This window comes from Drosophila montana, unplaced genomic scaffold (genome assembly GCF_035044405.1).
Source record: "Drosophila montana isolate Dmon_TW-CO22-7 unplaced genomic scaffold, ASM3504440v1 contig_3216_1, whole genome shotgun sequence".
Classification (NCBI taxonomy): domain Eukaryota; kingdom Metazoa; phylum Arthropoda; class Insecta; order Diptera; family Drosophilidae; genus Drosophila; species Drosophila montana.
The window spans coordinates 319,052-877,053 of record NW_026998096.1 but is presented as its reverse complement, the minus strand read 5'-3'; the positions used below and the strand labels follow the sequence as shown (position 1 = coordinate 877,053).

Genomic DNA, 558,002 nt, shown 5'->3' with positions numbered 1-558,002 from the left:
TTATAGCTGTGGGCAATTTTGACCTATGTTTATATAGGATATTTGAGGGTACCATAATTACATGAATCTTGACCAAAAATAGGGGTTCCCAGATTTAGATGCCAGATTGATCGAGAGGCCAAAACATGAACAAAGAGCCAAACAAGTTATGGGTGCGGGCAATTTTGACCTATGTCTATAGAGGATGTTTGAGGGTACCATTATTACATGAATTTTGACCAAAAATAAGGTTCCCATATTTAGATGCCAGATTGATCGAGAGGCCAAAACATGAACAAAGAGCCAAACCTCGTGGAAATTGGATGAGATTTGACCAAGTTATGGGTGTGGGCAATTTTGACCTATGTCTATAGAGGGTATTTGAGGGTACCATTATTACATGAATTTTGACCAAAAATAAGGCTCCCAGATTAAGATGCCAAATTGATCGAGAGGCCAAAACATGAACAAAGAGCCAAACCTCGGGAAAATTGGATTAGATTTGACCAAGTTATGGGTGTGGGCAATTTTGAACTATGTCTATTTGATATTTGAGGGTACTATGGATATTTGAGGGTACCATTATAACATGAATTTTGACCAAGAAAAATGTTGTTTCTGAAATGTTTGGTATATTCTGAATATAATATATATATATATTCGGAATATATTAAACATAAGGCTTGCCTCAGATTAGGGTTGGACTGTTTTTGGTCTACTTATCCGATTTTCAATCGCCTTTTCTAAAATAAGATTTGGAGTTCCGGCTTGAAGTATTGGAAAAATACGGCTTGTGTGGTTTTTTTAATTGCGATTTTATTTCAAATTTTGTTGTGGTCTTGAAGACACGTTCGCTATATATATATATTATATATTTTTATAATTTTAATTTTCAAACTTAACGTGTTTTCTTTATTGTTATATTTGAGTTTAAAACCAATTTGTGCATTTCATTTGGGGCCTTTATTTGTGGGCCCTTATTCTCCTTATTCTCTCTAAACTCTTGCGAAAGCCAGCTTGCAAAAATTTCGAATTGCTTGTATATAAGTACGTATTATATAATCTATAATCTCTAATAGGGAATTTCAATTTGATTGCTTTTGTTTGAACTTAGTATTGCTAGATATATGTATGTATTTATATGTATTTGTGTTTCGTTAATTTATATTTTTGTTAATTTGATAAGCCACAAGCTTTAAAGCGCACTTCAGTGCATAACATGAAGTTACAACATTTCAAAAATCCTTCTCTTCTTCTTCTTATATATATATATATGTATCTAAACCATTTGTATGCGTATGCGTGTGCTTTTTATTGGTGGTCTGTTAATAAACTTTGTTTATACAATTCTACACAATTCAACAAGTTACTAAATAACAATCTCACATACAATTCATTCTAGGCATGATTGTATGTATTGTATATAATGCGTTTACTTTGTATTTTGGTTTTCTCTATCAAAATGGTTGCAACAACAAATCTACTCAAAATATGCATTTATAATGTCTGTCATATATAATATAATATAATATATCCCATTGTTTATATAAACAATGTAGTTCTCGATTATTGTACGACTGCCAGAAGCATTTGTCGGCGGCTCGATTCGGTACAAAACTAACAAATGGAGCAGTGCATTCAGTTTTTCTTTCTTCGGGCACCAATAACAAATTTCATTTATAAATATAAATACATATACACGTAAATTCGCACTATATATATGTATATATCTGTAAATATATATATATATATATATGTATATGTCAGTATTTGTTAAATGCGTCTCTGAAAAAATAGTATGTCAACAATTTTATAAATATTTCAACTTGTCTCTTTTCGAGTTTTGATTAATTCGCTTTGCATCCAATTGACGAATGCTCAATTCAAAGCTTAAGCCAGCGATTTTTTAGGTTTCCAATAGCATTAAGTTTAGAAAGTAACTAGCGATTCATGGACGATAGAATTATCCTACATAGTTATATATATATAGTGACTATTTAGAAAGTGAACTCTTTGGCTCCTTTCGATTGCCTTTCATCAGAATGATGGGTAAATCTGGTACGAAACTCCCATTCTAGTTGCTTCTCCTTGAATGGACACACTGAAGGATCCTCAGCGCTTGATTACAGTTTGTGGCATAATTTTCTTATTATTTTCCAAGTGACAAATCGTCTTTAGGGTAACATCCAATAGTTAAGATTGCTCTTCAAATCGTATAGGAAAATCTACATGCTGCAGGCTTGCAGTTGTCTTCTTCTGTCCTTTGTATACCCTATTTTTCCAAGTTGATGCCGAAAGTCTAGTTATAGCCAAAACATAAACGCTATATTCAAGTTAAGCCATCCAAAGTGTTCCAATCGATGAAGGTGTATAGGGCACAGACACATTCCAGAGGCTTGTGCTTGTCCTGCTGTATAAAAATAGTCGTCGACTCGATTGCGATGCGGTCAGAACTTCATCTGGGCTTTTTCGCCAGGCTGGTCGATCTGTTGGGATGAAAGAGAACTCGAATGAGTCGATTATGCCAGCATGAGCTATCGCTCACCCACCTTCTGATACCGTGCCGTGGGCTGGAAGGAGGTGTGTGGCATGGTGTAGGCGGCGCCGAACCGCCCGACGAGCCACGCGACGATGTGATCGACAAAGTTGAGGCACGCGGTGCCGAGCAGCCCAAGTAGATGGCCGATCCCTTGTCAATCTCGCGCAGATCGACCCGCGATCCGTGGACAGATGAGGGCACCGAACCTAGCAACAATTCAAACACGACCTTAGCTCGGCTCGTCAAGGTGCAAGTGGAAACATTTACCCGTATAGGCGTGTAGGCCCGCCGGACTGCTGCGGGGTCGCACGCCGAAACCGCTTACGGTGCTGGCGCTGCGCTGCAGCTGTGCGGCTCCATTCCCCACGTTGTCCGCGGCTGGCGCCTCCTTCTGGCTTACAGCTGTGCTGCCCTGGCCCGTTCCACTCATAGAGTTAACTCTGCCGCCAGACTTGTAGCTGTAGCGTGAGGAAGAGCGTTGCAGTTGAAGCTGTTGCTGCTGCTGGCGCTGTTCCCTGCGTGCATCCTCGATGGCTGCCGCATACTCTGCTGCCTCGCTGGAGGTAGTGGGGGCCAGAGTCGAGGCTTGCTGCTGGTAGGCAATCTCGTCCTCGGGAATACGCTCGTTACCTACCGAACGGCGCTGTAGAGGCGAGTTCTTGGGCGATGTAGGGCAGGACTGGGCAGCAGCAACAACGCCTGCGGCAGCGCTGCTGACGCCTAAAGTACTTGAGGATGAGTGCGTGTTGGCATTGGAGGACTGGGCGCGTGTCCTGGACTGTGTGGTGGAGGCGGTCGACGGCCGACGTCGGAACAGTCCTTTGGTGGGGTCCATGTTGCAGACGCCTAATGGAAACGAACAAGCACAGAATGGGGCAAAGTTTTAGTGACAAAAGCCGGTCAAACATTTTATTAGTCTAGATTTTAAAAAAAATTATATCGAATATTAGCGCTTGGCCTCCGGTCTTCTGGGCGTCCGCTTGACTGGAGTTTGGCGGGGCGTCTGACCGCCGGCGACGGCGGCTTTCTGCTTGGCGGCTCGCTGCTCTTCCTCGAATTTCTGTGCCAATCTTTTCATGTGAGCCGTGTAGGGGCCGTGCCGCTCATCTTCCTCAGCGTTCTCGTCCAGGTTGTTGACAAAGCGGCCAACGTCTGTGTCCGCATTGTAGTAGATCACATTGGGCATAAGCTCTTCGCCGGAGCTGCTGCTGGATATGCCGTTCGAGTCGTCATGATCGGTTTCGAGGTCTGTCTCGAGCTCCGACTCAATGTCGGACACCGAGATTTCTTCACTGCCCAGCTGCTCAAATGTTCTGTTCTTCCACTTGTCAACGATGAACCTAAGAGTGTAGGCAACATTTTGCCGGACCGGGGAATTGCCCGAGCCCGAAGCCTCACGGCCGGTAATGGAGAAGCCGCCAATTGCGTAAGTGGGTATGCTCGCACCTGTGGGACACTTTTCGCCGCGAGAGCAATTCCCCTCGCATATGTCTCTATTCTGCAACAGCTCCTGATAGCTATCCAGCGCTAGTCCACACTTGATCCGATCAAGCTGCTCCAGCGCCGACGACGGGAAACGCTCTCTCAGCCGCCGACGCTCATCGGCCAGTTTATATTGCTCGAACTCCAGCAGCTGGTTTTGAAAGCCCGTGTTGGGATTGGCCACTGCGCGACCAGCGCGCACCACCTTCAACGCCTCCTTCCAGTTCAGATGCGTAGCCGTCATAATATAGGCCACGGCGACGGTCACCGAGCGGGACATCCCAGCCAGACAGTGGATCAGCACGTTGCCCTCGCGCAGCCGGGCTGCGTGAATGAAGTCGTTGCACACGGAAAAGTATTGCGACAAATTCTGATCCGGCGTATCCGAGGCCATAACGCACAGATAGTGCTTGTCCTGAAAGTGGACCATTAGTTAGTCAGATACAAATCAGTTGGCTCTAGCTGGGGCAGGTGCGTACCGGCAGCAGACGCCTTGGACTGTCATGTATGGCTATAATGTGAGAGATTTTGAACTTCTCCAGCTGCTGATAATCTTTGGAGTCGCGGTAATTGCCCACATATAGTCCCGGCAAGACCTGCCAAACAAAAGGAGCACGTTTAATAAAACAGAATAAACGAATTAGCGAAGAAATCGACTGTTTACATTTCCCATATGCCAATTCATCACGTTAATTCTGGTAAAAACAAAAAGCCGATTGAAGGCTTTATGTTTTATATACACGATTGGATTTGTTTATCTGAAAATACAAAAGCCTGTTTGTTGTCTATTTGTTGTTGCTACAGGCAACTGGCCTTGACAACTAACTCTCAGGGTCAACCCTTCATGCACACTATGTTAAAGCAATAAAGAGTTAGCTCTACTCGGGAGGGCCCGCATTGAGATACCCTGAACTCACCGTCGAACTGACGATGCAAATTCCTTCTACACACGCACACACGTGCTTCCCAGTATAGACGATAAGGTGCTTAGAGTGCAATTGACCCAGGTATGAAGAATCATAGGATTCGCAGACGACCCGAGCGATGGACAATCCTGCCTCAATGAACGTCATCCGAAGATCGGAAAGAGCAGCATCAATCGGAACTTGACAGGAGAAGCACGACAAACAAAGAGAGAGGGAAAAACAAACTAATTCCCAATCTGAAGCAAAGAATTCGGAGATGGAGAGGAGAAATGAACTGCCACCTAATGCAGTTTTTTACTGGACACGGCGGCTACAGTAAGTAGCTTCATAGGTTCAGACGGCCCAAATCGGGACGAAGATCCGGAACCCAGTGCACAAGGTACAGAGACGCTATTGAATTTGTGCCTCCACCTGAGGGCCTGATGAAGTATATGTTGGAAGGACAGGATAAGTGGAGAGATCTGAGCCAACTCATCATAGGCACCCAGAGAGAGACTGTCTAAAATAGGCAACCCATCCTCGCGTAGTAATACCTTGCGTTAATTCCACTTCCAACAAAAAATTAGTATGGGAAATGCGTTCTTGGTTAATTTGGGTGTTATTTGGACGATCTTTATGAAATTTTGAGGACTTAAATGTGGCATATAAAAGTGTCTGTATACCAAAGCCCTGGACTATACCTTTTAAAATGAAGAGCCATTCAGCTATCGTTCATTTTAAATAAACTTGGCTTAGTTTAAGATTTCTCTAATCTATAGCACTTTTAATCTCTGAAATCGACGCATTCATACATACGGACAAACGGACAGACAGACAGACATGATTAGATCAACTCGACTGTTGATGCTGACCAAGATTATATATATATATATATATATACTTTTTAGCCATTTTCATCATGTTCAGAGTATAGAAAAATTGATATTTATAAAAAGCAGCAGCAATCCAACCTTTTGATATTATGTATTGTAAAATGAAATGAAATTGGCATTGGGTTTTTATTATTACAATGACATTTCTGTCAATTTTCTCGATTTGAGTTTCGTTCCGTTCCGTTCAGCTTGGCAGCATGCATAACTCTTACCTTGTTCATACCATTCCCCATGTTTCCTCATTTAAATGTGGCAGTCGACCTCCTTCAATTGTCAAAGCCTGAAAGTAGAATAATAATACAACAAAAATAATAGAAATCGAGAGAATCCTTTATTTGACAAGTTCAGGGCGAATTCCATGTGAAGGCTAATGCGGAGGCGACAAGCACGACGATTGCATATATTGTTGTGGCTGCCCCTGATGAAAGTGCAAGTGGCAGCTGTTGCGACTGTCATGGCCTCATCGCTGCCAACAAGTACCCTCACCTGCAGAACAAGCTGAAGCAGTCCAAGGAGCAGCCGAGCCGTAGAGCCGGGTCTCCTCCACGGATAGACAAACGTGGCCTAGACGTAGACAATGGCAAAAGCATCGCATCCGTTGCGGAAGTAAACAATCCTTGACGTCGCTGCCTTTGTTGCAACTCATTAGTGGGTTAGGCACACTGTCAGACAGACAGTCAGACAGACAGACAGGCAGGCAGACGGACAGCCAAACCGGGGCACATGGTACAAGAAGCGGCATAGTATTGTTGGGGCATGCAGCTCATTACGATTGGAACTGAATGCCAAAGTTCATATTTGGCAACGGAGCATTTCGTGATGCGCCCTGTTCGTGTGGCCCCCAGAAGTAGGCAAGGCCTAGATTATGCCCCGTTTGCAACAGTTGGTTGCGCCTCACTTGCCCCCGTCTGCCATTTGGGCACGAAAACAAAAGCTTGCTCATCACAAAGTCAAGACGCCGCTTGGCCTGGTAAGCCTTGACTTATGCAACTCAGCGGAGGCTCTGCTCACAATGCATGAGGCTGCCTACGACCTGCTCGAGTGCCTGTCCCTGAACATTTACTTTTAGAATTAACCAAATTTACATAATTTTCAAGTTGGAGCAATGAGCAAAAGTGGCGCTTGCCTGAATTTCATAACAACTGTCACCTGACCGCAGACTGACAAAAAGATGGCAACAAGATAAAGCACGTTTGGCACACGTTACTTGTCGTAACAGCTGCCTTTTCGGCAAAGTAAGCCAACGCCCCCGGCTCCAGCCCCAACCAGGCAGAAGGCCGCAGTGCAAAAATTACTAAAATTATCGCAGTCAACTCTTGAGCAGGTGCCATCGCAGGTAATTGATCTGACAAGTGGCTGGTTAGTGCCTTTGCGGCATCGCCAACATGAATTTCAAGAGAGCGCCTCAAACACTATCTAAAAATAGAGAACCCCCCCCCCCTGCGCCCTGTGGGAGGTATCCAAGCATTGGGCATTAGGCATGCCAAGCGACACTCAATTCAATTGATTTCTGGATGTGTGTGTGCTTTTGAGCTAGCTGTCCACACAGCTTACGTATTGGCTCATCCACTGGTCAAATAGTTTTAGGAGCCTCACATTTCGACAATTTCACAGCGCATTTACCCAAAGAGTTTGACAAGCACTGAATCCATTTAAAAGGGGGGATAAGGGGTAGACCTAGCCGTGTCTGTCCGTCCGTTCCTGAGTATGAAGCCGTGGATCGGATATGGAATAATAAGATCTAGTAACTTAATATTTGTCAGTTATATATTCTCGCATATCTTACGCCGAATAGGTTTTTCTTTTCATTCTTCAAGATTTTTTGTTTCCCTTAAAGTTTCTTGGCATTCCGTTCATACAGATTCATAATTTTGTACTATTTCTAAATACTCTTTCCCGTTCGCACCAATGTTTAGCTAGACCCTTGTGCTTTGCTTTATATGCACAGCTTGATGACATATTTATGCCCTGAAGATTTGTACTGAAGCTATTAAATAATGCATTTACCATAGTGTCAAGCTGGAGGGTAAAGAATCACAACTATATGCAGATGCAGTTGGCTGTTGTTCCTTGTCAACTTTCTAAACTATTGCGACAGCAAGAAACGCAAGAAATCGAGTAAATTTATACGGTTAATATTTTATAATATCATGCGACACCTCCATCGTTGATATTTGCATAGTCTTCCCTTTAATTTTCTTGCTCTCCAAGGAATTAAACAAATGACTTGCATGTACCCTCTTTCATTCCCACCACACTCCGTCCCCTTTATATGTTGATCAATTCGTGTCTTTTTTAGCACATTTAACAAAATCAATAATAGCAACTGGTTCGGTTGTTTGCCAAAACGGAGACCATTAAAAAAAAGAGCATCGTATACCTTTAGGCGCAGCGGAAACACCATTCAAATTTATGGCCAGTTTTAATTTAAGAGAAAAACTTTGGCACCATGTTTGCCATATTAACACGGAAATGCTATTTCGGCCGCCGGACTGTCAGCCCTACTTCCACCTAGCAGTGCTTCGGGCAGCCAAATGTAGATTTTTTCATTTTTTTTGGATTTCCTGCACCCACTGAAAATGGAAAAAAGGGGTATAATGTAGTTGGGCCAAAAGATTCTATCTATATGTAAAAGAGAATGGTCCCACTATCGAAATTAATTAACTTTTTATATGAAGAACAATAGAGATCTAGTCGGAGCCGCTCGACTAGCAATTAATCCTACATCTGTTTACATATACTTTACTCGAACCTACATGTCAAATTTGACTCTAGCTTTTAAAGCATAAGGATTTCGACATCGATTTTTATCGATTGCTTGGGAAAAAGACAAGTTATCAATAATCGCACAGCGACATACAGATTTTGAAAATGATCACAAAGCCGTGGATCCAATTTAAATGTGTTAAAGGAAGCACAGCTGCTGCTTAACGCGAGAATGCAGATAATTAAATAGTTCTGAGCCAAGCACAGGGTATTTCCTAGTCAGGTTTCTGTTTGCCACAAGTCAGCTGCCAATTTTTTCACTTTACCAATTGGCAAGGCCTTTTGATCGAAATGAATTCATTTCCAGGCTCTTTTTATCACCTACACGAGATGTTAGATACAGAGAAATTAGATACGAATGGAGCATATTATGCAACAGATATCCTAGAGCGTACAATTCGAGCTATAAAAAAGTTGGTAGCTGTAAAGCACGAGCAATAGTTACGTCAGATATTGGCCAATATCCGAAAATCGTAGCTAATCTCACCTATATTCCGAAATATTTATGCAACTAATTGAAAGAGAAGCCCCATTGGAACTTATCTATTAACCGAATTCCTCTAAAAGTGAATGAATTCTTAAATCAAAATGTGACAAAGTATATTCCTTCTGTTTCATGCCAGATCGGGCTTATTTTGTGCTCCTGACGGCACGGACCTGTCAATTGAGATCCGCACCCAACTCTACTCTGAACCTATATATAGGGTATAATAGTTTTCAGTTAATTTATAAAACAGGCAGAAAGAAGCAGCTCCGTCCTCTAGAGTACGTATATTCTTGATCAGAACAATAAGCTCAATCGATCTCCTTTCACTGGGAGTCTATCTATCCACCCGCACAGCCAGTTCGTATGCTTGTAATGGCACCTCGCCCTGGATGCAGGGTATCACCTAGTTCGGCACTTCCGCCTTATTTTATACTGCGACAATCGAAATAAATATTATCGTTGCTTTTATTGTTATTATCAAATAGTTATTTTCTTCAATTGTTGCTTTTATTATTTCGGTTATACGTTTCTAATGTTTAGCCGTGTAATTCAATGTTGACCGAATGAGAAACCAGTTGCCATAAATTAGCCGAGCTTCTGGCCTTGCCGCCCGGTCAATAATTGCAAAAACAAGGACCAGCCATGTCGCCCGTGGCGTGTCGCGAGGTTATGTCTCCGACTCCGTCATGGATAGAACTACTCGACACAGTCCGAGCCCAACGGGCAGTCAATTATACAGCTTAGACATTTAACATTAGCAATAAAATAAATACATGCAAGCGGCACGAGCTGGCACACAAAAAGCGGGTCTGACTCTGGTGCGATTTATTGGGCTGGCTTAGGATTACCCCTGGTTGGGGCCTTTGCCTAGGGACACATGGGGCCTACGGAACTGCGTGTGTGACTCAGCCCCGAATAGGGTATTTCAATTGTTTGCCCAAAGCTCAACGAACTGTGCCAAAGTGTTGTAATAAATGTCAGCCCCGGCGGCCTGTCAACCTTAAGAAAACAACCAGAAGAAGCCAACATACATAATCGGAAAAATGCCCACACGCACACACACTTAGTAAGATGAATGCGACCGATTAAGCTTTGTTTTCTTTTATTTCCCAGCTAGCTGGCAGTTTTAGACAAGCTCAAGGGCCTGCCAATGAACGAGCCAAGAACTAACCAGCTAAAAACCCAAAGGAAACAAAATACTTTTTGGGCTAAACCTAGATGTGGGTACGGCCAACAGCGCCGCTTTGTCTGAGGCTAGGCAAATGTCAAGATAAGTCAATGGACTGACGCAGGATAAACAACTGTGAGTGCTCGACTAGGAGATGCCCTGTAGACAGCTATGAAGTGTCTTGATCTGAGCTGGATAAGAGAGCCTATAAACCAAAGTTTGTGTTACTTTGAATATCGATATTTATCGATTTTGGAGAAAGGGAGATGTGGTGATATACAAGCAGCTTATGGATATACAAGAACTTATATTATAAATTTGTTGACATATTATGTTGATGGAGGTGGAGAAGAATCTGTATGGGCTCTTCTGCCAGCTACAAAACCAGGATACCTTCTTATACCCACTTTATTTGTACAGGGTACAGGGTATAAAAAGTGTAAGCCGCCAAGCCGGCAGCCGGCATCCTGCACACGCCGCCATAAAATAGTTTATTAGCATACAAGCGAACGGCAATCAGACGCTGGAAAGTGGACAAAGTGGGGGAACATGTAGAAACTGCTGATTTCATGTGCTTTTGATCGGTCCAATTGCTTTCGGAGGATTTATTACAATGCCAACGGCGTGCGGTCAAAGTTATGTAAACAATCGTGAATCCTGAACAAACACAAAAAATGGCGGGCAAAGCAATCTTAAATGCTGACCAGCAGCTGCCCGGGTTAGAGAATGTGGTCCACAGATCCTGGTCAAGCCACATGTCAGTCCATGTTGGATTTTGAGTTTGCGTTCGGCTATACGCAGCTCTGGGCAAATGCCGGCAGTTAATTAACCACACGCTTCTGCATTCTGTCCCAGCCACTTGCCTGTCCTAGCTAATTGTGCTCCTTAAACGCCTGGAATGGGGGACAAAGGGAAGGGCAACGGGAGGCAGGCGGGTGGCTCGTGAAGGTCGAGGGCCAATACAAATACAGCTGGGACAAAAGCAGGGTTCGCTTACGTGTCGGCGACCAGCTATGAAATGAAATGGAAACTTTGCAGGTTTACTTTTCCAGTAAAAAGTGCTTGATTTAAATAATTAATTTTAGTGCCGCAAATGAGTCGGGAAATCTGGCTTGGGCCTGCATATGAAATCACGATGACAACGACACAAATTGCTAACATTTTGTTTGCAACAAGGGAAATTGCGCAATAATTAATTGAGCTCGTTATATTTATACCCTGAACACAATGATAATGGCCAAAAGAGGTATAATGGCTTAGCGCATATGGCAAAGACCAAGGCAGGCAGGCGGAAGGATAGCTCCTCTTCGGTCTCATAAAATATATTTGTTAAGTTAATTGTTGGGAACAGCAACCTTTATATTAATAAGATTTTCTATATTCTATACCCACACAACACAAAAAGTAGTCGACTCTTAGTTGATATAGGGATGCCTGTCCATGGTCGAACTCATCGGTTCAGAGTATAAAACGCAATCGACTGTGTAATGCTCGTTTACAGTTCAATAAAAGCTTGAACAATATCGATTACAGTGATCATAGGCTGTATCTATACAAATGTATCTATCTTAAGAGCTAATCTATATTTATCGATCTGATAAGACAATCGATTTCTCATGATTTGATGCGTTTACAGTGGTCGTAGGCAAATTCTTTATTTATCGATTTAAAGAGCTAATCGATATTTCACGATTTGCCATGTTCACAGTCGTAGCAGGCAAAATCAACATTTATCGATCTCACGAGCTAATCGATTTTTGCGTTTTCCATGTCCACAGTTGTCGTAGACAAAATCAATATTTATCGATCTCAAGAGCTACTCGATTTTTTACGATTTGCTACGTTCACAATATTTGTAGGCAAAGCCTATGTTTATCGATCTCAAGAGCTAATCGATCTTAGGTGCTTATCGATAGTTTTCATTCAAATTTGGCCAAGCTACCTCTAAATCTGTCAAAAACAATGATGCCACGCCCCCATTTATAGCCAACGGGTATAAAAAGCTAACCATAGCAAAGCATGTCTTTCACGCGCCAATTTATTTCATATCCGATTTCTTACAACTCCCACACCTCATTTATCCGGGCAAATATTTGTCCATGAGTAAATATGCATAGATATGTGTTAACTGAATGGGAAACGAGTAAATTTGCAGCTGAACAGGGGGAGCATGTGAATTCAATTCATGCATTCAGTCTACGTTTTCCGGCAATCAGCAATCGGCAATCCCCAATCATTGTCATCTAAAATGAATGCCTCGCTCAGCTGTGAAAGCGCATGGAAAACGCTTCAGCGTCTTTGGGTGGCCGAGTGTCATGGCAGAAGTCAAATGTATGGCACGTTTGGAGACATTTCCACACCAATTTACACTCACTGCAAATTACAGTCCAAAAGACAAAAAGACACATAGAGAGGGGTAAGCTGGCTGTGACACGGCCAAACACATTACTCATACGCCGCGTGTGGCGTGTGGCGGGGCGCATTTCGATGGCGATTCTACTTAGAGGCGAGTGCTGGGCTACGCTAATTTCCAAGTTGCGTGCAGCCAGTTTTTTCGTAGAATTCGCAAGAAACTACCGACAAAAAATTAACTGCAAATTACGCCATCCTGCGGTATAATAATATACGCATTTACGTTTGCATTAATGCCCCAAATGTGGCACCGAGTTCGGAATTTAACCATTTACGTTTGCATTAATGCCCCAAATGCTACGAGAATTAGCCCCAAGGGAGCCAACTTTTAGGCACACACACCGTAAAGAATTAGGCGCTACGTACCTTAGTTTGCAAGAAATGCTACTGCTGCGGCTGCTCCTGCTGCTGTCTAGAGGCGACCTGATGTCCACGTTCTCACTGCTCCATGAGCACCTAGAGCACCTAGAGCATCTACAGACTGCTGACGTGGGAGGAGGAGAAGATGAAGGCAATCGCTCGTGGCAGTCGCTCCTTTACGGCTCTTGTTATATCACACACGGCGCGAGGACTAAACGGACGCCAGCGTCAGAGACTGTGACTCCAGCGCCCGAGAGCTGCAACCGCGTTGACCGAAGCGTAAAATTTTGTTTGAATACAAATTTTTTTTTTTTTTTTTGTTTTAAGATTAATTTTGTTGCCACTTTTCGAATTTTTCCATATGAAATGCCGTTAGACTGGCAAATAGCTGACAGTTAATATGTTTTGGGCTGTTTAATTATATCTCATGCTGCGTTTTGCAGCTGGAAAAACGGTGTGTATCGAAAGGGAGCGAGCGGGCGGGCGGGTGGAAAAACCAACGAAGTAGCAACAACAAAATAACAAAGTCTAACCGCAACAACGGCGCGAGAATAAAACCAAAAAAGAGCTGAGGCCCCGAATAAACGAAGCGGCAATACGCCTCAAACGCTGGTCACAGACTGAGACCGAAACTGAGACAAAATCTTAGCCCAACCAGAGCTGGACTCTGGCTGAAAACTGAGTGAAAATGCCAGCCGAGAGCCATGAATGAAGCACCAGATTCTGGGCATGCGCACTGCCCATCCACAACAGAAGCGCGCCAATTGAAATGACTCAACTCGGCTGCGACTCATCTCGGCAACGACTCAACTCAAACTCTTGCGTGGTTATATAATCACGGTATTTGGACTAGGCGCACAGTGAGGTAAGAGAGCCGTCACACCTGGCTGGCAAACGGGCGTTGAAGGCAATCGGCCGGACAATTGAGCCGTCGCTCAACGGACGGGCAGCCGTGATCCACAGTTGCAGTTGTCGACTCATCGCGTGCGGTTCCCGTTTTGGTATTTGTTTTGGAAGACTCGGTGCCCCAAAAAAGGAGCCTGAGGCTATTGCCAGATATGTACATATGTACACATACTCAGTGCTGATGATAATGTCAATGCTTTTGGGCTTGGCCACAGTTTCTTTTTGTTTTCTTATTGTAAGCACATAATAATATATCTCTATATATAAAACTGTTTATCCTTACTGAATTACTGACTGACGGACGCACAAATTTTCACTTTATGTGATGGAGGTGCACGCTAAGACGGCGCCTTAGGAAATTCCACCCGCACATGTGGAAAATTGGTGGAAAATTCATCTGACACGTATTTCGCAATATCCACCGCTCTTGAATGCAAAATGCGGCTTAAATGTTTTATAAATTAAAGCTTATTTTGAGGTTCAAGATTCTCAGCACTAGACTAACATGGACCTAAACAGTTAATTCCAAAAAATTTAGTACTTAATTCGGTGGATTTTAAACTTATATTCAGATATGTCTGATTACAAATTTTAATTTCATGCTAAGGGTGAGATCCCTTTGTACGTATTTTTGGGTGAATTCACATATGTATGTATGTGTGTATGTATGTCTGTATCAATGTACATATGTATGTATGTGTGTAGGTATGTATGTATGTATGTGTATATATATATACATTTGTATGTATGTACGTTTGTATGTATGTATATAAGTATGTATGTGTAGGTATGTATGCATGTATAAGTGTGTATGTATTTGTGTATGCATATGTGTATGCATGTGTGTATATATTTATGAATATATGTATGTATGTATGCAGGTATTTATATAGGAGTGTATGTATGTATGTATGTATGTATGAGTGTATGTACTTTTGAGTGTATGTATATGTATGTTTATGTGCATATTCATGCATGTGTGTAGGTATGTATGTGTGCATATACATTTGTATACCTGCCTGTATGCTTGTTTGTGCGGACGTATGTTTTATGTTTTGTGTATGTATGCACGTGCATATGCATATATATGTATGTATATATGCGTGAATAGGTTTATGTATGAAAGAATGTTTGTTTGTATGTATTATGTATGCATGCGTATGCGTACATGTTTGTATGTTTGAATGTATATTTGGTTGTATATATGCATGTGTATATACACATATATGTATGAATTATGTATATATTATGTATACATACGTATGCACATATTTTGTATGTTTATATGCAAGCCCAAGTTTACCTCTAGCTACGCTGCATATTCAAAAAACCGTTTATTTCCTAATGCCCTACTACTCGATTCTCATGAATTCAAGTAAGTAAGTCTCGTGGGCTCCACTTAAAGTGAAGGAGGAAGCGGCTTCAATAAGGAGGAGACGGCGGCTTTTGCAATATAGGAGGCGGCTTCAACTCTGGAGGAGACGGCGGCTTTAATATTGGAGATGGCTGCTGCTTAAACAATGGAGGAGATGGCGGCTTCAAACCAGAGGATGCCACAAGTTCAGCCATGGAGGAAAAAGCAGCAAGACGGTGTCTTTGACGGAGGAGGCGGTCATTGGAAAATTCGGTACGTGTTATATTTAAGTTTTGCTAAGTCTTTTTAATAGTATTATTATTTTATTTAATGCATTGTTAAGCTAATAAACTTTTTCAGTTCTTTCAGTAATGTGTTTATATACAAGTTCGTCTTATGTCTATTGATAGCTGACTATAAAATATTCATCCGTGTGAATTTACAGGTAAGTACGTAATTCTAAACATATTATTATCTCTGTGTTGGTAAGTTCCACCCACAAGTATGAAAACGGTTGCAACTTTTTTGTTTATCATGCGATCGGCTTCATAATCAATTTTAAAGATCTTTGTGAAAATTCATCTGGTACAAGTTTCACACATTTCGTAAAATCCACCTCTCTTGGATAAAAACAACGCAAAGGTTTAATGAAAGGTTTAATGAAAGTTTGTTTTCCTTCCCTCAACTTTTGGTTATTTTTTATTGAATTTAAACCTTGTTTTTTGTTGGTTATCTATAAAAATATATAAAATTAGATGTGGAGTTAAAGATAGTAAGGGTAAATTTAAATTGTCTATGGGCGGAAAATGGGTGAAAATGTTAAATCTTTAATATGAAGCACAAAACTTGCCACGGGCAAGGGCGGGAAACACCCGCTAAAACTTTATAAGCATATAAGTGCATGTACATATATAATAAATACATACACATATCGTTCTAGGTAAACGTATGTACACTCACACATACAAATATATTTGGATGTGTGCAAAATTTAAATATGAAATATTTTAGTTTTATATGCTCAGCTGCCTCTGTTGTGAATCTCGGCGTTGTTGCTGTTGCCCACGCCTGAAATGATTTGGAAAATAAATCGAACACAAATAGCGGCAACGCGGCATGGCAAGGCACCGTTTTGTGTGGGCAGCTAGTGACCAGGCGGTACATATGTATATACGTACATATGTATGTATGTACTATTCATATATCTTATACAAGTCTAAGAAATATGCCTTTGCTTGAAGGCGACAATCTCTGACGCATCATTGTGGCCAAGTCAAGCAGTAAACAGCTGGTAAAAACTCATTTTATTGTCAATTATTGTGGGTTTTCCCGGTATTGGCTTGGGCTTGGGAAATGGCTTACATACATACATACATTATTTACTATCGATAAGCGTGCGGATCGATTGATCGATTATTGGGTCTAATTTCTCTTCCGTGTAGGTGTGCACCCATTTGTGACGCATTTAAAGCATAGCGTCAATGCTGGCTTAAAGATGCACATGTATGTACACACTCACATATTGAATGACTATACATACATATACATACATACATACATATATACAATGCTATTTCGTACGCTTTGAGCTGGTTCAGAAGCCATGCGACTGTCGCTGCTACTCAATATCAGCCTGCGGAATTTGCTCTCTCGTGTTTGGATACTCAGCTGATGTATATTGTTGTAGTAGCTATTGCCGCCACTGGCTATTAATAAATCTGATGTGTGTGAATCTCAACGCTCAGATGGCTACCGATCGGCCCAGAGAGCCAGCAGCTACTTCCATAGGCAGAGATTGAGAAATAGAAAATGATAGTCGATGAGAAAAAAAATGCCGTTTGCAATGTGTTGGCACATTGTAAAAACACTTACCAATTTAGGACTTAACTGTTATCCGTTAAAGCGTCGCAAGCAAAGTTAACAAGCCGCGTGCTAGCTCAACTTAACAACTGAGAATGGAGATGGAGAGAGAGAGCATTACTAAAAAGAGAGCGAGAGAGAGAAAGAGAGAGACTGCGTCGTCGCCAAACGTAACATCAAGGCAGCCCCAAAACGAACGAACGAAAAAGGTTGCGCTCAGTCGACGAGCAACTTTGGCAGCGAGCAGTGGGCAACGACGTGAACTAATAGACTAACGGACAACTATACTACGTGGTCGTGCGTGTGTGTGCGTTCAGCAGCAATGTGCAAAAATATTTTTATCTATAGGTGTTGTATATTTAAATTGAATATATAAATACAAAGCATCACACCGCGCACACATAACAGAAAGAGAGATCGAAACAGAGAAAGAGAGACCTTAAAGCGGCCAACGGAAGTACGTAAAAGCAAAAAGTATCGAGAGTGCATTCGTGTGCGTGTGCTGAACAGCTGCCGTGGCTGTTAGAAAGTGTAGCCAAAGAGTGACATCACGTCAACCGAGACAGGAAAGGCGGGTAAGACGCAGAGGATACCGAGCAATTAGCAATCGATTACGCTGTTGTGGAAAAGTCGCATCTAATCCCAGCGGCAAGTGGAGAAACCACAGTACATATAGTACTTATTAAATCGTATCGTATCGGATAGGGGCGGACGAAACGAAACGCGACGAGACGACTGCCGGCAGCGGAACGTACGAGAATTAACGGACAAACACATTGTCGCTCTCAAGGTGAACCTGCCTGCCGAACATAGCAGCAACAACAGCGCCAGCAGCAGCAGCAGTAGCAGCACAACTCAAAGCAAAGCAATTTATTTCGAAATTAGTCGCAGCGCTTCGAGACGCGTCGAGCAACGGAAACAGAAAGTGACAGGACTCGCTTACGGCATCCAATATGAAGCCAACTGTGATAGCAGCAAGCCAGACCGGCGCAGGTGGCGGCGGTGGTAACGGCAACGGCACGCCTGCAGGAGCCGGCATCAACATACCCATCAGTCGCGAGTATGTCGGCAGCGGTGCCTCGCCCCAGCAGCATCCTCAGCATTACGCACAGCAGCCGCCGCAGTTCTATGCCAGCCAGCCTTCGGCGTATGGATCGCCTCGCCAGCAGCAGCCGCAGCCGCAGGTTCCCACAAATCCGCAGCAGCAACATTTTCAGGTGAGTGACTGGCTAAAAATCGACGGCGCCAGCCTCAAGGTCGCCTCTCTGCTTGCTTATATGTACATTTTGTATGTAGACTTGTAGATTGGCGCCCGACAAGGTCGCTTTAAATTGTTTTTGGCGACAGATGCGTTTGGCGATGAACATTTAATTAGCTCGTTCTCTGAAAATGCACAAAAAACAACTTTTTTTTTACTGTGCATCAGAAACTTAAAAATTCGCCTCGCATTTTTGTTGTGTAAAGGCGAATTGGAGGATATACAAACATACATATATAGCATATGCATGTGTGCTCGTAAGTGTGACTCTCACATACTATGCACCCACTTTGCGTGCATTTCCATGCCCTACAGCAGCTTGAGAAGTGTGTCAAGTGTGTGTGTGTTGTTGTTGTGTGTGTGTGTGTGCTTACACTATTGACCCAATAGGCTCGCCCTACATATGTAAATCATAAATACATACACATGTGCTATCTATTTACATATGTATGTACAGTTTTGGCTGTCAACGCTGCGTATGATTAACGTAGCGCCGCTTGCGGAAATTTACCATGGAACAGCATCAACTTAACAACAGGAGTATTCCAAGTATAACCACAGCTGATTGGCTATCTAATCTAATTGCTGGCCACACAAAAGTATCAAGTGTTTTTTATGAACGAGACGAATCGACGCTCGGTTTGATTTGTGCTCGTTGAATATATTTAACAATTTCTAGAAAATGCGTGATGATAGACAAACCCAAATGTTCTACCGACCAAATTTTCGGAGAGAGTAAGACACACAGATTGAGAGCGAGAGAGAGAGAGAGCTTGTTAAAAGAACTGGCAAAAGCAAACATTTGGTTTACTTCTTGGCTCGCTTTTTGCTCTCAGCAAACGCTAAATATTTTCGACTCAATCGCAACTGTAGCTGTAGGTGCACTTACTTACTTATACATTTACAGACAAGTGTTCACACACTCATAGGTGTATATATATAAATGTATGAACGTATACATGTGGGTGGGCAAATGGCAGTCTATATGTACGAATGTATTTACGTATATACAATATAAATATGTATTTACATACAGACGTACAAACGCGTGTAGGCGGCGACAGCTCACGAAATAACAGCATATATTGCTTAACTTGTTGGCCAAGTCAAAAAGGCCGAGATGTTCTGTGGTCAGTCGTCGCAAGTTTCTGATCGGATAGTGGCTTGATTTGTTTACAACACTTGCAAATCTACCTTATATGTACATATACACATGCTTTTACATGTATCCACATTCATTTGTATACAGAAATATGAACTTAAGTCCACCCGAGAGGGTATTATTATTCAATGTTGTTGATCCGACTAAGTTTATATACAATTGGCTAACTGGAATAATATATATATATATATATATATATTTGTATGTACATACATATTTTATATACAAACAATGGCATGAAAATCGAGTTTTTCTATGGAACGACATGTATGATATCTCCCATTAAAATAAACATATATGTAAATAAAGATATTCTTAATTAGCTGTGTCGATATACCCAATTTCTTATGAGTCAGAATCTGATTTTCTCTGTATATTTATGTATAATGTATATTTATATGAATGAAGAAGAAATCTGAAAATGTCGGACAGAAGTGTTTGTTTATCTTTGTAAATGTATCTTTAGCAATGTCTAGCAATTCACGAGCTTCAGTTAACTGATAACAAATTCAACATCAGCCTTAGGTTTCACTGTTAGATCGAACATATACAGTAGTTCTTCCCTGTTTTACTCTTTTAACCTGACAAAATATATTTAAGAATCTATTTACTAATGTTTTACAAATTAGTCGAACATTTTTTATTGTTGTTCATACAGTGCGAAATTCAAACTTGATTCCGGGAACGCTTCTTCATTTTGAAATCCAAATAAGATCGATTAATACAAATAAGAGTTCGTATAGCCCCATATTCAAGTGTTTGTCGATACATGTACATGTACAGAAGCCACAATTTTTAAGCATTGAAATTCTCATAGAAATCACTTTACAATTATTAATTATTCAGTAATATCAATATGAAATACTGAAGGTATATCAAGAAAACATATTAACATAACAGAGTATTCGAAAGTAAGAGAAATAACAATAATAACAATAATGAGTCGTCCACATTAAGAACATTCTCAAATAAGTTTCTATTATTCCTATATTTCATTGATGTGTATGTACACATTCTCATCATTACCATTTCACGCCTATCACGAGATCGGGCATTTACATAATCATTCATTTACTCTTTAAGGAAGGAAATGGATAAACGCATGCATGCATGTTTACTTTTGGCTTTGGGATCTTCATTTAACGTTTTCAAAATATTTAACGAAAATTACTTAACCACTTAGTGCTGGCTATTATTTTTGCAACTGTACATATAAAGGATACGCACCTTGTCATTTTGCCATCAAGGATTCCGTATTAAATCAGTCAGTCTCCGTATATTACGTACATTGCGCATACGTATGTGTACAAAATACACATACATATATCCATATTACATATGGACATACCCATACATATGTACATATGTAAAGGAGAGCATTTCGTGCGTGAGAGCGCTGTCGAACCCTGCTGAAGTTGCCAGAAGCATCTAGCAACAACTTCGTCGTGGTGGGCGTCCAAGGCAAATTGTCTGCTTGATTCTATAAAAGGCTGTCACCAGCTGCCCGGTTTTCGCATTCACAAGACAACAGTTCAACGGAGAGCACGTCACGTCGCGAAAAACGAAAAGGCGAATAGAAAACGTAGCAAAGTGTAAAAGTAAATTGTGAAAAAGCTGTTTACTGATAAACCAAACAATCGACTTAAAATAGGTAATGAATAGCAGGCACACACATGCATAAATTCATATTGTCAATTGAATATTGTAGCTTGTAAAAGTGCTTTTTTTTTCTTCTGGCAAACAGCTGTTCGTTGAAACAGCGCACATACACACATACACATTTAATATGTGTATATATTGTATGTGTATATGTAGTGTGTACATAAAGTGTTAGTTAACGCAATAATTGACGTTTATTTACACGTTGACGTCACTTGTTTTTACTCAAGCTGCAAGTTCTTATTGTTTGTCATACACTCACACACACCCACACATGGATTTGTTCGACTTTGACTGCGATTGGAGTGAATCATCCGCTTATTTATAAACAATTCGCCCGTGCGGGCATTTGTCGTGTTCATTCGGCCTTTGCTAGTCACTGAAGACTGAAGACAAAACTTATCAATTGCTTTAAATATTTGCAGCAGGGCTTTGGATTCGAACCGGATATGGACATGGATATGGATAATATGTTCCCACGATCTCGGCTGGGACGCCTGCATAACGATCCTTTCGCCGGCTTCGGCGGCACACGTAAGCGGAATAGTTTGCACGATCCCAATACCCATAACTACCCTCAGGCACACTCAATGCATGCTGATGATGACTTTTCTCATTATTTCGACGATGCTGCAGACTTTGGATTTCCACAATTCTCTACACTTGGACGACGCGGCCGCGTAGCCGGCGGCGCTAACAGCCACATGGAGCCCGATGATGATTTCTTTAACAGACTGCCATCGGACTTCCGTCAGTACATACCAGAAAGCTTTAGCGGCCGTCGATCAGCTGGTGCTGGCGCTCCACAGCCCCGTCCTCAGCAGCAGTACTACCAGCAAGATTATAGCGTGCCACAGCAGCCCGGAGGAGCGCAGGCACATCAAGCTCCGCAGTCGCCCTCGAAGCGCCTGTGCGACGCGGCCATCCAAACGGATGACCCCGCCGGCCGCTCGGAGGTCGATTGCGCGCCACCTGTCAATCTAAACCAGCATGGGCTGCGCAACACTATGGATATGGGCATTAAGAGCGTCACCGAACAGGAACAAGGGCCGCGCTCGCATTCTGCGCCACCGCCAGAGCAGCAACAGCTGAATCAACAATACCAACAATCACAACAAACAAATCAACAGCGGCCGACGCCGCCGCCACAATTTGGCACGCAGACTAGTCCACCAGTACAGCCTAATTTCGGAACGGGTCAGCCGCAGCCGCCGCAATTCCATAAGACTTATTATCCGCCACAGCAGCAGGCGCATCCACAGCAAAAGCAGCAAACGCCGCCACCCCCGCAGACTCCCGGCGGTAGCAATGTGCGCACCATACCCATCTTTGTAGAGGGTCGCACCGAGCCCATTATCAATGCGCATAAGGAGATACCAAATCAGAGTGCTGCTGCAGGCCAGGCCCAGGCACAGGCACAAGCTTCGGCCCAAGCATACTATGCGCCACAGCCGCAGCATCAACAGCAGCGTCCTGCTCCACTTAATACTCAACAGCCCCAAGGCGATCCTCAGTTGCAGACGGACGCTGGTGTCGGTGTGCCGCCACAGACTCCACATACGGTAGACTCAATCAAGAAGATTCAGGATATACAACGCGACGTTCTTGATCTGATGGCCAAAGTGGAGCAGTTCAAGGGCACGCGCAAAGACAAGGAATATGCGTACCTGGATGAGATGCTTACACGAAATCTTCTCAAGCTAGACACGATCGACACAAACGGCAAGGATAGCATTCGGCTAGCCCGCAAGGAAGCCATCAAGTAAGATCATCGAGTGTTCTTTTCATAATGTAGCCCGACCCTTAACTGGTTTAAACCCATTTTTTAGGTGCATACAGGCATCAGTCAACGTGCTTGACGCCAAGGCCGAGGAGAATGCCAGAAGAGCATCTGGAACAGTAGAGAACGCGGCAGCCAGTACAGAAACTGCAGAGCCGACCCTCGCCGAACAGGCTGAACCTGAAGCTGTCGCTGAGCCCGCTACGCCACAGCCGTTGGATGCCACCAAGATCCAAGAGCCTATACCTCTGCCACCACCACCGAGTGCCGCAGAGGGTGGTGAGAATGCGCCAGACTTGCAAGCTGCGATCGACAATTCACAGTCTGCCACGGAGACGGCAAAATCCGAGACCACAACGCTGACACAGTCGTCTGAATGATGATCGCAGTATATTTACAGGACGACCGTTTCGAAGCAGCTACACAAATTAACCAAAATCAAGTAATCGGAGGATCTAATCTATTGTTTCAAATTTATCGGAGGAAAGCGACAAATTATTAATTAAAGCATTGTTTGTGAGCATCTGATTAGGTGCTGGTGAAGTTGCATCGAACTCTTTGCTAGTATTTGTTAAATATACACATATTGCAACATATACATGCGTACGTAAACTAGGCTAAGTTAATAATGATATAAATGACAGTGCCTACATATTATTGAATTGAAAATGGATATTATAGTGAAGAACGTTACAATTATTGAAATAGCTGATAATTCAGTTTTATATCGAGAGTTGATGAATTTGTAAAGGATCACCAGACAAGCAAGAGTATGATCTCATACACAACTGCACACATGGTAATGCACTGGTTGGCAATCTGCCGAAGATAGGTAGCTCGAGTCTTGCTAATTGTTAAACAAACAGGAAATATTCTAATGCAATAATTTTTGTGCTACTAATTATTAAAATAAATGTAGATATTGTTCACACTATAATACACATACATACAAAACATATATTGGCTACATATAATAATACAAATCGTGTGCATTAAGAAACATTTTAAAAAGGACGCAACATTGTTTCGAAATCTAAAAGTTAACAATCAGATATAAAATGTATACACAAATGGAAGGCACCTGTGAGAACATGGTGCGCGTGATGTACGATCTAAACCGTGTTATAGTCGCTTATAGGCAATATTAAATCTCATTAGGTATAGTATAAATTGCATTATTGTTCAAGATATTACTGGGCAGCCGTGTTTTAAATGTGAGTAATTCGGATATATGCTCCATTAACTACAGCTATGGCTGTTAAGGTGTATACACCTGCAAAAATTTATGTAGCTGCTCTGCAGTTGCCATATTAGATACGGATTTGCATTGTATTGTTACTGCTAAGTGGTTTTAGTTGATGATTTCGACATAGTTTGCCGGAAACAGTCCATAGGTTCCATCAGGGCCCAATCCCTGCCACCAGCCCTCGTCAATTTGATCGATATGCGTTATAACATCGCCGGGATCAAACGTTATTTCTGATTCATCAGCTGCCTGATAGTCATATAAGGCACGGGCACGTAGACCCAAGTCGCCAAGGCTCTCCTGGCATATGAAGTCATCCTCATTGACCAGATCGGTCACTGATAGTGAGCAGATATAAAGAAATAAATAGATTAATGTCAGCGTATAATGCTTATTTCAACAACTTACATGCATTACGTTCCAGTGTACTTAGACCGGATGTCTTGACCGATTGAGACTGCTGCACTGTGACTGATACTTTGGTGCGCACCTCTTCCTCCTTGTATACAGCCGTGTCGGTCTCATTTGTCGATGTCGTCTCATCCGGTGACTGTGATTGAACCGAGTTTGTTTTACTGTGCGGCGATCGTTTGATGGTGGAGAACTGCTCACTCTCATGAGCCAGTGGTAGGTCCTCAGTTTGCTGCAGGTCCTCCTCGTTTATAGTTTCAACGGAATTCACCTCGGCCACAACTGGCGCCTTGTCGGCCTCTGAAGCTTCGATGGCCACTGGAGGATTAATAGGTGAAACAGACTGTGGAGACAAGGTGACCTCTGTATCCTGGTTCTGATTGTGATTGAATACGTTTATACGCTGTGCAATAGAATTTCTGGCGGGCTTCGCCGGCGGTTGCGTATTGAGCCTAAAACTTCATACAATAAATAACAAGAATGCAGATCGTGTCCACGAGCTTACTTGGATTGCAACTGGCCCTCGCTGGTGTGCTTGGTGAACATTGCCTTGGCAGCACCCACACGTGAGCCGATCAACTCACGTGCCTCCTGATTCCGCGCCTGGCGCATACGGTCCGCGTCGGTTAGGTTATTCCCAAAAGTTGCAGCTGTTTTTTCAGGACTCAATGGTTGCGGCGAGCTGTAAATTCAGTAAGCAGTTAAGTGACAAGCGCTCAACAGAATCTCAATAACCTGAGCGTATATTTACGTTTTAATGGGTACATGCGCTGGCTGTAGTTTTGTCGTGCTTATGACCAGCTTTTCGCGCTCCTTATGCTCCTTTTCTTCGCGTGCGCGCTGCTCCTGCTCGAGCTTCAGAAGCTCTAAGCGTTTGGCTTCCTTTTCAGACCCAATGCGATGCTTCTCCTCTGCCTCCTCCTTTTTCCAGAAGTCCTGCATTACACTCGCGTTGAGCTCCTTTGTGGGAATAACCCGGGTATAGTTTGTGCCAACTGGCGCCTTTTGCTCTTCCATGGCTCCACGCGGCTCCTTAAAACTGTATGCTGAGCTAACCGTACTCAACTTCTTTAGCAAACGCTCGATATCGATGTCATCCTCATTACGTGCATTGATTGTCAAATGAGCACCGGAGAGAAGTTTGCCCACGTCATGAATATGGTTCGCGCAGGTGCCCTTGCGTAGCACAGGTGCGCCTTCGCCCTTCAAAGTGGAACGGTGAATAGTTAGATAAGATAACAAGAAAAAACAGCACACTGACTCACCTGCCAGTTGACGAGCAGGTACTTATTGAGGCCAGTCTTTGGGTCTTCGATTTGCAAAAATGCGTACATTATTTTGCCGCTATTAAGGTCCTCGCTTAGCTCGTCTACGCCGCCGTCTCCTTTTCCGACCAGCTTCAGTTCGTTCGTCTGGCCTTCATAACCAAATAGCGCCCAGTTGGTGCTGCTCTTGGCGTCCAGCACATCCTTCCAGGCACCCACAATTTGCGCCCGATGTTTCTCAAAACTAATTGCCATTTTCTCCTTGCGTGCTCGCGATTGAATGTGTGTAAATCTCCGTTCACCCGTCGGCAACTAATGCCAACGACCTTGAACAAAGCCGCAAAATGCGATAAATCGAAGTTTCAAAAGTCTTGGTAAGCTTTCACTCGTGCACCTTTTTTGGTGCTGTCACCGCCAATTTTATGAAAGCCAACGCCCCAAATATGCAATTTTCTCACTTGAATGGAGTTTTAATTAAATGCACATCGAATGCATCAGAGACACACACAAACACATTTACGGAGGTTTTGTTGATATAATATCGATAATAACGATTTTTTGAATTTTCGATTAAGAATTGTCGATTTATGCCGTTGGCTTTTCCGTCAAATCTATGGAAAATGTATTAAGACATGAAAAGTGGATGAAAACAGCATACATACATTATGATTTAATATTGAGTTAAACAGAATGATTGGTAAGAAATACTGGTACATATCAAATTACAAACTTTCTTGAGCAGTCAAATGTCTTATTTCAAATGGGTAAAATACATTTTAACCCCGATCCAGTTAAAAATTCCATTATGGCAAAATAAAAAAATACTAGAAAAGATTTACTCAAAGATGATCTGTGTTCGGTGTTCACGTTGGCACTAAAAATGCCCGCAGTAGTTGCAGCCGACTAAGTCGTTAGCCATATGGCCAATGGCCATAATCGCAACTAGGGTTGTCTAATATCTATAAATATTTTTTCGATATTAAATTTATTTACCAAAAATATCTTTGTTACGATATCCTTGATATGTTTTACAGAAATTTACATACATTTGATTCCTGACAGCAATTTTTCTTAGATGTCGTTTATCAGCTATTTACAACTGTTCACACTAATATATTTAATCTTTGAGGATTTAATATGTAGATTTGATTTCGTTTTGCTTACTTGTGTGACCGTTCTCTGTGCAGAAAATAACTCGGCTACTCTTGGTTTTGCTTGCATTCCATTGTGATGCCAATAAGGGAAACGTTGTAAGTTTTCTTTTTTTCAAGTTTAACTAATTAAATAATATTTGTAATCAACTAAAAATGTTAAAATTGCATATAAAATATTATATATTTTGCGAGCAAACTATGTTTATTAAGTGGGTATGATAACCTTAGGCACACCTAAGGCATTTTTTGCTTTCGCGCCAATATTTTTTTTTGGCGCCGATTGTCAACCAGTTCTGTTTGGGAAGACTGCCGGCTGTTGACTGATTTTGTTTTCAGGTAATCTAAACTAAATCTATCAGTTTCAGTTTTCTTATTTCTCAATTTTTTAAGTAGTGCTGCCACTTAACCATGGCAACAAACAATTTTAACAATCTATGTCCGTCCGTGGTTCGTCCGTCTGTCCGTGAATATGAACGCGTTGAACGGAGGTGCCTCCTGCCGGCTACACACAGTTGGACAAAATAGGTGTAGGGTATAAATTTGAACGATTAGTATCTTTCGGCATAGTCTCTTACATCCAACCATCTCTCAATTTGAGCTCTATTGTTGTATGCAAAACTTTGAGAATCGCTTTTATGTCAGGACGGATGTTTAGTTAAAATTAAGTTTATTTTCATCATATAATTTTCTCTTTCCCTATTACAAATACATTTAATTTTTACCCATTAGAGATTCATTCCCACTTTAGCATTTAAAAAGATCAGGGGTAGAATGCGTTCCAAAATGAGATTAAAACGAATCGCATGAAAGGCAGCAAGATTTTTAAATCACGCATCCTTTTCGGATGACGTTTGCTTGCTCTTACTATCGTCTGAATCTTGGTGGCGGCTCTCATAAATGTACTTGAACTCATAGTTCTCGTCGATTCCCACAAAATAGGTTGGCAATATGCCACGCCCCTTGACGAAAGTCATGCCGCGGTAGTTACACTCTAGGCCATATTTGCGCAACATTTCGGCAGTCTCTTCGGTCACTTGGATTTGCCCAGCGAGACCGGTGGAGTCCATACGTGAGGCCATGTTTACCGCGTTTCCCCAAATATCGTAGTGCACCTGTGAGGCACCCACAACGCCGGCCATCACCTCGCCGCTTGATATTCCAATGCTCATATCAGCACTGAATACATCACGATCCACTGGTAAATTCTTATAATCATTGTTGCAAGTCCACAGGGTTCGCATCAAGTCCAACGCAAAGGTGGTTAGCACGAAGACCACTTCCTCCTTTTTCTCGCTCGACGCGAATTTATCCTTGCGGAAGACCGAAATTGAGCGACGTGCACGCAGGACTGCAATAGGACAGATATATATTAACAATGGACCTGTTAGCCCAATCGCTTACCCTCCTGGATAACAGATTCGTGTGTAGTCCTCTCTTGGCTTATGACTGAGGAGAACCGCAGATCTAAGCCACAGGCTGCCATATATGTACAGCCCACAATTTTGATCTTCTCCACTAGATAATCGTCCCTATAATATGACAACTACAGCAAAGAAATAAGCGTTGGTAAATTGCACAGGCACTGTGGCTCTTACGATTCGGTCAAATTCGGATATAATCTCGTTGAGAACCCGCAAGTTGGGCAAATCCAATTCAAAATTGTGCAGGGATGCGAACATGACGGCCACCATTGCGTAGTCTTCATAGTATAGCTCGTGTCTGGCTAGCGAGGTCAGATAGACATTGGCTGCATACAATTATAGAATGTGCTCATAAGTAAACAAATTTGAATATCAGTTCAACAACAGTCCTACCGACATGGGCTGGCAATATATTGTGCAATAGAATTGTTATGGATTGATCGGCTATCAAGGCATCGTGCTGTTTTTTCAACAGCTCCTCTCTCCATCTAAATAATTTTTATAAAAATGTACAAGCTGTTGGGGCTTTGTGTCGGTTATTCACTCACTTGTAGTTGATCTTGTTATTAAACTCGGTCTGTCGCTCCTTGAAATATAGACTCAGCAAAGTAATTATGACCAACAAACAGTGCGCATATTCAGCTTCAAAATAAGGATTAGTTGTGAGACTATGATGAACTATGTACCCATACTGAAAGAACAGGATGATCATATAGGTTAACGCCTCTAATGCGCTAACCACAACTTTCATCATGAAGGGGATGCGTGTAAAGATAAGACTCATCCCAATTATGAGGCACATCATGTTGGTTAGCATCCAGGGATGAAAGCACATATTCATATCTGGCTCGTAATGGTACAGCTTGCTCTCAATATGCACCACCTCGTACTCTTCTCTATCACAATCCATCTAATTAGAATATCCATATAAAGTTAGAGATCTAACTAAAGTGGAATAAATGATACCCACCAGCATGACGCTTATAATGCCAAAGTACGCTATTATGGTGTACATGTAGATACCAATACGTTTGATGAGACTGCGCTGAATACTTTCCGCAACTCGAAATAGACAGCAACTTATGCGAGAGTACTTGTGGTCTTGAGTGGAATATCGTAAAAAGCAGAGCTTCTTATACCAAGTTAAAAATAGTAATATGCTTAAGCTCAGTATCACAACACCGTCCACAATGATGCCAAGCTTGACCATTCCGGTGTCATGGGCATATTGTATATAGCTCAGCGTAAGGCCAAATACCCAGGCTAAAAGTATACTGTATTTTAGCATGTAATCGGGTTGGTGCATATAACCATATTCAAGGCGAGGATCGCGAAAATGCAATAGATAAATGCCGATTACTGGACGTGTTCGAATGTATTCCTTGTGCCTGTTTTTCCCCCACAAGTTGAATATTTCCTTAAAGTTTTCCCTAAGGCTATAAGATAAATGAGACAACTGAAAATGTTAACATAGGTTGTTCGTCCAATCGACGCTTACCTTACAGGACCAACCGGCATCTTTTGGAACTCTTCACGCAACTCTAGTCCAACCGAAGATTGCTGCTCCAGCTCAGTTTCAGAGTCTATTATTCTGACGGATACAAAATCCAGGTCGATTACGGCTCTTGGTTTTACATTAGGGGGAATAAGATATGTGACAACGTTGTGCTTTTGAAGGAAGGGATCATTACGGGCTTTTTCGGTACCGGGTTGCACCGTATACGTAGGCTCTATAACCATTTGGAGAGTTCTTTCGCTAGTATGAATATGACCTGGCACCCCGGTTCCCTCTAGTCGATTGGCAATAACCACATCCGAGCCTAATGTAAATCATAACAGTGTGCTATACTTTTAAGTATATGTATTTCATATGCAAAAAGAAATCTTAAATACTACCTACCCCAAATGTCATATTGCAACTTTGCTGCCCCAAGGACTCCAGCACACAGAGCTCCTGAATGCACACCAACGCGTATGTCTATCTCAAGTTTTTCTTTGGCACTAAATGGATTGGAAATGTTGAATGTTAAATAGAGCATTGGGTACATACATATTATCGGATCTCGTCTTTTTTGACACTAACCGGACTTCGCGAATGTTATCGATCATACAGAGCCCAAAATCGAGACAACATCTGGCATGGTCGGGATCTGGTCTTGTCAGACCCGCCACACAATAATAGCAGTCGCCCAAGAATTTGATGCGCTGAACCGTATAACGAGAGGCGGCCATGTCGAATCTGGCATACAATTCATGGAGTAAGGCAACTAGCTTCTTAACCGTTAATGTTGTGGTCAGATAGGTGTAGTTGACTATATCTGCATACAGAATACTGACATCGGGATGAATCTGAATGGCCATAATGCGATCTCTTCTGGTGTTGAGTGGTGTATTGCGATGCTTTTCAGAGAATTTAATCCGATTGCGAATATCTTCTTGAATCGGCTGCGCTATTTGTGGCGGCAATATACTATGCAGAAACAATTTTTCCTGCGCCCGTGCGCTCCTAAGCCAAATGTCCTGCATCACATACTGTTGTCGATCAAGAAACGAGGAGCGTACGATAATCTCACGCATTATGCGAAAAAACGTACCATACAAATTTAAACAGAATTGATGCGAAAGTTCTACCGACATATAGTTAAAGTGCGTCACATTCGCCATCTCATATCGATGCTTTGAAGCTAAATATATAACAAAATAGGAAGTGTAAAGGACGGACACGGAAATTCCAAGCGCTAACGGCGGTAAAATATATGGAATCGGAAGAAACATATAGATCGTAAAGAGAATATACGTGTCAAAGAAAGACCCTATTATCCAGTCGTCCATGTAGTAATGGTAAAGGTTAAGCGATAGATCTGTAAAAATATTAATGAAATCCAAGAAAGTAATAAATAAAAATAAATAGACACCAACCAGAAAAAACCATAAATACCACAGCAAGCACCGAGGGCAAATACAATTTACATCTAAGTTTCGGCACACAGCTTGGATTGGCGTTGGGCCAGAGGATTAGAGTGACAACCGCGGCAGACACCGTGTAGAAGCCGACATCTATATAAATTTTATCCCTGTCCTGTGTACGCAGACAAATGAACTTTATGGTTATCAAAATGTAATTATATCCACCATGCACGTTGTCAGTAACAAAACGCAGTGAAGTACCGTGAAAGCCAGGTGAAGCAGCAGAAACACACCGACGTAGTTGGCGCTTAGTCGCATCTGGTATTCAGTAAACTCTTTTTCTACACCTATCTCTTTGCACTTTTTCTGTGATTTTTTGTCAGCGTTGGTATATAGATAGTAGGTCATTAATTCGACGTTATTATACGATACCTTTAGAAAATTTCGCTCCCAACGTACTTCCTTCGAATAATCAAATTGGCATTTCATTTTTAAATTCTACAAACATTTCATTGTAACGAAATAAAAAAACCGTATATTCAAGGAGTAACTGATAAAGTATTATATCGAACTAAAAAATTAACTTTTAAGCATATAAACGGTTTAGTTTCCGTTTATGCTGTTTTATTGCAATGTATAATTACTGTTATCCTAAGAGTGTCAAATGTTAAATGCCTTTACAGACATAGAACAGGTAGATGTATTTTTTAAAAAAAATGTATATTTTATTGTGTTGTATGTTTTCTCTGTGAATTTGTCAAAATAGTTGTGTCTTAATTCAGTAGAGACAAAAAGCAAAATCTAGACACCGTTAAAGCGCAAAAGTCAGAAGGTCAGTAACGTTAACGCAAAAATGAGCATTCTTCGGCGCAAAAAGAGAACGTGCGCAATTGGAGAAAATTGACGTAAAAATGAGTAACGTAACGCACAAAACTAATGTTTACCAGCACTGCAGTGTGTTGTTTTTCGTGTATTTCATGGTGGAGTTAAACAGCATTCAATAAAATTCGTAAAAGTTAGGAAACCCTCTGCGGGCGAGTGGCTAACATAGATCTCAGAAATATATTTGAATATTCGCCACAATCATACACCAAAACAAAAGCAAGGACGGAACGTATCGAAAACAACAATTATTTTGCAACGATAACAAATTTGGAGGAGCCCAAGCAAAGGTAATTGTAAGACAACCAAACCAGCCAAAAAACTGCTGCTGCTGGCATGCCTGGCAACAATATGGCATTTTGGTAAATCCGTTTCGGTTTCGTGTGCTGTGACCGCGCTCTGCTGCTGTACTTGGTCATTGCCAAATTTCGGCTGCGATGGCTCACGCTGTTGCTGCTGTCTTCAAACCTGTCCCAACTGCATCGTGTTTGGGCCCTCCACCCCCAGTCCGCGCCAACGCCGAGCCGTGTCCATGGCTACAACGATGTAGCGATGAAAACTGAAAACTGTTTGCAGCCAGCAGGATTTCGCCTTACTTGTTTTAGTCAGTCAGCAGCAGCAGCGACGTCAGTCTTTGTTAAGTTTTGCGTTCCATTTACATACATGCATACAAAACCTACATATGTACATACATATGTATGTTTGTGTGCATGCATACAGTCTTGGATATGGTTTTGTAATGCCTATGTATGTACATATATCCAGTTTGTGCCTTGGTCAATTTTTTTTTTGGTTGTGTTTTCGTATTTTTAGTGTGAAACTCATGCAGTGCAGATCGTAACGACAGCGCAGTCCATATCCACGGCCATAGGCACAAGTCCGCACGCAGATCATCCCGAGCAATCCCGCTAGAAAATGGAATCGGCGCTGGACGTTCTCTCCCGAGCAGCCACCATGGTGCAAAACAATGCGAGCGGTGAGTACTCCACTGACATTTGGTCATCTGGTCAAATAGTTATCGCTAATATCTCAACGGGCTCCCATTAACCAATTCCGTATAAACAGTAACAACAACGCTAACAATTTGATGATGTTAGTTTTATGGACGTTCCGACGTTGACACCGACTGACATCTGTTCTTGTTATTTTTGTATATTCTGGGTACGTCTGTACTCCTTATGTCTTTATGGGTTTCACCTTTGCACCAGCGTTCTAAAAACTTGAAAGTATTTAAACAATGTTATTCTCGGTTGACACTTTTGTTGTGTTTCCCCAACAATGTTCATATGCACATTTTTATATATATATGTATGTATGTAGGTAGTTCCCATTAGGTGGTGGTGTCTTGGGCCGAGACCAAGTTGTAGTTTATCGCCATTGCTCTCTTTCCCTGTGGCATGAATCATAGCCTTTGGCATGCTCAGCTGAAGTGCATGTGTCGCAACTTAAACTCCAAGATATTTGTTTCTTCTGTTGCGATCCATACATATGTACATATGTATGTACATACATATGCATATAAGCAAATGCACACGCATACAAGCATACACGCACATTTATTGCGTATCACGAGCGAACTGAAAATAAAACATTCCAATAAAATGAGTTTGCGGCGCATTCCGATTCCGATTTTCATAAATGTGTCAAATGCCGCATTTTTGAAAACGACGTCGACGTCGGCGGCGGCGGCGGCGACGCAAGCTCTCTGTGCCCCGCGTGCGGGCGTTATCAATAGTTGACGTCGAGACGAGCACGAATCGTACGGTTAATGTGCTATGTACTCTTACATAGTTTAATATGTATACAAACATACATGTACAGTTCGATGTGTGCAAGTATTGCACATATTTGTACTGGCGACACACATAAATATAGATAGTTTGCATATGTTTGTACGTATTTGCAATTTGAATTTATTGTATCCCACCTCGACCGCGCCCCCTTTGAACGCGTGACATGCCAAAGAAATGCGAGTGCTAACGGATTGGCTTGAACATGTGCATATGTACATGTATTTGCAATTAATAATAATAATTTTGTGACTACATAATGTAAATTTCAACTACTATCAAGTGGCTTGCGGCTTCCCTTAAAGAGTAGTAAATAGCATACATATGTAGTCAAGAGGTTTACCAATGTTTATGCAAATCGAAAGCTGGGTATGTGCTGTGATAAACCACACCATTTCAACGCCACCCACTATCGAACGCGCAGTCCAGCGGCTTAATATACCCTGTACTCATTGCAAATGGATAACAAGGGTAGATCAGTTTTGTGCTCATGCATGTAACATTTCCGTGTACATATATTCTCGCTCAGCATCAACGGCCGTGTCGGTCCTGTCCTGTCCGTAACTTTGTAGATTTGAAAAGTTCCCTCCTATTGCTCGTGTCCATGAAATCGATAAAAATCCATATCCAAACCCTATATTAAAACATATCTAGGAGCTTAAAAGAACCATAGACAACAAATTTGATAGGTAGGATTTCATATTATATGTATATCGGAGCTTAAAAGCGCTATAGGTAACAAATTCGATAAGCAGGATTTTGCATAATAAACACAGATCCATTTCAGTTCCATATCTCATCCTTTTTGCCTTCAAATTTCGTAAAAAACTGATTTTTAGAGGCATAGTCGTGGGCTCTGCGCTCAGGGTATCTGCTAGTCGGGCATAGTCCCTAGACAGCTCACTTGTTTTGTTAGTTTACATTTGCCATTGCGTCGCTGCCCATTCGAGATGTCTTTATCAACATGCTCCATACATATTTGACAAATTCCTTAGCCAAATGCACAAATACATACATAATTTCAGCTGTCAACGCCAAGCGGAATGTATTTAATAAATATGTGTGCTGAAAAAATGTATATATACACATATATGTGTGAAAGTCCGACAATAACAAAATTCCATAAACAAATATGTGTAGATTTTTTAAAACAATTGGATAATATGCGCGCGCGTTTTGTTTGTATTTTTGTTGTATTTTTAAACGCGAGCAGACCTTTGTCACATGTCAGCAGTTATTTGTGTTCTGTACTCTTGGTCAATAGGCTGCGCTTGGCTCATTGGATGTCGTCACATATAGTTTGATTGATCAGCCAAATTGTAAATGCAAAATGTCGTTAACCTGGCCATGATTAATGAATAATGTCATAATCGAAACAAACGCGCGAGCGCACGCATTTGTTCTTCATAAATCACACGTGGCCAGTGCAAGCCAAGAAAAGCGGGTCGATTGTCTCCAGGCCGTTAATTAAACTGCCGGCACTTGTGGCTGAGATTTCAGAATAAAGCACTAAACAGCTGTCAGCTGATCGTTTGTGTGTGTGTGTGTGTATTTTCTTCTCTGCCCATAATTAATAAACAAATAGTCGTTACAGCAATTGTGTGGCTCGAGAAAAAAAACCGAAATAAATTTATAAAATTTGTGGCAGTTTTGAGCTAGGTGAGCTCTCACCAGGCACAGCTGGATACGTCAGCTCATCAAGTAATTTACATGGCCTTTCAATTTCCCATTGCTAGTTGCCAGTCGGCAGTCGGCAGTCGGCAGTTGGCAGTGGCAAACACTCTCTTCCTTTTACTGGCCAAACGGCACGCAAACTAGCCGTGATTCTCGACCAGATGAAAGAAACTGGTCTGTGTGGACCGTAAACAGCTTCTAGCTGGATGACCGACCGTCTGGCTCTGGCCTTTCTGCCTTTCTTTTTGCTCTCAATGCTGCTTCTTCTTTCTGCTTTTTTTAACATTTGACTATTTGCCTATTGCCACAAATTTGGTTTCGACATCGATTTTGGACATATCTTATTATTAAGTATTATGCATGTGTTGTGCCCCTCTGGAAATTTCTCGTAATTTGGCAACATTTGCATTCGAAATTTGGGCAAATTCGTATTGACTTTTTCTCACGCTAGATTTAATACCGGATGATATTTTAGAATGACAACTATATTTATTATATTGTTCTGTTGCTGTTGCCACAGTGTTCATTATGTTTAAGCTCTTGTTGTTGTTTCTGTTTCTGTTGTTGTTGTTGTTGCTGTTGTTGCTGTTACTTTTAGCCAATAGCCAAAACCGGTTTTCAAACTGCGCGCACGCTCGCGTTTTATTTAAATTTTGAACTGGTTTCTCCTGATTTGTGTGTGCCTTTCTGCGGCATACAGTGGTCGCTCGGAAATTAGAACTTCCAGAAAATCATCATTAGACGTTTTGAACATAACGCTTTGTAAATGTCATTGTTTTCCGTTTTATGTAAGATCAATTTTCGATATAGAAATTGTTATTGTTTTTCGTTCTAATTAGATCAATATTCGAAATAGAGATTTTAAAATCCTCCATAGGTCCTTTAATAGCAATTGATTATCATATGTATCATTAATTGTTACCATTGAATATTGATAAAAAGGACACGAAACGAGGTATATACGAGGCAGAAGTAGACATCAACAGCCAAGTTGCTCTAGCTCCGTTCATACTTCATAAAAGCTAGAGGCCTTAAATTACAAGTGTATGTACTAGCTGATCAAGATTGATTCATCCAGAAGACAATCTCCTGTCCTTTAGGAATTTCTCCTAGTTATAAAACTGTAAGAGTCGCCAGATTTGATATGTAAAATATTTAATTCTTTGCAAGCCTGCCCGTAATCCAACTAAATTGTAAGATTAGGTATACCACTGCACTTGGTTTATGCATACGTTTGCGTTCCCTATCAAAGCCCAGAAAATGTGAAAAAGATCGGAATATAAATGTAAATCAAGAAAGCATTTCACAAAGTGCAAAGGTGAAGAAAGAAGAAGCTCAGCTTCATAAAGCTGCACATCCTACGATATGTGTTGTTGGGCTTGTATGTTCAAACTGCATCTCGTGGCTGAGAACAGAGTAACTCCAAGTCATGCAAGCCCGCAAAAAATACTCTTGTTTTGTATTTAATGTATGTAAAGAAGTGCATCCGGAAACAGGATTTGTTCCCAAATTAAAATCACCTCGTCCAATAAAGACTTTTGAATTTGGGAGCAAACACTGTCATGTTAAATATACATCTTTTATCCGATTCAAATCGAAAAAAACCTAAACCTCATTTGTGCATTAGTAAGAAATTTCATTGACTTGCCATAAACACTTCCGTGCCCAAAACTATAACTACTTGACCCAATTGTTGCTCGTCTTGCTGATATTTTTGTTGTTGTTGTTGTTGCTTTCGCTGCTCACTGAGAACTCTCAAATTTCTGCAGTGATTTCTAAATAAAAAGTGCATACATCGTTAGCCAACAATTAGCCCAGCATTTTCCGGGTTTGCGGCACCAAATGCAAACTGAAGAATGGCGTAATATTGAATTGCTGCTTAGGTTGACTAAGCACAAATCTAGAAGGGGCCATCCAATATACTCCATGTAGATTATAGGGTATTCAGAAAGACTATCATTAGACTAGCCTGTTCTCTGGGGAGTTAGGCGAGCAGTTGAACAATTCTCAATTGTTTAACAGATTTCAGTTGATATTACTGATCGAAAATATATATATATCTTTTGTGGCCAATATGCTTCCTTCTGCTAGTTACATCAACATGTTATCCTTTTATCCGCTCAATCCATTATTTTAATTACATTCCTCATTCAGTTAGATTCAGATTGCCGAATCCCTTAGGTGCCACACGGGTCAAGTAAACAATGTATGCAAAAAAGTAGGAACTGCTTGGACTTTTTGTGATTGTTTTTGTTGTTGTTGTGTATAACATTTTGGGTTGCTGTAATTTGCAATTGTTGTTGTGCGTCTGTTGTTGTCGATGTTGTTGTTATTGTTGCTGATTGTTGTTGCTGGCATGATTGCCTTTCGATTGACCTCGTTGCGCATGCGTGCGCATGTTTCACGCTACACTAAAACTTTTCGCACAAGTTAAAAAAAACTCAATGAAGAAGAAGCAGCAGTGGTAGAAGAAGAAGCAGAAGAGGAGGCAACAAAAAATCGTGCCGTTGATGAGTAAGCAACAGGGCAAAATGTCTCTAAGCTAGCCACGAGGCGCTGTGCCGATTGTCAGCCAAGTCAATCAGTCAGTCGGCGCAGCTAGCCAACAAGTCGGTCGGTCGGTCGATCCGTCGGTCGGGCGATCGGTCGTCGGAACCGTCAGTCAGGTATTCAGTCCATAATTCGGCTGTGAGCTTTGCTTAATTGTGATTTGACGCGCTACGAAACAGAAAATTGCACTTTGTTGTTGTTTTTTTTTTTTTTTTTTGGTTTTAACGCAAATTAACAAATAGCTGCCAAGTATTGATCGAGATATGAAAAGATCAAGAAATCGTTGAATCCGCAGATTGCAAGAGCCAATCATCGGGCCAACAGCTGAGCTTGCAACAGGCGCGCACATATTAGCTGGAATCGATTCTCTACGAGTATTCGACCGCTTCGATTCCTGTTGCAGCTACTGCTCTTGCTGTTGTTGTTGTTGTTTGTTGTTGTTGTTGTTGTTGTTGGGGCTGGGGCAACAGTAGTAGTTGTGCTACAAATCGGGCGTAAAATTTCATGGGCCTGCTATTGAATTAAAAACGAGTTTGCTTCATGTTGTTGTTTGTTGTTGCTCTCTGTTTTCTGCTGCTGCTGCTGCTGTTGCTGTTGCTGTTGTTGTTGCTGTTGTTGCTGTTACTGTTGCTGTTGCTGTTGCTGTTGCTACTACTTCTGGTTGCAGTAATGGCCGCCTTTAAACACAGACAGCGCCAAGCCCCAGCACAACGTGCCGCAGCAATAACAACAGCTCCAACACAACAATAAAAACAACAACAAGCCAACACAGCGAACAGACAACAGTCACTTTTTAGTTGTATTGCTGCGTTTGTTGTTGTTTCTGTTGCTGTTGCTTTAGCTATTGATGTTATCGTTGTTGTTGTTGTTGTTGTTGTCGTTATTGTGGTTGTACTGCCGACCTATTGTTTGTTTCATTTTGTTGTCATTTTCGCAAGCGAGTTTGCAGCCCATACAAACACATTAATATGAATGCATGTACATGTGCGCTGGCGTACATACATACATACACACATACATACATACATACATACATTTTTAGGTGAGTACCCGCTTAAAAAATTCGGCTTGCGGTGCCAAAATAGAAGGCCCACCACAACGCTCAGTTTTATACTGAGCTGAGCTATGTTGTATAAATGTTATTTTGATGTGTCCAAAGAAATGTAATTCTCTTTAAAGAGGCTGCGAAACAGTTTACGTTACTTTTTCAGTGGGTCGAAAGGCGAGAAAGCACCAACAAGCGATAAATGAGTCTCTTTAGAGAAATGAAAAACTTTTGTTTTGACAAATAGCTGAAAAGCTGACCCCTGCAAAAAGAATAGTATATGTAAATAAAATGTGTATATTTGAAAAGAAAACCAATTTTTTGTTCGAAAATCAAATTAAAAATATGTTTATTTGTTGCAAAGTTCCCAAAAAGACTCAGTCAATATTATTTCGCAAATGAGAATCTTTGTGGGGGTGTGTGCAAACTTTATAATAAACTGCAAGCATTGATCAAGCCCAAAAATCGCCCACGCACTGTGCTGGGACAGCGCTGTCCAACAACGACTCGACTCGGGCCCAACCCAACGCCGAAGACAACGGCAAGCCATAAGTGCAACGTAGTCATAGTTACCCTGTTTCGCAAATGATCTGCGCGTGCTGGGTAAAAGGGCAAAGAGGAGTGGGATGCGGCATCTGTCATCCTGTGGATAAGTGGCGTTCACTGTCTCCTTTCCCGCTTAGTTGTTTTCAATTACAAAATCGCAAAGCCCAACCGAAAGCAAGTCCAAAGAAAGCAGCTAGCGAAACAATCGCAGCAAACCGTCAATAGCCAAAACGGAAATTGGTAAAAAGCAAAATAAAAATAAAAAAAATACAAAAAAAAAAAACAAAGTAAACGTAAACGTAAACAACAACAAAAACAATATGAGTGCCAACTGTCGCAAGTGCAAATGGCTTTTAAGGCCAGAAGTCTACACGGGACGCGCCGAGACGAGAGAGAGAGTGTTGTTGTGAGAGACGGCTTGGGCGGTGAGACGAAGTCACGACGTAGCCACAGATTACAAAAACAACAAAACAGAAACCAACAATAACAGCAAAAACATAAGAAAAACAACAACAAGAACGTCCCGTAAGCGAACGAGCATGAGTTGAACGACGACGACAAAGCTTTGGGAGCCCGCCCGAAAGCTCTTCGTCTTCAAGTCGCACTCGCAATCGGAATCGCACTCGCCGTCGCTGTCTGGCGATCAGTTCAAGTTTGTCCGTCGAGCCACAAAGAGCTGAGCGCGCGGCAGAGGCAGAGACCCAGAGCCAAAGCTCGAGTACAGCTGAATAAAAAGAAGACGAAGAAGAAGCAGTAGTAGCAGCAGCAGCAGCAGAAACTGAAGCCACATTCATCGTACTCGTCGTGTTTGGTCGTCGTGGTCGTATCGGCAGCCAGAGCTGAAAGCGAAACTGGCGCTCAAGTTCAGCGAGCGAATCGACGTCGCCGCCGCCGCCGTCGTCGTCTCCGTCGATTTCTATGCAAATTATTACTCAGAAAAACATATAAAAAGCGTGCTATTTATGTTTCGCTAAATGTCGACTTGAAGCGCCGCCGTTGCCGTTGCCGTTGCTGCAGCAGTGGCAGAGACTGTGACGAAAACGGAGATTCGAACGGGAGCACGGGCACCACGGGTACGGGTACGGGTACGGGAACGGGGACCTGGATTGTAACCCGAGACCGAGTCGCCAAGTCGCGCAACACGACAAATACAGATCGTATCTGTATCTATAGCAGCGACAGTCGCTGTGTGCTACTGTATTAGTGTGTGTGTGTGTGCGTGTATCTGTGTATCTGTATCTGAAGCGGCACACAGAGCGCAAAAAGTAATCATAAACTAAAGCAACAATAAAGCGAGCGAAAACGTAAAGCGGAAAAAGTAAGCTAAAAGTCACTTACAAAAATCAAAAGCAAAAATAAAAAAAATAAAAAACGCGCCTCTTTCCGTCGAACGTCGATCTCGTCGATCGTCAATCGACAGCAGACAAACGTTGGCTCGTCAGCGAAATTAGCTCCAGCTGCTCCGTTCGGTTAATCGGGCGCTCCGTCTCCGTCTCCGACTCGAGTCGTGGGTGAGATACAGAGCTGGCCTCCAATGGGATTGTGATTAAAATAATTATTATTGTTATTGTTGTGATTGTGATTGTGGTCGGCGACGACGACGACTCTGACTGTGCCCAGGACATCAAGTGAAACCCGAAAAGAGATCTCCATAACACTGAGCTGCGTCAGCACGAAACGCGATCCGCCTGGCGTATGTACTGAAGACACCGCCAATAAACTGAGTATACAAACACACGCAAGAGATAACTAACTGATAGCAATGGAATATCTATGCATATTGAACGCCTTCGAGCAGAACTATTACAATCGCATCATGGAAATCGAGCGACTGGCAGCTGTCTCACAGCAGCCTTCCCTGGGCAGATCGGTCTTGGCCTCGGCTTCGATCTCGGCCTCGGCGTCCGCCTCAGCGAGTGCCTCATCATCATCTGCTGCATCATCAACGGCCAGCTCGCCCACGGCGGTAACCAGGGAGGCTGCCGCTGCCGCCACAGCTGCCTTATCCTCGACGCGCCACTTTCCGGCCAGCTTTGCGCACGCAGCAGCCCTTGCGGCCACGCAACAGCAGCTGCAGCAGAGATTCGCAGCGGCTGCCTATCAGCAGGGCCAGGCTGAGTTACCGGCGCAGTCGCCACTGTTTTATCAGCAGCAGCAGCTGCCGGGAGCTGCACATCAGCAGCCAGGAACTGGATCGCTGCAGCCGAACAACTCCAACATGGCCAACAGTTTGCTCTGGCAGCCGTGGCGGGATCTGCAGCAGGCAGCAGCCATGCATCATCAGCTCTGCAAGCAGCAGCAGCAGCAACAGCAGCAACAGCAGCAGCAGCAGCAGCAACAGTTGCAAAAAGGTTCGTGTTTCAAGGGGAATATTATATAAGAGATTTAGACGAAACCGCGCTGACCTCCAGCAACGTTTGCCAAAAATCAAATTTGTCACATACCGAGTTTCTTTTGAAATACGAGACAGCGACAGGGAAAAGTGTGAGAGGTAGAGAAATTTGTGAAAGAATCGTTCCGTTCGTAGTATGAAAGATCTTTCGCCCGTATTAGACACAAATTATGGATACAGCACGAACCAGGAAAATCAACACTTGGATATCATTGACTGGCCACTTGCACGAGTAGCTCACGTGAAGTCCGATATCTGGACGAGCTGCCACGCTGGGATCTGGTGGTCACTCAGACAGTCAGGCTGGCAGAGCGTGGAGCTACGTGCCCGTTTTAATGAATGGGGATCAGAGTCTATAGTTTTCAAATTGTTTATCTGCAAATGTTTACGTTGGCTAAAGCGTGGCTAGGACGTGCTCTTCATGCGTCCCGTGCTCGTGTGTGCGTGTGTGTGTGTGTGTGTGTGCGTGTTTGTGTGTGATCAATTGATGGTGTCACCAGCCGTTAATGAAAACGTGTCGCGCCTCAAGCTGTTACGCAAGCTGATGACGACGCTGGCAAGCCAATGTGGAGTGACCCATTTCATTTGGCTATTAGCGCGAAATTGGTAATGAAATTGGCAACACTTTTACTACGCTTGCCAACGCCTGACATTGCTGGCTGGCCGCGTTTCGATTGGCGTTCTGCTGATCTGCGCTCTGTTTCCGCCGGCGTCATCGTCGCCAGCTCTGCCATGCACTGTACCTAATTGCTCACATTGCACAAATCACACAAATGCTTTCAATTACATGGCACAAACACAGACGCCGCCGTCGCTGACGTCGCTGCCAACTGAAACGAGCGCCTGGACAAATGCGACCCAACTGCGTCGGCTGCTGTACTCTGCACGGCTCAGCTTTGTTTTTGTTTCAGTTTCGGTTCGAATACCCTTGTAGAACGCATGTCACATAGAAACAGATCTCTCCATATGCGTAAGGCATATAGATATATATACATTTCTGGTCAGGAACAGTCGGGTTTTCTAGTCATGTCCGTCTGGCTGCAAGCTAGTCAAAGTTTTAAACGGTTCAAAGCTCCCTTTTTCTGTTGCATGAAGCCACATATGTTCGAGTCATGCGAATCGGAGCGCTATATCATGTAGCTGTCATAGGAATATTTGAAAAAATGAAGTTTTCACTTCATCATGAACAAAATCTTATCAACATAGGAGTACTATATCATATACATAGCTGTAAAGAAAAAATCAATCGAAAACTTTTGTGTTTTTCAAAATTACTTGCTTCAGTTTCGCTCTTCTCACTCATTTACTATGCTCCCAAAATATCTGCTAAACCGTATCGAATCGGTCTACTATATCATATGACTCCTATGTTGGAAACAAAGCGATATATAATTACATTTCTAAGCCATATGTCTACAAGGGTATTTGTTCTTCGGCCTGACAGAGATAGCCGTAATTTCTTGTTTTTTTTTTTTTTTAATTTGTTGACATATTAAAACCAGATTTGCAATCAAGTCGGGCACGAGCATGACTCACAAGCCGGCGGAAAAAATAATAAAAATAATAAGAAACGCCTGCGACGACACCGACAGCGACGGCGATGAAAATAATAACTATACAAACTTAAGCTACAGCAACAACTATAACAACGACAACAACAACAACAACAGCAGCAACAACAACAATTACAAAAACGTGTTTGCATAAGCAACAAATGTTATTTTTCTATTGCTGTTTGCAGTGCGAGTAGACCAAATCGTTCGACTGTTCGACTTTTTGGTCTATGGAACTGGTTGGCGATTCTGGATGCGAACTCTCCTCTGCGGGCGGATTGTTTGGGTGATTAAGCAAAGTTTGCAATGACTTGGCTCGATTGAGGGAGGGCTACAGATTATCAGGCACTTGCAGTTTCCCCCCATTGCTGCCAATTAGCTTAGGTCGTCGAATTTATTTAGCTGGCCGTGTGTGTGTCTTGCGTTTGATTAAAGAAAAGATGAGAAGGGGGGGGGGGGGGGGCGACAAAGACCGACAGAACTCGACAAAAACAGGCAAACAACAACATGGTTGTGAATACAATCATGTATAAATAATACTGGATACACAGAACACACCGAAAGAAAGCCCCAATGATGATCCCCCACAGCAGCAAAAACCGGACAAAGTTGTCTTTGAGCGACGACCGGAAATGTGCAATAAAATTTGAATGTTTCTTTATTATTATCATCATCCCCATCATCTTCCGCTGCAACAGAAGCCAGTTCCATTGCTTTTATTGTTGTTGTTGTTGCTGCTGTTGTTGTTGTTGTCCGTCTGTTTTCATGTTTTGCTTTCGGTCCACTCCATGCCACTCGGGCGAGGGAGAGCAACCAGTTTGTGGCACCTTTCGTGACGCAGGCGCAAAAAATAATAATAAATTGCAGCCAGCGGTGACGTTGCCAAAAACAGGACCACAACAACTGGTTCCGCCACAGTCGTAGCCGCAGCCGCAGCCCGAGCCGCAGCCAAAGCCGCCTCCACCAACGCCGCCAACTCCTTCATTCATTCATTCATTCATGCGTTCGACGCCTTGGCCAAGAGGAGAGCTGGCATCGCTGCTCAAAATGTGCAGAAGTCGCTTGACGGGTTTGCCTGCCCCTTTAATTTGGGCTCCAAAACGCGCTTTGGAGTGCCCTCGCTGCCTGCCTGATTTTTTTTCTTTTAACTTGGTTTCCTGAGGGACAGCACCTAAAAAAAAAAATGAAAAAAAGAAGAAATAAATCTGAAATTGAAACAGAAAGAGAAACTGCACTGTACGTAAACTGGAGTAGAGTGCACCTACACACATGCACGGCGTGCGTATCCAGGTGAGGGTATCCGCTCTTCGGTGGTTGTTGCCAATCTGGTTGATGCCCACGCACCACCTTAGACTTCCCACGCCAAACTCGAACAATATCCATTGGGATGCCGGGCACGTTTGTCCAGACTAGCGCCCAGCGTTTTGCTCAGTGTAAACGCTCCACTCACACACACACAATCGCACACACACACACACACTGAGACAATCCCATGATCGTAGAAAAACTAGTTTTCTTAACCAACTTTTATTGTGACTCGGAGTTTCGATTGTGTTTTTCTGGCTTTGTATTCGCTATTGTGGCTTTTTTTTCTTCTTCGTTGTTGGGCTTTTATGCATAATTTTTGTTGTGCCCACCTCCTGACCGGGTCTGGAGCTGAGTCTGTCACCGTGGCTTGAGTTGGCAGAGCACTCGAAAGCTCCGTTCGGTCTTTGAGCGGAAATTCATTGAAAAACGAAAGACTTAGGCAACAAACTTGAACGTGACTGCGACGCCGGCAGAGCCAACAACTCAACTCCATGTGATTCATTACGCCCACTTCATTGCCGCTCATAATCAAAATTCAAGACAGAGCGACACGAGAACCACAGCGAAACAAATCAAAGGATTAGAACGAGATCTGGCGGCTAGCCACAGAGCCATAATTCAAATCAGATTCGATGTTATTGTGCTCCGGCTAGCGAAAAGAAGAAGAAAACAAATCAAAATCAATATACACCCAACTATTAAATCAAAGCGAAGAACTCGTTTTAAAGCCCAGTTTCTTAAACATTTCAGAAACGCGCCTGACATCAAAAGAGCTTCCAACCACCAAATGGCGTCGCGAGCGTCGTCAACGTTCCGGCGCCGCCGAATATTATCATGTTCGCGATGCAGGCAACGGTCTCTTCATTGTCGGCGACAGGGCGAGGGAAAGAGAGAGGGAGCCGGACATGGACAGCCCCATCGATATGTCGGTGACGTCGAGCACTGTGAAGCATCAGCGCGCCTCACCGCCTCCACCGTACCGCGAGCCGCTGGGGGGAGCAGCAAGCAGCCACAGCTACACGGCCAGCCGGCCCAGCGTTATTACCCAAGCACCGCCCAAACGGGAGCAGCCGGAGCATGTGCATCACAACTCGCACTCCAATCACGAGCATGACCATCGCAGTACGGGTAAGTTCCAGCCGTTGTCGATCTGTTTGACGGACGAGTTTTAATGTCAGCATCATCATCAATTTTTTGCAGAGTCCGATCCTATTTGTGACATCGACGAGCATTTCCGGCGCTCTTTGGGGCCGGGCTATGCGGCGCTGTTGAAATCGCCATCATCCAGCTCGCCCACACCGTCGCCACAGCCACAGTCTCAGTTGCAGCCGGTGGCTGGGAGTGGAACACCCATGCAGCAGATCTCGCCACAAGGCTATCGGCAACAACAACCAACAACAACTTACCAGCAAAATCACTCGCCATTGCCGCTGTCACTGCCCATGTCTAAGCTGGGCTTGCCCATCGTTCAATCACCCACGTTGCAGTCTGCACCGGTATCGCCACAGCACGAACTGCCGCCGCCACAGGAGGAGCCGCTGTCCCTGTCTCCGCCACCCGTTCGAGCAGCTTCCGCTTTGTCGTGCCCTTCGCCACCGCTTGGCGTCAGCCAAATATTAGATGCAACGGTAACCAAGAGAGAGAGAGCCCTGGACACACCTCATCATACTCCCCCCAGATGTAATACACCACCGCCGGCCTATGGCAGCGTTGTGATGGCATCGACGCCAACGCCGCCCACCATGCCAGCTATTATACGTGTGAAAGCCGAACCAGGACTAGCGGCAGCATCATCGACGCATACGCCGCCCGCTTCGCCTACCTCATCCACAAACATTTCGATATTCACCAAGACTGAGGCCTCTGTAGACGATCACTTTGCCAAGGCACTGGGCGACACATGGAAAAAGTTGCAGGGCCAGAAGGAGTAGACCTGCAGTGCAAATGTGAGGACCAACTCAAAAGCTGTTCTTATTTAAAACTACACAATTGATTTTTAAAGATCTCATGACGATGTGAAAATTCTTCAAATGCGAGTGTATTACAAGTTTCTTATTATGATTTTATTATTGAATATAGTTATGGAAAAGCGTATACGTACATGTGACAAAATTGGTATTCTTAATGCATAGTTGCATAGATAGACTAATCCTTAATATGTATTAAATTATGTGCATACATATGTATGTATGCATATTACGTATGTTTATTTCATAATTCTAAATTATGAATTTAATCTAAGCTTATGTTTATCCAAATGAATCCTATAAAACTTAAATCAAACGAGTGGCAAATACACAGTACTCTCTAACAAGCACTCTATTATTATTTAAGTGAATCTTACAATAAACATTAAAATAAATTCGTTTTCGAATGATTTCAAATTTGGTTTGAAAGCGCGCGCATGTATGCCCTTCAAACCGTCGGTATCATTTTGAACGTGATGGCAACGCTGACTTGCACATTACGACCTTCTCAACTATCGTATGTAACTATCGATGGCCAGTGTAACCATATCCAATGTTATGAAAAATGTGTTGTGCTGTTTGTTTGCTAACAATTTATTAATATCATATGTTGAATTAAAACTATTTATAATAACTTAATCTTTTGAATAATCTAAACAAGCAATCGATTTTGTATTTTTAATTCAAAATTGTTCCCATCATTCTTAGCCCATATTGTAAAGTTATCGGTATCGATAGCACAATTATTGGCTGCCAGTGTGTACGCGTATTCGGCGAGAACGTACCATTGCAAAACTAAACTTTCTGCATAAAACATAAAAAAACATTAAACAAATGAAAAACATTTAAATTAAGATATTACTTGAAAAGTTGAAAATACGTACGTGTACGTACGCCGCGCTTAAAGCTTGCAGTTTGTGTTTGTGTGTGTGTAAAAAGCCAGAAATACCTTAGGCGAATGAGGGGCGAAGACGAAGAGAAAATGTCACGCAAAGCAGCAGCGACAGAAAAAGAGTGAAGAAATTACATTTGGGGGAAGGAAAAGCGCATAAAAACTCAACAATAACAATATTAAAAGACTCTTTCTGTGCAAAAAGGCGCAATTCCAATGGCAATGCGTGCCCCGCAATCAAAATTGTGCTGAAAAGGGAATCGAAATAGAAAATAACGAGTTGTTGTTGTTGTTGTTGAGTAGTTGTTACTCGGCAGGCAGACACCTGCAAGCGCAAGGAGGAGCGATGAAAACAACTGAACTGGTCCTGGGGAGGCGCCTAACTACTGTTCTCGTACAGTTCTCGCTCCTTGATTTGAATGTCGTCGTCGTTGGTAATTGAATTGAAACTCGGCTGCAACTGGAACTGGGACTGCGACCACGACTTGCACTCCCCACTGGCACAATGCAAAGCTTGGACTCATCATGCCAAGAAGCAGATGTAAGTATCAGTATCGGTTAGATAAAGCAAATGTCTTTTATGAGCACTTAAATATGTCAAATTCTGTTCACAACATCCAGTTTATCATAAATGACACGCTTAAGAAGCTAAAGGGCGACAACCCACTGAATGCGAGTTCCCAGGGCCTAGCGCATGCCGCTGGCTCGGCCGTTCAACAGCATTTTGTCTACCAGGCGACGCAGGGCTCACAAAGCTCGCCCCAGCCACAGAGCCAGCAACATCAGCAGTCGTACAATCAGCTGCACACCGTGCTGCAGGCCGCATGCTCACCCACGCTTGCCATCAACAATAACCAGCAACAGCAGCAAGTGCAATCTGCTCCTGTCTCGGTCAGCTTACGATCGTATCTGGAGACAAGCCTGCTGCAGGCGATACCTCAAATACCTGCGCAACCGCCAATCTGCATATTCGATGACGACGAATCGCCCACTGAACTGCCTGCGAGTGGCAACATTGTCATACTTACCGAACAGTCACAGGCCCCAGGTTCAGGTACAACAGCAAGTGGGCTACCCTGTACTGGGATTGCGATAGCGCCATCGCCGTCGTCCTGCTCCTCATCAACAACGACGCTGTCCAACTTGAACTCAATTACGTCGCCCTCACCGGTAGTTCCTGACCTGTTGTTGTCCACGCCACCGGGTGTCAATTCCAGCTTAAACAGCAATAGCACCACCGCCAGCTCGTCACATATATATCAGCACCTGCAACAGCAATCTCACAGCAGTAACAACAACAACAACAACAATAATAATAATAATAACAACAGCAATGCCAAGAAGGTCGACAGACGGCCCCCCTCCAGCAGCTCAAATGCTTCGACGGGCAGTAGCAGCAGTCATCACCAACACCACCATCACCACCTGCACATTCATCAGCCTCAGTCGCACAACCACAATGTCCTGTCATCGCCCACATCGTCGCCTAGCAAACGACAGAAAAGCAGTAGTAGCAACAACAAGGAGTGCAGTTCCTCTAGTCGCAATACAGCTCTTACGTCTGCATCACCGCGTGCTGGCGCCGGAGCTGGCTCCAACAATACCAATGCCAGCAGCACCTCCGCATCTACGTCCGCCTCCAACTCAGTGCACAACAAGCGAGAAACGACTACAAAGTTCTTTAATATCCACGACAAAATCAAGGAGCTATATCTCCAATTGCTTAGCAATGATCTGAATCACTTTGCGGAAACGGGGGTAAGATTGTCAATAACAAGTTAATTCAAATTTAAATTCACTTTTGCAATTTACCGTGTGCAGCTAAAGCAGCGCAGCCGCTCTTTCATTCTGGAACGACTTGTGGAGTGCGAGCGATTGAACACCATCGTAGTCAACTTGTATCCTGGCAATAAAGGCTACTCCCTGGCACTGCACTACGATGAACAAGTAATGCTCAACCCGCTCACAAACGAATGGATCGTCTCGGATCCCACCCACCCTCATGGCATCCATGGCTGCGAGAACGCGACAGACAAATGCACTACTAGTCGAAACAAAGCGCAGGCTGATGGCGACGCTTGTAACCCGTTCAGAACGAAGTCGAGACTGACCGAAAACGAGCCAGCAGCAGGAGAGACAGCGTCGGCGCCTGTGTCATCTAGCTATGGCCTGGTTGAGGTACTGCGCTGGCCGTATGAAAACGATTTGCTGCTGCAGTGTATTGATCGTGAACTGCTGCCTGAATTCCTCATGGATCTACTGAGCGCCGATACCGTCAGCCTGAGCTCACCACAAGATGGAAGCGAGGGGTCGCGGGTTTATGCCAAGCCGAGCGTTTTTTATGCTGGTTGCGTTATTGCGCAAATACGCGATTTCCGCCAGACGTTTGCCACCTCAACAAATATCTGTGATATGAAGCACATCCTTCTGCGGCCCAGCAATGCAACGCTGTTCGCGGACGTGCAGCAGCTGGGCAGCTCGTTGGGCTTGGCCGGCGCAACGCCAGAGGACCGACTGGCGATCGAAAGTCAACTGGTGCTGGCCACGGCCGAGCCGCTGTGTCTGGAGCCTGATCCGAGCATTGGTCGCCAGTCCATCAATGCACAGCATGAGCGTCAACGATTCAACTCGCATGAAATGCGCCGCCAGATGAAGAAGTTCACCCAGGTGGCCATCAATCGCAAGCGCAAGCTAGATCAGTTCACGCATCACCAAGGCCTCGAGCTATGTGACTATCTAACACGTCTGCGCCAGCGCCCGCGCACTTCTAGCAACAGCACAGCGAACGCAACTCCCGCAACAGCACCCAGCAACAATCCCCTGGTGGGCGCCATGCTCTCCTCATTCACCTCAAAAGTACCAAGGCGGCCGCACGAGGTCATCCGACCCATACGACCACCCACCCTTGACTATCCGGCAAAGCTAAAGGTGCCCGAGAACGTGATCAGTGTAGAGAAATATGCTAAGCCCTTGGAGCCACTAAACGAATTCAGCGAGGCGTGTAAGGACGGCTGCCAGACAAACTGTCGGCACAACTTTCAGCCGCAGCTTATCGAGGAATATGTGTTGGAGACGGAACGGGAAGCGAACGAGGGCCGGCGTGCACTGTATCACATCAAGCTGTCCATATATCAGCGTCCCTCCGACGCAGAATACCTTGGCGAACTGTATGTGGATCGCGACTATCGCGAGGGTGAGCGAAATGGGGAGTCGTGCCGCTTTGCATTGGGCACCCGTGTCCATGCGAATCGATATATTCAGCAATTCCGGGAGATATTTACTGAGGAGGGACGCAAGGCTGTTAAGATTACGCATCTGATACCCGGACATGTGCCAATTGTCACCCACACTGGACTAACTAATGAGCAGCGGTTACTATTGCAGCAACAGCAACAACAACAGCAGCAACAACAGCAGCAACAACAGCAGCAGCAACAGCAGCAACAGCAGCAACAGCAGCAACAACAGCAACAACAACAACAACAGCAACAACAACAGCAGCAACAACAGCAGCAGCAGCAACAACAGCAGCAGCAGCAGCAGCAACAACAGCAGCAGCACCACCAGCAGCAACAACAGCAGCAGCAACAACAGCAGCAACAGCAACAACAACGACAAGCTCAGTTTACTCAGCAGCAGCAGCAGCAGCAATTGCCTTCCACAGTTCATCATGTTGCACAAACACATCCAAACGTTACCCTCTCCCGTCAACCAGGAGTTGTTGCCAAGGCGACCAACCTGCCGCAAACGTTTCGTCAGCAGCAGCAGCCACTTGCCACTACTCAATTCAATGTTGATGGTGCGCTGCAAATCCAGCAGCAGCAGCCGCAGCAATCGCAGCTAGGCAGTGGCAACAACAACAACATTTTGCAGCAGTCGTCACAACAACAGCAACAACAACAACAACAGCAGCACCAGCATATACAACTACTTACAGCCAGCGGAAACGCATCTACCAGTACCACCCATCAGGTGAGCCTGGGAAACGGGTCGCTGGTATTGCTACAACAGCAACAGCCGCAGCAGCAGCAGTTAAGCACGACGTTGCAGCACTCGGGAATCACCATACAGCCAGCCAACATGCAACAGCAAAAGGCGTCGCCAGCCCAGTTGAACACGGCCATCGGTGCGAATTCCGCGTTGCGTGCCCAGCTGAACTCCAATGTGCCAATCCTCGTAAGTATTAGTAGTGTGAGCCATGTTCAGGGTCGTCAACTCATTTTCTAATCCATTTGCTTTTAGCACTCGCAACTGAAGGCTTCTCCCATTGTTGCCACGCATCAATCACTGCAGAAGCAACAACAGCAGCAGCAACAAATAACTGCCACAAATAACAATACCCTCAGCAACAATAATAACAACACGGCCATGCATCCAAATCCTGCGATCAATGCCATAGTCACCAGTATCATGAACTCCGCTAACCAGTACCAGCAGCAGCAGCAGCAACAACACCACCAGCAGCAGCACCACCAGCAACAACAACAACACTGTAAGTCGGTTTATTTAGCATTGATTATATTTATCCTTAATTCTGTTACCTTCTAGCAGGCGGCACACCCACGAGCAACAGCAACTCGACCCCAATCATCAACATAAGCAGCTCCAACAGCGGAAGTCCTGCAACAACAACTCTAAAGAACTCGTGTAATGCGTCTATACTGAACCTGCTGAATAGTGCGCCCGCAGCCATGACGAGCACGCCAGTCGCCAGTGGTACGTTCACCACCTCGTCCACTGGCCAGCAGCAAACGTTGACATTGGTGCAGCATCAGCAACAACAACAGCAGCAGCAACAACAGCCATCGGGGCCCACCACGGTCGATGCGGCTACGGCCACATATGTACAGACGACTCGCGGCACGCCAACACTTGTGAATGCACAACGCAAGCAGCCGCCTAGCGAGGTGCTGCAGAGCCTGTTGAACTCCAACCGTAAAATCAATATAGTTGGCGCAAGTGGCGGCACCACGTTTCGAACCAACTCGGCGGGCAATCTGATTGCCGTCAACCTCAACCAGTCGCAGGGTCAACCGCAACAGCAGGCAGTCGATGGTAGTCAGACGGTGCGCGTGTCCATGTCAGCGCTTGCCTCGCAGCTGGCATCGCCGCCCGCCGTTATGACGAATCCCCCAACCGGATATGGCGCCTACACGGTCAGCACGGGCGGCGTCTGCGGCAGCCTCAAAATACTCAATCCAGGCCAGCAGCAGCAGCAGCGCATACTGAGCTCGCTGCGTAGGGATAGCACTACGGCGCCGCCAAATGCGATCGTGGTGGGGATGGCGGCACCATCGCCTGGCAGCGACTCCAACGCCTCAAATGCTAGTGGATTTGCGGTGCCCACGAACTTGTCGTCGACTTCTGGTGGCGGGAGTGGAGCGCTTAATGCGCTGCTCACCAATGCTGCCACGCCCTCGCCGTCTGGTTCGGATCACTCGCAGTCGTCGCAAACGCACCAGAACCAGGTGCTGCTTGATAGGCTCAGCAATGTGACCTCGAATGTGTCCGCCGTGTCAGCAGTAGCCATGCCGCACATGTCGCCGCAACAGGCGGCTTCAGCACAAGCGAACCAGCAACAGCAGCAGTTCATTACCAAGACACTGGTACACTCGCCCGCCACCTCATCCATACACTCGCCCATGTCTAGTCCGCATCCGCAGCCGTCGGCCTCGCCGCAGCAGCAGCAGCAGACGACTGCTACGCTTAACCTACAGGGTATCAATCTGTCACAGCTGCAGGGCGCAATGGCAAACTTTGCTGGTCTGCAGAATGTACAGGTGCAGATTCCGGGCTTTACGCAGCCCATTTCACTGCAGTTCTCCGGCAACAGTCTGCAGGCGCCAGTGCAGGTGCAGCAGCAGCAATCACAGCAGCAGGCCTCGTCAGGCAGCGCCACGGCAAGCGGAGGTTTGGCGCCGGCGCAGTCGCAGCAGCGCAGCGTGCTGGTCTCAGTGCCCGTATCCACGCAGCAACAGCAGCTGTCCCACACTATCACATTGCAGACGCAAACGTCGCCTCAGCAGCAACAGCATCAGCATCAGCATCAGCATCAGCATGCGCCGCCCACAGGCACCATTGTTAGCCTGCCCTCTGCGGTGGCTGGCACCCAAACGGTGGTCATAACAAATAACGCAACTGCCAGCGGAGGAGGAAACGGAGGCGGGGGCAATGCCAGTGGAACGGGAGCTACAACGGCAATGCTCACGCTGCCCATTGGTAAGTGATCCAGCTGGCAACTGCACATGAGTGCTCTGCCAAGAGAGAGAGAGATAGATCGGCCCGTCTGGGCGGCTTTAATACTTGTTACGATTTGAATTTATACTTTATATAAATATGTTTTTATATATGATATATTTACCTATTTTATTGAACATGCTTAATTTTGTTCTTTTCTGTTTCTGTTTCTACTTTCGTTTCGTTTCTTGTTTACACAAACCTCTTAACAACTCGTTCCGATACTCATGCAACTAAAATGTGTTTATGTGTTCTGTATTTAACCCACGCCATCAGTTTGACCCATGCACCGCCTAACGGGCCCCTAGCCGGGCCAATGGTGGCGGTTAGTTAGCGTCTTTGACCAACAGATTCATTGTAACCTAAAACAACAACAACAAAAAAAATCTCCCCGCACACCCGATCTGCTTTCTGTTTACAGCTCAACTAGTCGGTGCCGGCGTACAGAAACTCAATCCTCAAACAATACGTACCTCAAGTGGTGGTGGTGTAGGTGTTGTAGCGACTTCAGCCACCGCAGCTATCCAGCCGAGAGCGCGCAGCGTACAGGTGGTGGGCACCAAGCAGCTGACCAGTAGCCGACAGTTGCTCACCACACAGCGCCAGATTGGCGGCTCCACGTTAAAGATTGCGACAACTCCAGTCAACGGTAAGTCGGCTAATAATTGTCAAAGTAAATCAATAATATAATCTCATTTATTTGCTTCTCACATAGCCAATGCCGTTACCAATAGCAGTAACATCAGTGCCGGGCCCATTGTGATGTCTGCGCAGAAGATGCAACTGAAGACCGTCAAGGCCCCGACGCAACAGTCACTTCAGCAGCAACAGCAGCAGCAGCATCGAATACTCAATCAGAGCACCGCCACAGCCGCCTCACAGACGCTGCCTAGTCCAAGTCAAGTGCAACACCAACAGCTACAGCACATACAAATCGCTGGACGCCAGGCTCCGACCAACGCAAGTGTCATCAATCAACGTACCCTAACGGCCATTGCAGTGGCCAAGCAGCAGCAGCAACAGGCAGCGGTCAATCGACGGCGATCCACCACAGATGCAACTAAGTAATAGCGCTGCTTCTCTATCCTAGCCCACGGACAAAGCAATGGGCACAGTAATTGCTACTGATGTTGGCAATTAATACAGCCGAACTATTAATTTTGATTAATTGAGGAGAGGAGACAAGTAATAAGGCTACGCGTTATGTATTTGCATGATATTATAGTTTATGTTTACAACTTAAATAGCACTACTGCATACATTGTATACCCATATATCTGCATATATTTTGATGTGTATAATTGTAAGTGTAAATTGTGTGGGCCTATGGACTGCTCAAGCTGTACGAGATCAATTTGGACACATCTTGTTAGTACGGGAAGCTAAATGTGATTCTCGTTTCCGGCGATTGCGTTGATGACTGCGCTTGTGTTTAGTGTGCCCCTTGCAGTAACTACTGCTAAACTACAAAACAAATTAAGTGTAAAGCTCTTATTAATATTTATCTAATTGTACATATTGATTGTTTCATATTTACGTGCGCCGAAAAGCCATTTCAACAATGTCTATTAGTTTGGCTCTCCAACTCCAATTTGTTACACTCTAAGACTAGCTACGTAAGCGTGCGTGCTAACTTTAAGCTTAAGTGCAGTAAGGTAGGAAGGCAGAAAGGTCCTCAAATGCAAAATGAAAACAAAAGAAAGCAATAATAAGAAAACCCACAAAATGTAAAATTGATTGTAAACCAGAATACGGCTAACTATTACGATTTGGATTAGTTACAAATGTATGAACAGTTGTAATGGTTCATATAAATATAAATATACATATGCATATTGTACTATTATAAATATTATTATTATTATTATTATTATTGTAATTATTATTATTGCTAATTATTTAAATGCTTAACCTAATTTTATTAAAATAAAAAATATTTAGTTTGTATTGTAAACCATCAGCAAAACTAAGAAACAAAAATTAGTAGTCGTACTTCCAATTGCAAACTCATAACTTACAATAACAAAAAGTAATTAAAAATGCATATTTAAACAATTTATTTGTAATAGCGCAATGTAAAAAAAAAAATGAATGGAAAAAGCGACCCAAAGTTACCATCATAAACAGGTTACTGCGTAGTTGCGAGCTGATAAATTGTCGCTTTATGCATATATGACTAAAAATTTGTTTTCGAACTAAGAGCGTTTTAGTAGCATGAAATTATTTATTTAAGTATTTTTAATTTCGTTAGACCTTTTGCTGTAATTGTAATTGTTTGGCATAGTATGCTTTTTCTGTACAACAAAAATGCCTATATAATACAAATACCCTAACAAATAATTTAAATGAAAAGAAACAAAAAACAGAGTTACCCAACTATACACACACATACACTCAAAAATAATTTACTCAATGTTATAATAAATGTGATTTAAGAAAGAAAACATGGTACTACCTAAAAAATTATAAATGTTACGATTAACCAGGTAGTCAAGGCCGAAAATGCGCACGAGTCCGTGTCCGTGTCTTCAGAGCAAAAGTGAAGTAAAAAATTATAAAATTAAATATAAATTACATGACAGTAATACGGAGCAAATTAAAACTCAGCATAAGCTATTAAATATCTATTAACATAAATGTAACTTCAACTCAATAATTGCTTATCTAAATACCTGACGTAGAATCTTTTCATTTCAAGTAAACATAAAACAGATTATGTTTAAAAGACTTTCGAGAGAACTGAAATTAAGCGCTAACAAAGTTCACTCAAGAGTGGATAGTAAGCGAATGCATCTAAGAAAGACTTCTAATAAATCAAATATAAAACAGTTTTGTTGTGTGAATGTACAAATACTCTGTGTTTATCTGAATGCCGGACCTGCTCATTGCACCATTACCAATTTAATCATTAGCTTTAAGAGATAAATCCGAGTTAGTTTTAATAACATATTTATATTATAACTGTTAGTCAATATCACGCTGCAGCAATAGATTCGGATAGAATCGCAGACCCTCCACCGACTCATCACGACAAACTCTTCCCAGTCGCTCGGCCACCAGTAGACGCTCCTTAGCTAATAACAGCGATATGCCCAGCTGCTTTGCGAGCTCCTCTACCGCCAAGGACTCTGCAGCTGTCACTTTCTCCAATGTATCGATGGAAATTAGTTCATCATCATGGGACTCCAGTTGCAGCACCATAGCACCACTGGGAAATCGACGGAGTTTTATTGGTCCATTAAGACGTTCGCAAGCGTGAAGCAAATCTTCAGGCGAAAGAAGCTCAAGGCCGCGAGCGCGATTCACACGGCAATATACATCGGCTAGGGACATCATGCCGCCATGCTCCTACCCAACAAACAAGATACGAAGTAGTATTGTTTTTTTTTACTCTATGTAGGTGACGACACACTTACTTCAATTGGATCGAGCAGCATTTCGCAAATTTGCTGGGCCAAACTATTGAAGTACGCCGTATTGCTGGTAAAGTTGTCGCGTGTCACCGGATCATCAATGCCCAGGCTGAGCAGGTAAGATTTAAAGCGCACCGTTTCGTCGTCGGATATTTCACCTCTTTGCTCACGTATTTTGCTGCTTATATTTTTAGATATGCCCACCATATCCTTTGCCATAGCCATGAGAACGCTCAGATCCTGAAACGCAAGTGCTATGTTCTCGTCCGCTGCCTTGGCCTTTGCTTCTAGGTGACGTTCTATCCCACCAATACCCGTGCGTTTTTGAATCCTCGCTAGCTTATCGCTGACTTCCGACGAAGTTTCTGGTCCTCTTAAGATCGTTTCACTCGTTAACGAGATTGTCCAGACGCGCGCATTTAAAGTCTCGCGCAGGGCGCTGTGAAACTCAGCGCTTAGCCCGTTCTTGCCCGACAGCTTAATATGTGCAGCTCGACTTGTGTCCAGAGGACCAGGAGCCTTATCTGCGCTAGGCGGTCGCAAATGCATTATAATGCGAGTTTTGCGGCCAAAAAAGTTGGAGGCTGTTGTTTCTTCACTGAGAGAGATTACATAGCTTAATGGTAGGCAGAGAGTTACGGCTGCTCGTGCTATTTCCCCAGGACGGCCCCAGAATAGTCTGTGTGTGGTAAGTACCACTTCCCCATCTTCGAATTCCGTCTGAAATGAACATTGTTAAAAAAAAGTAACAGCTAAAACTAGAAGCGGATGTGAACTACCTTTTGGTCGCCATCGTAAATTTTGACGTTGCGGTCGCGGCTTACAAAGGACTCGCTTTCAACTAATCGAGCCTCTTCATATGCAAAGCGATTCATTGCTGCTAATCCCAATTTATTTATTATTTTCTAGATTTGTTTTGGTTTTTAATAGAACTAGAAATGTTACAATGAAAGGCTGCGTCACGACATATCGATAAATTGCTTGATCTCTAGACTTAAAAAAAAAATAGGCAAGATGTTAATATTGTAAAGCTCATTCAATTCAAAGAATCTGGGTTTTATTGTTTTTTATATTTACTTGCATTAACCGCGTAAGGAAAGTTAAAGATAAATGTAGAGTTCTTTCGGTTTATTGTTTTTTAAATCTTGTGCGGATAAAAATGTGCGAAAACGGTCACATTCATTATTTAGTTCTTACATTAATCTGTCATGCATAGACTATCGATAGCAGATATTTTATAGTATCGATAACATCAATGGAACAATTAGCATGTGCCCACAGTAGCAAAAATTTTCATTTGTTGCATTTTCTGTTGTTTTAGTGCTAGTCTTTTTTTTGTGTGGTAAAAGTATTATTTATGCACAATTGAAGCCCTTAAACATACAAAATGGCGTGCTTTCATTGAAGGTGCTTATGTAACAATGCACCAACGCCCAAATTAAGAATTTCGCGTTCACATCGATCACCGGATACGGATTACTGTTAAAGCTTTGCCCACACATTGTATGTATCATGACGGCCGCAGCAACAGAGGCGAGTAAAATGTTAGAGGCAGCACTGCAGCAGATGGATGGCATAATATCGAACTCAGCGACTGCAGCAGTCGGTCAGCCCCAGGCTCAACCGGGATCTGCAACTACGGCTTCGCTGACTAGCTTCTGTGAGCGTAATTTAATTTCTGCAACAAATGTGCTGTCAACAGCTAAGACATTGGCGTTGGCGCTGCAACAGGTGAGTCAGCGGCTCAGTAAATATTCATAGAACTAACCCATTTCCGCACTTCTGCAGGTCGGTTTGGCAGCGCCAGCTCCAGACCCGGTTACAGCGGCAATAATAAGCGATTGGCTGGAAACGCATATACCACGTCAGGACTCTGACGAACGCATGCGGCGCTTGCAGCGCGACAAAGAAGGATTGGCGCTACAATACCAAATGCTAGCCGAACGCGTTTCTGAGCAGGCAGACAGAATAATTGAATTGGAGGGTCTGTTAACGGATAAATCGCAGCAGCTTTGCACCAAAGAAGAGCAGCTGCAGCGCCAAATGATTTCGCGATCTGCGCTAGAAACACAAAAACTGGAATTGATGAGTGCCTTAAGTGAGCTAAAGCTGCATCGAACGGCGCTGGAGTGCGAAAATGAGCTGAATGCCACTGAATGCAACATGCCTTACGGCAGCATGGGCAATATAAATCAAAAGACCTTCGCGGCTGATGGTGGCTTAGCACCAAAAACTCCACCCTCAGCCTTGCGTCACCAGATAAAGCCTCAATTCCATAGCTTGCCACGGTCACATGGCGGCGCCAGCAAACAGGTACAGCGCTTGCAGGCCAACAACAACAATAACAATAATCACACCCTAGATGTGAATGCAAACAGCAGTGGGAAGCAACGTAATGTTGCGTTCGCCTCCAACGAACAAATTCTAATTGACGATAGTGTGCTGAGCGACAGTGCTGCCCCACCCGATGACTCCATGTCGATGTACTCTAGTTTTCGATCCCAAACTCAATCAACGCCCTCGCCAAAGCTGCGCGAGCGGTCTGCGCGCGGTTTGCGCAACATTTTAGGCAAACTGCGACGCAGCAATAGCAGCAACTGCGAGCTGACCGCCCTGGAGCAAGCGGAACCAGATGAGTTTCGTCGGGGTGGGTCGCGTGCAACTGCAGGCGGCCGCATAGAATGGAGCGCACAGACACCAATGTTTTGCGACGCTGATAAGCATTACAGCAGCTGGAACGCACAGGAAGTGTGTAACTGGTTAGCGCACATGGGTCTTGGATGTTATCAGGACAACTGCAGGTAAGTGCTATCCTTTTATATAATAATAATACGCACAACCACTGCTTATCTTAACTTTATTTTGGGCTATTGTTATAGTAGGATTTTTAAATTTTAATAGCCAATTACGAATTCATATCTCATTTGCATAACATACCACCAAAATTACCATTCAACTGTTCAACACAGCGTTGTAATATCATTGCTATCACAAACATTTTCCTCAAACACTGCATCATCTTCCATCTGCTATAAAGTATCGTGAGATCTTCGATAATAATGTTGCCTATTCTATAATATATTGGTCACAGGAAATGGCTAAAAGCAGATCCGTCTGTATGCTTCTTTACCGCTTCTCCGGTTGACATCGAACGTGAACTTCATCTAAAATCGGTTCTGCATCGAAAGAAAATCATGTTGGCCATCGACGACATCACGAAAAAGGAGTTTGACGAGCTGACAGTCAAGGCTGCAAAACTGGACGTTGGCTGGGTGCTGCGTTGGCTAGATGACATTGGTTTGCCCCAGTACAAGGATTACTTTCTGCAGGCCAAAGTCGATGGTCGCATGTTGCACCGTTTAACGCTTGAGGATCTTTCGCAACTGCATGTGAGCTCCTGTTTGCACATTGCGTCGTTGCGATGTGGAATTCTATGCATGCGTCGCATGTCCTGGGATGGCGAAGGCCTGATTCGTCGTTCAACCAAGGTGGCCGAGCAGAGCGACGAGGCCAAGAGTACCGACAAGGAAAGCGTTGACTTGTGGACGGCACACCGTGTCATGGAGTGGCTAAAAACAATAGATCTGTCTGAGTATGCGCCAAATCTGCGCGGTGCTGGAGTCCATGGTGCATTGATGCTCTATGAGGATCGCTTCAACGCCGATTTGCTAGCTGATTTACTCTCGATACCGCCGAGTAAATCTTTGCTTCGTCGCCACTTGGCAATGCATTTTAAGGAATTAGTTGGACGTACAATTATACATAGTAAACGCGATGCCGAAGCAGCTCCTGGCTATCTGCCACTCACCATCACTGCAAAACTGAAGCCACCCAAGCGCTCGCAGTTTACACTCAAGCGTCGCAAGAGCTCAAAGGGCCAAAATGAGGTCGACTGGACGGATTTAGTATGCCCGATGAATACTGCAGTGCCCGTGCTGTCCACCTCGGAGACGCTTAAAGATAACGATGGTTCGTTGAGCTCTACTTAACCGTTACGAAAGCGGTCCATAATCGGAGTCGCGGATAACATACTTATCCGTAATAATATAATTATTGTTAATCTAGTTTTAAGTTCACGCCAGAATCGGACCCTGGAGCTGATCAACTTTACGATCGAGCCAAAGTCGGACATACAGACTTACAGCCAAGGAGCTGTATTTGTAAGAATTTAACAAGGCAAGAAATTTGAGCCAACCAATAAGCAATTTATCGTAACACCCCAACGACCAATCAATGACGTATTAACAAAGCCGCCTGCTCAATGCACAACTACCACATACTACTTATATACCTTTTTGAAATTTGCACTTTTTTACTTGTATAATTAACATAAGACGACTTGAGCATTAACGTCTTCCAAAGTATGAAACACTGAAGTATTTAAAAGAGCATACATATTAACGACCTGGAAAGCAATCGAAAGTCTGGCATAACGCACAATATCCGAGTTTATTTGTACTAACACTAAGTAGTATGTTATTAGCCTGATATTTCAAAAGTATATAACGCATTTTTACGGAAGTCAATAATTTTGAATTATCCTTAAATCAGGCAAGAATGGATTGGATTGTAAAAGTCGATTACATATTCTAGTTTATATCTGGCACATCTATTTTCAAAACGACCCATCAATAATATCTTCACAGGATAACCACATAACTTGTTGGGGACGCCTGGAACTGTCTTCAGCAACTAAATCCACTCTGGACACTCTGGCAACGAAGTAGCGGACGATTTTATTAAAGGTCAGGTTGCCCCATATTTGTACCAGAGCCAGAGGAATCCGAAAACCTTTGTAATCCTACCAAGTGACTCCAGCAAAAGAAGATGGTTATTGATTTATCGAAAAAGTGATACAAATGTCTTAAAAGAAATGAGTCATTCCAGACGCACAGTATAGGATAAAGTAATTACTTGGGATCGAATTAAGCATCTGGTTAGAGTACCCCCAGCTCAGATCAGGACTTTCTCAGTGAAAGTACTGCGCTCCCTCATAAGAAACGTCAAGGCACACGTGCTCCCCAAGTGAGCCCCGGAAACATTATGTCGTCTATTTATTTTCTTATTTTGTGCGACTTCCCTTTGTATTTCTGTGGTCCGAGCTGATCTGCAAGTCATATTTTTGTTAGATTTTAGTTTATTGTTAACAATAACTTTGCTTAAATTGCTGAACGACTAGAGGCGTGGCCATGAACTATATTAAGTAGCCAGCTTGGACGGAATCAACATAGTATTTAGATAATTGCTGTCTTGCCAAAACTTTTTCGTTTGCGCTGACATTTCTTTCTTACATCTATCAATCTTTGGCAGTGTGTTCGGAGTAAACTAAGTAAAGCTCGTCGGGTTGCTTTAAGTGGCCTGGTTGGCTGCAGCTTGGCCTGCTGGCAAATTCTCTACACCTAGGCTAATTTGTCCGGCCAGTATATTATCAAGTACGGTGTGTTGCTCGCGAGCAACGCCATCTTTGGCGCGATGCTTGCAAAGATCACTCTCCGGTATGTGATCCTTCCAGTTGCGGAACAGGTAGCGCGTGAACTTCTTTAGCTGCCTGAACTTGCAGTAGGTGGCTCCCTCGGCCGATTGCAGCTGTTGCGTTTGTATTAGAAATCCCTTCTCCTTAAATGTCTTTTCTAGTTTTTCGCGCTGCTTCGAGCGGCGTGACGAACGCCGTTTGCCCGCAGACGCAGATGTCTCGAGCTTTGGACTCGAAAGTGATCTGTGTAGCTGCTCGGACGGATCCATCGGCTTGTGGCAATCCTCTGGGTGTGGCGTAGTGAGTCGCATGGGGCTATGGGAGTTGGAGTAACTGGACGGGCTTTGCGATTCTACTGGCACCAGGCTGCTGGGCAGGAGAAGCGATGATGTCGGAGATTCGGGTGGTATGTGCAACAGTTCCAGGCTGAGATCCGTCGATGGCGGTGGTATATCAATATAGAGTTTGTCGTTGGATGAATTTGTTGGCTGAAGTTGTTGCTGTTGCTGTTGGAGTTGTTGTTGTTGCTCCCGCGATATAAACTCGTAGCCACGCAGTGTCCTGTCGCCGGTGCCATTGTAATAGCGATAGTTGCCCTCCGCATCCACCGACAGCATCTTCTTCTCCTCCAAAGTGGGCTTAGCCCCGCCCGTGAACTTAAACTTGCAAATGCTGACCTCAGTAGAGGGACTGGAGCTGTGATCGGCCGGCATGGGCGGTATAAAGATCGCCGAACGCTTACGCTTGCGCATCGCAGGCGTTGTTGCAGCATCAATTGCCTGCTCCAGCGACTCCCGCTTGTCCGGTATGATGCTGGTGGTGGTGGCAAAGAAGCCATTTGGTAGGGGAATCTTCAGGGCTAGCTGATTGTCTTTTTCAATGGTCTCCACCGGCACGCCCAAACGACAGCTTTCCATTAGTTGCTGGTAGTACAGCCCCACAGGCTGTAAGAGCAATTTACCGGCGACCCTGGGCTCCTCTCCAGAAAACCTTAATGTTACAGGCTTCGTAGATAAATGATCCTCAGTCAGGGGTGTCGCCCGTTGCGAGGAGCTGCCACACTCTGTAGTTGTTGTAGTTGCATTAGTAATCGTCGAGGGCTTATCACTGTCGCCGCTCGAGATTGAGTAGCGGTCGCCCGACTGATCCCGCATGCAGAGATTCAGTGGCTCCTCTGCCAGAACGGCAGGGGCAGTCCTGGGCGTAATTCGCTGCGCAAGTACCGATGCAGTTGCACTAGTTGGAGACTGCACAGCAGGCGAGTGCTTCGATTCAACCACTGGAAAATGCTCTGCTGACGTGGTCGATGCTGGTATAATGGTTCCATAGTTCTTGTAGATCAGATGACAGATGTCGGCCTTCTTTGGCTTGCGCCCACGTCGGGGCTTGTAGTTGTCCAAGGTGATTTCGCCCATGTAGGGCAGATCGGCATATTTTATGGCGCCGCGCTTGGGGCCTGGCACTTCACTTGCTGCCTCCAGCGGCGCTGTTGCAGCTGCTCCCATTGCTGATCGCGGCTGGGGTTCTTTAGTGGATTCCTGGGCCTGTTGCAGACGCTCGGCGCTCCGCTGTATCTCGGCTATCTTTCTCAGCCAGCTGCGCACGTTCTCGTGGGACTGGTTCTGTGGCGGGTGTGCGGCTTTCACAGCGGGCGCTGGTGGAACTGTTCTGGCGCCGGACATGTGGCGTCTCTGCGTCGCCTCGTAGTGGGCAGCATACTCCGCAGGCAGGGCCTGATGATGGAATCGCAATTTAATCGCCCCGTTGTTGGTTGTTCGCTTCTTCGATTTGCTCTGTCGCGATATTCTCTGCGTCGGAGTGGGCAACACCTGCACCGGCTGCTTGTGGATTTTGCGAGCACTCATCAGATTGGCCTTTAGCTGCTGCTTGGTGAGCGTGCTGCATGCGCCGTTCTGCATGGACTGCTGTTCCTCAGTTCTGCGAGCCAGCAGCGTCTTGAATGGATAATCCTGATCTTCGTCGTGGGCGTCATTGCTGGCTCCGTGCGAGATCAGTGGATCATCAGAGCCCTGCAGCAATAGCTTGGTGGTGTTCAAATGCTCACGTCGCATATGATCGCTCACGGCCGTGTGTTGCCAGCGCTCCGTTTCTAGAGCCTGGCCGCTATCCGGATCCAGTTTTATGCATGGCAGTATCGCGGCAGCCAAACCGTTTGGCGGATGCTGATGCAGCTTGTGGCTCTTTGTCGAGGCTATGTTGGAGCACATTTGTTTGTTGTTACTTGTAATGTTGTTGTTGTTGTTGTGCTCGAAGGCACTGAAGGCCATGGCCTTCTCCCGTGTGAGTTCCTCCATGTTACCCTCTGGAATGAGATGAGTGGATAGAGAAAGAATAGTTAGCATATGACCAATGGACTAATAAATGCAATCCATGCCCTTATATGGCATAATTGCAGTTATGTTTAATAGAAACACACACACACACACACATTTTTCACACGCCGGCAGAAGTTGCCGTTGCCGTTGCCGATTGTAGCTGATCGTATCCGTATCCGTCTCTATCGGCGGTGGCGGTGGCAACACGGGAATTCTATTTAAATGCTCTGCGAACTGGCAAGTGGCGCTGTATCTCACACACACCAACAAGCACGCACACACACACACACACATAGACATGGCTGTGGCCAAGGCAGAGAACGGAACGCATATCGCTCTGAAACTGAAATTTGTTTTTGTACATGAAATTCGATTCCCTTGGCGAAAGTATGCCCATAAAAGGCTTAAACGCAGATGCATATATGTATGCATTCTGAGATGTGTGCACAGAATCGGTTGCTAAGGGTCACGTTTAATAATACTTGGCTGCTTTATATATATCTGTATATATTCATATTTTGGACATTCCCATTTCGATTACCTTTTCTAATTGGTTTTGAGTATGAATTTAACTTTGAGTCAGGTACTGTCCAGTCTGTTCTTTATTCCGTACCGTCGGAATGGCCACGTTGTTGCGTCTATCAAACTGGATGCTGCATCGCCATCGCGCGCGTGTACATCGTGTTGACATCCAAAACTCAACTAGTTGCGGGAAAGTCACGAAAAGCATCATTTTCAAAATATGCTCCTTAGATGGACCGCAGCCGGAGACGCAGACGCAGACGCAAACAGAGGTGAGGACGCAGACGGAGAGCAAGCACGCCCCGCACACAATAGAGGAAAATAGCAGCGCGGACGTGGACGTTGAGCGGGCCAAATGAAAATCAAATTGAATTCTTTTGCCGCTCTTTCTATTCATCGGGCTGCGGTGCGTTGTCGTGGCCGTATTTAACGCCAAAGACGAAGATATTTCGTGTATTCATTTTTAGAAAAATTCAACTTGTTGCCGCCGCTCTGCTTTGCGGCCATAAACCAACCAACCAGCCAGCCAACCCCAACCCTCCAACAACGCAATGCAAAAGCAAAAAACACGTCGGATAAATAGAAAAATATTGAAAAGTCGTCTTGCCTCAATTCATTCATGAACTATTTGTTTTTGTTTACTAGTCTGCATTTCATCGAAAGCGAAAGCGTGATGCTTTTATCAACATATTTGGATGAAATAGGCATCTGCAGGTAGATCAGCCAAAATACACATGTATGGAATTACATACTGCGATGCTAGTTCCTATAAATGGATATGTTTACCTATTGCAGGGCATAACATATTCGATCAGTTTCAATTTCAAATTCAAAGTAAGATATACAGCAGCTGCAGCATTCAAGGTGTCCGAGTATCCCAAGTTCTTGATTCTACGCATAGGTGTTCGCTCAGATGATCGCGATTATTAATAGATCCGTGCGAGACTTCAAGTTAGGGCAACTCAGTTTCGTCTTGCGTCTGGTTTCGTGTGTGTGCTTGTGTGTGTGTGTGTGTTAGAGCAGCGTAGGTGTATTGGTGTAGTATCTCGGGGCTTATTAATTTCGGAAAAGGAAAAATGCCCTCAAAATAGATGACTGTGTTCGTTTATTTCGGGATCTATCCATATCTAAATACACACTCATTCATGTACATATGCATGCACGTGTGTGAGCAAATATGGGTCATAGTGGTTTCATTTAATACGAAAATACATTGGGTCGTATACTTGTTATTCCGCGGCTGTACTGAGGCAATGCATTTGTAGTTTACACACAGCCATTTAAAACTGATACTAGCTTGTATTTGTACATATAAAGACGTTTAAAAGTATTTACATACTAAAGGATATCCAAGTTCGCAGACTTCCCGTTTAAACGCTTAAATCGATCGGCGTTAAACTCATTTTTAAAGTTTTTTTCAGAGAATCCATCCCTCCTTAGTGGAAATGGGGGTCGATCGGCTTCAAACTTATTTTCAAAGCCCAATATAAGAATCCTTTTTAGCGATTGTGGGTAAAAAGGTGGAAAATGATTTAATTTCAATTCACTTTTAAATATCATTTAAAAAATAGTATCGGATAATGCCGTTAAAACTAGCTTGTAGATATACAAACGAGTTTGTCTTGACTGAACTAGAAGACTGACTGAATAATTACTATGTCTTGACGCTAAACACATCATAAAGATCGGATTATAAACATTTATGTTATTTAAGAATGCATATTCTATAGTTAGTGGCAAGGGGAAGGAAGGAGAAGCACTGCCGCTGCTTAAGGTGCACTGCTTGCTTGTTCGAACTCTTGTCATCAAGTCTTTAAGAACGGGGTATATTCAAGTCGGTCACTTTCGATTATTATTTTTTGTTTTCGTTTTTGTCGGTTATATGTACATATATACTTTCGTGGAGTATTGGCTTTTGGGCAATTTGTTTCGCACAATTTCAACTAATGCAAAAGAAAACCTTTTTAGGAAATGATTCTCATATATAGGAAATATTTATTTTCTAAGTATGAGTATTGTTTGGTTTGTCTGGGTACACTTTATAGCCGCACTCCAGTGGCAAAGAGTATGATGCACATCCGAGTGTGTTCGCATGCACTTAACTGAATAAAGTAGAGAAGTTGAATATGGATAGTGGGTGGGCAAGTTTACAAAATATGCTGTCATTGGTTGTAGTTGGCTATAAACTCGGCTACTATTTACATTCTCGAAATCAGACGGCAGACGTGCTTACATCACCATCGGTAATCAGCGGCTTTGCAGTCGTAGGTTGAGGCTGTCGTTGGCCAGAACTTTAGCGCCCGTGTATTGCACATCTATTTGCCACAGTTTCTGAACATATTTATAAATGACATTTAATAGCATTTTTTATTCAATACCTGCTGGCGGGTACGTACATATTTGTATTTATGGCCATAACTGCCACTTTGGCCGCCTACGCGCCGCTCCGTTCGCTCAAAGAACAACAAAACCACAGCACGGGCACAGCCTCAGTTTTTTGCGGCAACGGAGAGCGGCACATGCACAGGCATGATACGCATGTATCACAATATAATCAATTTGCTTTCTCATCAATAACTTTTACTGTGCTCGATGACATTTCTTAACGATTCGCCGAAGGGTTACACGCCGCGGCGCTCAAGAGCGTATTGCTTATTTTCTAATTCTCTTCACGCCAAATCAAAATGTGGCATCACTTGCGTCTCAAAAATGCGCGTTCGCGTTGATCCATTCACGGCGGCGGCATTGCGACTGCGCTTGCAAAACATTTAACGGACGGGAATTCGCATGCGCGCGGCAGCTGCTTTGGACAAACAGAGTTGCCAATTTGTTTTACAACCTCAGAGGGTCGTATTTAAATTTGTTAAGAATGTCGTGCAACTTAGGTATAAATTCGTATTATACTAAGTGTATATTATAATATTTGTATACTACTAATTGCCTTGGGGTCATTCTGTGGGAATCAAAGTGAGAATTCATATCTATTAGTTATTAGCATGCAATCGACAGCCTTCTGTTTTGCATATCGCACAGTTTTACAATCATTGTGCAGCTACTTACAATTTTGTTTTGGTCTATGCAAGCAGTGCTCGCATATTAATCAGCAAGCAGTTCATTTGGTTGTGAAAAATGCAGGAGATATGCAAAATATATATGTAACAAAGTCAAGCCATATAAATATATTATAATGTGTTTACATGAATTCAATACAAATTCAAGAAGGTGGTATGGTTACCTCCATTCTGACCACATTTTTCGAGCTATATTGCCCAAATTTGAAATGAATACTCCCTATAAGCTCTACTAGTAAACTATTCACAACCTATTTGTTTAGTATGAAAATATGTCATTTAATAAAATTGCTGGGTAGCCAGTTTTTAGCTGTTGGTCTGTAAACAAGCAGCTGATTACTTTCTTTGGTTTCTCTTAACGATGAATCCGAAATAAAATCAATATAATTTTAAGAATAAAAATAGCACTCAAAATACAGTTTTTCCTTTTTTTTGTGTGTATTTATTCACTCAATAATTTATATATTTTTTCACATATAATATTATACACATCATGAAGTGAATAGGTAAATATGTTTGAATATGTCGGGTAGAGATTGGGTTTATATCCATAGGTTGATAGTGTTTTTATTACTCTCATTAAACTTTCGTTGATTTAAGCATATCTTTAGTATTTTTAAATAACAATCAATATATATATATATGTTAATGCATATTTGAATATACGCACTTGGAACATACAACTTCATACACTGACATACATCAATTTATGTTTGGGTTAAAACAGTTTTACAAAAAGAAGTTTAGGTAAATCGGAGGTATTTCAGCGTTATGGTATTTTTGCTTGTGAGTTCTTCTTTGTAAATATTATATTTATACTTTGTGTTATCTTTTGATTAACTTGATCATATATAAACGACATTGAGCTAATATATATTATTATATTTGCACATATGTACATATATCATATTTTACATAAGTAAATTGGAAACAGAAAACATTTAATTAATAATTACAAATACATATTCAAAATGACATTAGAAAAGTATTAGATTACAATAATGCATATGTTAATATATGTGCACACAAATGAACTTGTGTCTAAATAACATATGCTAGATTTCCCCTAAGTCTTTAAAATATAAATTACTTTAGGTTTTCAATAGCAGTTGCAATAAGATAATAAGTGGGATCGTGGCGTTGCGTATTGTATATATGTGTATATATATTGTATTTATATTCATTTATTTCTTATATACATATATGTATATATATATAATATTTTACAGTATGCTTGGGCGCAACTATGGCCCTCATATTTAATACAACATCAAAAATAGATTGATAATATTCATGAAGAAAATAGAAAACAGTTCATATATCTTCTTATACCACACAATACACACACATATATGCATATGTATATATATATATATGTATATATATATTTATATATATCTGTAGGTATGCATGTATGTGGTTAACATGGACAAATAGTTAAGAATTTATTTTATTATCGTTGTATTCTATTCATTATGCTTCGCAAACGTTTCGCTGGCTTCAGCTTGTAGACGTACACGTATTAGCAATGGAAGGAACATTTATTTAATTAAACAATTAGCCATAGTTATTGGCATTTAATTTATTGCAAACACTTTTGCCACACGCACCATAAGCTGTCAGCTATTGAGAGTTACTCGAAGACGCACATACATACGCGCAAATGCACACACTTACATACGCTCTATGCAACTGACGCTTTAAAAAGGACAACAGGACCAATTTGTCAACTGTCGCCAATACAAAGAGTCCCAGCTCCGTCGTCCGTCGTCCGTCCTCCGGTTGTGGTCTAAGCAAATTTCATGGCGCGTTGAGGGTAGTTCTTGTGCTATATGATTGACGACCATTTAGCTTATGAAATGCTGTTGAAATGTTTTATATTCATAATTATTGAAGAAATGCACACTTGAATACTCTTCGTCAAAGCCGACTGAAATGTCAACAACTCGGTTGACAGTTCTTTTCTTTGATTCGCAACCTTTTTCTTAGATCCTGAGTGCTGAACCATGGATCGTATTTGGGTCGGTTGCTCGTTTCGTGTGTATCATAGGAACTTTTGATTGAGCTTGTGCATTTCTCAAGTTGTAAGCATATTAATATAGATGTATATATGTCAGAATAGTACTAGGTATTGAACATAACAAGGTTCGCTTGCTATGCTTCTTGTTACATTTGGACACCATAGGAAAAACTAATCTATAAAATTATATGTACTAGCATTTCGTGTCACAAAAGGTTATTTTCCAGCTTTTCTTCTAGTCAAATTTAGTTAAAAAACACAGACAGGCTGCGTATTAATTGGAATTTGTACTTTAAAAGCAGCTTGAAAAGAGCTTCAATCATTGAATGTGATTTTATTTTCATACTGAAGCATATTTATGTGGAGCTGCCCGCTCGCTTAGCGAATGTAGTGCCACATGGCTGTAGGCTTGCGGGCATTGTTAATCATGTCGTGCCAATGTTGGCAGCCCGTTCCACTTTCCTGCGGGCCAAGTCCGCAGCAGCCAATTTCCGCTGCATCGCTGCCCGCGCCGACCACATATATCTGCATATATTAAAACCAAATTTAATTGACAATTTGGCCAAATGAATTATTATCGGCTGGCTACTCACCTCAATGGCGGCACTGTGTAAATAATTTGATTGCAGATTGAATGTAAATGCCTCGTTCCAGATGGGATTGCTAGCATCGTCAGATTTGGTGATGCTTGTCTTTTTCTTTTTTATGCGCTTGCCGTTTTGTATTAGATAAATCTGTGAGTTGCATTATGTATATGTATATATCAATCAATTCTTAACACAGGATATACATACCTTGACATAGGGCTCTTGCACGGTATCCAAATTTCGGGCCTTCATTATTACAATGGTCAGGCGCTCAGCCTGTGGTAGATAGTTCAAAGAGCACAGCAGCTCCGGGCGATCCTCCTTGGGCTTCTTAGTGCGCAGTAAATCGCCCCATATCTAAGAAAAGTCACGACCAATAGGATTTAGTATTATTTTTGGAATCGCCAAAGACAAGGCTCACCTCAACAGATTTTGACAAATCCAGGCCATTAACCGAAATACGCACTTCGCCAATAATGTCGTTGTGCGAGTACCTATCGTAGTCGAGTACCTGCAAGACCAGTTCCTTGCCTTGCAATTGGTCACGTGAAACCGGGAACTTAAAATGCTGATCAAAGTAGGGATTCGATTCGCCGCGGTGTATGTGCGTTTGACGTTTGCGGCTGTCCACGCCTGGCTGAAGCATGAGACGCACATAAGGATCCCGAAAGCCACCCTCCTCGATGGGGCTCAGATTGTGTGCTGCAATGGAGCACCAGAGTTGAGCTAATCTCCTTCGGTATATTGTGGGAATACATACCTTCAATTAGATGAACCGTTAAATCGAAAAGGTGGTAATCATATTTGACACGCAAGTGCAAACGACCCACGGCGTGGCTCGTCCCGGGTGCTGTCAGATAGACCGGCCCATCGGGCATCCGATATAGGTCAGGTTGCAGAGCACCAAGAGGCGAAGCAGGGCCCACAGTTGGATCAATGCCTGGCTGAGGACGTGGAGGTATCAGCAAAGGCGATAGACAACGATTGCCAGTCATGCCTACACCCATGCCCTTGCAGACAACAGATCCAGCACCTGTACTCATAATCATGTTGGGCGCAGATCCAACCATGCCTGGGCCTGATAGAGAGGCCAGGCTACTCTGGGAGGGACTTGGGGTCCGCAAGACACTTGCATCGATCGAAGCCGGGCTGCCGCAGCGTGCGTCAAGCGAAATGGTCCGCATGGGACTGGGCGAACGGGCCAGATGATGTGGGAATGCTGCCTCGCTAGGTAGTGAGCTACGTCCATCGGGTCCGAATGTCCTTATTTGTGGAGAGGAGCCGCGATGACCCTGTAATTGTAGCTCGTCAATATCATAATTGTAAAGGATAACCGAAACCCGAACACTAAACTCACCGACTGCCTGGACGGAGCGCTGTCTATGCTGCTCTGGCTGGAAATCGAGGGCGTGCGCTGCAGACGCGGCGGAAAGGATCGACTCTGGTGGTGCAAGTGCAAGGGGCTGTGGAAAACCTCGGCGGGACCACGCAGTATATCGGCCGGAATCGGATGGTTGGGAACGCAAGGAATTCCATGGAGCTGTGTGGCCGGTTGTATGGGATGCGACTCCTTCGAAATATTGACTTCCTGCAATAACAAGGATTAAGGAGCATTAATGATTGTACTTGATGCGTGCGATTTTTGGCAAAGCACCTCTGAGTCCGTGGGCAAGTCACAGCTATCGCTGCCACTACCAGCCGAAACACTGCCTATGCCGCTGGTGGTCGAGGTTACCGACGAGGCCGATGGCGGCGGCGTCATCGGCTGCGGCGGCGGCGTCGTGGAGGATGCGCCCTCACTTCCCGGCAAAATCTGGGTGCAGCCATTGCTGCCGCCACTGCCGCTGCTCTCGTCGGCCGAGTTGCGGTCGAGCGTAACGCGACGAACGGCACCAACGCGCTCCTTGGCTATGCGAGACCAAGACTCAATGCGCTTGTGCGCCAGCCAACAGGCTGCCGGACCCAGGCCACTCATGTTTGTTGTTAAACCTTGACTTAACGCTAAATTTCTTTTCGACCTATTCACACTTTGCTGTGGGGTCACGTATTAGATACTCCAAAGTCTTAGGCCTTGGCAGGAATAGAAAGGTCTTATTGCTGTGCTCTGCCGAAGATGTTACATTAGATTCTCCCTGTCGAAGTCATACCCATATCCGCCCTTATAACTAGACTATGAAGTTGGCTATGTGCACATTTTCCGATTACCGAACCCACACAAGCATTGCACGCCGCACATTCAGGCGTACAGTAATCCGCTTAGACTAACACCCTTGCCATGCAGAGCACTCCGATACAAGTACAAGTACACACTGACACACACACACATACATATATATACAGAGGTATGCATGTGCATGGTAGATGTTACGTGTGGACACCGCAATCACAGTTCTCGTCCGGAGCAAAGTAGCCACAGCCGGACACGCGTGCGGTTGAGTTTCGTTGCCTTGGCATGGTATTAATTATGCGCGTGCATCACCTGGCGGAAAATGACCATGGAAACCGCACTAAAAGCGTCCTCTAAGGACATGTGTCAGCCAATCAGTCAGCGCCGCGATGACCGCTAGCTCGCTTATAGCAGAAGGTGCCCAAAGCAGCTAGTGCTTAATTATGGTCTGTGACCATATACATACATATATAAGCAGACATGCCATATATGTACATTTATTTCATATATACATACATAAGTATGTAGTTGGTTGCCATACCACTTCTGCTTCTACCGCCCTGGGCCATTAGATTAATATGCCCGGGTAAGGAAAGCAAAGACGCAGGGGCATCAGCAAATGATTTGGAAATCCCCACGAGGCGACAACTGGGCCTACTCGTTACGCAGCGTATCGAACGCAAAATAAGAATTCATTTGCAGTCACACCCAATCCTGTAGTTTGAGCAGTTCCCTCAATGACATGCCCAGGGTTGGCGATTATCTCGCATGGCGGGGAAAAGAGACAGAGGGTGCGTCTCTTTCGCAAGTAATCAATAAATGTATTTTCAAGTATTAAATAAATTAAATGAATTTAAGCACGTGTAGCAAATGACACCAAAACACAGAAGATCCTTCGAGTGCAAGAGAGACAAGAAACAAAGAGAAAAAAAAAAACAAGGAACAACCCCCAAATTAGTTCGGCATCATAAAAATACGTTCTCCGTATTTCGTATTGTGCAGAGGGACAGATTTATACACATACATATGTGCAGGGATTCGTCAAGTATGTGATGTGATGTCCTGTGCATCCCGATCTCTGCCAGCAGATCGTGTGCGCTTTTCATGCAAAAGCTAAATCTATATGTGTCCTGTTTTGATAATGGCCCGTTGCCAATAATTGCATTGGCTTAACAAATATTGTCTAATCAAATCCTGGATTATCGGCTCTTTCTGGTAATGCATAGATTTCGTATCATTGAAAGGCAGCCAACCGCACCGTTGCTAATTGACACCTAAACTATAATCAAAAGGACGACGGCCAAGCCCATTTTTCAACGCCAGAAATACATATGCTCGTATGTGAGGAAATCCCAACGAATTGCGGCAGAAAATTGTGGAAAAGCGACCCAAAAAAGTGGCCTCACCCTCTATGTGTCCATGTCATGGCGTAAAATTGCATCCAAAAGGCGTTTTAATAGTTTCGCATTTTGCAGCTATCATTGGCATTTGAGTGTCAACCCCCGGGAAAAGGCGCCCCTATTATGCGTAAAGTGGTCAGGGGTAGTTGTTGTTTCCACTACGGGCCCGGCCCGGTACGGGTACGGGTTCAAGCGTAATATCAAATTAAAATTTTCCACTTAGTTTAATTTGTTAAGCCTTGATTAATGGCCTTTTCATTGTTACCACTTCAAATCTTTCGGCACTGCTAAGTTCTTGTTTAATGCATTATAATTTTTATTTTATCGTTATGCAACTCAAAAGATTGCCAAAACCAAGCCCAGAAAAATTCCTGTTTCTGGCATGACCTTGATTGCAGATGAATGTATTTCAAAGGAAAGAATAAAATATGATTAAATATTTTGGAAAGTCAACTAAACACGCACCATTCGCGCGTGAGAAAATTGTAATTAACCCGTCCCACTTTCAGGCCCACACTCTTTATTCAAATCTTTGACATTGAGTCTTATTCGAAAAGATGAACAACAAAGGTTGTAATCAATAGATTTCCTCCAATTCCCCCCTTGGATGAAAAATGAAGGACTAACGTTGAATAGACAAAATTCTAAGAATGCAATCTTGTTTTATTGTTTCTGGAAAGTCCACGCTGCGAGCGAGTAATGAAAAACTATTGACTGGCAACTTTTTCTTTTTCATACGATTGACTTTAAATTGAATGTAACGCAATACTCGGTTCGGTACACAAAAACAGCTACATACAGGTGAAAAGAGCTGCATCTGTATTCCTAGTAAGGGACTCTCAAATAGAAATATGAATTAACATCAAATGGAACTAGCTCTACAATCGTAGGAAATTTGACTATTCTTGTGAACAGGGCAACCAAATTTGTACACAAATGAAGCTCACATTGCTTTTGTGGCTCTGAGCTGATATGTCTTTAAGAGTAAATATCAGGAATCTATGCATATAGATATTTTTCTATTAATTCTCTTCCAGTTTAAAATACATTTTAATTCGAGTGCTGAGAATGCGATGAAAACTCCTTCATCAAAAGCTAAGCTCTACAGCATTAAAATTATATAACATCAGTTTGTTCAGATCTTTTGTCTCGATAACACCTTAATATATATACTTAAATCGGCGGGTCAGCTGCTTCTGTGATTTTTCTTAAATTCCAATATGAATGTACGTTTTCTAAGCCGCATGACTGGTGCCGCGACTCGCATGGCCTCCAGCATAAAGTGCCGCGTTAGCAATCCCAGACATATTATTCAGTGTCGCGAGATGAGCAGGAAGAAGGATGACAGTTATAGAGAAAGATGTACTGACGATGGACAGTTCTTCAAAGGCTGCTTTAAGAGTACGTATTCTAATGAGTGCGGACCGTGTGCGCAAAAACATAATTTATTTTATAGAGGAACCGAAGAAAAAGTGTCCTGAGGTAAGGGACAAGGATAGACATGGCTGCAAGAATCCATGCAAGGACGGACCTTGTAGGCAATCTAAATAGAATATTGGAAAGAATCGAGTCACAAATGATGCGAATGGCCTGCTGAAATACACTTGAATATATCTAGTACAAATTCTCAGTTCACATATGCAGTATAATGTGTTTAACTGCCTCAATAGTAAAGTGCACATTAAATACAGCTGCCCAATTATAATTATTTTATGCCAACAAATTCGAGCTTCTATCAAAAATATTTTCACACCAACAAAAGGTTTTCATACCTTTAAAATACTAGGAAAATATAAATTGAATTGCACATTGGGACATTTGCCCTTTTTAACTGTGAAAGGCGAGGCAGTTAAACACATTATACTGTATATGCAAATTATCATCTAAAATAAATTTATTACCACTCTCATTGACATGATAATTCAAGTGTCAGAACCTATAATCTGAGATTCATGGGACGTTCGGTGTAAAATGCCTAAAACTACTACTACACATTCTCGCACACACTCAACTCGCACATTTTAATTCTATTCGGTTGTAATTTGCCGGGCAGAGGTCCGACATTCATTTTGTCAGGTTGGTACTGGATTTATTACGAAATCGGTTTTCCCGTTTCTATTTTTGGATCGATTCTAGAAAAGCTCATTAGTATTCTTCTATCCACATTTGGTCATTTTAGCTCTCAAATTTAAAGTAATAGACTTTTTTGTCCGGCCACGCTCTGAGCGAGTATAGACGAGTATGTATTCCATGTTTATAGTTTCTAAGTGTTTATTTGAACCTGCGTCTGAAACCTGTCTGTAGCTTATTCCCTTAGCTTGCCTTTAAAATAATACAAATATACATACTTGTCTGATACTACACTTGTAGAGTTTACGGTTGTGGTATTTTTTATAGCCTTGCAGAGGATATTATAATTTCGGCATGAACTGGGAGACATCTAGGAATGATTGGTGAAAATGTAGGATATTGTATGAATAACTTGACCAAACTTGGCATTTATTGGTTTCATTTTGTTTCCTAGATATAAGAAACAACGGGCTCCTCTTTCTTAAAGCTGTATTGATCGAAGGTTAAAGTTAAAAGTCGTGTTTAACAAACTTTCAGATATATACAAGCTCAGCATTATTTACTGACATGTCTGCAAAAACCTATATTTATACAAGGGATATTTAGGGTGCTAAAGATGGCCGTCCTTGTTGTTTTTCTTATATTTGGCATTTGCTTTGCCATGAGCTTTACAATGAACTCAAGTATGCTTGAGTTGTACTTTATGTGTATGTATGTAAATTTATCTAAAAACTAAACTGTAAATTGCTTAGCAGTCAAATGAAAATGCGGATTAGCTGCAACAAATTGTACATCAATTGTTGTGGGCGACGTATAATCATTTAGGCAACAATGAAAGCGACGAACAGTTCGCCATAGAAACGAACAAAACAATTAACAATCAGAGGAATACCAAAGGAAACAAATTGGCTCGTGAACGTTTGACACTGGGGCAAGAAAATAATCCGTAAAATGAGCAGGTTGCAATGAAAAGAGCAGTAGCATCAGTCCAAGGCTGGCCCAGTTCCAGAGATAATACTAATCGGGCATTTCCGTTCTGTAATCTCCTCGTAATCTCATTTAAATAATTGTGCCACAAACAGAAGTCTGGCAACCGATTTGAGTACAAACAAACAATGCCGTCAAATCCGGCAATGCAATGCATTCCATAACTGGCACGCAGACGTATGGCCGTGGCCGGAAATTAAAATGCAAAAACAGAAGCTCGTTATACGCTTACCTACAAACACACACACTCTGAATATACACTGTAAATCGAGGAGCTGCTGTTGAGAGGTACCCTATCGCACGTGGCCCATGTGGCAACATTTTCCATTCGAATCCTGCAGCTTGCAGTGGGATTTACGAAGACAATGCACGTTTTTCAATCTTGCCTCTGACTTTGCGACTTAAACAGAATCGTGGCAATGTTTGCAAAAAAACCCAAAAATTATAATTATGAAATACCCTGTACGTCTGAATCATTTATTTTTATCCGAAAAGCTTATATAAAAGTTTTTCAATTTCTCCTTGGGGGAAGTTCTGAATTTGAAATTCAGCACAACACAAAATCTTAATGAACACGCAAGACTAATATGGGCGTTAACAGTTGCTTCGAATTTTTGTGTCTTAGCTCGACTAAGTTAGTAGATTAATTAATTTATTAGTAGATTCAAATTTTCCACGGGCGAGAGCTGAATGAAAAAGTTACATATAAAATTTTAAGCATAAAACAAGGCCGGGAAGTATATATATGCTTGTATGTATGTTATTATGTGTGTATGCATGTGTGTATATGTTTGTATATATGCATGTGTATATGTATGTATATATACATATATATATTGATGTATGTGTGTATGTATTTATGATACACACACATTATATTATATATATATATTATATATATGTTTATATGCAAGATAAAGTTTACGACTAGCTGCCCTACTATGCGATTCTCATAAATTCAAGTAAGTCTCATAGGGTGCACTTTACGAGGAGGAGGCAGCTTTTATTCTTATTATTATTCTATTTAAAATAAAAGTAAATATTATTACAATAATATGTATGCATGTTGCGTTTGTAAACTAATACAAATTGTCTCTGATTTTTTGTTTCAGTTGTGTGTTTATATAAAAGTTCGTCTCCCGCCTACTGATAAATGACGATAAAATAATCGTGCATGAGTATTTACAGGTAAGTACATTATTACGATATTACTCTTTTAATCGTCGAGATATGCCTTAAGAAAAATTAAATAGAAATGGGCATATACCGATGATATACTGCTATAATATGCTAATAGCATATTCAATAGGAACAGGGTATAAAAATTGCATATCTTTATTATTGAGGCAAACATAATGAGATCGTCGGTTTACGTAATGATTAAGTTCTTATATAATAGCTTGTATTGCGCAATTGCAACCACTTGCAAAGCGGTAGTGCAGCAAGTAAGCGTCCTGTGGCATCCAGTAAATGGCGCAGCAACATGGTGAGAAACGTGCAACACTTGTTGACCTGGCTATAAGACAGGAGGCATGAGCGCAATGAAGCGCACGCTGATAATCCGCTCATCAAACGTCAATACAGCCCGCTTAGATGTCTGTCTGTCAACTTGTTTACAAAGCATTCAAGCTGTAGTTCTGTGGCGGTCTAAAAATGCCTTACCCAGCGCAGCCAGACGGCTGGCTGCCCGGAGGCTAGAAATTAATCACCAATACAATGGAAATTGTGCGGCTGCTGAATGCGATGCGGTAGCAGTGATAGCTTTCCATTGTACTGAGTTACTCCTAGTTCTATTTCAATTTGATATAACCTCGGGGCCACACACATGCGAGCAAGGGATTTGCTGGAATGTGTTTAATACTTTTTGGTGTTTGTACAAGTTTTTATATGTACAAGAAATACTAGATTTCTATATAAATATTTAGAAAACTGGCTCTCCTGACTCACTAACTAATTTGTGATATGCCCAAATTTATAGATCTTCATGAAAATTTATTGTATCGTATTCCACACTTTTCGGAAAATCCACAGAACCCTTCCCCTAATGGAGTGATAAAGTGGGTTGAGTGTTGAATGGCGAAAGGTTCAAGTCTCTCCGATGAGCTTCAAACTTATTGTGAAGTTCAGCATAAGAACTTCATGAATACGTGTTTCGATTATGGAATTCCACCAGCAAATGTGGAAAATTGGCAGAAAGCGGTTGCATAAAAGTGTGAAGACCGTAGGCTTTATTGGAGAAGTTATAAGTTTCGTCTGATCGGCTTTAAATATATATTCAGACTTAGATATTTTCAAGCCTGTGCAATTTTGACCCTTCACTATGGACTTTGCCAGAGGCAGGCGAGGTTCCGGGCCTCTCTGAGATAAAATGTTATTGCAGATTTTGCGGTTTAGATCAAAACAAATCAAACTCGGCATTACTTCAAATGAAAGAACTTTGAAGAAATTCGCTGTGCGAAAAGCAGGCAAAATAAAATGCCAAATGCATCGGCAGGGTCTACATCAAAGACCGGCGACCTCGACAATTTGGCTATTTAACCCTTTCCTTTCAAAATAAATGCTATTGTATCAACCGGTAAGACTTGTGTATATTTGCACTGATGCATTGGCATTATCCGATTGTCTATTCTTTTTTTCTGGTGCAGACACATACACACATGTACTATATGTACTGCAAGGACTGCATCCTTGCCAGCAGCAAGGATTGATTGCTGCATTTGTCTGGCCATGCGTCAATCTCGTTAGTAATAAAGGGATCTATACAAACAGTAACTAAGATTATTGCTTCGTATTTTCTCTCGAAAAATGCGCCGAAACTCAATTTGATATCTCTATTTTCGTTAAACGTGTTTGTCGCCAACTTTTTACTGCCAATGTACTTTTAACCTTAAATGTTACCCATTTTGTCAATTGAGCCACTTGGTGAGTATCACATCCAGTGACTCAGTTGTTGGGGATTATAACACATTTTTGGAAGTGATCCTTTTTAACAAGATTAAAAACTATTGGAAACTTTCATGCAGAATTTCCAAAGTTGGCATTCTTCAAAAACATATTCCTAATATTGGTCTTAGTTATTGATTAGTTAACTTGAGCTGTCTTAAGTCAAAGTAAGCTAATGTTATTAGAGTGAGCATTTATATAACCTTACCACATAAAGTATCTTTGTGTGATCCACTCAAACTACTTGGATTCAATATCTTATTCCGGTTCTTCACATCGGTCTTAGCACATTCAGCGGCTCATTGTCCCCTTTGCGGCCCAATCAACAAATTAACTAAGCCCTGCCTAAAAACTAATTTCTTCCCTTGTGCTTATATTTACTTTACTTTCTGGCTCAATTGAACAAATCGATTTCAATTTATCAAATAAACACATATTTTCAACATAGTTGACAAAACAGAAGCAGATTTTTAATAATTATTGTTAAGGCCCATTCGTTTTCCACTGCTTTTCTTTTTTCATTTATTATTATTGTTTTTTTTTTGTGAATAATGACAAAATAATTGACAATTGCTGCTTAATTTGAACCGGCGACCTCTCGCTTGTGAGTACAGAGTCGATTCGCACAGGCTCACAATGTCATGTTAACAAAGCACACTTATATGGATGCGTTGTTTTTAATGTTTTTCATTCAAACTTTGACCAGCTATTTCCTCACTTGAAGGTCGAATTTTTTACTGCTCACAGTATAAATTTCAACTTTGTAGCTCTTTGTTTGGACTGTGCGTTAGAAACCATTCAAAGCAGTCAGTTTTTATATACATATATAGCTACAAATGATTTTGATATATATAGAAAGCAAATAAGTAAAACAGCTTTGTTTTGCTTCTCGACTGGCTCAAAGTTCACTTTGTCATAAATACGAATAGGTGACCAGGTTGTCTGCATAGAACCTCCCAGTTCTATCTTGAACAGGCGCCAGGCTCTAGGTTTGCAAACTTTTTACCACCTTTTCGTCGCAACAACTTTCTGAGAATTATAAGCGTCGATAAACGAAAAATATCGAAGATAAAGTCAATTTTCTCTTGGCAAATTCCAGGTAGACTTTCGCAAGTTTATTTTTTTCCCTGTACCCAGTATTAATTTAACAATCGTTTTTAAGGACCAACATTAACTCTGCGAACGCGTCGCCATTCAGTGCTATTTATTTTCGTCAAGGACCTTAATTACATTTGCATATTGCACTGGCAATATGTACTGTACTTTCGTCCTTTTATTGACATTTCATTGTAATTGTTTATTAATGACATTGTTATTGTTGATTTACTCTGCTCCGGACAGCAGGTTGGGCGTGGAAAAACCCTCAACAGGGTTAAGCCACCTCCAATTTAATATTCTCGCAATTCCTATTCTGTATGCAAATTGAAGTCAAATCCAACAATCAACCAACTAAGTACTAACTGACCCAAATGCAAAACGGAAATAAATAAACTAAATATTCACTCGATGGCAGAAATAATTGAAATATATCGTGAGCTTTGGACCCGGAGCGGAAATGCAATGGGTAACCACATAGATGACCTGATGCATGTTTGAGCGACAGACTGAATGCATATTTTAGCACGCTTAAATATGTGTGTGTGTATGTGTGTGTGTATGTGTGTGTGTGCGGCATCTGTCAGATACATTAATGCACAAATATATCACATGTGTAGATACATATAAATCCGAGTATACTTATTTGTGCATTTGTGTATGTATGCCGTGTGCACTTACTTGGCAAATTGAAATTTACGAGTGGAATGCAAAGGCAAGTCAAAAGTCACTAGAAGATACCCTGTATATAGTCGAATTCAAGTTGGAATTGCGAAAAAAGGCTATACAATTAAAAGTAAAGCTGACTCGCGTTTAGTTTACTGGACATTCAGTAAGGAATAGACAAGTCTGTAAATGCCTGTTAGAATTAGGGTTGTCTGCAATCTATGCCAGAATAGGCCATTTCCATTGAGCATTTGAGTACAGGGTATAAAAATCACATCGGTTGACGTATGGAGCATCACGTAGAAAATGTAATTGTGAAAAATTGTGGCACATATACACATATGCACACATGATGGCGACGATTGCTAATTCGATGCTGACCCGTGTCTGGCATATTCTAGCACCCCATTCTTATTTGCCGTTTGCTTGCCCAAATACATATGTTTCCATTATTTACCAGAAGTACATGGTTCAGGGACTTCAGCTAGAAATAGCGGCAAGAGAAGCCTTTCTTAAGCGACTTTAATGCCAGCCCTGGGCGCCAACTTAAAGCCATCGCGTGAACAACAATAAACAGCCAACTCGCGCCATATACGCCCAAGTCCAGGATACGCTCCTCGCGACTCACGCACTTTTGCTGCTTCAACAGCACGGCCAATATCGGAGGAGCCCTGCGCAAAATTGTGCACTCGCCTGGTTTGTTATCTAAAAATAATTATATTAACTTTGCTTTTTGGTGGCGCTGCCAGTTGTTGCCTGGCTGGATGGATGGATGGATGGATGGATGGATATACACACACGTATGGGTTCCCAATGAGTCCTGCGAGCAGTCAATCAGTCTTACTGCTGCTTTAAATTCAGTTAAAAGCATGCCTAATGTAGTACAAATTGTTGTCGATAATTCATCTTTTAAACGCAACCATAATCCAGCAGAGCGCAATATGGGCACTCCCTGAGCTTTAATATCCCAGAAAGGCAAAGCCACACACAAGCAACGGATACGAAATCACTTTTACTTCCATGAATTTTCTTATGCCTTGCGCAGTTTGTGGTTGAGGCGTTTGATATGGACATCCCGCCTATTTTGGTGAAAAGCTGACGACGGCTGCTAACAAAGAATTTCATTTCAAAATTCCTACAATTCAAAACTACAATTTAAAAGCAATTTGATGAAACCCATCGCTGCCTAATGTGCACGTGTGTGTGTGTGTGTGTGTGTGTGTGTGTTTGCGTGTATGCGAGCATATATTATGTTTGCATGTAAATCGCAATATGAAACCAGCTCCGACGGCAGCAATTAGTTGAGATAGCTTTTCAATTCGATAATAAATAACGCCCCAGTCCCTAATGTAACCACTCGATATGCCAAAACGTGCGTACTATATATATATATACATATATATATGAATATATATAAAACAATACATATATATATGAATATATATATATATATGTGTGTAGCATGTAATGTACAAGTGCGTGCAAAGGTAACTTAATATTATCATCTATTCCTCTTTTGGAGTGGCAGCTTAATCAGTTTGCATATAATATATACTGAGGACCTCTTAATGCGCTTATATACAGCCCGCCACTGGGTTGTGTACACCTAAAAGGCAGCTCCGACAGGGAACAACAAAGCAACAGTTTCGACCCAGCCACAAAGACGACGCAGGAAAATCCATAAAAACACCTTTCTGACTGTGCCGTTTGTAAAAGGAAACTTTTGGTACCTACTTGGGCGCTGGCTCTTAATCAAAATATCAAGATAACTTTTTGATATTGGGCAAGCGATTTTCAGCACATTTTCAGCAAATTAACAATTGAAATGGAAAAAAAGCACAGAAAACACACTTATTGGATATACATTAATTAGTTTTAGCTGCGTTTGTGTGCGACTTAATTGCTATTAATTTCACTCGAAATTCGGACTCAGGCACGAAATTGCAACGGTCTACACAAAAGGCCTGCGCGCGTACAACTGATTTTGGTTTTCTGCTTTCGCAGCCACGACAAGGACGAGGACGTGGCCACGCACAACAAGTTGCAAAATTCGAGTTGGACGAGGTCGAAATTGACGGAGCCGACAACACGTCGGCTTCGACGACATTGTTCGGCAAGGTTTTGTGGCATTGAACTACAACTTTGCAGCTTCGAAAGCTTTTTCGCAACTTGTTGCCCAATCAGCTGTTGCACTTCCTCTACTCACTTTTATGTACTTTATTGAAAGCGACATTTTCGCAATGTCAAAAGAAAAAGTAAACGAAAATCCCGCTGTTAGGCACGCAAGTAATATATATGTATATGTTTTTACATTTACATACATTACACAATGTTTTTAATTTTTCTCGCTAAATACTGGTTTAACTCGAAAAACTTTCAAACCTTATATCATTATCGACTATTGCATTAAATCTGCGTGATTAAAGAATGTCAAAAAGTTGTATTTTAGAAATCTTTTGAATTTTCAGGACCATTGAACCCAACTCAGTTAAAGCTTCAGGTTGACAAGTTGACAATTTGCAGGGATAATAAATTACAAAATGCCTGAAGTTCGAAAAAGCTGCGAAAGCTTTGACGGTCTCTTAAAACGCTTTCGTGTGTTTGTGTGTGACTTCACCTTCAAATCAAACTAAGATAAAGATAAAGATAGAGACAAATATATGTACGCATATATTAAGATACCAATATACGTGTATGTATGCATGCACATATGTATGGCTGTGTTTGTCACCGTGTCTGACTCGAAATGTATGCACGATATGAGAATGAATTTATGTTTATATATAAACATTGCACACATTCTGGATATTAGGTATGTAGCTTCGGTGCGAGTAATTGAAAATGTTGTTATTTTGCAACTTGTGGTGGCCCAAAAACTGCTCCTTTTACTATAATTATCTTAATTGACGGTAGATACATATATTATGATACCGATTACGTCTATATTCCCCACACTGATTCTGTAGTCCAATTACTGGACGACAAATACAAATCACGCAATGAATGAAATGTACGAAATGTATATGAGCTCAGAGGCTATAGAAGTCGGAAGATTCAAAAGAGTACCTTAATCATATGTATATACAAGAATTTGGGATCAAACTATAAACGTTGACTTAAATGAAGAATGCATAGCCTAGTGCTCAGGGAAAAAGTACAGCCGCTGCGTGAACTAAAGAGAGTCGAAGAGTTTGTAACGTCTAGCTGTCCAGATGTCTGTTCAACTGTCCATATGAATATATTGTGCTGTATACCCACGCCAGATAAGTTGTTAAGATTACATAAGTAAGCCCCTTGGGGTCGGGCAAGTCAGAAAAATCTATATATTCTACATTATTAGAGCGTCAGTCAAATGTGGAATGATGAATACTGAAGAACTCCTCTAAAGATCGATCCAAACATATTGTGCTCACGCCCTAAATTTGTCTAGATATGGTTTAACGCTGTTAATAAGCTGTAATGTTTGTTGCGAGTCGGTGGCACCTGATTTCAAAATTTTCACTTATCTCTTGTTTAATTAAAATTCAAATCGTTCAAATGATTAAATATGTGTATGTGTATATGCTTTTGTATCATCAGGGATCCGTATGAAGATTTGTTTATTTTCATTCTCCACCCATTTATGTTGTGTATCTACATGTATATGTAACTATATAGATATAAAATTTGTCCTTTTGAGTCGAATTTGCAACCGAATGCTAAGGACACGCGTTTTCAATTATGTTGACTGCTCTCACTGGGCTGAACTAGTATTTGCCTTGAGTATAGGAGAACTTTATTGAATCAGATCAGGCAGTATATGTACTTAAACACAAACATATATTTACATAATGAGAATTCGTCATTCGGCACTCAAACACGCGCTTAATGCTGTGGGCTGGGTCAACGCAAAGGGGCTACGAATATCATATGCTACAAACGAATAATCGTAATTAGATCGACTTGAGCACATAGGCCAAGCACAACAGAAAGCTGACAACAGAAGCTGAAAGTTGGTATAGATAATATATATATGGTGTAGAAGTATGTTTGTGCGTCGACAGCTGCAGCCAGTGGCTAAGATGTTACATAAGGAAGCGACAAGAGTCGTTTGAAGCAGGCGTCACTCTGGTCCAGGCGCCACGAGCATGAAAATGTGTCTGGGCCCTGCTGGAGATGCCCCGTGTGGCATCCACGGGAGTCAACGTGCGCGCTTGAAGGGCCTTGAAATAGGTTCATTACGACTGAAATATGTCGTCAGCACTGAAAACATTCAATTTATATACTGCGCAACTAGTAAATACTACAAGGAGGTACATGATACGACATCTTCCCAGTTAAAACAGTAGATCTCAGGTAAACCAACATTAAATAAAATTTCCGCTGAGTAACAAGAAATATTTGCTGAAAATTAAAGTTAACTTCAGTCTGTTGACTGTGAATATATGCATATGCATAAATTCTGTCAGTGGAGGCAACAGCTGCATGTCGGAATTTTGTACGAATATTGAATCAATTTTTAATGAAGAAAAATACATTTTCTTTGTGCATTAAAATCTTTATATATATATATACATATATATAATAGAAGCTCTGATAAATCCTGTAACTGGTGCGAAATATTGATAAATAATATTCTTTATGACTGTGACCAAAAAGCTTTATCCTGTAAGCGTTCGAACAATGAGTGAAAGCTCTGCCGTTGTAAAGCAGGACCAGATTTAGCTTTTTAGAGCTTAAAAGCTTTTAGCAGTGAAACACTCCCTGATGGCTTTTCCCCACAGGAATGGAAATGGGAGTCCCAGATTATACTGTAAAATTTAAACTTTAAAGTAACTTATGAAGCTTTCTTTAACAATATATTAGATAAAGTCATTCCACAGGCAGAAGTTGTATCAAGAATATCATACAACTTAGAAACTAAATCGGTTTGAAAGATACAGACAGAAAACCAAATGTACATGGCTATATAAACACAGCTCTAAATTCATAGGAAATATTCTCAATGCAAAGTTTGGTCTAGATATCTTAAAAACAGACAAAGGTTTTAAATACAATATTATACTAATATTTACTTAATTTTCGAGCGATTCTTTCTATTGCATTTATTTGATAGTATATTACTCTGATCCCGCTGACTAAACTGAGAGACATAGAAATGGATAGATTGACAAACATGTCATCTGCGATCCAATAAAATATATGTTCTTAATAAACATGAACAGTTTTGTCAAGCTCTTTCGCCTAGAGAACTATTTCTTGTTTACCCCACGCCTTAAATATAATGTGGTAGTCTTCAATAAATAAGCAAACCCAATATCTAGCGATTATCCAGGTTCGAATTTTAAGCTAATGTATGATTCTATCTCTTTGCTTTAGTAGGTAGTGTGAGACTAGGAGATATACTGAACCCAAGCTCGATCTGTCATTACAAAGATTTCACACGTACATATATGTATAATACATCCAAATTTCATACATCTAAGTCCTATAGATAGACACATATGAATATATCGACTTAGATTTTGATACTGACAAAGTATATTTATTCTTGATGAGGTCCTTCTCCACCTGTGGCATATATATGCACCCATTTTCAATGGTTTCAGGGATAAAATATATAATGTTGATCTAGTTTACCCCAGAAGAAATCAAGGCCAACAGCTAGTTCAAAACAAATAGCAGATACAAAACTAAAGCGATCCAGACAACACGAAAATTAAACACTTGAGACCACAACCGTTGCACTGCAGGACACTCGCCATCGCCTTCGCCTTCGAGCTCCCCGGCGACAGTCTGTCTGGACAAGTGCAGACTGCGCACCTGGCCAATGCATAGCTGTCTGCGTTCAGGTAGAGCCCACTGTCGGCTGGGAAATTTTCAATAGAATTTCTGGCTGCTCACTGCAACGAAGTGTCGGCTAATGATCTTTTAACAAGGTAACGGAATTTCCCAGTTCTCATGAGCTACGGGCCAAGGGACAGCGTGGCTAACAGAGTCTCAAGACATCGGGGTATGCTAGCTGGGCCAGTTTCATTCATGAAATGTGCGAGAAATTGGAAAAATATTTTCTAGCACCCTCACAGTTTGACTGAGAAGACACTTGAAAGTAAAGAGGCTTCGCATTTGGGTTTCAATTCATTCATAAATTGCGCGTGCTTTTCACATTGTAAATAGGGTTTCTGCAAGAAAACTAAGGTATATTTTTGAATATTGGTTATCGAAACTACCAAAACGAGGCACTTGTTGTTGCTATCCAGTTAGAACTTTTATTAAAAGTCACATTTATATAGTTTGCAGACGGTCCCGAAATTATGGACACAAATATTAGGCAACATTCGGTGGCTCCCAAAATAAAATTTTTTGTAATTACCCCAGAAGTATTTTGATATTTCTAAAGTCAGCCTTTTGGTCAATTTAAATTTCTAGTAGCTCTCTACTCTGTATCTACCCTGTAGCTGGACATTTTTAGCATATAATATTCCATTGAATGATTTCGCAAAAAAAAGCAAACACAACAGGAGTCGGGCACCACCTACCTGAGCACTCGAATCTCAAGAGCTCGATCTTCAACTCAAGTGGGCGCACACTTGAAAAACACTAAGGTAACTTTTGTATACGTCACTGATAACGATCGGGCAATAGACGAATACTACCTGGAACGAATTTTCAAGAATAGCACAGTGAATGAAACACAGAATTCCGTTTAAAGCCACCGACTGGGCCATTCTGCACGACGACCCATAGGGGCGTAGGTGCAATTGCGTTTATTAGCACCGCACCCCTGGCCTCATTCATTTCGAAAGGCAATGCCCACAATGAAGAGTAAAATACGTTTGCCGTACTCATTGAAGAATCGATGTCAATTGTTGACTTTGCCTGAATCGGGCTGCACCAGAAGGAGTTTTGCTGGGCACGATTGTTGCGCTTGATTCGTTTTGGCCGGTACCCCTTAGAAAGTGGCTAAGTAAAAAATGAAAGAAGCCCTAATTTGTGCACTCTACGATGATAAGCATCTGAGTTGACGCATTTTTTGTGTCATAGTCTTAAAATAAATTCTGCTTTCGCAAAATCTTTGATTGGAATTTGCGCTCAATTTGGTAATTAGCTTGACATTTTAAAGTGTCTTTTGAAACGGAGCCATGATATAGCAGAATTGGACTTGATTAATTGTGATCCCAATGATAATGCAACTTTCATTCTCATTATCCTTGCGGTTAGACCAGCGGACCACACAATTGGACCGATGAAACAGTCGACCGAATAAAACATGCGTTCCTACGCTTAAACAGAAGACAGATTCGGCTAACTACTAAAGTGTTCTAAATATCAATCCTATGACAGATACATTAACATTCAAATTCGAAAACACTCCCTTGCCAACGGCTTTATCCACGATTCACAACGCCTGTCAACTTAAAGGCAGGACGAACCAAATTTTTGCAGAATTTGTGCGAAAATATTCGCCTTTGAGATGTGTGAAAATGTAATCTGACAAATTTCCGACAAAAAGTAACTATATCTATTAGCCATCATTTTCTGGCTGATTGGATTAACGGTAACGCTTTATTTGTTGCAACTTCAAACAATTTTCTCCAGTTCCTGTGCATATGTCAATGTGTGCACAGCGATGTCTTTCGCCAGCACTCTCTCCTTTTGCCTGGTATTTAGGTCGGCATAGTTGAAATTTCCATCCGCGTCCAGCGTCCACTTACGTTTTGCAACCAAGGCACTCATCTCAGTGCCTCCTGGCTTGAGACCCAAACGCAATGCGGCCTGCTTCAGTGAGATCTTTCCATAGGACTTTTCCATGCATGAGGCTATCTCCTCACGGGCGGTATTCACCAGCAGATCCATGAAATCGGCATATAACTCCGAAGGCATTGACTTTTTGGCCTGCAATATCTTGTTATAGCGTCCCTCCATAAAGTAGTTTTCCAGTGCCAGCACTGGCGAAATGAAGGGATTCTGCAGCAGTAGAGCCGACGGCAAGCGCTCCAGCTCAATGTGGAAGTCAGCAATGCGATTGGTGGCCAGCAAGTAGAGTAGATGCAGGCCCATGAACTTGTGCATCTGCGGCGAGGACTCCAGAAACTTGTCATAGTCGTAGTAGTACATCTTTAACTGTGTCATATATCGCTCAAATGCGGCATTATCCTTGACCTTGATACTGTGCTCAATTGCAATTTCCAGCATGTCCCGTGACGTTTGCAGTTGCTGCCTTTGCTGGGGCTGCACATCGTTCTGGTCCTTTATTCCCACAAAACCCACGCGAACCATTTCCATTTTAAGCGACTCCAAAAGCTGACCGCACATTCCCAGATTCGGCGAGGCCTTCGTCCACTCTTTTTTCAGCTCGGTGTAAATATTCGACATGGCCAAGTGAACTTAAGGGACGAGGATTGGACGAACGATTAATTTTAAGATATATATGAATTTACAGCTGTTGAACAGCGGCACAGGATATTTCAGTTTATGTGAGCTAGTAGGTAATATTTCGACTAGGCCTACTAGAGCACTATTTAAAAAAGACTACTTCGGTGATATATATTCGTATAAATTGGGCTTTATTTTAGACTATTCAACCTTTATATTAATGACTATTAGATATGACAACAGATTATAGTTTTTGTACAAATAACATTCTACAATTTAATCAACAATATATATTACGCGCTGATCTTGAGCTCACAGCACTTCGGTGCTGACGGTGAGGTCTGGGGGCTACTGGAGTTGGCCGATAAGTTAAAGGTGGGGCTTTCTGAGCCGCCCTTTTTCTGCTTAACGCGTCGATTCTGGAACCAAATCTTCACTTGCTTCTCCGATAGCCGCAGCCGGTTGGCAATCTCGATTCTGCGCAGCCGCGACAAATACGCATTGTGGGAGAACTCTCGCTCCAGCTCCAGCAACTGTGTGCTGGTAAAGGCAGTGCGGATGCGTTTGCTGGAGTCGGCATAGTCGCTGATCAATGGGGTGATCTCCAAGCCGGCGCTAGAAGCTGCACCGTGAGATTTTATGGGCGAGCTGGCAGGCGAGCAGGAGGATTCATGCCTAAAGCGTTTTGTTTGCGGCTCGTCAGGATTCCCATAGTCCAATGAGGTGCTGGAGGACGCTGACGGCGAAGTACAGAAGGCACCAGCTTCCTGGTGAGGCAGGCTGGTAGTCAGACCGTAGACACCCGTCGGCGGAACAGCTGGCATCGTCAGTTGTGTATTGCTGCCATGTCCCACGGCATTGGCCGAGAGCGGCGGGGATGGATAGCAGTCATCATAGCTGCCAAAACCATTGGACTTACGCTTGGACGTGAAGAGCTGCGCGTACGGATGATAAAGAGAGGCGTGGGGCTGCTGAAGAACTGCAGCAGCCGCTGCTGCAGCCGCTTGATGCTGTTGCTGTTGTTGTTGCTGCTGCTGTATGCCCAGGGAGAAGAGGTAACTGCCCACGTAACTAGCTGGATACGGCAACATGGGCAGGCCGGGTAGCATGGCGGCTGCAGCGGCTGTGGCAGCCACGGCGGCAGCTGTTGCATTGGCAGTGGGTGAGCCGAGTGGCTCCTTGTTCTTGTTGAGCGGTGGCATATCGCTGAGCAGTGAGTCCATTAGGAAGGAACGCGACATTTTGCTAAAGGTTCAAGTTGATGCGATTTCTCTGTTCGTGGCGAGATCCTAACACGATCGGAGTCTGAGTGCTACTGGTTAGCTCTCCGGCTGTGCCGTTCACTTTATATAGACACCTTTGGTTAGGGGTTGTTTTTGCACCACCCTTGGCTCTGGCATGGACTGCGGCGGAGCGTGCATTTGCCTTTGTTGACTTCTTTGAGGGTTGTTTGCTTATTTTCTCTGACCATTAAGCCACCATTTACAGCTTGTCTTCGTCTAATAACAGCAACTGTAGCCACTGAAGCTCCGCCCCTGGCACAAAGATCGCTCACAATGGCAGGTATTTCTTGATTGTGTGTCAGTGTGCGTGTGTTTCTCTGTGTGTGTGTGTGTGCATTTGCTACTCTGATAACTGTAAGAAAACTATCGACTAAAAATCATTGCACAATGCTTAAAAAACATTTTAGTTTAAGAAGTGCCTAACAGTATTAGGCGACGATAGTAATAAGTACTACCATAATAAGTACCAAAAAACCCTGCTTTAAGGATTGGTTCGTGAACCCAACTTTTCTCATTCATTAACATAGGTTTTGTTAGATACATATACTAGAATTAGTATTCAAACGATTTAATTTGTAATTTTTGGTTTCCGTGCTGTACAAATATCGCAACATTCTCGCTAAATGTGATTTTCATTCAATATTAGCATCAATTAAATATGGTTGGAGCTCGGGATGTTATGCAATTGGGATATTTATTTTGAACCGAACCATTTTTCGTTTAGCTTGGATCCCGATTCAGCTTGTTGGACTTAAGTTTCGGCTCATATTTAAAAACAGGAATTCCAAGTTCGAATCGGTTCGGTTCAAGCTGATTTGCAGCCGGGATAAAAACAAAAGATGTGAAGCTTTCAAAATTATTATATTTTGGAAATTTAATTGAGTAAAATTGGTTACTTATCTATTTTTGCAGTTAACTATTGAAATGCAATTTCTGACTGATTTGATTGAATTTAGGGCTAAAGTTGAAAAATCGCATACAAAACTGAAATTTATAAATTGAATGCTGTCCTTTGAGCCCGACAATTTGTCTTTTTCACATATTGTCCACTAACTCTAAGCACCTTAACATGTTTTTATGGATGCATTATCTCTGTGTGCGTCTGCCAAATCGGTTAACAATACGCTTACATGCTACACTCATCAACTTGGCTCATTCAGGTCGAGGCATTGCAATTCATTGACGGCCCGGCCCGGACCCGACGCCCATTGCGTCTTTGTGCCCGGCCAGACATTGCGTCGCCTTAGAAAGAGAGGGCGAGATTTGAGTTTTTGGGTTACATTACACAGAAATATGGCGGCAGTTTCATCATTTGTTAACTGGCTTTAAGGATTTGCTTTAATTGTCCTTTTCACGCCATTGTCCCGAAGCGTGTGTGTGTGTAATGCCAAGGTGTCTGCCCCTGCACGGGTCCTGCTTTGTGTGTGTTTTGTATGTTCTTGGTTGTCTTGTGTGTCGCTTCAATGATATTTTATCATATGTTAAGTGGCTATAAAACTCCACACAATCGCTGACGTTAATTGTTGTCCAACTCTGAAAGTACTTTTGGACGCATTGTTGACTGCAGTTGCATAGCTTCGGGGTCCGGGGTCCGGATCGATTGATCGTCTACTTTTTGGGGCATTGTTTGTATCTTGGCTTCTGCTTAATTGGCGTACTTTCCTTATTGTAATACCATGCAAAATGTGCTGCAGCTGCCGCAGGACCCGCCGTTTTCCATTTTTGCACCAATTTTCTGCAACTAGATCTCTGGCAGGCGTTGCGTCGGTCTCGTGCGCAGAGCCTGGACCGGGGCGGCTGGTAGGTGCTTTTGTTATTGCTTCTTAGAGGGCCACTTGAGTTTTTGTGCTGCTCACCCTTGACCACATCCGTTTTTTGTGTACCTCCCGCTTATACGCTCGATTTAACTGGGCATTGTTCATTTGGTCTTTTTTTTAAATAGATCGTGCTATAGATGCAGCCTCTACTTTCTATTAAGAAGAAAATATCCATGCAAGAATGTGTAGGCTCAACGTTATTCCTGGTCACGTGTGCAACATTTGCTTCAAGAGCGTTGCGATCCCATCAGAGCCTATTTACGTATATGCTTGTTTAGGTATAAGACGCACATTTTGTTTCTGGCGGTAATAAATACAAATGTTCGAGCAGAGCTTGAAGATTCTCCCCTTCGAACAACTGAAGCGCACAATTTCATTTTAATTGTGAACAAAACTCGGGTAAACGCTAAACAAATGAAAGCTGAGAGAAACTTTGTATATGCATGGATTTAGATAGAAATAAATATGTTGCCATGTACATATACAGAGACAGAGAGAGCTAACGTACTTAAATGATGCGAGTCTGTGGCAAACCGGATTCGCTAGTCAAGGGGTGTATGCTCATGATGGCCATAGAACCACCACCACCATCACCAGCAGCAGCAGCAGCAGGAGCACCACCATGATGGGATCTATCGCACCCTGACTGCTTAGCTTATGAGAGTTCAGTTGCTTCCGTTCCTTGGTTCATCATTTATTGACATTAATTGGTTGTGACATTTGCATTTGACTGATTGTTGTAGTTGCCATTGTTGCTACTTAACTAACAGTCAGCAGCTCAGGCGTACACTTCTGAGGGTTTGTTTAGCTGTCGGGTTCTTGATGGACAGGCAGACGGACAATCATCACATAGAGCGAAACACTTTTATATGGCATATTGTTGGCTTAACAAATATGACTTCATTATAGCTCAAGTAGCTTCGCATATTGCGCCTATGAATAAATTATAAATGAGCTTTGCACCGCGGAATAATTGGGGTTTCGTTGCGTGTTTCTGAGTCATCAGACCTCGGGCAATAAACGAGTGTGTGCGGTCTGTTTGTTTGGCAAGTCGTACAGTACGAAATAGGTGGGTATTTTTGAAATATGAAGGACTTTACGATTCTTCTATGGTTTAGCGTCAACAGTATCGGCTATAGAAAAAATTTTTCAAAGTCCTGCACCGCCAGTTTAATATTTGATGCATTCGGCCAATAGACCGGGACAACAATGCCAGCTCAATGCGTTATTCATGAATGAAAGTCAGTGCAGCACAAAGGTCGCAAACAATGCAGCAATTGTCCTAGGCTTCGAGCTGCGAGCACTTGCAGTGATCTGCAGATGTCTTTGTGTAGACCATTTGGCCTCACCATTCGTATACCAAATGTCCTTTGTGCCCGGCCAGGTAACAGCGGACAGTCAAGAATTCCACGTTCTATGAAGATCAGCTAGCTTGCTTGATAATGTTTTTTAGCGGCCGAGTCCGTCGTGGTCAAGGCCGATTGCCGGACAGTACAATTAATCACTAGTGTTTTGTTGTAATGCCTCGCATTTTGTTCCGTTTGTTGTGGTCAATATTGTGGCTTTCTGAAGAGGCTAACAGGGTGCAAAGATCTAAACAATTGATTCAGTTGGGTGGAGTAGCGAAAGCCTGGCCATCGTCACGTCCCGAACATGCATTCAGCCCTTACAATGGACCAGCACTCAAATATTTAACCACTAATCAAATTATATGTACAAATAAACATAACAAACACAACAAACAAATACACGATCCACTCAACATCCCTCTCACTCCGCCACTTATCCAAGTCAATAAAAACAATATTTAAAATCAAAAATTTGTCCACATCCCGGCCATGATAGGGAATGGGGTATGGAAAAGCGCGCGCGTTATCCGACAGTCGCCGGATCGTACGCAATAGCCGCCGCTGCTGCGGACTGCGGCACGGGCTATGGAGTGCTCGGAACAACCCCAGGAGTGAGTTGAATGAATAGTAATATATACGGCTGCATTATCACTATAAAATTAACAGGCAGACGGTAAGGGACACGCACCCTTTTGGTTTCTAAGCAGTTGTTACATTCGTATCTCTTTGTGGTCCTTATCGAAATTTATGATTTGTAAATTGACAAACATGGCTACTGCAAACAGAAGTTGTTTAAAAGCAAATTGTGTTTGGGGTAACAAACTTGTAATCGCATTGGGCCACTTAGATCTAGAGAACCTCGTCTGAAGCTAATCGAACACAAAACCGAGATTTAAACAGGGGAGAAAACGATATGTACTCTTATATGAGTATATTCAGTCTCTAAATACTGTAGTTAAAAATATATAATTAACTTGGCCCTTCAATTATTTCTGCTCATTGTTTTTAACAAGAGATACAAATAGACTATACAGTTGAAACTTCCCAGGTACTTTTATTAGTCTATAATACACTTTAAAAATTCTCATAGCTTCATATGTACACATAACCTTAGATTGATTTTAAAAGTCGACGAATTGCTTTAACTTCAATGACTAATGATTCTCAAAGTGTACCTAAATTTCCCTGTAAGGTGAATTTAGCCAAGGCCCAAACCCGAAGTGAGATACGTAACACAGAGCGCATCAGCACCATTCAGTTATATCAAAACTGTGCTGTACGTATGTATGCATACGTATTCTAGATACATCAATACATAAAGGCAAGCCCGGATGCCTTTAGCAGATAGTATGTGTTTTATATAAGATGTCATTTTAAGGAATGCTTACCTTTAGCTTAAGTTTGCGCATGATGCGTGTCTCCTCCCAGCGATCCAGCTCGTCCCACTCCTTATTTAAGCACAGTGAGAAGGGTTTTAACCAAACAGATGGATTTTAAGGGATAAATGCGACCTTTTAAAATTTACTCACCTTGCCGCGCTTACGTAGCAAGTAATAGCGGTACATGACGATGGTTACAGCTAGAAGTAGTGCCAACCCAGTGCCAGTCGCCGCACCCAATACCGCCGAACTTACCATAACCATGTTAACCGCACAATAATCCTCTTAATTGTTATTGATCCTTTGGTTCTGCCCGTTTGATTTATTCTAAGATGAAAGAATCGTTAAATAATTTAGTACAATTTTTTATAGAAACACATTTATTTTAAAGTATTCAATATTGATTCATTTATCTTCCTTATCAAAACTGATGACTTAAGGTGCATTTATACGAAAGCCTTATTTCCGAGCGATTACATCTATAAAAGCTCTATGTAGTTCAATTCGATATGAATTTTCTAGTATTTTAGGAGAATCGTAATTAATTTGTTGATTCCAAGTTTTGTTTTTACCTCGATGGATTTTATATTATTTTCAAATATCTCTGTAAAATTTAACCTAAAACTTGGAGTTCAAGATCGTACGGCAGATTTAATTTTCCACGGTCGGAGACTAGATGAAAAAGTTATATCTAACATTTTAAGCATAAAACTTGCGCAGCAAATTAAAAAAAAAAACAAAGGCCCTACAACGCGTTTCTCATGAATTCAAGTAAGTAAGTTTCATAGGCTTCACTTTAAGAGGAGGAGGCGGCTTGAACTATTGAGGGAACGGGACCTTAAGCAAAGGATGAGGCGGCGGCTTTAATATTAGAGGAGGCGGCAGCTTGCACAAAGGACGATACGGTGGTTATATTATATAATATTAGAGGAGTCGGAAACTTAGGCAAAGAAGGAGGCGGCGTCTTCAATATTGGAGGAGGCATTTGAGATAGCTGGTGCGTATTATAAACATAACTTTGACTTATTATATTTATAATAAAAATAGCAACTTTTACAATCGTATGCATGCGTGTTGGTTCGTTTTGATTAAAATACATGCATGTACATGTAACTAAAGTTGTTGTATATTGGGCTGAGCTAAAAATTAACAATAAAAGGCTCAACATGCATTTTCACTAATACATGTAAGGTTTAGCAAAACTGCAATTTTAATCTAATAAACATTATCTCTGCTTTTCTGTTATTTCAGTTATTGGTTTCTATAGGACGTCGTCTCCCGCCTGCTGACATATGACGATAAAAGAATCGTGAGTTTAAAGGTGAGTACGCAATTACAAATATATATTTATTCATTTATATTTTTGCATAGATCGAATATAACTTAAATAGCCCACCTCTAAGGTTTAAACTAGTTGGAAATAAATGTGTTCGATAGCATAATGCAAAGCACTTTTCCTGTGTGCCTCAAAAGTATGCGTAAGCATTGGCTCAATTAACCTATTTTTAAAATTATATAGAGCATGTGGAACAACGTGCGTACATTTTATATTGCTGTGGACACATATTATTTACTTGGGTACAACTGTGCAAACTTGTCTCGGCCATAAAATGGGTTTTACACGCGTAGCGAGTTCTTAAACAAATAATTAACAAAAATAAAGACACGTCAGTATTGAACAATTTTAATTTGAGTTTTCAAAGAACAGCGGCATTTTCCGCTTATACACAGCAAATCGCGAATACTTCTTCATATTTGTACTTTCGGGGGGATGTGTTAAGAAATTATGCGGTGTGCCAACTATAGAGTCATAATTATCGGAATCGTTTTCATCGTCATCCGTATTCTCATCGTCATTGGTTTTAACATCATTATCGTCTTCGTTTTCAGATTCATCGTTGTCCTCATCGTCCAAATCATCAATTTGGTTACCAGAGCAAACCGAGACGAACCCCAAGCAAAATACAATCGTTAAGATAAATGTTCGCATTGCGACGTTCCAATGAATACTGTTTAAACGTGTGTCGGAGTACAATTTATAAGAACCAGCTTCTAATCTTCAAATGTGCTTTAAAAACAGATCTTTGGAAAAAGTCAACACTAATTTGTTGTCAGGTAAGTCATATGTATGTAAAATAGATAATGTTTGCACTCAGACCATATATTTTTCCCAAATGCAAGCGATTTAATAGAAAGGCATACTTTACTTATATATCTTTCTTTTTTATTATAATTTAAAGAGGTCAATCACCAAAATTATAGATTTAACGAAAAAAGTGCGTGTGTGTATAGGAAAACTTTTTATTTAACTGATCCTGTTTAACGTGTTGTGTTCCGATTGCTCAGATGGATAGTGAAAGATAGCATTAAGAGGTAGAAGGATTTGTATTATTAAGGGACAGTTATGTATCCTTAATCGTCTTTATCGCTGTCCTCGTCGCTTTCCTTATCATCCTTATCGTCATCCTTATCATTGGAATCGTCAGCATCGTCTTCTCCTACATCATCGTCTCCATCATCAGACTCATTCGCATCGCTGCTGTCGTCACCCGCTTCATCAGCACCGGAAATATCGTCTTCCTTTGATTGTTCCTTCTCAACTTCTTCACTGGCGTTTATTGTGGCGAAGAGCACAAAGCCGAAGAGGGCGAGCAGTAGAATGGTACGCATGTTGAATGGTTTACTAGTAACTGATCTAGAGAGCTCTGCCTTCCAAGTTTTTATACGTACAAAGCGATAAATCGAAAAAGCTGGAAAGCCTGTATTATGATTACGTATATCTGATCGTTATTTAAATTAGTTGTTATTGTTTGCTTAACAACAGCTGTTATCAAGATTGAAGCCGAGTTGAATGCGAATTTGGTCGATCGGTAAATATATTTGTCAACCTAAACACCACATTTTGGGCCTTTGAATGATTCCATATGCGGAATAATTCTAAGAACTTGGCTAAGTTTGCACAATTGCTGTTATGTGGGGGTTTGTTAAAAATATTTGTCATAGACACATGAACAACGCTTTTAATTTGAAATTAAACAAATATTGGTAAGGTTTTATGGAGGCCTAAACAGTGAACCTTGATTAATGTTTGCTCTTGTTCAACATGCCGACCCTGCAAGTTTATTGAGCTCAACTCTTTCAAGAAATGAATTTAAACGCAATATTTATTAATAAAAAATAGAGGAATATCAGTTAGCGTGTTGGGATAAGCCCTTGTATAGGGTATTATAATTTAGTCATGAAATGCGTAACGCGTAGAAGAAGACTTCTCCGACCCCAAAAAGTATACCTGTTTCTTTCAATGCAAACAAATCTCTCAGTCTTAAGACTCTCGTCTTGAAACTTTGCATAGGCTCGTCTTTCAATTGCAGGTGGTAAATATGTCGGAACCGGCCGGTTCGGACCTCTATATAGCTGCCATACAAACGATCGGTCGAAAAGTAGTATCTTGTATGTCTTTCAAGATATCTTAACCATAAAAAACATTTACTAGTTTCTGGAATATGAGGCCATTTTTATCAAACTCGCACTGCTGTAATATATAGCTCTATAGGAAGAATAAGTCGAAAAATTAATTGTATGGCAACATATTCTGTTTTTCAAAAGATTTTCACCAAATTCAGTATTTACTTGCTTTGCTAATCTCATATTGTCTACAAGCCATATGTCTACAAGGGTATTAGATCTTCGGCGTGTCGAAGATTGCCGTACTTTCTCTTTTTTTTTTTGTTAAAATTCATCCATTTTAATCACGAATGTGTGCACATAATATGTACTTACATAAATATTGTAAAAAGCTCCACCTCTCGCTTCCCGCTTAACACAATCAATATTTTATTTAACAATGTTGAATATATATTGTATATAAATATATTGTATATTACAATATATATATTGTCTATAAATGTATATTTAATGTATATTTGCACATATAAATTTCGCTGTTTTATATATTTTGCATTAATATAAGAAATTACCCGTCATCGCCCCTAAAACCAAATTACACCATAATTTTTTATGCTCTTCCCGCCAACCTCAAACGCATACAAAAGAGCTCTCTGGAGCCCGATTTGGCATATTGCACTTTTTGGATACTTTCATCCATTCTCCGACCAACAGAAAATCTCGTTTTAAAGTTAAGGCCGTGTTCTTTGGTTTTCACATCCATTCCTGCTAGGCGAGCATTCCCGACTAGAGAACTCTATTAAATTTTAATAATTTTTGACACAAATCCAAAAATAATTTCTTAATTGACATGAATGTACGAAACATAGCAATTAACTCATATGAATTCAGTTAGCGGAATTGTTGTCAAGTAAAATGGGATGTCTAAAACGTATCATTAAGTCTCTTAAGTCTACAATATGGTTACTTAGAAGATGTCAGGCTATTAATTTGTATAACTTGACGGCGCAAAGTTAGTCCGTCTTAAAAGAAATTGCGTTTCATTTTGGCCTTAGTTCTATGAAGCTATGCGAACGTGGGACTAGTTGAATATCCTGGCTCCGACTCAGACAAAGAACTGAAGAATAAACTCGGTGGGTCAGAAGCACTTTGGACTCATTCTCGTTGACACTTCACAGTGCTTGGGCTGGATATTGTAATGCTTTCTATTGTTGGTTGACCTGTGTAATAAATTAGCAAGTGCGAAGGTGTGCTATGCCAAGTTCTAAAGGACTAGCCATTCAATGCGAAGCGAACCACATTCCGTCCATCGCTTTACTTAGGCACATTTGCATGGCTGCCATCTACATAAAATTGATTTAAAAGCAAAAAATTGGCGCATTAAACATAGAGCGAATTCTCTCATCGGATTTTACGCGTTTTACGGCCTCGAGAGCAACAGGGCGTGCTTAAAAGAAAAGAAAAGCACGAAGCGTCCATCTCGGGGGCTGGTTACATGGCCATCGAACTTTACATAACAATGGCAACAGGTTTTAGCGGGAGCATAACGCCGTTCTGGCCGCTTTGCGTTTGTTATGTCGTCGAATTAACATTTTGATTGGATTTTCCAATATTGCGCCATATGGCAGGTTGGGAGCTCTGCAATTGACTTTGATGGGTGACTGGCGTACTGTTTACGTACCTTTTTTTGGTATTTCAACAAGCATAGAGCATATACAAATTGTCCGATAAGATAAACAATTTTATTGTTTATGCAAAAGTTGACTTAACTCCGAATTAAACTGGCACCCAATAAGCAGATCTACATTTTACTGAATTTCGGGTATTGTTTATTGAACCAGATCCCATATGGAAAACATTATGATATATCCATGCTTTACCAGGCTTCCAATAGGACGTAGGCTTACTCGGCTGTTGCTTCATCCGCATCCGTGTTGGCGACCACATCAGCAACTACTTCGGGTTCTATGACAGCAGCGACAGGAGCAACTGTGCTGCCATCGAGTGGCAGAACTACCCTGGGACCCCAAATACGGGGAGCCCAGCGTCTGGGCCTCACCTGTCCGTATCCTCCCCAGAAAGGTCTATAGCCGTACCAGCTCTCGGGCTCATAACTGGGCTGATATCCGGACTGATATCCGGACTGATATCCGGACTGATATCCGGGCCAATACTGGGGACCAGCATAGGGCCTAATTCGGCGGCCAGTCTGTACGGGCGCTATTTGAACGGGCTCCTCATCCTCCGGGCTTTCTTCAACAGATGTCACTGCCACCGGCTCGGCGGCAATGGCCGGCTGAACGGCCAACTTGATGAGAGGCTCTTCATCAGATGTCTCTGCCACTGGCCCGCTGACAATGGCCGGTTGAACGGCTAACTTGATTAGGGATTGGCGGATTAGTGGTGCACGTACAAGGCGATTTGGTTTATCTGACAGCACCAAAGCCGCCAGGCTGATGAATATAAAAGAATGTAGCCAACGCATTTTGGATTTCGAATTCTGTCCTCAACTGATTTCGGTTCGCAGTGATGGCTGCTTTTATTACTAAAACACCAGATCTTTTTGCTAAATATTGATTTAGCCAATTTCGCCATGCAATTGCCACAATTAAAACGTGTGCACATTTCGTTAATTGTTTATCTACTTTTCGAGCGTCAAACTTCCGAATTATTTGCTTAGCTTGAAGAAAGTTAACAATGATTTTGCTAGCTTCTCATTGGGACAACTGTTTTATTGTCTAATCTGGAAAACAGTCTAGAACATAAGACAAATATATTTAAAAAACAAAAAAGTCGCCAAAAAAGTACGTCTTTCTCATAAGGCAAAGCTGCGCAAATAAATACAAATTAGCTCCAACTGCAAAGTTTCCTAAAAAAAAAACAAATTGTGGGCTCTTTTCAGAAAGTGAAAGAAGTATATTGGTTTTGTGCTTAACACTTGAAACATATACTCAAATATTCCTGCGTGAGATAAAGTTAGAAGACATTATATGGCTGCACCCGTAGGTGGCATTTCAAATCCCGAAACTCTATACATTCTCCAGTTTGCACTAAAGTGACCAAATAGATATTAAAACTACCTTAGAGTCCCTGCAAAAATCAACTCAACTACATTTTGGCACACCGAAAGAGTGTTACAAAGTCGGTTGCACCCGACTCCAGTTTTCGCACTTTATATACCCTAAACCTATTGAAAACATGTAAAAGAGTATAATGGTTTTTGTAAATGTAAGTAACAGGCGGAAAGAAGCATCTCCGAGACAATAAAATATATACATTCTTGGTCAATAGTCGATTCGATCTAGCTATGTCCGTCTGTCTGTCCATCCGTATTTAGGTCTGTCTGGCCGAATGTAGGCACACGTCCAACTCAGAAGCTATTATAGCTTCAGAAATTTGATATTTTGAACGTAGGTCCTTCTAGTGCTCGCACAGCACGAGTTAATTTCCGATCATCAAAAACTTTCGCCGTTTCCAAGCAATCGATATAAATAGATATCAATACCCTTATTTTCCGAGAATATATATGTTATTTTAGGCTTTAGGAGCTAAAGTGACAAAATTCGCCTTGTAGCTAATTATTTAGTATGTACAGATCAAGTATATTGCAGCTCGGAGTTGGGATCAGCATATTTTATAGTCGGGAACACCCGTCTAAAGCATTCTTACTTGTTGTGAAGTGTATGATAACCATGTTTGCATTGGGAGCTATAATTAAGCTGTGTTTGGCAATGGGATACAATGTGCTTACCAATTACTCCTCTGGGCTTTTATGAATCAAATCATGTGCAAGCATAAATGGTTCAAAAGTAATCAGAGCCTAATGACTGATCAACGCATAGCCGAAACTCTAATAGCTACGAGCTGAAATTTTACTATAGTTACCATATGTGGAGTATATGCACTCTATTGCGGGGTTTTGGGAATTTCCAGCCGCAAGTGTGAATCGGGCAATCCCGACTAAAGTACTCTAACTTGTTTATTCTAAACCAACATATTTTATTTTGGAAAATACGTATAATTCTAAATTCTAAATATTTACTGTGGTCACCTCGTGTGAAATTTGGCAAATTCCACCTGCAAGTGTGGAAAAATCGCGGAAAACTATTGCATGAAACTTTTGTGTTAGCCATGCGATCGTCTTAAGGACGTTTTTAAGGACATTTAACTTGCTTCACTCTTTTCGTAAGATCCACTCCTAAAGGGTGGAAAATGGGGGTCAAAATAAGAAGTTTCAAATTTCGTTCGATCGGCTTTGAACCTTTTTTAAAAACTCAGCAAAAATTCTCAATGTATACATTTTTCATTTTTTTGTCCCGGACAAATTTGTTTTAAATCAAGGGTCTTAATTTATTCACGCTGGTGCGTTCTGTTAGAAATGCCCTTTTAAAATAATTAATAAACATTGTTTAATTTGTTTATATTCATTATCAGTCTTCTTGTCTGCAAAGATAAGTAGGCCAAATTTGTATATATCGTTTTGGTATATGGTCGTAATTGCTGATTGACGTCATAAAAGCATTTTAGAACATACAAACCCCTACGTAATCAATTGAGTGTAGGCGTAGTAACCAAGTGATCTGCGTGGCGCAGCGAATATTGTCAAAAATTATAGAAATGTATACAAACATATCTGATAAGCGGCCAACCATGCCGTGCGTATCTTATCAAAGATTCAAATTCATGTTGTATGCCATGTAAGTGCAGTTGCTAAATATAATTCCGCACAGAACCCAAGAGAAATGCTGCCCACTCAAATATTATGCACATAGAAATCCATACGCCTCCGAACCGAGGCAAACCAGCCCAACCCCAAGCCAAGTGAAGCCAATAGGACCATCTCAAGAGTGGCCAAGGGTCGTCCCCCCGACTGCTGTGTCCGTCCTCTTATTACTGGGATTGCCTTTTGCCAAGGACATCGGCAGTTTGTGCCTTGGCTGCCCGCTAGGCAAGCAATCGCAGTTTTAATAACCTCTACACGAGATGAGTGCGGGGGAGGGGGGAACGGCCGGGCGGGATGTAGCCTTACACATGCTACATACGTTTATTTTGGTTGAGTTTCCCTCAACAGGCAGAGAATTAAATGACATTTTTGTTTTCCTTTTTCCCAAGTGACAAATAAAAATCCATTATGCCATTAGAAGGAGTAGCATCTATCAAAAATAGCAAGTCAATCTTTTAATGGCTTACTTAAGTACATAATATTTGATATTTATTTAGAAATTATTGGGAAAATATGACAAACATGTAAATCATAGCAAATTACGTATTTATATTTTTTGTAAATCACATTCACATTCAACTTACCTTGGAGAATTTAGAAAGGTAGGCGCTGGTAATTTATTTTATTATAGTTTGAGTGAATGAGCACTAAAACAAGTTATTGTTATTGATTGTAAATGCAAATTGAACGTCCGCGGAGCATAATTGTTTAGCAACTGCTGTAAAGCTATTTCAATTTCGTCTCGTTCTAAAACTCACAAATTTGATTTATACACCGAAACAAATGCACTTTTCTGCCACAATAAATTGAGAATGTTTTGAAATTTTTAAAAAATTCTATTTGTATTCGAGTGGTAAACAAATAAAGTTGCTCGATGCACAAATGAAATGGTAGCAACATCTACCGCTCAGCGTGCCAGATTCCAACTGCTTGCCACAAAGCCAGGATATATAATGGTAGCCGATACGCCATAGAATGCTGCCATATGCTAGGAATGTTGTCACCATCGTTCGTGTTGCTCGCAAAAAGCTCCTCGGGGCAACAAAGCCTTCGCGTGGCGCTAAGTCGGCAAAAAGCTTTCGACTGTTATCAGTCAGAGATTAGGGGCGCCTTCGTGTTGCGTTCATTGTGTTGATAACGTGGCTGGCCGGTAATTGTCTCGACTGTCTATGCAGCAATCAGCATTAGGGGTTAAATTTGGATTGACGTCCATCCCGAAGGCATTTGCCTTGTGGCAGCTTTCGCTTTGACGCCCAGCCCCAAAGAGCGCGCTACAGTCGCTGTCCATTCTGCCCAACCCCCTTTTCGATAACCTGTTGCAGGTGCTCTTTGTTCCCAATCAATCTTTGCTGCCCCTCTATGGGGAAACACAAAAGATATCTTGGTTAGTTATTTAACATATTTTTATTAAAACTTCTCTTATGGATGTTCTTACAAGTTTAACATTAAATGCTAAATTAGCCCCTCTCGCACAACTAAGGCACATTCGAAATATGTTTCAGTTGCCAAACACGAACAAAGTCAAATGATAAAAAAAACTGATACCTTAGAATGTGCATAAGTTAGCTTTAATCAGCTTAAAAACAATCAAAGACAGTCGCACAGGTCCATAAACTAAACGTAATTAAGGTAGTTCAAGTGGCGAGTACTTAGGTAGATAATTAAACGAAAGGTTTTACACATATAAATACTGGGATTGAGATAGGATCAGATCTACAAGGGTTTAAAATTATAAATCAATAATTAACGGGTACATGCTTGCTTTAACTTTAACATTCGTGTATTTTGTTGGGTTTGGTGAGGATTTTTGGCTCTTAACTAGGGACTTACAAGTAGTTCATAACTAGACAACATTTTAAAACGTACAGTTAGCAGGAATATAACATTAACACTAATATAGGCCGCAGTTATACACATCTACTATCATTAATGGCTGTCTTACGAACGGGATCTCTTAACAATCTAATATTTTGAGCACGCTTCCATTATTCAATTGCATTTACTAATGATGTCGCGAATGCACGCGCTTTGCTTTTTGTGTTGTTGTCGGCCAGTCCAGACTTGTCAGCGAGGGCAGGGCGCTTTCATTCTTATTGTTGTTGTTATTATTGTTGTTATTATTATTAAGAAGGGCTGGTGTCTGCAAGGTGTAGTCGTGGGCTAGCACGATGGGCTGTAAGCTGCTGAAGTTCACAGCTGGTGCGAGGGACGGGGAGGCGGGCGCATAACTCAAACGTCCTATGTTATTTGAGCTGGTGGGCGAGTTGCTGTTCAAGTTAGCAGCATTCTGATGTGCCACGGGCCGTGGAGACGTCGGCACATTAAGATTGAGACACGGGCCAGCTCTGCAAGGAAAAGGGCATCAGTAAGTGTGTGTAAAAAGCAAACAGTGCAGTAGAGTGAAAGAGCCAATAACTGTGGAAAGATACTGCAAAGTGAGATCAACAGGAAAGAAAATCTAAATACTTTGAATTTTAAATGTTGCAACGAATTGCTGATGCTATAACAACTTTTTGGTGTTAAGTGAAAAGGAGAGTGCTATCAAATTGTATGCAGGTAGAGCAGACCTCTGGGTAACTATTTATGGGCGGAATCGCCTTTGCTCAACTTGACTCTCATATTGACTGCCACTAGGGGCAGCTTAGCGCTACACGGGAGAAAACAATGAGAGCAATGGCTTAGCTTATGATCAAGAATAACAAATCTCCGTTAGGTTCTCCATGATTCATGATTCTGCTCACCTTTGCTGCGTTATGGTAAACACCGATTTGCTCACAATCCGTTTGCCGGTGTGCCAAATGCGGCCAATGTACTTGATGCGCTGTATGGCGATAATGGCCAGTGCGACAGTCCTGAAAGCAAATGCACATTAATAATGGAACTAGCTACATTTTGTATGCATCTTACTTGAAGAGTTTCTTTTTGGGGAGCCGCTGCTGGTTCGGTTTGCCACCGGCCATGTTTTGCAGGGCCAGTTGCTCACTCGCCTGGTAGCTCTCCAGCGTAAGCTTGAGGTAACGCTTCTGATAAACGAGTGCTTTGCGATGACTCTCGACTCGCAGATATCGGCCCAGCAGCTGTCGGCAGCGATCCTCGAGCTCACTGACGTGTGCGGTACCATTGCCGCCGAGCTCCTCGCACTTCTTTTGCAGTGCAATGCGCTCGCCTACCAGGTACTGCACTGTTTCGGCCATCTGTCGATTCTCCTGTGTGTTCTCCGCCAGCAGTGTGTTGATCTCCTTCATCTTTTGCAGAAACTGTGCCGGCACTGTGTCCTCCGTGCTGTGGGCCAGCCGATCGTTGGCCTGAACCAAGGCCTCTGACAACTTCGACTCACGCTGTGCCGAGCGGGCCACATCGAAGCGCAGTTGGCTGATCTTCTGCTCTAGGTTTTCTTTAGTGGACTCAGCAGCCAGTAGCTTTGATTTAAGCTCGTGAATCTCTGCCTGAAGTTTGGCCTGCTCCTGGTGCTGTCGAGCTCGTGTGTTGGCGCGACGCGTCTCTGATTCTTGTAGTGTCACCATACGCGCCTCCAGACTCTCAATTTCATTGGCTTGCAATGTGAGGCGTTCGTTGAAATGCTCCAGCTCCATTTCGGCCGATTCCTTGTCGCGTGCCAGCTTATCCATCTCCTGCTTGAGCCGCTCACAATAGGCCACGCGTTCCTGGAGCTCCTTTTCATAGCGCTGGCGCTCACGCTCGCTGCTGCGTTGAGCATCCGCCGAGCGCTCCCTCTCCCGCTCGTTTTGGGCGGTCAGCAACTTTAGTTCGCTGCGCAGTCTGTCGCACAGCTCCGACTCGAAATCTGAGCGAGGTGATTTGCGCGGCGAGTCTGTGGGCGACTTCAATAGCATGCTGCTACGCCGACTCTCGGCCCGCTGCAGTGAGGTAAGCTGCGTTTGTAGCCTGTCGCACCGCTCGCGCTCCATATCTAGTTGTTTGTGTAGGTCGTCTTCGGCCTCCAGTACGGCTTCCAGGCGCTTACGCATTGCCTCGATGATTAGCACATCCTGTTCCTGTATTTCCTGCGAATGCTGTTTCTCGCCCAGAAGCTCTTTGCTCAGCGTCTCTGTCTGCTCCCGCTCCACGGCCAACTGAGCCCTGACTGCCTCTAGTTGATTTAGCAGCTCGCGTTCCCCGGTGTAGTTCTCGTCGTCAGTGCCGTGTCCGTTTGCATTTCCGGAGGCAGGATTGGCAGCAGTCTGCACTTCTTTTTGGTGCAACTTGTCCAAATTGTTTTCCTCTTCGCTTTCAATCGCTTTGAGTATATTCGAGTCGAGCTGCGCCGAGTAGTTGAGCTCTTTTTCCACTTGCTGTGCGATCTCATCTACCGAATACTGCTTGGAGCTTTGCTCGCTGTTCCTCAGTCGCTCCAGATCACGCTCCAAGGCGTGCACCTGTTGCTGCAGCTCCTCACTGCGCTGCTGTGCGGCCTGCAATGTTTCTGTCAGCTCTCGATTGCGCTCCGTCTTGGCCTTTATCTCTGCATTAAGTATCTCAACTTCACGCTTTCGGGCCGCTGCCGCATCCCGATGCTGTTGCTCGCATTGTGCATGCGCCGCACTCACTAAGTTCAGCTCTCTTCGCAGCGTTTCTCGATCGGCCGCTCCCTGGGCGGCAGTCTCCAGAATTTTGTCCTCCAGCGAATCTACGCGAAGCCTATATTTTTTCTCACTCTCCTCGTGGTCCCGAAGTAACTTTTGTTGCCTCTCCACCTGCTGCTTCTCATTGGAGAGTTGCTCCTGCAACTGTAAAAGATTCGACTCTAGTTCGGTTTTTTGTCGATGCTTCTCCTCTTCCAGTGCCGATAGCTTTTGCCTTAGCTGCTGCAGTTCCGGCGACGCCATCGCTTTGGGCAACTCAGGAGTCTGCATAAGCAGGCTGGGCGTCTTCATCTTGGAGTCCTCTGTTAAATTCGAGAAATTGATCTGTCGAGGCACCAAACCCGGTGTCAGGTCTCCGCTGTTTTGAGCGGTCACCCCGTGGGCATTGGGCACCTGGAAATAGTGTGGGTGCTCGAACGTGTTGACAGGATGGGCCATTACAAAGCCACTCAAGTCATCTGTGCGCTTGTACGTGAGATTCGCGACAGCTTCCTTTGAGGTTTCCTGCAAGAAATCGATTGTAATACAAATAACTGCACAGCAACCCTTCAGCACTCACCATTGTCTGATGCAGGAAGCCGCCCGCAGCTTCGGGCAGCTGAAGTGGCACATGGAGACTGCGATTCTCTGCCCGCCGTTCGACATCCGGCTCAGGAAATTCGGTAATCGAGCCAATATCGCTAAGTGTTCGAGCGCTGTGCTTAGCACTTGCATCATGCTTGCCGGCAGCCGGCGAGGAAGCCTGGCTGACATCCTTGGCCGCCTGCAACTCGCGCTCCTTTGCTTCTAATTGCGCCTGCAAATGGTCAATCTCGTCGTTCTTATCAGCCAGCATAGTTTCCATTAGGTCGGGCAGCGCTAGGCGATTCACCATTTCAGTGCGCATCGTCTCCTTGAGCTTTTGCAGCTCTTTGCCCTTCTGCTGCACATCCGCCTCCAAGCGTTCAACGAGACTGCGGTCCGGCTGAGCGCGTGCAGCGAGCTCTGCCTCAAGGCGAACTATTTCATCTTTGCTGCGCTGCAGCTGCTGCTGCATGGTGGCCATTTGTTTATCGCGCGCCGACAGCTGCTCGCCAAGATTGCGCACCTCGCTCTGAAGCTCGTGAACACGAGTGTTGAGATCGGAGGTGCCCGCTCGATGGAGTTGCTCGGCTCGCTGGCGCTGCTCTTCCAGACGCTTCTGTAGCGTCGAAATGCGATGTGTCTGCTCATCGATGCGACCCTGCAACGAGTCCCGCTCATGCTGCAATTCCTGCAAATGCAAATGCAAATGTAATGGTCAATTTTTGAGTACAACATCGTGTGGCAGTCAACGGCCGACCGCATCTGTCCCCACCCTGCCATAGCCACCCCCCCTCCTCCGCCCCTTGCGAACTTCAATTAAGATAAATTGAAAGCATTCAAATGATGCAGCACAGATGAGACTCGCACTTGTCTCTCCACAATATTTGTGTTTGTATTATTCCAAGCGGCTTTTAGTGTGCTGATGCGGGCATACTTTTCCCTCTGTTCCCTACCCATTCTGCCGAAACAAAGAAATGTATTCAAACAGCCCCTGTCCTTTAGACTCGAGTATTCGTCTTTCAACTAGGTTCTTGTGGCATGGCGCGTGCATATTGTAAACAATCAGGCGTTAGATTATAGATTGAACCAGGTGCGATAAAGGGGCCACAAGTGATTTATTTAGAAAAAAATATTTCGGCTTTTAGCTGATGGGAATGCACCTCTAAAAGTAGCACAAACCGGGTAAATGAATGAAGCTGACAGGGGATGACGGGTGCGCCTATTTTTGACAGAGCTTGTGCCATTTTCTAAACAGCTTTTTCCCATATAATGATGCACTAAATAACGTTAAACATAGACTAATATATATACAGGAAATTGTATGTACTGCAAGTACGATTTGCCTGTGTACTTTTCTAACCTTGTTATTATAATTCGTGTATGTATACTATGTGCAAGCAGAATTATGTATACAAATTTGTTTATGTATGCATATGTTTATTAACAAATGTTACGCATACCAATTGAGTTTCAATTGTGTGCCACTTGTCAACGCTTCTAAAAACGGGACTGTGTATTCAAATTCTTATAACTCACTCGAATTGGAACCATGTTGAAGTTGGGCGCATATTTTGAACGCAACAACATGCCACTTTGCCACTCTTTATTAATATTTATTAAGCAAATTTAATTAACTTATGATTTATCAATCATTTTAAAAGAATCCCGACAAATAAAACCCAAGTATCGCCATGTGCGACGCGGGAGACACTCGACAGGCAACTGAACGGGGCGAAACAGCGAACGATGCCGAACAACCGCAGAATTCAAATTTACAAATTTAGAATCTGATCATCCCACAATTCCCCACAAAACTGTAATTATAGCACAATCAATCAGAAACTGTGCGATTATAGCACAGTAAGGGAACACTCTAGATATAGCACAGTGCATCGCAAACTGTGGCGCCTCGTTAAACATACTTTTAAAATTATATTTCTTAAATGTTTCTACGGTTTAGGAATGATTAACAGAAGCATCTTATCCCACTGCTAAATAGCCGAAAAAGCTAATTTCGAGCATCTGAGGCGAGATTTATCTTATTGATTGAGTTTAGCGAAGACAACAACCAACATCTGATTTTTCACCAGAAAAGCTTTGCAGAATGATTTGTACTCACCACACAGGCACTGCGCATCTGGGTGACTTGCATTTCTAGATCACGTATGCGCTTGATTGCAGCCTCCTCGACCCGCGTATGCCTGTCCAGTTTCTCGACCACGCGCTGCACCCCCTCCACTGTCAGCGAGTGTTTGGGTGAGCCTTCGGTTGTGGGAGCTGCCGTTGACTGCTTGTTGCCACCGTGGACGGACACATCCTCTGTGGCGCTGAGGCTGCACGAGTTGGAGGTCGTGTTGGAGTTGTGCAGCGATTCCAGTGTCTTGGTCTTCTGATCCAAAGTTGTTTCAATAAAAAGCAGCTGCTCTGTCACCTGATTGAACACCATGCTTTGTTCGGCAGAGGGCAGTCCCTGCTGCAGCTTTTCCTCCAGCTGGCGGATGCGCGTCTGATAGCCCTCGCCTATGTCTGTCTTCAAGCTGTGCACCTCCTGTTGCAGCGCATCATTGGAGCACATTTGTACTTTGACATAATCCTCCAGCTGCTTAGCCTTCTCGTCCAGCACCTGCTCGTTTAGCGCCTTGGTCTGCACCTGTGTCTCCAGCTCGGAGATAATCTCGCGCAGTACAAAGATCTTGTCTATGGACGCCTTAAGTTCCACTTCCAATTTGTCCCCTTTGGCATTCGACTCGCACAGCTGTTGGCTCATCTCGCGCAATTGCGTCTCCAGCTGAGCATACTGTTGGGAGGAATATTCCATAATTATGTGAACAATATAATGTTTTCTTATAAGCTAATCAAGTGCGTGGGACTGGGCGTGGCAACTTACATGCTTCTCCTTCACTACCCTCAACTTAAATGTTTGTGGTGCATATCAATTTCAGGTGCAGTTAGGTTTTTTTTTAGGTATATTGGGAATAGATTAGATTGTTGTTATTATTATTATTGTTGTTATTGTGTGAGCATGCAAGGAGGTACGATTGGAATTGGAATAATTAATATTAACATTTATTGTTAGTGCATATCAAGGAAAAATATTGTGTGTGTAAAACATTTTGCAAACGGAAGAAAATTAAGTGACTCCCGCGCTACCAAATGATTGCTTTCTGCTGTATCTATAAATACATCGGCACATGCTTACGAAAGATACATTTAGTGTGCGTATATATCCGACAATCATGCTGCCCTTGACTTCGATATAAAAAACCAGATGGAATGTTCACCAGAGGGGGTACATTGGGCTTCCGATTGGCTTGTATTTTGAATAACGCACAACAGGTGCTTTTTATTTTTTGAGCAGTCAATTGTTTGCTTAAAAGTTTTATGAAGTACTCCAGACAAGTGAGATTTAGCCAATTTGTGTAATGTTTTGTGCATTTTTGTAAATAATAAGTAAAAATTTGTAACTATGCAGCGTGTAGTTTGTGTTAGGCATCGGTGCAAGGGAGGAAAAGGTAACTTAAAATATTCAAAAGAACTTTTGACCTATGCCAATATTGAAATCAAAATCACATTATAATATAACAAATAGTATCAGCATAATAGTCCAGAAGAAGAAATAGAACAAATCCATAGCAAACCAAACGAAACGAAAAAAACATTTAACCAATCCCAAATCATAAGTAGTATATCATAAGTAATATATGACTGAAAGACCCTTGATATGAGGGCACTCACCTCCTCAGAGGCATTGGCAAAAGAGCTGCGCTCTTTTTCCTTGTCGCGCAGCTGCGATTTTAAGTGCTCAATCTCGCGCTGAAACTCATCGCGTTCCTGTTCGCGCTCGGCGGCCTGCTCTTCCAGGAACTGCCGCGTGGCCTTTAGCTGTTTGTCGGCGGTATCGATCTGTTGTGGTGGTTTAGCATGGATGGGAGGTAATAACCTAAGCTTGTACTTTGCTTAAAACTAGACGCGCTCAACGGGTAATCTACTGATCATGCGTTAGGCACTCAACAACATGACAGGGATCGGTAGTTATGACAAGTGTCTACAGTGGAACTCACCTGTGACTGCAGATCCTCGCGGTCCTTCTTGCCCGATTCGACCACCTTATCGCCCTCGCGGCAGAAGTCCTCTATCATCTGGAGCAATATAACTGTTGCATTGCCCTGCTCCTGCGACTGCTGTTGCGTGGGCGAGGTGAGCAAATGACGTGCCTTCTCCTGGAGTTGCACAAAGCTAGCCGACGACTGATCCAGTGCTTGCGGGCTCTTAATGTCGCCAAGGCCGTAGCCCTCGGCATAATCGGTATGGTTCAGCGAGTTCAACTGCGACAGCTGATCGCGCAGCGCCTGCAGCTCCTGACCCAACTCGGCATTACGATCTATTGTATGCGTTAGCTGCTGCTGCAGATTCTGTCGATCCGTTTCCGATTTGACCAGGCGATTCTTTAGCTCCACTAGCTGAAAACTGAGCTCGGAGGCGTTGCCCGCATTTTGCTGCAGATCAAGCGGCAGCGAGCTGAGCGGCTTGATCATCTGCGCGCCATTGCTGCTCTTGCGCTGATGTGCCACGCCCAGATGCTGATCATTCAGCGAGCTGGTGCGCAGTAGCTCATGGAGCAGCTGCTGCTGAGTTGGTGGCACTGGCGCTGTTGTTTTCAGACCGTCCTCGGCTTCGCAGCACAATTCGTGCTCCTGTTTCTCTGGCTCATCCTGTCGCTCCACAGACTCGTTGGCGCGCTGCCTATCCAAATCCTCGGACAGCTGCAGCAAGTAGGCGGCCTCCGATTTCAAGCGCTCTAGGCAATCGCCCAGATCAAAGTAATCGTTTTGATCATCGCTATTTTTGCTGTCGATGAACTGCAATAGACTGGGATCCTCAACCACCTCCAATAGACTGTGCACATCGGGCACCAGGCGCAGATGTTTTGTGTTGTTGAACGAACCCTGCAGCAAGGAGCTACTCAGCGTGTGCTCCACATCCTCGCCCCCTTCCTGGCTGCGACTCTGGGTTAGTATGCGCTGCATTTCCTCGGAGAGCGTCGCATTGAGGTCGCCCTCGCAATTGGCCACACATTTGGCCAGGCGAGAGAGCACGCTGCGGAAGCTCTTCGATAGTTGCCGCAATCCATCGCGCTCGTTAATAATGATCTCCAAGTCCCGTCCCGAATCGAACGTCAGATGCCGCTTGTTCTTGCGGTTGAGCTGTTTCTCATATTCCAATTTCATGCGCGACATCTGTGGATTAGTTTGTTGAGGGTTTTAATAGAGGGATATATTCTTATTAGAGATTTGAAGAACTCACCTCTTCGGCATGTTTTATATTCAACTGGGTTATCTCCAATTGACTCTTGGCCGTAAACTTCTCTCGTAACAGTATTAGTTCCTTGGGCCAATGTTGGTCGTCGACTGCGCTCTCCGACAACAAACTCTGCAAAAGCAATTTGGACAGGACATTAATAACGAAAACAAACTTGTACATAAACAAAATTAAACTGTGAAAGTCTGTTACACCAGTTGCTCGCATATTGGACACATATAAGACCAGATCAATGGATCGGTGGACAGGCAGTTCTTCGAAAGGCTGCATTTCATCGCAACAGGACATAAATATTTATTGTTTATAGTCATATCAAAGCAAAACATTTACATGTTCATGGCAGAGAAATGGTGTTAAACGTTTACGCTACACATTCTTCATTTTTGGTCTTACATCTGATCAGACAAGCAAGGAAAGTCGAGTGGGTGTCCGCCGCATTTTTGTTTATCATCATCGACAAGTCGCGACGTTGCCTCTGGAATGGCTCGATTGTAGTAGTGGGAGGGTGCAACATAAATCTCAATAAACATGCCACAATCTTGGAAAGGGAAAGGGCAAGTTGAAGAGCAGCAGCAGTGGCAGCTGCATCAAGTGGCAAATGTTTTTAAATTAAAGTGAAAAACTGAATTAAATTCAAATAAAAGTAATTTCAACTAGACCGAACATTTGCAGCTCTTAATGCCTTATCTCTGGCAATGGGGTCGTGCTCTAAGCTGATTAATATTTTCCAGAGAGTATCAGCTCTCTGATTAACTTATTTATTTACTTTGGGTTCCTCGCATACCTACTTTTCTCGTGTGGTTTGCTAAAAATGGCGCATTGAAAATATAAGTAAGAATCGGGAGTGCACGACTACAAGATACCCTTAGGTACATACGAAGAACATCATTTTATGTACAAAAACATAATGTGAAAGATGGAGAGGGAGATATAAAGAGAGAGAGAGATAGATGGATCGCGAGAGATAGAGATAGATGGATAGCGAGAGATAGATATAGATGGATAGCGAGGGGTGGAGATATATATATATATATAGAGAGAGCGAGAGAGATATATGGATAGCGAGAGATAGAGAAAGAGAGGGAGAGAGAGAGAAAGATAAAGAGAGAGAGAGAGAGAAAGATAAAGAGAGAGAGAGAGAGAAAGATAAAGAGAGAAAGAAAGAGAGAGACAACGATAAAGGGAGAGAGAGAAAGAGAAAGAGAGAGACAAAGATAGAGGGAGAGAGAGAGAGCGCGATAGAAAAGGTGCCACTGTTGCACCTAATACATTATCACGGAGCTTTACAAAGGAAAAGTACAATATGTAAAGGAAAGCACATTTTTATTTTCGTCCCATTTTAAAAATTGACATGCAACCACATGCATAAACTGCATAGCAGAAATAAGTATTTTTAGTTGGTTGCATAACTGACTGAAATAATAAATAGAAATAAAAACAACATGTGTGCAAAAGTGCATACGTCATAAATTCGTGTTAATAATTCATTTCGTTTTTATGCAAAAACAAAATAAACCTGCTCTGCATATGAGGTCCGAAAACCAACATGAGAAATTTGTATGTCCCGCCTTAATTGTTCCAGACGTAAACGTGTGAAAATGCATATTCCATTAATATGCCTTAAACAACTGGGATAAATATATATTTGTTTCGTGTAACCATTGAAATTAAGTTTGAAATAAATGGGGATTACTTTTTGGGAAATGTATGTAACACGCGAAAGGAAGCATCTCCCCATAAAGTGAAAATATGCTTGATCAACATCAATAACTGTGCCGATCTTATGATTTCCTTCTATATTCCACCTCTATCTCAGAGACTATGGAAGCAAGATGCTTCAAGTTTGAAATGCTCCTATTGTCCAAGCCCATCAAACTTATTTCAAATATTAGATAGTTCCCAAATCTATAAGTAACGATTTTCAGAATAGGTTTTCTTTTTGCCTTTCTCGGAGCTTATAAAAGCTGCAGGTATTATACAGATCCAGAAAATATATAATGTTATTAAAATAGTTTTTAATCATTAATAATATCATTGTCAAATGCCAAATACGTTGTTACCATCAATATTTTTTGTAAGCAACAAAAGTTGTGCGTATGTTTGCAAAATTTGTGAGATGTATTCCTCATCTTTATGCAAACTTTTCTACAACAGGGCGTGTTGCCTGAGGATCTTATTTGTATGCCTCCAAAATCAAAGTAACGCAATCTACATTTATTTGAATTGAAACTACAAAGCTATTGATATGTGCATATAAATTCGGTTAAATTTGTGATATATTTGCAAAGTAAAAGACTCCCCCAATTTATTTGCTGTTGACGTTCAGAAGCAAGGCCAAAAGGCTATAAGCTTGGTTCATGGTCTGTAATAAAGTAGTATTAGTAGGTAAAACCAAGTCTAACGAATGAAAGTGATCGGTACCTTGGTGAAAAGTGGGAGACCCACTTCAAAAAAGCCGCCGGCTTTAAGTGCCATTGGGCGATTCAAGTAGATCAAAAAGCAGAGTATTAGACGACGCATACGTTTCGACATGTCCGGCCACTGGCAACTGTAGAGCGCGTTGGGCAACTGATCTGCGTTGTGGGTAATTTCGTTGCCATAAATGCTGGGCAAAAAGATTTGCATGATCATTGAGAACAAATACTGCGTCATAGCCGTGAACAGGCCCGGAGACTGCAGTACATTAAGCTGGCAAGGAACGAACAAATTCAATATCAACACATGACCACGACGTAGCCTGCTCACTTACCATCTGCAAGCGGTAGATGGAGAGACACAGTATTACAGCGCTCAGCAAGATCTGGATGAGAGTGCTCTTCGAAATGAAGATCTGGACCTTCTTGGCGTGGCTCTTGACGCGTCTGTGGAGCGCAATCACCTCCACGAGCTGTGCGACCAGCTGGCGCTCAGAGTTCCCGTGCCCTGCGGGAGCCAGTGCAGCCATGCGCATGCCCAGCAATTGGAGGCACAGCGAGACATACAGCATAAGGTAGCAGTTAAGCAGATCCATTGTTATGTTGCAGATACACGTAAATGGCACAGCGAAGAGTTCATAGGCGAAAAGGTACCAAAACTTGGCCGGGTGCTGCCAGTCAAAGGGCACCCACACCCAAAACGGCAGCTCATTGGGATAGTTGACCGCCGACGATATTAAGATGCACGGCACCACGCCGAGACTGCAGACGTAGTACAACAGAACGACTTTGGAGAACCTGCGCTGTTCATGCTCCCACATATCGCGCTCCGGCCCAGCTCGGACTTCAAACTGCTGGCTAGCGCTCCATTCCTGAAGCAGCTCGCGGGCAATGTGAGCGTGACGCCAGTTATTGAAAATCTTAGACACCAGCCCCGTCATTGTCAGCGTGATGAAAAGCACGTCGGTGCAGTGCTCGAAATCGTCGCTTCCCAAAGCCTCGATCCACATCATGGCCGTGAAGGTAAAGGTCAAAACGAAATGAATCGCAAGTGGCTGAAAGCGTTTGCATCCGGAGATCCATTTCGTGGATCGGGATGAGCCATGGCTAGGCCAAAGTCCACAAAACCCAAGAATGCGCACCAAAATCCGCGAACCTTTTATGTTGTCAGAACTCATGGCCCTTGTATACTTGGATTGAGTGTCCAGAAAAATGGGCTTATATAGACAGCGCCTGCTGCTAATTGGCTTGCCAATTGCTTCATTTTGTGGGCGTGTAAGCCATTCAATTAAAAATCAATTAGAAAATTTAGTTAATGAGAAAATCGATATCAGTATCAGTTGGTTGGAGCAGCACCAGTGCACTTCGTTCAAGAGATGCGAGTGCACATGCAGAATGCGTACTCCGAGCCGAGTGTCGCATTATAAATAGAACAACTTTCCAAAATAGGCACCAACTGAAAACCAAATTTTTGCGCCTTAACCGAAAATAACATCACACGCTGGGACTGCCTGACAGAGGAATAGTGTTTATGGTTTTGGAAAAGGGCAACGACTTTTCCTAGTTTTGGAGCACGTCAAAAAACAAAAGTGTTTACCATGTGCCTCAGAGATCTTTGTGATTGGGACTCTTACTGAGAAGTTTGGGATCGATCAGAATATACATTATACATTTGTACACATTCACTTATGCTCTGTATTTTGATATATTTTTACACTCTGTTCCCAAAAGTTAGAAGGCGCATATTGGTTTTGTTTAATGCTTGGCTTGTCGATCTGTCTGTATTACTATTTTCTTGGAACTCTTACTGAGAACTTAGGAATCGATTAGAATATACATTATACATTCGTACACATTCATGTGCTATATTTTGACTCCCTGTTCCCAAAATTTAAAAAGAGCATATTGGTTTTGTTCAATGCTTGGCTTGCTGCTTACCGATCTGTCTGTAAGACCGCAATTTTATGCAAGCTGACAGACCCAGAACCTAAAATATATATTCGTGCATAACCATTGTACAATTTTGTTTGGCTACAAGAAAGCGAAAACGCTTCCACACTTTTAATGCTAAATAAATATATCGAAGCACGCCCATCTCCGTCTTGCAAATTTCAAAAGTCAATATATTCTAGTCAAAGTTTAAAAGTTAATGCTTTTTGGTATGTTAAGAGAGAATTGCTGAGTCGTTTGTATCCGACTGCAAGATTTTTCATGTTTCTTATTAATATACAGTTAGTTTATTCTGAACAAGGAGAATCCGGGTTTGTTTAAATAACTTTCATCATTTCTAATTTTAATAATAATAATTTATATGCTCTTACTTTTTTAGTAGCTCTTTCAAATCCAAAAATCCCTTTAATATGCATGTATGTATGCTACTTTTTTTTTAAAGACGCCAACCATAAAACCGTTAAATTTGAATTGTAGTTGGTTCTCGCGAATTCACTCACAAATTTGATTTAATAATTGAATGTTTGACTGTTCATACACATGTATGTATATACATATGTATTTATTTGAAGACTACATGCATACGCACACACAGTTATTCAGATGTCATAGCACTTAAGCACCATAGCAATTCAATTTTCAATTCTATGTATGTACACAGATTTGTCTGTGTATGTGTTGTGCTATAGTTGGTTTATCTTTTTTTTTGTATTTAGTTATTCACTTTATATGAAGATATTATAAACACACATGTTTTTATGCTAATTCACTTATGCACATATGTATTTATATATATGTATATTTATGTCCACTTCTGTTCGCGTATTTACATATACATTTGTATCTATAATTCGCCACCTCGTTCACACAACGCGATTTAACATACGTACGCCTTGAAGTAACGGAAAAGACTGAGCAGGCGCTTCACGCAAACAGGCCTTTTAATAAAGATCGGCACGGTCGAACAAGAGCGGAAGAGAGAGTGAGAGTATTTGCTTTGTGTGGGCAAAGCAGTGCACGCTGCACTGCTTGCCCGCACTGGTGTGCTTGTTGCGTGTTGAGATTAATTTAAATTTATGTTCGTTAATTTTGGACAGTGAGCTCCGCACTGTTATTGCACTTACATGCATACGTATGTGTATATAAATATGTATGTGCATATGCACGCGTGTAATTGCACTCGTTTGTCGACACTTCTAACTATATGTACCAATAACTCGGCGGAGTTAATTAATTCTAAGCTGGACTACCCTTCGCACTTCCGGCCGGGCTTTATTAGGCTGGGACAAACTTTCGTTTATGTGAAGTGGTTGCATTGCCAGACGCTTGTTTATGAATATTTCAACGAGAAGCACATGTTTAGTTTGTACGATAAATTGGCATATACACACATACATACGCAGGTTCTGAAAACATACAAGTTATACGCATATATATGTATGTATGCATCCTACTGAAAAATGTCTGCTAAATTTTGTTGGCAAACAAACAAATACCACACATACATACGTATGTGTGTATATATGAATGTGCACAATGTAAATAAAAATATATTTTTTTGTTAGAACATATTTGTGACACACATTTAGTTGTCCTCAATTTGCTTCTACATAAATGAGACCCTACTTGAAACTCTTGTTAAGATTCTACTGTTCCGATGACAAACTCTTTCGAATCTTTCTTTTCTTTCTCACTTGTCGCCATAAATCCGCTTCCGAACATTGTGGCTGGAAGTGGAGTCGGGGAAGGGCTGACACACGTCCACATTCGACTGGGATCGTTGACATTGGCCTTAAAATAGCTGCTCCAAGAACAGATTTATTTCAATTACGAACCAGTTGCAAGAAAAGGGAAAAGGAAATTGTTTTTGTTGTTTAATGATCACATCGTGTCAGCTAACTGAAATGATCTTTGCCTAACTATAGTATCTATGTGCCATTTGTGGGGCCACACGTACAGTTGAAGAACTCCGCAGGAAAATTTATTACGTTTCGCTTCGGTTCTTCTTTTTGGCGACCTGACAAAATTTTGCACGATTTTCGCGCGGTGCGTGAAATTTCATTGAACGAGTGAGTGGACGGAAATAATTTTGGTTACGAGAATTACAGACGGCGGAGCTTGGTGAATCACACGCAGCATGCAAAACATGCACGGATGTGCGGCAAGTAGTAAAGTTGTCAAATAACAGCGATGAAGAGGCAGCCATAACCACATGCATGTGCGCTCCACGCTCCACACCTCACCTGTATCTGCTGCTCTAGCTCGGTGGCAATGTCCTGGCGTGCCAGCGCCAGCTGCTCCTGCAGCCGTCGCTCGTACTCCTCAATGATGCGCTGTATCACCTGCGATTCGTTATTCAGGTTCAGCTCATCCTCGTCGATAATGATCAGCGAACTGTTTGGATTTTGAGCAGGCGTTGTTGGCCCCACATCCAATGTATCTTGGCTGGCTTTTTGGCAGGTAGGCGGTGAATTGTGGGTTGGCTGTGTGCAGGTTAGTTGCGGCCGTGCCAGGTAGTTACAGTTTGGTTTAGTTGTTTATTGGGTTATAAAAGTAAAGAAACAAGAAAGAACATGCAGTTAGCAGCTGGTCAATTGACGGGCTCAGGTAATCACATATATTGTATATGAGATTCAAAAAGTTAATCACTTTTGAAGCTTTGTGTTAGTTTCATACAAAGACATTAGCATGCAAAAATGTAGGTGAAAACTTACCAAATAGTCATCATCTGCTTGACGACGCTCGTAGAATCTCAGACGTTCCGTCAGTTTGCGCACCTGGTCGGCGTGGGAACGCTTCAGTTCATGAATGTGCGTTTGATAGAATATTTTGAGGTCCGCAATTTCCTGCGATATCTGAAAATATATTCAATTACAATTTCATTTTTGGTTTTAACTGCATGTTCTGCTCACATTGTCTTTAGTTTCCTTTAAAGTGGGCGCTGTTTCGCCCAGGGAATCCAGTCCACTGGGCGTTATTTGGCGGTGGCTGGGACTGAGCAGCAGCTCGGCGCGTTTACGCTTGCGCGGAGACGGCTCCTTTGAGGCGGCTTCCTCGGGCAACTGCTCTGCTTCCGAACACTCGGAGGAGCTGTCGCCGCCTGCCAGATGCTGGGACTTATGCGAGAATACATCATCAGAAAACTGTTTCTCTAGGTCGGCACAACGGCCCTCAAAGTATTTGCGCAGTTCCTCCATTTGTTTAGTGTGTGCCACATGCTGGGCCTGCTCGCTTGCCAATTTCTCGTTCTCCCACTGATCACGGCTGATCTTGATCTCTTGCGCGCACTGATCCCGGCACTGCGCCAACTGCTGCGCTAGATAGTCGTCAAATTTACGCTGCACCAAAAGAAACGGTCGCAGCTCGCCGGGCAGCAGACATTTTTGGAACTGTTCGATTTGCTTGCTGAAAGCTGGCGGCCACTCAGGAGGCAACGGCTCCACGCCCAGGTCATCGATTGGCACCGAAAGCTGCCGCTCACGTGAGCTGCGGGATCCACGATCCTCGTGGTCGGTGAGAAAGTTACGTTCCAGATCGTCGTCGCTTTCGCTGATCAGATCCATGGATATTTCGGAGATGCGCTGTCCGGCATTGGCCTGCTGGTCAGGCCAACCGCTCCGTTTGACTGTGTCGATGGCATCATGCAGCTGCCTGCGTAAGGCTTGCACTTCCTCACCAAGCCTTTCTGAATCTGACTGCAGCTGGCTCCGGACATTTAAAGAGTGCTGCAGTGAATCCGTAAGCTTTGCGATTATTTCATCGCGCCGCGACAGCTCCACGTAGATGTCAAGTGTCTGTAGAGAAACGGGCATTAGTAGTTATTCGACATGGTCTATGTAATAGTGTCTTACCGGCGCACCGAACTCCTCTTGGAATGTGCGATACTCCGTTGAGTTAGTTACCAGCGAGCTGCTGTCCCGAGCGGATGCCGGACCCGCACTGGACTCACGACGCGCCGCTTCAAGTTGCAAATTCAAGGAGGCCAGGCAATTGTCTTTGGTCTCCAGCTGCGAATGCAGGTCTTGCACCTTGGCCTCCAGCTGCTTTAACATGTTCAAGCTCACAAAACTCGTATTGCTGCCTGGCCTGACTTCCTGTAATGTCTTTGACTCCTCCAGGGACAGAGATTTCGGCTCATCCGCTGTGGTGCTTATGGAAAGTAAGCGTTCACTCTCTTCGGTAATGTCCTCGAGCACATCTTTGCTGAACTCTGTCAGCGGCACACGTTCCATCTGTTTGAGCTCCACATTCCCAGCACTGCCGCCAGCCTCCTGTAAAGCTGGCGACTCCGTGGGCGAGCCTTTGGCCCCGCTATCAGAAAGCGTCTGCTGGGGCATGGCCATTAAACGAAGTTTCAACAGTTGCATTTCGCACTCCTCGTCCTCATCCTCGTCGTCATCGAGATCTGAAGTAATCAGATCCAGTGGCTCCGGTTGCAGATGCAGCGTTTCCAGGATCTTGGCGGATTTGTGCTCGACTATTTGAGGCATTTGTATTTGTGGCAGATTCAAGTGCTCCACAGCATGTGCTTCTGGTGTTTTAGCCCGATCTAAATCGGTAACCATTTCCAGTTTTTGCGATGCACTCAGCAGCGAGTGGCTGGCGGCTGCTTCTTCCGCATCGTAGGTTATTTCTATAGACTCATTAGTGGCTACGATTTCCTCCATCGAGTGATCCTGTTCGCTAGGTGCCTCGGCATCTATTTCTAGCTCACTCTCCTCCAGCTTCGACTCATGGTCGGCAGTCTCCGACATAGCAGATGCCATTGTACTGGCATGTTCCTGCTCAGCTAAGCTTTTGGCATCTAATGCCGATTCCGTTGTCGGTTGCGGCTCATCTACAAAGTCAGAGACATCGTCTGTGGTGCTTTGATTGCTAAGACTCTCCCCTTCATCCTGTCCATGGGACGCCGCATCTACGTCATCCTCGTGACGGGAGTGCACCGGCTTACGCTGCTCCAACGGAAGGCTAATGTCAAAGTCATCATCATCGTCCGTCGTGGTTGCTTGATCTTTCGGGCTGCTTGGCTCAACATGATCATCATCACTTTCCTCTTCGTCCACCAGAAAATGCTGGGCCAGCTGCCCACCAGACAGTTGAGCATCATCAATACGGAACTTTGCAGCCTCTTCGTCGCTTTCGGATTTGGCACTTTGTTCTAATTGCGGGTCCTCGTGTTTAGTAGTGGCAGGAGCAAAGCCAGCTGCCTCGGAAAGCGAATCTATGTTCGTGTGCAGTTGCTCCTCCACCTCACTTATCTCAATCGCTTCCTCAATGTCCTCTTCTATGCTGCTGCTTGAGGTTGTTGTTGTGGTCACTGTGGCTATCCTTGGTGCCACATGGCCGCTGCTTGTTGCCTCACTTGTTGTTGTTGCCGCTGTGTGTTGCTGTTGCTCGGCCATGTCAATGGTAATGGAGCTTGTGGGCGGCTCGATGCTGAACGAAGAGATCGTGTTATCGTTCTCGGTGAGGCTCAGGTTGTTCTGCTGCCTTAGTAGCTCGGCAGTGTCTGTCGATGTGACCGCGTAGGGAGTGCTGCTCGAGCTGGTGACAGCTGTAAAGCTACTTCTGGAGATTATATATGTGTGCGTCGATGCGTTATCATCATCAGAGTTGGCGCCTGAGCTCTCAATATTATCGCATGCTGTTGGAGCACTCTCGGCAACATGTTGCTGTCGCTCGTGCTCTCTGTCTGCCGATTTATTGTGGATCTCCGATGCTTGAAAGACAAAATTCAATGTTGGTATAAACTCAACATCTACATTCTGTACGGTATAGTTGCAGCTGGCTGCCGCCGCCTGGCTATGTTGCTGCTGTCCAGCAGCGGGCTTTGGATTGGTGACTGGCTCCTCCGGCGCCGCCTCGATTGCCTTGTAGAACGCGCTGCCACTGCTCGTGCGGAGCAATGATGTGATCTGTAATAACACGATGTACCATTTGTTGTTAAAGGACTACCGAATGCACCAAAGATACTTTTTATACTATGAGATACATTAATTTGGTGCATGCAAAGCGCTAGATGTGTACGATTGGGATCTTAAATGTGCATCTTTCACAGATTTCTGCTTGGCCGACTTGGCAGTGTGACTTTTGGTCTGACGCCATAATAAAATCATTTCGGATTTCGTTTTCGTAATGATGTCACCTCATTTTCAACGCCAACAACGCGACAATGTTGTCACAACAACGGCACACGCATTGTCAGGATTATCGGGGTTACGCCACATATTAAACTTGCCCAAGAAACGACATGTAAAGATTAGTGCCTAAGAGCAACAGCAACGATCTGTGTGTTCAGAGATCGGCATTGATTGGGCAACATTTGCGTGCCAATCGCTGGCATCTCCAGCCAATTGACCCGCGCATCTGACACTAAACTCAAGTGTATATTAGCGGGCCGTGCGATGCCGCGGCATCTGGTCTGGCCCACGCTGCGGCAGCTGACTCAGGCGCTATTTGATGGATTGCAGCTGTGGCATTAGGTTGCCACTGGCTACCGGCCGCCCTTTTATAATTAGAATATCGTAGGCATTCTTAAATTTTGTAATAAACGCACAGATCACCGCCTGCAACTTATTAAAGTTGCAGATGGTTCGTTTATTTATATATGTTACGAGCATCGCCACTAATTAAAACGTTGTCCACTCGAGATATATCTGGGTGAGGTAACACGCCAATGTGTGTGAAACTGGCGGAGCATCCGCCATAAAGTCTGTGGCTGGAGATCCAATTAGACGATTATGTATATATTCGACATTAATTGAGATCGATGCGCTTATTGCTTTCGCAAACGTCTGCGCTCTGCTAGAGAATTACAAAATAAGTGCATGTGGGTCATGCAACAAACTGGGGCAATACGCATACCAAAGACTTGACTTATACGAGTCGCCGACGACTTGGACTCCTGTTGAACGTCCTTGAACTTGTCGGGCCACGCAAATTGATTTGGGTCCTTTAACAGTATCGGGATAACAGTTTTCGCCATCGCCATGGTTACATTAGTTCCCGATAAAAGTTTTGTTCCATGTGCGTGTCTCGCGAAATCGTAAGTTTTAGCCACATTCTATTCTTCCAGCTCCTGCCGCCGACTGGTTTTGATTGAGGAAATTTCATTTTATTCGCGGTTGCGGTAGTCTCTGAATTTGTTGGGGTGTGACACACATTCGGGTCGTAATAACCTATTGCCACTCCCCATAAATAGGGGCCATTGATGGGATCTGATTTTCTTACAACAAAAATGTATCGAATATTAACACGAATGTGTCAGCTAATCATTTGGCCTAACCCAAGCCCCATCTGTGTCTTGGGCGAGGCAGTTACTCGGCCCTCAGACTAAGGTAAACCCTAAGCTAAGAGTTTTGCCAACTACTCACATGTATTTTACTCATGGTTAAGGTCGCATTCAAGTTGAAGACCCGCGCAATTGAACTTTCTTGTCACTTTGTACTTTTTTTATAGATACAATTATTCATTTTGTGTTCCTTTTTTTTTCTACAACTTTACACACACGGTCGCGTCTTTTATCTAGCGATTCGAAGCGCGCTACCGACGACCGCCTGCAATGCAAGTTCTTTTATAAATAAAATACCACGCTCAGCACGGCTGACGGCTGGCGGAGGCGTCGCTCGATTCCCAATTCAAATCAGGCACTCTGTCAGAGGCGAGGTGCCTCGAGTCAATCCAAAGAAATCACAAGCAAGCGAGCAGAGAGCGCGCGCCTAACGTACAAAATTTGCAACGGTTCGAAGCGGTTCCGTGCACCGAATGCGCTCCCATTTCTTATTTATAAACAAAATGTGGAACGCAAACGCTTCTGTGGGCAACATGTTGGCGGCCAATGGGAACGAGAGCGCCATCAACATGCTGCCGCCGCCTGAAATTGGTTGATGGCGTTGGCGCTCAGTTGATAAGGCGCTAAATTTGAATGTTTATTTGATTTGGGCGATGCGAGCCCTTGGCTTGTTTAGCTTATTTGAGTGAAAGGTCAAAGACGCATTTAGCTTCCATTTGTTGAAAGCACGTGCAGATAAAGCGGTACGCTAAAAACCAGGGCTGCAAACTGAAAACTCGTTTTTTCGTTCCGGTCACGGTTCAAAGCATTGCCTCGTCTTCAGCTTTGGTTCGTGAACCTGCATTTTGAACCTGTAAACTCAAGTTTTGGTTCAAGCCTTGGTTCAATTCAATTTATATCATATTTATATAAAAACGTTTAATGATGCAAATTAGTATTTTAAGTTATAAACAAAATATGCAAAATCTGATTCAGCTCTGGTTAAGTTTTAGGTAGTCTTTATCAAGCGAAAATTGGCATTCCGTGCATAAATCGGGCTTGATAACATCTTAGCAACATTTTTTAGCTACATACCCAATCGTATATTGTATATAGATTCATGATGTCTCTGTTTGTCTCAGGCGGATCACAAATGATTCACTTGCTCGGATCGATTTTGGCCAAATTCATTATCAATGTCCACGCAATTGGCTCACACTTGGCCGCCAAAAATGTTTGAGGGAAACATTTGCGACTGTCAATTATGCATATTTATTTTTCTACAATTTTGTATAGATCCGTTTACTGGTTGCGCGGCTGCTGTTCTTGTTGCTTGATTTGAATTTGCTTTGAAAGCGTGCTGCGGTCTATTTCTGTTTTATTTGGTTCAGTTTAAACACAAACACACACGCACACGAACAGAGGTTATGTAGGAGAAAGATTTACGTAAAATTTGAACAGAACTGACTTTTCTAAACTAAAAAAACACAGACAAAAAGAAAACTGGGTGCGCGAAACGTTAGATCGTCATCGCGTGGCTTTTCCGGCTCCTCTGAAATGTGCACTCCAGAACCCGAAAGTGCACCAAGTGAAAGTGCAACTGATCGGAGCAGTTGCACGTAACAGCGCAACAAGCCAATGCAACTGAATCGATCTGGCTGGCATTAAGAGAGAGAGAGAACCATCGGCCTTTGGTCTTTTATTTTTGGTTGTTGGAAATTCAAAAGAGAGCCGGACCCAAAATAATGCTCACTCAAGCACAACAACCAAGACGTCTTCTATATTCAAATACACACACACACACACACAGACTCACGAACAGATGTGCATGCATCTCTGGCCACATACTACTTACTCGCAGAGAGGCCATTGAATGCAGCACAGATAAACAAATCTAGAATCGGTGTATATATTAAATAAGACTCGCCCCCAACAGAGACACACAATACTTGTAAGATATGTACACAAGAAGATCTCAAACTAAATACAATAGTAGTGTCAAGTTGAAATATAGCGCTATCAGATCGAACTCTGGTAACCTTAGACACTAAGAAAATTTCACTAATATAGGTGAAAAATTGATGGAAAATGATTAAGTTCCGTCCGATCGATCTTATTCAACTCGTTTTGAAAGATTTAAAGATATTAGTTTAAAAAAAATAGAATAGTGGAGTCAATTTTAAATATAGCACTCTGGTAACCCTAGTCAGTAAGAAAATTCCACTAACATAGGTGAAAAATTTGTGGAATAAGGTTAGGGTGATGGGGTTCCATCCGATTGATTTTTTTTAAACTTTGAATATGTTTAAATATAGAACTGTCCGATAGGACTCTGGTAATCTTAGACACTAAGAAAATTCCACTAACTTAGGTGGAATATGGTTAGGGTGATGGGGTTCCATCCGATCGACCTTATTCAACTCGTTTTGAAAGATTCAAAGATAGTTTAATAAACAAAAACTTTGCATATGATGTTATTGTCCAGTTGGGTCCATCAAAACTTTTATTATTTTCTAGATAGAAAAAACAAACTCATTTATATATATGTATATATAGATTAGTGTATATTCAAGTCAGTGTACAAATTATATTTTGTACAATCCATAATTAACAATAACTATCAGTTTTTCTACAACACTTTCGATTCAGTTCAGTTTGTAAATGCAATATCAGTAAAAGACATATAAAACTTTTGATAAAAGGCAAATCACGAAGGCGTTGAGTCAATGTACAATTTGTTTGGCGCTTAATTTTGGACATCCTCTTTTCTCTATTCATTTGTTATCAATCAATTAACTCTTTGTAAATTTGTATAAAACATTTTTGTTAATATTCGAATGTCGCAGCCAAATTTGTAGTTCGTTTTGCGCTAACCGCAAGGCACAACCGCGATGGGACGCACCAATTTCAGATTGGAAATTCGATCCTCGTCGGTCAAACAAAATATCATAAATAGGTATAGTCAAGAGCAAACTATATACTAGGAGAAAAATGAAAACGTTTTCTTGTCATTCTGGCCGGCCGCCCTCTTTCTGCTTGAACTTCGTCGAGTACTTGTAGAAGTCGGACATTTCAAAGGGCTTGGTCACCTCCTTGTACGGCTGAAAGGTGGCCTGCTGCACCACGGTCATATTCTTGGGCGATTCAATACGTATTTCGGGCGACAACCCAGCTGCGGCCGTGGCTGTGGCAACGGCCAGCGGCGGCGACACCAAAGCATTCTGCAGAGCATTGCCACTTATATTATTATTGCTGCTGCTGTTGTTGTTGTTGCCAACTGGCGGGGGCCTGGGCGGCGGCGTTGGCTGCTGATTTTGGTTTGGCTTGGGCGGCAGAAGACGAAATGGAGGTATTTCGAGCGGTTCAAGCGGGTACGATGCCGATATGCCCACCGTCTGCTCCATGGCATTCAGATAGGAAGTGGACTGACTGAGCTTGGCAAATCTTTCATCCGCATGCTGCAGAGCCTTCGAGCTGCCGACAACCGGATAGCCAGCGGGTGCATAATTATGTGCACTGCGCTGAGCGGACATCGAGTAGTGACGACCCGACACCGACATCGACTGCGAGGAGAGCTTGGTCCGAGGCTTGCTGTTGGCAGCGGCGCCACTGCCACTGCTGCTGACCGGACTGTGAGCTGTGGACTCAATTTGCCGCACAACAGCGGGCCCATCGAGCGATGATTCCAGCCACTGCTTGGGCTTGAGCTTCTTCTCTATGGTCGTGCTGCTGGCGGACGTGGAGCACAATGATATCTCGTCGAGGGGCTTGGGTTTGCTGGCATAGCGCGGCATAGGCGCCGCTAGCATGTCGCTGGAATGCGACTTCGGCTCGGCTGCCAGGGCAGCGGTCATGCTCTGATTCTGATGTGGATGCGGCGGCGTCAGTGCTGCAATATGGGATTGTGAGCGCCAGCGATACTGCTGCTGTTGTTGCTGCTGCTGATGCACGCTCTCCACATCCACGGACATATAACTGGGCGCCAATGAGATGGCGTCCAGTTGTCGCTGATGATGCAACGAGGCTTGCTCGTAGCTGATGGCACTCGGCGAGGCGAGCGGCGACACATACTTCTTGATGTTCTGACTGGACTTGATGAAGCCGCCCTCGTTGTAGCTCTGATGCGTCGGCGACAGATAGTACTTGTCACACTGCACGATGATGGGCTGTTGCTGGGGCGCCACGTGCTGCTGCCGCAGCGTGGCCACATTCGAGGAGTTGGCCGAGTACATGGATATAACATCCGTCTGACCCTGGGAGCGTTGCTTTGGCGGCTGCTGCAAATAGCTGGCATGTTGCTGGGAATACATTTCCATATGATGGTGCTGCTGCAACATGACATGTGGCTGCTGTGGCAATTGCTGCCTCTGTGCCACGTATTGCATTTGTATCTGGGCAGTGGGCGTGGGTGTGGGACGTTTCTTCAACGCGCTTTTAACGTGCGGATGCTGCTGTGATTGCTGCTGTGCGACGCCTATGACCAGCATGTCGCCATTGGAGCCAGCTGGCTGATAATTATCATACTCTGAGCTGCGATTCGAATGCGTCTCTGAGTGTCGGTTGTTGTTATTATTGTTGCTGCTGCTGTAGGTCTGACTGCCACCCGGCTGGCTCTCGCTTCGGCTGCTGGTGCTCTGCTTGCGTCGCAGCAACCCGCTGTCCTTGGCCAATGCCTGCAGCTGCTGCTCGTGCTTGTACTGCTGCGCCAACTGGGTAAAGAACTCATTGATTGTCAGGTGCTCGTAATTGCCGTGCATGATGGCAGCCTCCTGTTTCTGTATCTGCTGCAGCAACCAGCTCTTTTCGCTCAAGCGCTGCTCCAGCGACTGTTTGCGCGCCTCCAAGGACTCGCGTTTGCTGGCGACATCCTCATTATTGTTATTGTTATTATTATTGTTTGTGTTGTTATTGTTGCTGGTGGTTGGATTACTACTCGTACTATTGTTGTTATTATTATTGTTGTTGTTGTTGTTGTTGCTGCTGCTGTTGCTTTGTCGATGGTTAGCTGCTGGTTCATCATCTTTCAGACTGGCCATATTCCTGCTCTTTGGCGCTTTCAATTGCATCGCCAGGACTTCTGCTCCTTGCGTCAGTTGTTGCCGGAGTTGCGATCTGCTTTCATTCACAGTTTACACTGTTTTGACTGGCGGTGGTTGCGGTGCGCGGTGCGTGCGAGATCCTAGAAAGACATAAGCAGTCTTCAATGATTGTCGCCAGCTTTTAGCCCATTTGGTTTTAGTTGAGAGTTAGCATTGGGTTTGTCTGGGTTTTTATTTGATTTTTGTTAGAGACGTGCACTAGCTTATTAGACTTTATGTACAGCTCCTGCCTGCTGCTGCTTCACTTGCCTCTACAAAAACACCGCACCACCACAACCACTGCAGAGATATGTTTAAGTATGTACAAATGTGTCTATGAATGTCCCATGCCCAGTTGTAGATCAGCACACCAGTGTCCATTGCAGTTTGCGTGCATTTGATGCACATGTGGATGTACTTAATAGTTTATATAGAGTGTGACAAAACTCGTTGAATTATGTCCGAATGGGGGTGAGTATGCGTATAGAAAGGGTAACTGTACAAGGCTAGAGGGCGCACATGAACCGAGAATGACAAGAACTACGCTTAAAGCCCGCAAATACTATTATTTGTACATAAAATGCTTAACAAATAACCATAAAAACAAAAACAACAGGCAAAGCAAATGTGTATATGTATTGAGAACTCACCAACAGACCGCCTTGACGTGCCCTGCCCTGCCCTGCCCTAATTTGCTGCTGCCTTCAGTGCAATGTTTACCAAACAAATAAGGCGCCTGGTGTGGCGATGCTGCAACAAGAAGAAATACATTGAATTGAAGCCACAAAGCCAAACTGGCGTAAACAACAGTTACCCAGGTGAGTTGCAAGTAGCGCACCTGGTCTTTTGTTTTTATGCTACGCAGAAATGCGGTCGCATAGCGTCGCTGCGAGACGGCGTCGTCACTTTTCCTTGAACACAACAAACGGGTGCAGTCGTTAGACGCTTTAATTTCAAATATTAACGTCAGTCGAATCGCGAAAGAAATTTAAACGTCGCTTGTTTAGTTTAAATAAAAACGAATTCAGCAAATTATATTATAAAAACATGCAAGAAAAATGCTTCTGATAGGTAGCAAAGAACAAAAATGAGTTTTGTAGCTGATCGATATATCGATATGCCGACATCTGCACACAATATATATCGCGTGGCCCGTACACGGCACAACACAAGTGTGAGACAATCTGTTTGAAAAACTGCGGATAAGTGGAAAAATATGAAGATGTTATTCAAATCTTAGTATATTACTGCAAACAAGCGTTGCTATTTAATTTAATTCAAAGGACGTATAAGATGACGTTTAAAGTCCCACACACGTTACAATCGACCGGTCTTAACCAGCTTTTTGTTGATGAAATTGCAGTGTTGCACACGAAACTCATTTCTATTGTGAATCACCCAAGAGGCAGCTAAAGGTATTGCAGAGTTCGAAAATCGTCAATTAAAATTACATAAATTCTTGTGTTGCGCGCATAAAATATAACATATGTCATTGCAGTTCTTAAAAGCGCACACACACCTGCGCACCGCTAGCGGACTTATACTTCAGATTCAACTAAACAGAACGCACAGAAAAACGTGGAGTTGGCGTGAGACCTTTGCCAACAAAGCAGAAGCGAAAGTATCTTTTAGCACAAGCTCTTTTGCCGCTGGCGCCTCCTCGGCAAGCTCTTGGGGTAGCAAAAAGCAGAAACGCAAAGTTGAATTGCGGGCAGCAGCAGCAGAGTTCATCATGTCGAACCCAGAGATTGAAGCGCAACTGGCTCCTCTGCGTGAGCGGGTGCAGGAGCAGGGCAACCTGGTGCGGGAACTGAAGGCAAAGGATGCACCCGAACTGGACGTGAAGAAGGCGGTGGCCGAGCTGAAGGTGCGTAAAAAAGTGCTAGAGGATAAGGAGCTGGCGCTGACGCCAAGCGTTGTCAGCTTTGATCGCGCAAAAATGGAAGATCTGCTGAAGCGTCGCTTCTTCTACGATCAATCCTTTGCCATCTATGGCGGCATCACCGGCCAGTACGACTTTGGGCCCATGGGCTGTGCACTCAAATCCAACATACTCGCCCTGTGGCGGCAGTTCTTCAGTCTGGAGGAGCAGATGCTGGAAGTAGACTGCTCCATGCTGACGCCGGAGCCAGTGCTCAAGGCATCTGGGCACGTGGAGCGCTTTGCCGATCTGATGGTGAAGGACGTCAAGACTGGCGAGTGTTTCCGGCTGGACCATCTCATCAAGCAAGCACTCGAAAAGCTATCCAAGGCCAAAGATGCGACCGCAAGCCTGCAGGCCGAGTGCGAGGATATCATCATCAAGCTGGACGGACTAAACAAACAGGAGCTCGCCGACGTTCTGGCCAAGTATGACATCAAGTCGCCACTGACGGGCAACGATCTAACTGAACCCATAGAATTCAATCTGATGTTTGCCACACAAATCGGACCCACTGGACTGGTTAAGGGATTCCTGCGCCCGGAGACGGCGCAGGGTATATTTGTGAACTTCAAGCGCCTGCTGGAGTTCAACCAGGGCAAGCTACCCTTCGCTGTGGCCCAAATCGGCAACTCGTTCCGCAACGAAATCTCCCCGCGCTCCGGCCTGATCCGCGTGCGCGAGTTCACCATGGCGGAAATCGAGCACTTTTGCGATCCCTCGCTGAAGGATCATCCGAAGTTTAGCAAGGTGGCCGGCGAGAAGCTAACGCTATATTCGGCCTGCAACCAGATGGACGGCAAATCAGCGCAGCAGTCGACCATTGGGGAGGCAGTGGCCAGCCAGCTGGTGGCCAACGAGACCCTGGGCTACTACATGGCCCGGATTCAGCAGTTCCTGCATGCCATTGGCATCAAGCCCGAGTGCCTGCGCTTCCGCCAGCACATGGGCAACGAGATGGCCCACTATGCCTGCGACTGTTGGGACGCGGAGATTCTCACCTCGTACGGCTGGGTCGAGTGCGTCGGCTGCGCTGACCGCTCCGCGTACGATCTGAGCCAGCACACGGCCGCCACGGGTGTGCGTCTGGTGGCCGAGAAGCGTTTGCCAGCTCCCAAGACAGTCGAGGTCAGCGAGATTGTGCCCAACAAGCAGGCTCTTGGAAAAACGTTCAAAAAGGAAGCCAAGGCCATAACGGATGCACTGGCCAAGCTGTCGCTGGACGACATCAAACAGGTGGAGGCACAGCTAGCAACAGGTGGCCAGTATAAACTGACGCTACCCGACGGCGCCACTCACGAGCTCGGCGCAGAGACCATTGGCGTGAAGCATGCCACCAAAACTGTGCACGTAGAGGAGTTCATACCGAGCGTGGTGGAGCCGTCTTTCGGCATCGGCCGCATCATGTACTCCCTGCTCGAGCACAGCTTCCAATGCAGAGACGGCGACGAGCAGCGCTGTTACTTCACGCTGCCCCCGCTCGTAGCTCCGCTCAAGTGCTCCATTCTGCCGCTCTCGAACAACGCCGAGTTCCAGCCGTACACTCAGCAGCTGTCCGCGGCGTTGACCAAGGCGGAGCTCTCGCACAAGGTGGACGACTCGAGTGGCTCGATTGGACGTCGCTATGCGCGCACCGACGAGATCGCCATACCCTATGGCATCACCGTGGACTTTGACACTCTTAAAGAGCCGCACACCGTGACGCTGCGGGATCGGAATACCATGAAACAGGTTCGCATCGGACTCGACGTTGTTGTTGGCGTGGTCAAGGACTTGGCGACGACGCGTCTCACCTGGGCACAGGTTCTGAAGCAATATCCGGCTTTTGAGCAGCAGGAGGCAACAAAATGAATTCAATTTTCTGATCCACATTTTTTTATACGCGGCATATGCATCATATATGTATGTATGCATGCAGGATCTAAGCTCAGGTTGCGTACATACGGATACCTGTGTATTTATAAATGCATTTAAAATGCTCTTTTTGTAGACGCTTTCATTTGAATAACAATAAATGCTTTCGCCAATTCGATTACATTAAAAAGTAATGAGTTTAGTATTGAAAACGAAAAATCTACCATGTGGAAAACCATAAAATACCAAAAATTCAAATTTGAATTTAACAGATGTGCAACCGTTTACCAACATTGTCTACTAAGTGCTGCCATAGCCAATACTAGTAGTTGTACAACAATACACGTCTAATGAATGTGAAAGAGCTGTAAACAAATTCACAAAAAAAACCAACACACAACTAAAAAAAACCAAGAAAAATCAAATTTACTGACAGAATTCAGCAAATCACAAGCCAAGGTGACCATGTATTAAAACAAAAGAAATGACATACACATTTGAACTATATCGATGCGACATCAACAAAAATATCGAAAACAAATCTATGCATCGAATTAAACTATCAATACTCACATCCCTAGAAACTTTGTGTGAATGGTAATTTACTGCGCTCTCTTCTGTGCACATTTCCTGAATTGGCGCCTCCAGTGAATATGTTAAAAGCAAACGCTTTCACGTGGGTTTCTAAATTAAATGCCATTAATAATAAATGAAGAAAATTAACTGACTCTAAACTGTTGCCATTTGTCGTGAGTGCATGTGTTTATCTACGCGGCAAAGAAATAGTCAACAATAACGGCAGATCTTGGAAGTGAATTACAAGTGCCGCGTGTTCAGCCTGTTCTAAAAGCTGGCAAATACCATATTTAAGTTTAACGTGAACTGTTATTAATATGAAGTACATTTTGGTTACTGGCGGTGTGATAAGCGGTGTTGGCAAGGGCGTCATCGCCTCTTCCTTCGGTACACTGCTTAAGTCCTGCGGCTTGGATGTTACTTCCATAAAAATTGATCCATATATTAATATCGACGCGGGCACATTTTCGCCGTACGAACATGGTGAGTTTATATATGTATTTATGTACGTTCAAACAAATATACAGTTATGCATGCAAAAAGAAACGTCGCAAAAGTATTTTAAAGCATCAGCATTAAAATTTGGCAAATTTTCAATCTCTTTTTCATATACACATGAATGTACGTATAAATGTTTGTCTTTATGTATGTACACGTGTGCGAAATCTCTTCCGATAGAAAGAAGAAGAGTTTGTTTTACATTCGCAATTTGGTTGTCTTAAGGCCATTCGCTTTGTTGTTTTTGTTGTTGCTATAACACGTTACATGACATTTCCATAGAGCATGCATGTGTGTATGTACGAGTCTACACATGTACAGCTGTTTTCTGCGACGTCGCAGCACGTGTTTCGGCTTGCCTATTGGCATTTAAAATTCATTAAATGCCCTTACAGGGGCTAATAATTTTATGTTAGATTATGTAACGCATTGAGGGGAATATATCCGATCCCGTAAATATATCTACATTCATATGTAAAGATCGGTCGAACAATAAAATAAAAAATGTTGTGTTTTAAAGTACTTTGTTTAAATGCGCCAATTTACAGTATTTATTATTATTTGTTTACAGTGTATGTTTTGTATATTTATGTTTAAGCTTTATACCAAAAAATTGCTATCTGCGTTTTACAAAAAACTGCTATACCCATTATTACTACGCGTAAAGGGTATAAAGAAGAATTTTAACTGTATGTAACAAACACAAGCATTTATATTCGACTATACAAAGTATGATCAGAGTTTAAAAATTGCATTTCCATAGCTGATGCCAAGGGTCGTATTGTCTTAAGTTCATGCGTAGAATTAATATTATTGTTTTTATGTTGCTCTTATATAGTAAGATCTATAGGGTATATGGTGGTGAACGTGGTTTCAGGCTTGTGTCTTTCGTTCGATCAGCTGTTTTAAGATTTAATACCCTTGTGGACATTTGCCTATGGCTTAGCAAATATGTGAGAAACGTTGTTGCAATGTTGAAATGTTGATAAGATTAGGCTCGTGTATAAGCAGCATACTGAAACTAGATATACGAAGTTATCTCGATATACCGAAAAGTATATAGTTTAACTCACAAACAACATACATTTCTCATACAAGAAACTACTTTTCGACCGATCACTCCTAAGGCAGCTATATATGATATAGTGTTCCAATTTGTCCGGTTCCGACGTGTGTGCTGCCTGCATCAAAAAGACGGATCTAAGCAAGGTTTCAAGACGATGGCTTAAAAACTGTGAGACTAGTTAGTATAGAAACAGGCAGACGAATGTGGTTTATAACAGGTCATCTATAAATACTGTTCAAGAATATATATGTATACTCACTGGGGTGGGAGATGACTCCTTCTAGGCGTTACATGAAAAAATTAATATTAACCTTAACAATGGTGTATCAACTTTGCCTGGCAAAGCCGGATAATTCTTGCTAGTATATAAGTACAAATGTGTGTATGTGTGTAAATACCCACACAGTATATATGTATATACAGTATATATATATATTAAACACCCTCGGCCTCTCTGAAACGGCACAGAGATTGTCGATGCATTCCTTTTACCGTTGCCTCTATTTTTTGCGCTTGACATTGAAAGCGAAAGTTTTTCTTTCAAGTTGCAGTTCCTCTCTGTCCCCTGTTCCCATTTTCTTGCATTCGCTTGTTTTCGCTGTGCGTATTGAGTGAGGTTATTTGTTGAGTAGGTTATTTGGGGTTGTGCGGAGGGGAGGGGAGGGGAGCCGAGCAGGGCAGTGAACTTAATCGGCAATTCTTCGTTTTATTTTAGGTGCTGTTCGTAATACCGTTAAATTCTGACTAGCAAGCTCGCGCTCTAACGCTTAAAAGAGAACCACTTTTCAGTTGGATGCAACTGACTTTGCAATAATCTGTTTACGTAAACATATCTAGAAATGGGCGGAAAAAGTATCTTTGATTTAATTATCGTGCAGGCGGCTGGATCACGACGTGAACAGAGTAGGTAAACAAGAAAGCGACTTAAAATTGCACCCTGTATAAACGTTTCCCCATTTTCACTACAACCCGTGTGCTAGTGGAAGGGAAGAAGGGTTGAGTGCAGTTCACCCAAGCGTTATTGGCAATATTAAGCATCGATTCGCCAATTAAACAAATAAATAGATAAATATCTACAATATTTATTCATATGTAAATTTATAAATATTAAGAAAAGATTTATTTATATTGAAATACGTGCTGGTGGGAAGACTTATGTATATTAATGATTAGCATTTTCGTATACGACCTTGTCCGCGTTCATGTTGGTAAGGTGAGCCGGGTAAAATTTTAACCACTTATCTATTCAATCGTGTGCACCTCTACACAATTCCTCCCGCTGTCATGTCAATTGTGATCCTAACGCGGTTCTTCATATGGGGAATCCTAACACCTTCAACGGCAACATTGTCCCTGTTGAGGCCCAATCTCCAGACATCAAAGGCTCACAGCTTTGGTGGTGTTTGTAAACTATGTTGTTACCCATAGTTTTCCCCCACTTGCATTTCGAATTTTCAAAACCCCGTATTACTCCATACTTTACAGTCAGTCTGTCAATCAGGACAAACTCTTTTATATTTATAAAATACATACATTGTTTATACATTTTTCAATTAAAAATGAATCGGCTATAAAAGCAAAACAATTCTAGGTGTTGGAATAAGCTTTAAAAGCATTCGACGCAGTATCTACGTTAATACAAATTAACACATGCATACATGTGCATTTTAATACCCTTTTGAAATGAGTAAAAAGGTTATATAAGAAGAACTGTGTGGAAATGTATAAAACAGACAGAAGGAATGACCTTCAAGCCCATAAAGTGCTGTTTTTTTTATACGGAAAAATAGCGATATAGGAAGAATCGGTCTAATAACTCAATTCAGTATGGAAAACTGTTCCAAGGTGTCTAGTAACTAGCTTTAAAATTCTTCTTACATATATGAAAAACCATTATCCATGTGCCTACAAGGGTAATTCAACTTCGGTGTGCAAAAGATTTCCATTCTTTCTGGTTTTTTTGTTGCTATTTTGTGAGCTGAGGGAAAATTGGGCACATGTTGCCAACCACCTTTGAGGCCTCTACGGCCCAGACTCACATGACGTCGGGTAGTTAAGTTGGTTACGTTGTGCGGCTGCTGCCCGCTGCCCGCCGCCGCCGCCGCCCGCATTCGCGCCGATGTCCACCACGAATTACTGTCTGCTGCCTGTCATTTGCATTTTTCGCATGGGGCAGCGGGCTCGCGTTCGGTTTTGGGGGTCGTTTCCGTTGCATTTGGTGCAGCTTTTGCTCATTTATTGTGCAAGCTTTGGTCCTGCCGGGACGAGGTTGAGGGTTACGGTGCCGACGACGCTGACTGCGACGCTGTCGTTGACGCCGACGCCGGCAGTGAGCTGCATGCGGCACATGCGTGTGCGCGCTTTGTGCTTCATTTGTTTGCCGTTAATTTCGAGAGTGGGTCGCATGTGGACAGTGGGTTGTTTTGGCACAGGGGACGCCATATTGGTCGCAGCCAGCCCAGCAGGCACCCATCGTCAGACGCTTCACGAAGAATGTAATTGTATTGCTTAATATGTGTTAGACTTTCATCCTTATCATCGTCATCATCAATATCATTCATATCATCATCATCAATACCATCATCATCATAATCGTTATAATCGTAATCTTCTTGACTTCGCCGTTTTATGGCCGACGCTTTTGTGCATTTGTTTTGTTTTATGTTTTACGTTTTTCGCTTATCCCGCTGTCCGTCCGGTGGGGTGGGGGTACCCTGAGCTTAGCGTCTTCAGTCTGGCTGGCCGGCTATTCTGTCGTTCGTTTTGGCCCGCCATCAGCGACGCGTCAACATTGTTAGCAGCTGTTGCTCTTTGCGTTATGCCAGCTCTCCATTACCCCACGCCTCTTATCTACATGCTGTGCCTTTTCGTTTGGCATATGGTTTGTTGCTTTTTCTGCTCGCGCATTCTGTTTTACTCACGTTTTTCCACAGCAGCGGCGACGACGACAAAAACAATGTGAACAAAATTCAATGGAAAATTAAATTTCGTTTATGTTGTGGTTCTAGTTGCTTTTGCTGCTGCTTGTTGTTGTTGTTGTTGTTTATGTGTCGGCGGCAGCAATTTTCAGCGTTTCAGGATGTTACCCAAGGTCTGAGATTCGTGTAGATGGCGTCAGAGAGCCTGTCTGCCAATCTCTGAAAAGCTGCTTCACACAACTAGGCATGTGTATGTAGAATTTACATACATACATATGCACATATACATATGTAGATACATATGTAAACTATTTATCTGGTCAAGCTTAGACCTGCATGGAGCTAGAGTCGTCTAACGTAACGGCTCATTTCTTCGTCCAGCTGCTTCCATTTCGACAATTTCCACTTCCTCATTTGGGGCATGGCAATTAACGCCTGACGGTTGCAACATCCAATGCCAACCAGCCAGCCAGCCAGCCAGCCAGCCTACCAGCTAACAAAAATGTCCACACCCGCGCGCGCGCGCGCCTCGATGTCTGCGTGCCAGCGACAGGCCCGAAACCATTCGCCATTCGCCAACGTCAACGCCAGCCGGCGATTCATTTCAGCGTTGTGAGCTGGCTTTGGCTGGCTGACTGCCTGCCTGCCTGCCTCCTGTCGCGTAATTTTAACAATCCTCCCATCTCTCCATGGTTTATGCTTTTCGCTCGCTTCCGCGCGTTGATTGTCGTTGTTGCTGTTGCTGCTGCTGCTGCTGTCGACGTCGGCGTCGGCGTTTTGCGCATGCAGCAGCGGCAGCAGCAGACCAGGCCACCGGCACCGTACACCCGCCTCGCACACATTTAAGCACACATACATATGTACATACATATATAAACACACTGAGAGACCATATGTATGTGTGTGCGTGCCTGACTAGCCGGCAAATGCCGCGCGCAATAAATGCCCAAAAGCAGCAGAGCCAACTGGCAGCAGGCTGCCAGCAACGGGGGGCTGACATAGGCGATGGAGATGGTGACGGCGGCGGCTGTTTTTAGCGTTTGTGCGCGCCCCCCAAAACACACGGACATACACACTCACACTCACACACACACATACACACACACAGAGGGACGGGACATACACACTCTCTCACACACATGCACAAGTGTTTGTGTATATGTATGTCCTCCGCATGTCGTAGTCGCAAAAGCTTGTGGCGTGGCTTTGGCACTGGCACTGGCAACAGCTATAGCTATAGCGCTGCTCTGCTCTGCTCTGCCTGCCTGCCTGCCTGGCGTTTTTTGCGTTTCTGTTTTTTGCCTGCCGCTGCCACTGCCACTGCTGCTGCTGCTGCTGCCGCTGCCGCCGCCACTCTGTTAGTTGGCACGTTTTGTTGGCTCGCTGGCTTTTGGGCTTGGGCTTGGGCTCGGGCTCGGGCTATGGCAGCTCTGTCTGCTTTGGCTCTGACTGCAGCCTGTCGCGGTCGCCACGCTCGCGCTGCGACGGCCATGGCGGCGGCGGTGGCGGCGCTTCGCACTTTGCTCTGCTGAATTTTCAATTTCAGTTGTAAGCTGACTGCAATCAGCAGTGGTTCGCCTTGTTTCGTTTCGTTTCGTTTCGCTTCGCCTGGGCTCGGTCCGTTTCTATTCGATTCCATTCGATTCGATTCGGCTCGGATTGAGTTTCTGTTTACGGCCGATTTTCGAGTGCTGCGGCCAGCCAGCCAGACAGACAGCCAGACAGTCGGACTGTCGAACTGCCCCACTGTCGTCGTCGTCGTCGTCATAAAGCGAAATATTATAAACACGACGCCCGCTAACCACCGCCGCCTACCGCCCACCTCCCACGCGAGTTTCGCGCATTTAGTGGCTCGCGCGCAATTTTTGCATGTGTGTAGCACGAAGGGGCACCTATACGGACACACACACACACACACACACACGCGTCAACACACACTGTGCGTGTTTTTATTGATTTTGTAGAGCAACAAAGTCGGCGACAACTGTTCAAGCTGTAGTTGACCCCCTCCCCCCTCCACTCCCACCATTTCCTCCCCGACCATGGCCAATACTCATTATGCACGCATACGCACACACACATCTGCATATGTCCTGCCCCCCCTCTTCTTTCCTTTTGGTAATTTGCATTTTAAAGTGCACTTACTATAAAAGGACAACCATATAAGAGCTTAAGGAATCCTAGTTTCTTGAATCAGAAATATTACAAGAATATATGAGAGAAGAGAAGGAGATTGCAACATACAAGTCAGAAGATTACCGTTAATCATAGGAAATAACTTGACGAACATTGGATTTAATTGTAGCTTGATAGGTCGACGGATAGGAACGTGTGCACCAGATCCTTATAGGCAGAGTTGTTTTCACCCTTATGTCCTAATTGCGCTCGCTCATTCATGGCATCAAATCGACTGTCCACTTAAGGTCCAGTTGACCATCTGAATGGGGCCTCACTGTGTCTGTCACTCGCTTGGCTCATAACTTTATTGGCGTCGGCAGCCAAACTTGCGAGTTTCTTGGCATCAGGCAAAAGTAAGCAGCCAGCAGCAGAAGCAGGCAGCAAGCAGCTAGCACCTCAGCACAACAACAGCAGCAGCAACAGCAGCTGCTGGCCCCAGCTCATTCCAAAGCTAATGCCCCCCAACCTTTCGCAGCCCCCTTGCGTACAGCTTGCCGCTGTCGCACATAAAAACGGCAACGACGAAAACGAAAATTTAACGACTGCGCAACGTGACGCATTATTTGTCTGCGCCGCCTTTGCCGCTGCCGTTGCTGTTGCCGCCATTCGCTAGTTGCCGGTTCCCCGGCCTGGCTGGCGTCTGGCCTGCCTTTTAGCAGTTCAGCCTGCAGCAAGCTTGCCGCAGACTCGCGCCGCCAGAAATTGCTTTTGCTTGCGCTGGCTGGCTGGCTGGCTGGCTGGCTGGAACTTCACCAACTGCCGACTTCCCCCCTCTCGGTCTTCCCTCCACCCGCTAACTGCCTTTTGCGCGCTGCTGCTGCTGTTTTAGTATTTCGCACTCTGTGCACGCGGTGGCGGCGACGTTGACTGCGATGGCAGCGGCTGCAAGCATTTTTGCATGACTGACTAACTGACTGGCTACGGCTACGGCTGAGTCTGAGTCACTCACACTCACACACAGCCACACACACACACACGCACACACACTTAAATACAAATGCGCCAGTTTGCGAGTTTGTTTGAATGGGCCAAAGAGGAGTGTGGCCTGGGCATGGAGCGAGGGGGGCCGCGCTGACTGCATGGCTGTCGCAGCCTGGCGTGTGTTTATAATTTGATTTTGCTTCTTTCTTTCTCTCTCCGCTTCGTTGTGTGCGATGGCGGCGGACCAGCATTTCCTGTCGCTGCTAGGCCTACGAGGTTGATTGTGGATGGGGGACGGGGACACGGGCATGCAAGAGTGATGAAGAGTGTGTGACGGGTGGACGGAGGAGGTGAAAGGGGGCAGCCGTCTGCCGCATCTGCTGCAAATTCGTTGGCACGCCAAGCAGCAGCAGCTAAAACTGGCTGCAACGACGGCAACGTCGCAGGCCACGGAATCTTAATGAAGTTATTGTGTTGTGTTGTTCAGTTCGTCGTTTCTGCTGCCTACCCAGCTCCTCGTTGCTATATTGCTGTGCCATTTACATACACACACGCAAGCACACACACAGATAAATGTGTGCAGACATATATATACATACATATGTATATATGAATTAAGCTTTTGCCATTGCCATTGCCATTGCACATTCAGCTAGGCCTAGGGTCGCAGCGGGAGATTAGCCATTGGCCACCCAATTGGATTCCATAATTATTACGGCGAAACAGCAAGATGGCAACGACATTTTTGATATTGCAAACATTTTTATTCTGTCCCACATTTGCCATTAAATAACAAACAAATACTATTAGGCATATATGTATATAAACTAAGAAGTCAAAGTAAACAATGCAAAATATGAGATTTTATCATATCTGAACTGACGAATTAACAGTACAAACAGCAAAAGCTTGCAGTTAGTCGAGTCGAGCTTTTTTTCTGAAATTATCGTCGCGTACGCAAAAGATCTCGCTGTCTGTCTTAAGCACTGAGAGCAAAACACGTGCTCCCTGTAAGCGCTCTTTCTATTCAACGGTAAACGACAAATTAAAATACTATGCGACTCTCACAATAACAAGACTACAGTTAAAGCTTGCATTAAGAATACATGTATTAAGCATAGAATTGGGTTTTTACTCAATGAAGCCGGGCTCGCTCTCCCACACCCGAAAACTTAAATGTGTGTGCACGTGTACGTGTGTGTGTGTGTCACTGTGTGTGTAAAGTGAGAGTAAACTGTCTGCTCCATGTGTATGAAATGGTGAGCTGTGTTTTGAATTTGCAATTGCATTCGTTGTTGGCAGGCGACAGTAGACGGCAGACAGCAGGCGTGTGTGAAACAAGTAAAACGAAAAATCAAAGCAAAGGGAAAGGCCCGTTAAAATGGCGCCAAAAAAATCAACAATTGTTCTAAATGTGGAGCAGTTCATTCACGACATCGAGGAAAGGCCGGCGATATGGAACCGCAACTTCCACTGCAACAAGGCCTTCTTGGAGCAAATGTGGGACGAGCTGAGTGGCACACACAAGCTACCAAGTAAGTACGGACAGGCGCCATGGACTAAGTAACTCTCGAGGCACAACATTGTGGCGCAACCTTACGTAAGGCGAAAAAGAAAAGTCTACTCGCCCTCGCTCCCCAAAAGAAGTTATGCCTTCAGAGAACCTTGTCCTATGCGTGGATATGAGAGTAGCACGTGATTTGATACTAATTTGGTCTCTGGCAGAAATCGTTCTGAAAGCCAAGTGGAAAGGACTGCGGGATAACTTCAGGGTCGAGTACAAGCGCATTCCGCGCGCAGACAACGGCGATTTTTTGGTGGACCCTGCCACATTTGAGTCCAAGTGGTTGCACTACTACGCCCTGCTCTTTCTGAGTGAGTAACTCCACGGCCGACTTATTGTTGGGTTTCACTTGACATTTGCATCCGTACCTCCTGCAGCGGATCACATGCGCCATCGTCTGCCCAAGAACGAGCAGGATCAGTCGTATTACTTCAACCAGCAGAGCCAAAGCGAGGACTGCGAGAAGACCGTGGTGGAGCCAGACCTCACCAATGGCCTCATACGTCGCCTGCAGGACAGCGACGAGGATTTCGATGAGGACGACATCGATGGCGACGCTGGCGGCGAGGCCAGCGATGGCAGCCTAGACAGTTTGCCCACCCCGCCGGCGGCGCATCAACAAACTCAAGTGAGCACAACGCCGCTGGCGACGGGCGCGCTGAAAGCGCAGGAGGAGGCGTTCGCCGCTTCACATCAGCACGCCCTGCTCAAGGCGGGCCTGTTGCGCGCCCAGTTGTTGGAGTTGGAGTTAGAAAGGGAGGCACAGGACCTGAGTAAAAAATCAACACAGACTCCTGTGGCGACTGCGATGGCAACACTCATGACTCAAGAAATACCCGCCGCTCCCGCTCATTGCTCCCCGCCGCCGATGGTGTCCACCACCACAACCAACAGTGCTGTGGCCACAGCGACGCAGCTGGCGGGCACAGTATTGGCGGCAGCGACTACCACCTCCAACACAGCCGGCAATTCGGGAGCCATGGGCGCTAAGCGCTCGGTGTCGCCACCTCCGCTATATAACAAGGCGCATCATCCGCTTCCCACGCTAGCCGCCGGCCATCACACGGTCGGCGCCAAGGAGGACTTTGGCGGAGGTCCTGTCAGTGGCGGCAGCGAGCATCTGAACTTCACACAACACTCGTATGCCAATGGTCTGATTCCGGCATTGAAGCTGAAGCGGCCACGGCTGTCGGAAGACAGCAATTTTAATGGTTCCTCCACGATGGACGCGCCGCTGGTGCCGGAGGATGACGATTATCACTATTTGCTCAGCCTGCATCCGTACATGAAGCAGCTGACGGCTGCGCAGAAACTGCGCATTCGCACCAAGATACAGAAGCTCATATTTAAGGAGCTCTACAAGGAGGATCTCGAGGAGTCCAAGTAGTTGCCCGTTCCCAATTTCCATGAATATAAAGACTGTAAATAAGCATCCCTAGTTTGTAAGGATTAAATCTAATCCATAGTTATCTATGCCATGCGACTTTATCCATTTCTAGTTGAGCGTTGCCACCAGCCCAACCACCAGCGGGTCTTGGTGCGCGCCATTTAGCCTAAGCTCAAAGATCTGCAAATAAAAAACCGTAAACGTTCAATTTCTCGTTGAAAGGAATCTCTGGGAGGGGAATTGGGTGTCAAACTCTTGTTATATTAGGAATTAAGTTTAAATTTAGTTGTAAATAGGTGGTAAGAACTCGCGGCGAAGCCTCCAATCAATCTGTTTTCACACCCTTCAATCTATTTATCGCTCATCGGGACATTTTATTTTTCGCAGGTGAGGTCTACGTGCTTGAAGATGGAGCCGAGGTCGATCTAGATCTGGGTAACTACGAACGCTTTCTTGATATAACGTTGCACCGGAACAATAACATAACAACCGGCAAAATTTACAGGCTCGTCATCGAGAAGGAGCGCAGAGGCGACTACCTAGGCAAGACAGTGCAGGGTAAGACTTCTGTGTGTGTTCACATGTATATTTGAAGCTAATGCCGTTCTATTGATTACAGTTGTGCCGCATATAACAGATGCCATACAGGAATGGGTGGAGAGCGTCGCCCAAACGCCTGTCCAGGGATCATCCAAGCCGCAGGTGTGCATCATTGAGCTTGGCGGCACCATTGGCGACATTGAGGGCATGCCGTTTGTCGAAGCCTTTAGACAGTTTCAGTTTCGCGTAAAACGCGAGAATTTCTGCTTGGCACATGTGTCGCTGGTGCCGCTGCCGAAGGCCACCGGCGAACCAAAAACAAAACCCACACAGAGCTCCGTGCGGGAGTTGCGTGGCTGTGGCTTGAGCCCGGATCTTATTGTATGTCGCTCTGAGAAGCCAATCGGCCTGGAGGTAAAGGAGAAGATCAGTAATTTCTGTCACGTGGACCCAGACCAAGTTATATGCATACACGACCTAAGTTCCATATACCATGTGCCACTCCTGATGGAACAGAACGGTGTCATCGAGTTCCTCAACGAGCGGCTCAAGCTGAGCATCGATATGAGCAAACGGGCCAAGTAAGTTAGCTTCAACTATGCGAGCTGTTCTCTTAATTAATCCAATCTTTTTCTTTCGCGCACAGGTGCTTACAGCATTGGCGGGATTTGGCCAGGCGTACGGAAACTGTGCGCCGCGAGGTCAACATAGCTATTGTAGGCAAGTACACCAAGTTTACGGACTCGTACGCATCCGTGGTGAAGGCGGTGCAGCATGCTGCGTTGGCCGTAAATCGCAAACCGAACTTGATATTCATCGAGTCGTGCCTGCTGGAGCAGGAGACACTGCAGCGGGAGCCTTCCAAGTACCACAAGGAGTGGCAAAAGTTATGCGAAAGCAACGGCATACTCGTGCCTGGAGGCTTTGGAGCACGCGGCATGGAAGGAAAGATACGCGCCTGCCAGTGGGCGCGCGAGAATCACAAACCCTTTTTGGGTATTTGTCTGGGTCTGCAGGCGGCGGTTATAGAGTTTGCACGCAACGTGCTGAGCCTCCAGGATGCCAACAGCACGGAGATAAACCCCGAAACAACCAATCCATTGGTTATTGACATGCCCGAGCATCACATGGGTCAAATGGGCGGCACAATGCGGCTGGGCAAGCGCACCACAATATTTTCCGAACAGACGAGCACCATTCGCAAGCTCTATGGAAATCCTAAGACAGTGGATGAGCGACACAGACATCGATACGAGGTTAATCCCCAGTATGTATCGCAACTAGAAAGCCACGGTATGAGATTCGTGGGCATGGACAAGGACAAGAAACGCATGGAGATAATCGAGCTGCGGGATCATCCATACTTTGTGGCTACTCAGTACCACCCGGAGTACTTGTCGAGGCCACTGAAGCCCTCGCCGCCGTTCTTGGGTCTTATTTTAGCATCCGAGGGTAGACTTAAGTCCTATATAGATCGTGGCTGCCGCTTGTCCCCTCGTCAGCTGTCTGACGCGTCTTCCGACGAGGATGAAATAGTAAATAGCAAGAGCAGCCCCTGCAAAGAAATTCAATCTCAGCCCAAACTTGTGAATGGAAATGGGTTTGCTGGTGACAAAAATTCAGATGATGAGCACGCCTGCCCCGAAGAAGAGGGAGCCTGTGGTGGAATTGGCGCCTAATCTTTTTGAAGACAACACCGAAAAAGGCGGAGCCTGAGGTGCGTTTAGCGTTTAATCTTTTTGAAGACATGATTTTCTTCGAAAATGTAACTAAAAGGTCTTATATACGATTTTTCGATATAATATGGAACTATAATTAATTCTGATGTCGCTTTGTATCTGAAAGTGTGCGATTTTTATGTTTTTTGTCTAACGCATAGACGTGTTTTAAAACAACAAAAAATGTCAGAGTAAAACGATATTCTATTGAAAATTCTTTTAAAAAACATTTGGTCACATGAATAATGTTTATAATTTAAGCTTATGCAATTATTCATAGTTTTTCACAAAGTCAAAAACAGTTAAAACTTTAAACTAATATAAAGTTTTAAGATTATGGGAACGGCATGCCAAATAGCTGTGAAAAATATATTTTTTCCTTAAGAAAGCTTAAAAAAAAGTGCCCGAACATGTTTATCTATTCATCTTGCCTACAAATATTAATATCTTAAACATATTGGGAAACGACAACAGATGCATGTCTTGAAAGCCTGCCCGCCCATTGACATGAAAATTGGTACTATGATCTTGCCAAAAGTATTTTATTTTGGGAAAGCACTTTAAATAGTGTAGAGTAGAGGTTCGCATCCGCTGGTTCTGAGAGTGTATACTTGTGTTCAATTGGGTATGTACGTATGTATGTGCGCGTGTGCTGCTACATCAATCATACATACATCTACATACGCATACTACATGCAAATAAAAGCCGCATTGTGGTCCTACTACACTGTGAACAGAGCCAAAATAAAAATTTGCTCTTGTTCTGGTCCGCCGCAGAAATTTATCAAACGCTCATGATAGTGTTTAACGAAGCCAAGACGACTGTCGCTGTCTCCGCTAGCCAAGTCCACAAATAGACGGACGTATGCTGTGCCCTGCTGTGCTCGTGCACAATTGTGGTGGCTAATTATCTTGGGTAGTCTGCAGGCCCGCCTGTCATTTGTATTGTTCATTCAAATGAGTAAATTCTGCGCGAGAAGACGCGCGTAAAGATTGGACCGGCCATGCACGCTAATCAAAAGAAGAAGGCGCGCGCACGTAATCGCCCCAGAAACAAATGCAACCGGTCCGACGAAACCGAGCACGATAAAACCCTGGATCTGGATGTTCCAGAACCCGTTACCGACTCCGACTTGGAGAAGCTTGAGCCCCAGCCCGAGCCCGAGCCTAAAGTCGAGCCGAACACCAGCGCCATTTACCTAATACAAAAGATTCTTCGCAAGAAATTGTTGGCCAAAAAAAGTCCATCGGTGGCGACTAGTCCAGCAAATCCTGATCCAACCAAAGTGCCCACTCCACCGCTCAAACTGACCAACGGCAACCAAAGTGATGAAGTGAGCGAGCTCTTGAAATGCATTGGAAACAAGCTGCAAAAAGGTCCATTAAGATTCCATACAAGTGGTGTAGTATATGCATCTTATATAACTATCTCCACGCACAAGTGTTACATATATTTACCACATAGGTTCCGCCGAGTTGCCAACGGGTGCGGTTTTCAGTCAGCTGGGCAAGATGTTCAGCACGGCGCCCTTAAGCGACTCGGAGTCATCCGACGAGGAGGCAGACTACGTGGAGTACATATACAAGCCGCGACAATATTTCATGGCATCGCTGTGCAACGTGAGTTGTGGTCCGGCCTTTTTGGCCCGATGCGATTTAAATAAAACCATCGGAATTTTCAGCATTGCAAGGCGGATCTGTGCGGCCGGCAGCCGATTCAGTGCAAAGGCTGTGGCTTGGTCTACTACTGCAGCGTGCTCCACATGCGGGACGATCAGGAGCACCGACAGCTGTGCTACGGTCTGCGCCAGTTGGTGGAGCGCAATGGTGGGTGGGTGTAGAAGACTTTATGGACATGGATATAGCGAAGCATATTTTCAGGGCATGATATATTCTATAAGTGTGGCGACTTTAGCGCCGAACAGTTTCGGTCGTATCGCATTGTGTGCATACGTCAGCTGGAGCAGACCATAAATCGTTCCTTAACGGCGACTGAGCAGGAGGTCTTGCTCTTTCCTTTCATCTGTGGGCATGTCAAGTGCCGGGAGCACAGACTAAAGAAGCTAGCCGCGTGTGGCCGTTGTGGCGAGGCTGCCTTCTGCAGGGATAAGCCGGATCATTTAGGTGCTGGCCATGCCGAGTGGTGTGGCGCATTCAGGCTCTTCAAAGCATTTGTCATGTTCCAGGCGAAGTTTGGACGCCTGGAACCGCCGTTACCCGATAAAGTCCTGAGAGATGCACCACTTGCCAGCACCAATACCAGGCAAATATTGAAAAAGCTAAATTTTGGTAAGTGAATGCACAAGGATGGTATGTCTAAGCTAATCCTACTTCCCTTAGATGTAGCCGATGAATGCGAGTTTGCCGCCCTTACTCAGATATCCACGGGACCCCTGACCGCATTTTTAGCTCTAAAGCTCTGCGGACGTCTGAAAGCCAAAGAGCTAACAATTCATTTGATAGGCGCGGAAATGGAATTCGAAGTTGACGTATTTCAGAAGTGGGAGATCTTTTTGCTGCACATTTTACCTGCAGTTACAAAGTTGAATGTCGTTTTCGTTGGGCCAGAGCTAAATACCAAGAACATATCCTTTGACCAACTATCAAAGATTAGGTGGGAGTTTACCTATTTTAAATTTTAAATTAAAATTTATTCACCAATTTATCTCACAGATGTTGTCGTTTGTGTCGCAAAGCACAACGCACTGTGCAATATCACTTTGAGAATCAACTTTATCACAATTATTGCTCGGCACCAGGTTTTCAAAACCCGGATTTGGGTAAGACTTTTAATCTTTATCTTCATCGTACACTTACAGCATTCGCAACAAAAAGTCATCCTTTTAGTCCTCACTCTTATATTATACATGCACATATACATATATGGTATGGTGCATCGCATATAATACTCTTATATTTTTCGAACAGCCTGTTTTTTCAACTCGGGACTTTATCGGGCTACTGGCTATGCACTGGAAGACACCTGGCCGGAGACAATACGGGCAACTTTGAATCTCAAATGTCCTATTGTAGTTACATCCTATACTAAATACGAAGCGCCGCTGGACTTGAGTCATTTTCTAAACCAGTCGAATCGTCAGTTAAGCGTCGTGCTTCCACCCACCACAAACCCCTTTAGGTCAGAAAAGCCAGAACGTAATTTTATATCAGACGATGATGCACCTTTCATGTTCAAAAATTTTCAATGTTTTGTTATTGAGTAAGTTGAGCTGTAACACCTGTTGATTTCCTATCCAACTAAACGGCCAAGATATCGCTTCTGGAAGTTAATCTGTTGTTGGAGGATCAGGATAATTAAAGGTTTGGACCAGAATAATTAAAGATTTATAAAAATTATAATATCGTTGACGACCGTTGACTATCGATCTGTTCAAAATTTTGTTTTTTTGAATGTGTCAAATCCGTTTGAAAGTCGAAAATGTATAAATTTTCAATTTACGCTTACGTATGTTTTTTTAAACAGCGAGAAATTGGTACATGAAAAGCAAATGCGAATGGTCGACAGTAATTCTTTGTGCTTACTAGTTTTTACTTTAAAAAACATTCTGCAGCCTCCCTGCACCCCAAATATTAGTTTGAATAAAACGAGATTATTTCGCTCTGATTCTTACAGTATACAGGTAACCAAGCAACTCTTAGAGCCAATGACGTATATTTAATACATTTAATTTATTTGCAATTTCATAGTTTTTATGTTTGTACTTTAAAAATGCATTTCCCTTCTATGTTATGCATTGCATATTTATAGGAGTAAATTCTCACCACACGATAATTTGCTTGCATCTGTTATCGGCTGGCCGCCACTGTTCATCATAATCTATCGAAAACTAATCGGAATATTATAAACTACTTTAAGAGGAAGACAACGCGCGGTTGCAGAAAATAAAAGTGCATTTTTTAAATATAAATATGAGCGATTGGGATTTTAAGGAACTACGCACAAAGCTCGATGTTATGGGCTTCAATCAGACGTTGCCCGTACTAGCAATACCGCTAGTTGGAGCTATATTTGGCGATTTAATCAAAACAACAGAATGCCTCCGTGATACAAAAAGGCAAGTTGCTGATCTCTTAGAAGTAAGTAATTTTAATTGATTTATGTGCGTGACAAATTCTAAAGTATTGCCCTAGGAAAAAGCCTGCTGGGAATTGGGCGTCGAGCCCTACAAATGTGACAATTCGCGTTTACTGGCCGAGTGTAACGAGCTGCACTTACAGTTTCTAAAAGACCGGGAAGGCTACGAACTGCGACTTTATGGTATGTGGTTGATTAATAATTTCCATTTCCCTTAACAATACTAATAATTTTCTCTGTAGAGGCTGAGCGGCGAATACGCAATCTACAGACTGATAACGAGCACCTCCAAAGCCATAATGTCCAACTACAGAGTCAACTGGATGCGTTTTTATCAAAGCAAATAATCAATGCGGCAACTGCTAAACGAACGCAGCTTGCGATATCGAGGCAGAGTATGTAACACAAGAGTTTGACAATATTTTTCACTAAATATGCACCTACTTACAGACAAACGGCCTTTTATAAGTACGGTCCGCTCTGGCGAAGCGTTGCCCGCTTTAAGCGGCATTTCAACCAACTCTTCGTTGAAATGTACCAAGTGTAATGCTGGAGTTGTTCAAAAGACTACAACGACTACTAAGGATGGCGTCATAGTCACGCATACAAGTGGGGCAGAAGAGATTGACAGACTGCAGAATGAGCTCACAAGTGTCGGCGAACAATTGGAGTTCTATAAGCGCAAAGTAGAATCGCGGAACCGGGAGATTCGACGGTTGAACGATTTGCTCGTAGGGGGCCGGCCACCCGCAGCATTAGCGAAAGACTGCTGCTACAAGGAAGTGGGCGCCCTCTCCCAGGACATTGACATGCTGCAGCGCGAAAAAAGCGAGTTGATGGCACAGGTTGGCGAATATCAAGATAAGATGCACGACGCCATGCAACGTGCGCTTCGCATTGAGGAAGAAAAACAAAAGTTGCAAACGCATCTGTACGAGTTAAAGGAAGCCGCTTTGCAGGTGGAGCAGCAAGCCAATTCCGAAATAGATGCAAAGGAATTGGAGCTGAGACAGCTCCAAACCGAGCTAAAACAATTCCACCGACGCAATGATCAAAGAACCAAGAACCCGCGTCTGGCCGCCGGGTACGATGAATCCGCAGTCCACAATGACAAGCGAATTCTTAACGAAAAGCTCAATCTACTAACTCGCCGTGAAGAAGAGTTGGAAGCGCTAAATGAAAAGCATAAAAAGAAGCTGCTGAAAATGGAAGCTAAGATGTCAACGCTACAAAAAGAGCTGCGGGAGCAGCAGCAGCAAAGTAGTGTTACACTGGATGAGGAGAAAATACGACTTAAGTCTGAGCGAGACTTTTTCCAAAAGGAGTATCTACGCCTCATGAGCAAATCAGGTTCGGACTCCGAGGTTGCGTTCCTGCAGGCCCAAATCAAATCAAAAGACGACGAGCTTCATGCTCTTCGCTCTGAGTTGTGCCAGGCATCCGTTGCTAAGCTGCAGCTGTCACCCCGAAAAGGCGACCATTGCGACAGTTTACCACCACCCACCACTACATGCAGCTCGAATAGCAACAGCAACCGGAGCGACTGTGTCCAGGCTGCCATTGGACGCGTTGAGCGCGAACGCGACTGTGCACGAATTGAGCTCGAACGCTTGCGTTGCGAGCGGGACACACTGCGGGAAAAGCAGTTGAGCAGTGTGCAATTGCACGCCGAGGAGCTGCAAGCTCTGCGTCTGCGCAACGAGGACTTGCAGGATCGTATACGCCAGCTGGAGCGAGATTACCGTGACCTAAATACGGCACGCGTGCCCACTGAAACACATAATGCTCTCTTGAAGGAAGATATGGCTGAGCTAAACAAGCGCTTAGCGACGCTGCAGGCCGAGAATGAGCACCTGAGGAGGGAGAACGGACAAATAACGTAAGTGTAGGGCATAATCTACCCAGCTAAGCCTAACGCAAGTTTGTTATTTGCATATTTAACAGCCTGATTAATGATCAAAACGAGCGCATCATAGCCGATTATCAAAGTAAGCTTCTCTTGGCGGAGCGTCAGCTGCATAAGGCTGATGTGCGTGCCAGCACATTGGATTCAAGTCGCGAAACCAATCGCAACGAGGTTACGCAATTGCGAACGGAAATCGGATCACTACGTCAGACCTACATTGCCTTGGAGCATGAAAAGGATATGCTGCTGGTAAGTGTTTGAGTGTCCAATTTCTGTTTTCACCCTTTGATCAATCGATTGTCCATAGAATCAATTGGATAACAAAACGGAGCGCCTCTATAAATTGGAGTACGAACATAAGGATTGTAGGGAAAAACGACATGCATTGGAGCAAACGATTAAGGAACTGGAGTCACAAGTTGAGTAAGTACATCGTCATTTTAAATAAACAGAGTTCGGGGACCATTATATGATAGACACTATATGACAGACTTACATAAGATACATTTATTCATATTATCTACAGTTCACTTAAACATTTATACAGTTGCTGGGGTAATACATTCATGGCACAATCTCCCACCCTGGCGTCTTTTAAAGCCAAGCTTTGGCTGCGAACGTTAGCCAAATATATCTAAGAACCACCTAAAAGGAAATGAAACGATTAAATCGATTGATCCAATATGAAATCGTAGAGCGTCGGAAACTGCGGGCCATAGATAAGTTAGAAACATAGGTAAATGAATAGAAAAGACATGCGCTGAGAATTGGGTAGACAAATCGAATCAGAACAGCATCGAGAGTTCGACATAGGATAGACTAAAGTAATACTATTGCTGGGGACGAAAGCGGGTTGTTTGGTTCAGTGAGGAACTTCGAGTTCAGTCGCTCGATGGTTAAATACCTCGCCAGGCTCACGCTGGGTGCGCTGCAGTTGTGCGTTCCGCCGTGCATTCTCTCGGCCGGCGTGTAGCCTGGCCGGCAGACACACTTGGCCTTGCTGGCATAGCTCAAGAGCGAGGTGCCGTTGGTCGATTGTGTTTTAAGCGGCTCCAGCCACTGCCCGGCACCGCAGGGTCCGCGAGAGTACAGTTTATGGCACTGGCCATTCATCTCAACCATCCCAGGCGTGGCCTCGCAAATGCTCTTCTCCTGGTCGTTGCTGGCTGAACACTGCTGGTCTAGGTTTGTGATGACGCCCGCACAGCCACACATGCCGTTGTAGGAGATTCCATCTACCGATGGTCGGGCCGTAAAGTCAAATACCACCACCTGGTGCAGGGAGCACGGTCCCTGTGAACCGATTCTGTAGCAGGAGTCCTCGGCGGGGAAGTAGAGCCGGTTCTTGCCGCAGAAGTTTCGTATACAGGAGGTTTCATTGACCACGAACTCGTTGACCGCACAGGGTCCGCGTGTGTAGAGGCGATAACAATGACCGTCGCTCCAGGGCACATAGCCCTCCTTGCACAAGCACTTGGCATGCGGCAGGGTTAGCAGCGTGTCCGATCCTTGATCCGTTTCGCTATCATCGGGTATGCGGAAGACATGACCAGGTGGACAGGGACCAGGAGTGTCTGCAATAAGGGGGAATTCGAGATGCAATTACGTTTCACTTATTTTCGGTCTCAAAATCCTACCTAGCTCGTAGCACATCTGGTGTGGAGCGTGATAGTGGGGCAGATGTCGCTGGCAGTCGCAGCGACCGCCGGGTAAAAATATGTGACCCGGCGTTGAGCAAGGTCCTATAGTATAGTGCTCGTAGCAGGATTCCTCCACGGTGTAATAGTAAGGTCGCAGCTCGCCCACATCTTCACAGCGGCACTCGGCCAGGCCGTCTTCGTTGCGTGCGAGCAGCTTTCCCCGTATGCAGGGACCCTTCGAGTGTTTCGGGTAGCACTTTCCGTCCTTTGGCCAGAAGAGCATCCCATCTTCGCAGTGCAGAGGCCGCTTACAGCTGCCCCACCTGTTGTCGGCTCTGAAATGGCAAAAGATTGTCTAACGAGACAAACTAGAAGAAACGCATGTGCCTACCTCTTGGCCTGTTCTGGTAGGGGCTGGAAGTACTCGCCTCGCTGGCAGGGCCCGCGCTCGTACAGCTTGTGGCAAGCGTCGGAGATAGGACTGAGCGCCGTGCCCGGCGGGCAGCGGCACTCGGCCGCGGGCACATCTTTCCGCTTGGCGCTTATTGGCGTGGGACTCAGCTCCATGGTGTCCGGACAGGGGTAGCCAAGTGTGAATATCTTAAAGCATTTCTTGAGCGGCGTCCAGTAGAGTAGCTGCCAGCCGCCGGCCATGCTGGCACACGGATTCTTTGCCGGGTCACTCCAGGGCGGCGGCACAATGCCGGCCAATGCCTGCTGCTGTTGTGCCAGCAAAAGCAACAGATAGGTGAATATGCTGCTGCCCGCCTGCAAGGCCGCCCAGCAGACCAGCAGCTTCCGGCGCTTTGTTCGCATCGCAACCAGCTGGAAGTACATAGGTACACGGGTAATTGGGCATCGGATTTTATTTGCCTAAGTTGCTTTTACTCTCGTTGCGCTGGCGCCAATTTAAACCGGCTTTGAGTCATGCTCATTAAAACGCATGATTGATGGATTTTCTACTGTTTGGCTTGGGCCATGGCCCGTGGGCGATGGCGATGGCGTTTTTGCTAAGCTTTTGATGCAGAATAGTTAAAGCAGAGACAAATGCCGCCTATCTTGAAGTCATTCGCACATTTATTTGTATTTGGTTGAATGCGGGCCGAAAGCGGCTCCAAATTAAATTAGCCAACTTGCAGGCCATCGATTTGTGTAAAGTTTTTGGCAATTCCGCGACTTACAAAAACCACACGGCAATGTAAAAACCAGTATGCGGTCGTGTGCTGTTAACCATGACCCAAATGCGCGTTTATCTTGACTTCTTTAGCAACGGCCTGATAGCACTTGGCCCCAGCCACTGAAATCTTCTGTTGCCCATCGGCCGAAATGGAAGGCGGCTCATTTATATAAGCCCCACTTGCAGGCGGCTTGTGACGAAACAGAGCAGAGGCAGCCAGCCAAGCGGGGCTGGAAAAACGTGCAACACTTTGCACTAATTCCCCACTTTTTCCCAAAGTTGTCTGCCCCGGCGGGCTGGGCTCAGCCGCGAATAACCACTAACCAATAGGCAACAGCTCGAACAGGCAACAGACAACCGACAACAGACAACAGCTGCTGCTGCTGCCTGGGCTATAAATAATGCATTAGGCTAACCGCAGTTTTGACTTGTTTTGGGTTTCTTGTTGGAGTCGATGTCGACTGTCGTAACAGCTAAACAGCCAAACGGCAACAGGTTTCCTAATGCCGCCAAGCAGAGTATTCTCTTTGAATTGGTCACAAGAACACAAACAGAGATTCAACAATGGGAGTTGCTGCCGAAAAGTGTTTGGCATTTCTAATCTGCAAAGCTCAATTGATTCTTGAGTCATTAGCGTGTGTCGGCGTGTGTGTGTGTGTATGCGGATGTATGTGTATGTACGTGTGTATCGCGTCTTGTTCAATTTTGACAAAGTCTACTCGAATTTCCTAATACGCACGCTCACCTCGGGGCTATGTTTGGAGAGTTTGATTTGAAGCTCCGATCCGCCCCCAATCAGACGCAATCAGCAGCGGCAATGTACGACACGATACCGATACCGATTCCGAATCCCAATGCCTATTCACACATGCAACAGAACTGGGCACAACACGAGACGCGACCACTTAAAGCGACCATTCGCCTGCTCAGGTAGCAGACGTCTGAGCGGCTCTGCGCTGCGGCCAGCGGTAAGGCCGGGCCAGGTGAGCGCTCCACTCTCTCTCTCTCTCTTTCTCTGCCTCTCTCGCTGTGCGTCGCTCTTCTGTTTAACTAAAATGGATATATCTGCACTTCCTCTCTCTCTCTCACACACACGGTGGAATTTCAATGTGTATTTAATTTGCCATCGTGTGAGTTCAGCCTTAAAGGTTCTTCGCACATATTCGAGCTTCAGTTGCGAGTGACACCCGGCTGGCAGTTATGATTGACACCGATGGTCGTTGGCTTTGGTCTGGCCTGGTCGACGGCACGCAGGGCCGTGCTTTGTTCTTGAGTTTTAATTCGAATTGCGGATATGTGCGCGGACGTGCCTAGCTTGTGAATGCGCAGTCCGCTCTTTGAATGGCTAGCAAAGAGCGGACATTAGGCATTAGGCATAAACAAATCGACTATTACAATTGCCAGTGAGCAAGTTCGTTGCTTAAATCTTTTGATTTGACCCCGCAATGGCAGCGGCATTACGAATGGCCGTGAACGCAATGTGTGTGCAGCACGAAGCAAGCCAATTGCATATATGTATCTGAGGGAACTGCACAAGTATCTTAGGGTCAGTGTATCTTGGACATGGCGCCAGAATTCAGATTGCAAACTAAAAAGTGTCTGCTTACAGCAAACTGAACACAAGAACGCGCCAGCGCGACTCGGCATTGAATGAAACGTCAGCGGAAAGCAAAACATTGCGGCAGCAGATTGTGGCACTCAAAGCCAGCCGCGATGAGGCAATTGCGGAAAATGGGTACGTATGCATAAATAAATAATCTTAGGCAATGCCGAACTGCATCAGACATTAGTCTGACCGGTCCGCATTAGCTACTCTTTGTTTCATTTTTATTGTGCCCGATCATTAGCTCGCTTTTTGTGCGACTTTTTACGATAATACTTTATGTGATTCGTGTGTGTCTCAACAGGCGACTCACGGACAAACTGAGCGACGCCCAAATTGAGTCCAAGACGCTGCAAAAGAAGCTCAAGGACTCGGAACAGCAGGTGGCTAATATGAAACAGCAGCTCCACAAATATGTCCAGGAGGTGAAGAGAGCCGAAGATTTGCTTATGAATAAGGTATAGAGCCAAATAATATTATAACTAGTTGATAAGGCAGGCGTATTGAAGTTTGTGCTAAACTGCTAGGTATACTTTGTCTTAAAGGAAAAGGAGCGTGAGGAATTGCTAGAGCACTATCACAGCTTGACCCACGACCAAGTCGTTCTGGAAGGCAACAATCAGAGCCTGGAATTTGAGGCGACAGAGTTCAAGTAAGTAGCACATTATGTGAGATTATCTTTAGCTGAACTAATTCGCATATTCATAAATACTTACAGGCGGCAAATTTGCGATCTGGAGTGTGAAGTACGTTCGCTCAAGGATCAGCTCTGCTGCCGACAGTGCAAAATTGACGATTTGGAGATGCAGCTGACAGCCGCGCGCGCCTCTATGCGCTGCTTGGAGCGGGAACTCGAGAACGCACGCGAGCAGAAGATAGAGCTTGATGTGCGCAAGGAGTTATGTGATAAATTGGACATTGAAAAAGATAAGCTAAATGCCGAGTTAAACGAACTGAATGAAGTTCGCAGGAAGGTAAGCTTTTGTGTTTATAGTGCGGGGCTCCGAGACGGACACTAGCAGACTTTGCCTTTCTCAGTAAACTCTACTTAGTATTTAACTTCAACTATACTTGACTATATCTTCCTTGCCATTATCGCTTTGTGTGCTCTAACATTAGCTTTTGGAATGAATTGAAATGCATTCGTACGTACTTTAATTAGTAATTAGTAATTAGTAATTAGTCGCTTTTAGTTAGCTCGTTTAAAATAAGCCCGCGTTCTCTAGTCAACTATACCATAAAAAAACACACAATTGCAGCTGGAAAAAGAATGCGAAAAACTGCGCAGCGAACTACAGGAAAAGTTTGCATTAAATCAGGTAACCACCGAGACTACGGAGCAAATGCTGGAGCGGATACGCGGCGATCAGCAGCGCCAGGATGAGGCGGAATTAAGCGCGAAGCGCGAAATGGAGCGACTTAGGCAGCTGCACGCAAAGACTGTGGTAACTAATTCATTATAAAACATACCAGAAAACGAAGGCATTTCATTGTCATCCAAAACAGAGGGAACTCCATGAAGAGCGGGAACGTTGTAATCAACAGGAACGTCTGGCCAATCAGTATGAGCGCCAAGCACAAGAGTTGCGTAAAAATTTAACCGAGGATCGCTTTTGTCAGGCGCGCTCAAGGGAAGTCAGTCCCAAAGTCGCACCCAAAACGCTATAAAATAAGCCAAGTGATGAAGTCTAAGATTATTTTTAATTTTATTGTATTATACTCAAATAGATTTAACATTTGGGCATTAGGATATAAAGCTCTAAGTATTTTTAATCAAATTTGTACTGTTCACACAAACCTTGACTTTTGCATTTATAGACTTTTTAATTATAAGCGAATATATATGTGTAATTTTGTATTTGAATATTATATTAATATTAAATTAAGTTTTATAGTTAGGTATTGCAATAGCTTAAATTAATCTTATTTGTTGTCAGTTTATTGTATTGTAATATTCAAAAATATATTTATAATATTTAGGCAGCGAGCGTAAGAAAACTATTTTAAGTATCAAGTTAATATATAAGTCGAAAGCTGAACACATTAATCCGGCAAGATCCAGCTGTTAAGCCCACCATAAGGTCTTGGCTTACACATGCCAACCAACTTCAGATACTCTTCGTACATGCAGGGACATCCATTAAAGGGCGGAATCTCGCGTTCCGTTCGGGCCTCATTGCAGGTTATGTAATCGTCTTCGTAGTTGGACTCATTACACGTAAACTCTGTGCCCGCCGTGCTGCTTGATCCTAAGGAATGAAAACGAAACATTTGATGGAACTCATGCGTGTAAATTATTTTACTTACTGTATGAATCCATAGGGCTCCCATCATCAGCATAATCGTTGCCATCAGGAAAGTCTTCTCGGAAAGTCTTCTGTGCACTGCCTATGTCTCTGCTCATGCTTTGTTGGGGCACTCGCTCCCAGTCAACGACGCTGCGGCAGCTCTGGACCGTGTTGCTTCTCTCGCTGAAGCCGCTTTCATCTTCAAATGTCACGGAACGTGTGCGCCTTTCACGCACGGTGCACCTACTCTGTGCACTCTGTTCTCTGATTGCCAGCTGCTCCCTGTCATAGGATTCTTCACATGGAGACTCGAAGTTGTGTATTAACTGCTGCTGACTGGAGAAGTAGTCGCCCTCAGAGGCACATGGCTCCTCCAGTTGTGGGATGTATTGTGAATCATCGCACAGATTGAAATGTTGTGCATCTTGGTCTTGTAGTGTCAACGTTGCGTCCATTATTGGCGACGGACTACGCTCTTGCATGGACAACCTAGTATTACTCAGTTCTTCCACTGTGGAGTCATATTCGGCTGTAGTATCTTCAAACGGTGCACACTCTTCAAGTCGATTTATGCTGTCGAAATGAGGATATTCTGATAAACTTCCGTACTCCGTAGCTGTTAAGTTTAGCGGTAAATTTTGCTGGTTTCCGTAGTCCACGTTCCTGTTGCTGCGATCCGTATTCACTGGAGTTAAACCAGGACAATTGCAATCTTCGTAGACTTCTTCCGTGTAGTCTACCTCTTTTTGCCGGACACCGGAACTATCACTACAGATTTGGTGGCTTTGCGGAGAATTGTTCGTCAATTCATCCCATGGAACAAACTCTCTGGGAGATCTAGTTGTGTCTGGCGAGTTCTGAATCGGATCATATGCCTGGGATTCGAAAGGTGCAGGGCGTTCAGCTGCAGGGATTGGGCCATTGTCATATGCAAACTCTCTGGGAGATCTAGTTGTGTCTGGCGAGTTCTGAATCGGATCATATGCCTGGGATTCGAAAGGTGCAGGGCGTTCAGCTGCAGGGATTGGGCCATTGTCATATGCAAACTCTCTGGGAGATCTAGTTGTGTCTGGCGAGTTCTGCATCTGAACATATGCCTGGGATTGGAAAGCTTCAGGGCGTTCAGCTGCGGAGATTGGGCCATTGTCATATGCAAACTCTCTGGGAGATCTAGTTGTGTCTGGCGAGTTCTGCATCTGAACATATGCCTGGGATTGGAAAGCTTCAGGGCGTTCAGCTGCGGAGATTGGGATATTGTCATATCCAAACTCGGCGCGTGGAGACCAAATAACCGGATCACTTTGGACGACCTTTCTATGGGATTGCTGTTGGTGATACGATAAACATGGCTCGTAGATAGATAGACTTGATATGTTTCAAAGTACTTACTCCGTGGGCCACAGAGAATATTGGTTGTTCCGAAACCGGGCCCAAGTTGCGTCGTGTCGCAGACCTTTGAGCAGCATTTTCCTGATTCAAGCTTAGGAGCTGATCATGTGTTAGTATTTCGGGACACTCTTGCCATTCCTGGGAGTCGCTTTGATTATCTGTTTGGGTTGTCGTTTGCTTACGAATGATGCCCCGGGACTGGGATATGTAGCTTGATACTGACGGACCAGCTATTTTGGGTGACGTTTGACTAGACTGGTTGCTCATCGACGGCGGCTGCTGCGCCAGTTGCCACTGGCTCACACCGCCAGCACCGTCCACGTAGGATGAGCAATCATCAAACAAGTCCTCTACTACTTCATCCGTTTGACAGCTTGAGACTGTTTTTACAATGTCATTTCGCCTAACGGAGAGAGTACGCTTTTGGAATTTGTCCGCCTTAGCCTCACAGCTTTCATATTCGACGCTGGAGGAATTCGCCATTTGTTGCATGCAGCTCTTGGATACCACCGTTTGCGCAACCGTGTCCTGGCATATCTTCCCCAAAGGTGCTGCTTCCGAAGAATCTTCATATTTACACTGATCAGGCGCAAACGTCACCTGACGACTTGTGGACGTATCTATGGTAAATGAACGACAATGTTTTGCACTTGTGCTTTCCCGTACAGGCAGTTTTGTATAGGTGGGAGATATTCCGAGCTCTGACGTGCTTATGCTGGAATCCTTTCCGGCGGTTTTCTCATGCTCCCTTCTGTACATTTCCATGTACTCGCGGTGCATGCGTAACTTGTCGTCGTCCATCTGGTAGCTATCAACAGCTGGCGCCTGCGCTGCCACGTATGCTTTGATGATCATTTTATCCTTGGCTGGCTTCGTCTTCGATAATTCCGATTGCTGTTTTCTAAAAGAAATTTTCATTACTTTGTCTGGTTTTTGCCGCTGATCTTTCTGAGTTGGGTACTTAGAGGGGCTTTCGGATTTCCCCTTTTCTTTTCCAATGCGACGCGTTTGCGGTCGCGGCGAGGGGGATCTAGAGAGAAAATGGTCTTTAGCTTTTGGAGAACGATCACGCTTTGACAAAGGATCTGGACACCAATTGCGACAGAACTTATCCGTATTCAAGTCCGTTTTACGCCTGGAACAACTCGGCCTGGAACACGTACAGCTGGACATCATTGAATCTTGCTTTTGGCAAACTATCCCGGCCGGATATTGGTATAACGGATCGGGCGAGTACGGCACGGGCACAGGTTCGGGCATATCACAGGTCCTATAACTGTTCGAACTGCACTGGGGACAAAAGGAGGCGCCTCCGTACTGACAGTAGTCGCTCTGATAGATTGAGCACGGCCGCGACATATCATCGCAGTGTCCATAGACACAGCCCCCACACATTCGGTTGATCTTCTGTTCCGGTTGAATTGAATTTTCATCCAAAAGACAATCAACAGCAGTCCGGTTGGCCCGGTTGGAATCGACCTCCTCGCCGGCACTCGATTTCGGGGAGGATGCGACGCACATGGTCCGAAAATACGGTTGTCTGTCGCCAGTGTCTGGCGAGGAAAATCCTATGCTTTGCAATTCTTGCCGATTGGATGACGTTGGACTCTCATCAAAAGTGCGTCCTTTGTGGTTTCTTAATATCTTCTGACGCCAATGCAAATGCTTGACAGTCGCCTTTGACGGTGCCGGCTTTTGCTTCTGGACCGGGCTCTGGTCGTCCTTTAAGAAAGAATATCGGAAATTCTTCAATTTTCCAATCTCACGTTCAATCTTCTTGTGGAGCGCCTTCACCTCCAGACTGGTCTTCAGCAATTGGCTATCGGTGTGAGAAGAGGAGCTTCGACAAGGCTCGTTTAAAGCCTCGCGCCGATAAAGTTCGCGGACCTGGGTTTGAGTGTTCTTGATGTACATATCGCCTCGACCTTCAATAGATATACGCTGCTTTCGCTCCAGCAAAAAACTGGGACCTTTTGGGACTTGAATTATTATTGATCTCAAGTATACAAATTTAGTTTGGAATGCGTCTCTAACAGAACTTACCCAAACTTCTTTGCTTTTTATCATTATTAAAATCCATAACCAATTTCTTAGCAGAGAGAAAAACAATTTATAAAATATAAGAGTGTTAATGTAGGAGTTTATTTAGAAATTAATTTAGGAATTTATCTGATATGGCTAAACTATTTCTGGCATGCTTTATGGGCACACAAAGTATATGTTCCTCTCAAATCTAGTTGTATGTAAAATGTTTTGTTTTTAAATTATGACGAGGGAAAAGATTATTTGGTTTTCGCAGTTTATATTGCTGGTCGTCTGTCAATTTGAAAAAATTTTCCAAAAACAGTTTGTTCGCATAAATGGTAATGTTTGAAATTTAAAAAATGACACCTAAGGTAAAAGAAATTTCCCTCTTGCTCGCCCTCTTATATTCCCCTAGCTGTGCCTACCCAAGTCAGAAACCATCTATTGTTTGTCTAATACACAAGCCTAAATATTTAAATTTTCTCAACTGCACTGCTTTATTATTTTCAACGAATCTGTCAAGAGGTGGCGCTTTAAGTGCACAAGCTGAGCTAATTGACTAATTTGCGTTTTTCACCCGAATAAAATAAAATTAAGACTAATTAACAAGTCAATATATAAGCAGGAATACATATCCAGGAAAATCTCTATATATAAAACTTCTTTCCCTGACCGACAAGCTGACTGATCCCAGCCTACTTGTTAGAAAATGCGATTTGAAGATTTTTTTGGCGAAGTTTTATGTTTTGTCCTATTGGCTTGAAACTTTTTTTTTTCAAAGCACAACATAAAAACTTTATTAATACGTGCTTATATATATGTGGGCTTGTATATATTTTTGTATGAATATATGTATGTATGTATGTATGTATGTATGTATGTATGTATGTATGTATGTATGTATGCATGTATGTATGAATGTATGAATGAATGTATGAATGTATGTATGTATGTATGTATGTATATATGTATGCATGCATGTGCATATATATTTATGTGTATATGTATTTGTGTGTGTATGTATGTCTATGTATGTGTGCATGTATGCATTTGTATATGCGTGTTTGTATGTGTGTATGTTTGTGTAAATGTTTGTGCACATGTAACTCTGTATGTTTATGTATATGTATGTTGGTATATGTGTACATATGTATTTAATATGTACGTATGTGTTTATTTTTGTATGCACGTGCGTATGAATATGTGTATGTATGTATGTATGTATGTATGTATGCATGTATGTATGTATGTATGTATGTATGTACGTATATATGTATGTATGTATGTATGTATACATGTATGTTTGTAAGTATGTATATGTGTATGCATGATTGTATGCGTGTCATTCTTCACAAATGCCCTACTACGCGATTCTCATAAATTCAAGTAAGTCTCATAGTCTTCACCTCAAGAGGAGGAGGCGGCTTCAACTGAGGAGGAAACGGCGGCGTTTTTATTGGAGGATACTGGTTTAACTATGGAGGAGGTGGCTTCAACTGTGGAAGAGGCGGCAGCTTAACTAAAGGAGGAGGCGGATTAAACTATGAAGGAGCCAGTGGCTATAGCTTTGGTGGAGGATATTGAGAAAACTGGTACATATAATATTCAGAACTATGTCTTATTATATTTAAAATAGTTTGCATGTACTTGAATACATGTATGTATGTATTAAAATATGTGGGTATGTTGAGCTTAGCTAAAAATTACCAAGACATACATTCCCACTAATTCAAGTAAGGTTTAGAAAACAAGCAGCATTTTTAATCTAATACCCAATATTTCTGCTTTTCTGTTCCAGTTTCCACCCCAATCCACAATTCACCAGTTGTTTAGAATTTTGTTAGCCTGCTTGCACGAGCTCGCACCACTGTGCACAGGCTATTTACTACTCTGCGCTTGCCGCCGAGGCGCACACATGAAGATTAAGAGCCAGTTCATTCAGTTGTCGACTGTCAGCCGGCGCGCTCGCGGGTGTTGTGTGCTCTCCGCCGTTCGAAAAGCTGACAATAGCCGGGAATACGGCAATGTCTCTTGGTAAAGCGAAATTCCAATTAAAAATATAGCCAATTACTAAAGGATTTGGAATCAAATTGTAAGAAACGTGGCCATACGAAATATGTTGCTCTGATAAGCGGATCTATGCGAGTACTCGTTAGGTCAGAAGTCAAAGTGCGAGTGCATCAAAGTGTTACGAGTACGCGATTTCGCTGGGGTTCGAGTGCACAATAAAAGCCGCCAGTGAAGTGCCCCGCTTTGGTTGTGCATCCTCGCGTGAACTTTCGAAAAGTGGCGCCATTTGCGGGGACAGCTCCTTTGTGTGCATTGTTACCCAGCTGCATATAACTAAATCAAAGCCAGAGCCCGCCCGGAACAGTAGTCACATCCAGCACTCGAGTCTTTGTCATTTCACAGTGTACATGCCGCATGCGGCATGCGGCTGGCATATGAGTTAATATTTGTCTAGTTTTTGTGAGTTTCCCTTTTGTCTTTTGACTTCTGAGATGTCAGCTTTGTCGGGGGAAACATGGCCATCATCCTGGCGCCTTTGTGTGAAAGCTTACAACAAATAGCACCACTTACACACTCTTTGAGAGTGGAACCCTTTAGCAGGATATAATGCACTTGCATGCGAGCTTACGAGCGTGTGTGTGTGAGTGAGTGTGTGTGTGTGTGTTTAGTAAGTGGGCGGTTCCATTGCGCCGTAAAATATGCAATTAGAAGGACATCAAAGCGGTATGCCGCCAGCCCTGTAGGGCCAGGGCCCAGCCTCATCATTAGTGCGCAGCCGTGTGTACATGCCATGTGCAAAGTATGTCAGTTTGTCAGTCTCTTTTTAAAAGCGGCATACATGTCTGTTTTCCGCCTCTGTTTTCGTGTAAATATATATATTCTTATATATTCTTATAAATAATTTTGTTCACTTTTGATAAAATGTCGCCACGACACGATGCGTCGCGCCGCTTTCTGCTCCGACTTTATTCTTCAACACTTGCGAACGGCCGCGCGAGGTCAATTGGCTTAATTAGTGTGTGAGAGGGTAGGGATAAGTTAGAGGGGGGGGCATGTGCGCGGGTCGGGCATCTTACAATCCTCAACCCAACAAGCTTATACATTTGTTATTTTCGAATGCGTTCGCATCGCTTTTAATGAAATCGACGCGATTTTCACTATCTTGAAACAGAAATCACTTTCATTGAGTGAACCCATCGGAATATGCGCATACGAATCGGAATATTGGTGCCTTGTACAGAAATATTACGTATACAAACTGCATTTGCGAATGGACGCAATTCGTCAGAGCTGGCGAGTAAACATTATTCGGTGACATCCGTTTCCCTTGGCTGATAAGCTGATGTGCACAAAATGCACTTACCACAAGGACGTTAAGGGCAACCACAAAGTGTTATCAGCTAAAGAAAAGAAAAGAAAACATAAAAGCACAACTCGAAAGCAACTATACAAAAATGCAGGCCTCTTGGCTCTTGTTCGGCATTGCACTTGTAACGCTCAGTGTCAGTGCCCTGAAACTGGAGCAGCAGAAGGAGCTGAGTCACAGCGACAGGGACGGCCACACGGCTCTCCATCCGCGTCGGCGCAACAAGCTCAGCGGCGCCTCAACGGGCAGCCGACGGCCACAGTTACGGCAAGGCAAGGACCAGCCAGGCACCACAAGCGAGGAGGACGAGGAGGAGGGCTACGATTGGATCGATGTGGATACCAGCGCAGCAGAAGATAGCTCAAAGCTGGCCCCCGAGCCAAACGCAGCGAGCAGTGCTCCCCGGGGTAAGTCCACAGTTGTCTTATCAGCAAAAGTTCTGTATGGTTGACCTTTTTGCCGCTCGGGACTTCAAAAGCAGCATCTTATCGGTTCGCACTGCTCGCGTTTTTTATTCATAAACTGATTCATGTTGCGGTAGCCTCTGTACACAACTCTAGCTTCAAGTCTTTTGAATTTGTCAGAAACTTATGTTGCCCCAGTGTCACCGAAATTTAGCTAATCAAAGACCTACAAACATATTGATTGGCATACACACATACATAAATATATCTGTGTATCTGTTTTCAGAGTGTTTGCCTCATATTTTCACGTAATCCGCACATGTGATGATCTCTCATCCGCTTAGTCACTTAATCAAAGGCAATATTCAAGAGGGAATGAAATGTTTTAATTGAAAGTGCCTGATGATGAGCAGCTATAAGCTCACACACATACACATGTGTGTGTGTGTGTGTGTGTGTATCGAAAAACAGTGGCGTATGCTAGAATTTTATTCGGGGTGAAAATTCTCTATAATTATAAAATTCAAATTAATTATTACTTCCTTTCACTTGAATCAAAAGAGTACTTGAGCTATAATTAAATGATTGGAATGTTCTAAAACAAGTCCCAATACTTTGGTATTACAAAAAATATCCTTTTTATTGGTTAAATATATAATTAAAGTGACTATGCTTGAGATGAGTTACGATAGATCTGATACGTTCCCGAATATGGGCCAGAATTTTACGTATTCACTTCGATTTATTTGATACAAAAATAGTTTCAATTAAAAGGGAACGTTGAAAGCTTAATGCAGCAATCAAATATGTGTACATAAGTTAAAATCAGTCTGTGCTGCACTGTTTAGTCCATCCTCAACGCCCCTTCGGATCCCTGCGTGCGCCACTGTCCACATGCATATGTGTATCTGAGTGCGAATATGAATCTAAATTGAAACTGTGTTAAAGACTTATTTAAACTAGTATAGCAACGGCTGTTTGCGGCTGCTGGCGCCAGCATATTCCACATTTGAGTAGCCTCCTCCTCAACCTAGCCTGGGCCTGGGCCTGACCAAGCCAACACCAACGCCAACACGAACACCATCAGCGCCATCAACACCAGCAGCGCTGAGTTATGGGGAGTGTGTGTGTGTGATAAATTTGTTAGATTTCCAATGAAATGGTATTTTATGGTCTGCACATATTTGTCACTGGGGCTGCTTAACTGCGATTCGCCTGCAGTTTGCAAAAAGGGAGCTCTATGAGAGCCGCGTCTGTGGTTTGATGCCTCGCATGCCAATGCATTTGTCGGCATTATCAATTCATTGACAATCATTAGAAATGCTTTGCATACTAATATGTGCCGAGTGCCTGCGGACTGTCCGGTTTTATTGTTATTTGTTTTGATGTGCGCATAAAGCCAATAATAATAAAACTATTATTTATGCGTGCATGTTGAATGTTTGATGAGCTGCCACCCTCTGCGGCGGTGGCCCTGCTTCAAAGTCAGCCACGCCCCAAACAAGTCCATTGCAGAGACTATTTGGCTCCACTGTGGCCGAGTAAGATAACTGCGCTTGCATTGTTCGAGCACATTGTACCGGAGGCGGCAAATCTTGGCTCGACCAATCAACTGCGGCGGCATTTGACATACGTTTGCGCACCAAGAAATCCGTAACTCGGCTAAATTAGCTGCTATTGAGACGTTTCCTTTATTTATAGGCTACATCTGCCGGGGTGCTTCGGCCCATGTTGACAGCCTCTAAGATCATTGGCCACACTGTGACAGACGCCGCGCGAAGACTGCGCAACTTTGCAACTTGTAATAAAAATAGCACTTGACGTAGGCAAATAAAAAAAAAACAAATCAAAGTGCACGAGCTGACAGCGATCGACTTAGAGATACCCTGTAAACTCTAGAAAAGTTCCCCTTTGAATAACTTTTATGCTTATAAATGAATGTTTATTGGTTATAAGAGCTGGGATGGTTCAATTGAGAGCTACGTTTTAAGGGTCAAGAATATTCCCATCAATTCGTTTAAATATTGTTCACTAATTGTTATTAACATTGACGAAACAATGATATTAATGTTGAATACATATTTAATAATATCGCGTTTCGTCCTATCGTATGTATTACAGCTCCACAAAATCTACTAAAAAAGCAGTTGATAGACAATTATATATATAATTGAAAAGAAGATTATTGAGAACTGTCGATTTTGAGCAGATTTTTTGCTTTTGAAGTTGTTCATTTGATGCGATATAAATATAAATACATATTTGCATATATTTTTGAGGATTTGCTCAAGCATACCCCTTTAGCCCAGCCATATTGTTATAGGGTATGAGAACATGATCGTCCTAAAAATAAATAAAAAATATTGCCTATCAAAAGGAAATTTGTCACAGCTCTTACAAGCAATAATCCATTCTTGCTAAGGATTCACACATTTTAATTGCTGAAAATCGTATTTTCCATTCGAAATTCGAAAATTAAATGCCGACAATATTCCGTAACGAACGCGTGGAAATCAAAAATCATTTCATCAGACTTCAAAGTAAATGCTCTAAAATTAGTCATAACTAAAAACTGTCGCAGTCGGACGGAAAAATAGACGCTGGTATGGATAGTATGCCAAAAATACGGGAGGTAGACGGCAAAACTGGGGAAATTGTCGAACCTGTGCCCGCGCCCCCGCGCCCCCCGCCTGCTCACCGCAGCACAGCAATTGCACACTTAATTAATGAGTAGTGCTTTTGATGTTTCGGAAACTTAAGCAGCTGGGCCCATATTTAGCGAGAGGCAGAGAGTTCCCAGAGTGCCTGCCGCAAAGCATGTGACAAAACGACATTTTTCACGCACTCAACGAAACTCTTTGAACCCACCCCAGAGGCTGTCGCTCGCAGCCCGGCAAGGGTGAGGCATGTGGCGCACATGTTGCACGTTGTTCGCTGCCTCTGCCTCTGCCTAGCTGCCTGCCTGCCTGCCTGCCTGCCTGCAACGCCAAAGTTCAACACCCAATGAGAAATCACTAAATGATGCGAGCCAAGGCAAGTGCTTAATAAGTGATCAGTCAGACACATGTATGTAAGCCATGTAGAAACATTTGCATAGATAAGCTGGCCAATTGGTGTGAATCGAACTAATTGCGTGCCCAGGGATCATCGAAGTCAACCAGCGAAACGACAGCGACACCATGTTGCATGTTGCAAGTCTGTCCCTGGGCGGGAATATGTCTGCGTCCGATTCACATGGCAAAAATGTGGCATAAGCTGCGCCACATAATCGGGTTCGGGTACCTCGGCCACTTTTTGACAGGGTTTTAATGAGATCGGATTTTGCATTTTACCAGCCGGTTAAGGCTTGCTTTAAATTTGTTTTGATGCCCTTGGAAAGGGCATTTTAATATTTGCACGAAGTCTGCAACGCGTTAAAGAAGAAGAAGACTCTGAATCTCATTAATTATATTCTTGATATAAGTAGAAATCGGGCATATAAATGATCGTCGAAAAATTGTTTTCAAAGATCCAAAGACAATATAAATATTTATATATATATGTTTATATGGTCCTAGGCTTTCCTACTTATACATACATATATAATCTAAGTCCTGTCAGCATTGGATCATTGTATCATAGGAACGATCAGTAGGCAATAAAGTTCTCTTTTTAAGATATTTTTACCTATATCTATATCTATATCATAAGAAGCCCATAGAAACAATCGGTTGGAGATACAATCATATTTAAGGGTATTTAATCTTCGGAGTGCCGAGGACAGCTGTTCTTTCGTGTTAAATTGTCTGACTGGCGTCAAATGCCTTGATATGCGCTTGCACCAAACTTTATCTGACTGACTTTTATTTTATATTTATATTTGCAGATATCTTCACATGTTGCAATCAGGTCTTTGGCTCATGTCGCACAGCATGCGAGAACGTAAGTAGCGGAGAATATTTATGTATATTGAAAAAAGGTTCAACGATTTCCTCGCCTTTACATGAGAGTCGAGTCTTCTCAGACAAAGATAGAATAAGTTATGATATACACACACGCACACAAACACACACACACACATATGCACATGACTGACCGACGACTGTTCGACTGTTGATCTGTTGATAAGGCGAAAAACTACTGTGTCGAACATTTCCTGGTATTTAATGCCCATCGATCGCAGCGTGCCGCATACTAAACCAAGCGCCAGTTTGTCGTTAAAATAAGTTATTAGAATGCAATGCGCGCGGTAGGTTCAGAAAATTATTATGACAGGTAATTTCCATCATACAAAAGAACTTTTCAACTCTGTTCAACGGCAACTTCCGTTGTCGCCGTTTGATTTTTTCTCGTTTGTTGCCTTGTCCCGAAAAAAAAAGTCAAGCCGAGGCGCGATTAACTAGCTAATACTGCACAGATAGCTGAAATCCGACCAATTACGCTGTTAATTAGCATCCACCGCAAACAGGTAATGTGCAGCAAGAGCAATCGACCAATCCAACCTGTTTGCGACTAAATGCCATTCATAAAGTTAAGCATTTGAGTAACAAGAAAGAACCGATATCTTCGACAGGTTGAAGATCACATACTCTTGTCTGTCAGACTGAGTCTATATGAGCCGTATAATTATATAGTATATCGATTAGAAAAGAAAGTAAAGTGAATCGGGTAAAGGCTGAGTTTGGTCAAGATATCTTGAAAAACGAACTTTTCTGTAGCAGCCATATTATATAAAGATCCGATCTGGCCGATTACGTCATGTGTATTGACTGCAACCTTCATGAAGTATATATTTATAATGCCATTCATAAAGTTAAGCATTTGAATAAGAAGAAAGAACGGATACCTTTGGCAGGCTGAAGATCATATACGCTTGTCGGTCAGACTGAGTCTATATGAGCCGTATAATTACATAGTATACCGATTCGAAAAGAAAGTAAAGTGAATCGGGTAAAGGTTCAGTTTGGTCAAGATATCTTGAAAAAGGAACATTTCTATAGCACATTTCCATCATGAAGTATATGTATAATTTGTGGGATCGGATAATTCCTCTGCCATGCATTACACATTTCGCGACAAAGTCATAATACCCTTGATAAGAGTATTAAAAATGTGTGTGCCGTTGCTGAATGCCGCCTGGCACCTTGTCTAGCCGACCCGCAATCAAATCACCGACATCATTTAACTTTGTAATCATAACAATTTCTAAAACCAATTAGTTTCTGCAACAGTTTCTCGTTTGTGTGGCAGCAGAAAATGGGCTGTGTTTTTCATTTATAAATGCAAATGAAGGCATTAAATCTTTGCTCAAATTGAATCTGACAAAATGACAGCTACGGCTACAGGATAATACCCGTTCCCGGACCGGTTTACTGCATTGGGTGCAGCAGCATCAGCAGCCGCAGCCGCAGCACAGCATCAGATCGAATGGAAACCGGAACCTCAATTGAAATTGAAGACATCTCTCAAATCTTTCTCCTGCAGTACTCACGTACCCAAAAAACGTGTGAAAAGTCGAGCCTGATACCGTCTGGCCGATAATTGCGATTTCCGCACATTTCACTATTGACAAAATACTCTACTCGTCTCCACTCAAAATCTGTCTCATTTGTCGCAGGCGTGGCCAAACAATAATTGCTCCGAGAGTGTGCCTATCTTGATGGCTCAAACAACTTAAAAAGATGTAGCACAAGTGAGCACGAAATGCCGGACCTGTACACTCTAAAAAAACAAGTACTACGTTTCAAATTTTAGAAAATGTTCAAAATTTTGGAAAGTATTTTCGAAATACAATAACATTTTTCAAGCTATAAAAGGCTTCTGCCATTTTCATTCGAACTTCGAGGATTGATTACAGATCAAATATTTTCTTACGAAATGGACAGATATTAAATTAAGATATAACATTAATGAAATATGTTATTTATGGGAATTTTCTAAAAACTTACCCATAAATTTCTTCAAGTGTAATATTGCAAGCGTGTCTCTCGGCATGTGGGTAGTGTGTGTATATGTGTATATGTATGTGGGAGCGGGCCTATGTGTAACAGGCCATGACATTCATTCCGAAGAGCAACAAGGTTGTAAAGGAAGTTGGCCAATGGGTACGTGTGTGTGTGTGTGTGTGTGTGTGTATGTGTGTATGCATGTAGATTGTGCTTGGTGCGAAGACAAGCCAGAAAGAGAGGAGTATAAGATCTTTAATAGACATCGGTGGACTCAGATTACTGCGGCAGATAAACGAGCCGAAATATTTGTTGCTTGCCTTATTTATGATCCAGCGGGTTGTCCCGCAGGCTGCCCTCAGAAACGAGCAACATCTCGAATGTAACATAATACACGTGCTATGCACAGACAATGGAACCTCCAAACCAACTGCAGGGCAGCCAGAGACTGCAACGTGTGAGACAGCCCGGAGGTGGTGAATATGCCATGCTGCAATTAAACACTGCCAAATTAATTGAAACCCAATCGCAACTTAAAACCAAACAGTTTTATGAGAAAGCAACATTTGGTTAAATTAAGCAACCTATTTGAAATAAACACTTCCTTTTGCGAGATTGCTGAGAATACGTGTGCAAAACAAAGATTTTAATTAGTACTTCAAGTTAAAAATTTAGATGAAAAGAAGGATCATGGTTTAAACGTTGGTTCAATATGGTTCATGTTTATGTTTCAAAAGCACTTTAAAGCCACAATCTGGTTGTAGTTAGTTTATCTCAAATAATGCCAACTTCTTTTTTTTCAGTTATCGTTGGTCGAGTTGGACTTTGGCTATGGACGCGAGGAGCCTCGTGCAGAACTGCGAAAGTATTGCCAGCTGCATCAATTAGAGTTTTGGAGCTGTATAAATGGCACACTTGAAGGTAAATGTGATTAACCGAGTACTTAAGAAGTTTTGTACATTTTTTGATTTGTAGCGGTTGACAGGGGTAAATCCTGGTCCGGTCGTCGATGCTGTCAACTGGCAGTTCTCCCCAAATGCAAAAATTCCTGCGCAACTGCAGCTGCCAGCCAGGAGGTGACTGAGGTCTGCCGGCGCAGCGACGAGCAAGTGCTCTACGACTGCTTCGAGCACCAGGAAGCGGCAGACAATTGCTGCGGACAGGCGCGCACCTCGGAGTGCCTCCAGGTAAGCCATATGCAATAAAAAGCAAATATAATGTTTAGATTCCATTTGAATCAGCCTGAGCTTATCTGAATATGTTTAAGAACGAATCAGCCTGAACTTATCTGAATATATTTAAGATCGAATAGCATTCTTCACATATTTCCTGACCAGATCAAGCTGTCATTAAGGCTAAGTTTAAGGGATTTTTTTTTGAATAATTTCAGTGGAATAATTCAAAGTAAATTTAGCAGAGTATTTAATTTTTCCCGCTGAATGTTGCTTGGTTTTTTTTTTTTAAAGCTATAAAAGCCGAATTAGTATTCACAATCCGAAAAAATATACATTATGGAAACTTTCCCCCATTTCTAATATAACAATGATATAATACTACATTTGGATAAAATCCCAAACATCCTTTATAAATTATGGAAATAAAATTTTCTTAAGCCCGAAATATTCCATTTAATTCCAAAAAGTTTCAATTTATTTTTCAATTAATTCATTTATATTTAAAGGCCTGTCGTGAAGTCTTTGAGCCCCCAAATGAAACTGGAACAAGCAACGGCGATGGAAAACTGGTGGATGAGACATGTGGGGAACGGAATGCGGATGTGCTGCAATGCATACACAACCACACGGATATGACACCTCTGCTGGACGTTGAGAAATGTAAGATGCCAAGATGCACCATTATAAATGTATATATTCTATATGATCAGTTTTAATTTTCTTCATCAGATTTGCCATGCTGCGAGTACAGTCGGGAGGAGAAGTGTCACCAAACGTGCACGAACGTGCTGCAAGCCTCTAAGTTGCATCAACAAAAGGAGAGTAGTGATGTTATCTTTGCGCGTCTTGAGGCGGGCTGTGGCAAGCCGTTGCCCCATCTGCCCTTTTGGCAGTGCTTTCTGACGGCCACACGGAAGCTGTATGTGCCGGCAGGTGCACACTCACAACGGCGGCCCGAGCTGGCGTCCAACGGAGCCGAGGAGCCCAATAAGCTGGGCATCGATGCCGCCAAGCGTCAGTGCTGTGAGCAGGCCAACAGCCACAAGTGCCGCCGTCTGTGCACCCAAATCTTTACCAACGACTGGTGGGAGACACGCGTCAGCTTTGATACCGAGTGCTTGGAGCAGCCCGCAGAGCTGGATCTACGGCGCTGCATCGAGAGCGTAGATGCGCCCTGTGAGCTTGGATGTCATGGGCTAAGCTTCTGCACAAACTTCAATAATCGTCCGACACAGCTCTTTCGCAGCTGCTCGACCGCACATGATGCGGCGGCCCGCGAGGATCTGTTGATGCTGCAGCAGCGTGGCTTTATACGCGTGCTGGGTCAGGAGCTGTTCATCAAGAATACCACTCGCTGTGCCCCTGACAAGTGGCAGGCACTCGTCTGTGCCTTACAGCTCCAGCCATGTACCCGTATTGGCCTCTATAATGGGATTTGTAGAGAAGATTGCACTGAACTGCTGGACGAGTGCTTGGACTGGACCAGGCAGCCGCAGCGTCCACAGGCGATCTGTGATCGGCTGCAGCCGCCAACAATGGATGACGAAGAACCTACGCCATGTCTCTCGCTACGCGCGTACTTAAAAGGCATTGATCCAGATGAAGAAGGAGCAGACGGCAGCAGCACAAAACTGGCCATCAATTCACCCTGCGCCTCTAAGCCGTGCAATGCCAGTGAGGCATGCGTGCTCCAAAGGAACGGCCGCCAAGGCTACTCTTGCATACCGGGCTGCAGCTTGGGACAAGCCTCTGCGCTAATCGTGCCCTTTGGGGCATATGTTCGCGTGGGAAAGATTCGCAATCCAAATGGTGGCCTTGCCAGCAGCCAGCTGAGTGCTGAGCACGTGGTCTGTCGATGTGGAATGCGAGGCAATGTAGACCTGTGTCAGCCACTTCCCAGCTACATCCACTCAAACTGTGTGCTCCCGGGCGGGCGCAGCTTTTCTCACGGCTCATCCTTTCATCTGGAATGCAATCTGTGCAGTTGTTTTGCCGGGGAAATAACCTGCACCAAGCAGCAGTGTCGTCTGCCAGGCTATGTGGATGCTGGATATACGAGCCTGCCGTGCAATTGCCCCGCCCACTATGTGCCTGTCTGTGGGGTCAATGGCAACACCTACCCCTCCGCTTGTGTCGCCAAGTGCTTGGGTCTGATGGAGAACAGCTTCGTCTATGGTGCTTGTAATGCCCGTAACGCCTGTCAGGGGGCCACAGGTGGTGGAGCACCTAGCTGCCCATCCGGCACTCAGTGCCTGGAGCGGCGCCAAGTTTGTCTTTCCAGCATGCAAAGACCATGTCCACAGTACATTTGCGGTAAGTGAGCTAACCAGCCCAGTAGATTGCAATAGGTTGAACGGCTTTATGACTTTGCAGTGAATGCATCCTCCTCCAACTGCGGCACTCAGCACGCAGAGGAGCTGTGCGATACTGAGGGCAAGACTCACCCGAATGCCTGCTCCCTGGTGCAGGCCAACTCTCAGTTAGCCTATTGGGGAGCCTGTCGGCCGGAGCACGACACCGGCAATGACTTGGGCCCAGTTTGTGGCATCAATGGAGTAACCTATCGCAGTAAATCCGCCGCATTATCCGAATTTGTGCATGTTGATTATGTGGGTCGATGTCGCGAAGTTGGGCTGTTGGTCAGCGATATGGGGCGGCGCTGTAGAACTGTCCAATGTCCGAGCCCTGTCTCGAAGCATTGCCATCACATTGTGCCACCGGGTGCTTGCTGCCCCATCTGCGGGGGCGCTGCTTTTCGGATCATATACTCACGCAAGCAACTCGACAGAGCCTACTATGCACTTCGTGGACAGCACAGCTCGTTGCTGACGTTGCGTGGCATGTTGCAGGAGCTAGATCACTTGGTTCAGGTGAGCGATTGCCAGTTGACCGGCTTTCTCACCATGGAGGTGGGCATCTTTGTGGCGCTTGTGCCCCGTGGTCGGCCCAGTTTTCTACAGCTGAAGGTTTGCGAGGCTGAAGCGGAGAAAATCTCATCCCTGATAAGCTCACAGTCACCGCGAATTACAACTAATCTGGCGCTATCCAGCCTGACAGTGTCTCATATGCTGGAACCCATGATGAATGGCGTCGCATTAGTGTCGCCTCACGGATTCGCTATTTTAGCCATCGGACTATTGGCATTGGCGCATCTGCGGATCTGGCGCAAGATAGATATTTAAGATTAAGATTATAGCTTAAGGCAATAATACGGTTTAACAAATCAAGTGAATTCTTGGTGCCAAACATTTAGTGGTTTAGTAAGCAACCCCAGCGTGCCTTTAGTAGGTAGGGATTGACCCTCTGTATGATGTGATATTAGCTGAAGTACTTGTAAATTTAAATCTATGGCAATATTAAAGACATGGATGACATGATGGCTAGAAAGTTAATACTCTTAAGTTTCAATTGTACCAACCAAAGCAGCGTTGTCCTTGCGCTAATTTACCTATGTTTACAGCTAGTCTAGAATAATAACTAAAATGTTAACGAATTTTACACACTACTTTTTTCTTGGATAAGTTTAAATGAAATGCTTTATTGTTCATTGAACCGCATCAAAACATAATTCCATTAATGCCATATTTGATATCACTTAAACCTAAGCCGCATGCCCTAAGATACCTCCATTGGCACGACCTGGACACGCTCAGTGATCAGCAAATCTTTAATTGTCGTGTGAAGTGTCGCTGTGGAGCCTTTTTTAAATTTATAGTCCAGCTGGCGCACGCCCTTCTTGTTGGCTAGCTCATAATTGCGCAAATACTCAGTGCTATCCTTGCGTATCACGCATAAATCGATATTTGATCCTGATCCAAGATCGTTGAAGACACCAGAAGCAATAGCGTCACGCACAAGCAACTTGCCCTCCTCCTCAGTTAAATCGGGTCTCCAACGACTCTCAAAGACGGCCATAGCTGCTAAGGAGCCCGAGCCCATGGTAGCGTAGGGCAATTTGTCGGCGCTACCATGGGGGTGAATAGAATATATGTGCGGGCCATATTTGTCGACACCACCCAGGACCAGAGCAGCACTAATGTGGCCCTGGTAACGGAATAGCATTTGCTTCAGTATATTGTTGGCGCACACCACGGGCACCTGTCGTTCCGTGCTGAGCCGGTGCAGCTCCAGCTGAGACGAAATCAAATCCGTGGTCATTTCGGTATCGGCGGCAGTGCCGGCACCACAGCAGCTGTGGCGAGCGAATATTCAGATAAGTAATCACGTATGTGCATAAAAATACGCTCTACTCACTAAATGTTTTTGGCCAGGTAATGGATCTTTGCGCAGTTTTTGTCAGATACAATGGGTCCCTCAGTGGCACGCGTGTCTGCACCCAATACAACACCATCCTTGAAAATGATGCCAACAATTGTGGTGCCCGTTTTCGTTGTTGTAGGCGGCTTGAAGCCACCCTGCAAGAGAGCAGCATTACTGAAATTATAAAAATGTACGTGAATACGTGAAGCTAATGGTAATATCACAAATACTAATTCTTACCGCCGGCAATTATCAAAATTGAAGCCAGCACGGGGCACATCTTGAGCCAAATTCATATTGAATTATTATTTTCTTTCTTTAAAATCTCAAAGCAGAATGACAGTGCAAATGACAAGCAGGAATTGTTGATATTATTTATCGAGAAGTTATTTGCTTGTATATCGAACTCTACGCGGCGATTTATCGGGTTGCTGTGTTTTGACGCAGCCCTGGGACAATTATTAGGGGACTTGAATGACTGCTTCCCGTAAGTATATTGTAAAATAATATTTTAATGAACTATACTTATAATATTTAATTTAATTTAATTAATTATGTATATTTCAGACCAATATGCTGCTTATTAATTATAAAAACGGATTGTGTAACTGCTCCTGTTACTTATGTCACGACTGTGACTTGCAGCATTAATAATACCAAGTAACAGTATTCATGTATTACACATGCTTTCACGATTACCGTGGTAATCAGCTGTTTACATCTTGATTATTTTTGTGGCATAAGAAACATATTATTTGTGAATAAACTGCAATGGCTGCGGCAACGAAACTGCTGAAAAAATCATTAGGCGCCTTTACACAGATACAGCAATGCCGAAGCAATGGTAAGTGACCATTAACAGAAACTTATTAAATGCCGCATTCAGAGACCATTTATGTAATGCCGGCTGCTTATGTACCTTTGTAGAAAGTATTATAATTGGGCATTTAATGTATTATTTGGATCAGTATCAATAGCCGAGTCGATTTAACCAAGTCCGACAGTCTGAATATATGCAAACTATTTCCAAAGATGTTCGCATATTCTTGTTTATCCATGAGAATTATTCTTAGTCTTGATTTGTATATCCGTATAAAAAATAATTGTGAACTATATTGAATTATTAAATTATTGCTTCATAATTCCAATTTCAGCAAACCTTTCCGCTTCAGTCGGACAACGCAATGAACTATTCAACCAAGAGCAGCGACGTCAGAGAGACGCGGTTGGCCGTATTGAGAAGATCGAAGTGCGTTACTTGGGGCTACCCGAGGACGTGACTCTGGTAATGAACAACAACATCTCAACTCCATTCAATTGCGCACAGCACTTAAGCGAGGGCCACTGCAAACGGTCTGCGTTGGCCTTAATAGATGGCAGTGTTCCGTGGGATATGCACAGACCACTGCAAGAATCCTGCACATTGCAACTGCTTAACTTTAATGTCTCCGAACCACACGTGGTCAACAAGTGAGAGAGAAGGTCGAGCTTCTTGGTGTACGCAACTAATAGATTACTTTCTAACATTACAGGGCTTTTTGGCGCACCTGCAGCTTCATGCTAGGCGCTGCTTTGCAACGGGCCTTTAGGCAGGAAGCAAACCTACAGTTGCACAGCTTTCCGGGGCCAAACAGTGAGTTTTAATCTTGGATCTGGCTTAACAATCTATCACTCACAGACATTTGTAGTTAAGTCCGGAAGCTTTGTGCATGACATCGTGCTTGGTGTACAAAACTGGGTGCCGACCAAAGCCGAGATGCGGGCCATTTCGGCAGAAATGGTTAAATTAGCAGCACAGGATTTGCGCATCGAGCGTTTGGAGGTGGATCAGGAATTGGCGAAGGAAATGTTCAAGGATTCACGCTACAAGAGCGAGCAATTGCCAAGTATTGCGCAACAAAATCAGACCCGCGTGACGCTTTATCGTTTGGGCGAACACATTGATATTTCGCGCGGCCCCATGGTAGCATCCACCCGTTTCCTGGGCAAATGCACAGTTTCAGCGGCACACAAGTTGGCCAATGAAGATCCATCAAGTGCATTTTATCGCATACAAGGCGTGGCCTTGCCCATCGGCTTTGCTCTAAATCATTTAGCTTACGGTTTGCTGGAACAACGCGCCCAGAAATTGGTGAGTCCATATATGTATACCTAAATCAATCGAAAATATGTTATATTTTTCGAAAGAACATTTGTTTTTTATTGATCCAATTTATTGATACTTTGTAGAATTCCGCTCGTATGCCTAATGAACCTTTTGAGGAACAACGACAAATGCAATTATCGTAAAAATAAATGTGATTTAACTTGTGGTTCTTTAATATTCAAAGCTTTATTCTAGTAATTTTTACGATTTATATTAAAAATCGTTACAAAAAGCTTAATGTCGCGCACTTAATCGTAAATATATATTTGTTTATTTGTAAATTTACAAATTCGTTAAAGATCTCTCTTTACTATATACAAAATGCCTATTAATAGGCACATTGGCACAAATTTAACGTAATGATTGCCTTATGCTCTGCTTCCTTTTGCGATCATCTGCATCATAATTGTATATTAAAACATAGACAATGAAACAAGCTCACATAGTATATACAGACACAAACTATTTTTCTTTCCAACAATACATAATTCATATAATTTTTGGTATCTTTGACTGTACAAGAGAAGAATTTCAATCTTATTACAATTCACAACCTCTCATCAAAAATGATGACGTTATTAATTAATAATTTTGAATCTGTATATGTGACTTGTGCTGCACTTTTCAATGAGATTCTCAAAACAAGTACATGCTTTTGAATAAACCCTCTAGATCGTGCTCGTGTACAGCAATGATTAACATTATAGCACCTCCCAAAAGTATACCCAGTATTTGAATGACTATGCCCTTTGGGTCGCGAGCAAGGTCTGGATTGTGAGCCACGCTCATCGTTGGTACCAAATCAGCGAATGCAATGTATAAAAACGAGCCCGCAGTAGCCGCATAGATCCACTGAGTCATGCCATCACCGATTCCAATAAGTAGCAGACCAGTAGCCATTCCCACAAAGCTCAGCACCGAGCTGACAATATTCATACAAAGGGCGCGACGTATGGTGACACCGGTTTGTAGCAGTAGCGCAAAGTCACCTAGTTCGTGTGGTAGCTCGTGGCACAAAACGGCAACGGCAGTGGCAAATCCCGTAACGGGATCGCTGCCAAAGGCAGCTCCAATTGCCAGACCATCGGTGAGATTGTGCAATCCATCCCCAATTATTACCATGAATGCTACGGGAGTTAGAGGGCGATCTGGCGTCTTCTGATCCTCCTTTGTCTCGTTAAGCATGACGTTCAGTTCACGAGGTGCCGGCGCCTCTACTGATGCCTGTGGCTTGCCCATATCGCTAGGACTGTGACCGTGAGCGTGACCGTGACCATGACCATGACTATGGCCATGGCCATTGTTTTTGCCCTTTAGGAGCGGAATCACGTTTTCCAACACGTACATAAACACGGCTGCTAGAAAGGCAGCGCCACACAGCATTGCCGCCTCGTTGCTGTGCTTGTGGGCACGGCCCTGGCCTGTCAAACTTGCAGTTTCCAAAGCATGCTCGTGCTTTTGTTCCTTGAATAGGGCATGTGGCAGCAAGTGCATAAGCGCGTCTCCAGCCAGGGTGCCCACAGCAATGGCGACAAGGAATTTCAAGGTACTCTGATAAGCGGCCGACTTCATAAGAGGAACAAGCAGTATTCCCAAAGTTCCGCATGCTTAAAAGGCATATGTTGTTTATTCGTTGTCGAGATTATAGTTGAATGTGATATTTACCTGAGAGCACAAACATGGAGGTGGTGGCGTAAATCCAGGCTGTGGACAATTGAATGTTATATTATAGTTAAATGGCTGATAGCTGATGGCTTTCTCAGTGCACTTACCATTCCAAATTCGATCTTTTCTGTTGAGATTCTTATGGTGTGGGTCCTCTGCCGGTTGCATGCATACTCCATTGTCGATCTGTGCCAGCAGCGCTGGGCACAGTTTCATGAATGCGCTGGGCGTGATGAGGACACTGTTGATGAATTTGTTGTACTCCTCCTCCAAATTATGATTTTCTGTCTTCACTATATCACGGTACAGTTTATTTCGGTGTAGATCATTGTGGTCCACAAGAAGCGCGAGCAGCGACTTTGGCGATAGGCATGCGGCTTCAGGCAAACGTGTACTATCGAGGGAAACTGTAAGAGGAGATGCTTGAATTCTGGGCTATAATCAATCACCCATTGCGGGCTTGTCAGTTGCAAAGCGGCATTATAATTTTGGACATAAATTGAACATTAAGGCGGATTAATTTGATTAAGTATCAGTCCAACCTAATCCTGCCTAGTTTTCAACCACAAAACCACGAAATAAACTGAATTGATCCATTGAGAATCGTATGAAATGTGTTGATCCCAGTTTTGAACCACAGATGTGGAAAATCTGGTTCACAAACGGAATCTTAAGACGGAATCGATTGTTGAGCCTGCAGCCCTGGTCAGTTGTAAGCTGAATCTCAATGGCACGTTTATGTCCGCGCAATGCACAATTAACGGTAAACCTCAAATGTGTAAAAGTAAAAACACGCAGAGTTAAAAGTTATGGTGCGTTTTTCATTTCCGCGTCCATATTGTTGGCTTTTGATTACCAGGTGACAATGGAGATCGCCTTACTGACATTTTGTTGACATTACTTTTGATTAGCACGTAGCTGACAAACATACATACATATGTAAGTAGATGTATTTAAATTAGCACGCAATTCTTTGTTTAAACAAGAGTGCACTTGTGTCTGTGCACTCGCAGATAATTTATAAATGCAGTTAAGGTGCATTAACAGGAAGCGATGCACATAGTCCCACTATAGAACTGGTGCACGTAGTCCCACTATAGAAGTGGTAGAACCGACTTGGTTAATTGCAGGGAAATGGTTTTGATCATCACCTTGAAAATGTGTTTATCCCTATATGGCACCCATGATTTCAGATTATATTATACAAATGACAACGAGCTTAAATAGGCTGCTTTAAACGTGCATTTGCCTTGCACTTGAAGTAGCCAATTGAATGCAATATCAGACCTTGCTTAGCGGCCCCAGTCTATTTAAAGTATTGTAGGGCAGCAGTAAAACCGTTAGACTAGCATATGCTCTGTATCCAGCGAGACAGACAGTAGTAAAACCGTTAGACTAGCAGATGCTCTGTATACATATATACATACATACATATCTACATTGTGCCATACCTACCAAGAAATTATTAACAAGTGGTTTTTTGTAGAGGAAATCCCATTTACTGCAAAACACTTGCAAATTGACTTGGACTGCAGAACATTTTTACAAATATTGGAGTTCTCCTCCATTTTTATGTCTGTTTATAGAATTTTTAACTAATCCTTCAGACTTTCCAGTCTCGAAGAGCCATAAGTATGCAGTTGATTAGGAATAGGGAATATTGAGTTCGCTTCTTCATAGAAAGCTGATCTGACTGTACGTATAGTTCATTGAGATGTCACCTTGGTTGTTCATTTGGATGGACAAACTAATTGTTCAACAAATCCAATATACTCTTTATCTATCTGGGAAGACAGTATAAGTAGCATAACAAGCAAGAGACTTGCAAATATAATAGTTTGTTTATAATCCATATGAAGTACATGTCGGCTTATAATTGTCGTTTAAGTTTTCATTTACTCGTATTGTTTGCTCATTGTCGTGGGTCCCCTGCAGTTTTGCATTGTACAACATCCCAGCCGCTACTCGACTGTGTTGGAAATATGTGTCATTACTTAAGGGGAACCTGTTGTCGTATACGAGCTAAACGCACGTAAATATCACGCTAATCCCTTTACTGGTAGCAAAACAAACTTAAACGGTGCGGCTAGAAAAACTGTTTATCACTACCAAGATAGATCTTAGTCAAATATTCCTATCTGCTGTTTAAGTAGAGTCCATTAAATTTGTGGTGTCGCGTTGAAATTCCGGGTTCAAAGTAAAGACGTATAAATCTTACCACTGCTTTCCCGCGGGTGCCGATGCTTGGGGTCGTGCATTTCGCGGAACTCCACGGTTTGGTTCCTTCCCATGCGCTCGGCGTTCTTTTCCACCTGCTGATTGGATAGTTGGACATCGCTGACCGCGTCATCAGTGATGGGATTGGCGGTGGTCGCATTGTGCTTGGTGCTGTTGTAGCCCACAGGTCGGTGCTCTTCTATGGTATGGGCAGGGTCGAATTCAATGTGTCCAAGGCCCAAGCTGTTCATCAAATGCTCAAGTCCCTATGAGTAAACAACGAAATTACAATGAACTCCAAGTTTCTTTAAAATATAAGAAAAAAGGTTTACGACACTGCAAGAGCAGACTGACTGATTGATTATCATCTCAGCTAGAACGCTAAAATTCTAACCGTATTCACGCATAGATTTTGTTTGGGTAAATTCCACCTGTAACTGTGGAATATTGGTGGAAAACGGTTGTATGGCGTTTTTTTTACTATCCGATCAGCATGAAACTCAATTTTAAAGATCTTTGTAAAAATTTATTCGAGTTGTATTTCCTTGTACTGCATTTTTTATTATAGTTGCTGATATCTGTTAAACATTATTCAAGTACACGCATTGTTCGCATGGTTAAGGATGCTTTCCCCATATTTAACACGGTTTAGACTTTTAAGTAATTTGACAAACAAATTAATTTGCACTCGAGCACATTTGGCACATTTAAACTTTATGCTAATTTGTCAATAGCCCCGATTCTATTCAGGTGAAATATTTACTCAGTACGGCGCTTGCGCCTGGGTCACGTGTTAAACGTAGACGCGCGGGAATCTCACAAATAATTACTTGATTTACTTGTCACCGAGCAAAACAATTATATTTACATGCCTATGCGTTTCCACGTACATATTAATGATGAAAATTGGATGGGGTCTGGGAGCGCATCTAATTGGCTTGACAGCGGCTGTCTATTGGCATGGGCGTGTGTGTGCTCTGTTCGTTAAGAGATGACAGGCTGTTTAACTACTTACACGCTTATCATTTTATAATGCAGAATAATCACAGAATCTGGCCGCCAATGATTACCAAATAACATTTTGGGTCGGCAATCCGTAGAGGGAGGTTATTTGGTATGTGAAGCCAGTCTTGCAAATAAAACAAACACGCGCTCATAGTAAAGCGAAAACAAAACAAAACAAGTAAAAGTGCTCTAGTAGGCAGTGCCCGACTACGATATACTCTATACCAGTCTATATCATTACTTGTCGTTGAAACTTCTACGCCTATATAGAGTGTGTGGCATCTGTGTCTACATATCAAATAGGGTCACGAAATTCTCTAGCTCTACTCCGAAGATCTAAACGAAAAATCGATTTTTATCGATTTCGGGTAAACATTTATCGGGCATCTCTACGTTTTACTTAGCTCTTAAAGTATCTGCAATCAATCCTTCATGAAAAAGGACGTGGCTAGCTCGACATGGGGCTGACCAAGAAGAGATATACTCAATAGGATCGGGATGGCCTTCTGCCTGTTTCTCACACTATAAGCCAGGGTATAACAAAACCAATAGCTTGTGAGAACTGCACTGAAATTAATGGGCCAGTTAACCCGCCGCGAATTTACTTTCATTCAACAAATTCTATGCCAAGAGCTCGTCATGTGCTGTGGAATTCAGCTACTTATTATCACCGGGACACGCGCTAATCCGCAAATCGAGATTGGAGCTGGTGGCCGCTTAGTTAGCATGCCGCATACGTAACCAGGCATTTAAGTGTATGGAAGTATTGCGTAGTCAGTCGCCGCCAACGTCTACGCATGAGTAATGCCAATTGGACTTGGCTGCATAGTTTATGGCGGGTGTTAGCATTGCCATAAAGCATACATATAGTCACCTGGATATATAAACAGTACATAGATATAATATGGTCAACGGCAGTTGCCACACATTTATTAGACACATACGTACATATGTGTTTATCAAAAAGTATTTGGATAAATGAAATGATGATATAAGTATATGGAATATTTCATTATTTCATTAATAATTATATTCTAATTAGACAGAGAATGTCATATACGTACTGAAAAAAACAGATTTAATCACTTAAATTAGGATCAAGGGCAGAGGTTCAAAGTTTGTTATGCTTCATCCCATGTGGACACATCGTAGACACAATATTCTTCCAAACTTTGATATTTCCTCTTAGATCCCAATGTGTAAATACTCTGCTCACCGTTTTTATTAAATTGTATCTTTTAGTTTTTTTCTGCTTTTTTGAGCATGCGAAATATTAGTTTTTCTCATAGAATGAACCCTAAGTTGTGTCTTGATTCATCAATGTCATCTTCTAGTCCTTTCGCCTTTTACAGCCTATTAATATCATTACGTGCGCTCTGACTTCAAATTCCCTCCCTTCGTATTTGATCTTCTCATCAGAAACTCATACATCATTAAAACTTCTTTCGTATTCCAGTTGAACATCACTTTTATTGGAGGTTCTTTATTCGCTTGGCTATTGGTTGAAATTTATTATTTCAAGATCTTTTATATCCCTATATGTATTTATAAATATCAGATAGTGTTCTTCCATTGAAAAAGTTTCATGCTCATATCCTCAGTAATTGAACGAAATGAGTAAATTGTATATTTTGTCCGTCCGTCTGTTACTTAAAACTTGTAATATATACTCGTGTTTAAAGAACGGGCGTGGGAAATCGCGTAAACCTATACCTTTTATAGTCTAGAGTAATTAATATTGTATACATATTCTACCTGCGCTCACTGGGGGCATGTCGGGTAATTCGATATATCTTAATACATTTTGCGGGAAGCTTGTTTTATGGTATTATCGAACTATAAACTAGTTTTCTATCTCGTTTCGTATTGGGGTAGTATTATTGATCAATACCCAACAATAGGAGTTGGTTTTCGAAAGTCTTTAGTGATTTCATTTTGCAAAATATAATTTTAAATGAATTATCTTTTACATTGTCTATCAAAGATAAGCACAAAATCTTTTGGATTTCACTTATCTCAGACAAAACACACCCATCAATAGTTAACATAACTTTGTTTCTCTTGCCACCGTGTCAGCCGATATTGACGGACATGGATAGAGCGTCTCTTTGCATAGTTTTTAACGTGGTAGGTAGAAGTGGTTGTGGCCTTGTAGGCTGAGTAGGTCAGTGTTTATTATTATTCCCCGAACCCATTAAAAATGGGTGAAAACGGTGTAATATTTTTGTGCTAACGTATGTAACAGGCAGAAGGAAGCCATGTCCATCTGTCTGTCTGTCCGTATTTAAAATCACGTCAATCTCAGAAACTATAAAAGCTAGAGTTTTGAAATTTCAAACATAAGTCCACCTATTGGCTAGAGTTTTTTGATCGTTTCTCTAGTACCCGCGCTGTACGAGTTTTTTGAGCATATCTCTTTTGGATAGATTCTTCTATAGTAACATACACACAGGTTCAGAATATTCCACTTTTTAAATCCTCTGCCGTTCCCTCCAAAGTTGAAAAAGAACGCATTTTTATATTGTTGTTTTTTTTAGAATAGGTAAATAGTATCGTTTAGTCGGAAAGCTGCTCTCATAATAGTAATCTCACCTATTCTGTGTGGCAATCTTTTCATCAAATCAGACAGAGCACAAAGCGGTGGGGCTGTAGATCTGGTCCACCAAATTCAGATCAGATATCTTCAGTCTCCAACACCAGCTCAGTCCACGATTATTCGGATTTACAAATGTGTGTATATATATATATATGAGTCTGTATCAACACTTGTTTATATGTAGACAAGCAGATATATCGCAATGTGTATGCTACCCGAGACATAAAAAAACGTCAAGATTTTGATTAAATTTATGACAATGTTAAAGCTAAGACCCCATCAGCTGCGTCTGACTAAATAATGGTTCGTCGTACGCCGCAGACAATAAAAAGTTTTGCGTATCTCAGAACGAATATAAAGATAACTAATACTACGATTACCAAAGCCCTACACAAGTATCTACTTATACCCCTTAGCCGTTCATATAGCTTACTTTTCCAATCAATGCTGCAATCAAATCCCTTGTAAATGTTTGAGATCGGGTTTAAGGGCTTAGTTCCATTGAAGCAAAACATAAAAGTGGCCGAACGACGACTTTTGGCCAATGCTAAAATCGCTAATCAACAAAATTGCAACACATGTTGATAAATTATAAAAAAAAAAAACAAAAAAAAAGGTACTAATTTTATTTTGCCTCGACAAAAAGTTGCTAACGGAGCGGAGCGTGTTTTGACGCTTACTCAAATGTCTGTGTTTTAGATGAGGTACCAGGTTGGTTTGGCGTTACCTCAAAGCTAATGGTGTTGCCGCTGCCGTACTTCTGGAATATCTGCGTCACATAACGATTATATTCCGTGGATGCGTAAGCTGTGCTCCACCAGACCGACCCGATTAGCAGCAGGTAGGTTACGATCTGTTCCAGCGCCATTGCAAATGTTTATCCAAATCTAGCTCTATAAACTACACTTTCTCCACAGTTTGTTGGCAATTAGTTTCGTTTTGCTCTTTTTTTTGTTATTATTATTATTTGGCAATTTGTGCTGAATAAATTACACCTCTGTGGTCATTTCACCGCTAATTTCAATTTAAATGCCGACTCGGGCGGCGCAACTGTTACTGATCCCGTTCGGCGGTCTATTGAACGACCGTTTCGCCCACGCTCCGCTTATGTACTGATCCCAGCGAGTCGCTCGCGATCTGCTGCTCGCTCCTCCTCGCACTCGTCGCATTTTTTAACTGTAGAAAAGCTTTTGAGAGCTTTCGTAATACGTTTGCTTTTCGTTGGCCGTCTTCTAATGGGCTGTAATGCAGATAACAGCTTTCAACTTTAAGGGTATAGGGTATTAAAGGGTTGGATATTCACATTAGCATAGGGTATTACAAGAGTTTGAGCTTGGATATTCAAGTTTGTTTAGGGTATTATAAGCTTGGATATTCAAGTTAGTATATCTACTCATGAAATGTGTAACGCTTGAATGTAGATATTTTCGACCGTCTGTCAATTTCTATGCAAACTAGTGTCTCAGTTTTAAGGGTATCGTCATAACCAGGAATCGAAACACTATACCATATAGCAGCCATATGTTCTTGAACTACTGTCAACTAGCTCTATAGGCTTTCAAGATATTTTCACCAAACTCAGCAAATACGATATATAGCTGCGAAACCCTAAGCCATATGCCTGAAAGAGTATTAAGTCTTTTGAGTGTGTGTGTTTTTTAGCATACTTTATTTAATTCTATACAAAATAATTCGATTTACGCAAGTACAAAATTTTATCAATAATATACTTATTTGTACTTATTTTATGTAAAATAATATCTGAAAATTGTAATGCATTATTGTATTGGATTTGTGTGTTTGTCTTTTGGATATTGTGCTTAGATGCTGAGGAACTGATATATATATAAATATACATAATATTACATATTATATAGACATACTAATGCTATTGATTCAGCAGCCTGCTTAATTCAAAGGCTCTCAGAATTTTGTAAATATATACACTAAAAAAATGGTGTTTGGAAAAGCCCGCTGTGCGCTATAAAAGTAGGGGCAGAAATAGTCTTACTTAACAGCTTATCATGCGAACTACTGATAATTGATTCCTACAAGAAGGCACTGATTGCCATGAGTTATTGAAACTTAGTCGAACTTATCCTGATTTGGCATACAGATAAAGAATTTGGAGCACCACATGTTTATAGCCTGTGAGGTGTCAGCCATCCATTGAACCGGATTGTGTATTGTCAGATAGTAGATCGGAATGCCGGACAGTATGATAACAGTGCCAACACCCACCTCGGTGGGTGACTGCGAGCACGATGCGATCACCAAAAAGAGACAAACAATCAGATAGATGATCGGAAGTGAGAGACTGACGCGTATGGGTCGCTCCGTCTTGGGCTGCTTGTAGCGTAGCCACAGCAGACCAGACACAGAGACGAGAGTAAAGAGCGCTTCCACGTAGCTGACATAGTTGATGAGCACGTACGTGTCCTTGATGAAAAGCAGCATCAACGTTATAATACACTGTAAAACAGAAGGTGGTTAGTATGTTGGCTAACTAGACGAATATATCACAGCCATTTACCAGGAATATTAATGATGGCACCGGCGTCAGGCAATTGATGTTTATCAGCGAAATTGCTGCTGGCAGGTGACCGTTACGTGCTCCGACAAAAAAGAGGCGAGATGATGCGAAGATGGCGCCATTCAGTGAGCCAAATGTCGAACATGCCACCGCAAAGGGCATGATCCATGACAAGAAGCCCAGCATCTTGTCTCCAAAGGTAACAGCCACCGCATCCGATGAAAGAATCTCATCAGTGGAGAGCACCGAAAAGTATGCAACATTTGTCACCATATAAATGACCGTGACCACCGGCATGGATATGCAAATGGCGCGCGGCAAATTACGGTACGGATCTTTCAGTTCCTCGGTCACGAAATTCAAATAATTCCAGCCCGAGTATGAGAAAAGGCCGCTGTAGAAGGCCAGAGCTATAAATCCCGGCTCCTTGAGCCCGCCACTGAACGGTTGATCCCAATGCTCCGTGTTGCCGTCCGCCAGGTACCACACGCCGGCACCCACAATAACCATCAGGGCGACCACTTTTGTGCCCGTGAAAATGTCCGTCACACGAGTAACCCATTTGACGTTGTAGCAGTTGATGACGGTCAGGACACCTGCGATAAAGTGAACAGCTATTAAATGCAGTTAATTTTTTGGCATTTCATGCACACTTACAAATCATGGCAGCGGCCAAAAGCTGCACTGCAACAATGGGTGCCTCGCACGAGGGCCAAAACGGCTTCAGCAGATACTGCGCAAATGTGAGTGCCGTGATGGCGTTACCCGTAGGCACCAGGATGAGCAACGCCACCCAAAGATAGAGAAAGGCGGGCAACGGTCCAAAGGCGGTACCGATATAGGCGTAATCTCCACCAGATTTGGGTATCATGGTTCCTGAAAAGAAATTCATTGCAAATATTATAAAAAGTTCCAGGAAAAAGAAGAAAGAATATATTCGGCACGCCGAAGATTAAGTAGCCTTGTAGACTTGAGGCTTTAAATGCTTTTACACAAAATATTTATTTTGACCGATTGTTCGAATAGGCACCATATGACATAGTAAGCAGCTGAGAGGTAAAACTCTTCTTGCTGAGTTTGGTCAATGTAACTTAAAAAGTTGAAAAGCTGTTCAAACAAAAACTCATTTATCGATCGATATTTCCTATATGGCTAAGTGCTGATTACAACATATTTCCTGTTTTATGAGCTGTTGCTACTGATTAGGAATATATGTACTTTATGGGTTCAAACGCGTTAAAGAATAATACAATATTAAAATTGAGTCTATAGGGCAGTTTCCATTTCTGCCCTCGGCTAATGGAAGGCTTTTAGACGTTTGTTTAAATATGTATTTTTCTGCCTATATCTTTTATATACAATTTACGGTCATTGCACTGTCTATTGGAAGCGACACTTATAGATAATATTCGACTTAGTCCATCGGCTGAGTGTGTTGGTTAAATAAAAAGTCCGCTATCTACGATGTGATTAAATTAATTGAATTGACGGTTATCGAACTATATATAAAGAAAGCGAAAGTGCTTTAAACTAGACATATATGCATTTGACTCCCTATATACCGGTTGTATACGATCGCATAAGTTTATTACACAAGTTGCACGCATTTCTGTTGGCTATCAAATATTCAAATAACCGTCTGGTACATCAAGTTTTCAAAATCAAACTGGTTTATTATTCAAAACGCACGGAGTATAGCTGTGCACCGAAATAATTGCGAGAACAAGAAAGAAGCGCCGTTTCTGACGCCTTTGTGCTCTCGTTAAAGGAATTATTTCTAAGGCACACACTAAAGTGATCCATTCTACTTTTCTTAGTTAATTCAATTACAAGCGAAAAACTTATCTTAAAACGCAAAATATTATTACAATGTCTTTAAGTGATCTATTCGAAATATAATCCCGACCATTTTCTAGATCTGCGTTAACAACTATTGTTAAATATTTAGAATACAATATTTTAGTTGGAAATGTTGCTTGTAGTCCAATTAAAATATTGGTTTGTTCGTATTGAACTATATTTAGGGGCTTGGGATGGCCTTAATCGCAGTCTTAGCTGATATGGCAAGTTATGCAAAAATTAACGAGGTCGTGTACTACATTATGCTGATTACAGGTGTTACACAGTTATGCTATGTAGTACACCTAGTCAGCGCAAATGTAAGAGAATCGCTAGCATCAGCAGGCTTTCATTCAGGGCGAAAAGCACGCAAAAATTATTTGGTGGTCCAGCTTACGGTTCGAACCCACTTCCAATCTTGGGGCTCGGCTGGCGAAACTGATTTTCCACATCATCAACCTAGATTTTAGTTTAGTTTAAAGCGTTGCATAGTTTTATATTTAGCAGATGTGATAAGAACTAGAATTGGTGGGGGCCTATTTATTTGGGTTTTTGAGCAACTGGTTTAAGGTTAAGAGTTCAGTTTATATTAGGAAACAAAATTGAATTGTCAACTAGATACTCACCTAATTCTGCGTAGCATAGGGCGCCAACCATGCTGAGAACTCCACATAGCACCCAGACGATTAACGACTGTCCAATCGAGCCGGAGTACATGAGCACACCTTTGGGGCTGACGAAAATGCCGGCGCCGACGATGACGCCAACAATGATAGCGACGCCGTCGAGTAGTCCAATTTGTTTCTTCAGTTTCACGCCCGACTCCTGACTGGATGTGTCTGTGGAGGAGTTGCTGCGTGCACGTGCTTTTTTATCGCCCTCCGACTGCGCTGGCACCTCGAATACCTGGCGCGGTATCAGCGTATCGCTGGCTTGAATTCGTGTCATTTTTTTTATTACTCTTTGCTTCGCAATGAAGAGCCAATTGACAATATGAGATATTTGGCGAGTTACTCGCTTGTGCTGATTTTTTTAAATTGGTTATAAATTGGTCCTTTGGTTGATATCTTGAATTGTTAAATATGTTTATTTTTCTGAAGGCTCATGTATCATGTTTTTGTTTTGTGTTTTTTTTTTTTTTTTAACTATATTTATCAGTCTGCGCCCGGCGCGCTCACTGCCAGCGTGGATCTTGTATAAAAAGTTCAATTTTGTGTTTTACTTTGCGGCCACATGCTTTTATTTTATTATTTGCATGTGCTTATTGTACGTTCGTTTGAGTGTGTGCATGTTCACGTGTACTTTACATATGTATGTGTGTACGCGTTTACACTTATGGCCTACTCATTCGCTGCACACTAATTATTCATAGGGTACACGTGTTCCGTCAGTCGCTCCTAAAACGTTGTGAGGTGAAGAGTTCGCTGTGCTTGGAGTAGCATCTGTTCAGTGACAACTACTGTGCTAATATTCAAAAGTGTTCCCGTTTTGTTTTCTGTTCCTGTTTGCCATTTAAAGAACACTCTACTCGCGCACCAGGCTGCCCGATCGACCACACTTTACACGCTCCGAGTCCAAACTAAGTTTGAAATATTAATGTACCCTCCGCTTTATGCCAGAGACCAAATCGACGACAGCTGTGCTTAGAGTTTCCCTCTCTCTTTCTTTCTCTCGCTCTCTTAGTGCACTACGCATTTGCTCTTTATTTGTGCTTCTATGGGCTTGCCATACAATCTTGAACAGACTTGCGTTGATTTACCTGGCGCCCTAGATTAGCCGTTACCTGAGAACCTGTAATGAAAAAAGTTTGTTAGACCTAGACACTTTTTCGCATGCGTCTCTCTCATTTTTTCCTAGCCAAAAACTGTCGCACGCAAGCATGATGCAAGAATCGTCCACATTTCTGCAGCGTTTATTTTCAGCAACTCTCCCTCCAACTTCTTATTATGTGCCACTGCTTGACGCATTTGCAATGTACATACATACATACATATATGTATTTCATTTATATATGTTTATATACACATATTTGTATAAGAACAGACATGAGTTTGCTGTACATAATTACATACAAAAAACCATGCATATGTTCAACAACATCAACTGCCAAAAGCTAAATATGTGCACGTTTCTCCCTTAACTGTTTGGCTTCAGTGTAAGAGACTTTATTTTTACCTCTCTGCCAACATTGAGTCGCAGTTCTCTGGCAATGTTGATATTAATTATAACAAAACTATTGGTGCCCCCCTCAAGCTCTTCGCTCAACATAAAACTGCGTGACAATCACATCGCTGTAAGTGCTTATCTATATACGTATGTATGTATGTATGCAAATATGTATGTATGTATGTTTGTATGTATGTGTGTATGTATCTTCTGTCTTTTGTTACACACTGACCAGTCGAGTGTTTTACGTGGCCTGAATTGTTAACTTATAAGACGCAGATAAAAAGTACCAGTTTGTCAAATTGTATTAGTCGATATGATGCATCTAATATACATATAAATATGTACATACATACGTATATATATGCAATGTGGAGCTATGTATGAAAGATATTGAATTTGATAGACAATTCAGCTAATTCTTTCCAACAATCATTCGCAAGGGAATGTGTTCAAATTTCATCTCATTTAGAAATTGATCTCCATCAAATAGAAGTTGGCATTTGCATTGACGTGTATAAATATGTACATACATATATAAAATTGTATGGCACAGTTCTGTCAGTTCAGTCGTAATGGGAGCTTCGAAATAGAAGACCTAATCTCCAAATAAATAGATTATGTTTCAAGTTGTTCGCTAATTAATTCGTTATCAATATTATTACCCTCATTAAAAAAAAACTTTATAATAATATGTTCCGGCTATGCAATATTCCGTTTGTCTATGTAGATTGAGAAGCTGTATTATGTTGTTGCTCATTCTTCTATAATGTGAGCCGTTCTTTTATACACATTTAAGGATGCTGGGTATCTGCTAGTCGAGTACTCAAATGCGGTCTGTTTATCACATAAAATCAACTCTCTAAAGAGTTAATGAAGTGTTAACCATATTTTATTGCATATTGATTTTTATTTACCTATTGCTATCTGGTTGAATTGGCAAGAACAGGTAACAATATTTGTAGTCTTAATATAAACTTTAACTAGCTTGTTTACATGATTTTAATATGCATTAAGCGCTAATTTGTTCAGCATGTAATTTTGTATACCCAAGTAAAAGGGGAATAATGGATTTGTGTAAATGTGTGCAACAGGTAGAAGGAATCACCTTTAACCCTTAAGTTGTATATTTGATCGGGAGGCAGTTTAACCCATTCCGCTTATCCATCTGTATGAACGAATCGATCTTAGAAATGAATAAATCATTTAAAATTTTCTGTAATTAGGAAACAGTTAAATCGGTAAATACCCAGGCTCATGTACGGTTCAAGCAGGACAGATATGTTTTAGTTTCGAGCACATGGTCTTGTTATTTATTTTTATAGTCGAAATTCATTTCTATATATTGCTTGACATAGTATTTGTATGTGAACATTTTATGTGCATATTAAAGTTGGTGGGGCTTTTGTAAAACACTTGAGCGTATTGTTATCAACTAAAACACATCAATTTCGTATAATATACGGAATGTATGTACGTATGTATATGTATGTTTCCATATATATGGAGGAACCCATAACTAAATCGCTTTTGTGGTGGAGATCGCTAGGCGCGTGTATGTCACATTTCAAACTGTGATAATTCAATTTTGCGGTGATCGTAATCCCAACGAACTTTTAGTGCCGACATACAGGCATACATACATACATATGGATGTATGTATGTATGCTGGTGGCTATGTACCAATGAATGAACATACAGATCAACTGTACAGAAGAGATGCCATCGAAAAACGAATCGTAGCGCCTGCGTTTTATAGTGGCCTGAGATTTTGATTGTCAACTATAATGTTATAGATGGCGGTTGTTGTTGGTCTGGTAATCTAATTGTAAGAGTCGCCAATGAGACACACGCATGCCACACAGCGGCGGCTTGACATATGCATATATATATGTACATATATACATATATACATTCATCTGCATACAAATATTTACTTGCTTGTGTGCACACAAACGGTGGGTTGTTTTTGTCGTTGATTAACTGTGGTTCCGACTTTTATTGTTTGGTTTTGTGTTTTTGGTTTTTAGTTTTGCGCCCTAGTCATACCCAAAATATGATGGATTACTTCCATATGCAATTTTCGATAATACAATTTTTATCTATCTGATTCTTGACGCTGCTGTCAAAAGTCATATTTCGTCTTAGAGGGGTTTATTGCTGTCAACGCTTAGCTCACTGCGCGCCACTTCTTCGTTTCTTTAGTCAAGTGTAATATGTTAATTTTAGTACGCAGATCAGATCGCAAAAAAGAATCTATTCACTAGTATATATCCTTACGTAGATATTATGCATTTAAGTATTAATCCACTGTGGCAACATCCTTGTTAAATGATGCTTGAGCAGTTGTTACCCTTTTGCGGAACCGAACTGTCGCCGAGCGCGTATTTATCCCATGTGAACATAAATGTATGTAAATTTGCTCAGTCCGTTGGACAACCGTAACGCACGGTTAGAAAACCCGAATGGAACTGAAAGTGATTCTTGTCTAATGCACAATGACACGGACACTGCACTGAGAGAATAAAACATGAAAAGCTTTAATAAAATAAAACACCAAAAAACGAATCAGCAACATTTTAGACAATTGTATAAAATTGTGTGGGTAGATTTCTGTGTGTGTGTGTGTGTGGTTGTGCCTATGATAGTATGCGTGCGTGTGCGTGGCAGGAACTGTATATATGTACATACGACACTATACAACATATTACCACCTGTACATAATTACAGTTGTGTGCAATGCACGTACTCTGAACCATTTCATATGCAGAGTCTAAAGCTGTTCTCTAGTGTAACTAGCTGAGCAAGCCATATCGTCAGTTTCAGTTTCAGTTTCGTAGCCCCTCTCAGAGTTTGTGCACGCATGTCCGAAACCAGAGAGAAAAATTCACCCAAAGGGTGCAGCTTGCAATTCGTTGGCATCTATTTAAATCGTTGGTTTGTTTGCATTTTGTGTATGCAGCCAGCTATCATTTTGGCCTAATCATATCTGTACACTTTCTTGTACTAAGTTCGACACAATTGCTGCGGATAAAACTTGAACAATGCAATCAATATATCAATATATAGCAATATTATTTGGGATTCTGTTGTTGCTACCTGCACATTTACATAAAATAAATTTGTAAAGTTTTTGTAAATTTAATAAGCATCGTATTTGTACCCTTAATATTAATATCTATTCGCCCAGAGGGGGTATTTTAAATATTTTCGCTGTGGTATCCTCCGAAACGGTCAACAATAAATTTTCCTGACATTTATATGCAAATTCATATATATGGTAGAAATGTCCAGTGAGTGTAAATTTAAGATCGCCTGTGCGTGCATCGAATGCATGCAGATTTCCCTGCGCGGTGGCTGTCAGCAAAGTATGATCGTTCAACCATTTAAGCCTGCAGTAAATTGTACCCAATTTAGCATATATGGAGTATGTTGATGTAATATATATGGACTTACCGAAGTATTCCGTCATTCGGCACCGGGCTTTCACAAATCGTGCGTAGCGCATACTTGGAATAGTCCCAAATAGAGATCTGGCCGTCCAGCGAGCCGCAGGCCACTAGCTTTAGATCTGCCGAAGAAGGAGCGAAGGCAATGCATTCAATCCCGTGCTCTGACTGGACAACATTCACCGGTCCATTGTTAGTGCAGAAGAGTAGTTTGCCTAAGAATCGAATATATGTATGTTGGTTATGGTCTATAGCATATAAACACATAAATGGACAATATTATGTTTACTCACCACCACCTTCGGCGCACAAATAAAACGGCGAATCCGGTTCACAGGCCACGACAGCATGACTGATTTCCCCAAAAGCAAGAGGGTGTTGCTCGTTCACCTCCATTAGCACCGAACAGGTCTTTAGATCCCACAGCTTTACTACGCCATTCGTGTAGGCTGTAAGCAGTTTCTTGCCGTCGCCGCTTAGCTCGCCAGCTTCGCAGCGCGCGGAGTGTCCAGGTAGTATTTTGCACTCCCCGCTAGGAATACGCCATATGTAGACCTCACCACTGTCGCCACCGGCCAGCAGTACATTAGCAGCACGATGCCAGAACATCCAGGCCATGTCGAACATGGAGTACTCCCAGACCTTGTTTAGAATGGGTCGGTCGTCGTTCTGTTCGTTTACTTTGAACACCAGCAGCTCACCGGATATGTCGCCTGTGGCCAGGTAACTGCCATCATGACTGAAATGCGCTTCAGTAACGGTGTCCTTATGGTCAGTTATCTCGAACAGCACCTCGCCGTTGTTGGTGTCCCACACATAGGCGCGGTCATCTTCGCTGCCAGTGACAGCCCAATTGAACTTCGGATGCAGATTGCAGCCAAAGACAGGTGCTGTGTGCTTGCGGAACGTGAACACGGCTTCATCTTTGATGGCAGCAATGCGTTCACGATCCCTCGCCTCCTCCTCCTCATCTTCTTCATTGTCCATGGCATCGTCGGAATCGTTGTTCATGCCCAAGCGTGCTTCCAGCTGCGCCAACGTCACCTCCTCCATTTCTAGCTCGTCGATGTCATCATCAAGCGGCGGATCGCCATCCAGTTCAATTTCCTCCAGGATTTCGTCATCTGCGTAATCGAAGTCGGGCCGGTGCGGCGGTGTATTCTGACGCATTCTGTGTTGTTTTACTTTTTTACGTTCTACGCTTGTGAACTTTTCCACACAAGCTCTGTACAGCCAGGCACACACATGCACGTGTTAGACCGCACAGCTGATTTTGTCGACAGGGCTGCCAACTCGTTCAAATTTTAAAACGGCAAAACGCGTTATAAATTTGGCGGTTGTTTTGAAAGGTTTTTTATGAACAAATTTAAAATTATGAGTGTCATGAAATGGAACAACTAAATAAACTAAAAGTGGATAAGAATGTGCTATGTAAAATGTGTGTAAAGATCATGTGCTAACATTACACATGCATAAAAGGTAAATGGCTTTTAATAAATTTATGCAGATACAGATGGATGAACATCTCACTCGCTCCGCCCGCAAAATGTATAAGTGTGCATGTAAATAATTGGAGTTTTCTTCTTAATAATTCTTCACTTCTTCTTCCCTGCCCATACACATTGACAAATAGCTTTTAAGAAACCTATTATGATTATTTTGCGATTGATATTTATTAGTAAATATGTAGGTTTGTAGGTCCTAACGGAGGTGCTCTTTTCTATCTGTCAAAAATATTTATTTCGAAAAGCTAAGTCGATAGCTTAAAAAAATTAAGATATATATATATATATATGCACGGACGGATATGCCAATATTGCAAAAATTTTAAATGTACCCAGAAAAGTACATAAATGGGTTGTTCAGGAAAGACGCCTAAGCCATGTAATAGCTTAATATATATTTATTTGCTTTTTTAGATCGGATATGCACTTATAGTTATTAAGGACCTCTTTTAGTAGCTTGTTTACGTTTTCTTAAGTATATTTTCAATGTGTGCAATCTATCCTGTAATTCTTCTATGGAGGGTAATTCCCCAAAATCACATTCCGTTAAGCATTTTTTATTCGCCGCTTCAGCATTGAATATTTTATCATTGACCTCTTTCAGACGACTTTTCAAATCGGCAATTTTGTTCAACATCTCTTGTTCCTTGCCGTTTCGTTGGTCCCGCAAGTTGTTGAAGTCTGCTTCCAGGTCGTCTAGTTTCTTAAATATGTCGGGACTTTGAGCTGAGTTCCCAATTGGACTGGAATTGGATGCATTTAACTTGAGTTCGAGCTCGCTAATACCTCTCTCAACAAATTTTTTGATTTTCGCATCTAAAGAATCGGCTAGTTCGACCTGCTCCGGCTGACCGGTCAACTTTGCATGCAGTTTACCTTTAGCTTCGATTATATTCTGGGATTGGTTGTCTTCTGTTTTACTGTGCTTTCTTGCAATGGGCGCTAAGTCCTGAATTTGCTTGCCTATTAAATTAAGTAGCTTATATTGTTCATTTTCTTTTGGTTTCTTAGACTCTGAGTCAATATTTGCAATATGCATTGAAAGTTTTTTAGCGAAATCGTTAAGTTTGTCATAAAGTTCTTTTAGAGTTGCGTCTGCCCTTAGGGTATCGAATTTGAAGGCATATTTATTTGAATCGAGGTCTAAGTTAAGTTTTTGCACGACCTTCAATTTACCTACTATAACTAAACAATCACTAAACAAATGTTCTTTGCTTAAATCAAATTCTTTCATCGAGTTCATGAAATTTTCAATTTCGCGAGCACGACGTTCATTTTCCCTTATCTGTTTGCCAAACGCATTATTTAGCTTGTTCATTATGATATCCAGAGTTTTATTCCCGTTGTCGGCAATTTCATTAGTATGCTGGACTTCTGGAGCCTTGGCATTCAAGTTGTTCGCATTTTGCTGGACATCCTGATCCAATTGGCTCAACTTAGAGTCAATTGTTTTACTTTGATTATCGGCCTTCTGCTTTTCCATCCACATTTCAGTACACAATGAAATCAAGCTATCAGCCTTTGTTTGCTCCTCGTTGATAAGCATTTGTGTACTTTGAATGGTATCAGTTAAGTTTTCAGCACTTTGTTGTAGTTGCTTACTTGAATGTTGCTTGAAATCATATAATTGTATATCATCCATTAGCGGCAAACTGTTGCTATAATTATTTGTATTATTATTATTGTTACTAATGCAGCATTGCGACTTTGAAATCCTGCTAGCCGGATATTTTGCAGACATTGCTTCCGTTATGAGCAGTCGGTCTTCTTGGCGGTTAATTGTCTGGGCCAAGCTATTTTGAAACTCAGCCAATGAATTGTAAATGGAACCGTTTGGTGTGTAGCTTTGGATAGAATCTTTTTTTGATTGAAATCTAGACTGGGCGCCTTTAACTTCTGGTTCCCAATTGACGCAGCAGTTGCCGCCAGAGTTGTTGCCTTTGATGGTTTTTTGATTCAGGTATTCCAGTCTTATCATCAAATTGCGAACGTCTAACAGGGCGAAACCAGTTGATTTAGCCCGTGCATATACCTCCAAGGCCTTCAGCTGCATTATGGCGTCAACGTTATCATTGATAACTTCAACTCGGTCGCGAAGTATGGCATAGGGACAACAGTTTCGGTTGATGTGCAAATCCAGTTTTGATAAAATATTTGGTGGCAACTTGATCAAATTACTCAGCCGGTCTTCCATTTGCATCTGTTCGTTTATCCAAATGCCGATTTCCTGGCGCTCATCACAGCTCTTTTCCTGCTCACCTGGTATTTCCGTAGTCGTTACGGCCGTGCTTGTCTCGATTGTTGGCAGGGTTGTGGATGGAGCACGTGTGGTGGTTTGCTCATCAAGGATTTTTGTTCTATTGCAGATGACCACTTTGCGAATTTTGAAAATATTCCATAGGTTTAGTTTAATTGCCTTGCCGTTATCAAATTCCTCTTTAATTGTAAAAATGTTCGTAGTTAGGAGCTGTTCATCAACTTCGCTTTGCCAACGACGCACACTTTCCCAAAACGTTATATTCTCTGCATAGGTGAGATTCTTTGGAATGCATCTGGTTTTCTTAAATGCTTCATTCATTGCGTTATTGACTCTCGTCGGAGACGGGTTAATTTCGTCTTCATAATCAGGCGGAGAATCAAAGACAGCATAACAAACCACTATTATTTTAATACAATATTCATATTTCTTCATTTGGCTCATCGTTCGAGCCATTTTCGAGTCGGCATCTATATTTTCATTGGATGTTCTGAGTTGATCGACAACTTTTGTCAGTGTTAAGATAACAACTACAACCAACTGAAATGTTTTCACCTATAATTAAATTTCACACAATTAAGGTAAATTATTATTCTGCCACCTATTTCATATGATCCATCTCTAGTTACCATATTTGACTTCTACTTTTTGATACACAACTGCAATTGCTCACTTCGCACTGTGCACTGTGCACTGTTCGCAGTTGGCTCGTTTGTTCATTGCTTTTTTATTTATTTATAATTGATTACACCAGAAATAATGAATTATTAACTATATATAGGCTACTGTTATTATCACCAAATGCATCATATTGATGTACTGTGAGAAAACCGAACAAACTAGCTAAATGTTTTAACAATATACATATATACTTAAATGCAATCTTATTTTTTCATTCTAGTTGGGAAGAAAAAGAGCAGTCCTCAATTAATGAGCTGTCTGAGAGACCAGTCATTCGGGGATTCAATTTAGACGAAGGTCATGGTTGCCATTAAAAAAAGGTAGGTTGACAGTTTATAATATTTTCATGTACTGTTAATATTAAGAATAAGAGGTATTCTGTTTCGACAATAAGAACGTTTAACTGATTTAGATTTAAGTAAATGGCAAAAAAAATCTTCCCTCTTTGGGTTTATGATTCTCTCGATAATTCGAGAGAGATCTTGAGTAGGCTACCTCCCAACATTGGTGTCTGGAGATAAATGCAAGATACGAAACTGGGTGTATTGCCAAAACATCTCAACACTGTGTTGGAATATATTTTCCAAGTTCAGACTCTGTAACTTCAGTACCAAGTGCCTCAAGTGCATTCATGCGAACAGACGAAGACGAATAAATTCTGTTCAAAGATAAATGTTCTATTTTCGGCACGCCGAAGATTAAACACCCTTACAGATAAAGTGTATGGAAATGTTTCCATACAAAAATTGTATTGTGAATCTCAGCCTTCTATTCTATATGCTATATGTATCTCAAAAACTATATTTAACTAGATAGTTGGATAAAGCGGGCGGACATGTTCTATCAGGAAGGTCTTTCTCTTCTATGCGTTACACACTTGTTGATAAAAATTGAATAGCCTAAGCAAGGGTAGAGTGACTGCAGTCAGCAATAGAAAGGAAAAGGCGATAAACACAATCGTGGGTCAAGGGTCTTTTGATAAGAGCAGCACGTTCAGACATACATAACTTCTATGTGTACCATGTGTACATACCCATACATATGAATGTTAGTAGGTAGCAAAGGTTTCAGTGACCCTGCCTCGACTTGCGCCGGGCTGCTGCTCATATGGGTTCATTCTTCTGTATATGTATCTGGAAGTGTACATATGTGTGCAGTAGTTTCAGATAACAATACCCGTTTAACATACTTATGTACCTACATACATTATGTATTAGTTTGTTTTGTATACTTCCTATCTTCGCTTATGGTGCATAGAGGGGCGGGTCGATCACTGCCGTCGCGGTCTGTATATAAATTGTGCGCATTGCTGGCAAGTCAGTCAGTTCTGAGCGACAACCTTCAACGGCAGCATGGCTTCAGGCACACTCCCAAAAGCACATTTGAGGAGGGAGCATTGGAAATGATGCTATGGCCATTGGATACACTGAACTCTGAACTGTGAAGGACATCCCCGAGGCCTAGCAGGAGGGATGCAGCTTTAAGGCGCTTTGAGCGCAGCCCATCAGATTTTGGTTGGTGATCAGCTTTAAAATAGTTAGCTGTCAATATGCAGGATATTCGGCAGATGACAGCAGCTTACAAAAGGACCGTGAATGGGAAAAGTGCAATTTAGCCATAGGGACACATGTGCAAAGTCCTTGCATCGGCAGTTCTTATACGATGCAAGGACCACCCATTGTTATTTTAGTTATAACTTGTTGTTTTTGTTCTTAAGCTAGAGAGTATTACTTTGACCAGGGTAGACAAAATTCCCAAGTCAAATAACAACATTTTCCAAGTCTTCCATTAAATGTAAATACAAATAAATGTAAAAATGATTTTTATATTGTGAAAATTAATTCTATGCTTGAGATTTTTAATATATTGAAGCACTTCTAAAGTCTCTCACGCAATTGAATTATATCGAATTTTGTTGTTTCGATATTCTTTAATGATATACAGTCCAATAATATACCCAGTCTTGCCTGGTTAAAACAAACGAAAAATGTACAGATCTCAAAATGATTTTTTATAGGGATCCTTTCATAACGATCTCAAACCTGAAATCACATCCACCAAATCGCTGACCCTGGTCTTTGTGGTCTTTGGCATAATAATTCCGACCATTCTCACTTGGTTATAGAATAAAAGCGAGCTGTTTTCTATTCATGCACTGTGTGTATTGTTTCTGGCGAACCGCAATAATGGATACGGCGATCGATTTGGTTTTTAAAAGCTGGAAAGTGAAAAATATAGATTCAAAAAGTAAAAGATATCAGGCATATTTTGAATATTTTTTTTATTTCATTTCACTTTTGTTTACAAACATATCGTTACCCCGCCCTGTTGCAATTGTATACTTTTACGATAGGTAAAAGAACGAATCGATCAACTGTGCTAATATTAATGTGTTGCTAGCGCTTTAAACATTTTAAACAATCATTTATAATGCAAAGCCAATACATTAATTTCAGGGAAATGCTTCCATAGTGTACAGTCTGCCCCGCTGATGAGCTCAAAGTCGAAGTGCGAACCTCATTCGAACTTTGATTCGAAGACCGCAGGCCTATCTACCCAACCTACTGAAGCCATGCCCAGACTTGAAGAATTTAGAACCCATATTTGCTTAAGTGTGTCCTTCAGGCTTGTGCCCAGCGATCGTGGAAGTTCCACTCGATGTCATAGGGCTTCGCCGACTTGGGCTGCAGAGAGGTCCAGAAGAATGTGCCGCCATTGGTGCGTGCAAAGTGTACGGGCACATAGTATTCTCCTTGATCGAATGTTTGTAGTTCGCCGGATCCGTCTTCGTTGTAGACAACGATCGCATCCTCTTTGGCGCATTGCCTGATCTCCTCGATGAGCCGATTTTCGAGGTGCTCGTTCGACATATTGTCCATATCGTTGTTTAGCCAGTCGAACTCAGATTCCTTTTCATCCGAAGCGATATAGGAGCTTCGCTTCGGCTGCTTTGCCTTTAGCTTGAAAAAGTGGCCAAGCAGCGGCTTGAGAATATTTGTAAGCCGACGAGTCGGTGACACTTTCGATTTGTAGGAGTACATCGTGAACTTCTTCTTGTTATTGCTGATGAACTGTTTGTTATTTTTCGCTGATATCTTCGACATTCTACTTGTTGAATATTGTGTAAATATTGAGTGCTGCCGGTGCGGGAGTCAAACTGTATCTGATGCTCTCTCTAACGTGCCTACCCTATTTATACCCTCCCTCAACCCTGACTGAGAAACCGTCTCTGAGAGTCGCTGCAGCATCTCAGCCAATCACAGATGCCGAAACCTGGCAGGTGGTGGATTCCAAATTTCTCACGTTTACGGAGTCTTGCGAGATGCACAACACTAACAGGTTAGTATCCTGACAGCTAGCTCCGAATCAAATGCTGCCTGAAGCGTGGGAAACCCATGCCTTTGCCTCTCATGGCAATTATCCTGGCCGCACCTTCGACGTGGGAACCAAACCTTTCAAATTTTCTATTCAATACAATAATTAGATACTTTTTGCTTTACTATTTTCAGCAATGTCATGTTCTGCCGTTTTTGGTAACGAGAATTTAGATACATTTAAGTGCGTTAACAATAATTATTGGTATGCAATAATTATAATTGTTTCGGTTTTTGATTAATGCTGCACACTAGTTTTGAGCTGAACCGATTTAAGCCCCAAGCTCCTATTTTGTATTTACCACGAACCAAACCATAAATCGTAATAGCCGAATCTTAACTAGAATCAGAAGACTTTTTATGATTTTGACGATGCGTTCAGAATAGTTTGAGTTCCTATTTATGATAGATACAAATATGTTAATACTAGCATTTCCTGACTATATATATATATTTTTTTTTCTATTCAATCAATAAAAATCGAAATATTATTCATAAACTTGTTAATAAATTAGTTTATATGATCTGAGATTGTATTCTTTTGTTCGATTGCGCAGACCATGAATAAGTTTGCCTCGCAAATAAAAAGTGCATTTTCTTTAAGTAAATTAAAACTAAGTATATTCATAAGCAACATAAATTAGTGAAAAAAGGGGTTCAATGTAATATTAGACCAGTCGATCTCAGTATTCACAGTAAAGCTGTGCTTATAGTCTTATTTATGATCCCTACCTGCTTTAATGAAACAAGAGATTTTTCGGGCACAGTTCAAGAGCAACGAAAGAAAACAAAAATAAAGAAGCACTGGCAGCAACATGTTTTTGAGTGAGAACAGGTTTTGAACCCAAGGGCTAAGGAACAGGTAGTCGCAGTATTGGCTCTATTTGTTATTCTGATATGGAATGTTCGGGTTGTTTTAGTGTTCTGAAAATGGGTAAAAGGGGTATATTGGTTTTGTGCAAATGTATGTAACAGAAAGCTTTTCTGACTCCACACGGTTAAACAAAGTATATTCTTGATTCTAGATCGGAGATATGACGTTTTAAAACCAACGAAAACGGATGAAAAACGTCTGATTTTGGAATGTTATACCTTGTTGAATTCGACCGAATCCCTACTATCCCTACTATCAATTGGCATTCAAACATTTTAAAAATCGATGGGTTAAAAAAAGTGGTTGACCAAAAACCGATTCGTTTGTAAAGTCAACCTTTTTTGATGATTTTTTGGAATATCTCGGCCAAATAATGTCCGATTTGGGAATTTTATACCATTTTGGACTCGTAAGAATCAGTACTATCGATCGGCATCAAAGAAATTAAAATCTAAATTTTGGCCCAAATCGGCCAAAATGGCAAGGAGTTACATCCCGTTTTTTCTAAAAATCGGGGTCGGTTCGAAAATCAAAACTTTGTTGATGTTTTTTTTTCAAAATCTCGGCCAAATAATGTCAGATTTTGAAATGTTATACCTTTTGAATTTGTACTGATCCCTTCTAACAAATGGCATTCAAACATTTTAAAAATCGATGGGTTAAAAAAAGTGGTTTACCAAAAACCGATTCGCCTGTGTGTAGTCAACCTTTTTTGATGATTTTTTGGAATATTTCGGCCAAATAATGTCCGATTTGGGAATTTTATACCATTTTGGACTCGGATTAAGGATCAGTACTATCGATTAGCATCAAAAAATGAAAATCTAAATTTTGGCCCAAATCGGCCAAAATGGCAAGGGGTTACATCACGTTTTTTCCTGCTTACTTAGAATATGTAATAAAAAGGACGAAAATTCTTCAAGGAGCCTAGGAAAAGAGATTTTTGTCTGTAGAGATAAATGGCTGTAGGTCGGCCGTATCCTTGCCGATCATGATGTACATTTGCCAACCGTTAGTCCTAATCCTCCCAATTCAATATATATAATGTAAAGGACGATAGTCCTTTAGATAGCATAGATATGAGTACAATTCTTTCGTAAATTAACAAATCCATAACTCGGCCGTATCTTTGCGGATCCTGACAAGTCCTGTTTCAAACAAATCGTATGAACAAGGGCAATAAACGGTCCAAAGGACAACAAAATCGTCCTTGTCGTTTCCGAAATATGGCCAATTTTCTAAAAAGGACAATTTTTAAATGGCCATAACTCGGCCAAATCCTTAAGGATATCGGAAGGATATGCCTTTCTCAACTCGTGGGGAGCAGGACTATCGATTGGCATTTAAGGATTTCAAGGATTCGACAAAAAAATTTACCTAAATTTTTTCTAGGGGGTTAGTCACAAAAATAGCAAAATTCGAAAATATCCGGGCTAACTTGGACATTTGAAGGACTATCGGGATGTCCTTTGGTCAGCATATAGTCCTCGCCCTCCCATTTAAGAATTTACAACCCAAAGGACGAAAGTCCTTCAGACAAAAAAGTTTTAAGGACGATTTTGTGAATAAAAAATAAGCCATAGCTCGGCCGTATCCTTGTGTATCCTGGCGAGCCATGTATCAAAATAATTGTATTAACTAGGACTACCCCCTGGCCAAATTTCATTAAGATCGTCCTTGTAGTTTGGGATATATTTGAGAATATGTGTTTTCAGCCCATTTCCGTGCGCTCCGCGACTGAAATTTTACAAGTGAAAATGCAAGTCCTATGATTCTTAGATGACCCCATATTTTTTTGATGCAGATCGATGCAGTGAGTCTATACGATCCTAACGCACCATGTCCTTTGAAAATCTGCTAGGATATGGCCGAGTTATCTCCTTTTTTCGTTACATAAACTGCTTTTATACATTTTTTGCCTTGTTTAATTAAATGTGTTTTTATCATTTCAGATTGACAAATTAAGGACTACAATGAATTCCAAGGATCTCCTCGAGGGACAAAGCAAATTTTTCCAGGATCGGACTTTAATTAAGCCAGATATTGCTACTTTAAGAACAACTAAGCTAAAATTATAATTTATGCTCGTTTTGTACACCTTTAAGAGAAATAATTAAGAAAATAAGCATAAAAAACTATTTTATAAATTTAAACAAAAATAAATGCATTATTTAAAATGAAAATCCTGTTTTTTTATTTATAAATTCAAAAATTAACTGTTTTTAGAAATCCATTGCATACCCGCAGGGGCGGTCTGTTGGCAACCGCTGGCTGCCGAGATTTTTCTTAAAATCTGCCAAAATACTAGGCGAACAGAAACGCCCAGAAGGTCGACAATAAATATTTTTAGCTGCCGAAAAATTTCATTGCATACCCAAAAGGGGCGCCCTCGTCGCCGGCTGGGTCCCAAATTTTCACTAAAATTTCCCAAAAACACCAGGCGAACAGAAATGCCCAGAAGGTCGACAATTAATATTTTTGCGGCCGAAAATGACGTAGTAAAAAGGGGCGCCCTCGTCGCCGGTCCCAAATTAGCACTAAAATTCCACTCAAGTACCAGGCGAACAGAAATGCCCAGAAGGTCGCCGAGTTCTTCGAATAAAAAATTGCAAAAATGTAACTCATTTAAAATGAGTACTGTTAAGTAGCAGTTCATGTAAAAAGAGTGCTGTAAGGCGGTTGTTAAACAACAGCTGCAGCTGCAGCTAATGTAAAAGGCCTGCTGAAAGAAAAAGCATACATGTTTTTGGACCATTTCCATGCGCATTTTGCAGGGATCTGATCCTTTAGGTTCCCAAGGACTCTATCAATGGTATGGTATAACCAAGGATATGATAGTCAACTAGGAACCATCCAGGGGGCGGGGTAAAAAAGCATGCATATTTTTGGATCATGATCTTGCGTGTTTTGTCATTTAGGTTCGCTAGGACTATATCCATGGTATGGAATCACCAAGGATATATAGGTCAACTAGGTACCAATATTTGCGATTATATGCTGATTGTTAACAAGCTTTAAAATCCAAATTCTTAAATGTTTCTCCAGCAAAGATTTCTGCACGGAGATATGACGGTTAAAAACGACAGAGGTCTGGCGTTGTCCCGCGCGAGATTATGTCATTTTAAAGCGACATAACTCCGCCGATCCGTTGATTATATGTTGTCTATGGGCACGGCAGATTGGGCTGAAAAATACAAAATGAAAAATATATGAATTTTGAAAACTATAACATATCGGTTGAACTACGTTTGATTTTGGAAAGACGTACCTTTTAGGATTCGTTAAAGCCTTTAAAATCGACAGCACACAAAAAATTTGGATTTCAAAACCGATCCAGATTTGACAACAACTTCACACTGTTTAAAATGTCTTCATTGAATGGAATAACCAAGGATATATTTGGCATCAAGGTAACAATACTGAATATTTTACTGCGCATGGTCGTGGCAGAGTTCGCTGAAAGAAAACATAAAAAATTTATAAGTTTTTGTAAGCTAAAATATAACGGAACGATATTGCAAAGGCGTACCTTTTAGGATTTGTGAGCCTTTGACGAACACAAAACATGTTGTTTTCAGTAACAATGTCACCATTACCATTTTGGTCAAAATTTAGAACGAGATTTTGTTGAATGTATATCCATGGTATGAAATAACCAAGGTAATCTAGGTACCAACGATACTGAATGTTTTCCTGCCCATGACAGATTTGGCTGTAAAATATAAAATTAAAAATTAATTAGTATTTTTTTTTTTAGATTTCGATTTTTTAGATATATCGGTTAAATGATGTCCGACTTTGGAAGGATATATCTTTTGGGATTTGTAAGTCTTTAAAACCAACTAGAACTTCCAATCAGTTAGCTATTTGGGCAAAGACATTTTGGTCAAAGTTTAGAATTCGATTTTATAATGCCAATTGATACCCTCGATATGTACGAGTCCAAAAACATATACTATTTGAAATACGGATGGTATTTATCCGAGAATATTACTTATAGTATTTTCAGACAAGCTTTACTCGACGGCTGGCATTTAATTAAAACGGAATTATGTAGCGCAGACGCAAAGTGGACAAAAGTCCGCGAAATGCAAATTGAGAATGTAAACCGTAAATTTGAGTGAGCGACATTAAAAAGTAGATAACAAATAGGCAAGCATACGCAAGCAAGCATAAGGAGATATCAATTGCTAAAAACACACACCCAAACATATATATGCAGAGATAGTCGTCCAATATGCACGTAAATATGTGTATAATGCATTATTTACTTATGCATCACAACCACAAAAATTTGCTGCTAACAGGCCCAGGCAATATTTGCATTTTTTTTCTGTGCGTCGATTTTTTTGTCCCCTTTGCGCTCGCGTTAGTTAGTTGTGTGTCCATTTAACCATGCTGGGGATTGTACACAATATATGTATTTGTTTATATAATAGATTTGTTTATTTAATAGACTATAGCTCGCAGCATAGCAACATGCCCTATTGACTAATAGGGCCACACTAGCACAAAACAAAGTTGCTCAAGTCCATAAAATCGGCGCTCAGAAAATAGAGCAGGCGATCGACCAGACGAGAACTTCAATGCACGCAATTAATGATAGGACCAATCACAGATCAGCAACGAAAAGAGTCGTGAGTGCATGAGCGTAAGAAGATAAATGACAGCGAACACACACACAAACAGGTGACTGCTTGGTTATCTCTGGCTTTGGCGCAAGTCTGCGCATACACCTGTTTGTGTGGGTGTGTATGCTTTTCAATGTGGCGCATCGTTCTCACTCGAATTTTGATCGCTTGCTTATTTTCTGTGCGCCGGCTTTTTCGACCACTTAAGGCACTCACAATTTAGCAATCTGTTAGTGTGACCACAGTAGTTAATATGAACGACGCTTTTTTTATTTAATTAGTAGATTCTTAGAGCAGCCTTTATGTAAATTATTTATCTTGTTTAATAGTTGCCTTTGTTTAAAACAAAAATTTACCGAAATTGAAAGAAAGCTTGGCAATAGAACCAAGGCAAAAGAAGAGAACACCTTTTGCCTAGGCAGCATTGCGCATAAACATACATACATAGATACTTTTAGTTGCGCTTTGCCTAATACATAAATACATACATATATGCAAAATAGTTTCTCGGCGCACAGAAATTAGAGCAAGCAATTGATCTTAAGTTCGCAATTCGTAAGAGAGAAATTCATAAGTAGATAACGCATAACCAACCACACATAAGCATGAGTAGATATCCCTTCATAAAACACTCAAACATATTTATGTGTGCAGAGATAATCGTCAAGTATGCGCGTACGTATGTATGTGTATATGACAGCTTTTGCTTTGTCTTCTTATTAATTGCACTCTTACAATAATTTCGCGAAATGAAGAGATCATTTTTTTTTGGTAAACTTTGGATGGGTTTTGATTAGGTTTATTCAAGTTCGTATTTAAAAGAAAAACATTTTGTTTTTCGACCGAACTCTTAAAAATTTGATCACATTTCTATCAAACTTTAGAATACGATTTATTCTTATGTAATTAAAACATCCGAACCGTGGGAGTCCGAAAACATATACCATTATAAATACGGACTATATTTTCTTGGGAATTATCACTTATATTATTTATAAACAGATTTACTCGACTGCTCCAATTTAACTAAGACAGAATTATGTTGCGCAGACGCAAAGCGGACGAAAGTTAAGCAAATCGTGCGAGCGCCATTCTAAGGTAGATAACGCATAGGCAAGCATACACAAGCAAGCATAAGTAGATATCAATTGCAGAAACACACACCTAAACATACATATGTACATACATATGCATGCAGACAGAATCGCAAAATATGCGCGTATGTATGTGATTATGATTGCTAGTGCATTATCTTCATGTTCATCGCCCTCTCTTGATTTGTTAAGCAGAAAAATTTCATCATCTTATGGCAAACTTTGAATGGCCTTATATCGGTTAATTTGTATCAGATTTTGGAAAGGTATACGTTTAAAGTTTCGTTAAAGTCTTTAAATCGACCGAACTCTTAAAATGTTGAATACACTTTTGGCAAAATTCTGAATAGCATTACTTTTAATGTCCATTATAATTTCCGATGCGTACGAGCCGGATAATATATACACGGACAGTTTTTAGCCGCGAATTATCACTAATAATATTTCTAAGCTTCTTTACTCGACTGCTGGCATTTAATTAAAACGGAATTATGCTGCGTGGACGAAAAGTGCACGAAAACTCGAGTGAGCGCCATTCGAAGGTAGATAACTTACTAACAATTACACACATGCATAAGGAGACAAAATGCAGAGGGAATAGGCAAAAATGTAAAAATGTACATACATACATATGTGTATATGTGTATATGCGTGCTTGTGCATTATCTACATATGCGTCGCGCTCTCCCGAATTTTTGTGAGCAGCAACAAGAGTTGTTCTACTTTCTGTGTGCCCTTTTTTACATTTTTTTTTGCTATTCCCCTCGCGCAGCTTAGTTTTGTGTAGGCAATCACACACATGCATACAAAGGTACGTACAAGTATGCACACACACACACAAATATGCTCAGGCAGAGGGCATCGCCGAATATGTATGCATGTAGGTATTTGCACATGCGCTTATCGCTTTAAATAAGACTTGCGCCCACGCAAAGTAGTTTTCTGTTAATTTGAGCCCATTATTAAATTAACACAGGGCAAAGATTCTGCACAGCCGCAAGTTGTAAGTTGCTGGTTGTGAGAAATTGTGATATTTTTATTTATAAAATTAGACACGAGATATTCAAGTCTGATATTTAAAATAGCTGCAACTCGGGTATATGTATAAGGACCGATTTCGTAACAACATACCTTTTAAGTCTATTAAAGACAATCCGCAATATATTTAAAGAGCTTTAAACACCTGCCTGGGTGAGACTAACATACGAATAAATTAAATAAAATTACTGCGTAAAGTGGACAAGAAAAACTGGCGCAAAGAAAATCGAGTGAGGTTTATAGCTGCCCTTACTAATTTGATACATTTTTTTAAAATATTAATAGTGGAATTTTCGAATGTCGATTTATAATTCTGGTCTGCAAAGTACCAAAAATTATAACTACTTTTAAAATAAAACAAAAGAAAATATAATGGCTATACCCAAAGTTAGAAGGGCAGCTAATTTAACCAAAATATGTTGATTTTATATCAGAATCAATCTCGGAAACAATTTTCAAAATAAGCAGCAAACGATCACAAGATAAATTATTTTTTGGAGCATAAGCAAATACACATATGTATGAATAGATAACACGAAAACAATCACACATCCCAACAGGTAATAGAAAGAGGGAATTGCCAAATAAATAGAAATGTGTGTATACATATGTACATACTTGATGCTTGTCATTATCTACTCACGAGTTTTATTTATGAAATGAAATATATTATTATATTAAAACTTTAAATGTCTCTCCTTAAGTCCAATTATTTATAATAGATTACATTTTGATTTCCGAACCGAACCGGATTTGGCAACAGGTTAGATTTTTGTCATAATAATGTCATTTGGCATTATAATGGCATTTACTTGAGACGCTTCATAGTTTTATATTTTAAACAGCTTGATTCAACTGCAGGCGTTTAACTAAAACAGAACTTATTGCGTGGGTGCAAAGTGAAGTAAAATCGGCGCACAGCAAACCATAAAATATATATATTAATATAATAAATAATATATATTAAACAAGTACCGCACTTGCCCTTACTCAAATAATAATTGCTTTAATAGACTATAGCTCGCAGCATAGCAACATGCCCTATTGACTAATAGGGCCACACTAACACAAAACAAAGTTGCTCAAGTCCATAAAATTGGCGCTCAGAAAATAGAGCAGGCGATCGGCCAGACGAGAACTTCAATGCACGCAATTATTGATAGGACCAATCACAGATCAGCAACGAAAAGAGTCGTGAGTGCATGAGCGTAAGAAGATAAATGACAGCGAACACACACACAAACAGGTGACTGCTTGGTTATCTCTGGCTTTGGCGCATCTCTGCGCATACACCTGTTTGTGTGGGTGTGTATGCTTTTTAATGTGGCGCATCGTTCTCACTCGAATTTTGATCGCTTGCTTATTTTCTGTGCGCCGGCTTTTCCGACCACTTAAGGCACTCACAATTTGGCACTCTGTTAGTGTGACCACAGTAGTCAATATGAACGACCCATTTTTTTATTCTATTAGTAGATTCTATTATTAATCGTATTTAATAGTTGCCTTAGGATTTTGATGAAACAAAAACGCAACGATATTGAAAGAAAGCTTTGCTTTCATGATAGCAGGCATCGCCACATAGTAAAGTAAACGTAGAGTTTTATCGCCAATCATCAACCGCACAAAAACAGCAGCTCTTAATGGTTTCTTATTTTCATAACTAAAAGCCGATTTTTAATGACGAGTGTGTTCAATGGAACCAAAACAAAACGAGATTTACAGTTCTTGTGTCCAGCACCATTGCGCATATACATATGTATGTATGTATATACATATTATCAATTTCGCTTTGCCTAATACATATATGCAAAATAGTTTCTCGGCGCACAGAAATTAGAGCAAGCAATTGATCTCAAGATAAATTCTTCTTTGAAGCGATAAGCAACAACAAAAATTCGCGTAAGCGCAATTCAAAAGTAGATAGTGTATATTACTGCGTGTGCATCATCTACTTATGCATTTGGCCTTACGAATTTTGTCTATTCAAGACGAGGCCGGCTCTGTTTTCTGTGCGCCGATTTTTGTTGTCCGCTTTGTGCTCGCTCATATACATAGTTCTGCGATAGTTTAACCCCCGTAGTCAATTGCACTGTTTATAGCTCCAAGTTGTTAATTGTTGCTGGGTGGAATGTAAAGGTCGGCTCTTTGGTAATCTGATTCAATTATGATACATTATGGTTTGAAATTTATATATGTATATGTATGTATGTACGGATCAATTCTAATGAATATTTACCATACTTGACAAAAATCTCGTCTTTGACAAACATTGCGATGTAACCGCTTGACTTAAAAAACTAAATCATTCTAAAAACAGAAATTGGTTACCCCAGATAATCAAAAATTATCAAAAAACTTTCGACTTCCGAACTGTCCAAAATTTTGGGCGAAAATTGTGAGGTCAGTTTTGTCAAGTTCGGTCAAAATTATAATTTGATTGTTAACAAGAAAATGTAGATTTTTATTTTTTTAAGCCAATTGATAGTACTGATCCTGACGAGTTCAAAATGGTATAAAATTCCCAACTCGGACATTATTTGGCCGAGATATTGAAAAAATCTTATCAAAAAAGTTTTGATTTTCGAACCGACCCCGGTTTTTAGAAAAAACGTGATGTAACCCCTTGCCATTTTGGCCGATTTGGACCAAAATTTAGATTTTCATTTTTTGATGCCAATCGATAGTACTGATCCTTACGAGTCCAAAATGGTATAAGATTCCCAAATCGGACGTTACTTGGCTGAGATATTCCAAAAAATCATCAAAAAAGGTTGACTAAACACAGGCGAATCGGTTTTTGGTCAACCACTTTTTTAACCCATCGATCTTTAAAATGTTTGAATGCCATTTGTTAGTAGGGGTCCGTACAAATTCAAAAAGGTATAACATTTCAAAATCTGACATCATTTGGCCGAGATATTGAAAAAAAATCATCAACAAAGTTTTGATTTTCGAACCGACCCCGGTTTTTAGAAAAAACGTGATGTAACCCCTTGCCATTTTGACCGATTTGGTGAAAATTTAGATTTTCATTTCTTTGTTGCCAATCAATAGTACTGATCCTTACGAGTCCAAAATGGTATAAAATTCCCAAATCGGACAATATTTGGCCGAGATATTCCAAAAAATCATCAAAAAAGGTTGACTTTACAAACGAATCGGTTTTTGGTCAACCACATGTTTTAACCAATCGATTTTTGAAATGTTTGAATGCCAATTGATAGTAAGGATCCGTAAAAATTCAAAGAGGTATAACATTTCAAAATCTGACATCGAGATATTGAAAAAAAATCATCAAAAAAGTTTTGATTTTCAAACCGACCCCGGTTTTTAGAAAAAACGTGATGTAACCCCTTGCCATTTTGGCCGATTTGGTGAAAATTTAGATTTTCATTTCTTTGATGCCAATCAATAGTACTGATCCTTAAGAGTCCAAAATGGTATAAAATTCCCAAATCGGAAATTATTTGGCTGAGATATTGAAAAAAAATCATCAAAAAAAGTTTTGATTTTCGAACCGACCCCGATTTTTAGAAAAAACGTGCCTTGCCATTTTGGCCGATTTGGGCCAAAATTTAGATTTTCATTTTTTGATGCCAATCGATAGTACTGATCCTTACGAGTCCAGAATGTTATAAATTTCCCAAATCGGACATTATTTGGCTGAGATATTCCAAAAAATCATCAAAAAAGGTTGACTTTACAAACGAATCGGTTTTTGGTCAACCACTTTTTTTAACCCATCGATCTTTAAAATGTTTGAATGCCATTTGTTAGTAGGGATCCGTACAAATTCAAAAAGGTATAACATTTCAAAATCTGATATTATTTGGCCGAGATATTGAAAAAAATCATCAACAAAGTTTTGATTTTCGAACCGACCCCGATTTTTAGAAAAAACGTGATGTAACCCCTTGCCATTTTGGCCGATTTGGGCCAAAATTTAGATTTTCATTTTTTGATGCCAATCGATAGTACTGATCCTTACGAGTCCAAAATGGTATAAGATTCCCAAATCGGACTTTATTTGGCCGAGATATTCCAAAAAATCATCAAAAAAGGTTGACTTTACAAACGAATCGGTTTTTGGTCAACCACTTTTTTTAACCCATCGATCTATGAAATGTTTTAATGCTTTTTGTTCGTAGGGATCCGTACAAATTCAAAAAGGTATAACATTTCAAAATCTGACATTATTTGGCCGAGATATTGAAAAAAATCATCAAAAAAGTTTTGATTTTCGAACCGACCCCGGTTTTTAGAAAAAACGTGATGTAATCCCTTGCCATTTTGGCCGATTTGGGCCAAAATTTAGATTTTCATTTTTTGATGCCAATCGATAGTACTGATCCTTACGAGTCCAAAATGGTATAAGATTCCCAAATCGGACATTATTTGGCCGAGATATTCCAAAAAATCATCAAAAAAGGTTGACTTTACAAACGAATCGGTTTTTGGTCAACTACTTTTTTTAACCCATCGATCTTTAAAATGTTTAAATGCCATATGTTAGTTGGGATCCGTACAATTTCAAAAAGGTATAACATTTCAAAATCTGACATTATTTGGCCGAGATATTGAAAAAATATCATCAAAAAAGTTTTGGTTTTCGAAAGATTTTTAAAGACAACGTGTGGTTGTATTGGTTTGCGATGTAGTAACAAATGAAAAGCTAGTCCGACTGCGGCGTAGAGAACTAAAATATTTGTTTTTTATACCCTTGCAGAGGGTATTATAATTTTGTCGTGAAATGTGTAACGCATAGAAGGAGACATCTCCGACCCCATAAAGTATATATATTCTTGATCAGTATCAACAGCCGAGTTGATATAGCCATGTCCGTCTGTCTGTTTCTATGCGAACTAGTCTCTCAGTTTTAAAGCTATCTTTAAGAAACTTTGCAGAATTCCCTCTTTCTGTTGCACGCAGTTCATATGTCAAAACCAGCTGGATCGGACCTTTATACCAAATAGCTGCCATAGGGACGATCAGACGAAAAGTAGGTTCTTGTATGAAAAACATTTTGGTTTATAAAGTTATCTTGACTAAACTCGGTATTTATTAGTTTTACTACGCTCTTCATATATATGCAAAATCCTATTAAGATCGGACAACTATATCATATAGCTGCCATAGGAAAGATCGGTCGAAAATTAAGATTTTGTATGGAAAATTTTTATGTGTTTCAAGATATCTTGACCAAACTCGGTATTTATTAGTTTTACTACGCTCCCCATATATATGCAAAATCCTATTAAGATCGGACAACTATATCATATAGCTGCCATAGGAACGATCGGTCGAAAATTATGCTGTTGTATGGAATTTTTTTGGTTTTTCAAGATATCTTAACCATACTCGGCATTAACTATTTTCCCTGTGCTTCTTAGATACGGGCAAAGCACTATGATCATTTTGAAAAGGTTGGGTCTGCAAGGGTATTAAATCTTCGGCGTGCCGAAGATAGCACTTCTTTCTCGTTTTTTTTTATTATATTAGTTTAGTAGTTTGATGGATAAAGATTCAGATTATCCGCCAGTCGGGTACTCCTAAAGTGAGCACTCCTACTTGTTTTTGTTTTATTTTTGTAGTTGCCTGTGTAAATTTATACATGCCTCATAACACATATTCAAATATCATGGTTGCGACCTCGCTATATTTCCAGAAAATAATACGACACCTGCTTAAGTTATTCTCCAAGAATATTTAATTCTAATACATAAAGCTTTCAAATGTTAAAAATGTTATATAGAATAACTGTGTTTTGTAAAACTTTTAAAAGGTACATTTTTGTTGATTCCTTGGTGTCATATCCTAAGCCACGTTGCAGGGCTTGATGAGTTCGAGCTCCTTGATGTCCATCGCATTGTTTTGTTTTTTCCACTGGAAGGCCTTGCAGGCCACTTTGAAAACATTTTGGATACTTCTGAAGGGCCTGAGGCTGTGCTTCCTAACGTCAACATATAATGGACTGCTTGTAGCATTCAGCAGCGATTCATAGACCATTGTGCTGACTCAACTTTGCAAAGTGTGGATTTAATATGATGTTCACCTTACGGAATCTGTGCGTATTTATATGTCAGCCTCAACCATCATCCCTCATGTCTGTTTGATCAGCCAATCACCAATCACTTCGCTTGAGGCAAGTTTTTTTTCTAAGGGTTCACGCATTCCACTTCTCAGAGTTACAGGTAGTCGAGGCTCCTTTACATGCACGTGTGTCAGGCTCGTTCGTCCGCTCCTAACTTCAGTTGAATATATTTATATTCTTTTCATTTCTTTTATTCGTATGGTTTGCCTGCGGAGGAGTTTCTTTTGTGGACTCTCCGCGTTTATTAATCATTTCATGGTTAATAGAATGACAGCGGAGCATGTTGCCCAAAACCCTCGTTAAACATATGCTGTCCGTAAAGTATACGAAATGCAGCTATTTGATAATGACAAGTTGTTTGAATATACGACTGTAGAGACCATTGTGGCTTATGGGTTAATGTATTGTGTTCAGATTTCGGCTTATCTCCAAACCTGATACACAGTATTTTCCATGCCGTTTTGGACGACAAAATTTTTAAAAATGTTTTTGTACTCTTTATCCCCAAAACTATGGTCTGCAGATATGTCCCTCGCAGATATGTCCCTCTGCATGTCAGTTCAAGATCATTACGGTTCAATTTTTTACTCATAGCAAATCCGGAGTGTTGGTTTCTATGTTACACGCATTCGCATATATATATAGAACATATAATATTATTTGATTATTCCCGCAAATAAATATTTTTAGCGGTCAAGTCTTTTTGGGGCATATTCCTTTTTACGCAATAATTAACAAGTGAGAACGCTGTAGTCGAGTGTGCTCGACTACAAAATTCCCTGTACCCAATCAATATAATATTCTGGTTGTGGGCACCACGCGCTGAATTCTTCAAAAACTCATGTTTTTATAGCCTGTGCTCAATAAAATGTGTTTTATAAGTTGTTTGTCAATTTGCCTAACAGGTAGACGAAGGCTTCAACGACCTCATAAATAATAGGTATTATTTATTAATAGACAACGAGCTAAAGTTAGTTAGTCACAAACGTCTAAATGAACGTATCGATCTTAGACACTATTCAAATTTAACATATTTTAGAAAAGGGATAAGAAAAACGGCTATTTTTGGCTACACATGTAGACATTTGGCAAACGGCTTTGCAGATATGTAAGAATATATCTAGGAAAACAGAATATTTTGCCATCCTATAGAGCTTGATAAGATTTGGCTCGTATGGCATCAGCATACTGAATCCAATAAAAGCCGAGTGTAATAAATTGAAAACAAGGAACAGTTTTTCTTCTAGCTCTAATTATTTATTTGCTTAAACTAAATATTTTACATGGAAGACAATGATTCTTAGCCTAAAAGTTACCTAACAAACAAACATGGAAGACAATGATTTTCTTATAAAAACTAAAGATACCCTAACATAAAATCACAATAATTTACAAATATGCTCGTAGAGTTAAATGATTGTGTGCACAAGCACACAATCTATGCTAATATCACCCTGAGATTGCGGTCGGTGCCAAGTGGATCACTGTACCCAGCACTTGACTGGAGCAGGTGACACTTGGTCTTAAAGCTGACATCAATGTTGGCGGCTCGGCGAGCGGGTTAAGCCTGAACCCAACGGTCGAATCTCTCGCGCATTTGCTGCTCCTGCTGCTGCAGGCATGTCCCATCGGCGGAGGTCCAGAAGAAGGTGCCACTGGTCGTGCGCGCAAAGTGCACCGGTATGAAAGTCTGATCGGGTTGCACAGGCACAACGCTTTGATGCTCATCTTGCTGGACGATAATGGCCGCATTGTTGGGGCATTCGCGCAGATCGTTGAAGAGACGCTGCTCCAGTAGCTCATTTGCCATGTTGTCACAGCTGGCAACCGAGTCTTTGCGCATGTCCTCCAACGATGAGTTGATCTCGTTCTGCGATTGCACTTCGGCGAGGGTTTTGCGTATGAGCTGCTTCTTCTTGATCAACCTCAGCAGTGGTTTGACAAGTTTCTTGAGGCTAAGCATAGCCATTGTATGCTGATCTGATTTTCGCTGCATCGTCGAGCTGGTCTCGAACTTGTATTCCCGCGTGATGAAAGACATTGTAAGCGATACAAATTGAAATTGTTGCAACAGGCGGACTTCTTGCCACGTTGCTGGTTCGTACTGTTCTGCTCTTTGGCCAGCGGAGGCTCTGCTTTTATACGATCGCCGCTCAGAGGCAACCAGCCGAAATACCCGCTGCGCTCGCAATACTCTGTACTCTCTCTGCTGTCAGCCAATGAAAATGCGCCCTTGAGGCAGGTGGTTGGTTGCGCATCGGATGAGAGAATGAGAATCTCCGTTGCTGCATTTCCCAGATTTTTAAAGTGGATTTTTGGTTGGCATTTGTTGTTTCACAAAAACTGCTTTCTTGTTGCACCGTCTCTTTCGCTCGTTACCTGCCAAACACGAAATCCCAAAATCACATTCCAAACTCCCTTGCCCGACACGAACGGACAAGTCGAAACAAGTCCGTAAATACCCAACCCTAAGTGCTGAGGATTTTAAAATTCGACACACTATCCGAAAATGACAGGGAGCGAGAAACACAATAGTTTGCGTATCGCAAAGGCAATCTCTGTGCTGGAAAACCCAACTTGTTGGTCATTTCATTGAGACAGCACGAAAATCCCAATTCCTCGTCGTGCCCAACCTGTAGGTAGAAAGTAACGTATTTTCGGTGTTCCGGACTTAATGTGAGTTCTGAAGGTTAGTCAAAACGAATTAACGCGCTATTTGGTAAGGAGATGCCGCAGCAGATCTCGGAGCGGCAGGTACTGGGCAAACCCAACCGTTTGCATATATATATTTGTTTGTCATTGTTGTTTTTAGGATCTGTCTGTTGTTGGTGCGTAAACAATTTACGACGCGGGTGATGCATTCTCGATGCTCAAATTTACAAGAATTTTGTCGGCAAATTATTTTTGAGTCTTCGAATTGTTATTTGAGCATCCCCTTCGGAACATTACTTTCTTTATTTTATTTTTAACGGTTTTACGCCAAGCATCCTTCAAATGGGGAAGAAGGGTACACTCAATTTGTGTGGGTGTGTTCATATACATATGTATGCGTGACCATACAGAAGTAAATATTAGCATCGCCAGATTCAAATAAAGTTTGATTATTGTTAAGATTATTCCACACCGAGTCAGAATCAGTAGAAATCAGAATCGGTAGAAAAGCTAGAGACACGAAATTTAGTTGTTGCAAAACCAAATAATCAATAAACTCATGATGAACATTTTGGAAACAATCAATATAGAATAAAATAACACAATAATATTATAAAGTATAATTGTTATTATCATTCTCTGGATTCAATAAAATGGGTAACAAATGGTATATATATATATGGTATATATACATACAGAAAGCGGCATGCCCAACCTTATAAGGGTTTCAATTAGTCAATGTGACCCTGCCCGTACGAGCGGGTATAACATATTTCAGAGAATATACAAGCCACCGTAATTTTAAATGGTTATAAGCAATACGAAGATCAAGTTTACGCCTTTTTTCAATATCAGGATCTAGCTCCGGATTTTAAGCAAATCCTTTAAAAATTATCAAAGCACAATATGAAGGTGTCTGTTTTCATATATGTACATATATAGATTCCAAATATTTTGGTCCTCAGATTCCTCCAGCGATTTTCCGAAAATAGCACAATCTATGTTTATATGTCATAATAAAGTCCTGAGCATTTTAATGGAATTGAATAGTTCACACAAAAGTTGATCAAGGCACAGATCTCGAGGCTGCTGGCTACAGGATACCCTCTAATCGGGCAATTTCGAGTAAAGCACTTTTTCCTTTTCGTCATGCACACTCCCTTCATTTTCAGAAAAGTGTTCTTTTCTATAGTTTCTTTATATCGCGAACTCTCGAGTATTGTCCGTTTTTATAATCATTTGGCTGTGGGTTCAATTTCGCCTATCTATCATGCCATCTCGCAGAGGATCGCTCCGTAAAAGATTGAAGTGATGGCAGTTATCCCTTCTTTACCGAGCTGCATTCGTTTTGGGTCATTTTAGGGTTCGTTTCATTAATTCCTCTTTTATCTTTTTTATGAGTTTGGTGTTTTTACCTGCGCATTTACGGCTGACCCTTGCACGTGTGCAACCTAGTGCCACCAAATCCAACAATACACAATCGAAGCACATATAGGAGAATGCATTAGAAAAGGGCAATTCAGCAGAAAAAAAATCATATCCAATGCAGCGTAATGGTAGCCTTCCGGAAACGGATTAAAATACATTTTCTCTGACGATATTTTGAAACATATTTTCACTGTACTTTTTCGGTCCTTAAATGTTTATAAAATGTCTATTTGTAACTGGTTTGATTCTGTTCCAAGTTCCAGATCAACATGAATAGATAAGTCAAAATTGCAATATTTCGCCGACAATCCGAGAGTCCTTAAATAGTTATTTATATAAGCTCTTACAGAGATTCAATATACTGGCTTGAAGTCGTATTCGGTATTATTCAAAAACTAAATATATGCGCGTTTAAAAGGTCTAAAGTCTTTGCAAACCAATTTGGGCAGGTGGACTATTCGAGAACTCCTTTAAAGATCACTCCAAATATTGTTGACACGTTTACAAGAATCGCAACATAAACACAATACAGTTTGAAATTCACTGCTTTAAGGTAAATTTCCAAACTATTTTTTCGACTTTATCAAACCGTTATTGTGGACATAATTTTGCGCAGTCGGCTGCACCCCACTGCGTACTTGTTTTTTTTTCTGGATACGCCCGGACAGGTCGATTTCTACCCAGGTAAGTCAGCTACGCTTTGCCGAACAAGTGTGACAAATCGCACCCAAGATCTAAAAAATTCAAGAAAATGCAAGACAGTTTTTGCTATTCTGAGAATGTCAAACAAAAGGAAAGAAATTAAATCAAAAATGCACTGGCGCCGGCGTCCTGCTGATTATTCTACCCTAACGTCTAACAGACTGTAGGCTGTACGTGCAAACGTGTCGAAATTACCTGTTCAAGTAAAGACGCGTAGCCTAGGTAAAAGAGTAATTGGTGCAACTCACGTACCTTTTATGGGCTATGTGTTCGAAAAGATAAGTACAGTCAAAGATACTTTCAACCACAGCCAGACTCGTAACTCGTGTGCGGCCTAAAAGCAAAATCATGTTGATAATGTATTCGATTCGATCAACACTTTAAGACTCGTTAGCTATCGTACATATGATTTACATGGGATGGGATAGTACTTCATTTGTATTTCCATATGCACTTATCATCCAACTATTGGTGCACAAGTATTTTACAAGAATTTAATGTGCACTGAGCTAGCATATGGAATAGCTTTCATTGCTGATTAGTAAAGATTATTGGGGCATGGCAAACACTTGCACCTCCGCTCTGAGACCTTCAAGATGTGAGCACTTGAAACGGCTGAGCTAAAAAACCGATATGTAATGAATACCAATGCGATTCAAAATAGTGTTCACTTTCCATTTAGCGGCACTTAATTTAAGAAACTGGAGCCACATCCCTCGCCTGGGGTTGCTGAGGTTTGTGTTATGAGCTGCACTTGAGATCACAGCCCCAGACGCCTGTTGTCAAATATAACAGCGGTCGGGACACCAGATCTCGGCTGTCGTTCTTGTAAAGTGATATTTACGAATGTACATTTCACTTCAATCTGTCGCCGTCGACCAACTATCCTAATTGTCAAGTGCTGCCTCAGGTCGTCTAAACGGATCAAATTGCATTGCTGGCAATGAAAATCTTTGGGTTTCTGTTACGTCTACGGTTTGTGAAAAAGTTGTCTTCTATCTAGAACCCATTTGTCAATATAAAACAAGAGTTGTATAGTCAAAAAGGGCCGACTAGGCGATGCTCTGTACTAAGCTCCGATCTTCAAATATGTACATCAAATGAATCATACATTAAAATCGCTGAAAGTTTATCTTCTGGATAATATAATATATATAAAAATATAAAAGAGGTAAAGAAATCAGATAAAATACAAGTGTAGAAGGAAGGAACTCATAGTGTCAATAAGTATATTCAGACAGACAGATTGGATATCAAAATATACATTTGATGCCGATCAGGAATGTATATTGTACCTTCATAGTCGGGGCAGCTTCTGCTTAACCGCTATATACCCTATTCTTTTACTTTATAACAGGGTATGTTGTGTAAGCATAATCGACAAAATCAATAAGTACCAAGCCTTAAGCCACCAAAATAGTTAGTGTTCGAAAAAAAGAAACAAATTTTAACTAAATTGATGGCATTTTTGGAATAAAACATCCCTACGCGTCGGCCACTTTCCTTTGTGAACACGTGTGCAAGGGTCTTCTATTTTTTTTTTTTTTTTTGCTCCTAATCCCAAGTTATGTCCCCTGCGGTGCCGAGTTTTATTGATTTGGGTTTTTCATTGTTTACTAAAATTTTCGGACAGCTCCGAGTTGTCATTGTGTGTGTGTGTGTGTGTTCCTATTGAAGCGTATTACGATATCTATGTGTTTTGTGTTATATACATGCACCTACAAATATATACACCAGACAATATATGCATGTGCCTATTGTTATTTTTCAGGCTTATGTATGTGTGTAACTGATTCGACGCTGACCACCGAATTAGAGGTTAAAGTGATCGGATGAGGGAGCAGACTATCAATACGTTTGACTTGAAAATGTACAATAAACAGTTTCAGTGTATTTACTTAATATTATTTAGGATTATAAATATTATTATTACTATCAACCCAACTATCGCCCAGCTATGGTTTTAGGTTCAGTCCATATTATGTATACCCAATCGTTTGCCTGCGAATTGAACCCGGATACTCTTGTTGTTTATATATGTACACAGCTTGATGACTGCTAATTAGGATAACAACTATTATGTCTAATTAAAAATTAAAAATTTTAAGGGCAACGAAGAAAAAGTGTATCTATTAGAGATGGCTGGTTTAAGTGTCTCTTAACTATAATATTAACGCGGTCAAAATAAAAAGATTAATATGTAAAACATTAAATATTTACAAGAGTTATAGTTACATTTCTAAATGTACAATACTCCAATTTGGTTTTAGTGTTGCAAAAAATTAACTGAAATCTTTTTTTATTTAAGATATTGCCCTATGCTTGTATTTATACATTATTAAGAAACACAATAATTGTTTCTTTAATTAAAATCACAGGCATTTACTAAAGAGCTGTCCATTATTTAATAATCTTTTTTCGATGTCCTGTTTGTGTTATATAAAATCGTTTTGTTCGTATTGCTATTGTCCCCATTATTTACATATATTTTTAATTCTATTATTTACAAATGTTTTTTATTAAACATTTCTGCACAAGGTCTATAACAGGATTACGAAAAAAAATATCCTTGCAATTATGTAGAGGGCACAACAAAAACTCAATTAGCGACTGATGATTATCTTTTGGGAGATTCAATATATAATTAGAAGGATAGTTGGTAAAACAATGTATGATATCTACGAAGAGAAACTGTGCCTCATATATGTCACGATTTATGTTGGCAATGACAATTACTTATCGTAGCTAACTCTTGAAAAACAAAATTGTACTATATAAAGCAATATAAAACTGGTAACATAATTATTACATCAGATTGGGTAACGTTTACTATAATCGAGCCACAATTATGGCATCTTTGGGAATGAGCACCATTCAATCACAACAAAATAGTACCATATAACAAGATCTTATTTATTAATTTTCTAAAGAGAGATTTCAGCGTTGGGGGACAATTTAAGAGATTATCACGTTAGGGCCTTTTTTTGTATTTTTATCGCTGCTGAAAAAAAGGCATTTCAATTGGACTTGGCGAGGACTTTGTTTGGCGGTTTTTGTGCAAACATGCGTTGTATCTGTAGAATTCCTTTATCCTGTCGTTTTTGTGCCTCGCATTCGAGTTCGGCTGAGTAGGCCATTATTTGGCCAGAATCTGTATTCCGGAGAAAACTGTTGTAAACAAGGAATATCTTTCTGTCGCTGTACATGTACACGAATTGCTGCAGCAGCAAATTAGAGCTCGTTAAAAGGCACACTTTTTTTTCCTGATCGCCCCCGTTGGCTGCAGTAATCCCCTTTGTGCGGCTTGAACGGATCACGTTTCAACAGATTCTACTGGACTCTTGCTGGCATTTTTCTGGCCATTAATAAGCCTGGTGGTTGGTGGCTGGTGACAACACGTGAAACTCCATGACGTCTCACTATGTTGGCCATACCTACCTCCAACCCTCCGACGCACAAAACGGATGAAAACATTGAAAACTTCCAAAAACGTGTTTACAAATATTTTCAAGGCGAGGTAAACAAAGGGCCTACAAACTATTGTTACGAATGCATGACTTTCTGTACCACCGACTGATGTCTCCTGTTGATTTTTTTGCAGTGTTGTGATTTCAATGTTTCAGTGTTGGTAAAATACAAATTGATCAGTTAGCGATCGGCTAACCTATGCATCCATCAAGCGAAGAATTGAGGAAGGGAACAATTCATAATAACCATGTTGCATAATTGCGAAAAGCATACATTTTTATACCCTTCACCCATTGAAATGTGTAAAAAGGGTGTGATGTTTCAGTGCAAATGTATTCAACAGGCAGAAGGAAGCATGTCCGACCCCATAAAGTATATATATTCTTGATCAGCATCAATAGCCGAGTCGATCTAGCCATGTCCGTTTGTCTGTCCGTCCGTCTGTCGGTATGTATAAACGCAAGAATCTCAGAAACTATAAAAGCTAGACATTTTGAACGTAGCTCCTACTACTGCCCGCGCAGTACGAGTTTGTTTCCGATAATCGATAGCTTGAACTGCCGACTAGCGCCTCTTATTTGTTATAAGTTTTTATTCTAATATTATACGTACACAAAATATACGTAGTGTATATATTGTGCAACTCCACACAAGTTATTTATCTATATGTTCTCAGGTCTGCTTTTAAAAGTGAGTCTAGGACTCCTCCTTAACTTATGCAAAACCTTTTGCCATTTTCTGCTTAATTTTCCGACCGTTGTCTTTTTAAATGGACGTGCTTCTGTTATTTTAAGTTTTGTTGAAATAATACATTCGTGCTCTTCTCGATAGATTTGGTCTATTGATAACGAAGTACATATGAATGTCAAACTAAAAAGGAGCTCAAATATAATAATATGTTATTGTTAGATTATGTGTTCTTTTTCTCTGAAACTGATTGAAAGATTGCTACAAACAACCCACAGACAATGGCATGTCTCAATAGAATAGCACATATGAACAATCGAAAAGTAAACCTTCAATTTCAATGGGCAACCACTGCTTCGGCTTACCACTGAGGGCTGTTTGTGTGAACGTATCCTGGCCCTCGGTTATGTGAGGATTCTTTTGGGTAGCCAATTCCTTTCAAATGCACACACACACACACATCTGTGCCTTGTTTGTTTACCAGCTACGAGCTCATTGGTCTCTCATCTGACTTATATGTTTGGATATATATCAATTAAACACTAAGCTTGATATGCTTCAAGTTTATAAATAAGTTGTGGAAATAGGGGTCGTAATCGTAAATAACTTGGATTGTTTACAATATGATTATAAGATAAGCAAATAGGTTAGAAGAAAATCGGCTATTTTCAGTTAAATGAACTAGTATTTTCATAAGAAAAGGTCAGATCTAAGAAGTTGAAGTGCTCTACATCGTTCGACCACCCCCCGCCAAGCTCCCTTTAAAAACATTCTAGATTTCTTCGATATATAGATACAAAAAAACAAACACACACGCTGCACAATTTGCGCACCACATCATAAGAAATTAATGTAGCACTTCAATGTTTATATATACCAAATCGCAAATTTACTTTCGCAAAGATCTTCGAAAATGAGTTAAAACCGAAAAGTTGTAATTTTTCCTGAGCATTTTCACAGTTTTGGGTAGAATTTTCAAAATCGCCTAGGGCTTAGAAAATTAGTTTAAAGCCAAGCTGTTCAGATGGCAGACAAAAATAATTTCATATAGACGTTTTCGCGTTTTTTCCACACTTTCGGGCGGAATATCCCTAAAGCTCATCTTAGAGAGTACCTCATTTCAGCTTCCCAGCAATTACGGTTCGGGCTGAGCGTTAATCATCAATCACTTAGTCAGGACAAACTATTTTATGTATAGAGATTACTTTTAATTATTTGCAAGGTAATTTTTGTTTGCTATTACAAAAAAAAAGTGATCGGGTTTGATCATGTGAAGGCAATAAAATGATAGCTACAGAGAAAAGCGGTGATCAATATGAACAAAAAAGAATCCCGCTTTATTTCCAGATCAACGTAAAGTTAAAGATGCTCTTAAATAGGTAAATAGAAAGACAGTATGATGTTAATTTATCTAAATATGTGATCTACATAAGTGGACATTTACATACATGTATGTTTGATTTAATCTAAATGAAGTAAGCTCTCGAACGATCTCAGATAAAGTGATCTGGTTTACCAAATTTGGTTAAAACTGTATCTGTGGTACGCATTAGGAAGTGATGAGATAGGCACAGTTATTTAAAACTGGAACCAAATCACAGCTCCTATCGCAAGAGATATCAACAAACACTTCAAGACGTCGAAGCCATGCTATACCCATGCATGTCCATAGATCACATTTTTATGCAGAACTGAGCTACTTACTCAGTTTTTATCTCTCGTGTGCAATCTTGTAATTCGCTGTTGACACCGAGACTCGTATTCATTCTCGGAGCTAAGTGCCCGGATTATCGCCATCAAGACTAGACGAGGCGAGACGGGACGAGACGAGACGAACCGAGGAGACCAACTTGAATTTATTTTGTTTTCCACTAGGAGCGTAAATATTTTAAGAGTTTTTCCTATTTTCTTTTCATTCTTTTAGATATGTTTGTGCTGATAAGATAAACAATAGACCAAGCATCAAATTACAAGCAAACTCTTGTGTGTTGTCTCAATAAATATCCCGAACCATTAGCATTCTTCAGCTGATTATAGGCAGCAAACAGCATACTATTGTTAAAGATGAGTCCAAGCCGAACTACAGACTATTTTTTTAACATACACGCCAGATTGTGTTCAAAATTTCAGCAAAAGAAACATGTTACTATTGACACAAAATAATAATATAAGAAAATATATGTATATAGTCAGTATAGTCAGTATTCCCCTGGCTTGCCTGTGACAAATTCTGTGCATACGATTTTAGATAATAAATTTTAGCCCAGTTAAAATCCATCAAATAAACAATTAAATGTTAGAATCAATGGCTTCTGTCCATGTTAGTCTTGTTGAGCCAACCTTCCACAGTATGTAAAGGGTGAAATTTTCAAAATTATGAGTTCTTATGTAGGGCATTGAAAATAAGTTTCCTAGCGCTTACTGCTTGGGCTGTTCTCAGTCGGTCAGCCAATCAGTCAGTGAAGACAAAGATAAATATAAATTTGTAATTACTCACTTGTAAATTCACACGCATGGTAATTTTATCGTCATCTATCAGTAGGCGGGAGACGAACTTTTAAATAAACACATCACTGAAAGAACAGAAAAGCAGATGTTAAGTTTATTATGTTGAAAACTGCAGCTTGGTAAACTTTACTTTAATTAGTGAGAATGTATGTGGAGCACTTACTTACATACATACATGTATGTATTCAAATGCATACAAACCAACATGTAATAGTTGCTACTTTTATTTTAAATTTAATAATACATTGGTTTGTTTATAATACTAACCAATTTGCTTTAAAGCCTTCGCCATGGCCATAGCCACTACATCCTTCATACTTAAGCTGCCGCTTCCTCCATAGTTAAAGCCGTATTTTCCAATATAAAAGCCGCCGTTTTCTCTTTTGTTAAAGCCGTGTCCTTCTTAGTTGAAGCCACCTCCCCCTTAGCTAAAGCTTTCTCATCCTCTTGAAGTGAAGACTATGATACTTACTTGAATTTATATAAATCGCGTATTAGGGCATTAGTGAAGAATATGTTTATTTTAATTTACAGCGCAGCTAGAGGTAAACTTACATATGAACATACAATATAGATGCTCACATCTATGCACATATATGTATTAGTTACATGCATTCATACAAACATGCATTAATACCTACAAATATGCGCATGCAAATACATACCTTCACACATATGTACATATATGCATACATACATACATACATACATATATACATGCATACATGCACACATATACACACATACACATACATACATAGATATATATATATGTACATACATGAATACACATATATATATATGTATATATATACATACATACATTTATACATAGATTTATACATACATATGTACATAGATGCATACACACACATACATATAGTGGGTACTCCCCAATCCCGTGGCAAGTTTTATGCTTAAAAGTTAAGATATAACTTTTTCATCCACTTCCCGCCCGTTGAAAATCTATCCTCGTACTGTATTGAACTCCATGTCTTAAGTTAAATTTAACAAAAATACTTGTAAATCTTATGGTGAGAATCTTGAAGCCGATAAATAAACAATAGTTTATTAAACTTTTAAACTACCTTTTTCAAAAAAGGGGTGGATTTTGCGAAAAGCATCAAATAAATTTGCATAAATATGGTAAACCATAAAGTTTCATAAACCATAAAGTTTCATACATTTGTTTTTCGCAATTTTTCTATTCTTGCGCGTGCAATTCGCCAAAACCCCGCCTTAGCGTGCACCTTCAGTAAGTAGTATTTGAACCGGGCAATGCCTGGTAACATCAGCTAGAAACATATAACCATGTACAATCGAAGTGGCCGTTACGGTTTTAGAAAGTAGCTGTTAGCCATTTTACAGTGTTTTGTATGTTGCACAGTTGAGAATGGCAATTGGTCAAGGCAATAGAAAAAGAACAGCGCGTGAGTTGCCGTAAAAAGATTCCCATTTAAGCGATTGTTCATTCACTTCCGTTCGAGATGTTGAATTGGCATTTAAAATGCAACGTATTTGTAAGAAGTCGTGCGGAGCTATGCACGAGTGCTCGTCAATAAAATAAATGCCAAGATTTGCTTTTGCAATAGCTCTGCGGGTACTCACACTCGACAGAAGAGGGTACCAGCATTGTCTCTGGAGTAGGCATACCCATTCAGTTTTTCATACAAAAGAAATTTATCTGCACATGCGTAACCAATGTCCACTTTTCAAGCACACCTAAAGACACTAATACTCAATGCCTACATTCAAAGATCAGCGGGTCTACCAAACACATGCTTTGCATCGCCAAAGTACGAAAATAGTTATCCTTAAGGAAAGCCACATGGAAGATAGATATTGCTTAAATGATTTTTTAAGTCACATATGTGTTTTTAGAAACCACACTAGATGCAGAGCACTTTTCCACATTTCCACATTAGATGGACCAATAACAACTAATCAAATGTGAACTGTACTCTTTTCGGACGTAGAAAACGGTGAATACACTATAAAATATGGTCTGCCGATCTTTATCTATTGTTATAGACTTGACTTTTTGAAAGTGAGTTAAATAATTTACATTGCAGTTATAACAGGCAAACACGAACCCTATAAAACCAAGTCTATTGTTTAAATATAAATTATCTCATCGTTTTAAGGCTTTGCACAGTTCCCAAATGGCAGACAGTATAATTGTCGAAATCGGACTTGAATACCTGTATTTATTAAACTGTCTGTCGTGACTGATTGACCGGAAGAGCCGAGAAACTTAAATTTGTTTTGTAGTTAACTTATGTAATAGAGGTGCACGCTAAGACGGGATTTTGGAAAATTTTAGAAAAATCGCGGAAAGCGTTTTTACTATATAAATATTCTTTCTTGTTATATTATATTGGTCCATATAAGTCGACTTGACCAGCCGTCTGTTTGTGTATCTGCCTGTCTGCCTACATGTCTCTAGTTTAGTCTCTCCGACGTTGTTTTACTGTCATAAAACTTTGCATAAGGCCGGTTTTGTTTACTAGGCATAAATATGTTGGCATCGGCAATCGAACATGAAATTCTTTTATAAAAACCTTCTCCGCTTTTTAAAATATCTAAAACAGACTTACGACCTGTAACTTTTACTTATCTCAACCGATTTAATTAATCGATATGTTAAATTCTTTTGTAATTCATTTAGGAAAAGCTGATAATTAAAACATAAAAATAATATCTTCGTTGTAAAAGGGTTTTATCTATCGAAAAAGTAAGGTTGCAGCGCTAACGCTGAAGAAGGGATGGATTTGTTGCATAGTATAAAGGGTTTCAAGTGGTGCGAATGTGTGTAACAGGAAGAAGGAAGTCTCTCCGACCCTATAAAGTATGTTGAAAGATATGTTTTCAACAATTAAACATAACAAGTATATCTTTAATCTGATGTCTTCCCATTACTGCTAGCAGTTCTGACTAGAGTTCTCCTACTTAAATCTTGTCTGCATCGATTCATCTAATATAGAACAAAATGCAAGCGTTCAAGTAGCTATTAACGAAATAATTTAAATGTTAATTAGACAAATGCATTTGGCCATACATCAAAAATGAAAGAATTCCAACATAAAAATGGGCTCCTCCACTGCATTCGAATACTCTACCCAGAGTTAAGGTTCAGAGTCGACCATTTTGCCCCTGTGTTAACTTTTGTTATAGAGACATACAACCTTGTCTAATCGAAATGCTTAACGAACGCGAAAAACACCCTATTTAATCCACTTGAATCATTAAAATCCTTTCTTATAGCGCGCCTACATCCCTGATGAAAATTGTTTACTTGGTTGGACTCTGCGTTGACGAGTCAGCTTAGCAAAGAGTTTTAGGAACAAAATATAGATTTGTAATAAAATGGGCCTTTCAATTGCCTATTTAGGTTGTTAATTTTTTTCTATACAACCGGTAATTTGTGCGAACATCAAAGAAACCATGGCGAAGACCACCAAGCCAAATGAATTTTCCACTTTGATCCCGCCGTATCGAGGACCCTCATTGTAGTTGCTAATCGCACCAGGTGACGGATGCGTCGGCTTGACAGAAAATAGTGCTCCGGCGGCATACCCGAAGTGACAAGAGAATAGTTTTGAGGTGTCTCTTTTCATACGCTGCGCATTGTGAGAAAAGTAGCAGTTTCCTCCTTTTCGCCTGCCTTTGTGATTTCGGTTGTTCGAACATTTTAGGATACGTGTTGCACCTCTGTTTTGCGATGGGCAAAACAAGGCGGCCCTTGATTTGCTTTTAAAGTGCCGTCGAATTTAGTAGAGCTGGGACCACCAGTAACGCTTTTAACACTATAGATGATACCTGAACACAGTTTTCTACCCTTGATTATTTTTATCGAAATTGTTTTTTAAGCTAAAAAGTTATTTCTGTTTTTTAGATGGTTTATATAAAGCTTCTAAATAAAAATAATAATCCTTAGCATTTTTTCAACTAAATCTGAGTATGATGAAAAACCTGATAAGCAATATTTCTGATATTTGATAAATCTGATCCTAAAACTCTCTCCAAAACCTTACTCTAACTCTCTTATTCAAAATATATTCATAAAATATGCCTATTATTGTGCGATTATAATTTGGATTTTGGTAATTTTTTTCTGCCATCCATCCTCATTGTTTTCGCTTCTCATATTTTTACTTCGACACACTGAATCCATCCCATACACACATGTATCTACACTTCATACATAATTGCCTAGATGCGAGTGCGGCGTGGTCGACAGCTGTGGCCCATTTGAAACGGTTGATTGGTTTTCTAATAGGACTAATCCTGGCTGCATTTTGCTTTCGAAATTGATTCGTTTCAGTTGGTTAAGATTCAATAATGAGCTCATCTGCACATAGCCAAATCGTAGTCAAGTCGTTTGTTTGATTTGCCAATGTTCCAGGTGTTTGAGCAAGAAATTTCAATTTTTCCGCTAGTATTTTTGTCTTGTCATTTCTTTTCAATCAATAAAGGTAGTTGTCTCCTGTTTATAGAATGCATCCATTCAAAAGGTGACTTAAATGTATAATAAGCAAGTGAAGAGCCCTCGACTATAAAATATCCTGGAAATGTTTTTTATATGCGAGCATTGAGAGACTTGTGATATTATGTGCACATGCTCAGGGCCAGGGCCAGAGCACATTATAAAGTTTTCATAATTATATTAATTTAGTTTAATAATAAAGATTAAAAAAAATATGCATCTTTGGCTAAATTATTTGTTACTCGATTATGAATAAATTGATAAGCTTCATTGTTGGTCATGCAACAAAATTTCCGACCGGAGTTAAGATATGTCTACTTCCTGGAGAAATAATCAAGCAAGTAGAAGAAGTACCCAACTAGGATATACCCTAAGCCCAATATTGAGCTACTGTTACAAGCATCCTAGTTACTTTTATATTTACTCACCAAAAAACCCACGTATACGGCTCTGCTTCTTCTTTCTTAGCCACCTACTAAAGAGAATGTTTTCGTAATTTGATATGGCATACTAGAGTGTTTATATACAACATTGCAAGGGTTTACATTAAAAAGTTAGATATTTATTCCATTTTTTGGAGAAAAATAAAGTGAATCTGTTTTACCTATAATTTCCGAGCTTATGCATAAAGAACCATATCAATTCTCAATTCAATGCTATGAAAATGAATAGATATATCGAACGAATAATGATAAACCTGTTCTGCCAAGTCAACAAGTTCTTATAGTTTCTGAGATCGACGCGTTCATACAGACAAACATAGCTAGATCTGCTCAGCTCATTGACCTGATCAAAAATGAATATACTTTATGGAGTCGCAGATGCTTTCGTCTGCCAAAAACCTTCGTTTTAACATTATAAAAAAAGATCGTCCCTCTCTCTATCTGTCTCCCTGCACATACAGAATTGAAATACTTATATTATTTAGTTTACGAATAAAATGTGCTTTATAGTAGCTTGAAAAGTCTATTGCGAATTAAAGGGCTTGTCATATGTATGCAAGTATCCAGAAACTAAATCAATTTTACGCTAATATTATTCGTTCTCGAGCCCAAGTGCTATGGACAATTCTATTGGAATTGGATGACAAATTTAGGTAGGCGTTTAAATTAAAATTTTCACAGTGCGCACTTCGTTCGTGCCAAGTTCCATTTCGTATGGTTCGACTTTGAATAGTTTATCTTTGGTTGCCTTACGACCATGCACAGGAAAGTGCGTACACATAAGTAGAACACAATATTATCGGATGAGAGCAATACATCGTCACCCATTTGGAACAAATTGATTTTCTTGAACGGGCGACAAAGTCGTTTACAGAAGATATTGTGCACAGTTTCGGGGTACGTGATCTTTGTGCCATAATTAAGAATACGAAGGCTCATGCGTTGCAAATTGGAACTTGAAACAAAACATCCCAGTTGGCCAGGGTACACGCCGGCCGTGCTATCTCCTTTCATAGTGTGCACAATGGTAACCTGAGCATAAAGGAGGTACACGCCACATACCTCGGAGATTTGTGATTCCTATTCGTACATGCAGTTGTTTATGGGTTTTTGGGACTTGTCAATGCATTTGCTGGCTGGACTTTTTGACAGTTATTCATTTTATTTCTTAGAAATAAACCTATGTTAAATCGATTGGTTCCAAATCGTTGCAATTCAATTGCCTAGTCAGTTTCGTTTCAGCTGTTCGACACGAACTATTTCGTATTTTACGCTCCTTTTACTACGGTTTTACCTCAAATAGAGATTTAAGTGATTTTACTGGCGCGCTTATTTGAAATGTTACCGAGAAAATTGCAATTTTCACGATTATTTTAATTTCCCTTCTCTCTTCAATTGCCCAATTTACACTTTTTACAATGACATATTTACGCTACTATTCCTATAAGTTATTGTGATGATTGCAATATATCAAGAGAAGAAATTAACATTGGGCTGCCGACGATTAAATATCTTTGCAAACATCTATCATTCACACGAATATGATTACATTCAAAATTATATTTCTGTTCAATTGTTTCTATTGGAACTATATAATTAAGCACCCCATACTTATAAAGATAATAAAGATTTTGGTGTGAGAGCGTAGCTCGTAATTGCAGAATTTGGTTGAGATATTTACAATATGCCACCCAGTCAACTTCGATAAAATAGAACTGCTTGGCGCTAATCAAGATTACATCAAATCTGAGACTGTAGTTTGCATAGAAACAAGCAGACTGAAGCGTAAAGCTATATCAACTTGACTTTCGATCATAGGCGATATTTGAAGAATTGCAAAAGGTCGCTATAATTTTCTTTTGATTGCTGTCGGAGCTGTTTTGTCACAGGCCAGAAGCACAAAGATGATCCTGATTGGTGCTTAGATCTTTATTCTTCAATTTAAACCTTTTTTAAAATTATTTTGTTTGTTAAATGGCTGTTCAGGTCGCTGTTACCCTATGCGCCATCGGTGTGTCTTTAGTTTAGAGTCGCCGGGTTTCTAACAATATAAAAACTTGATTCAATTAACTATACAATATATACATATATAACATATATTCATATGCAATCTTCGCTCTAGTTTGCTTGCCAGTTTTTTTGAGGTCATAAAAAGTCACCAAAATCAAAATGAGATTAATGATTTTGCGGAAGCTTCTGAGCGAAAGGCCAACTAATCTTCGTCAGATCGCGATACATAGAAAGAGATATCTCCAAGCCCCTCAATTATGTATGCTTGAGCAATATCTATCTATTAAAACTAGTTTCTCAGTTCTTAGGCTATCGCTACGAAATTCAGAGATCAGTATTTTTGCTGGTGATTTCGGATCACTGTACCATAAAGCTATCACTATCAAAATATCTTAACCAAACTAATTAATTGTGAGCTACAATATCCTCCACGTAAAACGATCTATCTTTTATATGCATACTTTTTTGCATATAAAAATATAAGGCACATCTACTCAATATCGGCAAGGGTATTTAATATCCGGTCAACCGAAGATATAGGTTCAGTTCTGTTCCCTTCATAGGTTTTTAAAATATGCATTGCGGGAGTAGTAGAGGGTCAATGGTCAAACAAACTTGGTATGCGTGTGATACAAGAGAATATTCTGCATCGACAAACATATACCAGAGAAAATAGTCCTCATCTACATATGTGTACAATCCATTAATATTTATTAATCAGATTGCCTCGATAGCATTTCTTCCTTGTTATTTATGTATGTACATATGTAAGAAAGATCAGGAGTTTATATGTGAGCGAGCCCGTGACCCACAGCCAGGTAAATTTCCTTACCTGCTGGAACACAAAATGAGGGATGAAAACTCCCGCAATTGCGTACGCAGTGTACACAGAAATTGTATAAAAGGCGAGTTCGGCAAGAAAGATCTATCATTCTTACTACAGCTCTTATACCGGTCGGAACAGTATAAATATATATCTTGAAAAATGATTGGCGAAAACATTCAACACGCAAATAACGTCGAGTTTGCCGAAAAAAGATCTTTTACGGGTGCTGTTGTGAACCTGAAGAAGCTACTGAGGACGGTTACACGCATTTTCCATCTCTCAAAGCCCAAAAACATGGCAACGGATGAGATCAGCATCAAATCTTCAGCATTTGCGACAGAAGAGGAACTTCAAAATTGGCTCAACGAACAGCTTGAACTCAAAAAGATGTCGCTACGCTAATGGAAATCTGCAGAAGTTCCGGACAACCTGTGATGGGACTTGTGTTGCGGCACGATTCCAAATCGGCGAAAGGCTTTAAATAAGTTCTGTGATAGCGAGAGTACGAGACTGATAGCTTTATGTGCCTCGAAAGCACTTCGAAATCATGGCTCTTGCCATTTATACAATATTAATAGCACATTAATTAGCCTAAGTATCTGATCATTGTCTTCCATCAGTTTTAAGTAAATGTCTTTATGAATAAAATCATATATTGACAAAAAATATGTTTCTTGTTTTGCTTTATATATTATGTTTGTCGAATTTAGTGAAACTATATTTGGAATTAGATCCATGTGGTTACTAAATGAATATTTTGATTAACTTAAATAGATAGCAATCTTTACAGAAATACAAGTTTGTTTCAAATTGAGTTCTTTGCAGTTATAATATGAAACCATATTTGGAATTATATTCCCCGGAACTAACTGTCTTTAATTATACTTTTTTCATTTTGAACCCATTTAAAATGTGCTTGAATTGGTAACATCCAGAAGGCGCCTCTGACCCATTAGAATATATATATTTCTATTCAGCAACAACTGATTCAATCGGACTAAACTATATGCCTGCCCGTCTATATAAGTTGAGAGATCTCAGATATTATAAGAGTTCGAATATATGAACCTATAAAAATTCCCATGTACCAAAAGCAGCTTAAAATTAGTACATATTATATTATATATGGCTTACCCGAAATCAATAATAAGTTCAGCCTCAAACAAATAAAGAAGTTAAATAAGTGCAGCATATTGTTGAGAGAATAGAGTATACTTTGCGGAGTGTGTCAATCTGTGTAACGGTGCGACTCATGATTTGTCTATGTGCACGAAAGTAAGTCGAAATGAATGCAACAAATCTTTATCTTCAACTAAAGCACTTTAACATGTTTGCCTAATAAGCCTCATCCGTGTATTTGAAAACAGCGCCAATTTTAATCGGGATGCCAACTGAAATAAAAGTGTTATATGGTAAGATTGGTCACACTTAAGTATCGTTTACAGTATCGCTAAATATCGTACAATAATCGATAGCAAAATTATTTTTTCGGTCTGCCAACCTGCGTTACAACTTTTCAAATGTGAATTTTGCGCCAAATGTTAAATTTCAAAACTCTCGAGAAACTCGCAAGAAATTTATTTTCAACTATTTACGTTCTTAGTTGTTGCCATATTTATAACCTGGCATAATTTTGAAAAATATATAATCATTAGTGAAGCTCGTATTTTTTCAGTTTCGTGAAGATATCGTATACACAAACTTAAAAGAGCTACATGATAAAGTATGTAACTACATGCTAAAGTATGTGACTCTTTTAAGCTTAAGTAAATTGTTGATAAGATTTGGCTCATATATGTATAAGGAGCATAGTGAAACTTACAAATGCCAAATTTCGATACGATTTCATGAAGAGCAACAAAGTTATTCAAGCAATAACTTTATTTTTTAAAAATCGTTCCTATGGCAGATATAAGGAATAAGGACAGAGGGACACGGGTTTATCGGTTTTGATGCTGATTAATAATACATATTCATGTATTAATACAATACTTATGTATTCTTGATCAGCATCAATAACCGAGGGGAGATGTCTTCCATGCGTTACACATTTTATGAAAGTATTATAATACCCACTTCAAGTATATAAAATATTTAATTAAAAAAGTACACGTCAAAGAGAGAAAGTTATATAAAGAGCCGCTCTCATATTGTGAATTTTTAGTACCTTAACTTGAACATATTTAATTTGCTAACTTTTGGGGTGGTCAAAGAAACTCTTGTTGCGAAGTAACTTAAGAAAAAATAAAAGTCAAAACTTCGTATGCGCAATTTTAAATATTGCAAACAAGTTGACCGCAAATTGAAATATTGATTGGTTTGTTAAAACGGTTTATTTTTTTCAACGCTTACATTAAAAATTGCATTAACAATATATATTGAATATAATTATTTATAGTAATGCTTTATATTCAATATATGTTTAAGTGCACTTAGTTTTCAATATTTATGTGTCGTGTGGGTGTTATAAAGTTCCTGTCTATTACCGCGATTCTTGAAAAATATGGGACTTCAATGAGAGCGCAATTGGAAGATGATATGTAGGAAGTCTGTATAAGAGCTTTAGATTCGTGAATGCATTCATATTGTATAGTATATAGTTACAGTATCCACCAGTGGCATTTAAGTCTGTTTCTAGTTACCAACTTAATAACCATCAACAACAAAATTATAGTATATATAAAAACGGAGGACAAATGCGGAACACAACATTAACGGAAGATTGGGGAATGGAAGCCAAGTTGGGTGCAACGGAACTGCGCACACACATAGTTATCTATGGGTGTTATCTTTAGTAGATTAAAAATTTGGTTTGAATTTACCAGTGAAACGTAAATTTGTTCTAGTTTTGTTATAGCTGGAGTCATCGATCAATTCTTTGGTTATCTAATATAATAAGCCAATGGGATGCTGGCCAATTGATATTGTGTTAAAAAAGCAAGCGAGGCTGCACAACCCGAATGTCCGCGGGGGAATCTCTACTGATAATCGACGGAGTCACTGTCCAGCACCGTTGAAGATACCTGCGAGATGCGCCGATGCCAGTAGTCCTGATAGCTCGCATCGTGTTGTGCAGCAGAGCGCCACGGTGGCCATTTCAGCTATTCCTCGACAATGTCCCACACCATGAGCGAAGCGTCTGTTCCACCCACAGTGATGAGTGTGTGATCTCCGCATAAGAAACGCACACAGGCCAGCATGCCCGAGTAGACCTTGGACTCGTGGAATTCGGCACGGGGCGAGATGCAGGGATATCTGTCAATGTCGAAGGCGTAAGGCGTAATCATTATCATTGGCTCTGAGGGGCTCTCGGCTTACCTGAACAAACGTAAATAGCCCTCCGCGTCACCTGATGCGAGCATATCGTGTGCCGCGGACCGACTGCAGGTGGCTATGATGGTGTTGGCGCTGCTGTAGTAGCGATTGCTCCACTGGCCGGCAACCAGGAAACCCACTGTGCAGTTGTTGGTCAGCCACTTGACGTCTTTCATTGCAATGGGACTGCGCTCCGGAGACAGAGACTTGGCGTCCCAAAAGAGTAAGTCAAAATCAATGGTCACGGTCTGAACAAAGTTGCCGTCCATGCTCCAATCCAGGTGTGTCAGAGGCTGCGAGCCGCGTATCTTGTTGACCTTCTTGTAGGAGAAACCGTCGCGCGAAACACGGAAAAGGTAAATGCTTCCGTTTTGCGAGCCCATGGCAATCATATCGCCGACTGCGAAGGAGACAGCGGCATTTAGTTAGAGCGAGACAGAATATATTGTATCCTCATGCATACCTTGATTAAAAGACACACAGTTCAGAGGTGAGCCACATACACGCAGCGTCAGCATCACCGCCCCGTTGTCACAGTTGATGACCAGCAAGTGGCCCTCGGTGCTGCCAGCAGCTAATGCCGTGCCAAACGGATGGAAGGCCAATGCCACGCACTCGTAGCCCGTTTGTATGGTCCAAATGAGTTTGTTCTTGCGCCAGAGCGCGACATGCTTGTCATGGCCAGCCGTCGCATAAAGCTCATCCTCGGGATGTGCGGCGAGGCCCCACAGCTGTCTGCCGTGGCCGAAGACGACTTGCGTAAAGCGTCGCTGCAGCGAGCCCTCCAAGATGTTGTTTCGCGTCGTACCCACGTAGATGTTGCCATCGTTGCGGCCTGGCCGCTGTGGGTAAATTGTCCGCACGCCACCGGCCGCTTCGGGAAGCTGAGGCCCCACAACAATTATAGTCCATAAATGTTAAAACAATGAAGCACATTTTCCTACCTTTGTGTCCGCAATTTTCTTGTAATTTTGCAGCGAGTCCCAGGCAGCAATTTTACGATCCTTTTCGCCACCCGACAGCAAAGTGCCCTCGCCCAACATAATCAGGCAGCCGATGCCCTTGTTGTGGGCCTCGAACTCGGTGCGCACAAAGTAGGCGCCATCAGAGTCCACGGAGTATATGGTGATGAAGCCGTCGGAGTCGGCGGTAATCACATCGCCATCCGGCTCGAACTGAACGCTGGTAACGTGTGAGCGCGACGGCTGCTTGACAATGTCTGTGCGCTCAAAGAAACCATCTTTGCGACGATGCCAGAAGGCCAAATGACCACGTCCGTGGGTGATGATTAGATTATCATCCAAAGGATGGAAAGCGGCGCCGGACAAACCCTCCTGCAGAGTCTGCCAGTATGGAAATAAAAATAATTCCTTGAAGTTGAAGAGGAAAGTATATTTAATAAGCAACTTACGGCCACTTTGCCCAACAGGTGGCACCATTGCCACTGCCAAACGGACAGGATGCTTTCGCGGCCGCTGTCTACGGCAAGAATATAGCTGCCGCCGTTCTGAAAAGTGTTTTGTGTAAGTCTTGTTGGTCAGTTGATTTCAATTTGGCGAGCCTTACCAGTTGCGAGAAAGCCACCGCGGTTACTCCAGTGTCCAGCTCGCCCATTCCAAAGACGTAGAGCGTCTGCAGCGACTCGGTGCTCCAAATGCGGACATGCGCTTGCGATTTGCGATCCCGTCCGGCCTTCTGGCCCGATGCCACCAATTCGCGAGAGGGATGCACATCCATGCTGTGTGGTTTGGGTAGGCATTATCTGAGATCCGCATTGAGTTTTTGACAACTCCCACTTACCACATTATGTCCTCGGTGTGACCTGTGTAGTGTCGCTGCGCGTCCTCGTCGCGATCGAATAGCACCGCCACAGCTGCCACGTAGTAGAGGAGCTCTCCAGTCGGCAGCACCCACAAGTTGCGTCGCGCATCGATGCCTCGATAGCCGTGGCTAATATAGAGATCGGGCAGGAGAGGAGAATCAGTGTTTATGCGTCAAGATTCGTGTGTAATGAACTACTTACACCCACTGTAGCTGTAATTTCTTGTCTGGAGGCGAATTCTCTGCCGGCGCATGGTGCACAGGGGGATAGAAAGTGCGCCGCAAGCCGCGTATGGTAACTTTTGTGGGCTCCTCTTTCATTATGTCCAGCATGGTGTACTCTCCATTCGGCCTCAGTATCTCGCTCTCCGGCGCATATAGAATGCGCGGTCGGCTCTTGCTGCGTGGCCGCGTGCCACGCAATGGAACCTTCGGCAGCTCCTCCGTGGGCAGGATGGGAGCAGCGGCTACCACCGAGGGGCGTGAGCGCGAGCGTCGAATTGGCGAGCCGGCGATCAATGCCGTCCCAGTAGCCAAATAGAATGTGTCCACGTCGGCAAACTCGTTGCGCAGCTGCGAAAAGCTACGTACCTGCAGCATGTTGCAAATGTGTGATATTTAGCAAGGATTTTATTTACTTATATATTTTAGACTATGTTAATTAAGCTGTTATGCCGCAACCTGCTTGAAGAGAATGAGGAAGAGAACAGAAGCCTGCGCTTACCTCCTGCCCGGTGCCTGTGTACATTTTCTTGGCGCCGTTAATTTTCAGCACTTGACCCAAATCCTCGAGCACTTCCTCAAACGGCTGCGAGGTGCGTAGGTTCAGTAGGACGCGACACTAGAAAGAAAGGAAAATAAAATATGATTTATATATGTAGATGTGTGTATATAAAATGACGTGTTTAATCTAATAGGCGAGGTGCCAGAGGGCGATTTATGGATTTATGGGTGTGTAATTAGTCAGAGCCATAAAATGTGAATTATTGGGCTGTGTAAAATACATATGTACATGGACATACGCACACACACACAAGTATGTTGTGTAGCATTGACTGCGCGCGTTGACTTTTCAACACTTGGCCTGCGGCAGGAACTTAGCCGTGACACGCTACTTCCGCTTCCGCTGCCCCGGCCATGACACTTCAAGTTTGTAACCAAAGTTGCTAGCAACAAATATTTATAATTACGTGCTCATACACACACACACACGCACACGCACGCACACTCATATTCATATTTATGCGCTTTTACTATATATACAGATATGGGCATGCTTATATGGCGACACCAACATCCTCGTGTGCTCCTTGTTCGCCCCACAAACCGAGGCTGTGACCCACTTTGCGTTTTATTTCACTGCTTAATGGTATTATTTGTAGTTGTTAGGGGTCGTCGGGCTATTCCAGCATTGTTTGCCATCTACTTGTGCTTGTTCTTGCCGTTCTGTTTGTTGTTGTTGTTGTTGTTGTTGCACTTAAACTTTTGCGCTCATAATTGGATGTACACACCACAGCCTCCCGCACCCAGATGAGCGATACGCATTGTTGCATTTGCTGGCTTCTGGCTGGGCCAGCTGCTGCTTAGCTCTGTAGCTTTCTGCTCTCGGTGCTTGTGTGAAGTGTGCATCTTGGGTTTTAATGACCTCCAGGCCTTGATATCTGCTAGACACGCGAGTCCACGTTGCGCACAAAACAAAAAAAAACAAAGAGTAGAAATTAAAGCATCTGGCATCAACTTTATCTGCACTGGTCACGGCGACGACAATCGCGAACAGGACTAACTTTGGCAGTTTGTATGAACTGAATCTAATTTATGTATTCAGTTAATATTCTTTGGAAATGCGTCTAATGGTTTTATATCCGTGTTGAGAGCTGGCTGATGATTCATTTAGCTGCCACCAAAATTATGAACAGTTTTCTGTTCGAGGGCATTTTTTATCTCGTTACTTTTGAATCATAAATTTCAGAAATTTTGCATAAATTATAAAGTATACTTGTAGATGAAATAATACACGTTAAAAGACTTTAAACAAGACATCAAACACTTTCAATTCTAATATTTCTTCCGTCTGAAAACCTTAAATGCCAAATATGTTTAAGATATTGTGAAAAACAAATAAGATTTTCAAACAATAAATTAATATGTTTCTATAGTTTTTTACTAAAGCTCGTAAATGCTAGAGTTGGTCAAGATATGTTGAACAAATAAGAAAGTTTTTGAGCCAAGAACCTAATTATCTACTCATCCTATGGCAGTCACTTATTTGATGTATTGAAACAATCCGGCCGACTCTGGCATATGTACTGCCTACAACAAAATGGCAGATCTAAGCAAAAGTTTTGTAAAGTAAAAGAATATGTACACTCATGCCAAAAGTATGTTACACTCTGAAAGGGCTTTGGAAACAAAATAGTTTGGTTCAGAACAGTTTTTTTTTCGGAAGCTTGCATATGTAGTTAAAGGATACAGGTTCAGGTTATAAAAAGACAAATGCAAGTCTTTGAGCTTTAAAGCATTAAACATTTTAAAACTGCAGATGCGAGCCTTATTTCTAGAATATGAGCCCTTGCGCCCTTACTTGCTAAATTTTTACCTTACAACTACTTGCACGTCTCATCCCTTTTTGGCTTTTTCGACTTTGACGGCCATCAATTTGATTTTGAAATATTTGTGCAAAAAGAGTCCGACTAAACCATTTAGACCAGCTGGCTTTAATGGTCGTTAGTGGACTCGTGGGCCGGGCCGGGCGCTGGATGTATGCCTACCCGCCAAACCACTATTAATCACGATTTGTTGATTGTTTATCAAATCGAAACACCTGAGGCACACATTGTTGTGAGCACAGAATCTATGATATGTGGGACCAGCCAGGTCCTTGGTCTGTTATGCTGCTTGCTTTGGTGAAGAGTTTCTTCAGCTGATTGAACGAATAGACCCGAGCCAAATATGCAACTATAAGCTATTGTATTATTTTGAAAATTCCACTTCGATGTGTTATTCTCGGCAACTTGCAAGCTGTACACAAATTATGCATGAAGGCCACATATTTGAAATGTCTCCCTCTTGGCCTGTCTGTGTGCGTGTGTGTGCGTAGGTGTAAGCTCCCAAATTACAAGGATTCACCCGGAGACACACGCCCAGCTGCACTCAAGATGGCTGACGGCTGCAGTATAAACAAACATAATTATGTGTGCAAATAATTACATTACGCTGGCAGCTCCAATCAGGCGAACCCCAAACAAATGGCATTTGTTAAGCCAATTACGTGCACTTTTGGCGAGGGGTTGGGTGCGGCTGCCAACCAACAGCTGCCGGAAAGAGGAAGCCGTATTTACCCTTACCCGTACGCCCGTACTTCCGTACTGCCGTACTCCCGCATACCCGGGCGCATCACATATTCGCAGTTATTGAATGTGCAGCAGGCAACAGCTGCATGAGTTAAAATTTTAACAATTTTTTATGGGCTCCATTGTGTACTACCAACACTTGTCCAAGCCCCATGTCAATCGATGCTGGCTCGGACCATCTCATGGTTCGTTTCATTTCTGTGACGTTAAATCACGGATATTTTTTTTTATTATTTTTTTTTTAAATAACTTGTGCGACTCCTTCATCCGGTTGACACAAAAGAATTCAATAAAATACTGAAATATCTGCATAAAACAAAGGACCGCTATACTGCCAAAGGAGTGGATGACTTGTTGCAGAAAAAAAGATGGGTAAGAACGTTACAGTCGGCTGCAAGCGACTGCGCAATACTCTGTTTTTAGTTTAGATTCTATTCACAAGAGTCTACTTGATTATTTTATTGATGACTAATACAACCACAAAGCCGAAGTCATTTTATACGGTTCGATCTTTAAAGAAGGTCCGCATTATTCAATTGTGCGAAATAATCCTTTCAAGAGTGCCCGACTAATAGTCTTTTATTTAAATCTGTAGCTTTCTTAATTTCACAACTTACTAACAGAGCACATTCACACACATCCGTTTGTATCTGCCCAAAAAGTGACTACTCCCCTCATAATTACTATTAATTTTATGAATATTTTTGATATTATTATAATACCATTATTATTTTTAATTTGATTGTTATGTAAAATAGTTATAAGCTTTCAACCCAACCTTTTATGTATCCCTGGCAACTATGGCCATATCATTCATTGGAGCACACTTCAATACACACATCACACACCCCACACACACACACACACACATAAGCACGCACACCACATGGCCCGCACTTTATGCAGCGGCTGTGAATCTTCTTCACACAGCCCCACAAAATATTAAATTTATTCGTAGTGAAAAATTCTTAATCTTTGTTTAATAAGCGAGCTTCAACAGTTTGCGAATTTGGTGGCTCTGGCATTAAAAAATAAATCAGAAAATCGATGTTTATCAATCTCGTATAAACAATCGGAAATATTAGAAGGTACCGTCATCCATAACATTCATTCATTTTGATACCCAATGCTTTTTGAAAATAGTTAAAAAGGGTATTTTTGTTTTCAAGACAAAGGAGCTAGAATAAAACAACACGGATTATATTTAATTTAAATAATAGATAGCGGTATCGATTCTTCGGAACGATATTTACGGACAGGTTAAAAATGTACATATAAGTATATAAAATATAAAGCACAAAACTTGCCAAGAGCAAGGCCCTGAAATACCCGCTTATATAATATATAAGAAGCTGACATTGCTAAGATGATTGTCCACCTGAGTTTCCTTATCGCTGAGTTAAAATAGATAAGATGGCTAAAATATCGATCGAGTCTTGCAACAACTTTATGAAATAGTGGTTGGTTAGAGCAGGCCGTCTTCTAGGAGAGACACTGCCTGCAACAAGAAGGATGACCTAACATGGACCATAGTAATAATACCCTCTGCAAGGATAAAAAGACCGATAAGCAAAGGAGTTGTTAAAGAAAGAATAAGCTTTGCCGCAGCTTGTGGCTTGGGTTTCTCTTAGTGTGTTTCTGCTCAAATTTTTTATTGACTAAATCAACTGTATCATCATTTTGGAAATTGCGGTAGCTCTTGTCATCCCTTGAAGCCGCTTGATGGGTGACTAGATGGACATGCCACTCTTGCAGCACATTCTTAGCTAGGCGGGGCTTTTTGGTCTTTGTAGGATTTTTGCGTGTTTTTTCAGGGCCCAGCACTTTTTATGTTTGCCGTCATTTAACGTATGTACATGGACGTCAGGTGTTGTTGCCATTTTTGCTGGCCTGTCTTTGTTGTCTGTTCGATACGCCTGCGAGGCTCCGACATGTGCATATGGAAAACAGAACAAGTTTTCATGTGTGTGCCGAAATAATAAGTGAAATGCAAAGTTGATCATACGTCAGCACGAAACTTTCCACGACAAAGTTGAAAGAAGAATCAAAATGCAATGCGGCACGTTGCACGTGGTACTTTGGGCTGCCAAATATTATTTAGCACCAGGCCAGGCCAAGAGACTACAGCACGCCATTCGCTGTGGCAGGGGACGCAGCAGAGTCAGTGGCAGAGTAGCAGATCCACAATGGCCAGAAGTGCAGAGGCAAACAAATACAGCCGCAGTGCCGAGCACAATTGGAATAGTGGCCAAGTGCGAGAGTACGCAATCCATGGCACGGGTAATGCAATCGCCAAATGGCGGCTTCTATGTGCATATGCACGTCCTATACTCATATTCTCGAGCTGTTTGTCTATGTTGTTGTTGTTGGTTTGCAAAGTATTTGGCAATGTTGCCCGTTTCATTTGTAGACGACGACGGGACATGTCCTTGGCCTTGGTTGGCCATGGAGGCGGGTCCGTGCGGGAAACAAGCATCTGCAACAACAGAAACTTCAAAGTACTACAATTTCCTTTTGTCGTTCTTGTTGCTGTTCTGTCTGTTGTTGCTGTTCTTGCTGGAAGTCTGTGTGTTTTAGTGAAATTTGCATTGCTAACCTCAACGAGTGCGCCTGGCGAGCAGTGGTCGATTCTGTGGTTATTGTTTGATAGCTTTTTGGCCTCAATGCGACTTCTATTTGTTCTGCACATTTATTAGTTTTATATTTTCATAACACATAAACGAGAATAACATGAATGGGTTTAATTGCTCACCACACACAAACCCGAAAGGAGTGTGATGTTTCCGTACTAAGCACTTTTCAACACGTAGCTTTAATTTTATACGAGTTTTCGTGAGTCATCCCTTTAGATTCCTGTTGACCTCGACAAATAGTTTTGTCGGCAAGATGCATAGTTAAATAACCTTGCAAAACGCTAACGTCACCTGTATAATGTACCCGTACTCATGTGCAAAGTGTTTGGTACAAATTTGTATATACTATAGCTCAGTCTGTACGCTCAACGCCCACAATTTAACGTATTTTTATTCATAAAACATCACGCGCCTCTCGCGCTACCCAAAGAGTGCTAAAAAATTGAGTTGCACTTAGCGAAATTACCATAAAACATTATTACTGCCTCGACCACGAAACCAACCTATCCGTAACCGACACCAGACCCAGACCCAAGCCCATTGGCAGCCAGGCGAGGATAGTCCGAAAAGCGGAGTAGAAATCGCATGCCAATTCATATTTGGGGCCACTTTGGTTATGAAAGTAGCAAATATTACCCCAGCACAGAGACGAGAGGAGATTTTTGGGAGAATTTACATTTGCGGCGCCAGACCCAACGGAGTTTCCCTGCTGCACACCTAGGTGGGAGCCGCCAGACGCGGTCTGGATTTTCGTATTTCGACGCGACCACCCAAATTGGCCGTGGCTTCAATTTGTTTCTGGGGCCGCCATTGCATGCATATAATAAAATACAAATTGCAGACAATTGATTTTCCATATGATTGCCGCATTCTTATGGGTGTGTGCCGAAAGTAGGCAAAGGTTAATTGCGCCATGCTTGCCTTGTACGCCTACAATCCATTTGAATGTCAAAGTGAAATGCAGCTATTGACCTTTGTGACGCACCTCAACTGCTTTTAAAACTAAGTAAGAGTGTTCTCGTTGGGAATAGAAGATTTTGGGGAGAGGAAAATTTTTCGACGGACTGACTGACTGTAAGCGAAATGCAGCTGAGCTACTGTAGTTATCTTATGTTAGGGATTTGCACACCAGGAGGGATTTTTGGGAAATTTCAACAGAAAAAATCATGATCAAAGATCTTTGCTCATATTCATGCAAGAGCTGTTTCAAACTACGCATAATCCATTTCTACTTGATGGAAATTAGGGCAATGATTGGACGGATGAAGTTTCGGATTGAAGGTCGTTTCAGCGCATGTTTCACAATTTTCGGAAAAGGGAGGTCTAAGGTTGTACGAACGAAAGTTTTCAAGCGTAACTGAAATGGGCGAAAACCCTTGATTCCCACCTTTGGTTCCTAATTCAATGGACATCAAACTGATTTTCAAATGTTTATGTAATGTAGAACCTTAGACCTCGATTTTAAGATAGTAAAAGTAGATAACACTTCTCCATGGCCGAGAAATACGTGTAAAATCAATGTCTAGAGTTTGAAGTAAAAAAGTTGGACGGGGCATGGGTCTGGGAAATACCAGCTCGCACTTTATAGGATCGGATATATTTCGGTCGGTATATATATATTTCGGTCGGATATATTTCGGTCGCTTATATATATATAACCAAGTTCTGGTAGCAATCTTTTCCGACTTAATATGTTCTATAATTAAATCTTGTTTGAGGCATTTTCCACATACGGGAAAATACAGCCTTCTTAGAGGGAAAATGGGTAAACATGTTATTTACTTGTCGAACAGTCAAAAGGAAAAGTCGGAACTGTACTAGATTAATTACGTAAAATAATTGTTTAATTATCATATCAACAATTAACACTTTTTGTACCCTGGACCTTTTGAAAATTACTAGAAAGGGTATATTCGTTTTGCGTAAATGTATGTAACAGGCAACAGAGAGCATCTCCAGCCCCAAAAAGTATACAAAAATTATTGATCACTATTTGAGAGAATTGCACCATCCAATCTTATGTGTGTAAAGCTATTGGGGTTGGGCACTCGTCAGAAACTCAAAAAAGTCTCGTTAAACTGAAAAACAGTAGAACCAAAACTAGGACGGAATCCGATCCATCCAAAATGTGGACAACAAACGGATTTTGATCCCAACAACAAATTGTTTGCCAACAAAGTCGGATATGATCTTTTAAAACAATATGTTATTACGATAGCTTACTGCAAGGGTATGTTATGAAAGTGAGAAACGGCAACAAATCAATGATGCAGACAAAAATAAATAAATAAGCGGCTATAAACTATTTATCGAAAGCCCAAACACATATTTGCACAAATTGCTAAGTATGTAAGCGAGCCGGGGGTAGAAATTGCCAAGCAAATAAGATTTAAAACGCAAACAATCCAAGTTCAAAAGCGAATTGGTTAAAAATACATTTGAATTTTTCGCCCAGGTGAACACCTTGTGGCATAGATATATCCATGTGGCAACTGTGGTATTTATATGTGTATGAATATATGTGTATGTATATGAATGCATTAATGGCATTATTTGCACATTTTCGCTGTTGAATATTCAACATTTTTTTCAAGTTTATGCGTAAAATAGCTAAGCTTTGTTTGCAGAGTGAAGCCAGAAGCATGCGAATGTGCATTTTACATTTAAATATCGATGACATTTGACACATTTTATCACACAGAGCATATGTAACTTATTCCAGTTTCAACAAAATGATTTATTCATATCATTTACGTAGTACTTTAATTATTTTGTAAAATGCAGTTAATGTTGTCGGATGATTTTGTCAATTCTTTTAGTGCATTGCCGTTACGGATTCTAATCGGACAATTTAGTCGGCCAATATATGTTATATATATATATGTTTATAGGGGCAAACAAACATTTCAGAGCAATATGCATTTTAAGCGCAGTAAATAAATCAATCAGTTCTGCAGTAGAATAACAAATTTGAAAGGCAACCAAAATTTCCCCTTTCTATTTGTTTTTTCATTTAAATTTAAATTTTGCATTCATTATTACGACCTGATGGATGCACGAAACAATAAATATCGCTTGTACAATACTTGCATAGGTTTGTATATTTATGGATATGTATGTGTGCGTGTGTGTGTGTATATTTGTGGGTAACTGTGCGCCCCGGCACTCACCTGAACGGAATGATCCAAATTATTGATGATGCGTATCACCCGACCAGCGCTGCGCTTTATCGAGCCCGATGTGGTCGATAATGTGCCCAAATCCGCTTCCATTATTGAAGGCTTTCGACTGGCGGGCTTGGAGCCCCAGCCCTGATTTCCGGGCGAAGCGTACCACATGCCGTTCTTTTTACCGTAGCTAGCGGGCTGTGCACGGAAAGAGAAATAAACAAATAGGAAAATACGTAAATTTTCTGAAAGTCCGCCAGCGACAATATATATATATATATGTATATATGTATGTGTATATGTATTTGTATGTGTATATATTGTTTGTGGGTAGGCGCACCGATGTCTTTTGTGAAAATTTCGCGCAAATCTGGAATTAATGAAATTGTTTCGCGGGACGCGCCACCCATGGACACATGGATACATTCGTTGGGAACAGGCCGGGCCAAATACTGAAAGTTGTCACGCGTACTTGTGAGTTGCTGAAATTGAATTTCCCACTCAACTCACTTTTGTGGTAACTACTCTACATTTGCAGGCTAGTTTCTTGTTGTTTCTATCACTTTTAAAGCTTATGTGCCAGGAAAGAACGGATCGACACACTAGTTGATATGAGTCACATGGTAGATCGGTCGAAAACTGATTAAATACCTTATACTATATAAAACTCTTAATATTGGCATATTATAATAATTATTTCAAATTTCCCTCTGAAGTCACTTTTGCATTAACTACTCTATATCTGCCGGTTAGACCAGATAATCTGTCTGCTTCTATGATAAATAGTTTACTCAGTTTTCCAGCTTATTACACTGCGTACTCTAATGGATATAAGATCCACAGGGTAGATCGGTAGATAGGTAAGTAAATACTATATAAAATGCTTAACATGGACATATTGTTTATAATATTTAAAGCAAATTTCCAACGGAACAAACTTTTGCGGCAACTATTCTTTATTTGCAAAACATCAGTTGATGTATTTATACAAAACATGAGTAGATGTAATCGATGCTTTTTCCTAATTATACCCTGGACTCATTGAAAATAGGTAAGCAGGGTATGAAGATCAGGTTTATTTTAAATCACCGAAACTTGGCCTCAGTTTGGCAGCTTGTGTTTTTGGCAATAGAAGGATTAGGGTATCTCCTTGTCGGACACTCCCGACTAGAGAACATTCGGTTGCTTAAATTGTGTTAGTTTGCTGTGCTTGATTTAGAGCTGAAAATTCCAATTTAATTCGTGTGTGGCTTTTCAATTAAATTTTATACACAAAAATGTTAAAAATAAAATGGCGCAGGAGCTCAAGACACAAAAACCCAAATTGTAATTAATCCAAATTCATTTAAAACACAATTCTTCAACCAACATTTGTGCATGCCTTTGTGACGGCATCAGGCATCCAGCCTGACCCCAATTACGCAGCAAAGCCTGTCGAGTCGGAATATACTTTAAATAAATAAACATAAAAATGTGAATATACGCACGTTCCTACATATCAAATTGGCAATATATATACATATATATATATACAATCAAAATCAAAGTTTTTAATTGAAATTCAACAAAATGATGTAAAATGTTAAATGGGATTCGTAGCCACCTTAATGCCTATTTTCAAATAATCGTATATGTGAACTTGAATAGAATATATACATGAATAGAATATATATATATATGTTCTGTGATAATAATGACTTTTCGATCCAACAATGGCTGGCTAACACGCTGTGAAATCATTTTATAATTCGCAATGTTGAAAATAAGCTTGTTAAATTAACAAAGGCATATGAATATAAAAGCAAGATATTAAAATACGAGTTTTCTATATAGAGATACAGATAATTATTACATTGTATGCGAGTTTTGGCCAATTTTAATTGTACCTGCAATTTGAATATGTATTGTAAATATATATGTAGGTAAAAAGCTCAGATATTGGAGCTGAAGTCCAGCCAGTTCTTTGTACATTTAACGAGCTAATAATGACGCAAATAGAGATTGTCTCTTAGAGTAAACTCTATGGGAAAACTGATGTTAGATTAACTAAAGCACAATGTTTAATGGCTTACGGAATATATTACGTCTTTATATATACCATTACCCTTTAAAAATGAGATTTATTGAATTTTGTGTCGGTGCAATTATTGACTAAAAGAAAGCCTGCATACCATATTTGATGTCACTAGTAATAAGTCAAAGAATTCAGCGTATAAAAGCAAATAAAAATTTAATTTTCGATCATTAGTTACTTTGTCAAAATGATCCGATCCGAATGAATCCAATATATAGCTATACTGGGCTAAAGATTTAATTAAAACAGCCAGACAGCTTAGTTAAAACAATTCTCCTTCACGTGCTCCTGATTGAGAGCACATACATATTTTGTGGGTTCTCTCAGCCAATGCACATTTCGTCAACTAAATTATAGTACCTTCTGCAATGGTATGAGAGCACACTTTAACTAACGCACTTATAGCTATGGTACTAAGCAAATAGCTTAGCAAAAGCTTAAATTACGCGCTCAATTAAACTTTGAGCAACTTGGAAAAGCCACCAGTGCGAGTACGAAAGCGAAATGTAAGCGCAACTTCAAAGCCCTTCGTTTGAGGTGCAGCCTCGCAGAAAATTCATTGAAGCAATCGACAAGGACTTAGTAATATACAGCAGCAGGCGGTCCCAAACGGCGTCCAAGCTTTCCGCCCACTTAGGATGAGCCACTTGATTGTTGTTATTATTATTGCTCGGGGATATTGCATTTTATTGCCGTAAACAAAACAATTGTCTGACAAATATCTTGTAAACAAATAAATGCTTGTTCATATGAGGTCAAGACTCTTTTCTGGTATTCGGCTAATAAATCAAACACTTGGCCTTTTCTCCGAGTGTGATACAGTCGAGCCGATAGTTCGTGTGGATTAATATTGTTATTATTATTATTGTCAGTAGATTAAATCTGAGCCTGAGAAAGCGACGTACAAATATATAGCAAAACTTGTCTGTTGTTTGTTTATTGGTGAAGTTCTGTTTGTTATGGTTTTGCACAGCTCCCTATAATTAAAGTGGAAAATTGTTTCTGCCGGGGCTCAAAATTGGTGGAAAACTATTGTATGAAACTTATTCGTTGTTTACGCCTTCAGCCTGCCTCACACATATCTTCTGAGCTCCTCTTCATGTTAATAACTGAATACGTGTTTCATCCTTTGCGGAAAATTCACCTTACTGGACAGAAATAAAAACCTGGCTTATAGGGTTGTCAAAAAAATTTATTACTCTTATGTTTTTCCTCCGACCAGCTCTCTTTTTCAATGAAATATATGGAGTTTTCGTTCAAGCAAATTAAATTGAAGGTCCCGTCCACTAAAGTATTGCACATATAAAACGATATATTCGTTTGTGGACACACACAAGGACCTTAAGTCAAATATTTAAAATTGCGCATACGCTGGGTGGTAAAAAAAAAGCATAGCAATCGCACAGCCTGCACACGTAGACCATTAAAAAACACTTAGAAAAACAACAAAAGTCATTTAAACTTTTTCCAGTTTCTTTTTTTTCCAGCTTGACTCTGTATACGTCAAATGGCAGGAAAAAAAATGTGAAATTAAGAGATGTGTGCCGGTGGATGGAGAACTGCTGGATGGATTGGTGGGTTGGTGGGCGAGTGGCCTCATTGTTTACAGTGAACACTGACCCAAGACTTGGTCGGCGATGTGAGCATCACAAAGGGCGAACTTTCCTCGCTATCCTCGTCGATGTACATTTGAGCGAAAGTTTTCTCTGGCCGTTGATGAGTCGGTTGAGTTGGTTGTTGGCTGTTGAGTGTTGGGCGTTCTGAGCCCTGTGGGCGCGGCTGTTTGCGCACTTTAGTTGGCTCTTTGCTTTTAATTCACTTGCAGTTGCAGTTTTTCTTTACAATAACAATAACAACAACAACAACAACAACTGTGCACAGCATTAAGTTAATAATAAATAAACGTAGTTTTCTCGCCCGCCAAGTGTAGTATGGCTTAAATGTTCACTGTGTCTGCTTGCCGTTTTAAAATGTGTTAATTGAAACCATTTTAATTTAATAGCACTTTAAATTAGTTGATTGCCTGCCCAGTGCAAGCAGTGCGCGTTTCAAGCCAGATCGCGCTTATGCAACACTGGATGCTACATAGTCCTCAGCGCGGGTCACACTGTTTATCGCCACGTTGAGAGTCACGACGCGTAGTTTATTTCAACTTTTTGTTTTGTCCGTCAGCTCCTTGGCTCGCACTTAGCTTTGGTTTCCTTGGCGTTCACCTAACGACTGCAGTTAAGTGGCTAAATTTTCAAAATCGAAAGGCGCCCGTGTTCGGAACGCCAGGCCAAGCCACGCCATGCCACGCGACGTCACGCTACTCGACGTTACGTTACCTTACGTTACGCTATCCACCGACAACTGACCATATTTATATATATATAAACATATATATGGCAATAGCGTGTATAATACACGTGTCGTATACATAAAGCATATTCAAATTACCAACTTGACGCTCAATCGTATTTCATGGCGAGCCCAGTTTGCACACAAACACACACTCGCATACCTTTACACATTTTGTAGAGAGTTTACTCCTATTCATTTATTGTTTTGCCAAATCAGCAACACTGATCTCGAGCCGCCAGCATTAGCTGCCATTTTCTTGCGCACTTGCTTGCTGTTTAAGTAGTAGTATAAGCAGTAGCAGTAGTGCTAATAGTAGTAGTAGCTGTGGCAATAGTAGTAGCTGCTTCAGTGTTCGTTCATCAATTGCTCAGTAGTCCCGCTACTTGTCGTTGAGTGGCGCTCTACCCAAGTCAACAGCGCTAAAAGGATGCCAAGGTCTAGTCAGAGTCTAAGGAAGTTACGTCTGCGATTGAGCATAGATGCAGTTATATGAACATAATAATTGTCTTTAATAATTAACATATATTTGAATGCAACTACTACTCTACCGTAGTATGCCTGTTAGCAGATATAACTTTCACTTGAATTCGACGCTCAACAACTTCGGCTACACTGTGCAATTTGCAAAGGGAAAACTCTTGGTTTTTCCAACGCACACCATCAAATTCGGCACTTTCGCTCTTTGTGTTTGGCTTTCCGTTGGTATTGGTTATGGTGTGTTTCCTTTAGTGTGTTGCTTGTACTTTGGCTATTGACATAGGTAAGGGAAAGGGTATAGCTATTGGCCGTACTGTTGGTATTGGTATTGGTATTGGTATTAATATTGGTATTGCTATGCATACTAAGGCATTTTGTCCGGAACGTGCAGTTGTATTCGCCAGCTATTGCTCCGCTCTCAGTAAGTTGTTGTAGTAGTTGGGTTATTGCTTTTCACTTTGAAGTGGCTTGTATGGATATTTATTACCATGTTGGTAGCATTTGTGTTTCATTTGCAAGTAGCACGCACTCTTATCAACTCCCATACTCCTGAAGCTTATTAAAAAAGAAAAACCAAATGCGACCTCGAGCTTTCACAAGTTTTTCGCTTTGATACCGTTGCCAATGCTTTTTCTTCAACGTCCATATTGCTAGTATGTGCTGTTATTTAATACCCTTGCAAAGGTATTAGCACTTTGTGTTGAAATGTGTAACACATTTGAAGAAGACAGCTCGGACTCCATCAAAAACGAGTTTCTCAATATCAAAGCTAACTTAATGGCAATGTTTTTAACATGCAAGCAACATCAAAAAGTATCGAACTGCTTTATCAGGCAAGCTGCTATTTTCCGGACTTGCCCGGGCCAAGTTTTAACGCTTCAAATTTTCAACCAAAAAGTTTTAGCCCTTTCCTGCTCGTAGACAATATAAATCTATCCGTACTATTTTCAACTCCACGTCTTTAGTTTTATGTTACACAGATATTCGAAAATGATTTTCATCGAATTAAGAATCAAACATTCAAAGAAACGCTTTCTGACTGTTTACACACTTATTTGAAAATTAATTCGAAGCCGATCAGAAATACAACAGTTTTCAGCTTATTTTCCACTATCGTAAAACTTATTCAGTTATAATGCAAAATTAAGTACGAAAATAAATTTAAAGGCAAAGGTAAAGGTACAGAGTATAATAATTTTGTTTCTTTGATTTGGATCATCGTAGATTTTTGTGTGGAATTTTCAATCTTGAAGCATATTTAATTTAATTTACGCACAGCTGGTCAAACATACAGAGAGAGTAAAACTCAAATGTGAAAATATTGTTATGTTTTTGCAATCAATTTTGGCCCAAATCTAAGCGGATTGAGTAACGTGTAAAAATTAATACGCTTTTGACCTGAGATTCTGTGTTTCAATCAACAAACATTCACGAATAGGCAATATTTGCAAATGTGTGTGCACACAGATACTTCTGGTCTTTCAGATACATTTTGTGAAAACATAAATACAAATATGAGTGATGCCAATTCGGCTATTTTCTAGCTAAATTTGGCGATTTTCCGAGGTTTTCTAGGTTGACTGAATTTGTGAAATAAAACAAACAGAATATATGCTTGCATGGATAATCAAGACTTAAAGCACTGCATTAAAAAAGCTGGGACTAAAACAATAATAGCATTTAGCACAAAGTCTACTAACAATAATCATTTGAGCACTTGGACACAAAAGAACCAGATTTTGGATGAATTGAATAAACAAGCATGAGAACCTTTTCAAGGGCTTTAAAGAAAAGCGCGCCAATGCAGCTCTTTGCAAGTTTGAGATACAACCGCCTTTCCAATTTAATTTGCTATTTTAAGCTACTCTTAAAACTGAACTTAGCTTTGTAGCAGCAAAAATTGTCAGCCCTGGTGAGCATCCAAACAGGCGCTGCAATGTGCAATGCGTACTCGAAAGCGATGACCGGCGAACTAAACACACAATTCACAACATACACATTTATAAATATAGCCGAATCGAGTTATTCGAAACAAACTCGTATTTTTATATTTATATTTTGGCCTGTTGACCGCGCCAATTAAAGGTGCAACAGATACATTCGCATATATGTACGTATCTGTGCTCTGTGGCCATTTCATGTGTCGAGCTGGTATGAAAGCAAAACAGTCGACCAAATATTCCCATTGTTGGTCTAAACTATGGGAAATGGTCTGGTCTTTGGTTGGCTTGGTGCTGCTGCATAGTTCTGTGAGCAGCGGCAACTTATGACCATATTTTCAATTTCCATTGCCATTGTGTTGGGCCCATACTACGGCCGGAACGCTTTGTCTGGCTCTGTTGTGTGTCGTCGGATGTCGCACTCGTTGCACACACAACTTGTTAATAAAACTTTACCGATTTTATGCCTTGGCGAAATGATTACTGCGGAGCACACAATTTAAACTTTTTAGCGCGCATAAATCAAAAATCCAAAGCCGAACCGCAAGCCCACAATCGCTGCTGAAGACGGTCTCTAGTGCTCCCGGTTCTGGTTCTGGTTCTGGTTCTGATTCTGCTTCTGTTCCTGGTGCTGGCCAACGCGTGCGTGCAAAGTTGTTTAGTGAAAAACTTGAACTGGACACAGCCGTTGCCATTATTCTCGTGGTGGGCAAGAAAAAAATACCAGAGCACGTTGTAGAGTTGAAACAAAAGACCCTAAGGATAGGTGAGGGGGGCAGCAACAGAGAACGACAGAGAGAGAGAGAGAGAGAGAGCAAGGAAAAGCGAGCAATGAAAAACCAAAACCAGTATGGCAAGGAAAATTAATAAAAGTCATAATAATACTCGCAATTTCCTTTGCCCTGCCCACTTTTCGACACAAGCTTTTTGCATATTTGAGCTACGAGCATACTCGAGAATATTTCCTGCAAAAAGAAAAAACTGGGGTAGAGCAAACTCCTTTCGCTCGTTAGATGCTGTTATCCAGTCGCCAGCCCGCCCGCTCCCTTGGATACTTGGATACCCTGATGCTCTGCCTTGTCCTGCCCTGTCGTACGGCTCGCATGCGCTGGCTTTGATTTAAATAGTTTCAATTGGTATATTTTTGCCTCATTTATGTGTCCTTCATAGTTTTATTATTATTATTATTATTTCGCCCTCCGCTCTTTGCTGTTTATTACGACTAAATACGAGTAAACACGTACATAAGGGCGAGTACTGGGTACCCAACCCCGCCTCTGTCTGGCCGCAATCTCTATGTGCCCCCCCACGCCCCTCTCCTGCTGCTTGATAGCTCCGCCAGGCTCTAAATATTTTTATGCAACATTCGTGCGGAAGTGGCATGGCTGGTGACTTATCGCCGCCATTCGGCCACTCGGCCATCGACGTGCGTCCATTCGTCGCCTATTGTCAGCGGCGGGCTCCTAAGTCTGAGCGTGCGTGCGGGTATAAATAATTTCGGGGTCTTTATTATTTGGTTTTAGGTGTAAATATTTCAAGCTCACAAGTCGGCCGGGCGAAAAAGAAAGAAAGAAAGTTGTAGCTCGCAGCGAGAGCAAGAAAGAGGTCGAGGCTTATGGCTTAATTATTCCCATGCATGAAACGGGCTGCCCTCTGGTCCTTGGTCCTTTTGTGCTCTCGAGCTGTGTTGTGCGGCGGGTGGGTACCCCTTTTTATTGTGCTTATGACCTAAGAAATGATTGCTAAAGACCCCGCCATGTTCAACTGTGCTCAACTGTTCAACCTGTGAGCCGCTCGTTTGGCACAGTTTATGCCTGGGTTTTTATTTTTATTTTTTGATTTTTTGCTTCTGATTTTGTATATATTTCTTTGCACACGCATATAGCACATAATTTTTTTTATGATTTATAAAACCTTTAGCGTGGTGTATTTTTGCTTAATTATTTCCTTCATGTGCGCCTTTAATTAATGGCCACATCAGCACTGGCTTCAGCATTGAATGAAACGTTCTTTTTTTAACTAAAATTTATTCTGGAGGTCAAAATTGTCATAAACACATGTAAGCGTGCTCTAACCGAGCATGCCTGTGGAGGTGATACCCTGTATTCTACACGATGCTTCTTCTATATGTTCCAGTCTGGCTAACGCCCCAAGCTAACCTCTGACATATCTGCTATGCAAGTTATTTGAACTTAACTTTTAAACTGTTATTGGCAATTTCTCATTTGACTTAAAGACTATTCAAGTTAAACCAAAAGCCATGCTGCCTACATGAAATCAGATACCACAAATGCGCTACTGCATCCCTCTGCTCCACAATATTGAAAACAATTTGCGTGCTGTCAAAGCGATCTAAAATTTAAAGGTTCAAGGAAAATATGTGTAAATTGTTTGCATGCCAGGCAAAAACCAAAACTTTCTCTTTGAAAATGGGTCTGCATTTGGTTTAATTCATTTTATGAGGAGTGCTGTAATATATGAGAAAACACACTCAAAAAGAAAATGCCAGACTAGGACATACCCTAAACACATTACACAGCAGCTGTACTACATGTTTCCCTTGCCCAGAATATTGGAAAGGTTTAATTATAGTCCGATCTGCACAGAGACAAGTCGGAAGCTTGTATAAGTTCTGAGATTGTCGCGTTCATCAATACGGAATAGGGACTATTTAGCCATATCAACTCGGTTGCTTATGCTGAGCAAGAATATATACACTTTGAAAGCTCACAAATTCAAATAAATCATAATTTTCACATTTGCTAGGGTGAGATTGTTTCTTAGCTATTCAAGTTAACCAGGTACATTAAATAATATTATTTATTGTGATTATTAGCCGAAATTATTACCATCAACCTAACTTTTCGTCAAGCAGTGGCGACTTGAACTAAGTCTAACATAGAACTAAGTCCACACACAAGCCTGCGATTCGAGTCCGGGTCTTTGTTGCTCAGTTGTCGAATAGACAGGGTAACTTAGACACCTCGGCTGCGAAATATTAATTAATAATCTTGTCGTTCGACACAAGTAAATTAAAGAAGAATGTACAAGAATGCATAAACTGGTTTGAATTTAATTACGAGCACGGGCGATACAAAGGTCCTTTTTTGCGCCCGTTGACATTGGAGCGCCGGCTTGTTCGCCGATAAACGTTATGCAAATTGCCTTTTGGCCGACGAGACCAATATCGCCAGCCGTTTTTCATAATGCTGACAAATTGTTGATGAATGTGTTAAATAAGTTTGTTTCATGTTTTCAGCTGTGATCGAACGGAGCAGAAGGACACGCCAAAGGCGGAGGCGTGTTCGCCTAATTGCCGTAGCTGCCGTAGCCCTGTCTTCGACGGGACGTTAATGAGGGGTGCAAAGCGCGTAGAAATGCCAACAATACTAAATCATTTCTGGCATGTTAGTCTGACGTTAAGACCATGTTCGTGTGCCACAGCGGCAGTGGGAGTACATGTACTCTCACAGTGTCGAGTGCCAATGACACACAAAGACAAATTCAAACTTATATGCATATATATACATATGTGTGTATATAAATATAAATATCTGGCACATACGGGCATATATATGTCTTCGCCATACCCAGTGACATTTCTGCTCCATTATTTTCATCATGTCTGACAGACGACGCGTCAACATGCAAGTGGAAGACCGACACAACACGTAACAGTAGCTTCCACTGTTTTCGCATTGCGGCTTCAGAGTGCTGCCAACTGTCCGGACTGTTCGGACTGTCCTCTGGGTCTGCCCTGGCTGCTTTGGACACCAATATATTATGCGATTGTGATGGTGTTCGTAAGAGGCATGTATAAGTTAGCTGTTGCATGCGTCCGAATCGACCCGCCCGCCCACACATGCCGCCGACCAGACAAATAGCTAAGTATGCAGTAAAGTATATACTTATTTCCCCAGCTTCCGCTTTTTCCATCACATCCACTCACACAAACATATATTCCAAGAAGAATCATCTGTGCATCAGCGTTTTGCATTAAGACTATCTACACACACACACACACACACACACGCAGCACCCAGTTGTACCCCAGTTGACAGTGTTGGATTTGCCATGTTTGAATGAACGGCTGGGAGAAGCATGAAAATTCGCTGGCATCTTTGTTTCGCAAAACGGATACGCATTCATTTTTCATGCATTGCGATTAAATTCATGCGTACATTTCTTGAGAATAACAAACTGCTACTGTAACATACTGCGAATGCAAATTTGACAGTCTCTGCCTCATTATTTGACACCATAATAATTTGTGACCAGAATACCATAATAGATTTTATGGACACTGACGTAAGGACGTGCACACACACGAACGCACACTCACGCTGCGTCTGGGTTAATAAGGAAATATCCTTTTACACATGTGACCCCAATAATTTTCAGAGTTCTTAGAGCCTGAGTCAGTGTAATGCGCTTGCATTACAAATAATAACCATTATACATATGTATGTATGTGTGTGTGTCTGGGTGTGGGTGTGTGCGTCTATTTACATATGCTGGTTAGGGTACAGGGTGTATTCTGTGTAGCTGTGTTGTGATTTATTGCATTCGTGTGCCAGATTTTACAAATGTAATACGCCACACTCCGCAGTCGCAGCCCCTCCCTCATCCTCATGCATATGCAAAGTTTCGAATATTTTGCTTGCCAGCACTACGAGTGCGTTATTGTACTTAGAGTCTGTAAAATGTGTGCGTGTGTCGATGTGTGTGTGTGGGTGTGGGTATGTGGGGGGGGGATGGGCGCTTTAGCCCGCATAAATATTCCGCACGGAGTCATATTTCTTTTTGCGTTTTGTGTACGTTTCACTCTAAAGTGGCGTGGACATACGTGTCTGAATTATTTGACTTCCGTTTCCGTTCAACATGTTACCAGCTCCACATTGTGCCAATTTTTTATATCAAAATACTGAGTTTCTAATTGTTTTATTAGCTGTGAAGGTTGTAATTAAGCAATTTTTAGCACAAAGTATGACAACATACGTGTAGGAATTATTTCGTGGGGACCAGAGTAAACCAGAATTGAAAATTGTGTAAAAAGCATATATATTCTAGATCAGGACGACAAGCTGAGTCGATATAGTGTTCGTCTATCTATCCGTCTTTGCGAAAGCGTCGACTTTCAAATTGACACATATATTCTCTTCTACCAGAGGCAGAATGATTCAATAATGCTATTCCATATTTCCACCAATAATATTGATAAATATTGAATTTATTTAAAACATATTCTTTTGAGCAGAAATTAAAAACTTTAAGAGCTGTATACACCAAAAATTAGGAACGCAGGATATAACCAGATTTTTTCATACCAAAGATATTTCGCCATTCCCCCAAAAATTTAACAGAAATTACATTTTTTGAGATATAATCGTGGGCTTTGGTGCTTGCGCACATTTGAATTCCACATTCATGTCCAAAACATTTCAGACCCTCCCAAACGGCCCATTCTTGCTTGTTTTGCTGTGGCTGCAATGATGTTTGGAGATAACATTACGTATACGACCTGCATGTTTGATATTTGAAATGTGGCCGAGCTTCATTTGGAAAGCAGTGAATATTTGTACCTGTGAGTAAATCCCCTCCTAAGCTTATAACTATGCACATATCATTGTTCGTAATTGCATGAACTTGCAGAATCTGATAAATTATAACTGAAAAGTTTGTGTGCGCCTGCTGCAGCCGCTGCTGCCATCATGAGGCATTAGTTATTCGTTGCAAATGTGGCAAAAGTTGAACAATTTCAATTTATGACTGCTGCCGAGAATCCCCCAAGCATTTAAATCACTTGTGCATTTAATCAGTTTACTTTAAATTCACAACACAAACACCATTAGCTATTTAAAAGATATCTGTGTGTGTGTGTGCTCTAGGTACATTTATACGTGTATTATGTTAGGTATGTCTCCGGATTGCCGCAACTAACTAACTAAAGTTGACACCTTGATGATTTGGTAAATTGTCAGATTGGGGCTTAAGCCGCAATCAATTGATATTTGGTTGAGTCAATTGGATATATTTACTTGTGAGGTTTGTAGGAAGGCATTCACGGCGGACTCTTTGGCCCAAAAATCACGCAGTGTGGACTTCTCGGGTGGCTCTCGTGTCGGGTAGGTGGTCATCTCCGTTGTGGTCGACTCGGCGTACATGTAGTCGGCAATTGGTAGCAATTTCTTGTGTGGATTACTTAGCCTAGATTTGCTATTTTTGGCATAAGCTGTGTGCCTTGACTTGATTCTCCGAATACTAGTCGCAAACTAAATAAATGAATTAAAAGCACGTGCCAGTTGGCGACCTGATTTATACGGCAATGTTCTGTTCTGTTCTGTTCTGTTCGGCTCTTGCTTTGCAATTTGAATAATTCGCCTTACGACACCATATGGACCGTGTAAAAAAACATTTATCACAGCAGCTAATATAATTAATGTCACTGGCACTACACTTGCAGCATAAATCACACAGCCTTGAGAAAGTCGCCTGCACGAATTTATCCCGCGCTTTGGAAATGATTTTTGATGGCAACTTTTAAAGAGCTTCTCGTGTTGCTCGACCCGGACCCGGACCCGTGCAACCGCAATACCCGCTGCCGTTCTCCAACTGTTTGGACTGTGTGAGCTGTTTGTGCCATTTGGCTCTTTGCGCCTATGTCCGCTAAAAAGTTGGAGTCCACCAGACCACGGACGACAATATGGCGCAAATATTGCACCACATACATAAACATAAGCAAAGAAAAACAGAAAGGAGAAGGCGAAGGAGGAGCACGGGGAGCAGGCCCCGAATGCCTTGACTGAAGACCGCCTGTGTGTGTGTGTGTGTGACATGGTCTAATGGCATTTTCGAATAGCTCAGAAACTTTATATAAAACCCGCAGCCCCGTCACACATACGGTTACACCAACGGTTCCGCCAAAGAAGACGGTGACGATGACGATGGTGGTTGGATGGGTGGTGCTGGGGCTGGCGGTGGTGACACGTTAACCATCAACAACAATGTCGACGACACACATGGAGGACGACAATGGCGGCGTTTCAATTGCATTTCCGCTTGCACCAGTTTTCATTTCAAAACTCATAAGTTTTAGACGACGTTGACGTCAACGACGCTGTCGACGCTGACGACGCTGACGACAGCGATGGCGACGACGTGACCAACTTGTGCCTTGCCAGCTCAGCCGGCTGCTTGGACAGCGCACGATCTTGTGGTTGACAGCGCGGCACAACTGTTTGCAAATTCTAAAACTTTTCAATATGTTGTCACACAATGGGCGAAACACAAACTCTAGTTGACAAAAATGACTCAACTTGCATATTATAAGTTATGCATATGTGAATGTGCCAAATGCAGCGTATGTACATACATCTGTGTTGGGCTTGACACATGTGCTGGGATTGCAGTCGAGCAATCGGTTGGTATTCAACAACTCGTTTGCGTTATGCAATGCCCGCTATCGGTCCCTAGTCCGAGCGAAAGCTCTCTGGGAAAAACAACGGAAGTGTACCCCGTGCGCCCGGGAGACGCCTTCGGCCTCTGCCCGTTTGAGCCGCTTGACAACTTTCACCATTAGCGCACAATGGAACGCGACACACAAGTCGAATTTGTTGTCTGAGCCATCAATTCAACTTGAAGACGTCCCCCATTCCCCATTCCCCACCCAGGCGACACCAATGGCGCTTCAGTGTCTGTGTTTTATGGCTGCGCGCATTAGGGATGGGGCAGGGGCAGGGGCAGGGCGAGAATTGTTGCCTACTTTACGGCGCGCCCGTGGAATTGAGTTGTTTTGCATAGTTTAAACAAATCCCTTGGCGGCAGGCTGCGAGTTATGAAAACATGATGGGTTCGAGCCATTGTTGTTGCAGCTTGAATAATTTATATATTGTTGCAAATTGGATAAATAGTTAAGGTGCTTTGGCTTTTGTCTCTGTATAAAATTTGTGATCATTTGTTTCGGCTGCTGCTGTTGCCAGTTGGCCACTTATTTTTTGGCAGTCGCAACTGCTGGAACAGCCTGCGACAGCCGGCCAAGCAATAAACAAGAAACAAGAATAAAAAAAAATAGACTACAATTTCTAATTACTGTCATTTGGCTCTGGCTTAGGTTCTGGGTTGGCCAAACAGCAGGCGAAAGCGAAGATGCCAACGGTTCGCTAATTTGTGGTTCTAGCTGTCTGAACGCGCACAACTTGGCTCTGTGCACAAAACGTTTATTCCGCGTCTGGTTTTTGTTTAGTCAATTTGTGTTATTGTTTTAAGTTCTTTACACATTGAGGTTGTGTGTTAAAGAGGTTATAGTATATGAAACAGGCAGAAGGAAGAATCTAGGACCATATATAGAGTGAGCGATAATTTATACAGAAGATGTCCGTCTGTTTATCCGTCTGTCGATCTATTTGAATACCCCCAGAGACTTTAAGAACTATGAAACAGGCAGAAAAAAGCATCTAGGACTATATATAGAATGAGCAATAATTTATACAGAAGATGTCCGTCTGTTTATCTGTCAATCTATATGAATTCCCTCAGAGGCTTTAAGAACTAGAATTCCTTCTCGATAGCTTCTTATCGATATATATCAGTTTTCAGCCATTGTTAATTGAGTGTTTATCTCAGATTAAAAGAGCCAATGACACCAAATTTATTGATCTGAATATTTGACTACTTGGATGCCTCCATCCGACAAGGGGCACTACTATATGTCCCAGTCTGGCATATAGTGCGATCAGCCAATCAACGTTGGTTTATAGCTGCAACCGCCAGAGTTTCAAACTGCCCTCTCATGTTTATTTAAGGCCCCTCCTTATTGTTGTTGCTTGTGTCGCGTCGCTGTTTCTGTTGCTGCAATTAAAAACGCTGATATATGTTCTTTTTACAATTCAATAAATTCACGCAATGCTTTACTGCCATTCGACCGACCGACTGACTGTCTGACGTCTGACTGTCTGACCGGCTGTCCGATTGACCATACATTTACCCTGGGGCGCTACATTTAATGGAATGCGCCTTGTACACAATTTATTTTGACTCTTTGCACGCGAGCAATCCTGAATCCTGCGACCAATGACAGTTTAATTAATTGCCACACTGTAATGCGTTTTAAATTGTCATGTTTATACAGCAATGTCCGGCGGGTGTCGAGAGCCCGGAGTGCCGAAGTGCCGGACCGCCCCGGCAGTTCCCGGCCAGTCGTACAGCTCGTATTGAGTGGGTGGCCGTTGGCTGTTTAACAATGGTCGACAATCGAATCCAATCAGACAGTGCATTAATGTCCGAATGCTGCCCAAGAGATACATAAAAAAATGCTGCGTTCGGTCTACCTTCCAAATCTCTATATATAAGGCTGTTCGGGCTCAAACTCATAACCGAGAATAGCTTTGAAAATGTATTTGAGACGTGTTTCACACTTTGAGCGATAGTTGAATTTGCAGCTTTTTGAAGCTTTATATTATAAAAGAATGAAAATGAACTTTGAAGTTTAATCGACGGGAGTAAAATGGATGGATGCTTTGATTTCTACCCAGGATCGACTTCAAGCTCTATTCAAGTATTTATATAAGGAAAAATACATGACACGGAAAAAGCTACTTGATGTCCTGTTCGCAGACCTTGGTTATGTGCAGTATTTGCTTACAGTGAGCAGAGATTTGACCACTGTAATTCGACGATTTGTTATTATGATGCTGAGCTGAGATGGTGTGAGTGAGTTGTTGGCTTTATTATTTTCAATTTGTGTTCCATTGCTTTTAATAATTGTTATTATTGGTCTGGGCGGTTGCGTTTGCTTTTTTCTCGTGTGTGTGTTTTTAATTTCAACACCTACATATTTTCATATAAATCGCTGCATTATTTATTTCATCAACGCTTGTCGCTTAACGCCTGCTGCGCTTCAATTAAAGCAACGGATTTACAGCTGACCGCAAAATTTGAAATGCCCGAATGGCATTTTAAATTGCATTCAACCTATCTATTATGATTCGAAACTGCTTTGTAATTGGCGGCCCAGTAATTTATTAAAGTGCCAATTAATACCTGGTCAAAATCCGCTTAGATATTATGCAGCAGCTACTACAACAACAACAACAACAACAACAAAAGCTGCCCGTTGGCCACATTTGCCAAGCCGATGCGTTCTCAACGTGGCGTATGCGTAATATTAATAGGCGTTAAGCCTGAGCCTGCATAGGCAACGTTTCCTGGGAGTGCTTGGCTCCTGCTGCCGTCATTTGTGTGGCTTTAGACATAATTGCAAGCGCCTTAAGGCCCTTCACTCACACACACACACACACACACACACACACACACCAGGTTTACAAGCTTACACATGCTAACAAATATATTATATAGGTATGCGGGTATGCCGGCATTTATGCCCAAGTATGGATGATGATGGGATTGTGCAAGGAATTGTACACTATATCGATTGTTGCCCTTTTAAAGCATGAGTTAAAGTGTGTTACAATTAGCTGTCCACTTTGATTTCAATTAAATTGTTGTGCCACACCTACAATCCGAAAGGGCATCGAATCAATTCGCTTGATATGCAACGCTCTGTTGACGCGGCAGTCAGGAATTCATCAAGCGTCTGACGGCTTGGAGGGCGATCATCAGCAATTCATTCTATCATAACAATAACATCAGCGCCAGGCGGAGGGCAGAAGATGGCATCAGATGAGATTGTCCTTGCCAGCACATGCAAACGCGCAATTTGTGTCCACATCTCGGGCGCATGCATCACGTAAATGGCTGCGAAATTCATCAAACGCCTCTTGGCCCCCAGACAGGGGCTTCTGCTGTTTGTGTTGGAAATCTCGCTCATGTGTCACAGCAGCTTGATGGTCATAACTTTAGTGGCTTTTGCTTTGGCCACAACAACGAACAAAAAATAATAATTGACGTCAAATCTCGACCGCTCGTCCGCTCGCTCGTGCGCTTTTGTTGTGCAGTTAATTACAATGCGCCGGGGTCCTGCCGCCTGCCTGACCTTGCGTGCAGCACTCGCGGTGCAGAGGTTTCGCTTTTAGCTTGCCGCGCACGTTTATGCCAAAAATCTTAATTTCTTTCGGGGCTGGCTTAAAAGTCAACAGCCCTTCGTGTCCATTTTTCTTCCAATTTAGGGCGCAGCACCGGGCACACCAAGCACCGCAGCACACCCAGACACACGCAGCCTTTCAGTGCCCGCAATTTCGCACATGCGATCCGCTGCTGCCCTTGTCGGTTATCATTCACAATTGGCTGCACCTGGATGCGGTGGCCAATAAATTTAAAAGAGCTTCTAAATATCTGAATCTTAGAAGATTTTGTCAGCGTATTTATTTATGGCCTTGACGCAGTTGCCCTCTAGACCAGCTAATTGGCCATTTGGCCATTTGGCCCACTGAAACGATTCGCATAAATGAAACAGCTTAGTACGTACTTTTTGGGCTTGTGGAGAAGGCAGCTCCACGCCCACGACTCGCGATTGGCCTTGTTGCTCATGCTGGCTTTCCATGCGGCCAATTATTTTTATGACTTAACAAGGCGAATGCAATTTGCTGCACCCAAAATCACATCAGCTGCAGTGCGCCCACGGGTCACGCACGCCCCATGACGAATAAATTATCATAAATGCTTTGGTAAACAGTGTGTGCCTTAAACCCAACCCGGCTGGCGATTGCGTGCCGTGTGCCTCGGCTCCTGTTGAATCGAATTTGGTGCTCGATTAATTTATATTATTACACATGCTTGGTGCGCCTGCAGTTGACGCCTTTTCGTACGCCAAGATTAGGCGCTCTCTTTGCCCTCTTCATGGAAACACTTTTAATTTCCCTAAGTGAAACGCCGCAACTTTCCAAATTGGCCCTTTTCGCGCCAGAGAGCGCCCGGAGAGCCTTCAGAGACCCACGGATGACTGTAAGAAACTATACAATGCATTCTATGCACTCTAGCCAACTGCAGGGCATGGTTCGTGCTCCGTGCTCCGCGTGCTCCCCGTGTTCCGTATTGTTCTTTGTTGCCTTTTGTGCGGCCAAGCCGCACGACGAACTCCATGCGGCAACCGCGCCGCTGGCGGCCCGACCGGCGCCTTTCCCATAAGTTCTGATTTGGCAAAAGACTCTTGCTGCGCTTTTGTTTACCAGCTACGGGCAGTGCACGCGGTTGCCTCTGCGGGCCGGGCGGGTGGGGAGGTCGGCGCACGGAGGTGGCTTTTGGTTGGCTTTTACGAGAGCCTTTGTCTCGGCCGAACGCTCTGAGCTCTGAGCTTGAAGCACGCCTGCCCGGCTGAGTGCATTAGGAGCACATCGAAGACGTTGCGAATGCGGGACGGCCATTGTCTTTATCGATTACGAATGCATGAATTCCTATCGGCACTGGCTCAGACTTTACCAAAGGGATGTAAAAAGTCGTTCAATGGCTGCACTGGGAGACGTGAGGGAAGTGCAGTCCGATGATTGCCTAAAATTTCAATTTGTGCTTCATGCAAATCGAAAATCCACCTCGACGTGATGCGATTCACTTCTTTCCTGCTCAGTTCCACTGCGTCAAGAGTCAGTTGTGGGCTCGCATTAAAGTATATGGCTTATGATAGCTCTTTAAACATAATTTGGCCAATCTGGCCGCAATTTTATGCCCTTTCGAGGGGAGTATAATTTTGTTACAAGGTGTTTGTCTGAAGACAGGGAATACGCCAGCCCTGAATCGCATTACCTTATTCATTATTATATGGTATATATAAATATGTTGAGGAGATATTTTGTTCGAGGGATATCTTTCCCAAAAACTGATGATTTTGGCATGAGTTTTATTTTATTCAGCTACAACAAATACAAGATGTCTATGGAATTACGCCCATTCTTGAATAACTTCAAGGCTATACGCCCGAGTATTAATTATTTCTGATGAGTACAGGGGTAAATATCCAATATGTTAACTCTTCTGGATCTTGAAGATTTTCTGTCTAGCTCTTATAAGAAGCAGTATTTTGCTGAAAAATCGATAATTATCGTGAAAACGAGCTATCGATCATTTAAAACGAACTTGATCTACGAATACCTCCAAGAATAAATGTACTCCGTTTAGAAGGAAACGGGGATAGGTAATCAATTTGTTGTGTCCAGCCCTTATAAGCACTAAGATATTGTCAATCAATAATCTAAGCTCGTAGAAACGAGCTATATCTTGCAAAGGAGGACCTACCTTCAAATTGTTAAGCCCAAGTCTCTTATAGTCTCTGAGATCGACGCTTTCATATAAGCTTACGGAATTACCGGCATACGGACAGCTTAACTATCATGTTCAATTTTGTTTTTTGAAATGATTCGTTTTCAATATCTTCGATTTCTAATTTGTAAGTTGTTAATTGCTTTTAAAATGTCCGTACTTTGTGGTTCTAGTTTTGAAGCTCTCTTAGTGTATTGTTTTTCTCTGAACGCAGTTAGTAAAGCAAATCAAAGGCTCTAGCTATTAAGTACTCTTTGTAGTACTCTTCCACAAGGACCGCTCTCTTAGAAAACGCCTATAAAACGCAAGACCTAATTTCTTAGGAAACCCCTCTGTCCAACCGCCACTCCAATCGCCAATATATTTTGCGTGTGTGGCGTGTTAAAGTTAAACTCCCACGAATGTTCGACAAATAGCCCAACAGCCAAGGAACTTGGGTAAGAGAGCAATACCTGTGTAAGTTTCTATGCACACACATACACACACACACACACACATGGAGTGGTTGTGCGCTAAAATCGAAAACAAGCCCCCAGTACTGAGAACTGAGAAAGGCCAGAGAAAACGAAAGTGTTCGCATGCAAAAATGTGTCTCAGCACCAAAAAAAAAGTGTATTAAAAAGAAAATGAAGCAAAACAAAAAAAAAAGAAAGTGAGAGTTTCTTGGGTTTTTAGGCCAAGTGACCTGATTTGGTGGTTGGGCCTGGAGCCGTGGGATGGGACACGCTGACCGCAAAAGCCAACAGCGTATATAGTTTTATATGAGTATATATATATATATATGTGTGTGTATATTTCTATTTGCATATGTATGCAAAATTATACCAAAATATTCAAATTTCTATTGATTTTGCACTAAAGTTGACGTGGAAAGCAACACTTAAATTTCAAAATGCAACGAGGTAAAAGCAAAAAAAAATATTATTAAATTAAAACAAAACACGCGGACCAAATGCAGGTTATAATAAAATAGAAAAATAAAAAAACTTACCTTGAAGGCCTTGAATGAGGAGACCACATAGAAGGCGCCGTCCTCCAGTTCGTCCAGATGGTATTTCCGGTCGCCGTCCATGGAGAAGACGTAGCGTGCACCGCGCGGCAGATCCATTTTGGGTGAGATCTTGTCGAGCAGATTGTCCAGCGAGGTGACATCTCGGCCGGGCCGATAGCGTAGCTCGACGCCCGGAAAGAAGGGGTCGCCATTGCGATAGAAGACAACACGACGAGCCTTCCAGTATGACAGATTCGAGTAACGGGAGGCGGCGGCACTGGAGATTTCTGGCCGCGACTTGGAACGGACAAGCGGCACAACAGGCGGTTGCTCCGAATTTTCGCTCATGTTTTCCATATAGCTGGGACTAAGCGCACGACTCTGATGCCCGCTCTGTGCTCCACCTGCACCAGACCCAGCTCCGCCGTTGCGCTGTTGCCAATAGTCGGGTACGTGCGAGGAGCCACCGCCGGCTGAACGGACTGCAGCTCCTCCGGCAACAGCCGCAGCCGCAGCAGCTGCAGCGCTATTGGCGTGCAGGTCGCCGGCTGCTAGGTCATCATCCTCGTCGTCGTAATGGGCATTATGATGCTGTATCTGAAAGCTTGCTGAGCTGCCGGCGCGTCGGTTTGTGGGACTCTTAGTGGGGCTGTTGCAGTTGCTGTCGTGGTTGTGGCTGTTGCTCTGGCCCAGACGCGCCGTGCTGCTGTTATGATTATTATTTATGTGGTTATCGTTATCATCAAACTGGGTTGTCGTCTGAGTGAATGTCGGCGAAACGTTTCCCTCGAGTTGTGAGTTCGAACTAATTTGTGGCATTGTTTGGCCGCCGAGAACGGGCTCGCCATTAACAGCTGCGAGGCCGCCGCCGCCGCCGCCGTCGTCATCACCATCACCATCACCATGACCAGCACCAGGCCCAGCCCCAGCCCCAGACCCAGCAACAGAACCAGGGCCCGGACGGTCCAAGTAGTCGTTCTCTTCGTTGGACATTGTCCGTGTAGTTAAGCTCTCTTAAGTCAGCCCTTAACCGCCTGCCCTCCCACTCTCTCTATCTATATCTCTCTCTCACTCACTCACTCTTTCTCTCTCTCTGTTGTGGCACAAATCTCAGCGTGCTGGTGCCTTGCGTGACTGCTTTGTTGTGGTCAAAAGTCGCTAGAGCAGCGTCGATGTCGCGTCGACTCAAAGCGTTCTTAGGAGCTGCTGCTGCTGCTGCTGGTGGATTATTTCACGTATAACTTTTTGATTGCCCGTAGTCGACCTGAGTGTCGTGTCCTGTTAGGTTCAGGTTGCAACTGACATTTTCATGTTATTGTACACCCACGCAGGATTGAGCTACACATATATGTAGAAGCACCTAAAAATGAAGAAGAGAAAGCTAAATGAGGGAAGCTAGAAAAATATTTTTGGAAATTAAATCTCTATTAATGCATAGTGTACCGTCAGTCAACAAGTTTTGCGGACGGACACAAATCTCGCCTTTTGAGCTACTTTTTACTTTCAGCAGCTGGAAAACTTGCCATTATCGGCATGTCCACTGCCGATGGCTCTTGAGATCCACTCCAGACGCAACTCAACAACTGTCGGACCAACAACTTCACAGTTCCTTTGTCTGCAAACAGAGAAACAGTGTAAGGAGCCCACTTCTCCGTCCGAGCTGGGCTTTGGCGTCGCCACTTGCCTCGAAATACCGCGCACTATTTGTCTTGTTTCATGCATCCGCACTTTAAGTCTCTCCAGCATGGACAGCGCCTGTGGCAAGGCCTTAGAACTGGCTGCTAGTCCACTTCACTTTGACCGAAATTACAGGCCAGCTGGCAAGCGGTCTTTTTGTGGACTTTTTTTTTTGGGGGGGGGGGCTGAACACATAACTACATATATCTATGCAACTATATTTGCGCATATGTTCTGGAGCTGACCAGAGGCGTTGTACGGTGCCCGGTCCGGACTTCAGGGCTTAATGTGTGTGTCTGTTGTGTCTGGGCCACAGTCGCTGCAACTATTTCAACTGCATTGGAATTTACCATTGCGAGGTTTTTTGTTTGGGCAAAGGGCTGCGGTGGGTGGATGGGCTCGGTCGTCGGCAGTCTGTGAATGCTTCTGTTGTGTTTTTTTTTTTACTTTTGGCTTACCTGGTTTATGTAAATTGTTTTTATTGCAACACGTTGCACTTCTTTCCTTTCATTCTCGTTTTATTTATGGCTGGGGTCGTTCGTCGTCCTCTGCACTTTTTTGCGCCAATTAGGTTAATGACACTTTGGTTGCCTGCCACTGGGACGTTGATTGCTAATGTGCAAACAGTTGTTGCCTCTTCAGATGCCGCAGCTTCCGTGGCGTTCCACTTCCACTAATTGCCTATCAATCAGGCGCAATTGTTTCGACCTATTTGGGGTAATCGGGGGGCGGCACGCACACACATTTACTTGAATCGAATTTAATGAACTCGGGCAGGGAAAAGTTTATTAAAATATCTAGCGAAGAAAGTTGGCACAACAAACTGGGCAACTTTCGAGCTGGGCTTCCTTTGGCAACAAGCCGTGTTGTGCACAATGCAGAAGAAATTCCGTCTGGCAACTTTGCCGGTCAAAGTGTTTTTGAATTGTGTTTCATGTGCCTGTCCACTCTAAAGTCGTCCACGGAGCCAATTTTCATAGAGAGCGACTCGGGCTCCTCGTGGCGACGTCGTCGCCGTCGCGGGCATTGAATTACGCCAGTTGTTGTTGTATTGCTCTGCCTCTGCCTCTGCCTTTGCCTTTGCTGCAAGCGCCTGACTTATGGGCTAATGCTGCCACGCGACTTCTCCGGCACCGTCATACCACCGCTACCGCCCGCCCGCCTAATTGTGCCCTGCTTATAAGTCACCCGGACCAATGGCGGGCATTGTGCCATTCGCCACATTCACTAAACCATTTTGCTGTGCGACTTCCTCCCTCACGCCCAGCCACCTGCCTGGAGCAATCTAGCGGGAGGTTTTACCTCCTCGGCGACATTACGAGCAGAGTGCACGAGCTCAGTTTGAGGTATCACAAACGTTAGCACTTGTTACTTAATGGCTTAGACGCACTGTGGTTCAACGTACACAAAAAAAGGACACTCGGTTTACCCCAATTTTAATCAACTGTCGTTCATGCAACTTCTGAGCCGCATTTTCCATGCTGAGAAATGCAAATCACATCTTTAATGATTATTGGGCAAGATTTTTGAAAAATAAGTTTGAAACTGATCCGATTGTAGGCCAAAATATTTCAACAAGCGTTTTCCGCCGTTTTTCCACACTTGCGGGTGAAATTTTAACCCTTTTACTTTTTGGAACATAGATCAGACTTGTTATAGTAAAAAGCATTATTCGGTAAAGAGTCTGTCTATGTGATATAAATTTGACTGAAGTCAAAGATTTCTGATCACAATGTTTTGGTCTTAAGGCTATCGTGCTCGTTTTGTCGTTGTTGTATACTCGTGTACTTGGGTTGTCGTCGGGCGTCGTGGGATACGTCAGCGGCGACGGCACCTTTCGCCGTGTCATGTGCCTCCTTGCCCCTTGCTGCTGCGTACCTCTCACCACCACTTGCAACTTCTTGGGTAGTCTCATCGTGCAGTCCACACCTTTGTCCTCCAATTTCTGTTTTGGGTCACGCTATTCGACCAGAACTGATTGAAGAAAAACTGTTGGTGGGTATTTTCGTACCCCGTAAAGGTTGAAAACGAGTTGAACGAATGCCTGTTACAAGCAGAACATCTCGGCATCTCGGAGCCCATTAAATATTTAAATTCATTGTCATTGTCAACATCAAACTTCTTTATGTTCTAGCCATATTCGTCCACATTTCTGAGCATGTTGATCTTTGAGACTAGACTCTTCTAATTTAGAAAGTATGGAGTGAAAGTTGAATGCATGTTACGACAGCTCGCAGTTGGGTACAGGGTATCTTCTAATCGAGCACTTTAGATTAGAACACTTCGGCTTGTTCGTCTAACAATTAGGCCAAATGCTTGTGGAAATATGTTTTTATTACGTTATATTTGCAAACAGAGATTGTGATATGTACAAGGCAGTCTTGGCTGACGATTGAGTCCATTTGCGCTCAGTGTCTGCACGACAGACCCGCAATTCCTTGTGCCTAACGCACTTTTCTCCCTTTGGTTATAACCCAGCCCTGTCAAAGGGTATTAAAAGGTTACAGACGGAACGGAAAACTCTAGGTACAGCTGATATGAGAACAATATTTTGAAATTCAGATGTAAGTTAGCTCTATTATGCTCATAAAACTTTAGAAAACCCTAATTAGCATCAATTCAATATATCATTTAAGTTCTGTAGAAACACACAATTGTGTGAAAGGTTATATATATATCGAAAATCTTAACCAAGAGTATTCAATATGCGACGTGCCAAGTCAATAGCTCTTGTTATTAATAATTTTGTTTTTCGTTCTTACAATCGCGTGGGCGACGCAACGTTTGGTGAAGTTAATGTATTATTTTAATGTTATTTCCGGAAAGTGCGTGATTTGTACACATTGAAAACATCAAGTAAAATGGTAAAGAGTACTAAGCCCAATTGTAATTATTAAAATCAAGCGCTAAAAAAAAACCCAAAACTCGAATATAATAGGACTATTTAGTTTGTAATTTTTTATTGTTATACAGTAAATATATTCATCAGCGGAATAAACAGCCATTCCGTCTGTAATATGCTTATCGGTATGCGTCGATCTAAGCAATTTAAACACCTTAATAAACAATATTTGTAAGGAGTTCTAGTTTTAAGCGTGGTTAGCTTCAGATCTTTCAAGTGAATCGCCGATTGATGACATATTTCATCTAGTTTCACTCACAATTTAAAATAAATAAATAAGCCTACCCGCACCTGAAGGCAATTTATTGGGTTTGATTTGGGAAGCGAACGTAAGGTTTATTCAATTAAGTCCTCAATCACGTCCATTGCACCCACTAAACCACACATTGAGAAGCGCTTAATAGACTGAAGCTTACATTCTCAAAGCACATAGCAGTTTGTATGTTAAGCACACATAATAATCCACATACCTTGCACAGGGTCTATATTGTGGCTTCTTGAAGGAGGCTCTGCGAATAAGCCAATACTGAGTATGTCAGAAAATGCCCTCATCGCCCCTTTTAAGGCGATTGCGGGTCACACACAACACACACACACACACACACACATATGCTTCTGGCCATATACATCGTAGAGGGAGCAAATGCATTGCGAGTGAGCACATGTGAGCAGGAGTGCACCAAAAAGCCACTAAAACGTCCAATGACACGAGCCCACATTTTATTGCATACTTTTGAGCGCGATCCCCAGACACAGTCTGAAATATTGTAAATAAATGCGATAGAAAAAATGGTGCAAAGGGTGTGGTCAAAAGACTGCATCGGCTACAGCGACAGCGACGACAACGAAAACGACGACAATGGGGCTGTTTTAATGTGACCATTAAACAATAGCAATAAGGACAAAGGATGCACACACACAAAGACAACAAGTAGCTGCAGAGCTGCAGTAAACGCTCGAACAAAAGCCCAATGCTTACCCAGCGAGCAATTTTAAGAAGATTTAAAAAACGACACAACACTGGGAAGCCGGACTGTAAGTGAGCCCAATCTTTGGATTTTATACGAAATTGTTAAGCTGTATTTAAAGAGCCAAAAGCATTCCCACAATCAGATTGACTTGGCTCGATTATGTGCTTACAGCTTATGCTGTGTAAATGGCTTGTTGGGTTGTTGCAGCCAGTTCATAAAAGTAGTTCTTCTCTTGGCCAACTTTCGCGCGTGATAAGTTTTCAATACAAAGTAAAAGTATGATGTCCGTCACGTTGCTGAAAGAAATCGTTGAAGAATGCAACTGCGGCAACCGAGGCTCAGAGACAGAGAAACTGTGACGATGACATTGGTGGAACGTGGAACTGGTATATGCAACTGAATGAACCACAACAAAGGCGAACTACTTACTGGGGCACTCGCACTACGAAAATGTCAATAATGAGTCCGAGCACGGCAGCTGCCCCCACCACTAACAATCCGGATGCTGTTGCATTTACTCTCAGATATCGGTCGGTCAAGCCGCAAGCAATGCGAGCAAAGAACAAAATCCAATGGATACGAGAACCCACATCAGTTGGGGCTGACATGGCATCTGCTTTGTCCAAATGAATGAAACGCATGACAAAATGACAAGAAAAAAATGGATCGAATGTGGGTGGCATGAAAACGACCACAAGCTATTTCTCGGTCAACTACGTATATCACTCCTGCCGAAGGCTTAAGTACTCCACAAAAATACACATACTAATGCACGCACACACACACACATTCACATACATATGTCTCTTTGTAAGTGTGCATGTAGCCCGGGTAAAGTCAGCAGAGTCGTTCGCATTGTCTGCCAACACATAATTTGGCCGATGTCATGCCGGCCGGCAAAAGGAAAGTCGTGTCCTCAAATGTGAATGAGTTCGGGCTGTCGACGGCTGTTGGCAAAAGTTTCAATTGTCCCCGGCCGAGGATGTGTGAATGTGATTATTTAAGTTTTTCCCATTCCTCTGTTCCTGTTGCATGTGGGTACAATTAATTGTTATTGCGTCTGTTGCAAATGATGATGATAATGATGATTCATGTGAAGTAATCCGCAATGCAATGTCGTCAATGCAAGGGGCCGCATGATTATGCCAGTGTTCGCATAACCAGACCAACTAGTTAATCACAGCTCGGAATAGGTATAACCTCCAAGCAGGGTGCAAAGTTAAGCTTACAGTTCGAACCAACTCCCTGCTTTAATTTTTGGTACGTGAAGCTGATTTTCCATATCCCTAGCCAAGATTATTTTGTCTTATTTTCAAAATTGTAATGAATGAAACACCCCTTAAATGAATTTGAACATTAGTTCAAAAATCAATCAGTCAGCACAAACAGTTTTATGTATAGAGATAAATATGTAATTGTAATTACGTACTCACCTGTGCGTGTGTATTTACGCATGATTATTTTATCACATCTCTCAATAAGCGGGAAACGGAGATTTATATAAACACATTACTGAAAAAACAGAAAAGCAAAGATAATGTTGATTAGCTTAAAAACGCAGCTTGATAATTACTAAAATAAGTGAGAATCGTGTTCTTAAAAAATATTAACAAATACTTTGCTAGCTGATTTTCAGCTCTGCTTAATATACACACATTTAAATACATAAATACATGTATGTATTCAAATACATACAAACCAACATGCATACATACGATTGTAGTAATTGTTACTTTTATTTGAAATATAATAAGACATAATTATGTTAATAATACGTACCAGTATTTTCAATAGCCTCTGCCAAACCCATAGACACTGTCCCCTTCATTGTTTAAGAGTTCTCTTTATTTGCTTAAGTTGCCGTCTCTTCCAATATTAAAACCACCTCCGCCTCCTCCATAGTTGAAGCCGCCGTCTCCTCTTTTACTTAAGTTGCCGTCGACTCCAATATTAAAACCGCTCTTTTGCTTAAGTAGCCGTTTCCTCCATAGTTGATGCCGCATTCTCCTTAGTTGAAGCGTTAAAGCCGCTCACTCCTCTTGAAGTGAAGACTATAAGACTTACTTGAATTCATGAGAATCGAGTAGTAGGGCATTAGTTAAAAATACGTTTTTTTTAATTTGCATACATACATAATTAAATACATACATACACATAAACATGTACACATATGTACATAAACATACACACATATATACATTCATACATACATACATACATACATAAATACATACATAAATACATACATATATACATACATACATACATACATACATACATACATAAATACATACATACATACATACATACATACATACATACATACACACACATGTTCACATATCACATGTTCGTTTAATTCTTATCGGATCGGCTCTTATCTCGATTTTTTTATACTCGTACCGTGCACATCCATCACATAAAATAACTACAGTGAAGCTTCCTCTCTCTTACGGTTTTGGTGTCCCCTTTGAAGGTTTTTATATTCCGAAACCGTTGAAAATGTGATTATACTTAAATAACTTGATTTCGAAGATGAAAAGAGCTAAAAACCTGGTTCGGGTTTCAGATCAGATGATGTTGAGCAACTATTTTTTTTTAAGAATCAATTTATACTGGAAAATAAATTTGAACTCCGGGCTGAAACGGTCTTGAAGTCAAGGCCTTATAACAGCGTTACCATTAGTTAAATATTCTATATTGAAAGGCACTTTTGCTGTCAATGAGTCTTCATTTCGCAGTTAAGCGAACAAATAAATACATTTGTAATTATTTCTTATGTACATTTGTTATTCCCTCTGTAGAATTCACAGCTTTAATAAGCGACTCGCAACAGCTTTGGCCAGGCAGAGGAACTTAAATATTTCGAGCCGTATTTCTATTCGGAATGCGCGGCGCACTGTCCGAGGGCGAGGCATCTAATTTCTGACTTTTTAATTCATTGCAATTTGCGCTTGCATTTGGTGGGCAGCTGTTGTCAGCGCCACAGGCAGTCAAAGAGTTGGCTTCAGATACAACAAAACCAGCTGCACAAAACACAAACAACGGCTGCCGTTTTTCCATAGACTACTTTTGGGCGCATTAGTTTCGCATCACTTGCTAAAAATTGTGTGGCTCGAATCCGGCGCTTTTACTTTGCCGGCGGTTTGTGGGAAGGGCGAGTGTACGTCTATTTGGCGGGGGTATTGGTAAAAGAGAACGAGAGTCGAATGCTTTTTTCTGTGGCGTCAATTATTTTGCTGACTGCAGTTGGCCAATTACAAATTACAGACTCTGGCCTCCCTTTTTGGTCGTTTTGCCGACTTTTCATTAGGGGCCAGGCTTGAGGAAATTTATTGGTAAATCAATTATGTGGCTTTCAATTGTATGTTCGCCACTTTTAATTTATTTGATATATTTAATTTAACGCAGCTCGTTTTCATTAATGGTAACCACAACTTTTTCCCCCAAATACTTTAAGGATGTGAATGCTGCCTTGTCTTTGTGGCTTTTGCTTTTATTGCGGGCCATCATTTCGGAGCCACGGCAAATGTAATTAGCTCTAAGTGTATCGTATGCGGCGCGGCTGTTGTTTGCCTCATTTTCGTAATATGTTGTTAATTACTTTTTGCAGTGCGGATTTTGATTGAAAATTAATGCCATTGGATTGGTCATCTGGCATCGCATCGAATCGGCGCGGCGCCACTTTAATTGAAATCAGCTACGATCCAATCGTAAATAGGGATTAAACTACCTATATAATGGTTTGAAATGCGCTTAACTCATTAAGAGTCCTGATTACTGTCACTTTTGCCATTATTTGTTTGCGCAATGTACTCATAAAACCACAAAATGAATAACACTAAATAGCAGCTATCTTTGACACACAAAATATTAAATACCCTGCTAGGTAATATATCTAAAACAATGCAGCTTTCCATACAAAAGAGAACTTCAGCCGATTTTGCTTATAAGCTTTGAAAAAAAGAGGTCCAATCCGAGCGGTTCAAGCACAAGGGGACGGACCTAAGCAAAAGCTCGGGATGATAGATTGAAAACTAAGACTAGGTCGGATAGAATATAGACAATATAGACAGACGGACTTAGCTTAATCGACTCGGCATTCAATTCACGAGTTTTAATGTGCTTTATTTCCTATACGTCCAAATACAGCAGTTTCGAGCCTAGCACAGTCTCAATATTATCGGAGCAATATAACTTGTAGTTCCCACAGAATGAAAAAATTGAAGAAAAGTCAAGGCTTTACATAATCACATCTACTTTGGTAAGGGTATTAAATCCTCGGCCCTTCAAAGAGGACAGTTAACTTTTGGTTTATTGGCACACATTTACAATAAATAACTATGTGTATTGCTTTGTGTATGAAGTTTGAGTGTCAATTAAAGAGCTGTAACGCCCGATCACAGCAGGCAACATGTCAAACATATTCCTCTGTCAAATAAATAAACCACACGTAAGAAAATTCCAGTAGCAACTCATTATAAGTTGTCGTAAATACCATTCTCTGAATAGATTGAATATGACCAGCTCAGGTCAACCTGGCTGCTCAAAGAAGCCCTCCCCAGTTCATGTCATCGTGGAGCGAACGTGTAGGAGTATTACGCAAATAATCAACAAGTATAAACAAAAAATATATTTCGAAACGCGCCAGGAGCTGGCCAAATCAAAATGCCGAGACTGTGGCCATTTGATTGGACGCTGCAACTTTGACCTAATGACGAAGGGACGACGGTGCGTATACGCAACAATGTTAATTCTGTTGGCCCCCTAACTGACCGCGTGCTCAGTTTTCATTTTATGAGATGCGAAGAAATAGGCGCTGGCGTTTTTGTTGTAACAATGTCGATCTTGCTTGGAATGGGCCTTTTCTTCATACGACGATACAATCACACTTTTATCTATGGATCTGGCGGTTGTAAGGCGACCATTTTTTGGACCAACAACGATTGCCAGATATTGGCCTAGGCTACGTTGTTGCCGAGGTAAATCTTGTCTTACCGATCTTACAGATTTGAAGAGCTTGCATATTTAGGTTGATGTGAAGTCGATAAATACATAATTTAGACTAGGATAATATGTAGTTGGATAACTTGACCACACACTTTCCTCAGATACAGAATGTCTTCTAGTCGGGCTTTTTCGGCTAGAAAGCACTCGCACTTGTTAGATAGCCCTTCGAGCACCTTTTTAAGCCACTTCCGCAGAATTTTCCCTCCACAGTGCGCTAAACACACATAATTAGGCCGCAGGCAATTTAGCGGCCCCATTTTGGGCGCTGTCAATCATCAAGCTGTTTAAATAATAAATCACTTTAAAATTAGTTTGCCAAGCTGAGCAAGTTGAGCGTCGACAAATTAGTAAAAGTTAATTAAAACTATTTAAATTGCAAATTATTGTAAAGTTTTTCACACACACTCACACACACTTTATATATATATATATAAATAAATGCCGACGTGAACACGCAGACAAAAAGCAGTAGATGTAAAGCATTGGAACATTGCGCACACATACTAAAGACCGCATCGTTGGAAAAACCTTAGGGGAGCCGCCGCCCATGCCAGCGACTTCCGCAGGTATTCGCACACACACACACACACACACACACACATACATCCATTGCTTTTCCTTTTCACAGCATGTTTAAATGGGGGAAATTAAAAAAATAGAAAAAAATAGCGCACCTCTGCTGCGAAATATGTACAAAAAATGTCAAGTTGTGTGCGCAACTTGGCTGGCAGGCAGTCAGTCAGCCAGCCAGTCAGTCTGTTGACAGTCAGCCGCCTCTGCGAAGGCGTCGCAGCATCGGGGCGTCGGGGCGTGGCGCGTGGCGCAACAATTTGCATATAAAAAGGGTTGTTAGACTTTAAACAGCGGCCTGTCCCATTATCTGCATTAGGGTAGATATGGCGCGCATTAAGATAAGGTACTTACAGCAACGTTTACTACGGTATTAGGATGGGAGGGATGTCACCTACGCAAAGTTAATTTATGCGGGCCTGGCTCCGACTTATACATATGTGTATGTCTGCACACGAAGCATGTTGAAATTTTAATTAAAGCGAAAATGTTTAAGAACATTAAAAATAAGTTGAAAGGAACCAAATTTGGTACTCGTCTCGCTTGTGCTTCACCCTGCAGCACTCCAATTCATGAGTCAATGACATTCGAAAACTAATTGACTTCTGCACTGACCAAAAACTTAGTTCGTTCAATTAAAGTTCTCAGGCTAATCGAAATAGATTGTTCTATTGAGTTTGAACCAGGCAGGCAATGATTATACGGCCAGTTTTTCATTATTGCAATCGGCATTCGCCAGGTTTACATGGAACCACATCGTTGACTTTTCCAGCAAACTTGCTGCATGGATAACGTGATAATTGTTACGATATTTATAATGCATATAGGCAACTTCTCCACCCATTATAGTTTATATATTCTTAACCGGAATTCTCTTTCGTCAAACCGTCTGTTCCCAACGATCGAATATTAAGTTCCTGTATGAACACATCTATTGTAATTAAAGCTTTCTTAACTGTACCACATAAAATATCTTTAATATGAGAAAAGATTTAAAATGCAAGGGTATTTATTCTTCGCCGTGCCGAATTTTCTGATATTTTTTGTTTAAGCTGCGATTAGCTGCGTTTCTCCAGTCGAAGTCTTAAGGCTAGGACTAGGACTTTGGTGATTCCTAAGCCCTTTGGGAGTGGTTTAATGTTTGTCACTGCAAAAGATATTTCCGAGCTCTTAAAATAAATATGTACTCCTTCAGATTGTCTCTTAACCAGCTGGCAGAGATACACACGTTTATTAATGGCTATAATATCACATAATTCCTGTTGGACACAAACTTTATCTTGTTAAAAAATAAAAAAGTATAAATACAAGCCGGACATCTAATATGTATATGTCCTTAAGGGGTTTATTTGACATTTAAATAGCCCCCTGTTGACTGTTATAATATTCCCCGTAGCATGTTTTACTTTAAATACCAACAACAAGCAACAAGCAACAAGCAGCAAGCAGAAGGTAAGAGAGCAGTCAGACTGCAAAATCAGCAACCTTTAAACGATGCTGCATTAACAAGCGAGAGCTATAGGAGCTACAAAAATATTCCAATTGAAATACCTGCTCCATTTCAGGGGCTGACTGACTGACTTCTATGCAGACAGTGCTTCAGTGGAATAACGCTCAGCGCAGCTATGTGGCAGATAGATGCTGTGCTGCCTGCCTGGCCGCCTGGCCGCCTGGCTGCCTGCCAAGCTCAAAATTGAGCGTCGACTCGGGCCTGCTGAATATTTACGCAGGTGCCGTGGGCCTGTTTCTGATAGTGCAGCTGCTGCCGCTGTTATTAACCCCTTGCAAACCGATTTCACACAGATTCGACGTTGAAGCGCCAGGAACGTCGACCAAGTACTTGTCATCATTTATATCTGTGTATTTGTCTTAGTTCAACATCCCATTTACCAAAAGGTTGTGCGAGTGTGTGTGCGTGTGTGTATGGTGTGTGGGTGTGTATCGGAATATTGTGCCTGCCATTTTTCCGCACTCGTACACAGCGTGATATACAAAATTAATGAGCACTTCAGCGCACCCACAACACATTTATTTAGTGGCTCATGTGTGCTGATGACGCTTTTGGATTCCGACTAACAACCAGCTTTGATATATGTTAAAACGTTTTTCAAGCTCGAATACTACTATAACGTAAGTTGTGAAAAGATGACTTATAGGGGCTCAACAAAACTAGACCAATTTTATTCACCCTTAGGGTAATTTAAATATACCCGCGTTACCTTGAAAACCAAGTCGATCGGATAAAAGACAAAAATAGTTCCAATCAAAGTCTTCCGCCCACTTTACTTCCATGTTGTGTACCTTAAATACTTGTACACTCTTGTGTAATGTATATCTTATTAAATGAACTTAAAGCCGAAAAATATACTTTTGCACATAAAGCCCTTGCGTTTTATTTTCCAGAGAGAAGTTTGAAAATAAATCACAAATAAATGTATACTGAGATCTTTGAAAAGAAGCCGATTGGATGGTAATCGAAAAACTTTTTAAGCTACCGTTTTAAGCGATTTTTCCACACTTGTGGGTGGAGTTTTCCTTAGCGTCTTATTCAGTAAGTCAACCAATCAGTCAGCCTGGACAAACAGTTTTATATATATATGCATAGAATTATAGATAAACGCTAACTCCGTATGGGAAATTCGTGAAGAAACCTTCCAATAGTTTAGAATAATATATTTTAATAAAAAACGATTATATGCTTTAACAGGCAAAGATCTTCCTTTCGCAAGTGCGGCTAAAATGTACTTCAAATATTTGCCCTGATATCGATAAATATCGATTTTCAGCTTGGGGACAGTAAGTTGGGTACATAGACTTCATCGGAGATCTTCAAAGATTGGAGCTTCTCGATCAAAATTGGATTTTGATATACCAACTTTATACTCAACCAACCAGCCTACAGAGGTAAATCAGCCCGTCTGTTAGACCTGTCTACGAATCCATATGAACACATAGGAATAACGCAGAATAAACAATTTTGTTGTTAAATGTCATGTTTTCTTCACCCTGGTGCTGTCAAATAATGTGAGTGACTTTTTGGCATTGCTGACAATTGGCAAGAAGTCTTCGCTTTAGCCCGACAGACGACAGGCGACAGGACAAAGGCCAAAGGCAACAGGCGAGCAGGAAATTATTGCGAAAGCCACCAGGAAAACACACAAAACAAACAGGCAAAAAGTTAATTGTATGAAATCAACACACTTAAAGTCAACAACACCAACAAATGCCAGTAAATCGGCAAGCATGTTGACAACAGGCAATCCAATATTAGGGGCAGAAACAAACCAAAGCCCCAGCCACAGCCCTTGCTCAGCCGCAGCCTCAGCCTCAGTCCGAGTCCTAGTCACAACCCTAGTCCCGAGCCAAGGTACAAATGTTGGCAATGATACCGAGCCAGGCTAAGGCAGACAGTCAAGCCGAAGTACATCCCGCAGTCAGGCGTTTAACAGCCAGCAAGGACAACAAAAAAGCATAGCTAACGGCGGCTTATAAGCCGCAGCATCAGTCGTGGCAACACGCTAGCAAGTAGGAGCTCTGCTCGGCAAAGGACTAAAAATGATGAGGCAGCTAAGGTTTCAGTGCAAGTGAAATAGATGAAAATGCTCCAGGTGCAGGTGTAGGTGCAGGTGAAGGTGTAGGTGAGCTAAATGCTTACAAGTGCACCAGGGGCGGGCATTCACGATTCCGCCACTTCAACTTAAGTAGTAGCAGAAGGGTGGAGGTAGTTGAGAGATATTCGCCCACAAAACAGACAGGGGTGCGGGGACAGAGTCACAGGCATTCCTTGGCACTGGCTTGCTTGCAATGGCAAACGAGGAAAGTCGTACGAAAATACTTGAGAAAATCGTGTTAAATCGCGCTCAAGTGTTAATGTAATAAGCACTTTTAATAAATAAAAGTGAACTTTTAAGCGAGCGAAGGCTGAATACGCTATTCACACACACAAACACATACACACGCACACACTCTTTCGCACAACAGTTAGCATACAAGATTCGTATAAAGGTATTTATAAATGTCATAAGGAAAATCACGAAATTAGGTTTGGAGTGGGAAGCGATGCCTCGCCTTAAGGTGGACTCGGGCAATGAACCTTGCTATCCACATCCATTAACCCAGATTTTGGTTTGAGCCTGAGCTCGTCTTATTTTTCTTAAAATTAAATTATTACATTAATCGCCAGTTTTCAGGCTCAGAGATTTGAAAATGAGTTTAGCCTAATCAACGTAAATTGAGTAAACACATATCTAGAATATGTAATTTTTTGTTTAGCTCCCCGGAAGAAACTCATTTTGGAAAAAAAAAACTGTAATACCATCCGCAAGGGTGTTGTAAGTGAGTTCCCTAGCCTAGGAAATACGTTATTGTGCAACTTCAATGTTTTTAGGGTTTTTTTATGAAATGTGTCATCCAAATATGTGTAAGCACAGAAACTATAGAAGCAACGACTAACTTTGGTCTGCGAGTTCGTGTATATTAATTAAATGTCATGCTAACTTTTTCTTTCTCCCTTAAATGGAAGAGACAGCTGTAGCCTTGCACTATATGCCCACATGGGAGCTGCGTACTGGGTATCTTCTAGTCAGGCATTCCTTACTCCAGCACTATTAATTATTTCAATTATGCACAAATTAATATTCTCTTCTTCGACACAACGTTTATCCTTGCTGTTGTATTATTATGCAGCAGACATTAATTATAATTGCCGAACATACATAATAAGTGTTAATTACAGAGTTAATGCATTCGCTATTGTGTTCGTAATTTAATATGATGTGGGGCAAGTTTTTCATTCCCTGCAACTCCGGCCCTATTATGCATCAGAACCCAAAGTTTAGTCAATTTAGACATTGTCAGCTCTATATGAACGCATTTATCTGGACTACAAATTTGAAATATAGGTTCCCTTAGTTGAAAACTTTCCCATTACTGTTCAGAAAAGTTAATATAATGCAAGAGATACCATTTATCACATTGAATCAACTTCTATGAATAAAGCCTTCGCCTTAAAGCCTAAATGGCTGTATTGTACTATCTTTAAATGTATTTTATTTTATTCCAATTAATACATATTTATGATTATTTCTGTTTCGACTTTTATCAATTAATGGTTTCATTCGAATGTATCAGTAATAACTTGATTGAACTCGTAGTGCCGACCATAAATAAATCAATTTTCAGGAATAAAAAATTGAAAATATATGTAGTCATTTTTTTACTTTTAATGTTACATATTAATATAGACACACCATAAGTCAACGGATAGCAGAGCAGAACCTTATTTCGTAAAATGAAATATGAAACAAATATTCATTAAGTTCGACCTCTCGATATGAAAAATTGTGCTGTGTAAAAAATATGATATGAACCAATTTGTTGGCTTAACTTCATAATAATAAAATCATCACAAAAAATTTTAGTCAAGCAGTGCCACAAAATGTATATTCATACCGAAAAAAAAGTTAAAACATATATTAGTACCGTAATACATGCGCATGAATGTATATACTTGTCACCTTAAAGCATGTTTTCACGTCTAAAAATGCAGTGGGAATTATAATATAGTCATCTTTTATGACTAAATTATATATTTTGGTGTACCGAAATAAGAAAGGTATCTCCCAACCCACTGAAAATATTTGTAATATATATGTGAAAGAGGATTGAGTTGATCTAGATTTTTCGAAAGAATTGAACCCATGTATCAAGTAGGAACTAACGGGGAAAAGTATTGTATTTAAATGACGATGAGTTTTTAAAATATTCAAAAGCTGAAAATGTCTCATATGGTTGACATATGAGATATATTATATAGCTCCTCCCAAGGAACAAGAGTACAGAAAGTAATTACAGAAATGTATCCAAAATCTTGTATATGTCTGCCAGGATATTTACACCTCAACACCCATTCATTCTTATCCTGAAAAGCGTTTATCTAGAATTATTTAAACTAAAATTAACATAAAATTAACACTGTACCCCCGTCCAGGTCAGTTTATTGCACAATCTTTCAACGGAAACAAGCAAAAGTAAAGCCTGCAAACAATAAATGTTAGTTTTCGCCTTGAAAATGTTCCAGTGTGTGCATGTTTATTTTAAAATAAACTTATCGTTATTACTTATATTGCAAGTCCGATAATATTCCAAAATTGTTTTACATGTGCGTCCTCTAATACACAAAACTCACGCAATCCCGCTAATCGGACTTAGACCCAGACTTTGTGCTGCCGCAGCCGCAGACGCTGCTGTTCCACTTGGCTGGCGGCCAGACAGCGAGATTGTTGCCACAACCTCGCCGGACAGGGACAGGCGACAAATGGCCTGTTCCCGCGTCGAAAATTAAAATTCGTAGGCCTGTGGATTAGAATATTAAGTTTTCGGGGCCCGAAATGCCGGAAATGGGCAGCGAGCAGACATAAAAGAAACGGAAAATCGTAAAAAGATATTTGGGTTAGCGGAGATGGTGAAAAGTTCATATAAAAACAACTTTTATTAGAGCAACTGATGTAATAATTATGCGAAATATAAAGGAACTGATGAGAGAAATGGTCTACTACTACATTGGAGATTATTTGGATATGCATAAAAAGCTAACGACCTTTAGTGAAATTTATTAACAACAAATCACGAAATCGCACTCACCCACTGTACTTTAACGCGCAGCATGTCTAGTTTTTATTTATTTTTTTTGTGTTGATTTGAGTTAATTGTTAGGTCACCGGAAATAAATAAATACAACAACAAACAAATTGTTAATATTGTTTGGCAATATTTTCTTTAACCAAAACATACTCATAAAAAACCATATTATTTATGCGAGTTTTAAGTTTAGCAATAAATTCAAGCTAAAACAACATGGAACAACTTTAAACATATATAAGCTGGGTCATTTTTGTGTGAATAAATCAACCAATTGCTTGAGTATTTCAGCTATTAATTTGTCTAGCGTACTGATATACTATGCATATAAATTAATTATTTATAATAAATTAACTGTTGGCCCAAATTATCAAATAGGAACTTGTCGATTGGATCAAAGGTTTGTCAGAATGAAAATTGTGCTAAAGATTTTCATAAAATATTTTTAGCATAAAGTGCCGTTAGCAGCTATAGTATTCCGATCCTGACTAATACTATTATTAATTATACTTTTATTCTAGATTTTTAGACTATACAAATTGAAGCTAGAAGCAAGAGTTGAATACTAAGAGAAAAAACTATCATAACTTCCTGAGTATGGCAGCTATAAGAATTTGCAGCCGCTTCTTGAGAAAATTTTGATAAGACATTGTGAAATACCATTTTGAAACCAAAATACTTAATACTTGATACTTAAAAGGTAATTTAACTGTAGGTAATACCCAGCCTGGTTAAAAATATATATCATAAACACGATTAGCTGCAATTATTCACAAAAACTCGTCCGATTGAATACAGATATCACGTTCTATCAGATTATAGGTAGAATATTTTAAAGAACAGAAGTGCTTACAACAACTTATGACCGAAACCAATTTAAGCTAATAAGGTCCGTTTCAGCCCATTTCGACATATGTATTCCCCGCAGAAAAAAGTCGATTATATGCCGAGTTGCAACAAGATAACTTTAAAATTGAATATACCAATATGCATGGTTACAAGCAGACAGACAAACGGACAGACGGACGGATATGCCCTATCTGACAGTTACATACATTTTGGATCCATTTTAAATGGATGTGGTTTTGTGCATTTGGTTAGGCCGTTAAAATGTTCACCAGCCATTTATGCAATCGCGTGCTCCCCTGCCCTGCCCTGCCCACCCATACCATGGCGCATCCCACTCAATTTGTATATCCTGAACCTATTGAAAATGGGTAAAAGGGGTCAAATATTTTTGTACAAATGTATATAACCGGCAGAAGGAGGCAACTGCGACCCCGTTAAATATATACGGTGAAAATTCTTTTAACTGGACGGACATTTGCCCAAACAATTTTATTTTTTATTTTTTCCAAACAGGTTCACCTCTCTTAGACGGACCCACTCCCAACCGGATACAGACAACATACTTTTTATAAATTGTTAAAATAGCCCAACGCAAAGCCCTGAGCAACAGACGCTAGACACCCAATTATGGCATGAAATGTACTTTAAACACCAAACATCACAAGTTGAGGATATTCCAGAATAAACAAAATACGGCAGCAGGAGCAGGTATATTCGAATCTTCTTGTAATGTACACTCAAAACGTAGTTAATTTACATTGCAAATTTAAATCAATTTTTAAAGGACGATAAGACTGCTTTTAAACATTTTAAAAATCTAAAATATTTTTTGGCTGGCTCGAGGTGCGGATTTTAAAAACCTAGAAAGCCATATGCAAAATGAACATACATATGTGAAAGAAGCAAGAAGCAGTTGGAGATATACATACGTACATATACACGTATATACATAAAATGAAACAGTATAGATATACATACGTACATATACACGTATAAACATATGAAACAGTACTTTTGCTTGTTACATACATACAAAAACTAATACTTATACGAAAAACAGCTTCGCGGTCATGTCTAGCTCAGAGTAGATATAAAAACGTAGGCAGCATTCATAAATATGCACAAATCAACACAAAACAACATATGAAAACAAAGCAAAATAAAGTAAAAAGCATCGAGTTTGGAGTAACTGACTTTGCAATACCCTGTTCACAATGTAATTCAAGAATAAATCAGTCAGAGCCTTCATATATGGTAGATAACTTTTAGACACTATCCTTAAATTAACGAATATGCTAGAGTATATATTTCAAGACTAAAGTCTCTTGTTTTGATTGCGGCTAATAAGATTGCATTTACACCGAGAGATTAATATTGCCGTTTTCACTTTGTGAACAGGGTATAAAAAGTGCATGCAGGAGATGTAAGAATGCATTCACTGGCACTTAAACGTGTTGCATAATTCAAGCGGCATTTATTCAGAGCCAATGCCCTGTGCAAGCATTCTAGAAACGGAAACACAAGTCTAAAAGGACATTGCCGAGCAGAAAGCAGCCTTTGATGAGTCCAAGAGCGAAAGCCAAAACGGCTCCATCTGCTTAGCAGCATATTGAGGCCGACCATAAAAGTAACAAGCGTGAGCATTTCAAAAGGCTATTGGATATGAATATGGATATGGCCTGTTTGCCTCGTTGCCACATAGGATCACACAACCCACTTTGTTTATGCCATGAATGTGTACTGTGAGGGGTTGGATGAGGCCCAAGTGTCGCCGCTTATGCATAACTCAATTATGTTAATCTCCGGAGCCCAGGCTGGGAGGGTTAAATGTAAGATGTTACTTACCCGCTGGTATACGAGCACCTGATCCATATCAGCATAAGATCATAGCGCATTAGGGCTTATCTTGTCTGCTTACTCAAATTATTTTAATAACGCATAAGGGATGCAGCCTCTTGTGCCAGCCTCCCGACTACAGCATATATTAAAGCCAGGGGACTAGATTATTTATTTACTAGCTATTTGGCTATTTGCACTGATCGTCCACTAACACTAACACAAATTTGTTGGTGTCTACATTTCATTCACTTTTTAAACTGATTTAGCTTTTATTAACGCGTTTTTTTTGCACATGAGCTCGTTTTCAGTAATCAATGCAACTCTGCTCATCGTCTACCGATAGCAAAAATTATCGTGTCTGAGTCGTGTGTTGTTGTAATCGATTAAATAATGTCGAAACAATATAAGCAAAAGCTTTAGATTGCGCGGATGGATGATCTAAATTTTAGTCGCTGCATTTAAAAGTGCATTTCTGATTCTGCAAACAAATTTCGCACCTACTGCCAGTCTGCGCAAAGTTGCTTGACTTAAAACGTGCGATGCATTGCCCAAACAACCAAGTGCGCCTCCCCCCTCGACTACTTCAAAGGAAAGTGCGCAAGAGAGGCAACACTTTGAATTTTGTGCCCCAACATCGCGAACCATGAACTGCCTAGGTAATTTGTGCTCAGAAGGCATATACATACATACATATGTACATACATCTATTTTAAGCTATCAACGTTGGATTCAGTTACTTTTTTTAAGCAATATTTGGCAACACTTGGTACATACATATGTATTTACATATACACATACAACATATATATATATGCATACATATGTATGTATGTATATAGTATTTTTATTTATTGTGTAAGCAGGGATCTTCGTTAATTTTGCTTTATCAACCAGTTCCTTTTATATTACTTTTATTAAATTGTTATATTAAACAGTGCGTTTACTTCAAATTACACTGAACAAAAGCAGTGGCAACTTTAGTTTTAAATCAATTTTTAGCTTACACGAGTAGCTTAGTACTGTTACCAATTAAATTTATTTTACACAATTTTCAATCACAGTTACATACTACAAATTTGTTACTTTACACTAACCAAATCTTAGCAATCGTTTTCTACACAATATTACCCAGGTATTTCTCGCAATGCATTCTGTAAAGATGTCAGCGTGTCTGTCTGTTCGTGCGTGTGTGTGTGTGTCTGTTTATGTTGTGTGTGTGTGTATATATGAGTTCTGTGCGTATTTGTGGGTGTGTGAGTTTGGGATTGTGGCTGCGCTTCGCGCTGTTAACACGGCCTATGTCTACATTTTGCGATTGTACATTGTCTACATTGTACGAACGAATGTAAGTATGTACAAACATATGTGCCTATATATGTATTCGGATGTACATACAGACACATATGTAAGCTAACTAGCTAAACTTGAGATGTTTGGGAATTTCGGTTCTTGTAGGCGTTGTGCGCGCTTGTCATTTATGGCACAAGTTTCCTAAATCCAGCACCTTCTTGGCCAAGTTTGAGCTCTTCATAAATTGAGGGATTTACTTCATTGCACTGCGTGTTAGTAAGCGGGTTGTGAAACTGATGCGCCGCATCTGAGCGACCGCGGCCATTTCGCTGCTGCTGCTGATGCCTGCCGCCCTTGGCTGTGGTCCCCGTATCAGGCGCCGCGGCCGTTGTCGTCGATGCGGATGTCGTCATTGTGGCTGCAAGGCCATTGTGATTGTGGCTGTTGCTGCCATTCTGTGCGCCCAGGCTGCTGCCTGTGCTGCTGCCATGCGTGTGATTGTTTCCATTTTGTGCTGTGATGGCCGATGTCACAGTTGGTAGCTTTAGTGAGTGTACGTGTGTGTACGCGTGTGTTTGTATTTTACAATTGAAAACAACAAAAGGAGAAAGAGACACATCGCAGTTATATCAGGCGCGTAAATAAGTATATTTATGCAGCACAACGTTTTACAGTCTTTGCGGCTGGCTTATGACAAGATTATAGCAATAGTTAATAGACAATGTACATACCTGCACCTGCTCCAGGCCACGGGTATAGGTAGGATTCTCGAACGCCACATTGCCATTACCGCCCGCCTTGCCATGATGGGAGCGATGACGACGATAGAAGACAATGGCGGCTGCCGCTAAGAGGATGGCCAAAATGCTTGCCACAATGCCGCTGATTGTGCCAACGGCGCTGGAATAGCTGCTGGTGGCCGAGGTGACTTGCTGTTCGCCCAGGGTGAATCTAATCGGATCGGTAAGTACACTGGCACCTGTGAGAGAAGTCGCCAAATTAAGCCTAGCCTTAACTTGATGCACAGCACACAGTCGAGTTGATTCGAAAGTTCACCCACCGTATGTATTGCCAGCCTTTACCACCAGCTCGTACAGCACGTCCTTCTTCAGCCCATTAATGCTTATTGTTGTGTCCTTTACGTCGATGCGTTGAATTTCCACAGCGCCAGCTATTCTGTTGTTGTTGCTGTTGTTATTGCTGTTGCCCATACTTGTTGCATTATTCATGGAGGCGAGTGTATCCAGGGCAGGCTCCATCGAAGATTCGTTTGGCTGCGCCGCCGACAATGGCGGCAGCAAGGCGGCCTCATGGTAATATATTCTATAGCCGTCGACGGCATTTGGATTCTTTGTTGGAGCATCCCATCTGTAATGAAATAGTTTTCAGACCGTGTGCATGGCGCCATATTATGAGTGGTAATATTGTTGCAGGCGCAAAACTTGTCTGGAATTTTAATAAATTTAATGCGGACTGGCATCTGGACCAACCCACCGCCCAACGCCCACTGCTGACTATCCACCATCCACCAGCTAGCAGCTAGCAGCCTCCATCTGCTATCCGCTGTGCACAAGAACCGATCCGAGCTTGTGTGCGCAACCTTTGACGTTGACTAAGTGTATTAAAGTGAGATAAAAATCTCAGCTTTAATGGATTTTGCGGTCTATTAGTGCAGTCAGCAGCAGCAGCAGCGGGCACGCACGGACTGGTGGCGACTTCTGGCATACAGAATCGGCACAGGAGGGTAATGAATGTATTGGCTTGTGAGGAAAATGGATGAGTTCAGTTCCGGCAAAGCAATGAAAATGTGTGTGTGGGCCGGACATAGTTAAGAGATTAAATTTGATAGGTCGGAATGAAATGAAATGAATTGAATTGAAGAAACTTTGCCAGCTGGCCACTTACTTAATGTTCACCTCGTTGTCCGAGAGCACGCTCACGACAACATTCTCTGGGGGCCCCGGCAGGCGGTCGCGGTTCTTCTCGAAGCAGCCAATGATGGTCCTGGCATACTGCAGACTACAGATTTCCTTCGAGCGCACCGAATCGCCGCGACACCAGTTCAAGCATTTGCGTGGCACCTGCTCGTCCGCGCAACAAGATCGATGGTCCGAACCGTCGGCGGCGCACTTCATCAACTTGTCAAAGTCGACGATGCACTCGGGTCTGTTGGCTATGGCGTCAAAGTCCACGTAGTACGTGCAAGCATCCCGACATGTCAGCGAGACGTTTTGCTCGGCGCAGCATTGCGATACATTCCGGCTTAGATTCGGCGTATTGCGTATACGCACCGATACCGGCGTCGTGGACGAGCCAAACGGATTCTCTGCATGGCAGAAATAGTCACCCACATCGTTGGCCTGCAGCTTGCTGATGCGTAGCGACATTGCGTAAATTGTGGACACATTCGTGACCGACACGTAATAGTTGCCGCCCTGTGGCACGGGCACGCGGCCGTCGTGATCGCGCCAGAAAATGGTCTTGGGCGCCGGTTTCGAGTCGACCATGCAACGCAGCTCCACCTCATCCCCAATGGAGGCGACAGTTATGCCAGCCGCTTGAATCTTGGGTGGATCTGTTGAAAGGGTCAACCGCATTGAGGGCTTGATTTGTTCGTGTGTTGATTCGGTCACAACTTACAGCAGATATTAACGCGTCTGGTGGCTTGCATGGGTACACCATAGCCATTGTCCGCGTAGCACGAAACGTGCTCCATGTCCGCGGAGACATTGTGTATGACTGTCACCATGTGCCGGGAAGTGTCCTGCCGCACCAAGTGACCGCCCACGTACAGCGATATTGTGGGCGCCGGGTTGCCCAGAGCCAGACACAGAATAGTCATAGAACCGCCCTCGGGTATGTTGTCGACCGGATGCACTGTTGGGGGCTGTCGGAAAGGGATTTTCAATGGCAACTCTTTTAGCAGTCTAGGCAACAATTAAACAAATTACATCCACGAAGGCGGGCAGCGCGGGATCCGTCCAGGCCACAAGCGTCTCTGAGGGCAGCGATGTCGCCCGCTCGCCAACCGCCTCCACATAGAGCACATGCTGCGAGCTGGGCTTCAGATTAGTCATGCGCAGCCAGGCCAATTTCGTCTCAATTTTGGTAAAGTCCGCTGCGTTCATCGCCTTGTGGTAGACTCTGCAATAGCCCGGCTTAGTCACACATAATGCTTACACGGCCCAGGTTATCCCCTCACCAAGACTCTAGCTCACCTGTAGGTAATGCGCTCGTGCGGATGCGAATACTCTGACGGCTGCCAGGTCAGCTGCATCCAGGTCGCGCTATGGGTAAGCACGGTCAGAGAGTGAGGCGGCGATGGCGCGCCCCAGGTTCCGTTTTGATATTCAGCTGCAAAGTGCAACAAATTAGCAACTTGTCTGACCAAAAGCAAGCAAGCAAATCTCGCGGCATTGACAGTCCGAGCTCGAGTTCGAGTTGACCCCAAATGCAAAGACCTCAATGACTTACCTTTTTCGCCAGCACTTGTCGTATTTATCAGCAGCATTGACGCCGGCAGCGATGTGCCAAATTTTCCACGCGCCACAACCATAATGCGGTATAAGGCATTCTCTTCCAAATTGGTCAGATCTATGCTGGTCTCGTTGGTGGTCAATTCCTAAGTGTAAAATTACGTAGATGTACAAAAGCCGATTAGCCAGTGCGAATGCTTAAGTCGAGCTTGCTCGACTGGGAGATGCCCTACTCTTATATATGATATGGAATATTATTGTAAAATATCTAACTATTTCAGTTGTAGAACCAAAGAGAGGCTATCAAATATATAAAGGAGCACAATCGAGATGGCCTGTTGATGCTACAAGTTCCATATTATGAACAGATGATTCTATTGATACAAGGTATAACAAGTAAGAAAGTTCAGACTGCGCGTTACTCTGTTTTCACGTAGGAATTTTTTTTGACTATAGGAGTTTGATTTGAAATTGTGATGCAGAATATATCAGGATCAGCTATGCTCTTCCATGGCAGCACCTAGCCAAAATGATACTCCTTTTTTTTTGTTGGGGGTAACGAGTATTCAAAATACGCATTAACGAGACGCACATGGAGTCGAACGAATTGTTCAGTGCATTCTGCGGCTGCGACTGCGACAGCGGCCGCGGTTTAGCTTGATTTCGCTGGGAGACATGTTGTCATGTTTAGCAGTTTTTGTAATTGCTGCCAAAGTAGCGCAATTTGCGGTATTTAGCCACAAAATGACACCGCCAGCTAACACTAACGCAGCTGCCAACGCGTTGCGATGCGATGCAATGCGATGGCATTGCCATTGTCGCTCGTATCTGGCGTCAGATTGTTTCAAAACTCATCGCCAAAATTGACAGCGCCAACATACAGATGCACAAACTAAGTATGTACGACATTCGATACTCTATATATTCATTCGACACACATTAAAAATCGTTAGCCAATCTGCGGCAACAGCTTGAAACGCTTTTCGAACTCTCATCGAGAAATGTTAATTAGTTGCACGTCGAGAAACGGGCGGGGAACAACTGTGGCTGACTGCGAATACTCGCGTATCTATGTAAATTAAGATACACAACAACAACACAAAGCCGTTGCAGTTCAGCGAAATTGTTTTTGTCACAGTTGACTTTTTTGCACTCAACCATAAAAGCTCGTTTTCTTTTCCAATTGACCATTCTTTAGGTACTCATATTCTCGTTTTGTACTCATTTCTACATCAGCTGGTGTAATAAAATAAAATATGGCTCCTTTTATTTGTTGTAGGTAGTAAATATTTCAAAGTCAGCTGGAAGAAACCCTCATAACATATAGCATATAGATCCGGCGAAAATGGATAAAGAAAATACATCTTTTTTTTCAAGAATTCTTAAACTCAATTAAGAATATTAAGAATTATCATCTGCAAACCGATATCGACATCATGTTAATACATCATTTCAGCCTTTGAGTGCAATGGGGAGATAAGGTTGTTTTTCAGAATTCTAAGCCAAGTTAGCTAGAGTATTTAGTATTCGGCGTGCTGATGTAAGCGGAGCTTTCTTGTTTATTGTTGGTGTACATCTTCTTGACTAATCTATGCTCACGCGTTGCTGCCACTATTTACTAGATATAAACACTCAAAGCGATTTAATCTACGTCCGCTCCGCACGAGGCATTGACATTTTGGTAAGTAAGTCAATGCCAGGCCTCTGAAGAACAAACAATTAATCATATGATATCTCTAACATTGATGCAGCTTTATTTATTTTTTTTTTGTGTTTGCTGCTGTTGCACCTCTTAATTTGTAAGAATGCAATATGCATGCAAGAATGTCTATAGTTGCCTCCCTCATATGGACATGTGTAACACACAAGACGGAGAGACTTATTCTATCCAATAAAACGTATATGAATTGTCTTGAGTTTTATGTGCAACCGAGTAGACATAGCCCTGGTTGTATGTCTGACGGAAATGTAGTTTTTTCAGTGAAGGCGTCATATCTTTTGTAACTTGCCTTATCTGACCTTTATATCATATAGCTGACTACGACTTAACTATGATGATATTGATTCCAACAAACAAGCAAAATTATATAAAAATCGGGCCATGATTAGGAATCGAACTTAAGTATCGGAATGAATAGAGATATCCAAAAAGTGAAATATTCTTGATCTATGCATACCTCAATTTGATTTATCTAGTTCCTGTTGTATTCGAGCTGTGCTTAAAAAAGCCATATCTCAAAATGAACATTTATTGATATTTTGGAAATGGGCAACGATATTGAAAGAAAAAGGATAAGCTTGTTCCTTTTATGGTATAGGAGGAAACATATTTCTAATATCAAGTCGCAAGCTTTTGCAGTTTCTGAGCCTATATAGTCTGTCAGAAGTGCGGACAAACGGACATATCTATATGGAATCCGCTCTTATTATAAATATATACCATATACCTTATCGTGTTGGAGATGCCTATATCTGTCAAAAAACTATTATACCCTACTGCCCATTTTCAATTCATTTTAAAGTATTCAAGAATGTAGCTTAGAATGAGGAGGGGGATCAGATGTGATCATATCACATTGTGATATCATATGTGACAGAAGGTCAGCAAAAAAGATATTATTCCAATCATCTAACGAAATTGGTATTATAAGCAGGCCATTAGTATTATAGCCACCTGACAGAAAGACTGCCTCTTTCGAGTCAGTTATTGTATCTCTTTCAAGCAAAAAATGCTAAAAACCACAATCGAAATGTGCCGCAAGTGGCATTTTTAGATTAGTCGCACGAACCAGTCCCAAATGAATAATTAATACGAGCACAAGCACGTGCGGGAAGGTGTGGCAGGAAGGTGCAGAGCGAGGTGAGGTGAGCTGAGGTCCTGCCAGCTGCAGAGCGAGAAGCAATTACCAAACAGGAAAGCAAGTGCTTAAACAAATAAATATGCAAAGAGCATAGCGCTGCGTGAAGCTGCGTCGCATCAACCGCTCAGACTAAGGTCCTTTTGGCTATACAATTACGTCCCAAGGTGCTCATTTTCCTCTTTTCCACAGTCAGAAACTTGAAGCGCAATCTTCTTCTCCTCAAGTCATCTCTCATCCCAGCAAGGAGATGCATAGGAATGTGTAATGTATCTAATTGGTGAACTGCAGTCTGTGCAGGAATTTTATCATTTCCTTGAGAAAGCATATTAAAAAGTTTTTATGACCATCATTTAGGTTGTATTTGATAACGAACAAAAAACTCACATGTTTTTGGCAGTAAAAATCATTGCAAAAGTTACCTTTACAAAACTCAAGTTTATGGCCCCAACCAACACCAATCCTGGCTCTCATTTCGGAGGATCCTTACAGATAGAAGTAAAAAAGCTGGCTTGGGGAGCTTTTAGGCTCTTTGGGCGCTACCCAACACTGCTCGCAGAGAATCCTATTGGTTGTTATCTAATTTCATAGGTAATTGCTTTAGCTATGATTTGTTCACTCAGAAAACGCAAGAGATTTCCAAATTTCGATGGCTCTCAAAGTCTTAATGGTAATTTTGCTTTCCTCAACTAACTTTGCTTAAGAAAACAAAATTAAAATTTGGATTATTATTTAATATTCCAAGCAAGTGTAAAATTTTACTCCAGTATTAAGCACTCTCAGCTGCATCTCTTTATAGATGTAAATTATGGTGTGCATCTTAAAATACTTAAACGAAGTTAACAACATCTCTGGCTCGATCTAAAGCAATTAAGTTTATTATGGGGTCACATGCCAACTCCACGTGTCAATAATACTCTTGACCTCACAAAGAGTTTAAGATACAACAACGTGCATGGATGAACACATAGATATATTTATATATATATACATGAAAAAGTGCTAAACTAGCAGCCAAAAAGTCTGAAGCCAAAGCACCGGGGCGCATTTAAACCAATTGACACCAGGCGGTCAGGGAAAAAAATGAAATAAGCTAAGCCAACAGCTCCGCAACAGCTGCGTCCGCTCGACCAGGCCAACAAAACCAAAGTGAACAGGCGAATGAATTTTGAGCTGAAGGAAAAACGAGAGATGCAGCCTTGGCCAAGGCGAAGAATGAATACCCTTGTAGGCAAAAGTGGCCAGAAGAACTTTTCAGACGAGACTTTATCAAGTCGTTTATAGAAAGATAGGTAGGTAGATATAGTAAACCGATTTGATATGGCTATACAGACATGTTGGAAGCATAATGAAACTCCTAATGGCTGAGCTTGCTCAAGACATCTGGAAAAACAGAAAAGTAGCCCATATAATAGCTTTTCTTCCGAGCTACATTAATGTTATAGTCGTCCGATGTTAGTACAGATACAAGTACACTTAAGAAAACTTAAATTAATTGCCTTAGTAAACTATATTAAGTAAGAATATATCATTATATATTCGTTCTTTACTCTTTTTTGATAACTTTTTCTTTTTTTTTGGAAAATGAGATAAAAGGGACGAAAAAGTTAGTAAAAAAGAGTAAAGAAAGAATAGATAATAGTTGGGGATAATTTTAAGTTATTTTAAAAAATATATTTAGGTAGATAGGGGGAAGAAGAAGGAAGAAGAAGCCCATCCGGCAAGCTACGATCCGATTCGAACGATTTGGACATAAATGCTGTGTGCGAAAAAAATTCCGAATCTATGCAAAGTTTTGTGACAATAGTTTTAATACTGAAAGATTTCTCGCTCAGTCAGAGGAGGGCTATATCGACTTGGCTGCTTATATAGAATAGAATATTACAAATCTAGTGGCCAACTTCAAATACCCTCTGGAAGGGTATAGGAAAAAAACCACTGGCTACATCTAATGCTGACAGCAGCCGCACGCTGTTAAGCGCGCTTCTCCAATATCGATTCGGTTGGTGTCTGGCGCTGCGTGCTGGATGCTGGATGCTGGCACCATGGGCAGGTCGCCGGCGACAGGCCGCCAGTGGGGCCTGCCCGCATTGAAAACATTTTGCGCGCATCAACAACATTCACAACAACAACAACAAGAAGAACAACAGCGACACGCGACAAACATTTGCCAGTTGTTTTTGCATTTTTTAGCATTTGCTTTTTTTTTTTATTTTTTTTGAGGCCAATAACTCTGCTGATGGCCATGGCTGATGCTGCAGGCGCAGGTGGCGCTGCGCTGCTGAGCTTTGATGTGTGACAACAACAGTCAATAGCTGCAACAATGCCACTGGCAATTTATATGTATATTATGCCAACTTTGGCTCCATTGTTTGCCTGCCAGTTTTGGCTGGGAACTATTGTGACTAGTTTATGGTCACGTGCCCGAACCAAACGACAGTTATGAGCCGCAGCCGCCCCCGCTGTCTGCAGTTGAAACTTTTCAGCACGTGTCGGAATCTCTGGGTGGTCGAGGATATTGTCGAATATTTGATAACTGATTTCAAAGGACTTTACTTGATATACAGCTAGATTGAAATGGGGACAGCTATAGGCGCTCTCTGCTTTAAATTGATTTAATTTGATTTAAACTACTTTTTTTTAGCTGTACTCACGTTTTCCAATTTGGCAATTGTCTCGTACATGGTCATGTTATTGACTCGGCCATATTGAACAACGAACTCAATATGATCATTAGCATTATTAGCAGCATCAGCTGCAGTATCCGTGGAGTCAGCTGCTGTTGCAACATCGCCGGCCACAACGCTGGCAGCAGCTGCCAGCTCATCGCCAGTTGTCATGTCAGTGGGCGTGGCAGTTGTGGCAGCTGTGGCGTCCACATTGGGTGGAGTCCAGGCAATGCTTATGCTGTTGCCAGTTACCGAGGTTGCGTGCACATCTTCTGGCGGTCCTGGTATATTATTTGTGCCTGGAAAACAGTGAAATCGGTCAAAAGCAGATTTTGCAACGCAAATTCAATTGGCCAATATTGGTTTTGTCTGCCAATTTGTGGGTTAGGTCCAAACACTCAATTTCGCACACACACACACACGCACAATTGTGTGCAACAGTGCGTATGGTTAACATGGCCAGACACGCCATTTAACAAAAACACAAGATAGACACAAGACAGACACTCAGATGGATTGAGGGGCATCATGGCAGCCAGTACTCACCTTCCTCAAAGCACTGCAATATGTTGCCAGCGTATGACAAACAATCGGGCATATTGCTGGCCAAAGTAGATGATGATGAGATGCCGCCGCCGCTGGCTGCTCCTGCTCCTGCTCCTGCTGCTGCTGCTGCTGTCGATCTGGTGGTCAACGCGAGTGGCATGACGCCGCGGCAAAGTGGCATGCATGCGTTAATAACACTGCGTCTGCTGCAGCAGGGGCTGTGGTCACGTCCGCCAGCTGCACAGCGTGCCAAAATGGCTGCAAATAATCAAGAAGGTGTTTAATAAGCGGCACATCTGCATGAGCTAGGCGAGCAGCATGAGCTTGCAATGCCTCAATTTACGCTATTATTATATTATTATTTTATTATATTAAAAAACTATCAATTGTTTAAGTGTTCGCCTAACAATGCGACGATGGGCTGCGATTCTTCTAACTCGACAATTTTTGCAGCCAATGAAACATTAAGTGACTCAGCATGTTGCGCCTATTTAGCGGCATCTGCCACAGTCTTGATGTCTATTTAAAGTGATTTACCAAATTGCAGCAAGTCATCGCATAATAGACTTGAAATCTAGGCTACAAGCCAGACAAACCCTGTTTTCCATTTCTATGCATCCAGGTTTTGCCTCGAACCTTTCTCTTTAATTTTGTTTCATTTAACAAGCTCAACCCTCGCAACCTTTTGAAAAACCAAATTTAAATGAGCTCATTAAAATCACAGTCATCCGTAGTAGGATTAGCCGATTGCGAGTTGATTAATCTGGCTCCTGAACTGACACTAATTAGTGTTTGCTAGATACGTACATACATATGTATGTCTGTGTGGACGTCATTAAAAGTGGGCTTAGATGCTACTCACGCATTTGGGCACGGCATGCCGGACCGAGATTCTCAATGTCCGACAGGCGTATGTTGTACGAACAGAGTGGGGCACATTGTGGCAGCAGGCCGGAGGCCTTGCAACACGTCGTCATGTTGTATTTGGCTGCGGGCATTGCGACCAGCTCGGCGGGCAATGTACGGGTGATAAGACGTGGAGACGGCTCGCTTTTTCCGTACGCATTAATTGATACCACATAGAACTCGTAATAGATGTCCGGCTCTAGGCCTTCCAGAATGAGTGGCGGCTGACGCTGCAAAGTTAATTAAATTAGCCAAGCAATCTGGCGAGTAGCCATGCCATTGTACATGCCTTTTCCACCGTCAGATAGTCATCGCCAACGCCGAGACGCCGGAACTTCACGTGAAAGGTTTTCACAGTGCTGCCAAGCCGCTTGGGATTATTCCAATCCAGTATGACGAAATTATCCGTTTTTGCAACTGTACGCAGCTTCGATGGAGGATCGGCCAGCACACCATAGCCCTGATACAGACAGCTGCTGTACTCGGACATGAAGCGCAGGCATCTGGCAAATATATATTATATTATTAAGACAAGTAAGAGGGAGTCGGGAGTCGGGAGTGTCCAACATTATAATGTATTCATCTAAATAATGTTTAATTTACCCCCTCACTTACTTGAACAAACTGAAGTCCAGCGAAGTCAGCTTTCCAGCGCATAAGGGGAAACAGGCCGAAGGTATGCCGCGGGCACGACAACAGGGCGTATGATCAATGTTATTGGCCAGGCAGCCGAAGGTGATGTTCGACCAGGGCGCACATACCATAAAGTCGGGCAGCGTGGCCAGGTCAGTCTTCTGCGGATCGCACATCTTGTCTATGCACAAGCGATGGGTCAAGCCACTCGCCTCGCAGCAACTTCGTATGTCCGGCATCGCGGGCATCACCTCCTTATCTGCGCTGCCCGCCTGCGACTCGGCCACCGAAGCGCTAGTGTGGGTGAAGAACCGAAGCCGTTCACTGGGCAAACTGGAACCGTACTCGTTTGCGGCCGTCAACACAACAGCGTACATGGTGAGCGGGCTGAGCGTGTCGAGCGCGAGGAATGTTTGATTGGCCGTTACATTGTACAACATTACTTGCTCCGGTTTTTGCTCCCTATCGGCAGCATCTGGTGTTTGGTGCCTGACTTCACCGCTCAGCTCATCCTCGTCGAAACTGTGCAAAATGGTGAGGTTCACAGTGTAATGGGAGACCTGGTCGGCCAGCTTTTGCGGTGGAGCCCAGCTGATGTTGACGCTAGTCTCGCGCACATCTTCGATCGAAACTAGGATGGGCGTACTGGGTATCAGCTGTATGCCCTTGAGGATGCACTGCAGCCCTGTTAGGGTGTGCTGCACACAGGAGACCCGCGTCTTTAGCTTGTCAGTGAAGGGTGTATATTCACCGCGGCACATGTCTTGGCACAAATCAGGTATTTGCTTTTCCACACAGCACGGCACATGATTGCGGCCATCGGCCATGCATCTCACAATGCTCGGAAAGTCCTTTTCGCAGGCCTCGGGATCGATGCCAGTTGTGCCATCCAATATATTGTGAACATTGCAAAAGCCCATGCACTGCGCGGAGACATTCGAACGCTCACAGCACTCGGTAAAATCGTGCGTCAGCTGCGGTGGCGACTGACTCGGGCTCCAAAAGCTGCGATTGTCCTGCGCATTGAGGGGCGGCGGTAAAAGGAAGACATCACTCGATTCGGCCGTCACTGGATCAGTGCTATTCATCTGCGAACCCCTCGATAGCTTCTTAACTAAATTGGAGTTAATTGGGTTACGATAACAATTAAAAGCTAGTCAACTTACCTGTCAGTATGTGGATGCTGCGCAGGACGGGCTCGGAGTTTAACTCACAGATGTAGGCGCCCGAATCGCTTGCCTTCAGGGATCTGATCAGCAACACCCAAACCTCTCCGCCCATTTCCAAATTACTTCCCTTTGGATCTGTGTAGAGGAGTGTTATCCGCCTGCTGAATATCTGACTGATTTCACTTACTCTCATCGTGCAGAACCCGAATACGTTGATCCTTGGTGACACGCACTGTGCCAGCCGTCAAGATCTCGTCACCCTTCTTCCATATCACCGTATTATTCGACGCATTTTCGGAGACAACGCACGTTAACAGAGCGTCTTTGTCTTCGTATATGAGCGATGGTCCACCAGTTCCTAAATTATCGTTTATAAGTAGCAGAATTAAACGTGAATTCCCAAAGGCCACAAACAGATTGCACCTACCCCACCCCCATTTACTTGGCTATAAAGTTGCACTTACCAATTGGCACACCTGAATTAACGTGCGTTAATAATAGACATATCGTTATTATTTGCAACACGAACAGCTTGAGCATTATTCCTTTTATTGCCTGCAAATAAAAAAGGTAGTTTATATAAATAAATATTGCATTTATTTTTTCTCAAATTGGAAAATAAACTTCTAACTTAATAGGTAGTTTCGATTAGTATGCCTGGTGACTTTATCAATATGTACATCAGGCAGTTCCAGATTAGTTGATACCATAATCCAAGCTGCTGTTACCAACATTCCAGCTTCCGTTTATAAATATACCGGTTAATATGCAGTTAAGCTGCGGCTATACTTATTCTGACCATAAAATTTTCAAACTGTGAATAACTACCAAAGACCTAGAACGTACCTCCTAAAATGCCCAAAAGTGAAATATTCTGATTCCAGAAGCAGCTTGCTTTTAGTTTTGGTAGAAGAAGGTTCAGGGTATCTTTCGACAAGGCAAACTTACTTGGTAGTTTGTAAAAACAAGAAAAAAGACTATCTGAGGCACGGTGGAGATTAAATACCCTTCTAGACAACTACTAGAATACTAATATAATTTATATAAAGACAAAAGAGTTGTTTACCCATGAACCTAACTTACGACCAATCCTTTCTATATGATATAGTGGCCCGATCTGACATATATACTGCTTGCAAGAGAAAGGCGAACATTTGCAAAGGCGTATGACAATAGATTTAAAACTAAGATAATAGTTTACAGAAAAACAGGCCGCCGATATAATCGACTGTTTAGATACCCGTTCATGAATTTATATGTATGCTTTATGGGGTCAGAGACAGCACCTTCAATGCAATACACATGTGTTTCTTGGTTATGAAAAACATTTTAGTAAGCCCTTTTGTAACATGTAGATACATTTTTGTTGTCGAAAAATGCTGTAGCTAAAAAACTAGTGAATCAATATTTTTCAATCAATTTTAAAAAACTGTGAGACATATTTTGCTTTTTCGGGGCGGGGAAAGTTGTAGCTGGCCATAAGCCCCTGGCCCGGACGTACACACACACACACACACACACGCACACATACAGCCGGAAGCACCTGTCAGCTGCCAACTAACATTGCAAACTGCAATCGCGACATACGAACGCACTGACAAACGCAAAAGCACTTGCAGGCAGGGCCACCTCGGGGGTTGCCGACACCCCCGCAGGGATGGGGAGGGCAGCGCGTTGACATGGACGTTAGGCTAAAAAAAAACAACAAACGGGCTGCCGATTTTGAAATGCCCTTTTGCAGGTTTACAGAGATTAATTTTATATAACTAATATTATATTATATAAATTGTTGATCGATCGTTTCTATGGGGGATATATAGAAAAGCGGAAACAAAAAATATGTTCAATTAAAAACCTTATGACTGAACATTGGAGCTATATGATTGAATAAGCTGATGTAGATAAAATATAAGTATAGCTCGTAAATGTTGAAGATATATTTATAAACATAGATATAATTCATACAAATACTTCAAAAAGTCCTCCAGTTGAGAGCTTTAAGGTTAAGACGAAAGTTTCCATTTATAGAATATCAGACAGACAAACTGAACGATTTCAGACATTCGCCTTCATCAAAATACTTTAATGGTAAACAAAATATATTCTGCAATGCGTTACATATCTCATGTAGAGCTCAAATGCTCGTTGCAAGTGTATACAAATAGACTTGGCCGTGGCGCATGTAGTCAAGCTGATGGCACGTTTTGTTAACTGTTTGTTGATGTGCATTTTTATACTATATACCCTTGGAAAATGGATTAGCCAAAAGATGGGCATATTGTGCGCAGGCCTCAGTGCTTGTGTCTGTCTTAGGGCATAGGATACCTGCTAGTCGAGCACTCGCGAATAAGCTGACCTCTTTTTGCAAAATATTAATCGTTTTATTTCGTACTTCTTGTATTTCTGTTGAAAAAAATTGTTAAACGCGGCAATTAACAGACGCTTGACGCTGACACGTTGAATGCTGCCAGCCGATATTAGCTCGGGCAGCCGGTAAAAGCGCGCTTCCGTTTGCAAGTCGATGAAAACGTAAAATTACGTCCGGCATTTGACCGAAAATATCATGGCACCAAAAATATCAAAGACCAAAAATTAATTTAAAAAAGTTTGCATACCTTCTACTTAAGTGAAAATGTATGCAACAGGCTGAAGGAAGCACATTTTTCTTGTTTATTGTCTTTTTTATAAAGATACTATATATGAAAGTATGAAAATGATATTTATATATAAACATCAAAATATTTCGATGTGTTTGATTTACGAAAATCTGCAAGCTAATTGGGTTCCATCTCATAAGGCCCACGAGATATGGCTAAGAAACCAGATATTTAATGTTATTGATCGGGCAGAATAGCCAAAAAAAAATAAATAAAAATATATTTCAGGTTTTGTGTCTCAGTTTTTATAAGCCCAGAGAATGACGCGTTAATGCAAACAGACAGATAGATGTTGGGGCAGACAGGCATTCATCAATAATTAAAAAGTTCCTTCGACTGTTAAATACACTTACACAATTTCATTTTATCAGTTTCAGCTTTAACAAAAACTTTATGACACTTTCTGAAAAGATATTTATCACGCCAAATTGCATTCGTATGCAGTCTAAACTGAAGAAACTATGAAGCTGAGAGGGGTCTAGGAAATTCGACCCAACATGAGCGAAGTCAGCTGTTTAACTCCTACAGTAGTTATCGATTTTACTTATTTGTTTATTTAATTTTTGTTTTAATAGCACATTGAAAAGGTTCTTGATCAAATTGCTAGTTATTTTTAGTATTTTGAAGGCTAAATTAATTATGTGGTTGAATAGATCATTAAAAAGATTCGACTTTTTGTATGCAACCATAAATTGTACTTAGCCAAGCCCGAGAATCAGTAATGCCTTTGAGGCTACCTTCATTCGCATCACCCTTGCCGAGCCATCGTCACCCTGTTCTGCCGTGCAACCGTCAGCGTCCCCGACACATCAATGCCCGTCACCCGCTGTTGCCGCACCCCCTTGCCCAATCTGCTGGAATGTTGTTTGCTTCGCCATGGCCTTTGGCAGTGGCACTTATAGGGAATCAAAAGTCTGTTTCGCATTTGCTAAGCGACAACTGCGAATCATTACCACTGACCAATGACAATGTCAACGACTACAATGAAAAAAAACGAGTAAGAGCGTTGTAGTCGGGTGTGCTCGACTACAACAGCCCCTGTACTATATAATATTCCGGTTCCGGATCGATAAGGCTATTATTGCTGAGCAAGAATATATATTTTATTTCGTATCGAAGGTGCTGCCCGTTACATACATGTTTCAAAACCAATATACCCTCTTTCTGGCCTTGATAAATGGGTTTAGGTTTTACGAAAATTGTAGTAATAGGAGGGACGGTATTTAATGCACGTTAAACGCATTTTAAATTGAATTTACAAAGGGTGAACGCGCATGCCACCTGGGCGTGGCCAGCCCTGGATAGACTGGGACGCCCCTAGACGCCACTATAGTTGGATCTTTGACACCCAGAGCCCATTCATAAATTGCTCAAGCGAAAGCGTTGCGACAGCCATTGCGATTGCCAACTCACTCGCATTTTCTTCTGTCGCACAATGGAAAATGCGATGGTGATAGTGACGATGACGGTGAGGATGACTCTGGCTGTGGCTGCGGCTCTAGCTGTGGCTGTGGCTGTAGCCGCCGGGACTCGCTCAATTGCAAGCGTGACAAATTTGATTAAATTATAGCGCTATTGCAAAGCGTTTTATCTTTCGCTCGCTGGCGCAGTTGCACTCTGACTTGGAACGACACGTACGAAGAGCCACTCAATTAATTGTTTTTGCTGCTGCTCTTGCTCTGCCTTTCTAGTTATTTTGACTTTGTTGCCATTGTGCACAGCCAGACACGCACACCAACCCATCACTCACACACACGCACACACACACACGCACACACACACACATACGTGCCTAACATGGTTGACATCTACTTGTCTTCATTTGGCCGGGCCCGTGTTTGAGCAGTCAACATTCTGCTCGTTCCGCTCGTTCCGCTCGTTGTAAGTAAATTGTATAACGTGGCGTATGAGTAATACGATATGCATGCTTCGATTCCGTATGTCGCACACTGTGCCACTCGGCAGAGTGGCATGAAGATGATGTGGTAATCAGTTTTGATTTTATTAGCATACGCGCACAGCGTCAAAAATACCAGTTAAAGTCGCCCATCTTTCTCGTGAGCTGCGACATGTGAGTGCCTCTCCATGAGTGAGGGTGAGATAAGTTCGTTTCATTTGTTAACCACATTAGTTAAAATTCCTTAGCTTAGGTCATAAGCTTAGGTGGCATTCATAAGAGAAATTCCCCAATTGAAAATTTAATTTTAATTTTATGACTCGTTTTTGCAACGAAAATTACAAAGCTCGAGACTTAAACTATATTTAACCGACTTGCTCTGCCAATTTAAAAATAAATTAGTATACGGTTAGGCAACAAAATTGTTTTCTCGACCAAGTTTTTGTTTGTAGATACTTATGAATGACAAGCAAAATATAAATCAAGCGGGTTATTCCCGGCTTAGAGCCAAGTTTTTTACTAACCTCGCCTCGATTGGACTTGAAAATAAGACTGACTCCGATATTATGGTATACTAACAAACATTTCCCACAGCTGCGCTTAAAGTCTTCCAGAAGTAAATATTTCAGATTTCCAGATCAATCAGTCAGTCAGGACAAAAGTTCCATAGCTAACCAGAACTTTGAGTAAATAGCAACTATTTCATAGATACTCTTTCTAAATCGCTGCAAGCTAATTTAAGTGAACCAACTGAAAATGTTTCACTTGAAAAGCAACAAAACATTCCGATCGGCTGTCAGCTGAATAAAAAATAAATAAAATATTTATATTATAAATCAGCTCAATTTGCGAGGGCCAATCCTTTTGTCTAGAAGGCTATATTTTATTCCGATCCCAGGACTAACAACTATCTTCAATGCCAACCGATGCAGGTTAAGCCAAAAAAAAAAATATTTTAAATGTGTGATTCCTGATAAACAGCAGCAAAAGGTTTCAAAAGAAGCAACCAAGCGAGATGTCCCGAGATGCATATAAAGATCAACTACCGTACTCAAAGCTTTGTATTAAATGTCGTTTAAGTTCGTTCCAAGACACATAAAATATTTGATATTTTCGCATTATTTTTTGGCTAGCACAGGACTGACAAATGACAGTTAGATATGGTGTATACTGCAGAAGATGGCCTTTTTGATAAATGGAATACACCGCAAAACATTTCAAAAGCAAACCGACAACACTTTCCACTTTCCGGCTAATTCAAAGTTTCAACTTCTAGGCACAAGCAAGCGGTGGCCGGGGGCCGGCGGCTTGTCATGAAGCTCTATTTTTGGGCGGGCTGCAGCACAAAAATCGCTTCACAGTCCTGTTGCCATGGTCGTGGCTGTCCAACAAAGTATTTTTCCGATTAACCGCCTGTCCTTTGGCTTGTCCGTGTTTGGCTGAGGCTATTTTATGGCTTCTGTTGCCCCTTTCTCCATTTTTAGTTTCGTTTTTTGTTTAAAAGTTGTTGTTGTTTTTTTAAAGAGGTAATTTCTCTTAATTACCTAAAATGTTTACCTTGTTGCTTGTGCTCTGGGCTGGCCCTTTTGGACGCCCAGATAAGGAGCGCGTCGGGGCGGTTGTTAAAAGTCTCCGTAAATTGTACCCTTGTGTAAAGGTGTAAAATATTTTTCGACATGGCACAGAGAAACAACAACCACAAAACTTTACTTTTTGCAAATGTTTTTGTTTGTGCTTTTAAGCAGCTTTTCTGGGATCTGTTGTTGTGTGTTGCACACACAATAATTCACAGTACGGCAAAGTATTGCATACTTACTGGCGGGCCTTTGCGTGTGTGTGTGTGTGTGGCTAAACACCTGGCGACACTAAGCCAAAACCAAAGCAAATTTTTACAGCTTAGTGCCTGGCAAGCAACAGTCTTTTAACTATTCTGAGGGCCAGCTCTAGATACTTTAATAATATGCGCATATGCACCCTTTGGAGGCAGGGGCTAGGCCTTGCCATTGGTTTATATATTGTTCAAGGAAATGTAGTGATAAAAAATTGCGTGACAACTTTTGGTCAATGCCACAAACAAAGTTGTCGGGGCTGAGAAACTTTTAGAGCCGATAAGCAACCTACTTAGCCCATAAGCCATCGTGAATGGAACCATCTAGATGAAAGTTGCTGTTTGAGCTCCCGAAAACTTTTTGTCAGCGTGTTGAAGTCGACATTTTTCGGGTGTGTGCAATGGGTGCATAGTTTGTTGTTAAGTTCCCTGTTTGTTTAGTGGCTTACTAAATGGGTTAGCCGCTGTAAATATCAGTTTAGTCGCATGATAACTGCACTGTTAAAGTGCCAAAAATAATAACGAGTGTGCGCGTGTGTTTGAATGGCCATAACAGAGAAACTTACTTTTCCTTCATTTACTGTTATAGCCAAAAATTCCGACTGTAGTAATGAATCGGCGAGCTAGCTCTTGAACTGACCGAGTCAATCCGGAGCAACGGAGGGAAATAGTTCATGTCGAATATGGTTAAGATATCTTGAAAAACAAAAAGTTATTCACACAAGAACCTCATTTTCGACCGATCGTTCCTATGGCAGCTATATGATATAGTGGCCCGATGTTGATAGGATTTTGCATAAATGTAGGGAGCATAGTAAAACTAATAAATGCCCAGTTTGGTCAAGATATCTTGATAAACAAAAAAGTTGTTCATACAAGAGCCTACTTTTCGGCCGATCGTTCCTATGACAGCTATATGATATTGTAGTCCGATGTATATAAGATTTTGCATAAATGTAGGAAGCACAATGAAACTTATAAGTGCCGAGTTTGGTTGGATATGTCTCCTTCTATGCGTTACACATTTCGAAACAAAATTATAATACCCTCTGCAAGGATATAAAAATGGAGAAGGGAATAGCTTCTTTTAATAGTAATACATAATAATAAGCATATAAGTTGTCACTCTCAGAATAAAAAGGATTATTGAAATACTGTCTGGGTTCATTTGACCTGTAAGTACTTTATGCTGCCGGCAATGTCTCCGACAATTCGATAGGAAACTTAAACATCCGTTGGGGGGGCAAATAATAAAAGATACACACTGTACATTTAAAAATGTTCACACAAGCAAGCGGGAAGGAGCCCACTTCGCTGAATGTAAGCGCGGCTTGGGTCTGACATAATTGCGAATAAATGCATGTATGGCAGCTTAAAAAAATTGTGTGTGTGTGGCTAGGCAGAGCAGTAAAACTTTTGCGCACTTTTCATAACTCTCTTCAAGCACAAATGCGCAATAATACCAACAGCAACAACAACAACAACAATCCAAACAAAGATGCACAAATCCGGCAAACGATAAAATGCAACTATACGAATACAAGACACCAGACGACAGACACAACAATGGCTCACAATTTTCAACGCTAGCGAGAGATGGACAAAAAAAACATGTGTGCTTCAGTCGGTTGAGCTCTACTTGTAGATACCCTGTACCCAGTATTGAAACACCCCTTAGTCACATTCTTGATTAACTTCGCTGTTTACAGTCCGATCTTTAGGAAATTGTCAAGACTGAAATATGGCATTCACAAGTTTGCTTATACCAAGGACAAAAGCTATACCTCCCAAAAATTACTTATAGATATTGGAGAACCGGAAGGTATCTCAAAATCTATATACACTCTATACGAGAACCTACCTGCTTACTTCTAGATATGCCCTTTACTAAGCAATTTCCTGGTGCATCTATTAGTCCCAAAGTCCCAAGATCCTATAGTTTTCAAGATCGTTTATACAGACGAAAAGACAGACATGGTTATATTGATATATATTTTTAATATATATGGATCCAACGAAGCTTTCTTCTGTCTGTTCATTAATATGAATTTATACAACAACATACTCTTTCTTAACCACTTTCTATATTTATAGGGTATTAAACAAACCATCATACAGTGCAAACCAAAAAAAACTGAACGATGTCAACAGTGAAAAAAAAGGACAACAAAAAGAAAAACATCAACGGCATTGACTTTACATTTCCGCCGCTTTGCTTGCTAACTTCCGGCGCTGCCATTGTTACCGCTGCCAAGAACAGTTGGTGTGGCAGCCATTTGTGTTGCATATCCATATGTGGCACGCATTCGCAGCAGCAGCAACAGCAGCAGCCATGCTGTGCATGTGTGTATGTGTGCCGTGCATGTTTATGATTACGCTGTAGTTACATGTATAAAAAATAAAATAAAAAGCAAAAAAAAAAAACAGTCTAAACAGTCCAAAGGATGCGAGGCACGCCCACACGCACACACACTCATCCCTAAAGTGACTTACGGCTTACGCACACACACATATTCATATACATATGTGTACACATGTACATGTGCGTTAACTGCATGCAGTTGGTAGTGGAAACAACTTAAAAGCCAGTCAGCTCAAAAGTGGCAACAACTGACGGCTGACGTCTGTCGACGTCAAAACTCTGCAGTTAACGCTCTGACGAAGTTGTAGAAGTTGCAGTTACATCGCCGCAGACGCGGGCTCAGTTTGTGCGGTTAGAAATTAGATTTACTAGTCTCCCGACAGCCCAGCAAAGGGCCATTCAAAGCTCTAAAAAGTGCCAACAACTTTTTGAAAAGTAAAACAAATGCTGTTAGCTGCTCTCTCTCCCTGCTCTCTCTCTCTCTTCACTCTGCTCGTATGCCCAGTTGTACTATTAAATTTGCTCCTGGGGCTGTTGACTTGCTTGTTCGAAAGGTAGACATGAAGTGCAACACTTGAACGTTGCCCTTTTCCCAAATTGGGCAAGCAAAGGTCTGCCATAAAGGTAATCAATGGGGAATTTACTTTTCCGATATTTCTCAACGACTTAATCACTTGGAAGTGTTGTGTACTTGTTATCACAAAAGTTACATAACATTTATTAAGCTCCTTTACGCAACAAAACCAAAGTTATAAATAGTTCAAATTCTGCAGCACACAAATACATATTTATTTATGAAATTAAAAAAAACTACACGCATGTTGGTCGGTATAGTTTCACGAAGGGATCAAAATGGAATATTCATTTGGTTTTAAGGTATCGCAACAGATGATGCAATAAAGACGATCGATCGCATATGAATATCGGAGTAATTAAGAATGTAAGTTAGATAAGTTATCAATATAGAATGAACCGTTGACTGAAAAAAGGAAGAGAAGAGAACGTTTTGTACAAATATATTTAAGCGCATACTATACTTCATTAAATAAACTAATTGTTTGGTTAAAAACTTTGAATTAGTAAATGGAAAACATTCCCAGCACCCCATTAAAAATGATCTGTTTAGAGAAAACACACTTAACTGGCCCACTTGAATGCTTCAAACCAAAACAAATTCTTGGTCTTCCAGCCACCATATTACGCATATTCCGAGTACTCCTTTAATTCGCAACTTGGCACTAGAATCTTCAGTTTGCGGCTAACTCAATTTCAACAAAATGTCGCATCGATAGACAAGGATTGGAGGCAAAGTTTACTTAGCAACCTGCCAGCGGGGGGTAAAGTCGGCCGCTACCAAGCCAGGTAAACACAGCGTGAAGGTGTGCCCGATGTGGCGCTAATGAGCTGCAGTTGCAGGAACAGAAGCTGCAGTAGAAGCGGAAGATGATGCACATGGAAGTTGGCAACTGTTTTACAGTTGGCAACTTTGCTGCTGCTGCTGCTGCTGTTGTAGCTGGTAAAGTCGATGCTTGCCACTCGTTGGCAGCACTTAAAGGCTTTGTGCCACGCACAAGCTTTGCCACACGGCCAACGACGGGGTGTCAGGCAGCGCTTATGCTTTTGATATTTTTGACGTGTTCGTTTGACATTTTTGTTGCTGTTGCAGGTTGCAGGTTGCAGGTTGGCTGCACTTTGGGTAAGTTTACTGCTGCTGAAAGGCAGCTTTGCATTATTTTCATTTCAGTTTTAATTAAAATTTCACATGTCAACGATTTTTGAAGGTAGCCACTGCGTGGTCGCTAACATTGCTTCATTTCTTAACCAAACAGCAGAGTTATGCCAGAGCAAAGGCAGAGAAAGAGAGAGAGTTCCTCATTTTTGGCACTCATTTGCCAGCGCGTCCCTGTCGATGGCAACATTGCAGCAATTTTTGGCTGCAATGCCAATATATCACTGAACATGACACCAAACTCTTTTGAACGACAAACAACATTGAAGCATGTAAGAGCGCTCTTGTCGGGAGTGCCCGACTGGGAGATTCTACACATACTTTCACTAAATCACAAACACACTCGCTTGCCGCGCCGCAACGCACCCCCACCCTATGGCAAATGCTTTCGTGACCTAGCTCGGTATTTACTTTCCGATCCTTATGAAATTTGAAGGGCACAAATATGGCAACCTTAAGTGTTTAGCTAGCAAAGCCCAAGACAATATATCAAGAAATGTCCCAACGGAGAGAGTTATCTAATAAATAAAATACTCTGTACCTATTTAGACTATACGAGAGTCTTCGTATCACATTTGGTGTGTCTAGCTCTGATAAGCTTTTTGCTTAATATGCCCGATTTTGATATCGATATTTATCGATTGCCCGGAAACAAGGCTAATTATTGGTGATCAGAAACAAACCCTTTTTGCGCAGGCACAAAGAGGACCTACTTACTCTAGCTCTCTATGTTCTGAGATCAACGCATTCACACATACAGACAGAGAGACGCACATGGCTAAATCGACTCTACTACTGACCAAGAATACATATACTTTTTGAGGATCTATATCTATATTTTCACAAGATCTATTTTAACGAGGTTCTGGGTATGAAAATATATAAAACATATATGCTAGACTCAGCAAGGTTCAACTTCATAACAGTAACTGTTTCTCAAATCAAATGTTTCAAAATTAAAAATTTTTTATTACTTTTGATTTAATCACACACTTTTTCCATCAGTCCTCAATAAGCACAATTAATATTTCATGTGTCTTATTTATACAATTCAAAAACCTATGCCACATCCTTATAATTTTCTTTATTAAATAACATTTCTATTTTCAAGGTTATCTTTCGGAGATTGTACGTAATTGTACGTCTAATCTTGCCTTTCATATCTATTTGTCTCTATCCTGACGCATACCTCTAAAGATTCAAGATTTCCCACCCTCTCTCTCTCTCGCTGTCTCTTTATTAATTAATTATTTTCTTATTTTAACCACCATTTTTACATTTTTTTACTTTCTCTATAAGTTACTTCACTTTTTTTTTTTTTGATTTAAAGATTACCCATTTTATTATCGCTTTTCTATTTACTTGCAGATTCTAAATCATCGTCGAAGGCTTTGAATAGGAGCTGCACGGATAATTGCTCTTGGGTCATGGCTTTTAATTACTTTTAATAACGTATTATTTACTTCTATTCACAATCATTATATCTACTGCTAATCATAAATAAATATACCTCTTTATAAGGAATTATGTGTTATTATCCCAGCAAACGTGCATCACGTTGATGGAGGTACTCAGCTATCCGCACGTAGAGCTTATGGGTTTTCTATCAGAATATTTTAGTTACCCAAGAGTTCGATTTTGAACTCTGAATAGGGAGAATATATGATTAAATGTATAAAAATGTACTCTCAGGTGTTCCTAATAAAGGAAAGTGCTTTTATGTGTCAGAGTCTATCCGTGAACAAAGATCCGAACCTCGTGAAAATCGGATGAGATTTGTCAGAGTTATGGGGGTGTGATATTTTGACCTATATCTATATAGCATATTTGAGAAAATCATTTTCACATAAGTTTTGACCAGGAATAATGTTGCAAGATTTAGATGCCAAATCGATCTAGAGGCCAAGCCATGAACAAAGACCCAAACCTCGTAAAAATCGTAGCTCGGTTTCTATACATGCAGTTTAATTATATTAAAATTAACGAGAAAATAGGGAGTATTTTTGTAGTCATTTTCCTTTTGAAGATATGTGAGAATAGTGAAGCTCATTAATGCTGAGTTTGATGAATAGATCTTTGACAACTGAATATTTTGCATTATAAAAACCTACATTTCCATCGATCGTTCCTATGGCAGCTATATGACATAATGGTCAAGACGATAGCTTTAAGACTGAGAGACTAATTCGTATAAAAACAGACAGATGGACATGGCTATATTAACTCGACTGTTGATGCTTATCTAGAATACATACACTTTATGGTGATGGAGATGTCTGCTATGCGTTACACACTTCATGACAACAATAAAATACCCTCTCAAGGGTATAAAAAGTAATCATCATAAGTATTCTATATGTACGCAGGGCTATTCGATCAAATACAGCTGTTCTTTCTTGCTCACTTTGCGAACAGAGTATAAATAAAATAAAATTGTATACATTTATTATGCGTAGGCTTTAGGTTTAAGCTTCCGTCAGTTTGTAAAATTTTAATTCAAGCCCGCTATTATAAATGATTAATCACTAGACGCCTTAACCGACTAGCTCGTTTTTCAACTAACAAAATCAAAAGTAATGGGCCTACCGGGCACAGCAGCAACAAGAAAAAATCATCTGTGAATAAGAAGAAGGGCCATTAGAAAAATAGTAACGCGTCTTCTTCCAATTATGTTTAGTGAGTCTGTTGAAAATGTGTACAAGATTCACTTTAGTTCATTTCTTATACCCTAGCTGAGCGTATTACGTCTGTATCAATAAATATGCGACGCTTTGGGTCGATATGCTAAGCTTGTCCAAAGATTTCTATGCTAGACCCCTACTTTAAGACAATCGAGTCGTTAGTCGCCGGAGACCTTATACTATATAATTATGATGAGAACGATTGTCCAGAAAGTGTCATATAACTCGTGTAGGAACGATTGGAACAGAGCAAACTACGCCTCTCTCTCTGCCTGTCTACATATTTGCCATTCAACTTCATCAGAAAAATAGAATATATAAATATTTTTGCCTCGAATTTGTGCACTAAACTTCTTCTACTTAATAATGCGACCAAAAGTATTTAAGCCCAGTTTATCAGTCTTTCCACCTCTTTAAATTTGTACATCAGTTTGAAGAGAATATTTAGCAAGCAAGTAGTTAAGCTGTGAAGATGACAAACAAGTTAGTCAAGTCAAAGTTAACTGGGAAGCACCCGGTTCGAGCCATCAATCAATGTAGGCAACTTGACTACAACCAAAGTTATATTAAAAACTAACCTGTAAACCTTTAAATAAAAATCGATTGCTATTACAAACTAAGGCTAGATAGATTCACATCACGCAGAGGTCCAATCTGTTATCTCAATAATTTGCAAACGAATATGTTGGGAGTTATAAACATTAAGGGGCAAGAATTGCTGCTAGGAACATGTGGCATACTATGAAAATATGCACAAGAAAAGTTCGCTTTTTGTTGATTTATAAACAAACTTCTGCAGCACAAAATTGTTAACTGCCATCAGCAAACATGAAAGAAAACCTCACTTGCAAAATGCCCAACATAAGTCAAAAGTGCTTCGGTCAGGCGGCTAACCAACAGTCGGAGCACCATCAACAAGCCAAGTTGCCGTCCTGGGATGCACACCGACAATGGATGTATCCAAACAGAAGTGAAAATCAACATGAAAACTTTATTGAATGCCAAATAATAAGGAATCCAACCACAAAAGCATAAGTAATGTACGAAAAGTCTGGCGCAACGAGAGACGCGCTGTGCGAGTATATCTCAAAAGACTAGACGCATTTTGAGAATCTCTAAACCAGGTAAGGTATACATTTTCGACTGATTGCTCATAGAATTAAAACGTGCTTGATTTAAAACGTGAGTCGTAATTGTTGAGTGAGATTAAGAAATCTTAATAAAAGTCATATAGTCATATTAATATAGTCATGGGATGTTGATAATACCGACAATGTTGATAATATTTTGGTCAAGATATATTTTAAAAAAACACGTTTTGCATATAAGAACCTTATTTTCGACTGATATAATAGATGTATCATATAGTGATCTATCTTGCTTTACTGCCTGACTGAAAGGCGGGCTATGAAGATAACTTTTATACTGAGAGACTAGTTTGTATACAAATAGACAGATTATATATACTTTATAACGATCGAAGCCGTCTTCTTCTACGCATTCTTTCCAAGTAAATAATATGAATAATCGATGTGGACTTTAAATGGAACAGATTCTGCTTATTAATGCTGACTTTTCTTTTATATTTGCGATCAGATTCTATCTGCTGGGCATATTAGATCAATCTCCAAAAGTAACTAAAAATAGGTATTGCCATTAAAACATTCTTCTAAAAACATTCTTCAAATTAATTTAACAATAAACAAGTAAGAGTTCTCTAGTCAGGAGTGTCCGGCTAGCTACAAAATCAAAGATACTTGATCTGTATATACCAATCCAGAAACTTTACGTTAAATTTGGCGACTCTAGCCATTAGAATCAAAAGATTTGCTCAAAAAACCGGATTTCGATATCATTTTTTAACGATTGCTTTGAAACGGGGCAAGTTATCGATTATGGGAGGACCTACGATCAAAAAAGCAAGTCTCTAGCTCTTATACCTATAATAACCTCCAAAAACGACGGACGGATAGGCGAACATGGCTGGATCGACTCGCCTATTAATGCTAATCAAGAATATATGTACTTTATTTAGATTGCGATGCTTGCCACTTGCACTTGCCAACTATAGAACGAACTCTCCGTCAAGTAATTATTTAAAATTAATTTGGGCAGTACAAGATTTGTTATGTACGGCACACAAATAATTTGTTTCAGTGTAAAATGCCTGATGGGAACAGCTTGAATCTAGAAGCAATATTGTGGTATCAAGGAGAGAAAATATTTTGGCGTCTGTTACTCATAATACCGCATAGTCGTGCGAGGAAAGAGGCGTTCAACACGCTAAAAGTCCTCAGTCAAATCAGTTGTTGGCACGAATTTCGCAATAATAAAAATAAAAATAAAAAAAAAAAAACAGAGAAATAAAAAGTTTTGATGCCGCCGCAACAACCAACGCACAATCGACAAGTTTTGCGCGTTGGCTTAACTTCTGCCACAAAATTTAGTTTCCGGCTTTTGATGGCTTGCAGTTTGTGTACGCAATATGTATTTGTTGGCTGACGGGTTGCTCAGCTCCTTTGCTCAACTTCAGCTTTCCTGCTCTATATAAAAGATGTCGGCATGGTGTAGCTTATTTGATTTTGCGCAGTTTTTGTTGCAAACAATCAACGGAAAGTCATCAGAAGTCGCCGTATGTGCTACGCCAAACCAAAGTCAAAAAAAAAGGGCCAAAATAGGCAAAACGTGCCCGACTGGAAGATACCCTTTACCCAGATACTATTATAATAAACACTCAACTCTATGATAATGATATTCTTCATTAACTTAAGTGTACAATATTCTTAATCTGTGTATTCCACGTACAAATATATAGTACAGGATATCTCTTAGTCACTCTCAACTAGAGCACTTTAGCTTCTGGAACTGGCCGCTATGCACCTCGGCAGAACATTTTAAAAATATATATGATATTGATTGTATTTGGTAATTAATCCCTTAAATATTGAAAGATTTTTCAACTATTTAGAGGCTTTAATATTTCCCAATTCCATTAAATTTATGTAAGAAACACCCTATACAAAATATAAACCCATTTTTTCTTAGCTTTGCTCTATTTTTTTAGGAAAAAGTGGTCTGTTTTTTATCAAATTATTTTGGTAAAACTCATCAAATATAACTGTCTGAGAGTATTTGCTCGACTTGATCAGATATAGCTATATTATGAGATATAGTCAAATACATATACATTATTTTGTAGATACAATATAGAATGAATAAAGAAATTTTGCATCAAGGAAAAATAATTTGAGATACAACAAACGATTAGAAAAAAACAAAAAAATTCTCTTCCCCTAGCATCTTAAATCTGGGAACCTTTCTGATAATCAAAAAGGCTAAAAATGCGAGTTCTACAAATAAATGTATTCTGTTTTGACTCGCAAAGCTTGATCCTGGGTAAACACCGACATGCGGATACGTATGCTTAAAAGATTTTATATCCGGACATATACAATGCAAAATTTTCGTTTTCAGAAACGAGTATTCTAATTGGGAATATGCACAAAAAACGAACTACAAAAAAAAAAAAAACGTGATAAAATGAAAAATGTATTTATTTTTCAACTAGCATTTTCCGACGCTACATTGTCCGCCAACACTTTGGGTTAAGCCAATGCATTTTCGCGCGTTCTCCCCTGGCCCGCAGCTGCCATTTTAATTTTGTATTGTACAAAGTAATAATAAAAGTCAAACAACGGGTCCATATTCGTTGTGTAATATATTACATAAATATACAAGAAATGAACAATGTTGAAAATGCAAGTGATACCCAAATTGTTTGTAAAATTCGCGGCAATTCAGACATAAAAGCAATCTATTAATCACCCGCCCATTTAAAATGAAATGGACTATCTTTTTTCCTGAAATCTTTACAAGTTTATTCAGTTGGAGCCAATTGCTCCTGGTGCGACCCAACAAAAATAAATAAATATCTCATAACTTCTCTCGTTGTGTGCAACGAGAGCAAATCAAATTGGCAACTGCTAATGAATTTGAGCCGGCAACTTCTCGCTTGATAGTCCGACGCTCAGACACTTTATAAGCTCGGACCACTGCGTTCCCCACTTGAGAAGACCCCGTCTTAGTGCTCTATTTAGAACCGAAAGGAATCTTCAGTAAAAATGTCAACTATCTATCTATCTCCTACGGATTGGACTGTGCGTTGGTCAGAATTCAGTCAGTCAGGGCTATGTTCTGCCTGCCTTCGTATACATATACATATGTAAGTATATACAGCCTTGTCTATTTTTGTCGCTTATGCAATTAATGTCAAGTTTCTATAATGAGCACACAAAAAGCAGCTTGGCCAAGCAAAAGGATCCAGCGTTCGGCTTGGTCACAGCAGGTGCTCTACCAGTCGGATAAAATCGAGGCGTAAAAGCATATGCACAATGACAATGAAGGCCCCCGCCCCGCCCGACTCAGCAAACTGGCTAGCTGTCCTTTATTTATTTATGAATATAAAACAAATGCCAAGAAGTTAAATTGGTTTCGTATTTGTTAGCCTTGTGGACTGGCCGTCTGTTACGCTCCGTTCAGCATGTCTAACTACCATAATGCTTATTGTGCATATATTCGTATGTGTGAATAAATTTATAATTGAAAAATTATATGTACACAAATCTGTGTGCTGCTGACAACGACATTAACATAAACGTAAATATAAAGTGAAATATATATGCCAGGCCGGAACTACATATATTCCCCCAAAAAACTACCACACCATGCGAATTGTCAGCCAGTCGGAGGATACTTTCAGATGTGTCGACATAAATACATACGTAATTGCGGGCGTTTCTGCATTCCTATTTCCCTAACTAGACGGTTCTTTTACAGCAAATTATGCATTTATTAGTCAGCACACACATAAAGCGAGGAAACAAGCGTACATATTTATTACCACCCTCTTCTTGTCTCTCCTGTATTTGCAGAGTCAAAAAACTGCATGCCTATCAAGATGTTTTTGATCTTAAATCAACACTTTCTAACCTCTACGCAGAATCTAATAGTCTTACTGAGACTTAGTTAAATACGGACTTCTAAGATTCTTTCACTCTTCGCCTTCCGAATACGTGGGGTAAATCAGATCCTGTCCAGCCCACCTTATCGAAGGAGGAGTACTCGTAGCTGTTGAGTCTGATCTTTAGTCGGAACTCATTTAGCCTGCTATCTTGAATCCTTTTAATTACGGGAGAAATTGACTCTAACAAGTTGGCTAGCCAAATAACTTCTCTGTTTCCACCTAACCTACACATAATTATGCAGCTTTATCACTTAGATTTTCTTTAATGGCCTATGCCTTGCTTCAGCCGGGACCACTCTAAAAGTAAGCTTTACAGGGTATTCTATTCAGAGTCTTCGCTACCTCTTATTTAATATTCTAAGCAAGTAGATAGTCTTGGTTTTGTATTCGTTATTGTACTCTGTGAATCATGTCGTACGTTACACAACTGCGCCCCTCGGTCGGCTGGGAGTGCTCGTTGCATCGGGATGCGCGGGAAAATGGGAAAATAACAAAGGGACCGGTTATCATAGTAACAGATAGTACCAGACATACGAGCGTGACTATATAGATTCGATCAGAAATGTATTTATCACCCTTAATGCACAGCTGATAGCTGGCGTATTTGTAATTCACATAAGAGAGTATAAAGACAAATTAGACAATATTCAAGCGCTGGCTAATAATATGTTAGCTCCAAACAAACTTCATTAAGAAAGTAAGTAGGTGCCTAGCATATATATTTAATATTGTCTAACAAATGCCATTGATGTAGCACCAAAAAAAAAGCAGATCTTACATAAGTTAATTGAATAAGTAAACTTAGATTTCTTAAATTACTACACTCGCTTGCGCTTCAGCACAAAGAAAAAGACGATCCGATCCCAGAGACAAGTCGAGGTGAATGTATGTCTGTCTGTCTGTTTGTATACTCGTTATAAGTCCGTCTGTCTATCAGTCGATCAGAAGCGTATTTAAAACCGGTTCCCGCTTCTGTGAGCTCAGACCGAACCAAACAAACAAACAAACAATCGGACATACAAAATTACTGGCCAGAGGTATAATTTGCAGCGGAGATGCAATTAGACTTCCAGGCATTAGTTTCTTCTCCAACGAAATTAATCAGAAAATCAGTCACAAGCAAAATCTCTGCTGTTTTTTTATAATTGTAAAAATAAAGTCGAATAAAATGCGCAAAAATAAAGATAGAATATGATTAAACATCTGTTTTTATTTATAATTAAATTGATTAAGAACAAAAGCGCCTACAGATATTTATGCTCATTTATAGCAGATACCTTGAGACCAAGTTAAACATTAAGCTATCCCCAAAATGCTCTCGACCACATCTTTTACTAATTTGCCTAATAAATATTTTATAGCAAGACAGCACAAAATGTTGCTACTCACGGCATTCTAAATGCGGAATCTAAGCACCCAAATGTCGGCCAGCAAACAGCCAGGAGGCCCTGTGCCTTGGCAGGGTACGAAGGGGGTCAGAGGCGTAAGGTTTGGGAAAATGAAGCGAAGCATTTGCCTGACATTTCGTCCGTCTGTTCGTCTGTTCGCCTTTCCAGGGTGTCAACGCGCCGCAGTAGTTTACAAATTGCATTAACATATCACTTGTAGATGAACAGGCAGCAGAACAGCAACAACAACAACAACAACAACAGAAACTTCATCAAATATGCGCCTGATTGCAGGCTATTAACAGCATTAAGGATGAGAAATTTAAATAATTCCCACATGAATTAAAATGTTTCTCTTATCATTCATACAAAATGCATACAGTGAAATCTCTTTGTGAGCTCCGCTTTAATGAGTTTTCCACACAACATTCATAAACTTCCAAAGGCAATTGATAAATATAAATGAAATATATTATAATCAAATTTTCTTACAATTTACGCTGTTTTTTCACCGCTTTAGAGATGCTTTACATATGGAAGAACATTCCGTCGAAAGAGCGTCTCTTTTGTGCGCTTAAAACACGGACCGATGTCCACCCAAGGATGTTGTCCGTTAGTAGAGCTTTCACTGTATATGAAACAACATGCATGTATTTATAAATGGGTAAAATGGGCGACACATAGTTTGTACATTCTGGTTGCCATTGCAAAATGAAGCTAAGCTGTCATTTGGAGATAAACAGCTTTAAGCTAAATGCATGAAACTGGCAACGACATGGCGTAAGCATATAAATTACTTATACGCACTGTTGTCCACGCCTGCTACGCCACACGTCCACACACACACACCTACGCTTGCAGACACACACACACACACACGCACAGTGCTGCCAACTGTCGCTTTAAAAAAGCAGCTAAATATAATCTTATAGCTGTAAATAGCTAAATTACATTAGCAAGCTGGTGGTTAAACCGCTAAGAGGCGAAGAATTGCCTTCCTCTGCATAGTTAGCTTTGCAGCTTGGAAAGGTTGGCAATGCATCCGAAACTTTACTTGTTTTTTCTTGTCTATACTTTTTTGGTCATTTTGCAACACACGACGCAACTTCAGCAATATATTTACATATACTATGTGTACGATGAATAGTTTTTTTTTTTTTTTTTTGTAACATAATTATTATTTATTTTATTTAAAATCTGCCCCCTTTTTGGGCAATAATTAAATGTTTTCTTTGACCTATGGCAGTTATGTATTGCGTGTATCTATGTGTCTGTTTTTTGTGTTTAGTGTAGGGGAAGCAGTGGAATTTGTGGAGTTAGACTCTTTGGGGGAGGTCAAGTGGGTGTTTCCTTTTGAGCCGTCTTGTTGTTGAGTTGTTTAAAAGGTTGGTGGCAAGATTATTTGGGTGGTTGCCTAGTCTGGCGATGTAGCGATCACTCAACTTGGCAATTACCTCTTTAACCCAAGGTATATTAAGCTGGCTGTGAATTGTGGTATTTTCATGGTAAATATGCGCGTTAGATAAAATTCGCAGAGCTTTATTTTGAAACCGCTGAATAATGTTCAGGTTGCTCTTGCTGGCGGTACCCCAAAGATGGATGCCGTAAGTCCATGTTGGCTTGATAATTGTTTTATAGATTATTAGCTTGACGCGAAGCTTCAATTTGGACTGTCTACCAATCAGCCAGTAATATTTTTTTAGCTTGTTTTCAGCCTGCTTTCTTTTGCGCACAATGTGTTCACGCCATGTCAGCCGTCTGTCGAGTGTGATGCCAAGATAATTGGGCGTTGTGCTTACCGGAATCTGTAATCCATCTAGGAAAACTTGAGGGCAGTTCCCTTTGCGCAGCGTAAAGGTGGTATGGGTGGACTTTTCCTGGTTTACCGCGATGTTCCACCTTTTCAGCCAGCTGTTTAGGGAGTCCAATTGACGCTGCATAACGGAGGACGCGTACTGCGGTGTGTTGGCAGTTGTAAGAAAGGCAGTATCATCCGCGTACGTGGCAACCAAGAGGCTCTGATCCGGGGTGACAGGCATGTCGGCTGTGTACACCGTGTATAACAGAGGTCCCAGAACGCTGCCTTGTGGGACTCCGGCTCTGATGTTCTTTATAGATGAAATAGCATCACCGCACTTAGTGTAAAACTGTCTGCAGGAGATGTAGCATTTAAGAAAATTGAAGTATGATGCTGGTAAGATTGCCTTAAGTTTATGCAGCAGACCGGGGTGCCATACCCTATCAAAGGCTTGCTTCACGTCGAGCATGACCGCACAGCAGTACTTCTTTTCTTCGAACGCCTGCATTATTCGCTCTACTAACCTATGGCACTGTTCCGGTGTTCCGTGGAGTCGCCTGAAGCCGAACTGATGGTCTGGGATCGAACCAGCCTCATTCAATACTGGCAGCACTCTACGTAAAAAGACTCTTTCGAGCAATTTAGAGAGAGTAGCCAGTAAGCTTATGGGACGATAAGAGGAGAGATCGGTCTCAGGTTTACCAGGCTTTGGTATTAAAATTACCTCAGCTCGTTTCCACTGGGACGGGAAATGTCCAATCTCAAAGCAACGGTTAATAACGTTGGTCAGCAACTGGATACAATTTTTAGGAAGCATTTTAATCGCCTTAGCGTCGATGCCATCGTGTCCAGGCGTTTTTTTTGGATTGAGTAGAGCAATCTCATTCTCAATCTCGTCCAGGGATGCTGATGCGATCCGTGCGTCACCCACACTTGGTAGCTCCAAGAAACGGATAGTATCCGCTTTGTCCGCCAATGTGCAGCGATCAAACGGCATGAATGAGTCATGAAGGTGCTCTGCAAAGGCATCTGCTCTTTCTTGGTCTGATCGGCACCAGTCCCCGTTTGCTTTTCGGACCACAGCTGCCCTTCTAATAGGTCGTTTAATATGGCGTGTGACCTGCCATAAGCTATTTGATGGGTCTCCTGGTTCGAGATCCTCTAGGAACCTATCAAAGGCGCTCTTCCTCAAGTCTTGTAGAAGCTCCTTTAGGCGTTTTGTGGCTCTGTTGAGGAGGTTTTTATCCCATGGGCTGCGGGTAGAGAACCAACTACGCCTGAGTCGCCTCTTTTTCGCAACGAGAGCGGCCACCTCAGGAGTCCAAAGATAAAGGTCTCTTACTGGCGTTCCAGGGTTGAAGCTGTTTCTCGGGGTGGCTATCTCTGCAGCATTGTGAATTTCTTGAGTTAGGCCTGCTACCACACTGTCAATGTCATCGGCAGAGGAAAGTGTGGGGTTAGGGTTGACCCTGGTTAGCAGCCGTGTTTTGTATCTGTCTATGTCCATGTTGTTTTTAATCAGCCTTTTACGCGACGCTTTTTTCTCGACCGGGGTATTGATATGTAGTGTAACAGCGGTGTGGTCGGAGAATAAGATCTCGTTGACACTGCATTCTATTTTATTGGAAGCTATACCTTTGGATATAGCAATGTCCAGTATGTCAGGGATCTTGCGCAGATCCGTGGGCCAGTATGTGGGTTCACCAGGTGAGTGGCAGCTAAGTCCTTTTTTCTGAATGCATCGGTAAAGTGCTTGTCCTTTGGGGTTGTTGGTTCGCGAGCCCCACCAGGAGTGTTTGGCATTGAAATCGCCTCCAATTATAAACCTGGGGCCAAGGCTTTCCAAAAGATGACTAAGCTGGACATCCCTAACATTGTACCTGGGTGGGAGACGATGAATAGTGATGACAAAATCATCAAGCTGCGCTATCGGTAGCTAATTATCAGGGTTTTATAGGAAGGAATAGCTCCTATTCTACTGTAGATCACATACTTTTCGAGCTAGCTAAAGAAAAGTAGCTAATATCAGGAAATAGCTAAATTGGCAGCACTATCACATATGTACACATATGTATGTGCGTTTGTAAACATCGTGGGTTACACTTGTTTGTATAGACTTGTGTATGTATGTATTTGTATTTGACATTCATATGCATATGTACATACATGTATGTACATACGAGTAACTTAGTACGCAGAGAATTGCACAAAAAATTGCATGATCTTTCTGTTATAACAGTTTCTTCAGATGGTTTCTTAAGCTCTATATTTAATCAATGGCTTTCATTTTCAATTAGGCGCAAGCGATTTTATTTGAAGCTAGAGTCAAAAATATGCGCAGCAGAATTCAACCACCAAGGTAGCGCAGCCTTGTAATTGACAATCACAGTCGTTGTCATAACCGGCCCCAAGATTTCTGTTTGACTTCACTTTGGTAAACATCCGAAAATGTTTGTGCCCATGCAAATAAATCGGCTCCGGCTGTACGAAACACTTGCACGGTGGATTGCAATCAACTTGCGGCTTGAAGCGCTGCTGTTCGCTCGACCGTCGATTTGTCCATTGTAAACAGCTGTTTTCGAGATGTGAATTATTAAGTGCTGAGTATTTTTTCTCGACTGGCTCGACGAGCGGCCCAAGTATGAATAGCATTTAGCTAGCTTTTGGCTCATTCGCCGCCAACTGGTTTGCTATGGTGCTGTATGCGCTTGACCTTGTATCTGTTTAAAGTTCTACATCACGTGCAAGGTGCGCAGCGTTCGGGTAGCTCGGTACTGCCAACTACTACTCATGGGTCATTTTCGGTGAGGTGTGAAAAATGATGCGCTTAGCAAATGTACATAGTACACAACTGTGGTTTTTCTCCACATATTTGTATTGATTTTATTATCGCTTTGAATGATTTTATAAATATATATGCAAGCGGCTGTCGAGCCAGTTTTGCAAAAACTTGTTTGAAAACCCATTTGGGTTCGGGTAGCAAAGGGTGCAAAACTAAGGTGTACTTGAAAGAAATGTGTAATAACCTTGACTGAAACCGGTCCACTGTCCGACATATTTACATCCCTACATACAGACATCTGTATTTATTTACATACATACATAAGCCGTGCTCAATTGTCGAGCAATCTGCCTTTAAGAGTTGCTGTTTTCATTTCAAATGCATTTTTTTTAAGCAATTACTTGTGATTGATTCTGTGATTATACGAATTGAATATACAAACTGTTTTCTTTCTATGTAAACTGTTATCGTATTGTATTATTAGTTACAAAATTCAAAACAATAAGTATTTGAAGGTCGAACACTAAGTATATCAGACAAGCACATTCTTCTTTTTATACTGCGAATCCATTGAAAATTAGTGAAAATGGGGAAATTATTTTGATAGGCATCTTCTAAGCCATTAAGTATATATATTCTTGGCCAGCATCAATAGCTGAGTCGCATGTATGACCGCAATTGAATGTAGGTCTTCCTAGTTTCCGCGCAGTACAAACATTTCCGACAAATCGATATCGAAATCCTATTTGTTGAGCAAATCTCTTTGGTTTTAATGGCTGGCGTCGCCAAATTTGACATTTAGCTTCTAGAATTATATATACAAATCAAGTATCTTTCATTTTGTAAAAATTCCTAGCACCAGCTGCATTTGGTGTGGGTAGAAGAAGGTTTAGGGTATCCCCTAGTCGGTCACTCCCAACTAGAGCACTCTTACATGTTTTAAATTGTAAATTACGTAAACTTTTTGAATCTGTCTGACCAACGTATATCGTTAGTGAATATTTGCTTATTATATTAATAAAATGTGTAATTTTATATATATAATACTCTGTGTATGTTTGAAAAATGCCAAACAAAAACAACGTAATATCGGGGGAAATAGAGATAAACTTTCTACGCAGCATTAGCAAAGCGAGCGCTATTAAAAAAAACTCACTAAATTAGCCCCAAATATGCAGCAGAGCTAATGAATGAAGCATTCCATTAGAGAGAACATTTGAAAAATCATTGAATACTCTAGGGGCGGGCCACTTAAACGAGGTTCGTTAAAAACACTTGTGCATTTCGCCCACCCGATAAGTTGATTAAATTGCATAAAAGTGGGCCTAGCGGTCGAGTGTGCGGGGGGAGGGGTAGGGGGAGGGGGAAGGGGCTGCCATTAGTCGCATTAGCTGGCGGTTGAGAGGAGCGGCAGGCGCTTTGACAGAACTTAGATTGAGATTGAGGGCCGCTAATTTAAATCCGTAATTTCCTTGGCTGGCCGGCTGGTAAAGTTGCGCGAAGGCGTAAAACGTTTTAGAACCCTGCAATTTTGTTGCAACTACGGCACTTCTTTTACGGCCGCAGTTTGCTTTGCGCTTTCGCTTCCTTTTGATGGCCCTCACAGTTGGATCCACATACTTCATCTGGTGCGCCTTCCGCCGAGTTGCAACTTTGCATTCGCAGTTTATCGACGCATTCGCAACGGTCTATCGCACAAGCAAGTGCAGCATCCTGGCAAACAACGCCAACAACAACCCCAGGCCGAACACCCAGCTGTTAACAAACTAGACTTTTTTTGAGTGCCCGTATATACATATATATATATATATATAGTATAGGGCTGGGAAACTTAAGCGACGGCAGGTCTTTTGGTCGATTCAACCTCGACAAATGTAGTTCAAAGTCGTGCAACATCGTAAATCCATCGTTGAACTATAAAATGCCGTCTTATTGCAATTTGTATCTCTTTTAGCAGCTCGCAAAAGAACAGTTCAGCGGTTGGCTTTGCGCTTTGCCCAGTCGCTTTAGCCCCTGAGCTCTCTTAATCCGATTTAGTTGCATTTTTTTCCATGTTGTGTGCTGTTCAGCGATTACGCTTGCTTATTCCTCTTCCTACTTGCCTTTTCTACATTTGATTATTTTATTTTAGACCCGCCGCACCCCAAACGGCTTAGCATTTTTATACCCTATGCCAAAGTATTATTAATGGGTATAGGGTATAATATTTAACTATAAAGATACATCTTAATTTGACAACTAGATTATAGATTATCTACTATTTTTCCAAATACCATGTTCTGTGAATCATTAAAACAATATTTCCTGCAGTTTATGAGTCATGCAGTCAAATTTTTGGACTCATGTATCTAGTGAAGAAAGTTATTTACGCTCTTTATACTCGGGAAATGTTTAAATACGGCTATAACAAAGTTCTTCAAATTGACAGGGGGAGGTTTTTACTTAATATACAGACAGACTTCCGGACGGACATCAAGGCGGAAATGACAAGAAATCAGTATAGCCATGTCCGTCTGCCCATCCGTCCTTCTGTCTGTCGATGTCAGAACCTGTAAGAGCTAGAGACTTGATAACGTAATCGATCACTTGCCCCGTTTCCAACCAATCGATAAAAATCGTTATCGAAATCCTTTTTTTTTGGGGTAATCTCTTTGGTTTTAATGCCTAGAGTCACCAAATTCGACATGTAGGTTCTATAAAAGTATATACACATCAAGTATCTTCCATTCAGAGAATCCCCGAGTCGGACATTCCCTACTAGAGAACTCTTACTTGCTCATTTTGTATAAGGGGAGAGATTTATAACGATTATATTAAAAAGTACATAAATTAAATATGCAAGAATTATATATTGCACAAGGCTGTGGAAAGTAAGTAGGCCCTAGTCCTTGTGAGAATTATATTGAGAACGTGCTTTGTTTTTCATTATACTATTTTTTTTTCATCTCGTCAATTGTTAATCTGATCTTTGGTTCTAGAATAGATTCTAGAAGACAGCTAAATACCTAGCCAAAAAAAAAAGGATATAGCCATGCCATCTGTGCTCTTCCTTCGAATATTTCGTGGTTGCCTTAGCATCAGTTTTCCTCAGTTTATGGCCTATTTGCATTATGAATTATTTATTTTACTATTCCAGCTGCCACCACAAACGAAAAATATATGCGCCGCAAAAAGAAACAGAATGCAAACTGAAACCAAAACAAAATGCAAACATTTTTCCAAGAGTCGTACTTGACGTCACCTCCGCGATAAACGTGATAGGAGCAGAAGACACCAGACCGAGGAGGAGGAGGAGGAGGAGGAGGAGCTGAGGCGCACGAAATATGCGAAAAGTGTTTGTTCGTATTAAATTTATGAATATTATATTTGTGTATTCCAGGAAGGTATCGCGAGCAAACGCAAAGCATCCTACTGTTTAGCCGGGCTAAACTTTGTCTATAAATTGTTTGTTGTTCTTGTTGTTGCCAGGACTTTACGGCCTGGTTCACTCCCAGAAGGAGTTATAAATGGGCGGCAAGAGAAACAGTAGCCCGACGCCAATTGCAATTCGCTTTGGGGCATAATTTTGGGTCGAGTGGTTTATTTTTGATGCAACATGAAATAAAATATCGACTGGATATTATCTACGTACTTGGAATTTGCCTTAAGCAAGCGATTTTGCTTTAATGTCTACGACTTTGTTTGCTTCAATGCTAATAAATATATTGATACATATTATAATCGCCAGGGAAGCTTATTGAGCGTAAAGGAATGCGAAGACGTATGAATGTTGGGTTTTTCATATAGTCTATATGGTTCTTATTTGGAACTATGCAATAGTTAGAGATACTACTTATGTATTCTATGCACTATATAAGTTGGTTAGCCTAATGTGTTCTGTGTTCCTGCATTAGATCGAAGTAGAATTGGACTGATTTTGGTAAAGGCTTTCATGTCAAATTATCTATTCCGATTCTTGAAAATAATTAATTGACTTTCAACCGACATCATATTACTCTGTCCAAAGTCTAATTACCGATTGTTTACATCAAAAAAGCATTCTTGATTACCTATTTTACCAATTTTCGATATATAAAGAAGATAATAGGTTAGATATCTGCCACATTTGGGAGCTATTCACGGTCCGCCCATCCCTAGATTAGACTAATGAAAACAAGCCAAGGTTCAAAGTTATTTTTTTAATATCAACATAGACAGATAGACCTACAAACCCTATATACTCGATTTAACTTTGATATACTCTGTTCACCCAAACGAAAACGAATTATTCTAGTCCTTTGAGTAAGGCAAGGAAATGCCCATACACTCGCTATGCCATGTAATATAAATATACTCGTTTTCACTTTGTGAAAAGAGCATAAAATGATTCAAGTCCTTTAAAGAATGCAACGTAATGGCCATATACTCGTTTTCACTTTGTGAAAAGAGCATAAAATGATTCAAGTCCCTTAAGCAATGCAATGTAATAGCTAGACAAAGCCCAAATGCTACATTTTACACGAAAGGAGACGCACGATTTGAATGTAGTTTTATGGCCTGAATGGTGTTGGACGGGAATAAAAAACATATATATTTCCAAGCGAATTGTTGCGCCTTTTCGCTGTATCAGAGTTGGACGAGAGTGGGACGGGAGAGTGGGTTCAATGCAATTTTGATAAAATGTGCAAGGAACGCAGCCGGAAAAACAAACACCTAACACAAACAATTTATATTGAAGCGACTAACCAAATGAAAAACGGCTGTGCAAATTAATTTTACTTTGAGCATAAAACTGCAACAGTAAAGCGTCTCAGTCAGCGAAAAACAAAAGCAGCTACAACAGGCGAAACGCACATCCAAACCTTTGAGATGGCATAGATATGTTCTATATACGAGAATTGGGGGCGGACCATCAGAGAAGAAATAAGTGCTCGCACACAGCTCAAAGAAGTAGCGAGGCAAAAGTTTGCAAGATAGGCGAGCAGCTACTCCAAAAATTTGTATATAACAAAAATACTGAGAAAAGCCAGAGAGAAGTACAAAGAAAGTAAAGTTGCAATATACATTAAGCCAGAGCCTCTGTCCCATATAATAATGAGTGCTGCAATATGTAAGGGCTCCGTTGAGGAGCAACATTTCTGCTGTCCAGATACCATTCTTTGTCTCGTTTATTGGCAAGTGAAATACTATTATGAAATGATATAAATTTGAAGGTAGTTATAGTTTGCTTGGCATTCGACGTCTTTAACTAAGTAGTTGCAGAGCTTTTGTTTAAATTTAATTTTTCTAATGTCACTCGCAGCGCTACTTTTCATTGCTCGCGTTTTCATCCCTATCGCCATGCCCCCCGCTTCCGACGACATTGTCTGACAACAGCATCTCACAAAAGCACAAGAGTGCTGTGGACGCGGGTATCCGACGACGAGATACTCTGTAACACACATACGTTTCTTATTAGCTATATTTATACATGCACAAAAACACAAGCGGAAATTGTCCGTGGGAACTGGGGAGTATATTGATCCATAATAAATATCTTGTATATATCAGTCCATTAGATCTGCGATTTTTTCATTATTTTTGTTATACACCTTGAAACAAGTCCATTTTACCCAGTTTACTCAGATTTTACGGGGTATAACAAAAGACAAAATTTATCGCAAATGAAAATTAATTAAATTTAATGGAGCGTAAAAAGTTGAATTTTTTTCGCAACGTATATTTACAAAGTGGGACGCTCTGAAAGTTTGAATGAAAGTTCACGGTTTCATTAAAAATGCACTTTCGCGCATAATATGCTTAGCCCCTAAATGCACATACATATGTTGATACAATCATACAAATGTTACTCCTCATACTTAACTTAAGAACAAATCGTTAAGGGAGAGCATCTACAAAAGAGAACACCAAGCTTATAGGCTTATAAATAATATAAATCTAAATATAAAGCTATTTGTTCCACCTGACTGACTGAATGACTGACCGACAGACTGATTGACTGATTGACGGATTGACGGACCGACTGACTGACTGACTGACTGACTGACTGACTGATTGGCTGACTGACTGACTGACTGATTGACTGATTGACTGATTGACTGACTGACTGACTGATTGACCGACCGTCTGACTGAATAACTCACTGACTGACTGACTGACTGACTGACTGACTGATTGACTGACTGACTGACTGACTGACTGACTGATTGACTGACTGATTGGGGATCAGCCCACTTTTGGTTCATAGCTCGATGGGCTTCAAACTTATTTTCAAATATATATGTTAAATATAACTTTAAATAGTTCGGATAAATTAAACATGTTTAACGAAAAATGTTTAACAAAACAAACTTAGGTCGGGAAATACTCGTTAGTCCATAAAACAAATTGTCTTGACTAACGGAGAGCTCAAATAAGTACTGACGAGAGCTTCCCTCTTGGTCAAAAGTTAGCATTAAGACGGGGCTTTGAAAAATTCGACCTCCAAGTAAAAACACTAGTCAAAGTTTTTATGCAAAATAGCAACCTCTTAGCAGCCAAATTAGTGTACTTTGCTGATAAATTCAGTCGTGTGATTTTATCGGACAAACAATTAGTAATAAGTTAAATAAGTAAGAGAGCTTTGTCGGAAGTGACGAGATGCCGTTACAATTATTTAAGCTCTTTTCTCTTATATATAAATTCCCCAATCAGTTACGTAAAGTGGTGAGCTAAGCTTAGGGATCTAACCCCGCTGGAAACGGAAGATATTTTATATAAATTTATCTTAGAAAATAAGTGATGTTTTATAAATAAAAAAATGTAGATTTTTAGAAAATCTGTTACGGCATGCACAACTACTAATAATAAAAAACTAAATAAAAACAATATTTACTGTAAACAATTTTTATATTATATTTGTATCATTGTTATTATTTTAACGATTGTTTGCGAGAAATTCGGAGAAAACTTAATAGATTGTCTCACTTTTCATATAACAACTATAGACCCGTTCCCATATAGCTGGAGATTGCTTAAAGTAGCTTCCAATTTCATTTTCCCAATATTCACCTTTGGTAAAGTAGTTAAATTTGTATATGCTCAAACTATTAGCTGGAAATTCGATTAAATCTCAGCGAAATGTGAAGTGAAGCGAGCAAAAATACCAAATGGATTCGTTCAAAACACACACATAGAAAAATGTGATGGTCAGTCGAAAATGTAAATAAACATTTGTCGCGCAGTAAGTAACACAACTACGTAATATTTCACCGAAGTCGACCACTCGACATGGAACGCCTAATATTGGGATGTTTTATGTTTTCGTTTATTTATTATTATTTTTTACTTGGACCGCATTTTAAATACTAGCAGGTAATTTGCGGTTTTGACTGAGGCAATTGTTTTTTTCCTGTAATTGTAGCAGTTTTTTAACACTTTACCCCTGAACCCCTCGTTTCAACTGACATTGTACACAAATCTTTGAAATGTGTTGAGCGTCGATCGAAAGGCTTAAAATAATACTTTTCCGCTATTTCCCTTTCGGTTAATCCACCGATATGGCTGAAAAATTGAGTTCAAGGTTATTTAGCCAGTAGTTTAATTTCTAGCAATTTTCTCTAATCCATCGGAAAAATGTGTAGACATCGGATACAGTTTTCAATGGAATGTGTTAGACGTGTTCCCTTTCGCAGTGGATCAAGTTACAAGTGTTAAGTGAAGGAAACAAAAGGCAACGCACTAAGCAGCTTATTTGTTTATAAGAACCTCAATGTTTTCAAACAAAACTGTAAGAAATATATGAGTCTCTATATCTTTGCTGCAAATTAATTTCAACTGTTTCCATAATTAAAAAAAAAAAGGGTTCTGCCCAAGCAAGCTTAGAAGTCACTGCTCTCTAGCCAGCTCATACCCTGTAATTTGAATTTCTTTATAAATATTATATTTAAGCTATTTCAAGCTCGAACTATGCCAAAGAGTTTCTATATGCTGCTTCATAACGATAAGGGAATTGAAAAAAGACAGTCAGGGCAACTCTTAGTCGGGCACTGCCCACTGCACTCCTCCTGGGTTACTTGGCGGGAGATTGTAAACTTCGGAAACCATGTTTTTGCTGTTGTATCCGTGGCCAAAAGCAGCAAAGGCAAATCCTCATTGCAAATTTCATTTTGAACATAAACTTATAATCATAAACAAACCAGAAACGCCTAAAAAACATTCACACTAGTCGAGAGGGCCATGTGCATTCCTCGTACGCCCCATCCCAGGCAAAATCCCAGCACAGTTGCTCTTCCGCTGCAACGAGTTCGCCGGACGCCCAGCGCAAGATAAACGGTACGTCTTGGAGCGCACATGATCCCCTCCAGGCCTCAACTCCACTTTGCACTTCAAATTGCTGGGGGAATGCGCGCCAAAGTGTCTGCATAAATGTGTGTGAATATCTGTGTGAGTGTGTGTGCGTGTGTGCGCATACATGTATGTGTGCTTTGACTGCTGACATTTTTGCATGTTTGTCTCGCAAATTATGCGTCGCGCACAAACAAAAGCGGAAACGGAGCTGCCGGCTGCAGTGGAACACTTTTCGGTGCTGATGACGGCTCTGGGTTTGAATTGAGGCTGTGCCGTTTGCGGCTGGGCTTTTGCGGACCTCATTTTTTACACGGCCGTACTTTGGCGCGTATTCCCTTCCTGCTCATTTTGTGTTTCGCTGCGAGCCGGAAATAATAATTGCAACATGGCGCTGGCTCCCCAGTGCAATAGTTGCAACTGGAAAGAATGCATTTGAAAAGCTCAGCGGCCGCGAAAAAAAAGTGTCATTTGGGCCAACCCCGTGTGACGCCCTTTAACAAAGTGTTAGCAACACAAATCTCACACACCGAGTTACTAATTTTGCATAGTGTGTTTGCTCTTTTTCACCATGAACTAACCCCTTGCTTTTTGTTTGCTTGTTTTAATGACACAGACTATAAACAGGTTTTGCATTGAACCCGGAATTTCTATATAATTTTGACAATAAATCGAGTATTAAAACAAATCATTTGCTCATAAAAACAATCATATCTAACAATATTTGCCTTCCAAAATGGAATTGTCTCTTTTCACTATTGAAAATATGTGTCAAACCAAGGATTTAAGCAAACAAAGGCGTTCATGAATGTGGAAAACCAAACAGAAACTGCAGATAAAAAGTTGGTTTAAATCGTAAAGCCCCAAAACATTAAAAACGTTTTCTATATCCAAAAAGTTGTGTGTATCAGTATGTGTATACATATATCATGTCATTCCTTAAAAAACTGTATACAAATTATATTATTTGGTTAGATCAGCTCGTTATATTACGAAAATCATGATAATCCAAATAGCATATAACCGCAATTGGAATTTAATGGAAAATATTTAATATCGATCTTATAGTCCCTGAGCTAAATGAGTTTATCGGGCATCAAATAGACTGAATCAACTTGACTGTTTTGTGATTCTCAGACATTCTTGCAGCTTTTTCTAGCATCTAAAATTAGACATGGATGACGATTGGCGGCTGAGAGCATGCGACTCATAGAGCTCGTTCGTATATCCACCAAATATTGCTTAACTCTCAAGTTGTTGTATTTCCCAATAACAGAGGCTAGTACTGTTCTTTAGTTCTGACTATTCCCAGCCAATCTATTACCAAGCCGCCCAGCCAAACATCCATCCATTAAGTGCTTCCGTTTCGCGCATGATTCCATATAGTTAAACCATGCCCATTTATTTCAACTGACAAGTCTGAAGAGTTGTCATCGTCCTGCATATGAATATGCGTATTCGTCACCCGTTTGCCTTTTGGACTGTTATTCTCATACTCTGCTTTGAGCTTCCTTTACTCATTCTCGTATCCTTACGGTCGACACAGTTCGCCTTAAAGTAGCTTAATGTATTTGTATACCCTGTGCCCATTGATGGGCAAAAAAGGGCTTAATGGTCTTATGCAAATGTATGTAACAGGCAGGATGTTCTTTATCAGGGTTTGTGTTTCTCTCTGTGCTTCCATCTGTATGAACGCGTCAATCTCTGAGACTATAAGAGCTATAGTATACACAGATCACAAATAATTACCTTTTGGCTTAATCCATTTCCCCGTTCCGTTGCCCCAAAATTTAAAGCCTTGCGCTTGGCATATACAGACCTGGACATTCCATCTGGATCGGACTATAAGCACCGAACTTCCACAATTCATCGCAGTTGTATGTATATGTATAAGAAAAAGCTGGAATGCTTGTAATGGAAGCTTGGCGCTGGTTACAGGGTATCTCCTAGGCGGGCACTCGCGAATTGAACACCATTACTTGTTATTCAAAGTGTTCAACTAAACAAATAAATAACTGAAGGCATGTTTTTCACAGTGTTTTTTCGGCTTGTTCACAAATTGTCTTTCGGTACATATTGTTCTATATGTAAGTGTTAGTTTGTATCTGAGTGATTTGTCAGTAGGCAGTCATACAAATAATTACCAGATTTTTACTATTGTTCAGAAACGAAACGTCTAGGCAAGTATTTATACATTCGACTATATATATATGTACATAATATGATTAATTTATGTATGTAGGATCCACTTATTCTACCAGGTTTACACTTTACTTTAAACTTCAATTTACTTTTTATTTATGAATATGTGCTTACCAGAAGTAAGTGTGCTTAAGTCGGGATTTGCCAGCTTCGAACCCCTTTTAATAGGTTCCATTTAATGGGTATACCTTAAGGAATATATTTACCTATAAGGAATATAGGTTGAAGCGTAAATAGGAGAGGTTTTTAATCTCCGGCAATGCCATGCAGATGAAGTAATATTTTAAATTTGGAGGCGGGAGTGGGCGTGGGCGTGACCGGATGGCTTATGGCAGGATCTTCGGAGGAGGTCTTCGCTTGATTCTTAAATAAACCGAATGTGCTAAAAAGCACCTCAAATTGTCAATTGGCGCCGCAAAAGTGTAATAAAAATCAAACTCTATCCCAAATTTGTCATATCCTTTATGTTTCCTGCGAATTTACTGCACTTCCGTGCTGTGTGACCCAATCAACTTTTCCATCGCCAATGCTCAAATCAGAAAACGAAAGCCTGAAGAAATTGCCCAAGTCAGACATTTTTAGACATGACTGCAATCAGCGCTACACTTACTCGGACCAAAATCAGCAACATTTACTACATTTACTACATATGTATGCTGGAATTTATTCAAGTACTTTTCTATGCTTATTGTGATATTACGTACTATCAGATAATTATGTATATTATGCAACTCAAAAACTCTGCCGCTTAGTCCTACTATCCAAAGATTGGAGTTCCTAACTTGAAATATCGATTAATGTTTACCCAACTCGTATAAAGTGTATTTCTTTAATAGAATATTGTTAAGTTGGTTGCATCCCATTGCAAGATTCATAGTTGTTTCCATATATGTATCTATTTTCTGAATTCGGTTCGAATGTTTTTGATTTCGAATTTAGCCTCATTTCACCCCCAAGGGCGATCGAAGAAAAGGTATTTGCTTTTAAAATTGAGCTTAATTCAAAAGTAGATATTGGATCTTACACTTTGATCTCATGTATTGTGATATGTGTATGAACGAACATCTTAGAAGGCAGAAATCAAAACAATATAAAATGTGACTATGCAACTGCCTTCTAACATTCCTGACCAACTTTTAAAGATTATTATCTTTAAGTGCAGAAGCCTTTCCGAAAGTGTAAATAATTGTGTTTATCAAGGGAATAGACAAGTCAATGTAGATACTCAATACGTTCAATACTTAAGTCTATTTGCAAGTGCTCTTTCGATTCCCTAAGATTTAAATCCAGTAGGAATGTTACAATCAGGTGGAAACAGGTGAAAACTGCATTATAGTTTTAAATATTTATTTTCAAAATGGTTTGATTTGCCATGCTTCCAGTGGGTGTGTTTCAAATCGATCTTTATACGTAGATCTCATCAATTATATTTGATCAACAATTGCTCAATCTAGCTATAAAACTGGGGACGACATAGCCATATTATCTTGAACATTTCTCTGTATCGGGTAAACACGATTATATTCTCCTATTAAAGTGCGTTCAAATAAACAGACGGACGGGCATTGCGCGAGCCCTATATATAATGATGATAATGATAATAATAATAATGCTTAACATAATTTTATGGAGAGAGACTGTCAATGGTGTCTGAAGTTTGCTAAGAGTCGCCCAACTTTTCTGATAGAGGTTGCTAAGAGTCGCCCAACTTTTCTGATAGAGGTTAGGATCATTGCTCTTGCAAAGTTACTACCTCTTAACTTTGTGAACTAATATAGATCTGTTTCTCTCAAATGATATTTATCAAAAACAATATTTTCCTCAACTTTGTCTTAGAGATCTTGAATTTCAATTGCGGTTAGTTTCAGATTTTGAGCCCACACAAGCAATTGGCTTAACGAATCTGCGAGGGTACATTATCTTCGGTATATCCACAATAATTAACTTATGCAAACAGAGATATTCAAATATGTGTGCATAGCAAAACTTGGTACACAAGTAAAATAAGTAGTATGCACACTTGCCGCCTCTATTTTTAAGACCTCTCTCACATTTTTCCTTGAACTAAGCCCGGGCTATGGCTACGTTCCATTGTATATCGTTTGAAGGCCTAAATAATATCAAATCAAAAGACACACTCTATGCAACTGGCTTCTACTTTTGATTGTTGAGGCTGTCGCTAGTCGCTGCGGCTTTTGCGCTTTTTTTGTTATTCAATTAAATTTATGACATAGGGGGAGATAATGCACAGACTTACGAATACATTTGTAAACATTACATACCTATTAACACTTTTACTATTCGCTTGTAATGACAACCAACAAGCAAGTGTCAAGTTAAAGAGAATTGAGCTTTAATAAATTTTAATTGTTGCGCATTGGAAATTTTTGCAATCGACTTTGCCATATGAGAGGCCCCATAAAGCAATAGACCAAATAAACGTCGACATTTGTATGCAAGTAAACAGAGTTAGGTTAGGTAACCTAACCTAAGTAAACAAAACACAGTTGCATTTTTTTCTTCTGTTTAATTGCTTAATTTAATTTGCATGAACAAAAATAAAAAAAAAATAAAACTAACAAAAACTTACCTCAGTTCTTTTGTTCAGGCGTAGCAATGTGTTTCGCAAGTACTATGTATGTATAGGCAACACACACACATAGGCATACGTACATATGTATGTATATGTTTCCAATTTTTATTAATTTTTGTTGTTGTTGTTGTTGTTGTTTTTTAACACTTCACTGGCTATTTTCGTGTTTCAGAACACGGCTGGCAAACTTTTAGAATGGTTAATCAATGGCGATTGCCCCGTTGGTTTCAAAATAGTTTTGTTGTTATTAATTATTATGGCTCTTTTGTGCACCTCAGCATAACAGAACGGCACGAATGCGTCATTTATATTTCCACAGCGATTTTGAACGCACTTGTTTATGTTTGGCGGCTGATGTTGCTGTTGCTGTTGCTGCGGCTACTGCTGCTGCGACGGGCAAAAATGTTCGCAAAAAACTCGAAACTCGACTTTACAATGAACGACTGCAGCTCTGCTGCCAAAAAGCTCCCCAGAACTTTTCTGCCCAGCTGGTTTGAACTCCGTTAGACGACTGAAGCGCCAAGCGCCAAACCACAATTTTATAAGCGCCCTGTGTAGCCGAAGCTCAGCTTCGTGTCTATTGCTATGCGCATGTGCTGAATTTCAGACAGAAATATAAACACAAAGCAGCTGGTTCTCGTTCTACTGAGCTGGCGGTCGCTCAGCTGTTTTTGGCAAAAGCCGGCAACAACAAGAGCCGAGTCTGAAACCTGAGTCTCGGTGTAAGGCAATGGCTGGTTGGGCGGACTAGTTGGCTAACTGAGCGATGCAAATATTGAAGTTCAACTGCAATGGCAGATCTCAGTTATGGATACTTAATTCTTTTTGCAGAATCAATGCGCTAAATAGCAAAAAAATTTGACGCAGGCGAGCATTCTCAACATGACTATACCCCGTTTTTAAGGGTATGTGTAAGCATGCCGATTGGCATTTTTACAGAAGCTTTATAGGAGACAAACTAATTCGGCCCTCGCTATATTTTAAAATTTTAAATATGTAATTCAATTGACTTTCCGATAGCTGTTTCTAATATACTGAGCTTAATAGAACGCAATAAAGTTGTAAATCAACGCTAACCTGCTTCTCTAATGATGTGTACAGAACTGATTTATTTACATTTAAAGGTCTAGGAAATTAACAGTGTTCAAAAAAGAGAGAAGCTGTTTCACGTGTGTGTGTGTGTGTGCTTATGCCATTTAACATTTGCTGAAGATCGTTAGCATAAGCTTAACATAATCTGTTAATGTACATTTAAAAAGTTTTTATGATTTGAAGGGGTATTATGAGGTCGGTTTTACCTGTCTGCAAGTGTTTTAAATTTATAGTTCAAAAATGTTGTATAAACATAATGCATTTTTTTGTTTGTAAAATAACAAACAGACAAAAAGCTGCATTAAAAGTTTTTTGTTAACTGTTTGCATGTTAGTTTTTCGGATATCTAAACTAAATATTGCAGAAATCATTGGTACACTGTAAACACATGCATTGAAGTATAAGTTTTTATACATACATATTTATATATTTATGTATTTGCATTCTTTATTATTTACTTGTTTTTCGCTATATATTTAACATGAATTTTCTCTTAGCTTTTTTTGTGTATATATATGTATGTATGTGAATGCATGTATCCATATATGCACATACAGATATACCGTCTGTCTGAGCTGGCAAGTTTCTATACAAACAATTTTCGCAACAACAACAGCTTTCTGCGCAGTATCTAAACAGACCAAATAAAAAAAAAGGTAAAAAACTCGCCAAACTCGCTTTAATTAGACGTTATATATTCGCAAGTCCTGAACTTAAAACGAAGTATCTGTCTATATATTTACAATAAAAAATGTTTTGTTTTGAGTTTATTGAACCGCAATAATAATATAAATTTTTTGCAATTTTTGGTAATGCAAAATTGACGATTTGAAAACTCAGTTCAAAATACGTTTAATTGCTGTGTATACAAACGTTGATTAACATAACAATTTGTAGAGATACCTAATTGTGTATTTACTGATGCCTACATATATCTAAAGTTTGTGTGAGTTCTTGTAAGAATTAATCGTTACATTTGTATGCCATTAGCAAAGCATGTTCATTTTTTCAATGCCTAACTAATTGGTGATCAACGCACAGCCCAAACATTTTATTGCCATTTTTATACCCCACAAATATTATAAAGATCGGACAATAAACACCGAAAGTTTTAGAGAAACGGTTGTGTAAGGACAAGACCGACCAATTCAATAATTGATAAATCTATTTTCTTTTTAGAGGTACCTAGTCTATAAAAAAATATCGGTTTCATTATATACTATCATATTCCTTTTGCATAGTGTAAAGTATATATTAACGGACCTAGTGGTGTTATCCTTGTCAGTACATACAAGTGTGTGTTTCCAAACTGTTAAAAATTAACGGCTCACTCATATCTCTATTTACAAATTCGAAAGCACTGAGTGATATCGCATTACAGGCTTTGTCCGTAAGCAGAATCGTGGAGGGCGTTGCCAACTAGCGAAAAAGGCTGCCAGACTGTACAACTTCTAATATATAAATCATATGCGTGAATGCATGCATGTGTGCGTGTGCATAGGCACATGTGTGTCTTCGTATGTAAGGTATGTGCATGTAATTTACAGTTTAGCTTGTCAGTCGCATTTCCCTTTTTGAACGTAGTTTTATTGAACTCTTGTAATATTATTTTAAAAGAAAAGTATAATGGATCGCTATAATCGTGCCTGGAGAGGTAAATGAAAGCGATTTAGATCTATGAACATTAGCTCAAATCAAAACTTGCACCCAGATCCTAGGTCTCCACTGACGCCCCTAACGCCACTTACGACGCGGGTGTTCACTTTTGATAATACACCGTCGCCAACTAGGCCAAACTTGCGCAGGTCACAAAACGAAATAAAATTTCGAAGGCCTAAGCTTAACCATCTTACCGTGCCGCATCAAACAGTGGAAACAACACGAGGTTCAACCGGTGATTGGGGCCCAAAACACTTTTCGCAGGATTTTATGCGCATTCGATCTGTTTTTTCGCCATCCGCTCAGAGCACGGCGTCTCAAACTGGCACAACCACGCCCCGTTCCCAATCCAGTCAACAAACTGGCGGAACCGTTGCAGAAGCCCATTCAAAACGTCAGTTTAAGCGCAGCTCTCCGGTGGATCAGCCTACACTCAGTCCCCGTGTGAGTTCCCTGCTGAGTCGCACTGGAAATGAGCACTTGACCGAATTGTTTACACGTCAAGAAATTGATCTGCAAATACTCATACAGATGACATTGGAAGATCTGGAGTCTCTTGGCGTCCGAGGCGTTAAGGAATTGAAATTAGCTATTGATGTAATCAAATTCGCCAAAAAGTTCTTCTAGTTGTGTTTTTACGTTCATTACTGTACCCATTTTCATTACTGTACCCCATTTGCATTACTGTACCCCATTTTATATGTGTCCAATTAATTGATAAGAAATAATTGTTTTACGGAATATATATGTCGATCATTTGTGAAACCAATTTCAATTCAAAATGCATTATTCCTTATAAATCCAAGAAAACAAAACATACAGAGCCTGGAGAGCACGACATGGATTCATTTTGAGGGGAACGGGGACAGGTACCCAAAAAATTAAATATTCTGGATCTGTGTACACAAGCTCGTACTATGAGGCACTAGGGAGATTGACGCGTTCATACATACAGACGGACAGACAGACGAACTGACATGGCTAGATCGACTTAGCTTTTGATGCTGATCAGGAATAAATATATACTTTATGATGCTTCTGTCTGTTACACACATTTTCACAAGCTCATTGGGTTCGGGTATTAGAAATACTTGATCTATTCCCGAGCACAAAAAACCTATTGATATTTTTGTGCCTGAAATGTGTTGAAATTTGCAAATAAATCGAACATTGTTTGCAGTTTTTTATAAATATAAATAAATACTATTTATATTGTTGTTTATAACGTATAAGCAATGCCGCGGTCTAAAGTCCGCATTGTCGGCGACTGCGCTTGTTTATGTTTGTGTATAGAAGTGCGAATGTTTGTTACAGCAGCTGAAGCTAGGTAAAGGGTATCTCTAAGTCGGACACTGCCTGCTAAATCACTCTGGTAGCAACAAGAACATACATACCAAAGGTTCGACAACCTTCAGCACCCTTGAATAAAAGGATGTAAGGTATGTCTATCAACCTAACAGTCATTAGTATCTGGCCCACTTTTTCTATAATAGTCGAATTCTGAATGCTGCTCTATATATAAGAGATTTTGTACTGACCGACTAACTGACTGGAGGAATGATGACTTAGGCACAGACCTAACCTTAAAAACAACGAAGACAAAATTTTGACTGTTATTTTCCATTTGGGTCAGAGTAAACAGTAAATCTGGGCTTCGCTAATTACACACAGCTATATATCTGTGCTTTGCAAACGAGTCGTCGGACTAATAAGCGAGCAGTCGCCGGCTCAAATTCATCAGCAACTGTCAATTATTCTATTTGTTTATTTAATTTGTTATTATTCACAATGAAAAAAAGTAATAATAAAGAAAAATATATGTATAAATCAAAAGTGGGTGTTAAAAATAATAATTATAAATTATTTTGTTTTGACTGTTTTGTCAACTTCAATGCTGTCATATGAATTTTTGACAAGATCGAATTTGTCGATTGAGCATCGAACTTAGTTGGCTTAGCCCACTTGCAGTTTTAGCCTTGGGTTGCTTTGGCCCCGGGTTAATTCTTTAATATATGAGATTTATAGAACAACAAAATTAGGGCCATGGGAGGGGTGGGCAGGAGTACGCGCGATTGAATAGATGCATGGGCAAAATGTTACCATCCCAATTAAAACGCGCGCGTAAATAGTTGTGTTGGGAAATGCTAGAACAAATTTTACGGTAAAATAATTAGAAAATCTGCAGTCATACCGACTTTGTCCGATGTCTTCAAACAGAGCATCATGGGCGTGTAATTGTTGAATTTAGTTGGCATCTTAAATAGCAAAAAGGCTTTCAAGCAATAACACTATTTTGGCCAATTTCTATTGCAAGCAACTCGCAGTAACTGTGGCTTGATTGGCTTTTAGTTGCAGAGTACACTGTAACAACAGACTCATTGTTGTATTTCGACTTAACTGTTCATGGTATTTTTAGTATTTTTAACATTTTAACATTTTATTCTGCCTGTTGGCAGTATTTGTTTGAATATTTGCTTGTAATGCGTTTCAAATTGTATTAACTATTCATCAATATGAAGTAATCGAAAATATGAAATATGAAATACAAATTTAAGTGCTTTATTCGTTTACATACATCTTCAATTGGCACACCAGCTAAATAGATATTTTTCCAAATTAATTTGGCAAATTGGAATTCAATTGTAATTCAGTGTAAGGAAACCGATTTTTCGAACATTTGTTTTCAGGGGGCATTCATTATGGATACAAATAATGTTAGCTGAAAAAAATAATAATAAAACAGGATATACTCTGCTCTTAAGAAACTATAATATCAATTCTAGAAAATCATCTATTTACCCGTATAAACTGAGTTATATAATTTCGATAGTCCGATTATTAACTGTTAATTATCCGACCACCACAATTTAGTGTTGATAAATTTATTATAAACTCAGTCAAGAGCGATCCAACACTAGTACATACATAGCTTATTTTTAACATTTTTCGACGTGAGATGTGCATTTTCTATCATAGTTTGTGCTTAACCATGTAAAATTAAATTAGACATTAGTGTAGCATTATTAACAGTTAGTGCAAAGGTAACTAAAATGCGCTTGTGGATTATTCTAATAACAGCGAACATGTATACCAACACCTTCTATTGGCAAATGACAGCTGCTGCGCCTTTTGCAATTTTCTGTTGGTAGAGGTATAAAATTCTTGGATTGCGGAAAATATTTTAGTATATTGCAAAAATCAAATTGCACATACATATATGGATGAACATGTACATAAATTCACATGAAATATCCAATTGATTAGCATATATATGTACATATTTGCACATATGTACATGTACATTTATATGGCAACATCATTGCGTATGGCCGTATCAAAAAGCACAGGCTGCTAATTTGACATTTCGTTTTGTGTTCAACACCGTCTACTGTTGCAGAACTTAAAGGCGAAAATTAAAAAGAAAACTGAATTTATTGTGCGAAAACAAAAGAAATTTTAAATTCAATTTCGAATAATAAAGGAAAAAATGAGTATGTAGCACACAAGAAAAAAAAACACGCGTCCGGCTAAGGCTGTGAAAGCTACTTTGAGCTGTGCCTTTCATAAATGCATAAAACGACAATAATAAAACTAAACTAAAAAAGAAAAAAATAAATAAGAGCAAAAATTTAAAACCGTCGGCCCCAATAGACCGCACGCATGTATGCGTTTAATTTAACAGAAAGCAATCTGTGTGACTTTAGTGTAAATAATCCGAAACAACAACAGCAACAAACTGTCGGCTCTTATAAATAAAACAGTGAAAAACAAACAGAATATTCAAGAGAAAATACGCGAACACTCTTTAAAAACAAATTTATATCGTTATAGTTATGATTTCAAGTACATAATTTATATTTAGTTCTCAAATTTGGTGCAAAATTATCTTTGATGCATATATATATAATATGTACGTATATAGACTAAATACTTGTCTATCCAAATACATAATCATTGTATGCATTGTATTAATGAATATTGCACTTTCAGCAAAATACAGGTTCTGCCAAAAGGCACATTAGAGAAAAACTAAACTGATTCAATAGGTACAGCTGCCCCCTTTAATTTGACAGAGAATACCCCGCTCTGTCTGTTCCTTTATGCCTAAAGCTTAATAAATCTCATCATAAAAAAAAGAATGCATTTTGCCGAAATCAACTGAATGCCGAGCCACGCGCTCGACACTTGAGTTAAATTGGTGCTTGCAGCCATGCTGTAAAATATAAATTAAATATTCGTGTCTTTCTTTATTCATTTGCATTTGCGTTTTGTCCACTCTCTGACGAATTTGTATCTTTGCAGTAAACAGAAACTGTTGTACAAGTGTAAATTGTTAGCTTAAGGAAGTACCCATATATATACACACATAAACTGGGAATATTTATAAATTAGACGAGAACCCAAGGCACAGCTATACACAAAAAAAGCAGCAGGACGACTACCAGCTCGAAACATTCATCGAACTTAATCGAACGCGTTGAAAAGCCGACTGAAGGCTGCCTTCAATGGCCGCCGAAAAGGAGATGCAGGCGCACGACATGGTGCGACGACGGAGCTGGGCACGTGCTGTGGCGCTCTACGATCAAATACTCGCGGCGAGTGCGACGCCACAGCCGCAAGCACAGGTGCAGCCAAATGGGACAACGCGAGCACAAAAGGATCAGCAAATCGCATGCCTGCTGGGTCGCTGCGAGTGTCTGCTGGAGCTGGGCAGATACGAGGGCTGCCTGGCAGATGCATACAAAGTGCTGACACTGCTTGCGGAGCAGACTGAGTGCTTGGCCAGCGTGTCTCGAGCGCGTCGTTGGCTGGTGCACGCGCTTTTTAAGCTTCACAAGTACTCGGTGAGTAGCTAAACTAACATCCAATTAAAATGCTCCTTAATTGATTACACATTGTACATATGTTTAAATGCAGGATGCGGAACATTTTCTGAGCAAGTGGATAAACGAGTTAAGCGGGCAGCAAATTTTCTCGGACATATCGAAGACGCTCGAGCGATACAAGTCCATTATACAGATGATAATGAATGGACACAATAAGGTGCAAACGCAATCGCAAAAAATTCCGCATGCACGCCTCGAGGATGAGATGGCAATACTGGATACTAAGCTTGATCACTGGGCCACCAACAATCTGCCCCTGGATAAGTATAGCAAGCTGCTCAGCAACAAAGGGCTAAAAAAACGCGAGCAACAACAACAGCAGCAACAACAACAGCAGCAGCAGCAACAGCAGCAGAATAGTAGTGGTAGCTTCAGCAGCAGCAGCAGCAGCACTGGCAGCAGCAGCACTATGTCCAGCTCCAGCATGAGTGCCAAGAACATAGAGCTGCTGTCGGCCATTAAGCTGACTGGCGTGAAGCATTCACCAGTAGAACCTGTGCCGGATGCAGAGCAAGCAGCACACTCAACATCAACAATAACGTGCAGTTATTGTGCCATCAACTTCCAAACACGGAACGAGTTGAGGCAACATTGCCAGACTGAAAGCCACCAGAAAGTGATAATGAGCGATGAGGGTAAGTATTGCTTAGTGTGCTATTTGGTGTTTGTCGATTTAAACAATATATTTAATAGGTCGCGACTGGAAGTGGCGGCCTCCACCTCGGGGCTATACACTGGACACGTACAGTCTCTGCGAGGCGTTCGCGCGGACATGCCACTACGGAGCACAGTGTGTGGAGGCGCACGGCTTGGACGAGTTAAATGAGTGGAAGGAGCGCTTCGAGTATCGGCGAATGCGTGTGCAAAAGGCTTGTGAAAAGGAATTGTACGGAAAGTCATACACGGAACAGGTGCTCGAACGATGGATCCAGGCCACGGCCCCGGAGCGCGTCATGTGTGAAAGAGTGCCGGACGTGGAAGCTAAGTGTGAGCAGCAATTGGTTACCAGCATTAGCTCCAAGACTTCGAAGCGCGAGTGGCTCTTCCAGGTGGAAACATTGCGGCCTCTCAAAGCGGTTGCCCTGCTACAGGACGCACATCGCAATCATTTTGCGATAAAATCCATCAAGCTGGCCAATTCAAAATCTGAGGCAGAGGCAAATGTAGAACTAAAGTCTGATCAGGAGTGGGTGGCTTCTACATTGCCTGAAGCGCAGGAATCTACCGCTACCCCAGCTAAGATCGCACACGAAATAACAGTTGAATTTCACACAGAAATTTACGGAACGTTCCGGCAATCCATCTGTTTCGACGTTGGCCAGGAGCCGCTGCTAGTGCGTCACCTCTGCGTTGATGTGCTGCCCGTCAGCGATGCCGAAAAGATCGAGGAAATCAAACGCGACATTATTAACAGCTCGGCCACACGATGGGACGTCTCCAACACACAGTTAACTCGCTTTGAGACCACGATAGGTACGCACCTGAAGACGGAAGCCTATCTCAGCGACTTGCAGCACGAACGCGAGCTACTAGAGCGATATCCGTGTCCGCGTGCTGCCACCTTTACGTTAACACAGTCCACAATTGTGGAGAAACGACTGACGCAAAACAACTACCGTTCGCGCACACACGAGCTGCTTTACGTTGAAGAGATTGCTCGCTACGAGCAAATCGCCCGGTATAACGTGCGTACCCGGCTGACAGTGGCCTCCAATTATATATTAACACCGGCGGGCATGGCTACTAGTACGGCCAAGTACTCGTTGGCGGGCGAGCTGTTCGCACTGATGCGCCTAGGCAAGGACATTTCAGAGGATACGTCGCCGGGTCGGCTAATTCTGTCGAACTGCAGCAGCGTGTATATATCGGCGCCCGAGGAGACCACAACTAAATCAGATAAATCGGACAAATCAGATAAAACCGAGCGCGCTGTGTATGAGGCGCTTATTGAGGACAAGGGCAAAAATGTCATATATCTGAAGCTGTCGTCCAAATGCGTAGAAGCAATGGGCCTGCAAGCAGACACAGAGTTGGACGTGGACATACAGTTCCAGCTGAATCGCATGCCCTACTGTGAGTGGCACAATGCTGTGGACAAGATAACCGACTTCCGCTTGATATTTCCTGCGACCGAGCTGGAGCCGGCTATACCTTGGACACCCAAAAAGCAGTGGGCTGATGCTTGCGAGCCCAAGCTAAATGCGAAGCAGCGCGAGGCTGTCAACGCCATCACAACGGCTTTAAGTATTAAGCTGCCACCCATTCTGCTGATCGGACCGTTTGGCACGGGCAAAACATACACGCTGGCGCAGGCAATTAAACAGCTTCTGGCACAGCCAGAAGCCAAGATACTCATCTGCACGCATTCCAATTCGGCGGCAGACCTCTATATTAAGGAGTACCTGCATCCGTGGATCGAAGAGGGTCTCGAGGAAGCGACACCACTTCGTGTTTACTATCACAAGCGTTGGTCCGCAACGGTCAACAGTGTGGTTCAAAAATATTGCATCACGGACGGCGTCGGCAATTTCCGACGTCCCAGCGTTGAGGATATCATGCGGCATCGCATTATAGTCGTTACACTGAGCATTAGCATGGAGCTGGCCACGCTCGGGCTACCCAAGGGTCTGTTCACTCACATATTTTTGGACGAAGCGGCGCAGGCGATGGAGTGTGAGGCGATTATGCCCCTGGCTCTGGCCAATGATGCCACGCGCATTGTGCTGGCCGGTGACCATATGCAGATGAGTCCCGAGCTCTTCTCCGCCTTTGCAAAGGAGCGCAAATTGCATATTTCGCTACTGGAGCGTCTATACGACCACTATCCATCAAATTTTCCGTGTAAAATTTTGCTGTGTGAAAACTATCGTGCCCATGAAGCCATCATACGTTTCACCTCGGAGCTCTTCTATGAGCAGAAGCTTGTTGCGTCTGGCAAACAGCCGCGTCACGAACGCTTTTATCCGCTCACATTTTTCACGACGCGCGGTGAGGATGTGCAGGACAAAAACTCGACGGCATTCTATAACAATGCCGAGGTCTACGAGGTGGTCGAGCGTGTCTCTGAGCTGCGGAAACGCTGGCCCAGTGCCTGGGGCAAGCTAAATGATACCAGTATCGGAATTATGACACCTTATGCAGATCAAGTGTTTCGTATCCGGTCCGAGCTGCGAAAACGACGCATGGGCGGCATCTCCGTGGAGCGCGTTCTCAATGTGCAGGGCAAGCAGTTCCGTGCTGTATTCCTATCCACAGTGCGCACAAGACGCACATGCTTGCCCCAGGCGAGCGGCCCGGGTGCCGGAGGTGCTGCCGTCGCCACAACCAGTGTGGGCGATACAGATACCGATTATGGTTTTCTTAGCAACTCCAAGCTTCTCAACACTGCGATTACGCGAGCCCAATCTTTGGTAGCTGTCGTTGGTGATCCAGTAGCTCTCTGTTCCATAGGACGCTGCCGCAAGGTCTGGGAACGTTTCATTGAAATATGCGATGAGCACAAGTCGCTGTTTGGTTTGACTTGGTCAAACTTGCGCTCCCAGTTGGATGGCGTCGAAATGAAGCGTGGCTATGTTCTAAATCCGTTGGCTCCCGAGTTTGTTCCTCGTGCCCTACAGCCGGAGGCATATTTACACGAGCAGGCAGCCCTGTACCTAAATGCTCCAGCGCATGCGCCACCCGGCAGTCAGCCACCTCACTATGCTGCCTCCGCAGGCATGGGTCCCGGACCGTCTGCAGCGCATCAGATGAATCAGATGGCTGCAGCAATGGCCAATCAGCAGCTCTCTCATATGTATTCAACTCATATGGCGGCAATGATGGCAGCTGCTGTGGCCGCTGGCGGCAAGTCTTCCAACGGACCGTCGCCAGGACCAGGTCCGGGACCTGCTGCTCATATACGTGGCCATATGGGAATGCGCGGACCGCCACCTAACGGGCCGCCGCCTGGACCGCCACATCTGCGACAGTCCCAGCCAGGCGGTGGAGGACCTCCGCCGCCACCTTATGGCCAATATGCAGCTATGCAGCACTGGCGACCACCCGTTGCCCCACAACAGCCGCAACAGCAACAGCAGAATCCCAATGCCAGTCTCTGGGGTCCGCCGCCGCAAACAAATCCCTGGAGCGTCTTACCGCCGAACAAGCAACCGCCACCTCAGCAGTCAAATGCGCCCGGCCGCGGTCCAGGACCATTGCCCCCACCAGTAAGTAAATGTTTTAATTAAGAAATATAAATAGAATGGCCTTTAGCTTATGTTGGATGATTTGCAAGATCAATTGAGGTGTAGTCATATTTGTATATGCAAACGACAGCATCTAGTCTTAAATCTTTAAGCATTATACGAATTATTTTTATTAGCAGACTCTTCGAGGAGGCAGCGTGCCACCAGCTGCAGGCAACGCGACGACTGCGGCACAATTGCTGCGCAATCCAAGCGAACTGGGTTACCTAGCTAAGAAGACGCTTTACAACCACGGCCAGGCACCACCACCTCAACAGCCCCTGCCTCCACAACATCATTTATATGGCCAGCCACCGATGCCCATTCAACGTGGCAGCAGTGTGCCCAACGGCCCGATGAGCCCAATGGAGAACGGGCCACCACCATATCTGCGTCACAATGGCGCTGGGTCTGGTTACGGCAACTACGAGAAGTCCGCGGGTCCACCTCAGCAGCCCCCTCCTGCCCCCTATATGTATTCGGCCGGAAAGCAGCCGTCGCCCAGTGCCTTGCGCTTTCCGTCTGCACATGAGCTGCTGCCTCCCAATATGAGCATATACGAAATGGCATTCAGCTCTAAGGAAGAGCAATATAAGTGGTACATTAAGCTGTTGGAGTCTGTGGGCCAAGAGGCAGCCAACAAGTTTGGCGACATGCTCCGCCAGGTGATGGCCACATTGCAGCAGCAGGGTCACCAGCAGCAGCACCATCCGCAGGGACACAAGCCACAGCCACCAGCAGTGCAAGGACCACAGATGCTGTCTAATCCACATGCTGTCATGGGGCCACAGCCGCAGCGGCCACAGTACCCGATAATGTACCCAACACAGGCGCAGACGCAGAGCCAGCAGTCGGTGGATTCGTCGCCGCCACTAGACAACTTTAATCAGCAAATTGATCTTGTGTTCAATTCGATTATGAATGGGGCCAATGACATTGCGCAGCCCATCTTACGTGACGTGCTCGGCATGGTGGGTGTAGCAACAGCGCCAGTGGGCGCGGGCGGTATGCCGCTGTCCAATGGCATGATGAATGGCGGTGATTTACAACAGCAACATCAGCAGCAGCACCAGCAACAACAGCAGCAGCAACAACAACAGCAACAACAACAACAACAACAACAACAACAGCAGCAGCAGCAACAACAACAGCAGCAGCAGCAACAACAGCAGCAACAGCAGCAACAACAGCAGCAGCAGCAGCAACAACAACAGCAACAACAACAGAGTCGTCTCTTTACAATGATGCAGGGCCAGCAGCCACAACAAACACCTTTGGCCATGGCAAAACATGGCCCCAACCCTGGACCTTTGCAGCCGCTAAATATGTATCCTAACCACATGACAGGACCGGTGCCGGGAACAGCTGTCCATCCGGCTACAAGCGGCAACAACGCTGGCGTTCCCAACTTCATGAACAATAGTAAGTTCGACCTGCATTCGTTAAGCTTATAAACAAATATATCTTTCCATATTAACACGATATGTCTATCTCGCTAGCCGGAAACCCCATGCTTAACGACAAGTCGTACAACAACTTCAATAGCCACAACAATGCTGGTCACAACAGCAATGGCCTTCACAATAGTGGCAGCTCAGTGCCGCTCTATGGCCCTCACAATAGTGGCAGCTCAGTGCCGCTCTATCGTCGCCAGCCAATGACCGGCAATGGGGGCAACAGCTACAACAATATGCCGGGGCTTTTTGCCGGCTTGGACACTGGCACCAATCTTATTGAGGCCTTGTTCCAAGCTAATAATGTGGTTGCCGAGCACTCGAACAAGTCCGATCATGGACACGGCCTGCTCTACAATAACTACAACACACTTAAGAGCGGACATGATTTAGACTTGTTTGCAGCCGTGCCACCGCAGACTGCCCAGGTCTCTGCCGACACCGCCAATCATCAGCAGTCTTCAGCTACAACATATGCGGCTGTGCTCAGCCAAGGACCGCAGGCAGCCGCAGGACATCAGCAGCAGCAGCCCGCAATGAACTCAGCACGGCCTTTGCATGCATCGAAATCCTCCCAGCCGCCCAATGACCTGGAGAAGGATCCCTTTGCGGCCATACGAGAACTGGGGCAAGCAACTTCAGGCTTTTACAATTACTTTCAGTGAGCACCTGGCGTCGTTGAATGCGCCGGTAAACGCCACCGCCTGCTGCACGTGGCATCAACGTCTTAAATAATGACTTTAGAGTCTTAACAGAAAACGAAAAAAAAAAACAAAAAAACAAAAAAAAATGCAAAATTAGAAAAACTCAAAAACAGATAATGAATTGCTTGTTAATTTTAGCTCTCCCGTTTGCTTTTTTAATCGCAATTAATTTAAATATGTAGATTTAATTATTATTACAATTATTATATATTATATGCATATGTTTAGTAGTTACAAATGCCGCAGCAGGCCGTTCCGCCCCACGCACGCCCCTGGCGCTGTCATTTCGCATGTAGCAGGGTAGCTCTGAGCACCCAGCCCTTGAAACTAAAAAAAAAAATCTTATAAAATAAAAAAAAAACAAACAAAAAAAAATTCAAAAAAAAAACAAAAAAAAAAGAAAACAATTAGCTAGTTCTTAAGGCAATTCAAGAAAGTTTGTATTTTATAATCATTCTATTAGTCGTAGATCATATGCTACGAGAATGTTCGGTTTGGCCTTAGTGCGCTTGAGTTATAAATACATACATTTATTGTACCTTGAGTTTTGTACAGCAGTTGACCATTCGAAAAATTAGAAACTGAAAATTTATCATGTACTCAAATACATTATTAATTACCTTTATTCAAATCTTTAATTTATTTACGTACTTATATCGTACAAATATAATGCTTCATAATTGTACTTTAAATATATATATATATATATATATATATATATTGGCTATATGGGTCACCTATTGTATGTATTTATGTACATACGCATACATAAATGTCATTCACCTATGTATGAATACTTTTTCTGTCGGCCCAGGCAAATATTGCTTGACTTGATGCGCCATATCTGATGCTTATTGGACGTAGAAACTGGATAAGTATATATATAACTCTGCCCCCCCCCCCCCCCCTCTGGAATTCTCAACTACTTTGACAAGATTAACCTCAGCATGTGGTTTGATTTTAAATATAATTCTCAGTAACTTTCTCGGGTTCGATTTTTGGTAGTATGTATGTATTTGGCCAGCGACTTGTATGCATATGCAAAGACGCATGAATGTAATTATATATAAAATCTAATCATTTATATAATAAAAAAAAATAAATAAACTAGGAAATATATATATATATATATTTAATATTAAATAACAGTAACAAAAAAATTCAAATTATAATTCTATGTATGTCAGTTTGTCTAAAAAACACATTTTATTAAGCACAAATAACTTTGAATACTGATTTGAAACACGAAACGCATCCAAACTACGCAAATTTAAGAACTGTGTAAAACAATTTATAAAAATACATACAGATAAAAAAAAACTTTTAAAAATCCCTAAGGGACACCAAAAACATCTCTTTTTTTTGTTGCCGAAATACTATGCACATTTTTAATGTATATATTATAATATATATCATAATAATCTGTGCTTGAGACTATATCTTGAACAGGAAAGAACTGCGATATTTGGGTGGAAGCAGATTCTTCAACTTGGTAAGCAGCAGACCTTAGTGGATGGGTTGTCTAAGTCGAAAGCTAATGTGATATAATAATTATGTTTTAGCGAAGCCAAGAGCTCTTTAAAAGACATATTGATTCTAATTAAATTGTCATAAGCGAAAATCGAGAGTGTCTTCAGCACGCCAAATATTTAATACCTTTGTAGACATTTGCCTTACGGCTTTGCAGATATGTGAGAATAGGGAAGCTCGTAAATGCTGTTTCAGAGAAATATCTTGGAAAAGATATTTCGCCGGTCAAAAACTTATTTTCGACCGATTCTTCCTATTGAGTAATAGTAGAGTTATGCCAAAGACAATATAAACTCAGTTAAACTAGTAAAAGGTAGATTTGGTCAACATACCTGGATAAACACAATACTTTTCCATACAAGAACCTTCTTTTCCACCGAACGTTCCTATATGATATATTGGAGCGATTCGGCCGGTCCCGCCATGTGTACTGCCTGCAACAGAAAGAAGCACCTATGAAGTGAGATCTTTGCAGCCAGGTGTTGTATACAATACAACGCTTGACTCTCCAATCAATGATAAAAAACAATAATCTGACACCAGAAAGCCTATCTCGGATATATACTTTATATGGAGGAGAATAATTCTTCCATTTGATTTGATGTACCCAATGTATACAAATAATAATGAACAACTTATATATATTACATGCATCTCTCAATTTCAAAAACATATGATAAAAAATGAGACCAAGACAACAAAATTCGATCGATATGAATTTTTTCATTAGTTTATCAATTCGAGATTTACGATTTGTAATATTGTTTGCTTTTTCCTTCAAGGTTCATGAGGAATTACACTATTTATTTGCATTTTTTCGAACAAAAGGTTTTGTTAGATTTAGTTAGTTTCCTGGCCAGCTCAAAAGCAAATGCCAACGCCAGTTTTTAAAGTAACAAAATCGGGTTTCATCATATATACAATAATTTTCAAATTAAATTTAAACATCGCTTCATTCAAATTATTTGACTTTGAACTTTATTCTATATTTCTAAAATTGCAGTAAAGTGAGGAAAGAAAACACAGTGTAAAATACCCTTGTGTATATAGTTTACAAATATGATCAATATATGTAAAATATATTTTAATGGTATTTATAGCTGCGTGTGTTCATACGTCTTTACGTGCAAATGCAAATGGATAGGCTTATACTATTGTCAAACTTTGTGACTTAAAATTATTATCAAAAGCTTAAATGGGAACATTTAAGTTGGCCAATTCTTCTTTCACCTCGTCGTACAGATCCTTGTAGTCATCGTTTTGTCGCACCAGCAGAGCCACGGTGCCCCGCTTAACGCCCATCGCGGCGCCCAGGTCGGCGCGACTGGGCGTGTAGGCGTAGGGAATGCCCTTCTCCTCGCAAACAGCGGGCAGGTGGCACATAATGTCCACAGGTGTCACATCGCCGGCAAAGATGCAGATGCTGTGATGGGGCCACCAAAGATTATTGGAGATATTGGGAATAATATGCATTTGGATAGTGAGTTTTACCCGGTTTCGCCCTTGCGCAGACGGGTCTGCACATCCTTCAGACCATTTCGCAAATAGGTTTTATGTTTCATGGCCTTCTTGATCAATTTGTAGCATTTTTTGGCTAGTTTCTTGCCTGCCATTGGTTTTGCTATGGCGTTAATAAACAACAATTTGTCATCATAGGTCTCCTCTTCTTTAATGGTGACATTATCGCTGACTTTAATTGAAACATCCGCCGCATCCGTGTGCTCCAGTTTCACTTTAACCATTTTATTTTACTTATTTTAAAACACGAAAACAAGCCGTTCCTTTAGCTACTAAACACGTGCTAGCAAGTGTGACCGACTTTTTATTTTCGATAATAATTAAAATACAATCGATTTAAGAAGACCATACTTGTAAGCACAGTGTTGAATAACGTCCCATGACTTTTAAGCGTAAATCTATTTTAATTTAAACTGCTGAGATCACTTCCGAGGGCATTGCGATAAAACGTATTATTATTCATATATAACACTTTATATTCTAAGAAATCGTTACTGAGTTACGGAGCTAGATCTCCCAGACCTCCTTTTATATTTTTGATGTTTTGCAACACTGCCCGTTTTTGGGATTTTTTCCTTCAACCAATAAAGTCACTCTGGGTACTTTTCAAACAATGCAAATTGCAAGTGCATTTTGTTTTGGAAATGAGTAACCAAATTTAAAATTTGCCTTGCGTATTCCATGACTTTGATGAGCTTGAATATAATGCAAATGAATATTATTAAACATTAAATTTCATACACTGTTTAACCTTGATAAGATGTACGTATATGTACATGTTTATGTACATTGTTCACATGAATGTAAATGTAAAAAATGTTTATAATTGTTTGTTCGACACATTTAATTTAGTTTTGAATAGGTTCGATTTTCTCAATTTTCCCGCTTGTGTGGTGGCACATATACCTGCTGTTGCTGAGCCTGGCGATCGCCGCGATGACGCGTCTGTGGTGGCTGTGGCTGGGAAATGTTGGTCAATGGTCTGTTTTGGGCGTCCGTGATCGGCAGAATATCGGATTTTAATACTTCTTCATGGTTTCCATAGCCGAGGAAGTACACCACGCACGTATTCTCCCCGACTGCAGTTATCTCAGCTTCATAGTACTACGGGCATTGGGGCGATCATTAATAAAAGTCGTTGAGCATTCGATTGTGCACTGTGTACTTACCCGTCCATCATCCCAGTACTTGGCCATACACAAATCATTGCTCTTCCACATCCAAGCATCGCACGGAGCCAGGCCTAAATTTGCTGGGGGCGCTGGTATTGCAACTGGCTGCGGGTTAGACGACATAAAGGAAGTGGGGCCCGCTTGTGCAGGAGGCAAGTTATTTGCTGGTTGGGTCTGTGCCGGAGAGTGGTTGGTGGGCGCAAGAGTCAATCCCTGGCTCTTCAGCAAGCTCATGGCAAACTCATTTGTCTCCTTCGTTTGGAATCCCATGATTTTGCTGGGATCATAAGTATATCCGTTCGGCAATTGAGTGCTGCTGGCATTCAATGGCTGTCGAGCATTTTCCTGCTGCGATTTCTGCTGTCGCTGAGCTGGAAGACTCTTCTCCAGCGATTTTGGTGCCTGATTGAAAGTCCCCTGCGTTTCATATTGCTGTCGAGTGGACTGTCCGCCGCTTTGCCTTCCACCGCGTCTATGCTCACGCTTGGTGGAGCTGAGCTTCAAGTTTGCGGTCTCTGCGACGACTTTATTCAAACGATTGTTGAATTCATCATTGTTGTTGTTATAAGAGTTGGCGCTTTTGGCCGCGGGGGCAACAGCGCCAGCGCCAGCGCCACTTGTGCCAATTCCTTGCTGACGACGTCGATTGTTGTGATTGCTGGCAGTCCCATTTTCGGCTCGAGTATTTCCAATGCGATGATTCTGGCGTTCGTTCGTACGCCTGTTGTTGCCCTGATCCTTTGCAGAACTCTCTTGCTTCCCCTCAGAGGAGCCAGCTTTGCTTGTTGCTGCATTGTGGTCATGGCCATTACGGTTGGCGCTTTTGGCATGTGTCGACTCCGATGGACGCGAGTTCGTCTCATGCTTACGCATGCTGCCGCCACCCGCAGCTCCACCCCGATCGTTGTAGCTGCTGCCCACGCCACGTGACGAACGGTCGTCGCGACCAACCCGACCACGTGCCCCGCCTCGTGAAGGCCGGCCAGAATGACCGCCACGATTCGCAGCAAAACTGCTTGAAACATTGTTCTCAAATCGCGTGCGTTCGCTCAAGCTTTGAGTCTTGTTCTCAGCTAATGTTACAGCTGAGGCTTTATAATCGTTTTCATATTGCCTGACAATCGTCTTCTCGGCATTTGAAATTGGTTTTGTAGATTCACCGGCTGCCTCGGTAGTCGGTGTCGTGTCCGTCGTGCGTAGTTTAGTGGTAAGAAAGTCGAAAAGTGTGGCATTTGCTGCTGGTTTTGCGGCTTCAGCTTCTTCTTTAAGGCTGGCGCCACGTTTTCCCTCCCTACCGTTCCTCTCCCCCCGGCCGGCCCTTATTGGGGGCTCGCTGTATCCCTCAGCTGCATCCTTGCGCCTCTTCAGATTGAAGAGGGCGCGCTCCAAATTATTACGTGTCGCTTGCAATGCAGTCTTGGCTTCCTCCTTGCTGTAGCCCTTTTCGAGAATCTTCTTAATATTATGGTCGATAATATTCTGACCTCCACCGCCGAAAACCTTCTTCACACCTGCCTTGCTGGCCACGGCAATGGCTTCGTTTCGCATGCTGTTGAACTCGTCGTTCTCCTTTGCGGGCTTGTCCTTATCCGCATTCGGTGCGAGACTCTTAAAGTTGCGATCCGCATTTGCATCGATGCTCTTGCCAAATGCGACCCACGGCGGCGGAGCAGTCGATCCGGTGAGTGGCCGTCCGCTGCGTGCGTATTTCAGCATTGTGCGGGCGAAGTCCCACTTTTCGTAAAGCGCCTCCACTCGCCCGCCCAGTAACTTGAAATCGTTGGGACGCAGCAGTAGATAGCCTTGTATAAGCTGCAATTTCTCGGCGTGAAAGTAAATCTTTGTGCCGGGCGCCACGTTCAGGTTCAGCGCTGGCACAGGCTCCAATTCCAGGGCCTGTAGCGATGCCTGGCCATCGCTCAGCTCCAGCTGCAAGAGCCGCGGCGCAGCCTTCGACTCCTCATTGCTCTTCGGGGCAGAAATGTTTCGCACTCTCTGTACCTGCAGCACAATGCGACCTGCGAGCTCCCCGGAGCCCTCCTCGCGTTTAGTTGGCAATGCGCCGCCTCCGATGTCGCGCAGATCGCGCTGCAATTGGCCCAAAACGGTGATTAATCCTCTTTGTTTAGCTGTAAGCCGGTCGGTCACAGTTGGCAAAGCTGATACTCACGTTTAAAGCTTCATCAATTATTTTGCAAGGGTCGGGGTTGTCGCCGACGGCGCTTGTTAATGTCTTTAATCCATCCTCGGTAAAGTGCCTGGTAATTTTGTTGATATCATGTGTAATTGCCCTCTTTGTTGAGTTACTTACCATCCACTCGCCTTTAATTTATTTGACAATTCCATTTTTTCGTGAATATACAATACATAAATGCATATATATTAGCGAGCACAGCACAAAACTAACAAACTTCGCCGCACCGCAGCCTGTCTTCGCCGCGCCCCAATTTCGCCGTTATAATCGATATGCTTAGAGAAGCTATCGTATTAGTAGTATCGGCTACTAGTAATATCGAGTAGCTTCCATGAAGCAATTAATTCTTTTAGTCTTGGCTGATACAAAGACTTCAAACATACCCTTATTTATTGATATTGTTCTGTTGAAGTTAATAAATCGAAAAACATAACGAATTAAGTTCAAAATATTATCTAGCTTGCCACTGCGTACTTGCCCATGGCACGATATATTGGGCTCAAAAATACCAATAGCGATATTTTTCTATACAACCATACCATTAAATATATTAATATAATTTTTTTTGTATTTACGAATTTAACATTATCGTCACATTGATCTTGATTGCAATTTATTTTACAATTTCTTTATATATGTTCTATATGGTCATTACGTTTCAAGTACGCGCCTAGAGAAAGAAGCTATCGATAGGTTGGCAGCAATAACATCCTAAAAAACGGCGAGACTACATTTATGTATATATCGATATAAACAAATTCTTCGATAGCGGTAACCAATTTCATTTATTCATTGTTGCTAAAGCAGCTGTACGTAACGGTTCGATCTAATTGTGAGCGGAAGTGAAAAACAAAACATAAATAAGCTCAAAGCTTAAACGAAATAATTTATATAAAATACAACAAAAGAAATAGATATACATCGGACACCTGTATTTGAAAATATTTCGTAGGCAAACGTTAAGTTCAAAAGCGCGAAAGTTAAGACATTCCTATCAAAACAAATTTGAAGTGCTGATCACTAAAGACACAAAATGAATTTATCCTTTGCTGGCTGCGGATTTCTTGGGTTATATCATGTCGGCGTTGCTGTCTCCTTCAAGAAGTATGCCCCGCATTTACTTCTAGAAAAAATCGGAGGTGCCTCCGCTGGGTCCCTGGCAGCATGCTGCCTGCTATGCGATTTGCCACTAGGTATGTCTAACTCTTATACATATATGTACATGCACACACATATACATTTAAATATTCATGTATGTGCGCATATATATGTATATTCTTGCTTATATATAATATTTATTAGACGAATTGAGCACAAAATTGAATGGCTCGGCTGTTTAGATTAGGGCGTACATCGACCCATGATCGTTTGCCTTATTAAATGTGATATTTTATGTTGATCAATTTATAATACATACTCCCATCATACCATACATTCGACTACAATCAAGTCGACATACCAAGCTACACATATGTGTGTACATAAATATTTACAACTTACACACACGCCCAACTGTGGCCAGCTGTGGTGTACACTCCCATATTTTTGGGGGCTCGTCGCTGTCGAAACGTAACATTAAAATACGCCGCAACTTGAATTCACACGTATGTACGTACGTATATTTGTGTGTAATATATGTAAAGTGTGACAGGCCCTAAAAATAAACTAACGAGAATGTTGTTTACATTTATATAAATACACGCACGCACACACACACATACACACAAACATATGTATAAACTTATTTGTTGAATTTTCTGAAGGTCGACCTTGCTTATCTGTGAGGGCGTGTTTTGATTCGTAGTTTATTTAGGGATGCACTCACACACATGTAAAACCGTACAAATAATCGTTATTCGTGCATCTGTTAATTATTCACAAATTTCTTTAAAGCTAAAAGGGATTTTTGTTTGTCTACTGCAAAATATGTTGTACAGTAAACAGTAACAGCTGGATAGAATTAATTGAAACCCTTTCTCCCAATTTCGTGCTCTTTGGCGCAAAGATACAATTATATCTGTATACGTGTGCATGCATGTGTATAGGTACATTTACCTGTTGCCGCTGCTGCGGCATCTTTCTGCTTTCTGCTATACCGTAGTAGAAAGTTCGGTGGGCAGTCAGGTAGAATGATTCATGCCGCACCTGTTCCAGATTAACTGCTGCAGTTCGCTTTTAACGGCAGTCCAGTTAGAAAAGATGCGGCTCGTGCATATGTACTATGTCTGTATGTGTGTGTGTAGATAATTGACAATTGCAGGCGTTTAATTTGCTTTGTTTTCCCTAGATTAATGACACTCGAACTTTGAAACCAGTTAATGACGGGCACACGAAACTTCTACTTGACTGCTATCAGTCATCAGATATGTCAGGCATACATATGCATGTATGTGCGTATGTGTATGCATGTATGTGTGTGTATGCATGGGTATATGTGTGTGTGTACAATATGTATTTTGTAAGTCAAAAAGTTATTAGGTCTTTACCGTTTGCTATAGGCATGTATGTATGTATGTGTGTATGTGCTTAGAATAGACCCCCCTTCAATTGACGTCAATTCTGTGTGGCCTGAGTTTAGCCACTCAGCGAAACAAAGTGAATGAGTTTCCTATTTGATTAGAAATAATCAAATATGGAATATATATAACATACATAAATACAGTACATATAAACAGATTCATAACAAGTGTTTTTATTTACAATAAATTAGCAGCTGTGCTTTGCGCTGTGACGCGACTTATCAGCCCGTTTTTCATTGTGACTTTTGAGGTCTTTTTACACTTTTGCGTATGTATATGTACACACATAGTATGTATGTATGTACTTAAGTTCGGTTCAATAAAAATCTGCATGCATGTATTTACATGTGTATTTACGTATGCATTTAAGTACGCTTCAAAAAAATATAATCTAATTAAATTGGAAAAATATCATCTATATGTACAAATGACAGTTAAGGTTTTATTTGCACAGCAATTGATTTGTTGCCAATTGAGCTGTTTTCTAGCGTAAATAGGCTATTCTTAGAGGTTATCAGCCGAAAACAGTTGAAATTGTAAACTGATTCGGCTATTATTTGGCATCTCAAGGAACAAGCAATGGCAACCCTCTATTGCCAATTTGTGCTTAGCAACCGAATTTAGCTATTTTTAGCTGTTAACAACATTGTATTCAGCTACTTTTTCGTAGCAACGCTGGCGTAACCAGCTGTCTGACCGACCAATTAAATGGCTTCAAAGTACAGTATGAATACCAAACAAAACACCACATACCCTTCATTAAGTCGAAACTACCCCCACCGTGAGTCATATGCATTTCACAGTTATCCGCTTTCGAAGCCTACCCGCTGTATTAGCGGTAATTCGTGAATATTATATATGAGTATATACAGGTTGCAGGAGGTAGATTCGATCCTAGGAAGCATGACATTAACAGATCCAATGCGTATTTGTTACAGGCAGAATCTGACATCAGCTGCCGAATCGACAATCTGTTTAAGTCAAGCAGTCTTACGTTCATTTGCGATCAATTTATTTTTAAATTTCGGTTAATGCACCCCTTACTTATCTAATCAATAACTCGCAATAGATCGCATGATCGGAAGACGGAAAATGATTCATATCTAGACTGTTTTCGCGACAAAAATATATATCAAATTGTAAAAGAACATGCAGAATAACCTTGAAATAACGTATACCCTTACACTGATAAGCTTTGCCATCAAAGTGTCATAAAATAGCCAAATTGCCAAAAATTTTCCATATTTAAATATTTTTGCTTTTTTGTAATCCCAATTTGAGTTTTTAATATTTTCGGTTATTGTGCGAGAGCTCGTTTTAGGGTTGAATTAAGATGGCAAAATAAATAAATATTTGTAGATCTTTTGTGTTATCGTTGTATTAATGAAAGGAATGCGATTGCCTTTATAAATTAGGGTCGGAACATTAAAGGCATATATATTTAAACAAACAACAAAAGGGGATTCTTATCAGCTGGGTTTTCAGAAAGAAAAAAAACAGCTGCTGGCACACGCAGAAACTATAACATGTTGTGCAAAAACAAAACAATCATTGCCTACGTATATACATATATGTATATATATATAGAGAGAGAAGTGTGTTTTATAGTGGCTTATCGGTTAAATGCTCGATGGAGGCCAAACTAACACTTATACAACCCAATCAGCACGAGGTGCACACGTCATTTCCTATCGCCTAACTAGGTAAACAGCAATCTTGAATTGACATCGTTGACATCAGAAATGATGCTAAAGTGCGTGGACCATATATACTGTATATGATTTGATTAATTTAAAATGTACACTAATTGAATAGCATGTTTTTGTCCCGTCCCATTAAAGGTAGCATGACTTCCGATTTCTTCCGCGTGGTGAACGAGGCGCGCCGGCACTCACTTGGGCCTTTCAGTCCGTCGTTTAATATACAGACCTGCCTGCTCGAGGGCCTCCAGAAACATCTGCCCGATGACGCACATAAGCGTGTCAGCGGACGTCTGCACATCTCTCTAACACGGGTCTACGACGGCAAGAATGTGATAATCTCGGAGTTTGCGTCCCGTGAGGAGGTGTTGCAAGCTTTACTTTGTGCGTGCTTCATTCCCGGCTTTTCTGGAATTTTGCCACCGCGTTTTCGGGGCGTGCGGTATATGGACGGTGCGTTCTCGGACAACTTGCCAATCTTGGACGAAAACACCATAACTGTCAGCCCTTTTTGCGGCGAGAGTGACATTTGTCCACGCGACCAAAGCTCGCAGCTATTCCACCTTAACTGGGCCAACACAAGCATCGAGATATCGCGGCAGAACGTCAACCGCTTCGTACGCATTCTGTTCCCGCCGAGAGCCGAGTTCCTCTCAAAGTTCTGCCAGCAGGGATTCGATGATGCACTGCAATTTCTGCATCGCAATAACCTAATTAATTGCCGACGCTGTATAGCTGTTCAGTCCACATTTGTAGTTTCTGAAACAGTTGCGACATCGCAGGAGATGGAATCAGAGTGCCGCGAATGCAAGAAGCATAGGAAGGTACGAGTTATCCTTTATCCCTTCTGTCCAAAATAATAACTTATTCCCAAAAAATGTTTCAGGATGCATTGAGCTCAAACATGCCGGAAACCGTGTTGGACGTTATACAAGACTATTTGGAGCAGGCTAACAAGGGCCTGGCCAATTGGATCTTCAAGCATCGCGGCATTAAATTGCTTTCGCTGCCGGCTACAGTACCCATGGACTTCTTTCTGGCCACAGTATCGAAGTAGGTTAATTCGATTGTCTGTTATGGCTAGCTTAATTAATATTCGTTAATTGATATCATTTAGAATCAGCACCTTAACGCCAAAACTGACTAAGCAAATGCGTCAAATAGTTGAAGAGTTTATTGTTCAGCTAAATACTGCCATGACAGTTCGTTTTCTCAACAAGTTTTCGGTAAGTATTTACCTTTGCCCCTGTTGATTATACAACTAATTTTGAACCCACACGCACAGCTTTACGATCAGCCACACTTTGATGCTACCGGCCTTCTTCACTCCAACCATTTGTATAATCCACATGTTTCAATTCTCGTCGATAAATGGTAATTAAGTTTGCAAAACCTTAAATTAATTTATTGTCCTTAACTTTCCACTCTTACGCAGTGATACTACACCTTTAAATAGCGATGTCGGACATGTCATTGAGATGACTGCGCATAACGACGCGCTATATGCGTACTATTACACAGATAATAATACCAACAATATAAAAGTAACCGAAATATTCGATTTTGATGACATGACAAAGCATGAACTCAATACCGATTTGCAAGTTTATAATGGGTCAGTCGACGATCATGAAGTTGCGCATCAGAAGTGTTTTAATCCAGAAGTCAGTGAATGGAACGGCATTGAATCGGGTTAGTAGTCAAATCTTGCATCGTATCGGATTATATAATAAATCATACTGGCTAACATATCTTGCAGTTCAAATTATGCCAACGAAACCTGAATTACACGACGTCGCCTTCTAAATACCATCTTGACTGCACATTGTAACAATTCCCAAACCACTAAATTATTAACATTTGAGTATTTAAGGTAAATTGGCTTTATGTTGGCAATTTGGATGAATACGAATTCATTTCCTTATATTGTTATATCACACAAACAATACATAAAGAACTATTATTAATCAACTCCTCACTTTCTTTTCAGACTATTTTATAGATGAACATACGCCGAATACTAGCCCCTTGGCGACGCGTATCGCGTAACCGTAGTCAGTTTTCCTGAGGCTGAACAAAGTTTAACCGATTTGTACATAAATATATGTTAAATACGCAAAATTGTATATGCTTCAGTTATAGTCCTTATATAATTTGTAATGCAACGAACCCAAAGTGGCTTGTAGCCAAGCATTTGTGTGTAAAAACCTGAGTACCTAATTAACTAATATTCAATATCCCAAATGTACAGTATGATCTACTTTTAAGTAACAAAAAAATGTATAATGATAAAAATAAGTTAATGAATTAAGTTAAGGTGGTATGTAATAAAAGGAAACAAAATAAAAACAATACAAAAGTTATTCAAAGTCAAAGACTAAAAATTTGTTAAATTTGTTTTTCCCATAGACAGAAAGATTAAGTTATTTATATTATATAACCCATCTACTAAGAAACACTTCCGTGTATATAGTTCTATAGCCATAACCTATATATTTATTATACCCTACACCCATTCAAAATGGATTAAAAAGGGTATATTGGTTTTGCGCACATGTGTATTCTATGAAAAAGGTATGTCCACCCCATAGATATATATATTTTGGATCGGAACGATTTGGTCACGTCCGTCTGTCGCGTCGTTTTCGGAAACAATTCCAATTGGAAAGGCCGATGGTCTGTATGTAACAGACATACAGAAGTAAACAACTCAGACTCCCTAATCAGCGATAGTCAGACAACAACAGAAAGCATCTAGGACTTAAGAAGTGCCGTCTTCATTGTAAACTAATTAAACGGAAACAATATTTAATATTTCGTACGTACAATTTTGTTCACTGCAAATTTGTTTTTCTACACTAAACTGAAATGAAGGAGATGGAAAACACTTTACATTGAGCTTCGAGCTGACATTTTGCTTTCCCGACGACTTGTGCTCAGTTTTTGAGAAATTCGCTCATTATAAGCCATACACGTTTCGATAAATTCAATTCTTTCTGGGCAATGTAGTTTCTCAGCAATTTTGAGAGCTTTCCCCAAAACTTCTTTCGTGCGCTCAGTTTTGTTAAGAGCTGCATTCGACTTGACAATGATAATAGTGCTTAGAAAACTCCATAAGTAGCTGTTACAATTTTTAGTTTCTAAGAATAGTTTTTTTTTGTAGTTTTTCAGATTATTCAAAATGTTAATAAGGATTTGTCAAACCTTGAATTGCCTTGCGAGCAACAAAACAACACTCATCATAGTGATTGGACTGAAGATGAATGCTTGCAATTTGATGAAGTAAATAACACTTTTCGATTGAATATTTTGCGAATACCATGCGCTGCTCCAAACGCGCAATCATTTGTCTGTAAAAAAAAATGAAAGTCTTTTGATTGTTTTATATACAACTAAAATTACCTCGATTTTGTGAAGGCAGGGTCCACTATATCCTGATCTTGATGTGTGGATCGGTCTCCAAAAACAAACTTAGAGATTTCCATTGTTTTATTCAAATTAAGGTGCAACAATTGTAGAAGAGGATTTCTGTCTGATTGTCGATAGGTTTTAGGCACATAGTACTGCTCGGCTAGAGCCAAACCCAAAGTGTTGTATACTTCGTTAATGAACTCAATCTTCCATGGCATTATGCGATTAGTTTTCAGCACAACATAATCTCCCATTATCTCCTCGATATAATTTGAAAGTCTCTGAAAATGTTTGGAATAAGTTTAAAACTGGTAAAATTGGTAGTTTCTTTTAGAAAATTGTATTAATATTAATGGACACACAGATATCACACACGACCAAAGTTACCTGAAATATTATAATATTATATTAACCATGGATTTTAAGAAGTCATTTATGCAGATAAAAGGAAGGGCATAAGCATTTGGAATGACCCGCCAAGGGAGTACAGGCCTGGGCAATTTGCCTTTCTGAATTTGATTTGATTGCTGTCAATACGACAACTGCAGGCACATTGGACAAAAAGAATCTAAATTAAAACAATTTGGCTTTAATGGATCGTTCATGGAATAAAGTTTACTATGATCCTGATCCTGCGCACCTTCTTTGTCTACACCCTGCTTATTTATTGAAGCCCCGACAAAAGGATTTCCCTAAAGATCAGGACAACCCGGACAACAGTCGGGCTCCAAGAAACACTTGCAGGGGGAAACCCTAAGCATATACTAAGCCTGTCTTTGGCATACGAAAAATCTTTGCAAAAGCATGAAATATTGTTCTTTAGTTAAAAGAACATGGATACCATGCCGTCGTCAAAAATCAATCGAGATTTTTGATGTTTTTGATTCAACTGGACCACTCAAAACAATTTTGAAGTACATATATGTCTGTGGTTATTAGAAACAATATAATTCGTGAACAAAACTTACCGTCAAACTTTTTTCTTCACGAAGACGTTTAATAGTCTTTAAAGCAGTTATCATGTTTCGACGTGTCTGGTACTGTATTCTAAAGAGCAAGGCTTCTTGGAACTTGTGTAACCGGTCCATATTTGTATATTTTTTGTACCGTATGTAGTAGATCGGAGAGCGAGCATGTATCATTTTCTAGGGACATACAAAATTGATTACATTTTAGGGTCAATAAAAAAACGTTTATTAAGGCATACCAAAAACTTCTTAATGATTTCATATTGATTATCAGTTAAAGATCTTAAGAAGCCATTGGAATTTTTGCACTGCTCCAAGAGTAAGTTTGGATTACTGAAATCATAATACATGCATGTATATTAAAAAAAAAAATGAACATTTAAATTTGAACAAAAAAACAGAATACTTATATTCGTGCTGATTTAGATAATACAAGAATTTCTTCTAAGAAACTTACTCTCTTAAGTTCTTCAAAAATAGAATGTCTATCCATGTTCTATCTATGTAAACTTGATTACATATATCAAATGCACGCTTTCGTCTCGCTATTTCAAGTGGGGAGAGTATTTGTTCCTAAATGCATGAATCAATTAGAACCAGTTTGGCACTATGATATATGATATATAAGAAACAAACTTGTATTTCTGGAATGCTTAAGATATCGCATTTGCCTTGTTCCTTTAATATTTTCCATAGCGGGCGTTTATCAACTTTCGCTTTCTCATTAAGAAGTTCCTTTACGTGGGACATGAGCTTTTCATTTTCTAAAATAAATGGGCTCAATCCGTCGCCGCAAGCGTCTTTTATATTCTCATCAACCTAAGAAATAATACTTTAATGAAATAATACTTTAAAGGTAAACACTTTTTATATGTTACATACCACAAGCAATCGATTTTCAAAGGCCTTGGTCTTGTTGCCCGTAAAGATACGTGTATTATTATATAATTCTGCTTTAGCATTTTCGAACTGGTTTAACTCGTACAAAGCATCGCAAACTTCCAGATTAACTGGCGCATTTTGCACATTTAAACCTTTTAAGAGTTCTTTATAAAATAAATAGAGTTCACAGATTAGCTCATTTAATTTTCGAGTTAAAATAAAGTCTTAAAATCAATATAATTGGACCCTATCAGGACATGTTGCTCTTCCATTTCTCGGTATAAATCGATCACAGATAAATAGATGAAACACAAGCCTTAAGTAAATGTATCTTAAAGAATCTGGCGATTATCAAACAACAGCCTAAGTAAAACTGCTCCTAGCTACTCAGTTTGATGATAGATATAGAGAGAATCGATTATACATATTTTCACTATATCAACTTAGCGATTCAAATTCACACTTACTTTGGGCCTGCCGGCTATCTTTTAGCGCACCATCTATTCGTGCAGTCTTACGCTTACTCTGACTGCGATGGTAGAGAGTCGAATGATCATCTGGTTTAAGTTCAAGTGCCTTGTCATAATAGTTCATTGCAATGTTTTCCCTGCGTCGTCGGGAATAGTATTTTCCCCAGTCCTTGTATATTCCCTGCTCCACTTCCGGACTCCAATCTATTTTCTCCCATACTTGAATATGCTCTTGAACACCCGATTTTGGTACTGGTGTTGGTACAAACGTCGACATAGCTTTTTTTTTATTTTTATTTATTTATTATTTTTTTAAATTTATATTGTTTTTTGTTTTTTTTTTTGTTTTGTTTTGTTTTTTTCTTCTTTGTTTTATTCTTTTTGTTTTTTTCTTTTTTGTTGCTCTTCAACAAAAGAGGAAAACATACTAAACATGAGATGGGAAACTGTCAAATAAATCAACTTCCGATGATTTCAATTTCAACGGTGTACAGATTAGGCATGTTTGTAGCCCCGAACCTATGGAAAATGAGAAACAAGGGAGTTGAGAAAATAACATGGTATCTCCGCATCGACTCTTACCTGATTCTTCTACATTGTTCTACGGCAAATGACAGGCAACGGCAGATATATATTTTGATGCACATATAATCAACCAACATATTAACCAGTTAACTGGGACCATACAAATAGATACAAACATACGTCCCAAAGAAGTAACTATCCTGTAAATCAAGGAATATCAACCCACTAATTTCATGATGGACACTTTCCCTATAACTACCAGTCTCATTCTTATAAATAACTAACGCTGTAAATCATAAAAGAAAAAGAAAGTATAGATTTAAGAGAAGAAGAATTAACAACAATAATATTCATAGACTAAATATTTAAGTAATAACATTTTCTTCAGCTCCGATTCCGACGGGTAACTATTTATATATATTTTATGGGTTCCGAGATTACTTCTTACAAAAGTTCTCTAAAAAAAAAATCAAAAGTTCACGACCGGAAGGTAATCATCATAATAATAAATAAACAGGCAGGTGATGTCCTACTTAAAAAAATTATAATACCCTGCGTAAGAGAATAAAAATCAGCAATGCTTGACGATGCATTATATTATACATGTTGCCCATAGTATATGCCTTCCGATATCAAATTACAGTTCAAACTCGACTTTAACACCTTTGTTAACGTGGTTTTCAATTGATGAGAAGAATTGGTTTGCAATTTAATAAGTCAATGAATACAGCAGAGAATTTTGATCAATAAAGTAATTATTGATTTTGCATGCGTAATGAAAAGTTTTAGAAAACAAGAACACAAATCTACTGAAAAGGCCTTTAAAATTAACAAAACCTTATTGTCGACATGTGCGTCCCATGACAGTTGGGTAAATGTGTAAATCAATATAGTCTTGGATCTTCCAAATCAACATATGGGATTTGAGATCTCTTTCAATGCCTTACAAATATCGTGATGAACACCTTGGGGCATTCTTTAGACTCTGTCTTTAACTAAGAGTTAATTTACAGCATCTGAGTTTCAATATCAAATTACTATCTTTTACAGACCTTGCACTCAATTTCGATTGCTGTTGCTCTCTTACTAAAGCTTTTAGCTATACTGATCAAGAGTTACACGTCTAGGTATATATATTATATATTTTGATAGAATTGATATGAATGAGACAAATAACAGCAAAAGTTATCGCTTGATTAACCACAAAGAGTCTCGCCAATATATAAAAGATGTAGCATATTTATTATCATTCGTTAGTCTCTCGAACAGCAATATTCGAGAAGAACTAAACATCAGGGCATAAACATTAAACCTTAATGGTTGTAAGCGTGTGCCCTCATTATAGTTGGGATTTTTTAGATCAGCAGTTATTGATATAGTATATATCGTAAATCTTCTACTGGCCTACTAAGTCTCAATATAATGGGAGTTAAAACCTCAGTATTACTCAAGTGTGACTAAATTTAATGAATAAACTAACGGATAACCCAATGGAATCTATACTAAGCCAAAGGCAACCACGATGAAGAAGCGGGATGTGCCGTGTTTAAAGCGCGATGAATATCTAGTTGCATACGGCAAGAGTTTTATAAATTTAAGTTGTTAACAGAGAATATATTCAATACTATTCATGCAAAACATATAATGTATATATTATCAAGTGCGATCACTTAGCTAGATCATAAAGTCAATCCGAACCCTAAATCCTAAATTGCTTTTGTGATCTTTCGTATGGACATGATAAATGAGGGACTCTGCTTAAGAGATCGCACTTGAGCCGCAGAGCAAATATTTTTAGTTTGGTGTTCTAGGAACTGTGCGAATTCAATATCAATATGTGGTTTATACATAGAATTAAATTTATTTTATGACATGTGACGTCCAACAGCGACCCAATAATTGGCAGAATGCCAAAATGTTGATACTTAAAAACATTTGAATCATTTAGTTAATACGTTAAAAAAACAAGTGTAATTAAAAATTAACAATCTAAAAAAAGCAACTATTTTATGTTGCAGGTTTATACATTAAACAAAATTTTATTGAAATAATTTAATATACTTAATTGAAACACCTAGTTCAGTGGAAAATTGACATCAGGTTTGATAGACGCAGAGTTATGAACAACCGAAACGCATAAGCGGTTGTTGTAGCTCAAATCACGAAGCAGCTGAGAAACATGGGATAAATGTGACAGCGTCAAGACGTAAACTCTTATTAAATATCACTTACCTTGGGCGTTACAAAAAGATATTGTGCAGAGCCCTCCTTAGTGGCTTCTTTTAAAAGTAAATTAAAAATGTGGCGTTCGTTTTTAGCGTCCATGCCTTGATTAATCTCATCAACGCATCTGCAAAACACAAGTATTAAAAGCTGGTCAAAGCTTTGAGAAACTAAAACTACAAATATAGATTTTAATGAAAGCAATTCGTTTGAAGGCAGTGGAAAACGGTGGTAATCATGAATTAAAAGGATAACACTATGCCTGGTATTTCGAAGTCGGCTTGAAAGGATTACTATGTATACTACACATAGGAACTACTCATCAAAAGTTAAAATTAAAATCTCCCGTCAATAATTTTCTTATCAAACATAAGCGAAATATGTTGTGTAGTTAGTTGTTTACCTGAATGGCACATGTGTAACGTGCTGCAATGACAAAGAATAGATTGCAATGGCCACGGCACGTTCTCCACCGGATTGAACATATTTATCCAGAGTCTGCAGTTTTGCATCCTTTCTATACTGCACCATGATCTGTATGCCATACGAATCAAAATCGTTCTGAAAAAGTATATAGATACATATATAAATTACTGTATATATAAATGATATACAATTATTAAAAGGAACTGCCTACGCATTCGGATACATCGTAAAATGCACACTTAATACTTATGTTATTGTGTTCGGTTTAATTTCATACCTTATCATTTCTCGACAAAACAACTTCCCCAACATATGCTATTGAGTCCATGAATTCGCTGAACTTTTTGTTTATTGTCTCAATTAATGCGGTGAGTTGTGGCTCCCACTTGTTGTATAAGATTGATATTTCAGCTTCTACATTTTTTTCGTCATTTGACTTGCCTTCGATGAGTTTCTTTAATTGTTCCACCTCGTTTTGGCGTTGACGAAAATCCGCAATTGCCTGTAATAATGGAAAATGATTAAAGTCTTTCTTAAGTTAAGTACAAATTTTCAAAATCAATATTACCTCAGAATTTAAATTCTTCATGCACTCTAATCTAGCCTGAAACTCGACTATGGCTTCGTAAATTTGTTCCACATTAAGGTTTGACAACTGTTCAAAATCGTTTTTAAATGGAAAATCGTTACTAATGGGCAGTTGTCCATTGCATAGGCGCTGCACTTCCACTTTTTTTGATGCAATATCTTTAACTTTGACTTGCAGTGATGCCGCTAGCTTGTCGACTGTAGTCTGCAAATGTAAATACGTTAGGCATTACGAACTGTCCTTTTAAATTGAACTTACGGAAGCGTTCTTAAATTGATCTTCACTCTCCTTGAGCGTATTAACTTGGGATTCATATTGCTGGTTATGTGCACTTTCTAATGTTTGGTTCAATTTTTTTATCTGCAGTAATTTGTCTGTGCACTCTAGAATCTTTACCAATTTTTTCTCGATTTCGAATATTTTTCTCAAATCCGAAAGCATGGCCTTTTGAAATGTATCTTTCAGGGTATCCGTAGCTAAAATTAAGAAATGCATTAAAAACTCGAAAAACAATGAATTTGATTTACATACAAGTGAATGACTTATTGATTGTGTCGATTTTTAACTGTAGCTTTTTCACTTCATCCTCCAAATTACTATAGTGCGCCAATTTCTGTTCAATTTTTCTTTTCGTGTCTCCCTCCTGGCGAAGAACTATTTGCAGGCGGTCGAATTCATTATCGATCTCTCTTAAATTATTTCTAATTTGATCCTTTTCATATATGGATTTGGTGTGCCTGTAATAGTTTTATGTTGAACATTTCATAATAATATAATTAGTATTCGTGTAAAATATAATAAAAAATCAAATAAAGATTATTGTTACTCGCCTTTCTTTTAGAGATTTCAATTGTTTAGAATCAATACTAATTAGCTGGTTTTTTCTTCGAATTGTGCTCTCGGTAAGTATAAGATCAGATCGGTATCGTGATGTCGTCACAGTAAACTTTTTAGTGCCTAACAAAAATAAATAAAATAAAAATGAGTTTAAACTAACTAACTGACTAAGATTTCCCTTTCCTCTGGGAATATGTGTTACATTTAATATGTGTTTAATTCTCTATGCATATTATCTGTGCCCAATATAAATTTATTAATTTATGGTCATCCATTACTTACCTCCAAAATATATTCGAATTGATTTGGGAACACACGCTGTAAAATTACTAACTTCATCTTTGCCAATGGGAATATTATGAATTTGATAGCTTCCACAAAGCTTGTTTATTAGTGGTATCGGCCCTGAGACCAGATCAACAAGATACGCATCGAATCCCATTTGCCTGTCATTAAAGTGATTACTACAAAATTAATATTTGTCGGCAAATAATGCTTACGTAATTTCTGAAATTGGAACAGTTGGCGTAAACATGCACACGTCTGCTGGGGCGCAGTACATAACATTTACGGATAGCTTTTGCTTTACGCATAGTTCGTTAATGAGATCAGACATGTCACCTTTGTCCTCACATGCAAAGGCATATAAGTCGCGCTGCCTGACAACGTTTTCTAAATACATGGCTCCTTCCTCACTTTTTATGCTCAACTGAAACAAAAGAGTATTATCGTAGTTGGAGTTGCGATTAACAATAAATAACTCTACTAATGAATACCTCAAATACCATTGGATCATAAATATTACACTTATATTTATGTTTATTTTGAGCTACCCAATTCATAGCTTTGACTAAGTTCGGATTACGAAGACGCAGCTCCTGAAAAGTGGTTTAGAATAAGGTAAGAATATAAAATGTAAGTTGCTTTATTTACCTACTTCTATCTTTTGTGCTTTGATGTTTTGCAATCGCTCTATCTTGTGACATAGAGCTGTAATTTCGGGAATTTTTTCATCGTTCAGCATGGTTTCAAGTTCTCTTCGCTTATTATACTGGTTCATCGTCGTCTCACGAGTTTTTTGTATCTTTTTCTTCTGTATCTCCAATTCATTTAACACCTCAGATTTTTCATTGTTGAATTGCTGCAACTCGTGCCGTTTAGTTTCCACTAAATACTTTATTTTATCCACCTCGCTAATACTTTTGGCCGACAGCTGTATATTTCTCTGTAATACACATAATAATATTAATTACATAGCAATAAACATAATAAAATAAACCTACCTCTAAATCGCATTTACTTTCATTAATTTTGTTTTTTATGGCTTCTAACTGGGAAGCCAGTTCTCTTTTTGTAACCATGGCTTGATTTATTCGCCGACTCTGAATGGAATTAAATAGTTTTAAAATTTACAAAGGTAGACTTTTTTAAACATACTTGTTCAATTGTTTTTTCCTTAAGTTCTGCATTCTTTCTCGAAATTCCTTCTTGTGATCGCTTTTCCAGTTCATACGCGTTCTTCAGACTTTGACAATTTTCTTTCGCTTTATCCAATTCACTTTTATAACCATCGATCTTTTCTTCAGCTATTGTTACTTCAGCCCATAATTTTTTCGCCTTATAAACGTTTAACTTCTGTAATACTTCCTGGCGTTCCTGGTATTGATCTACCGAAATCTGTAACCTGTAATGAAGTTTTTTCAATATTTACAAAGTAGTATGTACATATGTATATTCAGGAAAAAAGAACTTACTGCTCCAATCGTTTTTGTTCCTTTAGAAGTTTATCGTGCTCCCTTTCTCGGTCTGCATGAGCGCTTAACTGTTTTATTCGCATATTTTTCAGATCGATAAAGTTCTTTATCAACTGATTGTCGCAAACAGAGGACATGGTGTTGACTAAAAGCTCTTGCGGATTCATTTTGGAAAAGTCCTAAAATTGTAAAAATTGTTTGCATATAACTGTACCATGGACTTAGTCCTTAAAATGTAAAGATGGAAAATATACTAATAAAAATAAACTAGAATTCTAAGAGCTATGGACTTTCCCTATTGTGGGATACTAATATAATGTGTACAGATATTGAATGAAAAAGAATTCATACCTGGACACGATCCTGTGGCAAAAACTGGCACAAATTGCTGACTTGAATATTATAAGTTGCAATAATAGCCAGATATTTGGACTTTGACAACTCCTTAGAATTAACAAAATATCGAGATTCTCCATTGTGATTTATCGTACGCTTGAAAGCTTCTACAGAGTCCTTTTGTTTTCCATAAATTGTGATTATAATTGTCGCAGAGCTCTTACTGCTTTTAATATAATCAGAGATACTAGAGGAGCGATCCAGCAACTGTGGATCACCGCCCAGTCCCAATATAATGGCCGATACAATTGTTGACTTGCCCGTTCCATTTGGTCCCGTTAAAACGTTTAGGTATTCTTTCGGGTAGTATGTAATTTCCGAATATGAGCTGGAATATAAATATATATATTGAGTTTTTATATAGAAAAAGGTTCTGTGCGCTTCGCGCGTCTGCAAAGCCGCAAGCCATGCTAATTGTCTACTGCGTGCCCAAGATAGCTGTTCTTTTTTGATTAAACCGTGCGTATGTGCGTATTGTCACATATGTATGTATGTGTATATGTGTATAAGCAATATTGTGCAAGGGAATTTGCAGGGCACGGACAAAATAGTGCTTCTGCATTGATTGGCCCGGCGTTTCATGCAACAATGCATCAGCTGTTGCCCCAAGCGTATTAAAATACATGCTTACGGAAGTATGTGCAGATGCGCCTGCGAGTTCTGAGTCGCAATCATATTCACTAAATTGTTTACACAAATCTAATTGCATTTATGGATAAACATCCACTTTCACACATTATGTGGACACATATCAATATACAAGGCGTTCTAAACAAACTGGCAGAATAACTTGTACGCCCAATTCTTACTTACACAAAGTCTTTGCAATACACTGATTGAATTCTTCCAATCCTTTGTGTTGGCTTAAGTGGGCTGGAGCTTTCCATGATGCCATTAGAATAATTAACAATACATAAACATAAATTCTTAGCTTCTTTATTAATGGTAAACAAATGTCGTATGGTTCAAATACGCGGTACATTTACAAATACAAAGAACCAACACAGTCAAGATAGTGGCGATTTTGAAATAATGGAATTGGCACTGGACTCTTTGGTATTTCTTGTTGCTATACTCAAATTAATTGAAATAGGTTTAAATATTAACTTTATTCTGATTAAAAACAGAATTAAACATTTTTCTATATTGAGATTTTTTAATATTTAAAATCTGATATTTATTTTTAGCTTTACTTCAGGGGTCTGCATTTTTCATCATTTCTCGAGAAGCTCGTCACCGACGTTTAGTGGATTTGCAACAATATTGTTTTTAATTAAGAAAATATGATTTTAAGTTCGGTATTTTTTAACTTTAAAATTCGAAAAAACCTAATAATTTTATATAATTCCTCATGCTTGTTCTTAAAAATGGAAAGACGGTGAAATTACACCATTTTAAAGCTAGACAGTTCTATAGATTATTGCTTTTGGAATGTTCTACGAAAATAGGAATGTCCGGAATGCCACGCGGAACAATTTTGTCTGGCTGTTTGATTTTATAGTCACATAAAAATATAAATTTAAACGATGATATACTCACCACACCCTCTAATTGTTCCCTGCACTTGACAACCATTCTCCTATGCATTCATTGTGGCGATTGTTCTTTGGCTTAACGTTGCTGTAAGCGTCAGCCAATTTTCGCACCTGTCTGTGGGCTGTCTTGACTCGGCCGTCGCCTAGCGTGGGCGCAAATTCCTTGTTGACAAACCTTCTAGTCGCACCGATCTGCACTGTGGCCGTGAGTTTAGTCCTCGCCTGTTGTCTGCTCGTCTTGACTCCCGCAGACGCCGATTATCTTTTCCCGACACATTGATGTCGTAATCTGAATGCTATGGCTATTTCGAGTCCTGGACTCGTGCATTCCGATGAAGCGAGTCGTGCTAACATTACTAACAATACCCAAGGATACGCTCTGGGGTCACTGGCCGATCGTTCATATCGCCGAGCTCTCTCCTACAGCTGGGTTCGCCCTGAAAACACTCCTGCTTATCTACAAGATGCTGTCCTGCTAGGCGTCCTGGATGTCTTTGGTGGATCGCTCTGGTGGCTTGTTTCGATCATTCTCTAGATCCTCGAGCTCTTAACTAACATTACCCAAGGATACGCTCTGGGGTCACTGGCGGATCGTTCATATCGCCTAGCTCTCCTACTGCTGGGTTTCCCCTGAAAACACTCCTGCTTATCTACAAGATGCTGTCCAGCTAGGCGTCCTGGATGTCCTTGGTGGATATCCTTTGCCGCCGTATACACAAGTATTTGGCGCTGCCTTTCAGTGGTGAACGTTAATTTGATAGTCTTAGAGAAATCTTTATAATAAGCCTCTACCACTGTATGGTTGAACTAGTCATGGGTTAGATCCAGCATGAATATCACCGCTATGACAAGGTCCGGCAAACCCTTTGTCTAACTTCGAGGTTATCGCCAGATACAGAATCGAAGCGGTACGCCCGAATGGCTACGGTCTTATAATTATATTTGGCAGTACCGCCCGACCTGGCAGGAGCCTCAGCAAATTCCTCATTTAAGATGAATATGACTTGGCTTGAAAGCCCACTCTCGTCTTCCACCTCCGCCACATGGCAGACATCTGTATTCAGGGGTGGGTCGCACACCTGGAAGAGCCTAACAATCCACTTTGGATTCTCAGGCTTGCCCAAAAACCCAGACTTGTGCTCGGCAAGGCTTCCAGCTTGACTCCCGGCTATAACTCTCCCAATGGGACAACCGCTCCTTTGCTGAACGCTTGGCATCTCAGGCAACCTTCATCCTACGCTGCTTCCTTTTCGTATCTGAGGATTAAGGTGGTAGGCCTCCCTTTTCCTCGTGTTCTGCCAGGAATCAGTCTTGCAGCCTATTTTCCACCAATTCCCATTTGCTCCGGAAGATCTAGTTTTTGTTATTGCCCTTAACAACGACACCAACTAGAAAGATTTCAACTGAACGGATCAATACAATTAGTCCGTACGGCGACGACTCTGGCACAAAGAAATTTTATTTGGCAAACTTGCGTGATGAGACTAAAAAGTGTAATCCATCCTCACTCGAACCAAAACCGGTAAATTTTAGAATAGGAAGTGTTAAGATTTGATTTGTTTTATATTTGCTTAAAATACATTATTTATGCAAAACAATATTTAATGAATTCACGTTTGAATGTTTATTGCTTGTGTTTTATCAATTTTAAGCTAATGTGCTTGCGGATCACACTGTAAAAGCCGCACTATTGAAGGATCACTTTTTGCTCCCTCTATAAATTCATCCAGGCTTAATTTACCGTCTTTGTTTCTATCCATTTGACGAAAAATTTTATCCGTCCTTTTCTCGGGTGTGCTCTCATCTTCGGGCATTTTCATGACCGATCCAACCATTTTATATATTGCCTGAAAAAATGGACGTATATAATATTGAGTTTATAAAAAGACTTCTAATTGGGATGTCCGAGATTTGATATTCTACTGACTATACAATATTGATGTCGTTTTAAAATAAGAGAGGCACTGATCAAATAAACGAAGATGTATTTAATACTTATATTATTTACCGTAACAATTTCCAGCATTTCCTGCCGCGATATGTATCCATTTCCATCTAAGTCGTACATTGAAAATGCCCATTTCAATTTTTGCTCCAGTTTTCCACGAGATGTTACACTTAATGCGCATAAAAATTCCCTAAAGTCAATAGTTCCATCGCCATTTGAGTCGAATGTTCTAAAAACATGCTCTGCAAACTAAATATAATTTTTGTTAAAAATGTTCTTACACTTTGCGGAGGGTATCAAAAACTTATAAAAAAAAATTGTAAACGAATTAACGCCTAACGTACAAAAATAATACCATTTGTGTCTGTCTGTGCTTGTGTCAAAATTAAACACCAGATGTTTAGGAGTAGGGTGTATCAGGCTACACATCAGATTCTAAAGTTAGGTGCGTTTGAAACTTTGCCGAGCTCCGACCTCCTACGGTTGAAACATTTTGACAGTTTATCGGACACAAGTCTTAGTCTATCACGTTTATACCTTAATCGGACTACCATGAGACTATACCCCTGCATAGGGCGTTACAATATTGCCACATTTAATCCCATGAATTATGTGTAGCAATATCCCTCAAATATCTATCTTAATAAAAGTTATCCTGGTTAAAATTGGCATAGTTCCGCCTTTTTCTGAAGCCACAAATAAAACTCTTCATTCTTGTTTTGTTAATAAATAGGCATGTAGGACTCATAATCAATTGGTAGCACTACCCACCTCCTATATGTTCATCACTTTTTGAAATAAAAGATTTAAGTGTATGAGCTGTGTAAATTCATTAATGGAATAAAAGGCACTAGATAAAAAGGTCAATATACCTTACTTGCATCGCCATATGGAAAAAAGTTTCCATAAATCTTTTTAAATTCTTCTACCGACAAATGACCACTAGGGCAATCTTTCAAAAAACCTTTATACCATTCTTGAATTTCAGCATCTGAAAATTATAAAAGAAACAGTATATTATTAATTTTTAGAAATGTAAACTCCATTTTTTGTTAGTATGGAATGGTAATAAAGTGGTGATAGTTAAAATTTAGCGCGCATTTACGAGATCGGCAAAATATCACAGCAAAATATAATTTCGCTTAAAAACAATGAAAAATCAATATGCTCCAGACATATACCAAAAACGTGGGTAACTGGATTACCTGGACTTATTTATCTTATTATCTTTTAATGACCATTTAATATTATTTCTTGAAATAAATAGATATTCATCAATTTACCTGTGAATTCTGTATTTTGTTTTAGATCTTCCAAAACTTCAGGCTTGAGTTTACTATTTTGTTTTCCCATTTTTTGAAGCTGATTTCATTATAGTGGTTTCTTGAAATATAAAAGTAAGTATTATTATTAAAGCTTCATTTAAAATCAATAAATATAATTCAGTAAACTTTCACAGGTACATAACAAATTTTATGTTTTATGTCAGAAAAGGTCAGCGAATAAAAAGTATAATAGGCGTATACATGTAATATGTAATTTTCCCCAAAGGAAAACAAATGATGTTCACATTCGACTTACTTGGCAAAGCACATTGAAGTCATAAAACTCAAAGACAAGTCTTTATAACGCTCGCTAACCCCTTGGTTTGGTCTATAAGGTCCTTTATAGCTCTACTCTAAAACCAATTTAGATCTACTGCTCCCAGCTAAGGGGAGTGCCAGCAGTAGCTACATAGTACAGCGGGCACAATCTACGATCTCGCGAACTATCCCTGGGACACCATGGTGTGAGAGAATTCATATAGGGATGAATATTCCACACATGAAAGACAAGAAATCACAACAAAAGACTAAGTAGAATATCAAATTATCACCGAAACCAAACCATCTTGCAAGAAGCTTATCTCGAGTTTCGTACTGGTCTTGACTTTAGCACAACGATCAGGACTCCGTGTTAGTAAGTTATTTTACCAATATCTAATGTATTAAATTGTTAGTCCCTACCTGGGAATATTAAATTTTTAAATGATTCTTTCAAATTTCAAATACTAAATAAGTAAATTTAAAAAGTAAAATTTGAGTTATCCGAGTTATTAACTACTGATAACAGCTCTAGTTTCATATGTGACTTTAAAGAGGTTTTTTCTTTAAAGTAAACACAATGAATTCAGCAAGTCCCCTTTAGCACCGACTACACAACTGCCCTTACTGATTTTGGGTAATGAACAAAATGATATCGCGCTTCGCTGATACGAAGCAGATATATGTTTGGACAGGGTCCAAGGCTTCCAGGAGTTACTCTGACGGATAATAGTCGCAGTTCACAAGCCTAGGTCCTTATTACGATATTTGCAACTGAAAAAAAAACGTTGTCTTCAACTAAATGGAACTTGGGCTTAGGCCACTGCCTCTGGTGCCTTCTTAGACAACCTGGTCAATGCCAGCCCAAGAGCAAGGCTCACAACAACAATATACACTTCAGTGAGTTTTAGTTTTCGCCTTGCGAAACCAATGCTAGTCAATAACCCAAAGCACCCGCATCAGAGAAACTAATTAAAAATATAAGACAGGGTATAGTAAATATTCAAATATTCTTATTCATATTTACTTTACGAAAACCTTCCTACCAAATTGAGCTTTTTTAACTTTTATAGTCTTCGGTTTATGCCTGAGAAACTTTTCTTCAAAACCAATATTTATCGATCAAATTGAAAGAAAAGTATGATTAACTCCCCTTCACTTTTCCGTCAAATTTTAAAAATACCATTAATAATGTGTAACTGCTCTCGGATATATTTGAATGCCTTGCTTTAGCCGTAAATATAATAATATTTTACATACAATATCCAAGGCATAAAATATAAACGCAAAAGACCTTATTGTACTGGAACCTCGTTGTTAACAACTTTTTCACTTCTCATAAGTAATCGCACTATACTCGACTTATAGATAGTTATAGCAGATTTTTTCAGTGCTGGAACTGAATCAACATATTCGTTCCAGTCGCGGCTTAAATTGTAAAATATGTATTGAAACAAGTTACCTGATATTCAATATTTTTATATAATTTTAGTATAAGAAATATAAATTAAATATTTATACATTTCATTACTGATTTCATCAAATACACACATATTATGGGATATAAATATTTAAGGGGCCAGCATTTTAGACAACTCTTCATCCTGCAAACATCCTTTCAAAAATTCATCTTGAGTTAATTGACCGTCGTTATTTTCATCCATTTTAGCAAATATATTTTTTGCACGCTCCTCTGCAGAATCAGCGGGACGATTTGATGAGCATGCTCCTAGCATGTCATAGATTGCCTGAAAAAATGTTATATCAAAATCAAAACAATTGATTACGATTAAAACAATGCAAGTACAGTTATTGTGTGAACATTTTTGTAAGATATTTAGCCAAACCCAAACATTTTCGAGCTCAAATATGCTCCTGGCCGCAGATGCTATCTAACATAGGAGTACCTAGGACAGCTAGCAGTCTACATCTCGCAAGAGTTGTAACCTCCATACTATTGTATGGATATGGGCATTAGTATTAGTAAGCCAGCATTAGTAGAAACTAAGTAGTTAGTTGTAAGTCAGCAATACTCCGCGCTATTTCTAGATTCCGGACGGTGTCGGACGGGGCAGCCACAGTATTGGTGGGCATGCGGCTAGTAGCCACGGAGATTGAAAAAATATACCGATGCTGTTTTAATGGGTTCTCCAAAGATCGGAGGGAGCAGCATCATTTGGAACTCATCAGGAAAGACAGGAAGAAGGGAGAAATGACCGTTTACCTAACGCAGTTTATTACTTGACATGTCTTCATAGTCTACCAATTTTCAGAACAGAAAAACAGAAGAAATATGGGCATCCAGGGAGATCTCAGAAGATGGGAAAAGCAGACGTGAAGAATGGAGACTGCCTAAAATAGTCTACCCATCCCTGCGAACTAATACTTGGTGGGAGTGAGTTTAGTGCGGAGATTTCTCCTTTGGCCCCTTACCCATTTTACTCAAATATCCCTCAATCTAGTGTTTCCATTTTTTCAACCCCATTCGTTTCGCATGTTTTAAAGAAAATCATATTTAAGTATTTTTGTAATGTTTGTGATGTACCTGAACAATTTTTGTCATTTCTTGAATGTCAATAACACCATTTCCATCGACATCATACATTCTAAATGCCCATTTTAATTTTTCTTCTGGAGTGCCGCTAGAAGTAACATCTATTGCGAGTAAAAATTCCTGCAAAAGAAAGTGATAAAAAATGGTATTGAAGTAAAATTCTTTTAAAAGCGTGCAATGCAAAAGTAAAAACTAGGCAAAATAAAGAATTAATTATTTATCGGTTTTTCTCGCAAAGTATTCAAATTACCTTTCAAAAAATATACCAGAGTTTATCATTGTCAATGGATATTTTTAGTAGCCATTACTTAAATAACTTTTATTATTTTTTAATAAAAAAGCAACTAAAAGAGGGTATATCCCATAGCATTAAGGAATAAATGGAGATTAATGGACATATTAAGAGACTAAAAATTCCATTATATATGTCTCGGTGCGGACACGGATCTTGAATATGTCTACTTAATAAAACATCTGGCCAAATTGCGTTGTAAATTTCAACTATGTGTTTGCTTCTAGCAAAAATGTCTCTCGATTGCATTCACAAATACTTGTATACTGGCAAAACATGGTTGTATTGCTTAAGCCCAAATTATAGTACTTCCGTGTAACAGGTAACACACCTTAGGGAAAAAATGGTGCATTTTCCATATGGCTATCGGGATAAAACTGAATATTTTCTAATTATTTTATAGGTTAATTAAGTATTTTAACAAAAATTCATATAAATATATCTTTTTCTTGTTGATTAATGTCAGATAATTTCAGTTGTACAAAAAAAAAAGTAATATTTGTAAGGAAATTGTAATTATAAAAAAAAAAGGAAAGAAAAAACGAATACTTATAAAGCAATTATTTCACAAAGCAAATGCTGTTATTCAAGTAATTACCTTAAAGTCAATGTAGCCATTTTTATCCATATCGAATGTACGAAAAACATGGTCACAGAACTCTTCCGCATTTCCAGATGGGAAAAACATTTTATACATGTCAACGAATTTAGCTGGAGTCAAACGGCCGTTGGGACAATCTTGCTACACGAAAGGTAACAATGCATATACTTTTATAAATTAATTTGTCCAATATTAAGGGCTGTGCAAAACTCACCTTAAATCCTTTGTACCATTCTTTTATAGTGGCTTCATCGTAACGGGTGTGGGTTTTCAAAAACTCCATATCTTCTTTTGTTAGGCGATCTTTACTACTTAAGCACCCCATTGAATATGTCGATTTTCACTTTTAACAATTTGATATAAATTTGGTTTTAATTTGTCAATATGATTCAACTCGTTATCTCTATTACGCGTTTTTCTCAGTATTTTATAGTATGTGGTTAAACGTTCAATCAATATTAATATATGTTAATAATATTGCATTGCGTTTACGATATGTATTCAATTTTTATATGGTATTTACATTGCATTTCTACTGCGAGTGCTTTAGAAAACTTTTTATTAAACTATTACCCAGTAAGTTGTTAACGCTAAGTGAACCGAAGGACTAAAACATATTGACTTATGCGCATGCGCAAAAATTATCTGTATACAGCCTGATTATTGAGTTACCAATTTTTATTTTCTGTACACAGTAATAACTTGCTGTTCCCGTCTCTAGGGTTGCCAACCTAAAATTTTAATTCAACATGTTTTCAATGCCCAATACTTTGTTTTTGTTAATAATATTATTTATCTAGTATTCTTGCAATACACATACTAAAATAATATGCAAATTTTATAATAATTCAACTAGATAGATTGGAGGTCAAAAAGTATTCGACTCTTCGAAAATATCGTGATATATTTTTAAGGAATTGACTTTTATTGTGCAAGTCTCAACCAAAATTATTTCATTATTATATCTGCTTTTAGTAGGGATGTAAGATTATATTTTTGTAGGTTTCAAAATTCAATGCTGACTTTTAGAAAATATTACCTATTATACTATTTTTACCCTTCTCCAATGGGGTCAGGGTATTTTCCTGCGCGGGCGGAGGAGGACACACACAATTAATCGAGGAAAGAATAAATTATTTTTTTTACTGTTGCGTTGGCAACGAATCGCAAGCCTTGCACAATCCAAACATCCCGAAAAGAGCCGTGTTTGCTATTTAATCAAGTCGACATTTGATTTAAATACATTTCTGCTCAAATCAAGAAAATTTACGTTTGAAGAAGATTAAAATTAAGATTTCTGGGACTGAAGACGACACTTACATTAAGTATTTAATTCAGGGCATAGTTAAATAACTAGCTGATGCTACAGTATGCACGATAAACAATTCGATGCGAGAAAAGATAATATTAAGTTCTAGGAAAATGACAGCACGAAAGCTTTAAGATATGCAAGTTAGAGTTGTTTTAGTAATCTTATTTATTCTAATTGCTTTCTTCAAGTTTAACATCTAAATTTGTGAGCTCGGCAAAAAAAAACCACCCACTTAACCAAAATCGAGCAGAAAAATTCGCATATTAATTTGTAACTATGGATCAAGATCTGGTCGGTAGTGTCCGACTAGGTTCCCTTCAACACATACATTCAAAAAATCAGAAATACTGGGCACGTATCCAGATCTGTGTACACTATACGAACACATATATACCAAATTAGGTGTCTCTAGCTCTTACAAGCTCCGATATATGGTCAACAATCATAATTTCAATAATGATTTTAATCGATTGCGGTGCGATTTAGCTTTCCGGCCAAAACTTTAACTGTTCGATTACGCTTTGGGTTCGATTAAAAATGGGTTCAAGACGGATCGGGTTTGGATCGGATGGCAGCTGTGATATCAACATTAAAAATTATCAATATCAAACCGTGCACATGTGCCAAATATATATTTATAAGTATCATGAAGACTTCCGAAGAGCAGTCAATATAATGGATTCAAAAAATACAATTGGGTAAAATTAAAAAAAATTAAGAGTCGGGATTGCCGGACTTAGAGATACCACAAGCTCCACGATTTCAGGGAAACTCCACGAATTATTGATGATTTTAAATAAATCCAATCTTTCTGTACACCTAAAGGTCCCAGTTTTTAAATTACAGGTCTTTAGCTCTTACAGTCTGTAAGACCAATGTGTTTTTACGTATGAACGGACGGACGCCTGATGATGATGATCAAAAATATTATATGTATACATTATTGGATCGGCAAAGCCTTTCTTTGAGCTTAAAATTTTACAATACTCCTTTAAGATCCTGATTTTTTCTTTAAAAAATTCCTTTTTCAATAAATAAGTAGTCGATAATGACGACTGTTGATAATTTTTACCATCAATTTCTTTCATAATAAGTGTCATGTTTCAATTTATCCTTGGAAATTAATCAATCATTTTAGCTTGATTTTTAACTGTGGTTTTCTGCTTCGCTAAATCGTGTAATTATTTTGATATTATGCCAACAAATTTACTTACAGGTCTGTTCCGGCTTATACATTATTTTTTTAGCAATTTGGTTAACGGAATATATCAGGGAATGATTCATACCAGCGTTCCATCTAGCCACATTTCTTTACTAAAAAATGGTTTAAGAATAAAAAAAAAAGAGTTAATAAAATCAACAGAAAACCCTGATTATTTTAATTTTCACACACAAATATCGATGTTTTTATAAGCTCAAATTCGAATTGTTAGTCCCTGACTCCCATTTCCACCAAAGAGGGATGAATTTACGGAAATGTGTGAAACACCCCTCAAATGGATTTGAACGAAAATCGTTGAAAATGCGAATGAAAGTGAACTTAACAACTTGTATCCAATGAGCAAAATCAAATGAATATGGAAATATATGAGAAATCGATCGGAAATTGATATTTAACATAGAGAACACATCTGCTTTGTATCTTAAGAAATCAATAAAGCGTCAGTTGCTAACGAGGTGTTAGAAAGCCAAAACTATTGTGTTTACACATACATATATAAAGTTAAAAATATATTAAGAAGCGGGTTTTCCTAATTTATATAAAATGTTTTCTGCAAATATATAAATTATGTATCAGGACGACCAGCTGAGTCGATCCAGCCAAGTCCGTCAGCATGATCACGTTGAGCTCAGAAAAGAAGACCTAGAGACCCCGATTTTGAATACAAGTTTTCGTAGATCATAAGTTATGATAATTACGTTTTTGAGCATATATCGCAGTTTATAAAAGTTTCAACATTTAATTTGACATTCATATTCTAATTTGTAGTACTCAAATCAAGAACATTAAATTTATTGGGTGCCTCCAAGCACTCCCTCCAAATAATAATAAAATCGCATAGATATAGCTTTGCTTTTTGGAATACACACACATTTAGCATTAACAAAGTCTAGATATTTCATAAAAATCGGACAATAATCACACAAGGTTCTCAAGAACAATCAATCATAGTATATCGGACGCTATAGACTACACCACTAATTTATTTTAGTCAAGCTGTGATTATTAGTTGAATGTCGCGAAAAGTGCAATGTATTGACGGAGACATCTCCAACCGAACCCAACCAATATAGACCACGATCCTTTAAAATGGTATATAAATCTTACGTTATTATGTTTAAGTCGTTGAACCGTTCTACTCCTAGGCAGTTCGGTTTTTACGACCTCCAATATTTTTTGAATCGGCCTTGCAAAATATGTGATATACCAATCTTCGGCCATACAAAGCATATACACTTGAAGTGCAATAGTAGCCGGATCGATATATCCCTTCTCTTCTGTGTGTTCGTCCGTCTGTAAAAAATCATGGATCCCAGAGCCTATGAGGTAAAGATTTGAAATTTGGAGTACCTGGCAGAGTGTATAATTTGCTATGCACATACTCTGTGAATGTCTATCCATTTCATGGGATAAAAGGAAACATCTGGGCATGCTTTGTCTCCCCAGCTCAGATCATGGCTTCTTCACCAAGAGCACTGCTCTCCTTCATAAGGAAGGTTGAGCAAGTCCTGAAGACTCGGGCACAATACTATAACATCTCGGTTTTGGTCCCACTCTATTTCTCCTTTGAGACTTTCTCTACTTATTATTGCGAATTCTCCGAAGGTATTAGGTAAATGTACACGACCAAGTAAATCTAATTGCATGCGTTCAGTGCCCGTCGCCGACTCAACAATAAATGCTGATCAAGAATATATAACTATGTACATACATATATACATGCAAGTATCACAGGTTTACTCCTTACAGGCTATATGAGAGCGCTTTTGCGCGTTTCTTAAAAGGTAGTAGAAAGGGAACTATACATTTGAACAATATAACATATAACCAGCGCATCTTCTTATCTTGTTACGCGCACGATGAATCAAAGTGATATACATTATTACATTTAGTTAACCAATATTCGTTGAACAGAAAAGTTATGTTATTAAGCATTTCTAGAATAGCTTACATTAATCAATATTTCAAGCCGTACGTTTTGTTGACACAATTTAGTTGAGTACAATTATTTTCAAAACAATATTCGAAATAAGGACAGTGTTTAATTGAGCATACCAAGGTCAAAATGCCCTGATCCATTTGTTATATTTAACGAGTCGGTAATTAGGGGAATATAATTACAATTGAGAATGGAAAGCTCGAACACGGCAGGTGATTGAAGGTGAAACATAATAACAAGCTAGTTATGCCGGAACAAGCTTTTCTTTTGCACATTTAGGGATATTTATTTGTACATGGCAATATGTGTATGACTTATAAATAAACACCTGCGAATTTAGGGACACGGACATAAGCATATCTGCATGCAGTATACATATACATACATACTTATGTTCACACATATACACATACATTTAATGTACAAATAAACAAATGTATGTTTGAGCACACACTTATACGAGCATAAAATATAAGACGTCAAGTATAATTCCTACCTGTAACATTTAACACTATAACTAAATTTGCGATACACTCTTAAAGTAAACAGATTAACATATAATTTACTTAATGGCAAAACAATAGCTTGAGCAAAACACAATCAATACAATAATTTTTAGGGTGGCTTTTAGGGATGTTGGATAAGTATCGATATATCGATATCCAAATGAGTGTACCGATATTTTAATAATATCGTTCACAACATTTATTATTGAATTAACATATTTTTTATATACATAATTAAAAATAATTTATACATACAAAGACTAATACTAACAAAAAATATACATATGTATTTACATTTAATTTGACAACATTTTTGAATGTTGGATTTTTCTATAGTCATTATTTATAATATATTTTTATCTTCCATTGGCATTAGATGCTAGAATAATATGTGGCATTTAATTAATTAATTATTTATTTAATTAATTAATTTTTTAAGCTTTAATAATGTACTCATTTATTAGGGACCATCTGAAGGTCGTAATTGTTGTTTTTAGTTGGGAAACGTTATTTAACAAAATTGTTCTTCATATTAAAACTTAATGTTAGAAGGATCATTTCTAGCTGAGCTAAATGATATATCAGACATTTTCAGCTTCTAAGCAGTAAAAATACGATTAACAGAGAATCGTGACATTGGATCGATTGATCGAAAATCGATCGAATGTGATATCGCACTCAACATGCTTCCCAGAGTTTCGGTAGGCTTATAAAGTCAACCATTTCGCGACCGGAACAGGATCACAGATCTGGGCGCCTTCGTTTCAGACGCCTCCGTGTGTAGGTTTGACAATTAGCCAAGCCAGGTGGTTAAAACGCCCAAATAGGTGGAGCCTGTACCGGTCAGAGGTGGTAGAAATGGTTTCGCAAGCAGTTGGATATTCAAATCGAGCAATGTCTCGGGCGCATGTAGCAACCCAGACCCGTCTGAGTGTGGTGTCCCATTCCCGTTTCTAATAAATAAATGTGCCAATTTAGCGTTGGAATATCTTTGGCCTTGAAGAGCCTGCCCTTGGTTCGTAGGGTAAGCCAGCTCCGACCCGACCTAGGAGCCAGTCCTTTTTGTCAAGTGTTTTTCTAGATGAACTGCAGGATGCAACCTGTTATCGTATCCGATCCTTCTCCTGTCAAGCTACAGGCGGCACTAGTTTTCTCGACATTAAGGGCGACATTCGATCATGAGGCAAACCATCCCGGATGGGGTGCACTCCTCTCCTTCCATAGCTATTCATGGAACAGGGGTATAAGCTTATTAACGAAGACTGCCTGTCAGACCTTGTCCAAGAAAATTGCAGGACAGTACTTTGTCTTCTCTAAGTCGCTGAAGGGTGTAGCCTTCCATGTGGATCTAGCAACTGTCTGCAGAGACGGATCAGTCACAGTAGCAGAAAGTTAAGCACCGAACAAATAATTGCAGCACCACCGCGAAGATGGATGCCTGGTACTATCAATAGTATCGATGGGGGTGTCACCGTCTATTCGGCGGATCTTAGCCGATGGTGCTTGAGGTCACGCTCGCTCCCGAGTCCGACGCTCCCTATGGGCGACGTTGCAGCCACAGCCACGACCTTCCTTTCCAAATAAGGATGGACCCTCTTAATGCTCCGCATATTGTATGGCACGCCGATGTCCTTTGAGGTATGATGTAGATTGTTGTGATTAATATCAAAAATATCTTTCAGGCTATCTACCATCACCCTGGGTTAAGAGCACTCATCGCCTACCCCGAAGTGACCTAATCGTATAAAGCGGCGAGAAGACGCGGTTCTCTGTCTTGCACAGCTATCGCTGGACTGGACCCGGCTGACACTGCCAGGCAAGAGCACATCCCCAGAACTCTGACGCCTCTCGATCAATTTCGCTATCATGGTATTAACCATGCAGTTGATTCTCTAAGTGGAGTTCTCTTGGGGACAATGAAAAGCAGAACACTGGACTTCCACACCTAAGGACCAGAGAAGGTATTTAAAACTCCGTCTTGTAAATTGTACCCCGTTGTCGAATACGAACTTCGAACTATTGCAAGATTTTACAGTATTTCAGACACTTGGTGGCAGCACAAAACATGCTCGGCCAGTAGTACCTATGTGCCTATCTAGACCACCGTCTTCCTCACGCCTTGATGTCTGCAACACTATCTGAAGTCGACAACTGGGAATGCAAATCTTCCAGGGAATATAGTCTTGTCTTCCGCCGTGTCTCCGTACTCGGTAAACTTTGCCGGTTCTTCAGCTTTTGTGGTGCGCATACTCGCGAGCCATTTTCGGAGGGAATCGGCCCACATTGCTAGCGCATCGGCTAATGTTAAGGTTTCCTCGATTGTAATTGATGAAGAAATTGCTAGTCACATTGCCCTATCCTACCAGAGAGGCTCTGAGTTCAGCCATTTGAGTGCCAGGTAATCCGTAATCATGTCAAAGCGGTACCCTACGAGGTAACATGGCAGCTTCCTGAATGACAACACTATCGTTAAGCACTCCTTCTCAGAAGCGGAATGGATCTTCTCTTGCTTTCAGCATCTGGCGGATCGCATAATCTATCACTTGCTCCTGTCCCTCTATCGTCTGCGTTAACCTGCACCAAGGCTACACTCACAAGCGGCTCGCACGATGAATTTGAGGAAAAGTCGGAACAAGCTGAAACATGCGCAGTCGTTCTTCCCTCGTTTAAACGACGCCCTGCTTCCTGTTCTCTACCCAACGTCCATTTCTTGCTCTTCTTCAGGAGCGCCGTCAACGGCAGACTACAAAACGCCTTTACGACGAAATTATAGGAGCTGGGAGTACAAGGGTCGAACAGCTGTTGCGAACAACATGTATGTTATCTCGTAAATAAACCTAGTCAACGGGGGATTTACCATAAACTACGTTTAAAACGACAATAACTTATAATAAGCTGCCAGGTTACATAAATCCAGAGTTTCTCTATAGATATTTTAAGAACTTCCCGATAGGAAATGAGATAAGTGAAAGGTTTAAGCAGAGCGAATAGGATTATTAATTTTTTGTTGTGAGTCGTAATGTAAACGCAATAAATTAATATGCATAATTTTCTGCTTTAACATTTACTTTTCCGTTTGATTAAAATGGGGTCACAACATCTTTATAATTATACTTGCATGTCAATCTCATATTTCAAATTAGTAAACAAATTTTAAAAAAAAAACAGGAAAAATTAAAGCCTATTTTCAATGTAATTCACCTTACGGAATCGACTGTGTGAGTAAACGAGATTCGCCCTTTAAAACTAACCCAAAATGTTTCCATTGCCTTTCGCAAAGGCAGTGTTGATAAACAATATCTGGGGTGTTTGCTCTCCAATTAGATTAGATATATAAGTAAATGTTCTTATTGGTTTTTTTTTGTTTTTATAAATTATAGGTATTTAAGCAGACGTACGATAAGTCTTAATAAATGACGACCCTACTTCATGAACAAAATGTATTTGACGCAGAACCATGATTATTTACGAATTTAAATTTGGGTAGCCAATTGTTATGCAACATACATTTATATGTACATAGATCCACAAGAGCTCCGCCAGTTAACTTATGTATTTCACTTGTATTTTAAACGTCCATCCGTAAGACCCTTTCGAGACCTCAGTTTTGCAAATTAAGGTGAAAAATGAGCAGTTTTTTAGTGAACGTGTTGCCAAAGGCACACACGTATGCGAGAAGTAAATGCAGTATTTATGGTAAGGTTAAAAGAAGTACACGTATTTCTCTATGCTTATTTATGTACATTTAAATATATTCATGCATGGAAAAATTAACTGTCTAATGTTAATTTTAGGTGTAAATTGTATTAAAGCGTATTCTACAAATTGGGAGCCCAAGGAACCAATTGTGCGTACAAAGACAATACCTGGACCAAAATCTGCTGAGCTTAAGAGTCAATTGAGTGCAGTTCAGGTAAGTTTAAGTGGAAATAAACTCCCAATCCGGATTTAAAAATTAGCAAAAGTATTATACTTATTCACATAAATGCCACGGCGTCGGCAAAACGTAAGAGAACATTTAAATTAGAACCTAAATCAGCTGTGTAGGTTTGTACTCAGTAAATAACGCAATTCAAAGTGGGACCCAAACAAGCAATTAAGACTCAAACGAACGGAAGCGTACATTAAATTTAATATAAGTAAACAATAAGCAACTAAATTGGGTACGGGTCTCTATAATATCGGGCAGTGGAGGCGTAATATGAGACTTGCGCGAGGCGTAAGCTCAGAATTATGCTGAACGGCGACATAGAGGAGGACTAACTAGTAATAGTCATATGATAGGTAAATTGGCAAAATATAAAAAATATCAACCTTTTTATTACCTGGCAAGTCAAACCGACAGCCATAAATCAAGTTACATATATTAATTAAATAACTAGATATACGCCAAGAGTCGGGCGATAACTTGTATGCACGTACACTCATATGATTTAATTGAAACTTTATTATTTATGCATGTAGATATACATATATTCAATTTAACTATAGTATGGCGGTAAATAGAAGAATGTGTGTATGTATATTATTCACAAATGTTAACATATGTACATAATTTATTGGTTCTCTGATTGAAACCCAACATTCAAGTGCCTTTTAGCGAATCTGATCGCCAGGTTAGGCTCAAATGCTTGAACTAACTAATTGAAAGAAATGGAAAATTAATTTGCTAACACATCATAAATATTCAAAGATGGCGAAATGATAATATTAATAGGCACTCGGTATTATTAGAAACATAATCAAAGACCCTGCCGATAATAAATAATAAAGCAATCATTAACAGACTCTGTTTTACGTACGCCAAGAAACGGATCATTTATTAAATTCGATAAAAACGTTCGACTCTGCGTCAAGGAAACTTGACTACGAGGAGATCGAACGGGACCTTGACCTAAGGATTTAACGAATTCAATTGTTACAATTTTAATACAAGGTGCTTAATTGGTACTTTATTTCAATGTTTTACAGAGTACAGGAACTGTGCAATTCTTTGCCGATTATGAAAAGTCGACTGGAAACTATATTTTTGATGTTGATGGCAATGCTTTACTTGATGTTTACACTCAAATTTCATCAGTACCTCTTGGTTATAACCATCCGAGGCTCCTCAACGTATTCAAGGATGAAAACAATTTGAAAAGTAAGTTGACTTAATCATTCATTTAAAGAAGAATACTTTTTATTTACTATAAGCATATATTAGTTAACAAGTAACTCTCGCATGGTAAAATTCTGATTAATAAACAAAGCCTTAGTCAGGATTAAACTGGACCATACTAAACAAAAAACAATTAATCTTGATATATTTCAGCTCTGATCAATAGACCAGCACTTGGTGTGTTTCCTGGAAAGGAATGGCCGGAAAAACTAAACTCGATCTTACTGAATATAGCTCCAAAAGGATTGAACAAAATCACGACAATGATGTGTGGATCATGTTCAAACGAAAATGCTTTCAAGAGCATTTTCCTTTGGTACGTAACGTTCGAAACCCATTTTGAGTAACCTAAACATAATATTTAACGATTGATAAACTCAGCCGATTCTTTCTATGTAATATAAGAGTCTCATGATAATTAGATATCGCTCATATATTAGGAGAAGACTTTAATTAATAAATTACGCATTTGATCAAGATGTCAGGAAAGAACTTAATATAGGGATTTGCGTATATTTAGGGAGCGGCAACAAGAAAGTCCAGACTTGGTCAAAATATCTTTTTTAATATGTTGTATATTAACTAACTTACCCCTTGGCATCTGCGTCTACACCCGTCTCCTTGACGGCAAGACTTTTTAAGAAGGACAACGGTGCCAATTAGCCAGGTGTGCAGCGACTTGTTTTATGGTAGTCTATTATGTTTGTCATCCCATGATGGTGATGCAGCGGCTTATGATGCAGTAACAAATATCAGCATTAGCTTCCCATTGTCATTCTATATGCTGTAGCTGATATTCATTAAATCCGTTTTGAAGAGCCTAGTGTCCTAGTTCCATTAGTATACATAAAACCTTGGTAGTTTTAATATTTGCTTCACAAGGTCTTGGGTACAGCTTATAGCCGAAAGCAATCAGCCCTACGTTTAAATATTAATGGTTACTACACACAAATTTAATAATATTATTTTTATTATTATTTCTTCAGGTACCAAAGTAAAATTCGTGGAGAAAAGGGATTCACTGCAGAAGAAATGAACTCATGTATGATTAACTTGCCACCTGGCGCCCCGAACCTCAGTATTCTTTCGTTCAAAGGAGCTTTTCATGGTCGAACACTAGGAGCCTTATCTACCACACATTCAAAATATATTCATAAAATTGATGTTCCTTCCTTTGACTGGCCTATTGCATCATTTCCGCAATACAAGTATCCATTAGAGGACAACGTTGCGGAAAACAAAAAAGAAGATGAGAAGTGCTTAAGTGAAGTACAAAGTCTTATTGAGGAGTATAAAACGAAAGATAAGCCTGTTGCTGGTGTTATTGTGGAGCCCATACAAAGTGAGGGCGGCGACAACGAAGCTTCGCCTGAATTCTTCAGAGCTCTACAGAAAATTTGTAAGACTAACGGCGTTGCACTTCTGATTGATGAGGTTCAAACTGGAGGAGGAAGCACTGGCAAGTTTTGGTGCCATGAACATTTCAACCTCGAATATCCACCTGATGTGGTTACGTTTAGTAAAAAACTGCAACTTGGCGGATATTTCCATAACGACGACTTCGCACCAAAAGAACCTTACAGAATTTTTAACACATGGATGGGTGATCCAGGAAAAGTAATTCTTTTGGAAGAAATATTGAAAGTTATTAAAGACGAGAAACTAATGGCAAATGTTGAAGCTGCTGGCAAAGTTTTAAAACAGGGTCTATTAAACTTAGAAAGCGAATTTCCCCAACTATTGAACTCTACCCGAGGACGCGGAACATTCTTAGCTGTAAACTGCTCTAACTCCAAAGTAAGGGACTCGATAGTCAGCACATTAAGGCTGAATGGTATTCAAACAGGTGGCTGTGGAGATGTTTCCATTCGATTCCGCCCAGCTTTAATATTTAAAGAAGCCCATGCAAATATTGTTTTGGATCGATTTAGAAATGTTTTACGATCGCTGTAAGCTTATATAATATAAACAAGTGTGCTCTGAAAAATAAATATTTTATATAATCTATCTCGTCAATTGACCCAACGGTTGCTTTGATTTTGAATCCTAAATGCCTAAGCATAAGTTAGGACAATTGTCTAACTAGTCTAACCATAAACTTTTGAAAGACAATTTAAACATTGGAAAATCACAGGCTTACTATTTTTTAACATTAATTGTAGCAATAATTATATAAAATTAACACCTTGGTCAACATTCGAACCAACGGAGCGCCAGTGTACATATTAAAAAAAACATATTGATATTTGAATATTTAATGTTAAGATATCCCGACTTCAAAAAGCCTTTCAATCTGACAACCACCGCCTCAGCACATGTTCCTGGGGCTGTGTTGCCTCAAGAGGGGCCCGATGACAATGATCTCAAGAACACAGCGAGATAAAGAAGCTAATTTCGGTACTTATGATCGGGAACTATAAGCAATTGTTTATCATCTTTACATTTTCAGTATCTTATCGTAACGCAAATGCAAAACAAAAAGCTTATTGACGAGCATAGTGCCCGCCTGATTTAAAAACCAGGCAAAGAAAATGATGTGGCTTAAGTACTATCTAAATCTACAATTAACAGTGAAAAATCGCTGATATATACTATCGAGACAGCAGACAAGCCGATTAACTGCTTCAGGCATCAAACTATAATTGAAGAACTTCCCCACTCGCCGGCAGAAGATGCCAATTCTACACTACGACCGGTCAACGGCCAGTGCATGACTGTGCGGGTTCATAATTGTTGAAGCGAACATTAAAGGAACTAATAGACCGATACAGACGGATCAGACGGAGATTTCCTATACCTAGTTTAGCTATGCTTTCATTGTCTTCATTGTTGTATTTATGACATATCTATGTTTTCTGGTAGAACTAAGTAGACTGGGAGAAACTTACTCCATCTGCTTACATCATCGGTCGCTTGACGTAGCCTACAGTAAGGCTAATGTGCCATCTTTAGTGTGTACCCTAGTCATGTAGTCAGACTGAAGCTCCAACGGAGGTATACCGCTGACTCGTTGTCCTTCAGTGAGGTCATTTCGCAATACTATATCACAGTCCTAGTATATGAATCATCTACATATCGGGTCAACCACGCCCGTGGACTAAATTGTCGGCGGGAAATTACGTACAACTATGCCAGCTTAAGCATGTGACTTTGTCGACGATTGCCCCTACCACATTTAGCTATTTCTCCTTCCACTTCTACCAGCAGGGTGTTAAGCTGCAATATTTCTATACTTAGCTCCCAAGGTGAGTTCAGGTTTGCAATTCTGTTAAAACACATACTATTTGCGTGGCAGGTGGGCCAAGTGGCCTTCTTCGCTGCTGAGCTGGGCGCTACCTTAGCTAAGGTAGAGGAATTTTACAATCCTCCTGTTTTCGTTTTTATTGATAAGAGTTTACGTTTCGCTTTTCCAATAAGTTACGTAGAGGACGTCTACCTTCACACAGTAATCATTTAGGGGCGAATTTTACCATCGCATATGTCAGATTTATAAAAAGCTACTTTACGGATGGTGCGTAGATTTAAGATAGATCCGGAGGGACTAGCTTGTAATAAATCTGTTAATTAGGTTATGCTTCGCACCGGGTGATCACTAAAAATCCCGTGTGAGAGACTCAGTATTCTCTGGAAAATCAGAATAAATTTAATTATTATAACAATAAATGATTATTATTTAAAAATTCAATATTTATACAATACACTTGTATCGAACTTTATTAAATTATAATATTAAGCCTTTAACGATTTTTGTTCAAATATATATGCCAGGCTCATCTGTTTATTTTCAAATATTATTCTAAATCATCAATGGCTCCATTTCCGGAAGTTTCTAAAATATTTGAAGAGGTCTCATTTTGGCTCGAGCGTGGTCCCGAAACCAATCCATCGCTGGATTCTGTGGCCCTATTACCGAATTCTTGCATTTTGATAATTAACATCGCAAACACTTGAGCCGGTAAAGAAGATTGAAGCACTTGCAGGAGACGTGCGGGCTGGCCACATACAACGATGGCATTTGCTAAATGCTCGACGCCACTTTCGAAATCGCCGCGAGCTATCAAGGTTTCACCTAGCTGAATTTCTTGAAGGAAATATCTGAAATGAATCATAATATAATGTTCTCTTACAGTTTAATATGCATAGAAAAATGTTTTAATAGATTAAAAGCAAAAACCAACCAATATTAAAATCAGCAGGGTGAATACTCATATTTTTGTTTATTTTTTTAATGGAAAATAAATCAAGCAAGAACATTGTAGTTGAGTCCAACGAACTTTAAGACTATAACCCCATACTAATTAATTTAAAACGGTTAATTTAATATTTACAACCTCGTCACAATATTACTGGCTTGATCTTTATGAGTCAACTATGAGCAATTTTAAGACTAGCAACTTCACGCTTTGCTAGCCAAATATGTCTGACGCGGATTTACGTACGCGAGAAACATTCAAAAATCTGCAGATATTTATATACTTTACATATTGCATATTAAACTTTTTAAATATTGCAGTTGACTGTCAGCAGTCAGCATTGAAACTGAAGCTTTAAATCCTAATATTCTACTCTAGAAGCGCTCGAGCCGCAGCATTTCTTGAATTTCTTCATTGTATGGCTAAAGGCAGAGTCGGCATATTTGTTCTAAAGGGCGCTATCTGAAATAATATATATAACTAATATAACTGCTGACTTTGGCAGACATATCCACCCATACATATAACATAACCGAAAGGGATTCCCATACAAAAACTTTGCTTTCGACCGATTTGTATGACTTATAGTAAGGCGATCCGATCCGATCCGGCTGAAGCCGACATTATTATAATTTATGAATGTATACGTTAATACCCAAGCCATCACGATTAAACTCACACACATGTTGGATCTTAGTCGTATGCTCTGACCATATAAGCACTACATTAAACCAACATCAGACTAAATAGATGAGATGGGATTAAACTACCGTTTTTGCTTAACACTATTAGGCGTTGAAACATACCGCACATTTGTTTATGTTTTCTAGGCTATTCAATGTTCTTAAAAATAAAAATCATGTTTTGATTGAGGTTTAATCAATATACTATAGGGCCAATCAATAGGAGGTATTGCCACACACCTGCTACATGATTGACTTTATCTTCGAAGTGCATAACATTTGTATTGTTGTTAACGTGATCTTTGTTTACCCAAAAAGCCGCGAAAGCAAATAATCAAAACGTTCAAGTTAATTACAGGTATTAAAGATCGAGCCAATAATATTGCCTATTCGTATTGAGAGGCACTGCCTAGGAGATTCCTTTGGATTACTAACGCATCAATCAAGCAGTATATTTTTCGAGATGCAGAGTATTGCGAACTGCATATTGCAAAGTTCTTGCTTGTTTTGTTATATCATATCATACATAAAAATCAAATAGGAAACCAATTAGCAAATGTTTCGGAACTGTGACACCGTTAAATGAAAACTTTAACTGTAAACTTCAACCAATCTAGAAACTAAATTGGTTGCTGTGGACGTTGACTAGCAATGTGCATGCATGTGTGTTCACTCCCGTAATAATTGATAATCATTAATGCAAAAACTAGCCTGCGAGTTCTTAAAAGCACTTTGTACATACATATGTATTTGTGTTTGTGTATGTATGTATGTATGTAACATGACCGCACGCACGCACGTGCATCCTTCGTTATGTAATATAGAAATTGAATATGTGACAATTACCTTTCTATAGCTTCGTGGTCATTCAAATTTGGCATTCCTTGCTTGGCAGATCCAACTTTACGATTGCGCCGACGGCCTATATAATATAATTATACATATGTATATATATAGATAACAAAATGCACATTGCGGTACTCAATTTACTTACGATCGCGAACTTTTTTTTTGTAATCCGGTTCACTGCGGCGTTTGTTGTCAAAATAAATGCAATAACCAATAAACAATGTTCCAGCCAGACCCGCTGCAATTCCAATTGCAGTTTTGTTTATTTCAATCATATTTAGGCAGCAATTTTTTTGTGCTCCATTAACCACACCAAAGCTGCCAAGCAATCGATTACACTGTCGATAGTATCGATAGGCTTAAAATCTGTTATGCTGCAGTTGTTAAAACATCGGTCACGCAAGGTATGAACAATTTAATCGACCGATAGTAAAATTCGAAACCAAATGAAAACAACGGAAACAAAACAAAATTTTTACTGACAGCTCGAATGTGACGAATTTAAGTATACGTTTTCTGATAAATTTTGTATGCGTTGTTTAAAAAAAAAAAACATAATGTATCATATGTCCAACTTGTCATTAGGCTCAAATTAATGTTGTAAAAACAATTTTGAAGTGATTTAATCCCATTTTGGCTTCCGTCGGATATAACCGCCAGTTTTAATTTACCTGGAAGGTTAATTTTCTCGCAAGTGGCGATCAAGAAAATTGAAAAAACATAAGAAAAAAAGAACTCTATTGCATCATCCACCTTAACTGCACCTTAAAGTCTTATAATAGCAGAAAAATAGATATCGGACATAACGCCAAAAATTACAAGGCAACGCTCGCGTCTGCAATTATTATAAATTATATATTTTTTTATGAATTTTGGTAGAATCTCCTCTTTTGCCGATCGTGTTTGTATGTGTACTTGATTCTCCAGAGATATCTAATAGAACCGTCTGGTTCTCAAACGAACTGCTGATTAAATCTCTTCTATCCGAGATAGTGCAGGCCAATCTCAAACTTGCATTGCCTGGGAAAGCCTTCGCGGACCTGCTGTACACAAATAATAAGAACACCCTCACTAGCAAAGTTTCCCAAAGCGTTCCACTGGCTTGTAAATTTAATGGATCATCACAAACATTGCCTGCCGACAACTGACCGGAAAGTACCGGATCTTAGGACCCGGCTGTTAAGCTGCTTCTCGGATTATTCTAGTCAAAAGTTCGACAGATTCGTTTACAGATCCATGTCTAGGTGGAGGGACTTGTCCACCTTTCATTGAAAAGCAGGAACTGGAAAAGGAATGTATGGAGAGCAGCCTATAGTTTGGCAAGACAGCCGTAGGTTGTGCATTAAAGTCCATAGTTAGTGCTAGGGGATCGCCTTGCAGTTCCCAGGAGTCCGAGATTCTGCCATCAGTTAGTCTTTGATACAAAGCAAAGGAAAGACTTCCTCTCGTCGGGGTTCCTCTCGATAGGACTCTTGCTGCGCGGAAAGCCAGACACCGCAAACAATGCGCCTCTGGGGCTGATATTGCGGTAGCTCTACTTTAATCACTTTAAAGTCATTGAGCTAGGTTCTACCATTGGGCTAGATGTATACCAAGCGCAGCTCCAAGATGCCCAAGCCAGTATCCATATTCCCTGTTGAGAGCTGGCAGGAACAGTTGGCAATCGCGACCAACAGGTAGTCCTTTTCATTTTCCTCCAGAAGAGTCGCCTGACGCTGTTATGGTTGGGCTCCCTGTGCCTTTTCTGTCCGCATAGCACTGAGGTTTTGGTGTCGGATGTTGTTGTTGTGATTAACTGGAGGGCACGACTCAGTTTTGTGGGGCATTTGTTGTTTTTTGTTAGATGGAATGCCACCTGTCCTCACATTCGGAGGAATTGTGATTCTGGCCGTATCTCGGACGCATCGTAGCTTCATCCGGAAGAAGCGGACAGTGTGCATAGGGCTTATTCTCGTGTTTTTGGAAGCTGTAGAGCTCAATTTTGAGTTTATAGACAAATAGTTCTTCCCCAAGGATTTAATAGTCGTAAGGATTAATAGGAGTTGCTTAGCCAGCATTTACTTGGCTTGGCGATTGGAATGCAACAGGAACTGGGACGTTGCATGTTTGAGCTCCGCTCTATGTAAAGAACTAAATCAAGATTTCGATTGATAACAGTTTTTAATGTAGAGAATATTGAGAGTATTTCCAACTTTATTATTTTCGGAAGTCGTACAGGTTAATTTCTTCCAGTCTTCAAATTTCCAACTAGCTTTCTCGGCAGAATGAAACTTGTAAATATTTCTTTCAGAACGGGTTGTGACGAAACTGAAACTTGGCTAATTTTTGTCCTTTTAATATTTCCCCATGGTTCTGAAAGAAAACGAAAATTCATTTCCCTTTCTCGGAAAATTCCTTCAGAACGGTAAAAGGATTGCGACAAAACTGAAACTAGGCTAACTTTGGTCCGTTCTTTATATTTCCCCGTAGAAGGAAACTTAAATGAAACTCGAAAATATTCCCTCCAGAACGGTAAAAGGATTGCGACAAAACTGAAACTTGGCTAACTTTCGTCCTTTTAATATTTCTCATGGTTCTGAGAGGAAACAAATATTCATTCCAAAAGTATTTCCCTTTCTCAGAAAATGAAACTCGAAAATATTTTGTTCAGAACGGTAAAAGGATTGCGACAAAACTGAAACTCGGCTAACTTTGGTCCTTTTCATACTTCTCCAAGTTTCTGAAAGGGAACGAAAATTCATTCGAAAAGAATTTCCCTTAAGAAGGTGACAGGAGCTACAACAGTATTTCTCCATGTTTTAGAGAATAATGGGAACTAAGATTCATTTAAAAGGTTTCTCTAAGAATACAAGGGGAACATTTTTTATTTAAATCTTTTTCATTTGTCAAAGTAAAACAATTTATTTAGGTCGCAAATATAAAATTAGCTGGGCAAGCCGGATATTCCGGCTAGTATATAAGTATTATAATTGAATATACTAAATTTATACATCCACATGCACATATATAATATAAATATATAATATATATAATATATATATATAATGCGAATATAATGGTTTTTTGAAATGTGTAAAGAAATGTAAATACTTTCACCATTTATATTGTAAGGACTTGTAGCTGTATTTTATACTGCTGCTAGTTCCCCTTAAAGTATGTTTCAATATTTTTGCTGCTTTAATTATGAGCCCGAACACGAACCTATATAAGACAAATATAAGACCTCTCATGAAACCACTATTCTTGAGTATAAGACCAGTTTTATATAAACTGAAGCTCCGCATACTAGCTTGGTTCGATGTTGCAACATGCAAATGTCATGTTGTAATAAAATGTAAATGCAACCAAAATGTTGAACTACAGAGCGTAAACAGTAAAATAACACACACACACATGTACACATATTTCTAAGGCTACTCTCTTTGGTATGGTCTGTTAATACGAGTTAAGTAGGTAAAAGGGATTGATACTGTTCGTTCATGTTTGACCATCGAGTCAGAAACCCACAGTTACACACTCTGGCGCAGTTCATACGTGCGGTCGTACGTCGCGGACGCTTTGAAAGCAATTCAACGAGCTGTGCGTGCGTACATACATACATAAATATAATAACGCTTTGATTTCAATAATCACTACAGCGATGTGTTTTGCGTGGTTTCTGTGAAAATAATTAATATTTAAAAAGTATGAAAATATTGTTCACAAATACATATGTATGTACATATACACATATAATTGTATTACAAAGTGCATACAAATTGATGCGTGAATGCATGTTAATATGTTTGTATGTTCGTTAACTATAAATTTGTGTTGCACCAATATTTTGATAGAGGCGATTTGGTGATCTAAATAAAATAGTCTATTTTTCATAATTTGTAAGGTGCATTAAAAGTTTTGATTCATTATTCATGCATATGCCATTTGTTTGTTTTAATTTCGTTTGTACGTACATACATACATACTTCATATATATATATATATGAATGATTGTATGCCTCTGCTTGTGTGAGTGTGCAAGCTAGCTCTGTTATGCTAAGCTTAGCCGCCACATGGCATGTTTTTAATTCTTTAATATTTAAAAAATTCGGCAACCTATTAACAAATTAAAAGATTACAGCTTACAATTGAAAATATCAGATTCTTTCGATTGGTAACTCGTAAAATACACATGCAATTTTATAAGCCGTCTTATATGTCTGGCAACGCCAAGATCGTGAAATGTGTGGTAAATAATCGATAACTACCGATCTACCATCGTTAACTTCGTTCGCGATAGAGTGTTAACATTATTCACCGACCAGTCACATGCATACATACAGACACGCATATGTTTGTTTGTAAATATTTCGAACAAGTGAAAAACAAATTATTTTATAATGTAAAGTTAAAGTCATCAATATAAACAGTGAATCCAGTTAAATTTATAAAGTGTGTGCCATATAAGTTGTTCATAATTTAATTTGCAATATGTGCGCAACGAATTAAATTATTTAAATTCTCAGTCTCGAACATAGAATTCGACAACAAAAAAGTTGAGCCAAGCTAACAAATGCAATGCATGGATATACCTCAATGCAGCTTAAAATGTTTTCAAAACAAAATTAATACAAATAAATGAACGGTGCTTACCTAACGAAATATAACAGAAGCAAAGAGAAATCGCCGGCACAAAACTCGTCCAACAGCAACATCTGTCCGTGCACTTGCCCAGCGATTGGGGCACAGCCAAAATCGTTCTTGTAACTTAAAGTGCGTATGTATGTAGCTACATACATATGTATGTATATATAAATACATGACAACATTAACAACAAACTGTCATACCTGTGATCGGACTTTTTTCTACCATTATAAGTTAGTGTGAGTTCGGTCTGTTATTTCTGTGCAAGCATTTTTTTGTGTGAGGAGAGAAACCAATATGTAAAGCCTTGAATAATTTAACATGGTTTTTGTGAAGTGAGAATAATATAGCTTGAGCTACATATCTATATACTTTAGTACCCTGCTGGCAAAAAATGCTCCGAATTCAGCACATCAACATTTGTGGACTTTCAAGTGATGAGGGTTCTACAATTTTTCAATTAAACTCCGAAAAAGTGTTACCAAATGTTAAAAGCAATTAACTTGTTGATTAGGATATTAAAACAAAAATGTATATTCACAACCTGAATATAGATAACTTAACAAAGCTATTCATAGCAAGGCTGCAAACCGATTTCTGAATCAAACCGGGTTGAATCCCAGATTCCAACCTTTTAATTACCAGTAACTGAACCCTAAACCGGATTAGCTGCAACCGAACCTAAACCTGAACCAAATCTTTTATTTTAAAAATATGGTTTGATCAAAAACTTGTTATTTGGATAATTGAAGTATATGATTAATAATAGTTATTCCTTGAACCTGGATAAGAATAATAAAAAAAAGGTTTTTTCGCAAATGCATGTAGCAAGCAGAAGGAAGTTTATACTTTATGGGGATAAAGTATGAATAGCATCAATAGTCGAGTCGATCTGTGACCCCAATCTTGTGATATGTGCATTTCCCTGCGTAGGATGGCGGGATCTGCTTCTAACGTGCGATGAAAAAATTAGAACCCATTTCGCCATATACAAGAGTAATCGATCGAGGATTAGAAAGAGAACATTTACCCACCCTTAGCAAGAACAACCACGCCCACCCATCTCCCCCCAATCCGGCTAACGGACAGCTAAATTATATCAAATATGTAAACTAATATACCAAAGAAAAGAACAAATGTTATAAATATTGTTAGAAACCCGGACATTCCCTATGAAATTAAAGATACACATATGGCGCTTATGACAAGGCGCTTAATAAATAGTCCCATTTAAATAAAAAGCAAATTGTAGTTCTTCATATGAATCTATCGAAATTATCTCTAGCCTCAAGAGCGTCGAAATTAAATGGCGCGAAGAAGTCAGGCTGAGGCTGAGGCTGGGTGAAACATGTCCGTTTCGATTTCCAGCCTAATTCGTCCATTTGTGTGTCGAGTATGAGGCTGAAGTACAAACTGCACGTTTTGTACACAGTTTGCAGATCTATTTTGTATTCCCTTGGCGACTTTTCAGACTTCCTAAAGTATAAAAATCATTCCTGAGCAGCATTAGCAGCCGAGTCTATGTAGCCATGTCAGTCTGTCAGTTTCGACAACTTGTTATTGTCATAGATCGTATATGTAATTACGATAGGAACGAATTTTTTAAAAATTAAATACCTGTAAGAAAACTTTTAAATATAACTTGACCAAACTTGGCACTAAAAAGATTGACCTACATATGGGAAAATGTGAATATCGGCCTTCTACATCAAGTTATATTCTATCTATATTTTGAATGAAATACTTTTCTATTTTTTATCTTAACCAGCAATTACGATCTTTACTGTTTTTCTAACAACTGCAAAGGCGATTCTAGTCTATCATATAAAAACATTATATAGGGCATTGAATCTTTGTAAACATTCTTGATTGTTTTAAATTTAAACAATTTGATAATACAAATATTTCTTTTGGCTTATAAAGTTTGGTCAAGTTACTAGAAAAACAAAAACTTGTTTAAAAATTTTTGGCATAATTATTCAATTGGGATTCGATATAGTAATCCGATGCAGTTGTCTCGATACAAAGTTTTACTGTCATTGTAAACAAAATAATAATATTTACCCTGTGCATTTTGCAAGATATAAATATTTGACAATGTGCAAAATAATTTGCGATACATTTAAGCCTATTTATACCTTTATATCCGCAAAGAACAGCAGGTAAAGTTGTTAACATTGACAGCCATTTACTTTATCACAACTTGAAATTCTTCATAGAATTTGATTTAAATTTATAAAAGTTCAGTTTACCTTAATCAACATGTAGTCTTTATAAAATCGAATTCATTTGAACTATTTTAATTATTAGATTCAGAAGAATTATGCTAAATGTTGTCTAAGAAAAACATTTAATTTATTTCCCCGAAGCTATCGGAACTGGGGGTAAAGGGGATACTTTTTGTATGCAAATGTATGTAACAGACAGAAGGGGCATCTCGAGTTTCATAAAATGTATATATTCTTATATATACATATATCAACAACCGAAGCGATTTAGCTATGGTCCGTATATATGAATACGTTGATCTCGGGAAAACTACGAGTTGTAGAGTTAAAGTTTTGAACGTTAATCCACCAATAGATAGATAATCGCAGATTAGATAATCCGCCCCAATTCAATGAAACAGATATGGAAAGCCTTTTTTTGGCTTATGAGAGCTAGGAGCTCTTTGGTAGAAAGGCTCTCGCTATCCCTACGCGCCCCTTAAAAATGTGGACAGCGCATTTGGTTCTTGGACTTTTTCTATTGGATTAATAGATGCCTCAATTATGCCCTGAAAATGGCATAAATATCGGAACATAAACAGGAATAAATAGCAGATCCGTTTTGTTTTGTATTTTGGTATATATAGAACAAACGGATAAAATGACTTTAGCTCGGCTGTAGGTGTAAGGTATCTGTTAGTCGGGAACACCCGGCTAGGGTAGTCTGGCTTGTAATATTTTTAGACATTTTTTGGGGCAACTGATTTTTGTTTAAAGTTTGGTTCATAGTAAAAAGTTAATTGAAATACCGGGTTTCCACTGGCAGCAATGATTAATTTACCAAAAACATTTAACAACTAACTTTTTAACAACTACTTAGTTAACTAGTTTTAAAGCAAAGTTTTAAAGGTGTACGTTGTTTTGATTATTCTTTATTTTTAGGACTGAATACCATGTGGACAAAACTAGCTAATGTCTAATATGCATTTAAACAATTATGCCCAAACGGTTAAGAGAAAAAAAGCCTTTTTACTTCAGTGGACATCACTAATAAGTTTTATCTGCTTAATTCAACCTGCATTTTCAACGGACGACGGCGATGGAAGTCCACTCCTTAATCAGAAGTCGCAATTCGATAAAAAGCCCGACTTTCGCCATCAAGTCTATAATGTTACGATACCGGAGAACAGTCTGGGCAAAACATACGCCAAAGGTGTATTACATGAGGACTTGGCCGGAATTACGCTTGACGCAAAATACGACATTAAATATAGAATAATAAGCGGCGATAAGGATAAGCTCTTTAAAGCCGAAGAAAGACTTGTCGGCAACTTTGCCTTCTTAAGTATTCGAACCAGAACTAGCAACATCGTCTTGAACAGGGAAAAAACCGAGGAATATAATCTGAAAGTTCGCGCTCATATAAGCTATACGCGCGGTAAAAACATCTCGAGTTACGAAACCGAAACGGCGATTCATGTACAGGTCTTAGATCGAAATGACCTAAGTCCATTATTTTATCCAACTGAATATGCGGTTACCGTTCCTGAGGACACTCCAAAACACCACAGTATTTTAAAAGTTATTGCGGATGATGCCGACTTAGGGATCAATGGCGAAATCTATTATAGTTTCTTAATGGACAGCGAAAGCTTCGCCATTCACCCAACCACTGGAGACATAACCATCCTGAGGCAGCTTAACTATGCAGACAATTCACATTACGAGCTCACGGTTCTGGCCAATGACAGAGGCTCCGCCATTAACCAGCAGCACCATCAGGCCAGCAAAGCGAGAGTTTCTATAACTGTGAAACAGGTAATTACAATAAATGAGTTTTTACAAGTAATGAAGTAATATTAAGTACAAAATATTCTTGTTTCGCTTAGGTATTACAACTTTACTTAAAGTAGCTTTTTAATATGGGCTTTCGTCCATCATACTGAGACAACCAGAATATAAATAAATACAAATAACGACTTAAAGAGAGCACGTATTAAACACAAAAGAGATTTCCAGATATTTGAATATTTCCCAAATTAAATTATAGAAATCATTTCAAAATTCAAGCAAACACTTTATATATATGTCGGTGCTAGCAGGGATTACCAGGAGAACTCGGCTTAGTTTTTAACTATATTAACACTAGCAGGCATTACCCGGCTTTGCCCTGCTAAGCCTTTCACTATATTTATACTAGCAGGTATTACTAAGAGTTGGCCGCCTTGGTCTTTTACTATATCTAGTTAGATTACATTATAATTTAATTCAATTTGATACAGCGATTAACATTTTATAACTTCGGGATTGCTAAGGCTCAAAATGGGTTCGTTGGAAGAAACTGTGTCAACAAACACCACGACGTCAATTTCAAAAAGTGGTTGGGTCAGCAGGAAAAAAATTATAAATGCTTGCGAAAAAGATGTTTTATGAATCAAGATGAATAAATATTTGAATGAATAATACTAGTTTCCAACTCCAAGTTTTACGCGCTCTTTTTTTATTTGAGTATTTGTGGGTAATAGCAAAAGAAAAAACAGAGTAAGATTGCTTTCTTTGTTAGTGCGCGGCTACAAAATACCCTGTATCCAGTTCCTAGCAGCCGTTACTTACATTCTTACTTATATAGACACATGCTTCAAGCTTGTGCTATGCCCCAATAATAACGTTTTGTAAATCTATGTTATAAGTAGAAGGGACCGAAACGTTTTATAGATCAAAGTAAAGAGCAAATAATAAAGAGCTATATGCTTTATATTTTGAATGTGGATTAAGCATATTGCTTTTCCAATAGTTCTACAAAAGTCCAATATCATAGGGTATTGCCAAGTCCCCCACAATGCTAAAAATAGAGAAGCAATTACTTCTAGTTTTTAACTGTTTAATTTAATTATATTAATTCTTTTATTTCACTTTTTTTTGCACCGTAAGGTTAACCTAAACGCACCCGAAATATATGCAAAAACATTCTCGAGTGTGATACCAAATTCAGGTTCTCTGATTTACGGAATAGTACGAGTAAATGATAAGGATGCTGGTAAAAATGGAGAGATACAGAAATTGGAAATATTGGACGGAAATCCAGATGGTACATTTCAGTTATTGCCCGCAGAGACGAGAGACGAGTATTATATTGAACTGAATAAATTCGCAAAGTTAGCTGAACAACACTTTGCCTACAACTTAACACTGCGAGCCGAAGATTTTGGCACACCCTCCAGATTTACATTTAAAACAGTTACGATTCAAATACTGCCGGAAATCAAAAATGTACCGATATTTACACAGGAAATTTACGAAGTCTCGATACCGGAAACAGCGCCGATCAACATGCCAGTTATAAGACTTAAAGTAAGCGATCCCGATTTGGGAAAATTTGCTTTGGTTTATTTGGAAGTAGTTGGTGGCAACGAGGGCGGCGAGTTCCGTATAAATCCGGATTCTGGCATGTTATATACACAAAAGCAGCTTGATGCCGAAACGAAATCCAGCTACACATTAACTGTATCTGCGATTGATCAAGCCGATGTTGGATCCCGGAAGCAATCATCTGCCAAAGTGAAAATTACCATCGAGGATATGAATGATAATGATCCGATATTTGAAAATATGAACAAAGTCATATATATAAATGAAAATGAATTGGCCGGCTCATTCGTGACAAAACTGACAGCGAGGGATAGGGATTCTGGTGAAAATGCATACATATCCTATAGTATAGCAAATCTAAATGAAGTTCCATTCGAGATAGACCACTTTTCCGGAGTTATAAAAACAACTAACTTGATTGATTATGAAACAATGCGTAGAAACTATACACTTCTGATACGCGCTTCCGATTGGGGATTGCCCTATAGAAGGCAAACTGAAATTGCACTGGAGATTATTGTAAAGAACGTGAATGACAATAGGCCGCAATTTGAGCGAGTTAACTGCTATGGAAAAGTAATCAAATCTGCTCCAATTGGCTCTGAGGTGTTCACCATTTCGGCAATTGATCTTGATGTGGGAGATGTGATATCATATCGGTCAATATCGGGCAATGAAGATGGCTGCTTTAATTTGGATTCAAATTCGGGAACTTTTTCCATTGGCTGCAACCTTATGGATGTTGCTGTCAACGATCGAGTCTTAAGAGTATCGGCCACAGATGGGACTCACTTTTCAGATGAGCTGAGTATCAATGTACATCTCGATATGGATTACTCAAGGGAACAGATGAATTTATTGCACGGGTACGGGACATTCGAGTGTCGGGAAACTGGCGTAGCCAGAAGACTGGCGGAAACATTGGCGTTAGCCGAAAAAAACAACGTAAGAAATGTTTCGTTTCTTGAAGTAAACGACTTGGCACTGACGCCCAGCAGATATGGCCAAAATATCCATAAACCTGAAATAATAAACTTTCCCCAAGAGCTTACCCTAAATGAAAGTGTTCAATTGGGAACAACGGTAGCTGTGATCGAAGCCAGGGACCGAGATTTGGGATATAATGGAAAACTTGTATTCGCGATTGCAGACGGCGACTACGATTCGGTATTTCGCATTGATCCCGACAGCGGCGAGCTACAGATTATTGGCTACTTGGATAGAGAACGCTTAAGCGAGTATATTTTAAATATAACCGTCTATGACCTGGGTCACCCGACCAAATCGGACTCGAAAATACTACCCATAACAATAACCGATGCAAACGATAATCCCCCCGTACTACAAAAATCGTTAGCTACCCTTCGCCTAACAGAAAATGCCCCAAAAGGAAGTGTCGTCTATTGTGTGCATGCAACCGACGCAGATCTGGGAATAAACGCAGAAATAACATATACCCTAGCTGTCGAATTAAAAGAATTTACTATTAATAAAACAACTGGCTGTATTGTTTTGAGTGAGCAATTAGATCGAGAGCAGACAGATAAATATGAATTACACATAGTTGTTAAAGATTCTGGGGATCCTGTATTATCAGCGGAAGCAGTTGTATATATTTTAGTTGACGACGTTAACGACAATGCCCCAATATTCGGGGTGCAAGAGTATATGTTCAAAATTCGCGAGGATGTGCCTCGAGGTACTGTTGTGGCTGTTATCGAAGCAATTGACAAAGATGTGGGCGAAAATGCCGAAATACTCTTCTCACTCAAGGAGGATACACAGGATAAGAATCTGTTCAAAATTGATAAGCACTCTGGTGCCATACGCACCGAAGGCTATTTAAATTATGAGAACCGTCAAGTACACAACCTTGTTATTAGCGCTATAGACTGTGGAGTCCCTTCATTAACAGCCGACATGCCCATAGTGATAGAAATTATTGATGTCAATGAAAATCGGTTCGCTCCAGAGTTCGAAGACTTTGCTTATGAGGGAAAAATAAGAGAGAACATGCCGAAAGGCACTTTGGTCATGAACATTACCGCTAGGGATATGGACGGAATGGATATAAATGCCAAGATATCTTATTCAATTACTGGTGGAGATGGACTAGGAATTTTTTCTGTTAATGATCAAGGTAAGAAGCAAGAAATTGAAGCAAATGGTTTTAAAATAGATTCTTTTCCTTAGGTTCTATTCACTCTTTAACCCAACTTGATGCCGAAACGAAGAACTTTTACTGGTTAACTTTATGCGCTCAGGATAATGCGATAGTGCCACTTAGTAATTGTGTCAAGGTGAGCATTTTTTAATACTAAATTCTGGATAAATAATAAAAGGGTTTTGCTTCTCTTAGGTTTACATCGAAGTTGAAAATGAAAATGATAACATTCCATTAACGACCAAACCAGTCTATTATGTAAATGTAACTGAGGGCACCTCCGGAAAAACTGATATCATTCAACTCAAAGCAATAGATCCGGATATTGATCCTTTACAAACAATTACCTACAGTATTACTTCTGGAAATCATGTAGGATACTTTGATATAGAGCCGCATACAGGTGAGTACAGCAAGGAATTTAAAATAAATATCATTTTAAATGTACAAATTATATTTTTTATTTAGGATTGCTTAAAACGACGGAACGAAAGCTAGACAGAGAGAATCAATCAGAACATATTTTGGAGGTGAGTTATAAAATAATAATAAAGTAAATCAGATCTAACAGCTATATAGATAGAGGAATTTATTATTATGGCGTACGACGGGAAGTCGCTCAGTGCAAAAACGAATACAATACAATAAACAGCTTGGAATAGAAGGTTTAATATGAGAAAGAGGATGCTATTTATTTATGGTTGCCTCTACTAAGAGGAGTCAATTCCACGTGCTTACATTTATAAAGAAATATTACCCCAAGCATTATTTTATGATTGTTTAAAGAGAGGAAATTAATGATTGGGAGGAGATTAATCATTGACGGAAGCTGGACACTGGGATATTACTTGGAATTTAAAACAGTTGGGACTTAGAAGGTTCACTTTGCAAGAGGACTGAGAGGCATCTATTTGGGCTTGTATATATATATATATATATTATGCTACACGACGTAATCCCTTGACATGCATACTCAGCATTTTATCATATATTTTATAACTATTTTAATTTTTTTAATTAAATCCAGATCTTTGTTAAAACGTAAATTTCATGTCTTTCAGGTATCTATATCTGACAACGGATCTCCCATATTAACGTCTACTACGCGTGTTGTGGTGTCCGTTTTAGACATAAACGACAATAGCCCAGTATTTGATCAACGTGTTTACAAAGTTCAAGTTCCTTCAACGACAAATATGAACGAATCTATATTTCAGGTGCGTAAAGGGTGCTTAAGTTAATCCCTATATATAAAAGTCAAAATTCATGTGAAAATTGTACCTTCAAATATCCTATATAGACATAGGTCATAATATCCCACCCCCATAACTCTGTCAAATCTCATCCGATTTTCACCAGGTTTGTCTTTTTGTTAATGGTTTGGCCTCTTTATCAAATTGGCATCTAACTCTGGCAACATTATTTTTGGTCAAAATTCATGTGAAAATGGTGCCCCTAAATATCCTATATAAACATAGGTCATAATTTCCCACCCCGATAACTCGGTCAAATCTCATCCGATTTCACCAGGTTTGTCTTTTTGTTAATGGTTTGGCCTCTTTATCAATTTGGCATCTAAATCTGACAACATCATTCTGGGTCAAAATTCATGTGAAAATGATGCCCTTAAATATCCTATATAGACATAGGTCATAATTTCCCACCCCCATAACTTGGTCAAATCTCATCCGATTTTCACGAGGTTTGGCTTCTTGTTAATGGTTTGGCCTCTTTATCAATTTGGCATCTAAATCTGGCAACATTATTTTTGGTCAAAATTCATGTGAAAATGATGCCCTTAAATATCCTATATAGACATAGGTCATAATTTCCCACCCCATAACTCGGTCAAATCTCATCCGATTTCACCAGGTTTGTCTTTTTGTTAATGGTTTGGCCTCTTTATCAATTTGGCATCTAAATCTGCAACATCATTCTGGGTCAAAACCGGTTTGTCTTGTTATGGTTTGGTCTTTATCATGGCACAAATCTGCCCCTGGTCATCGTGAAAATGATGCCCTTAAATATCCTATATAGACATAGGTCATAATTTCCCACCCCCATAACTCGGTCAAATCTCATCCGATTTTCACCAGGTTTGTCTTTTTGTTAATGGTTTGGCCTCTTTATCAATTTGGCATCTAAATCTGACAACATCATTCTGGGTCAAAATTCATGTGAAAATGATGCCCTTAAATATCCTATATAGACATAGGTCATAATTTCCCACCCCCATAACTCGGTCAAATCTCATCCGATTTTCACCAGGTTTGTCTTTTTGTTAATGGTTTGGCCTCTTTATCAATTTGGCATCTAAATCTGACAACATCATTCTTGGTCAAAATTCATGTGAAAATGATGCCCTTAAATATCCTATATAGACATAGGTCATAATTTCCCACCCCCATAACTCGGTCAAATCTCATCCGATTTTCACCAGGTTTGTCTTTTTGTTAATGGTTTGGCGACATAGGTCATAATTTCCCACCCCCATAACTCGGTCAAATCTCATCCGATTTTCACGAGGTTTGGCTTTTTGTTAATGGTTTGGCCTCTTTATCAATTTGGCATCTAAATCTGACAACATCATTCTTGGTCAAAATTCATGTGAAAATGATGCCCTTAAATATCCTATATAGACATAGGTCATAATTTCCCACCCCCATAACTCGGTCAAATCTCATCCGATTTTCACGAGGTTTGGCTTTTTGTTAATGGTTTGGCCTCTTTATCAATTTGGCATCTAAATCTGGCAACATTATTTTTGGTCAAAATTCATGTGAAAATGGTACCCCTAAATATCCTATATAGACATAGGTCATAATTTCCCACCCCCATAACTCGGTCAAATCTCATCCGATTTTCACGAGGTTTGGCTTTTTGTTAATGGTTTGGCCTCTTTATCAATTTGGCATCTAAATCTGACAACACATTCTGGGTCAAAATTCATGTGAAAATGATGCTACCCTGGCTAACACCTATCGGCAAATCTCATCACGATTTTCACAGGTTTGCTTTTTGTTAATGGTTTGGCCTCTTATCAATTTGGCATCTAAATCTGACAACATCATTCTGGGTCAAAATTCATGTGAAAATGATGCCCTTAAATATCCTATATAGACATAGGTCATAATTTCCCACCCCCATAACTTGGTCAAATCTCATCCGATTTTCACCAGGTTTGTCTTTTTGTTAATGGTTTGGCCTCTTTATCAATTTGGCATCTAAATCTGGCAACATCATTCTGGGTCAAAATTCATGTGAAAATGGTACCCCTAAATATCCTATATAGACATAGGTCATAATTTCCCACCCCCATAACTCGGTCAAATCTCATCCGATTTTCACGAGGTTTGGCTTTTGGTTAATGGTTTGGCCTCTTTATCAATTTGGCATCTAAATCTGACAACATCATTCTTGGTCAAAATTCATGTGAAAATGATGCCCTTAAATATCCTATATAGACATAGGTCATAATTTCCCACCCCCATAACTCGGTCAAATCTCATCCGATTTTCACCAGGTTTGTCTTTTTGTTAATGGTTTGGCCTCTTTATCAATTTGGCATCTAAATCTGACAACATCATTCTGGGTCAAAATTCATGTGAAAATGATGCCCTTAAATATCCTATATAGACATAGGTCATAATTTCCCACCCCCATAACTCGGTCAAATCTCATCCGATTTTCACCAGGTTTGTCTTTTTGTTAATGGTTTGGCCTCTTTATCAATTTGGCATCTAAATCTGACAACATCATTCTGGGTCAAAATTCATGTGAAAATGATGCCCTTAAATATCCTATATAGACATAGGTCATAATTTCCCACCCCCATAACTCGGTCAAATCTCATCCGATTTTCACCAGGTTTGTCTTTTTGTTAATGGTTTGGCCTCTTTATCAATTTGGCATCTAAATCTGGCAACATCATTCTTGGTCAAAATTCATGTGAAAATGATGCCCTTAAATATCCTATATAGACATAGGTCATAATTTCCCACCCCCATAACTCGGTCAAATCTCATCCGATTTTCACCACCCCATAACTCGGTCAAATCTCATCCGATTTTCACCAGGTTTGCTTTTTGTTAATGGTTTGGCCTCTTTATCAATTTGGCATCTAAATCTGGCAACATCATTCTGGGTCAAAATTCATGTGAAAATGATGCCCTTAAATATCCTATATAGACATAGGTCATAATTTCCCACCCCCATAACTCGGTCAAATCTCATCCGATTTTCACGAGGTTTGGCTTTTTGTTAATGGTTTGGCCTCTTTATCAATTTGGCATCTAAATCTGACAACATCATTCTTGGTCAAAATTCATGTGAAAATGATGCCCTTAAATATCCTATATAGACATAGGTCATAATTTCCCACCCCCATAACTCGGTCAAATCTCATCCGATTTTCACCAGGTTTGTCTTTTTGTTAATGGTTTGGCCTCTTTATCAATTTGGCATCTAAATCTGACAACATCATTCTGGGTCAAAATTCATGTGAAAATGATGCCCTTAAATATCCTATATAGACATAGGTCATAATTTCCCACCCCCATAACCTTCATCCGATTTTCACAGGTTTGCTTTTGGTTAATGGTTTGGCCTCTTTATCAATTTGGCATCTAAATCTGACAACATCATTCTGGGTCAAAATTCATGTGAAAATGATGCCCTTAAATATCCTATATAGACATAGGTCATAATTTCCCACCCCCATAACTCGGTCAAATCTCATCCGATTTTCACCAGGTTTGTCTTTTGGTTAATGGTTTGGCCTCTTTATCAATTTGGCATCTAAATCTGACAACATCATTCTGGGTCAAAATTCATGTGAAAATGATGCCCTTAAATATCCTATATAGACATAGGTCATAATTTCCCACCCCCATAACTCGGTCAAATCTCATCCGATTTTCACCAGGTTTGTCTTTTTGTTAATGGTTTGGCCTCTTTATCAATTTGGCATCTAAATCTGACAACATCATTCTGGGTCAAAATTCATGTGAAAATGATGCCCTTAAATATCCTATATAGACATAGGTCATAATTTCCCACCCCCATAACTGGTCAAATCTCATCCGATTTTCACCAGGTTCCTAACTCGGTCAAATCTCATCCGATTTTCACCAGGTTTGTCTTTTTGTTAATGGTTTGGCCTCTTTATCAATTTGGCATCTAAATCTGGCAACATCATTCTTGGTCAAAATTCATGTGAAAATGGTACCCCTAAATATCCTATATAGACATAGGTCATAATTTCCCACCCCCATAACTCGGTCAAATCTCATCCGATTTTCACGAGGTTTGGCTTTTGGTTAATGGTTTGGCCTCTTTATCAATTTGGCATCTAAATCTGACAACATCATTCTGGGTCAAAATTCATGTGAAAATGATGCCCTTAAATATCCTATATAGACATAGGTCATAATTTCCCACCCCCATAACTCGGTCAAATCTCATCCGATTTTCACCAGGTTTGTCTTTTTGTTAATGGTTTGGCCTCTTTATCAATTTGGCATCTAAATCTGACAACATCATTCTGGGTCAAAATTCATGTGAAAATGATGCCCTTAAATATCCTATATAGACATAGGTCATAATTTCCCACCCCCATAACTCGGTCAAATCTCATCCGATTTTCACCAGGTTTGTCTTTTTGTTAATGGTTTGGCCTCTTTATCAATTTGGCATCTAAATCTGGAAACATTATTTTTGGTCAAAATTCATGTGAAAATGGTGACCTCTAGATATCCTATATAGACATAGGTCATAATTTCCCACCCCCATAACTCGGTCAAATCTCATCCGATTTTCACGAGGTTTGGCTTTTTGTGCATGGTTTGGCATTTAGATCAATATGGCATCTAAATCTGACAACACTATTCTGGGTCAAAATTCATGTGAAAATGGTACCCCTAAATATCCTATATAGACATAGGTCATAATTTCCCACCCCCATAACTCGGTCAAATCTCATCCGATTTTTACGAGGTTTGGCTTTTTGTGCATGGTTTGGCATTTAGATCAATATGGCATCTAAATCTGACAACACTATTCTGGGTCAAAATTCATGTGAAAATGGTACCCCTAAATATCCTATATAGACATAGGTCATAATTTCCCACCCCCATAACTCGGTCAAATCTCATCCGATTTTAACGAGGCTTGGCTTTTGGTTAATGGTTTGGCCTCTTCATCAATTTGACATCTAAATCTGACAACATTATTTTTGGTCAAAATTCATGTTAAACTTTCATAACTTGGCAATTCGATTTCAGATATATTTACAAAACCAATCTGATTTATATTTTTCAGGTTCACGCAATTGACAACGACGACGGTGAAAATAGTCGCATAACATATTCGATAAAATCGGGAAAGAAAAAAAATAAGTTCCGTATCGATAGCTTTAGTGGACACATTTTTTTTACAAAGACATTAGAACCTGACTCTGAATTTGAAATTAATGTTAAAGCTGAAGACAATGGAATCCCCAAGAAAAGCCAAACCACGCTAGTTAATATAGGTGTTATTCGTGTAGCTTCCAATTCTCCGAACCCTCCTGCAATAGCGAAGAAGTCCATAAATAACATTGTAGATCTGACGGAAAATGATAAACCTGGTTTCCTGGTGACTCAGATTCTAGCATTTGATGAAGATAACGACCAGCTATGGTATAATATTAGTGGTGAGTGATATAAGAATAAGTGAATTTTCCAGCTTATTTCATTCTTTTATATTTTAGGAGGAAACGAAGGGAATCATTTTTACATTGGAAGAGATACTGGAAATGTGCTGCTATCAAAGTTTTTGGATTATGAGACACAAACATCCTACAATCTGTCTATTAGTGTAACTGATGGCTCAAACACAGCACACACTTGGCTATTTATACAAGTTGTCGATACGAACGACAATGCTCCGCAATTTACTAAAGAGATATATCACGTTAATATATCTGAGAACATTGAAGAGGAATCCGTGATTATGCAACTCCATGCAACTGATAGAGACGAAGATAAAAAGTTATTTTACCAACTACATGCTACCCAAGACCCATCATCGTTAACTTTATTTCGCATAGATTCCATTAGCGGCAATGTAATAGTCACCCAGAAACTTGATTTTGAGAAGACTTCACAACATATTCTAATTGCGTTCGTTAAAGATCAAGGAACGCCGGGAAAGAGGGATTATGCAAAGATCATAGTAAATGTTCATGATCACAACGATCATTATCCCGAGTTCACAACAAAAATTATTCAAAGTAAAGTTCCCGAAAGTGCTACGATAGGCTCCAAACTGGTTCAAGTTACGGCCATTGATCGAGATAGTGGCAAAAATGCTGAACTACGTTACTCCATCATTACCGGCAACGTGGGAAGCATGTTTGAAATTGATTCGACATTTGGAATTATATATTTAGCCGCTTCCCTGGACATCAACAAAATGCAGGAATATATGTTACAAATAAAAGCTATAGATCTTGGGCAGCCTCCGTTGTCATCTCAAGTGCCAGTTCATATAATAATTACCATGTCTGATAACGATCCTCCTAAGTTTTTCGCCGACGTTATTTCATTGGAAATGTTTGAAAATTTGAGTATTGGATCATTTGTAACTCAAGTAGAAGCACGATCTTCGTCATCAATTTTCTTCGATATTATTGATGGTAACATTAACGAAAGCTTTCGGATTAACCCGTCTACAGGTGTAATTGCTATCAACGCCAATGTGGACTATGAACTAAACAAGTAAACACTAAAACAATGTTTGCAAATAATAATTGTTATAATATAAATACTTTGACTTTCAGAATTTTCAACCTAACCATCAAAGGAACTAACATGGCTTCTCAGTCTTCCCACCAAAATTTAATAATTCATGTTTTAGACGCTAACGATAATGTTCCAAAATTTCTGCAAAGCGAATATATAGGACGTGTTTCAGAGGCCGCCGGCTTGGGCTCATATGTACAAATAATTGACGATAAGAAAAAAAGGTAAGGAAGCGCATTTTAAATGGCATATAGCCTAAAAGTGCACACAAATTTATGAGTGGACACAATTTACTCTACGGTCACAGTCCTTCTAAGAACGTTTTCAATCTATGTACTTATTTAAAGCAATATTTTTCTTTCAGTCATTTAACACTGAATGTATTTGACGCGGACGTCGGATTAAACGGAATGTTGCAATTCAATATCCTTGATGACTTAGCGAAAAATATGTTTAAAATCGATTCAACTACAGGAGCTATTGAAATTTTACGCAGTCTAGACTATGAAAAGAAGACCAATTATTCATTTTTTGTATCGGTAAGCTTCCTTACATGAACTAGTTTGTAAATTTTAATTAAATTATGCATTTTAATTAATTTATCTTACAATTTTACATTTCGTAGGTTAATGACATGGGTAAACCCAACTTATACTCAAATACAAAAGCTCACGTAATAATTCTCGTGAGTAATGTAAATGATTGTCCACCTGTATTTAAAGATAGAGATCTCAATGTTACTTTGTTTCTGCCAACGTTTGAAAATGTATTTGTGGCCCGTATTGCTGCATTTGATGCCGATAACGATGTCATTCGTTACGACATTGTTGATGGAAACAACCAAGAATGCTTCCAAATACATCCAATCACAGGATTATTAACGACAAGGTAACTATATGCATTTTATTTCAAATGGTTTATTTTCCCATAATTACAGACTCTTGATAATCACATTATAACCCTCAATGATATGAATAAAATTTAATCATAATTTTTATATTTTTTGTTTTAGAAATTACGAATTTATAAGCAATGAATACATTTTGCACGTTCGCGCATCTGATGGATTGTACTCTACCATTCTCCTCGTAAATATCAACGTTGAACAAATAGTTAATTCAAATTTCGTATTTCAAAAGAAAATATACGAGTTTTCGGCTCTTGAAAATACCACCAAAGTTGCGACAATAGGATTGTTAAATGTCATTGGAAACACATTGAATGAAAATGTTGAATACCGAATTCTGAATCCAACAGACATGTTTGCAATTGGAATAACTTCCGGAGCTATTAAAACTACTGGAGTAATGTTTGACCGCGAAGTACAAGATATGTATAAGATCTTTGTTGAAGCGAAATCATCTATATTTAATAGGGACAATACCAGCATTCGCAGAGCAATCACATCAGTTTATATATCTGTGCAAGACATAAATGATAACTGTCCCATGTTTGTCAACATGCCATATTACGCTTCTGTATCGGTTGGCTTTACGAAGGGAACAGTTATAATGAAGGTGAAAGCCATAGATCTAGACAGTGCCGAGAATGGAGAGGTTCGATATGAGCTCAAAAAAGGAAACGGTGAACTTTTCAAAATAGATAGAAAAACTGGCGAGTTGTCAATTAAGCAAAGTATCGAAGGACATAATCGAAAATACGATTTAACCGTTGCTGCATGCGATGGAGCTGTAATTTCCTGCTGTACAGAAGTTCCAGTTCAAATAAAGGTACGCAAACTATAAAAACCTGTACAATTATAACATAATAAAGCTTTATTTTTTTATTACATAGGTGATAGATCGGTCCATGCCCATATTCGAAAAGCAATTTTATTCTGTTAGCGTAAAAGAAGACGTTGAAATGTATACGGCTCTGTTTGTATCCATCCAAGCTGAGAGCCCATTGAAAAGGAAACTGATCTACACAATATCCACTGATAACGCTGAACAATTTTTTGAAATTGACTATAGAACAGGTAAAGAATTCCTCTTAGTTTTATCATTACTCGTAAATTATACACAGATTAAGTATTTTTCATATTTTTGGATCCCGCAAAATCAAAAATTGGAACATTTGCACTCATACATGAATTCTTATTGAATTTTTCAGGGTCTTTGTATGTGGTCAACGAGCTGGACTACGAGGAAAAGAATATACACGAAATATCAATCCGAGCTACTGATAGTATTTCTGGTATCTATGCCGATGTGTTATTATCCATAACAGTAATTGATGTCAATGATTGTTATCCGGAAATCGAAAATGATAACTATAACATAACCTTGCCGGAAAATATTCCATTCGGATCACAGATATTAAAAATAAACGCAACTGATAGGGACTCTGGTGCAAATGGAAAATTATCATATTTCATAGAATCCATCGATGGTCGCAATGATTCCGATACATTTTACATCGATGTTAGTGAAGGGTACTTGTACCTAAAAACTTCATTGGATTATGAGTTAAAAACCCACCATCACGTTGTTGTGCATGTTAAAGATCATGGTTCTCCGCAGTTGTCTTCGAAATGCAATGTTTTTATTGCAGGTAAGTCACATAAAACTTTCAGTTCTCAAATGCAATTTACTGATACAATAGTTTTAATGCCTCTTTCATATTTTACAATTTAATATTTAAATTGCAGTTAAAGATCTGAATGATAACTCACCGAAGTTTATTGAGCCATCTTTCAATACAAAGTTGTCAGTAGCAGCAACCCGTGGTCAATTTGTGGCTTTGCCTAGAGCGTTTGATGATGATATATCCGACATTAATTTTCTGCAATACAAAATTGTAGATGGCAACGATTTACAAACGTACAGCATTAATAAGCAAAGTGGAATTATTTCTCTTCAAAATATGTTAAATTTCACCGACAAGCCCAACACAATTTTAAATATTTCAATTTCCGATGGAATTCATACAAGCTTTGCACGGTTAAAAATTACGTTAGTTCCGGAAAATGTTCATAGTCCACAGTTTGAAGAAATTGTGTATAAAGCATCGATATTGGAAAATATGCCGCATGGACATGAAATAATCACGGTACGTATATATTTACACTTGAATAAAATGCAGTTTCATTTTTGCTAAATATGCACTTTGTATTCCAGGTCAAAGCAATTGATAATGATTTTGGACAATACGCCAGTGTTTACTACGAAATTGCGTCTGAAGAGATGAAAAAGTATTTTGAAATAAATCGTAATACTGGTTTAATTACATCAAAAGTTGCATTTGATCGAGAAATCAAAGATGAATACGTCCTGCAGTTAAAGGCAATTGATGGCGGAAGTAAATTTGGCTTTGCAACTCTGAGAGTGTCAATCGAAGACGTTAACGACAATAGCCCGCATTTCTTTTTAAAAGAATATAAAATTGTTATAAGCTCCTCAATTAAGCCCAATGATACCATATTGACAGTAAGTATATGTATATTCAACTCGAGTCAAGTTTGGATTCGAAATGTGTAGAACAGGGTATCTTTCAAACGGACACTCGACTAAACAACAGTTCCTTGTTGACGCATTAAGTAATTACCTTTGCCTAATCTTGTTTTTCTAATTTATAGGTAAAAGCCATAGATAAAGATATTCATGGAAATGGCGCTGTCAAATATACTATCGTTCCTGACTCAATGAAAAGCATTTTAGAGCACAAAATCTATTTAAATGAAAGTAATGGAAATATGATTTTTATCGGCGATTCACAGAAATTTGAAAAGGGCGTATTCCAATTTTTTGTTCGAGCTTCTGACTCTGGAGAACCGTCATTGCATACCGAAATTCCGGTTTCTCTTGAAATAGTTGACTCTGAAGTGATAATTCCAGTTTTTGAAAAAAGTCACATCGTTCTTAAAGTAATAGAATCTACATCACCAGGAACTGTGCTAACAAAACTCAATGTGCATGGAAATTATTCATTAAAGTTCTCGACATCAGAAGAAAACTCTATTTTTGCAATATCTGAGAATGGAGAATTGATTCTTATGCAAACATTGGACCGTGAACAAAATGAATTGCATTATTTAGTTGCCGTAGCCGAAACAATGACCTTGCCAGTTCTTTATGCATATGCAGACGTTTATATACATGTTACTGATGAGAACGACAACTATCCCAAATTTGATAACACAATTTATAATACTGATGTAGCGGAAAATACAGATAAAGTAGCGTCCATATTAAAAATAACCGCAACTGATGAAGATACCGGATCAAATGGTGATGTACGATACTACTTTGACGATGAATCAAACGGTATACGAAACATTTTTGACATCGATATTTATACTGGATGGATCACTCTTTTGTCCTCCTTGGATAGAGAAGTACAATCAGAGTTTAACCTGAAAGTAATCGCCACAGACAACGGCCATCCGAAACACGATTCAAAAGTTCCAGTCTCTATCAAGATAATTGATTACAATGACAATGGACCGCAATTTAAATTACCCAATGACCAGATTTCTATTTCTGAAAACGCCCTTCCAGGAACTGTTCTAAAAAATTTATTGCTTATAGACCCGGATAGTGAGAAGCAAACTATGGAATATTATATAATTTCTGGAGATAGTCAATCGCAATTTCAAATTGGCAAAACAGGAGAGTTGTTTATATCCAGACCTCTCGACAGAGAGCAAATTTCATTTTACAACTTAAGCATCTTAGCAACAGATGGAAAGTTTACCGCCATGTCGAATGTTCAAGTGCAAATAAAGGATGTCAACGATAATATGCCATACTGCCTAAAACCTCGTTATCACATTACGTTAAATGAATCAATCGCGATTGGATCAACAATAGTTGAAGTAAAAGCCGTGGATTTTGACTTGAGTAATGATTTTAAGTTACGATATTACATATCTGGAAAGGGTTCAACTGACTTTGTTATTGGCAAAGAGAGTGGAGTTTTAAAAGTAGCGAAGCTTCTGGACCGAGAACGAACTTCAAAGTATAAAATGTTGGCACATGTTCAGGATGGCAAAGAATTCATAAGAGAGTGTGTTTCTGAGATAATAATTACAGTCAATGATATAAACGACAATGCACCCATATTTTCTATGCCCAATTATAGAGTAAGCATACAAGAGGACGCTCAGCTACAAACGCTGGTTACGAAAGTTCATGCTACTGACAAAGATTTTGGCATAAATCGAAAAATCAAGTACTCATTAATTGGCACAAATAGTGATTATTTTGAAATATCAAAATCAACCGGAATAATAAAATTGGAAAAAAATCTTGACCGTGAAACCATTTCAATATATAATTTAACACTTATAGCTGAAGATTATGGCAAACCAATAATGTCATCAGTGGCTAATATCGTTATAAACATTTTGGACATAAACGACAATCCTCCGGAATTCAGCTTACGGCAGTACAGTAGTCACGTGCATGAAAATGTCACACAAGGATTTGAAGTTTGTACGGTTCATGCTACATCAAAAGATATTGGCGTGAATGCTGAAATATCGTACTACATAATAAGTGGCAATGAACAGCGTAAATTCAACATCAATTCCAGTACAGGCGTATTATGGGTTAACGGAACACTGGACTATGAGAAAACTAAATTTTATTTCCTCACCGTTCAAGCTATTGATGGAGGCAGTCCGCCACTTAGTAACATTGCATATGTAAATATATCTATAGATGATGTTAATGACAACACGCCAACGTTTACGCAAAATATTTACCGAGCTAGTGTGAAAGAAGATGTTAATGTAAATCTGCCGATAATAGATGTAAAGGCCACTGATGAGGACTCCAACTTAAATGGCATCATAAAATACAACATTGTGAAAGGTGATAGCTTAAGTCAATTTAGCATAAATATCAGCAACGGAACAATAAGCCTGGCAAGGCCTCTTGATCGTGAAACCATTTCAGACTATGCACTGGAAGTGCAAGCCTGCGATTTGGGGATCCCGGAGCGGTGTAACAGTGTACAAGTTAATGTCGTTGTTCTGGACGCAAATGATAACGCACCAGTTTTTTCGCAAGCAAACTACAGTGTAGTCCTACAAGAAAATAGGCCTCTGGGCTATGTTTTTATTACATTCGATGTTACCGATGCTGACGAAGCACCCAACTCTATACCTTATACATATGATATACGCTCTGGAAATGAGGGAGGACTTTTTCGGCTGGAGCAGGATGGCTCGCTTAGCACAGCATCACGGTTCAATCACAAATTACGAGATAAATTTACAATACAAATACGTGTTTTTGATAATGGCACGCCTCCACTCTACTCGGATACGTGGGTGACGATAAAAATAATTGAGGAAAGTCAATATCCTCCAATTTTAACACCTTTAGAGATAACTGTCAATTCCTTTGAAGATGAATTTTCTGCTGCATTTTTAGGAAAAGTTTATGCCACTGACCAAGATCAATATGATGAACTAACATTTGCCGTAGCTTCAACTATTGAAGAAACATATCAAACTTCAAAACTATTTAGAATTACCAATAAATCTGGTGAAATTTATTCCACTTCCAACCTGGATATTGGTCTATATAAACTAAATGTGTCCGTCACTGATGGAAAGTTTACCGTATTCACCACTGTGAAAATTAACGTCGAACTCATAACGATGGATATGGTCAAAGAAGCAATAGTAATCAGATTTAGTAAAATTGCGGCGTCAGATTTCTTACTAAGTCACAGGAAAGGGTTCATTCGTTCCATACGAAACGTGATGAGATGCCGTCAAAAAGACGTGATTTTAATATCTTTGCAAGAGCAAGTTCGCAATCCTTTGGCAAATCGAGACCAATATTCCACGGACTTAAACGTCGTCTTTGCAGTTCACAAGCAACAGATAATTCCCAGTTCAGACGCCTTTATTAGCAGTGATGAGATTCGCTTAGCTGTTATCAGTAAAGAAATTGAAATTGAAAACGAATCCAATCTTATAATTGAAGAAATTCTACCAAGTTTTTGCCAAACCAAAGAAAACATTTGTGTGAACGGAGTCTGCAAACAATTGATAAATATGGAAAAAAACAATATCACAACAATTTACACCGATGTTATAAGCTTCGCTGCGCCCTCTTATGGTTTAATTAACAAATGCGTGTGCAAGCCCGGCTTTGATGGCAAAAACTGCAATGAAACAGTTAATGCATGCTCTTCAGATCCGTGTCCACCTCAGAGGAATTGCTTGCCATCAGAATCTGCAACGCGATATCAATGTGTCTGCCCAAAGGGATACTCAGGTTCATTTTGCGAAATCAAATCTTCAAAGTGTGACAATGGCACCTGTGATGCTTTCTCTTCAACAGCAGTTTCATTTGGCGGCAAAAGTTATGCTCATTACAAAATTAATAAATCAAAGGCCAAAAACATTTTAGAAAATCAGTTTGCCTACTCTCTTCAAATCAGGACAGTACAACAAAGCGGTACACTTTTATATGCAAGCGGAAAAGTGGATTACAATGTTTTAGAACTTGTAAACGGAGCTGTAAAATACAAATTCGACTTAGGATCAGGCGAAGGCGTTGTAAGCGTATCTAGCATTTATATTTCCGATGGCGCGTGGCATACCATCACTTTGGAACGAACTCTTAATAGTGCCAAGCTAACTGTAGATAATAAACATGTTTCCCAGGGCAGCGCTCCTGGAGTTAATGGCATATTGAATATTCAGTCAAATGATATCTTCGTGGGAGCTGAGGTTCGACCGCATCCCTCAATCATTGGCTATGAAGATATTCAACGTGGCTTTATTGGTTGTATGGCAAACATTAAAATTGCCATGGAGCCATTACCTTTATACATTTCCGGAGGCAGCACAATTGCAGCTCTTAAGAGATTTACAAATGTGGAGTTCAAGTGTGATCCTGCCAATGTTCTGGTCAGTTTGGGAGTTTGTGGTACTCAACCATGTTTGAATAGCGGCATTTGTAGGGATCTTGGAAATGATAATTTTAAATGTATTTGCCATGCGCGATTTTCTGGTGAATTATGCGAAATTGATTTAGATCCGTGCTCGTCAGCGCCGTGTTTATTTGGAGGTCGCTGTGAAAATCAACTGCCAAGTAATTATACATGCATTTGTCCGATACACTTGTCCGGAAAGAGATGTGAATATGGAAAATTTTGCACACCAAACCCTTGCAAAAATGGAGGAATATGCGAAGAAGGCGACGGTGTGTCCCATTGCATGTGCCGAGGATTTACTGGACCGAACTGTGAAATTGACGTAAACGAATGCGAAAATCAACCATGCGGAAATGGAGCAACTTGTATCAATGAAGCTGGTAGTTTTCGATGCATATGTCCTTCGTTTCTTACTGGTGCAAGTTGCGGAGATCCTCTTTATTCGAATTCTATTTCGACCAAATTGAAAAACTTTTCAATTGAGCATATAAGTGGAATAATATCGGGAATCACCACAGTTCTCATCATCATCATAATATTGTTGGTCTGTTTTGCTTTTAAAAGAAACACGTCTACAGGCGCCAGAAATCGAAACGAAAAAATTAAAAATAAGCACTCTCTTAAGCAAGCGAACCTTAACTCACTTCTCGACAAAGATAATCTTTGCAAATCGAACGCTAAAATAAGCAATTTAGAAATCAGCCAACGACCAATAAGCTATTCGCCTCCAATAAACGATAGCCTATTTATTAGTAATACAACGTTTGTAAATAATTTAGATATATTACGAAGTTACGGCTCCGCTGGTGATGAGCTTGAAAATATACCATTCGAATATCAAAAAGTAAATCGAACTAATCAACATGTTAATATTAATCCGAGCAATTTAATCGACGCAGACGGCGGACATAAGCAAGAGTGGTGCGAACAAATACACTTAAAAACATTTAACGAGAATAAGCTGAATAACGGTTAGTAGATACAAATACAAATATTCATAAATGAAACAAACCAATTTTTTACCAATGAAAATATATCGTTACAGAACGCAGAGTTGACTATGGCTTTCCAATTAACCGACTTTCAAGTGGAAAACTAATTCAGGTAGCAATGCCTAACGTCTGTCATTCCACATCGAACGCAAACTTTGTTGATTCTGCTGGTAATGGGCAATATCACTGGGACTGTTCGGATTGGGTACGGAAAAGCCATAATCCATTACCGGATATAACAGAAGTTCCTGGTGCCGAAGTCGCGGACTCATCGAGCTTCCATAGTAATGACAGTAATGAGTCTAAATCAAAACGAAAATATTTAGTTCATGGTAAGTTGACAAGCTAATAGTATATCACAAATATATATTTATTCATTCAACATTTCCTTTATATTGCAGTAGAAGATATCGATCCAACTAGAGATATAGTTGCTCTAAATGAAGACATGGTATTTGAATATGGGGATTCGGAGATAGACAGCTGTATTCAACCATTTATGTTGCCGAATTTAAGCAATGAATCCCGTTCAAGGCTAAGTTCATTTAATAAAAGCGAGAATGAAGACTACAAACTAAATACAGGTATGATTACCTTTAAACCCTTTTAATAACTGTTTTATAATTAACAAAACCTAAATATTTTCATGCATTCAGTGCCTTTCCAATCAAAATCAAATCGATTGCGTAAGTTTGTCAGCGTTGAAATGTCATGCTTTGAATTATGGTTTTCATCTTTCTTTATTAATGAAATTATCAATTTTCTGAGATATTATAAAATGGAATGCTTATGCCTCCGATAATCAACATTACCACCCTACTCGCACATAACGTTAACACAAAGACAGAGTGTATCCTACGAAAATGTAGACAACATCTTTCACCTTATTCAAAATTCCGTCTCTAGCTTTTGTAGTTTTCGAGATTGACAAGTTCATATAGACAGACAACCGATCGGTTCAGCGATATATGAAGATATGGACCGATGAACGTGGCTGCATTTACTTATTTATCGAGTATATATAGTTTTTGGTGACACAATTGTCTGTGCAAGGGTATACAAAAATAGGAAAGATATTTCATTATACAATCAACAGTCTTTTTAATCTACCACTGTACCATTAAATATTATTTTGAATTAACAAAATTTCCATTTGATTGGTCGAAAATGTTTTTGATTAAAGAAAAAAAAAGGTCGTCAATAAAAAAATTATGGGGTCTAGGCAAGGGTGACCTACTAATCGTATGATATTTGGCAAGTACAGAAGCTTTTTAATACCCAGAAAATCCTGAACGAAGAGATAATATACACATGCGTTATTTAGAATGGGTGGAAAAAATAAAATAAAGACAATATGTATAGTAAACGACAAATTGAGTACAGGCTATCTATCTCTTGTTTTAAGCTGTAGTAAAATTGTGAAACGAGTGATATGCCTGTCGGTTGCACCCGACTTGTTTTTATCCAATTTATAAAATATATTAATAAGCAATTTGAACTATTTAATTGTAATTTGAAAAAACTATAATCAACAGGCAAAGTATATTTACGACATCCTGATTCATATTTACCGACGATACATACGCCAAGTGACACGGAGGCGGAAAGCTCTAATAACGAAACACCTATGCTTAAGAAAGAGTTATCAAGTAGAAGAGCAATTAGCGGTAATTGTATAAATAATTTGCATGAAAATGCAAATATTCAATATATTTAATTAAGTGTGCTTGTTTACTCGACTCGATTTCAGGATTTTTAAAATAGAAAATGTATCTCATTTAACTACATTTCAAGAGCGCATCGGTAGTCGTCTTTTGAGCATACTACAAAATAAAATCAACCTCGTCTATTATGTGTTGCATTTCGTTTGTAAAATTAAAAACATAAATTATCTTCGATTACTCAAAGCGTCAACAGCCGAGTCTATATAGCTATGTCCGTCCGTCTGTTTTTATGCAAACCCTTTTCTCTATCTAAAAGCTATCGCCTTAAAACTTTGTATAGACCCGACTTATTGTTACAAGCAATACATAAGTATATCGGAACCGGCTGGATCGGACCACTATATCATATACTAGCAAACATAGGAACGATCGCTCAAAAATTAAGTTTTTGTCTGAAAAAATTCTGCAAAATCTTAACATCGGATAAGTATATCATAAAGATCCTTATTATAAAGCAGACGTATCAAAAATGTTTAAAATAACAGTTTAAGCAATGTTTAAAAGTGTTTTCTGTTAGTTATGCTGAAATTATATGCATGCCAAAAAGACGACTGCCGATGTGAAGTTTTAACTCGAGCCGACTTAACACGTATACTTTAAAGAAAAAATTGCCTAACCAAAGCGTTTTGTTTTTATTATAGGAAATTCTGAGGAAATATATCTGTTTCCATATGCGGCCGGTAAAACTGGTTCAGACAGCAATATCTCTGTTCGACTTTGTGAAATTGAAGATTCGGAATTAGAAGACTTTCTTCCGATGCAAGGAAAATATAGTAGTGAATGACATATTAATTGTATAAAATCATAGATTTTAACTTTGGCCATGACTCTGTTTCTTTTTCTACTGATTTTATATGAAATAAAACTATACAAGTATAATTATATTTTTAATAAGAATATGAATATAGTCTTTTTATTATAGGCTTTTTTGAACTCTTTAAAGGTAAGAACATATTTTTTAACCAGCCAATTTCTAACGGCCGAAACATTGGTATAGATAGGAGGAAAACAAGGACTGATTAGTAGAAAAGGATTCTTCAATTGGGGTTTGCATTGACCACCAATCACATATATTGAGGTACCGTTTCGACGAGAGGCGGAGTGGCTGCATTAGCGTCTGCATCTCCACGATGTAGTCTTTAAATATTACGCGAGCCGTCTGCCGTCTCAGAAACTAGCGAAATGCTTCCCAAAAATTCAATACGATGCCTTTTCATAACTGGGGCTAACAAACTCATGTTATTAAATTGAGATCCAGACCCTACATTTCTAGTCGCTGGTGCTCTTCTTTTTTTTTCCGCTGGCTCGATCTCTTTGGGCCTACAGTTGTCGGTCCTTTGCCAATTCCGCAACATGGGATCCGGCCATCGTTTTGGGACACCGTTACGCCTAATTATGGCCGTATCGCGCCCAATGACCCTGCCAGTGGGAGTGCAAATTATGCGCCATAATACAGTAGTAGTGCTTGTGATAACAATGAATCAGTCGTATTGAACTTGGAGGGAATATTCTGCGATTTTTCGTAATTTAAATATTACAATCGTTCTGCCTGCTAATAAAGTATTTCTGACAGCCGGAGGACTTGCCTTTTAGCAGTACGATTTCGATGTTCATTTACCGGCCCCTCGGATTCCAGGAGTTCTCTCCCGAATCTTGTACGCAACGACTTGTTTTCACCACACATTAGGTTCTTGCCAGGATAAGCCACAGAGCTCTCCTACTGCTGGGTTCTCCCAAGATACACACGTATTTAGTCTTACCGAACTGATACGTCTAGGAACACACACTTGTAATTGCACGGAATACACCAACAGTGTTATTGTTAGACACTATATCGTGCCCTCCAGTGTCCTCGCGGGTTTGCGTATAGGGTTATTCAGGGATACAGCTGTAGATCCTGGTATCCTCCGATGCTTTGACTATGTCCTGATAGGCGTCCTGGATGTCCTATGTGGATACCGACCGTGTTCCTGAATGTCCTTCCAAGGTTCACTTACACCTGCCCATTTTATAGCCCGCTCGGGATCTGCCTGTGCCGAGCATTCTTGCCGATCGAAGACACTGCCTATCGGTACCGATCGGGCTGGACAGCGGCATCATCGTCTGACTTCTGGTACTTTTCCGTTGTCCAAATGACCGTTGTTGCTAATGCTAACCGGACTATGCGCTCGTTGCCCTACCACTTGCAGCGGAACACGAACCAAATTGCTGAATACGCGAGTCAGCTGTAGTTTAATGGCAACAGTGAAAACTTTTTTCAATAATGTCTGTCTGTCTGTCTTTTTCAAAGCGAACTAGTCTGTCAGTGTTAAAGCTATCCTCTTGAAACTTTGCATAGGGACGACTTTCTGTTGTGAGCATTACATATGTCGGAACAGGCCGAATCGGACCACTGAATTATATAGATGCCATATTAAGATCAGATAACTATATTAAGTAGCTGCCATAAAAACGATCGGAGAAAAATTAAGTTATTTTGATTATAACATATCTTGACAATCCCAATTCTTAAATACTTGCAAAAACGTTTTAATATCGGACCACTATATCATATAGATGCATCGGACAACTAAATCTCGCTATTTATATGTTTCACTATGCTCCTCGCATAAATGTAAAATATAGGAACATAGGAAAAATCGGTCGGAAATGAGGTTATTGTATGAATAACTTTTTGGTTTATCAAGATTGATCAACTTGATCAACCCTTACTTTTACTATCAAAACTATGCTGCACTTATATGTACCAAGTCTGGTCGAAATCGCGTTACTAAGTATATTGTATAGGACTATAGAAAGAATCGGTCGAACATGTGTTTACGTGGCAAAGTTTTCAGATTGAACAATATATTAAATGCTCGGAAAATGTCGTTGCAGTAGTCGATAAGCTATTATCATATCGTAGTATTTTATTTATTTAAACGAATGAAATGCAATTTTTCCTTTTAAAAATAATATAAAAACTATGAGAACAGTGGCACTGAGTGTTATCATAAATAAAACGGATATATTTATATTAAAGTCGATTTGGTCGGCAGAACGCATATCATTATCTAGAGTTATTTTGGCAAGCTCAGTATTTATGTTAATAATAATATTATTTTTTTGATTTTCTGAAATAAATAAAAAGTATATTTCAACATATTATAGAATTTGAAATGTTATAAAATGTTACCTTCAGTAGAGTCAAGATTTAATTCTATCCTTTTGCTAATATTTAATGTTGTTCCAACTATCCATTCTAGTTTTTCGCACCGTGAATTTGGGTTTTTTATATTTCTTATCACTTTTGAAAACTTTTTTAAATTGCTACTTGATATCCTCATGGGCAACGGCTTACTCTTCATTTGCTTAAATTCCGAAATTCGATTTAAATTCTCTAACAACATTGATTTGTGGGAGTTCATTGCAAAATCCAAAATAGTTGTTAAAAGCCAAAAGCATGCTTTTTCCATATGGGAAGAATCTAAGCAATTTGAGTCCCCATAGACAGCAATGCGACCTTCTGCGAACCTCTCACTCTTCTCATTCAATAAAATTCGATTCTTTAATATTGCATGGTCAAACGGTATATCAGAAAGTTTAGGGTTATCGTCAACCACTGGAAGGTTCCTTAGATATTTAATATTTTCAGGTTGTCGGGATTTGAGATTAGTTTGAAATAATCCCATTATGGGTACAAATTGTTTGACGTCCATATTTTGTGATTTTCCATTTGTAATAACCTTAAAAATACAAAGGATATTAATAAAAATGTAATGTTATTAAATAACAACTATTTACCGATTCTCCTTGATCGTTTAGGTTTGTCCCAATAACCACATCGTCCTGATTATTTGGAAATGTCACAAGGGTTGTACCGCTTGCGTAATACATTGAATGGTCTCCTAATTTAAAGTGTCCCTCGCCAACAAAGTCGCCCAAGGATATATTAAATGGTTTCAAAAGATCGTTTAAGGCTGGGATATTAGCCCCACCAGTATCAGGTATCCACCATTGTCTGCTATTCTCATCGAAAAACTTAATGTGTCTCATGACTGTTGTATTATACCAATCCGCAAATATAATTACACTCAAGCCATTTTCGTAAACATAATGTTCTAGACTGGAAATCTCATCGTCAAAAAACTCTTCTTCGGGATCTACGATTAGCAATACCCCATATTCAAGTGGGTTGAAGCAGGTATATGGTTCCCTTAGAACATCAATATAATATCCAGAGTTCCTTAAATGTATATACGTATCTCGAAAATTGGTATGAATGTGGTCTGCCCTCCAATCGAGTGGATCAGTTTTAATCTTCAAATTGTCTCTTGGTATATAGCCTGGTGGATATCTTAAGCTATGAAATTGGTCCCATAAAATTCTTTTATGTCGTGGCGGCTTTGGTGTAATTTTTATTGTAAGAGGCAAATCTACTTCACTTTGTTGAGATTTATTTGTGCCAATTGGCACACATTCAATCAATAATATTAGGCGTCCCTTAGCAATGCCTTCATAGTTTTGTGCTTCCTTATTAACAGCTGTAATAAAAAGTTAAACATTTGTTTTTGTTATTATTTTTTATATTTATTTAAATGACTTAGGATATAATATCACATGTGAATACAAAATTCTCTACAGGGCAACTTGTTGAAAAAATTGGACTCGGAAAAAGAACAACAAACTATTTCGACTCCGAAAAGATTGATCGGGTTAACGTCCACAACCAGTTGTACCACGAAACTCCCCGGAGGAACTCAACAAAAAACTAGGACGGAACATAACATCAAAAGAAATCTCCAACAAAAACCAATATAAAATAACATCAACATCGGACAACTATATTTTGTACCATCTATGGCAGATTTTAGATATTTGTGTGGAAGAATATTCAATCTTCGGCAACCCGAAGAGAATTTTACTTTCATATTTATATAATCTTCGGCAACCCGAAGAGAACTGTCCTTTCATGTTTATGTACTTATTTTTTTAAATCTTAAGAGGCTTGCGACTGAGATAACATAAAAAGATAAATGATAAACAACCTCTCATAAATATTAATTAGCCTTTGTATATAAATAAAAGATAAAGAAAGTTGGTGGTATGCTATACCCTTACCAATGTAGACTGACATCCACCCGGTCCATGGCCAAATCGTACTTGAAAATGATGTTGAAATGTTGAGGAAGCGCCCGAAATTGTCTGGATCTGGAATCCATTTTGGTTGGCCAAGAACTTTTCCAGTCACAGATATCCCATTAAGAATTGTAACATTAACAATTGCGGCCGTACTGCCATAAAATAAGGGCTGACTACTATATGGCCACATGTAGTTCGATGTAAAGTCAAGCGAAGACGGAATTAAACTAATTTTGGGCTTGTACGATAAGAGCAGCTGCATACTTTTCAACAAATTAAGTTTTCCTTGTCCCTGCTCGAAAATGTTATAATTTGGCAGCCTTTCAGCTCCTTCGACGAGAACTTGTTTTAAGGATGATGGATTAACTAAATCTATTTTATGCGAAGCTCCGCTTCTAAGTAAAGCTGCTACTCCTGCAACAACTGGTGATGAGACTGAGGTTCCCGATAGCCGTCTGCATCCCATACGTACGTCACTTCCCTCAACCTGGCTACCATATGTGACAATGTCCAATCCTATTCTTCCATAGCCTAATGGAAGTTCCCAGGTTGTCATACCTCTAGAGCTAAATCTGGCAATTTTATTATCAAAATTGATGCTACCTACGCCGATTACATCGCTTTGGTCACCCGGATTATTAAGAGTTCCGTAAATGGGACCATCGTTGCCTGCTGCCGATACCATTATTATATTATTTGCTGATAGTTCTAAAACCTTATCGACGAACGGCAAATCCATAAAATCCGGGCCGCCAATACTTAAATTGATAATATTTACTTTTTGGTAAATGGCATAATTGAAAGCATCTAGAAACCAGGAAGTATAGGATACCTGTAATTTGCAAGCATTAGGTAATCTTCCTTAAAGAGAGAATGTAAATAATAGACAATCACCTGCGAATTTGTAAAAACTTTATATATGTGCAATTCAGCATCGGGCGCTAGTCCGAGGCATTCTTTTGAGGAAGCTATTACTCCTGCCACGAAAGTCCCGTGACTAACTCCGTCGTCCAATGATTTCTCATTTGTCCAATTTGTTCGCTCTTTGACATTTCTAAAGTGCGGGTGATTCTGGGTCAAACCTGTGTCAAAAATAGCCACTCGAACACCCTTTCCGGTAATTCCCAGCTTCCAAAGCACGTCGGCATGCAAGGACGCCGAAACGTGCTGTGCATTTCCAGCCCTTACGCGTTTCTCCCGAGGAACTCCTTGGAGATGGCGAGTATTATAATTGACACTATCATTATTGTTGGATGAGAGCCATCTTTGGACATATTGTTGACGAAAAACTGCCTTAACAGCAGGATGAGCCTTCACATTGCTGAGAGTTTCTTTAATTAAAGTGCTATTGGTATCCGAGACATGTAAGATGTCGAAGTCACTTGGATATTGAGCAGCTAAATTGCGACGTGGTACAATTGACCACTTCAATGCCTGAAAACATGTTTTGTTTATTAAACGTACGAAGATTAAAATATACGTACATTTCCCTTTGACAGCCTTCTTTGGATGAACGATATCCGAACGTTCGTATTGTATTTTGAATAATAGGTAACAATGAACTCATTGGGAACGGTCTTCGCCTGAAATCTTATTTCATTGGAAGACAAGGAGCTTGCCTTTTCTAAGGTACACTCAGCTACAAAAAGGGCGAAGACTGCATTAATAACAAACAGAAATGTTAATGCACTCATTTATTCAAAACAAATGCTAAGCCATAAGTAAACATTATATTGCAAGCAAGTCCGCACATACGCGTCAAGGTAGCGTCGCACATCAAATTGTCACGATTCAACGGTCCAAGTTGGAATGAAACACGTTTTGAATTTTTGTCGTCTACTTTGGGTTTATTTTTTTAAATCTTATTAAATTAAAATTGAAATGTATGGTTTGCATCAATTACAATTTTAATTATTTAAAATACAATTTTTTAAAATTATTTTAGTTATTTTTACATTTCATCTGCATTTTTATTCTTTTGTATGCAGATTTTGCATGGATTCAAATTAAATGTAAAGATCTGTTTTTATGCAATTTTCATTATTATTTCTAAAAAAAGATCCTATTAATCAAAAACAGAAGAGATTCAAATAAAATAAGATCAATGGTCTGCAGTAATTACTTCATCAAGCAAAAAGGTGTTTTTCTATTTTGGGGGATGCATGCATTTTATAAATATTATAAATTTCAACTTCCTAGCTCTTACGATTTCGGCTTTGACCGAGAGGAGCCCCACCTAAGTCGGAAGAACATTTTAATTTATTAAAGACTATTCATAACCTGATTAAGACGAGAATGAGAGCTGACAAAAGTATGAATAGTGTGTTTTTGAAACAATAATTTATGGGTAATGCGTTCTTTTGTATCTTCCTCTCCTATGCTGAGTCGCTAGTTGACCATTCGGGCTTCGGGGCACTTAGAACTTTGGCTAGCTAACTGTCAGTCAATGTTGAAAAGTATCTAAGGGTCTTATGATCCTTACCTCTAAAAGCAGCTAAACTCCTGGATCTGATGATACCAGTCTGCAATCTGGGGAACTGTTGCATGATTCCTTTGTGCCGACTGGACACCTGTCGATCTGCCCCTGCCCCTATCTTTTCTGACTGCATCTTTGAACTCTTTCGTGTCCCAAATGCGTATTCCTCTTCTCCAAACGTTTCTGTTTGCCCTGTGATAGAAGGTCTAAGGCGTTGTATGTAACTGGATGCCTGCAGTCGGTTTCCAAGCGGCCCTTGTCGCTATCTTTGAAGTGAAACGAGTTCTGCATCTTTAATGACGGTTCGAAAATTGTAGATTGTACAGGACTTGTGTATTTTAAGAGGAGCACGCAACACAACTATCTAATAGTCGGAATACAGTTGTGTGTTAAAAGAGGAGGTCTTTGCAGTCTTGTAGGTACCTAAACTGATCAAATTAATTTACGTCAAAGCTAGACATTCTGCACTAGTTTCCAAAAGCAAGCTTATTCCAAACAAAGTTACAACTCTTAATTAAATCACTGTTATCTGGGTACCAGCTATTCAGGTAAGCCAGGCAACGGGATGGCAGGCGAGTGTACCACGACTATATCAGTCTCTTAAGTAACCGAAGCGCAGTTCCTTATATAAAACCAGACAGATCACAGGGGGACAGCGCCCTTTGAGACAAACTGTTAAATCCCACGGGTCTCTGGACAAAATAAAATTCCAAGCAGAATAAGAGCGATGACAGGCTTCATTATCGGGATGAAAAGAAAGCTCCTATCCAACACCTCCTATAGGACTGTACTGCACCATTGAGAAAACGGAAACCATCCTTCGAAAAAGTGGACGACCTGGATAACTTTTTAATTGGGGTTCTTTTTGGAGTGCCCACGGATTGGTTATAAAGACGATAGAAGCCTTCTACCCTCTACGCAATTAGGCACCAGAAGGAAACAATGGGTGAACTCGAACTCGTGATCAAACGACATGGATAAGCTAACCTGACCTAACCCGAGTTGAATAAATCCTATTTAGGCACCTTCTTAACTTATTTTAGTTAAAGCCCACTTTTTTTCCGATAGTTCCCATGGAATCCGAGTCAGTTAATACTTAATCAAGTACATAAAAAACGTATATAGGGTATCTTATAGTCGAGTATCGTCTGCATACTATTTTTTAGTTGTTTTAATAAAGCCATGCAGTCAACAATACAAGTCATTCGTGTGAAGCTCTCTCAAAGCTTTGGAGGTAAAAGCGTTTCAAAGTTGGGCTTGCGCAGTGCGTCTGAAAATGTTAAGGATAAATACAATTATACTTGTCAGCCCGAAACTTTGGTCTATTTTATAACTGATAAAGATTGTTGTTTACTTTATAATAAGAATATATTAAAATTGGTGTGAAAAAAAGCAAAACGGAAGATTTGTGAATGGAATAAAAAGTCCGTTTTTTGGAAGAACATCAATATGGTAAGTCGTAATCCAACAATTAGACGTCAAAAAGTTCTTACATGCATGTATGTATGCATATACGAATAAAGGTACTGTGAAATTATGCATATAGATACAAAAATATCCATTTACTTACAATTTTTTGCATTCATTCATGTTTAATTGACAAATACGTGCATATATACATATGTATGTAAGATTTTACTTCATTGAACAACATGTAATTTCAAGTAAATACATATGTACATAGTTTTGCAAGATTTTGTATGTATGTATGTACATCTAATTGTATTTTCCAAAGTACATATTCGTATATACATATGTAGGTGGATTTATATGCCCCATTGCAAAATTGACTCAAATTTAATTGAATAAAAATCTGTATTATAAGATGTATAAAATTTAGTTTATATACTTCGAACAAACGGTTTATATAGAAAAAGCTATACATCACGTGTATCTACATACATTACGTACATATGTATACAATGTCCTTCCCTACATATTCATTCGTCCTATGATAGGCAGACATACATACATATGTATGTAAGGAACAAGTGAGAACAGATGCAGTGATATACGAAATATGTATGTATATAGTTGTAAGTGTATATAAGTGCGGTGTATATTCATACTATTCATACATTCATACATTCATGTATGCAAATATTCAGCTTTAACACCTTTTGCTGCTGGCTTTAACCGGTCTAAAAATATAGAATAAATATGTATGATTATTGCCCGACTTTGTTTATATATATGTTCACACGTATACCAAACTTTAATATAATCGGATCAAAATTAATGTGTTAGGCAAGATAAAATCCTAAGCACTTGACTTTATTAAGACCTTCTCTAATAGGAGCTCTTAACTAATTGTCCGTTTTTGATTCGGTTGAATGTATACACATAGGATTCGGAATGACCTTAGGGTCCTTAAAGGCAGTTTCAACAATAAAAAATAAATTTATTGTTAGATATGATGCGCAGTCTGTATTAATAATAATCGAAACATTAAACATTTCGGAACACGCTTATGTGTAAGATATACATAATCCCACTAATTGATTTCGTCAATTAATTTAATCATTTAATATTAGAAATGTTGAATATATATCTTTTTGAAAATTAATTTGAAACGTTTTTGGCAACAAACTCAGCTCTAAAGCTCAACAAAAAATTTAAATTATCATGCGTTTCACCGCTTTCCCACGCACAACTGTGGAAATCCTAGGAAACCTTTTTGTTAACATTCGATTAGCATTAAATTTATTGTGGAAACTGATGGAAATTCACGTGTTTCACAATTTTCGGAAACTCCACTCCTGTCGGTGAAAGTTTCATTTCCCTACACCTTAAATTTATTCTTAAAGGTTCAAATTAAAAGTAAAAGGCACATTTCACCTTTACAATCTTCTGTGTGGGAAACGAGACTCAAAGGTGTTATGCGCGACAGTTAAATTGTTCCGATCGGCTATTATCTTATTTTTAAGCCCAGAACCCATTGAAAATGAGTAAAAGGGAAATAATTGTTGTGTGTAAATATATGTAAGAGACAGAAGGAGGCACCTTCCACCCCATGAAGTATAAATATTCTTGAACAGCTTCTACAGCCGAGTCGATCTAGCTACACATGTCCATGCACTTGAGGATCTCGAAGACAATAAGAGCTAGAGACCTTAAATTTTGAACGTAGATCCTCATTGTGCTGCGTAATACGAGCTTGTTTTAACTAATCGATAACTTGCCGCTTTTCCATGGGATCGATACAAATCCATATCGAAATCCTGTTTCTTTTGAATTAACCCACCATTCCCCAGTTTTGGGAAGGTAAAAATTAAATATTAAATAAAATATACATTCTTTTGTTCTTTTACAGATTACATACTTTTGCAAAAAGTGGCAGACTATGCAATTCTATATTTGTATTTTAGCGTTTACGATTTCGCTTAGAGGTAAGTACATAAAGTTTGCCGAAATGAATTATCATTTCGGATTAAGATTCCTCAACTCTGATCCTAATCACTCCCGACTAGAACAATCTTATTTGTTATTTATTGTCAATTTTGTAAAACTTAACAGAGAAACCTATGGATGCAGGATGCACCCGTTAAAAAAGGTTTAGAGATGATTGAGTTTTGATTTGATTTCAATTTAGCATAGATATGTTCGTTTAGCTGGCTCAGGTTAAATATATTTGACTGTTTTGGATAACAATATCTTGTTCGCTTTAAAAATGTTGCAAGATTGTGGGATTAATTGTTCTTAAATGCAGCTAAGCCTGAAATTCTAAAATTTCTGAGATTTCATATCATATTGATTAGGCTGTTGATACTTATAAGGAATATATATATATTTTATAAGGTCGGAGCTGTCTTTATTTTTGTGTTACACTTTTAACTAAAATTTTAACTCTCTAAAAAGCTTAATAAGAAAGAATAGATATCTTCCATAAAACGAATATATAAGGAGCTTGCAGAATTTTAGCGAGCTTATAAATTAATAAAACGCCTATAAAAAAAATTCAGATCCCAGAGGAGCTACATGATATGAAAGTCAGAGGTTGATACAATTTTGCACATACTTGAAACATTTCGAGATATATAAGGCTGGAGTATAGCTTAGGATGTCTAGAAAAGTGCCCCTCAAACGAATGGGACTTGTGGGAGGAGGGACATATGTGTAGAAATAAAACTATCCGTATACCAGTGCGTAAACTTCTCGAAATCGCCTGGGAACGTCTATGACTAGGGACATCTTATCTATTGGTTTCACAGTGGAGCACCTCCGTGAATCCCCATAGCGTATGTAATTAAAGTAAACCTGACAAGTCAATGCAATTCTGAAGTCGAACGATGCGTCTTACCCGGTTTCGAGATTCTGCATCTGGTTTTTATAGTCTGGGTTTTAAGTCCTCTTTATAATTCTACATCCTCTGTCAGAGGATGTGAGGATATCACGCCCAAAAAGGCAAGAGAAAGAAACAGTTCCGTAAACGGAGCAGTTATTGGTGTCCATGTAATGGCCTTACTTTATATTAATTAAATATGTACAACGACGTTAATAATGTGGAAAGAAATACAAAACTAATTATATCTTGATCAAAATTACTTTAGTGTCTGTTTCAGATGGATCTTTTATATTGCCAGAAAATGAAGCTCCCACAACAGCACCGAAATTTTTGTCAAGGGGTCACCTGTACAAGGTTATAGTTGGCGAAACAATTGAATTGCCGTGCAAAGTGCAAAATCTTGGGTCATACGTATTGCTATGGCGGAAGGGGTCCTCAGTTCTGACTGCTGGACATTTAAAAATTACAAGAGACCAAAGATTTAAAATTGGCGGAGACTACAATTTACAGATTGTCGGCGTTAAAACTCAAGATGCCGGCGACTACATTTGCCAACTTGGGGACCAAGAGAATCGGGATCAGGTCCACACGGTTGAAATATTGGGTATTTGACAATTATCAATTTACATATATTTCAAAATATAACATAATTTTCGTTTTAGTTCCACCAACATTGAGAGCACTTCCGCATAATGGTCAAGTGACGGCACGCAAAGGAAGCACAGTAACATTGGAGTGTAAGGCGTCTGGCAATCCGGTTCCCACAATATACTGGTTCAAGAAGGACGTCTATTCTGGACCCACCCATTTATCAGACAGCTCAACATTGATCTTGGAAAATGTGGACAGACATCACGCGGGAACATATCAATGTTCCGCTGACAATGGGGTCAAGGAACGCGTCTCAATGGATATTCAGCTGACAATCTTATGTAAGTTTATCTATATGCATCTAACTCTTAAACCAGCTGAGTGGCCAGACAAGAAGCCCGATTAGAACCGTTTTACTTGCTTTAAAGTGTATTAAATATTCATTTAATTTCCATTAAAGCACCCCCAGAAATAACGGTGGAGAAAGCATGGGTGCATGCCGCCGAAGGATATGATATAGAGCTCGTTTGTGTGGTTCACGGGGATGTCAACTCTGAAGTAAGTTGTACCATGTATAATTTATGTTATATTTAAAAAAAAAACTCTTGTTTCAATTGACTAGATGCTATGGTATCAAAACTCTTTCCTATTGGATCCAACTGACCGGCGTTCCATGTATCCGCATGATGACAGATACAGTCTTATTATTCGAAATTTTCAACAAACTGACTTTGGGAATTACAGTTGCGTTGCCGATAATGCTTTAGGAAGAACGAAGAAATATATTGAGGTCTCGGGGCGTCCGGGGCCAGCTGATTTTATTTCGCCAGCTCTAAGTGGCTTTCTCGATCATTACAACTTGACTTGGACAATAGAGTCAATACCGCCCTTGGATGAAATAAAACTTTTGTATCGACGGCTCTTGGTAATATTCAAAATCCCGCCCTGATATATGCAATGAGATGTATATATGCTTGTATAAAATATTGCAGATGAATGAAACATACCAACATCCTGGTAAATGGCATGAATATCATATTAAGCCTATCCCGATCCGGACAGACGGCACACATTTCCTAATGTCCTACGTTGTAAGAAATTTGGAACATAATGCTGTCTACGAAGCAATTGTTCAAGCCAAAAACAAATACGGATGGAATGAGGTGAGTACACAACTTTTCCATTTCCATGCCGAAGTTGGATAATAAGACTTCAATGTATGGTTGGGTAATAAAAGTGTGAAATCTGAAAGGTTAAGGTTAAACAAGGTTAATAACAATAACAATTTTAATAAAAAATATAATTTAATCTTAATAATATTAATACTATTCGGAGAATAAACTTATAAATAAGCAAAATAAAATAATCCTTTTAGATCAGCGACATTCATCAGTTTTATACTCGAAATCATGATCTTCTTCTCGACATCGATATGGAATACAAGATGGGAATTTCCAGTTGCAATCGATTATCAATGACCATGGATGTAATAATATTACCCTATGTTATTTTAATATTAGCATTTAAAATTATTATTTAAGAAATGTTTACTTATTTGCAAATATAAGTTCAAAGGTGCCTTACTATGTATTTAGAATATGTACATATTTATAAAATTGAGTAGATATTAAAAATTATGTTCATATAAGAAGTATAAAATAACAAATTTCAATTGTTACGCTATTTATGATTCCAATTTTATTTTATTTACTAAAAACAAAAAGTAAAAAAAAAAGTGTATCACAAAATAGATTCATCAAGTTATGTAAATACGAATAAGCATTAAAATATATTAATAATATTCATTTGATTTTAACTGAATCATTAGAATTGTTTTTGTTAATATATTTATATATCAGTCTATGCTTTAAAAAGAAAAAAAGGAAATCATAAACATTAGAAGGTTATTAAATTCTCTAAGTGTAAATTTATAAATATAACTAATCAATAATTTTAATATTATTATATCAGTAGATTTGATATATAAAAAAACTTGGCTTTTTTTAAAACAAGATATAATTATCCCACAGTGCCCACAGGCATTTATGTTAGATTAAAACAAACAGCCTAGACTGGTTGGTAGATCGAGTATAATAAGCAAAATGTTTTAGTCGCAGCAAATTAATTTCAATGATAGGCAATATCAACAAAAATGTACCTCTTAGAGTCAGTCAAGCTCTCATTTTCAGTGTAATCTAAATTTTAGAACGCAAACTAAACAACCAAATAGTATGCAAACTTAAATTTACTTTATGGTCTATACATTTATTTAAATAATATTATACGTAATTTTACTTTACAATTTTAACATCACACTATCACCATGCTTAATAATTTTACTAAAGATTTATAGACTATAAATTAAATTAATTTAATGCATTTACATATGTGCAATAAATCGATTTGCTTTAGTCCGACATTTTTCCAATTCTATAATTTTCATAAATTTTCTGTTACTTAAAAGTAAGCTCTATCGAGTATGCTAGACTAAGAGATATCTCATTTGGTCGTGTAAAAGTCCCAAATAAATATGAATATAATAATATATACAAGTATGCATATGTGGGCCATCTTGTTTCACCTGTTTCCACGAGTAAAATACAGACATGTTGTACGTAAAAAGTATTAAAACTCCGTTAAAATGGAAATAGCCTAAGTCGAAATCAAAAGCATGATATTTTCTAAACAATTCAAGGTAAATCGGAAATTGTACTGAAATTGAGAGTAAAACTAATTAAATATAAATATTTGCCTTATGCTGCTGACACACTGCCGCAATAAGCCAAACACTAGTTAACGCTAAGACAGACATTGTGTATTGTACGAGATTAACTTCTATCCTTAATTATCCAGTCATCATTCGTTTGTTCTACCTTTGCGTCAGTGTTCAGGCAGCATTTTATGCACCTGTTAAATTTATTTCTATAATGGAACTACATAGTAAATATACGCATGTATATGATATGATTTTATTGTAAGTTGAAAAGTTGTACAGGTGTCCAGCAATTTAGGCAGCCCTTTAGAAACATTACTGTTTATGTGACCATATATAATATATCATATAAAGAACAATCTATGCATAAGAATATTCACTTAGAACATCAAACTAGTAAAAGGTTCAGAGATAAAACTCAAAGAAGACAAACGCAAAATATAAAGTGACATTGAGTTTGATGTCCAATATACGAATTATCGAAAATATAACAGAATTAGACGTTGACACCAAGGAGTATTCGTCCTTAAGGGGAGCAAAAACAGATGAATCATCTGATTCGGCTCACACTGTACATAGACATTTTCAAAAACAAAGACCCAGAAATCGGTAGTATAATTAAAACAACCCGAATAAATATAAAATCGACACAAAATTTGAATCAAATAAATAACACATTTATAAAAGAATAAAATATTATATCAAAGATATTATGATATTGTGTATGTATGTATTCAATCGAATTAATAATGCAAGATACAGTGAAATTTGGTTTATAAGTATTCGGTCTAAGACATTCTTCAAATGCAAACCAAATTCAATACATATATTTCTTAAAAAACTTTCCATTAATTTTTGATAAACTATTTGAAATTAGTTTAGTATAGAATAAAGCCAATAATTTTCTTTTTCTGGGGGACCTAATCCACCAAAAATGATGTCCAGCATTAGATAGTGTTACATTTGTTATAAATCTATGCTTCTTTTAAGTTTAAACATAATTTTTTTAAACCATTATTTTTTTTGCCATTCCTTATCTACATAAACATAAAGACCTTTTTTTACTAATCACATTTCCATTTTAATATAATTATTTCAATCTGTGGACATTTGCCATAGCCTTTGCACACTTTACAACACTGCTCAAGAATACATACATACATAGGTATTAACGTATTTGCATACTCGAATGTATAGAAATATACTAATAATAAATATGCACAAGTCTTTTTTTCAGTGTGATCGAGAATTATAAATTATATCTAAATTGAGGGCATGTTATTATTTTTATATCCAGAAGACATTAACATAAAACTATATTTGGCAACGAACAAATTTGCACACTTGCTCGATCGCGTTAAAAAAAATAAGGGAAAAATAATTTTTTTGGCTTACAAAATAATTTGTAAGAAAGGGGGCTTGCAAAATAATATTCCATTTACCATTAATATACGTATTTAATCTAACAGCAAGCCACCAGAGCACATATGTAGGCAATTAAGGGCCACGGAAATGATAGTCGTGCGTCTTAAATTCACAGAAAAAAAAAGAAAATTTTCAATTGTATTCCCTAGTTTAAACTTGCAATTGTAAACTTAATGTATGACATGCAGTACGCAAATTAATTAAGGCAATTTGTAGAAACCGTCAATATAGCATATTTGAATAAAATTTTAATAGTCTAGGCTTAAAATTTGTATAACTAAGAGAATATAGATACAATATAGATTACATTAGCATAGCTCATTTGAACATGGCGAAGAGAGAGCGATTTTAGCAACTTATGTATCTAGGTACATTCTTTATTTCAATGATATTTGTGTACATTGTGTTTAACCATAGTCTGATCTAGTCATCGATCTCAATGTAAATTATTCCGTAAATAAAATAAAAAATAATTTAAAAACAATAGCTGTACGTACTTATTAATTGTATTATATAAGTACCATTTACTTATAAGCTGATAATTAAATTGTCCGTCTGATTCCTAAAAACTATATTAACCAATAATTAATTTAATTAGAAATACACACGAATAGTCGTAAGCAAATAAAAAAAAACGATCGCTACCCATATAAATATCTTAAGCAATGTCTTAATAGTTCATATACTTCATATAATTAAGGCACGGAATAAATTTACTTACACTAGCAAATAAATAGCCAAAACACATATAAAAACATTAAATACAACTGCTAGAATAATGTCGATGTAAATGTTTGATAAATAAAAATCATATCATTTTAACAAGCAATAATCAGGGTCTATTTAATATTAATAATATGTATAATTTAATGTATAAGTTAATGAATGGGGCTTTATCCATAATTTAAAATTTCTAACTTCTAACTTAGAAGAAATCTTGCCCCTGGATCTAACAATTAAAATCTTGTGGAGAATTTTACTACTGAGTGGGATGCCATTTTCTACAATCATGTATTCCCCAACGAGGGTGTCTTGTAAAGTAAAGACCAGGATCGTAAATTCGCTTCTGGCAAAGTAATCAAGCTTTTCGCTTTACTTGACAGTCTTAGGGCATCTTATCTAAGGATGCTTTTGGGATTTTGAATTTAATAAAACAAACGAACTAATTTTAAATGATAACATTTTAATACTAGCTTGCGTATCAAATGTAAAATTTTTGCTTATTTCTTCTTCTGCTTTGCTTCTTTTATAGCCATCATAGCGCGCCGCATTTTCTGAAACTTATTTGATTTTCCAAACCATTTGTTAAACTTCTCCATCATCTAAAAGGAATTAACGAAATTAGCACAACAATTTATTTACTGTTGCAATGTTTATCAAGTGTATGAACTGGTGTCAAGTAATATCTGTATTTACCCTTAACCCCAAAATGAAATTTTACCTAGATCTTTTAATATGTGTTTTAGCCCAATCGGATGGTAATGGAAAAAGTTTCATAAAACCGTTTTCCAATAATTTTTCAAATTTTAAGGCGAAATTTTTAGTAAGTCTGTAAATGTCTATATATAATTTAAATGGTGAGTATCACGTCTTCCCGTTTGCTTCGATCGAATGTTACAAAAATATGTTTAAAAGAAGTAATATAAATAACATAAATGTATATAATATGTTTGCATGCCTGACTAGTTTGAGTTTTGAATTAGTTGGGATTTTTACCTTTAACTCCGGCGGAAAAAGCGGTGGATCCAATTCAGTCAAAAAGTATTCCAAAAACTCCCGCGGATTCAATGCTTCAGACTTAAGGCGCATTTTTCTTTCCACATTTAATGTGTTAGCTATATTGTTAGTTATATCACCGGAATTATACGCTTGCAAAACTCTCGCAAGCGCAGAGTATGTGTAGCTTTCTAAATCATCCGCCGCATTTTCGGTCATCAATTCCAACCAAAGCAAGAAGCTGGTACCGTAGTCACATTTTGGAATAAGCAATATTTTTTGGAAAGATTTCTTTAGCTGTGGCTTGGCCGCCCACGGCATACTACTTGTGCCCAGAAGTACAATTTTGTCGGTCTTCTTAATTGGCTTTAAGATTTTTTTACCAATAAACGGGGCAAGAAGTGTTGGCCTACTATCTTTTAGTTCAGCCGGTACCTTTTTAAAAAACACGCGATGCGCTTCTTCAATATATATTACAGTAGGTTGAAATTCCCTTGCGACTTTCATAACGATATGTAGAAACATATTCATGTCATCAGCGTGCTTTAAAACTTTTTCTGGACTAAGATTTATAAAAACAGCATCTGAAATGATATATTCAATAATAAATGTACCCAAACAATCCATCAAATCAAGAACTAAAAACAGATTGTTAACGTACCCAACTCTGATGAAATGATATTGCACAGCAATTTCTTTCCACTGTTGAGTGGTCCAACGAGTAAAATTGATTTTGGTTTTGCTATATCAAACTCGCTCATTCCCAGCATACTCTCCTGGATAACCATTTTAATGTCTCCCTTTGCAGGTCCAATAGTGCTGAAATTAAAGGAGAGAGGATAGTTTAAAGGGGGCAAACGACATGAATATTCATTTTTTAGGAGGCAACCCTAGACCCGACTAGAAGGTACGCCCAACCAAGCGCCGCAAAGGTCTTACGTTAGGTTGTCTTCATCTCTCGTGTCATCCGCCGTAAAATTGAAGTCAGATATGAATTCATCAAAGTCTCTATGAGTAACTTCCTCAATGACACCCTCATCTTTAAGTTCATGATACAATGAGCTCAGAGTTCTGTCTGCTGTCGGATCCACTGGTTTCTTCTTCCTCTTTCCTTTTTTTTTCTTAGGCTTTTTAACCTTTTCGGGCTTATAGGGAAGTTTTTTATCATCAGCCAAAGCCTTTCTCAGTAATTCATATTCAACCCTAGAAAAAGGAGATCATTTTCTATTAGCGTTGAGATGCAAATTATAAACTGATAGAAAATATACAACAACAAAAATTAAATAAGCCAAAATGTTCTCGCATATAACAGATACATTTCACTAACCGCATATATTCATCTACCAACTCGCGCAATTCGTGATGTATTATATCTAATTGTTCTTCGGTCACCCAACTTTTAATTGGGTCATGATTCTTATTTAGATATTCATCAACATTTCGCCAATCAATTGAAAATTGCTTCATTGTCGCTTCAATTTTTTCTGTTAAAAAGAAAGGTGAAAATAGATTAGAATAAATTTGCTTTATTGTATGATTCAAGAGTCATATTTGATGAAAGCTTATCTCCAAATTTTGGGGTCTCTAGTTTTAATATAGACAAAAATCTTTGAAAAGCTTCCAGCATTCTAATAAGAAAGGTAATTATGGTGTGATTGGAGTTTGAGAGTCAAGATAGAGTCAAGAGTCTTCTATATCTAGTTATTTACAGTTAAACAACCCTATAAGTTGTGTCTACTTTATAGTCAGCTAATGCTCAATTATTCTGCAACGAGTATTAAGAAATAAATATATATAATTCTTTTTGGTATACCTATTGGCTTGCTGTCGGAAAGTATAAAGCCAACATCAATTATTCCGGCAGCCTTTAATTTCAATCTTCGCTTAGCTTCCTTCATTTTCTGTGATTTTATTTTATTCCTTATTTTCCTTTTCTCCGCTTTTTTCTTATCACGCAATTTCTTCATCTCTTCTTTTGTCATTGGTTTCTTGTTGAGAGATTCCTGAAACTCTAAGGGCGTCATGGTTTCATCGATGACAACTAACACTGTACCTTTTTTAACAGGATCCGGATAGTTGTGAAAATTCCCCGTTTTGTCATAGCTGTGGATCAGATAGAAAACGTTAGCTACAAGAAGGCAGTGAGAGTGCTCTAGTCGAGAGTGTCCGACTAGGAAAAAACCTTAACCCAGCTCCGTAAAATCAATTGGTTCTTTCTTTGCACAGCTCCTATATTCATTATTCAATCATTTTTATGTGTACTCATACCACAGCAGGGACAATATTCCCTTATTTAGATGTACTTACAATTCCTGGAACCAAGCTCGAATATGATCGGAAATGTCTTCCATCATCCAAGGAGAGCGCATCTGAAGAAGGCGTGTTCGCTCGTCCATAATTAGTTTTTCAAAATCTTCGTCAAGTTTCCTTCTTTTTTGTTCATTTTTATACATCTCTAGAACCGAATTTGCAAACCGATTTGGTCTCTTTAATCTTCGCGTTTTTCTAATGCCCAGCATTTCCCTTTTAAACTGTTTCCTAATTTTATAAATTTTTTTGGTTTTGTAGGCTCTCCACCAAGATTGAATAGTACGGGCCGCGTTATCTCGTAACTGGTTAATTCGCTCAATTTCACTCTCTGAAATATATTGAAAAATGTATTTATAAGCATTCGAGATACGAATTATCGCAATTTTCCCACCCACTAGTGGATGAGAACAAAAAGTAGTAAAAGTAACAGGCGCAGTTACGTCATAAGTAGCGCAAGGCACCGAAACGGGAAGAAACGAGAGCCCGTCATCCGTCTACCTTTACATGGGCGCCTTCCAGTCTTCCCAGAAATTATCTGCTAATCGAATATACATAAGTTCCTCAGATGAGTTAGACGCATCGGCTAAGGATGCCATAAATAAGCTCGCTGAACACTAGTCTGGCCAGAAACATCCTAATGGGTCTACCCGCCAGAACAGATCCGATGGGTTTTGGGTATCTTCTAGTCAGGCACTCCCGACTTAAGCATTCTTACATGTTTTTTAGTCAAGATCATGATTAAAAATATTTACCATTATGGGTCTCCTCATCATTTTCGTTTTTATCTCTTAAATCGTTACAGGCTTCGTCAGTCTTAATAAAATCTGCGGTGAATAAAGTTCTTTTAACAGGTATGCTCATTGCTTGATTCGGCTTAAAAGTAAACCTATAGGTAACTTTTTTTCTCTGCTTAACTTCTAGAAACTTTTTTTTGTCATATTTTATATTCGACTTGTAAACACGAGCTTGCCGTGCTCTTTCGTGTGCTTGTACAACTTCTACTGCTTCTGCAACTTTACTCCAGCTCTTTGCATCACTTTCTTCTTTTTCTTGATCGTTCATATACAGTTTATTATCTGATAATATGTTTTGAATATCTAATGGACGGCGATATAAGAATTGCGGGGACCGCCATATCATTAAATCGCGCGGCGTAAGCTTTCTGGCAATTAATACTTTGTCTAAATAAATATATTCGCTTAACTCCATTTCCTTTAGCTCCTCCTTAAGAAACATCAGCTGTTGGGTGGCATTTTCGACCAGCGTTCTGACCACTGACCGTTTTTGCACTTGAAATGTGTTAAAGTAGATAAAAGTGAGTTTATTAACAAGTTCCACATATAAGACGTAGAGCTCCGAAAATATTTTGAACGATATTGCTTTATCCTCAGGTGGTTCAATTATTTTTAAGCGATTTTGTTTTTTTAAAAGTTGGCCGATTTCTTTTGTAGTAGATATCCAATACTTGTGATTTAAATCAAAAGACATTTTAAAAGCACGTTATTAACATAAAACTTAATATGAAACATAAAATTTATGTATGTATGTAATATTTTGACTAATATATGTTAAGTATGCAATTTTTGTAACAAAGCACTCTTGATCAGAGTTTAAGTCTATAACCATTAAGTAACTCACATTGATTGAAAATACAAGGATCATTAGTGGTAGATCTGCCTTAAATTTGTATCTCGACAGTGTAGATTCCATCTTGATTAACCTAGTACTATTCCTTGCTCTGCCTCACTGTGGAAATATCCGAAAGTCTTCCTTGATTCCGAATAACGTTGAAATTACTTCAAATTTTTCAAAAGGAACTTGATATCACCAACAAATAAATTGCATGCTTATGAGCCTTAGAAATAGAAACAACTTATGAAATTATATATATAAAAACAAATAATATGCAACATAGAAATATATTTTAAGATATTACAATACAACTTACTTTTTAGCCACGATACACAACTACTTCGTATGCTTTCCATGGGCGCGGTCGTTGCTAGCAAAAGCATTTTGTTTTTGAAGCTTCGAAAAATGTACAATATGTATATGTATATTTGTATCAAACGCGATCATATGCTGTTGCATAGTACCGATTGGCTTAAACGAATTCGTGTGACATTTTTATAAACCACAATAGAATAATCGGTATGCGGTAATATTTATATTTTTAACAGTACAATACATCTTAACATTAAATTATATCTTGTTGTTTTTGTTTAGGGGATTTGAAACGGAACAACAACCGCCTCTCTGTGATCAATTTGTATTCCTAATACTCCAGCGTGAGATTTCTCAATAAATATTCTCATCTGAAAATAAAGAAATAAGCATAATAATAAATATCACAAAGCTGATTACGGGACTTATCAATTTTTCAAGATATCTTCATTTAATAGATTCAATATGCTTCTTCCATATAAGAAAAATGTTATGAACATTGGACCACTGTATCATATAGCTCATGAGAAAAAGTTGTAAATCTAATTATCTTGACCAAGTCCGGCATTTATTAGTTTCACTATGCTGCTTATATATGAGTCAAATTTTATTGAGATCGCACTTTTATATTATAGAGCTCTTTAGGAAGAATCGGACAAAAAGGGAGGCTTTGCAAGGCAAAATATTCTGTTTACACAGATATTTTCACCAAACTATCTACAAGTGTATTTAATCTTCGAAGATAGCCTTTTTTTTCTTAGTTTTTGAGGGAAGAGGAAGTAAAAAAGGTACAAGTATATACAAATCTGTGTATAACTTTTGAGCAACGTTTTTAAAAACGGGTATTATATTCGAAATTATTTCAAATTTTGAGTTTTTGGCTTTAATAGCTATCGAGAGGACGGGATCGGACATGGCTAGGACGACTTAGCTTTCGTCCTGCTCAAGAGCAATATATCCCGTCACAACACACCCAATATATAAATTACCAACTGCAGTCTGATGGTTAAATATATTGATATCTAAGTAACCAATTTTAAAATCTACACATATTACCCTAAAAAATTGATAAAAATTAATGAGAATACATGATTTACTAACCTGAGCTGTATCATCTGGATAAATGGCTTTAGACAAACATGTGTGATGGTTTGGTACATCTTTTAAAAGGCCTAAAATAAAAACAAACATTAATTGCAATAATCATTATATTATATAAAAAAAAAACAACAATATATATTTATGTGTATTCCCTTGTCACGAAATAAATAACTAATCCTAGTTTAAATCTCTGGCTCATATGGTATAGATGAGATTTGCTTACATTAGTTTTATCTACCTTTAAAACAGTTTTGTAATTATGTATGTAGTATAACTGGTCGAAGGGCCAGAGCTTTTTGGTATACAATAAAATAGATTAAATTTTGTGTCACGCACTTATGAGCAATCGATAGATAGAGATAGAAGCCGAAAAATTGGGCCTCACCGTTGGAACCATCAAGCAACAACTGTGAATAAACTATCTGGAACCTGTTGATTTATCTATCTTGCCAAATTTTCTCTGCGTTCTCTTTAAACACATTTATTACCAAATGACCAAACTAAAAATAATTTGTTTCATCATCTTACGCTCTCTCGCCATTTTGTATAAGTAATACTGGAATATCAAACCTTTTGGCATCACACCAGGGTGTTGAATGTTGTTCCACTGCTGCTGAAGACGCTGTGAGTACAGTTTTATTCTATCCGTGTACTCTTGGTGTTCCAATGTGTGAGAATCGAGCGCACCAACGTTGATCATGTTACTAAAGGGCATTATGATTAAATATTAAAACATCTTTGCAAACATATTTGCGTTGCACGTACATTGCAGTATTTTGCACCAATCTGGACAAGGCATTTTGGTCGTCTTTCTTTGGTAGCGACTGAGAACAATCATTGCTCAGATCAGCAGAGTTGCTTCGCCGCAAAGCTGGACTTTGATTAACAGAATCGGCAAGAAGATGAGTCCTTTCACTGGGTTCAATGCCCTAAAAGAAAGAATTGACTTATATCTGATCATAAAACTTAAAACATATATGACCTTACCTGGCTGCCTAGGTCGTCTGTACAGTGCCAACAACTACAAATAGATGCTAAGCATTCCAAAATTGAACGAACGTAATCCATATTAGCACTGTTATTGTTAAGAATTTTTCAGTGATGGAAAAAAGTTATCAATAGGGACACTCCCAAATATTAAATTATGTGGTCGCCCATATTCACTAATCGAAGACCTTCATGACCAGGGTTGCCCGTAAGTCAAATAGTACGGCCTCTCAATTTTGATGTTAATATATAAAACATAATATAATATGTATAAAATATAATGAATAATACATTTTATAATCCTACTAAAATTTGACTGTCACATTATTTGTACCCATATAACATTTTACATTTCTAATGGCACTGCGCACAATTATCGATAAATCTCAAACGAACACATGCACTTCCACGTCCAATCAGCTGATTTTAAAAACAAATTTGGATAATATTTTAATATATTGTGTACAAGTTCACCACCCAAAGATTAAGCAGAAATAGAGTATGATGGTTTGAAAAGTCCACCTATCCTGGTTCGAAATAGATGAAAACGAATTATCAAGTGCTGTTAGAATATCAATTTTGATTAATAATGATTTGTCGCATTTGTATAGCCGCATAATCAAACAAACAAAACCATACTTATCAGAAACTCATAAGGGGAAGGCAGAAACAGCACTAAACCAATGCGGGAAAGTGCCTGCTATTTGGGAAGTGGGACGATTATTCCATATATATCGAGTACATAAAAACACCGGATGGCATCGAGTAACTGTAATCAAAACAACGACCATGTTCTAAAAATCAATGGAATTTTATACTAAAAAACAACAAAAATGAAGTCAATCAATAACACAAAATAATAAACAACGCACTTATTGCGCATGTAATTATTTCTTGTTCATTAAGATAAGGTTCTGGACTTACGTTTTCCATTCGTCACAGACAACGCATCTCTCCCGGCAATAAAGCCTCGACTAACTTAATAAATAACATAAAATAAGTAATATGGTGTTTGTTCTGATGTAAGAGCACATATACATGCATAGAGAAACCTATATTCTTAATTTATAAAGCTTACTTTGCAACAGATTCTGGGTGCTGATATGGCTGCTAGGTATTGCCGCAACTATTTTCTTTTGCCTACGTCAATGGATTCTACGACACAAAAAAAAGTTGCACTGCCCTGAGTCGGAAAATAGATTGCATGTTGGCATATTTCATCCATACTGTAACGCCGGCGGCGGAGGGGAGCGCGTTTTGTGGTGTGCAGTAAGGGCGTTGCAGGTACAACTGGCTTATTGTGTTTGAGAACATTATTAAAAGATCTTTGTTTTGTTTTAGAACAAGTACGATAACATCAAGATAGTTATTTACACAGGAGATATTGACTCAACGCCCAATTCAATTCTGCAGAAAGCAAAAAATGTATTTAACATCGCACTCGAAGTTGAACACATATCATTTGTATATTTAAAGCAACGACATTGGATTGAAGCGGCAAAGTATCCACACTTTACTTTGCTGGGACAAAGTTTGGGATCAATTGCTTTAGGCCTAGAGGCTGTCTGCAAATATCCACCAGATATCTTTATTGATACCATGGGATATGCCTACACGTACCCCGTCTTCCGTTACTTGGCAGGCAGTAGGATAGGCTGCTATGTTCATTATCCCCTGATAAGCACAGACATGCTTAAGAAAATTCAATACCGCCAATCATCTTTCAACAACAAGGCATATGTTGCGCGTAATCCTTTTCTAACGTGGATAAAGCTTAACTATTATCGCTTGCTTTCTAAGGTAAGTGTATTTTTAAAAGTCGCTGACGCTGGCTCCGATATCAGCGTCGCTTCTTTTGCGTTTGGTTTTGCGGTGTTGCTGACGTGTATTAGTAAAGCGCAGATAAGAATATATTTCGGTCTGTTGGTGACTTTCCACGTGACATCGTAAAGAAGCATTGACAATGATATAAAATTATCAGTCCTCGTTAAGACAAGCTGTGTGAGTTTCTTGGTCATCCAGGTAACTAAACACGGGGAATCCAGTCTCGAATCCCGGACTAATTAAATGGTGGAGTGTTGCTTTAGAAGACCAATGATCAGTGCAACTAGTAAATGCCGAGTTTGAGCTTAGATATCATATCAGCTATTTGATATAGTTGTCAGATGCTGCTGGGATTTATTATGGGGCATGCTACATACACATAGTTCAACTAGGATATAGCGAGTTTTTTCCAGATAGTGGTCCGATGCGACCGGTTCCGGCATATGTACTACATGCAACAGATAGACGGACCTATGCAAAGTTTCAGGACGATGGCATGAAAAAAAGGGACTCGTTTGCATAGAAACAAAGAGACGGACATGGTCGGAGATATTTCCTATGCGTTACAATTTTCATGACAAAATTATAACACATTCTAGAAATGATTAAGAGAACAGCTGAAATCTTAAACCTATATCGCATAAATAATGTGAATAATAATATGAAATAACTATGAATGTTGATTTCTTGCTTTCTTTTTAGACCTACAAGTGGGTTAGTTGCTGTTCTGAAACCATTTTAGTGAATTCAACATGGACTGAAAATCATATCGTAGATTTGCTGAATGTTCCATTAAAAACTCATCGTGTGTATCCGCCATGTGACATAGAGCATCTTAAGAGTCTTGAGCATATAGAAAACAATGAAGAAATTCTAATAGTCTCTGTTGGGCAATTTCGACCCGAAAAAAATCATCCTTTACAATTGCAAGTTCTGTATGAGTTAAGAACGCTGCTGGCCAGAGATGAAGCACTGTGGAATCGAATTAAACTTGTTATAGTAGGATCATGCCGACATGAAGATGATTATGAGAGGCTGCATAACATGGAGGATCTCGCAAAACATTTGTCTCTTGAGAATTCAGTCGAGTTCAAGGTTAATGTTAAATATGACGACCTCCTAAACATTTACAAACGAGCTAAAATTGGCATACACACTATGTGCGATGAGCACTTTGGCATTGGAATCGTTGAATGTATGGCAGCCGGTATAATAATGATTGCTCATAGGTCTGGTGGCCCTTTGCTTGATATTATTGAGACTTCTGAAGGTTCCCAAAATGGGTATCTTGCAACGGAGGCGGTTGAATATGCAGCTAGCGTATTGAATATAATACTTAACTCGGCAGAGACAAATAAAAGTATTGTATATGCGGCAAGGTGCGTACTGAGGCATTTAATAGCGAAGCCCAAGTTATTATTTATCTTTTTACATTTAAGGTCCTCTGTTGAGAGATTCTCTGAAAAGGAATTCGACGACCAGTTCCTGCGGGCGATTTCGCCACTTTTTGTATAACTTACTGAATAACCGATAATGAACATGAACATCAATACGCTGACCGAGAATAAAAAAACTATACTTCAATGGAAACCAATCTCGTCATTTTGGGAGCATTCTAAGTAAATTTGTTCTTCTAACGAGGTTTGTGTTTTTGAAATAGTTGAGAGACCTATTTTTGCTTATTAATATGAATCAATTATAGGCTAAGTTCTGCAATAAGCGTTGTGACTATATTTCTCCATGTTATGTTAATATTTTAAGAGGCAAGCCAAATCTTAAAACTTGTAAGAGCGCTCTAGCTGAAAGTGACTGACTTGGAGATACACTCACAAACTTATGAACATATACTAAATTACGCATAAAAGATCCAAGCTGCGAACTTTGGACAGCGACTATAAATTTTCCCTTACAAAGAATCCGTTCCGACAGTAGTAAAATTTTATTGTTATTGAAATTTGTGAAACATAACTGCAGCTTCTTCCGATTATTTATATAGAAGCTAGATGATTCGATTGTTGATAAGAATTTGCGGACATACGAATAGATAAGAAGAGAATAGAGCTCATAGCTTGCTGAAGATATTGTATAAGCAAAAAATGTTAGAGATTTTAGAGCGAGTTATTACTAAAGGTGATACATGATACATACATAATTTTACCGCTGTCAATATTAGTTAAAATATATATTCTAGCTATAATATATATTGTAGATGATAAAGAACAAAAATTACAACACTGGATTTATTCATGGGTTACACATTGCGCCACAAAATGATAGTTACCTCCGTAAGAGTACACAAATTTCAATTGACAGTTTCCTCCTTAACGTTAGATGAAAACTCCCAACTCGGTAAACATGTACTTACATCATAACAGGTAACTACTGAAGGAAAAAACACGATCTCACAAAATGAAATATTTTCGCAGTAAAACTAATCAGACAACCAGCAAATCTCTTCCATTCCAGCTTTTCCGAGCATTTAAAACCACAATCATCTGCTCGGGTGTTCGACGCTCAATTACTAATTAACATAATCCCATAGCGTCAGCTAGTTAATGAATACTTATCACATGTTGATCACTTGTAAGTCAGTCAAACGGATTTATGCAAATAAATTTCAAAATTTTTAATCAAATTAATTTAAAGTCATTGTAGTCTTAAAATAATCAAGTATGCAAAATTTGTGGCCAGCTTGCTTTACAAAATTTAATGCTAAAACGTTCATTCCGTGACCATAGTACTTTGCAATGTATATTTTGTGCCGCTGTTCAATATCAGGTTTTTCGAAGCATCAAGTGAAAGTGATTAAGTAAAGAGAGTAAATATGACCAGCACAAAACAACAATGATCACTTAATTCAGCAACCCGAATTCGAAATACAGTTATTTTTTATTATAACAATATTATTTAAAAATGTCTGAGGTGTGGTTTTACAAGTTTACGTACTCAGTGATCAAATTTATATAAATGTATTTATTATACCCTAACATACATATATTTGTTCTTTAAACTTAAATCGTATATTGCACACTTCAAATTTCCGAAAAAAATTGCTATAGTCCTTCAATTTTCTTTGTAAGAGTATAGAAAAGTTCGTTTTAACAAGTAAGACGAACACTCGAGAGTTGAGCAAGAAAAACGGCTGAGGATTGAAAACACAGCAAAAGAGTTACAACACTTGCTCAGTGAGGGTTGGTTTTTTTTTGTTATCCCGAAGTTTGATTAGTTTGCATAGCATACAAAGTAAAACCACAGTGCCCTTAAGATATTGAACAGCTTTATCAACAAACACTTTAATATCTTTGGAGCCCTAATTGTTTGGGTCATAAGCAACATGGTATGTGATTAAATAAGGTGTTTTCAGATTCACATGTCAACATAGTTTTTTGTTTATTAATTGTAGACGAAGACAATGGATGAAATGCACATTAAAAACATTTTGGATGACAAAGAGGAATCATATATACAGAAGTTTTTTGATGGATCGAATATATTAATTACAGGAGGAACCGGATTTTTGGGAAAGAGTAAGTTAAACTTATTTTTTTATTATATAAGTACTCTTGCCAGTTAATTTGATATTTTGTTTAATAAATTGTCTCTTTTTCAGTTTTAATAAACAAGCTGCTTACGTCCTGCCCAGGCATAAACATAATATATTTACTTGTGCGTAGTAAAAAAAACAAAAGTGTAGATACCCGTGTGGATGAAATATTTGATGACCCGGTAAATAGACAATTTACAAATTTTAAGAGACTGCTTTAATCAACATTTTTTTTAGGTTTTTGAAATACTCAAAAGAAACTCTACAAAATATAGTTTTCATATAAAAGGCATTGCCGGCGACTGGTATATGGAAAAGTTACTCCAAGAAATTAAACTGAATATTATTTATATTTTTTTTTGTTATGAATCCACAGTCTGAAACCTGCCTTGGGATTAAGCATCTATGATCGGAAAATGTTAGTAGAGAATGTCAACATTGTCTTTCACATGGCTGCAACCGTGCGGTTTGATGAAAAACTAAAAACAGCTATTAAAATAAATGTTCATGGGGCATATGATATAATGAAGCTCTGCAAGGAGATGAAATCTCTTAAAAGTGTTGTTCATGTATCGACGGCTTATACACACTGTCCTCGAAAAATCATTTTAGAGAAGTTATACCCAACCCAAAATGATGCTAAAAGCCTTATGTTAATGGCTGACTGCATGCCCGACAAGCTGTTGGACCACGTAACACCCATGTAAATAAATTCCTTTAACTAGTAAAACCCGAAAAATATTTAAAAACAAAATTGTTTTCTGGATACTAATTTTCTCACTATCAGAAACTTTATGCACATCCATTGAATGATTGCACGTATGTTTCATAATAATTGAACTAAAACTGAAAATCACAACTATTTAAAAGACTATTTTCTTAAGTAGGTGGAAGTGAGAGGGTTTTTTTCATGACTATGTATAATAAGTTCTCTAGACATATATTTAACAATTTTCCTCACCTATTTCCAAACAGATGGGCGTCTAAATGTACCCACAAATATATCTGTTGAAAAATTGTCGTAGATTTTCAATCTAAATTAATCTTAATTTTAATCAGAATAAAGCCTAGCTTCTAGTCTATTACTGCAGAAATTAATACTTGCTATATTTGCAGTTTATTGGGAGAGTGGCCAAATACGTACACTTTTACTAAAGCTGTAGCTGAGGACGTCATTCGAACTTGGAGCGAGCATATTCCTGTTGGTGTATTTCGTCCTGGCATTGGTATGGGTATTGTGGGCTTGAATGTGAAACAAATTATACATGTAGTACTCCATTTATGTTTACAGTGATCTCAACATACCAGGATCCAGTGTGCGGCTGGATAGACAACTTTTATGGTCCAACTGGAGTAATAGCTGGAGCTGGTGCTGGGGTATTTTTTATTTTATTTTAATTTGTTTTTTAAACATTAATTGCATAAATGTGTTCTATATACTTTTAATAGCTGCTGCGTACCTTACGATGTAACCCAAAAGCAGTTGCAAATATGGTTCCAGTCGACTTATGTGTGAACAGCATGATAGCTGCTTCCTGGGATATATATGAGAGGCACAAGTAAGGGTTCTTCCTTAAAGATACATACGAACTCCTCTTAACGTTTATCATTGCTACAGTTCTACAAAGGCATCAGGCAATATACCGGTTTACAATTTTTGTACAACGAGCGAAAATCAGCTAACTTGGGGTGAATTCACAGCCAAAACCACAAAATACGGACTAATGTATCCAACTCTGACGGCGATTTGGTATCTGTGCTATTCAAATACTACTAACAGGGTAGCCCATATGATATCAATTTGTTTTCTGCATTACTTGCCTGCACTTATCATCGATATTCTATGTTTGTGCCTTGGAAAAAAACCACGGTAAGAAAGCAAGAAAATATAATCCTATGCCACTTCCAAAAGATTGATTCTGTAGGAGCTTTATGATGGTATCGATTATACATTGTAAATATGTAAGAGGCACAGCAAAGATCGTAGTTGTCAAATTTAGTTCAGATATCCCAAAAAGAAAAACAGAGGCCTTAGTGAAGAGTACCCGACTAAGAGATAACCTGCACAAATAAACAAATATCAATATTTGCAATACCTGCAGGATTTGAACCTGTTTCGGCTGTGAGTCACGGCGAATGATGGCTAATTGAGTTTCTTAGGGCTTTCGGACGACGCCGGATATTCTAATATATACTTATAATATATCTATGGCTACAAATGTTTTCTTTTATTGATGATATTTTAAAAGTAGCTCTCATACATTCTATATAAACCTGCTACAAATAAGCATCAGTGCCTTAAAAAGGCCTTTATACTGATCTATAATTGTCCAAAGGTTCATGATACTTTTGAATACAAACACAATATTGTAAAAATGAATAATGGTTATTGCAATAATCTTATTTACAGGCTGCTAAATACTTATAAAAAGATTCACAAGTTCATGAATGTTATTGCTTACTTTTCAATGCGTGACTGGGACTTTCATATTGATAATGTTGAAGACCTTTGGAACCGTATGACAAATATTGATAGGCACATATTTTTCTTTGACATGAAGCAGTTAGATTGGGATTTTTTTCTTCAACAATATTTTCGTGGAATTCGAAGGTATTTATTAAAGGATCCATTGGAAACCATTCCAAAAGCATTGATTAAATGGAATCGGTAAGTAAAATTTCGAATTAACATTAAATGCGACTGAGCACTAACCATTTTTATTGACAGCTTGTACTGGCAGCATCAATGTCTTAAAGCAATATTTTATATTATTATCTTTTATATTTTTTGGGTTTTCTTGAAAATTTCACTCGGCGTTCTTTTAGCTTAGATTCTCTGTCTATAAACAAATTACTCGTTTTTCATTTTTATCAATTACTTAATTAAAATTATACCAGCTGAATCGAAGATGTCTGGATGTCGGACTCAACAACAACAAGGATGTTAAAATATGTATTAAGTTTTATAAGCGTATGTTTTTAAAATGATTTTTAAAGGGAATAAACTGGAATTGCTTTTTTCGCGAGCTGAGATTTTTTCTTGGATTAGGAACCACAGACTTCGGACTCCTACAGACCCATTAGTCCTACACCAACGCACTAACCAATTTGGATTCCGAGGACGCCATAATGCGGTTGAGGAGGTTCACAGTGTTTTAAGCCACATTTCTGCATGAAGCATTCTTTCGTGCCGCAGTTTTCTGGACGTTCGTCAGGCTTTCGACCATGTCTGGCAAGAAGGACTATTTTATAGGCTAGCGGCTTCAACCTTTGTTAGGCTGGGATCAGTTTCGATGGCGTCGTTTGTGACTAACTCAGGAAGGCGACTACTTAGCGCGCTGCGTGGGTTTGAATAATGCTTGGACGGCGTAGGTACTGGTATTTCAGTCTGTCCAAGCATTCAGCTTTGTTCGCAGGCCTGCGGTCGATGGGGACGCTCGATCGACCCTACATTGAAACGTGGTCCCAGGCTTGTAGCAGGCAGTCTTGCACGGCATCCAATGCAGCTTGCAGGGATTGGTAAGATGGTAGCCGCGCAGGGTCATCAGCGATATTGATCCAACCAATGGAGGCGATGTCACTATTGCATAGCGTTTTGCCGAACACACTGCCTTGTGGAACGCCAGCTTTGATGCCATATATATACTCCAGAGATTTTGTTCTAGACGGCAAAGGTACGTCCGACTAGGATAGAGCTAAGGATGTTGGTCAAATCCAGGCGTCGTCTAAAGCCCTAGCTTAATCCCCATATCCGCCGATAAGATGCTCCTGATTGGGAGAGCCATATGCAGGGGTGCATCGAGCAGCCTGGATACAATTTAGACGCGGACTGACATCGCCCTACTTTACCCTGATCCGGTCCTAATTGGAGGGTCGTTCTTTCAGGGTTACGGTAAGGGCGGGAGAGGGCAGTCCCCACGCACTACATCTTCCGGCAGCATACTAAGGCCATTCTAAGTCTAGCCTTTCACCGCAGACATGTCTACTACTTTTGCTATATGCCGTCGACGTCGGCTTAATGGTCTGCGCTAGGTTCCCAGTTGTTGCTGCAGATACAGCTTAGGCCTAGATATCCTCAGCAACTTGGTTCGATGCTGGAACGTCTAATTAAGACCGACTAAAAGCCCCCCAGTATGCTTCACATTTAGACGAGGAGTGCCGACAGCTCAGAGGCTGAGCGGACTAACCTACTCCACAGAGACTTAAAGACCCCCAAGTTCGAAGAACAAATTGAAACCCATAGTGCCCACGTAACCATCTGCTAGCCGCACTCACAAAAAGGCTCGCTAGCAACCTTCAAAGGGCCCGTCTTATCAGGAGGTTGAGAAAGAGATCTTTTGCCCAGATATTCCCACCCAACATCAAAAACCACGCACACCCGCCTCCAGGGCGACGCGCTCACCTACCCTCAGGCTGACCACCTGATAGCGCAATGGCAAGATATAAGTAAGTGATATCCTAACAAAATTATAAATCAATCAAGTTTCTATACTATATGACTTCGTCTAATTATATCAATTTTTTGAGAATTCCAATATAGTCCGCAGTTTTATTGCCTCCCAAAAAGTATGCAGTGAATTGTCCGAAAGAGTTCCATATTTATTTCCTAGGAATTTGAAAAAGATTGAACAATAATCTTAATAATAACCCGATCCGATTAGCTAGACCCGAGCATAGGCAAGAATGAGTACCCCCGTTATTGACTATGTTCCGCAAATAGATATTAAATCTATTAGAGATTTAAATTTTGGCCCACAAAATATAATATGTAGAGATCTATCGAAAATATCGATGGGGTGACTATAGATAGTTTGAAAGTTCTACTAGAGGTAAGATTTTGCAAAGCTGATGCCTTAAAAGCGCAGCTTGTATAAATGTATAAGAGTATTGAGTACGGCTTTTCGGACTCCGATTTTCGGAGCTGTGCATCGAATATCGTACGTAAGTGGGTATTGATCAAATTGTTCGATTTGTCCGAATTTTTCTTTGATTAAATTTTATTAACAAATATTTAGACTGTTTTAAAAACATATTTTATTTCTTTGTATAATTTTAAAATATTTAAAAAGTAGATTACTTAAAAAATAAAACCCGGATATTTGTATTTAAAGTGTTGTAAAACCCTTGGTGACTTTTGACGGAAACACGTTGATTCACTTTTCTAATTTAAAAAAATCATAATACATAATAAGTGTGTACATATGCATTTAATATGTACTTTAAAATTACGGTTTTACAAATTTCCAATAATTTACACTAAACTAAATACATTTACAATAATTTAGTACTTATTAGAATAGATATTGTACCTAAATTTGTATTAAAAGTTGTCTTTTTTAAATACGAGTTGCTCTTGTGTTGCAGTATAGTCTATCATTTTTTATCGTTGTCAAGTTTACTTTTATCCAGAGACGAAGATACCATTCCGCCCCCATTCGAAGGGTACAATTTTTCCAAATAATTCAGTGATTCATTCAGAAATGTCTGTAAAGGTTTAATCATTAGCATTTGATATTATATCGTATTTTATATATACTACAAACAATTAAGAACATTACAGTCGGAAACTTGCGACTTTTAAATACTCTTAATCGACTATAATAATATATTTAACATCTTTTAAGAAGATATTACTTCTTAATAACGAACTATAGTAGTATTTCTCACAATATACTTTTTATATTGGTTTTTTTTGTTATGGGAACCGAGTTCCAAATATGTTTACCTGAAAAGCGTGCAGCACGGCTATTATTGCAGGTGAACCGAATCCGTGCGTTATTAAGGAAAAGTGTGTTAAGTGACGCTGCATTGAAGGCTCCAGCAAATGCTGTGATCTTGTCCCAAAGTGAGTGGTTCGATCTTGACTCAATATTTGCATCAACTCTTTTGTAATCTAGAAGAAACAAGTTTTAAGTAATAGATTAGTTAAGTAATCTGGCAACAACAACTACTCATCAAGTCTGCTATATCCATATCCCGGGAGTTGAGGCTGTTCGGTATCCAAACAGTGCAATATTTATACCCTGATTCCCTTAGAAAGGGGCTATGAAGGGTATAGCGTTTTTTTTTTTGCAATGAGTGTAACAAGAACAAGAAGAACTCTTCTATCCCAAAGAGTATTCTTGAAAAGGACGAAGAGTTGAGTCTATTCATGCCCGCTCTTCTGTCTGTCCGTCCGTTCGAGCGTGTCGATCTCGGTTACGTTAGAAGCCAGGTCTTTGATTCTTTTATTACCCTGAACTCATTGAAAATGGGTAAAAAGGGTATAATGTATTTGTGCAAATGTATGTAACAGGCAGAAGGAAGCATCTCCGACCCCATAAAGTATATATATTCTTGATCAGCATCAACAGCCGAGTCGATCTAGCCGTGTCCGTCTGTCTGTCCGTCCGTCCGTCTCAGAACATATAAGAGCGAGAGACTTGAAATTCTAAACATAGGTCCTCCTAGTGCCCGCGCAGTACGAGTTTGTTTCCGATATTCGATAACTTGCCCCGTTTCCAAGTAATCCATAAAATCGATATCGAAATCGTGTATATAGTAGTATATATTTATATATATATATCAAGTATCTTTCATTTTATAGCTATCACAGCCTCCCCGCTACTACCTCATAGCTATAAATCAAGTAAATAAACCAATTTATATTGCCCACCAACTAATGCCACAATTCGAATGCGATTCAGGGTATCCCCTAGTCGGGAGCTCCCGACTAGAGCCTCTTACTTGTTATTATTTAAAACACACATATTATACAATTGATATTTAAAAATATATGGAACCCCAAACTGCGAACTGAGTCTGGCAATCCCTGTTGAGTTTTTACCGGCGACTACTCGCTTGTTAGCCCGACGCTCAGACACCTAAGCCATTCAAACTTTACCTCCGTTTTCCACCTACTTTTGGTGCGATTTTTGTCACCGTATTAGATTTAAAAAATATATATATTCATTAAATATTGACTTTCAACAAAAGAACCTTAAGAACTTGACTTCGTAGTTAATTGGGTTGGTTGAAAATGCATACTTGTTGTGAGTGAAGTATAATTTCTTTCCGCCGATAGGAATCCTGTGGCTCGGTTTGATGCCGCACAATATATTCAGCCAATTGTCTAGCTGGAAACTCAGTTTCGCAAACGAAGTGAAAGTCTTTGGCCAAGTGCGTTGCTTCTCCCTCGACTAAAGATGTGAGCAGTGTCACGTTTGCTGCTTTTCGCCGTCCGGCCGGCAGGTTCAGGCCGATCTTCTCGAGCTTTTCCCTCAAAAGTCGGCCACCATTTTTGCTCTTTGCCCTGATTTGAAAGAAATGTATTTATTTTAAATGTAATTAAATGCGAAATGTCAGCTGTGAAGCCTTACCTCCTTAGCACACCACCAAGTAAGGATGCGTTCAAGCATTCGGGCGGCGACAATCTGCGCTGGACTTCCGCAATTGTTACCTTGTATTTTGATGTACTTGACAGAAGACTGAGTCGACCGGGAACTGCACAGAACACTTCGCTGGGCGATCCGGAGCCAATGTTTCCAGCTTCCTTCCCACTTTTCATGCCTGTGTAGAAATCATTTTATAGCAACCATTAATTTGGGCCCAAAGTATATAAAACGTATTGTAAAGAAAATGTTGTTCTTTGTGTTAATGTTTTCAAATTGAAATTGAAAAGTGTGAACTCAGCGTGTAAGGATCATTTTACAGTAATCCTGCCAATTAGAGGAGCCAGCTTCAATTTCATCGCAAACATACACACGCAATATTCATCCGGCTCAGGGGTTGATGCCCATTGTTATTTACACATGTTTGTGGTACCGCCCCATACACTCCGCCTATTTTTTAGCCAGAACAGTAGGTTCTCTTGTGTTTGAAGTTAAAATAAACATGCAACATGCGAAATAAATGCATATACATAAACCTATTCCCCGTCGAGCCAGGCGAAATGTGGTCTCTGACAGACTCAGAATCTTGCTGTGGATAACTTTGTCCCCAAACGTAGATTGTATTAAAGGGGACATCTTCTAGGGAAGTCTAAACATAATTGATAAGCGAAAGGATCCCCTGCCCAATTTCTGCAAAGGAAATTAGTCTTCGAAGTCGCGACAATTTCCTTCCCTTAGAATCGTATAGTTTGATACTTATCAGAAGTTATATCCATATCGAATATTCCGATACATTCAGGATCGATTTTTACCATGTTAACAAATCGATATTCATTTGAGAATCACATCTCTAATGCCAGCTTTTTATTAGGAATATATTTTTCAAATGCTTTTAAAAATCATCTTTAATCGACATTTTATTCATAATTATGATTTCATAGCGATTGGACAACAATTACAGAAGTTATTCAAGAATGAATAATGGAGGTTGACTGAGGCAGAAGCCCAGCCTCTGCCTAAGGGGCGCAGCGTGAATCGTCTGTATGTTTGCCTGTGTGTGTGTGTGTTTGTGTGTGTGTGTGTGTGTCTCAGTGTGTGTGCTGAGCACAGGGTGTCTCAAATAGTCAGCATTATACTATAGCACTCTGTTCTCAAACCCACTGAAAGCACCAAAAATTAGGGAAAAATGGCTTTGTGCCACCTCCAACCCCACGAATCATATATATAGTCGATCTAGCTATTTCCGTCTTCCATCTGTCCTTTTGTATAAGATCGTTCTCAGAACCTATAAGAGCTGGAGACTTGGAATTTTTAATGTTGTTCTAGTCTAGCCCTGAATCCATGTCTAGCCCTGAATCCATGCCATCCAATAAAATCGATACATCTCTACATTCCTCTTTGTTAGAAATGGGGGAAAAAGACTAAGTGATTGTAGTAACACGTTGAAATTCATTGCCAAAGATCTTTCTGAAAATCCATTTGATACGTGGAAAATGCGATTTAAAGATTATTTGGGATCAGTTTCAACTTTTGTCCGATCGGCTGCAAACATATTTTCGAAGCCTTAAATAAGAACTCAATAAATACGAGTTTCAGCGATTTTGGAAATTTGACCAGCGACTGTGGAAAATTGGTGGAATACGGTTGTATGAACGTTTTTTGTTTAACATCCTATCGAATTCCAAATCATTTTCAGAGATCTTTGTGAAAATTCATCTGACACTTGTTTCACACTTTTCGAAAAGTCCACCCTACTTGGATGATGAATTCGGGTCAAAGGTTTAATGAACGAAAGTTAATTTTTCGGATTCAAGATTCTCTCCGCAAGACTGACATTGACAAAATTGACTCAAAATAGTATGGGTAGATTTAAATTTCCCATGAACGGAACTTGGGTAAAAAACGTATGTCGAAAATTTAAAGCGGGGAATATCCCCTAGTAGTATTCATATATGCTTGAACTTACTTTTTATCAGAGGTAAGTCTGACATGAAAGCTACATTGTCATCCAGGGCAGGAGCTTGGACATCATCAACCGCATTCTGCAGCGCTTGATGTAAGGCCAGAGATTCGTGTTCATGTCCAAGTCTGGTGCCGTGTGCAGCTCCTGCTGATATTGCACTGCCGTAATCACTTCTTCTTTCCGTGTACGGAAAACCATGGGATAGTTGCGTCTAAAGAAAGAAAGTCGGTAGAGAATTTTGTCGTTATAAATTATATTTTTGCCTCGATTTCATTAACATGACAATGGCTTCTTCAGGAAGCGGATGTTAATGGAATTCATACATATATGTTTAATATGATTAACATATATTAATTATATGATTAGACTATTAGAAAATATGACTTATATATTAATATATAATTGAGAGAGAGAGAGAGAGAGAGAGAGAAGAGAGAGAGAGAGAGAGAGACATAGAATACTTAGGACCTGGTTAATGGATCCTTTTCAAAGCTTTTTATAATCTGAACCTATTCAAAATGGGTAAAAGGAGAATTAATATTCTTGGATCTTTCACATTTTTTGATTTCATATGTATGTCCTATAATATTTCATAAAGATCAGATGGGAGGAATAAATAAATTTGACTAGGTTTGCTGGGGTCAAGACTTTATTTGTTTTACTTTAACACTGTTTAGTCTATTTATTTATTGTTTCAAGTATTTAAATGCGAATATGTTTTAGGTACATTTGTATCTAAAATGTGATTGCAAATATCGAATAGAAAAAATTGCATTAATTAAAATTTTGTTTGAATTTTTGGGCAGACCTTTGCCAGCGTAAAGCCTGGGGTTGAACCGACCGAAAACTGAGCCAATCCCAGTGTTAAGGCAAACATGTATTTGTGTTCCCCTCGTGTGCGTGTAGTATGCGCACAAGCTCTGCAGGGGATACGCCTTTTCCAGCGTCAACATTGCGAATGGCCCGGCCCGGCCCGGCCGTGGCCGTGGTTGCAAAAGCACAGTTCGTTAAGGACACGCAGAAGTGTACGAGTGTGCGGCTCGCATACAAACGCACATGCTGCTTGCATGTATGTACATGTATATATAAACCCTTTTCCTTTTGGGCCAGGAATTTTGGTTGTTATTTTCAAGATGTTTCAGCGAAATCCCAAGAAAATTTTTTAAATACTTCGCAGCATTTTTATTTTTATTTTTTGTTGTGTTTCATAATGCACTTGAATGGAATTCGAAATGCCATAACTCTGGCAATGGCCGTAGAATGGGAAATTTCAGCTGCTAAGCTTATTATATGTTTGCAAGTTCGAAAAGTGAAGTATTCACCAAGTTCTGGGTAATAAATTGCTAGCTTGATAAAATAAGCAAGTTTCAGCTTTGTGGTGAAGATGAAATTCCATTGCAGCTAGCTAAATTATGAACCCTCAAGAAAATGCTTATTAATTCGGTATAATTTAATGTGTGTAATCCAATATATGATATATATACATATATATAAGATTTTCTATTCCATATGCCTATGAATATTTAAAGTATTACCAGAACTACATCTTCGCAGTTGGTTGAATATATCTGTAAAAGCCAAACCCTTTTTTGTTTTATCTATTTTTATCTGTCTCTATAATGATAAAGTGTATACGTCTTGGGAATAGAAATTACTTCTTTAATTACCTATACATTTGGGGAATTTATTCTCATTTGGGGAATAAATTCGGAAAATTCCAATTGGGGTTTGTGCTTAAACTGTTTTTTTTCTATTAATTGCTTTGGTTACGCTAAATACTTACAACATGTCCTTGCAAGTCGTCCCTATGAGTTCTGTGAATCCCCAGTTGATCTTGTGTGGACCTGAGGCCCGCCAACTGATTGTAGTGATGAAGGGGTGCGTGGTGCAATGAGGATAGCGGCTGGCCGTACGGATCCGTTCCCAAGTACTCGAGCGGTCCATGGTTCTGCAAATAGCCAGACATCTAAACTATTTTGGCAATGATACGTCCAACTCGCATGGCGACCCAATTTGGAGCACTTACCTGTTGCTGAGGAGGGCTTTGAGCTGAGTGATGAAAAGGTGGTGGAAAATATGGGGGCTGAAAGTCAGACTGCAGTGATTGGTGATGCATGGTAGCTGCCGACCCATGAGTGCCGCTGTGTCCACTGTGTCCGGACGTTGGTCCTCCTCTACCTGAATGCCCTCCTGAATGGGTTGTATAGGCCGGGCTACTGCTAGACAGGCCCAAGCTACCATGTCCACTAAGGCGTTCCTGTTTAAATTTAAGAAAATTAAAGATTATAAAACTGTTTGCATAGCCTAAACCGTAATAACTAGGAATCTGATAATTTCACACAAAGACATTTGGAATTCCCTCCGTTTGTGTGGAAGTAGCCAAAAATGCTTGTACAAAAACATTCAATCGTTCAATCAAAACTTATTTTCAAAGATCTTGGTTTAAATTCAATTGAGTGCAGTTTCACATTTTCGGAAATCCATTCACCCTTGGTGGAAATGGGGGTGAAAGATTTGGTGGGTGAAGTTTCCGGCTGAGACGTGTTTCACATTTTTCACAGAATCCAAACTTTCTCGGTGTGATTCAAAGATTTTTCGGGAGCAGCTTTAAGTTTTGTTCGAATGGCTTCCTAATGAATACGAGTTTCAGCAATTTTGCAAATTCTGATCTTTCTGACAAAGTTCCTAATAAGAACTTAATGAATATGTGTGGTAAATTGGTGATAAATTTAAAACTTTTTTGCTTGTCATATTTTCGACTGATTTTCAAAGATCTTTGTGAGAATTGAATTTATGTATATATGTGTGTATATATATATGTATGTATGAATACATGTACATATGTATGTATGTATGTACGTATGTATGTATGTATGTATGTATGGATGTATGTATGTATGTATGTATGTATGTATGTTAGTACGTATGTATATATGTATGTATGTATAAATGTATAAATGTATGTATGTATCTATCTATGTAAGTATGTATGTAACGATCTATGTATGTATGTATGTATGTGTTTGAGAGAGAGAGTGTGTGTGAATATGGATGTGTGTATGTGCCTGCATATATGTATGTATGCATGTATCTATGGGCATATGTGTGTATTGTTATGTATTTATCTATGTATGTATGTATGTATAAATGCAGGTGTAAGTACATATGTGTGTACGTATGTCTGTATACATGCAGGTTTATATATATTTATTCATATGTGGGTGCATGTGTGTGTGCATGTATACATATAGGTATGAATGTATGTATGAATGTGTGTATGAATGTATACGCGTGCATTTATGCATGTGTGTATGTTTATATGAAAGTGTGTAAATGCATGGTAACCTGTATATTTGCATGTGTGTGTGTATATTTGTGGGTGTGTATGTGTGTATGTGCATATATGTATATATGTATGCACGCATGTATGTGTGTGTACAACTCGATGTATGTATGTACGTGTAAATATATGCACATGCAAGACTAGCTGCGCTGCAAATTGAAAAAAACGTATTTTATCAAAGGCTCTTCTACGCGATTCTCATAAATTTGAGTAAGGGCTTCAGCAAAAAGTAGTGGAGGCGGCGGCGGCGGCGGCTTTAACAAGGAGGAGGCGGCTTCCACTAGGAGGAGGAGGTTTCGATCAGGAGGAGGTGGCTTCGACCAGGAGGAGGCGGCGGCTTCAACGAGGGAGGACAGGGCAGCTTCAACACGGAGGAGGCGGCGACTCTTACAGGGAGGAAACGGCAACGGCTTCAACTTGGTGAAAACGGCTTCGACGAGGGAGGACACGGTGGAGGCGCCTGCTTCAACATGGAGGAAGCGGCTTCCATATGAGAGGAGGAGGCGCCAGCTTCAACGAGAAGGAGGCGGCTTTAACATGGGAGGAGGCGACTGCGGCTTCCTTAAGGGAGGAGAAGGCGTCTTCAATAGGGGAAGAGACGGCGATTTTAGCAATGAAGAAGATGATCGCGATAGAGGAAACTAGGGCAGCTGAAAGAGATCACTTGGATACTCATCTATACATATTTGATCATGCGTGCAAAAGGTTTAACAATTCGGAAAAGATGCTTTTTAAACCTGGCACACATCATATCAATAGAAAGGTAAACTTATTACTGATAGAAAATTAAACTGAAATACCTAATAATATTTTGAACTATTTCCAGGTTCCGATATATGTTAGTTATATGGATAAAGAGTATTATAAATAACACTTAGAAGTGCCAGATGCAGGTTATAATTGGCAACGCGACGGATTAACAACTCGGCTCTTCGACTGTCCGACAGTTTCTTCAAAGAATTTAATTTGGAATTGATGCTGTTGTAATTCGCAGTAAGTAAGATAACTTACGCTTTGCTTTATCTACACATTTGGCCGCATTATTAATGATTTAAGAATTCTTATATATTTCATATGATTGTATGAAAAGCAGTTCTCGAGTATTGGATAAAGTAGAGAACTCTTGATTTGCTTAATATTTACGAAAAGGTTAATTTATTCTAGCTATGCTGCATGTTTTTGGGGTAAGCTGAATGCTTTCCATTTATTTTCCATATATATTAGCTTCAATATCAGCTATATAATAAAGTAATCCAATCCGGGCAACTTCGATAGTTAACTCGCCTGCAACAGGAGGACGAAACTTTGCAAAATTTCATAAACATGGCTTCAAGCCTGAAGACACTTTCTATATAAACAGACAGAAAAGTGTAATGCCGTCTTTATACTGATCAGGAATGAGCATTATTTATGGTCAACAGCTCCTATTCGTTACACATTTGGTTAAAAAATAACAATACTTTTGCAAGGTTTTCAAAAGGGTATCGAAAAGCCAATATCAACATAAATCATAAATATGGATATGAGCAGAATTGGATATATTTGTCCTTGGATAAGACTACAATATCCACACATTTCCCGCCAGTAGAAAATTCTTTTTGCCAAATTAAAGTTAGTTTTTTATTTTCTCCCTAAACTATTACAAAGTAATTTGCATATAAAATTCTAAATCTGAACGGATTTCGAACAAAAGAATTTCGCAAAACAGTTTTCACAGTTGTTACTGTAATATGCCAGCAATCAATCAGGCAGCCTGTCAATCACACAAAACTCTTTCATTTATAAAGATTACGATATTAAGATTTATAAAGCTTTGAGCTAAGCCACAATTAATGTAAATTTAACAAAACTATTTCTTATCAGAGAAATTAGCTAAACTTAAAATTGTTCGTTTGCGAAACTAAAGTCGAAGACAACATATGTTTTTAATACCAGGATCATTAAATGACCCTTTTCGTCAAGAATTTAAAAAACCTGGTTCAATAAAACAAACAAGAGTTTATTAGTCCTGTGCAATGTCCGTCCTGCTGTCTGTTCCTCTCTTTGTCCATCAGAGTCTCCGACTGAGCGCAGTTTTGCCTCTCTCCTATGGAATCTAGACCCCTGGAACCTAAATATATATATCCGAGTCAGTCAATCAAGGTGTCAAATTTGTATTGCCACGTCTCCCATTGCGAACATTTATATCTTCCACATTTGAAATGCTGGTGTCACTAAAATATAAATCATTCCATGGACAACCTTCTCTTAAGGTTGTGCTTCCATGACAACGTCTTCCACAATTAAAAAAAAGCAGATATATATCTCGATTTAAAGACTTGGATTGAAGAGGCCAAGGGTCAAGAAGTTATAATTCATACATAAATACGCTATTTAAAAAATTGTTTATAAAATAACATCATATATTGCCAGAAACCTTTAATTGATAGCAGGGAATAATTTTTTGATTATTTTTATAGTGTTGTTTTCATAATTTTGTCACCAGTTTCAAAATCAAAGACATTAGCTAAGACAAATACTGATCTTTTCACCTAAACAGTTAATTATTTTTTGTTGTTAATATCCTCCCTTGTTCTGAACCAAGTTTAATCAAGCCATTCTCCCAAGCTGCGTGCATACACAATATATTATTGCCGTCGGCCTTTCCGAGTTTATTATTGTAGTTGCGAATGTCTGTCTAAAACTGGGATCGAAATTCGGCATTGGGAGTTTGGGAGCTTTACGCACCTGAATTTCAATTACAGCAGGCATATCCACATAAGATAAAGTCATGTTATCATATTGTGAGTTGGGCTTTAAACTCGCAGACTCGAATTAATATATGGAAAATCTCGAATACAGCTACTCCGATGGGAACACTCGACTCATTATTAATATATTTATGGCATATACTAATCACAGTTACTTTCCGAAATTTATATAATATTGATGTCCATGTTTCATATGGAACCGAATGATATATTTTGTGTCGGTAACAGCTTAGTTTTAGGTTCACGAACACGGGGCTAATATAGAAAACAAATTTGACCCGACGGCGACGGCGACGACAACGACGACAACGACAGCGACAGCAGCCCGTGAATGCCAAAAACGGAATGAAAACTGGTCGACAGGGCGGCAGCAGCAGCAGCAGCAGCGCCGGCAGCAGCAGCGGCAGCATTAGGCCAGAGCGCGATGCCAGCGACGCGGCGCGTCGTAACGCCCGTCATACGCCTCGGATGTTTCTGCATTCGCTAGCCGGGGCCAAGTACGAAAATAAATACATACATACAACAATCTGTACACATGTATATATCGAGTGCGTAGCCAAGACAACAATCGTGGTAGAAGTTTTTTTTTTAGCTTGAGGAATTTCAGAAGATATTTAACCCCGAAATGTATATCAATTTAGATGTGAGTGTGATTAGCACATGTAAGCACATTCATCATCTTACATTCATATGTACATTAGATGAATTTCGTTCTCAAAGATCGACTCAATAGCTTTTGAGTCACATATAAATTTGACAAACATACTTTGTTAGAAGACTCTTTGTTTATTCGAATCATTAATCGTAGAGCAAACGAAATTATAAAGGGATTTTGGAATAGTCGAGCCCTGGGTGGCAATTCTTCCTTAATTTCCTTATTCCTTAATTCCTTAAAATTTTTTCTTAAAGTACATTGATAACAGCAAAAGCGAATGTTAGTTGTTACCATAACATTTTTTTTAAAAGTTATAACGGTTTAATTCCGCCGTGGATGTAATAATGCCAGACGTATTTAAAATATGAAATTTAGTCTTATATTACACATATATCGAACAACTATTGTATATATATCCGCAAGGGTGTTTAACCGTCGGCACTCCAAAAATGACTGATTCTTCTTGTTTTTATACTAAAGTCAATAATATAAGCAAATGAGTTCTTGTATGCCTTAGTAGAGTCTTGCTCCATCTTTCACTGAATTCTTCTACCCAGTTTAATGTTCTTCTCTGTTCTAGGATAACATTCGAAGAGTGTGGCATTGCTCTGTCGTGACACGACAGGTTATGCGCTCAACTCTATACTATACCTAAGTCGTATAACACGAATTCCCGCCGCAATGCAACTGTACTTTATGGTATTCCCATGCAGATGAGCCCCAATATACCGAAGTTGGTCAAGGGATATTTGATTTTGGATCTTGTACCTTGGGTTAGAGACCAGGATGGGGTAAGTTGTGAAATTTAAATATTTTTTAGCTGTTCTCAAAACAAATACTTAAAGTATAACCAACATCTGGCATAGGACTTTCTATGCAGCGAATTCTAAGACACAAGAATGTTTCGCAAACGTTAGTATTAGTATGTCTGCGTATAAAAAACACACTACGTACACGACCAGGTCAGGCAGAGGGTTGATCGCCGAATTCGTGTCAGGACACATGCTCTGATTGTTTGTATGTATGTATGTTTGTTGAAGTTGTATTTTAAGCATACACACACACACAGACCCACATACTGCGGATTGACTTTGGAGCCGTGAATGGCTTCTGATATGGCAAGCCATTGCAGCATCCTGTTTGGCAAATCCTTAGAAAATGCAGGATGCCAAGCGATTTAAATGATAATGTGTGTAAGCCATAATACAAGCCAACTACAATAAGCGCTAATGTCTGGTTATTCATAACTGCTATTGTTGGTCTTCGAAAATTGGCGAAAAAAGCGAAGGCGCCCACAACCATGTGACCGTAGGTAAATTACGAGAATCATTACTCTGGTGTTTTTTTTTATATTAATGAGGTATTTTTACATGGTGAATATAAAGTGTGTGACGAAGCTGAAATATATCAGATTGAGGTATAATATTGACTGTACCCAATGATGGAAATTGATTTCTAAAGTAGCTTGGGGGATATTTAAATTATTGTCCTCTCGGCTTTAAACTTATACCAGGCTTTTCTCCAAAAAGTCACATTTGAGTCTCCCTTTGATAGATCTATGCAAAATGACATTTGAAACGTGGTGCGGGAAATGGATAGAAATGTGAAGAGAATAAAAACCCAAAGACGGGTAATAGTACCTGCTAGTATTTATAAAAGCAATAATTTATTCAATATTAATCGTTTTGACGGCTGCAAAGAAACTATTTTCTAAAAATACACATGCACAACTGTATAAATAAGAGAACGAGGTTTAAAATTACATCGAATGTTAAATGCTTTAAAGAGCTGAGCTTAACCTATGCATACGTATGTCATTATAAGTTGTATGACTATGTACAATATGGACACAAACCAATGTGCTTATGTACATAAGTATGTGGACATGTTCATCATGGCATAGTCGATGTATGCGGCCAGCGCGAACGTGGCAATTGCGATCTGGACACGACTTTATTGTGGTTTTATAAATTAAAATAATTTTGATTGATTACTTTGGATTATCTTGTCATTTGCCAGCATCAAATAGAATATTTAACGATACAGATAAACCGGTTTGGGTTTGTTTTGTATGAATTTCGGCTCTTGGGTTTTCGACACAGCAACACACTTCATGCAGACTCACTGTAAAATGTGCGTTTTTGTCCATTTGAGAGTTTGATCGAGACCAAAGCTAGACCTCGGTCAAGACTCCAGTTCACTTCGTAATATTTGCTACCAAGAAAAATCATTTAAAACAGCTTTTGTTGCTCCGCTCGGCCAACGAAGAAGAATAAGAAGAAGAAGTGTATGCCACTTATTGAGCGCTTCCAAATGATGTATAAATTTGTTGTTTGCTCAAGAAAAATTGTATAAGATTCCACACTGATCCCCAGCAGCAACCGACAATTAGCGATTACTTAGATAATTATGGCCACAGTTATATCGTATGAATAGAAGTTCGAATAGCGAGTGCAATATGATTATCCGACTGTTTAATCTTTCGGAGTTCTGCCATTGTGCAGCTGATTATTTCTGGCTGCTCTTGTCATACATAAGTATGTTGGCTGCCGTTAATTGGCGTGAGGCTTGTTGACTTTGCCAAGAAGTTTGAATTCAGCAGCGACTCCTATTTAATACTCATCAAAATTTTGTTTAAACAAAAGAGATATATCTTTCGTGTTTCGAACCATTGCTTAAACTAAGGGTTCGGTTCGTGAACCAGGTTTCCCAGCTTTTGGTTCAATCCCTTGCTCTTACACTTATACATATAACATATTTTATACTATATAGGGAAATCAATCAAAAAACCGCTAACTGACTAAAATTATTAAAGTATAGTCTGGGGAATAGCTTGAAATTGTGAACCGGTAATTTCTGCACATTGATATCGAGCGGTACGAGTATGCAAGCTTCGGTGTGTTGTGTTGGACTTTTTATGATTCGTCGGTATTAAGTATTATGTTTTCAATCACACGAGTTTTTGAATTGTGCGCTATTGTCAGTCGTGAATATGCTGAAATTGGAAATTTACACTGGTGGTCAATACTCCCATACCGTAATTCAAGATATAAATAAATAAATTATAAAGGTTGGAATGGCTGACTGGCTGGTTTCTGAAGGCACAGGTAGACAGTTGGAAGCTGTTGAACAGGTCGAAATAGTTTCACCTCCACCTCAAGTGTGTGCAGAACGAAACATAAATACACACACACACGCAACACACTCACAAGCACACACATACACACACACACATAACTGCGCACTACACATGGTATTCTAATGAAATGCTATCCACTCGCCAATGATCAATTGTCATTAAAAGAGCTTTGACTCCAAAGTCTGCATTTTTTTCTATTACACAAGCAAAGCGCCAAAATGTTGCTGTGAACTACCCAGATAACCCCATTGCCCAGAATAAATCCCATAGATTCCTAATCAGTATGCATAGGAAAGTCAATACGACTATGATTAGCATCATCTGCTTTGTTGGGGAACTCTTTTTGAATGACGCCCAAATAAGGTACATATTTATAAGACAATTGTTGCTGTAAGTGCTGCACTTATATGAAATGGATATAAGTCAAATAGGAAGCTATGGTGTGAGGCTGAGCACTGGGGAATTCCCTAATAAAGAACCTCGTTGATTATTAAAATGTGGTGGAAATAAATCTGTTAACATTATTTATTACTTAGTTCACATTTTATGCAGTCTTTGACGGATGAGTTGATTTAGTTTCGAATTTCGTCAAATGATCATCGAAAATTTAATGGTCTCTTAGCCTGTTGCTATAAAGCGTACGCATACGACAGATAGACGGACATCGACCCCAGGCGATGCTTCCGTCTTAATGTTGAGCAAGAATATACAAAAATATTCAATTTATGCTTTACCCGTTTCTAGTAGTTACTGACTATAACTAGTTGGCTAACAAATGAAACAACAATGCAAAGAAAATTCTGCTCTTTCACAGCAAAACATCTAATGGCCCATAAAGCACAAACCAATAAAATTTAAGATATTGGCCAGACAATGCCGGCTTCAAACGGGCTTTAGTTCATTTCTTTCAATATAAGCTGTCTGTATTATCCGATTGAATCCTTCCAGGTAAGATTCCCACCAAGGCTACAAGACGAAGAAAATGGCTGCTGGTTCGGTTTGTGAACCAGGTTTTTCATGATCGGGAACTTTGGTATCGGTTCATAACTTGGATCGCAAAATTTTTGCTAAAGTTGGTTCGTACCGGTTCGGCTCAAACCCGTTTTGCAATCTTGTTTTGCATATTAGTAGATGTTTTTTCGAGATGCTAATGTAACAGGTAGTGCCTAGCCTCTAGCCTTAACTTAAAGGAAGAAGGAGTAACTGCCCAATACTCTGTTCATCCTGAATTGTGATTGAATATTATTTTATGAAGGAGACAAGCACATTGTGAAATGCGCCGCTTTTGTAAAATATTTTTTGTTACGCATAGCGCCCTCTAGCTACAATGTAAATACCTTATCCCTTATTATTGCTTATGTGAACAATAGATGGCGCAAGAAGTAGGCCTAGTTCATTAATAATTTAAAAGCCTAAATATTACACAAATGGGAAGACTTTTATTAAGTTATTGAATTTAAATACTAAACTTATCAATTGAAAGTATCTAAGTACAGTACTTTATTTTTTGAATGGGAATTTAAGGCCTCTGTTTTGTCATCATCTAACAGAATTCAAACATTTAATTTCGAGGCGCCCAAGCAGTGTCTGTTAAGCAGTGTATATGACAGATAAGCAGTTAACTGTGTAAGAGAACAGCAAGCTTCTTTCGGGTTTGGGTCAATAGTTCAAGGGGCAGCAACATGTAACTGGATAATTCGTGTTGCTGCTGACGTTGAGGTTGATTTTGCAACTTTTACGATATTTACTTCATGATAACATTTATTTTGAGCCACATATTTTACATATTTCTATTATGGCTTTTAAGTGTAGAGCTGGAAAGTTGAAAGTTGGTCAGTAAGAGAGTGTAGAACATATTTGGCGATATGTATGATGCAGATATAAACACGTCTTACATTATTTCTGTGCCATGTAAACTTTAAATGCTTTTTACCAGAAATACATTATTAATATATATTCTTTTAATTATAAATTCGTTAAGTTTGTTTCTCACCAAACGATTCTATATATGACGATCGATTCTAGATCAGTTTAAATGATTTATATTATATATTGATAGTTATTTTATAATATTATCCGACACAGCCGAATCAGACATGTCACAAAATGTATTTATTTGTCGGGATGGTTTTTTCATTCATTCCATGACTTTGATTATTAATGATTATTATTTATATTTGATAAACTGTATATACTTAAAATTTATACTTTCTTTTAATGAGTTTTTGTGTCTGCAGTTTTCTCCATGTGCGCTGTGCTCAGCCATCGATAATTCCTTAATACTACTAATCAACATGTGTCTTATACTTCTATCTTATACTCCTCGGCATCTGTATTTTGACACATCTATATAGAGTAGCTCTTATATTTACAGTTTACAGCGCAAAGAAAGGTATCTTTAGAGCTACTCTAGACTTTGCATTAGATGAACAGAGATATATATATATACATAGATACTTTTATTTATTGCAAGATAAGCAACAGTATAACAGGTTACACACAAAACTACAATCAAAAGTCCATTCGGACTGCAACTAAATCAAGTTTGTCAAATTGCAACAACATATTTTTGACAAATTCACAATCAACTTAATACGTCTTCTGCCCAGCTCAACAGATTACTGAACCAAAGCAAAAAAAAAAATAAAAAATATAAATTAGCACCTGCGCGGAACAATTTGTTTCTCAAAAATTGCAATTAATATTGCGAGGTGTAAGTGCGGGAGCACAGATTAGGCTGAAGGGAATTCACGAGAGAGAGTGAAAGAGGGAGAGAGAGAGAGAGAGAACGAATCGAAATTCCTCGACAATGACGCAACAATTTGGAGTAGTTAAACAGTAGCTGTGCCCCTCAAATTGGCAAGCGTCTGTTGCCGTTATTACCAAAATTACTGCATCAAATCGTTCCACTTAAACGAAAATGTTCCAAGTCTCGACTGTTTCGCGGATGCCTTTGCCCAATCTTTCGGCTGCTGCCAGGCCAACTATATTCCCCGAACCGCCAATTAGCCAACTACACAGCACATCCATGTTGGCCATTCTCTAATATTCCGAGTGTCTTTGGTTTTGGCCAAATTTATTATTACTGCCCGACTGCCACGAATCGCGCGCCCCGATGACAATCTTCCTGCGCAGGCTTCAACTGTGCAAGATATAACAACTATATAATTCTATATAGAACATGAATGGGAAGTATTTGAAGAAATATTTGATTAACTACATAATTCGAATTGAGGATTATTCCAGCTTGGCCTTTATTTACCTAAAACCCAATGAAATTGGGTTAAGAAATCTTTGAGCTAGATATAGCCCAAGCTCCTTATATAGATTCTCCTTTAATATATCCACTCTCAATCCAGCTAAAGTTGAAGTAGGGATAAGGTTAGATTTATTTGCCATGAACCCAATGAAATTGGGATAAGAAATCTTTCACTAATATATACCCCGATCTTCCTGTTGTAGATTCTTCTTGAATATGTCCACTCCCAATCCAGCTAAAGTTGAAGTAGGGTTAGGCTTAGATTCGTTTACCATGAACCCAATGAAATTGGGTCAAGAAATCTTTGAGCTAGATGTACCTTAATCTTCTTCTTGTAGATTTTCCTTGAATATGTCCACTTCTCATTAACCTAAAGTTAAAGTTCATATTGACTTATAACAAATAAGTCTAAGGTCTTTTCCTCAAGATTGGCTAACGTATAATCTCACAGTGAATCCATTTCCCACATGTTCCGCATATGTTCGTGAATTCTGGTTGGCTGCATTAAATGCTTATCCATGCCTGGAAGGTAAATACCCCAATCTTCCTATTGTAGATTCTCCGTGAATATGGCCACTTCCCATTCACCTAACGTTAAAGTTCATATCAAAAGTCTTTTCCACAAGATTGACTAACAAAGTGAATCGATTTCCCATATGTTCGTGAATTGTGGTTGGCTGCATCGAATGCTTATCAATGCCTGGCAGGTAATTTGAATATAAAAGAGAAAGAGAGAAAAGCGTTGACCTTTTGTCTTTTTGGTATGGAATGCTCATCGACTGGACGTCCGGTACAACAACTATGTACACACACACACACACGGATCTGCTGCCGGATGGGCCGAAAGAGTTTTCGGCTATAAATTAAATGAATGCAGAAGGAAGCGTTCAAGCTCTAAATATAATATTCGTAACAACAATGAAAATACGCGCAGAACGATAATCGATTTTTGTTTATTACGCTCGCGATTCTCCCGGCTCCGCGACTCCGTCTCCGCGACTCCGTCTCCGTCTCCGCGACTCCGCGACTCCGACTTCATTCTTGGACTGTCTTCGGCTTTTTGCCAGCTGCCCCTTTCACTCCCACTGTCGAATGACGAGGCCGACATCTGGCTTTTAATGAAGTAGTAAAACTCATTCATAAACGTATTCAAGCGGGATATACGCACGGCTCTGGATCAAGTGAAAATCGAGGGACGAGGCCCATGGACGGGCCGTGTTGTGGCTCTGCTCTTCTAGCAGGTTTATGACGAATAGCAGAATACAAATTTATTTGCCAGCCAACCAGCCAACCAGCCACTCAGCCAGGTAGGCTCAGCCAGACGGCGGAGGTGAGAGAGAGGGAGGAGAGGGGAGATGCGGAGACGAGGGCAGACAGCAGAGAGGAGACCGGCTTAAACGGCAAACTGGAAAGAAAAGAACTGCGATCTGCAGTGCAGAGATGCATTCGCTGCTCCTCTCAACGGACGGGAGTTGGGCGATGGGCGATGGGTGCTGGGTGATCCGGGCTGGGGGAAAGGGGAATGGGGGGGGGGGGTGAGGGGCTAAGGGGAACGGGCCCAAACAAGCCGAGCTTGTGCTTTGCCACGAGCCTAACACACGCCGCAGTTTCGACACTTGCTATCGTTCGCAATTCGCGGTTCGCAGTTCGCGTCCAGGTTGCGCAAATTTACATTTATCTTGCGTTTCAATTTCATTTTGAGTGGACTTTTTAATTTCCTCTTTGCAAATGAAATCAATTTTGATGCGAGGCACTTACATATTCATACAATAACATCTACTCGTCTTTGCGCCCAATCTGTGCATCGCATCCGCGAATCCGTATACAAATTATAATATATTTCCCTCTCCTTTTGCATTTAACCAACTGCAGCAGTCAAAACAAGAACAGAGGTCAACATGGCAAACTATTTTATTAGTTCACACTGTGCAACATGTTTTTGTAAACACGTTTGATGCAACTGACATATTCTGATGGATTTTGGGGCACTTTTAATTAAAATGGATTGTTTAACATTTTTTATAGACAAGGGTTTATTTTTAAAAAAAAATTTTCCAAATGGCTGACTATAGTCGCCATAACTTTCGTAGGTATCAACCGATTTCCCCAGTGGAAAGCCAATAGATTTAGCAACAATAAAGCCCTTTGCATTTTATAGAATAGTTTGGGAAATATTTTATTACGAAAAATGCAAAAAAAACGTAACCTATTTTTTACTAAATTTAAACTTGAACACTGTTTAAAATTTGGAGAAGTAAAAAACGTCGACATATAGAACTCCAAAATCAGGGGTAAACTACCCAAGTTATAACGATTTATGAAAATCCCTTTTCTCCACTTTCATACCCTTGTAGAGGGTACTATAGTTTTGTCATGAAGTGAAGATATTTATGAGCATTTGTGAGTTTCACTATTCTTCTAGATGCAAAATCTAATCAACATCGGACCACTCTATCATATATCTGCCATAGGAACGATCGGTGGAAAAGTATGGTTCTTGTATGACCAAATATTCTATTTTCCAAGCTACAATATTCTCACATATCTACAGTAGACAAATGTTCGGCGTGCCGAAGATATCCTTTCTATCTCCTCATACGGCACCTTTTTTAAACTTGCCCATATAATGTTGATCCTATTCTGACTTAGGTTGAATTGGCTTCAAAGACATAAAAGTTTTCGATATGACGTTTAATTTTTCAGTCGATCCCGCCCACACCAAGTGTACGAAGAAGTTGTTGGACAGATTAGTGTAGAAGTAGGGTGCGCTATCTTAAATATGTCCCATGAAATTGGTTTGGTAGAAAACAAGTTTTATTTGAATGCTTTAAGATATATTTATCTGCTGCATATTGTTTTCTTTTTTACATAGATTTTAAAAACTGTTTCTGCTTCTAAGGCTTCTGCATTGTTATGTTGGACACTTTCTTTTAGCTCCACATAAAATCAATCCCAATTATTATTTTTCTCAATAATTACTTTATTCGGTTCCAGCAGGGCGTATAATTTCCAAATATATGTATTTCCAATTATCTATTCAGTATAGGATACAGTTATAAATTATTAACCAAATTTTGTAAATAGCAATTCAAACTATGTCCATCGTCCCAGACATATTCGCTTGGGATTTGACTGGCTGCGAGCATGAAAATATACATATTTATTTCCAATATATGGATTAGCTGAGCCAGCTAATCAAATATTTAAAAAATGCAAAGGTCAAATGTCTATGTCTAGTAGTTATTTAAATTTATAAAAAATTATATTTAAAACTGTTTAGAAATAATCGGAAGCACACACAAATTTGTTTGACAACTGCATTCAAAGCTAAAGGTTTATTTCTGGACAATTCAAATATCTGATTTTTCAATGATCCGAAAGATCGTTCTATATTCTCCGTATCAATACATTTCTCGTAATAGTATATGCACAAATCTATTTTATTTTATTATGACTTAAGTAAATTCACATCTCCTGAGTTTTGAGCACGTCTCACAGATCGGTTTTTTTTTTACCTTTCTTGGAGCTTATTGGAGCTAAACACATAGAAATTGGTACATAGAATCTCGGATTATATTCACGGTTCCAAAATATTTCAATGCTTGAGTATTTTGTATGATATAAAGATATATTCACTATTAAAAACATTATACAATTAAATAATTATTGCAAAGTTTATTAAATGTTGATCGAAAAATAATTTAATTGTAAGTAAATCTTAGTAAAAATTTACATTTAAATATTTTCCCAATCAAAATGGGTTTGAGTTTCTTTAAGCTTATTTCTAAAGAAATATTTCACTCTAGAGAATATTTTATTTTGGTTTTAAGTCGAGACAAACTGTCTCAAATTATATATCTAAGCTTTATAGCGGGACGAATGAACCGAATTTTCGGCCAATTGAAAAGTTATTCCAAGTTAAATTATTTTCTATGATCAACAGAATGCTTTGCTAAGTCGACAGAATTTCGCTTTATATTTAATAAAAATATTTTCCAACTTTCGCAAAGTAAATAATAAATACAACTATAAAAATTTAATATAAAATACATAAAAAGGTTTGCAAAATGATTAAACTGGCAAGAGAGAAGAAGCCTTTGCCTTTTCCACAAGATCTTAAATCGAATAGCAACAATCCATTAATTAGATATAATAATAGACATAATAATAATAAATATTAAAAATAATAAACATAATAACACACAAAGTAAACATGGGTAGATAATAGTTGAGTTTGTGAAAGTTTATGATAAAGTAAAATTTAAATATTAGCCCTATTAAGGGAAATCCTTGCAGTGTAGTCCTTCGATTAGGACATAAATAGTAATAATAAATATATATATTTTTTTCTCAGTGTGTTCATATGCAATTAAGTGCCTAGCAAAGCAAACTGTGCTGGGAACCACGGAGAAAGATGGCTAAAAAATATATATATATGTATATGAAAAAAACTTTCGATTCTTTTTATCAGTTTGTTGCAGTTGCGCAGATATGAAAGATCGCACGCAAATTGGGCGCTACGCTGAGTTCTGCTGTGCTTCAATCTCATAAATTATTTTGGCAACGCATCACGCGAGCAAACCTTATACCTGCGACTAACTGAGACGAACTGAGACTAACTGAGACTAACTGAGACTGCGGCAGATAACGCTAACACATTCGGTTAACCCATTTCAACGGCTATGCGAACTGATTTTTTGGTGGGCGATGACTTTTGCACTGCCTCTTTGTTGTGTTTTTTGTGTCTTTTTGTTTTAGTTGTTTTGTTGTTGTGATCTTTGGCCCTTGCCCCGTCATTTGGTCCTATATTTTTGAGCTGGGATCAAAAAAAGTTCCTGGAATGCCGATAAACCATATAATTTCACTAATTGAATGGGGGTGGATAAACGCAGCCAATGCGAGCTCCAGACGCACGAACTAAGTCCAACTGCCTTCCATGTCATACCCTAAACTCTAGACAAGCAAAAACCTTCGCAAGTTGCTCGTTTCCAAGCTTTTAGATACTCTGCTCTCATAGCTTTAGCAGCAGCAAATGTGCGTGTCTCCATACTTTTATTCGCTTCACGGTGATCAGCAGCTCTCAGTCCATGAAAAAAAAGGCCAAAAGCTAAAAGCTTTTGCTGTACTAAATCCCACTAGCTGCAGTTTGTTGCTACGCAAACCAACTTTATGGAACTTTATGCATCCACAACTGGAGGAAAATCAATCTATTCCAAGCTAAGGTCCTCGATCGGGACCCCTTGATACTTCCGTAACTTGGACCAAGGCAGGGAGTCTTGTGGTCCGTCTGTCTCCTCACCCAAATCTACTGGCAAAAAGTGGAAGAAAGGGACACTTTGCAGGTTCCTCCCCAATCAGGTGATTGCTTAGACATAACACAATATACCTGAGTTGCAAAAGATTCAAAATATACAATCTGCACGTCTTAATTATTAGTGTGGAATATGCCAACATTTTATATATATCAAATTTGAATTTGTTGAATGTTTTAACTAATACACATTGGGATATGCAACTAAATCCTTGCTAAGTATTTTTTGTATTTTATTATCGAGTAGTTAAACACATAAAGATACTTTTATTGTCTTTAAAACTGACAGCAACATTTGCTTTAAGGAACTTTATTTACTCTTGTCAAAAGTTGGATCCTGCCGACATTATTTGCCAGCCTCGCTAAGCCACGGTCTTGTTATATGTGTCCTTAATTGTCTCCTCATCTATTCTTTGGATACACTTCACCAATAGTTAGAAAACGTAGCAAAAATATATAAATATATTTTTATACCCAGCCGAGGATTTTTTAATGTGTACGAAGAAAACATAAAGTACATTTGTTCTCAACATCAAATCGTCTCTCTGCTAAATCAAGGTACATTGACTTAGATCTTATTGTTCCAAACAGTATATCTATATCTCAAAGCAGTCCGAATCCGCCATATACTATAGCTTTAATATGTCTAAGATAGTTTTGTAGAAGACACACAGTACTCCCAGCTTTTCAATATGCGAAGCTTTCTTTCTTTTTACGTTAGTTAAACTATTCTTTAACTTGTCAAAAAAAAATTGATAGCAAAAGCCAAAATTTTCTAAATGTTCATTAAAAAAAACATTTTTTAATAAATAGTAAATTATAAAGTAACTTTTTGTTAAATAAATTTTTATTAGTGTTTCAAAATCTGTCCTAAAATGCCAATCCAAACCAGAAATTGCAGTTATCTTCGGTTTGCCAAGATTATATACACCTGTAGATACATAACGGGTTTCCCATATATTTCTATACTTTGCCAAGCAAAACCTAAAAATGCGGGACTTGATAAAACGTTGCAGAAATTATTAATGCGTAGTTAATCCCGAAACACTTTTGTGAAGTAGAAAAGTTATTTTATACAAAATCTCCGTTTTCCCTGATCTTTTCCTTGATAGCTGAATAATATAGTTATCTGATCTGGTCGACTCTGATCTACAGACTATCTTCGGCAAAATGAGATGAGAAAGATCTATGTTAAGTTTAACAAACAAAGATTAAAAACTGAGAGACAGTTTTATATATGAATGGGCTGAAGGAAATTCAGCTTGTCGAAATGTTGCAGGCACATATTATGCATTACACAAATATATACAACTCAATAAATGTTATTCCTGTGAACTCTATGATATCATACGATATTCCGATCCGACCAACTTTCAGTCGCAAACCTTAAAGACTCGTTCACATAAAGAAGGATACAACTTTCAGTCCCGATTAGGAATATGTGTATATATATGCAATAAGGAAATATCGCTTTGACTTGCACATTTCAAAATATACCTATTTGTTGAAAATTGAATGGATCAGTTTTTCAGACAACTACAGCAAATAATATGATTATTATGAACTTAGTATCACATTCTTCCACATGGGTATTCTCCAGGATTATGTGCTGTTCCTCTGCTGGGAAGATCCTTCCGCAATCATTCGCAGATAAAAGAAGTTTCAAATGAAGAAGTTTCCATTACTATTTACTATATAAAATACAGATAGTTGTAGATGCATGTTGTATCTCATCTTATATAGTAGTACGTCTCGAAAATATTTATTTCAAAAGGATTTTCGAAAGCTTTAAGCAGATCACAAGAACTTGGTGTTGATGGAAAAGCCTGCCCTTTTGTGAGATGCAAAACTCCAGGGTTAAGTGCGTCCATTATTATTATAAATTGGGCTTTGGCTATGGTAATCAATCTGCTCGGATCGCAGACATGGTTTACTTGGACTTGGTATGGTAATTACGCTGAGTGCTTGCGTGCATGAAATTTTGATGTCAATCAGAGATCACACACAGCCCCCCCTCCCCCCGCCATTGACTTTCAATATCACAGAGTTGAAGTTAAAGTATTTTGTACGGATACACTGATACACTGATTCTAGCTGACAGGTAATTGGTCAGTGGGTACGTTTCCTTGGTACCTAAGCAGATCCCACGGACGAGCGGGCCAGTTGACAGGGGAATCCTTGCAAGGAATCAAGAAATATCTTACCATCATAAATTTTTGATCCTCAAATTGATGGTCATTGGTCCGGTGTAAGATATGCATTATTGTTTGTTCTCTGGTTCTGGTAGATTCCGATTCAGATTGTGATTGCGGTTACATAGAGTATATATATATTCGATTATTCACTGAACACTTCGCGCTTTTCGAATAGGAAACAGGTACAATTGCTCAGTAGGCGATAGATTTATTTGGCACTGAATAAGGCAACTATAAGTCATATGAGTGCATGCTTATATAAATGTTTATTTGTAGAAAGCACAGATATATTTATATATATTTAAATATGTTACACCGCAGGTGATATTTGTGTGTGTGTGTGTGTGTGTGTGTGTGTCACTTATCCGAAGTGAAAGTGATTGCAATTACAGGTGCACTGGGTAGACGTGGGTGGATGCGTACAATCGAACGAAAAGCGTAATTATTTCTCGGGCTGTTTGCAATCGTTGGAAATGTCGAACACACAGCATAATATTTAGTTGGCTTTACGTTAAAAAAACCCGCAAATAAACTTCTGCCTTGGCGCAGCCACTGACGGTAGTTCTCGACTGAACTAAATTTTTCTGTTTGGACGTAAAAACCTTCAGGGGATGTGCTCCGATGCTGACGATGCTGCCGTTCGAATACAGATGTGTTCACACTCACACACACGCACACCCAGAAGCACGCATACATACACACAACAGCCACGCACACTATAAAGCCATGCACATATACATGCATACACACATTACATTTACGTACATGTGCGTAAAAACCTATTAAATGCCCAAGACCGTTCGCCGCTCGCACACATACAGGCACATTAAGGCGCTGACCCTCCCCGGAGCAGGTTTTCAAAAACTCTCTTAGCTAAGAGCCAAAACCAGAAGAGTTTCAAAGAGCAATGTGCATGCTGCAAACCGGTTGAGAACCGAAACCCCTTCAAGCTGATTCGCCTTAGATTTTGTCAGTCCGGTAAATCAAAGCACATGCCTAATGCGGGTTTGAGCCAGAAAAATAACCGTGACTTTATTCGGTTCAAACTATACTTAAAAAACATAAATAGTGTTGCCCCAAAAGAAGTGAGATTATTAAGAGTAAACTATCAGACATCCTTAGATCTTGTATTTGATTTGTTACAAGCGCCTTTGATGCATTTAAAACCGATTTAAATGGTTTCAAATTTGAATCTAAATTGTAAATAAAATCAACACACTTGGTTCATTACATAGATAACGGGACTTTATTCCATAAATTAATAAAGTTCGAACATAAATTCTATTTCCCAAAAAGTAAAATAAATATAAGACACTTATACCGGTTGGTCTTATAATGTAAAGAGCATTTGTAACATGCGCTGCTGCAGCGAAGAGTAACATTTATAAGAGAGAGCAGGCTGTAAAAATCTTTGCGGCCACCAATACCACATAAGATATGTATGTGTGCGTGTGCTCGTTTCGGTTTGCTGCTGTGTTCGTGTTCACGTTAAAGCGTGCAACAGCATCAGATACAGCTACAGCCGCAGCCACAGCCATTTATATTTTCGGAAACCACGCCCCTCAAGCTGACTACTAGACAATGGGCCGAACCCAGAGGCTGCGTCAGCGGCATCGCCGTTGCGTCGGCAGCGCAGCCTCTGCACATGTGCACACACACACACACACACACACATACTCGCTGTTATATGTATATGTATAGATACATATACAAACATATGTACATAGACATATCTACACACAAACACACACACACATGTGCTTAAGTGGATATGTGTGCATACACATATATACACACATACGTACATACGGCTTATATTAATGCTTGTGTGTATTGCACGAGTAGATGAGTACATAAGCACAGTGGTTGCAAAATACATACGCATGTACATAAATATGGAAAGCTGGGGTTGCCAGCACACTTTGGCCTCAGGGGTGTAACTTATGCTACTGGGAAAAACTCGGCATTGGACGCTTGGCAATGTGTTTTGCCAGTGGTGAGTGCCCTACCATATTCGCCCTGGGCTTTATTTTACACAGCATCACAGAGTGATTATGTCAAAAATGATGCGAGTAGGGAAATATATACATACTCACATACACACACACACACACACAAATATATATATATATATATATACATATTTATTTATATAGTAAATGGTGTATTAAATTAATCTCTCATACATAATGTATACATACTTTTAGCTTAAGCTGTAGTTGCATACATATCCATGTACTTCTCTGCTGGATACATACAATAATAGTATACACATAGTTCTTTAATAAAACCTCGCAAATATTGATCAGAACGTTATAGTCATCCCACTTTATTACAAAACCTCCCCAAAGAAAAGTAAAATCAAAAAACTGGGAACAGTAAACAAATACAAAATATTCTAATAGTGAAATATTTCTCCCATATTAGCTATATCAAAAATCCAACCTATTTTTTCATGAAATGTTTTAATCGTAACGAAAGTTTCAATGATGAGTTTTATCAAGAAACCCACAAAAATAAAAGTTTTCTTCATATTTCCTCAATTTTTTTCGTTATCTTGGTTTGACCTTATCTCAAATGCACATATTCTATATGTTATGCATTAATTTATGCTAGACAAGCTGACATTTCCCGGGGAATTTTTAACATCGATCTTACACTCATATCACACATGTGGAAAATGTAAGTTAACCATACTATCCTTAAGTGTCTCTTTATATTTTACATTGATATGTAAAAATGAGATTGGAAGTCTCGTAATAATCGAAAGATAATCTTTCTTTCAAGAGTTTGAAACACGTCTCAGATGAATTTTCCCAAAGATCTTTGAAAATGAGTTTGAAACCGAAAAAGTTACCGCTTTCCGTTTTCTGCCGAAAACACATTTATCCTTTACATTTTTATATTAATCTTTCAAAATAAGTTACGATTCGATTGGACGTAATTTACAACTTTGTCAAACAAACTTAATTTCCACTCAGGTACAGGAATTTCAATAAAGAACTTTGCAAAAAAGCTTACAACCAAAACTTTTTCCATTCAACTTTTGATCCACATTCATCGTTCAAGAAGGCCGTGTGACACACGTCTCAATAAAAAATGTTCACATAGATCTTTGAAAATGAGTTTTATGCCGATCGTATTACGTTTTCCACTAATTTTCCACACTTGCGGGTGGAATTCTCAAAGCCCTATCGTAGCGTACGCCTTCCTCACATAATGTCAGCCCAGAAATAATTTTAGCTTTCTAGCTCTTACGTTTGTGGATGGGCCATTTATTTCCTTACAGCTTTAGAGAAATTTATTTAAGACGTTTTTCACACTTACTGGAAAATCCACGTTTGATAGGTGAAAAATGAGGTTATAAACTTGTTTTTGCAAAAATTTAGTTTTCAGCATCAAGCTTATTTTTAAAGCTCTTTATTACATACGATTAAGGAATTGTGCTCCTAATTAAGGTTGTTCATTCGATCTACTACAAAATCATTTTACATTTTCTAAAAGTAAAATATTATTTGAGAATTGGGGCTCAAGCAGAAATTGGCCCGGGCAAAGCCGTGGAATATCCGCTAATGTACATTTAGGCTTTTAACTAAAATATGTACGAATGCTTTAGTCTAGACTGCACGAATTGTAGATACTCTGTACTGCCCTAACATATGTACATGCATAGTCTAATATGTCTAAAAGCTGTCCTTCTTCCTGCCGAAGCCTAACATTTTGGAAGAGGATCATTATTGAGAAAATAAGGTTAAATATGAGTACATGTATATTAAAAATCCTTTGATTACAATATTTTTTGGAAAAAGGCGAAGTATTCAAACTGTTATTTATATTTGAGATGTTTTATGAAAACATACGTCCCAAGAGTTGTTGGAATATGTACATACAATACGACTAAATTAGGCTGAGAAATATAATAAAAGAATCAGTAATAGGTTATCTAGACAGATGGACTTTTTTAGACCGACTCGAATGTCGATTGTGTTTTGAAAATAGGAATAGTTATATATGATAAACCCTTTGTTGTTTGCTTTTGTCATTGGTTTTTCCATAAGCAGAAATTTCTTAAAGTATTTCGAAACTTTGTAGAGGGTATCAGCTAGTCGAGCACATATGGACTCGTTTAGTCTAACATGCGATGTTTACGTTTCGGAGATTTTCGTTTATCAATTCACGTCGAAGGTTTGAAAAAACCTTTAACCTACTTTAATGTTCGCACAGCAAAGGAATAATTATATGAGACATAAGCTTGCGTGCATGTGTATCTGTGTGTGTGTAAAGGCGATGTGTGTCTCCGTCTCCGTCTGCGTCTGTGTGAGTGTGTGTATTTGTGTTGCAGTTACGCGCATTTGTGCCGCACTGCAACCAGATAAAGAATCATTTACAATCACTGCCACGAACGACAGCAGCCACGGCGGCAGTCATGAACATCCTGCGGCGTTCACGAGTTGCACCCGAGGCAGCAGCATTTTGGCCTCATCCTAAATTGGGTGCTCCGGCTCGCTAGATGGAGCTGCCAAGTCGCACACTGGTGCCACACTCAACTTCTGTCTGACATTTTCGGCTACCCGGAAAAGCGTATAGAGCATTGGCTAGTGTGTATGAGTGTATGTAGAATTCGTATATGCAACATGCAACATGCAAGACGCCTTTCGCTTGGGCTGCGGCCCAGTGTGCAGCACGATTTATGCGGTACGGCAGCAAAGACTGAAAATCAATATTGTTTGGCAAGGCGAGCAGGGATCTGGTATCGCGAATCCGAATCGTAACAAAAAATGGCTGCCTGATCATCGATCGTACTCCGCGCCGCGACCGCGACCGCAAATGAGCAGCCGCAGTCATAAATCGTGCCGCTGCAATGAAGCCAAGCCGCCTGCCTAAGTGGAGGAGGGTCGAGCTCCGGCGCGGCAGCGCTGCAATTGGATAATGCACCTGAGCACCCGTTTCGAGCCTCTGTACCAGAGGCGCAGGGACAAGCACTACACACACAGACACTCACACACAGCCACACACACTCACACACACACAGACACACACATGTGTGTGTGCATGCCATAATGTACTGATCCGCGCGTACATACACAAGCTTATAGCTATGTACAAGGGGAGGAGGAATTAGCTAGCGTGCTGCGACTCACGACTTTTGCAATTGGTGCTTTCGATACCTTTATTAACTTTTGCGAATGCCAAACTTATTTTCACTCAAATTAGCTGCCGCGTAATGGCGCCTCATACCTGCATACTATCACCAAAAAGGGAGCTGCGATCAAGAGACGAGAAACAGTTCGAATAAAATGATAAAATTTAAGCAATTTTTACCAACTCGAGTGTGTTTGAGAACAATTCAAATGAATTAATAATAATCGCGGCAGGATTCAGTTTTTACTATATTTATTTTATATACACTACGGCGAAATTGAGAGACACTTTGTAATCCATTCCTTACTTAAGCAATAGCTGCATAATTTTAGAAATTTACGGGCAAATCGCTTGAACTAGGGACACAATATTTGTCCTATAGGAACTCTGCTTGAGGAAATCTTTAAGTAACATGAATCTAACTCTTCGTCTGTGGAAGATATTGATTTCTGATCGGATTGAGTGTAATCAATTATGGAAAAAAATCGCATGTATATAAGTTGTGATAGTAAATATCTCAAGAAAGGGCCAGGTGTTCCGAAATTCGATGGATTACGAATGAGTTTATTCTTTGAGCCGAAACAGACAGTCAACAGGATCAAACTATTTCTCACATCATATTTATCACCCATATTTTAAATAGATCGATGAAACCCGGCCCTTAACAGTTAGATTAAAGATTTAAATCACTAAACATTTTGCGAAGATTTGTGTTAACTCTCTTTCAGTTCTCACTTATATCATAAGCGAAAATGGGACTTTCCTTGGTGTCTCTAGCTCTTATAATATCTTATCTCTTGGAAATGTTTAGAAAATTTTTCATTTAAATATTATTTAATGGCTTTAAAGAAAACGGAGCTTTTGGCTTATAAAAAGAAAGATAAAAAGAATATATTTTAAGTTTCGAGCGACAGAAGACGAATGATGAACATGACTATTAGAAATTGAGACTGTGATAATTAGAAACTTAATCTTCAGGTAGACAAATCTAATTTATACATGTCCTCGCACTTTTTTTGCCTAAAATATGAAGTTAAACTTTAATCTCCGTTGTTTTGTTTGCAGAATAAAATTGTTTATGTCGGTTGGCAGCTCAGAACTTTTCGAATTCTAGGTTTTTCCTACGACAATTCCTTTTATTACATATTTACTTCAATTTCATATTTATTTCAATTTCTTTAATAAACATATTTATTAGGCCATTATTAATGTGATTAAAAAACTAAAAGTAAAATGTTGATATTTGCTTACGAAATTAAATAAGTAAACATTATATAGAAATAGTATAAAATCTATCAGTGTTTTTTTTTTTTTTTTGACACATTTCTTAATTTATGATTGTGTGCAAATAGAACAATTATCCCAATTCTGAATAAAACAAATATAATGCACCTTTATTTAATTACAATAAAAGAAAGGTGACTGTCAAATCCAAAATGGGTGTCAGATTTTATCGTGACAACAAAGATATAAATATAATTTTAGTAAGCTTTCAAGTAAATTTATACAATTCTTTATTTCGTAGATATATACCCATTATAGGTTCAGGGTGATTCCTTTGTTGGGTCTTCCGCCGTGCGAAAATGTTAAAATTTTTTTATTGTAAGAAATATTTGTACTTTCTTTTGGTTATACGTATTTATCTACTAGACTAACTTTTGGATTATAGTGGATCCTATATGATTCATGCATAAGCTAGGCTCAATCTAGGATTCGTTTATTTCGATTTCCTAATGAATGATACCCGAATAAGACCTACTAAATATGCATCTATACATCAATTAATAGAAGTTCCTGCAAATGATGTAACTTATGATGTAATTTTTGACTTGGCATAGAAGTCGCACAGAGCAAGGCATGCAAGGGATACTCCTGTGATTGAGTATTTCGAATGTTTAACTACAAATTCAGTACGTTCTGCAGCAAATATGCATATAACATACACAAGACCATGCTCAGTGTAGTGTGGTAATATTTTCGAATCAATCTTACTTTTGAAAAGCAATGGATCCTATATGATTCATGCATAAGCTAGGCCTGTAACTTAATCTAGGATTCGTTTATTTCGATTTCTAAATGAAACATACCCAAACAAAAAAGAACAACTAAATATGCATACATCAATTAATAGAAATGCCTGCAAATGATGTAACTTATGATGTAATTTTTGACTTGGCATAGAAGTTGCACAGAGCAAGGCATGCAAGGGATACTCCTGTGATTGAGTATTTCGAATGTGTAACTACAAATTCAGTACATTCTGCAGCAAATATGCATATAGCATACACAAGACCATGCTCGGTGTGCAGTGTGGTAATATTTTCGAACGGCCGCGGGCCAGTTCGTCCATATTCGTTAAGTCCTCAGTTGCAGACAGATTCAAATTTTGGTAGATGCGTCCGTCGCTTCGCGGCAATAGCAGAAGTCCTCTCTTCCTCGACTTCGACTTCGACGGCGGCGGCGGCGGCTTCTACGGCAACGGCAACGGCACACTAATCATGACCATGAGCCAAGCAATACTGCAAAAAGGCTGCTGCAATGTTGCACGACGTCCAATTGCCGCGGGGGAAATGTGCGCGCTCGTTCCGTAGCCATAGCCCCTTGCGCTGGCCATCGCTGTTTTCACTGTACACATACATATATATATATAAGTATAGATATATATAAGTATGTATTTTCAGTTGCAGTTGCAGCAGGCGGATGTTTACAGCATATTTCCTACGGCTGTGCTCGTGTGCACCTTTAATCCGCTCTTCTTTTTTTTTTTCGTTTACTTTTTTTTTTTTATTTTTGTTTTTTTTTTTGCAACCCAACAGCCAACAGCAACCCGAAAGAGAAGAGCCAACAGGCTGCCAGCGGTCCATTTAAATATGAGGCCGAGAGATAAAAAACATCTGCAGCTGTGTTTACCCGCTGTGGATTACTCTTCTGCTACATAAGTAGTACCAAGTACCAAGTACCAAGTACCAATACCCAAGTACCAAGACCCAATATGTATAGTTTAGCAAATATCAATGTATGAGCTAATTTTACCGCTAACACTTTTGCACACATACATTTTGTGTATTATACATATATGCATGCAACTGATTTATTTCGCAAAACTTGTGCAAGGTCCATTATTATTTTGAAGAACATATGAAAGGGGAGATAGGCATCCCATAAAATGGATTAATAATTGAACTTCAGTGAAAATAATATAAATAATGATGAAATAACACAGCTTTAATGAGAATAATAATAATAACAATGAGACAGAAGCAGAAGCATAGAAACTTAACTTTCCAATCAAATTCAAATACTATGAATTAATACAGCTTTTTCAATTTCAATGAAAATATTTGTAAGTCCTTTCCAATATGATATATGCAGACCGTAAATTTCACTTTCAAATAATGATAAAAAAATCCGAATTTTAATGAGAATAATAATAATAATAACAATGAGACGGAAGCAAAATACACTTTCGAATAATAAAACTTATTGCGAATCAATACAGCTTCGAAATTTAATGATAATATTCATTAGTCCATTGCAATAAGTCAGAAGTAAAATATAAATTAAACTTTGAGGAACGCTGAAATAATGCTAACTTTAATAAGAATAATTAAATAAACAATAAGTATTTGATTTTTTTAATAATAATAAACTTTAATGAGAATAATAATAAAAAGAATGAGACAGAATCAGAATAAAAACTTAACTTTCGAGTAATAATGAAATAATAGGATCTTAATGAAAATAATAATATTAGCAATAAAACAGAAACTGAATAAAAACCTAACTTTGGTCATCTTTTGCAATAAGACAGAAGCTGGATTGAACTCATTTTAATTTTCGAATAATTATTAAATAATATAAGTCAATAAAGCTTCGAACATTAATGAGGATATTTGTTCAAGCGTTGCAATAAGTCAGAACCATTTTTAAAATAATTCTAACCAGTCTCAAATAATTTAATCAGTTTAATTTTATTGCTTCTGGTACATTGTCTTCTTTTGAATGCATTTAAATTTAAGTTGGATCATAATTATTTGAAATTTTAAAAGCCATAATACCCAATCTTAGTATACTTACTATATGTAACATATTACGAAAGTAACATCCTAAAGCAAACTCTGTATCCAACTTCGTAACTCCTTTATATTCCCCTATGAGAAATGCATTTCTAAATAACTTCAGTGTTTGTTGTTCTATTCGTAATATTCATAGAGCTTAAGAAAGGATCTCAAAATTGTGTATTCGCCAAAGATCTTGGCTATAACTTCTTAAAGACCAAACTTATTTTGGGGAAACGTAAACCATCTTGATCTAAGCGTGCAACACATAAACAGAGCTATACTCACAGAATAAAGTACGATAACATTTTACGATCAAGGTCTAGACGAACATGACTCGATCAATAGGGGAACAGAGTCAAACGCCTAAACCTAAAGCTGCCATATCTGAAAGGTAGATTAAAGATCAAGCCAAAAATAAGGTAATGTACTTTTTGACAGTGACACAAGACGAGGTTAACGACCTATCATCGAGTATGCAAATAGGCTCGACAACAAGCGATTCTCTGGCCCAAAGAAATGTTAACAGAGAAATTGCAGTCGAGGACCCGATATTAAGCTACGGACCTAATGAATGTGCATGTGAGCAGAGAATGTGTTGCGATATTTTGGACTGAAACTCTCGACTGGAGCAGTCCAAATTGCATACACATACAAACAAATGTGTTTATTCCGCACGGTGCTAATTGCCCTTTTTGTGACGACGGCGACTCAACTTTTTCCCTAAGGATGTCCCTGTAACTAATTGGAACATCGCCTTCGGCTGGGAGCGAGCGCACATGATGTATGGCCAATATTAGTGTATGCCTGATGTACAATATGGGGCCTAGTCTGCCCGTTAGACACAAAGGTACCGCACATTAACGCCATTATTAACATATATTATAAGTTGTGCTCTGCTTAACCAGATATCTGAAGACTTGTAAAGGGGAGAGGCAAGTGTTGTGATTACGAGCCTGGACCTGTAGCTGAACCTGTAGCTGGATATGTGTATTCATTAGGCTATAAAACTTGAATGCCGAATTGCGTGCGGCGCCTCTCTTAGCCGATAAAAGAAATTATTTCTATGTGAGAAAATTATCAATGCGTTGGAGTCCAATGAAATTGCCATTATTAAAACGAGCGAATCGTAACTGCAGCAGTCGCTCTGGCTGCGGCAATGTCTGTGGCAATGTCTGTGGCAATGAATGTGGCGTCTCGGCGTGGCGCAACGTTCAGAGAGTGCGTCGGCGGCGGCGCACGCTTGGTATTTGCACGGATGCCAAGGATGGCTGTGTTCCACATTGGCGGCTGATGATCCCGAAAATTAAAAGCTGCACAGACTACAATAACGCAGCTCGGTCGTTAACGTATATAAATTGGACAATGAAATCATTAAAAGGGGCTACTAATTATTGGCGAGCCTTAAATGATCTACTCGCGTTTAAGTATCGAAACTTTTATGACAGCACACGAAAAGTATCTTAAGCTCAAATTACAACTTCTTCTTTCTCACTTCGAAGCAGATCCGATAGATATATATGTCTGTGTTTTGTATCTCAATTTCGTAATATGCACCTTATCAAATGTATTTAGGCATATCCAAAATATTATATTCGATCTTCCTTCAAGTCTTTGAAGTATCTGACTTTGTTAGTATCTGAATATTACACACGATTAATGTTCACGATGAGTTTTGTGAGCATAGCACGCATTTTCGTATGGTAAAAAAAAATAAACGGAAAATAAATCATATGCAATGAAAAAATATCGATAAAGCATATTCAAGTGAAGTCCCTTCGCCTTCGTAAAGACCTTTCATTCCACGTCGATCATTTTAATTTCATATAATATGCGTTCAGTCGACTGCAGATTGATTTATGTTTGGATCAATATCATCATTAGAAATTTATGGTTCGACTTTACAGAACAAAATAACAGGTTTCTCGCCATGCTGTTGACTGTTGCAATACAAAAACTTTAACCAGCTTGCAGGTAGGCGAACGAACATTTTGCATGCTATTGAAACCAAAATTCTAACTCTTCAATTTATAAGACTCAAGTGAGCAATAAAATATAGAAGAGTGTACTAACTTATAGACATGACTGTGTGTCAGAAGTGAAAACAAGTTTTCCTAGCTCCTATCTATGCTAATGGTATATATATATGATATATATGAATGGAAACAAATATGATACTGAGGCAATAAAGCATATCGCACAAACAAGGTAAATTCGGCTGGAAGAAATATAGAATAACATTCACAACAATATTCCCTTATTACATGCAAAAGATATATTATATTTATCCAAAGAAAAGGAACTCCAAAAAACATTGCAGTCTGAAGCAATGCTCTATACTGTATAAGTCTCAGGAAGATAAGTACGTGTATTTGTAAATTTGTAAAGGTAAATATGGGAAACAAGAGAGTTGGCATTCAATTATTAAAGCTCCAATATCTATCTGTCAAGTATGGAGATTCGCGATCATTCGGGTCTGGTCAAATTTGATCAATCTATCCGTTTCAGCTAGTCACAAGTATATTTTGCAAATGTAAAGTCTTTTAGCTGCAAAAGCGTTGGAAATGCAGAAAACTATATATACTCATTTTAACATTTTGAATAGAGTGTGTATGCAAAGCGCCTGAGGATGCGTTTCTGCATCAAGATTGTCGAAGAAGTGCGTAAAAATTGAAATTCCACGAAACCGTAACAGATGCTTAACAGTTGCGTATAGTTATAGGTGCATATATTTTGCTGTGTGGGATACAATAGAGGAGCTGCAAATGCCGATGCTACACTTTTTCTTCTGCCTTGAGCCGTGCTTCAAGCAAATTGTGTAAGAGATAGGCACACTCAAAGCACTCGCAATGCAGATGAGCAGAGAAATATTTCAACCCATCTACATAGACTTACACACATATATGCTGCGTGCAAAGCCAAAGTGCGAAGGTAAAACAATCTGCAGTGCCTTAGACAGATACTCTGTTATATCGTACCTTACATTCAAAAACATGACTCTATAAAATATATAAATTATTAACAATCATTCATCTGATGAATACATTTCTTCTATTTCAGGGCTTAGCAGCGCTGGAGACAGAGTCGAGTTGGGTTTTATTAGATTTGGAATGGCATTCGGCGTCTATAACTAAATTAAATCGTTGGAACTTTCAAAGCCTATAGTGGAGGAAATATAGGAAAATGACAAAAACAACTCCAGACTTTGAGTAAGTATTTGTATAAGCCCATTAGAGACTATCAAATAGTAAACATTTATTAATCCATAGTCTTAGACTTGAAGTAAGACAGATAAAAATATTCCCGACAGATTGCAAAGTTTTTTCTCTTTATACAACTTGCATAGGGTATTACAAATTATTGAATATATAGTAAATTATAAAAAATATATAAACTAAAATAATACAAATCAATTTAACATTTTCAATATATAATTTAAATACATTTCTTCATTGCTTTAAAGTTGTTCGCTTGATTGCAAAAACATAAGTCATGTCCCTCTGTCCGTTTCTATGCAAATTATAATATCAGTTTCCCGATGATATGCTACTATATATATCTTATCTCACTATATCTTATACCTGCCATAAAGAGAATCGTTCTTTATGTTTTTCAAGAATTTTTACTGAAACTTGCCAGTTACGAGCTTCGTGCTGAGATTTGGGCAAAACCTTATGCATACACCCACCCAACCTGTATCAGAACTTCTTTAAAACTGACGTAACTATGCACTTATCTCATGAAGAGCAATCAAATACTATATCATGTAATGCCTGTACAGACATTGTCGGGAAATTGAGTTAATATATGTAAACCCGCCAAGATTTGCAACTCCTCCTTCTAGTTTTTAGTTGAAACAAAAACTTCTCCTTAAAGTCTAAGCACAAATTTAAATAATTTATTAATTCAACTTGCAAATATTGTATATTTCTTTCAACTGTGACTCCAAATAAGTAACAGCTGATTTAAAGGAATGCAAAATCATGTGTAGTTTTGCGAGTAAGAATCAAATCGAAGAGCCGGCAATTGCATGGCAAAGTTTGCGTTCCGCCGCATTTGGGATTCGCGGCATTCGGGGCATTCGGCACGCCTGGAACTCTTCTGTCCCGGCTGATAACTTCATTGGAAGGTGAGCGCGTGCCGACCCCCACTGACAAATTTGGTTTGCTGGCGAACGGACACTGAGTACGCGTGAAACATGATATGCCGCCATTAATATAAATCATTAAATAAGTTAAAGTTTAGGTCCCGGCGCCGCTGGTGAGCTGTACAGTAAATACTCGGCGTCAAGCGACATGCACATGAAAGAAAGCGAACGAATACCTGTTTATGCATACTTAAGAACCGAACAAGCCTTATTTCATATAATTGTTCTTCGCATATAACCTCGGCGCTAGAGAATGTGTAAATACGTGTATTAAGAGCTGGTTAAGATCTTTCGCATTGCAAACAGTTCGTGTGGCAGAGTAATTAACCCCGCAACTGATTTATAGTGTGTAAATATACAAATTCAAGTTCGGGTATATAGTACATTTGTTAAGAGAAGAGATTTTGCTTAAATTATAATTTTTAAATTTTTAATAGCCATTTGAATATCTTGACGTATCTTAAAAGTAAATTTTTTAAGAGGAAAGATTTTACTATTATTATATCGATTACTTGGAAACGGAACAAGTTATCGAATAGCGGAAACAAGCTCGATCTGGGCGGGCACTAGGAGGACCTACAGCTAAAATTTCAAGCCTCTAGCTCTTATAGGTTCTGAGATCCTTGCGTTCATACATACGGGCGGACGGACATACGGACGGACGGACAGACAGACGAACGGACGGACATGGCTACATCGACTCGGCTGTTAATGCTGATCAAGAATATATACTTTATGGGGTCTAAGATGCTTCCATCTGCCTGTTACTATCTTGACGTATCTTAATAGTACATTTTTTAAGAGGAAACACTTTACTAACATTATATTTTATACCGTATCTTTATATCGAACAACTTATGAATCAAACTATAATTTAACAAGGATAACTATCTCTTTGATATCCTTTGAGCAATACTTCGAAATATTGAGCTGTATGTCAGCATTCGTAGATAGCCAAGAGCCATCTTTTTTGCACCAGTTTAGCACAAGTTAATACCTTTTTGGTAAGCGATATTATTAGAATGGGTCGGCGGCAGATAAAACATTCTGTTTGCTGACAAAAGACACTCGCACATGTTTATCCACTTCGCAGCACTGTTTTTTTATAAATTTAATTAAAATGACTGCTTTTGGGTCACGTGACCGACCTTCGTAATGTATCCGTTCAGCTCGTCTAGGGTTTTGCAACACAAGCCGAGGGCAATCGAGTGCCCTCCGTTGCCGTTCCCGTTCCCGCTCCCGTTGCCGTTGCCGTTGATTTTCCGTTTCGCCCACTCAGGTGTGCGGGCGACCCACAACCGTAAAGCAACAAAGAAGAAGACGCCGCTGCGCCTGGAAAAACATATGCGTGCCGTCCAAGCGACGCTCGCTGCCACTCGCACTACTTGGCTTTTCACTTTTTAACATGAAGTGCTCGCTAATCACTTCAGCCAAAAATTTACTCCACACCCAAATCTCACTTACGGCAGGAGGAGGCGGACACGGGGTTGAAACAGTGTGGGTAAACTAAGCAAAACACATTGTGGATGCAGTGTTGTGTTGTGTTGTGTTGTGTTTTGTTGTGCTCTAGTGGCCGCAGAGTGTTTCATCATGTCTCAAAGCGCAAAAATAAGGTCACGTGCCGCACGTTTTGTACTTGAAGGGCGACGTTTCCGTTTTTTTTTTTTGCAGAAGGCCTGATTTTGGGTTATATAATGCCGCGGCCAAGTGCCACATGATCTGCATTCTTTGGCCACTCGCGTGTCCAATATTAACATATCGAATTATTAGCCTACCCAGAAAATGGGATAATGCGGATAAGGATTACGAACACCGAACGTTAAAGTACGCGCACGAAGCATGATACTTCTCAATTATCTCTTTGTGCGCATAATTGGCATTTAAATGTAATATTCATATCGCAGCATGGGCAATTATGTCCGTGGTTGGTAATGCAATTCCCTTCGCTGGATTATTGTCACTCATTTGTGCTATCTATTCGATAAGACTTAAGCTGAAGACCGTGCATAATATCTAATTGTGTTAAATATACTGGCCTAGTTATACAGAGAATCTAACTTGAGAGCACATACTATGAGAATTTAAATATGTTTCATCTCTCATTAAATGCAGACCAGCTATAAATAATTCTTAAGCAAATGTATTTACACAGCATATCATTCCAGGGTATGCCAATATATCATATAGGAGCTGAAGTGGAAAGTGCCCGGCTGGAAGATACCCTCTCCCATAAACCTTCGTACTAGTACCCAAAGATACCGACTGGAATATATTCTGAACCTTCTTCTACCCAAAACACAGGTACGTACAAGCTCTCGACTAAGCTACTCCCTATAAGTATATTTAGAGGGTAAACAACAACAATTCTTTCCAACTTATACGAACCCTTTAAACCCAATTTGTTGGGAAAGAGACAAAGGGTCTCCGATAATTCTAAAGCATCTTGTGCATATACCCTTTCTACCCTTTTATAGGAACAGGGTATTGTAGTATTTAAATTCGTCTTAATGAAAATTATTTAATTCCCCAATTTATCTACAAATTTCATCAGCTTTGTGGTCAAGCCAACGAAATCTCAATACTTAACTCTGCCAAACAGTTGATAAAGAGCTTTACTTTTGACGAACTTAGCTTAAATCAACGGGAAATTATGAAAATAATTAAGAAAAGTCGGATATTTCAAGGAATAAGTGACGCGTTTAATACAACCTTAATAAATATACTAGCTGATAATACATATATTAATTGAAATGCGCTGAAATGCGAATTAAAATGCTTCAATTAAAATATCACGTGCCTTTAAGGCCTTGTCTCACGTGCGACCACGGGATACTATTACGCGTTTGTCACGTTTATTTATTGTTATTCCCTGTTTTCATTTAAACAAGGGTAAATGGGGTATATGTTCTTCTGCAGTGTGTTTGAAATTATATGGGTTTAATCAGTATAAAGAGATATGTCGATATAAGATCTAAAGACTATTAGATTTGTATGAAGTTGTTTAGTTGGCCTACTTTACATTTGTATGCCATATTTAAGACCTGATCATTTAATCAAGATCGGACTATGAACACTTAAGTTATTCTAGAAATCATAATGTAGGGAGGAATGATGAAGCATGTGTGCTTTATACATAAATAGGTATAAAAGTAAGTTCGAATGTTCGGAGCGGGGTGCAAGGTATGAGCCCTAGTCGGATAATTCAACAATTTTAAGGGGTTAAAAAATGTACGCAATGTAGGAAAGAAAGTATTTAGAAACATGCTTCAAAACAACATTTAATCTATGGGAATTGTATTGAGTTTTTAACTAGCATGTCAAAAATTTGAAGTTTGTTAAGGAAATTTACCTTGCAACAAGATTGTAGAAGAAACGAATCAAAGAGGAGGCTTAAATATCAACTTGCTTAAAAGTCCGCAGATCTATGGAACATCGTGGCCAGATATCAACTTGTATTACCCTTTGCAGAGCATGAGGGGAGCTCAAGAGCCAGCCTTGATTACTTTGAAATAAAAATGATTAAGAAAATGAAATGCTGGTGTTGTCGACGTTGATGATTCTTTGCATCTGAGCCTTGGATCGCGTTACTTATAGAGTAATCAGCTTCGCCGAGCGCTGCGGATTTGTCACCCCCATTAAAGAGTGTTTGATGTATTATGCGCTTCATTTGGTCGACAGGTCTGCGCAAATAAAACTCGACCGCACGAACCACCGCCAAAACAAATAACAGGCAATGGAGTGACTGCTCGTGACAGTCCTTGAATCAAAGTCCAATCACCTACATACTATTAAACAAGACAGTCCACACATCTTCCGAGTGCGCAAGCTAAATACTCTTGCAGACACATTAATTAAATTTGCTCTAAAGTAACTTTCGAATATATAATATTGAATAACTGACTGATTGACTGAATAAATAACTGACTGACTGAATGACTGTATAACTGACTGACTGACTAAATAACCGACTGATTGAATGACTGACTGACTGACTGACTGACTAAATAACTGACTGACTAAATAACTGAATGACTGACTGAACAACTGACTGACTGACTGAATAGCTAACTGACTGACTGATTAAATGACTGACTGACTAACTGAATGATTGAATGACTGACTAACTGACTTAGTGACTGACTGACTTGCTGACTGACTTGCTGATTGACTGACTGAATAACTGACTGATTAAATGACTGACTGACAGACTGACTGGCTGACTAACGAACTAACTAACTGACTGACTGACTGACAGACAGACAGGCTGACTAGTGACTGACTGACTGACTGAACAACTGACTGATTGAATGACTGACTAACTGACTTAGTGACTGTCTGACTGACTGTAGAACTGACTGAATGACTGACAGAACAACTGACTGAACGAATGACTGACTGACTGACTCGCTGATTGACTAACTGAATAACTGACTGATTAAATGACTGACAGACAGACAGACTGACTTATTGACAGACTGAATAACTGACTGACTGATTGAATGATTGAATGGCTGATTGATTGACTGACGATGACCACCGCACAAAATTTTGCCATCTAATTGTGCTTAGTCAAACGCGACGTCATGAGCGCTTTTAGCTTTGTTGTGTGAGCGTCGGACTGACCATCGATAAGTCGTCAGTTCAACTCCACAGCACTTGTCGATTTTAATATTTGCTTATTTCATTATGATTCACAAAGAACATCCAATTAATAATAATTAACATTAACAAGGAAAAAACAAAGAAATGGAAAAAATGTTTCCTTTGCTTTCATTGTTTTGTCAGCTGTCATTATTTTTTGTTTAGCGCGTATGAAAAATGTTCGTTATTATTTGGGATGAATCGCGAATATTAAAGTCTAATCCTGTGTCATAGATTACAAATATTTTTGATGATGAAGTGTGTAAGATGAGTAGGAGACTGATTCATCTGTCTGTTACGTACATTACAACAGCTTTTTTATATATCAGACTTTCTTCGATTTGGTGTCTCTAGCTCTTAATATCTCCGAGATATTCGTAAAAGACCTTTGCTGAAAATTGATATTTATCAAGGACCATTTGTAACTTGAAATGTATTTATATATGTACCATATGTTATACATGCATGAAGTATTTAACTATGCTGACAATTGATCAGACGGAAAGACGTACAAATTTGCCTTTGAACTCTAATTATTAAAGACAACTGAAAAATCGTACGATTTACTGTCAGACTTAACACAATTTTGTGATCTCTATTATACCACTTTTGTAAAGTTTACTCGAATAAAATACACTAGACGTGTCTTCAAAGTGCCCTCGATTTGTCAATCATGCTCCAACATCGTTCCATTTAAAAGTTTGTATAAATAAACGTTTTCATAGATATATTATGAGGGTTGGTTTTGTCAATTTACTCAACTACTAAACCGAAATAACAATATTATGTTCAACTTTTAAAGAGCGACGACAGACAATTGAGTTTCCAATGGTTCATTTAACCTGGAAGGCATTAAAGCATCTGAGCTTGTAATTACTTTTGTGACCAAATTGAATGCTTTTCAAATCATGTGTGAAAGCTCTGTATACCGTAAAAGGAATTTTATAAAAGTGTTTAAAATTTCCCGGTGAAGAGCGAGAAAATCCGTTCCATATATGAATATATATAGTCGGACAGAAGTCCCCGACTTTATAGGCCCGATCAGCATCAACAGCCGAGTCGATCCAGACATCCAAGTCTTTGTCTCTATCGATCTGTTTGTACGATCGCTCTATGTGGACAACATAGACCTATGTTGAAGGAATCGTATATAGTTAGTACTTATATTTAGGTACTTTTATAACTTGCAAGGCTAAATGAAGAAGATTATGTAGTAATGTGAGAGTATCTTCTAAAGTATGGGAAATATAGGTCTCGGTCAAGTACAATTTGCTCTTTTATTCTTATGATCTTGTTGATATGCAAAGATCATGGACTAGGAGATATCAACATATGCCCATAAATTTCCATAAATACTAAGAACATAAAAAGGAAAATGTGTCGTTCAAAAAAGTTTGGTTTATATTCTGATCTGCATAAAATGTTCACAGCTTTGATATGGAAGCTTAATGTGTATATACCAGGAAATCTATATTATATACTATATTTCATTTTTTAAGGAAGTGGGATTCGTTTGACTTTGTATAGTATGAAAACCTCTTTACAAAATTTTGTTAGCTCTTATAACTTTTCTCTAGCTCTTATAAACATACATGCTCGATATGCTCAATATACTAAAGCTGTCAACCGATTTTTATCGATTTCCTGCAAACTGTGGGGACTAAAATTTAACCTGAACGTGTAATATAGAGCCTACATTCCAAATGTAAAGTCTCTTTTACCATCCCTGAGAAGAACGCGACCTTACAAACGGACATAGGTAGATCGAATCCAATCGTCAAATCCTGATCCTTACTGTACAGTATGCTTTATTCAGTCAGAGATGCCTTCTGCTGTTTTTTTTTATAACTGTGTACAAAACTTTTTTAATAAATTATAGTGAGTGCAGACTGTTAAATCTATATTCCAAAAGAAATGTATCTTGTTTTTATCTCGCGCTCGGACGAACATGATTAGATCGATGTATCGAAGCTGGCCGTAAAAAACTCCTTTAGCGAGTGTTAGAAATTTACACAACTTTATTTCAAACACTTCAATCTCTTAAAAAATAGTTAAAGGGATTCTAATCACTTGTAATTTGTTGCAAACCCATCAAGAAATACAAATTGTAATCACATTTAAGAGAATAACAAGAGCTCAAGGTAAATGTTCAAAAGGGAAGTATATGTGTTTTGCATAGCAATATATTTAAGTTGGGCTTATAACAAATAGGTTTTGCATAAATTTGCAGGTCAGGAAATATTTTGGGTAACATAATTACCTGCCAGGCATTGGCATCCAAAGTAGCCAGAAATGACATGTCCAACTCCTACGGAAATTAAAGAAAAGTTGCTAAAATAATTTCCCAAACTGGCCAGCAGACTGCGGCGCTTGTCACCTTCCGTCGAAAGTTGCTTGTGAAATCCAGAATGATAGCTTCTATGCAAAATTATGTAAATACCGATAAGAAGTCCCACAAACAACAGCAGCAGCAGCAGCAGCCGGGTGTATAACAGATCACGAATCACGCGTTGCCGTCGGAGCTTTTTAGAACACGGTTTTCGAAAACTTATTCAATTTGACCGTATGGTTTCTCTTGGCACTGAACTTGTTTTTGGCTTCCGGGTAGTCAATTTCCGTTTCGAACTCCTACACTTCTCCGAGAATGAGACTAATGCAACACTCTTTGGTGTGGAAGTATTGCGACGGCGGCGGCAGCTACGTGCTTGATGAGTGAACCGACTTCAACTTCCGTATCTCCTTTGTGGTTTTCGGGCAAAGGATTTGGCCAGCTTACGTGCTTGATGCTTTTCGCCGTACGACTGCTACCAGGAGGACTCAGCCTTTGGCTATGTACTACCCGGAGGTGTACTGCATGCAGCTTCTGTTGGTCACAGTCCGTTTCCAATTCCATTTCGCCCAAGATAACGCGGCTCTCCGGTACATATGCTAGCTGTACATGTACATGTGCGTATATGTATATCTCTGTACAGCCATGTATATGTGCGTGTATGTGTATGCGCCGCGCTTTCACTCACACAGAGAGAAATCCCTGTATATACACAGGTACATCTGTATATGTACGTATGGAACTGAGTTTTGGGCATGGTGGATTCAATCTTCTTGTGCATGCCAGCATCACCCGAGGAAATAAAGCATATCTTGCTGGCCAGCCCTTACAGAAGAAGCTTCTGGACAGTGTGTGTATCCATGAATATGCATATATATGTGGGAGCATAAAATAAAATGTATTTGTACACATTTAAATGGGCTATGTACATGATGTACATACATGAGAAATGTAAATAAATATCAGGTGGTAAGCAACGACCCCAGGCTGTATGCAAATACATACACATATATGTATATATATTTTTATCTAGGTAGTAATCCTAGGTAAATCACGTCCGGGGAACATTAAATCATATCCCGAGCACCAGCAGCAAGGCCCCAATGCTCCAATATGCCGCCGCGCCTTTGTCGCCGGAATACATATTGCTGTTGGGGATGCAAACAGTATTATGTACTTTGCACCATCTATACTCTATACTCTATACTCTATGTTATGTATATTCACCCACCCTTTCTGCAACCAATCAGCTGTGCTCTCTTTTCGCTCTCTCTTGCTGTGCGCGGTTTCTCTTTAGTCAAATTTATACGCTTAAAGCAAACTCTGTTCGATTTTTGGTATGCTAAGGTCCTCTTCCGCAATATTGTACAACAAATCAAGTAATGTGGTCTTAACAAGCAGCAAAAACATATTTTATTGATTTATTTATTAAATTTATTTAAATAAACTACAGAAACTATTTTAGATATATATTGCATAAGTCAAAAACTATAAGAGCTAGAGACAGCTTATTTAGATGTAAGCTCTGGTGGAGCATACACAGACTGGGAACACTTTTTGGATACCTCAATCCATTTCCCCAAAATTGAAAGGGGAACACACATTTGAGTGCAATATTTATTCCCTTTAAATTCGTTAAGTTCGGACAACAAACCTGGAACTTAATCAATAGTCATTTTTCTATAGTGTGGCGCAGCCGAAAGAAACATAACTATGCTACAATTCCTTTTGAGCGATATTTTATTATTGGACAAATGCAAAACGTGGTGCTATATGATAAAATATTAAATTGAGGGATACAAGGGATTTTGTCTCCACTACAGCATTCTTACTTGTTTAGAACATAGGCCCAGTTTGTAAGAAGGATATTATTTAGACATAATTATTTTAATTAATTGCATAAATTTTGGGGACAGAATTCAAAATTGATAAGTTAAAAGACAAACCAAAATCATAAAAAGGCCCGCCTTTACAACGAACGCAGCTTTTTTCCTCCTGATCCGAGCTCTACACCTGTAGGGAAATTAGCTTAGCTTAGCTTAGATTTGTGTAACATGAACTTCAAATACATTTTCTTTAACTTCCCGCTACACAGCTCTATACCCTTATATATAACGACAAATATAACAGTATCGACTTGCAACGCTACTGAGATCATAACCTGGTTCCTTTCTTCTTTCTATTAAGTAATTGCTATTAAGTAGGCAAAAAACTCGTTAATGCTTGCACATTAAACATTTTGTCAGCATGAAATTAGCTTAAATTTGCCGAACACACGAAGCGTCGCGGTTGTGTTCTTGGATGCATATAATGCATATAAGTGTGTGTGTATGGGGTGGTTGTTATTGGTTTTTTTATTCCGCCTCATTTGTTCAATTTGCAGAACCGTTTGGGACTAGGGCTCGCTTTGTATAGTACAGAACAAACAAATGAGACAAATGAGAGAGTGTGCTGATGAGATACCCTGTGCTTATGAACTAATAAGGACGAACAGGCTAAATCCAACTGAGCTTCTCTCTTCCTGTTGCACTCCTAGATTATATACGAGCGTGGAGCAAAGACTCACAGAGTATCTGCTAGTCGGGCAGCTTTGAGCAAAGAGCTCTCACCTGTTTATTTTGTATACTCTGTCGCTTCTTTAAAATGCAGCAGCATTTGTGTAGATGTGTTTAGATAATTATAATAAAATACACTAACTATCTATTATGACAAATGACCTGATTTCAAATTGGGCTTGCATTTGCGTCCAGCAGCCGCGATCGGCGTCATTAAGCGTAAGCCCCACAAATAAATTGAGAATAGATTAGTATTTAATGAGTTTCCATATATACATATATATGTATATATATGTTCTTCAAAATCAAACCTAACGATTCATTCGTGTTCAATTGCAGAGGCCTGGCCTGGCTCTCAGGGGCAAGGCCCGGGGCCTCATCAGGGCCAGAAAATGCGCCAGGTATGGAGGCAATCAGTCGGGCGCACGTGCGTTCCTGCCGAGGCATAGTCGAACCGTAAGAGAGGCATGGGTGTATGGTGTATGGAATTTACAAAATTCATATACATATTTATATTTCCACTAATTCATTTTTAATAATTTGTTTGGTTCTGCGGACCGCTCCTCTGCAGAACGCCCCGCTCTTGTGTGTTAATTATCGTATATGCTTGGCCTGGTCCGGCCTGGTCCGGCCTGGTCGAGCGGAGACAAGCTGGCGGTTCGAGCGGAGAGAGAACGAGAGAACGAGAGATAAACGAGCTGGGCCCCGCATTCAACAGGAGCAGGTCGCCTGGCGATCTGCTTTGCCGTGATATAGATTTTTGGGGGTGAGATCGGCTCTGCTTAAACAATTTATTATGTTCCTCGCGAGTTTTAATGTTTCTCGGTATGCTTAAGTAACTCGCTTCTCGCTTTAAAGGCGGCCTCTTCTCTTTCTCCTCCCCTCGACTGCACTAAAGAAACTTTCCCACTTAGACGAATCTTCCAGTCTATACAACGATCTTTCCATAAATCTTTGTGTCTGTCACAAAATGTATCTATTTGTCGGGATGGTTTTTCATACATTCCATGCCTTTGATTATATATTATTATTATAATTTATATTTAATATACATATACATATACTTTACCTTTATTCTTTCTTTCAATGAGTTCTTGAGTCAATATCTTAAATCCGTCTATCGATAACTCCTTCTACTTCGTATACTTCTACCTTATACTACGCTCCATCTGTCATTTGATAAACTTCTTATACTTCTACCTTATGCTACGCTCCATCTGTCATTTGATATACTTCGTATACTTCTATCTTATACTACGCTCCATCTGTCTTCAGACAAATCTAGAAGGGATATCTTGGTACATTTTGGGGATTATCCCTATGTGTCTTATTATTATTATTATCAATAAGTGTCTTATACTTCTTATACTTCTATCTTATACTACGCTACATCTGTCTTCCGACAAATCTAGAAGGGATATCTTGGTACATTTTGGGGATTATCCCTATGTGTCTTATTATAATTAACAATATGTGTCTTATACTTCTTATACTTCTATCTTATACTACGCTCCATCTGTCTTTTGATATACTTCTTATACTTCTATCTTATACCACGCTCCATCTGTCATTTGATATACTTGTTATATTTCTATCTTATACTACGCTACATCTGTCTTTTGATATACTTCTTATACTTCTATCTTATACTCCGCTCCATCTGTCTTTTGACATACCTAGAAGGGATATCTTGGTACATTTTGGGGATTATCCCTATGTGTCTTATTATTATTAACAATATGTGTCTTATACTCTTTATAGTTATATCTTATACTACGCTCCATCTGTCTTTTGACATACCTAGACGGGATATCTTGGTACATTTTTGGGATTATCCCTGACAATACCTTCTCCTGTTTCGGTTCAGATTCCATACTGTTCAGATCTGCTGAAAAGATCATATTTAGTCACTTTTAAAAAAAAATGCTCTGCGATGTACAGTCTAAAATCTAAAATCAAAGCTGAGCCCCGCTCCGTATCTCTGGTTGTTGGGGCAGAGGTGGAGCACGAGCTTCTGCCAGAAAAATGTGTGCCACAACTGGTAAAAATGCAAAGGCAGAAGTACTTGCTGTTGCTCCACCTATTTGACTCCTCTGGGCCAGACGCGAGCTGCGGTCATGATCTCGAAAAGGAGGAGTAGTGCACATAGCGCAAGGGTCCAGGATCCGGCTAGTTGCCGCCGGCAAAAAGTGGGAGTTGCAATAATTGTTTAATTATAGGATTTTGTTCGTTTGACTTTGCATTTTGCTCGCATAACATTTGCTTTATATGCTGCAGCCATACACCTACACCTGCAGCGGGTAGCTCGCACTTGTCGTGCGCTTTGCGCGCACCTCCTTATACAAAGAAGTTAAAGTTTATAAAGGCGCCTAAATGATTGACAGAGGCTACACTCAGTTAATTGAAGTTAAGTTATGATTATAATAGTTTAATTGAAGAAATAATCAATGCTATAGCTATATACTCTATTCGAGTATGTAGGGCAAGCAGGCTTCGTCTAGGGAAAATATTGAATTTGTGGCCGTTCATTTTGGACTTGTCTCGGTCATGTTGCTTTTCGCTGTTCCTACTACCTTCTCGTTCTTCTTGGCCATTCGCTGTGTTGTCATCGCACTCAAATCTGCAACCGCAGCAAGGAGGCAACAGGCAGGCAACAGCCAGGCAGACAGGAGGCCAGGTAACAGGCAACCAGGCAACCAGGCTGGCTTGCAACCAGTCGGGAGCCCTTGCCGTGCTCGACTGGCTAATAAAAATGCACATTTTGTTTATTTGTACATCTTCGACGAGTAGTCGCCTCTCTCTCACGCGACTATCTACCCATTTGTGGCACGTGTTGTTGCCCCTTAATAAGCACATAGTCATTTGTACTCGTATCTCGTAAAGTCTACACTTCAGTTCGGAAGAATGATTCGTCATTGTTTCGCAATGCACACTGCATCAACATATGTTAGCTAATATATTTAAACAAATAGTTTAAATGGAAGACAACTTTCCCAATCCTATCGTGAATGGCTGCCACAATCGTGCTCTGAAAAAAATATGCGCCTGAGCCCGTGCCAAACCCGATGCTGCTCACATTCTGCACATTCTGCACATTCTCATTTAATGTTCGCTTGGCCGCAGGGCGATCAGTTTGATCTGAAAAAAAAGAAGAGTAGAGTGTGCAGCCGTTTGCAAATGGGCTCCAGCCGCAGAAGAGAATGACGAGCTGGCCGCGCTGTTTCTACTTCGAGATATCAAAGCTTCGACTCCCTCTAATTACTGCGGAGCGTTCGAGTTCCCGGACAGGCCATCGTCCCTCCGTCCGTCCGTCCCTCCGTCCGTCCGTCCGTCAAAACACCCACAACGACGCGTCGTCGCTCGCGGACTGCCCAAAGCCAAATTTGATGCAGGTCATTCAGCCCCAGTCTAATGTACATGCAGCAGCAGAGGAGAGGCATACTCGGGCATACTCGGGCACACTCTGGAGAGGATAAGGCACGATGGCAGCCAGTCAAATTGGCGGGCACTTTGTGGCATACTTTATAAACGTTAGACGTGACGAGAATAATTTGCGCGATAAGGATCTCAAGTGCCTGCCCATCTGCCCACAAAAAGGGCATGCAAATTTGTTGCGAAGATTATGCTGTGATTACCCGCAGTTAAACTGATTCCCGAAGACATTTCTCAAAATCTTCAAATACCTGGCACACGCATCAATACGGGGTAAGAGCATTTTTATTCCTATTACTTCTATGCCAACGAGTCTCTTAGTTCTTAAGCTCTTGGTGATATTATTATTATTATTATCATTATTATTATTATTGTTATTATTATTATTATTGTTATTATTATTATTATTATTATTTTTATTATTATTATTATTATTATTATTATTATTAGTATTATTATTATTATTATTATTATTATTATTATTGTTATTATTATTGTTATTGTTATTATTATTAGTATTAGTATTATTATTATTATTATTGTTATTATTTTTATTATTATTATTATTGTTATTATTGTTATTGTTATTATTATTAGTATTAGTATTAGTATTATTATTATTATTATTGTTATTATTTTTATTATTATTGTTATTATTATTATTAGTATTAGTATTAGTATTATTATTGTTATTATTAGTATTACTATTATTATTATTGTTATTATTTTTATTGTTATTATTATTATATTATTTTTATTGTATGTATGGAGCTTTATTTCATTCAGCTGTCATGGAACTTATCTTGGAACTTATCAATACAATCGGTTAAGAATTGAGAACTCTCCAATTACGATATTTCTTGAACATTCGATTTTGTAGAAGAAGAGATCAGTTTATGACTTCTCTATGCTTGCAAGAGTATTTGAACTTCGACTTGTCGAACTTTAAATGAATAGGTATCGAGTTTTTCCAACACGAACCAGAAATTGAATAGACGCCAGCAACACGCGCGCGTTTTTCTTTCTTCTTTTACTAATCGATAATTAATTGTTGAAATGGAGGATTTTAAAATAATTATATGTCTATTGGTCGCTTTCCAAGTGACTTTTTGCTGTACCAAAATATATTTTCTTTTCTCTCCTAATGTCGTGTTTGATCAACACGACCACGATTGTGTTAAGTAGTGCGTATTCGTGTCACGAACCGAGCTCTACTCCGAATATAACAGTTGCACATGATTATTATTAGCTTTTCACTTTTGATATATATGAATTCCCAATACAAATTGGAACTACGTCCTGCTAGAAAGGGTACTATATAGGATAAGGTTTGGGCACCTTGAAGTAAATAAAATTTTAATATATAATATATATATGAGCCAATGTATATCCTAATTCGAGCACTTAATTCTCTGCCACAATCTAATGTAAACATGTACTAGAGTTAGGCATGTGTACATCATTTCGCATGCATGTACATGTACCTAAGCATCATATGTACAGATGTACAGATGTGCTGTAAGTAAGATTGGCAACTGAACAGATGGCGCCAATTCGCGGCTCTGTATTAAGCGGTTAAATAAACACGGCAATATGTACGAAGCATTGCTGGTTTATATTCAGACACAATCACAATTCAATTGGAGATTGACAGGTTCATGAATGGATATTGTTCATTTTGTTTGTATTTGAATTTCATGCCCAGCAACAATTGCTCTTTTATTGCCCGCACAATTACAGGCCAGGAGAGTGGAGAGGAGGAGGATTACGCACTTCAGTAGATATTGCTATTTCATGGGAAAGCCGGAATAGCCGGCAATTGCTTGAGCTGTGCGGTTCATTATTATTGGCCTAATCCCACAACCAAATTCGGGGGCAAGTGCAGCATAAATAGTTTATACAAATATCGAAATCCTTCATGGATATACATAGGCAACCTACCCAAATATGTAATATGCTATAACCAAAAAGGAAAACAAGTAAAAGTACAAGTTTTTTTGTTAGATTTGTTTCAATAAGATTGAATTTCTTTTTGAAAAAACGCAGGCTCAAAGTGAGGTTAGTTTAGCTTAAGTCCTCCAAGTGGATTCAAATGTGCACATATATATTTTTTATGTGTTATATAATAAACTATTATGAGCACTTAAAATGTCCTATTTATGCATATTTCTCAAACTCAACCTGTCATAAAATACTTGGAGAATCCTCGTGTGTCCCAAAAGGGAAATTTGCTCCTACGAAAATCAGATCAACTAAATCAACTAGATCAAATGAAAGTGTTTTAAGATCTTGAAAAACTTTGAAACCTTAGGGTTGAGGTTGAATCGTATCGTCTGATTAGACACTATCTATATATGACTATATACACTTAACCTACGAATATTTAAATATTCGGAACCTTGTAATAGTTATTCCCCTTCAAAATTTGAACATTTTTACAACGATCAAGCAAAAAACATAGAAAATATTCATAATTAAGTTATATATATATAAATACGTTCGACTTTAGAAAAGGGAAGCATTTCATTTTCATCATACAAGATTTACTTCTGAATTATCGGAAGACAATTCTATGATCTTATGATATATCATTTTATGCCTATCCGAACTACGTAATCTCCTGCGTAAGATTCCTCCAATAAAGAAATCCCCTAAATTCAGATAAATACAACTCTTCTATTGAAATGGAATACTATTATACAAAGGGATTAGAGTACATAGATTTTTATATTTTATTTTGGCAATTCCTACTTCTCTCATTCCGTTACAAAAGATTCCATTTAAGCCATGAAAAAACACATTTGGTAGAAAAATAAAAACATCGATTCATTCAAAATCCACGCAACCAGCAATGTTTGCGTGGCCAAGATTCATAATTTGGATTTACGCATAAATTTCGATGAGTAACAAATTGAATTGTAAATATTTTGGGCAGGCATCGAAGAATTGATGGAATTTGAAATAAAGACGAAGGAATCTCAAACTGAAAGCAGCCCGTCGATTTGTGTCCCAGATCTAATTGGGGGTATAAACGTTTCAGATACCAGACACAAGAGCAGCCCTCGTCCAGTGTGCTTTTTTAAGGCCAAAGGTAACACATTAGCATTAACAATTGCTTGGCCGGGCCACCCTCGTCTCGTGGTTACAGCTCGCAGTTCGCAGTTTGGGCGAAGCTAGTGAAGGGGTATTTTTTAATGAGAGCTCTGGCTGAGTCGGTATGCCCAACACTTGACAAGTGCAGCAGGAAAATTGCAGGCAAACATAAGCCCAAGTATCGTGTATGTGTACACAATTATCTGCCACATTGTTGCCCAATGGATTAGCCTTACATTCGCTGCGAGTTGGGAGAAGGGGGAGTGGGTTGGAAAGGGGTTCCCTTCGCGTGGCCTGGCCGATTGCGTGGAATGAAAGTGAATTTTGACAGATGGTAATTTTTTCAATTTTTTGTCTTTTGATCTGACAATTTGTGTTGAAATTTAAAAGTGTTTTCTCTTGTTGTTCCGCCTCAGCACGCTTTATTTGACAAATAGCCAATTTTCAAAATTGATACAAAACGAGTACAAGCCAAATTAAGGGATTTCACAAAATTCAAAAGCATTTGAATACGCGGCCTGTCACAATATTTGGCACTGATCCGAAAGATTACACTAAGTCCAACTGAGCCTGGCAACTGAACAACGGGATTGATAAGTGCAAAGCTCTTGTAAGTGCAAAGCTCTTGTAATGGTTGTTAAATAGATCCCATTATTATATAGAATTGAATTCCAAACTAGTCGAAGGATCTAGTAATAGTTAATAAATATATACCATAATTTTATAGCAAATATTTGAAAGAGTTCGACTAATCGGGTTTGAATTCCAGATAAGTGCAAAGCTCTAGTAATAATTGATAAATAGATCCCATTATTATTTAGAATTGATTTCCAGACAAGTGTAAGGTTCTAGAAATAGTTAACAAATAAATTCCATAATTTTATTGTACATATTTGAAATAGTTCGACTATTCGGCTTTAAATTCCAGACAAGTGTCAGGCTCTATTAATAGTTGATAAATAGTTTCCATAATTATATAGAAAATATATATCTAAATATACCCCTGCTCTCTCGTGAATCGTGTGCCTTTCACGCCTGTTTTTCCGACTGTTTTAATACCCTGTTTTGCATATTAACCATAAGGTGCATTAAATAAACATATCCATTGGCAGACCGAATGGCAATCATATTGATAACTCCCTTAGCGCAAATTATGGGTTACCACATGTTGGTACGATTTTCGGGTTGAAATCAAGCGACCACGAGGGGCGATTCGTTTTTTACGCCCGGTCCGGGGGGTGTGCCACCACAACGACGACGATGACGTCGACGAGGGGGTGGGGGGAGGGGGGGAGAGATTCGCGTAACAAGAAATTGTCACGTAGAACTCACTTAGTGACACGGATAGTCGAGGCTTTTTAGCACGGACACCACCCGCTTCTTCTTCTTCTTCTTCTCCTCCTTCTTCTACTCAGTCAAATTGTAATTACAATTTGATGTTGCAACCACTCGGTAAAAAAGCGGGTATATGTCTGTATATGTACGTCTTGCCCAATTCCGGGCTGGGGTGTTCGCTGGTTAAGCGAGCGTGTAATTTACAATTTGCTCTGGTTGCCCACGCTCACGGCCCGACAAATGTTTTAATTATGGTTTACTTAACATTTGCAATTTAAGTGAAATGCCAAAGAAAGCTCCTAATTGTCTTTATGTCCAATTTAGCCGGCGGGCCCAACTGCGACAATCGGACCAAAACAACTTATTATTCCGCTTCTAAATTTGAATCAATAACCAACAAGTTTTTATATATATTTAAAAAAAAAACGCCCCTCTCAATGGTAAATGCATTGACAAGTACTTAATTCTTGCAGTCGGGTGCACCTGACTGCGCAATACTCTGTTCAGTAAGTGCTTACAACGAGAGAAGTCTTCGTATTGATTGGAATGTTGCCTCCAAGCTTTTCGGCTCGATTCGTAAAAGAACTCATCAGCAAATCCAATCTCAGTATAACAGGTAAAAGTGCCCAACTCCGAGATGCCCTGTAACATACATACAATATCTATTATACATTGCATCGGATGTGCTTCTTCTTCTCTCTACTCCGGATGTATTCTACATTCTATAATTACTTTACCTCTTATATTCCATCCTTTACATAGAATCCCTAGGCTAGGATCCTTAGGCTGAACCTCAAACAATTATAATTTATCTTTTATAGGGCCCCGCGGGGAGGCATACGGCATTGTTATATTCTTATATATATTAACCTACTTGGTACCTAAGGTGTACTCAAAAATAGTATCTTTCGATATCGAGAAACAGGGGGAAATATCATCAATTTGATAAACACGAGCTTTGCTAATGGTATAAGATAATTAAAGTCTCCAGCTGTAATACCCTTAAGAATGACAGAATGTACTTAACTAAATCGCCTCTGCTTCTGATGCTGTCCCAACAAATATGTATATACCTTATGGGGCCAAGGAATTTTATGTATATATTCTACTCTCCATATCTTAAAAAATTAAGAATTCATTTCATAGAGGTGAGCTAGTACCCATACATACTATACATCCCGTAAATGCCAAATTTGTGAAGAAGTTAAAAACATTAATACAAGAACTTAAATTTAGAACAATCCTATTGCTGCTCTTTGTTCAATCCGATTGATTCGGACTTTTATGTACTGTCTGAAACAAAGAGATGATAACTTTATAACTGAGACAATTTGGCATACAGACAGACATGGTTTATTATACGAATCAGAAATATAGACACCATTGATTCGAAGATATAATTTTTCATACGTCTACAGGGATATTGATAGCTCACATATTCCCAGAAATAATATAAGACAGCTCTAGCATTGTATATTTTAATACAGTTGCTATTCTTTAACTTACACAATATATGGTACATAGTACAGTATGACTCTCTGATAAGGACAGCACCGATCTATCATATTTACCTAGCTTTTTGATAACAGAAATTATTTTAGTTCTATTTTTTAGAGAGTTTGCATTAATTACAGATATTTTTCCAGCTATTTTTCACATTGGATTCAGCTACTATTTTGTAGCGTCAATTGGCAGCACTGGTCTTTAGCTAACAATTTTTGTATCTGCATTAGGCGCGATTTCGTTTTGGTATATAGTGGGACCAGACCGTTCGAATAATTGGGTAATGCTGAACTGGTCACTCTTTTGAAACAGCTGATTTGAAATGGTTCGTAGCCAAACTAATGTTGTTATATTTGAAAAGCGCCGTCCTACGGATCATTATTGTATTATGATAAGGTGTGTGTCTTTACTTTGCATTATTTTTGATGTCAGTAAATTTTAAATTTCTTAAGAGTGCATATCTAAGTGCATTTTACAATTGACGAAGCTTATATAAATATGGCATACTTTTACACTTGTAGAGGATATTTTATCTTGTTACAAAAGGTAAAATTCATCGAGATGTCTCCTCTCCGATCTCATTATGTATATATTTTCTTGGTCAGAATCAAGAAACAATGGGACATTTGTTCTATATTAGAAGAAGACCTTGGCTTAAAAAAATCCCAATCGCCAGACCTGTCAAGAAATATCGAATCCATTAAACGCGGTCATTATATGGGAGATACGATAACAATAAAAATATTTTGTTTGTTTTTAAGCTTTTTACTTTCCAATCAAGTTCAATATTTTTGGTTTTTTTTTTTAACATTGATGTTCGTTTTCACATAAAATCGTATTTAATGTAAGTATGTATCCGGGCAGTCATATGGTAAAGCTGCCACGTGAAGCACATCAATACTTTCTGTAAGCTGCTGATATCGTAAGATAGTTTATATATCGTAAATGTTAAATATTTATACCGCAACTATATTTAATAATCGTCTTAAGCATCTACTACAGTTTCAAATTGGATTAGTTTTTTTTTATTAAATCATTTATTTATGTTTTCGTACATTTCGTATTTGCCAAATATTTGAATATTTTTTTGTTGAGATGGAATTTAACTGCGACCCTCAAAATATTCTAAGGAATTTACTTTTCGTTAATATATACTCATATTAGTTTTTTGGAATATATGTTATTTTTACTAAGAATGTTTTCTTTTTTTAATTCTTTTTTGTATGCTTATAATTTGATTGAAATTTAAATTCAAAAACTACTAACGATTTGAATGCTTCTTTTAATTATATTATAATATATATATTTTTCAATCATGCGTTTACCTCATTATTCAATTCTGATGCTGGCGCATCGTTGCCATCGAAATCTTTTCGCTTATGTTTAATAAAAGATATTTTCAACTATTTTTTAGTTAATGTCAAAATTGTAAGATTTCTAATCGCCGTCAATTGACAATTTGTCTAACTCAAAAGCTAAATACGCCTTAACAACTCCAATTTAACAAACAAATATACAACTTAATAACTTAGACTCGATAAACAATTCCGAATTACTTGTGTTTATAATAATATCATTATTGCAACATAATCAAATTATTGATAAAAGCATTGCTAATAATATTGTTTGCATTTGCGAGTTAAATTAAATAGGCAAAAATAAAAACAAACTTGTTTTAACTATTCTAACATTCTAATAACATTTCCAATTCCGGATCTTTCTTTCACTTTCTTTAGTTTACTTTCATTTTTAAAATGTTGCAATAGAATTGTTTAAGTTGAGTTAATTTTCGTTTTGTGTTTGTTAATTATATGCATATATGTAGTTATATTAAATTACTTGTTTTAAACTGAAAAAGCATTTTATAAGTTTTATATGCGTTAATAGATTTTTATTTATATGCTTTAATAGATCTGTGTCCTTATCGCAAGTCGGGATCCTCGTCGGCGGCCTTCTTAATTCTTAGCAATATTGTTGTGTACCACTGATCCAAGCGAGAGATGCTGTCATAGTCCTTGACTGCCTCTGTGAAGCCTTCAATGTTCTGCTCCTCAAGGTGCTCGCACAAAACCTGCAAAAGCGAGCACATATATATAGCCAAAATGTAACTCAATTGGAGAACATATTTAACGCGTACCTTGATAAGCTTGAACTCTCGTGAATCTTGGAATGCCGGATACTGTTGCGCATACTTTTCAATTGCGTGCTGCGCATTCAACAAATCAACACTCAGGTGGCAAAGAGCGGCGCGAAAGAAGTACTCCTTGGCGCTATATTTGAGCAGCGAACTCTCGAGCGACGAGGCAGCAACCTGCTCGTATATCGATATTGCTTTTTCGTAATCCTCCAGCTGGGCTGCGTATTGGGCAACCTTCAGCATGCACTTGTTGGCCGAGCTCACCGACTCCTCGCCCTTGAAATAATCTGCCGCCTGCTCGTAGTGCTGCACAGCCTTGGCCTACACAAATTGGAAATATTTATAGCAATCGGAACACGGATCGGAATCTATAGTCGCCTCTTACCAGGGTAGCCGGATCGGTTTCATACATTTCGGCAATGCTCTGATGATGCTTAGCTGCCATTGTGAAGCGTCCCATGTCGGTGTAGATGTCTATGGACTTCATCAGGCAGTTGACTGCGCTCTCCACGTCCACCTTCTTGTAGCAGTTGGAGGCGTCCACGTAACAGGTGCCTGCATCGTGGCGACTGCCGGCGCGTCCGTGCAGCGTGGCTGCCTCGCAGAAGCATTCGCCGGCCTTGGTCCAGTTCTTGGACATTTTGAACATGTTGCCAGCTCGCGAATAGCATTCGATGGCATCCTCGACCTTGTTGGAGCCTCTGTAATGATGTAATTCGGATATATAACATAATTTCACGATGCAACAAAGAATCACCGTATCTCAATTGGTAAGCAATACAATAATTACAATATTTAATTAAATCAACTTTATCAGTTGAGCCCCTTTTTATTAGCTTATCACTTTTATGTAAAATTGTTTTTGCAATATCTTTGCTTTCGTTCAGGGTCTTTTTCCAAAGGTTAGTTACCCATTAAAAATACTCACCTTTGCTACGTAAAGGAGTACGCATATGCGTAGTTATATAGGGTATTTTTTTTTCTAGTATTAATATTCAGCATTATGCATTTAAAAGGCATAATGATACATGACGTATGTACATATAAATAACGCATGCATTACAACTTTCCCCCTTAACTACGTAAATAAAATATGTATGTATGTATGTATATATATGTATATATATATATAATTATACATTCATATGTATGTGTGAGTGCTTGAAAATGCATGAACAGACTGGAATATTGACAAGAGAATCTATCAAATGACTTAAACATTCAAAACAGTTATAATGAAACTCGTTGTTAAGTTAACAATTACTCACCCAAAAAGTGAGCCGAGAAAACCTTTTTGTTGTGTCAGCTTCTTTTCCGCCTCAGCCATAAGCTGAAGGGCCTTTTGCTCATTGTCTCCCATAATTGCACTTGTGGCCTTTTTGTTCACCAAATTGCATTTAGATGACTATTCGCGGTGGCTTTTGAATATGTTTCCCACAACTTTGTCTTGGACTTTTCTGAAAATAAAATCAATACGAAAATGCAGAAGTGTGACCAAAGTTCTAACCTGAAATATAATAATTTTTCCCAATGTTACTAAATATACTGAACAATGTATTCCATTTTATTTTTCATTGATATGATAGGCAAAGGAATCTTATATAGCCAAAAATAACTATTACTCGCAACATTCGGAAATATAATTAGTTTCGACTGACAAAATGATTACTTAGTAAGCAGCAAAAACTCGTGTCAGCTGTTTAAAAATGCAGGTGAATTCGCATTTCGATAACTCGATATCCGATAAGTACTTCTATACAAACTATCGAAATGCCGATAAAAATCGTTAGGAATTCAAAACATTTTATATGATTTTGTTATTAAAATCTTTATTAGATTGTATATTTGTATCTTTAAAACATGGAAACATATATATAATTGCGTGTGAAAGTCGCTTAATTTTTGCGATTGACATGTTACAAACGGAAATAGCTAACCGAAAACAAAAAAGAATCTTTAACTTAATAAATAAACAGCGGGTAAATTTAAACAGCAACTACAATTTGGAAAATTATGGAGCAAAGAGAAGATTTTCTTAAGTTAAGCCTGCGCGCTGTATGTAGAGTTAATGAATTCGGTTTAACTAAACATAAACGTAACGATAATGAATGAAATCAGCCGGCTGTAGTATTTTCATCTTGTGCTCAAACAAACATCTTCTCGAGCATTTTTCTCAGCTTCTCATGAGCATAACGTATCTTCTGATATAGATCCTTGGAAACTCCACTTTGTGCAATAGTTGAGAATCTATATGTCCGGAAGTTTTTCTCATGGTCCATATAGGTGATGGCGCTCATGCGTGGGCATAAAATAATCTTCATATGATCCGAAAAATTAAGCTAAACAAGGCAAGAAATAAATAATCAAAAAATTGGATTAGTGTCTGCAGTTACAGAAGTCTTGAGATAAACTCGTACCTGGACAGAACCGTTGGTTAGGTGCATGACTACCGCACACGTTGTGCGGAACCAGGAATGCAGATGGGGCATACGTGAAATTTGATCGCTCTCAACGGTGACATTGTTAGCCCCTGCCTTCACTAGATGCTCCGTCATGTAACGCTTAAAATATGACAGCAGCTTCATCTTTTTATCGAGTGTCTTGCAGTAATCAGTCGTAGTCATATAGGTTTCTTTGCCCTCCTTATCAATAAAGTGCACGTTTATTTGATTCGGAAGCAGAATGAGCTTTGTGGTGTCATTGAACATAACACCGATGCCCTCATCACACAGTTGATAGCCAAATCCGTATTTGTCGCTATAGTCGACCCACTTCGATATCCAAAATAGCGGCTGGGCAGCTGGATCGGTATTCTCATCCCCCAGATTGCCTTGCAATAAACGTGGCTGTCAGGAATTGATAGAAAGTATTGTTTTTAGTTTTTGTATTAAGCATTAACTTGGGAGGGAAGTACTATACCCCTACTTACCTTGTCATTTATCAGCTTCGTCAGCTGCTGATGCAAACTCTCAATATCACTACGATAGTCTTCGTTGTGGCGACACATCTGCGCCGACGCAGTAATGGCATCATGTAAATTATTTTTCAAGAAAGTCGACTCCAAACGCGTATCGTCTCTCAGGCCGTTCATTTCAGACAGCGGCTTACGCTGGCTAGGATCCTCGATGGTATCATTGATGCCAATACGGGGTGCCATGGTTAGGCAAGAACTGGGCAAGAACATGGGCACCTGCGAAGCCTTAAGGAACTCAAAGTTCAAGAGCTGTCCAATTGTGGGGCGACTCTCCGGGTTAGGTTGCAACATCGCAATGACCATGTCCGCCGCCGGTTTTCTTAAGTAGCTCGGCACACGGTACTCGCATTTCTTGATTTTCGAGTAGGTATCCTTCAACGTTTTTGTCTCGAATGGCGGCTGACCGACCAACAGTGTGTACATGACGCAACCAATCGACCAGATGTCCACTTCAAAGGAGTGGCCCTTCTTGGTCAGAATCTCTGGTGCAATGTAGTTGGGTGTGCCGCAAAGCGTCTTCTTGCGTTCGCCCTCGTATTCAATACGAGTTGCCAGTCCAAAATCTCCGATCTTCACATGCAACATGTCATTCAGAAACAGATTGCCCAGCTTAAGATCACGATGAATGATGCGATTGTCGTGCAGATACTTGACACCCTGTATTATCTGGTATATGTAATAGCGGGTTTCGAACTCGGTAATACTTTTACGGCGTTTGTGCAACTCCATCATCGACTGCAGACCAAAAACATGTATAGATTAATAAACTTGTACTTATGCTGAGCTGAGGTGCTCCTTTATATATTTCATATATTTGAATACTAACGCGCTTTTTGCACAGCTCCAGCACAATGTAGATGTTCTGCACATCCTCAAAATAGCTGTGAAATTTGACAATGTTTGGATGGTTAAGGCTGCGGTGTATGGTTATTTCCTGTGCCGTCTTCTCTTTTTGGTTGTGCTTTATCATTAGTTTCTTAGACACAATCTTGCCGGCAAAGACATCGTCTGTTTCCACATCGATAATCTCGTAACATTTGGCAAAGCCGCCCTGGGAAAAGAATTTATTTAATTTCTTATGAATGTACATACAGATATATGTAAATAAATGTATAATATTCATACATAAATGCATGTGCATATATGCATACATACATACATTTGTGAGTAGTACGCGCCAAAAGAACCAACTGGTTGTTTTAGCGTGTTTGGCAACACTATTAGTGCGTGCGCTCCCTTACACACACACATGCACAACTACACAGTCCCACACACACACACATACACACATAACTGCATACAGCGAAAACAACAACAGGAATAAAATGTCCAAGCAAGACGACAGGGCAGCTGCATAAATCTGCGCCCAGCGTGGCAAGATCCTCAAATTCACTATACAGAACCAAGATGGTTGAGACTTACCTTGCCAAAAAAGCGCATACGCTTGTAGGTCTTGCGATTATTCGAGTCAAACAGACGATCGGGTATATCCGTGCTCTTGTCCTCAGGCTTTGCGGCCATTTTTCTCGGTTTGTCTTTCTTGGTTTGGCTCGTTGAGGTGAAGTTTTTTATTTTTGCTCGCCTTGTTGCTTTCTTTATTTTCTCACTAAGCTCATCAAATAACTGTGCACGGCACGCAAATGGAATATCAAATATATTTTAAAATATGTTAACAAATCGACACCAACAATGTTCTGAACGCACAAGACCCAGAGCGACACGAATTACAGGCACAAAGCGGAGAACGCGCCGAAACAGTTTATTTTATTTGAATGCCAGTTTGAGTAGTTCGTCAGCGTCACTACATCACAAACGATAACACATTTTAAGCAGCCCTACTTAAACAGTGCTCGAAAATAATTAAAAAACGCACATGTTGACGTTGAAAATTTGAATTTAAGTGTTCTCAACCATAAGAATTAAATAAATTCAGATTTATACAAATTTTCATTTGTGTAAGCTAAATACTCAGCAGCTTATTTGTACTTTGATAAATCAAAATGTATGATTTTTCAAATACCAATATTCTATTTATCTACAACTCCTAAGATAATACTAAATCTCGAAACAGCTGGTCTCACGCACAGGCAATGAACTGATTGATCTGGCAACACCATGCATGGGAAAAGGTTGAACCTGTTTTATTAATATATATTGAAGTTTTTCAAAATAAGCAAGCTTTATTATCTGTAGTCGTTGACAGATGAGAATATAAATAACGAATATCCAGACTAGATTACGATTGTAGTTTTGTTCTAGCTGAATACCATTGTAACCAGTTGCGTGAGACCTTTATCCTATACTAATAATAATTTTCATGTTGACGTCACACTTTTAGCGTACCCGCAATTGAAAAAAGTGTGACCTATTTCGCATGGTGAGCCCGCCTTTTTTTAAATTGCAGTCAGAGAATTCGTTTAGTTATGCGTTGCGTTGTTAAAGCTAATATAAACTATTCATTATTATCTGGCCAGGCAAGTAAATTTAAAAGATATTTGCAAGATTGTGGCCATAGCTTACTAGTTGTTAGAGACTTTGGGTACCTAGCCATAATTAACATTTGAAATGAAATGAAAATTTAATAACAATCAATATACCTAATCGCATTCTATGTTTATTCGCAGATGTTTTTTTACTTCTCATTAGTTTAATTGTTTCACTTGCTCAAAATTAAAGATTTTCGTTAAATATTCTCTTACTAATTTTGACTATGCGATTTCTACATATATTCATATTGTTTGACCTATTATATGTTTTATCTATTTGCTGCTGTTGCGGTTTGCAGATTTCTATGGCTATTTCGAGGATTTGAAAGTTCCTTTGTCTTAAAACTGTTGCCCATTTGTTGTTTCGGTAATGCCTTAAAAGTAAAACTTTATGCAGTTTGTTTTTAAATGTTGTTTACAATTAAATTATTACATTAAATATATTAATATATATATCAATAGTGTAGTTTTATAGTTGGTTTGTTTTGCCAGTTTTACGCAGTCTCAAGTGCCTTGTGTCTCTTTCGTGGTGTACGTATTTTTGTGTGTTGAGTTAGCGCGTGTAATGGGGGCTCTGTGTGAGTTCGTATGGGTGTGTCTTCCGCTGGTCTCCTCATGGACACTACTGAATTTCTAAAGTTTAACTAGAAGTATGCGATCCAGGCACTCTCAGCTGGATCCCGAACTGACAATGACTAAGCCACGTTGCAAACGCAGCCACTCCACAAACTCGTCCAGCATAACGGGCCCTGAAATGGATGTGGTTGAATCTTTTTATTTGTTTCATAATCGCAGCGGCAGCTACTTACAAGCGCCATCAATATCGTAGTTTGATAAATCAATACAGATGGTGCGCGAGAACTCGAGTATGTTGCACCATTGATCCTTATTGATAACCTTGTACTTGGACTGTTCTAGGAATTGTGCAAATTGTGGATACAATGTCCAATGCTTGCCCAGAAGCAGCTGCAGCATCGCCTTAGCCGTCACAATATCCATGCTTCGCTGATCCGAATCCTGTACAATACAAATCAACTTAGTGTGCATATATAATCATAAAAATATATATTTAGCACTTACCTTGGCAAAGTCATAGGCATATCGATATATACTCTTGAACGAGTTGGGATCGTTGAGTATGCTGCGCAGATAGTCCAATTTCACAACCATTTTCGCTGTCGAATCACATTCGAGATCTGTGAGACCCTTTAACCACTCCTGCTGACTGAAGAAACCCATCTGCGTAGCGCCCATTTTGTAGGCGAGCACAAGCATCACAATATTCTCGGGCTCAACGCCAATATCTTCACAGAATTTCTCCATGCCATCGGGCCCTATAACAATTGCAGGTGCTCCGCATTAACAGGTTGCAATTTAAGGTACTTAATAACAACACGAAAGATAATACTCACCCAGCGTTTCAGGCTCATCAGGCGTGGTGTATTCATGGAACCAGGCGAGACAGCGTTTCTGGCTAAAGCCATCTTCTGCTCTGATATGGCGTCTAAGAGAATAATTAACAAGTATGTTTCGTTAAATGTGACATATTTTTTGTCGAATTTTAATACACTATTTAACGCACTTAGCCATATAACATTTAACCACATATATTTTTGTGATTTTATTTAACTAATTAATTTTTTTTTGCTTGAGCATTCGCCCCGCTGTTGACGTATTATTCAATGTTTTTGTTTTTGAGTGTTTGCCACCTAAAAATAGCAATAGTCAACTCAACAGGGATGCCAATGCCAAGAGCCCAAGACAATTCGAAGTGAACATACGTATACGAATTGACGGCCACCTTTACAGATACAGCTGTGACACTGACAAAAACGGGGGGGGGGCAAACAGTTGCCATTAATAAATATGCATATTTCGTATAGTCTAGAATTATATATGCATTCGCTATCGGACAAGAAAGTTGAAATATTAAGCAAAATAATGTCATTGGGAATTTCTTACTCATAATCATCTTAAACACTCTCGTTTAATCTAAACTTCTGTTCATGACTGATGCAATTGAGGCCAATTGAGAAACTTTTTACACTTAGGAGAAATAGTTAGGAGCTCGCGTGGGCAACTGGGAGATACCTTCACTTATTACATATCCAGCAAGTAAGAACGTTGCAGTCGGGTGCAACCGACTGCGCTATGCCCTGTTCAGCGCCAAGTCTACCCTCTAGTTGTAGTTGTAGTTGAAGTTGTCATGCTGTGAAAGTTGCTTTACAAGCTTGTAGATGAATGTGTTATTTCAGTTTTGGGACAAGGATAATCTCAGAAATCTAATAGCGAAATTTAGTCGAGATGTCTTGAACACCAAAAAGTTGTTCATACTAAAATTTAATTTTTGACTGAGCGTTTTTAACATACATATGTACTGCTGCCTGCGTTTCAAGAAAGTTTCATTAGGAGAACTTTAATCCTGAGAATGGTATTCAAAGAAGGAGGCAGCCGGACAATCAACGAGCGAGTCGCTCTATATGCACTCCACTGTTTATACTGATGTATATAAATTCTTTATGGATATCTTCTTATACGTCAAACTTTTAATGACAAGGTTCATCCAGTCTAGTTTTGCTGTCTTTATAAAGCTTCACGACGCATAAGTGGAAGGCTCTTCTCAGCAATATCAATTTAATTAGATTTAAAATTCAGAAATGCAAGTAATCGAATAATTAAAATAAGAGACGACTAGACCAGCAGATGCTGACAGGATAAGCATCAGACATTTGGTTTTGGGCCCGGCATTCCAATAAATTGAATGAATTCTTCATGAAATAATAGTTTCTTATTCTAAATATAAATGAAAAAGTTCGAATATTCAACTGTTGTCCGAGTAATAATGCCCCTCACTGTTCAGTTGTCGTTGTCCGACATACTTAACGGACGTTTTAAACAGAGTTCAGGCGACTGCGCGCTGGAATGTCAACTGAAAGCGAGAGTTGAATGAAATTCGTGTCAAAATATGTCGAGTCGAGAGTCGAAAGTCGAGAATCGTCAGATAGGAGCCGAATGGTTTGTGACATTACAACGAGTTCAGGACGCAGTTGTGCGCAGGACTTCAAGCGAGACACACGTCGTTATTGCCCTCGAAGCAAGGATTACTACGTAAAAATTCAAATCAAGGCACTATAAGTTAATAAACAGAAGAAAAATGCTTAAGTTTCTGGGGAATAACGTACATTTGAACTATGCCAAGGGATGTGTATTCAACATTATCTGTTGCATGCTGCTGGCGCTAATTGGTAAGTTAGGAACTACCTAAAGCACCCCGTTGCCTAAGGGATGGCCCGACTGAAGCAAAGGGGTGGGGTGGCAAAAAATCAATAGCACGGAGGACATCACAATGCTGACACACTGACGCGTAAGAAGAAAAAAACCATTTAAACTGAAACGCATCTTTTTCATAGCGGACAGCGCTCAAGGACTTCAGCTGAGCGCCTTTACAACGAAAACGCCGAGAGTCTCCAAATACTCTACCAAGGCGCCATCAGTAAGTGTTGTCTCTGTCCGATCCGATCCCTTCCAGCTCACTTCTACTGTCAATTGTTGCTGTTGCAGGCATCCTCGATGAACCATGATGCGACTACTTCGATTTATCGCTTTAATGCCACAAACGGCATCACCTGCATTCTGATGCAGGTGGACGGGTTGATAAGCATCCGGTATCGGAATAAGCTGAACGAGGATGTCGAGGCCGATCTGTATATGCCGGACAGTCCGCAGCTAAGCGGTGAATGCGTCGAATCCAATTTCGAAATATTGACCATGGACTTCAAGGGATTTACGCTGTCGATGACATTCAAAAAGGTAATTGGCTGTGCGCTTCGTTTCGGTGGATGGTTGCGTCAGCTGGCAAATAAGGTCAGAGGTTAACTAAAGTTCACTTTTGTTCTGCATACATCCCACACACAGTCGTCGGGCGGTGAGGGATGGTACATCAACCTCTTTGAGCTGACATACTCATCATCGAATTCCCTATTCGAACATCCCGACCGTCCCAATTTGAATGTGAAGCTAACTTCGCCAGCGCAAACGCCCATGTATTTTCCAACGCCCGTGGGCAAGTCCTATCTCTGTGACAAGGAGCAAACGGTCATTTTGTATGCCCCCCACGACTCCGGCGACCAGTCCGGGCATATTGCACGCCTCTACTTGCGCGACCTGCACATGCAGAGCTTCATGTTCAAGGAGAGCGGCAAGTGGGGACCCTCCTTCCACTGTAGTGCCACCGGTTCCTATCGCGACGAGACGGCACCTCTGGCCGTTGGCACTGCGCTGGCCATTGCGGTGCTCTTGACCATTTCAGGCTACGGCGGTTGGCGGTAAGTAAACCCGTTCCCAACTATCGAACAAGACAATTTCAATTGGAACAAACAACAAATGCAACTGCTGCCAGATTGATTCGTTTACCGATTCAATCGGTTTGCTGATCGTTTTTTGAATAGTTAAATTTTAAATGCAATTAAAGAGTGAAGCTTTCAATTTACTAATTCTACTCTTTGCAGGTATTTCAAAGTCAAGAAGGTTCAGTATGGTTCGATGGAGTAAACAGAATATTGATGTACCGAAATTTTTGTTCGTTTTTTAATTACTTTCATATCAAATCTTTGTACCGTTATTTGTTGCATATCAGTATTGAGGTATTTAAATAATGAATATAATTACGTTTTCAAACCTAAACGAAATTGTGAGCCATGATCACAAAATTATAACTGTTACAAAGGAATGAACAAACACATATTAAAGAAATACATATACATAAATATATATGAGAATTGCAAATGTCTTCCATATAGTTAATATAATTAAAATGTTAATTATTAAACATATTATAAATACATTAATATGCATTTTTAAATATATGCGAGTATATATTTACAAAACTAACCAAAAAAAAAGAAGAAGAAACCTATCTACATTTAAAACGTTAAATTCAAAAGCATTTTGTGTATTTGCTAGAGGTAAAAAGTTGCCCGATATGTAAAATTCAATTTTGAAATATATTAAAGTGACAAGATAAATTTAAGCACTAGCCAACGAGGCCTAGTAAGAGTTCTCTAGTCGAAATAGAAAGATGTCCTGTACCCAAATGGTAAATATATATATAAAAAAATCACACATTCATTCATATATAAGCACAAGCTTCAGCTCTGCTTTTCCCTCAGCCTTGATCAATAAAATTGTTATTAAATAAACTGTGCAATTTTAACAAGAGATGAGGGTAACAACTTTATGTGTGCCAAAAATATAGATTAATCTTTAAATTCAGACTAAACGACAGCTCGAATTCCAAGTAAAAGATTGAGAACAAAGCTTTTGTAGAACCAAAGATACATTAACTCTTCTGCAGAGCCATTGAATGGGTACAGGGTATAATAATAACTAATAACTATTTTTTTCAAGTAACAAATCAAATTAATGTAATCGCATTGCATCTCTAATACACATAAGCACATATCTAAAATGATGTATTGTCACATTCGAATCGTATCGATCGTCAATTTTTATGTTCAAAAATCCTCTTCTTTAACTTATTAACTAATTCCATAATACTCCTCAAATTCATTTGAATTTATATGCACCTCTTTTAATTTAATATCAAAAAAACATTTAAGCGAACTAATAAATGAATTCTAAAAATATAATGTTTCAATTAACGGTCGAGCATCTACCAAAGAGAATGCTTTAAGACTTAGGCCTCACAAATTTGCTGTTCGTAGAAGGACTTGTTTGTCGGACTCATTATGGGAACTATATGATACTTTATCATATATATTAATATATCATATCATACTATATCATATATGATACTATATCATATCATGCTATATCATATATGATATATCTTGATAACTTTTGGGATCCGTTACCATAAAATTGTAAGAAGTAAACTTATTTGGAGTAAACGCATTTGTGTGCCAAATTTTAATACTGGTAACTTCATAACGATCGGACTATAAACTCCGAATCTATTCAAGAAAGCATTTTCAATTTAGAGAAGCTAAGGGAAGAAGCAACACAGCTACAAAAGCTCGAAGCTCGTGGCGTGCGTGCTTATAGATATGTCTGTATTGAATATAAGTTAAATTGCTTGTATCGACAGGTTAGAGTTGAGGTCAAGGTATAATAGCGCAGTCCCGATTAGGCCACTTTGACTTGTTTAAGACAAATTGACGAATTGACATAGGACCTTTAATTTTGACATGTATAATGCATTAAAGAAGGCATCTCCAACCCCCTAAATCAACGTCAGTACATCGGGTTGATTGATTAAAGCCATTAAAGCATTTAGCACATATTCTTTTTGCGCAGGCTATATATATCGAAACTGCGCGGGAATTATACTATATATCAGACATATTTGTATTGGAAACGGTCAGACAGAAGTCGAACTATTGGCTATTTTTCAAGTTTACTGAAACCTGGATTATGACTGTAGGAGACCTGATTTACTATACTTTTTGCATATTGACATCTTATTAACGTGAGATTAACAAGTATCGTAGAGGTCCTATAGGAAAAGAAGTTTTACATAGGTTTTGAAATATACCGCACATCTGCCAGTGTACTTAATATTCCTAAGATAACTGTTATTTTCTAAGTAAGCAACTAATAAATTTATATACATTCACAGGTCAGAGACGGTGTTAGAATCTACAGCTAGAAAGGAAGGCGTTTACATTCTTTTTCGAGCTAAAACTAATGAAAAGAGTATAAGGAAGAAATAAGGAGACATCTCTGGTCTCATTAAGTGTATGTTTAGGGATCAGCTTTATGCATGGGAATGTAAGTTCTCGCATATTATATCCAGATTATTCAAATATTTCGATAGCTTTCTTTGTTTACGAAAACTAGATATATATCGGTTATCAAATCCGATTTTTGCAGCAGATTCTAAAGCTGAAGATATAAGAGCGTACAGGTAAGTATATATTTAAAAAGAAAGAACGGCTATCTGCAGCACATTGAAGATTGAATATCCCTGCAGATATGACATAGAGCTCCTGAGATTATTCTTTATGCCCTGAAAACCCGTTTATTGAGGTAAGTCTTATTATGTGCATCTATTTACTGCAGTTCAGGCACCTTCTAATTAGGCATTGCGGACATGAGTTTGTTTAAATATATGTTATAGGATTTAATGTATAATTGTATGTAGGTTTAGGACTACTAGGTTCTATCTCTATCTATAAATCCTTTAAAGTGAGTTTTATCTTGACTATCCATAAACGATATAAGCTTATTAATTGAATTGTATCGATTTGTCAGTTTATGAAGTAAAAATGAATATGTTGGCTTGGAGTGGATATACATATGGATATAAATATACTGGATATATGTGCATCCTGAAAGATGGAACTGGTTTGATTTTCAATAAGCAAACATACATCACTTAAATTTTTCGACCTTTGGGTTGATTTTACACAATAACGATTTTTCCAGAAGTTTTTCTATGAGGTGATTTTGAACGCGATCAAACTCAATGTGAACATTTTTCATTCTGGTGGTGGAATTTCAGAGAAGACGATCGAAGACGATAATAAACGATCTCCGAACTTGCGAGTGAAGTTGTCAAATCCCTGTCTTAACTAGTAGTTTTATGAGGACTTACTACAGTTAAATTTCGAACACCTCCTAGCTCTTACGGCCACGACAAACCTCTTTATATCCCTATATGGCTGTGTTCCTCAATCGTGGAATCTTTAAATAGTGTATTTAGTAGTAGGTATAGCTCACCTGCTGCTTTGCTGTGTTGCAATGCTTGTGTAGCTGGTGCGTGCTCTTTTTGATTGGCCATCCATATTGTCACCGATTTCTGGAGCTCGACGTTTACCTCGTGGCATGACTTGTGTGATCTGATTGCAAAAGTTGGCCTGTCTTACCAAAGTAAAATCGGCAAAATTTGGCTTTGGCTTATATAACTATATTTATTACACGAATTTGCAGCTGTGGATCGCAGGAAAGTAAACTATAATTAATTAAATACAAATTACTGGCTATTATTTATTTGCACTCACCACTGTCCCTCAGCGCAATGCAGTCATTGAAACATCATCTCACGGCGACATTGACTTACATATGTAGCTGCAATACGTAAATGAAAGTTATAAGACAACAAATTTATGTATGTTCAAATTACGTATGTACATATATTTAATTTTGCAGAGTCGACTATATATTTGATCAATTTCCTATTTATATTTCTCAGTCAGTCGGAAAGGTGTGTCCTGGTCAAAAGGTGTTGAGCAAAAGATACAATACCCGGCAAAAGTCGCTCGCCCCTCCACTGAGATATTTCCACAGCTGAGAAACTACACGGGATGCACAGGACACCGAAGACATACACACATACACACACACATACACTTAATGCATATAAATACATGTAAGTATTTCTATATGTATTTTTCTATATGTATGTATACGTATCGGTAAATTGTGCGTTAATGCATCTATGCGCAAACTATAAGTCTGTTTATACACATCTACAAATAGACATGTATGTCTGCATGTATTTTGCACTCAAAAGAATTTCGTGCGTATACGAATTTGTAGAAAACACTTTCATGTTGAAAACACCGGCAGCAGATTGGCCAAGAACAGGGCATGGACGTGGTATCGGTATCGTGGTCGTTTCCCCATCTCAACCACAGTCAGCAGCAGCTGATATGCCAGCAGCAGACGGCAGCCTGCGCGTGCTCGTCTTTTTACGTCGCCAAATACAAGACTGTCTCGGTACGCACAATGTTAAGTACGCTTTGAATCACTTATTGTTTTAATTGGACTGCTTAGCAGTTTGTTTAATTAGAATATGCACACACATTTAATATTTACCATTTATATGTTGATACAATTTACAAGCCTACAGGACAGGTCTTGGCATCAATGATATCGATATTTTGATGCCGATGCGGCGATGTTTTCAATGTTTTTTGTATATATTACGGCATATCATCGCAGAACTTTCAACGGTAGCCCTGGCGTAAATGTTGTATGACTTTACGCTTATCGATAGTAAGACTTTGCGACCATCGATTATAGATTAATCATAAAGCAATTTAAATTGACATTGGTTTTAAGGATTTAAACAAATAGTGCAGTTTTTAACGGCTCTGACTTTTGGTATATTGAGTATAGTATATTTTATATCATAGTCGCGAATTTGGGCTTTCATACCATACAAGTTTTATCGAGGACGTTCGTAAAAAATTGAAAAATATATTGTAATGGGTTTTTTCCCAAAATGTAACGATTTCAAGCAAGTATTAGAACTGACTGACTGATTGGTCGATCTATTGATTGATTGTAAGATCTAGGAAGCCGAAGTTTTTACTGTAAACTACAGTGTAGAAACATCGCGAAAAACGGTTATACTGAACTTTTTTGTATACCATCTGATCGGTCTCATATTTAAAGACCTGTGCTCTCACTTTTCGCAAAATTCATCCCTTGATGGAAATGAGGGTCAAAGATTTGGCGGGTGAGCCGCAGCCCTGGAAATTTGACAGAAAACGCTTTTATGCTAATTTTTTGGTTTACTATCCGATCAGTTTCAAACTCTTCTTTTTTAAAATTCATTCGATACATATTTTATTTGATTATACTTCACTGAATTAAATTCAAATTATGGTTTTAATACTCATTACAGAACTTAGGCTTGTATTTTACAGCAAAGATCGATTACAGCTTACGTTACATCCGATTACAGCCGCGTAAACTTTAACAGAGTTGGTTAAGTTAAAGGGAAAAGCAATGCATTTATTTTTACCGTTGAAGTTGCGACTAACAAGACGAACGTTTGTGCAGACATTGACTTTACGTGCATTTAAACGGAGGGGTAAATATTTTTAGATTAATCCCCATTTAAATACATAGACAACTTATCTGGTAATGTGAAATATATTTACAATTGCATTTTCTATAGACTAATTTTGAACAAAAGGCACAATTTCATATTGTATTGCACAAAAGGCACAAATGGTGATGCACAAAGAGTGCGCCAAAATTAACCGTTAAGAAATTGCTCAAGGGCATCCTTAGACTCCACATCGCTTTGCTCCAGAACGACTTCTTCTAAAGTCAATTTGTTTGCTTTTGTTTGTATTTCTGCAAACGAAAAATAGATGAATGTAAATGCTTCCTACTTTTGAACGTAGTGAGAAACATACTGGGCAGTTGTCCGCGCTGCTTATACTCTTCCAGATCCCCTCGGAATGCATCATCGAATACCGCCTGGCGCTCCTTTTGCAGCTGTCTCAGCTGTTGTTCGTGTGTGTGCATCTTTTGATGATGCTGTGCTGCAATCTTTTGCCTATATTGCTCCAGTTCATCTAGCTTCTTTTGCTTATGCTTGGACAGCTGAAACTGCTGCTCCAGTACGAACTCCTGAAGTTCGCATTCCTCGCACAAGTTCTCCAGCTTTTCCAACTCGACTTCCAGCTGCCGGCCTAACTCCTCCAAAGATCCAAGCGTCTCAGCACTGTGTTGAAGCTTGGAAACTAATGCGGGCAAGCCCGCCAGACAACTGTTGAGCCCATTAATTGTAGTACGCTGTTCGCTGGCACGCTGCAGCACGCCCGTAATTTGTGTGGCCACACTTGCCGCGTGTCCAGCGTTCGCCTCGTTAGCGGCATGAATTTGCTGCCAGTCATCCTCGTATTTGGCCAACAGATTGCAGCCCGCAGCCACGTTCAGCTGTGTGGGCACGCCATCAGCCAATTGGCCGCTGAGCGAATGCGCGCTGCTGCGGCTGGAAAAAAAGCTTTCGTTCAAGTCCAGCGGCGACGAGGGCGTTGTGGCGGCACTCGTCTGACTGCTGCCACTGTTGCTGACACGTTGGCGATACTGTTCCTGTATACTCTCCGATATAACAATGCCCTCCTGGATTGCATTGCTTAGCTTCTTTCTTAGGCTGCCAAGCATTATATAAACTCCGATTTGTTTCTTTAAATGCAATCAAACTGCTAATTGAACGCTGTTCGTGTGAAAATGCGCTGTCTAATTGTAAATAGAAAATCAGCTGGTCGCAAAGTGACAAGAGATAGTGTCATTTGACAGATCGCTCATGAGAACGAAAAAGAGAGAGTGAGAGAGAGAGAGAGTCAAAGAGAGAAACCTGTTGTCATTTATACTCTTTCCGGAAAGATACCTCAACTTTCCTACAAAGTATGTAAATATATATTTTTACTTTTCAATTTTTAGTGTCACAATAAATCTCCCAATATAATGAAAAAATTTGTGTGTTAGTTATTAAAAAGACAGAAAACTTGTCTTCTTATAGAAATAACCCAATTTTCTGCTGATCCATCCAAGGTCAGCTATATGATTTGTTATTTCGATGCTAAACAGTGTATTTCATATATACAGATATAATTTTCAAATAAGTGCTTGCGAGAACTTATTGTTTTCCCTAATTGTACCAAACTTCAAAATACCCTTTGCTCTGATATATAATATGAGTCATAACATTTATTTTTTTACTTTCATATATCATGTTTCTTTGATTATCAACTTATTAAATGTCACAAAGTATAACATACAATATGCAACATATGTCAACTATAACAATTCGGCAATTTATTTTAAATATTTATAAAATATTATGCGCCTGCTTTAACAATTTTCTTTCCGATTGGCGTTTCTTTGCCAAATACACCGCCCTTCTGATGAGGTCCTCGGCATTGTCTTCTTCAGTTGAGCCTGTAACATAAATATTTAGGGTAATTATGGAGAAATATATTATGATTAAATTATATTGCATATTTACTTAAGAGCGCATTATAAAAATGTGTGTAGTTCTTAAGGCATTTTTTGCCTTGGACCCCATCCACGTTGTACCCGTTGGCCAGCTCATCCGATATTATATCTTTAAACTGCTTGAGAATGCCATTTGGGTAGATTAATTCTTTCAACGCTTTTATCTGTAAAATTTGTACAGATTTAAATTATTGCAATATATATATATTCATATATTTTTTTGGGACAATTTGAAAATTATGACAATAGGTGTTTAGTTGGGATCGTGTAATTTACGTAAACTAGTTGGCTTCCATTTTGAATTGCCATATCGGCTACGGCCAGGTCCTCGTCCGATTTAAGGGGAAAGGTCAGCTCAAGCGTCGCCTCGTCTGCGTGGCACTTCATCTCCTTTTGCTCACAGAGCGTGTTCATGATTGAGTCCATTTTTTCTAGTAAGTGTGGATACATTTATAGTATATTCAAAGCTCGATCGTCAGGTAGATATATTGCCCAGGTATTGAGGTAATCAACAAGGATCTAAGCTCAAATTGATAAATAAAAAAATCATTTATGAAATGTTTATTTATAATTCTCTAAACGAGAGTTTATATCTGAGCTTACCCTTAATATCGTCAATTTGCTCGCGCCCATCGCACATTTTTTTTATCTGGTGAATTAAAAATATTTACGAACCTTCATAATGATTTTCAGGCCCCGAGAGTCTTGGGATTTTTCTTGAAGAACTCATTGTTAAATATATTTAATATATTTATGTTGTTCCAAATAAGATATTGAGTCGATCCGCTTGATTCCGACATATGTACTGTAAAAAAAACCAAAATAAGTGCCAATTTTATCCAGATAGACAAATGACATACGAGGCTAAACATCAACTCAGCTTGTTGCCCTAAACAAGAAACTACATACATACATATATGTAGATACATGTAGATGCTTTATGTCCATGTAGATACTTTATGAAGTCTGCGACACAATTATAATAAACTCTACAAGGGTATAAATATTCAAAATTTATTGAAAATTCAAAATAACTCGCATGTACATACGCATACATAATAGTTAATTATAGTATACATATATACATAAATATTTTTATATGTACGGAAGTAGTACGTATAGATGTTTAATGCAAATCTTCATACATGCGTGTAAGTGTGTAAGTAACATATACATACAAACATATATATATATATGTATGTATATTACTTTATAAATTTGATTTAATAGCGGGCAATTCCATAACTTGTGTCCTTTAACCTCTCTGTTATGCTTCTTCCAATGCACAAATACATGCATATATACACACACATGTATATGGCTGCAGGTATGCGAATTTGCATTAAAAGCGAGTCGAAATTTTGTTTGCAGCGGGCAGCAATCAAATGACCACGCAAAGAGAGGATTATTTGTTGCCGTTAGTATTGCCGTTATATGCAAGGCAATTTGCCAAAAAAAAAACAACTCGAACGAGAGCTGTGTTGGTGTACGACGGGCACGATTCGTCACTGTCGATTGTCCCAGTTCGATATGCATGCACACTTGTTTCTTTATATTGAAGATATGCTCTCACGTTATTAACTGTTTTTATTAACATAAACTGTAAACATAACATTTATCTAACATACTTGTAAAAATCATTGTCCCTGTTTTAGTTTGCTCTAACTAATTATGCTAATCGTCAGTCAAATCCACCGTGGTTGCAATATCTGCGGCAGACAACGCCTCCTCCGGTTCTGCCTGTTGCGTGGACTCCACTGGTAATTGATTCTGTTCTTCTTTTGGCTCTATATCACACTCAATTATTTCTATATCACTGCCACTATTAGACGCCAATTCATCACTTCCGCTGTCTACCAGAGCTATGGAGCTGCAGTTGCTAGCGTCACTCTCACTGTCAGTTACCGAGCTGCCAACAGATTGCTCATCCTGCGAACTCACATCAATTGTGACAATTTCGGGAACTTCTTCACTTGATGATGCAATGGATAGCGTATCCAATTGGATGTCCTGTTCCATCGTTTCCTCATCCGACATCAGCTCCCTGATTATATCACTTGACTGCGAAGCGGGTGAGTGTGGTTTATTAGCTAGCGTTTGATGCGCGAACAACGTTTGACTATAGGCCATAGCTACTGCTAGCGCCAAATTGTTTGAATGTACGTAGTACTCGGATCTCGGTACTGTTAAGTCGTCAGCTGTTTTCGCTGGCGGCGATACTCCACTGCTGCTGGTGCTCCTCCTTCTTCGTTGTCTACGCTTAAATTTACTGTGCTTTTTCTTGTGTTTCTTTTTGTGACTTCGGCTGCGACTTCGGGATTCGCGAGATGAACTTCTGCTTTTGTGTCGCTTTCTCACTTTCTTCCTGGATCGACTTTTACGCTCCCTTCTACCGTATGATTCCTCTTTCGGCTTCTTACGGTTGTAGAAGGCATTTGTTTTGCGCCTCTCGTACCTGTCGTCCAATTCCTGAAGCTTTTGCTGGCATCTCGCCTGCGTGCGTTCAATTGCCCGCTTGTTGTGTCGCAGTGCAGTGTTTATTGTTCGTCCCAAAAACTTTTTGTTTGGTTTGCCCAGTGGATTAATTTTGCGCTCTTGTGGCTCGTAGGATGCCTTGCCGTTATTGCTTGGCAATTCGCGCATAAGCTCTGCGATTGCCTGGCTGTTACAAATTTTAAAGAAATATTTTAAATTATTAGCAATAAACCGTTATTATTGCTATTACCTGGTAAGCGCTGGGTCGTCCATATTCGACTGTTTTATTTTTCTTCTACTCTCTTCTCTTTTTGCTTAAACGTTTCTCATTGAAGTGAGCACAGCTGTTATAACCAACACTACGCTATGGGCACCCATAACTTTAACATTTGCTGAAATTTTATTAACATCGTGCACAAATAACTGCCGATAGACTTTACAGCTTTGAAAATAGCTGGCAACTAATTTGAGTCGTGTATTTTAATGGAAAGTTATAACAGTGGCCATCTAGTTCAACCGGTCTTCAATACGTGATGACTAAGCTCTAAAAGAGCTATTAGAAAGATGCTTCTATTTACTTCATCAGTGCTTAGATGTCTGTATTTTTACGGCGCAGCTGATAATCATTGACCTTGCCATTGCGAGGGTTGCTATTTCTAACGATCTGGCAGCTCCGGTCAGCATGATATAGAAAGTGCTGCCAATAAACTTTTTCACTGTACAGATGGCGCCCTTTCTTTTCGAATCTACTGAAAATAATTCCTGTACGAAATTGGTTATTATTAACTTTGAGACATTATAATTATGATTACGCAAAATAACTTTTAGACTCAGTCGGATTACGGGTAGATTTATAACATTTAATTGCCTTATGTAAATACATATTAATGTAATATCACAGTTTTATCACATTTGGTTGACAATGTCTAACGGCTATTGCCTGTTACCAATTACGTTTTGCATCCATGCCACATATTTGCTGACACGTGTATAAATGCCTGGTAAGCCGGGACGTGCACAGCCAATGCCAGTGGACACAACGCCCAGTAAATAATGTTCCTTCGACATCAAAGGGCCACCGGAATCAGCCTGAGGAAATCAAATAAGAAGTGCGCAACATAACATTTGTGCTCTGCTAGCAAGTTGCATACTCACCCAACACGAATCGATTTGTCCATTCTCGTATCCCGCGCACATCTGGGTGTCGGTTATACTGTTGGACTTTCCCAGCGCACGATAAGAGTGCTCGCAGGCCTCATTGTTCCATATTTTAACGGTAGCCTTGCGCAAAACATCGGCACGTTCGCCTTCCTCTTGATTCTCATTTGTCCAGCCCCAGCCGGAGACTGTGGCGTATTCTGGCACCAAGCTTTGCGGTTCCTCCCGCGAACTAAGACAGCTCGGCTGAATATAGGCCGTAAAGCCCATGGGCTGCACCACTTCCAGCAGAGCTAAATGGATAAACATGTGTCCATAGACAGAAGTTGGCTTTAATTATTCTGATATAATGTATACTTACCAATATCATGCTGCACATTATTGCAGTCATATTGCGGATGCGGAACAATACTCCGAAAATCCACTCGCAAGGCATCCGGCCCATTGCCAACGCCATTCAGATACTCGCGTATGCTATGCAGCCCCACCACGCCTTGAATTTGGGCGGGCTTCATAAACTTTTGCAGGCCATTGCAGATGCAGTGACCGGCGGTGAGTATCCAGCGCTCATGTATAATGGTGCCGCCACAAAAGTGGCCACCACGACGCATCAGACTAACCATGAATGGCATTTCATGGCGTTCCGCCACGCTGCCGCCAACGATCTTGGGATTCCGCACAGAGCAGGGCACACTAGTAACTATTAATTGGAATACAATTTACCGAATATTATTTTCAATATTCTTTGTATTCCTAACTTTATTATAGGTTATGTCTGTATTAACCCTATTATACTCGTTACCAACACTGGCTACAATAGCCTTCGGCTAAGAAATTTCAAAAGCCAACTAACTATTTTGTATATCGAGTACAAAAGGAAGTACTTACAAGCAATTTGCGCCTGCGCAGTTCTGAGAACATGTAAAACTACAAAAATGTGCACCAGTTTCCACATATTGTTGTTCCTTTCAAAACTGACCGTTAAGCATTTGCTGGTGCAAAACTATTCAACGAACTGTCACAAATATTCTGTGCGCAATTAAATTTATATATGGGTCTGGCTCGCTGCTGTTCTATGCGGATTAGCGCACACTCAGCGAGCTTTCTGATAACGGACGGAAGTCTCAACACCTGTTGCCGCCAAGCTTTAAGCTTGCTGACGTCGACGTCGACCGCGGCAGTGACAGCGACAGCGACTGCACCTCCGTGTCGCCCATGTGCACCACGTTTTGGCACTTCATTTGCTTTGTCTGCCTCTCTGCCCGCCCGCCTGCCCCCTTTCTTCACCACCTGTTCACAATATACTACGAACGTGAAATGTAAACAAAAGCCAGCCAAAAAATGTTTAAGTGTGTGTGTTGCGTTTTTTATGACCCAGTGAAGTTCATGACATTGAATGGCTGACAAATAGTTGTGCTAATATGAGTATTTGTATATCTTTTCAACCGTACACGCATGTAGATGCATCAAGTTTATTGCCCCATTATCCTTATTTGGCAATTATATTTTCTGTACACGATTAATAACACGTTCTTATATAAAGCTTTTGATATTCTGCGCCAATCAAATGGGAAAAGGTTATGTAACAGGCAGCAGCAGGCGCCTCCCACTCCATAAAGTAGAAATATGAACTTATGTTTATACTCTTGACCTTATCTGTCTGTCTGTCTGTCCTTCTATTTGTACGCGTCCATCTCAGAGACCTTACAAGCAGGAGTCCTTTAATTTGGATAGTAGGTTTTGCAGATCTTATTTATTTCGATATACACGTTTCCGCAATCGATTATAATCGATCCATTATAATCAATCGATAATCAATCGATTATAAACTACCTGCCTTTTGAACATGTTTCGTATATTTAGGAAGCTATCTCTCAACACAAGTTTTGGTAATAAGATTCTTATAGAGTGTGAACAGGTCCTATACATAAAATGTACAAAAATGTTCAAGTAATGTTTTTTCTTTTAGAAAAAAAGCTTTGTAATTGGTTAATGGACACATTTGGCTGTTCTGAATATTTTATAATGATTTTCGTTTGCATATTAATTGTGAAGGACTGAGGGCAGAAGAACCACAAATGTTCCATGCTTTTGATGCTGGGTATGTGTAACTCCTACGGAGTTTGTTTCATTCTGATACTCTCGACTAGATTACTAATCCTTGTTTATACCTCGTATCCAATGGAAAAAAATTCGAATTTGGGTCCCGCACTTCTAGCACGTCTAAGCTAAATTTATAGATTCTACATTATGAAAACTAGAATTAACAAAATTTCTATAGAAATAAAACACAGTAACACACAGGATTTGTATTGTCTTTGGCAATATCAACTCTTTCCACAAATTATAGAGCTAAAGACACTTCTCAAGATGGAACTTAAATTACTTTATACCCACTTCCGCCTTAGTTTGAATGAGGAACTTCTGTCTTGACTTTTCATTGCACTGGAAACAGAGTATTTCTCTAAAACTTATCATAATGAAAAATGTATAAAATAATTGTAACTTGGCCCAATTATCGTTATTATGTAAATTGTGCATGCAGCTTTGCATGATAATGGGCCAAATTGCGTAGATAATTGAATTTCAATGCTGATACCAACCAACACAATCAATGTAATGCTGGAAATGTCAAATATGACATTAACATTGCCCTTAAAATAAAATTAAACTAA

The 558,002-nt window shown here is 39.9% G+C and overlaps 60 protein-coding genes and 8 long non-coding RNA genes across 130 annotated transcripts; 26 read left to right on the top strand and 42 right to left on the bottom strand.

Annotated features, from left to right (window-relative positions):
- Window positions 1-2,306: 2,306 nt before the first annotated feature.
- LOC135432958 (uncharacterized) lies at window positions 2,307-13,327 on the bottom strand. 3 transcript variants are annotated; one of them, XM_064688860.1, is made up of 7 exons: window positions 12,998-13,327; window positions 6,011-6,078; window positions 4,480-4,596; window positions 3,965-4,415; window positions 2,786-3,364; window positions 2,529-2,724; window positions 2,310-2,465 (listed from the first exon to the last, which is right to left on the bottom strand). In XM_064688860.1, the coding sequence occupies exons 2-7, from the start codon at window positions 6,029-6,031 to the stop codon at window positions 2,435-2,437; spliced, it is 1,395 nt and encodes a 464-aa protein (XP_064544930.1). In that variant the 5' UTR covers window positions 6,032-6,078; window positions 12,998-13,327; the 3' UTR covers window positions 2,310-2,434. The 3 variants fall into 3 exon arrangements, with proteins under 3 accessions (XP_064544928.1, XP_064544930.1, XP_064544927.1); XM_064688858.1 differs by lacking the exons at window positions 6,011-6,078; window positions 12,998-13,327 and adding an exon at window positions 4,665-4,821 and having other exon boundaries at window positions 2,307-2,465; XM_064688857.1 differs by lacking the exons at window positions 2,310-2,465; window positions 2,529-2,724; window positions 2,786-3,364; window positions 6,011-6,078; window positions 12,998-13,327 and adding an exon at window positions 4,665-4,817 and having other exon boundaries at window positions 3,400-4,415.
- A 4,009-nt stretch (window positions 13,328-17,336) lies between these two features.
- On the top strand, window positions 17,337-23,566 carry stv (starvin). 6 transcript variants are annotated; one of them, XM_064688759.1, is made up of 4 exons: window positions 17,338-18,328; window positions 21,619-21,724; window positions 21,827-22,952; window positions 23,020-23,566. In XM_064688759.1, exons 1-4 carry the CDS (start codon window positions 18,065-18,067, stop codon window positions 23,348-23,350), a joined length of 1,827 nt encoding a protein of 608 aa, XP_064544829.1. In that variant the 5' UTR covers window positions 17,338-18,064; the 3' UTR covers window positions 23,351-23,566. The 6 variants fall into 6 exon arrangements, with proteins under 6 accessions (XP_064544827.1, XP_064544826.1, XP_064544829.1 ...); XM_064688758.1 differs by having other exon boundaries at window positions 21,616-21,724; XM_064688761.1 differs by lacking the exon at window positions 17,338-18,328 and adding an exon at window positions 21,058-21,182 and having other exon boundaries at window positions 21,616-21,724.
- Window positions 23,427-26,423, bottom strand: Abp1 (Actin binding protein 1). 2 transcript variants are annotated; one of them, XM_064688765.1, is made up of 5 exons: window positions 25,893-26,420; window positions 25,379-25,830; window positions 25,133-25,309; window positions 24,625-25,079; window positions 23,427-24,554 (listed from the first exon to the last, which is right to left on the bottom strand). In XM_064688765.1, the coding sequence occupies exons 1-5, from the start codon at window positions 26,145-26,147 to the stop codon at window positions 24,322-24,324; spliced, it is 1,572 nt and encodes a 523-aa protein (XP_064544835.1). In that variant the 5' UTR covers window positions 26,148-26,420; the 3' UTR covers window positions 23,427-24,321. The 2 variants fall into 2 exon arrangements, with proteins under 2 accessions (XP_064544835.1, XP_064544834.1); XM_064688764.1 differs by having other exon boundaries at window positions 23,893-24,554; window positions 24,625-25,085; window positions 25,893-26,423.
- Window positions 26,424-27,696: 1,273 nt separating this feature from the next.
- Window positions 27,697-32,044, bottom strand: LOC135432881 (adenylyl cyclase X E-like). Of its 7 annotated transcripts, none has more exons than XM_064688748.1 (12): window positions 31,807-32,028; window positions 31,636-31,740; window positions 31,387-31,567; window positions 30,551-31,328; window positions 30,368-30,468; window positions 29,966-30,287; window positions 29,438-29,903; window positions 29,016-29,377; window positions 28,861-28,955; window positions 28,642-28,793; window positions 28,448-28,589; window positions 27,697-28,394 (listed from the first exon to the last, which is right to left on the bottom strand). In XM_064688748.1, the coding sequence occupies exons 1-12, from the start codon at window positions 31,861-31,863 to the stop codon at window positions 27,874-27,876; spliced, it is 3,282 nt and encodes a 1,093-aa protein (XP_064544818.1). In that variant the 5' UTR covers window positions 31,864-32,028; the 3' UTR covers window positions 27,697-27,873. The 7 variants fall into 7 exon arrangements, 6 of the variants coding, with proteins under 6 accessions (XP_064544818.1, XP_064544816.1, XP_064544819.1 ...); XM_064688746.1 differs by having other exon boundaries at window positions 31,387-31,546; window positions 31,600-31,740; window positions 31,807-32,027; XM_064688749.1 differs by having other exon boundaries at window positions 31,387-31,546; window positions 31,807-32,027.
- A 192-nt stretch (window positions 32,045-32,236) lies between these two features.
- Window positions 32,237-47,208, top strand: Tgi (Tondu-domain-containing Growth Inhibitor). 2 transcript variants are annotated; one of them, XM_064688763.1, is made up of 4 exons: window positions 32,237-32,546; window positions 33,070-33,232; window positions 45,865-46,242; window positions 46,315-47,208. In XM_064688763.1, exons 2-4 carry the CDS (start codon window positions 33,172-33,174, stop codon window positions 47,043-47,045), a joined length of 1,170 nt encoding a protein of 389 aa, XP_064544833.1. In that variant the 5' UTR covers window positions 32,237-32,546; window positions 33,070-33,171; the 3' UTR covers window positions 47,046-47,208. The 2 variants fall into 2 exon arrangements, with proteins under 2 accessions (XP_064544833.1, XP_064544832.1); XM_064688762.1 differs by lacking the exons at window positions 32,237-32,546; window positions 33,070-33,232 and adding an exon at window positions 40,573-42,212.
- Window positions 47,209-47,841: 633 nt separating this feature from the next.
- On the top strand, window positions 47,842-56,060 carry Spt20. Of its 4 annotated transcripts, none has more exons than XM_064688745.1 (7): window positions 47,842-48,514; window positions 48,595-49,731; window positions 49,795-52,149; window positions 52,216-52,465; window positions 52,522-54,192; window positions 54,487-54,535; window positions 54,632-54,766. In XM_064688745.1, the coding sequence occupies exons 1-6, from the start codon at window positions 48,479-48,481 to the stop codon at window positions 54,489-54,491; spliced, it is 5,454 nt and encodes a 1,817-aa protein (XP_064544815.1). In that variant the 5' UTR covers window positions 47,842-48,478; the 3' UTR covers window positions 54,492-54,535; window positions 54,632-54,766. The 4 variants fall into 4 exon arrangements, with proteins under 4 accessions (XP_064544815.1, XP_064544814.1, XP_064544813.1 ...); XM_064688743.1 differs by lacking the exon at window positions 54,487-54,535 and adding an exon at window positions 54,926-56,060 and having other exon boundaries at window positions 47,844-48,514; window positions 52,525-54,192; window positions 54,632-54,859; XM_064688742.1 differs by lacking the exon at window positions 54,487-54,535 and adding an exon at window positions 54,926-56,060 and having other exon boundaries at window positions 47,844-48,514; window positions 54,632-54,859.
- A 979-nt stretch (window positions 56,061-57,039) lies between these two features.
- On the bottom strand, window positions 57,040-58,579 carry Vps36 (vacuolar protein sorting 36). Its single transcript, XM_064688766.1, has 3 exons — window positions 58,403-58,579; window positions 57,627-58,343; window positions 57,040-57,558 (listed from the first exon to the last, which is right to left on the bottom strand). Exons 1-3 carry the CDS (start codon window positions 58,496-58,498, stop codon window positions 57,175-57,177), a joined length of 1,197 nt encoding a protein of 398 aa, XP_064544836.1. The 5' UTR covers window positions 58,499-58,579; the 3' UTR covers window positions 57,040-57,174.
- Window positions 58,580-58,957: 378 nt separating this feature from the next.
- On the top strand, window positions 58,958-62,152 carry Liprin-beta. The gene is made up of 3 exons (XM_064688755.1): window positions 58,958-59,354; window positions 59,412-60,424; window positions 60,715-62,152. Exons 1-3 carry the CDS (start codon window positions 59,136-59,138, stop codon window positions 61,610-61,612), a joined length of 2,130 nt encoding a protein of 709 aa, XP_064544825.1. The 5' UTR covers window positions 58,958-59,135; the 3' UTR covers window positions 61,613-62,152.
- A 590-nt stretch (window positions 62,153-62,742) lies between these two features.
- On the bottom strand, window positions 62,743-66,193 carry LOC135432882 (uncharacterized). Its single transcript, XM_064688754.1, has 2 exons — window positions 65,974-66,193; window positions 62,743-65,419 (listed from the first exon to the last, which is right to left on the bottom strand). Exon 2 carries the CDS (start codon window positions 65,409-65,411, stop codon window positions 62,973-62,975), a length of 2,439 nt encoding a protein of 812 aa, XP_064544824.1. The 5' UTR covers window positions 65,412-65,419; window positions 65,974-66,193; the 3' UTR covers window positions 62,743-62,972.
- A 5,136-nt stretch (window positions 66,194-71,329) lies between these two features.
- Window positions 71,330-97,419, bottom strand: Sytbeta (Synaptotagmin beta). 2 transcript variants are annotated; one of them, XM_064688741.1, is made up of 8 exons: window positions 97,294-97,419; window positions 97,153-97,212; window positions 72,990-73,220; window positions 72,393-72,924; window positions 72,054-72,334; window positions 71,840-71,989; window positions 71,639-71,779; window positions 71,330-71,570 (listed from the first exon to the last, which is right to left on the bottom strand). In XM_064688741.1, exons 1-8 carry the CDS (start codon window positions 97,405-97,407, stop codon window positions 71,424-71,426), a joined length of 1,656 nt encoding a protein of 551 aa, XP_064544811.1. In that variant the 5' UTR covers window positions 97,408-97,419; the 3' UTR covers window positions 71,330-71,423. The 2 variants fall into 2 exon arrangements, with proteins under 2 accessions (XP_064544811.1, XP_064544810.1); XM_064688740.1 differs by lacking the exons at window positions 97,153-97,212; window positions 97,294-97,419 and adding an exon at window positions 73,287-73,881.
- Window positions 76,259-77,120, top strand: LOC135432937 (uncharacterized). The gene is made up of 2 exons (XR_010436985.1): window positions 76,259-76,600; window positions 76,656-77,120. It is a non-coding gene; the product is annotated as an uncharacterized LOC135432937 (long non-coding RNA).
- Rpn12R (Regulatory particle non-ATPase 12-related) lies at window positions 90,487-91,428 on the bottom strand. The gene has a single exon (XM_064688920.1). It carries the CDS (start codon window positions 91,313-91,315, stop codon window positions 90,521-90,523), a length of 795 nt encoding a protein of 264 aa, XP_064544990.1. The 5' UTR covers window positions 91,316-91,428; the 3' UTR covers window positions 90,487-90,520.
- On the bottom strand, window positions 91,609-92,556 carry LOC135432962 (GS homeobox 1). The gene has a single exon (XM_064688864.1). The coding sequence runs from the start codon at window positions 92,554-92,556 to the stop codon at window positions 91,609-91,611; it is 948 nt and encodes a 315-aa protein (XP_064544934.1).
- Window positions 97,420-105,112: 7,693 nt separating the features above from the next.
- On the top strand, window positions 105,113-105,700 carry LOC135432976 (uncharacterized). The gene is made up of 2 exons (XR_010437000.1): window positions 105,113-105,245; window positions 105,321-105,700. It is a non-coding gene; the product is annotated as an uncharacterized LOC135432976 (long non-coding RNA).
- A 956-nt stretch (window positions 105,701-106,656) lies between these two features.
- On the bottom strand, window positions 106,657-128,876 carry Plp (Pericentrin-like protein). 6 transcript variants are annotated; one of them, XM_064688950.1, is made up of 13 exons: window positions 128,488-128,876; window positions 123,974-126,037; window positions 123,035-123,916; window positions 122,837-122,977; window positions 122,366-122,605; window positions 115,744-115,869; window positions 114,501-115,676; window positions 114,175-114,342; window positions 112,559-113,236; window positions 110,435-111,127; window positions 108,179-110,379; window positions 108,013-108,123; window positions 106,657-107,616 (listed from the first exon to the last, which is right to left on the bottom strand). In XM_064688950.1, exons 1-13 carry the CDS (start codon window positions 128,512-128,514, stop codon window positions 107,274-107,276), a joined length of 8,850 nt encoding a protein of 2,949 aa, XP_064545020.1. In that variant the 5' UTR covers window positions 128,515-128,876; the 3' UTR covers window positions 106,657-107,273. The 6 variants fall into 6 exon arrangements, with proteins under 6 accessions (XP_064545020.1, XP_064545021.1, XP_064545022.1 ...); XM_064688951.1 differs by lacking the exon at window positions 114,175-114,342; XM_064688952.1 differs by lacking the exon at window positions 122,366-122,605.
- Or71a (Odorant receptor 71a) lies at window positions 117,998-119,372 on the bottom strand. Its single transcript, XM_064688850.1, has 3 exons — window positions 118,508-119,372; window positions 118,180-118,446; window positions 117,998-118,120 (listed from the first exon to the last, which is right to left on the bottom strand). Exons 1-3 carry the CDS (start codon window positions 119,348-119,350, stop codon window positions 118,064-118,066), a joined length of 1,167 nt encoding a protein of 388 aa, XP_064544920.1. The 5' UTR covers window positions 119,351-119,372; the 3' UTR covers window positions 117,998-118,063.
- Window positions 128,877-129,927: 1,051 nt separating the features above from the next.
- Window positions 129,928-132,887, bottom strand: sstn (stepping stone). The gene has a single exon (XM_064688946.1). It carries the CDS (start codon window positions 132,456-132,458, stop codon window positions 130,401-130,403), a length of 2,058 nt encoding a protein of 685 aa, XP_064545016.1. The 5' UTR covers window positions 132,459-132,887; the 3' UTR covers window positions 129,928-130,400.
- An 864-nt stretch (window positions 132,888-133,751) lies between these two features.
- Window positions 133,752-136,435, top strand: GlyRS (glycine--tRNA ligase). The gene is made up of 2 exons (XM_064688945.1): window positions 133,752-133,885; window positions 133,969-136,435. Exon 2 carries the CDS (start codon window positions 134,203-134,205, stop codon window positions 136,240-136,242), a length of 2,040 nt encoding a protein of 679 aa, XP_064545015.1. The 5' UTR covers window positions 133,752-133,885; window positions 133,969-134,202; the 3' UTR covers window positions 136,243-136,435.
- Window positions 136,436-136,862: 427 nt separating this feature from the next.
- Window positions 136,863-149,712, top strand: CTPsyn (CTP synthase). 3 transcript variants are annotated; one of them, XM_064688947.1, is made up of 4 exons: window positions 136,863-137,304; window positions 147,741-147,911; window positions 147,973-148,474; window positions 148,540-149,712. In XM_064688947.1, exons 1-4 carry the CDS (start codon window positions 137,139-137,141, stop codon window positions 149,570-149,572), a joined length of 1,872 nt encoding a protein of 623 aa, XP_064545017.1. In that variant the 5' UTR covers window positions 136,863-137,138; the 3' UTR covers window positions 149,573-149,712. The 3 variants fall into 3 exon arrangements, with proteins under 3 accessions (XP_064545017.1, XP_064545018.1, XP_064545019.1); XM_064688949.1 differs by lacking the exon at window positions 136,863-137,304 and adding an exon at window positions 145,729-145,937; XM_064688948.1 differs by lacking the exons at window positions 136,863-137,304; window positions 147,741-147,911; window positions 147,973-148,474; window positions 148,540-149,712 and adding exons at window positions 145,297-145,937; window positions 146,128-146,277; window positions 146,344-147,561.
- Window positions 149,713-150,264: 552 nt separating this feature from the next.
- On the top strand, window positions 150,265-152,897 carry LOC135432902 (uncharacterized). Its single transcript, XM_064688793.1, has 7 exons — window positions 150,265-150,988; window positions 151,077-151,231; window positions 151,294-151,438; window positions 151,493-151,900; window positions 151,952-152,225; window positions 152,285-152,391; window positions 152,540-152,897. Exons 1-7 carry the CDS (start codon window positions 150,616-150,618, stop codon window positions 152,833-152,835), a joined length of 1,758 nt encoding a protein of 585 aa, XP_064544863.1. The 5' UTR covers window positions 150,265-150,615; the 3' UTR covers window positions 152,836-152,897.
- A 562-nt stretch (window positions 152,898-153,459) lies between these two features.
- Cep135 (Centrosomal protein 135kDa) lies at window positions 153,460-161,811 on the top strand. Of its 2 annotated transcripts, none has more exons than XM_064688791.1 (12): window positions 153,460-153,709; window positions 153,764-153,890; window positions 153,950-154,102; window positions 154,158-155,586; window positions 155,652-155,862; window positions 155,921-156,036; window positions 160,040-160,165; window positions 160,338-160,491; window positions 160,561-160,685; window positions 160,752-161,007; window positions 161,293-161,478; window positions 161,540-161,811. In XM_064688791.1, the coding sequence occupies exons 1-12, from the start codon at window positions 153,542-153,544 to the stop codon at window positions 161,699-161,701; spliced, it is 3,213 nt and encodes a 1,070-aa protein (XP_064544861.1). In that variant the 5' UTR covers window positions 153,460-153,541; the 3' UTR covers window positions 161,702-161,811. The 2 variants fall into 2 exon arrangements, with proteins under 2 accessions (XP_064544861.1, XP_064544862.1); XM_064688792.1 differs by having other exon boundaries at window positions 153,461-153,709; window positions 160,579-160,685.
- On the bottom strand, window positions 156,134-159,347 carry LOC135432954 (uncharacterized). 2 transcript variants are annotated; one of them, XM_064688854.1, is made up of 5 exons: window positions 159,176-159,347; window positions 157,645-158,078; window positions 157,251-157,588; window positions 156,518-157,187; window positions 156,134-156,258 (listed from the first exon to the last, which is right to left on the bottom strand). In XM_064688854.1, exons 2-5 carry the CDS (start codon window positions 158,067-158,069, stop codon window positions 156,234-156,236), a joined length of 1,458 nt encoding a protein of 485 aa, XP_064544924.1. In that variant the 5' UTR covers window positions 158,070-158,078; window positions 159,176-159,347; the 3' UTR covers window positions 156,134-156,233. The 2 variants fall into 2 exon arrangements, with proteins under 2 accessions (XP_064544924.1, XP_064544923.1); XM_064688853.1 differs by having other exon boundaries at window positions 156,150-157,187.
- Window positions 161,812-161,954: 143 nt separating the features above from the next.
- On the bottom strand, window positions 161,955-165,979 carry LOC135432899 (uncharacterized). 5 transcript variants are annotated; one of them, XM_064688788.1, is made up of 5 exons: window positions 165,754-165,979; window positions 163,711-165,689; window positions 162,445-163,646; window positions 162,341-162,414; window positions 161,955-162,282 (listed from the first exon to the last, which is right to left on the bottom strand). In XM_064688788.1, exons 1-5 carry the CDS (start codon window positions 165,788-165,790, stop codon window positions 162,077-162,079), a joined length of 3,498 nt encoding a protein of 1,165 aa, XP_064544858.1. In that variant the 5' UTR covers window positions 165,791-165,979; the 3' UTR covers window positions 161,955-162,076. The 5 variants fall into 5 exon arrangements, with proteins under 5 accessions (XP_064544858.1, XP_064544859.1, XP_064544856.1 ...); XM_064688789.1 differs by having other exon boundaries at window positions 162,341-163,646; window positions 163,711-164,611; window positions 164,672-165,689; XM_064688786.1 differs by having other exon boundaries at window positions 162,341-163,646.
- Window positions 165,980-167,667: 1,688 nt separating this feature from the next.
- On the top strand, window positions 167,668-180,107 carry Reck (Reversion-inducing-cysteine-rich protein with kazal motifs). Of its 2 annotated transcripts, none has more exons than XM_064688930.1 (8): window positions 167,668-167,827; window positions 168,917-169,518; window positions 173,381-173,436; window positions 176,243-176,360; window positions 176,415-176,626; window positions 177,121-177,274; window positions 177,344-178,927; window positions 178,988-180,107. In XM_064688930.1, the coding sequence occupies exons 2-8, from the start codon at window positions 169,200-169,202 to the stop codon at window positions 179,794-179,796; spliced, it is 3,252 nt and encodes a 1,083-aa protein (XP_064545000.1). In that variant the 5' UTR covers window positions 167,668-167,827; window positions 168,917-169,199; the 3' UTR covers window positions 179,797-180,107. The 2 variants fall into 2 exon arrangements, with proteins under 2 accessions (XP_064545000.1, XP_064545001.1); XM_064688931.1 differs by having other exon boundaries at window positions 167,670-167,769.
- Window positions 180,108-180,117: 10 nt separating this feature from the next.
- Window positions 180,118-181,273, bottom strand: Prosbeta2 (Proteasome beta2 subunit). The gene is made up of 3 exons (XM_064688937.1): window positions 181,115-181,273; window positions 180,869-181,048; window positions 180,118-180,806 (listed from the first exon to the last, which is right to left on the bottom strand). Exons 1-3 carry the CDS (start codon window positions 181,168-181,170, stop codon window positions 180,230-180,232), a joined length of 813 nt encoding a protein of 270 aa, XP_064545007.1. The 5' UTR covers window positions 181,171-181,273; the 3' UTR covers window positions 180,118-180,229.
- Window positions 181,274-181,566: 293 nt separating this feature from the next.
- On the top strand, window positions 181,567-211,364 carry mRpL39 (mitochondrial ribosomal protein L39). 2 transcript variants are annotated; one of them, XR_010437006.1, is made up of 6 exons: window positions 181,567-181,718; window positions 182,029-182,344; window positions 182,407-182,507; window positions 182,563-183,005; window positions 205,154-205,253; window positions 211,134-211,364. XR_010437006.1 is itself a non-coding variant. In XM_064688936.1 (5 exons), the coding sequence occupies exons 1-5, from the start codon at window positions 181,646-181,648 to the stop codon at window positions 183,161-183,163; spliced, it is 993 nt and encodes a 330-aa protein (XP_064545006.1). In that variant the 5' UTR covers window positions 181,568-181,645; the 3' UTR covers window positions 183,164-183,252. The 2 variants fall into 2 exon arrangements, 1 of the variants encoding a protein (XP_064545006.1); XM_064688936.1 differs by lacking the exons at window positions 205,154-205,253; window positions 211,134-211,364 and adding an exon at window positions 183,104-183,252 and having other exon boundaries at window positions 181,568-181,718.
- Window positions 183,188-191,604, bottom strand: Zip71B (Zinc/iron regulated transporter-related protein 71B). Its single transcript, XM_064688933.1, has 5 exons — window positions 191,231-191,604; window positions 186,904-187,168; window positions 184,793-185,092; window positions 184,686-184,724; window positions 183,188-184,627 (listed from the first exon to the last, which is right to left on the bottom strand). The coding sequence occupies exons 1-5, from the start codon at window positions 191,369-191,371 to the stop codon at window positions 183,657-183,659; spliced, it is 1,716 nt and encodes a 571-aa protein (XP_064545003.1). The 5' UTR covers window positions 191,372-191,604; the 3' UTR covers window positions 183,188-183,656.
- mnd (minidiscs) lies at window positions 192,156-196,462 on the bottom strand. Its single transcript, XM_064688934.1, has 4 exons — window positions 195,502-196,462; window positions 193,694-193,912; window positions 193,037-193,632; window positions 192,156-192,975 (listed from the first exon to the last, which is right to left on the bottom strand). The coding sequence occupies exons 1-4, from the start codon at window positions 195,821-195,823 to the stop codon at window positions 192,589-192,591; spliced, it is 1,524 nt and encodes a 507-aa protein (XP_064545004.1). The 5' UTR covers window positions 195,824-196,462; the 3' UTR covers window positions 192,156-192,588.
- LOC135433014 (angio-associated migratory cell protein) lies at window positions 200,163-201,810 on the bottom strand. Its single transcript, XM_064688935.1, has 3 exons — window positions 200,784-201,810; window positions 200,498-200,705; window positions 200,163-200,433 (listed from the first exon to the last, which is right to left on the bottom strand). Exons 1-3 carry the CDS (start codon window positions 201,658-201,660, stop codon window positions 200,220-200,222), a joined length of 1,299 nt encoding a protein of 432 aa, XP_064545005.1. The 5' UTR covers window positions 201,661-201,810; the 3' UTR covers window positions 200,163-200,219.
- On the bottom strand, window positions 202,295-204,942 carry LOC135433011 (uncharacterized). Its single transcript, XM_064688932.1, has 2 exons — window positions 204,882-204,942; window positions 202,295-204,807 (listed from the first exon to the last, which is right to left on the bottom strand). Exons 1-2 carry the CDS (start codon window positions 204,882-204,884, stop codon window positions 202,432-202,434), a joined length of 2,379 nt encoding a protein of 792 aa, XP_064545002.1. The 5' UTR covers window positions 204,885-204,942; the 3' UTR covers window positions 202,295-202,431.
- Window positions 207,271-208,342, bottom strand: Ocho (ocho). The gene has a single exon (XM_064688896.1). The coding sequence runs from the start codon at window positions 208,035-208,037 to the stop codon at window positions 207,555-207,557; it is 483 nt and encodes a 160-aa protein (XP_064544966.1). The 5' UTR covers window positions 208,038-208,342; the 3' UTR covers window positions 207,271-207,554.
- LOC135433018 (uncharacterized) lies at window positions 211,272-212,844 on the bottom strand. 2 transcript variants are annotated; one of them, XR_010437007.1, is made up of 3 exons: window positions 212,711-212,844; window positions 212,428-212,637; window positions 211,272-212,365 (listed from the first exon to the last, which is right to left on the bottom strand). It is a non-coding gene; the product is annotated as an uncharacterized LOC135433018 (long non-coding RNA). The 2 variants fall into 2 exon arrangements; XR_010437008.1 differs by having other exon boundaries at window positions 212,450-212,637.
- A 10,508-nt stretch (window positions 212,845-223,352) lies between these two features.
- Window positions 223,353-224,150, bottom strand: Tom (Twin of m4). The gene has a single exon (XM_064688908.1). It carries the CDS (start codon window positions 224,074-224,076, stop codon window positions 223,597-223,599), a length of 480 nt encoding a protein of 159 aa, XP_064544978.1. The 5' UTR covers window positions 224,077-224,150; the 3' UTR covers window positions 223,353-223,596.
- Window positions 224,151-231,825: 7,675 nt separating this feature from the next.
- LOC135433003 (uncharacterized) lies at window positions 231,826-233,152 on the bottom strand. Its single transcript, XR_010437005.1, has 2 exons — window positions 232,677-233,152; window positions 231,826-232,155 (listed from the first exon to the last, which is right to left on the bottom strand). It is a non-coding gene; the product is annotated as an uncharacterized LOC135433003 (long non-coding RNA).
- Window positions 233,153-241,404: 8,252 nt separating this feature from the next.
- On the top strand, window positions 241,405-241,748 carry LOC135432967 (uncharacterized). The gene has a single exon (XM_064688868.1). It carries the CDS (start codon window positions 241,405-241,407, stop codon window positions 241,645-241,647), a length of 243 nt encoding a protein of 80 aa, XP_064544938.1. The 3' UTR covers window positions 241,648-241,748.
- Window positions 241,749-243,559: 1,811 nt separating this feature from the next.
- On the bottom strand, window positions 243,560-284,036 carry DCX-EMAP (Doublecortin-domain-containing echinoderm-microtubule-associated protein). Of its 3 annotated transcripts, XM_064688886.1 has the most exons (14): window positions 283,892-284,036; window positions 283,546-283,624; window positions 278,698-278,947; window positions 276,563-277,922; window positions 255,535-255,729; window positions 247,106-247,222; window positions 246,584-246,972; window positions 246,361-246,510; window positions 246,127-246,298; window positions 245,972-246,067; window positions 245,505-245,903; window positions 245,024-245,444; window positions 244,564-244,960; window positions 243,560-244,500 (listed from the first exon to the last, which is right to left on the bottom strand). In XM_064688886.1, the coding sequence occupies exons 4-14, from the start codon at window positions 277,553-277,555 to the stop codon at window positions 244,347-244,349; spliced, it is 3,483 nt and encodes a 1,160-aa protein (XP_064544956.1). In that variant the 5' UTR covers window positions 277,556-277,922; window positions 278,698-278,947; window positions 283,546-283,624; window positions 283,892-284,036; the 3' UTR covers window positions 243,560-244,346. The 3 variants fall into 3 exon arrangements, with proteins under 3 accessions (XP_064544956.1, XP_064544957.1, XP_064544958.1); XM_064688887.1 differs by lacking the exons at window positions 276,563-277,922; window positions 278,698-278,947; window positions 283,546-283,624; window positions 283,892-284,036 and adding an exon at window positions 268,404-268,653; XM_064688888.1 differs by lacking the exons at window positions 276,563-277,922; window positions 278,698-278,947; window positions 283,546-283,624; window positions 283,892-284,036 and adding an exon at window positions 259,226-259,294.
- LOC135432978 (uncharacterized) lies at window positions 255,965-259,546 on the top strand. The gene is made up of 2 exons (XR_010437001.1): window positions 255,965-256,005; window positions 259,077-259,546. It is a non-coding gene; the product is annotated as an uncharacterized LOC135432978 (long non-coding RNA).
- A 2,394-nt stretch (window positions 284,037-286,430) lies between the features above and the next one.
- Window positions 286,431-295,838, top strand: LOC135432941 (uncharacterized). Of its 5 annotated transcripts, none has more exons than XR_010436989.1 (3): window positions 286,431-286,565; window positions 286,625-286,843; window positions 286,900-287,186. It is a non-coding gene; the product is annotated as an uncharacterized LOC135432941 (long non-coding RNA). The 5 variants fall into 5 exon arrangements; XR_010436991.1 differs by lacking the exon at window positions 286,431-286,565 and adding an exon at window positions 295,694-295,838 and having other exon boundaries at window positions 286,575-286,843; window positions 286,900-287,094; XR_010436992.1 differs by lacking the exon at window positions 286,431-286,565 and adding an exon at window positions 287,224-287,320 and having other exon boundaries at window positions 286,575-286,843; window positions 286,900-287,094.
- A 2,191-nt stretch (window positions 295,839-298,029) lies between these two features.
- On the top strand, window positions 298,030-300,221 carry LOC135432907 (uncharacterized). 3 transcript variants are annotated; one of them, XR_010436979.1, is made up of 4 exons: window positions 298,030-298,151; window positions 299,056-299,272; window positions 299,337-299,622; window positions 299,699-300,221. It is a non-coding gene; the product is annotated as an uncharacterized LOC135432907 (long non-coding RNA). The 3 variants fall into 3 exon arrangements; XR_010436981.1 differs by having other exon boundaries at window positions 299,692-300,221; XR_010436980.1 differs by having other exon boundaries at window positions 298,137-298,151; window positions 298,984-299,272.
- Window positions 298,037-348,324, bottom strand: LOC135432906 (Ig-like and fibronectin type-III domain-containing protein 1). Its single transcript, XM_064688799.1, has 17 exons — window positions 347,808-348,324; window positions 311,031-311,121; window positions 310,754-310,924; window positions 310,564-310,701; window positions 309,380-310,511; window positions 309,054-309,267; window positions 308,721-308,994; window positions 307,859-308,116; window positions 307,298-307,611; window positions 301,784-301,931; window positions 301,528-301,663; window positions 301,261-301,453; window positions 300,950-301,196; window positions 300,215-300,884; window positions 299,370-299,677; window positions 299,041-299,288; window positions 298,037-298,851 (listed from the first exon to the last, which is right to left on the bottom strand). Exons 2-17 carry the CDS (start codon window positions 311,104-311,106, stop codon window positions 298,495-298,497), a joined length of 4,884 nt encoding a protein of 1,627 aa, XP_064544869.1. The 5' UTR covers window positions 311,107-311,121; window positions 347,808-348,324; the 3' UTR covers window positions 298,037-298,494.
- A 2,072-nt stretch (window positions 348,325-350,396) lies between these two features.
- Window positions 350,397-351,330, top strand: gnu (giant nuclei). Its single transcript, XM_064688841.1, has 2 exons — window positions 350,397-350,556; window positions 350,614-351,330. Exons 1-2 carry the CDS (start codon window positions 350,529-350,531, stop codon window positions 351,186-351,188), a joined length of 603 nt encoding a protein of 200 aa, XP_064544911.1. The 5' UTR covers window positions 350,397-350,528; the 3' UTR covers window positions 351,189-351,330.
- A 2,129-nt stretch (window positions 351,331-353,459) lies between these two features.
- Helz (Helicase with zinc finger) lies at window positions 353,460-362,453 on the top strand. 2 transcript variants are annotated; one of them, XM_064688942.1, is made up of 6 exons: window positions 353,460-353,602; window positions 354,864-355,405; window positions 355,479-356,082; window positions 356,141-359,652; window positions 359,811-361,092; window positions 361,170-362,453. In XM_064688942.1, exons 2-6 carry the CDS (start codon window positions 355,067-355,069, stop codon window positions 361,787-361,789), a joined length of 6,357 nt encoding a protein of 2,118 aa, XP_064545012.1. In that variant the 5' UTR covers window positions 353,460-353,602; window positions 354,864-355,066; the 3' UTR covers window positions 361,790-362,453. The 2 variants fall into 2 exon arrangements, with proteins under 2 accessions (XP_064545012.1, XP_064545011.1); XM_064688941.1 differs by having other exon boundaries at window positions 359,808-361,092.
- A 1,650-nt stretch (window positions 362,454-364,103) lies between these two features.
- On the bottom strand, window positions 364,104-365,179 carry NHP2 (NHP2 ribonucleoprotein). The gene is made up of 2 exons (XM_064688943.1): window positions 364,850-365,179; window positions 364,104-364,781 (listed from the first exon to the last, which is right to left on the bottom strand). The coding sequence occupies exons 1-2, from the start codon at window positions 365,098-365,100 to the stop codon at window positions 364,550-364,552; spliced, it is 483 nt and encodes a 160-aa protein (XP_064545013.1). The 5' UTR covers window positions 365,101-365,179; the 3' UTR covers window positions 364,104-364,549.
- A 442-nt stretch (window positions 365,180-365,621) lies between these two features.
- On the bottom strand, window positions 365,622-368,517 carry Tdrd3 (Tudor domain containing 3). Its single transcript, XM_064688772.1, has 4 exons — window positions 368,360-368,517; window positions 368,219-368,306; window positions 366,046-368,136; window positions 365,622-365,980 (listed from the first exon to the last, which is right to left on the bottom strand). The coding sequence occupies exons 1-4, from the start codon at window positions 368,392-368,394 to the stop codon at window positions 365,750-365,752; spliced, it is 2,445 nt and encodes an 814-aa protein (XP_064544842.1). The 5' UTR covers window positions 368,395-368,517; the 3' UTR covers window positions 365,622-365,749.
- Window positions 368,518-369,045: 528 nt separating this feature from the next.
- bmm (brummer) lies at window positions 369,046-374,845 on the top strand. Of its 2 annotated transcripts, XR_010436978.1 has the most exons (8): window positions 369,047-369,435; window positions 372,603-373,285; window positions 373,348-373,514; window positions 373,579-373,687; window positions 373,747-373,835; window positions 373,897-374,153; window positions 374,221-374,334; window positions 374,452-374,845. XR_010436978.1 is itself a non-coding variant. In XM_064688774.1 (7 exons), exons 1-7 carry the CDS (start codon window positions 369,276-369,278, stop codon window positions 374,508-374,510), a joined length of 1,524 nt encoding a protein of 507 aa, XP_064544844.1. In that variant the 5' UTR covers window positions 369,046-369,275; the 3' UTR covers window positions 374,511-374,845. The 2 variants fall into 2 exon arrangements, 1 of the variants encoding a protein (XP_064544844.1); XM_064688774.1 differs by lacking the exon at window positions 374,221-374,334 and having other exon boundaries at window positions 369,046-369,435.
- Window positions 374,846-375,252: 407 nt separating this feature from the next.
- On the bottom strand, window positions 375,253-378,533 carry LOC135432893 (uncharacterized). Its single transcript, XM_064688773.1, has 9 exons — window positions 378,190-378,533; window positions 377,723-377,886; window positions 377,477-377,659; window positions 377,298-377,413; window positions 377,080-377,173; window positions 376,841-377,017; window positions 375,864-376,153; window positions 375,666-375,811; window positions 375,253-375,601 (listed from the first exon to the last, which is right to left on the bottom strand). The coding sequence occupies exons 1-9, from the start codon at window positions 378,467-378,469 to the stop codon at window positions 375,351-375,353; spliced, it is 1,701 nt and encodes a 566-aa protein (XP_064544843.1). The 5' UTR covers window positions 378,470-378,533; the 3' UTR covers window positions 375,253-375,350.
- Window positions 378,534-380,722: 2,189 nt separating this feature from the next.
- Window positions 380,723-385,908, bottom strand: SMC5 (structural maintenance of chromosomes 5). Its single transcript, XM_064688865.1, has 17 exons — window positions 385,756-385,908; window positions 384,898-385,270; window positions 384,547-384,725; window positions 384,230-384,476; window positions 384,076-384,174; window positions 383,730-384,017; window positions 383,569-383,670; window positions 383,293-383,501; window positions 383,075-383,238; window positions 382,786-382,912; window positions 382,487-382,692; window positions 382,214-382,431; window positions 381,935-382,159; window positions 381,644-381,868; window positions 381,344-381,501; window positions 380,950-381,067; window positions 380,723-380,887 (listed from the first exon to the last, which is right to left on the bottom strand). Exons 1-17 carry the CDS (start codon window positions 385,827-385,829, stop codon window positions 380,792-380,794), a joined length of 3,108 nt encoding a protein of 1,035 aa, XP_064544935.1. The 5' UTR covers window positions 385,830-385,908; the 3' UTR covers window positions 380,723-380,791.
- A 2,113-nt stretch (window positions 385,909-388,021) lies between these two features.
- Window positions 388,022-398,566, bottom strand: Nca (neurocalcin homolog). Of its 2 annotated transcripts, XM_064688827.1 has the most exons (6): window positions 398,425-398,469; window positions 395,982-396,081; window positions 389,709-389,808; window positions 389,298-389,416; window positions 388,486-388,674; window positions 388,022-388,324 (listed from the first exon to the last, which is right to left on the bottom strand). In XM_064688827.1, exons 3-6 carry the CDS (start codon window positions 389,776-389,778, stop codon window positions 388,130-388,132), a joined length of 573 nt encoding a protein of 190 aa, XP_064544897.1. In that variant the 5' UTR covers window positions 389,779-389,808; window positions 395,982-396,081; window positions 398,425-398,469; the 3' UTR covers window positions 388,022-388,129. The 2 variants fall into 2 exon arrangements, with proteins under 2 accessions (XP_064544897.1, XP_064544898.1); XM_064688828.1 differs by lacking the exon at window positions 395,982-396,081 and having other exon boundaries at window positions 398,425-398,566.
- Window positions 391,472-398,560, bottom strand: LOC135432929 (neuronal calcium sensor 2). Of its 2 annotated transcripts, XM_064688829.1 has the most exons (6): window positions 398,425-398,466; window positions 395,982-396,081; window positions 393,670-393,798; window positions 393,453-393,596; window positions 392,554-392,682; window positions 391,472-391,756 (listed from the first exon to the last, which is right to left on the bottom strand). In XM_064688829.1, exons 3-6 carry the CDS (start codon window positions 393,778-393,780, stop codon window positions 391,580-391,582), a joined length of 561 nt encoding a protein of 186 aa, XP_064544899.1. In that variant the 5' UTR covers window positions 393,781-393,798; window positions 395,982-396,081; window positions 398,425-398,466; the 3' UTR covers window positions 391,472-391,579. The 2 variants fall into 2 exon arrangements, with proteins under 2 accessions (XP_064544899.1, XP_064544901.1); XM_064688831.1 differs by lacking the exon at window positions 395,982-396,081 and having other exon boundaries at window positions 398,425-398,560.
- A 683-nt stretch (window positions 398,567-399,249) lies between the features above and the next one.
- LOC135432927 (uncharacterized) lies at window positions 399,250-401,482 on the top strand. The gene is made up of 2 exons (XR_010436983.1): window positions 399,250-400,395; window positions 400,470-401,482. It is a non-coding gene; the product is annotated as an uncharacterized LOC135432927 (long non-coding RNA).
- Window positions 401,483-401,971: 489 nt separating this feature from the next.
- Window positions 401,972-405,611, top strand: Gabat (4-aminobutyrate aminotransferase). Its single transcript, XM_064688826.1, has 5 exons — window positions 401,972-402,130; window positions 402,229-402,347; window positions 403,406-403,577; window positions 403,749-403,911; window positions 404,582-405,611. The coding sequence occupies exons 1-5, from the start codon at window positions 402,061-402,063 to the stop codon at window positions 405,546-405,548; spliced, it is 1,491 nt and encodes a 496-aa protein (XP_064544896.1). The 5' UTR covers window positions 401,972-402,060; the 3' UTR covers window positions 405,549-405,611.
- A 1,664-nt stretch (window positions 405,612-407,275) lies between these two features.
- On the bottom strand, window positions 407,276-409,794 carry Tom20 (translocase of outer membrane 20). Its single transcript, XM_064688825.1, has 3 exons — window positions 409,466-409,794; window positions 409,318-409,393; window positions 407,276-407,690 (listed from the first exon to the last, which is right to left on the bottom strand). The coding sequence occupies exons 1-3, from the start codon at window positions 409,593-409,595 to the stop codon at window positions 407,387-407,389; spliced, it is 510 nt and encodes a 169-aa protein (XP_064544895.1). The 5' UTR covers window positions 409,596-409,794; the 3' UTR covers window positions 407,276-407,386.
- Window positions 409,795-412,843: 3,049 nt separating this feature from the next.
- Window positions 412,844-440,979, top strand: kug (kugelei). Of its 4 annotated transcripts, none has more exons than XM_064688820.1 (23): window positions 412,844-413,004; window positions 417,094-417,969; window positions 419,083-421,660; window positions 421,714-421,820; window positions 421,880-422,087; window positions 422,153-422,214; window positions 422,746-422,901; window positions 428,003-428,375; window positions 428,433-429,441; window positions 429,504-429,689; window positions 429,830-430,004; window positions 430,091-430,353; window positions 430,478-431,195; window positions 431,260-431,443; window positions 431,578-432,018; window positions 432,116-432,516; window positions 432,585-432,893; window positions 433,043-438,335; window positions 438,410-438,688; window positions 438,761-438,940; window positions 439,013-439,042; window positions 439,892-440,023; window positions 440,722-440,979. In XM_064688820.1, exons 2-23 carry the CDS (start codon window positions 417,124-417,126, stop codon window positions 440,862-440,864), a joined length of 14,073 nt encoding a protein of 4,690 aa, XP_064544890.1. In that variant the 5' UTR covers window positions 412,844-413,004; window positions 417,094-417,123; the 3' UTR covers window positions 440,865-440,979. The 4 variants fall into 4 exon arrangements, with proteins under 4 accessions (XP_064544890.1, XP_064544888.1, XP_064544891.1 ...); XM_064688818.1 differs by having other exon boundaries at window positions 438,758-438,940; XM_064688819.1 differs by lacking the exon at window positions 412,844-413,004 and adding an exon at window positions 413,883-414,072 and having other exon boundaries at window positions 438,758-438,940.
- S1P (membrane-bound transcription factor site-1 protease) lies at window positions 432,116-446,945 on the bottom strand. 3 transcript variants are annotated; one of them, XM_064688824.1, is made up of 6 exons: window positions 446,686-446,944; window positions 446,096-446,635; window positions 445,181-446,033; window positions 443,864-444,603; window positions 443,256-443,805; window positions 432,116-432,249 (listed from the first exon to the last, which is right to left on the bottom strand). In XM_064688824.1, exons 1-6 carry the CDS (start codon window positions 446,893-446,895, stop codon window positions 432,242-432,244), a joined length of 2,901 nt encoding a protein of 966 aa, XP_064544894.1. In that variant the 5' UTR covers window positions 446,896-446,944; the 3' UTR covers window positions 432,116-432,241. The 3 variants fall into 3 exon arrangements, with proteins under 3 accessions (XP_064544894.1, XP_064544893.1, XP_064544892.1); XM_064688823.1 differs by lacking the exon at window positions 432,116-432,249 and adding an exon at window positions 442,931-443,193 and having other exon boundaries at window positions 446,096-446,626; window positions 446,686-446,945; XM_064688822.1 differs by lacking the exon at window positions 432,116-432,249 and adding an exon at window positions 442,931-443,193.
- A 2,053-nt stretch (window positions 446,946-448,998) lies between these two features.
- On the top strand, window positions 448,999-454,178 carry LOC135432939 (opioid-binding protein/cell adhesion molecule). The gene is made up of 8 exons (XM_064688845.1): window positions 448,999-449,129; window positions 450,991-451,066; window positions 452,228-452,566; window positions 452,625-452,894; window positions 453,014-453,111; window positions 453,176-453,478; window positions 453,546-453,716; window positions 453,929-454,178. Exons 1-8 carry the CDS (start codon window positions 449,127-449,129, stop codon window positions 454,091-454,093), a joined length of 1,425 nt encoding a protein of 474 aa, XP_064544915.1. The 5' UTR covers window positions 448,999-449,126; the 3' UTR covers window positions 454,094-454,178.
- Window positions 454,179-457,854: 3,676 nt separating this feature from the next.
- LOC135432903 (dynein regulatory complex protein 11) lies at window positions 457,855-462,246 on the bottom strand. The gene is made up of 8 exons (XM_064688794.1): window positions 461,470-462,246; window positions 460,715-461,045; window positions 460,221-460,510; window positions 459,735-459,891; window positions 459,347-459,610; window positions 459,069-459,226; window positions 458,408-458,991; window positions 457,855-458,013 (listed from the first exon to the last, which is right to left on the bottom strand). The coding sequence occupies exons 1-8, from the start codon at window positions 462,203-462,205 to the stop codon at window positions 457,912-457,914; spliced, it is 2,622 nt and encodes an 873-aa protein (XP_064544864.1). The 5' UTR covers window positions 462,206-462,246; the 3' UTR covers window positions 457,855-457,911.
- Window positions 462,247-462,617: 371 nt separating this feature from the next.
- Window positions 462,618-464,978, bottom strand: Lamtor1 (Late endosomal/lysosomal adaptor, MAPK and MTOR activator 1). Its single transcript, XM_064688798.1, has 5 exons — window positions 464,750-464,978; window positions 464,528-464,691; window positions 464,333-464,466; window positions 463,763-463,833; window positions 462,618-463,032 (listed from the first exon to the last, which is right to left on the bottom strand). Exons 1-5 carry the CDS (start codon window positions 464,828-464,830, stop codon window positions 462,940-462,942), a joined length of 543 nt encoding a protein of 180 aa, XP_064544868.1. The 5' UTR covers window positions 464,831-464,978; the 3' UTR covers window positions 462,618-462,939.
- A 541-nt stretch (window positions 464,979-465,519) lies between these two features.
- On the top strand, window positions 465,520-468,163 carry Alg11 (ALG11 alpha-1,2-mannosyltransferase). Of its 2 annotated transcripts, XM_064688796.1 has the most exons (5): window positions 465,525-465,771; window positions 465,838-466,033; window positions 466,091-466,549; window positions 467,276-467,952; window positions 468,013-468,163. In XM_064688796.1, the coding sequence occupies exons 1-5, from the start codon at window positions 465,755-465,757 to the stop codon at window positions 468,086-468,088; spliced, it is 1,425 nt and encodes a 474-aa protein (XP_064544866.1). In that variant the 5' UTR covers window positions 465,525-465,754; the 3' UTR covers window positions 468,089-468,163. The 2 variants fall into 2 exon arrangements, with proteins under 2 accessions (XP_064544867.1, XP_064544866.1); XM_064688797.1 differs by lacking the exon at window positions 466,091-466,549 and having other exon boundaries at window positions 465,520-465,771.
- Window positions 468,164-469,638: 1,475 nt separating this feature from the next.
- LOC135432995 (fatty acyl-CoA reductase wat-like) lies at window positions 469,639-472,837 on the top strand. Of its 2 annotated transcripts, XM_064688912.1 has the most exons (10): window positions 469,655-469,910; window positions 469,977-470,100; window positions 470,184-470,299; window positions 470,355-470,422; window positions 470,494-470,820; window positions 471,234-471,343; window positions 471,409-471,494; window positions 471,567-471,676; window positions 471,736-471,987; window positions 472,528-472,837. In XM_064688912.1, exons 1-10 carry the CDS (start codon window positions 469,908-469,910, stop codon window positions 472,787-472,789), a joined length of 1,458 nt encoding a protein of 485 aa, XP_064544982.1. In that variant the 5' UTR covers window positions 469,655-469,907; the 3' UTR covers window positions 472,790-472,837. The 2 variants fall into 2 exon arrangements, with proteins under 2 accessions (XP_064544983.1, XP_064544982.1); XM_064688913.1 differs by lacking the exons at window positions 471,567-471,676; window positions 471,736-471,987; window positions 472,528-472,837 and having other exon boundaries at window positions 469,639-469,910; window positions 471,389-471,494.
- A 2,297-nt stretch (window positions 472,838-475,134) lies between these two features.
- On the bottom strand, window positions 475,135-520,914 carry TfAP-2 (transcription factor AP-2). Of its 6 annotated transcripts, none has more exons than XM_064688838.1 (9): window positions 520,468-520,914; window positions 520,351-520,398; window positions 481,477-481,707; window positions 481,234-481,416; window positions 479,454-479,661; window positions 477,476-477,665; window positions 477,144-477,408; window positions 475,843-476,010; window positions 475,135-475,601 (listed from the first exon to the last, which is right to left on the bottom strand). In XM_064688838.1, the coding sequence occupies exons 2-9, from the start codon at window positions 520,387-520,389 to the stop codon at window positions 475,491-475,493; spliced, it is 1,395 nt and encodes a 464-aa protein (XP_064544908.1). In that variant the 5' UTR covers window positions 520,390-520,398; window positions 520,468-520,914; the 3' UTR covers window positions 475,135-475,490. The 6 variants fall into 6 exon arrangements, with proteins under 6 accessions (XP_064544908.1, XP_064544910.1, XP_064544905.1 ...); XM_064688840.1 differs by having other exon boundaries at window positions 481,234-481,398; window positions 520,468-520,907; XM_064688835.1 differs by lacking the exons at window positions 520,351-520,398; window positions 520,468-520,914 and adding an exon at window positions 500,112-500,620.
- Window positions 520,915-533,605: 12,691 nt separating this feature from the next.
- Window positions 533,606-535,965, bottom strand: alphaSnap (Alpha-soluble NSF attachment protein). The gene is made up of 4 exons (XM_064688866.1): window positions 535,743-535,965; window positions 534,860-535,175; window positions 534,475-534,795; window positions 533,606-534,408 (listed from the first exon to the last, which is right to left on the bottom strand). Exons 1-4 carry the CDS (start codon window positions 535,832-535,834, stop codon window positions 534,259-534,261), a joined length of 879 nt encoding a protein of 292 aa, XP_064544936.1. The 5' UTR covers window positions 535,835-535,965; the 3' UTR covers window positions 533,606-534,258.
- A 321-nt stretch (window positions 535,966-536,286) lies between these two features.
- polo (Serine/threonine-protein kinase polo) lies at window positions 536,287-539,240 on the bottom strand. The gene is made up of 5 exons (XM_064688842.1): window positions 538,871-539,240; window positions 538,275-538,499; window positions 537,404-538,183; window positions 536,892-537,320; window positions 536,287-536,813 (listed from the first exon to the last, which is right to left on the bottom strand). The coding sequence occupies exons 1-5, from the start codon at window positions 538,967-538,969 to the stop codon at window positions 536,619-536,621; spliced, it is 1,728 nt and encodes a 575-aa protein (XP_064544912.1). The 5' UTR covers window positions 538,970-539,240; the 3' UTR covers window positions 536,287-536,618.
- A 1,091-nt stretch (window positions 539,241-540,331) lies between these two features.
- On the bottom strand, window positions 540,332-548,855 carry SCCRO4 (DCN1-like protein SCCRO4). Of its 3 annotated transcripts, XM_064688926.1 has the most exons (7): window positions 548,773-548,855; window positions 547,956-548,022; window positions 547,675-547,884; window positions 541,347-541,438; window positions 541,015-541,268; window positions 540,744-540,951; window positions 540,332-540,683 (listed from the first exon to the last, which is right to left on the bottom strand). In XM_064688926.1, the coding sequence occupies exons 3-7, from the start codon at window positions 547,779-547,781 to the stop codon at window positions 540,604-540,606; spliced, it is 741 nt and encodes a 246-aa protein (XP_064544996.1). In that variant the 5' UTR covers window positions 547,782-547,884; window positions 547,956-548,022; window positions 548,773-548,855; the 3' UTR covers window positions 540,332-540,603. The 3 variants fall into 3 exon arrangements, with proteins under 3 accessions (XP_064544996.1, XP_064544995.1, XP_064544997.1); XM_064688925.1 differs by lacking the exon at window positions 548,773-548,855 and having other exon boundaries at window positions 547,956-548,097; XM_064688927.1 differs by lacking the exons at window positions 547,675-547,884; window positions 547,956-548,022; window positions 548,773-548,855 and adding an exon at window positions 541,517-541,575.
- LOC135432998 (lysosome-associated membrane glycoprotein 5) lies at window positions 542,829-545,529 on the top strand. Its single transcript, XM_064688915.1, has 5 exons — window positions 542,829-543,179; window positions 543,345-543,427; window positions 543,496-543,744; window positions 543,850-544,259; window positions 544,443-545,529. Exons 1-5 carry the CDS (start codon window positions 543,089-543,091, stop codon window positions 544,483-544,485), a joined length of 876 nt encoding a protein of 291 aa, XP_064544985.1. The 5' UTR covers window positions 542,829-543,088; the 3' UTR covers window positions 544,486-545,529.
- A 963-nt stretch (window positions 548,856-549,818) lies between the features above and the next one.
- Window positions 549,819-551,047, bottom strand: Dysb (Dysbindin). Its single transcript, XM_064688814.1, has 2 exons — window positions 550,107-551,047; window positions 549,819-550,044 (listed from the first exon to the last, which is right to left on the bottom strand). The coding sequence occupies exons 1-2, from the start codon at window positions 550,858-550,860 to the stop codon at window positions 549,944-549,946; spliced, it is 855 nt and encodes a 284-aa protein (XP_064544884.1). The 5' UTR covers window positions 550,861-551,047; the 3' UTR covers window positions 549,819-549,943.
- Window positions 551,048-551,386: 339 nt separating this feature from the next.
- Window positions 551,387-553,147, bottom strand: LOC135433000 (uncharacterized). 2 transcript variants are annotated; one of them, XM_064688917.1, is made up of 6 exons: window positions 552,904-553,147; window positions 552,555-552,683; window positions 552,370-552,499; window positions 551,971-552,125; window positions 551,705-551,858; window positions 551,387-551,637 (listed from the first exon to the last, which is right to left on the bottom strand). In XM_064688917.1, the coding sequence occupies exons 3-6, from the start codon at window positions 552,422-552,424 to the stop codon at window positions 551,528-551,530; spliced, it is 474 nt and encodes a 157-aa protein (XP_064544987.1). In that variant the 5' UTR covers window positions 552,425-552,499; window positions 552,555-552,683; window positions 552,904-553,147; the 3' UTR covers window positions 551,387-551,527. The 2 variants fall into 2 exon arrangements, with proteins under 2 accessions (XP_064544987.1, XP_064544988.1); XM_064688918.1 differs by lacking the exon at window positions 552,555-552,683.
- Window positions 553,148-553,263: 116 nt separating this feature from the next.
- LOC135432999 (pre-mRNA-splicing factor 38B) lies at window positions 553,264-554,553 on the bottom strand. Its single transcript, XM_064688916.1, has 2 exons — window positions 554,420-554,553; window positions 553,264-554,356 (listed from the first exon to the last, which is right to left on the bottom strand). The coding sequence occupies exons 1-2, from the start codon at window positions 554,440-554,442 to the stop codon at window positions 553,369-553,371; spliced, it is 1,011 nt and encodes a 336-aa protein (XP_064544986.1). The 5' UTR covers window positions 554,443-554,553; the 3' UTR covers window positions 553,264-553,368.
- Window positions 554,554-555,008: 455 nt separating this feature from the next.
- LOC135432949 (transmembrane protease serine 9) lies at window positions 555,009-556,374 on the bottom strand. Its single transcript, XM_064688849.1, has 4 exons — window positions 556,216-556,374; window positions 555,689-556,027; window positions 555,325-555,620; window positions 555,009-555,258 (listed from the first exon to the last, which is right to left on the bottom strand). The coding sequence occupies exons 1-4, from the start codon at window positions 556,280-556,282 to the stop codon at window positions 555,103-555,105; spliced, it is 858 nt and encodes a 285-aa protein (XP_064544919.1). The 5' UTR covers window positions 556,283-556,374; the 3' UTR covers window positions 555,009-555,102.
- Between the last annotated feature and the right edge of the window lie 1,628 nt (window positions 556,375-558,002).

What these genes read in the sequence shown, in the direction of transcription:
- LOC135432958 (XM_064688860.1), bottom strand. Translation starts at nt 6,031, where the DNA reads ATGGGGAATGGTATGAACAAG. An exon ending in CGGCGAAAAGTGTCCCACAG is followed by an intron (nt 3,365 to 3,964) that starts GTGCGAGCATAC and finishes CGTTTCCATTAG; the next exon opens with GCGTCTGCAACATGGACCCC. An exon ending in CCACGGCACGGTATCAGAAG is followed by an intron (nt 2,466 to 2,528) that starts GTGGGTGAGCGA and finishes TCATCCCAACAG; the next exon opens with ATCGACCAGCCTGGCGAAAA.
- stv (XM_064688756.1), top strand. Translation starts at nt 18,065, where the DNA reads ATGAAGCCAACTGTGATAGCAGCAAGCCAGACCGGCGCAGGTGGCGGC. An exon ending in CGCAGCAGCAACATTTTCAG is followed by an intron (nt 18,329 to 21,615) that starts GTGAGTGACTGG and finishes AAATATTTGCAG; the next exon opens with CAGGGCTTTGGATTCGAACC. An exon ending in GCCCGCAAGGAAGCCATCAA is followed by an intron (nt 22,953 to 23,019) that starts GTAAGATCATCG and finishes CCCATTTTTTAG; the next exon opens with GTGCATACAGGCATCAGTCA.
- Abp1 (XM_064688764.1), bottom strand. Translation starts at nt 26,147, where the DNA reads ATGGCAATTAGTTTTGAGAAACATCGGGCGCAAATTGTGGGTGCCTGG. An exon ending in ACCTGCTCGTCAACTGGCAG is followed by an intron (nt 25,831 to 25,892) that starts GTGAGTCAGTGT and finishes TCCACTTTGAAG; the next exon opens with GGCGAAGGCGCACCTGTGCT. An exon ending in GCGCATGTACCCATTAAAAC is followed by an intron (nt 25,310 to 25,378) that starts GTAAATATACGC and finishes CTGAATTTACAG; the next exon opens with CTCGCCGCAACCATTGAGTC.
- LOC135432881 (XM_064688746.1), bottom strand. Translation starts at nt 31,863, where the DNA reads ATGAAATGCCAATTTGATTATTCGAAGGAAGTACGTTGGGAGCGAAAT. An exon ending in TATATTGCCAGCCCATGTCG is followed by an intron (nt 28,794 to 28,860) that starts GTAGGACTGTTG and finishes AATTGTATGCAG; the next exon opens with CCAATGTCTATCTGACCTCG. An exon ending in CGAATCTGTTATCCAGGAGG is followed by an intron (nt 28,395 to 28,447) that starts GTAAGCGATTGG and finishes GTCCTATTGCAG; the next exon opens with TCCTGCGTGCACGTCGCTCA.
- Tgi (XM_064688762.1), top strand. Translation starts at nt 41,624, where the DNA reads ATGGAATATCTATGCATATTGAACGCCTTCGAGCAGAACTATTACAAT. An exon ending in GCAGCAACAGTTGCAAAAAG is followed by an intron (nt 42,213 to 45,864) that starts GTTCGTGTTTCA and finishes TAAACATTTCAG; the next exon opens with AAACGCGCCTGACATCAAAA. An exon ending in GCATGACCATCGCAGTACGG is followed by an intron (nt 46,243 to 46,314) that starts GTAAGTTCCAGC and finishes AATTTTTTGCAG; the next exon opens with AGTCCGATCCTATTTGTGAC.
- Spt20 (XM_064688742.1), top strand. Translation starts at nt 48,479, where the DNA reads ATGCAAAGCTTGGACTCATCATGCCAAGAAGCAGAT. An exon ending in CATCATGCCAAGAAGCAGAT is followed by an intron (nt 48,515 to 48,594) that starts GTAAGTATCAGT and finishes CACAACATCCAG; the next exon opens with TTTATCATAAATGACACGCT. An exon ending in CCAGCAACAACAACAACACT is followed by an intron (nt 52,466 to 52,521) that starts GTAAGTCGGTTT and finishes GTTACCTTCTAG; the next exon opens with CAGGCGGCACACCCACGAGC.
- Vps36 (XM_064688766.1), bottom strand. Translation starts at nt 58,498, where the DNA reads ATGAATCGCTTTGCATATGAAGAGGCTCGATTAGTTGAAAGCGAGTCC. An exon ending in TTTACGATGGCGACCAAAAG is followed by an intron (nt 58,344 to 58,402) that starts GTAGTTCACATC and finishes TGTTCATTTCAG; the next exon opens with ACGGAATTCGAAGATGGGGA. An exon ending in TGCTGCTCGATCCAATTGAA is followed by an intron (nt 57,559 to 57,626) that starts GTAAGTGTGTCG and finishes TTTGTTGGGTAG; the next exon opens with GAGCATGGCGGCATGATGTC.
- Liprin-beta (XM_064688755.1), top strand. Translation starts at nt 59,136, where the DNA reads ATGACGGCCGCAGCAACAGAGGCGAGTAAAATGTTAGAGGCAGCACTG. An exon ending in TGGCGTTGGCGCTGCAACAG is followed by an intron (nt 59,355 to 59,411) that starts GTGAGTCAGCGG and finishes GCACTTCTGCAG; the next exon opens with GTCGGTTTGGCAGCGCCAGC. An exon ending in TGTTATCAGGACAACTGCAG is followed by an intron (nt 60,425 to 60,714) that starts GTAAGTGCTATC and finishes TATTGGTCACAG; the next exon opens with GAAATGGCTAAAAGCAGATC.
- LOC135432882 (XM_064688754.1), bottom strand. Translation starts at nt 65,411, where the DNA reads ATGGAGGAACTCACACGGGAGAAGGCCATGGCCTTCAGTGCCTTCGAG.
- Sytbeta (XM_064688740.1), bottom strand. Translation starts at nt 73,607, where the DNA reads ATGAGTGGCCTGGGTCCGGCAGCCTGTTGGCTGGCGCACAAGCGCATT. An exon ending in GCGCTCCGTCCAGGCAGTCG is followed by an intron (nt 72,925 to 72,989) that starts GTGAGTTTAGTG and finishes CTACAATTACAG; the next exon opens with GGTCATCGCGGCTCCTCTCC. An exon ending in TGCAAGAGCCCTATGTCAAG is followed by an intron (nt 71,780 to 71,839) that starts GTATGTATATCC and finishes TGCAACTCACAG; the next exon opens with ATTTATCTAATACAAAACGG.
- Rpn12R (XM_064688920.1), bottom strand. Translation starts at nt 91,315, where the DNA reads ATGTCGAATATTTACACCGAGCTGAAAAAAGAGTGGACGAAGGCCTCG.
- LOC135432962 (XM_064688864.1), bottom strand. Translation starts at nt 92,556, where the DNA reads ATGTCGCGTTCCTTCCTAATGGACTCACTGCTCAGCGATATGCCACCG.
- Or71a (XM_064688850.1), bottom strand. Translation starts at nt 119,350, where the DNA reads ATGAGTTCTGACAACATAAAAGGTTCGCGGATTTTGGTGCGCATTCTT. An exon ending in CCATCTACCGCTTGCAGATG is followed by an intron (nt 118,447 to 118,507) that starts GTAAGTGAGCAG and finishes GTTCCTTGCCAG; the next exon opens with CTTAATGTACTGCAGTCTCC. An exon ending in GTCTCCCACTTTTCACCAAG is followed by an intron (nt 118,121 to 118,179) that starts GTACCGATCACT and finishes ACTTTATTACAG; the next exon opens with ACCATGAACCAAGCTTATAG.
- Plp (XM_064688950.1), bottom strand. Translation starts at nt 128,514, where the DNA reads ATGAATCTATATACAATATACGATTGG. An exon ending in TAAAGGAAACTAAAGACAAT is followed by an intron (nt 122,978 to 123,034) that starts GTGAGCAGAACA and finishes ATATATTTTCAG; the next exon opens with ATATCGCAGGAAATTGCGGA. An exon ending in CCCAAAAAGAAACTCTTCAA is followed by an intron (nt 108,124 to 108,178) that starts GTAAGATGCATA and finishes ATTTGCTTTCAG; the next exon opens with GACTGTCGCACTGGCCATTA.
- sstn (XM_064688946.1), bottom strand. Translation starts at nt 132,458, where the DNA reads ATGCAATTGAAAGCGCCAAAGAGCAGGAATATGGCCAGTCTGAAAGAT.
- GlyRS (XM_064688945.1), top strand. Translation starts at nt 134,203, where the DNA reads ATGTCGAACCCAGAGATTGAAGCGCAACTGGCTCCTCTGCGTGAGCGG.
- CTPsyn (XM_064688947.1), top strand. Translation starts at nt 137,139, where the DNA reads ATGAAGTACATTTTGGTTACTGGCGGTGTGATAAGCGGTGTTGGCAAG. An exon ending in ATTTTCGCCGTACGAACATG is followed by an intron (nt 137,305 to 147,740) that starts GTGAGTTTATAT and finishes TATTTTTCGCAG; the next exon opens with GTGAGGTCTACGTGCTTGAA. An exon ending in CCTAGGCAAGACAGTGCAGG is followed by an intron (nt 147,912 to 147,972) that starts GTAAGACTTCTG and finishes TATTGATTACAG; the next exon opens with TTGTGCCGCATATAACAGAT.
- LOC135432902 (XM_064688793.1), top strand. Translation starts at nt 150,616, where the DNA reads ATGCACGCTAATCAAAAGAAGAAGGCGCGCGCACGTAATCGCCCCAGA. An exon ending in TCATGGCATCGCTGTGCAAC is followed by an intron (nt 151,232 to 151,293) that starts GTGAGTTGTGGT and finishes CGGAATTTTCAG; the next exon opens with CATTGCAAGGCGGATCTGTG. An exon ending in GACCAACTATCAAAGATTAG is followed by an intron (nt 152,226 to 152,284) that starts GTGGGAGTTTAC and finishes TTTATCTCACAG; the next exon opens with ATGTTGTCGTTTGTGTCGCA.
- Cep135 (XM_064688791.1), top strand. Translation starts at nt 153,542, where the DNA reads ATGAGCGATTGGGATTTTAAGGAACTACGCACAAAGCTCGATGTTATG. An exon ending in TTTGAGGCGACAGAGTTCAA is followed by an intron (nt 160,686 to 160,751) that starts GTAAGTAGCACA and finishes AAATACTTACAG; the next exon opens with GCGGCAAATTTGCGATCTGG. An exon ending in AGCTGCACGCAAAGACTGTG is followed by an intron (nt 161,479 to 161,539) that starts GTAACTAATTCA and finishes CATCCAAAACAG; the next exon opens with AGGGAACTCCATGAAGAGCG.
- LOC135432954 (XM_064688853.1), bottom strand. Translation starts at nt 158,069, where the DNA reads ATGCGAACAAAGCGCCGGAAGCTGCTGGTCTGCTGGGCGGCCTTGCAG. An exon ending in CTACCAGAACAGGCCAAGAG is followed by an intron (nt 157,589 to 157,644) that starts GTAGGCACATGC and finishes TTGCCATTTCAG; the next exon opens with AGCCGACAACAGGTGGGGCA. An exon ending in CCAGATGTGCTACGAGCTAG is followed by an intron (nt 157,188 to 157,250) that starts GTAGGATTTTGA and finishes CCCTTATTGCAG; the next exon opens with ACACTCCTGGTCCCTGTCCA.
- LOC135432899 (XM_064688786.1), bottom strand. Translation starts at nt 165,790, where the DNA reads ATGGATTTTAATAATGATAAAAAGCAAAGAAGTTTGG. An exon ending in TATTCTCTGTGGCCCACGGA is followed by an intron (nt 163,647 to 163,710) that starts GTAAGTACTTTG and finishes TATCACCAACAG; the next exon opens with CAATCCCATAGAAAGGTCGT. An exon ending in GAGCCCTATGGATTCATACA is followed by an intron (nt 162,283 to 162,340) that starts GTAAGTAAAATA and finishes TTCATTCCTTAG; the next exon opens with GATCAAGCAGCACGGCGGGC.
- Reck (XM_064688930.1), top strand. Translation starts at nt 169,200, where the DNA reads ATGCAGGCCTCTTGGCTCTTGTTCGGCATTGCACTTGTAACGCTCAGT. An exon ending in GCACCTCGGAGTGCCTCCAG is followed by an intron (nt 176,627 to 177,120) that starts GTAAGCCATATG and finishes TTATATTTAAAG; the next exon opens with GCCTGTCGTGAAGTCTTTGA. An exon ending in ATGTCCACAGTACATTTGCG is followed by an intron (nt 178,928 to 178,987) that starts GTAAGTGAGCTA and finishes ATGACTTTGCAG; the next exon opens with TGAATGCATCCTCCTCCAAC.
- Prosbeta2 (XM_064688937.1), bottom strand. Translation starts at nt 181,170, where the DNA reads ATGAATTTGGCTCAAGATGTGCCCCGTGCTGGCTTCAATTTTGATAAT. An exon ending in AATTTTGATAATTGCCGGCG is followed by an intron (nt 181,049 to 181,114) that starts GTAAGAATTAGT and finishes TTATAATTTCAG; the next exon opens with TAATGCTGCTCTCTTGCAGG. An exon ending in TACCTGGCCAAAAACATTTA is followed by an intron (nt 180,807 to 180,868) that starts GTGAGTAGAGCG and finishes CGCTCGCCACAG; the next exon opens with CTGCTGTGGTGCCGGCACTG.
- mRpL39 (XM_064688936.1), top strand. Translation starts at nt 181,646, where the DNA reads ATGGCTGCGGCAACGAAACTGCTGAAAAAATCATTAGGCGCCTTTACA. An exon ending in ACAGCAATGCCGAAGCAATG is followed by an intron (nt 181,719 to 182,028) that starts GTAAGTGACCAT and finishes TTCCAATTTCAG; the next exon opens with CAAACCTTTCCGCTTCAGTC. An exon ending in GAACCACACGTGGTCAACAA is followed by an intron (nt 182,345 to 182,406) that starts GTGAGAGAGAAG and finishes CTAACATTACAG; the next exon opens with GGCTTTTTGGCGCACCTGCA.
- Zip71B (XM_064688933.1), bottom strand. Translation starts at nt 191,371, where the DNA reads ATGGCGCTGGAACAGATCGTAACCTACCTGCTGCTAATCGGGTCGGTC. An exon ending in GCAACACCATTAGCTTTGAG is followed by an intron (nt 187,169 to 191,230) that starts GTAACGCCAAAC and finishes GTTTACTCATAG; the next exon opens with GGACTTGAGCATTTGATGAA. An exon ending in GCACCCGCGGGAAAGCAGTG is followed by an intron (nt 185,093 to 186,903) that starts GTAAGATTTATA and finishes CTCCTCTTACAG; the next exon opens with TTTCCCTCGATAGTACACGT.
- mnd (XM_064688934.1), bottom strand. Translation starts at nt 195,823, where the DNA reads ATGACACGAATTCAAGCCAGCGATACGCTGATACCGCGCCAGGTATTC. An exon ending in TTTGGCCGCTGCCATGATTT is followed by an intron (nt 193,633 to 193,693) that starts GTAAGTGTGCAT and finishes ACTTTATCGCAG; the next exon opens with GTGTCCTGACCGTCATCAAC. An exon ending in TGCCATCATTAATATTCCTG is followed by an intron (nt 192,976 to 193,036) that starts GTAAATGGCTGT and finishes TCTGTTTTACAG; the next exon opens with TGTATTATAACGTTGATGCT.
- LOC135433014 (XM_064688935.1), bottom strand. Translation starts at nt 201,660, where the DNA reads ATGCGTCAGAATACACCGCCGCACCGGCCCGACTTCGATTACGCAGAT. An exon ending in TTTGTGCGCCGAAGGTGGTG is followed by an intron (nt 200,706 to 200,783) that starts GTGAGTAAACAT and finishes TTCGATTCTTAG; the next exon opens with GCAAACTACTCTTCTGCACT. An exon ending in CCGAATGACGGAATACTTCG is followed by an intron (nt 200,434 to 200,497) that starts GTAAGTCCATAT and finishes AATTTACTGCAG; the next exon opens with GCTTAAATGGTTGAACGATC.
- Ocho (XM_064688896.1), bottom strand. Translation starts at nt 208,037, where the DNA reads ATGTCGAAGATATCAGCGAAAAATAACAAACAGTTCATCAGCAATAAC.
- Tom (XM_064688908.1), bottom strand. Translation starts at nt 224,076, where the DNA reads ATGTCTTTCATCACGCGGGAATACAAGTTCGAGACCAGCTCGACGATG.
- LOC135432967 (XM_064688868.1), top strand. Translation starts at nt 241,405, where the DNA reads ATGATTGGCGAAAACATTCAACACGCAAATAACGTCGAGTTTGCCGAA.
- DCX-EMAP (XM_064688886.1), bottom strand. Translation starts at nt 277,555, where the DNA reads ATGTCCAACGAAGAGAACGACTACTTGGACCGTCCGGGCCCTGGTTCT. An exon ending in CGGTGGCTTTCTCGCAACTG is followed by an intron (nt 246,068 to 246,126) that starts GTAAGGCTCGCC and finishes AACACTTTTCAG; the next exon opens with AACGGCGGCAGCTATATTCT. An exon ending in CTGTGTGTCTTTTAATCAAG is followed by an intron (nt 244,961 to 245,023) that starts GTATGCATGAGG and finishes TCTCCTTCGCAG; the next exon opens with TCGGCGATATGATTGCCATG.
- LOC135432906 (XM_064688799.1), bottom strand. Translation starts at nt 311,106, where the DNA reads ATGCTCAAGCTGTTCGTGTTGCAAATAATAACGATATGTCTATTATTA. An exon ending in CAGCATCCACATACTGACAG is followed by an intron (nt 310,512 to 310,563) that starts GTAAGTTGACTA and finishes ACTCCAATTTAG; the next exon opens with TTAAGAAGCTATCGAGGGGT. An exon ending in GACAACGAGGTGAACATTAA is followed by an intron (nt 299,678 to 300,214) that starts GTAAGTGGCCAG and finishes ATTTCATTACAG; the next exon opens with ATGGGATGCTCCAACAAAGA.
- gnu (XM_064688841.1), top strand. Translation starts at nt 350,529, where the DNA reads ATGGATCGCTATAATCGTGCCTGGAGAG. An exon ending in CTATAATCGTGCCTGGAGAG is followed by an intron (nt 350,557 to 350,613) that starts GTAAATGAAAGC and finishes ACTTGCACCCAG; the next exon opens with ATCCTAGGTCTCCACTGACG.
- Helz (XM_064688941.1), top strand. Translation starts at nt 355,067, where the DNA reads ATGGCCGCCGAAAAGGAGATGCAGGCGCACGACATGGTGCGACGACGG. An exon ending in TTAAGCTTCACAAGTACTCG is followed by an intron (nt 355,406 to 355,478) that starts GTGAGTAGCTAA and finishes GTTTAAATGCAG; the next exon opens with GATGCGGAACATTTTCTGAG. An exon ending in CAGGACCATTGCCCCCACCA is followed by an intron (nt 359,653 to 359,807) that starts GTAAGTAAATGT and finishes TATTTTTATTAG; the next exon opens with CAGACTCTTCGAGGAGGCAG.
- NHP2 (XM_064688943.1), bottom strand. Translation starts at nt 365,100, where the DNA reads ATGGTTAAAGTGAAACTGGAGCACACGGATGCGGCGGATGTTTCAATT. An exon ending in CTGCGCAAGGGCGAAACCGG is followed by an intron (nt 364,782 to 364,849) that starts GTAAAACTCACT and finishes GCCCCATCACAG; the next exon opens with CATCTGCATCTTTGCCGGCG.
- Tdrd3 (XM_064688772.1), bottom strand. Translation starts at nt 368,394, where the DNA reads ATGGAATTGTCAAATAAATTAAAGGCGAGTGGATG. An exon ending in AAATTAAAGGCGAGTGGATG is followed by an intron (nt 368,307 to 368,359) that starts GTAAGTAACTCA and finishes CAAAATTACCAG; the next exon opens with GCACTTTACCGAGGATGGAT. An exon ending in TAATTGATGAAGCTTTAAAC is followed by an intron (nt 368,137 to 368,218) that starts GTGAGTATCAGC and finishes GGCCAATTGCAG; the next exon opens with CGCGATCTGCGCGACATCGG.
- bmm (XM_064688774.1), top strand. Translation starts at nt 369,276, where the DNA reads ATGAATTTATCCTTTGCTGGCTGCGGATTTCTTGGGTTATATCATGTC. An exon ending in GTTTTCTCAACAAGTTTTCG is followed by an intron (nt 373,688 to 373,746) that starts GTAAGTATTTAC and finishes CCACACGCACAG; the next exon opens with CTTTACGATCAGCCACACTT. An exon ending in ATGGAACGGCATTGAATCGG is followed by an intron (nt 374,154 to 374,451) that starts GTTAGTAGTCAA and finishes CTTTCTTTTCAG; the next exon opens with ACTATTTTATAGATGAACAT.
- LOC135432893 (XM_064688773.1), bottom strand. Translation starts at nt 378,469, where the DNA reads ATGTCGACGTTTGTACCAACACCAGTACCAAAATCGGGTGTTCAAGAG. An exon ending in AGATAGCCGGCAGGCCCAAA is followed by an intron (nt 377,887 to 378,189) that starts GTAAGTGTGAAT and finishes TATTTTATAAAG; the next exon opens with AACTCTTAAAAGGTTTAAAT. An exon ending in TGCTCGCAAGGCAATTCAAG is followed by an intron (nt 375,602 to 375,665) that starts GTTTGACAAATC and finishes AACTATTCTTAG; the next exon opens with AAACTAAAAATTGTAACAGC.
- SMC5 (XM_064688865.1), bottom strand. Translation starts at nt 385,829, where the DNA reads ATGGAAAGCTCCAGCCCACTTAAGCCAACACAAAGGATTGGAAGAATT. An exon ending in GTTCCAATTTCAGAAATTAC is followed by an intron (nt 383,239 to 383,292) that starts GTAAGCATTATT and finishes CTTTAATGACAG; the next exon opens with GCAAATGGGATTCGATGCGT. An exon ending in AATCAATAAGTCATTCACTT is followed by an intron (nt 382,432 to 382,486) that starts GTATGTAAATCA and finishes TCTTAATTTTAG; the next exon opens with CTACGGATACCCTGAAAGAT.
- Nca (XM_064688828.1), bottom strand. Translation starts at nt 389,778, where the DNA reads ATGGGAAAACAAAATAGTAAACTCAAGCCTGAAGTTTTGGAAGATCTA. An exon ending in ACAAAATACAGAATTCACAG is followed by an intron (nt 389,417 to 389,708) that starts GTAAATTGATGA and finishes TATAATTTTCAG; the next exon opens with ATGCTGAAATTCAAGAATGG. An exon ending in CATATGGCGATGCAAGTAAG is followed by an intron (nt 388,675 to 389,297) that starts GTATATTGACCT and finishes AATTATATTTAG; the next exon opens with TTTGCAGAGCATGTTTTTAG.
- LOC135432929 (XM_064688831.1), bottom strand. Translation starts at nt 393,780, where the DNA reads ATGGGGTGCTTAAGTAGTAAAGATCGCCTAACAAAAGAAGATATGGAG. An exon ending in ATGGCTACATTGACTTTAAG is followed by an intron (nt 392,683 to 393,452) that starts GTAATTACTTGA and finishes TTTCTTTTGCAG; the next exon opens with GAATTTTTACTCGCAATAGA. An exon ending in AAATGACAAAAATTGTTCAG is followed by an intron (nt 391,757 to 392,553) that starts GTACATCACAAA and finishes ACATTTTTTCAG; the next exon opens with GCAATCTATGACATGCTAGG.
- Gabat (XM_064688826.1), top strand. Translation starts at nt 402,061, where the DNA reads ATGAGCAGTTTTTTAGTGAACGTGTTGCCAAAGGCACACACGTATGCG. An exon ending in GTCAATTGAGTGCAGTTCAG is followed by an intron (nt 402,348 to 403,405) that starts GTAAGTTTAAGT and finishes AATGTTTTACAG; the next exon opens with AGTACAGGAACTGTGCAATT. An exon ending in TTCAAGAGCATTTTCCTTTG is followed by an intron (nt 403,912 to 404,581) that starts GTACGTAACGTT and finishes TTATTTCTTCAG; the next exon opens with GTACCAAAGTAAAATTCGTG.
- Tom20 (XM_064688825.1), bottom strand. Translation starts at nt 409,595, where the DNA reads ATGATTGAAATAAACAAAACTGCAATTGGAATTGCAGCGGGTCTGGCT. An exon ending in CAAAAAAAAAGTTCGCGATC is followed by an intron (nt 409,394 to 409,465) that starts GTAAGTAAATTG and finishes TATATTATATAG; the next exon opens with GCCGTCGGCGCAATCGTAAA. An exon ending in GACCACGAAGCTATAGAAAG is followed by an intron (nt 407,691 to 409,317) that starts GTAATTGTCACA and finishes GATTCATTTCAG; the next exon opens with ATATTTCCTTCAAGAAATTC.
- kug (XM_064688818.1), top strand. Translation starts at nt 417,124, where the DNA reads ATGTCTAATATGCATTTAAACAATTATGCCCAAACGGTTAAGAGAAAA. An exon ending in TTTTTCTGTTAATGATCAAG is followed by an intron (nt 421,661 to 421,713) that starts GTAAGAAGCAAG and finishes TCTTTTCCTTAG; the next exon opens with GTTCTATTCACTCTTTAACC. An exon ending in ACAGGATTATTAACGACAAG is followed by an intron (nt 430,354 to 430,477) that starts GTAACTATATGC and finishes TTTTTGTTTTAG; the next exon opens with AAATTACGAATTTATAAGCA.
- S1P (XM_064688822.1), bottom strand. Translation starts at nt 446,895, where the DNA reads ATGAGTGCATTAACATTTCTGTTTGTTATTAATGCAGTCTTCGCCCTT. An exon ending in GAAGGCTGTCAAAGGGAAAT is followed by an intron (nt 446,636 to 446,685) that starts GTACGTATATTT and finishes ACATGTTTTCAG; the next exon opens with GCATTGAAGTGGTCAATTGT. An exon ending in TAAACGATCAAGGAGAATCG is followed by an intron (nt 443,806 to 443,863) that starts GTAAATAGTTGT and finishes TGTATTTTTAAG; the next exon opens with GTTATTACAAATGGAAAATC.
- LOC135432939 (XM_064688845.1), top strand. An exon ending in CCACACGGTTGAAATATTGG is followed by an intron (nt 452,567 to 452,624) that starts GTATTTGACAAT and finishes TTTTCGTTTTAG; the next exon opens with TTCCACCAACATTGAGAGCA. An exon ending in TTTTGTATCGACGGCTCTTG is followed by an intron (nt 453,479 to 453,545) that starts GTAATATTCAAA and finishes AAAATATTGCAG; the next exon opens with ATGAATGAAACATACCAACA.
- LOC135432903 (XM_064688794.1), bottom strand. Translation starts at nt 462,205, where the DNA reads ATGTCTTTTGATTTAAATCACAAGTATTGGATATCTACTACAAAAGAA. An exon ending in AGAGATGAAGACAACCTAAC is followed by an intron (nt 459,227 to 459,346) that starts GTAAGACCTTTG and finishes CTTTAATTTCAG; the next exon opens with CACTATTGGACCTGCAAAGG. An exon ending in TATCATTTCATCAGAGTTGG is followed by an intron (nt 458,992 to 459,068) that starts GTACGTTAACAA and finishes ATATCATTTCAG; the next exon opens with ATGCTGTTTTTATAAATCTT.
- Lamtor1 (XM_064688798.1), bottom strand. Translation starts at nt 464,830, where the DNA reads ATGGATTACGTTCGTTCAATTTTGGAATGCTTAGCATCTATTTGTAGT. An exon ending in CCCTGGTGTGATGCCAAAAG is followed by an intron (nt 463,834 to 464,332) that starts GTTTGATATTCC and finishes TTTTTATTTTAG; the next exon opens with GCCTTTTAAAAGATGTACCA. An exon ending in ATCCAGATGATACAGCTCAG is followed by an intron (nt 463,033 to 463,762) that starts GTTAGTAAATCA and finishes CTTTATTTTCAG; the next exon opens with ATGAGAATATTTATTGAGAA.
- Alg11 (XM_064688796.1), top strand. An exon ending in ATTATCGCTTGCTTTCTAAG is followed by an intron (nt 466,550 to 467,275) that starts GTAAGTGTATTT and finishes CTTTCTTTTTAG; the next exon opens with ACCTACAAGTGGGTTAGTTG. An exon ending in AGTATTGTATATGCGGCAAG is followed by an intron (nt 467,953 to 468,012) that starts GTGCGTACTGAG and finishes TTTACATTTAAG; the next exon opens with GTCCTCTGTTGAGAGATTCT.
- LOC135432995 (XM_064688912.1), top strand. An exon ending in TAGCTGGAGCTGGTGCTGGG is followed by an intron (nt 471,495 to 471,566) that starts GTATTTTTTATT and finishes TACTTTTAATAG; the next exon opens with CTGCTGCGTACCTTACGATG. An exon ending in TGCCTTGGAAAAAAACCACG is followed by an intron (nt 471,988 to 472,527) that starts GTAAGAAAGCAA and finishes TCTTATTTACAG; the next exon opens with GCTGCTAAATACTTATAAAA.
- TfAP-2 (XM_064688835.1), bottom strand. Translation starts at nt 500,168, where the DNA reads ATGCATATCTTACACCGGACCAATGACCATCAATTTGAGGATCAAAAA. An exon ending in CTTGGTGGTGTGCTAAGGAG is followed by an intron (nt 477,409 to 477,475) that starts GTAAGGCTTCAC and finishes CTTTCAAATCAG; the next exon opens with GGCAAAGAGCAAAAATGGTG. An exon ending in CCGTGCTGCACGCTTTTCAG is followed by an intron (nt 475,602 to 475,842) that starts GTAAACATATTT and finishes AAACCTTTACAG; the next exon opens with ACATTTCTGAATGAATCACT.
- alphaSnap (XM_064688866.1), bottom strand. Translation starts at nt 535,834, where the DNA reads ATGGGAGACAATGAGCAAAAGGCCCTTCAGCTTATGGCTGAGGCGGAA. An exon ending in AAACCGATCCGGCTACCCTG is followed by an intron (nt 534,796 to 534,859) that starts GTAAGAGGCGAC and finishes CAATTTGTGTAG; the next exon opens with GCCAAGGCTGTGCAGCACTA. An exon ending in GAGAGTTCAAGCTTATCAAG is followed by an intron (nt 534,409 to 534,474) that starts GTACGCGTTAAA and finishes TCGCTTTTGCAG; the next exon opens with GTTTTGTGCGAGCACCTTGA.
- polo (XM_064688842.1), bottom strand. Translation starts at nt 538,969, where the DNA reads ATGGCCGCAAAGCCTGAGGACAAGAGCACGGATATACCCGATCGTCTG. An exon ending in GTATGCGCTTTTTTGGCAAG is followed by an intron (nt 538,500 to 538,870) that starts GTAAGTCTCAAC and finishes TTCTTTTCCCAG; the next exon opens with GGCGGCTTTGCCAAATGTTA. An exon ending in TAACCAACGGTTCTGTCCAG is followed by an intron (nt 536,814 to 536,891) that starts GTACGAGTTTAT and finishes TGCCTTGTTTAG; the next exon opens with CTTAATTTTTCGGATCATAT.
- LOC135432998 (XM_064688915.1), top strand. Translation starts at nt 543,089, where the DNA reads ATGCTTAAGTTTCTGGGGAATAACGTACATTTGAACTATGCCAAGGGA. An exon ending in ACTCTACCAAGGCGCCATCA is followed by an intron (nt 543,428 to 543,495) that starts GTAAGTGTTGTC and finishes TTGCTGTTGCAG; the next exon opens with GCATCCTCGATGAACCATGA. An exon ending in TCAGGCTACGGCGGTTGGCG is followed by an intron (nt 544,260 to 544,442) that starts GTAAGTAAACCC and finishes TACTCTTTGCAG; the next exon opens with GTATTTCAAAGTCAAGAAGG.
- SCCRO4 (XM_064688926.1), bottom strand. Translation starts at nt 547,781, where the DNA reads ATGCCACGAGGTAAACGTCGAGCTCCAGAAATCGGTGACAATATGGAT. An exon ending in TGATGAGCCTGAAACGCTGG is followed by an intron (nt 541,269 to 541,346) that starts GTGAGTATTATC and finishes CAATTGTTATAG; the next exon opens with GGCCCGATGGCATGGAGAAA. An exon ending in ATGCCTATGACTTTGCCAAG is followed by an intron (nt 540,952 to 541,014) that starts GTAAGTGCTAAA and finishes TGTATTGTACAG; the next exon opens with GATTCGGATCAGCGAAGCAT.
- Dysb (XM_064688814.1), bottom strand. Translation starts at nt 550,860, where the DNA reads ATGCTTGGCAGCCTAAGAAAGAAGCTAAGCAATGCAATCCAGGAGGGC. An exon ending in GCAGCGCGGACAACTGCCCA is followed by an intron (nt 550,045 to 550,106) that starts GTATGTTTCTCA and finishes TTTCGTTTGCAG; the next exon opens with AAATACAAACAAAAGCAAAC.
- LOC135433000 (XM_064688917.1), bottom strand. Translation starts at nt 552,424, where the DNA reads ATGAGTTCTTCAAGAAAAATCCCAAGACTCTCGGGGCCTGAAAATCAT. An exon ending in GCCTGAAAATCATTATGAAG is followed by an intron (nt 552,126 to 552,369) that starts GTTCGTAAATAT and finishes CACACTTACTAG; the next exon opens with AAAAAATGGACTCAATCATG. An exon ending in ATGGAAGCCAACTAGTTTAC is followed by an intron (nt 551,859 to 551,970) that starts GTAAATTACACG and finishes CAAATTTTACAG; the next exon opens with ATAAAAGCGTTGAAAGAATT.
- LOC135432999 (XM_064688916.1), bottom strand. Translation starts at nt 554,442, where the DNA reads ATGGACGACCCAGCGCTTACCAG. An exon ending in GACGACCCAGCGCTTACCAG is followed by an intron (nt 554,357 to 554,419) that starts GTAATAGCAATA and finishes AATTTGTAACAG; the next exon opens with CCAGGCAATCGCAGAGCTTA.
- LOC135432949 (XM_064688849.1), bottom strand. Translation starts at nt 556,282, where the DNA reads ATGTGGAAACTGGTGCACATTTTTGTAGTTTTACATGTTCTCAGAACT. An exon ending in TGCGCAGGCGCAAATTGCTT is followed by an intron (nt 556,028 to 556,215) that starts GTAAGTACTTCC and finishes TCCAATTAATAG; the next exon opens with TTACTAGTGTGCCCTGCTCT. An exon ending in GACAAATCGATTCGTGTTGG is followed by an intron (nt 555,259 to 555,324) that starts GTGAGTATGCAA and finishes TGATTTCCTCAG; the next exon opens with GCTGATTCCGGTGGCCCTTT.